General features: G+C 43.8%; 11 protein-coding genes and 1 non-coding gene across 19 annotated transcripts; 6 read left to right on the top strand and 6 right to left on the bottom strand.

Annotated features, from left to right (window-relative positions):
* Nucleotides 1-131,438: 131,438 nt before the first annotated feature.
* Nucleotides 131,439-131,545, bottom strand: LOC129341784 (U6 spliceosomal RNA). Its single transcript, XR_008598158.1, has one exon. It is a non-coding gene; the product is annotated as a U6 spliceosomal RNA (small nuclear RNA).
* An 11,922-nt stretch (nucleotides 131,546-143,467) lies between these two features.
* Nucleotides 143,468-248,832, bottom strand: PI4KA (phosphatidylinositol 4-kinase alpha). Its single transcript, XM_054995735.1, has 55 exons — nucleotides 248,600-248,832; nucleotides 242,245-242,361; nucleotides 239,721-239,814; nucleotides 237,373-237,461; nucleotides 234,435-234,507; nucleotides 233,871-234,130; nucleotides 233,039-233,105; nucleotides 230,483-230,631; nucleotides 229,137-229,202; nucleotides 227,507-227,603; nucleotides 226,063-226,254; nucleotides 225,351-225,451; nucleotides 224,095-224,224; nucleotides 222,534-222,663; nucleotides 221,585-221,680; nucleotides 219,782-219,965; nucleotides 218,779-218,882; nucleotides 217,531-217,699; nucleotides 214,508-214,558; nucleotides 191,177-191,285; nucleotides 189,757-189,893; nucleotides 188,651-188,784; nucleotides 186,664-186,746; nucleotides 184,918-184,988; nucleotides 184,038-184,162; nucleotides 182,744-182,825; nucleotides 181,583-181,666; nucleotides 181,183-181,272; nucleotides 179,542-179,661; nucleotides 179,163-179,255; nucleotides 177,940-178,096; nucleotides 176,673-176,800; nucleotides 175,113-175,271; nucleotides 174,519-174,670; nucleotides 173,732-173,839; nucleotides 173,146-173,273; nucleotides 172,937-173,056; nucleotides 170,478-170,557; nucleotides 170,141-170,334; nucleotides 169,180-169,270; nucleotides 167,088-167,255; nucleotides 166,853-166,906; nucleotides 165,001-165,121; nucleotides 163,736-163,865; nucleotides 156,222-156,292; nucleotides 154,609-154,681; nucleotides 153,616-153,686; nucleotides 152,538-152,647; nucleotides 151,755-151,859; nucleotides 149,812-149,937; nucleotides 148,512-148,632; nucleotides 147,723-147,882; nucleotides 146,588-146,677; nucleotides 145,048-145,131; nucleotides 143,468-144,181 (listed from the first exon to the last, which is right to left on the bottom strand). The coding sequence occupies exons 1-55, from the start codon at nucleotides 248,765-248,767 to the stop codon at nucleotides 144,130-144,132; spliced, it is 6,318 nt and encodes a 2,105-aa protein (XP_054851710.1). The 5' UTR covers nucleotides 248,768-248,832; the 3' UTR covers nucleotides 143,468-144,129.
* Nucleotides 192,967-209,562, top strand: SERPIND1 (serpin family D member 1). 2 transcript variants are annotated; one of them, XM_054995738.1, is made up of 5 exons: nucleotides 192,967-193,045; nucleotides 197,323-198,187; nucleotides 202,297-202,570; nucleotides 203,631-203,772; nucleotides 207,048-209,562. In XM_054995738.1, exons 2-5 carry the CDS (start codon nucleotides 197,332-197,334, stop codon nucleotides 207,237-207,239), a joined length of 1,464 nt encoding a protein of 487 aa, XP_054851713.1. In that variant the 5' UTR covers nucleotides 192,967-193,045; nucleotides 197,323-197,331; the 3' UTR covers nucleotides 207,240-209,562. The 2 variants fall into 2 exon arrangements, with proteins under 2 accessions (XP_054851713.1, XP_054851711.1); XM_054995736.1 differs by lacking the exon at nucleotides 192,967-193,045 and adding an exon at nucleotides 193,100-193,180.
* Nucleotides 248,833-249,440: 608 nt separating the features above from the next.
* On the top strand, nucleotides 249,441-267,479 carry SNAP29 (synaptosome associated protein 29). 2 transcript variants are annotated; one of them, XM_054996398.1, is made up of 6 exons: nucleotides 249,441-249,521; nucleotides 255,364-255,752; nucleotides 258,683-258,879; nucleotides 259,970-260,055; nucleotides 261,225-261,329; nucleotides 263,140-267,479. In XM_054996398.1, the coding sequence occupies exons 2-6, from the start codon at nucleotides 255,504-255,506 to the stop codon at nucleotides 263,295-263,297; spliced, it is 795 nt and encodes a 264-aa protein (XP_054852373.1). In that variant the 5' UTR covers nucleotides 249,441-249,521; nucleotides 255,364-255,503; the 3' UTR covers nucleotides 263,298-267,479. The 2 variants fall into 2 exon arrangements, with proteins under 2 accessions (XP_054852373.1, XP_054852372.1); XM_054996397.1 differs by having other exon boundaries at nucleotides 249,466-249,525.
* A 9,765-nt stretch (nucleotides 267,480-277,244) lies between these two features.
* Nucleotides 277,245-338,365, top strand: CLTCL1 (clathrin heavy chain like 1). 4 transcript variants are annotated; one of them, XM_054996331.1, is made up of 33 exons: nucleotides 277,245-277,432; nucleotides 290,145-290,352; nucleotides 295,537-295,805; nucleotides 296,317-296,478; nucleotides 296,984-297,097; nucleotides 297,863-298,036; nucleotides 303,300-303,497; nucleotides 305,356-305,556; nucleotides 306,464-306,616; nucleotides 307,386-307,508; nucleotides 308,324-308,461; nucleotides 309,791-309,955; nucleotides 311,845-312,025; nucleotides 312,625-312,788; nucleotides 313,525-313,650; nucleotides 314,862-315,004; nucleotides 317,716-317,950; nucleotides 319,718-319,840; nucleotides 320,172-320,317; nucleotides 320,809-320,992; nucleotides 321,560-321,752; nucleotides 322,680-322,837; nucleotides 322,977-323,141; nucleotides 323,488-323,595; nucleotides 325,772-325,939; nucleotides 326,036-326,185; nucleotides 327,117-327,248; nucleotides 327,606-327,716; nucleotides 328,307-328,477; nucleotides 329,646-329,867; nucleotides 330,666-330,686; nucleotides 334,249-334,324; nucleotides 337,088-338,365. In XM_054996331.1, the coding sequence occupies exons 1-33, from the start codon at nucleotides 277,391-277,393 to the stop codon at nucleotides 337,201-337,203; spliced, it is 5,040 nt and encodes a 1,679-aa protein (XP_054852306.1). In that variant the 5' UTR covers nucleotides 277,245-277,390; the 3' UTR covers nucleotides 337,204-338,365. The 4 variants fall into 4 exon arrangements, with proteins under 4 accessions (XP_054852306.1, XP_054852307.1, XP_054852308.1 ...); XM_054996332.1 differs by lacking the exon at nucleotides 330,666-330,686; XM_054996333.1 differs by lacking the exon at nucleotides 334,249-334,324 and having other exon boundaries at nucleotides 337,088-337,197.
* Nucleotides 338,366-345,724: 7,359 nt separating this feature from the next.
* Nucleotides 345,725-398,060, top strand: SLC25A1 (solute carrier family 25 member 1). The gene is made up of 9 exons (XM_054996175.1): nucleotides 345,725-346,590; nucleotides 377,741-377,848; nucleotides 384,773-384,872; nucleotides 387,157-387,295; nucleotides 388,450-388,534; nucleotides 389,719-389,823; nucleotides 392,687-392,802; nucleotides 394,110-394,183; nucleotides 395,287-398,060. The coding sequence occupies exons 1-9, from the start codon at nucleotides 346,476-346,478 to the stop codon at nucleotides 395,399-395,401; spliced, it is 957 nt and encodes a 318-aa protein (XP_054852150.1). The 5' UTR covers nucleotides 345,725-346,475; the 3' UTR covers nucleotides 395,402-398,060.
* A 47,895-nt stretch (nucleotides 398,061-445,955) lies between these two features.
* LOC129341348 (thyroid adenoma-associated protein homolog) lies at nucleotides 445,956-480,234 on the bottom strand. Of its 3 annotated transcripts, none has more exons than XM_054996491.1 (31): nucleotides 480,071-480,234; nucleotides 479,168-479,345; nucleotides 477,951-478,037; nucleotides 476,345-476,372; nucleotides 474,715-474,863; nucleotides 474,121-474,243; nucleotides 473,375-473,495; nucleotides 473,035-473,177; nucleotides 472,120-472,204; nucleotides 470,968-471,104; nucleotides 470,451-470,648; nucleotides 468,452-469,157; nucleotides 467,640-467,792; nucleotides 466,654-466,763; nucleotides 465,637-465,797; nucleotides 463,950-464,116; nucleotides 462,277-462,462; nucleotides 460,649-460,797; nucleotides 459,078-459,221; nucleotides 458,441-458,545; nucleotides 457,452-457,652; nucleotides 455,534-455,684; nucleotides 454,212-454,458; nucleotides 453,349-453,585; nucleotides 452,913-453,138; nucleotides 451,611-451,817; nucleotides 451,081-451,313; nucleotides 449,986-450,162; nucleotides 448,652-448,924; nucleotides 448,002-448,207; nucleotides 445,956-446,485 (listed from the first exon to the last, which is right to left on the bottom strand). In XM_054996491.1, the coding sequence occupies exons 1-31, from the start codon at nucleotides 480,193-480,195 to the stop codon at nucleotides 446,199-446,201; spliced, it is 5,700 nt and encodes a 1,899-aa protein (XP_054852466.1). In that variant the 5' UTR covers nucleotides 480,196-480,234; the 3' UTR covers nucleotides 445,956-446,198. The 3 variants fall into 3 exon arrangements, with proteins under 3 accessions (XP_054852466.1, XP_054852467.1, XP_054852469.1); XM_054996492.1 differs by having other exon boundaries at nucleotides 460,649-460,776; XM_054996494.1 differs by lacking the exons at nucleotides 445,956-446,485; nucleotides 448,002-448,207; nucleotides 448,652-448,924; nucleotides 449,986-450,162 and having other exon boundaries at nucleotides 451,121-451,230.
* A 6,611-nt stretch (nucleotides 480,235-486,845) lies between these two features.
* Nucleotides 486,846-490,952, top strand: GSC2 (goosecoid homeobox 2). The gene is made up of 2 exons (XM_054995869.1): nucleotides 486,846-487,087; nucleotides 490,739-490,952. The coding sequence occupies exons 1-2, from the start codon at nucleotides 486,846-486,848 to the stop codon at nucleotides 490,950-490,952; spliced, it is 456 nt and encodes a 151-aa protein (XP_054851844.1).
* Nucleotides 490,953-496,606: 5,654 nt separating this feature from the next.
* ESS2 (ess-2 splicing factor homolog) lies at nucleotides 496,607-509,783 on the top strand. The gene is made up of 10 exons (XM_054996567.1): nucleotides 496,607-496,835; nucleotides 499,238-499,406; nucleotides 500,496-500,591; nucleotides 502,580-502,749; nucleotides 503,587-503,707; nucleotides 505,333-505,466; nucleotides 506,502-506,604; nucleotides 507,032-507,141; nucleotides 508,317-508,432; nucleotides 509,106-509,783. Exons 1-10 carry the CDS (start codon nucleotides 496,680-496,682, stop codon nucleotides 509,392-509,394), a joined length of 1,464 nt encoding a protein of 487 aa, XP_054852542.1. The 5' UTR covers nucleotides 496,607-496,679; the 3' UTR covers nucleotides 509,395-509,783.
* A 6,078-nt stretch (nucleotides 509,784-515,861) lies between these two features.
* LOC129341001 (testis-specific serine/threonine-protein kinase 1-like) lies at nucleotides 515,862-516,917 on the bottom strand. Its single transcript, XM_054995868.1, has one exon. It carries the CDS (start codon nucleotides 516,915-516,917, stop codon nucleotides 515,862-515,864), a length of 1,056 nt encoding a protein of 351 aa, XP_054851843.1.
* Nucleotides 516,918-521,898: 4,981 nt separating this feature from the next.
* On the bottom strand, nucleotides 521,899-522,906 carry LOC129341580 (testis-specific serine/threonine-protein kinase 1-like). Its single transcript, XM_054996851.1, has one exon. The coding sequence runs from the start codon at nucleotides 522,904-522,906 to the stop codon at nucleotides 521,899-521,901; it is 1,008 nt and encodes a 335-aa protein (XP_054852826.1).
* A 9,571-nt stretch (nucleotides 522,907-532,477) lies between these two features.
* Nucleotides 532,478-533,323, bottom strand: LOC129341000 (testis-specific serine/threonine-protein kinase 2-like). The gene has a single exon (XM_054995867.1). The coding sequence runs from the start codon at nucleotides 533,321-533,323 to the stop codon at nucleotides 532,478-532,480; it is 846 nt and encodes a 281-aa protein (XP_054851842.1).
* Between the last annotated feature and the right edge of the window lie 15,439 nt (nucleotides 533,324-548,762).

Here is a 548,762-nt window from a genome sequence, read left to right as displayed (position 1 = left end):
CTCTAGAGACAGCACATTACATTATTTTTACCTTGCCTTTTCTTTTAAGGAGCTCAGGGTAGGCATTGGTTCCATCTTAGCTTCATTAAGTATCCTATGAAGTGGAATTTTGTTGAGAGAAGCCAGAAATTGCATCCAAGGCTTCATGCCCACATCTTCCCAATCCAATCCACTAAACCACACCAGAACCACCATCTATGGTAGTCTGCTACTAGCCTGTAGTCTGGTTTTGTGGATTTTGAGGGAAGCTCAGTGGTTGTTTTTATGCCCGTGGCTGGGTTTTTTTAACAGCGTGCCTGTGACACTGGTAGTTTACATTTGTTTTATGGAATTTACTTCTAAACTGCATGAAGCAGGTCTCTGGAGAGGTGGCCTATAGATTCCCAAAACAAGATGCTCACTGCCACCTAACTTGCAAGACCACCAATGTAGCAGAATCTTACAGATGAACTAGTTGACAATGGAGTTCTGTCATTTCTGCAGCCTCCCCTAAATTGCAACAGCCCTTTTTACTTGGTCAATCATAGAATTTTTGCTTCCATGTTCAATCACACAACTGGCAGCCATCTTCATCTCCAATTTTCCCTTGAAACCCAGGCTTAGTTTGTTCCCACCCACTGTTTTTATCATCAGCTGCAATGAAGCCCACATTTGTGTAGCTGGGTTTGGTCACATGCATGCCTAGTTATCTCCCCCATCCTTCTACTCTCTCCTCTGCTTGTGCTGTACACCAATTGTGTACAGCTGCTTGTGCCCTGCTGCTTGTGCTGTACACCAATTGTGCTGTATTGATGAATAAAAACAAACTGCGCCAAAGGGGCATAATACAAAGGAAAGTAGTTGAGAAAATTCAACACACAAGAAGCCTGGAATTAATGCACTCTCTTGAGTCAGACCATGGAGTTACTTAGCCACCTTACTAAGCCATGCTTAGCCACCAGCAAATTACACTTTTGGATCTCACATCTCTGCCTCCGTTCCTTGTTTATAAAATGAGAACTAAAATGATATGGTTCCAGGTGCAAGCAGAAAGTGCTCCCATGTCTGGACAGGGATGGGGGGCTTGTTACTTCCTTCTGAGGTCATCTCCTCTCACCTCTGGGGTGCTACTGCAAAATACCTCTCCCATTTTTAGAAAGGAAGCACAAGTATGGTTGCCAGGTCCCCTTACCCTCCTGGTGGGAGCGCTCTCACACTTTTCACCAGGCCGATTTGGGTTCCAAACGAGTCAATTCTTTAAGAATTGGCCCAGTGCAAAGTGTTGGAGCCCTCCTGGAACCTGGATGATGATATCACTCACAGAAGTGACATCATCATGCTGCGCCCGGAGTGTACCCCAGGAGGCCTGTTCCCCTGCCTTTTCATCCCACCAGCCAGGTGAGTGGTGGCGGGGGGAGGAGGCTGGGAGCAGGGGATCCTCCACCCCCACCGGCAACCATAAGCACAAGACATTATGGCTGCAGGGCAGGGGGATGAACTTAACCCCCCCCAAGTCAAAACAGACTTGCCAAGAGCACTTTAGAACCCACCTGTTTCAAATTAAAGCAGGAAAAAATAATAATTGATGTCAGCAATTAATCTGTACCCTAACTTCTAAAAATACAAATGGATCAGAACATTACTCCTAGAACTGGAACACAATCATATTTATAAAATTCAGAATCCCTACCTCCACTTCCAAAATCCAACTGAGATATACCTGGGATGAAATAAAATTACATTTTCAAAACCCTTCAAATGTATCCCTCTGTCTCAAATTCAAGCAAACATTAAGCATCTTCTTGCCAACTTCAATACTGTTACATTTTTGTTTAAAAACAGAAAAATTCAACATTATCCACACTTGGGAATGGAAGAAAAAAAATGAAAAGGAAAAAACAACGAGAAAATACAAACTGAAAACTAAAGAAACCAAAATGGATTTTGGCAAAGACACAGATTAGGAGAATTCGTTTCATAATTTCACACAGATACAAACCTCTTCCTGCTCCAATTACTCCCAAAATACAGAAAAGTCATTTCAAAGTTCCAACTGCCATAGTATCATAAGATAGACAGTGTTCAATAAAGTTCATTAATTAACACAAGATACCAAGAATCATGTGTTGTTGTCTATCTTCAATATATACTTCTCCCCCCTCACTTTATCTTCAAAACTATCACGTAGGCTATGCTGACCCAAAGCCACCCCATGAGCTTTGTGGTGAAGGGGAGATTTGAACTCTAGCTTCCCCTCCTATCACTACACCGTGGCCTAATAACAGTGCCATTCTATCAGCTGAGAATATGGCTAGGGGGATTACGGTGTTTCAGTCACCAATTTCAAGAGAAACAGATATGAATCTGTAACTCTAGAGATAGCATTAGTAAAGATGAACCTACACAAAAGTGTTTACACAATTACAAAAGCAATATACATAGAGGGTGGGGGAGAGTGAGATTCACACAATACATGTTTATGTGAACATCTCATCGATGTCTTTCATATAAACATACCTCTTTTTATATAGATAATACAAGATGTTCATATTCCAGGTCAGACCACTGGTTCATCCACCTCAGTATGGTCCGCCTACCTCAGTAATTTCTACTCTGACTCAAGTCTGGTCTACAGAGCCTCGAGCACAGAAATCAACATAAGCTACCTGAAATCCTCCAACTGAAGATATCAGGGACTGAACCTGGAACCATCCGTAAGAGTGCAAGTGATCTACCACGCAGCCATAGCCCCTTACATAAGGAAGCTTTGTTATAGTTTCAACCATTTCGCAACCTCTGTGCCCCAATCAACAAAAACCATTCTCCAGACAGTCAAAATTGGACCAAACAAAACGAGAAGCCTGCAGTCAAGTGGTCACTGTTTTGGTATTTATAACAGAGACGCCAGCTTGTGCAAACACAATCATTTTTAGGCTCACACTAAAAGCAAAGCAGCAAAAACCTGGGATGGGCAGCAAAAAAACCCTGAGGCCTAATTCTCTGTCCATCTACTTGCAAGCTAAATTATCCAGACTCACAGTTGCCCTCAAACCAAGCAACGCCACATACAGGTTGGGGTTTTTCCATTGGTATGCCATCTGTCATAGCCAGTATCGGAGATGCAAGGAACACACAGAGACCCCCCTGTGCTGGGCTCGCACATTTGATTACGTTGCAAAAAACTTCACAAACACACAAGTACAAAGAGACAACTTAACTGATAACCTACATTCCACAATGATCTTCTCATACCAGCAGCCACTTCCTTACAGCGGTTGTGAAGAATTTATGTATTTACTTAACTTTAACTATTGTCACCACCAGGGCTTTTTTTCTGGGAAAAGAAGTGGTGGAACTCAGTGGGTTTCCCTCAGAGAAATCGGTCACATGGCCGGTGGCCCCGCCCCCTGATCTCCAGACAGAGGGGAGATGGAGGGGTTTAGATTGCCCTCCATGCCATGGTGCAGACAGCAATCTAAACTCCCCTGTGTCTGGAGATCAGGGGCGGGGCCACCAGCCATGTGACCGTTTTCAAGAGGTTCCGGAACTCCGTTCTACCACGTTCCAACTGAAAAAAAGCCCTGGTCACCACCACCCTCTCTTCATCAAGGAGGCTTACAAATACCAACATAAAATGATTACACAGTGAAGATCATATTTTTAGAAGGTTGAAACCATTATATCTTGTTTCCTTCAACTTCCCCTTTTCATTTCTAGCACTTCAGAAACTTGACATCATTTTTTTCAAACCTACTAGTTTGCAATGATTATTGATGGCTAGGTACTTCACGCATGCTCATTGTGCCCACTCTGCTACAGCAAAGTGGTTAAGTGGTTCGGATGCAAATCAGCACTCTGCTGGTTCAACTCCCACTGCTGGGGAACAGAAATGGGGTCAAGTAACAACCTTAAAATATAGATAGTAAGTATTTATTATAGATGTGCACAAGCCTAGATTAAAAACAAGTTTAAAACATAAGGCCTGAACGGCAGGCTACATGTATATGCTAAAACATCTCACGTTACAGATGATGGTACAGTGCAATGACCAACACAAATAGACCAAGATACAATAAAAAAACCGACCAGAAACGTCTCGGCCCTAAGGCCTTCCTCCGTGGTCAATTGTAAACCATTTATAATCAAACACACCCACACATACAGAAACCAATCATGAAATGCTCCCGGTGTTTTATCTAGAGCTCTAGTATTGTGTGATAAAACGCAAATACTGCAGGAGACCCAAGACTGCATTCACACAATGCTCTTCATTTATTGTTGTACTCTGAGGCTTGGTTTCCAATGTATAAGGGTGTGTCACAACAATCTGCAGTAAAGATAGAATGGATAGATAGATGTTTTAGCAAGTTTTAGCATATACGTGTAGCCTGCCATTCAGGCCTTACGTTTTAAACTTTTTCATCTATACTTGTGCACATCTATAATAAATACTTTCTATATATATATTTAGGTTGTTACTTGACCCCATTTCAGTTCCCCTGCTTGTTTGGGTTGAGTTTGTGGGGACCTTCCCCCACACCCCCTTTTTTCTTCCTTGTTGTCAACTCCCACTACTTAGTTGGTGGCTTTGGGCAAGCCACTCCTCTCAGACCCAGCTGTACTGTGGGGATGATAACAACACTGACTTTGTTCACTGCTCTTAGTGAGGCACTGATCCGTCTAGAAGAGCAGGATATAAGCCCAGTTACTACGATTATTCTTATGCTGCACTTGCTGAAAGATTAATTTATCCAGCTTCCAAATGCCATGTTTGTATAGGGGTGGTACCAGTAGGAGGAGAGGAAGCAACTAGACAACCCCTCCACCAGAACTGCACTCAACTCATCTGAGAATGTAACTAGAATATTTGGGAGGGTACGCTGAAGAATACACAAGGAAGAGATACTGTGGCCCAGAACAGGAACAGAATTTGTTTCTGTGTCCTACAACCCAGTCTGATCTCTGCTTTGTAGCCTCTGAGCAAGGAAAAAATGCACCCGTTCAAAATATCCCATAGTCTAAAGCAACTGCCCCTACATGCAATTATTATTCTGTGGGTATTCTTCTTTCCATTTTATAGTGCAAACCCTCCTGTGCTGCCTGTGAATCATTGCCACTCAGATTACGCACCTCAGTCTGCAATGTCCCACAGACTTCCAACATTAAGCTGCATTTTTGGCAAAGATTGTACACCTCCTCAATATGAGATTAAGCCAACAGGCAAACAAGAACACAACACCAGATGATGGGAGTGGACCTACTGACATGTCAAATGACTGCTCTTTTTACAACCCTGTGTGCAAGACAGAGACCACAGTGAACCACTCTACCCACAGAAAAATAAAAATCTTAACGTGCCAATGCATAAAGTCATCGCAGATCCTTTGACAATTTTCCATTTTAAAACCTCCAGCCTGTTTTTCCTCCAAATGTCATTTATACTTACAATCTTCAAAATAAGTAGCATTTTGACAGTGGTGAGGTAAAGAGACTGCCTTTTGTAGTGCTGAGAGATGTTCAGAAAAATACCAGCACTTTTCAGTTCTATCAGAATCACATTCACATCACTTCAGATGTAAGCTTTTATTAATAGCATCTTTTCAGCTCTTGTGTAGAAAATATCACAATTCAGAAAGCCCCCAAACTCTACAAAATTATCGATTCTCCTTTGCTGTGCTCGTAAACAGACAGAGAATGCAGAGAGAGAATGCATCTTTTTCTCCCAGAGTCACAACAGACAAGATGTTGGAAGAACTAGTGAAATGATGCCCATCTTTTAAAAGCCAACCTGACAGGGGCTTTGGAGATTTAACTCTCTTGCTTGTCCCACATGGTCTGGCCAATCAAAACTACCCCCTCCCCCATGATCAGTCCTCAAAAGAAGGGGAAAATGGGCAAAACAGTCTGCCTGTATTTTTTCCCTTTTGAGAAGAAGTAAGAGTAATGGAGAAGGGACTGGTTCCAAATCAGAAGAAGGGAATGGGTTAAATCCCATTACATCTCCCTCCAACCCTAATCCAAATTAGCTTTTTTAAAATGCTGGAAGGATCCAGTCACAGACCTAACAAAGTGGTCTCGTGAAAGTTCGTGCTGCAATAAACATGTCAGTATTCAAGGTATCTTCAGGAGGAGACTGTGGCTCAGAGACAGAGCATCAGCTTGCCATACAGAAGGTCCCAGGTTGCATCTCCAGCTAAAAGGATCAGGTGATAGGTGATGTAAAAAACCTCTGCCTGAGTCCCTGGAGAGCTGCTGCCAATCAAAGCAGGCAATACTGACCTTGATGAACCAACTGTCTTGATTCAAGTGTGTATTCAAGGTGTGTGTGTGTGTGTGTGCGCGTGCGTGCGCGCGTGCACACGCACGCGCGTGCACTCTCAAGGTTTCACCTTTATTTTGACTGTAGCAAACTAACAAAGTTATTCTCCCCCCCCCTCTTTTTCCTAATCTTTTCAATTTGACAATCAGTAGCCAGATCTGGGCAGTTAATTGGGATGCTGCAACTGCACACTGTGTGTTTGGGGTAGGGGACCATGACTACACAAAGAAACACCACCTTTGTATACATGACACACACTAACTTCAGGTTGTGCCAATCTCAAATACGTTTGGCTGTATTTATCGTACAGTAAAAAACAAAACAGAATTTATTACCAAAGAACTTAGCATCAGAAGTGCAGATGTAGGGGTTGTTTGGGGGGAGTTTTCAGTATTTTTTGCAGTAAAACAAAGCTCCATTTCTCCCTGTCTTCATTCCTGAACTAATACTCAAGCCTGGAAGGGGGTAAGCAGCTTGGAGTTATTTTGCAAGTGGGTCTTAAAAGGTGGAGTAAGTTTAGAAGTAGACCTCTCTTCAGAGACACTGAGAATTAATGCTTTAACAGAAGAATATGCAATCACGCGGATGCATGCAGATCACCAGGCAAGCAACCGAATTTTGTGAAGATGCTCATTAATAGATTAGAAAAATTCCTGCTCATAACATGGGTTATCACTGCTGGGGATATAACTGCAGTCAACTTAGGTCCCAGCTACACTAATAAAATTTGGTATTGCTGCTGCTGCATCCTGGTCTTGCAGCTGTAATGGAGAGCCAAGCTGTAAAACCAGGATGCCTACATTTCCCATCGAAACTCGAGGCAAGCTGACAACCATTCTACCTGTGTCAGGCGTCCCTTATAGCTTGGTTCTTAGACTAAAAAGTAATTCACAGTTCATACATGTTAAAAAAGGGGTAAAAATAGTGATAAGGACCGGTTAAAAGGAATGGAGTTAAAAGTCCCAAACCCTATAAGCACAGTAGATGTAAAAGTAAAAAAGCAAAAGATCAACGGTGGAGAGATGTCGGTCAGCTGCAAACCTCCCTGAGGTGTAGGCTTCGTGCCTTGGATGGAAGTATACATGGCTCTTTTGGCTGATGGCAACTGCGAATGTGGCTCTCTCTGAGCCACAGAGTATCACCAATATACTTTGTACATTAGCTAGTTCTGGGTACATTTAAGGGACCTTTTGAAATTCAGTTTATCTTGCTGTGTCTTGTATTTTAATAGATGGATGCGGGGGGGGGGGGACGGGACGACACTCATCTGTATTGAGTACCTGCACCTTTGGGACGGGGCTTTCCAAAGTCCTGAAAGGGGGGAATTGGTGGAAATGTGCAAGGTGGGGAGAAACCACTGGATGGATGTTAACTACCTTTTGTTGATCTGTACTAAAGAACATTAAGAAAAATTTAAAATACTTTCTAAAAAGTGAGTCTCTAAAGCTTATTTCTCAACCATTCCCTAGGTTGCCAACCTTGATCTCCAAACAAATACTTTTGTTCTTTTCAAGAATGCAGTTTTCCCCACCACTATATTGCCAGTTTGGTGTAGTGGTTAAGAGCGGCAGGACTCTAATCTGGAGAAACGGGTTTGATTCCCCACTCCTCCGCTTGAAGCCAGCCGGGTGACCTTGGGCCAGTCACAGCTTCTAGGAGCTCTTTCAGCCTCACCCACCTCACAGGGTGATTATTGTTGTGAAGATAATAATAACCCACTTTGTAAACCGCGGGTGTTAAGTTGTCCTGAAGGGCAGCATATAAATCGAATGTTGTTGTTGTTGTTGTTATTATTCCAGAAAACTGCCAACAGTAATATATGTGATACTGATATTAGAAGCACAGAAGCCCAAAATAGTAAAGAGTCTGGTAGCACATTTAAGACTAACCAACTTTATTGCAGCATAAGCTTTCGAGAGCTACAGCTCTCTTCATCAGAAGCCCAAAAGCGTGTATTTGGGGGGGATTAAAATGAGAAACCCAGTCCTGCATCACACAAGAGCACTGGGTCAGGATCCCGTACTATGAAGAAAAAGACCGTTTGTATACCATTTAGAAAACTTCTAATATGTAACAATGATGGATTTGCCAACAATTAACTTGTATTTTAAGTACTGAGTGGAGGAAAGTGCCCTCAAGTCATAGCTGACATGGCGTCCCCTGGTGTGGTTTTCATGACAAGAGACTAACAGAGGTGGTTTCCTATTGCCTGTTTCTGCAGCCCTTGTCTTCACTGGAGGTCTCCCATCCAATTACTAACCAAGGCTGACCCTGCTTAGCTTCTGAGATCTGATGAGAACAGGCTCAGCTGGGCTATCCAGGTCAGGGCAGGTACTATGTAATTTTTTTTTAAAGGGAAGAGTCTTTAGTACAACCTTCAACAGGGAGGGGCTCTCTCCAACTTCCAAGTTGTATCTTCCAGCTCAGCTCACAGAAAAGATATTTTGCAAAAAAACACAAAATAAGGAAATATTTGCAATGAAAGCAAATGGATCCCATCCCTCTCCTTGATTAAAAAAAAAATTATACCAGGAACTTAAAATAGACCGGGGGAGGGGGGGGGGGAGAAAGATTTTCCAGGTTTGGTAGCCATAGAGGATGTAGAATGAACATGGTGAGCATAAGTTGACTGTTTTTTCTGGCTCACAACCAGCAAACTGGGATGCATTCTATGGATGCAGGCCAAAACATTAAGTTATTATATTCAAAAGACCATCTGAATCCCCCCAGCTCAAGTGAGGCTGGCTTGCGGCTCTCATTTATGCCATATATCAGTTGTATATCAAACCACATTTTCCGCCTTCTGAATAATAAAAGCTTAATAGTTTAGGACTCCCATATGGTCTATTGTTAAATTATTTCCAAACACCCACTGCTGTTCCATTTCTGAAGAGTCCACTGAGCAATCAGAGTGGCTTAAAAAAAAATGAAAACAGGGTTTAGAGAAATATGCATCAGGTCTAAGAAAGGCTTAAAAGTTTAAGGACGGGGGGGGGGGGGGCGATATAGAGGGCTAGTTTTTGATTATTTTTTAAGAGCCACAGTCGCATGCAAAATGTTTCCTGCAAGAAGCAGCAGCTGCTAGCACGGAGCTCTGCTTTGCCGATCAGGAAGCGCAAAGAGAGCTTTCAGAAGCCATAAACCGACCTAACAAAAGAAGACCACACAGGCTCTCACGGCTCACATAGAGGAATTGGCTCAATTATCTTGCTCTCATAAAAGCTCCATGAATTCAAACCAAGAGTTTAGGCAAACCACATCATGTACATTTCCCCTCCCACCTGCCCCAAGACCCAAATTAGGCAAATGGAGGAGTAAACTCCCTTCACAAAACACCAAACCTCAGAAAGCTGAATGGTAGAGTGCCACTGAGAACAGCCATGGTCAAACGGGCCCTGATCTCATTTGTGGGGAGGGCGGGGTATAAATCGAACAAAATAAATAAATAAATAAAATGCAATGAGCTCTGGCTGCCCACGCACATAGAGAAAGCATTTAAGAAAATGTTGCTTTACCACTATGCTACAACTTAACCCTCCAAAACTTGTCTACCTAGTATTTTGCATCCTGCCCTTCCTTCCAAGGAGTTTGGAGCAGCACATACAGCTCTCGCCTTCCTCATTTCATCCTCACAACCACCCCCCTGTGAGGTAGGTTAGGCTGAGAGTGAAGGGCTTAAAACCACCCATCAGGTTTCACGGCAGAGTGGGGATTTTCTTTACTCTGGTTCTCCCAAGAACTTTGTCTCTCAAACACAGATATTAATGAGATATTTCTGAATACATTTATTTGAAAGTTATTTCCAATTAGTGTGGGCAGTTTAAGAAAGATGTTAGGGATGAAGCCTGTGAAGATTTATGTGCTTAACTGTTATGTTAGAAAGGGGAGTAAATTGGACAGCTGTGAACCTTTTAAACGGGGCTGTAATTTTCTGTATTTCAGAACATTTCTATGCCGTTTTTCCACCTGAATACCCTCAAAGCCACTTCACAATAGGTTTCTACACACTTTCATTATAAAGCCAATACAAAGTGAACACAGCATCATTTTTTTTAATGCTCAATGAAACCAACAATTTTACAAGTGCTATCCCAATCCCAATGCAATCTGAAGGCCTCTCAGAAAAGTTTTTGGTTTAGTTTGGAAGGCCTGCAAGGAAAAGGAATTCCCCAAATGGGATGCCCACATTAAAACAGCCTAGCTGTATACATGAAGTGTATCAGAGCAATGTAGGTTAAGCAAAAAACAGGTCTTTGTTTCTAGGACCCCACAACATAAACAAGTAAGGAAGCTGACTCTCAAAACTGAGAAGTTAATAATGCCAACTGATCTTCGTGTGTTTTCTCCAATGGCTGATCAATTTGTGATATATTGGAAAACAGACGTGTTGCATGTCATATGTATCCAACAGGCTTCTCCAATGTCCAGCAAGGGGAATACTATGGGGATACAGGACATGCATGACTCGTGCAGGAACACTGTGGGCTAGTAAAGTTTACTGCATCAGTCCTGCAGGAGAATGATTCATTTGGAGAGTTGGGTGTCAATGGGTAAAAGCAAAGAAGCAACTATACTACACCCTCTCTCCACCAGCTAGTTCAGCTTGACTAGGTAGCATCCTTTCCTTCCGATGCTACCAACATGCTTTCTGCAATGGGGCAGCTTTAAAGAAAACATCATCAATGGCATGCTAGAAGGATGCAAGGCCAATGAAAAAAGACTCGAGTAACCCTTTACACCACACTCCAAACTTGCACACTTCTCAACAAAACAGCCAATGGTCTTGCATCTTCCCATAAACATGGCTACCGTCCCAAGAACCGTGCACACAAGTGTTTGAGCATGCATGCACGCACTGCGTGCCAGCCCTTGAACGACAGTCTACGGAATCAAAAAGGAAGTTTCCATAGATAGACATACTGGTTTGTCTTAATGACTTAGCAGCTGCCATCCACCCAATAATTACCTACAAGGAAACTTGGTCAGTCATGCAGAGGCAGTAACACTGGAGAAACCTGCTCCAAGCGTAACCAAGGTTTGCCTTCTTCATAGATCCCCGTCTTTAAAAACAGTGTCGCATCCCTGGAGGGTATCCATCCCTACTGATTGAGGAAAGGGATTGGCTCTAGTGTATAAATAGAAAGCCCAGAGAAATGTTGAACAAAGAGCAAGAGACCCACCCATCAAGAGACCAGCATGTAATCAACCCCTACAATGACTGAAAGAGCATTCCAATCAAAATTTTAAAAGAAAAAAGTGCCATCATTGTCACACAAAATCAGACACCGAAAGTTGAAAACAAGAGTCTGTCTGAATCATGCATTCCAAATGTGAATGTATGAACTCAACCTACTGCCTTGCTGTGGAAAGATTCCAAGATGTTTTCTGCACAGAAAACTGCAGGCCAGTGACCCATTAAATACCACGTATAGGCACAGATTTATGCCTCAACAACAGACAAGTGCACCAATCCTGCAAAAGATCATCAACACAGATTTCTGCTAGGGATGCTTCCCAAATTCCCAGCAAGTTTGGGAGATCCGCATGAGCTGCCCTTACTTTTGAAGTGGAATGGATCCCTTATTTATTTCTAAATTTAGTACAAAGCACCATCCCTTTCTGTTAGTTCTGGGCTCTGGGGACCGAAGCAAAGACCTTTGTGCCAGTAAAACTAAGTCAGGGTTTTGCAATTGACAACCTAAAATTTCTCCAAAGGCCAACAAAGGGAAGGATCAGATGAATGTGGCTGAATGACACTGACTGAAAAATGTGCAGAAGTAGCCACAATTCATCTAGGTTGTAAATAAATGTGTGCCTTTCCTGGCAGAGAGTTATTTGGAACAGTTTTATCTTGCAAAGCATCTATAGAATACGCACTTCCATATTCAATTCTTATTCATGATTCTGAGGCATGCTGGGGAAAATATGTGTGGTTTTCATTTACATTCTTCGCTTGCAGTTTTCAGATCCTGGAAGCTGTCATAAACCTCTCTTTTTAAGCGGTATAACCTTATGACTGTTTCATAAGTATAAGAGAACCATAACCAGAGAAAAGATCCCCTCTTGATCAGCAGTCTCTCTCTCAAATCATAAAAATCAATCATTATTATTATGACCCAGTAGATCCATCTGGTGACAGATGGGAGAAAAACTGTGAAACAGCCTTTAAAGAAATTATACATCATCTGACTGAAGCTCCAGTGCTGGTCTTTGCAGACCCAAATAAGCCCTTCATTTTACATACAGATGCGAGCATAAGCGGACTAGGAGCAGTGCTCTATCAAGAAACTGATGGGGGGGGGAAAGACCTATTACTTTTGCCAGTAGAGGGCTCACTGATAGTGACGCCAAGTAACATATTCATAAATTGGAGTTTTTAGCCTTAAAGTGGGCTATCACTGAGAAGTTGCGGAATTATCTGTATGGTGGCAAGTTTCAAGTTTGGACAGACAATAATCCCCTTACCTACATACTAACCACTGCAAAGCTAGACGCTACGGGCCAAAGATGGGTGACTGCACTTTCAGATTATAATTTCAGTCTTCACTACCAGGCTGGATGAGTAAATGTAGACACAGATGCCCTATCCTCGGCAGTCTCAAAAGGATGAATGGACCGTGGTCCCTGAGGAAGGAGTGCGAGCACTGCCTAGCAGGGATAAACTGGAGTCACCTGGACTCATGAAAGGTTGTGTTGCCGAGCATTTAGGCCTTCCCCCTGAAGCAATGCCATCTATATCTGTGAATCTCATTTCCCTTCAGTAGACACTTTTGCCTCGCTTTAATTTAGAGGACTGGAGAAAAGTGTAACATCAAGACGCAGAAATAAGGAAGGTTCTTCCTTTTCTTCAGAGGATCAGTAAGAGTCTGCCTTGTACAGTACTCCCTTCCTTGGAAGCTGGCCTTCTGTTGTGGGAACAAGGTAAATTAAAGGTAACTGATGGGGTGTTGTATCACATAACATTAGACCCAGTAAACATGCAGCTGGTACTACCTTGAAGATATAGACCAGCAGCAATGAGAGCCCTGCATGATGATTTAGGGCATTTGGGGTCTGAACAAACACTGGATCTCCTCAGAAGGCGTTTTTATTGGCCTCAGATGGCTCATGATGTTGCCAGGAAATGTGCAACCTGTGCCTGGTGCATTCAGCGAAAGACCCTTCCTGCTCACGCATTCTTAGAGAATATTAATACAACAGGGCCTATGGAGCTGGTGTGCATCAATTTTTTGTCTGTGGAGTCAGATATTAGAAACTATAGAAATATATTGGTGGTGACAGACCATTTTACACATTATGCCCAGGCATATCCCACCAGAGATCAGAAGACCAGCACTGCAGCCAAGGTACTGTGGGAAAAATTCTTTGCTGTATATGGGCTACCGGCTCGCATCCATTCGGATCAGGGCCCTGACTCTGAAAGTCAGCTGCTCAAGGAAGTGTTGAGTTTGGCAGGAATTACAAAGTCAAGAACAACCCCCTAAAACCCTCAAGGCAACCCATAACCAGAAAGATTCAATCTAACTCTGTTCAATATGTTGAGGACCCTGCAACCTGAACAAAAGGCCAAATGGAGTCAACATATAGCCTTCCTAGTACATGCTTACAATGCAACTTGCAATGACTTCACCGGGTTTACCCTGTACTTCCTGATGTTTGGGAGAGAGCCTAGGCTTCCAATATATCTGTGCTTTGGTATATATGGAGACAGAGATGATATATGGACTCATCACCTATATGTGGAAAAGATGAAGCAACAGTTGCAGAAGACCTATCGGCTAGCTACTGAAGCCACCCGGAAAAGCACCGATCAAAACAAACACCACTATGATGCCCAAATATGGGCACACAAACTACTACAAGAGGACCGGGTACTGATCAGAAACCCAGGCTGATCGATGGAAGGCACTGCCGTATATTGCAGTAGATAAAGCTGGGAACGTTGCCAGTCTATAAACTCAAGCCTGAAGATAGTGACGAACCTGCGAAAACCCTTCACAGAAATCACTTGCTGCCAGATGGACAGCTTCAAGGTATACCTGAAGCGGAACTATCGCTGCCAGGACAACAAATACTAACATGACACTGAGGAGCCAGAGGAACATTCATCTCAGCATTTGCACTGTGGAGGGAATGATGATACCTCTGAATCAGAGGATGATGTATCACCGGGACCTGCCTTGGGGAATGAGATGTGGCCTCGACAAGTAGATGCAGCCAAAGGGAGCGAGATGCTCTGAATGCAGACACAGAGCCCATTTATACCTGGAGTACAATTCCCCCCACTGTTATCTGCAGCTTCAAATGATTCTGCTGATACCAATCACCTTGAATCTACCATGAGTGACTCAGGGGCTGATACTGCCATGACCGCTGATCAAAGAACTCCTATGTCCAGTGCAAGCCACAAGACTGACACTATGGACTCCTACACACAGGCTGTGGTTTCCTCCGAAATTGTGGCAGGAAGTTCCAATGCTAGTGTGACTGTGTCTAGGGACCCATCCCATGCACTGACCCAAAGCCCAGTCAGAGAGGAGGTCATGGTTTCCCCTCCTGTTAGAAAATCGATCAGGGAAATACGGTCTGTCAGAATACTGATGTACAATAAACCTGGTGTTTCTAGTTATGTACCTGTTCAACCATTGAAAACATTTGTTACTCGGGTTTGGGCATGGTTTGATGCAGTTTAAATTTGATATACCACTCTCACATGTTACAGTTTGTTGGGATGGCAAACTAAAGTTGGGAGGAGAAGAATGTAAGCCTGTACTGGAAAAAGGGTTTGGGGTCTAGGACTTAGGTCTGCTCAACAGACTGCAGTTACATAGACCAGCAGACCAGACTAGCAGATAACTGATGTATACCTAGGTTTGTATTAATTTGCATGTTTAGCAAAGGCTCATGGGGCTTGTGTTGGAAAAGGCCACCATGATTAGGAGAGGTTGTATAATTCAAGATGAGGCTAGCTGAAAAGACTAGGAGAGAGAGACAAGTGCTGAAGCTAGTGCTCTTTGGAACGCAAAGCTTATTTCCAAGCTTTAGCGCTAAGGTCACAGAACTGAAACTGCTAGCTGGGAAGAACGGAACCTTTCTCTCTGGGAGAACAGCAGTAGCTGGGAAGAGCTGAAGAAGCAAAGAAGAGCAAAGAGCAGGAATTGCTGGCAGCTGAACTCTTCATTGAATGCCTGAGACTAGCACCCTAGTACAGAGCTGCCCCACTTCGTCTTGCCAGGAGAAAAGGGGAACTGCTCCTAGGGCAACAAGCAAGCTCTAGGATTCATACAACATTTTCACAAAAAGTGCCCTGCTGTTGCAAGGCCTTCTGGATATTTGGGACTCTTCCAGGCCAATTTGGGACTCTTCCTCTAGCCAACCCAACAGAACTGTCTGTGCCCTCTGGGGTCACTGGTTAGTGACCCAGTATTGATACTTTAGGAACATTTTCATAGTTGTGTTCTGTTATATTTAACTAAATTGGATTTACATTTTGAATTTGTAAATATATCTCTAGAAATTGAACCTGGCCCTCGGGACTCTGGGAGTTACACAAGACTTTTGCTGAAAGTGAATTATCTAGACGCGATGTTGAGTTTAAGAGGTTTTAAAGTTAAGGGTACTATAAGGAAAAAAGGTGAATCAGTGTCATAGTTGTACGGTTACCAGTCCTGTGGTGAGAGTGAGGGATCCCCCATTCCCACCCTCCACCATTCACCTGGCCGACGAGGGGGGGAGGCACGAGAACTGACCTCCTGGGTACGCTCCCAGGGCAGTGTGATGACATCACTTCCTGGGAATGACATCATCACATCACCCCAAGAGCGCTCCCGCACTTCACAGTAAGCTGATTTGAAGTGATGTCATCACCTGGGAGCGCATGCACACTTTGCATGTGTGCAAACGACACAGAGAAGGTGAATGCCAGGTACCCATCCTCCTGCGGGGAGGGTCAAGGGGCATCGTAACCCTATGCGGCTGCCACACTAGTGCTGGAGTGAGGAAAGTTGCCTTTCGCTTCTATAGCTTAAGAGGATGACTCAACAAAGGGAAATATCCCAACTCTTTTAGTTTTCATTTATATTTATGCCAGTGGTTTCACACTATAAAATTAATCCTACTCCTCAAAACTGAGGGATTCTTATCTTGTTATAACACAGAAAAATCTATTTTGAAGACAGCAAAAAGTCGGTGGAACTATCTACATCAGCTACTCAGGACTAAAAAATACTGTGTACATGTGACATTTTCCCCCCAACACAGAGTTAATGAAAAGCACTATGGAGGAACCAGATGGAGCATAAATATCAGCAAATTTAAAGCTTTACCACAGCAGCTGACCAAGATCTATGATGGAAAAGAAGGGGAAGAACTAAACACAACTGGGGATTAGTAGAAGGAGCATCAACAGTGGATGGGCAGAACAGATGATTCAGCCCATAGGAAGCAAAAGGATTTGGAACTGAGGTCAGAAAGTTACAAAACTTACAAACTCTCTTTCCTTTTAGGAGGGTCAGTAAGCTTGAAGGAAGGGTCCCTCTGCCCCCACCCCCTCCTTCCCAAACCAAAACCACCGCAGTCAAACCTGAATGGGAAAGTCAAATTTCGCAAACTCATCGCAAGTTAAGTTTTACAGAAACAGTTAATGGTATTCAGTGGTTCACACAAACTCTATCCAGGAACGTTATGATTATGTCAGCCAGGTTAACTTACACAAATTTTCAAATTGCATTAAAAGGGGAAATATGAAGAACAGGACATTGAATGGGAGTGAGGTCATGAGGACAGATAGGAGGTTTGCAGTACAAAGAAAACCCCAATTCCGCTGTTCCCCCCCCCTTCTAGTACTGTACATGGTCTTCTAAGAATCACACAAAAGCAGATTCCAGTTGTCTCATAAAGACAAACAACAATTATTCCAGTATGGGCTTTCATAAGTCAGAGCTCACCTCTTGTCAATTCCATGCAGTGGTATTCTTCCCAAAGTGGGGAGGGAGGGGGAAATGTTCATGCAACGATGCCACCCAGCTTTTGTTACTTTCTCCAAATCACTGAGACAGCCTCCCCCCATAACCTACGAACAGGGTGGGAAATTTGGGAGCGCCATTCTGTCCCAGCTCTTTCAACACCCTTTATCTCGTTAGCACTGGCAGAGAAACGCCAAAGATTTAGTCCCGCATTAGGGTTTAATGTGAAACCAACCGAATCTGTCATCTCAACATCTTCACAAATCAAAGCCGCTCTTTCCATTTGATTTGTTCATATGAGCACATCTACGAAGGGACTGCAGAGCTTGTGTATAAAAAGGCGAAGGATGCCAAAGCTACCTTAAGGAAGTTGACACAAGTAATGTAGTATACTATCGCCGTCCTCCCAGCAAGCGAGAAAGTTACAACAGCTGTTTAATTGACCCCACCACTGGTGCTGAACCCACACATCATTGGACATTGCAATATAGCTGTCGACTGTTTTTTCCTGCGCAGGCAGAACAATCCAGACGAAAGGATTGCTACAGAGCAATATTCAGTGGTGTGTGGATATGCAAGCTCGGGTACCTTTGGACAGCCAAGTTCCACCTCAATTCCACCACTTCGGGACAAACTAGTAAATGAAATTTAAAAACAAACGACATTATAAAAGGTGATTTGGTAGGTTGCAGTCTTGAGCAGGGGGAAGAGGATGCTTAAGCTCTTTCTTGACTGTCTTTTCCTGTTTCAGATCTCCCAATGCAAGTTGCTTTTTCACCATGTGTTTACAAGGGAACAAGCATATTAGAAACCCAACAGAAAGAAAGGGGGGGGATTTGATCTTGGAAAAAAGTAGATCTGCTGGAGAAAAGGTGAACTACATACATTTCCCCCGTTCTGCTATTCAAAGCCTCCGTTTCCTCAAAGCTGCTTTTGGGTTCTTTAAGAAAACTGCTGTTGTATCTTTGTTAAAACACATTCAACAATTACAAAATTGTTAAGGGCACATAGGCGAGGGCGTTCTAGTTTATCCTAAGATTACTTTAGCATGTGGGCATTCTAGTACAGGTCAGCCAGTAAAAATGTACCAATAGTGACTGCTTGTTATCAATACCACCAATGCACAGTTGTTGGCCACACCTTCACCCCTGAAAAAAAAACACACACATTCCTTTAGCCACCTGCAAGCAGTGGTTCACAGCCTTGGTCAGTAGTTATGTAAACCATTTTGTTCACGCCTGTCCTCCAACAGCAGACAGACAACACTTTGGGTGAGGAGGAGAAAAGGGAAAACACCCATCCAGGTGGCAGACAGCGGCGACTGCTCAGACCCTCCTCACAAAAGACAGGCATGAGCACACATTTTTGCCTGATTGCATAGCTGTCTCTGCTGCCCATCTAATCTACTTAGAAAACTGGTTTTGAAGGATATGGCTCAGACATACCAGCCACGTTTGCAAGGGGGTTGGGTGGGAGAAAAGCGCAGCAGCTGCAAGAGATAAAAGAGACAGAGACAATTTCTCAAGGGTTGCAACACTCCTCTCCTCCCCCCCCCACCCCTTACAAGGGTGGGTACCAGGAGATTCTTTGGAGTCAGCAGTAAGGGCATGGCAGGAGGAGTGGAAGCTTCTTTCCCCATCTCAAATACCCACACCCCAAACAGGGGCACCGCAGAAAGCCACCAGCCGAGGCCACAGCCACCAGAGAAAAAAAAGGAGAGGGTGGTGAAATGCTTGAGCTAGCGCCTGTCTATTCTGTGACTGCATTTAGACACCTGGATGGGACAGAGGAGGGGACGGGAGAAAACAGAGAGCTAAATTTTAATCTCTCCACACTGGTGCAGCTCCCGAGATTCAACATAAAGCAACCGGTCAACTCCAAGGCATCATTTTGCAACTGCACCTCATGCACCCTTCAATGAACTCCACGGAATAAAAAGATTCATGAAAAAAAGCTTTGGCTTTTCCCCAATGTGATGTGAAGGAGCACAGTGGCACTGCAGTCACGCTCAACTTTGCACCATAAATCCAGAGAAGTTAGCCGTGTTAGTCTGTAGTTGCAAAATAGTAAAGAGTCCGGTAGCACCTTTAAGACTAACCAACTTCATTGTGGCATAAGCTTTCAAGAACCACAGCTCTCTTCGACAGATGCATCTGACGAAGAGAGCTGTGGTTCGCGAAAGCTTATGCTACAATAAAGTTGGTTAGTTTTAAAGGTGCTACTGGACTCTTTACTATTTTGCACCATAAGGCTCTCTTAGGGAACAACAGGGGGAGGATTTGAGGCGCAGAAGGGAGGATCCCACTTCTATGATGCAACTAAGCTTACACTCAGCATCAAAGCAAGTCCATACCAGATGCTGTCGCAGATGCCATCATGGTGCAGGCTCAACAGCGCTATTAATCAAGCCGCCATGGCTAAAGCACACAAAAAATCCCAGATCATCTTCTCCCAAACAATCCAGCCTGCCAGTTACAATCTACCTCTCAAGTCTGGCTCTCTGTACCCCAGCCTTCGGAGGTGAAGCTGGTGGCACAAAGATGGGGCATTTTTTGTGGCGGCACCCCGCCTTTGGAGTGCTCTTCTGGTGCCTACTGTACCAGGCCAAAACATACGTTTTTACCCTGGCTTTTTAATTAAAAAAAAGTAAAGGTAGTCCCCTGTGCAAGCACCAAGTCATTACTGATTCATGGGGGAATGTCGCATCATGACGTTTTCTTGGCAGACTTTTTGTTATGGGGTGGTTTGCCACTGCCTTCCCCAGTCACCTACACTTTACCCCCAGGAATCTGGGTACTCATTTTACCAACCTCGGAAGGATGGAAAGCTGAGTCAACCTTGGGCCGGCTACCTGAACCCGGCTTCCACCAGGATCGAACTCAGGTCATGAGCAGAGCTTGGGCTGTAGTACTGCAGCTTACCACTCTGCCCCATGGGGCTCTTTTTAATTAGAGTGTCGCCCCCACCCCTTTCCAGCATTTTCATGGTCTTGTCTGAGGTCTGTCTTATGGATATAGTTTATATCCAATGGCTTGTTATTTTTATGTTGTTAACTTATTTCAATTGTCAGATGACAGAGAAAAAAGCAAGAACCAAGCCTCTGATACAGCCCTCCCTCTCTGAGGGACTTCATTTCCTTGAAGCAGGCAGTCTGATTCTTTGCATTTTGGCCATAACTTGTTTAATTATCACTAGTTTAACCATATTTTGCATCAACCAGAGTTTCCAAGGTTGCTTCTAATCACAGTTCCCAATTCTGATTTGCCATCCAACAGCAAACACTAAATTTGTCAATTTGGACATCGCACTGAACCACAGTTAAGCTCCCTGAGGGTCAGTTCCGTGCAAAGTCCAAACCTCCTGCTTTTCAAAGATCAAACCTGAACGCCTTTCCTTTGGGCCATTTAGTGGAAGGGAGAAGCTGCTAAATTTGGGAAGATCTGGGCCATTTGTACCAATTTAAGGCCTTAGCAGCTGTGCCAATCCCAAGCGCGGCAATCACTTCACTGGCGGACACCGTGCTCCAAATGCTGGAAGCCAGCTTCTGAAATACACAGAACTCTCTTTTGTGCCCAGGTTTTCAAAGCAAAATATTAGGAGACTATATTGCATGCCTAAACCAAAGCTGGCAAAATCAAGCATTTTCTCTTTTTAAAAAGGAGAGGGGAAGTTCAAACAATTGCTGTATTAAGTAAATTAGAAAGCAACTGGTCTTGCTGGAGGGATCACGTAACAAACATACAAGGTAATAAAAACTTCTGACAAAACACAGAAAAATAAGATACATGGTCAGCATCGATTAAGGCCTGGTCTACACAAACACCAGTTCTGAGGCGGCAATATTGGCTGTAACATTTCAGCTGCCATGGGGGCGGGGGAGCACATTTCTACAGCTTTTCTATGCAAAAACTCCAGCAATTTAAAAAATCACGTCAGAGAGAAAGGCTCAAGCCTTCCCCTGTTGTAAACTCTGTTAGTTTTACTACTTAGAAGGAATTATTAATTTAGGGGAAATTCTAAAACTGTAACCCCTCACTAGCAATCTGAAATGGTAAAGCTGATGCCATCACCTCAATATCCTACTACCTCGTTCTGCTGCATGTACATTTTTGCTCCAAACAACACTTAAAGAAAAATTCTCCCTAACACAGGCCCAACCTCACAAGTTGTGGTGCGGCAACCATGACTTCAGCATAGAAGTCCTCAAAAGCTCTTCTCCCTGCCCCACACCTCTTCCCCCAGTGAAATCTCACATAGGCCTTAGACATGCAGCAGAACCAGGAGGCAGAATGGGCTGAACCACTGCAGATGGGGAGATACACATATTTTATTCCTTTGCAAATAAAAAATTAGCACGCAAGAATGAAAGACTCTAGCCTGGTTTCTCAAATACTTTGCTGGTTTTTTAATTTACAGAGAATTAATTATGTAAGAGAACCTTGAAAAATGAAATCCTTCCCCTGCAGTCTGACGTGGTACAGTCCTTTCTACCACCTCAGCAACCCGCCACCTCATTACCACCTCATTCGGAGGATTGTGTAAACAAGGCCATGGAGAAGATACAACTAAACAAACAAACAAAAAAAAGGAAGACAGGCTCACAGTTACAGTGCTGAAGAAAATCTTCTCAATCACAGTGATCCAAAAACAACTTGAGTAGGAAGAATTCTCATCCTTTTAAGAAGTATAGAGACTTACTTTTAAAGTAGGAGAGTTGCGCGCCAGTTACTTGGCTAGAGTTCTGGAATGTTCCAAAAGGTGCTTCTCTGTAAGCGCGAAAGCCATATGTGGGACTACGCAGAGACCATAAAGCAGAAGCATGCTGATCACCAGTGAATTGAATACAAGTTATTACTTCACTTGCTTATTGTTTAACAATCTCTATGAGGAAGTGTAAGCATCCAGGGGTCACTCTATTAGAAAGAAGTTTTGTAGCCCTTGAGCAAGAGAGCTAGCACTGTGATAGTGCCATGGAAATCAAACAGAACGCAGCAGCAATTAATTATAAATCAATCTTTTGTCAAAAAAAGAAAAGGGCAAGAACAGGGGAGCAAAGAGCACAAACACAGATTTAATTATTTAAGCACATTAGCAGAACCAAGTAACCTTCTTCACCGTTAACTGGAGTAGCTTCTGCACAGCCCATTCAGCTGCAGCATGTATACAATTCCTTCAGAAACTACTGTGTGTACAGGACCAAATTGTATTTGGGATGGACGGGGTAATATGGAGCACAAATGAAGGAGCAGCAACACATTAACGAATATCAACAAAGACTTTCTTTCCACCATTTCATTTTTTAAAAACAGCAGCACAACCAAAGTTAGCAGATATAGGACACAGCAACTTTTTTCGAGTCTAGGCCTAGTCACTGCCTGGATTAGAGACCTCCTGGCAGCCCTATGTGAGCAACCTTGATTGCTCACATAGACAGAAGATAAGCAGGATATACATACCATATGATTAAAACCAGCAACAGACATTAGGTTAGCATTTACTCAGAAACAAACCCTACTGAATGCACCACAATTTACTTTTGGGAAGTGAGCTGAAGACTGGAGAACTTACAACTAGAGGTAGGCATGAACAGGAAAAAACCCGAACCATGCATTTCGTGGTTCGTCAAATTTCACGAACCATGAACTTTCACGAATCTGCCCCGGTTCACGAACCGGTTCATTTGGTTCGTGAAACCGCCACATCCAGGTCAGAAAATCATCACTTCCGAGTCAGCAGAAGGTCACTTCCGGGCCAGAAGGTCACTTCTGGGCTGGCAGAAGATCTGCAGGAAGTCCATCCCCTGCTGCCTAGGAAACTGATTGATTGGCACCAGGCTGTCTGCAGTCACGAACCAAAAAACGAACCAAACGAACCAGCCTAAAGTTCGTGGTGGTTCATCAGAAATGGGAACCACGAACCAGCCTGGTTCGTGCTTAATTTTGGTTCGTATTTCGGTTCATGCCCATCTCTACTTACAACCCAATTCCTCGATGACTACACCATATTTCTAAACAAGAGGAAGGGAAGGACTGCTTCCAGCTGCCACCGGTGGTGGCCAGGTAAATTTAAAATCTTCCCAGTAATTGGTCATGCTACTGCTGGGTTTTAAATTCTGGAAGACCCTCCCTGAACATTTCACTGAACTGTTAAAAGCACGTGACTAACGTTAGTTCATTCTGAGTTTAGTTTTAGTTTGCCTCATTATGGCTGCAGAAGCAGTCTGGGTAACTAACTGGTATGCTCAGGAGCCAATTAACCATCGGTGGATAGTGCAGGTTTGAGATATACGCTAAAAAGCTGGTTTTTAATAAGGAAGCAGGAGCCAAACAATTTTAATTGATTTTATTTGGAATCTGGCTTTCATTGGATTCTGAGAAGACACATCTCAACAAGCCATTCCTCCCCCATTTTTGTATGAACTGAGTAATCAGGTTGTTTTTCACTTCATTGACCTGAACTGTGATTCAACATAGCAGCGGCTCATCCCTATCAGTTTATTTATTTGGAGAGCTTTTATCCCACCTTTCTATTCAAAGAACATCCATGGCAGCTTACAATGTAGCTTGTATTGCAGGATCATTCTGAATTTCTCATTCCTACCGTTTCATCCCTGAAAATCCCTGTTTCAGGTACATTTTTCCTTTGGGCATAACTCTCTATCCTTCAGGGTTGTTTCCTTGCACTGAGGTTTTTTACTGTCTTTTGACAAAAGACAGATTTTACTGTAAGATTACACATATATGATCCAAATAAATGGATCTGTATGAATAAATACCATATAAATTGTGTATCAATACTGTAAGAAATGCATGCCTATGCACCAATTAATACAAAACAGTAAAAGTGGGATATGGTCCATGCACTGGGAAGTACAGAATTTAACCTGTTTCTCTGATAGCCTATCCCACTTAACTACAACGGAAGGGTATCTATTATTTTTCCAGCACATGTCCAAAAGCAGCTTTCAGGGTGAAGATCTAGCTTAGTGAGACACTGCATAACAAGACAGATAACCACAAATCCCACTTCTATAGAATTTAGTTCATGTCCCATCCCGACCCTCATGGTAGCAACTTTCGGCAAATTCGGTTGTGGTTCTTCACCTTCATCTGACCATTGACCTTTCAACATTCCAGTTTTCTTCCTGCTTGTTTTTCTCCTATGTTGCATTTTGTATTGTGCTGAATATCCAAATTAAAAGAATCAACGTGTAGGGTGGTAAAAAATGCATCTTCAAATATCTCACACCCATACAGATGTTAATTGCTGCTGCAGTACCTCTGTAATTTCCTAGTGCGCTCGCTTATTTCATCCTGTCCTAGGTTTAACTTTTTGCATATCTAACATCAGTTGGGAGTGTCTCATGAGTGAACCAATTACCCTTTGGATTGGCTCTTGTTTCAAACAGGCCTCTTTTTGTAGACTTCTCCCCTCTTCCATTGTGTCTATAAATCAGCCTGGTGAATGTACACATCATGCATCCGATGAAGTGAGCTCTGACTCCGATGTTTCATTAGCCTTTAAAAGTGCCACTGGAGTCATGTTTTACTAAAGTTCGTTTTCCATTCTCCTGTGAGGCCACCAATTGATTAGCTCCATCTCATACACACAGGAAACAAAAGGTGACTCACACCATTCCAGAATTCGCCACTCCAACATTTCACAACACCCACCCCCCTTTGCACACAAGGAAGCTATCTCTGGTTCATCATTTATGCCAGTAACATAAGCCAAAGGATGACAATAGAGACAGAAACTGTTGGGTCTATTATGTCTGGCCTTCCCCCTCCTACTGTTCCTGAACATAACTGGGCCATTTTTGCAATGCCCCTACTTGGGCAATGTTCACGTTTATTGCATTTTATAGAGAGAGGGTTTATCTGTAGTACTCATTTGCTAACAGAGTGGGTCAAGATCTCCAGTAACAGGCTGCTACCATATAGCTAACAGGCACGAATGACCCCCAAGCAGATTAAAAAACCCATGGGGAGGGGGTGTTTACTGGGTAGAGATACGTCTGTAAACCCAGGGGAATTCCCAGAGTTGCACAAAGAGAGGAATTTCTTTAAGCAAAAACATGTAAAGGCACCAAGCTCTCACAAGAGTACCTTGCAAGATCTTAATGGCCATTTGGTATTGCTGAAGCTCCCATCTCACTTAGACTTTTCTTAGCAAAACTGAAGGGAGAGAGAACAGAGGCTGGTACAAGGAAAGGGATTTCCAGTCCCCTATGAGTATTCATAGATACCCCAGTTAATTTGCATTTATTTATAATTATGAATTCATCATATAACACCAACAGTGTGCATGGCGCTTTACAGAGTACAAGAAAGTAAACCCTTGGCCCAAGAAGCTCACAATCTAAAATTTGACATCAGAGAAACAACAAAGGGAAGGGATAAAAAGGAGGGAGAATGTGTATTCATTCCAAAGATGTGTTCAGGTCTGGCTCTGTCAAGAATGGATGCTGTGCCAAAGAAACACGGCAAACAGGGGGGTTGAAAGAAATGTGAGTGATTGCATCTTGCTGGTGTCCAGAAAGGCAGATACAGGAATATCAAATGGCAATGAAGAAAAAGCCAAACTGTTTGGGGGGTGGTACAGTTGGAGAACCAAAGGTGTGAGGAGCTTGAAATCAAAGAGGTAAAGAGGAGGCAGCAAGGGAAGGCCAATATGTTTGCGTAGAATCTGGGAATGGATGGGAAACAGTCCTGGGGGACTTGAAAAGGGGAAAGGATGGAAAAGGTGACTGATTTCAGCAAGCAAAGGGCTGGATGACGGGGGGAGGGGTTCAAGGTGAAATCACGGAACATCATAGAAGATGCCATGGTACTCATGAAGGAGACAGATGACCACTGTGAAAACTAGAGGTTTATTGATCAAGAGGTTAAACAAGGCTCATTTTATTCGAGCTGCTTCCTTCTCCCTGCTCTCATCTATGAACTATTAAAAATTCAGTTTTGAAAAGTCAGAAATGTATCAGCAATTGCAAATAATTACATGACTGTAGAACTTGATTTATATGGATGGCTTCAGGGACATAACAAAAGAAAAGCTGAAAACACGCATCTACCTTAAGGAAAGCCGGCAGGAGTTACCATCGTTTCATAAAACTAGATTATTCGAGAGGAGAAGGAGGAACGGTCTGGAAGAATGTAAGGTCTTTATCTTGAGTTTCTGAAGAAAAATTCAGAGAAAGAGTCTTCCCTCTAAGAACTTCTTTAAAAGCTTTCCAAAGAAAAAAAATTGGGAAATTTGGGGAAACACTGAAAAAAAAATCCCGTGAAATGCTTTTTAAGACAAGGATTTACAAGTAGAACGAGACATTTCTGGATCACAAGGATGAAGCCCATCATCCTAGCAGTTTGTATGCATACTTGGTGGTCTCTGGCCCAAGGGAGGCCCACCTGGCCTTGACCAGAGCCAGGGCCTTATCGGTCCTGGCACCGACCTGGTGGAACTCTCTGTCTAAGGAAACCAGAGCCCAGCGGGATTTATCATCTTTCCACCGGGCCTGTAAGACAGAGATGTTCCGCCAGGCATATGGTGGAGGCTAGGTTGGGCCCCCACGGGCCACACTAAAGATCTGTCCACCACCCTACATATGAGCCAGGGCTTGAAAAGCAGTATTTTATCATCACCATCTGAAGAGAAGCTGTATTGTATAAAGTTGTTTTCATGTTGTTTCCTGTTTTTAACAACTGTATTTATGTAAACTGAAATGTTGTACTCCGCCCTGAGCCCACATGGTGGGGAGGGCGGACTAAAAATCTAATATAATAAATAAATACTGGGTCTTTGTCTACTCAATGAGTAAAGCTAGTGTGCTTGCGCCTACTCTCCTTCTACTACATAAAGTCTTGCACATTTTGCACACACAAGTAGCTTTTTTTTTTTAGGAAGCAGGATAGAGATCTGTCCTTTCTAGTCTACTTGACAAGGGCAGTGCTGATTGTTGATGCTCAGCACCAATTTCCAATTTCTTGCAGCACCTTTAGCCTTCCAGAAAACCACAAAAGAATATCATGGTCTGGAACAACTGTATGCTCCTAACTCATCCAATCACAGAGAAAAGCAGAATATAAATAAAAAATAAACATAAAATAGTATGCAAAGCATCTTCCTACCTACTAGATCTTATGGATTATCTTCTGCCTGTAAAGCTGTATCAATGGATGAAGGGTACTTTAAATAGCTTATTTCAGTTAACAGAAAAGCAACATTTAAAAGACAACGCCTGCTATCCAAAAAACTCAAAACTGAACCTGGGACCTTCTGCATGCAAAGCCTCTACCTCTGATAGCACCATTCTGCTACCTTAAACTCCAACTGAAGTAGCAAACATCCAGAATCCTCAATGTTCTTAACAAGATGCTACAAAATATACAACAGAGACCACCACAGCCACCATTTTATCTGTAAATGTAGTGAGGTAGAAGCTGAAATAGTAACTCAGATTGCACCCCAAGCTTGCTGAGAACCCAGGAAAAGAGACAACTTATTAGCATGTTCACTCTTAATGTCTGACCAGGGATCATTTAGTAGAAAAAGAACTGAGTCACTAGCATAACTCATTAGCATATGCCACATCCCTTGCCATCACCGGAACTGTGTCACTGGCATAACTGATTTGCATATGCCACATCCCCTGACATCACCTATTCTGGCTGTTTTGGACCCAATCCTGGCCATTCAGGGCCGAAATTGGGCCCAAAATGGCAAAAAGGGGTTGAAAATGGCCAAAAAGGGGCCCAAAATGGTCAAGATTGGGCCACTGCTGAGTGGGAGAGTGATCCACCACCCGTCAGAGGTCCGATCCGGGCTGTTTCGGCCCCAATCCAGGCTGAAACTGGCCCAAAATGGCCGAGAGTCAGGTGGGCGGGGCCACCTGACGTGACCTCTTTTGGGGAACTGCCGGAACTGTGTTCCGGTGTGTTCTTCCTCGAAATGAGCCCTGTGTCTGACTATCAACACTTTGCCAAACAACAAACTGAAAAGCTAGCTAATGAAGAGCCTTGGTCTGGAGAAAACATGAGAAGCTGGCAGGAATGGCAGGGCACTTCAGAGAAACATTATTTTCCCATTCCACAACAGAGCAAGTGAGCCAGGTATTACACTGTCAGATTATTGACCCAGGTTCAAACCCTCAACTCAAGTTATGATGATCATCACAGAGTGACTGTGCGCCACTTTCTCCACGCTAAGCTTCTTCACAGGGTTATTGTGAAGCCAAAAGGAGAGGGGACAGAGCATCATGTTTTATTTATTTTCATCTATTTATTTAGATACTTATATCCTGCTTTTCTCGCCACTTAGGACTCAAATAGACTTAAATCATTCTCCTGTCCTCCGCATTATCCTCACAATGAGGTAGGTTAGCCTGAGAGAGTGTGTCTGGTTCAAAGTCAGCCAGTGAGCTTCCATGGCAGAGCTGGTATTTGAAAAATCCTAGCCTGATCACTATACCATGCCAACTGGCATGTTTGCCCCCCCCCCCAGCACTGCTTGGAAGAGGAGCTGGAGAGCAACAGGATGGGCAGGAGTACCGAGTGTGTTTGTGACTAGACATGGGCACAAACAGCATTACGAATGGAAAAAACCCACAAACAGCCCATTCGTCTGCTCGTGAACAAGCCGTTCATGAGGCCCCATTCTAAAAGAACAAGTGGTTGTTGCAAGCCTCGCTTGTTGCCTTTGTCAGCCGTTCGTCAAGCCGAACAGCCTGGCGCCTTTCAATCGATTCCCCTGGCAACGGAGGCAGGGACGGAACTCTGTCTGAACTCCTTCTGGCTTTCCTTCTGGCTTTAACCTTTCAGAGTACTTCCACCAGAGTCCTGTGAAGAGATTCTGCCACTGTGAAGAGAAAATGACAGCAAAGGGGGGGACCCATGGATCATGCCTTTCCCGGGGTGCAATCGCTCTGAAACTTGGGGGGGGGGTCTTCAGAGGACAGTGAGGACTATGTCCCCTGCAAATCTGGTGGGTATTGGACATTGGGAAGGTCAGTTTGTAACCCCTCAAAGTAGCTTCCAGCAGCGAGTCCCATTTTTGCCACTGTGAAGAGAAAATGACAACAAAGGGGGAGACCCATGCATCATGTCTTTCCTGGGGTGCACTCTCTCTCTGAAACTGGGGGGGGGGGTCTTCAGAGGACAGTGAGGACTATGGCCCTTGCAAATTTGGTGGGTATTGGACATTGGGAATGTCAGTTTGTGGGGTATTTAAAGGGCCCTGCCCCTTGAAAGGGCCCTTTAAACTATCAGCTGGCAGGGGGGAATCCCCCCTGCCATCTGCCAGCTGATAGTTTAAAGGGATCTTTAAAGGGCCACGAACAACAAAAATGTTTGTGAACAGGGTCGTGTTCGTTACTGTTCGTTGTTCATGAATGGCAACGAACAACGAACAGCTTGTTCGGAGTTTTTTTCCTGGTCGTGCCCACATCTATTTGTGACTCTCAACATATGGAAGATAGTGCCACCTTCAAGCACAAAGCTAGAACAGACCTTGGTTTGACCAATCAAGGAGATACCAAAAGTTCTATACCTTCTGATAACAATATTTTGCAACACATGTCCAATTTATTATTTTCCAATAATCTGACAGTATTTTTTAAGGATGCATTACAGATGTGAAATATATGAAAACGGTCATTTTTTTCATGACAAATTTGAATTTGGTTTATTTCCAGTCTCCTCTCTCTTCATGTGCAGTGTCGCAGTAGAGGACTTCCCGGTTCAGAAAAATCTTTGCTCTAACTCTGGTCTATTACAGCATCTGAATTGGTTTGACTTAAACTGGGGTTTATTTTCCCCGGTAACCAAGATGCTTAAACCATTTACAGTGTCACAGAAACCCAGATGAATTAATGTGCCCAAATCTAGACATCGCAGGAAAGTAGAGTTAGACCCAAAATATACTTGAATTAGGACAGACTTCAAATCATGGCTCTGAGGGGGGAAAGAGGATTTGCAAATTCTTCAGGCTAAAGTTCTTCATGAACAAAGGCCATTTGTGACTTCTGAGGGTAGATCTCCCAACCCCTAACTTCAATCCCCCCCACTCCTCCACTTGAAGCCAGCTGAGTGACCTTGGGCTAGTCACAGTTCTCTGGAGCTCTCTCAGCCTCACCCACCTCACAGGGTGTTTTGTTGTGGGGATAATAATGGCATACTTTGTAAACCGCTCTGAGTGGGCATTAAGTTGTCCTGAAAGGCAGTATATAAATCAAATGTTGTTATTATTATTATTAATCCAACAGCATCCATCTGTACAATTCCAACAATCTAACCAATTCCCCATTTCTCTAGTTCGGCCAACCATATGCCACTGTGCTGAGAAAAAAACCGCTGCCACTGTTGTAAATCTTTGGGTGACCGGAGAAGGGTGAAGAATACCCTAAAGGAACACAGGGCGCCGATCTCTATAGTCTGGAGATCAGGTGTAATTCTAGAACTCAAGACTCTTCCTTGGAGGTGGCCAGCCCTACTTCTGGGTAATCTACATCTGGGCCACAGTGGGAAATAAAATGTACAACTGGACGAACCACTGGTCAGACCGGTCAGGATTCTTTCTCATGTTTGTAAAACTGTCCAAGCCACTATACTCTAATCCTAGCACTACTGCATTGTTTATTGGATGTTTTATGCTATCTACTGGCATTGTTTTATATTTTCTGATCCACTCTGAGTCTCAGCAAACAAACCAGGCTATAATGTAAATAAATAAATAAATACAGACGAATGTGTCTGCATCTTCCAAAGGAAACTACATACCCAAACAAGGAAAGTAAGTGTGCACAAGAGCCCGCCAATAAAAGTATAAATGCTATAACTATTGCCTAGGAATTTTGGAGAACCAATAAATAAAACTTATTTAAGGGTGCCTTTGTAGTTCAAATTCAATGGCACAAGGAGATTAATGTTGAAGAGTTTATACTGGAGCTTCCTCTTGGCTGGCTTTAAACCAAACCGCCTTGTTCTTCTATTACCTGGCCAGGTTTTCTGTCCCTGTTTCTCTTTGAAATGTTAAGCAACAGGCAATTATTAAATCTGTAAAAATTTAAATACATTAATATTGGCACGTCAACAGCCGACACCCCCCCATACACACACACACACACGAGAACCGGTTACTCTACCATTAACAGATTTTGGCAACATACCAGAAGCCATTACACACAGCATAATGTCCCATTACTTAACGGGGAGAGATCACGGAGAGGCATGCTAGCACGAAATTGTTATGTTGTATTAATGTAGCAGGTGGCACACCCGTTCTACATCTTGTTTGCTATGGTAATCTGATCCCTGGATCATTTTAAACTTTCCCAATTAACAGTTCACGCTACTTGAAGATACTAGGTGTTTTGTTCTTATGGCCATTTTACTAATACAATACTTTGTATCTAGTGCCACAATCTTTTAAAAACTCTCCCAGATAAAATTATTTTACATAACTTGAGAACGCTGTAAAACTGAGCTCTGTTTAGCCTCAAATTCCTTGAATATGCTTTTCTGGATTATACTTGACCCTGGGTGGATACTACAGGCAAAACATCTTCATCCCGTAAGAGCCCGAGGAAATAAATCTTCCTAAAATATGCAGTACTCCAACTATCTAAAGCTCTATGGATTATAAACCAGCACCTTGAGTTGTACCTGAAGCAAACTGGTGAAGTATGCTGCTTGCTTAAGCAAGTCGTATGCTCACTCTAACCCACCCCTTGTAAGAAGCAAGTCCATTACTTAGATTAAAAGTTATCAAATCCTTAAAAATAAAATAAATGCAACACAAACAGTAAAAAGTTCCCCATTATTCCTAGCTCCAAATTGGGAAATTCCTGGAGATCTGGGGGGTGAAACCTGGATAAAGTGGGGTTTGGGGAGGGAAAAGACCTTGGAATGGTATAATTCCATAGAGTCCACCTCCCAAAGTAGCCATTTTCTCCAGGTGAACTGATCCCTGTGGCCTGGAAACCAGTTGTAATTTCAGGAGATCTCCACCCACTAACTGGAGGCTGGCAACCCTATTCCTAGCATTTCCCTACAGACAGTGCAACTGTCTCTCTCTTTTGGGTTGCCACGTCCCAATTTGGATGTAATGGCTAAATCGTGGCTTGCTTGTTGGGTTCTCCTCCACTGCTTCTCTTTGTACACTCAAGATTTGTCAGAATATTGATGTTTTCTCTCAAGCTGGTCTATTTGGAAGGTAAGCCTTTTGTGAGGGCTATACACCTTGAACCCAACCAAAGGGGAAGGTTTGGCCCACTCACCTCAAGCTACTTACCTAAGTAAGGTAATCAGTGGCTTGAAAATGGCACCTCCAGATTTCTAAAGCTGGGAAAACAGAAGGGGCAGGGCAGCAGATAATTAACTGGGGGAAGAGAAAAGGGATAAAGGAGTGTCTACAGAAACAGGCATCCCTTCCCAAGGCGACTGCTCAGAAACGTAAATGTTATAGGATGCCCTTTATCTTAGCCAACTCCCTGTTCCGAGAACGCGTTGGCTGCCTTGCCATTCAAACTGTCCTAGTGCCACAGGGCACCTCAGCCCTCCCCAAGGCTGTCTGAAGAGGGCAAGGCTATAAATACCAGAAAAATGACTAACAGAGTTTCCTGTCTATTATGAGGCAAACCAGTTGGCTACTTATCCAATTCCATCTCTATCCAGACCCACCCCCGCTCTTCCACTGCCCTTTTTTGGGCAGTAGGTATGCCCCTTCACTCAGATAGTCCTGCAAAAGCATGTCGGACTTAACCCTTAACACGCCCCCTTGCCCCAAGTATCTTCCTCCTGCAGAGTATTTGGGCCTTCTTGGGGTTTTGAAATGGAGGCTAATTTTCCACAAACAGAGCCAGGCAGGTTTGAAAAAGGACCTGGAGCCTAAGGGAAGATAACAGATTACAGAGCCCAGAGGGCACAGAGGGCAAAAGCTGCATATTTGATCAGATAGATCCACAGCTGAGTTTGGGTAACATCCACCTCGCTGTTTGCAACTCAGGGCTGGTTTCCTGGTCTCAGATTTCGTTTCCACAACAACAACAACAGCAGCAAAAGAAGATCAAAGTTTTTCAGCCCATTGTGCAACATGGGTGTTTTAAAAGCAAGCAAGTCTTAACGGCACCAGGGGAGCCATCCCAGCTTTATCTATCTCTGCCCAGCCTTCCCTTGCCTTGCAAAAGGAGATGTAGATAGCCAGGGTCTGACTTTCTGCATCGCAACTGGAGATCTTGTTTCAAAGACCACAGAAGAAATTGTCGGGGGTGTGGGGGACTGCATACCTCCAGATTACAGTACTTCTCTGGACAGCACTTTTATAGACAAGGAAAGCAAAGAACTCACACCAGCCCGTTCATACCATGAAGCTATCCTCCTGCACAGGAACTGCAACCAGTTTTAAAATCTTAGTAGGACTACAACTGCTGGTGACTACAGCACTCCGATCTGGAAGATTGCCTCTTAATCCCAAATGTATACAGCGGTATGCAGCTCTTTAAAAACGAAGGAAATATACTCATCATCTTTATGCATTTCAGCGCTGAAGACTGGCGGTAAAAACATATTCAAGGCAAAGCTTCCATGTGTCAAATTCAGGGCTGAGTCTAGATTCTTAAAAGCATGTCTTGGCCAAGGTTATCTTTGAGGTGTTGCTCTGCCTAATTCTCTGTTAACCACTACGACACATCACTTCCATTTTATATCTTTATCCATGCGGTCTTTCAACATATTGCCATGTTGAAAGCATACATGCGCATGTATGCTTGGGAACATCCTGGGGCATAGCATTCCACAACAATGGGGGCATCACAGAAAAGACCTTAGCCTTTATCTTCACAAAAGGAGGATGAAGCAGGGCTGTGCCAATACATCAAAGATCTTTTGGGGTTGAGAAATGGCACAGGGCTGTAAAGATTAAAGCCAGTACCCCGGAATTGGACACAAAACCAAAATGGGAGCCATTGCAGAAGGGGTGTAATCTGCTCCTGCCAATCTATACCAAGCAGATTGCCAATCTAGACAGGCAATATTATCCTCTATCAGCAGTAGTTTCTGAACCGCCTCCAAGGGTAGGTTCATGTAGAACATATTACAGTAGTCTGATCTATAATTCACCAAGCATGAATAATCATCATCAGGTCTCTCTCAGGCTGCCATCAGCAAACTTTCTTTCAAAAGTAATTGTGTTTAATCTCACAATGTGAGATGCAAACTCACACAATTCAACAATATTTACTGAATTGGCATTTATGACATGTATGAAAAGGAAGCAGGGAGCTGCCATTTTATATCCATTTGTACCCCACCCCCCATCCCAGATTTAGTTTCTAGATACCCCAGAGAGGGGGTTGAAACTTGATGAAGACTAATGCAAATGCTCAAACTATCACTTTTTTAAAAAATAAGGTCCCATTATTTCTCCCCTCTCTCCAATCATCCATGGGCAGTATCTGGTTACAGGAAGAACAAGGAACAAGAAATCTACTTTATAAACCCTTGCAAATAATTCTGGCCAGGATAAGGCAGCAAATCTAAAAGTTACATTCTGTCCCACATCAATAAATAGTTACATGCATAAAGGGAACCTTAAGATGGCAATATTTAGTAATAATGTAATCCCTATAAAGTTATAGTGTGTGTGTGGGCGGGGGGGGGACCCTGTAGGCATCATAAAGAAAAATAAGGAGTACTAAAAATGGACAGGCAGAAAAAAATAATAAATTGGTTTAGCTAAAACAGCCATATTATATATGAGTATCTTAAGACAACCAGTGTGGTATAGTGGTTAGCATTGGACTAGGATCCAGGTAGGGATCCCAGTCCCCCCCTGTGGGGGCAGGGAATCCCCCCCCCACGCCTCCTCCCCATTGCTTACCTGGACAGAAGGAAAAAAATGTGGGGAACAGGCCTGGGAGCTCCAAAGCACTTCGGAGGACTTTTCACACTGGGGATGACATCATTCCTGGTGCAACAAGGAAGTGAAAGCCTCGGCACAGGGCCAATTTGATAAAAATTGGCCCCAAACACTAGTTCCTCCACATGCATACCCCCCCATGATCCCTTGTCCCCCAGTTTTGGCCATAGGGGGATCTGACAACCCTTGATCAGGGAGATCCAGATTTGAATTCCTGTAAGCTTGCTGGGTGATCTTCAGCCAGTTACACACTTAAACCTACGCTACTTCACAGGGTTCTTCTGAAGATAAAATAGAGGAGAGAAGAACACTTCAGGTCACCACTGATGAAAAAGCCAAAGAATAAATGAATTGAATTAATTAATAAATTTCAAAAATCAAACCAGATCAATTAAATTAGATACAGGTTCTAATAATCAGGGAAAGCGGTGATCTTCAACTAGAACCAGGTATGATTTAAAAAAAAAAACATAGTTCTCTCTTTCAGAACATCTCTGTATACTGGTTCAACAGCCATCTCTTCTCACTAAGGAACCCAAAACTGTAGTTGTGTAGAGATGGGGTAGAGATTGCTACTCCATCATCCACACTAAACGAGAATTTCCAGGATTCTTTTGAGAAGGCAGGACAGTCAAGAGCGCCAAGCGCTGGTATCAATGCGGAATATAAACCTCCCCCCCCACCCCGTCTTTCTACTCCTTTTTTAAAAAGTGAATTGCACAGTTCCAGTGGTACATGTTATGTCAAGCCACAACCCCTCTGAGGGGTCTAACCTTCTGGATGAAAACCAATGATTTTTTTTTAAAAAGCTATAGCCTGGCAGTTACATATTCTTCTAATAACAAACACTGAACACAGCTGCAGCAGAGGTGTGAAATGGACCTACTCTTTGAGCCTACCATCATTATTCTAAGTTGAAATATTTACCCATTTTGCCTAAGTGTTTAAATCTTCTTACTCCACTTACGACATAAAGGAAAAGGTGGTCTGCTACCTGAAAATGGTAACTGGAATGTGTGAAATGAGAAAGTCTGATGGAGTTTACACTCGCTAAAGAAAAAGACTGCATTTCAGAGTTTCAGTCAAGGCTTCATACCTGTCCCCATTTTAATTTAAATTCAGCTCTGCAGACCTCAGCTTTTTATTTTAGGTATTCAATTCTGGATCTCTGGCCAAAAACTTTAAAAAAAAATGAGGAGTTGTTTGCACTTTCAAGTTGAGAAACCAAAAAGGAAATAAACCTAGACTTCACGCTATGGATTTCCCCCTTTTAAAAATAACCTTTGGAGATTTTAGGATGCAACTAGAGGTTTTTTATCTATCCGGATGATGAGAAAAACGATGCTGAGACTCTCCTTCCGCTGAACCTACACTACAAAAACAAGAGCAAATTAAAAGGCACATATGGAACACTAATTGCACAAAACCAGCATTAAAAGACTGCAGGTAGCCACTGAGGAAGCCATTTCTAGCACTTGTAAGGGTTGTGCCCATTGCACACAACTATGTTATAACCTTACCAGTTGCCCCACAATCTCAACACACCCATCCACTGAGAAAAAGAGCCTTCTGTAACAAGTGATCATGGGCCTGAAAACCTTACATGAGGCTTCAGTAGGGTTACCAGGTGCCCGCCAGTGGCGGGCAAACTCCCGGGGATTTGCCCCCTTATCCGTTGATTGTGAGCGATCGGCGGGAGGGGGCAAATTCCCAGAGCGTGCCTGCCACTGGCACGCACCTCAGGAGTGTGCGCTGTGCACGCACTCCCACCCCTCGTGCTGGCCGCGGGAGCATCCCTGTGCTCCCATTTGGCCCCAAACTGGCCAAATCGGAGTGCGGGAGTGCTCCCGCGGCCGGCGCAATGACATCACTTACAGAAGTGCCATCGCCACGCACTTGGCGTGGTGACGTCATCATGCTGCCGCCGGGGCGCGCACGCATGAGGGCAAGTTCCAGGCCCCTATCCTCCTGCTGAGATAGAGGGACATGGCCACCCTAGGCTCCAGGGATGGGAAATGCAGGTGCATTAAACACATTTTTATTCCCTCTTCCTGTCCACTGAGAACCCCCAAAGCAGCTAAACACGTATCTTTGGGCTCTGGTATATCTTAGGAATGATCTTGAGTCTGATTAAGGAGTGAATGAGGAGAGTTTATTCAGGAACTACAGCTTTGACAGACAGGAGAGAAACAGGACACTACCTCAGTAAAAAAGGGAGGAGGGACTTCCGGGAAGAAACAGGAAGCAGGAAGTAGCCTAAGAATACAAATCTGGAGACACGCAAGAAGGACAGAAGAGAGGAGGAAAGAAGGATCCCACTCTGTCACGGAGCAACAGAAAACAAAGTTATATATCTCCCTGTTCATATTCTTGGGGATCTTAATTTTTGTTAAGCTTACGGTTGCTTGTCTTTCCTATGAGAGTTGGTTACTACCTTTGAATTCTATTCTTTGGATAGTAGCAATAGAAGAATTCTAACATGCTAGAATAGTCATCATTTGTCGTTTGCCATCACAGCAAGTTTACACTAAGCAGCCAAGACCATCCACTTATCCAGGTCAAAGCCCATGGCTAGTAGCGCCCAGTTTCTCTGGCTTTTCTATGATATAAGGGATAGCTTCAGTGCAGACTTGGGGAGGAAAAGTGAAGAAAAAAAATTGACTTTCAGTGCAATCCTAAGCAGAGTTACTTCAGTCTAAAACCAGTGAAATCAATGGGTTTAGACGAGAGTAACTTTGCTTAGGATTGTACTATAAACCACAACATTAAAGATCAGTTTAGCAGCACTTAAAAACCAACATAATTTATTCCAGAATAAGCTTTCGTAAATCCAGGCTCATTTCCTCCTTATATTTTGCTGCAACATATCTATCATGGCTACCATTTTGGGATAACATCATTAAAGAGTTAAGAGCAGGCCAACATTTAAATCGTTCCTGCAAAAATTAAAATTCTATTCTGCAAAAAAAAATTCCATCAAGAGAAATAAACCAGCAAATTGAGATTTTACACCAGACACTTTTAACAAACAAGAAGTTTTTTTTTTTAAAAAAGGAAATCTCAATTGTCCAAATATTTACTTGGTGTGGAAAAAGACGACTTAAAGCATGTCTGCAAGCTGGAATTCAGAGTCTCCAGTCTCTCTTAGGCATCATTAACATGCCATTAGGAACAGAAATCCCTTTGGATAAAACAAAGAATGGAGGAGCCTCTTCCACTACCATTTTCCAAGAGTAGACGAGACTAGCTAGCTCAAAGCTACCTACCTATGTCTATATAGTGTAAGCTAGCACAGGCAGCCTCTAAAAGGAGTTGAAGGCCACGGTGGAAGAAGAAAAGACTTTAAGCATTTAATGTTTGCTGAACCAAAGTAAGGTAGATAAAATTAAAATCCCTCTGTTGGTTTCACAGCAAGATCTGTAAGCTGAATCTTTGGCCTTGGAGTTTACCCAACATTTGTACTGCTGCATTTCTTCTAGCACTTCCCAGTAAAAATTTAAGCTAAAATATAGGCTGAAACAACACACCAGCTGCTGTCATGGCCCAAAAATGTCAGGATTTTTAAACTTAATTCCACCCTGGTATAACAGAGGCGTGCACACACATTCCTGTCAATCAGCCCCCAGGGGCAAAACGACAGGAGTCCAGGATGGATTTCAGAAATGGCACTGGTCTTTGGGCCATTTTGAGCATTACAGAAATCCTGTACACAAAGAACTCTTGTGTCGGAACATGCATGTAGCCTGCCTGCACCACACACGTTATTCTGTTACATATAAACATAAAGTGAAGCTGTGACATCAACCTCAGCACCCTAGACTGTATCCTAGCAGATGAGATACAGTCTATCACAGCATTCATAGAAAAACTTTTGCTCAATAAACAAGTCTTAGAGAATCATATGAGCTTTTAACTAGACAACTGGCAGTGCAATCCTAAACTGAGTTGCACCTTTCTAAGAAAACGTAAATCAAAGGGCTTAAAAGGGCATAAATCTGCTTAGGGCAGCACTATCGATCTACCTAAATTTGCACCTAACCAAAAAAAGTAGTAACAATAATTCTGTGAGTTCAGATGACTCAAGTGGAAGCTGAAGTTGCTGACATCTTAGAAGAGGCATTCCTATGCAAGATGGAAGGGGGAAATGCCTCTTCTAAGATGCCTCCCTTCTCTCATGGTTTTTGCAAGCATTTGCATTAGAAGTAACTAATGTTATTTTCATTTTTTTTAAAAATCTGCTGCCTTATTACTCAAGTGTATAATTTATAATTTGTTACAATTATAACACATTTTAATCGGTTTGTGGACCTAATTCAGATGGGCGCAAATTGCCACTAGTCTCGTTATCTGAATCTAAACTTATACAAATTTGCATCTCCCTGCTAAAATGGGGTGTGTGTGTGTGTGTGTGTGTGTGTGTGTGTGTGTGTGTGTGAGAGAGAGAGAGAGAGAGAGAGAGAGAGAGAGAGAGAGAGGAGTCCTATGAATGGCACTGACAGTCCAACTCTTTAATCTCTCTTCAAACCATCTCTGTCTCCGACATTACATTAAGCGTTGCCCACATACTTTAAAGCTTATATTTGCAGTCGTAAGAACCAGAAACAAGAGGTGGGGGCAGGGGGATGAAACAGCAATATTCTTCAGACTCTACTTGCACTGCATTCCTAAATTCATACAGCCCTAAGAACACAAGTGGATTGTGGATCAGACAAAGATTTTCCTTGACGTCTTGAACTAACTCGAGTTTCACTGTGACAAGCTCAAACCTAGCACATTGCTGCTGTCATTATGCGCAAGGGAGTTCAGCAGCTCAAGTCCAATTTGGTGTCATGACCAAAGACAAGTACTTTAACTGGAATTTCTTTCCCAGTACCCAGGATTCTAAAATCCAGGATCTGATGGACCACTATGGATTTGTTCAGCCTTGCTTTGAGAGAAGTCAACGGGCTAGACCGCACAAATAGCTCCCTATATTTTAAAAACTTATATCCTGCGCTCCTCAGTCTCTTGAAGTAGTTTACAAAATGCAAGGTAATGCACAAATATACATTTTTTAAAAAAAAATCAGTATCTTCAAATCAGCAAAAATATTCATATCTCAACTTCTACCCCATCTTCCTCCCTCTAATTAACATTTTCTCTCCATTAAAAAGACTTTCAACCTTCAGACTTTTCCTATTGTGCAAAGCCCTGATGAGAAGAAACTGAGCCTCGAGAAACCCTGGGTGGCAAAAACTGAGAAATTAGTCGAGGTGCGTAATCAGAGGAGGGTAGAAAAAAAAAGTGAACACTGTCTGGTCTTTGGATGCTTGACACGAACAGGCTGGTGGGGGCGAGGCCAAGGGCTCCTTAGCTATGACAATGTGGCAGTTCAGGGACTATTCTGAAGCCAGGGAAACCAATACCTCCTCTTGTACTCGGTCCAAACCACAGCTTCTGTTTCAGACAAAGTCTGTTGGCAGATCGTCCAGGAAAGCACTCCTATCTCCGAGCAGATCTTGCATTTTCTCCTGGCCTCTGAAACTGGATCCCAAACAAATGGTTGGGGCACACATTTTGGAAACCTGGCGCTTGTTTACCTTGACTGATAAGCCGTAATCTTGGCTGCTGCTCTTTCAGCAGTGGAAAAACCTCCTGCTATTGCCACTGCCCTTTTTCAAGGGAGGTAGGGGTGGGGGAGAAGCACTCTTACTTTAAAAACTTCTGTCCTTTCCTCGTTAGCAAATGCCCATTCCTAATATCCAGAGCCTCGGCTGTCTACCCGTGAAAAAAACTTCATTCTCGAGCACAACAGAACTCAGTACTGTCCATTTATTTGCATCAGCCTAGGTCTCTTCTTTTTAAAAAAGGTTTGCAGAGAGAGAGAGAGAGAGAGAGAGAGAGGTCCAAAGTATCTTGGCATTTATTTGACAAGTGATTGTCCTAGCCAAAAAAAAAAAAAGACAAAATGTCACTATAGCAAAGCTGGCTATGGACTTGTTTGGTCCATTCTAGTCTTAAGTTCTCACAGAGGAAAAAAGAAAAACTTGTGATTCCAACTATTAAGATATTTGGAAGGAAGATGATAAGCTGAAATATAGAGTTTTGGACATTTGTACAAGCTTTCCTAGTGGTTAGGATGTTGCACTAGACTCCAGAAAACAAGAGGCTTAGAGTCTCTCTACACGAGACATCTTACAGGAGAACGCTTTTCATACATTTCCTCTTTGCCTCCCCAAAGGCTCTCTCAATTTCACCTAAGAGGAAATTAACAAACCCTGAAGACTGATCTTTGCAGGCTCTGTAGAGAGGTGAAATTGACAGATCCTTCCGCTCTTATCTTTTAAAACTATGCTTCACGGCTAACTTTGCGTCTCTCGATAATTGAACATTCTCGCGTAAGACATCTCATGTAGAGAGACTCTTCGTTTCCCCACTCAGCCATGGAAGGTAGCTAGCTGACCTTGGGCCAGTTATTCTCACACTACCCACCCTCACAGGGCTGACACTAGGATAAAGGGGAGGAGAGGACCATATATACTTCTGTGAGCTCCTTGGAGGAAAGGCATCTTAAGAAAAATGCCTTTGTGTAACAGAGAGACCCTGAAAAATCAGTTTCTTAGATAATTCAAATGCCTGCCCCTTACCATGCCTGCTGCAATACTAACACAACCAAGGTAAGCTCATCTTCACTGAACAGTGGAGTTCAAAGCACACTGCTTTTATTTTGGCAGAAGCTGTGGTGTCTAAAGACAGCAGGAGTCTTAAAAACTGGATACTGAATTTGTATTTCTGCTTCCCATTTTCAATGAAGTCTCAAGTCTATGAATATGTGATCCAAAGGGAAACAATGCAATTCTCACAACCAGGAGAGAGAGCGCTATAAAATCCTTCTCGGGTATTAAGTCCGTGGCTTGAACTGGGATTTTCCAGGCCCAAACCCAATATTCCTTTCACCATAAATCTGTTTTTTCCCTCTTTGCCTTGTGCTTCACAATTCCCTTTTCATACATATGCAGAAACAAAGGGGCCCCCACACAGAGCTGTCTTTGGCTCAGGCCTTCACTCTCGGATGGCAGGGATCCGCTGGGAGGAAGGAGGAAAGGAATGAATATTATCAGGGGGAAAGAGGTTAGAGCTCAGCACGTGCTAGGCATTCAGACAATCTCAAGCACAATTCCTGGCATGTCCAGTGAAAATATCTCAGACAAATAGTGCTAAGAAGAACCTTGAGACCATGGAAAGGGAGTAGCAATGGACAGATTGTCTGATCCGTTTTGGCTCCTTCCCCTCACCTGAAGATTTCTCCTTTCAGTCCAGTCCCTCTTCCACGTGCATGTGCACCTCCCTCCATTATTCCTATTAAATTCAGACTGTTCTGCTGTGAAAGTGAACACCCATAAAGCTGCCTTATACTGCATCGGGCCATCAGCCATCAAAGGCCAATATGGTCTACTCAGACTGGCAGCAGCTCTCCAGGGCCTCAGGTAGAGCTCTCTCGCATCACCTGCTGCCTGGTCCTTTTTAGCTGGCGATGCCGGGAACTAAACCTGGGACTTTCCAGCATGCCAAGCAGATGCTCTGCTTTTGAGCCATGGCTCCTCCCCAGTGTGAGTGTTCAATTACATTGCAGGATCAACACAGTCGCGATTGCTCATGTAGCGGGAGCCTTTTTCATGGAACAGCAAACCAGGGTTTGCCGCTATGGACAAAGCATGTCAGGTTCATTTGTAGGGTTACAACACTCAATATGGGGAAGGAGATGTGAGGATGCTCTCCACTACAATAAAGTAAATTAAAGGTAGATTTTCCTTTCAACAATATTTGCATAAATCTGCTGAGTTCTCACACCACTCGGGCGATCTCAGAAAAGACGCTGACACTTGCACACTGGTTTGCCATGTGTCTCCATGTACCATTCATGATCCTCCAGTTGCCATCTTCTGACTGCTCCCCTGCTTAAGGGATGCCCACTTGGCATCTGCTGAAGCCCAATCCTTTTCAATAAAGGCTCTCAGCCCTGTTGAATGGGTTCCCCAAGAAGCTCAGAGGAGCACCATCTTTACACATCTTAAGGAGATGCTGCAGAGTCTTTTAATGGTTTCTAAGCTGCAAGCAGGGAGAGAAGTGACTGTGGCTTTTACTGTATTTTGTATCATTTTAATCGGGATTGTAAACTGCCTTGAGTCACATGGGCAAAGAGAGGTACAAATATAAATAAATTTTAAAATGTTACCCAGTTGACAACACTAACCAAAGGATATGCCATATACAAAAGGATCCCAAAGTACACAATCAACTTATTTTGCAAGATTTGTACACTGATTTAGGTGTACACAGAGAAGGATCAATCCTTTTCCGGATCAAAAGATGAGACGCGTTATTTCAACAGCAAATCCTCTGAGCCCAGGCGCATCTCTAAAAACCTTCCATGGGAGGGGGGGGGGAACTCTTCTCTTTCTCTTCTCCTCTGGATTTGTACATCATTGATTGGCCAGTGAGATGGGCAGACGCCTCCCCTTCCCAAATGGGAGAAATTATAAATGTCTAAAATAAGAGTTCTAAAAGAAGGGGAGAAAGAGAAAATTGCTGATCTAACATGAAAGCAGATAAGCGTGAAGTGCTTGGGGGAAAGCCAAAATAAAGTGGTCAGCCAGCCAAGGCGGGGGTGGAAGGATGGGAGAAAAGAGTTCAATCTGAAAAGATGTCTGTCTGCTGAAGGCAGAGGGAAGCTGAAAAATCCACACTTCTCTTTGAAGGTTTATCTGTCTCTACCTTTAGCTGACTCAAAGGCTGCCCCTCCGTCAGCAGAAGTGTTTTCAAAAGGAAGACTGAAGCCCCGGAGTTGAAATAACATATGCAGATCTAAATCAAGCTTGGCTTCAATCAAGTCTGGGAGTAGCTAGCCCACTACAAAGCCTGTCGCTCCTTAGAGGCTGATGGGCATCAGGCCTCTTTGCCAATTCAATCAATCGTTGGGTGTAGTCCACTCCCGCCCCGATTCAATCTCCTGCCTTGTAAAGCGAGGATAAAAACAAGGGATGAAAACAAAGGCCGCTTAGAAGAGCAGAACACACCTATGCCTTGGAATGCTAGGCCTTTTGGCCTCTCTTTAACCACCCCCCCCCCCACACACACACACTGACAGAACTTTTTGCAGTTTGAACCTTTGTACACATTTATGTATATTCATTCACCTATCAAGGGTTGGTAGGTGCCTGGCAAGGTGGACTTATTATGTAATAGATCAAGATGGGTAGCCGTGTTCGTCTGTCTGTAGCAGTAGAAAAGAGCAAGAGTCCAATAGCACCTATAAGATCTTTTGTGAGTCACAGCTCACATTGTGACACAGCATCACAATGTGACTCACATTCTACCTGTATCTGAAGACGTGAGCTGTGACTCACGAATGGTCATACCCTACCACAAATTTTGTTAAGTCTTAGAAGTGCTACTGGACTTTTGCTCTTTATGCCATAATATCCGTGGTGGTCTTTTCAGATGCCACCGGACTCTTTATAACTCAGAGCAACACACAGCTTCAGCTTCTGAGATTGGGGACCCCTCTGCACAGTGATACAAGGGCGAAGTCCTTGTCCCTACTGTTGTACAATGCAGCTCTTCCTAGCACCCCATGAAACCTAACACCTCTTTTCAAGCCAGAAAAGCAAGATTTTAGTCTAGTAGCACCTTAAGGTCCAACAAGATTTCCAGGGTGTAAGATTTCAGTAGTCAAGATCTCTTAGTACCCGGCAATCTTGTGGCTCTTTACGGTGATACTGGACTCGATTCTCGCTCTTCTACTGTAGACCAACATGGCTACCCATCTGGGGCCTCTGAAGCACTGTGGACCAATTCACACATGTGCTACATTGGCGGGGCCAACTCTTTATCTTGTCCTAAATCGGTCCACTTCTGGCACAAGGCAAAAGCTGTCTTATTTTCTTAGTTAATTCAACAGGTAAGCAGCAAGAGCTTGTGAGAATGCAACTAGCACTTAATTTACTTTATACCTCATGTAACATCTTAAAATTTGGTTGTTGTGGGTTTTCCGGGCTGTATTGCCGTGGTCTTGGCATTGTAGTTCCTGACGTTTCGCCAGCAGCTGTGGCTGGCATCTTCAGAGGTGTAGCACCAAAAGACAGAGATCTCTCAGTGTCACCAAGAGATCTCTCGTGACACTGAGAGATCTCTGTCTTTTGGTGCTACACCTCTGAAGATGCCAGCCACAGCTGCTGGCGAAACGTCAGGAACTACAATGCCAAGACCACGGCAATACAGCCCGGAAAACCCACAACAACCATCGTTCTCCGCCCGCGAAAGCCTTCGACAATACATCTTAAAATTTGTTTCCAAAGTTATTGCAGTAACGGCAAAGTGTTTTCTTAGCTCTGAAAAGAGATTTAATTCTCGCTGGACAGAAAGGCATAAGAGCCATTTGGTGTTTGTTTATATTTTCTGTGGAATGTGATTGTTTTATGGCCTCTTGCTCATAAAAAACTGGGAGTCACTGGATACCAGCATCAGCGTTCCATCGTGTGAGCACAACACTGAAACAGACTGCTGCAGGACTTAACAACATGTCCTAGAGTCCAAGTTTTCCTTAAAAATTTTTTTGGGTAAAATCCAGCCTGAAAAAGAGTTCTAGAGAACTTGAAAAAGCTTGCATATAGATCTGGTCCAAAAAAAAGGTGTTACATGGATTGGGTCCTGGGTTTTTGGATTTTTCTTTTAGAACAACATGGCTGACTTCCCCCCCCCCCCAGACATTTGGGTGGATCACCTTCCTGATCTACAGTAATAATTGAATTCTTGCACTGATTTTAAAAGCTACTGTGTGGAATTTTCACTGCCACTGCTTAATGGAATATTTTAAAACATACACCAGTTAGGGTTTTTTTTGTTTTTGTTTTATACTTTGAATGCTTTTTTATTGCTTTCAATGCTTTTTATTGCTTTCGATGCTTTTTATTGCTTTCGATGCTTTTTTAAAAAAATGTAAACTCTGCACTTGAACTTCCTGGAAAGAGCAATGCATCATTAAAACCAGAGGTGCACAACATACAGCCACATGAAGCCCACAACATGCAAACTGCTGATTCTGGCAACTTGTTAGGTTTTCTTAGACTCTCAACTGGCGGCACAGCAGCCAGATAAAGCAGCACTGCAAGACATGGGTGGAACATCTCAGGCAAGCCTCCAAGGGTTGCAGATGCTTGGGCATGATGATATGGTTCCCAAGTTTTCGCATAGCACCAATCCTTATAGCAGCCCAGGAGCTCCAATGCAACATGCACAGCTTGCCATGCTATATTTAAAAGGGAACTGGGAGGTGGCAGAAGAAGACACACTCCACACTCACTCTCAGAGCGGAACTACAAGTGACAAAAGGCACAGGTTGGACACTTGTCAGCTTCCCTCAAGTTTTGATGGGAAATGTAGGCAGCTTGGCGGAATGTTGGACAAGTGACAGTTGAAAAGTCCATTGGACAGCAGTTGGAGAGCCAAGCTACAAGACCAGGATGCCTACATTTCCCATCAAAACTTGAGGGAAGCTGACAAGTGTCCAATCTGTGCCTTTTGTCACTTGTAGTTCCGCTCTCAGACAGCAGGTAGAAGAAGAGAGGAGGGTGGCACCGGTGGTGGGAGGAATGACAGACACAAGATCTCAATAGTCAAGAGAATAGTCGCGTTCTCCGGCCGTGAAAGCCTTCGACAATACACAGTCAAGAGAATGTTTGGGGTGTCTGTTTCTGACAGCAAATTGTCCCCTCAGGTATTCCATCGCTGGCTGCCCTAAGCTGGCACCACAGCTGTATCCATGCTTTTTAAGATAATTTAATGTAGCCTGTACTGTTCACGGAGCCAGTTTAGTACTTTCTTTGTACTGTATTGAGCTTTTATATATTGTTTTTAGAGCCAGTTTAGTGTAGTGGTTAAGAGTGGCAGGACTCTAATCTGGAGAACCGGGTTTGATTCCCCACTCCTCCACTTGAAGCCAGCTGGGTGACCTTGGGTCAGTCACAGCTCTCTCAGAGCTCTCTCAGCACCACCCACTTCACAGGGTGATTGTTATGAGGATAATTATAACACACTTTGTAAACCGTTCTGAGTGGGCATTAAGTTGTTCTGAAGAGTGTATATGAATTGAATGTTACTCATGAGGTAGGGCCAGATGATATCAAGGGGCTGGGCCTGATGACATCATATATCTTTACAATGCAGCCCACTTAGCATACTGTCGCTCTTAGAATGCTAGCATGGGATCTGTTAAGACCCAGGTTCAAACCCACACTCTGCCATGGAAGCTTGCTGGGTGACTTTGGGCCAGCCTCTTTCTCTCAGCCTAATCAACTTCCCACAGTGTTTGCTGTAAGGATAGCGGGGACAGTGATGTTGTAGGCCGCTTTGGATCCTCGTTGGAGAGGGAAAGCTGTATAATTACCTAAATAAATAAAATAAATGGGGTGATTTTTATCAAACGGACCACTCTACTCTGCTGAAGATCGTTTCTTTTTTAAAAAGCCACTTAAGTGGGGCCGCCCTGACCGGGATAGCCCAGGAAAGCCCGATCTCATCAGATCTCAGAAGCTAAGCAGGGTCGGCCTTGATTAGTAATTGGATGGGAGACCTCCAACGAACAACAGGGTTGCAGAGGCAGGCAATGGCAAACCACCTCTCTTAGCCTCTTGCCATGAAAACACCTCAAGGGGCCGCCATAAGTCAGTTATGACTTGAAGGCAGCACACACACACAAGTGGGGCCACTGAAAATCTTTTCTTTTAAAAGGGCGAGCGGGAGGGGAATGAGAGACAAGGTTCTGCTATTTGTATGATGTCAGAGGTGAATGCTCCCTATAGGGTCAGCATAAGCATGAATCTAAAAGTTTGTTTTTTGAACAGTTATCTTATAGTGAGGACAAGAAACTTGTGTGAATGGAGGAGACTTGATTATCTAAAGCATCCAGCACAAACAAATGCACCAAGTGAGATTTCTTCTTGCAGAGGTGGGGGCTGGGGGGGGGGGAAGCACACAGTGGCTTGCACTGAAAGACGAGAGCTTAATGAAGTCGGGGATCACATGTCTTTAATCTACTAAAACTAATAAATTGTATATTCTGCTTGAAACATAAATGTAATACATGTGACCAGAATCACGTTTCCTTGTTAAAGGAAAGAAACTCAGAACATCACAAAAAACTTTTCAAAGGAGAGAGGGAAAAGAAATGCTGTATTTACATAAAGGCAAGACTGAGTTAATTTCCAGGTATGCCATCAAACAAGAGGGGTCGTCTTACATTCACCTACAAGTTACAATTAAAGTCCAGTAATAATTTTTTGTGAGCGTGTAACATTTTTTAGAGGGGTCATCTTACATTCAGTGTTGTCTTTCATCCAAGTAAAACGCACACAAAATGTAACTGCTTTCTCCAAACTATTTCTGAATGCAGTTCTGTGAGCCCTGGTCTTTGAAAAGCAAAGTAAAGTTCTGTGTGATGAACGAGTTGGAGATCTTGAAGTGTTATGGAAAGCCAATGCTGGATTTCTATGACTGGTACTCCAGACACATAATATGGCCCCAAAAGCAGAAAAGAAATTAACTAGCCTAGTGCCATTCCCCTGATTAGAAATCCCCCCCCCAAAGTGCTTTGGGGCAATGGACACAATATGGGTACCAGTCTTTATTTCAACCAGGACTTTAATTAACACTGCCGTATGGGGGTTAGGCTACGATTAGGTTTAAATCTCTACTTTGCAATGAAGTTCACTGGATGACTTTGGATCAGTCAATTTTCAGCCTAACCTACATTAAAAGGCGGTTGTGAGAAGGAAATGGGGGGGGGAGGGTCCATGTACGCTGCTCTAAGCACCTTGGAGGAAGGATGGAATTTTCAAAATTGCTAGAACAACTCTAGGGAAGGGAGCCACTTTCCGTTGGTGAGATGGCATGAGGGCAGCAGCAAAGAGTTAAACACCCCCATTCCCTGATTATACCTGTGTGGCCGCTTCTCTCGCTATGTGCTTTGCAGATAAGAAGCTTTTGGTAGTCCCTAGCCCACAGGACATTCGTCTGGCCTCAGCCAGGGCCTTTTCAGCTCTGACCTGGTGGTGGAACACACTCCTGATCGAGATCCAGGCTCTACGGGACCTGTTACAGTTCCACAGGGCTTGTAAAATGGAGATGTTCCATCGGGCTGTTGGTTGAGAGCCAGCAAACTGTCCCCTCAGGTATTCCATCGCTGGATGCCCTAGGCTGGCACCACAGCTGTATCCATGCTTTTTAAGATAATTTAATGTAGCCTGTACTGTTCACGGCGCCAGTCTAGTACTTTCTTTGTATTGTATTGAGCTTTTATATATTGTTTTTAGAGCCAGTTTGGTGTCGTGGTTAAGAGCGCAGGACTCTAATCTGGAGAACCGGGTTCGATTCCTCACTCCTCCACTTGAAGCCAGCTGGGTGACCTTGGGTCAGTCACAGCTTCTAGCTCTCTCAGCCTCACCCACTTCCCAGGGGGTTTTGTTGTGGGGATAATAATAGCATACTTTGTAAACTGCTCTGAGTGGGTTGTTAAGTCATCCTGAAGGGCAGTATATAAATTGAATGTTATTATGTTGTTGTTATTATTATAACTGTTTATGATTTTAATGAATAATGTTTTCCTCTGTTATTAGCCGCCCTGAGCCCATTCGGGAGGAGGGCGGGGTATAAATCTGATAAACAAATAAATCCTAATCCGTGTTGACTCCTGCTGCAAATACATTTTACAGCCAAATTATGAAATCTGTCTCTCCAGTTGCAGGCCTCTAGCATTGTATGTAGTTTGTCGCTAAAACACACTTTCTAAATAATTGTATCTGCCACATCTCCAGAGACCTGCCTGTCCATCCAGTGCAAGTTCCAATAGCAGAAAAGAGCATTTTAAAACTCAAAACCCTTTTCCTGAAGAGTGCTTTGCATTGGAACCATAAGTGGGAGATTACTCACACACACCCCGTCCCACTGTAAAGCTACCCATGGAGGAATGAACATTAGACAAGTTCTCAATCTGCCCCAAACACTAAGGCAAAATGTCAGTGATGCCCAGATGCCCCGAGATGGTTCCTGCTACCAGTAACTAGCTGAGAAAGGATTCTTTTTGCGCTCTCAGGTTGCTTAAGCCTACTTCCTGCCATTTGCCACTGAGAGTCCTACATGGCAGCAGAAACACATTGGTGTTAACGTACGGAGCTGGAGACAGGAGCTCAAACAGCCAGAAAACACAAAAAGATTGAGAAAAGATAGGTGGTTTTCTTATCTTGTCACGCAAGACGCTGCATCAGAGTCTTGAAGCAGGAGTCTGTCTGGAAGGGAACAGATCGGCTTTGGTTCCATTTACTACTTGGCATGACAGAGCATTATTTGGGGGTTTTTGCTTCCCTCTAAACAAGCAAGAAGTTTCATCCTGCAACCACAATTTAACTTCCACCTTGCAAATTTATTACACTCAGATTATTCCTGTGCAAATCTCAGCTTCTACACTCCAGTCGGTCAAAGCAGAAAATCTAAATGGCATGCGCGCACGCGCGCACGCACACACACCCCATAACAATTTTCCATTTCCCACCTTCATTTTCTGGAGAGCAGAGGAGGAGGTGATTTCCAGGATCTCTGAGAAAAAAGCTGTTTAACCAAGATGACAAATATTCAGCACTGAGAATTATTGTGAACTGGAATTGAACGGTCATCTGAATGCCCAGATTAGCCTCCACGTCTGTTATGGATTCACCACAGGGTCAAATACCTCTCTCAGTCTCAGCTCCTTACTCATGAGAAACCAACAGTGAATGGTTGTTTTTTGAGTAAACACGACATGGGCACAAGGGAAGGGGAAACAAGTCTTTGAGAAGCAGGTGTGTATTTCACCAAGGGGGCAAATGTGTGCCTGGACCATACTGCTTCTTAGTACAGACAGGGAGCGCTCATGCTGCTCTGGTACCTCCCCCTGCCCCCAAACCATCCCTGCACATGGAAAACTAGCTTGTCAGGAAGAAAGACTAGGACAAATTGATTTTCTAGAGAAGGAATCTTTGTATGGAAGAGCGCTCAATCATATAAGGCCCGTATTCACTCTGAAGTGGTGCTACCTTACTGAGAATAAGAGTTGCCAACCTCCTGGTGGGGGCTGGAGTTCTTCCAGAATTACGCAGATCTCCAGATTACAGATAACAGTTCCCCTGGATGAAATGGCAGCTTCAGAGGACAGACTTTATGGCATTACGTGTCTGTTTAGCCCCTTTCCCCAAACTCTGTCCTCCTCAAGCTCCACCCTCAAATCTCCAGGAATTTCCCAAGCCAGCATTGGCCACCCTCAGAACTGAGCCAGCTACTCTGCTCTTCCTTCCCTTCCCCACTTCTAAGGCACATTCAACAACAAGGTGAGTAAGGTGACAAGTGAGCCTCTTACATATAACATTCTTCTCTCAGCTCCTACATCATAAAAGACCCCTTCTAAAATTAGACTGCAATGTGTTTATGGAAGTATGTATGTATGAGTAATAAGGGGGGGGGGAACAGTGTTGCCCAGCCCTAAATTCAACAAATATCACAAAATGTTTCACAAAGCCTACACCATCACAATAAGCACTTAAGGGGAAAGCTCTGCTTAAAAACCTATCCCTGTTTAAGTGGATCTGGCGTTAAAATGTCATTGCTGTCACAATCTTAGTTTAAGCTCATACTTCCCCTGGTTTGTAGAAACTAAAAATGCAACATGTATAATTGCATTTTTTTTTAAAGGTAACATGCACCATTACAAGCCGTAACTCAGTGCAAATACTTTCATCTTATCACAATGGCATATACAGACAAATCCAGGGGCCAACGGGAATGCCGTTTAGGATCTCCCAAGACATCTTTCAGAACCAAGCCAAAAGCCTTCTCCTAGCTAAGAACATCTTCAGAAGTCCTTATCAGAATATTCCTACCATCAGAGATAAGGCAGGTAGCTACTGAAAAGAAAGTCTTTGCCAAAGTGGTACCCTGGTTGTGGAGCTCCATCCACCGAAGTTGTTTCTTTTTCCTGGTGCCATAATTGTAAAGTTTAAAGCAGCAAAGATGACCATGTTCCCTTAAATGGCAGGTCCTCTTATGTGGCTTTTACCTGTTGCTTCCTGTTGTGATACATATTTGTATTTTAAACAGCTTATGTTTGTTTCAGAGCTGCTTTGTCAGCTTTTAAATAAAAAAGTAGGCCCGAAATAACAATCAAATTCAGTCTTGTTCTGCTTGCGTCAGCTTGTTCAGTTTCTGCCATTTTAAATAGCCTGCCCACCGCAAAAAAACCCAAAATTAGGCCTTTACCTACAGTGGATCTTGAACTGGTTATCTCAGAAATATTCAGCAAAGATTCAGACTATGTACCACCACCAGATCTGACCAGAGAAGGAACTGGAAAGGGTCCAGCCATCTAGAAAAAAACTTCTTGCACCCTATGTTGGAATGAGTCAGGACGTACTCCTGGTCAGATATACTCACTGTCTTGGGTAACAGCCTTTCCATGCCCTGTTGAACAGGAGCCAAAGCTTAAAATATTACAGCTGCAATGCCCTGTGAGTTTATAGAGGACACCTGAGGGCAAAATCCCTGTAACCGTGAAATGTTCTACAAAATTATGACACTTCCCCATATGCAACTCTGGCAATGGAGACTGAATGCATTAAACAGACTTTGCATAACTAGCCTGTGGAAATCACATGATGGGACCCCACAAACATGCACAGGGCTGTCAAAAAAGCAGCAACTGCACCGTGCTTGCATGGCAATCTTTATCTAGCAGGGGAGCGCAGCTTGACCGAAGAACGGTACACTCCTATCTGGGATGGTCATCCTCTTCCACCGAGTGCGCAGCTTCGAAAGGGATGCACATGGAGCGGTGAGGGAGGAATGGGACACCCGCCTAGTCAGCCAGATCAGCCGAATCAACCCTGGAGATCAATGGGGTGACAGATATTATAATAATAATAAATAATAATAATAGATGTTGCAGCAAGATCGCCATCACATCCACAATCTTTATCAAAACCAACCAATGCCAAGAATTATGCAACGGCAACTGTGTTTTTTTCCAAAGCACTTCAAACACAAATGTTTGGGCAGCCATATGAAGATCATTCATGTCTAGAAGTGTTTTTAGTTCAAAAATGGCACACCTAGGCTAGCATAGCCTGGCGCACTCTGAAGAGCCATTGCATGGCCCATGCCCTTGTATGGTAACTAGCCCACAGATTAGCATTTTGTTTTTTAAGGGTAAAAACGTATTTTGAATTGAGAGCCAGTTTGGTGTAGTGGTTGAGTGTAGGACTCTGATCTAGAGAACCGGGTTTGATTCCCCACTCCTCCACGTGAAGCCAGCTGGGTGACCTTGGGTCAGTCACAGCTTCTCAGAGCTCTCTCAGCCCCACCCAACTCACAGGGTGTTTGTTGTGGAGATAATAATAATATACTTTGTAAATCGCTCTGAGTGTTTGTTAAGTCATCCTGAAGGGCGGTATATAAATCAAATGTTGTTGTTGTTGATTTATTATTATTATTATTATTATTATTATTATTATTATTATTTTACCTCAGATTTCTAAAGATGCAGCATATAAATCTTTGAAATAAAAAATTCCAAGGGCTGTCTTTCCCAATATAAAACCAAGTAATAACTTTAATCCTCAGAGTCTCTCTCTTAACTAAGCTCCCCAACACAGACAAGTTAAAATCACCACTGCTTGACCCAAATTGAATAATTATAAGTCAGACTCTTTCAAAATTATCATCTTTATGCCACTTTGGTGTTTTGGTTAAGAGCGACGGGACTGTGATCTGGAGAACCAGGTTTCATTCCCCACTCCTCCACTTGAAGCCAGCTGGGTGACCTTGGGTCAGTCACAGCTGTCCAGAACTGTCTCAGCCCTGCCTACCTTACAAGGTGATTGTTGTGGGGATAATAAACTGCTCTGACTGAGTGATAAGTTATCCTGAAGGAATGTATATAAATCAAATGTTGTTGTTATATTTTTAAGCCACAATATCATTGTTAGTTACTTTAGGTCCTTAATTGGAGAAAAGTGGGTTACAAATATCCTATCATTTCAACCATTACTTGGCCAGGGTAGCCAAGTAGAACTTCCATATACAGAGGCAATATACCTATTTATACCAAGTGCTAAGAGTCGAAACAAAGAGGGGAAGACCACCACCTCTGTGCTTTGGTTCTTAGCATTCAGCGTCATCTACCCAACTGTTGTCAAGAACAGAGCATTAGGACTGAGTAGACAGACCTGTGTCAAATCCAGTTAAGATGATCTTTATATGCTGAAGCTTTCAAATAAACAACCATCAGCCTACCACCGTCTCGAAAGCACCAAAACACCATGCATAAGGACACCCAAAGTCATTGCAATCACAGCTCAAAATCCAAAGGAGCACCATTCAAACCAATGAGACTTTGCTGGTGTCGCAGCCTTTGGGATGCTACGGATTATGTTTACGGTGCTCATTTGCGAGACTTTCAAACTTTACATACTGAACACTTAACACGGAACACTGTAACATGAAAATTAATTTGAGGTTATTTGTTTTTTAGAGCATGTTATCATTCCTCTCTTAAGTTTTACGAGGAACTATTATATTTCAGGGAGGTGGGGAAACAAGCCATCTACAGAATAAAGAACCATATTAAGTGTGCATGGCAGTTCAACAGCACTTCAAAGGTGCAATCTGTTCAGCTCACCCTCAACACGAGCCAGTGGGGGCAAAGAGCTAGTATGGTGTAGCGGTTAAAGTGATGAACTAGGACCCAGGAGACCCCAGGTTCAAAATCCCACTCTCTGTGAAAAGCACTTGGGAGACCTTAGACCAGTTGCTCTCGCTTTCAGCCTTAACCAACCTTGTAGGGTTGTTGTGAGGATAAATGGAGCAGGAGAAAGAATCATGCACACTGTCGTGAACTCCCATGATGAAGCTTAGGATAAAAATGTACTGCATAAATAAATTTGAAGCAAAAACCATTTGCAAACAAACCTGCCAATCACCACAGCTGCCTATACCCTGGGGAGATGCAGCTGTAATTCATTTGTAACCCTCGGAAAACAGGAAAAAAAAACCCTCCCTTCAGTTCACCTAGGGCAGATGGGTCAAACCTCTCTATGACTTCTACAGCCTTTTACAGGTATTCCCTTTTATGTTCTGGCCTGTCTGAAGATTGGAGGCTCTCTTTAAGGTGAAAAATGCTTGCCAATCCAGGATGTATAGGAAGGGCTGCACAAAAGTCCAGAGAAACGGAAAGGACAAGCAACCCTATTCACACCTCCCCAATCAATGGGCTCCAACAATGACAACAGTCAACAACAACAAAAGATCAGAGAAAAACTGAACAGTGCATTCAGATTCTTGAAAAAGGAGCTTCAAAGCACAAGGAAAATGGCAAAGTACAGCGATATTGCCGTCATCCCTGAATAGAAGAGATTAGGTAAACTACTCTTCTTTCAAGTATGCTCTAAACATCCACCTATATAAACAGTCATTCCACCTCTTGGATATACACCTTAATGTAGTGCGGGGGGGGGGGGGTTGAGCATAGCAGTGAAACGGAGAGCAGTATTATCAGGACTACAGACTCAGTCGAGTCTAAACTCCTAGCAGAGTCACTCAAAGCAGAATAGTCAAAGCTGAGACACCCAGACTGAGAGCCAAGCTACAAGTGACACCTGACACAGGTTGGACACTTGTCAGCTTCCCTCAAGTTTTGATGGGAAATGTAGGCGTCCTGGTTTTACAGCTTGGCTCTCCATTACAGCTGCAAGACCAGGGTGCCTACCTTTCCCATCAAAACTTGAGGGAAGCTGACAAGTGTCCAACCTGTGTCAGGCGTCACTTGTAGCTTGGCTCTAAGATGCATCTACCACCTTCAGGAATCAACGGTCACATCAGCGGAAGAGAACTGGCACTTCCAATGGCAATGGGGCAAAGGAACCATTGAAGCATAGCTACTGACAGCAGCAGTAGCGGAAGATGACACCAGCAGAGGATCTTTCACAGACAACAGTAGTGACACTTGACCTAACCCTGATTGGTACTGTGCAGACTAAGGCAATAGTAAACCGCTTCTGAGCAGCTTTTACCTTGAAAACCTTATGATGAGACAGTCCAAAACAAAAGAAGATATAGTGCTGGAAGACAAGATCCCCAGGTTGGATGGCACTCAGTTGGGTACTGGGGAAGAATACAGTACAAATAGCACTGTTCCTAATGATGGGAATGGATGAAAGAAGAAAAGGGTGTCCAATTGCTGGTGTGAATAGATGCCAAAGGAATTTCCAAAGCTATACGACACATAGAATAGGAACAGGGAATGTGAGATGTATGAATCAAGGTAAGCTCAAAATTGTAAAACAACTATTGGATCATCACGTTAATTTCCTATGCAAGCAAAGTGATGCTCAAAATTCTACAACAAAGACTCTTACCATATATGGAACAAGAAACGCCAGACGCTCAAGCTGGACTCAGAAATGGAAGCAGCATTAGAGATCATATTGCAAATTTATGATGGCTAATGGAGCATATCAAGGAATTTCAGAAGAAAATCAGTCTGTGCATTATAGATTACAGCAAAACTTTTTTACGTGTGGATCACGAAAAGCTATGGATGGTGTTAAAAGAAGTGAGTGTGCAACATTATCTGACTGTTTTGATGTGCAACCTGTACTATGGACAAGAGGCCACTGTTAGGACAGTATACCATATCCCTGTATGTTCAATCTACATACAGAACATATAAGGAAAACCGGATTAGATTTAGAATAAGGTGGAGTGAAAATTGGTGGGAAAACATTAACAATTTGAGATATGCAGATGACACCACATTACAAGCAGAACAGAGCAAGGGCTTGAAACAACTACTGATGAAGGTTAAAGGAGAAAGCACCAAAGCAGGATTACATCGGAGTATCAATGAGACAAAAGCAGGGCTTTTTTCTGGGGAAAGAGATGGAGGAACTCTCACTCGGGGCAACTCCCAACAGGAGGTCGCATCCCTGTCACTAAACACGCACATGCACAAAGCGCTTCCAGGACCACGCAATGATGTCACTTCCGGGAAGTGGTGTCATAGCGCATGGCGTGGCCGCCCCCCTGGGAGAAAGAAAAAGGAAGGGAAAGAAAGAAGGAAGGAAAGACAGGGAAAGAGGGGGGGGGAGGGAGAGAAAGGGAGTGAGGGAGAGAAAGGGAGGGAGGGAGGCTTCAGCTGGGAGGGGGAGGAATCTCCCTCCTCTCAGCTGAAGTTTAAAGCTGGTTTGGGGCTTCCCCCAACCAGCTGAAAAGTTGGGGGGTTAAAGAGCTCCTTTCCCTCCAAAGCAAGTCAAGACCACCTGAACACATGACTAGCTGTTTTAGTGCACTAGCATAAACCTAAGCATGGTTTGGACTGCTGCCAACTTTTCATTGCTATCCTTTCCCTTTGTGGAAAGCATCTTCAAAAAGCCCTTTAGTCCCATCAAAATCTTTGCCTGCCACTCCCCCTCACAGACCAGTTATTCCAGCTTTGCACCTACCCATCCAAAACACCCTTAACAAAAAGATTTTTCTTTTTCAGGTTCCCTACTGAACCACATTTGGCCCTAAAACCATAGGCTGCAAACCCCTGAACTAAGGGAGTATGGGGTGTAAGTGTAGGGATAACAATGACAACCTGCCCCCATTACTCTCTTTCCACTTTTATTTCCATTGCAATTGAACCAACTGAGAGCAGAACTACAAGTGACAAAAGGCACAGATTGGACACTTGTCAGCTTCCCTCAAGTTTTGATGGGAAATGTAGGCATCCTGGTCTCGCAGCTTCGCTCTCTGACTGCTGTCCAGTGGACTTTTCAACTGTCACTTGTCCAACATTCCGCCAAGCTGCCTACATTTCCCATCAAAACTTGAGGGAAGCTGACAAGTGTCCAACCTGTGCCTTTTGTCACTTGTAGTTCTACTCTGAGAAAGAGCCATTAGCTCAGTAGCAGAGCACCTGCTTTTGTAAGCAGTAAAGATCCCTAGCACTTCCAGAGAAAGAAGCTGGGGACATGGGAGTTGGGGAAAGGCTTAGGCTTCAGAGAACCACTGAACACAGACAATACTAGGCAAGCAGGATTTGAGTCCAGTAGCACTAAGATGGCACAGGACTCAAATCCTGCTGTTCTACTGCAGACCCACATGGCTACCCACCTAACAGCAGGCTAGGTAGACAAAGGTTCCAATCAAGTATATTCCAGGAGAAGCTATGTCTCCAGTGGTAGAGCAGATCTTACGTTCAATCCCAGGCATCTCTGGTTAAATGTATTAACTGGGCAGCAGGTGTTCCCCCATCTCTGACCTTGGAGAGAGGTGCTGCCATCAAAGCAGAAATACTGAGCGAAAGGCATCAGTGGTGTGACTTTGCTTAGGGCAAAATATGCATGCATCTGACGAAGAGAGCTGTGGCTCTCAAAAACTTATGCTACAATAAAGTTGGTTAATCTTAAAGGTGTGACTGGACTCTTTACTATTTTGCTGCTACAGACTAACACGGCTAACTCCTCTGGATCCATGACCTTAGTATAGGGCAGTGTCATATATTCAAGAAAACGTAAGAAAAAGCACATGTGGCAAGATCAAAGATCTTGCTTTCACTACACCATGAAGGTGACCCCAGGAACTACAGCATCAACTTCAGCCATCCTACTCCCAGTATAGACTAGATAAGTTGGACAACTTCCCTTTTCACAGCAAACATGGCCACCAGGGCAGCGATAATGGTGCATCACACAAGTGCTCAAAAGACACATCCATGCACACCAGTTACACCATGATAAGGGACAAGCAAACCCAAACACTTTCCTTGCCAAATGGTACCAATTTCAGGATTACCTAGACCACTCCAAAGCATCCTTCCAGCCATGGAGAATGCTCCAAGTTCAATCCCCAGTCACTCCAGATAAACTCTTGTAAGTCATGAATCTTGGGGGAAATCTTTCTCTGCCCAAGACACTGGAGAGATGCTGCCAGTCAGAGTAGACAATATTGAGCTAAAAGGACCAACCCTCAACTATGTATGACCTATTTAATTGAAATGTTGCCTTAAAACTTCAGGCTGAGCTAAAGTTTAATTCTCTTACTTCCACCCAATGTCCATTTCTCTTGTCTCTCCCTTCACCTCTTGATTTCATTCTTGGTCCCAGCTTGGCATGCTATGAAAATAATGTAAATAAAGGATTATTTTAAAGAGACATACACATGAGTATCTTTTACACTATTGCAAAAAAAAGGCAGCATAACATGCAGGTATCTTTGCCACTTTAAAAAAAATAAATTATTTTATTATTAACTTGTAACATACAAACTATAAATCTTTGCCACTTAACATATACAACTGTTAAATAATCTAGCATTAGGTGGCTCTGGGAAAGGGAGAAAAAACAATTCAGAAGTTTACTGGTTTAAATTTGATAGCAGTATCTGTGGTTGGGCCTGATCAATACAAAAGATTAATGCATTTTTCAAGGCAGTAACGATCTTGTATACAATCTGACTACTGCATTTTCACCGCCACATCTTTGCATGGGGAGGAAGCCATTAGCTTCAAATCAAACACCTACTCAAAATATTTTTTTTTAATCAAAAGCTGCCACACCTTCAAAATTAGCATTTTTCTACCATCAATAACTCAGATAAAGATCACCACTCCACTCACAAGCATACTCAACAAATGGAATAACTTCACCCCTCTACTAACTTTAAATATGAAAGAGTAGTTAATTACGTCTAAAAGCAGATTAATCTACACTTTAAATAAATCTGAATAGGCACACTCAGCCCAAGCTTAAAAGGAGGATTTAAAAAAATAAATAAGTAACATTGACAGCCAACTTGGCGTAGTGGTTAACGTTGGTCTAGGAGACCCATATAGAGTTGATGAAGCTTGTGAGTTTCATTACCTTCACCTCCCAGTTCAACCAGAGCTTAAAGGCTCAAGGCATTTTTTGCCTTTGTGTGGATATTTACTGATTGCTTATCCCACGCTCACATAAGGAATTCAGAGTGGTATGCATATGTACTCCCTTTTATCCTTACAACCTTCTTGTAAAGTAGGGAAAGGCTGAGAGATAATAACAGGGATCCCATTCCCCTGGTGGGAGCAAGGAATCCACTTGCTCCCAGCCTCCACCTCCCACCACCACTTACCTGGCCAGCGGGAGGAAAAACATGCAGGGGAAGGGCCTAGAAACTCCAGAGGGTGTGGATTTCCTTGTTGAGCTGGGACTAACTAGTGTTGGGAGATGATTTTTATCAAATCGGCCACACACGGGGACATTCACTTCCTTGTTGCACCAGGAATGACATCATTCCTGGCACGATAAGGAAGTCCTCCAGAGCACATGCGAGGTAAGTCCCCCCCTACCCCGTGGTCATAGATCCAGAGGAGTTAGCCGTGTTAGTCTGTAGTAGCAAAATCAAAAAGAGTCCAGTAGCACCTTTAAGACTAACCAATTTTATTATAGCATAAGCTTTCGAGAATCAAGTTCTCTTCATCAGATGCCTGATCAAAACGTGCACATCCCTCACAACCCCCTCCCCGGTCCCTTGGTTTGGGCCTGGCAACGCTTGGTAATAACCAAGCCCAATGTCTTCTGCATGCAAAGTATGCATTCTTCCACCTGAGGTCTTCTGCATGCAAAGTATGCATTCTTCCACCCAGCCACACACCCACCTAACTAAGTTTGTCAACAGGTCTCTGAAAAAAGGAGTGGGGCACAAAGCATCCTGCCACCCCCCACTGTATGCACACAAGTGGCACAATATAAGCATCATATGCCTCAAAAGGTTTAGCTGTGTATTTCAGCAGCAAGCAAATGGCGAGGCTGTTGTGCAATACCTTTAAGCCTGGAATTCTTAACCCTGGATGGAAAAGAAACCCAAGTCAGCGTCTTAAAAAACACACGATAAGGACTTTTCGTAACACATCACGAGCTTGGGGGTGGGAGAGAAAGATCATACCGAGAAATCTACTGCTAGAACTAGGTTCTGCTCAAGGCCAGTCTGAGGGAAAAACGCCACACACAGAGATACACACCTCTTTACTGCTTGTTCATAAAAACTTTTTAAAGTGCAGAACTGTACAGGAGAAGATGTCAAGATGAACAAGCGTGATACAGCAAGACGCAGGGCTTCAAAGGGACCATACGGCACAGTACAGTCTTCAGTAGTGCCATTCACACAGGAAAAGGACATGCATCATGAAAGCATGAATGCACATATTGTACCCCAAGAAAAAGCACGCTTTCATATGAGCAGTGCAGCCTTGCATGAATTTTCAGGTGGTACGGTCATACGACAAATGAAACACATCCGAAACAGCACCTTTTGAGCCAACCTGCAGGCATAACACAACAAGCGGATCCAAGTCGGTATTCAGCATAGCTCCAACTACGCTGTAGCGCCAGACTCAATAAAAGACATCAATGTAATTGAGGACTGAAAAAATGAATGCAATTAGGGCTTGAACGGAAGAGTCATAAAACAAAGCTTATTCATCTCCATAATGGGGAGTGTTTCATGCCCACGTTCTTCATTTCACTCCTACTTATCGCTATCTCGTTCTCTCCTTTAGGGCTGAGCTGAAAATTTGGAGCAGAAACGGCAAGAGAAGCTTTCATAGGGAGCGGGGGGGGGGGGGTAGGAAAGCCCTCTCCGACTACTTTGATGCTTTTTTATTCGTTTTGATAGTTGTGGAGTGTGGGCAGAGATAATGTTTGCTGCTCCCTTGGAGCACCATTATGTTCATCACTTGCATTTTAAAAAGCCAGCGAGGACCAAAAGCGCTGTTTGGCTTCAGAACATTAGTCCAAGGCACAAGATGCTACCTGGAGCCATAAACAGGCAAGGACAATACTCTCTCTCTCCTCACTCTGGCATTTTGGTTTGGGAGGGGGAAAAAATATCACCAAGATATTTAATAGGTGGAAACGCTGCAGTGAAATGGAGGGAGGTTTAGCTCAGCCCTCAAACTCCCACCTGATGCCTCCCGAGCAGCAAATGACAGCTGGCTACCTGAAAGGACCAGACTTTGCCATCTTCTCATAAAACTTTACCATGTAAAAAGACTATCTGTTGCTATCCAATACAGTAGATCCATTTCATAAAGAGGCAAAAAAACCCACAGTTCGTCCCTTCCTCCTCCTCTCTTTAAGTGTTTTACAAAAGGAACACACAGAGGCACTTTTGGCCTGGGGAGTGGCCTTGAATTTCAGTGGTCATAAACGGCGGGCCTGAAAACAGCATGGATGTTGGATAAGACAACATGGTATTTCTGAAGTCACAAATGTGGCGCATGCGTTTTAAAACATGGCAAGCCCTTCTCAAAGACTGAGAAACAAGAACAAATAAAAAGAAAAACTCTGCACTTGCAACTTCTGCATAAAAACAATCAACCATGTGGACACACTACATTGCTGGAGGCAAAAAAATGAATTACGGATTCTTAAACCATATCATACTAGAAATACTGGTGTGCATGGGGGACAACAGGAAAATCATGCCCTTAAGTGCGCCCCCACCCCACCCCAAGCCCGACATTTCCGGCTTAACCCATGAGCACATATACCTGGTTGGGTTGTTTACGTTTTTTTAAAAAAATTATATAAATATACTGAACATGACTATGATTCAATTTAAAGATTCTTTTAAAGAAGGGATCAGAAATTCTTGCACACAGAAGAGGGCAGCTAGCGTAGAACCCTGACGATGTCAGCATGTGACACTCTCCCCCCCCCCGCCCCCCCGAAGTGTGTATGAGAACTATTCAGGATACCATTGTCATAATGGAAACAGAGATGTAGGAAAGGGAAATTCTGCAAGCAAAGTACTTTCTATTTAAAAAATAAGGTTTTAATTTAATTTTCCCATGAAAGTTTTAGGTAGTTTTCTTCTTCTCCCTTTCTACGGTGCATTGTTTCCTGCATGTATTACACTGTCTGTAGTTCAGCGTTCTCCAGTTGTGAAATCCAGTTTATTAGATCATTGTTTTCTAATTTGTGAGATCCAGTTTATGTGACACGGTATACTGTTTCTAGATCACTGTTCTTTACCTGGTGCAATCCTGTTTTATCACACTGTTCACTGAATATAATATACTTTGGAGAGATTGTCTTTTTTAACTCTAATCCGTGTTGTGTCTCTACAAGAAAGGTGGACAATAAAAGAAGTAAATGAATAAAATAAAGCATTACGTGCCATCTTGAATTGGCATAGTCCGGGAATTGATATACCATGTGATGTTTCATCACCCGAGGAACTTCCGTCACTATTACTGACTACCTTTATTTCCCGCTTATCTGTCACAGCCCTTAAACAGCAGAATATAGGATTCTCCAGGTCACATCTCCTCTGGGCACTGACAGCCAGGACAAATACATTTAGCTTTAGCAAGGTGGCTCTTTCATGCACCTTCAAGCCCATGCATGCGTCCCTACCCACCAAGTCTTCAAAAAGCAGCTGAGAGGGCATTCCAACTCGTCCCTTCTCACCCAGAATTATACAAAAGGAACAACGAGAAGGGTCCCAGCTGTCCATTAATCCCAACCTTCTGTCTTGGGGCAAGTTTACCCACCATCTAAAGCATCCCAAGCTGAAAGACACCTAAACTTTGCCTGGAAGGCATTCAAGGAATGAGGTTCCCAACCATCCCCAATCTCCAAAAGCAGCTTGTTCCATTATGGGACTGATCAAAGCATTAGGAGATAGTGTGTAATATTCAACTTGAATCTACTAGCCTGAAACTTAAATCCCTTTTCCTTCCTTCTCATATATCTGCAGACTCAGGAAGCCATATAAAAGCCCCCCTTCCCCAGCCTAAAAATATACCAAGCACTCTGATTCTTATTTTGATCTCAATGGGACTAACCACACTCAGGCACACATGCACACAAGCAAAAGAACAAACCTCGAACAGTACTGAAGCACAGTTATTGGTAACTAGAGATGGGCACGAACTAAAAAAAGCCACGAACAGACCAATCAGCTGTTCCCGAACAAGCTGTTCCTTGCTGTTCATCAAGCCAGACAATCTGGCACCGGCAATCAATTCCCTTGGCAACCGAGGCAGGGACTGCCTGAACTCTGTCTGAACTCCTGTTGTTGCCCTGGAAACCCCAATCTAAGCCCAATTTAGCTGGATCGGCAGGTCTTCCTTTCAAGTGTGGAGCTCCAAATTTGTTACAAGGAAGCAAAGAGTAGGGGGAAGGGGGCTCCCAGCTCTGGTTTTGCAGACAGTGAGGGAGAGATAGTTGCTGTTGGCATTTTGAGAGAGAGACAGGGAGAGTGCATTGGAGCTTCAATTTTCTTTGTGTGTGGTAGGATAGGGATCTACCTCTTCAAGTTCCAGGGCTGCTGCCAGGCTCTGGGCCAAGCTATTATTTATTACTGGTACCTTTCCTGCTGCCTGCTCAGGTAAGGTTTCTGGGAGTAGTATGGTAGGGATCTACCCCTTCAGGTTCCAGGGCTGCTGCCAGGCTCTGGGGCCAAGCTATTATTTATTATTGGTACATTTCCTGCTGCCTGCTCAGGTAGGGTTTCTGGGAGTGGTGTAGTAGGGATCTTGATGGCTGGACGAGGGCCTGCTGGCCTGCACGAACAACGAACATGTTCGTGAACAGGTCATGTTCGTCAATGTTCGTTGTTTGTGAATGGCAACAAACAACAAACACCGTGTGTTTTTTTCTGTTCGTGCCCATGTCTATTGGTAACTACCCAAGAGTAGTTTTGCAGTTTCCAACTGCTGACTTTGGGGGTGGGGTTAAGAGGCACTCTTTAGGTGATGTTCAGTCGGAAATGTAGTGGTGCATTTTTTATTCACTCTTTCAGGACCACAAATCCTCTATTTTGGCAGGGTTGCCATGAAGTCTTTTATCCTGTTTATTCTTAGAATGCAAATAATATTGCTAAAACCAAAACTGCACAGAGGCTACCTTAGCAAATTGCTAAGCCTGTGACAAAGTAGTGGTAAACAGATATTCTCTGCCGGCAAGTCTTCGAAGAGGCAGGAGACTTCAGTGTCCCAATTACTCAAGCAGCCATGACACACAAATAAAAGTATCTTTGTAAAGAAGGAATAAATACCTGGTCACTAAAGAGACTGCATTTGCAGGTGGGACCAATCAATGAAATAAAACTGACTTCATTCAGAGGCATGACCTGTTATTACAAGGCATAAGGTCCCCTTCACATGGCTCACAAATTCCAAAATATGTTTTTCTGGCTTGCTTAAATCACATCACAGTTTGTGAAAAAACACACTCGAGTGTGTTGCAAATTACAAAATCTTCAACTCCCAAGCTGCATTAGGACAGGCAAGCAGAAAGAGCACTGGGAATGACCAAAGCTTACTATGATTTGTAGCTTTTTCCTCAATTAAAAATGCATTTTTGAGGCCAGACTCAGAAGCGTTAATTTTCAGCTAGAAGTCCAACTTGCTGCCAATCGTTCAATGAAAATACCGTGCCCTCTTTAAATGGCTTAAGGTTTTGTAACCATTATGAGCAGATGATGTTTGGATCCAGGCAAACCAACATCATCAGGGTTAGTCAGTCAGGGATCCAAAATTTCTTGGTGGTGCAAGATCTAGCTCAGCCTTCCAAATGAATTAGCAGGTTACCCGGGTTGACCATCTGAGAGAAGAATGGCAGAACATTAAAAAGATTAATTTTGCAGAAATGCAACAGAAACAGTTGTGCCAATTAAACAATTTGAGGTTTTCTAACCATCATGAAATGATGGCATTTTGCTTCCAGACAACCGTCTGAATCGAGGGTATTTAATCTGCGAACAAAATCCAGGAAGAATTACTTATTAAGCAAGAAGTATGCTTTGTCAGCCTTTCCTCTCGTCTCTCCTTGCCTCCCAGTTTCCCCATTGTCAGAAGTAGAAATCAGTAAGGCTCTGGTTCAATCTCAGTTATCTCCCTCTACAAGATCTCAGGTCTCCCATGACCTGTTTGTTGGCCCTCAAAGGTAACGGGTTGCCTTGGAATAGGAAGTCGGAATGGAAGCATCATTGGACTGATCCAGCAGGCCGCATGTTCTCAGACCAGCATTTGCTCCTCTCTGCATATAGGGGAGCTCTCCCACCCTGTACTCCGTCATTCACATGTCCATGCTCACGAGCCAACAAACCATGAATACAGCAGCACTTTCAACCATTCTTGGGACTATTTTTCAAGCTGCTGGAATTCTAGGAAATGTCATCCACTGCTAATTCACATTACTTTTCCTTGCAACAACTCACTGTCCTCCCAGGACTGCTCCCACCATGTTCCCATCCTGGTTTCACTGTTCCATTTTATTGCTTTTAATTTTTTTATACTGGCTTTATTTTGCATGCCACTCAGGAATTTGTTGCAAGGCAGGCTATAAATTTTAGCAAATGAACTTGCATGCACAGAGAACAGTCAGGAATCGCCATCTCATATTAGGCTTAAACAGGACAGACAGGGCTCCGTTCAGATCTCCCATACGCTTTACACAGAAAGAAAACTACCACCAGATAGGCCTGGTGGTAGACCACAGACCTCTCCCTTCACTTTACTGTGAGATACACATACTAATGTTACAGGAGATCAGTTACTCTGGGGAACAAAAGCTTTTTGTACTACCACAGGTAGGCATGGAAGAAAACGTGTGAAAGAGAGGCAGACAGACCTCAAGATCACAGTGACCATTTGCCGCCAACTTTCGGACAGGCGGGAGCCTCAGAGAAGGGAACAGCCATGTGCCTGGCTCATCTCTCCGGCCAGGGGAAGGACTTGTCCCCAAGAAATGTCACAGTTTAATTACACACTCTCTTCTTTACAGGCACCGCAGTTAAGACCTTAAGTTCTGAACTTCTTAGCACAAAAACACCCTCCTCTAAGCCTAAAAACCAGGAAAAGTGGGAGAACTTGCCTAGCTAGGCAACCTGCTAGGCAGGAGTCTTCTACCAGCATGGGAAATTCCCACAAGGTGATTTCCAGAGTCAACTTGGGTGCCCCTTCCCTGGCTGGTCCTCTGGGTGAGGAGGGTGGATGGCTCATGTTTCCCTCAGCCACACTCTCCTTCCTCCTGTCTGGCCCTCCTGCCAGGCCTTTATGCTCCCAGCAGGCGCAGGGGATGGCTCCTGACACATCACTTCCACAGACCAGCTCTGTTGCCTTCTGGTAAGGCCAAGAGAGGTGCCAGGCCAACATCTGGCCCCACTGGACTCTCCACCCCAATTTTTATCTAGTGAACATTTGGCCAACCCTTAGGAACACAAGGATCCTGCAGTACATCCTCACACCGCCAGTAAGTTATGGTATGAAGTGGCCGGCCCAAGGTCACCTCGTAGGTGTGATGGCGGACTGAGGATTTGAAGCTGGGTTTCCCAAATCTTGATGCCAAGCCCATTTCACCACACTAGCACTCATGTCCAACACTCAGGGTCCAAAAGCCTGGAAGAAATGATTCTGCACAGAGATACACATGGCAGCTTCAATATCTTGGAACTCCTCCAGAGAAGAGCGGGATCCAAGACACAACCTAACCAGAATGCCGTATTCTGCTGACAGAATCATCTTGGCACAGTGGATGACTGGAGGGTATGAAATCTAAATGCAAACGATGGCTAATTAAACTGCCAACTATTTATACACTTCTATGAACAGGGAGATCAGTTCCTCTCAAGGAACCATCAGTCAAGCAACCCGATAATGCACACTCCATTCCTCCCGTTTCCCACAAGGACAACATCAAGACGAAGTCTGGGCAACAACGTGAAACAGCTCTTTGACTGGAAGGGGGGGGGAGATTCTGTAACTTCCTCTGAAACTGTGCATGCAGATCACATGCCAGGAGATACAGCTGTACCCCCCACTTCCCTGGTAAGCAAGGCCAGATGAGCAAGTCAGCTCTCCGTAAGTAACTTATTGGAAGTTCTGGTTTTGAAACGTCTGCAAGCCATTCGCATGCAACCTTTCGCCATGCCAAGTGGGCAGATTTCTTCCTAAGTGGGATGAAGAAATCAGCACCCAGGCAGCACAGTAAAGTAAGGGAGGTTACCAAGCTTTGTCAACATGCCACAGTCATTAGAAAACCCTCATTTCGACAGCAGTTCTCACCGCATGGGAAGAAACTGCCGCCATCCCCTCTCCCCTCCAAATATATTAACAAAATTCGATAGAATAACCAGTTAAACCCGATGGCAGTTTCCGTATTTATGACAGAACTTGTGAATCAGGACCAACAATCTCAAAAAGAGGCAAAAGGGCACACAATAATATACAGTAACAACAAAAAAGCATATTCTTATAGCCGTAACGAGGAGCCACTGCCCAAGAATGGCTTAAATCAATGGTCTTCAACCCCTGGATTGATTGAGGAGTCCCATGTGCCGAGTTCAAGTCCCCATAGAACCACTTAGGGCCAAACTACACATCTGTGTTTTTAATGAGTTGGACCCAGGTTCTGGACCCAACTTATGTTCTCGGTAGCGAACATCGCAGGAGGAAGCTATTTTCACATTTTTGCTGCTGCACATGCACAAATACTCCACAGCAAACACAGGAAAATAACCTGCTCTCTCTCACACGCACACTGACAAACACACAGAGCTTTTATAGGGGAAAACAGCCTGGAGGGGAGGCAAGACCCTTCCTCCTCCCATGACAATGTTCTGAGCCCATTTGGGTTCTCCTCCCCCCCCCCCCGAAGCTGTGTAGCTGCAGTGAACACAAGCTAGGTTCAGAACCCAGACCTAATGTGTTTAAAACATGAACATGTAAGTTTTGCCCTTCTTCGTTGGCTTTTCCAAGGGCCTGCTGTCAGTGAGCATGTGCGCGAACGGCTAGACAGCAAGTGCATCACACACACCCTGCCTTTCTTTACATGCCTGCTGAGAGGAGCAGGACAGTCAAGTGACACTGCGGATTCCCTTTTAGCACAGGCAAGGCTCCTCCTCTGCCAGACATGTGACTTGCAGTGATTCCGCACACGTTGGATAATGCACTTCCAATCCTTTTAATAGAGCATTTGGAACGGATTTTTTTTGTGTGCGGAACAAAAAATCCACCTCAAACGATTGATAAAGTGCATTGAAAGTGCATTATCCAACATGTGCGGAATCAGCCTTGGATGAAGCGACCTGCAACTCCAAAGGTTCCACCTTCACATCTGGGTGTTGAAAGTGGGCACTGAGCATGAAAAGGTTAAAAACTAATGGGGCTTAAATGACCGTTATCACAATACATTACCCATAGAAATTCAGGTTTCTGCTGCAACTATCCACTGCTGCTTAGGAGAAAACACCTCATATTTGAGAAATGGTGTCCACAGGACTCAATCCGGTTTCAAACCACAATTGTACATTTGAGCAGATTAGCAAACATCCCATTTCTACTGTGGGCTGCATTTAAACCAATTTGCAGCCCCGTCTCTAGAAGTCACATAATTAACTTCTGTGTGCTTACATTTCTACACCAGAAGAACAGGGAAGACCGGCTGGCTCAGGGCCGCCAGCTGTTGACAAAGCACACCGAAGTCTTGTGTGGGAAGGTCACTTGCACCAGCCCCCACCAGCCTTCCAGCCACACTTCCGACCACATCAAGAGCAAGGTTCCTTTCTCAGACTCTATTCAAACATCATAAAGAAAACCAAGCTTTGCCATGGGATCCCCATCTCGCTCTCCTCCAACTGAAGGTTGGCTTGGTTGTAGAAGTCTTCAACAGAACTTTAGTTCGCCACGACGTCTGAATGCAGGCAACTAAAACTAGAGTACCGAACTGGAGTTGTAAGCCAAGGCTTCTTTTCCTGCCTGCTGGAAAAAGAACCAAATCCCAAATGGTTAAGAGGCCAGTTGGGAGATAAACGGAAAGCTAACAAAAGCATGAATTCTTCAGGTGTGCTCCAGTGAAGAAGAAGCCCCGAAACAAGCCAGATTTGGAGTCATCACAAGTAAACTCCGTTTTCTTCACAATGTCTGAACACAGAAGCCAAGTGCACATCTCCACAAAACAGCCTTTTCATTACGACAACACTAATCCAAATCATTTTCTGTCCTTCAGTTTTCCCCGCTAAAGCAAGCACAGCCAGCAGGCCAAATGTTTGACCTTTGATACTGTAGATAAAATTGCTTGGATTACAATCAAGGATGGCTTCTATTCTTTTACTGGACCGGGGCGGGGGGACGACGACGACGGGGCATAGATGTCAACGATAATCAGCTAAGAATGCTGCTTCATACTTACACGTTTTCTCCTAAAGGTTCAAAACGTACAGCAATCCTGTGAGGCAGGTCGGTGGCACTGTATTAATCAGCCCTGAAGAAAAATTAAGAGGTTCTCTTCACATGTTGCCATTTTCTTATCAATGCTAAGAGCTGTCACCAAGTTTTCGTGTGCTGCAATGATAAAAATATTCCTCTCTCTTATTGGGGGGGGGGGGCAGAGACACACACAGCGGTGTTACTGGTGATGTGTGAGTTTCTTGAAACATTTGATTTGGCTTCTTTTGACGTATTTCAGTAAACAGAATTTGGAAAGTACCCCCCGTTAAAATTTATGTTTCAACAACAAGAATAAAAAACCTGATTAGGGAAAAAGAAAAATCAATCAAGTGTGGCTCCAATGTTATAGTCAAACTATAAACATAAATAAATAAATCCAAAGCTTTATGAGGAAATGGGGAGGGGCCATGGCTCCCTAGCAGAGCATCTCCTTGGTATGCAAAAGGTCCCGGGTTCAATTCCTGGCATCAACAGTTAAAAGGGTAGGGTAATAGATAATGTGCAAGACCTCTGCCTTAGACCCTGGAGAGCTGTTGCCAGAGTAGATAATACTACTGACTTTGATGGGCCAAGAGTCTGATTCAGTACACAGCAGCTCCAGGTGTTCTTGTACGTGTAAACATTTCTGGAAAATATATATAAAATATACTCCTCATACATGAAATTTAAGGGGGGAAAGCCAAAGACACTGTACTGACAGTGAAATCCTTTTTTTAAACAAACTTTATTTAAAAGAAAAAAAGACATTTGACAGTGCATAAAGGATCCTGAACAAGGTATAGAATAACAGATTTAAGCTACAACAAAAATATAAGCGAGATATGTAACAACACCGCTAAATTTCATAATATTGCTCCTCTCCCTTTCCTCAATTACTTATACCCAAAGTTTTGTGCTCAGCATTCTATATTCAATCCCATACATCAGATTTTATACTTGACATTTTTAAAAACTTAGCTTTAGTTGATCAAATCTATGTTAGCTATTCTTAATGTTTCTTAATTTCCAGCTGCGTATACAAAATTTCAATGGGCTTAGACTGGAGTAACTCTGCTTAGGATTTCACTGTTTAGCACACTCAACAAATTCTACAGGATATGCTGATAGGCTGTCCATCCATTTTAACAGAATTTCTCTGTTTTCCAAGAGGTCATTGGGACACCTCAGTCACTCCTTAACATCACTTACATTTCTTGCCGGTTCCACATCAGACTGATTACATTATCCCTTCCACCAGGTGAAGAAACAAGTCACTTAAGTGTAAATTTTAGGCTTATTTTTCATTTCACCTGCACAACTAATTAGGTGAATTCGTAACTTGAGTTTTCCATATGGATTGTTTATTTGTGCTTTTCTCTCCTCAGCCCAAGGTTTACAAATCAGTTTAAAAAATGCATGCACTCTCTTGTGCAATTCCTAGGGATAAGAACCTGATAAACATTCATTACAACCTGGAAACTGCCAAGTTTGCCTACTATTTCATTGGCAATGGCATCCATTCACTGTTACAGACTTCACAAAGCACTGAATCTTTTGAAATAGAATATTTATCACTGAAAGTGAAAGCACCGCCCCATGTCTAAGAATGCCGGTGCATAACAAAGCCCTTAAAGGCCTTGGACCCGTGTACCTGTCACCGCCTCTCCGCTGGAACAGCATCACTCATCTGAGCAAAGCCTTCCCAAGTTGCAAACAGGTAAAAATCAAGAACTGCCTATTTGCACAGATTCTCTGTAGTGGCTCCTACACTGTGGAATGGTCTACCTGAGGATATTAAGCAAGGCCCCCAATAATAACAACAACGTTCAATTTATACACTGCCCTTTAGGACAACTTAACACCCACTCAGACCAGTTTACAAAGTGTGTTATTATCCTCACAACAATCACCCTGTGAGGTGGGCGGGGCTGAGAGAGCTCTCAGAGAGGTGCAAACGACCCAAGGACAGCCAGCTGGCTTCAAGCGGAGGAGTGGGGAATCAAACCTGGCTCTCCAGATTAGAGTCCTGCCGCTCTTAATCACTACACTAAACTGGTTCTCAAGCTTCTACTATTTGTGCAAAACCAAATTGTTCAGGAGGGCATTCTTGTAGATGGAACAGATGCCTGGTGTAACGGATCAGTTCAGAAGGGACTTTTAAGGATTAAAATCTTTCCTATTCCTATTGTCTTGTGGCTTTGTACGTGTGCACTGTTCTTTTTTCCCCCCTTTTCTATGATCCCAGCCCAACGGTATTATTTTATCTTTGCTGCTAGTATCAAATATTATTGTATTTTGTAATCTGCCTATGGAGTCACAAATTTTTTTTATCATACGTAATCTGCCATGAGTCCCAGTGAGAAGGTCTGACTATAAACAACCAAGGCGACAGCAACGTAATGCTAAGGAGAGTTATAGCATTCTAATTTAACTGGCATCAGTGAGGTTAGAAGGGTAGTAGGACTGCACTGTTAAGAAGCAAACCTAGTCAGGGCTACTCAGAATCCTACACAACTAGGCTTACTCCCAATAAAGTTTCCTTAAGAATGCACTGTTTAGTGTCTCATGCCACAAAATCTCACAATCTAACGTGATTTGCAGCAAAACTTCTCCCTGACAGTCCTTTTTCTTCAATGTTTTCTATTCCAAGGTTTCACAGCTAAAAACCTCCCATACTTTAAACAAGCCTTCTTAGGCGACACAAATAAGCACCATGTTCTGCCATAATCTGCCCTCCCGACATGTCTTAAGTTAAGACACACTGGCAAGAGCCAGTGTGGTGCAGGGGAAGGGGACTCAGATTTGCCACACTGCCACGGAATCTTGCTGGGTGACATTCAGCCTGTCGTCCCCTCTCAGCTTAGCCTACCTGACAAGATCGTTGAGAATAAAGAGAGGACCCACTTAAAAAAAGCAGAGCTTGCGCAAACCCAATGAACCTGCAAAAGCCCAGGATGAACTAGCACAGGCTTCACAACCCACAATTTGGGAGTGTTGGTCTAGAGGCCCCAAGCACAATCTCATTCCCTCCTATCTGGCTTCCCCCAAACCCAGCGCTTTCAATCACTTCTACCCCTTACAGAGCTGCAGAACACATCAAGTTTCTCCTTTCGGGAGTTCCCTGAAACAGAGTCTGTTTTGCTGCCAGTACCATTTTGACCTAGAGCTAACGGAAGTGCTTTTCCAAGAAATTTCAGAGAGGCTGAGTCACACTGTACGCTGGCATCAGACCGCATAACCCAAGCTGGAGGGTGGCATAAACAAGACAGATGAGTATGCCACTCCTAGCGGAAGTTCAGGAAAGGGGCAAATGCCCACAGGCGTTTCCAGAGAAGTAGGTGGCATAGCCTCTTTCTCAAAATAGCTTGCTATAAGGCAACAAAGTTTTAACAGAGAAAACCATCACACTGGAGGCCATTAAATCTACTTATTGAATAGGCTGCTTAGGCAAACTGTATAAAAAGGTTTGTGGGACTGCCCGACCAACCCAACTAGACAGATTTTGGGTATTTGTTCTCATCTTCCATATTCGAGCTCCCATCTTTGCATTCTATGGCCATTTCAGCTCTCTAGGAGATGCCTCCACCACAAACTGGGCTCTCTCCAGTTCCAGGCCATAGGAACCAAAGAGTTCTATTGGATCAGTCCCGTGATCCAGATTTCACACAGTGGCGAATCAGCTGCCTTGGAGGGCACAGAGGCCAAGACTTTCTTCTCCCAGTGTTGCCTTTTTGCACTGACATTCAGAGGTTTACTGACTGGGCTTGGTGGCTCCCTTTGGACACCATGGCATAAACCCTGCAACACCCAGACACACAACAAACCCCATTTCAAAAGCATCAGTCATCCAGTTTCTGGATCCCACCTAGGTCTGGTTCCAGTCAGCTATATGAACCCATATATGCTATCCCAGAATGCAAAACACATCCTAGATCCATTGTGAGCAACTTGAAACACACCCTGACGCACAGTTCATTCTATACTATTTAATACAAACCACAGGGTAGGCAGATAAACCTACATATCACCATTTCAGATTCAGGTGAACACTCACGTTACTGAAAGCTCCTCTGTTTCAATAAAGAGTCCCTTGTATTCAGAAAGCTAGCATCTCAGGGCAAAATAAAAGCCTGAATCCATCTTTTTGACATCTAAATACAAAAGGCAGCTCACAAGTAGAGATGAGCATGAACTGGAAAAAAACCGAACCGTGCGGTTTGTGGTTCGTCGCATTTCACGAAACACAAACTTTCATGAACCTGCCCCGGTTCGCGAACCCATTCATTTGATTCGTGAAAACGTCACACCCAGGTCAGCAGAAGACCACTTCTGGGTCAGCAGACGGTCTGCAGGAAGTCCATCCCCTGTTGCCTAGGAAACTGATTGATCGGCACCAGGCTGTCTGCAATGAACCAAAAAACGAACCAAACAAACCAGCCTAAAGTTTGTGGTGGTTCGTCAGAAATGGACTCTGATGAATCGCTGGTTCGCGAACCACAAACTGGCCCGGTTCGTCATGAACTTTGGTTCGTATTTCGGTTCATGTCCATCTCTACTCACAAGTATTAAAAAAATAATACAGAACATCAGTAAAAATGCTCCAATTAAATATCCAAGTCCTAATGATCAAACTCTCTCAAAGGCTTGCTGGAATAAAAGTGTTGTCAGATGATTTTCAAAGGCCACAACTAACCACACCTTCTGGTGAAGGGAGTTTCACAGTTTATGGGCCGTGGCCAAAGACATCCTATGCAGAGTCTCCCCCAGTAAACTATTAAGAGCACAGGTCCCTACAGCAAGGCCCAAAACTGAAGATATCAGAAGCAGCCCTGCTGTTCCTGTTGACAGTGAATCAAGAGTGACTTGTATATAAGCAAGGTTAAAACTGGAGAATTGTAGAGAAGAAGAGGGATCTACAAAATGTGCAGTGCTCTTTGTCTTTGGTCCTTCTCTCAGGTTCTTGTGACATCTGTTGTAATAACTGCTGTCTCACATGTGCTACTTAAAGGGCTTTGGGGCCTCTTCTGTGCCGTTGGAATATATGCATGCAAGAGAGAAGTAAGGTTTTCAGTTTACTTGCACCAGTATTTTCCCCCTAGAAAAGTAATGGATGGCAATGCGGAAATGTGAACAATCACATTTCAGGCTTCCTGAGTGAGTAGTGAAGGGGGGCATCACTGAGTTTGTCCGAAGCGCATTTCTAGGCCCCCCCCCCCATAGAGCTGTATACATTCGGGAATGGCACTTCTCAGGAAAATGAGAACAGGAAGGATAGCGCCAAGGAAGAATGTGCACGCGCATGCAGACATACAGAGTCTATAAAGATGTGCATACCTTGAGTGAATGCATAAAAATGACTGCAAACGTGGCAAACTGTAGACACTATATTTTTCAGGCTGGATTAATACAGGGAGGGGGAGAGGCAAAATACTGGGGGTGAGATAGGAATTCTCATTTCAGCACGGTGTCTCTTTAAGGACATATTTTAAACCAGTCTTGCTTTTCTGCCCAGCACTCCAGGCAACCGTGGTATGTGAACATACACTGCCTGTGGCCCCAAACAAACTGCATGGCCTAATATAAGCTTATTAAAGCATTTATATCCCCACCCATCCTTATGGTTCAAGGCAGCTTTCAAGTCACAATTAAAATACTACAATACCTCATGACTTGAGCCTTAAGGAAAAGGAAGAAGGCAATGATTCTACCTGGCTCACATCACAGGCAGGCACTGTATTTCCCAGATCTAGGAAAACAGCAACAATGTAGAAGCATCACCTTTTCAAACATCCAGCAGACGTGCATTTAACTCATGTTCGCTGTGCATGAGCAGATTGCATGTACACGTGACCCATGGGCATGGTGCATGAATATGCACACAGTTGTGAGAATCTTACACATGTGCATGCAGCATGCACAATTCTGGTATACATGTTCAGGTGCTGCTCCCTGGGTGCAAAATCCTAACACTCACACCTTCCGACATTCACATGAAAAAACCTAGGTTTGGGTCCAGGAGCACCTTAAAGACCAACTCGATTTCCAGGGCATGAGCTTTCGAGAGGCAGAGCTCCCTTGTTGGAAGACCTGTACGTTGGGGTTCTCCACACCAGACAGAACCTAAGTATCTACTAGATCAGACTAGTGGCCCATCTGATCCAGCATATTGTTTCACATGGCTGCCAACCAGCTACCCTGGGGGGCCAAAGAGGGCATAGAGGCTGAAGCCCTCCCTTGCTGCTGCCTCTCAGAGCTGGTGGTATTCATCCTCTATAGATGAAGGCTCCCTTCAATCACTGATAGATCTCTCCTCCATGAATCTAACCCTCTTTTAAAGCTATCTGTGCTTTAAAAGACTAAGAAATGTAGTGATAGAGGGACAAGCTGGCAGTCCGTCAAATGTAATGGCAAACAAGCATGAACTGAAAAGCGGCTTCATTAGTCCATGGTTCCAATCCTGCTTCTGAGCCAATCATCAACTCACTGTGCAGCATTAGCCAAGCCACCTCTCAGCTGCAGTCTGTTGCTACCAGACTGCTGTTCGCCTGGGGACAGGCAACAGTCACCCCAGGAAAGCAGCATGTTGCATGGCCGGCTTTCACCAGCCTCCAAGTGGCTGACAAGGATGGTTGCATCAGACCAGCCTGCTGAAAAAGCTTCCTCATGATAGCCAGTGTGTCATCTTCTAACCTCAAGCCAAATACCACCAGCCTCCCAAGACCTTCAAGTCTTGGGACATTACAACCGCCTGAAATCCCTTTGCTGGTCAAGGCAGTTTACACGCCTGAAGCAAGTGAAGACGTACACAGCTGTAACCAACATCGTTCTCCCTGCAGACAAGCAATCATTGCCGTTCTGCCAAGTGACGCTCAAAATGCAAATATAATCCTTTGCAAATGCAACTAGTCCTATCAAATAATATTCCAACCCTTTTCCTCAATGCGTCGGAAGATGAAGTCATGGAAGCCAGCAGAAGAGGATAAACAAATTATACATGCCTTTACTTACAAGGGGCTCCAGATTTCGAAAAGCAAGGGGTTGTGACCACAGTGCAATTGTTGAAAAGGAGAACAAGATCACAAGTTTCCAGCTGCTGCGGGTACCAATGGTTCATGCTACAGCATGGAGGCACATAATAAAGAAACCTCAATTAAAAACTGGAGGAGGGGCGTGGTGGCTCAGTAGATGATCATCTGCTTTGCATGTAGAAGGTCTCAAGTTCAATTCTCAGCATCTTCAATTAAAGGAATCAATTAGCAGGTGATGTGCAAGACCGCCATCTGAAACCTTGGAAAAGCCACTGCCCACAGAGTACAGCATGTTCATGTAAAAATTCCAGAAATTTTGAAGTCATAAAAATTCACATTTTATGGGGACAGGGAAGAAAATGTGAGGAAAATTCTGAAATATATGGAACCCAAAAGTGATTTTACTATTTTAAACAGCATAAAATCATTTATCAGCATATAAAACGGTAATATTAGGTTTAGTTACGGATTTAGAAAAATGAATACCTTTGTAGTATGTAATCAGTGTATTATCTGAACATAAGCAATCTCATACGGTCACAATAAGACTAGCAGTGTATCTGCACAACAAATTAAACTTTTAACACTGAAAAATACAGAACTCTTCAACAGTGGACCATACACATTAAAACATATTAACATGGATAAAATTAGTCACATTTACACCATCTTAATTTATTAAAACATTTCTATCCCACCTTTCCCCCTGGCTCAAGGAAATATACAAAATATAATTATATTGTTACACAAGTACACAATACAATGTCAATGAATCACCAGCCTAATAAAATCACTCCATCCAGACTTTCAGTGAATGAAATCTCCTTACAGCACCTCTGGAAAGCTTCCAAATATGGCACACACACCCAACTACCTCAAACAGCTCATTCCGTAAAACGGGAGCAATCAAGTGGGCCACCTTTGATGATGAAATACCCAGAATGTCACCAGTTGAATGAATGTACTTTTTCCCAAATATGTTTAATATATTGACAGCAGGAGTACCCAACCTTGTTGGACCTGTGGGCACTTCTAGAATTTTGAGAAAGGGTAGAAAGCACCACCACAAAATGGCTGCCCCAGGAGGCAATTACAAAAAATTGGGAAGTCTCAAGCAGAAGTGGGCTGGAAAGTGAAAATGGCCCTGGAAGAAGCCAAGCAAAGAGGTCCCTGCTGTGCTACAAGCCAGCTTGGCTGGGCAACAGGAATTAGCTCTCCCACTGCATCCTCTCCTGCCCCACAACTGGAAGTAGCGCAGGAGGAGGCAATTTGCAAGCTGATATCAACTGCCATGGCTAATGAGGAGTTGCACCAAGCAACTCCTGAAAAGTTGGCAGAGTTGTTGGGGCTTGGCTCTACTTGTTCTTGGTCACCCTCTAGGGCAGTGACTAGCCCACAGGGACATTTCCCTGTAAGTTAAATGGCCAGATCTGCCCCAGGTCTCCAGTCAAGCTTCTTCCTATGATGGGGGCTTCTCCCAGCAGACTCAAAGTTGACGCCTCCTGGAGTCTTCTTCAGTACCTTCTGGTCCAGTAGAGAAAAGCCAGGATTGGCTCTTCCCTTTGGGACTAAGAAAATTGGCATCAAGGAACACAGCAGCTGGTTCTATAGGGCTTATGGGTGCCATGTTGGGATCACAGGTCTACAGCATACACCAGAACTAACATAGCTAATGTACAGAAAAATGGCCATGCTACATATCACGTCACCATGTCTTTAAAAACATTTTATTCATTCTAAAGGAGGGTTTTCCCCTTCAGAACTTTCCAACATTTTCAAGTTTTCAACAGTAAAATTGAAAAAGTATGCCAAAGACCCCCCATTTTCCTCCTATCCCTCTAGCCTTCACCGTTCTAACTTAAGGAAGTCTTGTCTGTACTCCAATGGGACACCTTCTGGAGGCCTTTTTAAAAGGCTATGATAAATTTGTGGCAGTCTTTAAATTCCTCTCTCTGGTTTTGTTTTAATTCTTTCCAGAATGCCTACAAAGTGCTTCAAACGTGCTAAAAGTACTGAATTTGTGCTGCCGTATTTACTCTAATGAAAGAGGAGGTTGTTTATTCCAGGTATGTCATCCCAAAAGGACGATGTTTTATGTTCACATAAAAGGTACAGTCATGTCTAATAAAATTTAGGGAGGGGTGTATAACATTTTGAGAGAGGGGTGTCTCATGTTGCAGGTATTGTTATGAATGCAAGGGAGCACACAGAAAACCTATCATGATGTGAGTTATAAAGTTTAAGAAACACAAAGTCACATTCCTTCTCACTTTTAGTCTCCAAGCCAAAGAAATAAGCATAGCATCAGCAGGACTGAGAAAAACACTCACACAGAAACAGGTTTAAACATCCTTTGAGGTTCCTTGTGCCAAGAGAGGTTCCCTCTCCCACCCAAATCTTCAGACAACAGAATTAAATGCTTAAGTGGCCACATAACTCGTTACTTCTCTTCATTCCAATTTGGTGCACAATTCCATAAAAGTGGCCACCACCACCCCCAAAAGTGACCCTCCTTCCACACCCCAAAGCAAGCCCCCACCCCATCGAGTTAATTCCCTGTTTAAGACCTCGTAGAAACCTCACCCAATCCCATCCGCCCACCCCCTGCTCCCAAGTCAAACAATACAGGCTCCTGGGCACCAAGAGGGCTGTCATTTCAATAATGCAGAGGCCCCCACTGTGCCTCCCCCCAAACAGCTGACTTCGAGCGAGCTGCTAGGCATCGCTTATTAACAAAATGAGAAATCTGATATATAGAAAGAAAACACTATGTGGAGATTAATCCTGGATTGCCGTTTGTAGCCAGGACTGGGCCTCCATCCAAGCACAGATGAAGAGGCATGAATATTTCTCCCACCTGTCACCGCAGGTACAGCTACAGGGATTGCTCGCGTGCTACGATCGTAACTGTCGCCTCTTTTAATTTCATTCTGAAGATCCAAAAATGGCTTTGGTGTTGTTCTCCTAAAGCCCGGTATAGAAAAGGGGGGGGGACCCTTTCCCCTCCAAGCACTGCTGTTCAAGACAAGGCCAATTTTCACGTTTAGACAACTACCAGATGCAGCTTTTTGTGGAGTAGGGGGGAGAATCCAGAGCTCTCCAAGAAGAAATCAAGCCTAGAATGATAGGTCAGCTTGAATAGGACAATGAAAACACCCGTTGATGTTTTAAGGGAGATTTTAAGCAGGACTTCCCAGAAAGGATGGGGGGGGGGATGTGCACGACCAATGCTGCATGTCCAGAGAGCATCTTTTTCATCCTAACTGGAACACAACAGCATGAACTAACAATTGCACAAATATAACACATTCCAGAAGAGGAGCTGTGTAGAAGCAAGGTAAGAGTACTCTAGAACTTTAGGGACCAGTTATTTTCTCATGAGTATCATTTTTGGAAGGCATTAGGCTAAAGTAATGAAATCCGTCACGTTTGGAATTAGAGTTACCCCCCACATCTGCACTTATAGGCTCAACCTCACTTCAGGGTCAGCAGGTCACAGTTCTATCCTGTGGCCTTTTTCTATAACCGAGATACACTACGAAACACGGGGGGCTCTCAGATATGGATGTTCAAAGATTTGGCTGTACACGCACTGCGCTGACCTCCTCACCCAAGAGCATAGGCATAGGGACAAGTCCAGCCTCAGAAAACTCCTGCCTCGGCATGATTTGAACCAAACTGTCTCTTTGCAGGCCTACAAGAGAGAACAAAACCTCTTTCCACAGCTTGCTTCAGTTGTTAATTTCCTCTTAGAGAGCTGTTGAAGGCTTCAGTATCGTTTTTTTTTAAAAAAAAAAATACTGCAGCTTGTAGCTAGACTCGAATTCTTGGGTAAGCAATTCAACAGCTGAGCCGTGTTAATTTTTCTCCGGGCCCAATAGAGCAGGCATGTCCAGAGATGCTGAAACACAAGTCCCCCTCCCCCAGTCCTTTGGACCCCATTGAGCATAGACTGTCACAGGCCACATAATGGCTGAATCACAAATGCAATTCGTTTCCCCCCACCCCACCCTCTCCAAGACAACATCTGCTACAGAGCTGAAAATCAAGGAGCCCTCTCAGAAGCAAAGATCAGTTTCTGGTTGTCACCAAAACCAGAAGCACATATTTTTAAAAAGTATGAACTTCCAGGTCAAAAGCAAAAATTTAAAAGGACTGGCAAGAAGCTCTTAATTGTAGTAAAGTTTTTAAAAAAAAAAAAAACTGAAACTTTTCATTAAGATGAAAAGATCCACCATCACCACAGCCAGCAGCAGTTTCAAGAAACTACTTTCCCGAGTAAACCAGACTCCCAAATTCTGTAAAACCTCATCCACTTGCTCTAACCTATCAATTCTCCATCTAAGCAACAAAACGACATGTGCTTTTGTGCTCCCCACATTGACAAGTGGGGGCAACGGGCAGTATCCATTTCACCCCACATCATCACCACCAACGTTCCGTACTCCAGAGGGTCTCACTTTGCCAATTTCGTTTGTTACCGAACTTTCAGTCAACACTTTAGGAGGATTTGCGAACTCCAACCACCAGCAGCCAAGAGAAAAATAGATTCTCCACTCAGCTTTCAATACAAGCAAGCAGTACCCATCCACTTTCCAGCATTAGGGTCCTGACTTCCACCCTACTTTCTTCCATTATACATTTCTGAGGCTAAACAATGCCAGATATAGAACCTAAATCATAACACAATGCAATGCCTTGAGGAGTACCCTTATTTACAAAAACAGATTAGAATTGTTCACATTTTTTTAAAAAACTACCTAGATTTTGAATCAGATAGCAAAAAAGAACCAAGTTCAAATCTCTACTCAGCCAAGGTGACCTGTGGACATTTGCTCAATTTCTACCTAAACTCCCTCAAAGGGATGTTGTGAGGGTAACCGGGAAGACTGGACAACCGACGCATGCCACCTTGGAGGAAGGGGGAGAAAGGTTTTTTTTTAAAAGATACATGGGTTCACAACACCTCTTGACATGAACGTGCCAGTTACAATCAGATTATATGAACAGCAGTTTTTTAAAAACCCAAGAAAGCTATCAAAAGATTATTTTCCTTCACTACGGTACATGTGTCAGACTAATACATCTGAAAAGATGGTGCGAACATACACTTTACTTGCTTAGAAATATCCCTCGTGCAAGCAGAAGCACCATTGCATCCCACGACTGTTTCTGATTTTTTTTAAAAGAATTGGGTATGCATACACACAAAGATGCATTTGTGTGTGTCTGTGTGTGTGTGTGTGGAATGTATCTGAGACCCCAAGGGAGTAAGACATTTATGCCCTGGAGAGAATAAATAACATAAAATGTAGCAGGGTTTATTCTCAAATTTATTTTTGATCCCCAGTTGCTGACATGATATGACAGAAGCAGGTGGCAAGCCGGTAGGGGCCTCTTTAAAACCAGGGAAAAGGCTGAAATCCCGCATCCTGTTAATATGCATACATAGGTCCCAATGAAATCATCACGATTCATGACCATGCAACCAGGAAGAGAACCAGAATCGCGAATTCCAAAAAGGAATCCACTTTTGACTTCACAAAGTAAACTGCTTTAAATAGCTCAACCTGCAATATTGGGGCATCGCTGCAATTCACGGCTTCTAATGTTTGCAAGCTTAGACAGGGACTCAAAGAAACTCCTGATAGTTGTGGAAAGAAGTCAGTCTCCCCCCCCCCCCCATATGTCACCAGTGGCATGTAGAGCTGGAACAGAGTGATCCGTAAAGAGCCATTTATGGCTCTTTACCAAACTGCAGCCGTAAAAGATGAAGTTTCATGTCCAATAAAGGGGGGGGGGGACCCACACACATTTCTTTGTTCAAAATACGTTTGTTCCTGCTTTTGACGTTATTAACGCCAGCCAATGCCTCAATTGAAACGGAACAAAAAACTGCAGCAAAACTGAATTGTTACCAAGATCTTTTTTCCCCCCCAAATTCCCTTCCACCCCATCCAAAAGCAGCATTACCAAATGCTACCGACTACATTACACACACCCCTCTGGCAAATATTCAGAGAGCCAAGCCACTGCTAGCAACCTCCACAAGCCAAATCCTTTTATCAAACACAAAGTTTTACAGGAATTTTAAAATGTAAAAAAAAAAAAAACACCACCCCAAACACCCTTGAGTTTAAAAAGCCTTCAAATTCAACAGTCACCCTCTGTTAAGAAGGAATGAAGGAGAAGCAGCTGGCAAAGATAGATAAAGAAGAAAACCTTCAGGTCTGGAAGAGGAAGGAGAGAGGAAGAGAAATAGGTGGCCCACCTCTCTCCACCTTTCTTCAGCATGCCTCCATCTACCTGGAAGAAATTTAAAGCAAGAGGTAGCCCTGTTCCCCCCCCCCTTGCCAAACTTTGCATTTCCAGAGCTAGATGCCCTCAAGGCTTAGATGACAACGTTCAAAGAAAGCTTTCCCCTCCCTGTTTCGAAGGATCTTCTCCCCAGTTAGAGAACCGGAGGGGGTCCTTTCTCATGCAGAAACCTCTTCCATTCATCCACCAGCACCCAAAGCCACTTTCATCCCCCCCACCCTAGAAGAAAGCGCAGGCACAAGCTATGCCCAAGACTCTTCCTTTGCAAAACAGTAGGTGCCTCTTTGGAAAATACGAACCAACTTTGGGCTTTAAAAAAGAAAGAAAAAACTCAGACCAGGCTTACAATGGGGGGGGGGTTTTTCCAAGAAGGGGGCCTTCCAAAATGCTACAGGAGTCCAACGCTAGAAGGTGAGGGGTTTGGGGGTAAAGTCTTCTAGGAAGCGCATACCGATTTCACGCACCTACAGATTCCAGAAAGGGGTTTCTCGGGGGAGAGGTGGGGTAAAAAAAGGCTCGGTGCCTCTCCAAACCCCGGGCTTTGCATGGGAACCTGCGCTCCCGACAGCAACAAAAGCCCCCGAGCCGCACGCCCCGCAGACTCTCGGATGTGAATGGAGATGGGGGGAAAGACAAGGGGAGAGGGGGGGGGGGGAGAAAAGCCAGGGCAAAAGTTCAAGGGAGCTTCCCGGGGTGCTCGGCAAGCAGGAGAGGTCGTGGGGACAGGTCACCTTTCAGCTGCCCGACGTTGGGGCTCCGCGGATCGCCTCGGCAAGGAGACGGGCAGCGTCCAAGCAGCAACTGCCGTGCCATCCCCGGGTCTCCAGCGCCCTGGCCTCGCCTCGCCTCTCCCCGGCTCCGTCCCAGCCTGCCACCCGCCCACCCCCCCTCCGGGAGGAGAAGAGGGAGGGGAGCAAAGGCGAGGGATGGAGCGCGCCGGAGCCTCCGCTTGCAACCGACGCGAGCCGCGCAGAGAGGAAAGGCGCCCCCCCCCCCCCCGCGCACGCCCCTCTCTCCAAATAATTGCTTCGCTGCTCCCACCTCGCCGGGGGGAGGGGAGGGCCCTCGCATCATGGCTGCTGCCACCGCCCCCTCCCCTTGCCGGGTTCCTGCAAGGAGGCAGCAGCTGCAGCTAATGCCCCCCCTCCTACCCCACCCCGCCCCTCTCCTCCGCAAGCAATGCAAAAAAACCGGAGGAAGCACTTAAAGTTTCCGAAACGGGGAACAGCCCGCAGAGTTTTGAGTTTGATTATGGACAAAATTAATCCTTGCAAAGTGTGTGTGTGTGTGTGGGGGGGAGAAGAACGCTTGCATTTGGGTCCACAATGTATAGGATTCTTTTGCCTATAGAAGACGGGGGGGGGGAATACGAGCGAAGCTGCTCTCGCACCCAGACGCGCAACACACACACATACCCCTTCCTTTGTGCTGCCTCCAGGAGTAAGAAGAAGATACATTGGTGGAAATAAAGAAGAAAGGGGGGAAGAGAAGGGGGAGCGTGCATGCAAAACCCCGGGGCTGCTAGCCGGATGCATACAGGCGCGCGCATACAGACCATACATGCATGCACGCATACATACACACCCCCTGGCGGGACCGCACCGGAGACCTGGCCCTGGTTCTCCCCCCCCCCCCCCGCCCTTTCCCTTGCAAGCGCCCGGCTCCGGGCCTCTCACCTTTGGAATTGCATGTCTTTGGCGGGGAGTTCTGCCCGCCTTCCTTCCCGCGCCCCCTGCTCCTCTCCAGTCCTCCCGGTTTATTCCTGCCCGGTCCTCATCTCACGGCTTTCCTGCCAGCGCCATCTTGCAAGCTTGTGACGTTGGGAGCCGCTCACCCCTGACCCACATTTGAATAGAAGCCAAAATGGAAAAAGAGAGAGAGAGAAGGGGAAAGGAGGAAAAGGGAGAGGGGGAGGAAGAAAGGGGGGAAGGCTAAAAAGCAAGCGGCGGGGCTTGTAAGAATTAGCATCTCTCTGCGGCATGCAAGTTTTGCAAATATGCATTTATGGCGGTGGGCTTGGAGGGGGGTTGCGATGCATCTTGCAGCAGCAGCTGAATTGGGGAAGGTGGGAAAGGTGGGAAAGGCGGTCGGGGAGAAGAATTTTCATCCATAGATGCGGCTTTGCGCGCACGCACACACACCCCTTGCCCCCAACAACCCCTGGAATTTTGCTAAGGCATCTTATTCCATTCAAAGCAAGCGGAGTCTAGTTTGCAAAACTGGCGCTTGGAGTTCCATGCGCACAAAAGAAGACACACGTTAAAGCAGGCACGCGCACACTTTTTTAATGGCATCTATTGCATGCGCAACGTTGTATCTCTCATACCAATTAGAAAACGCTTGCTGGGGCCATGCCACTTTCTTGGGCACGCCGTATTGTTTGCAGCGCCGCGTCTTGAGCGGCGAGCCTCGTTTTAAAACAGGAGGAAAAACTGGAACGTGGCTTTAGTTAATACCATGATTGGAAGAGATGAGGGGAGCATTGGTGCTAGAAAATGAACAAAGACAACGGAAAGCGGGCAGGCGAAGGGCTGGATCCTGCAAACACTTATGAGGCGCTCACGCAGCTTGAGCACTTCAGTGAGAGTCGATAAGTTGTGGCAGCGTCGGGCCCTTAACGCTCTCTCTTTCCCCCGAGAATTAAAAAAGAAAATGCTTTTTGTGTGTGTGTGTCGGTTTTCAGTACTGATCGGGAGGCTTGGGGAGAGGTTGGAAGGAGAGCTAATTTGATTTTCGTGCGCTCAAAAGTGAGAAAGGGTAGGAAGGTTTGTTGGTTCCCTGCGCGTGTCAATTTCCGTAGGGATCACCTGGTTCACTCTTGCAGAAAAAACACCAAACTCTTGTAGACTAACAGAATAATAGTGGTAGGAGGATCAAACACAACTTTAGCAGTAGTAAGAAGTGTTATCTATTTTGGAAGAGGCACTCACATTGAAACAGACAACGTTATCATTGTTTCCCCACTATTTGTAATTGTCCCCCCTCTTTTTGGGTGTATCTAGTACTCTCAAATGGTCTGGGAAAGGAATATTTCAAAAACCATCTCCCCCAACCTGGACCCAAGGGAGGAGCAAACATTCCTTATTTTATTATGTTCTATATTAATTTATACATTTGTCAAAATTTTGGGCTCTCTGTTGGTTTTATAGATTCCTTTGGGTTGCGGGTACATGTACGTTTCCAATTTGAAGTTCAAATCATGATGATAGGTACAGTGTACATTCTTCCATCGCGTAGTGTACATAGAACATTGAATGCTAATGTACAGATACATAAATAATGTTGAAATGAGTAAGTACATTTTACAGGAAATTTTCAGTGCAAAGATACAGAAAATGGAACTCATCCCAAGTGGACATGGAGGTCGTGAGCGGTCAAGATACTTCTCTGGGAGTCTTCCACCTTCAGAGGTGCGGTGGGTGGCTATAACAAAAGGGCCCTTTCAATAGCAGCACTAAGATCTCCAGAATACCCTACCAAAGAAGATCTACCTTGTTTCCTCCATACCGATGTTTCAGATACCATTGAAAACTGTTCTTCCCAGGAGGGCTTTTGGAACCTAAACTCAGGTCTGTATTTTAATACCCAGCAACGTACCATTACTTATTTTGCTGATGACCAGCTTTAATGTAACACCAGAGTTCCATGATGGGACATTCACACATGCTATTTTTTAAAAAATCCATGGAGGGCCAATATATATTGGGCAAGATTGTTGGGGATTAACTGTAGGACATTTCCTCCTTCTCTTTTGTGTGTGGTTTTCCTGTTGAAAATGTCCTCTTTAGGGTGCTTTAAGCCATTGTATGGGGAAAAAGACAGGCACAGTAAGAGAACCTGTCTTTTTCCCTACCCGTACTTAAAGCATCCCAGTAGGAGCTCTTCAGGCATGGAAATGAAGAATGAGTTAAACCTTTCCCGTTGCCATAGCTTTGAACCATATCTGCCCTCTCCACAACTGATTTTTAAAATAACACAAGTTGTTGACCTTTAGTATTTATGATGCCACAAGACGTTTTGTTGTTTTTAATGTTCAGCCTTTTTCTTGCAAGGCTGAAGGGATGTTGAAGGTACAACAATCACACCGTTCTGCAAGTACTTAATTTTTCACTTCAGCAGACATTCACTGTAAGATCATGGCCATTTCAGTGTTACTATGAATACATGCCTTTATCAAGCCTCGTAGCATTTGATATTACTGAAGAAACTCTCTGGTTTCATCAAAGAATGCCAGTTGGCAGCCCTTGCAGTTGTGGATTTGAAAAAAAACAAACGGTACCCCTCAAAAGCGCAAAAGACCCATAAAAAGAACACAGTCCATGTGCAAACAGGAACAGCCGGCTAGGATACCGTCACTCCCTTATGTTTATCCAGATACTTTTTCCAGCTTTGAAACGGAGAACCTACTCCTAAACTGTGGTTCCTTGTTACAAAGCATCTTTAAACTTAATTATTATTGAACTTTATGACAGCTCACATACAATACAGTTTACTTACTCCCATCTTCAATACACTGAAATTATATCAGATCATAAAACTTTGTTATGTTGTTGTTCTGCTTGACAAATTAATGGCTCAGATTATATCCTTCGGTCCCTTAAATTCAACAATGTCGAAGTTTTATTGGTTTTTTTTTACCATCGTTTTTATTCTACAACTGTCTGCTGTTTTAGAACTTACGCATTTTCTGTTAGATATATATATATATATATATATATTCATAACAATTGTGTGGTAGCATAAATACCACAGACTTGGAGGTGACGTCTCCCAGAAAGCTAATGCCTTGAGACTTCAGCATTCATGATTAGGCCTTTTGGTGGGGTGCCTTAGGGGCTCATGAATTATGGGGCAATCTCAGTGTATATCTAGGTCAGTGTGGTAGGCCTACGTGTGGTTTGTTAGGATACAAGTGCTTGCTGGGTAGATGTTCCAATAATAACTCCCTTATCAGGGCCATATCATGATCCGATTGATAGGTGTAGGAGGGAATCTCAGCGGTATTCACCATCTGCATGGGCGGAGGGTTTATTAAGTTGGTCCAATTTCAAAGCCTCATGGGTCATGTTAGTTTCTAGCTCTCAAAAGAGCTTTCAGCCCACACAGTTGGCCTTCTTGTCAAAGCTCAGCTGAATCTCTAGAATTGGGAAATTATCTCAGTCGGTGACATGCAATCTCTAGTATGAACAAAAAAGGCAGGAAGGGTGCTACCCCGTTGGTTCTCCTGGACCTCTAGAGTCAAATTGACAAGTGCGAGGAACCATGTTTTCTCAGAAAGTCTCATTCTGTGGAGCTTCCTTCCAAGGAAAGTGTTCCAGGCCCCATTCTCTATTGTCCTTCAGTAGGCTAGTTAAGACAGTATTTATTCTAGAAGCCTTTTGAGTGGCCTGACAAGCTTCAGTTTATTGCTGACTTTACTGCTGATTCGTACAGCTGTGTCAATTGCTTAATGTGTCTTTATAAGGGCAGTGCTGAATATTCTCCAGCTTCAATGTTCAGGCAAAAAATAGCGTTTGGGGCATGACAGAAATATTCCCACCAATTCGTATATTGGGGGGAAATTGATGTGCTTTTGATCCTGGTCATTGTCATTGTATCTCCTATCTGTTACGGCTTCAGTGCCATTTTTGAGACTATTTTATTGATCTATTAAAATATTTATATCCCATCTTTTCCCACGGCTCAAAGCTGCATACTGCATCTACTTATTATTTGATTTGTGGGTGATTCTAGCCAGTCAGGGATCACGTTGTCACAAATTTTGGCCTTTAATAACCAATCGTGTTTTGCTCTGTGATTCCATCACTGAGTGCAGGTGAGGGAGGTTGAGGCTTCCTAAATCAGTCACATAGAGATACATCATATCAGTTGGTCATATAGGCAATCCTAACTAATCAGGGGTGACATACTGATCATGATAACATCATAAAACTTTGTAGCCAATCACATTTGGTTGTATGATGGCTTCACTGAAGGCAAATGATCAAGGTCAATGTTTCCCTTGTCAGTCACATGAATAGTAGTCACACTGATTAGTTGAAAGGGCTGTCCCAGCCAACTTGGAAGCACATAATACATTAGATGACATAATGCTACATAACCAATCAGATGGGGCAACAAGCCATCCTCACTTGAGGACAAACAGAGGGCATTTAGAAGGAGGGTGGTGCTTCCCAATTAGGCATCACTTCTGACCCCCTTTTGAATCACCCACTAAAAGATCTCAAAAGTGAAAATCATTCCCATTTTGGGCTCAGTCCAGACATGAATGTTGTTAAGTTTTATCAGGGTTTTTTTTCTGGGCAAAGAGGTGGCGGAACTCTCAAGAGGGAAATGAGGAAGAAACACATAGGATTCTTTAAAATCATATTATTTTCAAACACTATTGCTGAGTATTTTCAAGAGGTGCCGGAACTCCGTTCCCCCACGTTCCCCCTGATCGCCTTCTTAGGCGATCAACTGCCTTGTTGTTCCCAAAGGCAGGAGAGAAACAAAATAATTTTTGGGCTGTTTGTCCAAACCAAGCCCCAATTCAGTTTGCCTTGCCTGCTGGCGAAGTTGCTTTTATTTGTTAACTTACTTGGAGTTCAAAGTTTTAGACAGAGAGGTCTCTCATTCCAATCCAAAGGGCCTGCCCAGACAAATAAAGATAAGAGAGATCCCAAGAGAGTGTCAAAAGAGCTCCGACCTTTAGTCTTCTTGCCAGCGAGAAAAAGAGAAGACGTCTTCAAACGTAGCAAAGGCGGCCAAGCGGTTTTGCAAAGAGAAAACGCTGAACATTAGATAGGGATCAGTCCAAGACTAGTTCCTGAGCTTTCAGAGAAATGCCAATGAAAATTGGTTGTGTGGAGGTCGGGGAAAAGAGTTTTCAACTTTGTTTTAAATCCACAGATGGTTGTCAACATTTCAAGTCGTGAGTTTTGCTGTGTGCTGTCCTGTCATCCTACCCTGGAAAAACTGGCAGGGGGTTCTCCTGTAATCCGCATCAAACCCTTCTAGACGAGGCTATCTTATGCCAAGCTGTAAATAAAGGGTTGGACTCAATCAGCTTTTTCACTCAGACTCTCCTAATTCCCCTCCTTACTTCATTTATAGTCCGCCTTCCTCACTGGGACTCAAGGCGGATTACAAATATAAGAACTATTTGCTTGCTAATTTACTGAATTACAAAATATCATAACAGCAGTTGAATCTAACAGCAAAGATTCTTTAAAAATAATGCTGCGGGGCTGGGACAGAAGAAATTGAAAAATGACAAAAGGAAATAAAGGTAAAGCAATCAATGTTTATAAAACAATTCAAGCTAGCGGCAGTGATTCTTAATTTTAAAAAGTAATGCAATGGGTCTGGAAGGATCGAAGAACTGTTGTCTAAGGCAAAAACATATCAGGCCATTTCGTAATGTATACAGAGAACGCATATGAATTATTTTACCTGTTTGCAAGGTGGCACCTTGAGAAAGCTTTGCTCACATGAGGGCAAAAGTTGTGGCCGAATAATAATAACATTTGATGTATATACTGCCCTTCAGGACAACTTAACACCCACTCAAAGTGTGTTACTATTATCCTCATGACAATCACCCTGTGAGGTGGGTGGGGCTGAGAGAGCTCCAAGAAGCTGTGACTGACCCAAGGTCACCCAGCTGGCTTCAAGCGGAGGAGCATGGAATCAAACCCAGCTCTCCAGATTAAAGTCCGTAACCACTACACCAAATTGGTTCTCATACATAACAGGAGAGGTAGTCCTGCAGATACACAGGTCTAATGCCATTAAGGCTTTGTCAGTGATATCTAGAACCTTGGACTGAACCTGGTAACTGGTCAGTAGCCACTGGAGCATTTGCAAGCATCCCACTGACTTTGTTCACTGATCTGAGTGAGGCACTAACTTGTCTAGAACAGTGGTATAGAAGTGCAATTATTACTACTATTGCCTTGACCTGGATAGCCTAGACAGGCCTGATCTTGTCAGATTTTGGAAGCTCAGCAGGGTCAGCCTTGGTTAGTAATTGGAGGAGAGACCTCCAATGAAGAAAGACCAGAGTTGTAAGTCTCTTGCCACGAAAACCCCACTAGAGATTGCTATAAGTAAGCAATGAGTTGATGTCAATCTCTAACTTTGTTGTTGTTGTTGTTGTTGTTGTTAGAATTAGAATGATACAAAACGCAATCAACAATAAGCAGAGGTCACATGTTATTATTGATTGGCCTTGCTTAGCTGATACAAGTTTCCGCTGGAGACCTAAGTATCAACCAGATATCAGTGTAATATGTACACTGTTCCAAGTAGCGCCGTCTTTTGTAGTTCTGTAGGTGTTATGTCAGAAAGCTGCAGTTTTTCCATATGAATTGCAAAGTATTATTATTATTATTATTATTATTATTAACAACACACACAGGTGTGTATAAGAAAGACTGATTAGTAAAAAAGGGGAGAGTTAAAAACTTTGCCAAATTTGGTAGCCTACCAAACAGGTTTCCCAGTTAATTATCATAGGGCAGAGGATTTGAAGCACTGGCACTTATCAAGGTGACCGGATTTGATCCAGGGCCTGCTATTGTCCCTGCCAAAGAAGCTCAGCTCATAAAGTGAACCAGAAACAAACACATCTCGCTTGTGTCTGACTGTCCCCGTTGCCGTAGCCGATACAGAGGACAGGTCTGTGAATCTTAATGGCTAAATGAACTATTTCATGTTCTGCAAGCTAACTGCTGCAGCAGGAGGAGTGCAACAGGAAGAGGCTTTAGTTTCCATGCTGTGCTTGTTAGCCTTGTGGTTGGGTGGTTGCGGGAAGCAGAATGTGAAAATAGAAAAAACGACCGGTCAGATTCAGCAATGAACTATCTCCCAGGAACCCGAACATCAAGTTGCCATGCGAATAGTAAAGAGTCATTCCTACTTCAGGTTCCACTTCTCTCCAGCTTCAAGCTGCCATCCAAGGAATGAGAGAAGCACCCTTCCATCCTGGCTGGGTCCAGTTCTGTTCGAGAAGACCCTTTCTATTTTACGTTTTCATTCTTCTTCTCTTCTTTTTAAAAAAGTTAAAACCTTTTGAGAATGCTTGTGTTGAAAAGCTGCATGCACATTGAGTCAATCATTTGATCAGAGTGCAAACGATGAGCGCGAAGGATCTTGGCCTAAAGAGACGACGAAGTACCAACCAGGAATAAGATGTTAACAAGCTTGCTGGTGCAGCAGGGGACCTTTGTAGGCGCCCAGAGGAGTCAGCTGTTAAGCTTCCATTGGTCTCATGCCAGACGGTTCATCTTGCTCCTCTTTGTTGCACTGGCCCTGTTAGATGCAGTTTACGAGCTTCTTTATTAGGATGATTTCCAATTCCTCATCTCTGTCATTTCAATGCAAACATCTGTGTTTTGTTCTTGCATGAATCGAACCTTTGACGCTGTGCATCAGGGCCACTTTGTTTCTGTGCACTGAATTTCTCCCAAGCGTGCAAATTTGGGGGCTTTATTCGTCCAACAAAACCCAAGTGTTTCTCCAGATACTGTACACAGAAATGTACTTATAAATACCACAGAAAGACAGAAGAACCCATACAATACAAGCAAATCTGCATAGCCAATAGAAGAAAGCAATAAACTGGAACAAGTGACAAAATCATGCACGTATAAACACTCCTCTCTACTTTCTCAGTGCCGATAGATATATCACTAGATTCACGGTCTGCACAAACAAAGCTTGTGAGCCAAAAAACTGGCCTTCTTTGATTACATCTAGATTACTCAAGACCTACAAGATCGCCAAATCAAACAGTAGGATCTGAAAAGAGGGAAATGATGGATTGAAGTCAGAACAGCTGATCGCTTGCCAGCTTACAATTTAATATAAGGTACGCTCCTCCATACTTGGAGACTTGCCTTCCTGCTAGGATTGCAAGGTTGCTTGTCAGCCAAAAGCAGCCTAAAGCAAAGACAGAGAGGAATGGAATTTATCCCAATGGAGCTATAAAAAGAGAACAGGCGCAAGCCAGGTGCGTGTGCGCCATGCACTCACACTCTAATAAGGCCCCAAAGGGCTGTGCTACACATTCTGCAATGCACTAATAGTTCCAGGAAGTTTTGCAACCTCACATACCTCAAAACAGTTTGCAGGATTAGGGACAGGAAAGAAGTGTAATTACCAACAGGCAACAGTTCTGTGGGGATGCTCTCACTTGGAATAATTGTCATTAAATAGGACAATCGTTTTCCGGTAATCTTCCCTATTGTAGAATCTCTCTGCAGAGGTCTAAGACCCTATGCTCCACCTGCCTTTGTTTACCAGCAACCCTGTTTCCCCAATACCTATCCCTGGTAAATCACTGTCCCTGGTTTTGCTTTTGGGGGATGATGTACCAGCGCTACATGCAGAAGGTCCCAGGTTAACTTCCTAACATATCCAATTAAAGCATCTCAGGTAGAAGTTGTTGGGGGAAAGCTTTTTCTTCCTGAGGTCCAGGAGCGCTCTGGCCAGAATATCCAATAGAGGGAGACAGCCTGACTGGGTATAACGCATCTTCAGACGGGAGGGACTTTGGAATCTTCTTGTAGTCCTGGCCAAAACTCTGTAGGCAGGCTGATATTCTCACGCCTTCCCTAGGTCACATGAGAGTAGGTTAGAAGAGAATAGTTTGCCTAAGTCCTTGTAGCCCGTTCATAACAGAGACAAAATTCAAAGCTGGGATTTTCCCTCTTAGCTCATTCATTTTGCCCTTTTGCACCAAAGCCAAGCATTTGATCTGCAGGCTGGACATCAGAAATTAGCAAGTGAAGCTTTTTCCCGAATGACGGTGTGGGAAAAGCTGAGCCACTACATGGCTTCTTGGCATGCGGCTGTGAAAAGCACAAAACCAAGCTGGTAGACTGAACAACAGTTGGGAAGGCCCCTAATTTACTGGTAGAGCAAATGGTCACAGGTTCCGTCCCTAGCACGATTGTCACACCCCCAGGCCCAGGAGCCACATCTTGCGGAGATGTGCCATTGTCAGTCAGCATTGTCAAGGACAAGCCAAGAAATGCACAAGTTTCACTTTAATTGCTTGGATCACTTAGCAAGAGTCAGTTCGAGAAGTTAACCGTCAGCCTTCAATCAGACCCATTCACCAGTGATCACCTCCACCTGCTTCCACCCAGGCTCCAGGTCTGCTTTCTCAGCAGGGGAAGTCACTTGGTCCTTTTAGTTCTTGCCTTAGCAGTTGCACTCTTTCTGCAACATTAAGCCATGCAGCAGCTAGAGTGCCAGATCTTGGTGGGGAACGTGCTGCTTTATGCACTCTTGCCCAGGCATGTCACATTCCTCGTCCCCCAGAGGCCTGGGTCTCTCCAGACTATGGCACCCCCAAACCCAGCTGGCTAGTTTTCTTTCGTAGCTTCCAGCTGGCTTTAGTCATCTGTATTCCCCCCTCACTGCCTTCAGTTGGGGCTGTGGCTCCAAGCTCTTTCCTCTTTGTGCTTACCCTTGAGTATGGCCTTTCTTCCAAGGAGAGCTTTACCCCAGAGGAGACCTTTGCTCTACAGGGTGTGTGTTCTGGTTGGCATTCCTCCTGTCTGATCCTCCACTGCCCGAGTGGCCCTTCCCTCAGCTCTGCAACTGGGCTGCTGCCTTCCTTACGGCTGTCCCCTAGTTCCATGCTTTCTCCACTGTGGTACAATTGTCAGCAGGGGTCATTTCACAGAAGAAGAGCTGGAGGAACTCATTAGCATAACTCATTAGCATATGCCCCACCTCTTGCCCTCGCCGGAAGTGTGTCATTAGTATAACTGATTTGCATATGCCACACTCCCTGACATCACCTATTCTGGTTGTTTTGGACCTAATCCTGGCCATTCAGGGCCAAAATTGGGCCCAAAATGGCAAAAGGGGCTGAAAATGGCTGAAAAGGGGCACAAAATGGTCAGGATCGGGCCGCTGCTGAGTGGGAGTGATCCACCACCTGTCAAGAGACCCGATCCAGGCTGTTTCAGCCCCAATTCAGGCCGAAACGGGTCCAAAATGGCCGAGAGTCAGGTGGGCAGGGTCACCTGACATGTGACCTCTTTGGGGAACTGCCGGAACTACATTCCTGTGCGTTCCCCCTCGAAATGAGCCCTGGTTGTCAGTATTGTCTACTCTGACCGGTAGTGGTTCTCCAGGATCTCAGGACAAGATCTTTCACATCACCAGTTTGGTGTAGTGGTTAAGAGTGACAGGACTCTAATTTGGAGAATGGGGTTTGATTCCCCACTCCTCCGCTTGAAGCCAGATGGGTAACCTTGGGTCAGTCACAGCTTCTTGGAGCTCTCTCAGCCCCACCCACCTCACAGGATGATTGTTGTGAGGACAATAACAGCATACTTTGTAAACCACTCTGAGTGAGGCATTAAGTTATCCTGAAGGGCAGTATATAAATTGCATCTGACAAAGAGAGCTGTGGTTCTTGAAAGCTTATGCCTCAATAAAATTGGTTAGTCTTAAAGATGCTACTGGATTTTTTTTTTTTACTATTTTGCAACTACAGACTAACATGGCTAACTCCTCTGGATCTATAAACTGAATGTTATTATTGTTGTTGTTGTTACCTACTACCTGGTTCTTTTAACTAGAGATGCCAGCAATTAAATGTGGGATATTCCACTTGTCCAGTGTAGGCTTGACCATTCAGTCACTCCTGGGCCGTTTCCAGATGGCTTACCTGCACCCGGGACGTCGCGCCACATTTCAGATCGTGCCGGGGAAAACGCTAAATATCGCGTTTTCTCGCACGAGTTTTGCGCGACGTCGCACAAAACTCGTGCGAGAAAATGTGATGTTTCGCGTTTTCCCCGGCACGATCCGAAACGTGGCACGACGTCCCGGGTGCAGGTAAGCCGTCTGGAAATGGCCCTGTTCTCTCTCTCTTCTCCCCAATCTCTTTATCTTACAGTTTTGAGTTTTAAACAGATGGATGTTTTGTTATTAAACTGAATCTCCTGCCTTTTTGAAACTGAAGGAACACTGTAGTGGTATTTTAAAAGAAAAATACTGGCCTTGCCTTAAGCTTTGAAATTTACCCGATGCAATCAAAGGTTCCTTGCAGGGGCCAGGCAGCTGAGTGACAGAGGAAGAAGCCCTTGCTTTGAACCGGGTTCGGAACAGATCAATTTGCCTTGTGAGAAAGGCTTTAGGGCCCAATACAGAATGTGCAGGCCCCAATTCAGTGTTCTATCCTAGATCCCATCCATTTCAATGGAGCCCCCAAAGGCCCATTTGCGGGTAGATTTTGCTAGTAGACCCATTTGCTGTCCTCGTAGGGGTAAATTCTTACTTTTGATGTCAATGGAGAATCATTTATGAATCTTAGCAGAATTTGAAGCTCATTCTGCTAATCAATATGGCTTAAAGGGTATTAGGGGCTCCTGTTTTAGCCATCTTGTGCATACCACACTCATCAGAACATAAAGCAGCGCAAATTGCTACGCACTGTGTAATACAAAGTGACTTCTGAGCAGAGGACAGAAGGGGTCAGGGGCTTTCAGTGGCAGACAGAGGGCTGATTATGAGTCTTGGGGGAGTTTGGCTTCCACCATTTATGGTATTTTCTAGGTCTTCATGGAAGACTTCTAGGAGGGGTTTCCCCAGCTATATTTTCAACTTTTGTTTTTCATCTGTTCAGGTCTAAAGTACATACTGTATTACCCTTTGTGGCATTCATGGAAAAAGAACTACCTTCTATGTCAACTCTAAGTTCACAGAAAGCAGATGCACTCAGAGAGAAACTGAGAAATGTAAAGTGAGTGAAACAACCAAGGCACTTCTTCATGGCTTTGCTCCTTTGGTAGTAATACTACCTCACAGCGATGGATTTTTTTTAATAATACCAATTTGAATTTTCAGTAAAGGAAACTCTGGGCTGGCTCTCTCCAGGCCACACTACAAGCCAAGGGCCAAGGACAGCCAGTTTGGTGTAGTGGTTAAGAGTGGCAGGACTCTAATTTGGAGAACCAGGTTTGATTCCCTACTCTTCCACTTGAAGCCAGCTGGGTGACCTTGGGTCAATCACAGCTCTCTTAGAGCTCTCTCAGCCCCACCCACCACACAGAGCGATTGTCATGAAGATAATAATAACACACTTTGTAAACTGCTCTAAGTGGGTGTTAAGTTGTCCTGAAGGGCGGTATATAAATTGAATGTTGTTGTTATGTTATTATATGAGCCCTTTGGCTCTCTCTCTCTCCAAAAGTCTGATGCATCCGGCCAGGCCAAGGCTTAAATATCTATAGGAAAAAGTTGTAAACAGCCTCATTGGTCCATGCAAAATCCAGAAAAAGAAACAAAATCACGCAATACCTTTTTACTGAGGCAAACCCAAACGGCACGAAATAGTGTGCAAGTTTTCAAGTTTTAGGTGGGTGATGTGTTTATTCTTCCCAGAATGCAACTGCTGTAATCAACCTGCAGCAATCAATCTGTGAGCCGGCCAGCATCCAACATCAAAGGCTGGCCTGGCAGAGTCTTAAGATCTGAACCTGGAAAAAAATGCTTTCTTACTCATTCATTTTTCCCCCAGTTTTTTTTTACAGCTGCCTAACAAAAGGTTTGATAGAACTTAAAAGTTTGCACAATGTTTTGTGTCATTTGGGTTGGCCTCAGTAAAAAGCATTACATGACTTTGTTTAAATATCTGCAGACAGGAAGGGAAAGAGACAATCATCCCAGAACACATCTGGAAGGCTTGCTCCCAAGTTTCCCCTCCCTTATTACCAACGGTTCTGCCAACAGAACTCTCTCACATAAACCCAAGGCCCATGCATAATTTCTCAGCGCTCAGTACAACTTTGTAACACATGCTGCACAAGCAGTTTGTGAATTTCTCATCCCTCCTGTCTCATTCCAACAATCCTCATTTTGATTTTATGTGAACTGAACCTGCGATGCTTTGTCTTTAGGTCCATATCTGTTTCCTTGCACTAAATACCACCCCCCCATAAAATATTACCACTTTCCAACATTGTTTGTGTGTCAGATCAGCATTATACACAGGGCTCATTTTGAGGGGGAACGCACAGGAACGCAGTTCTGGCAGTTCCCCAAAGAGGTCACATGTCAGGTGGCCATTTGGGGCCCGTTTCAGCCTGGATTGGGGCCGAAACAGCCCGGATTGGGCCTCTGATGGGTGGTGGATCACTCTCCCACTCAGCAGCGGCCCAATCCTGACCATTTTGGGCCCCTTTTCAACCATTTTCAGCTCCTTTTTGCCATTTTGGGCCCAATTTCGGCCCTGAAAGGCCAGGATTGGGTCCAAAACAGCCAGGATAGGTGATGTCAGGGGGTGTGGCATACGCAAATCAGTTATGCCAATGACACACTTCCGGTGATGGCAAGGGGCATGGCATATGCTAATGAGTTCCTCCAGCTCTTTTTCTACAAAATGACCCCTGATTATACATATCAATGATGTACATTCGATGTACACATTGCATGTAAAAACATACAACATGTATAAAATGGACTCCCTTGCCTTGGTCAATGCAACTTTTGGCTGTAAGGTGCTGCAACAAATGGCAAACACATGGAGCTGCCTTATACTGAATCAGCCCATTGGTCCATCAAGCTTAGTATTATCTACTCAGACCGGCAGCATCTCTCCGGGGTCTCAGACGGAGGTCTTTCACATCACTTGCTGCCTGGTCCTTTTTTGAAACTTGAGATGTCAAGAACCGAACGTGGGACCTTCTGCATGTAAAGTAGAGGCTCTTCCACAGAGCTGCACTGGGCAGGGGGTTGGACTAGATGGTCTGTATGGCCCCTTCCAACTCTATGATTCTATGAACTCCTCCCAGCAGACAGAAAAATGATGAAATGGAACTGTTGATACAAATATTCATGAATATAAAAAAATAATTGAAATACCGAACTTTTGCTCATCCCGAGTCACAATCCCACCTCAAATATAAGCCATAAAGAAGCCATATTATGGCAATGGCCTTACAGAGGGAGATGATCCTTGATTATTAACAAAGACTTTTGACCACCTCGAAAGGCCGTTCTTTTCTTTGAGACTTCTCAATTGGTCTTAATAAAGGTCTTCTGCTACTGTTACTTTTGGATTCAGAACTGGTGGGAGGGGTGGGATTGGTTGCCGCTTGTCAGCCTCTCGCCCCAACTGGCCTGAGAAGGTGTCGATTTGGCTGGATCGCAAATGGCTCCCAAGGAAGCAGGGGTGAGTTGCTAAACATCCTGAGGAACTTGGCAGGGCTTTGAAAGCCTCCCAAGGAAGCAGGTAGTTAAGGACCATTGGCTAAGTTCAGTAGAGCTGCGCAAATGGCCCCAGAATCAGACCACTGCCACCTCAGCCCTCTTACGACGACATCGACTCAGGTGGCTTCAGAGCCTCCTTCTGAGGAGAAGAAGTAATAATAATAATAACAACAATATTTGATTTATATACTGCCCTTCAGGACAACTTAATGCCCACTCAGAGCAGTTTACAAAGTGTGTTGTTATTATCCTCACAACAATCACCGTGTGAGGTACATGGGACTGAGAGAGCTCTAAAAGAGCTGTGACTGACTCAAGGTCACCACGCTGGCTTCAAGTGGAGGAGTGGGGAATCAAACCTGGCTCTCCAGATTAGAGTCCTGCTGCTCTTAACCACCACACCAAAGTAATTCTCGTGTGAAGTGACACGAGGCTTGCCACTCCACATCCAGAATGAAACCTGCCTTTGGAAGCCTTCCCCTTCTTTAATCACACACTGGTCAGCAATGAGGTAACCCCAAACTTTTCTGAGGTAAGGCCTTGGTAGAACCAATCTCTGGGGTTGTACACTCTGAGGTCACAAGGGAAGAGACAGATATGTATGAAGATGCCTGGGGCTGGACTGATCAAGTTATTTTCAAATGGGGCAAACCCGAGGCTTTTTTTCTAGAAAAAGAGGTGGTGGAACTCAGTGGGTTGCCCTCAGAGAAAATGGTCTCATGGCTGGTGGCCCCACCCCTTGATCTCCAGACAGAGGGGAGTTTAGATTGCCCCGAGGTCAATCTAAACTCCCCTCTGTCTGGAGATCAGGGGGCGGGGCCACCAGCCATGAGACCATTTTCAAGAAGTTCCGGAACTCCATTCCCCCGCGTTCCCCCTGAAAAAAAGCCCTGGGCAAACCATTCCTCCTCCATCAACTAGTTTGACTGAAATTACTTCCTATGTTGATAGCATCTGCAGGAGCTTAAGGCATGGAAGCAATTTCTTCTTTTGTAAGGCAAAAAATGGGGGGAAACTCAGAGTGTTTTTTTTTTCCTTAAAGAGAGAGAGAGAGAATATAGCAGAATGAGCGGCTGAATGAGCCATTAGCACCAAACTCTAAAGATGTAAAGTCAAATAGGATAGAAAAGCTCCATAAATTTTTACAGCTCCGTGGAGAAATATGCTGATTGTTAAAACATGAGACTTTGGCTTTCCTAAAATGCTTAAAAGATTAATATAGAAAATGTCATACTGGGGCTGCTGAAGGGATTATCCTCTAATAGGGAAGTTAGAAGTTATTTTAATGTAAAGCAAACAGAATCGCTAAGGAAAGATCAAAAGTGAAACCAATACAAAGTGAGGTTTGTCAAGAAATCATTGCAACGGGTAATTAGAATGGACCAATTCCCCATAAATAGTGTATGTGACCATTGTAACAAAATCAATTGTGAGGTCTGTCTAATGAATGATTACCTAATCCAGCTACCAGCTTCAGGAACAGGGGTGGGGGAAACTGCAAGGAATTAAGAACAAACTTCTTTCTTATTTGAGAACATGCTTTAGGAAACTAAAGTACATAACCCAGTCATTGGTGCAGGGCTTTTTTTCCTGGGAAAAGAGGTGATGGAACTCAGTGGGTTGCCCTAGGAGAAAATGATCACATGGCTGGTGGCCCCGCCCCCTGATCTCCAGACAGAGGGGAGTTTAGATTGCCCTATGCACCGCTGATGCATAGGGCAATCTAAACTCCCCTCTGTCTGGAGATCAGGGGGCGGGGCCACCAGCCATGTGACCATTTTCAAGAGTTGGCGGAATGCCGTTCCCCCACGTTCCCCCTGAAAAAAAGCCTTGCATTGGTGTAATAATTTACCATCTCCAAGGTGAGCTCAATTCACACCATTTGTTTTCCCCAATACTTATCATTTTTCCATTTATTATCATCATAAATGTTGCTGCTGTTGTTGTAGTTATAATATTGGTATTATATAGTTGTTGCTATTATATATGATACAATGTATATTATATATTGCCGGTTCTTTTGTTGCATCAAGCAGTTCTCACAAGAGTTTGTGTCCTCATTTCACAGAGAAACACTGAATACAGCCATGCTTGGTGGAAAAAATCCCCCCCAAATAATAATACCCTTGTACAAATTATCACCACATAATGGGCAACCTTTCAAGTTCTCTAGAATTCCTCATCAAGTTTTATGTATGTCATTTATAGTCCACCTTTCTCACTGAGACTCAAGGCGGATTACATAGTGTGAGATAAGCACTGTCAGTATCAAGGACATTCCATATAATCACTGAATCACAGGGTTGGAAGGGATCTCTAGGGTCATCTAGTCCAACCCCCTGCAAGATGCAGGAAATTCCCAAATACCTCCCCCCTCCACACACAGTGACCCCTACTCCATGCCCAGAAGATAGCAAAACTCTATCAGGATCCCTAGCTAAACTGGCCCGAGGAAAATTGCTACCTGACCCCAAGGTTGCGATCAGCCTTACCCTGGGCATGTAAGAAGGGGCCACGAGATCTAAGCCCTGAAGTAACCCTTCCCTCTCATGATCTGCCTAGGTTCACAGAATAAGCATTGCTGTCAGATGGCCATCTGCTTTAAAACCTCCAAAGAAGGAGAGCCCACCACCTCCCGAAGAAGCCTGTTCCACTGAGGGACTGCTGTAACTGTCAGGAAGTCGTTGTATTGTCGAAGGCTTTCACGGCCGGAGAACGATGGTTGTTGTGGGTTTTCCGGGCTCTGTTGCCATGGTCTTGGCATTGTAGTTCCTGACGTTTCGCCAGCAGCTGTGGCTGGCATCTTCAGAGGTGTAGCACCAAAAGACAGGGTCACAGTGACACTGAGAGATCTCTGTCTTTTGGTCACAGTGACACTGAGAGATCTCTGTCTTTTGGTGCTACACCTCTGAAGATGCCAGCCACAGCTGCTGGCGAAACGCCAGGAACTACAATGCCAAGACCACGGCAACACAGCCTGGAAAACCCACAACAACCATTGTCAGGAAGTCATTCCTAATATTTAGCCGAAAACTCTTTTGATTTAATTTCAACGCGCTGGTTCTGGTCCAACCTTCTGGGGCTGCAGAATACAACTCCACACCGTCCTCTATATGACAGCCCTTCAAGTACTTGAAGATGGTTATCACCTCTCAGTTGTTTCCTCTCCAAGCTAAACATACTGAGCTCCTTCAACCTTACCTCACAGGACTTGGTCTCCAGACCCTTCACCATCTTTGTTGCCCTCCTGTGGACATGTTCCAGCTTGTCTATATCCTTCTGAAAATGTGGTGCCCACAACTGAACACATTTCAATAAACAATGCCATAGGATAAATAAATGCAAGTTTACAAAGACGTAATATTAGCAAAAATTCCAATACAGAGTTGAAGAAATGTTGAAACAGAGCATAAGCAATTCTAGGACTGACATTAGACAACATAGAACTACCTGGTAGGATCATACTTAAAGCAAACAGGTAGTACATAGGAGCACATACTTAAAGCAATAAGGCAGCATAGTTGTGCATAAGGCAACATAGTGGTGAAGTCTACGGTCCCGACCCTAACTCATTAGGAGTGTAGTACAGGGTGGGGCTCGGGGAGTTCAAGGTAAGGCTGGCTCTATGTTTTGGGAAGCAAGATGCCCTCCAGTCCCCTCCCCATACAGCATGCTATCCCTCCGTGTCCTGGAGAAAGAGCCGAGTATATGATTCTTACATACGCCTTTAAGCCATGTTGGTGCTGGTAAGGTGAAAATGATCTTGGAACACAGCTGTGGCTTGCTCTATCCAGGTGCCTCTTTCAGCACAAAATGGGAGGCTGTCCCAGAGCCCCTGTGACATCACAGGAGCCTCTAGGGTGATTCTCCCATTATTGGTGGCCACTAGGAAGACCTGCCAGCTGGCCCACAGGAGGAGAATGGTTTTTAAGTAGTGCAGCACTGGCAAAGCAACATCACTTCCAGCAAATACCCAGAAGTGACATTTGTATGTCCAGCATGACATTGATGCATCTGATGAAGAGAGCTGTGGCTCTTGAAAGCTTATTCTACAATAAAGTTGGTTAGTCTTAAAGGTGCTACTGGACTCTTTACTATTTTGTCCCCAGATTGTTACCCCTAGGGGTTTCTCCCAGTGGGACTTGCTTCTGGTGTCTGTGTCAATCTAAGAGAAAAGGAGCTGGTTGGGGAGGTGAGTGTGAGCAGGTGAAGGGGGTTCCCCATACTGCTCCTTCTCATCAAATCATCTGAGCCCACTTAGGGAGGGGCTGCGGTTTAATGGTAGAGCATCTGCTTAGCATCCGGACAGTCCCAGGTTCAAACCCTGGCAGCTCCAGTTGCAAAGATCACGTAGTAGGAGATGTGAAAATCTCTGTCTGAGATCCTGGAGAGCTGCTCCCAGCCTGAGTAGACAACACTGTCCTTGCAGAAAAGAGCAAGACTCCAGTAGCACCTATAAGACTAACAACATTTGTGGGAAGGCTTACGTGAGTCACAGCTCACTTCAGATATCTAACACGGCTACCCATCTTGATCTAACACTGTCCTTGATAGACCAAGAGTGATTCCGCACACGTTGGATAATGCACTTCCAATCCTCTTTACAGATCATTTGAAATGGATTTTTTTGTGTGCGGAACAAAAAATCCACCTCAAATGATTGATAAAGTGCATTGAAAGTGCATTATCCAACGTGTGCAGAATCAGCCCAAGTTGGGTCTAACTTAGTCTAAGGTAGCTTCACATGTACTCTATCTGTTCAGGAGCCATAGCTTCAGGAATGCATGCCTACTTCGTATGTAGAAGGTCCCAAGCTTAGTTGCTAGCACCTCCAATTAAAAAGAGCAGCAGCTATCTTTTTGGGGATCCACTACCAGTCACTAAAGAAAATATTGAGCTAGAGGGGCCAATGCTCTGCCTTGAGAGAAAGAGCATTGTCCATGCGCTGTTTGCTGCAGCTGCCCCTTCTTTCATTTTATAGGCACGTTCCTCCCCCTTTGTGTTGCCAGTATGCGTCTGCACATGGATAAAGTGCTGCAAAACAATAACTTTGCTGTCATCAAAAGTACAGTTGTTTCTTTTTCTGTTATTTCCTTTTTGTTTTAAATATTTTTTTTTAAAAGAACGTACAGCTGTTTCAAGATCCTTTCTGTGTGATGTTTTACCAAATGCACAGGAGCACATGTGCATGCCATAGAAAGGCAGGAAGCAACGTGAGCAGAAATGACTCAACAAGCAGAAGTTCAACAGATTCAAAGAAAGCCATGCATGATGCATTTCATCTTGACAGGTGATGCAAGGAACATAAGAAGAGCACTACTGCATCAGATCCAGGATTCATCTAGTCCAATGTCTTTTCCCATGATGCCCAGCTGGACGCTCCTTAAAAAAAGCTTGTAAGTAAGAGTCTCTCTGCACAAGACATCTGACATGTGAAGAACACGTTGGGAGATGCAATGTTAGCTAAGAAGGGTAGTTTAAAAAGACAGAGCCGGTGGCAGGGCATTGCTATACAATGGAGCTGTGTGAAGGGGCTGTGAAATGCTAGAAGGGAAACTTCAGCCCATTATAACTTCTCCAGGTTCAAGCTCGGCTCTGGAAGGCAGCTCCAGCCCATTTCCATTCCTTGCTACCCTCTGGTAATGAGGAATGGACTTGAGAGGTGAAATTGACAGAGCCTTCAGGAAGGCAAAGATGAAATTGACAAACCCTCTGAGGAGAGATCACTGCTGGCTCTGTCTTTTTAAACTAAGCTTCCCAGGTAACATTGCATCTCCCTACACTTGTCAAAAACGTGCTGAGGTGTCTCGTGTAGAGAGACTCTAAGGCATGAAGGCCATCTTTCACTTCCCCCCGCCCTCCACAAAAGAAAGCTCCTCCCCTCCCCTTTAACTGAGGTCTACCAATGGAAGATGTATACAATTTGTATTGTGTTTTTATAACTGCTGTACCTTGCCCTGAGCCCGCTTGCGGGAAGGGTGGGTTAGAAGGGTAACAAACAAACAAACAAACAAACAACAACAATAATAGATTGAACTTGGCTCATTCTGCCTGCTAGGCTGGAGCTCTGCCTCAGTTGAACCCAGAGTATTGTCACAAAAACAGTGGCCGTCTTAGGGGCTGAAACAGACCCGACAAATGCAACCTGTAGGCTCCTGCAGCTTCAATTTGCCTTGGGGTATACAGGGAAAAGAGAGGAGAGTTAACCCTTCAACCTCTGCTCAGTTGTGGTGTTTGAAACCTATGAACTCCCTGCTTTGTTATTAGTGTTTTAAAGGAGACAAGACAGATCTCTAATGCACATATTTGCTTTGATTTCCATGAACTTCATTTCATCTGTTTGAGCCCTTATTTGGCCATTTCATCTGAGCCCTTTCTCTCTCTCTCTTTCCAATCTCGCTTTGTAGAGAATTTCCACTCAGTCTGGGTAATTGAGGTTGCGATATTTTACCCACCATGAAAGCCCGTGCACCAAGAGCTGCCATCCGCTTGGGTTCAGCGACATCCAGTTCCAGTTTCTTGGCTCCTGATCCTCCCTTTCGGAATACACAGCATGTGAAGCTCACAGCTTTCAATCCAGCTCTCTCGCTGGATTTTGACTCTGGTTTAGCAAGGCGTTCCCACTCCTCATTATTGTTTCTCAGTGTGAAGTGGGCAGATTGCTGCAATGGTGCATTTGGCTCGAAGGCTGCCTGCAAGGTTTGAACCAATATTTTATGATCATCAGCTTGCAGAATTTAATTTATTTTTTATTACTGTATAATTTACTATCATTTTCTCTATGGGCACTGCAGTGTTGAGATGCCTGATTCCGCTGGAACCAGGGTGTGCAGCATAAGGCTGCCAAACAGCAAAGCGGTAATTGGTTTGCAAATTGTGCTGGCATCCACTCTTTTTTATCCTGCTAACCACAGCACACGAGAGCCGCAGTTCTCTAACACACTGCTGTCCTTGTCCCTCTGCAAGATGCTGGAGGCTGCAGGAACACAGGACCTTCTAGTATTTATTTCTAAAACTTGTCCATCAGATCAGCTGCTCATTTGAGTCACCCACATTTTGCAAATTTGAGGCTCTGCCTTCCAGAAGCTTGATGCTTGTAATTTTAAAAATGTGCAGAAAAATTGATTTTTATAAAGCCAACAAAGTGTAAATCTTGGTTGGAGAAAAAAAAAAAGGACTTTGGCTGACAAATGTCCCCATAAGCAACGACTCAGTTTAGAAGAAGTGGGATGAATCCTGCAGATCCATTTCTGCTAGTAGTGGCAGTTCCCTCTGCCTAAAGCAGCCTTCTAGGGGTGTGCATTCTAATGTGCATTTGGATATTTCCAAGCTGAAATGGCACCCAAATTTTGCTGTTTTGTTTCGGCTTCGAAATACTCGAATCAACTCAAAACACTCCTGAAATTTCAAAATTGCTAAAAAAATTGTCACCTGCAATTTTGGGAGTGTTTTAGCTTTGGGGGGCTCATCAGCTGCTGGGGAAGGACTGAGAGCCAATGGGAGTACCACAGGGGCAGCCCCCCTCCCCACTGCAGGCTCCTGCTCTCCCTGGCAGGCAGTAGAGGCAGCAGGAGTGGCGAAGGAGGGGGGCGGGAGGGAGAGAGAGATGAGCCTGGGCTGCTGAACTGCCAGTGCAATTTTTTAAAATGCACAACTCTCAACCTTCCCTTGATGAAAGAGGTTGTAAGGATCTGCACGTAACCTTTCCTTTCTCCAGTTCTACTATTCTTGCCAGCCCAACGGTCTCCTACCCATCTAAAAGATTCTGCCTTTCCCTTCTTCCTGTTGTTTATGCCTGGAATCCAGAACACATGTGTAACACTCCCTTTCTCTTACTCTCTTATTTCACATTCTTGTTCAAAACCGCTCTTTCCCATGCCTTTTACGATTGAAAGCTTTGCACCAGTACTACTGACTTGAAGAAGTTATGTTTTAATTTTGAAACACTGCAATTCTGCAAGAGATGCGCAGCAATACTTAAACTGATGTGATCTTGGGCATGAACTGGAGCCACTGGCAATTTTGTCGTTTGATTGCCCCAGTCTTAAGTTAGCCCTGGCTCTCTCGAATAGTTCTTGCAAATAAAGAATTCCTCATTGAGCACAGAAGTGTCTCGGAGTGGGCCTGCTTCCCTCACAACACAACACAGGCAACATCCTGATGTGTCTAAATAGCTGGCTACCGCAGACTCATCCGGAGACACAGCCCTCCCTTTCACCCTCCCAACTTCTGTTTCTTTCCTCTCATGCCTGTTGCTCACCCTGAAAGCTTCATGAGCCGTTCATTTTTCAGCTGATTAAAATGCTTAAGTGGAGCACATCAGCTGGACGGAGACTTCTCAGCTTCCCTGCTTGGGAAATGTGTGATTCTTCAGCTTTCACCCAGCAGGCCAATGCCAACATGTTGACATGAGGGAAAGCTCATGCTCGAGACAAAGCTGCACAATCAGAGCCCAGGAGGAAGAAATATTCCAAGAGAGCGCCTAAGTGGGTGGAATGAAGGAATCCAATTAATAGGCATATTAAAGGCCTAATAAAGCAAAGCTCCTGGTGGGCGAAACACTCCAGCAGGGCCTTAATGAGGAACTGTAGATACGCAAAGTTCCCAACAAGTGTGGCTGGCGATGCGTTGAGATCCCTTCCCGTTGGTCAAAAGAAATGAGAGATCGCTTCCAACGGCACGAAAGCAGCATGGTGGCTTGAGGTTTACTTGAACCCGAGGAATAATGAAAGTCAAGGCTCACAGGAGTCGGCGTTTGGGCTGCTGCCCAGTTGACAAAATCCCTCATCAAGCAACCCGGAGTTTTGTTTTGATTAAGTATTAATCTTGCATAGATTTGCATATGTATAACCCAATGCTTCTGAAAGAAAGACAATGTTTTCGATGGTGCATGCACAGCAGGGGTGGATTGGCCAGTTACCTTATCGGGAAATTTCCTGGCAGGCCACTACCTTAGTGGGTTACTGGTGGCCAAGCCCCAGGAACTCTGCCAGCATCTCAGGGGCAATTTGGCTCAGACCCTTTATTGGTAATTGGTGTCAGCTCACCAATTGTCTCCTTCTGCATGGGTGGGATGAGGAAAAGGGTGAGCCGATGTTCATTCTTGGTCCCTGAAGTGCTGGCTTGTAGCATCACAGGGACAGCTCAGCCGGGCTTTGTCCCAGGGCCTTGATCACTTCCAAGTCCACTCCACGCACACAGGTTGCAGCAGGCAACATTGCAGAGGCATTCCCAGAGAAAAGGGAACGCCTCTTCTAATATGGTGTCCATGGTTTTGCTGCTTGTTTTTAAAAGTGCTGTTGCCTGGTGAAGCTTTCAAAAATCAATCTGTCAAATACTGCAGGCCGCGGTTAGCCCAAGAATGCATTTTAAATGGCTCAGCTCAGCCCTGGAACCAGGGCCGGATTTATGCACATGCTGCATAAACTACAGTTTAGACTCTTGGATTATAATAGGCTTCTAAACACACACACATCCCAATTACACACACTGATCACTGGTGATGCGCAGGAGGAGGCAGGCTTCCCAGAGATTGCCTGCCATCAGCAAGCGCAGGGCTTGTTTTCAGGGGGAACGCAGGGGAACGGACTTCCGGAACCTCTTGAAAATGGTCACATGGCTGGTGGCCCCGCCCCCTGATCTCCAGACAGAGGGGAGTTGAGATTGCCCTCTGCGCCACTGAGTGGCACGGAGAGCAATCACGGAGAGGGGGAGGTGCCTGTGTTTCTGCATTTCTCCTTTCAATGAGTATATTTCAGTTAGTCTATTTATTGGCCGCTTTTCTCCCTAAGGGAAAAGAAAGCTGCTGACAACAAATAAAAACATAATCAGATACAATAAGAGAAATATCATCTTTATAAGATGAAAAGAATAAACTCTATCTTGCAGTTGGTCTGGAATCCAGCGCTTCAGTTGTCCAAAGCCACAGGGCATGAGCCACAGGTTAACAGCCAAGAGCTCTTTGGCCCTTGATTCCCAAAGGCTTATGCCACCTGTCAAGCTCAAGATAGATACCTGAGACAGGAAGAGCAAACAAAACACAGCTAAGATGTTGGCAGTTGGCAGCAAAGTCCTCCTGATCTGCCCTCCCTGCTAGAAGAGCAGGGCTTTTTTTCAGGGGGAACGCAGGGGAACGGAGTTCCAGAACCTCTTGAAAATGATCACATGGCTGGTGGCCCCACCCCCTGATCTCCAAACAGAGGGGAGTTTAGATTGCCCTGAGCGGCGCAGAGGGCAATCTCAACTCCCCTCTGTCTGGAGATCAGGGGGCGGGGCCACCAGCCATGTGACCATTTTCTCTGACGGCAACCCACTGAGTTCCACCACCTCTTTTCCCAGAAAAAAAGCCCTGAGCAAGCACAAATGCACCCGCACCCCCCCAGCCAATGATGTCTCTTCAGGTGCGATGCAGAAGTGATGGCTTCGCACGGGGGCTGATTCTTTAGGAATCGGCCCCAAGGATAGCAAAAACACTAGCATCTGAGCAGGACCAAACACTCGTTGTGGAAGCAATGATATTCTTTGCAGGGAAGGCAAGGCTGGAGTTTGGATTGTTGACAGCAGTGCTTTTTTTTCTTAAAAAATGTTTAGGGGTACTCTCAGTTTGACTCAAGAAAATCACCATTTTATAGTTCAAATCAGAAAAAATAAATGCAGTCAATGGACAAAATTACCAAGAACATGCATTACCTCATATTACACAGCTCACAATAACTTCCAGATTGGCATGAGGTTGCGTTCACTAACATCTTCCTGATTCCAATCACCGTGCTAGATTCCAACTACCAGAGCGCCAAGTGGCTTAGAGAAGACTTGTTTGTATTTATCTGCACCCTAACGATCACCAACAATGCCAGCGATCTCGGTGGCGTGTTCGATGCTCAAAGACGTTCCATTTTTGTAAGACGAACAGCGCTCCTAGTGAGTTTAAATATAACTAAACATCTTTGTTGCCAACATACGCTACATAAAACTTAACAAAACACATAAATATCCATAATACGTTTGAAGTTGGTTTAGTGGGAATTCCAACATTTTAAAATTTTTACTTTCTCCTGTTAGATTCACAAAACGTTTAGGGGTATGCATATCCCTGTGTACCCCCAGAAAAAAGCACTGGTTAACAGTACACTTTATTTGGAACAAGCCACATTTGAAAATGTCTCAAGCTCTGTGTGCAAATCGCACAGTCCGTAATCCTCAGCCAGGCTAAGGAACGCTGAAATAGATTTGCCGACACATCTGGGTGCGTAGCTGTAATTTTTTTTTTCCTATTTAGAAAAATTGTTCAGGATGGATAAAAGAGGCAGGCCAGAGCTGATGGGCTTTTTGATTTGGCCTCTTTCTCTCTCCCTCTCTCTCGCTTTCTCTGTTCTGCTTGGCTTCTCGGCTTTCAATAGATCCCAAGGTCAGGCTGTTATTTGTTACTAGGCCAAACCAGCAACCTCTCTTCCTTTCACAATGCTACTATCAATGCCACATCTGAGCAATGAGGGCCACATGGTAATGCTTTGGCCATGTTGCTAAGGAGGTTGCTAGGTTCGTTTGATGACACAATGTAGGTTATAAATTGCCTTTACCCCCCTGGCCCTTTCCTTGCCCCCTCCCAACACAATGACCTAGGAGATGGCACGGGGAAGCGCATTTGGAGTGATACAGCGAAGCAGGATGCTATGAAACCCTGAACTTGGCAGAGGATTCATGTCGGTCTGTTTAAACAAAGGGGAAGCTTGTAATGCAGAGGGAGACTTTTTTTGACTTGAACAAGAAAATGGGAGAGGGGGTGGGAGGCTATTCTTTAAAACCAGGTAAGCTTTTTTTGGAAGAAAAAAATAGCTGTATGAAACAGTCGTTTGGGGGTATATTTAAATGGCACACTGCTGCCATTTAGTGATTAGCAATGCACATTTAGCATTGATATTATGTTTTTCAGTAAAATCTGTGAATCGGGGGTGGAGGTGAAGAGGAAAAGGACTTCCAGCTAGGGTTGCCAGCCTCCAAGTAGTGGCTGGAGATCTCCTGGAATTACAACTGGTCTCCAGGCCACAGAGATCAGTTCACCTGGAGAAAATGGCTACGTTGGGGGGGTGGACTCTATGGAATTATGCCATGCCAAGGTCCTTTCGCTCTCCAAACCCCACTTTCTCCAGGTTTCTCCAGGTTTCACCTCTCAGATCTCCAGGAATTTCCCAAGTTGGAGCTGGCAACCCTAAGTAAATGTTTTCATTGTCTTGAACAAATAAATCAATGAAGCAATGGAAATAAATTCTCTGGTTACCCCAGTGCTTCTTTCTCGCTAAATGATCCAATATTCTGCCTCCCGTATTAGAATCCTGAAAATCCTAGTTTTTGGTTTCATTTGATTATTTACTACGTTCCCAGACTGCTTTCCTTTGTCACCCAAAGCTGTTTCCCCTAAAACAAGCAAATTATATCTTCTCTCTTCCCTACCCCATGTCTGATATTAGTATCTTTTCTAAAATGAATGTATTTGTCCCAGGGAATGTCCTGAGAACCAGAGAGGAGCCAGTGCTGCTCTGGTGGAATGGCACTTGTGTTAAAAACAGGCTTTCTGGTCCTCATGGTTACAGAGAGTCTAGCCCAGAGCCAGCACTTGCCTTTTAGACGTGCACCTTTTCCCTCAACCAATCCTAAACCAAAGTGCCTTTTCAGCCCTTTTCAAGGGGCTTCTGAAATGTGTACAGAGCTGGGGTAGGTGTAGGGTTGCCAGCTCCAAGTTGGGAAATTCCTGGAGATCTGGGGGGGGTGAAACCTGGAGAAACCTGAAGAAAGTGGGGTTGGGGAGGGAAAAGAACTTGGCATGGCATAATTCCATAGAGTCCACCCCCCAAAGAAGCCATTTTCTCCAGGTGAACTGATCTCTGTGGCCTGGAGACCAGTTGTAATCCGGGAGATCTCCAGCCACTACCTGGAGGCTGGCAAGCCTAGTAGGTGGAGGGGCATGGAGTCAAGGCAGGAGACCAGAGGTAGCTTCTTCTGAAATGCAGGTGGGCTTAGGGTTGTCAACCAGCCAGAAAAGATTGTCCGGGGTCAGCAGCCCAGCCCCCGGACTTGCTGGCAGACAGCGGCAGGGGGCAGCCGGGAGACAGCAGTTCAGCTGCTCTGTCTGGCAAACAGAGCCAGACCCTGCCTACTCCAGGGGGAAGGGGCAAAAGGCCAAAGCCTCAGAAGGCTGGAGGGAGCAGGGAGAAGCCAGCTAGTCCCACCCACCATGGGGGAGAAAGGGGGCTAAGCAGGCTAGAGGAAAAGGGCCAAGGCAAGGGGAACAGGGACACAGCAACAGCCCAGACAGAGCCCTTACCTTCCAAGGAGGAGAAGCAGCCACCACAGCCCAGAGCCACACCCTGGCTAGAGGACAGCATTCTGGCTCAGGAGGGGCTAGGAGCCAAGCCCCTCCAGGTGGAGCTGCCACAGGCATTCTGGGGGAGGAGATGGGTAGCCCCTCCCAGCATCAATGAACAGGCAGCACAGAAGCTGGCCAGGGCAGCTCCTCGCGAGCAAGGCCAGACAGGCTCAGCAGCACAAAAGCTGGCCAGGGCAGCTCCTCGCGAGCAAGGCCAGGCAGGCTCAGCAGCACAGAAGCCGGCTGGGGCAGCTCCTCGTGAGCAAGGCCAAGGAGACCTCAGCTGGGGATGGCTCGCATTCAACCCCACCCTGCCAGCAAGGCAAGGAAGCCAAGAAGGGATTAGTAGTAGGAGGGAAACACCTGAGGGAAGGCACAGCTGGGCCAAGTCAGGAGAGGGAACAAGCCTAGAAGGAGGGCAGGGCGGGGAAAGGAAGCCCTATATAAGGTGGCTAGGAAGAGCTCTGAGGTGGTGGGTGTGAGTGAGGAGTGATGATGTGGAGTGAGAGCAGTAGGATGCAAGGGTGGAGGCTTGGAGGAGAGTTCTGGAAGGAGGAGATGAAGGAGGATGCAGAGGGTAAGCAGACCAGGTTGAGCAGGCCAGCGAGTGGACTGAGAGGGAGTCTGGGTGAGGTATACTGCCCCTCCTTCCACAGAGCAGGGTCCTGCAGAGTCCCTGGCCCCCCTGTGACGTCAGGAGCAGACTGCCCAGTGCCACGCCCAGTGGCAGCCGCAGCAAGCCCTGACAAAGATCGTCTGATGGATTTCTTTTCTTTCTCAACCAGTTACCAGAAAAGAGAAGAGAAAACAGGTGCAACAGAATCTATGGCTATTTCCACACACATTGAATAATACACTTTCAGTGCACTTTAGCAATCCTTTGGAAGTGGATCTTTTGTTCCACACATGGAAAAGCAGTTCCAAATGTTCACTAAAGAGTATTGAAAGTGGATTATCCAACATGTGTGGAAGCAGCCTTTGTGTGGAAATTAAATTGGCTTGGCACTTAGCCTCAGTGGCTCTCCCACAGGGAAGAAGGTAGTGCAAAGGTACCATGCTGCATGCCCACTGAGTGCCTGACTGACTGATTCTCCGCTTGCATCACCTAGGGTTGCCAGATCCAGGTTGGGAAATTCCTGGAGATTTGGGGGATGGATTCGGGAGAGGGCAGAGTTTGGGGAGGGAAGAGACCTCAGCAGGGTATGATACCATAGAGTCCACCCTCCAAAGCAGCCATTTTCTCCAAGAGAACGGATCTCCAGCCACCACCTGTAGGTTGGCAATCCTAGCATCACCCCTCCCCATTATAGAATAGAGATTGGCATGGTGTTCCAGCAAGTGGCAGGAACTTCGTGGTTGTGGATGACAGATGCAAGCAACAACCATTTTTTTTCTTGGGAAGAGCAAGCACAGTTTGCGATTTCTCTTTACACAATCAGAACCTATTGAGTGTTCAAGTGTTTCTGGGCACAATTCAAAGTACTGGTTCTTACCTTTAAGGCCCTAACGGCTTGGGACCAAGGTACCTGAAGGACCGTCTCCTCCCACACTATCCAATCCACCAGTTAAGATCTGCCCCTCAAGCCCTATTACTTTTTGCCCCCAACTTCACAGGTGAGGTGGTTGACTACTAGTAGAGCTTTTTCTGCGGTGGCACCTTGCTTCTGGAAAGCCCTCCCTTTTGCTTTCCACCCAAGCATGTCTTTTTACCCAATCCTTTAATCAGAGGTTTTATCTTACCAGCTTTTAAAAGGTCTGCTTGTGTTTTATGGATAGTTTTTACACTGCTTATGTCTAATGTTTTTTTTAAATACTATGGTTTTCAATTGTAAGCTGCCTCAAGCAGGATTATGAAGAAGCAGCATTATTCATTCATTCATTCATATTTGGAAGGGAGAAAAATAAGATTAATACAAACATACATGGGTGGGTGGCACCTATTAGCAGCAGAGGGCTTACAAAGAAATGCAGTAGTATACATTAGGCAAACAGGGCAGTTTCTGCGCTTTGCTGTACACCCAGAACAGCCCAAATATACTTTGCTCCACCCCCAGAACCTGTGTGCCACACCCCCAAACTCACTCAAAGTTCTTGCCCACCATCATTTTTTAAATAATTTTAAGAAATGGAAGAAGAGCTTTTTCATAATGCCAAAGAACAGAAGGAAGAATCTGAGAGCCAAGCTACAAGGGACGCCTGACACAGGTTGGACACTTGTCAGCTTCCCTCAAGATTTGATGGGAAATGTAGGCAGCTCGGTGGGATGTTGGACAAGTGACGGTTGAAAAGTCCATTGGACAGCAGTCGGAGAGCCAAGCTGCAAGACCAGGATGCCTACATTTCCCATCAAAACTTGAGGGAAGCTGACAAGTGTCCAACCTGTGTCAGGCATCACTTGTAGCTTGGCCCTGACTTGAATCTTGCTACACACACACATGAATGCACATGATGCTGCCTTATAGCAAATGAGACACTTGCAATACAATCCTAAACACAAATACTCCTGTCTAAGCCCATTGCTTTCAATGGGCTTAGAATGGAGTCACTCTGCTTAGGACTGCACTGTTGGTCCATCAGAGCCAGTATTGTCTACTCAGACTCCCAACAGCTCTCCAGGGTTTCAGGCAGAGACCTCCTGCCTTGTCCTTTAAGTGGGGATACGGGGGGAATTGAACCTGGGACCTTCTACATGCAAACCAGATGCTCTTCCACCAAGACACAGTCCCTGACCTGGTTTTCCAGATCAGTGCTAACTAAGATGCAAAGTCTAGTGTGCATGTGTGCACAGACGCACACAGACATGCAAATACAGAAAGGAAGCCCAGACTTCCATGATATCTATTTAAGGCATATATTTAGTCATTATATCCTAATGACTGTTAAGGATAGGACATTTTGGAGGTCTTTCCTTCATAGGGTTGCCATAGGTCAGAGGTGACTTGATGGCACATAACACACACACACACACATATCCTATTGACTTCACCAGAGACACTGAAGCCAGTGACGAACTTTTCTACCAATCTCAATGGGATTTTTTTTTAAAAAAAGGGGTCTAACTTTAACTACATTGGGCCCTTCTTTGTTCATATGAACTCTTACACAAGGAAGGGTAAAAAACACAGGAAAGTCCCTGCCAGAGAAGTGCGGTTAAAGCAAGACATGACGTAAAAAGGAAACAGAGAAAGGAAACTAAAACAAGGGCAAAAGTTCAGAGAGGCTCCTTATACACCTAGCAAAAGAAGGTGAATGAAGGTGGCGATTATTGTAATGGTATGCCATATCTAGTCTATCAGATAAGATATAGTGAGGATTAAAGAGGAAAAATTGAAGAGGATGAAACAAACTGTTCTGCTTCAGCCTAAACGTATTCAAACAACAAAAACACTTAAAACAGAGAAGTCTAAAATGTTGATAAAACCATTTTTAGGCTAGAAACTGACCATAGGACAACTAAAAGAGACAGAACCCTTTAGTTAAAAGCGGGGCTTTTTTTCAGCTGGAACGTGGTGGAACAGAGTTCCGGAACCTCTTGAAAATGGTCACATGGCTGGTGGCCCCATATAGAGAGTAAGGTAGTTGCCAGGTGAGTCTCAAGGGGGAGAGTATTCCACCAAAGATGAGGCGCCACTACTTAAAAAGCCCTGCCTTAAGTGGCTTACTTTGGCTCAGCCGCCCGCAGGAACAAATGTATTGTTCCAACGCAGCAGGGCTGTGCCCCAAATTTGTGTGATATTGTGGGAACATCTGACCCAAAGAGAGCCAGTTTGGTGTAGTGGTTAAAAGCAGCAGGACTCTAGTCTGGAGAACCGGGTTTGATTCCTCATTTCTCCACTTGAAGCCAGCTGGCTGATCTTGGGTCACTCACATCTCTTCAGAGCTCTCTTAGCCCCACCCACCTCACCGGGTGATTGTCGTGAGGATAATAATAACACACTATGTAAATTGCTCTGAGTGGGCATTACGTTGTCCTGAAGGGTGGCATATAAATCAAATGTTGTTGTTGTTATTATTTCTCTCTCATTCTCTCTCTCACACACACTTGAACTAACATCACACTGAATAAGAGAATCCTGGAATAAAGCCCTGTGCTAGGAAGCTGTCACCTTTACGCCAATGACATGGAAATAATGTCTGTTACCTGGAACTAACATAGGGGAATGGGCAGCTACTCTAGCGCTGATGTGTGTTTCTCTGTGTGCCTCTCAGCCCTAAACAAACTGTCCCCAAATAAATGCTAAGCACTTTGTCGTACCAAAATATACAGCCAACTTTGCCTCTGGCTTGCAAAGCGATCAACAGTCCCCAGTTCAGATTCAACAGTGGCAGTTTTTTCCCCAGGCTGAAGCTGACGGTGTGACCCATTGGAAGAAATCTAAAAGAGCGAAAGCAACCTTTTCTACTGTTGTGATCAAGACAAAGGCAAAACAGTCAGCAAAGCGATTAAGGGATGCAAGCATGATTTTCAGCGAGGAATAAAGAAATGAAGAGTGCCAGCGAATGCAAACGTCCTCCAGTCTTTCTCTCTCTCTCGCACACTCTCACACTCACATGTATATTGTGCTACTCGCAAACAGAAATGGGATACGTCAGGGGCACAGGGACTGAGAAGGGTTGGGATTTCATTTAAAGCCAAGGGGATTTTCACCAGCTGAATTTTTTTTAAAAAATGGACAGGTACCCTACCTTATACCTTTACCTTTATACCCATTTTGCAGCTGCAGAGAGCTCACTGAGGCTGGGCAAATGGGTAGGGAGGTGTCAAACTGATGATAAGGGACAAATTTCACAGGACATTGAGATTTGTGGTCTGTTCACCCAGCTGTAATGTGGTAGAAAAACAGGCCTGGGAGGAGGGTGGGGGAGGTGTGCTGATTTGGATTGATCAGGCCTTTTTTCTGGGAAAAGAAGTAGTGGAACTCAGTGGGTTGACCTCAGAGAAAATGGTCACATGGCTGGTGGCTCTGCCCCCTGATCTCCAGACAGAGGGGAGTTTAGATTGCCCTCCGCGCTGCTCAGCGGTGTGGAGGGCAATCTAAACTCCCCTCTGTCTGGAGATCAGAGGGCGGGGCCACCTGCCACATGACCATTTTCAAGAGGTTCCGGAACTCCGTTCCCCCGCGTTCCCCCTGAAAAAAAGCCCTAGGATTGATACTACTTTGCTGGGGAAGGTAAATTAAGTCTCCCCATCACCCCAGGCTGCATCCCAAATTAGAAATGCCCCTGGGGCTGTTTTTGCCACCAGCTGAATTTTTTTTTAAAAATGGACAGGTACCCTACCTTATACCTTTACCTTTATACCCATTTTGCAGCTGCAGAGAGCTCACTGAGGCTGGGCAAATGGGTAGGGAGGTGTCAAACTTCTCAGGGGTAAGAACTTGGAAGAACTGGTAAACAGCTCTGGTCAGTTAAGTATTTGCTGAGCCACTCTTTCTTCACACACACACACACACACACCTCTTTGATCTCCTTGAACTCTAAGCCAGGCAGTCAGGCACCACAACATCGGCCAAATCGGAAAGTTTCCAAATATTATCTAATGTCATATTTTCTTCCAATTTGTATGAGTTATAACAGGGCCCATGGAGTTCATTTTTTGATCGGTTAATGCCCAAATGCACATTCTCATGGCAATGAATGAAATTAGTATTACTGACAATATCTCAAAGGGGAGTAATGAATATGAAGTCTGAGAATGAATTATGGGGACCTGTTGGTTACATTACTTGATTTAAAATGAAAATTAGACTCTCTGTGAATTTTTCCACCTGGAGAGTAGGCAAAGAGCAGGTATGCCTACCCACTAGTACATAGGATGGCAGGTACTCCAGTCCTGATTTATTTACTTATGTATCTTACGGTATAATCCTAAGAACACTTACTTGGAAGTAAGCCTGACTGAATAATCCTAAGTTGATTTCTGAGTAGATGTGTTGAATGTTTACAGTGTCCCATCATTGTTTTAGACAGAACAGGTATTCTAAACAAAGTAGACTTACATTCACGTGAGAGACATGGAACTGATAATGTCTTTTCCCTGTTGTTTTAAGTTTAACTCACAAATCCCCACTTCAATTTCGCTTCCCTCCCTGTGTGGATCGGCCCCGTAAATCTTTGTTTTCAGACTCTGTTCTGTTTCCGAGTACTGAGTTTCCCCTGTAAAATGTATGCACTTTCAGTGCTGTCTTTTTGTCAATAAACAAGGATTATATATTCTGTTTACACTGTATGTCTTTTTAAAAATTCCTAGAACCAAAACTAGCCAATGCTAAAACAAAGTCTTAACGCATACAGCAGCAAAGTAAACCTAATGGAAGCACAATGTCCAGCTGAAATCCAGAATGTACAAGATCAATTGCCCAACAAGCAGCAGAGTGTGGTTAAAAACACCAGTATGACCAAAAAATAATTAATTAATTTATACGCTGCCTCTTTAGAGAATCTGCTCAAGGCAGTTTACAAAGTAAAACATGATACAATCATAAAATAGCACAAAAAATAAAAGTAACAAAATATTAAAAACTCAGCCAGAGCACAAAAAACAGCATAAAACGTTCAGTAGCCTAAACGGATCCTTGTAAAAATAGTCCTCAGGCTAGGAGTAGACTGTAACAAACAGCTTTTAAAAAGATTATGCCCCTTAGTTAAAAGCCTGGATAAAAGAAATGTTTTGACCTGGCACCTAACAGATAGTAAGATAAGGGCCAAGTGAAACTCAAGGGAGAGGGCATTCCATAGGTAAGGTGCCACTGCTAAAAAAGCCCTGTCTGTGACCACCACTCATCTCACTTCTGCAGATGGGAGCTTTTTCACTAAGGCTGAGCTAAACAGACTAGACTTCCCCTGTATCTAAAGATGACAATGATGGTTGACAGTGGCACCCGGGGGGCTACCTGAAGCTCCTGCCCCATGCCAACACCCTCACTGACTATCATTGTTCCCACCCCCTCCCAGCAGCTGGAGCAGCTCATGTTCCTTCACCATCTTTAAAGATAGCACAAGAAGCAGTATGTGCCTGATGCTTGTGGAAATCTTTCTCTCTGAGACCCTGGAGAACTCCTTGCTGACCAGAGTGATGGAGCTAGATGACCCAAAGGCACCAATAGACATCTATAGTCTCAAATGAAGACATATTTACCCTGGCCAAAGTATATCACCGGCATATTGTTCTTTTATCACTTGGCAAATAATAACAACAACAACATCAACATTTGATTTATATACCGCCCTTGAGGACAACTTAATGCCCACTCAAAGTGGTTTACAGAGTATGTTATTATCCCCACGACAAAACACCCTGTGAGGTGGGTGGGGCTGAGAGAGCTCCAGAGAACCGTGACTAGCCCAAGGTCACCCGGCTGGCTTCAAGTGGAGGAGTGGGGAATCAAACCCAGCTCTCCAGATTAGAGTCCCGCACTTTTAACCACTACACCAAAATGGACACAAGAGATTCGTCTTCAAAACACTCTGACCTTCATCATCTTAACCTGACCCCTGTAGCAATTATTAAATGTATACAGTTATTGCACATTGATTGCAGATGCCAGGGCGAGCTAGTTTAGTGGTACGGGTTAGAGTGTCAGACTAGGAGCTGGGACATGTAGGTTAAAATCCCAACTCTGCCTTTGAAGCTTGCTGGGTGACCTTGGGTGACACATTCTCAGCCTAACCTACTCCATGGGGTTGTTGAGAGAATAAAATGGGGGAAAGCTGTGGCTTATAGACTGCACATCTATGGTACCCGTTCAAAGCGTCTGGTGTCAGAGGAGAGAGACTAATTCATCAAGAGTGCAGAAAGAGATTGCCAGTCCAGAGTAGACCAGGGATTGGCAACTTTTTTTTGGCTGAAGTGCCCCAAAAGTGCAATATCTACCCATAAAAATGTGTGTGTGATGGCAAACTTGGGCAGGGGGGTGTTGTACCTGCCCAGGTACGCTTGGAGCGCTCAATTCTCAGCAGCACTGACAGCATCTCAGAGATTCCCCTTGGATTCGGATGGTGGCCATGCAGGTTTGGGAGAGGGGAGGGTTGCCAGACTCCAGGTTGGAGAATTATAACATTTCCAACCTACAGAGATCAGTCCCCCTGAAGAAAATAGCAGTTTCAGAGGGCAGACTCCATGGTATACCCTAGATGGTAGGTGAAATCCCTACCCAAATTCCACCCTCCACAGGCAATGCTCCCAAATCTCCAGGAATTTCCCAGGCCAGAGTTGGCAACTACAGGAGGCAGTGATGGGCATAAGCCATGACTGTTTCCTTGCCCTGCACCACTGCCCCTAGCTGCGCGGTCTGTGCCTTGGTTGTTTGGACAGAGATCTATTCCAGAGTGCCAAGTAATATGGTCCGGTGTACTCCGTTGCCAGGCATGCCAAGGGTTGCCCACCTACTTCTTGGGCTAGAAGGGTCAGAGGTCTGACTATATGACAGCTATCAGGGGTGGAACATGCCCTTCACAACTTGGGAGTCTCTGGGAATGACGTAGTGGGAAAGACCTTTCTTTTTCTGAGAGCCAATGAGGTGATACTGAGTCAGATGAACCAATGCTTAGAATAAAAGGACTTTCAACCCTATGGTGTTAGAAATGTTTTATTTGAATGGAGGATTACACTTGGGAATCTTAATTTGCACACGATGCTACAATTTTCATTTTACAACCAACACCCTTCCCTCCACTTTGAGACACCCCCGTTTCTGCGCAACACAGTTACCTTTAATACACTTGAGTGTATTTTTTTTTAATTGTCAGTGTTACTTCATTCTATTGTCTATGCCAAGAGCTGTCTCCAGAGACTTTTTACTGAAAACCTGTAAATTCCTGACAAGAGTAGTTGATAATGGAAGCGTTGACACAGCCGTAACTAGGGCGAAAACTAAGTGTTGGCTTATAAGGAAAGTAGCGAGCGAGTGTCTGGTGGAGGAAGGCTACAGTTTGGTAAAGAAGGTGAAGCAACACATTTTTTTCCTTGGAGAATCCCCGGAGGCTGTTGTGTGAGACAGCTTGTCAGAGGAAACCAAAGCAAACCAGAGAGGAGAAAGACGTTCTCTGGAATTTGCTCCTTTTCGTTAGGAAACGGGTCAGCCGTTCCTGCAAACTTGTCATTTTTTTCCCACTTAAAAAAATTACAGGTTTTTTTTTCTCCTTCAGAGATGATCTCTAGGGTCTACCGGCATGCCTATACTTGCATTTTCACAAATGGTTCTGTCCCAGCCCCCCTGTGGAATGAAAACTGGTATATAATCCCATTATGTTTAGCAAAAGAAGGACCACAACCCGGTGCTGGCAATCTGTTCTTGTGAAGTAAAGGGGAGGAGGAGGAAAGAATATTTAGAAAAATATCTCAAAGCACTCCAAGATTTTTTTTTCTTTGCTCAAAAACGTGCCTGTCTCCAAACTGAGAAGGGCTGTTACTTAGTAGCAGAGGAGACTCAAGGGCAGCCAGGTCCAGTCCTTAGTATCGCCTGGTAAAAAGATCCCAGATAGACAAGGAAAGACTCTCCTCTGTCTGAAATTCTAAGAGCTTCTGCTAGCCAGACTGGGCCTAACTACACATTATACTTTCCCCAGATATATCCTCAGGTCAGGTTGACAGACATGGCTTGGGAGTTCTATGCTTCCCCCCAGCATATGGGGACAAAGGGCTTAGATCTTTGCTTGCACACCATTTTCCCAACCTGAAAAGGCTTTTTGGGGGAAACTAACATGTAGTCCATCAATACACATTAAATTTCTTCAGTGGGGCAAATAGCAGCTCTCCAAGGCCATTTCTGGCCAAAACAATGGTGCAGGGGAAAGATTAAGCTCCTCTCCTCACGTGTCATGATCCTGAGGTAAATTGGGCCCAAGTGTGTTAGAGAAGCATGGACTGCCCAGGCCCTGTCTGTCGACTTGACCAGCGCATGTACCCAGGGCTTTTTTTCTGGGAAAGGAGGTGGTGGAACTCAGTGGGTTGCCCTTGGAGAAAATGGTCACATGGCTGTTGGCCCCGCCCCCTGATCTCCAGACAGAGGGGAGTTTAGATTGCCCTCCACGCCGCTGGAGCAGCGCGGAGGGCAATCTAAACTCCCCTCTGTCTGGAGATCAGGGGGCGGGGCCAACAGCCATGTGACTATTTTCAAGAGGTTCCGGAACTCCATTCCACCACGTTCCAGCTGGAAAAAAGCTCTGCATGTACCCAGAAAAGTATCAGGTCCTCTGAGTGGATGATACCAGCTTTACAGAGCATGATGTAAAGGCACACGATCAGGAGTGGACTAGAGGGTGGGGGTTAAGTGGGCTAGGAGGAAGCAGGGCAAGTCAGCCAACCAGCAGATATGTGGGAGGAGACAACTGCAGAGAGGACATTGATCATAGTTGCCATTACATGATCTAGAGTAGACACATTCCCCCTCTAGATCCATTGATAGTGATGTGAACCACTGGTCCATTTATTTTCCATCTTTCTTTCAGGTCATGGGGTTGCCATTTTTGGGTTGGGAAATTCTGGAGATTTGGAGGTGGAATCTGGGGAGGGTGGAGAGAGGAAAGACCTCAGCAGGGTAGAAGGCCATTGAGTCCTCTGTCCAAAGCAGCCAGCCAATTTCTCCAGGGGAACTGATCTCTGTCAGCTGCAGATCACTTATAATTCAAGGAGATTTCTAGTTGCGCCCACCCCATAACACTATTGCTTTTTCACTACTAGTGGTTCTCTTTGGCGTTTTTTGCTAGTGAATTTATGATGTAGCTTTGAACCTTCTTGTTTACCATATATTGCATGGAAAGTATTTTAAGAAAGGGTATGGTGGAAGTATTTTAGATTTAATAATGCCACGGAGCTTTACTTTTTTTGAAATATCCATCTGGCCTGCAATTGTAACTTGCTCATGACCCAAAATATCTGCCTGAATGGATCAAATGAACTAGGTGGAGGATGCCCTGTCGATCCTAGCACATTCTCATTTTCAGCCTCTCAGGACTAGACATGGGCAAGAACAGGAAAAAACCCGAACATGGTGTTTGTTGTTCTCTGCCATCCACGAACAATGAACAACGAACATTGACTAACATGACCTGTACACTAACATGTTCATTGTTTGTTGTTCGTGGGGGCCAGCAGGCTCTCCTCCAGCCATCAAGATTCCTACCACACCACTCCCAGAAACCCTACCTGAGCAGGCAGCAGGAAATGTACCAATAATAAATAATAGCTTAGCCCAGAGCCTGGCAGCGGCCCTGGAACTTGAAGAGGTAGATCCCTCCCTATCCTACCACGAACAAAGAAAATTCAAGCTCCAATGCACTCTCCGTCTCTCTCTCAAAATGCCAGCAACAAATGTCTCTCCCTCTCCACTGTCTGCAAAACCAGAGCTGGGAGCTCCCCTCCCCCCTGCTTTTTGCTTCCTTGTAACAAATTTGGAGCTCCACACTTGACCTGCCTATCAAGCTAAATTGGGCTTAGATTGGGGTTTCCAGGGCAACAGCAGGAGTTCAGACAGTTCAGGTAGTCCCTGCCTCCGGTTGCCAAGGGAATTGATTGCAGGTGCCAGACTGTCTGGCTTGATGAACAGCAACGAACGAGGCTTGCAACGACCACCTGTTCATTTAGAGTTCATTTAGAATGGGGCCTCACAAACAGCTTGTTCACGAACAGCTGATTGGGCTGTTCGTGGCTTTTTTTAGTTCGTATTGCTGTTCGTGCCCATCTCTACTCACGACCAGTTCACACATTACAGAATCCATGTGGCAGACATATGGTCTGTCAATAGACATAGTATAGGAGGTCCATGCTAGGAACTCAGTTCCAAGGTGTACAGAGATTCAATTCAGATTGGGACCATGGAGCAAAGTAGGGTTGCCATGTGTCCATCAAGTTGACTTTGTAACATACAAACTGACCATCAATCAGTTTTAGAATGCCTTTCCTGCAGAGATTTGCCTAGCTCCAAGCATGCTGAGTTTTAGCCACTAGGGAAAATCTTCTTTAAAAATCCAAGCTTTTTGTAGTTGTTCTTTATTCTGCTCTTGTATATATTCTTAGTGGCCCTGAAGAAACACTGCTGGTTTAAGTTTTGTGTTGCTTTTATTTAATTAGATTTCTTGCGACCTAGGATTGGATACTACCACGGCTTTTTTTCAGCTGGAACGTGGTGGAATGGAGTTCTGTCACCTCTTGAAAATGGCCACATGGCAGGTGGCCCCGCCCCTTGATTTCCAAACAGAGGGGAGTTTAGATCTAAACTCCCCTCTGTCTGGAGATCAGGGGGTGGGGCCACTGGCCATGTGACCATTTTTGCCAAGGGCAATTTAAACTTAACTCCGCTTGTTCCAGCTGACCCAAAGTGATGTCATTGTGCCGTCCTGAGTTCCCCCATTGAGTTTCACCACCTCTTTTACCAGAAAAAAAGCCCTGGATACTACCACCTTTTCCAAGGACAATAAAGGCAGGAGGGATACTTTTGTACCACAAAAAAGACTGTGCCAGGGACTGTAGGGACCCAGTGGACCAAAAGCCAACAGAGATGGGGCTGCAGTGAGAGGGGAGAATCAGAAAAGATCACCCTTCCTCCCTTGTGGACCAGCAGAAAGGCTGGTAGGCTCCAACCCCTGGATTTTTATGTTGCTTTTAATGGAGTGGATTTTTGTTGTTTTTATGATGTCTGGTTTTTTAAAAAATTGTTCTTCTGTTGTATGATTTATTTCCTCTTAATATTTAAAACGTTTTTATTTGATTATTGGAAGATGTTTTGGAAGCAGAAACTAAGGATGTCAGCATCCAAAATCCAAAACATCAAAATAAAGGAAAGGGCCATGTTTTTGTTCCTCTGTTCCAAAAGTTAATTTTCCTAAAGTATTTCTTATATGTCTCTGGAGGACTAATGTGCACAGGACAGTAAGTGAGCAGAAGAGCATAGTTAAAACCCGTTCTCTCCGTTCCATCAAGGAAATGGCATTCTCTGCCATGAAGCCGAACACAATTTCTCTAGCGACTGCTTGCAAACAGCACCCTCTACTGCCCCAAGACCGAGCCAAAGAACAAAAGCCGTGGAGATCAGGACTCTCCATCCCATTTCTTGTTTGCAACATCTGCATGAATCCCACCGAGCCGCATTCTGCTATTCAAAGACCAAGTCTGAAGCTCCCTTTCTGCATGTAGGAAAGCAACCCTACGATTCTTGCTGATACAGAAAGTTTTCATTTCATTCGGTTTACACTGCTTTAATTATTTTTAACTGATTCATGTGGCGAGCCACCTGGAGGTTGCAAGCAAAAGGGCAGCATGCACGTTTTACAAATGTCTCCATGTCAAGACCCAAAGCCATAACAAAAGTAAATATACAGCAAGAAGTTCACATGGCTGTCTCTCAGCAGCTGCTTCTGAGGGTTGGATTTTTCTCTGGAGACCCATCACAGGCTTCAACAGGACCAGTAATACAGGTCCAAGCAGATTTCTTCCGTTCCATTCCTTCAGAGCACTAGAATTTCCCTCTATTCTGAGTCCCCCACCTCCTGAATTACGTTGTTTAATTTAGAGAATTTATAAAGTTAATTCCAAAACTGGAGAATGCTCTGTCTGCCACAGCTTTCCATACCTTTGATCCCTTTGCCTCTTTTTTCTTCGGCCTACGTTACCAATGCCCATGTGTATCAAAACAAAGCAGCAGACAGGTTCAGTAGGTGGACATACCACCAGGGCTTTTTTTCAGCTGGAACACAGTGGAACAGAGTTGCGGAACCTCTTGAAAACGGTCACATGGCTGGTGGCCCCGCCCCCTGATCTCCAGACAGAGGGGAGTTTAGATTGCCCTCCACGCCATGGAGGGCAATCTAAACTCCCCTCTGTCTGGAGATCAGGGGGCGGGGTCACCAGCCATGTGACCATTTTCTCGGAGGGCAACCCGCTGAGTTCCACCACCTCTTTTCCCAGAAAAAAATCCCTGCATACCACCAAGTTCAATAGCCTTAGAATCATAGAATCATAAGGTTGGAAGGGACCTCCAGAGTCATCTAGTCCAACCCCCAGCACAATGCAAGAAATTCACAACTACCTCCCCCACCCATACACACCCCAATACCCCCTGCTCCATGCCCAGAAAATGGCAAAACACTGTTAGGATCCCTAGCCGAACTGGCCCGGGGGAAATTGCTACCTGACCCCAAGGTGGCAATTGGCATTACCCTGGGCATGTAAGACGGGGCCATGAGAAATAAGCACTAAGACTTGATCACTCTTGAGCCAGACCTTGGATTGCCATCTCTCTCAAGCAGCTGCTGAACAGTTTTGCAGTGATGATTAAGTCCGTGCAGGAAGGTGGGGGGGGGGGGGAACTAGGACTCCCTTCAGGCTGTGTGATCACATAAATGAAATGCTACTGCTTGGTCTGTACTGTACCATTTCATATGCAGAAAGTATCTCGATGAACAAAATCAAGCTGCTCATGAACGGCCAAAGAACCCGTCAAAAGATGGGCTTCCTGCTCATGATCACTAAGAAGAACGTAAGCCAAACCTGTGGGTATTTGAGTATTTTATTTATTTACTTTATTTATTTATGTCATTTTAAACTACATTCATACATCCATTCATTAAATGAGACAGTATAAAAACAACCAGCAGCAGTTCAACAAGATAAGCTTCCAGGAAGAGCCCGTTCCTTGGACGAGAGCTAAGCATCCTTTCTCAGTTTGCAGTCCAGAAAGTTCTTGAAAACGAGACCGTTTCTAGAAGATACCTAAAAGGTAACAGAGGAGGGACAATATAAACTCTCATACTCTGGGAAAACTTCACACATGAAAGTCCGGGGAGGGAGCAATTGTGTTTGTTTAGGAAATGGCCAGGCTGCAATCTCTCCGCCCAAAAAAGCCTTGCGGCAATTTCCAGTTTGTCATTAGAAACACAACATTCACTAGGTAAAATGAATTAACAACAGTGATAAAGCAGTAGTAATAATACTGCTTGCAGTCAATAAGGCTGGTGTCAGGGGCTGGCACTGTTGGGGGAGTCCCATTCCTCTGCAGAGCACAGCCTGCCTTCTCACTTTCTCGGAGTGGTGTTGTGCCAGCATTGGAAACCAACCCAAGACATTGCAACTGTGCAAAGGTATATGTATGCACTGTTGCAGCTGGGCTGGCCAACTGAGACTGTTCCTAAGCTGGGGGTTATGTTGAATCCATCCTAAAGGAAGTTTGGCTGCCATGGTAACCATCTGTGTCAGTACAAGCCAGTTGTTGCTTAGGAGCAGATAAACACATGATACTAGGAGTTCTGTGAATGGTTCTCCCATGTTCTCCCTGGGGTTCCCCCCTTTAAAAGGGGAGGGATATGTCTTTCCCTCATATCATTTCCCAAATCTAGAATAGAGAGTTGCTGTTTGAGTACTGGGGGAAAGATGCAGTTACCAGCGTCAGTGACCTTTAATAACTCCGTTTTCATGGGAGCACAACCCAAGCGGGCACAAGGACAGAAGCTCCATCACATCTCCATAAAGTGACATCGTCCACCATCTCATCTGCTAATATTCACCTTTTCCTGCTCTTTCAACAGAGTTGGAAAAAGGTGCAAAAAGGGCAGCCAAAATTATCCACGTTTTGGAGTATCTCCCTTACGAAGAAATACTAAAGCATTCGGGGCTCTTTTGTTCAGAAAAACACAACAGTGAAATCCTAAGCAATCAATGGGCTTAGACTGGGGTAGCTCTGCTTAGGATTTCATTGTAAAGGGAGGAACATGAGAGAGGTTTATACATGATGTTCAAGAAAGTGAATTGAGAGAACTCTTTCTCCTCCTTCCCAGGTATTAGGATTCTGGCTCCGTGTATCCAGAACAGAACACACTGCGACAAGATGTTGAGATGGCCACAGGTGGCTTAAAAGAAAGTTAGCTAAATTCATGAGGGGTGGAGACCCATGGCCAATGGCCGCAATAGTTAAATGGAGCCTCCATACTCGGAGAGAGCATACCTGTCAATACTGGTTGTCAGGGAAAGAAAGAAGAAAGGTTTGTTGCCTTCATGCTGTTCTGGCAGGCTTCCTGGAAACATATGGCAGGTTACTGTCGGAAACAGAACACTGAACTGGAAGAACTTTTGATCTGATCCAGCAGGAGTCTTCTTATATGCTTAATAAAACTCTAACATGCACAACAGCATTTTCAGGAGGAATAAAATCCATCCATCCTCGGCCTGTGAAGCAGAACGGTTTAAAACTTGCTTCCAAAGGAAAAAGGCACCCGAGAAGCTCAGGAGCAAGGCCCAAATTAAGGGGGTGTTTAGAAATCCCCCTTAGGAGATAACACAGGAGTTTTAGATCATCCCCCTTAGAAGACACCCTGTGAGGGTAGCACAGATGTTACTTCTGGCTCCTTTTGTACACTTGGGCTTCCCCCCCCCCTCCACGCTGGTGGCCTGTCACTCAAGCTGTGTCTGTAGTGCAGATGAATTCCTTGGCTGTCTCACCCAGCATGTGATGTTGGATCAAAAGCAGAGGGGACTTCACCCGTGCTACATCACCCCCTGTATTCGCATGCTGCTGGTGCAGTCTTGTACACCAAGTCATAGCACATTGATCTCATGCCAACCCAGATTCCCTAAGGGCCCTGAATGGGGGTGATACTGCTGGCCAGATGCGGCATGGACCTATTATTTAATTGACAATGTTTGTTAGCTACCTCTCGTTAAAAACAGCACCAATAAAACAGCCAAAACCCTTTTTTTTAAAAAAAACCTTAACATATCCATTAGTTTGTAGAAGTCGGACTCTGCATTCTCATACATCCAAGACAATTTACAAATAACAACACGTGTGCATGTGCCATGAAGACACAACCGACTTATGGCAACCCCAGCAGGGGGCTCTCAAGGCAAGTGAGAACCAGCAGTGGTTTGCCGTTGCCTTCCTCTGGAAGTCTGTCTTGGTGGCCTCCCATGAAAGTAGCAACCCTGTTTGGCTTCCGAAATCTGTCGAGATCGGGCTATACCATACCTTTCCACATCCCAAAGAATAACATACACACAATTTTTAAAAAGAACCTATGAAAAATAATGTTATGTTGTTTAAAGCACTAAAAACAAGGCTATGCCCCCCCCCCAAGAGTCACTCTAGAACTGAAGAACACTTCTCCACCCATGGAACACTTGCACATGCTACACTGGGCAGCAAAACCCAGTTCCACGGGTTCTTTCTTCTATTTTGCCTCAGCGGCTCCCAGTCAGGGCCGGCCACTGATCCAATGATGCTCAAAGCAAGGAACAGCTTCAGCACCCTGCCTTCCATTAATTCAGATTTTTCAAAACTGTATTTTTTGTTGTATCTGTAACCAGTTTTGCAACTTTTGTGTGCAACCTGCACATGCAATTTATCTTCTGTCAGGTAGTTTGCAAGTTAGGATCTTAAACTGGTATTTATTCATGCCACATATAAGTGAATTGATACAAATAATGCTTGGGTTTGAGCCTCACAATGTTTGATGGTTTGCAGGGCAGAGAAGACTGTCACTCGCTTGCATCCCATTTGTCGAATGAGCGCCGAGGTTGTAAATTTTCTCACAGATTAAAAGCAATGCATGTCAACGCTCCCCCAGCCACACCGGTCTGCATTGCCAGCTTTACAAGTAAAAGAGAACCATTTCTATGATATGTTGCAGCCATTAAGTGAACAGCCCGAGAGGAACTCATCTAAGTCCAGTGCCAATCAACCCAGTGCTCTAAGGAGGCACTTGGGCAAGAACAGTCTGGGAGGTCCAAATGGCCTGGGAAAAGGACTCCTTTCCCACCACCACCACCTCCTCCCCATGGATGAAGGAAGAGCCAGCAGGAGGAAAGGAGGAACCTCCATGCTCCTTACCAGCAAAACTGAGTGTCGTGTTCCTCCACGCTGGCCCCAACGGATCCAGGCTTGCAGAGAGAAACTAGGATCCAAGCAGCCTCCCTCTGTCCCGACAGTGCCATCCTGAAGCCTGTCCGACTGGCTCCACTCCATCCCAGCCAGCTTGGCAGCAATGCTTTAACTAGCCAAAGTTAGTGGCTACAGCCGCTATCCGCCTGGGCCTGGCAATGGCATCGTCCTTAGCAGCCCAGTCAACCCAGTGGATAAACAGAACACTGCGTGTCATCCTTGCGCAGGGGCCGTGCTAATCTTCTCTGTATCGTTCCAATTTTAGTATATGTGCTGCCGAAGCGAGCATGACACTGCAGACTTGCGCAGCCCAGCTGTGGCTCATGCTGAGCCTGGGAGCCCTTCCTCAGGCCACTCCACCTCGCTCCTGGGTTGTCTTCCCCTAAATCTGGCCCTGCTCTCCATTTCTACTTTCATCCCTTGTTAAGATAAATTAGGAGTTTCAGTAATGATGTTGTCCCTAAGGATGGCTTTGGTAAATAGCAATTAGCAGGCGACATTTGGGAAAAGCCGCAGACCCATAATGACATAGAAAGCAGGCCTCTGTTCCCCAAGATGTTTTAGAGAGATAATTATTGCATAAACAGTCATCAAAAAGACCGTACTGTGATCATCGTTAATGGTCCACCTGGGCGAGGACCAGGGCTTTTTTTCTGGGAAAAGAGGTGGTGGAACTCAGTGGGTTGCCCTCAGAGAAAATGGTCACATGGTCAGTGGCCCCGCCCCCTGATCTCCAGACAGAGGGGAGTTTAGATTGCCCTCCGCACCAGCCCGGAGGGCAATCTAAACTCCCCTCTGTTTGGAGATCAGGGGGCGGGGCCACTGGCCATGTGACCATTTTCAAGAGGTGCCGGAACTCTGTTCCACCACGTTCCTGCTGAAAAAAAGTCCTGGCGAGGACTGTGGTGGGCTGCCTCTGCTCCTCCTTGGAATTAGCCTGTCAAAACAGCCTAATATATTTCACATCTCTTCCCTGCCATCAGCCTCTGGCCTGTTCAGTCACTACAAAGCATCGTGGACCAATACTTTGGGGTCTGCTCAGGCAATGACCTTGACCCTGTTCTTCTAGTGCTTTGAAGAGCCAAGTCCTCCATTGGTGCAGAAGGGGAAATGGTGGCCATGAGGGGCTGATGGAAGGACAATGGGATGTGGACAGAGACAGAGTGTGGTGTTAAGACTTTTGGACTTGGATATGGAAGACCCAGGTTCAAATCCACACTCTGCTGGGTGACCTTGGGCCAGGGCTTTTTTCTGGGAAAAGAGGTGGTGGAACTCAGTGGGTTGCCCTCAGAGAAAATGGTCACATGGCTGGTGGCCCTGCCCCCTGATCTCCAGACAGAGGGGAGTTTAGATTGCCCTCCGTGCCGCTCAGCAATCTAAACTCCCCTCTGTCTGGAGATCAGGGGGCGGGGCCACCAGTCATGTGACCATTTTCAAGAGGTCCCGGAACTCCATTCCACTGTGTTCCTGCTGAAAAAAAGCCCTGGGCCAGTCACATACACTCTGCTGAATCACGACTGATTTAAACCCTGGTTCCCTTAATCCTGGTTGTACTCTGTAAACATTATACCACATTCGAGAGGATCATTTAAGCAAATATAGGTAATAGCAATAATGAAAAATGTATGACCCAGGGAGAAAATTCAGTTGACGAAGCTGAGTGGATCAGACCTGTGAAATTTGGAGTAGTACCACCGATTGGGGTTAGCCACTAGCAGCGACTACTGCTTTCAAACCAGAAAATGTCATACTCTCCAAACATGCACTCTTTCCTATGCCACACATTTTAAAAGCCTATTTCTCAAACGGTTCTTAGGGGGGATGGAACCTGGAGCACCAGATGGGGCTGTGCATTCAGCCAGATGGGAGAATCCAGAGGGGGCCAAAACTGGCTAAGTTTTTGCAATCATTTGGGTCCAGTACTGGAGGAGCCAGCAAGCTCACACGAATTGGCTTATGAGAGCAGTGTGCAATTAAAATACTGAACATATTTGGAGGAATGCAGCAGGTGCCAAATCAGAGCTGACTGACATGTTCTATAATGTATTTATTCTGAAGTGCAAAGAGAGAAAAAGAGATTTTACTGCATGAGAGCAATTCTTGCAGGCTTACGCAACAGGAATGTATCATGCTTCCCACCTATCCGCTTACCGCTTGTTCTACTTGAATATTTGCAAAAGAAAGAAAGAATTGAAAAAGAAAAGAAAAAAGACAAAAGGTGATATTAAACTTCCATTATGGGTCCTGCCAAAGTCTACCTGGGTTTTCTCACTGCTCAGGGCAGTGGAGGAAGCAACTAGCAGCTTATGATGCTGCAAGTTAAAGGAGCAGCTGTTTAGTCCAGGCAAATACAGCCCCGCTGGGCCTTTACCCACCCAAGAATAGTAAGGATGGGAACTGTGCATCTGGATCCATTTTAACTTGTATTGTTGTCTCTGAGAGTCTCTCTACACAAGACTTCTGACACATGTTCTTCATGTGTCAGGAGAGACAATGTTTGCCGGGAAGCATAGTTTTAAATGACAGAGCTGGCGGAGATCACTCCAGAGGGGACGGGATTCTCGACTCACAGCCCTCTGCCATCTCTGGCATGCTGGACTGTCTCCCCTTCTGGATCCTTTGCCCTGCCCTGCCGAAGCTCAGTCAATTCAAAGTTTTAAGCAGCAAGGGCAGCAGAACAAAAGCTCCAGAAAGGGAGACAGTCCAGCACGCCAGAGGCGGTGGAGAGCTGTGAGGGAACCTTTCCCCTCCAGAGCAATCTCTGCCAGCTCTGTCATTTAAAAACTACGCTTCCCAGCTAAAATTGCATCTCCCGGAACTTAATGAACATGTACCCAGGTGTATTGTGTAGAGAGACTCATAGTCTTTTGTACATTTTGGCATCACTGCAGTTTCAGTGCATTCATGAGGACTAGAATATTGTCCTTTTTTAAAAGTGGAAGCTTGGAACCTCCCCACCCACTGGTGTTTCTCTTGCATAGAGATAATCTTTTGATAGCAAGGAAAAATGCACAGTGTGTCATGTCTGAAGATGGTGCAAATACTAATTTTGTCACAGCTATACATGAGAGGGTTGAGGGGGCACAGTGCTCAGACTAAGACCTGGAAGAACCAGGTTTGAATTCCCTCTCTGCCATGAAAGCTTGCCAGGGGACCTTGGAGGCATTATACTCTCTCAGCCTAACCTACTTCGCAGGACTGTTGTGAGGATAAAGTCAAGGCAGGGAGAGTGAGCTGCTTAGGGTCCACCTTGGGGAGAAAAGAGGGACCTAAATAAAAAATAAAATAAAATAAATGAAAAGCTACCATGATTGCGTGTTCTATGAGTAAAAATCAGGACATTAATCAATATGGTGGTTGATAGCCCAAATAATCTGTTGCACATTAGCAGCTATCCAGAAAACAATCCAAGGCTACCTATACAGTTTCTGTTTGGAGATGAATGAACACCCCCATTTTGTTTATAGTATATTTTTATATAATATATTTTTGTCAGCTGCTGCAGAGGTCTGGTTTTTGTTGTTGGTCTCATAGATTCATTTTTTCTTATTGAAGCCAAGTAATGCTGAACAAATCATAAACCTTGTAAGAAAAATCAGGACTTGATGAAACAAAAAATGACATAAAACTAAAGAATAGGCTCAATTTGCATAAGGTTGAAGTAAATGGAACGAGTTGAACAGCAGAAATTGGAAATTTGAAAGCATTCCTACTTTTGTCAAGTGGGCAGCCCATTAGAACATAGCACTCGAGCCCCTGCAAATGTATGTTGCCAAATGCCAAATACGGCCAAACATATGCAATGAACTGAGAAACTGGATCCACCATCAATGGCAGCTACTAAATCCTTCTTTGAAAGCTTCAGCGAAAGACAAAGGGACCAGCTGCCCCTTTATTACAGAATAAAATTTTTGTACATCATTTATTTTGGAGTACACATGATTGAAACGGAAACAGATAATGTACACGTGAACAAACCTTTGCTTTTTGTTAACTTGGAAAAGGCTTCTTTCCTCCACCCGTCTCCACCTTCAACCTCTCGAAGAGACTCGATTTATAGATTCAACGACAGCTCTTTCCCCCACCCCTCTCCGAGAGACCAAGGAGCGTTGCCAAGATACCAGATGTGGTTCCCATTTAAGACCACTCCTAAGAGCAATCTAAAACAAAATCAAATTAGATGTGTTGGTTATACATAGCGTGGCCAACTCGAGTTGCTAAATGACAGAGTTTGCCAATAATTAAGTAAAACCTCCGGGATGATGAGTCCCTGGGGGATCAGTAGGTTATAGCTGTCTAATTCAAAGTGTCATCATTAGAGTAGCAGAGTACAATATTCCATATAGGCCACGGATGGAATTTTTATTACAGGAAAATTAGCTTCTGCAGGCCAGTCATAGCAGGCAGGCAGAAGAGTTTCCTTGTATTGCTACTGCTTTCTGGTCAGAAAGCTTCCAAATTTGACTTCTATTTTATTTGGGCATTTCTATGCTATTTTGCTCCCGAAGAGACCCAAAGCAGTTTACAAAAATTTCCAAAACCGCTAAGTTAAACAGCACTAGTTAAATGAATTAAAAAAAACACAAATATATCCTGGGCAGGCCCTGGTCCACCCAGCTGCCTAAAACAGGCTGCTGGCTTCCAAGCCACAGCCCAAGAGGCCTTTGGCTCACGCCGCTGGTCATGTCCATGCTAGGTAGCTGCAAGCAGAGGAAAAACGAACTTCTGTTTGTTATTAGGAGTCGTGGAGGAGGTGGCAAAGCTCAGGATAATATGTGTTCATGCAAGAAAAGGGTTAAGATGGATGTTAAAGTTTAGCAAAGCAAATAAGGTTCTTTCCTGTACTTATTTTCTTTTTAACAAGAGAAGGTAATAAAATTATGGCTTAACTCAGCAATGCAACAAATGGAAGCAGCCTCTTGTAATAGTTTCCACAGACCCTGCCCCAAATTGAGGGTTTCGGGGAGAAAAGCAAAACTTGTAGACATGCAATTAAACCAAATGAGGGCATACACGTTTTGCGCTGGAGGGCTTTTTGCCTCTTCCGCCCAAATTTCTTTTGTTCTCATAATTTAGTTAAAGGACCCCCCCACCCAAAGAACCCTATAACTGCCTCATGAAAGCAGTCTGTAAACTTTTTATTTTTCTATAAAAGGGAAGAAAAAGCTTTCAGCCTTTTAGTGCTCGTTTAACTTTGCCATTTTTTTCATGTTCACGCGTAGAACACAGAGGCTGGGGGTTTTTTTATGCCAAGCCACTGGTCTGCCGCCTCACAGCTGACACAAAATGCAAATTGGGTTTAAATTTCATAGCTACTGGAAGCTATAAACAAGCTGACAGAGTGTTATTCAAGATGGGTAGCTATGTTAGAAGCAACAAACTAAAGCAGGAGTCCAGTGGCATCTTAAAGACTAACGACATTTTTTATTTGCGCTGGAATAAATTTTGTTAGTCTTTAGGGTGTCATGGGACCAGTGGCGTAGTGTGGGTTGGCAGCACCCAGGGCAACTCCCAGCAGGAGGTGGCTCCCCTGCCTCCACATGTGCGCGTGATGACATCACTTCATTGTGCAGGGTGCAGCCGCCCCCTGGGAGCTCTCCTGCAATTTGGGCCGCTCGTCTCCCCGCCCTGTACCAGGCAGCCCTCTGTGGCAGCTGCCCGCGCTGAAGCCACCAGCTCGCCGCACTCCTCGGCTGCAGGACGAGCAGGCCAGCTCAGCACCCAGTGAGCTGGCCGCCCCGTTGGTGTGGCAGGCAGCCAGGGCGCCGTGTGTGGCCTCCTGTGGACACAGCGCAGGCTCTCCTCAGCGTGGCACCACCTAAAAATTATGCGCTCAGGGCAGCTGCCCCTCTGTCCCCCCCCCCCCATGCTATGCCACTGCATGGGATTCCATTTTTATTAAATGATTGTTCAGTTCGTTCAGAAAAGACAGCCAGACATCAAAGGGGGCAAGGGTGGGATGAAGACCAAGGATCCCTGGATTCAAATCTCTAGTTAATGAGTGAAGCTTATTGGATGACTTTGGGTCAGTCATTCCCACAGCCGCAGGGCTGGCAGGAATCATTGCAGATCCCCAGATGAAGATTCTCTGTGCTGCCCATGGCACTCAAACCAAACCCAAAGAATGGATAAAAACAAATCACATGACATGCCCAGCTCTGTGTGCACCAAAGTAACAGGGGACTCCAACATTTATACCCATAGTCCCCCTCACAGGGTCATTTAAAGGTTCTTACCTTTAAAGCACTGAGCGAGTTGGGACCGGCATATCTTCGGGACCGCCTCTCCCTGTACGTTCCCCGGAGATCGCTTCGTTCAGCGAATATTTACTTGTGGTCCCCAGCCCTAAGGAAGCCCGCCTCGCTTCAACCAGGGCCAGGGCCTTTTCAGTCCTGGCCCCAGCCTGGTGGAACGCTCTGTCAATGGAGACCCGAGCCCAGCAGGACATATTATCGTTCCGCCGGGCCTGTAAGACAGAGCTGTTCCGCCAGGCGTTCGGTGATTGAAGGGGGCGGTGCTATGTCAGCCTACCACCTTTGGGGTGGGGGAGGGTTCTCCCCACCACTGCACTTTGTTAATTTGTTTTATTGTTTGTATATTGATTTTAGTTCTTGTTTTTATCGATTTTAACTGTTCACCGCCTAGAGCCCCTGGGGATGGGCGGTATATAAATTGAAATATAAATAAATAAATTGTAATGTCAGAAGGAGGCAGAGAAGGACGCTGCCCTGAACTCCACAAAGGAGGAGGTTCGTTCAGTGGACGAGATCCAGCTTACAGAACCGCCTCCTTGGAGATGTTTACATGGTATCATCCAGTGCTAAGAATGTTTTTTTAAATGAGTTTTAATGACAGGTTATTCTTCCATTTATGATTGTTAGCTGTAGGTGCTCTTTGTTGGAACTGAATTATTGTAAATGTGTTTATTGGAATCATCTCTTTTTTAAAAACTTGCTTTGGTCCATTCAGCATACCTGGATGCTGATTGGACCCAAAGGAGAGGGCCAGTTTGAAGAAGTGAATAAAAGTGTGGACTCTTCTATTTAATTATGTAGACAATGTAGTACCTAGTCCAGTGGTTTGAAGCCTATGGCTCTAGAGGCAAATGTGGCTCAGTGCTCGGCCAAATATGGCTGTTTAAAAAAGAAAAACAACTCTTTTAGTTAATGTCTATTGGAGGGATATGTGGGAAACTAGAATAACTGGTATGTGAAGGGAATGGCAAGCAAAGATTTTTGATGGGACTAAAGGGGTTCTTAGAGATGCTTTACAGAAAAGGAAATGTTAGAGATGAATGTCTGCCGGCTTGTTATGCCTTTCACAGAAAAATAACAAATAAAAGTTGGCATTTGTATAACCTAGGGCCTTTTCTAGAGTAGAGGCTGGAAATAGTAGGTACCAGAACAAAACCTATAGTCCCATACCTATAGAGCCCATAGATTAATTAACTCCTCCATAACCCAGACCCAGATCACTGCAGGGGTCCCTTCACTGGGTGGCAAAGGAATTTGCGGCTAAGAAAAGAGCCCCCCCCTTCCTACACAAATGAAAGTAAAATGCCAAGCAATTTCACGCCCAAGTTGATACTGGAAAACAGCCAAAAATGTGCTGGTTTCACTTGGGGTGTGAATATTTTCATTTGTAATACAGGTGCATTTTTTTTTAAAAAAAATGGGAAACAGCATGTTGCAATTAACTTTCGAGTGATAAATATCAAATAAATATCAAATATCAACCCCAAAGGGAGTTTCCCACACTTGCAATCGTAATATGGAATTCAAAAGGCCATGTCACACTTTACAGAAGTACATAGCTTTAAAAGCTACCATCTTCGTCATCGGGACCATAGCATTTTGCTGGAGCAGCGTATTTATGACACACTGTACACTCTTATGCATGGCTTCATAGCTAGCCCCCAGAATCCCAAAGTCTCCAGCAAGTTTGAACTGACACCTGGCAGCTCCCACTTTTATAAGACAATAAGTTGTCAAACATTGATTGATCTGGTAAAGTTGAGCCACTGGAAATAGTAATGGTAAAACCAAATAAGATACCGGATGGTTTGTGAACAGATCTTCAGCATGCTTTTATTGCTAAAATGCAGCTGCCCAGTGGAAAGAATTTGGATTAAAACCATGGGGCAGGATGGGAGGGGGGTTGGAACTCTTTCTGTACTCCATTTTCTCAACCCCAGTTGGTGACCCAGAGATGCCATTTGTCCTGTTGGGGAAATTATATAGGCAACATACATACAACTTGCATTTCCCCCCAAATGCAGTAAACATCAGCACTGGGTGGGGGAAGAGAGATCAAGATGGGTAGCCATGTTAGTCTGTCTGTAGCAGTAGAAAAGAGCAACAGTCCAGTAACATCTATAAGGCTAACAAAATTTGTGGTAGGGTATGACCATTCGTGACTCACAGCTCACTTCTTCAGGTGGGGGAAGCATTTGAGGTCAGAGTTAAACATCTCTCTGCACCAGAGAGTGATATATGGATTTTCCTGCTCCTTATGATGTGTATATGACCTAAGCTTGTGGCATGGGGAATCTAGGATTAGCCTCTTGTGAGTGCCTGGCTGAAAAGCAAGCTGAATTATCTTCAGAGATTGTGTGTGGGTGAGACTTCACAGCAGCACCAGCCAATCCAAAAATTCCTGAAACTCCAGTTCAGCTTCCCTCTTCTCTCGACTCCCAACATCCTTTTTTTCAGTCAGGCACTCACCAGAGTTTGTCATTTTGGGAATCAAGAGGGAAGCTGGCTATGAAGTCTCTTCACCTGACCCAAACCAGAGTCGACTCTGTAAGTCCTTCCCCTTTCATAGATCCCTGGTATAAATTACCTACATTGATTGTCTGTTCCTTATTCTATGATCCAGAGATAGATTGGGCATTCTACATGTTTAGTAGCCATTTAAGGCAAGGCCTCCCAATATGTTTTCTGGTGCCTGCTTTCTTCTTTCCTAAAGCATATTTTCCCCAAAGCAAAGAGTTAATTCTGGCTTTCCCTCATTTCTTCAGAGAGATAGGTGCTTCAGAACAGTCCAGAGGGATCATCTTTCTGTCTGCAGGGAGCAACCAATTAGAAACAGCTATTTTGATCACAGGAGGACACATGGCTTGGAACCCCTCCAAATTTGGTGATTGGACCCTGCCTCCAAAGCAGCCATTTGTAGGTGGCACCCACTCAGTGTTCTCAAAATTCCGAAAGTGCTCACAAGGTTGGGCCCTTGGTCTAAGGTCTCCAGTTGGTCTCTTCTCTGAGCTGGCAGAACTGGTCTCGGGGTTGGTGCTGGAAAATCCTTGACTATCAGGAGGAGCAGGGAGGAATTTTCAATGTGACAAACCAAAACCTGCAAGGAAATGTTTTATGCTAGCAGAAAGAGAACCTAGAGAGCAATATTGGTATATTGACTCTGCATGTACAGCTCACATGACAGGGAATAAAGCTTTCTTTGAAATGCTAAAGGAAGAAAAAAGGGAGGTGTTGCGTGTAGCAGATGGTAGATATGTAGAAATAGCAGGCATAGAGTCTGGAACATAAGATGCAAACTTCCAAATGAACAGACCTGGGAAATCTTGCTAACAAAGTCCTTCTATGTGCTAGCTTTGGAAACTAGTCTGCTTTCTGTAAGTGTGCTTGCAGAGAAAAACATGAAAATATCTTTTGGAAAACAATGTTTCGTTAAGGAGGACAAAGAAATAATAGCTGTAGCTAAGGAATGGTCTATATGCTCTGGAAACATGCCAGCTAGCTGACTTTGCAAATGCAAAGGAGACCTGTAAACATAAGAATTGCTCATTAATCCGGCATAGGCGGTTTGGGCATTGAGATGCAAATACAATCATCCAACTTCAACCATGCCAAGAGCCTCTTATGTGGACCAGCTGAGGATTTCATAGTATCTTCGGCACCATGGGTCTCACTCAGGTTGTGTTGGGCCCAATACATGGAAAAGGATATGCTTTCGACCTGATTTGTGTGTGTGCAAGTGTGCACATGCTGAGCCTTTATAGAGTGGTCCGGTGGTTCATCCTGACCACTACTTCCTCAAGGGAAGAGTGAATGCAGCACCAGCTCTCTGTAGGGGCAGGGAACCAATTAAAGTGTTTCCCCTGTGGAGACTTACAGCTCCCATTGGATTCTGGAATACCCTGGGGGATTTTAAGATCTCAAATAACAAAATGTCATATGACATATGATCAACAATCATAGCTCTGTCCTAGATCTCATTTTGTCAAACGTGTCATTTGAGGCCAAAGATATCAACAACTGAGATTTTCTTCCATTCTGTTATTTTAAAGGCCCTAAAGAAAAAGCACCTCTACTCTGAACAGTTTGCTACTGCATTTTCAGATTTCAAACCTGAGAATGACTAGTCATGATTCCTTTTATGAGGAATATTAATATACTTAGTGTTTTAAACAAAAAAAGGGTTTAAAGTTATTAACATATTTTGTTACTGATAAAAAAGAAGCAGGGATTATATGCTGTGGGTAAAAAAAAATTGTTTAACAGTGCAGAGATTTACAATGCAATCCTATATGGAGTTATTCCACGTGAAGCCCATTTATTTAAATTAGCTTAGATTGGAGTAACTCTGCACAGGATTGGATTGTAGATCACTTAATTATTCAAATCATCACAATTGTTGCACAGGGAGGTAAAGCAGACCATCTTGCAAACAGGAGCCCATTTATACAACAGAAACCACCAGACTAATTAATGCACCACAAGTGGAATGCAGAATTGAAACTGATGGTCTTATGCCAGATGCACCTTGACAATTCAATACTTTAAAGAAAAACAATTCAGAGGGCTCAGGTCACCAAGTAAAGCCACACATTTCTGGATAAAGGAGGGAAATATTAGCCATTCCCTTCAGGACTGGGAGGGCTTCCTAAACAAAAATATAGTGGCAAGTTAAGACACCAAAGCTTGAGTCTGGAAAGGATCTCGCGAACTTAAATCCATCTAATATCCCAGTTCCAGTCTTAATTTCTAATGCCCAGAAGATGAATGGGGCACAGAGAAGCCAGGCATTTCCCTGAAAATTTGGGACTCGCGCAGGGGACAGATTGACAGTGTGTCCAAAACGACTACATCGCACTGGCTCCTTACGCTAACAGATACCAGCTTCTCTGGGCACTGGATCTCTAATGTGCGTAACAACATTAGCACATGAATAGTGCTGTTCAAGTCACCAGCCCTCTCCAGCAGATGCAAACGAGTAGCTATAAATTTTGTTCTGCTATTGGGGGGGGGGGGGCGCTTTGTTTTTGCAAATCCCCATCCCCGCTCCATCAGCTGTTCTACCAGGGTGCACCTTCCACAAATATCTTGAAGACAGTGGGAAAGGATGGAGACTGTGGGGAAGAGATTTCACAGTGAAGCGGGTGGGGTCTTCATATTGCAGATTGTAGTGCTGAAACAGTACCGTTTCTAGGCAATTAATCTCGCATTCCAAAATTGGGGCCTAGCTCCCGGTTTCTCTGAAACATACCATTGAGGTCTGGTCTACATGCAGCAGAATGCAGAAATCTGAGCGGGTAAGAACAGACTTCAGGCTGCAAGCATTTTTAATGCTCCCTTCTGTTAAGAAAGTAAAATACAAAACTGGAGTAACTATGCTGGTTTTTCTGGTTGCAGGGAAGTTGTTTTGTAATCAGAAGGAAAGTTTCAAAAAGAGGCCCTTCCCTCATGTGTGGTCTGAACAGTCTCTTCTGCTCTTTCCACCAGAGACGCAGCTTGAATTAAGATGGCACAAGAGTGGGCTGAACAGCTGAGCCAGAGCAGAAAGTCTGGAGTACAGTGGCAGCAGCAAGAAGAAACAAGTTCTGTAAGGATGAGGACAACCGGATAGTAATCTGGAGCTGGGTAACAAGGGTAGGGGGTAGAGGTCAAATGACATCATTTCAAAAAATATAATGATTTCAGCCTGTGGAACTCAATGCAGAAATATTGATTTGAATGTAGAAAGACGCTCTGCTGTAAGGGAGAGTGGTGGATATACCTGAAATGTCTTGAGAACCATTCTTGATCAACTAGTTACCTTGCCTGGTCAACTGTGCCAAGAAAAGCTGGATTCAACAACCTCAGAAACAATTGCTCCTTCCCTCTCCGCATACCCTTCTGAGAACTCACCAGGCATTCCACACTTGAGGCCTGGAAGCTTGTTTTCACTTGAAAAAATTCGTAACAGACACACAGTATATCATAAGGTCTTTTTATTCAATTTTTTAGATTAAATATAATCTGCCGGTAGAGTTCTCTCTCTTTAAAACACACAAAAAAGGAAAAAAAATACATTCTTCATTTATGTACGAAATACTGACCGTGGAGCTGGAAACATTTACAGTGCAAATTACAATATTAACACAGATGCAGGAACATCACCACCTATGGACGATTATCGTTACAATTTCTACAGCATAACCAGAGCAATTGAAAGACTTCTGAGCTGCTCCGAACAGGAACTCCCCATGCGCTTCATTTCCAAGGGATTCTACAAGGTGCACTTTACAAGTTCTTGCTTGTACAATGACTGAATAACCCTTGCATTGCTTAACAAGCTACCGCACTCCTCCGACTTATTAGTGCCTGCTGATTTACACACATTCACAGCCAGAACAGGATTTCAGACAGCAAACTCCTATGTAATCAAGAACACAGATACATCCCAGGAAAGATCCAAAGGAACTACTCAAGGGCTGCTGATTGTTGCAAGATCCAGAAAAGGGAGGGATAGCCACATTCACATGCACACGCAGGAGATACTGGAGGCCGTACAAGTGTGACATCAGAATTCGCATTGGACCAAAAGAGAAGGGAATGTGGCATCCTTCTTCCATCCCTAAGGATAATCCTGCTTCTTTCAGTAGGGGATATCATTCTGGTAGTACTGGATCATATCATAGGTCTTACTCCTAAAAAGCAATAAATAAATAAATAAATAAATAAATAAAAAATCAGGTTTTCCAGAGTTGACCCAGAACGGGCAAATCCCACCACTGTCTATGAACACCAAGTTTAGACGTTGCACCAAACAATGGTACAGTAAATTTAATTGTGCTGGCATGACGTCCAAATGGATGCTACAGTTTATCATCACCTAGTAATTTGAATAAATTTGAAAGAACACTCCATCTTGTTGTTTAATATTGCCTATACCCATTATTGAACTTCATTAGACAGGCAGCCTGAAAAAAGCCCATATACCAGTCATCAGAAACTGAACATAGACTCATGTCTCCAAGTTTCAAGCCAGGTTTGGGCACACCATGCTTCCCACGCAAGGGGCTCCAGGAACTGCAGCTGTGAGATCTAAGATCTCTTTCAACTCGGCTAAAGAGCTGTAGAGTGGAGGCAGTCTCAGAGATCACCTGTATTAAGTTATCACCGATTTTTGGTATCTTCCAAGGCATATTCAGCTCTGGTACCTTAAAACAGGCAGTCTTAAGGTGACAGTACATATGGTTATCCAAACAAGCAAACTTTCCTCAGTGAAGGCCTAATGAACTAGAAGACTTTGGTTGCCATGTGACATACAAGATTACGCTATTTTGATGCATGCCACTGCATATATTTGCAGTTCCTTTGCCCTAGCATGGCTTGCCTCTGGTCTATAAAGACATGCAGTATGTAATCCAGGACCATGGGCTCCTCTACATTTCTCCAGGCATGCCCCAAAGCCTTCCCTACCTACGCCACCCGTAGTATTCATGCCTCAGATTAGCTACATGTAAGCTAGAAGATGACCCAGGAAAAGGCTGACAGATGGGAAGGAGCAAACCTGTTGCTGAGAAAGCAGTTCTGAATTATCTTTATGATGAAGTTAGCTGCCTCTCGGTCAGTCATGTTGGCGCAGAATCTGTTCCTGTCCAAGGAAGTGAGAAAAGCAGACAAAGATAAAAACGCAGCTGTTAGAACAGCTTTGATTTTCAAAACTAAGCTAGAGAAATCCTGTTATGTGAAAGTCTGGATGGCTACTGCCAACTTTGGTTTGTGGTAGACATCAGGGTGGGATGAATGCATGTTAACATGCCCTGCTTTGCTTTCATACATTGTTGTGAGCCTTTTTGTTTCATCCATATCGTTTGCTGGTTATCTCAGTTTGTTTGTTTCCTTGGCTGCATTCTCTCTTGTGGATTCGTTGCGGCTTCAAATGTAAAGGGATTTGCGGTGGCAACGGAACAGGCTGATGGAAGTTAGCTCCACGCTTTCCTTGGTCAGCCCCTCATGGCCACTATTTCCTCCCCCTGTGACATTGGTGAGCTTTTTGCCAACTTAACAACAACAACAACAACAACAACAACAACATCATTCAATTTATATACCGCCCTTCAGGACAACTTAACGCCCTCTTAGCGTGGTTTACAAAGTATGTTATTATTATCCCCACAACAAACACCCTGTGAGGTAGGTGGGGCTGAGAGAGCTCTGGAGGAGCTGTGACTGACCCAAGGTCACCCAGCTGGTTTCAAGTGGAGGAGTGGGGAATCAAACCTGGTTCTCCAGATTAGAGTCCTGCCTTTCTTAACCACTACACCAAACTGGCTCCACTTGCTACACTGTTATAATGCTACAGTAACTTAACTACTTTTTAAACCATTTTTTTTAAAAAGGGGGTCAACAAAAAGTACTCCAGTGGCTTAACAGGAAAAATGGGAGAGGGCATGATGGCATGAGGGCATGAGGGCATGATGGCAGTGATATGACGCCAATGTGGGTAGGGCATTTGGAAACGAATACCCTCCTGTCCACTTGATGAGCAAGCTTGCTTAGACATCATGTGATCATTCAGGAAAGATCACAGCAAAACAGGGAAACACTGAAAAGTAGACAGTTGAAGGATGACTTGGTTTGGATGGTGCAAAAAACACCACCCCACCAAGACAGCCGAGATTGAGCAAAGCATGGATGCTAAGTTCTGTGTCATTTTTGCATTACTTACTATTTTTGTGCCGTTTATGACTTATGTGTCATTTTTATGCTACTGATGGAAAGGTGGCATTCATTTAACAGTAATAATTCTATCAAGCTTTGTTACTATGGCCCGGGTGGTTAGGATGGAGATAACTGGTGTTCTGAGCAGAAATGGGAATTTTTGGATTGCAACAAGACCTTCAATATAAAGCAAAATCCCTAGTAAACATCTAGTGATCTCAGGGACAGCACCACTGCAGCAAAGCATGTAACCTTCATCAGCAACCAGGATGAGAGGCCTCTGCTAGTGCAATGTAAGAGTATACATATAATAAAAATATATGTATTTAAAAATATAATCCAGCCCTCTTGCTTCCACACCACGATTAACAATATGTGCGGCTTACTTTAATAGCTTGATTGTCTGCCCTCGAAAACATGGCAGCCCCGTGTCCAGCATTAACGTGACCAGTGAGACCACGGCATCCATGTAAGGCCTGCAAAAGAAGAGAAGGCAAGAGTTCTCAGACTCTTCTGGCTGCTGGAGAGAGAGAGAGAGAGAGAGAGAGGGAGAGAGAGAGACACACACACACACACACACAATAAAATGGTGGAACTCAGCTGGGAATGGATCACACCTTATTACAGTAATTAAATCTACACAGTGTAATCCTCTTCCATTTGCTGATGAAGCTGCGCTGCCATCCACAATCTGTCACTCTAACGAAATTACTGCGACAAAAGGCAATTCCACTCCTCAGAGCCTGGCAGCTACACACACACACAAACGGTAGTTGCAGGAATGGAATGTTGAAAATTGGTTACCTGCCAGTGGGGGAAGGATGCTGAGAAACTGTATTTTGGAAACTGAATGCTGCATCACACTTTTTTTTAAAACCATGCATAGCGTTAGTGAGGATAACAAGCTGAAATTCCCTGTGGAATACACACACCGTGACGAACCTCAGGCTTGCTGCAATGTAATGTGTGGTGCAGAGCTACCACGCACACACTCCTGCTCCCACTTAGGCACATTTGCTTTTCAGCTCCAAGAAAGCCAAGAATTCCAGTGCTCCGAATGCTCCTCTGTGTGCACTGATACAGAATTTGATTTTTAACCTATATAGCTTTTAAGATGGATGATGGCAGTAGGTGGTTTATTTTATTTTACTTGTTTCACTTCATTTATACCTGCCTTTCTCCCCAGTGGGGACCCAAAGTGGCTTACGCTGTTCTCCTCTCTTCCATTTTCCCTCACAACAACCCTGCAAGGTAGGTTAGGCTGAGAGAGCAAGTGGCCTAAAGTCACCCAGACAGCTTCCCTGGCAGAGCCGGGAATCGAACCTGGATTGCCCAGATCCTAGTCCATCACTCTACCCACTAAACCACTCTGGCTATGTATTAGACTTGGGAACAGCTAGACGAGTCATCTCTGTGGCAGGGCTTCAAAGAGAGATGCATCTGCAGCAGGGCAAAAATATGCAGTTATTAGATCTCGGAGTAGTAATTCAAGACCAGATCCAACAGCAGATGCGCCTTCACCTGACTGCGAGGTATCCCCTGACACACATCTCCATGAACCACTTGAATGGCGTCGCCTCCATCTTTCCTCCCATGATCATCACCATCTCATCGGTCAGCTTGATGTCCGGCTCCCAACCCAGGTTTCCACCAGGTGAGCTCTCAAACATGAAACCAAAATCTGTGCCAGCAAGAGAGAGCAAGACAGAGAAAGATTGGCGGACTATGGTCGGTTTCTGGTCACAATGAAATGGCTGCTGCAATAACATCTCAGATATTATTGTAATGAACTTTTTAAAAAAATGGCTGAGACTTGGTATTATCCTGTATGCACTTTAGAAGTTAGCAAAAAGCATAAAAGAACAGTGCACAAATAAATAAGGTTGTTTGTGCTGATATCCCTTAGTACTAAATGTCTGTGAAGCAAACTCCATTTTACATGCAAAAATGTGCACTGAAGCCCTGATTTTTTTAAAATGAAAAGCAGCCTCGGGAGGCTGCAAACTTAAGTGGAGGAGCAGAGCATATACGTGCATGTGCCCACACTTAACTCTCTTCTTGCTAGCTGATTTTTCGACTCAAGGAGAAAAACATCACTCCTTGCAAGCGATAAGGCAGGAATTGCTCTATGTTGCAAGATTTTGTGATTATAAGCAAAGCACAAATATTTTATTTTTCAGGAAGTCCACATCCTCCAAATTTGGCAGGGTGAAAGGGTGGTCACGTGTCCACGAAACACCACTTTTTGGTTACAACCATCAGAAATATAACATACAAGAAGGCAAAAAAACCCCAAGCAACTGAACTAACCAATATGAATGAGATGCCCGTGTTTGTCCAGCATGATGTTGCCGTTGTGCCTGTCTTTAATCTGGAGCAGGAACAACAGAAGGCTATAGGCAGCCATGCTGCGGATGAAGTTGTAGCGAGCCTGTATAGATGAGACAATGTCAACAGTTTTAGATGGAGAGAAACGGCGGTGGGTTAAGGAAGCTGCTGAGAAACTGGGTGGGATGAGCAGCAAAGGAAGCAAGAAGAAAATCAAGCACCTCAAACTGTAAGCAAAGCATAGCCGACAGGTGCCTGTCCCCTCATCTGATACACTATGAACTGAGATGGGGAGTTATATCTCTGCAACAGACAGTACCTATCGCGGTTAGAGGGGTGTCTTGACTAGAACCAAGGAGGATCACCAGGTTCTATGGAGTTCACTGGGTGACCATGGATCAGTAACTTAGTTCTCAGCCTAGCCTATCTCACAAGGTAGTTGTTACAATTGTCTCTCCCTCTTATCTATACCCAACCCTTTAAGGAAGGTTAGGATAAAAAATCTAACCAAGCCTAACAATACTAATAATCTGTCCTTTCCTTTGGATATCAACTAATACCTTTCTCAAGGAAGGGACACCAGTATAGAAACCATCTCTGTCTCTCTGCAGGAAGTGTGGAGGATCACAAGGTGGGAACACACAATAAGGTCTTCTCAGTGGTGGAGCCCAGACTTTGAAACACTTAGCCCTGCCTGATATCCCACTTGCTAGTTTGTCTGTACATATGTGTATGTTTGTGTGTGTATATTAACATTAGCAGAAACGTCCTATTAGTAAGAGCCACTCAACAGTGAAACTAATTACTTTGGGGATGGGACTCTCTCTCAATGGAGATCTTCAACCAGAGGCTGGATAGACACCTGTTCGGGATCCTCTAGCTTTGGATTTCCTGTTTGTATTGCTTTGGCTCTTGCCGCTCTGCTGCTTAACCATTTTCAGTTTGCTGTTGCATTATTCAGAACTTTTAAATATTTTTTAAAAATTGTCTTAATGCATTCACTAAGATTGTTTAGCTGTCTTGAGGATCCCATTTTTGAATGGGAAGCAGAATCAAAACACTTTCGTAAGTGAATAATTAAGCAAGGATAGAAGTTTTCATTTAGGCATTTTCCTATCCAGCACAAGACGACAAGTATATTGGCTCATGACGCTGACAATATCAATGGATTCAGACATGAGGCTTAACAAGGCTGCAATAAACATGTAATCTGGGGAAGGGGGCCCATGATCAAAAAACGTCTCTATAGCCAAAGCTTACCTATGTATCTGGGTGACATTACCTTTTGGAATGCTAGGCTTGATTCATCTCCATATTGTCTTGTAAAGTAGTCATACATCCCAAAGTCCGTCTGCCTACCCAGCTGATCGCGGGAAGTACAATCAGGAATGCATTCAATAACACCACACTGAAATAGGAAAGGAGAAAAATGAAAAAATTGCTAATAACAACAGTCCCATGCCAGTTACCAATGGCAGCTGCGCATGATGTCTGGGATCCAAAGAACTATTTACAGTCTGATCCTATGTGCATTTACTTTGAAGAGAAAAGTACACATCGCTGCAGCTTTAGGCACCCCTGATTCGTATGAATCCACTGGAATTTTCCACTTTTTCTCCCTTAATCAGCTGACGTCTCTGCTGTATCAGTTTCAAAAGCCACCTGCCTTGTGTGGCATGAGATGGGCGAGGGTTTGAGAAGAAAGGCTCTCCTTCGTTCATGGAACTGGATCCATTGTTTTATGGCTCTCAGCCCAAGTGCTTCAGCGTTCTAAAACTGCGCGCACGAGATCTCCCACTTTATATACAGAGAAGTGAGGGGCTCTACTGCAAAAAGAGCAGCGTGGAAAGCTTACAAAGAACTCCCTTCAGTTACATGAGTAGAAGTCAGAAGAAAAATGATCATGGCAGTGTCCACCCGACCCTTCAGCACCATAGCTGTATAGCTCCAAATGCAATTCTACAATCCATATCCTTCCGTGTTGTTCTTACCAATTCTTTTTATCTTATACAAAATAACTGCTGAAGATGTGATTTTAAAGGAAGACCAGGACACAGGGAGAGGGTTTACTTATTCTTCCAACTCACCTCATTTTCCCACTTCATACTTTTCTACCCCATGAGCCCAGAGGGGCTAAAAGCAGGGAGAGATTTTCAGCAGGAAAGCAGGGCAAGGGAAAAGGGCAGGGCTTTTTTTCAGCTGGAACGTGGTGGAATGGAGTTCTAGAACCTCTTGAAAATGGTCACATGGCTGGTGGCCCTGCCCCCTGATCTCCAGACAGAGGGGAGTTTAGATTGCTCTCCGTGCCGCTGAGCGGTGCGGAGAGCAATCTAAACTCCCCTCTGTCTGGAAATCAGGGGGCGGGGCCACCAGCCATGTGACCATTTTCTCCAAGGGCAACCCACTGAGTTCCACCCCCTCTTTTCCCAGAAAAAAAGCCCTGGAAAAGGGTACACACAGGCATTCTCCTCCCCCTCCCCCCCCCTCATGAGACTCCTTCTTTAAATTGAAGCTCCACAGTCCACATTCTGGATAGTCTGCTCCTCACTTTGAACATTTGGAAAGGTAGTCCATAATTTTCTAAAATAAACTGTAACTATTAAAAGAATCGTGAAACTTCATGGGCCTCAGTGGGGCAGAAAGACCCTTGGCTCTCCTCAAAACGATTAGAAGTGATGTTTGTGCACGCACAGCCGTCGATATGGGGCTGCACAGAGACCCTAAAGCAGGAGCTCCCAGCCTTTCTGACATGGAGTGGTGGGCATGACCACGAAATGGCCATCAAGGGAGGCAGAGCTAATGACAAAATTGCTGTTGCAGGAGGTGGAGCCACACACAAAGGAAGCCCAAGTACAAGGTACAAGAGGAGTCATTTTAAATAACGCAATGGGGAAGAGTGAAAGAGGAAAACCAAGTCTGTAGTGGCAGCCGGCACTGAAACAAAATTATTTTAATCTGCACAGCCAATCAGATCTCCAATGGCCAATCAGATGCCCTGCTGGGCAGGAGCCCCACCCACTTTGTAAAAACACTTGATGGGTGCCAGGAAAGGTGTTGGTAGGTGCCATAGCGTCCACGGGCACCACTCTGGGGACCCCTGCCCTAAAAAATAATGCTTAGAATACATGCCTATGGGAGTTTCACATCGTCTTCACAGAAGATGTCATTTGTGACTGCATAAAATTCTGACCTACTATTTGAGCAAGTAGCTCAGCAAATACTCACCCCTGGAGCTGTGGCCACTACTCTGTAGGGAAACACATAGAGGTCCAGTCCTACCAACTGAAATATGTTCTTGAAAAGATCAATGATCTGCAAAGCCAGCATGTCCTATCCAGGAATAAATGACAAATGTCAGAAGAATCGCACACATGTGCAGCTGAACAGATATATATGCATGTACGCGAGCACGCACCTGCCTCCTGGTTAAAATCCTGCAAAGTCTAAACAATATTGTCAGTGTAATCGTTTTGTTTATTCAATCTACTTTGACTCAATCTTTGCAATGTGCTGATCACTATAACAGGGTGCAGGCAGACCACCCGAGGTAATTAGTTGGATTAAAATCAATGATGCAAATTAGATTAATGATGCAAATGATTTGCAATGATGCAAGTTGGAGGCTAAACAGGGATCTAGATAAAATGCCTCTAATTATATGGGATCTTTTCCTCTCAACATATAGTTAACCCTTAGATTGTTCAAATCAGAATCTGAAGAAGGGTAAGAAATTAACTGGATAAAGTTTTGTGAAATTTACACATGCTAATAAGAAAAAAACGACACAGCTAACCAAGTCAGTTTCATCCAAGATCAATATTAAGACAGGGATACACCATCCATAGACTTGTCAGCATTGGGAATAAATACATTTTATTCAGTCCACCATCAGCGTGGGAGCAACTGCCAACATGATGGCACAGCAACCTTCCTCCCAAAATTTGTTATTTTGATGTACTATGATTATTGCTAAAGACCAACTGCTAAGAAAGTCTCATATTATCATACCTGTCTGCAGTCATCGCCTACTTTAAAAATAGCTGCCTGCCAGCAAACCTTCTTGCTTTCTACCCCGTCTTCTCCACTTTCATCTATGGAGTCAGAACGACAACGGAGACCTAGAAAAAGAGCAAAGCCCCAAAACTCAATTAGTAACTTGTGAAAAATAGGAGACCACTAAAACCTGGTTCTGATTACTAGCGCTGCTGTCACCACTATAAATAATGGCACTTAACTAGTTGTGCTGAAGTTTGTAACTACCAGCCTTGGTTCGTGAACTTCAGTCGCAAATAATATTCTCCTTCAATTCAAGGCAAGTAGTACCCCTCGAAGAGTTCTTCTCTGTCCCCCTGGCAGGAGAAGCATGATTCTTCAGCTTGTTGCAACATGTTGGGAAAACCTCTGGGGATACCAACTTGGGACACCCATTGCAACACGATCACTTCTTAAAACTGCTTCTCACTTTATGTAGCTGCTTGGGCACAATAATATTCACTGTCATAGTCTGAAGGCATGACGTACCTTGCTAAAATCCTTGGGGTCACATATTCCAGTAGGGTTGCCAGGCTGAGCCTGTCAACTGGTGGGAAGGTGAAGGGGGAATGGGGACGTAAAGGGGAGCATATGATGTCAGCAACATTGCCAACATTAATGCATCACTTCTGGATAAAACTCAAAAGTGACAGTGGGTAGCTCTAGGAATCACCACAACTCTATGGTAAAACTTACTATGTGCCTGCTTATGGCTGAAAAACTCTTGGTGATTCCTAAGTGGAGGGAGGGGTGGGGGCAGGGCTTTTTTTCAGCAGGAATGCAGTGGAACGGAGTTCCGGAACCTCTTGAAAATAGTCATATGGCTGGTGGCCCCACCCCCTGATCTCCAGACTGAGGGCAATCTCAACTCCCCTCTGTCTTGAGATCAGGGGGCGGGGCCACCAGCCATGTGAACATTTTCTCTGAGGGCAACCCACTGAGTTCCATCACCTCTTTTCCCAGAAAAAAAGCCCTGGGTGGGGGGAAATCCCAGGAAATTCCAATCAAAATGGAAAGTTTTATTGAATAGTATAAATAGAGATACTGGACTAACCTTCTTTTTCAAGTTCACTGACTCCACACCTTTTTACCTTAAACTTGGCCAAGTAGGGCGCTTTTGCAGCACTGAAAGTACAAAAAAAGGGATAGGAGTTTGAAGTAATCAGTAAAGAATGAATGATGTAATCAATAAAGAACAACTGACATGTGAAAGTAAAAAGAGCACCTGCTGGATCTGACCAAAAGGGCCATCTAGTCCAGTATCCTGTTTCCACAGTAGCTAACCAGTTATCCCAGAAAACCCCCTCCAGGTACACAGAGGACAAAGCCCCCCTCCCCCACTGCTGCCTCCCAACAACTAGCATTCAGAGCTATACTGCCTCTGAACACACTGATGGACCTATTCTCAGTGAATTTACATGATCCCCCTTTTACAGTTACATCCTACATAAAGTAACCACATTTTTACTGGAGTTAAATCCCCCAGTATGGATGTGAAACTTGAACAATGAAAAAAGAAGACAGGAAGAAGACTGGTTCTTTTGAAACGGGGTGGTGGAGGAGAGATTTATGGATACTACATACTGCCAAAAGACAAGCAGGTTCTAGATCAAATCAAGCCTGCATTCTCCTTACAAGCTAAAATGTCTCAACTGAGGCTATCATACTTTATATTGTCAAAGGCTTTCACGGCCGGAGAACGATGGTTGTTGTGGATTTTCTGGGCTGCATAGCCGTGGTTTTGGCATTGTAGTTCCTGACGTTTCGCCAGCAGCTGTGGCTGCTGGCTATCATACTTTGGTCAAATCATAAGACTCACTGGAAAAGGCAGTAATGGTAGGAAAAGCTGCAGGCAGCAGGAAAAGAGGCTCATCCAACTTGAGATGGATAGGGAAGCCACAGCCTGCAGTTTGCAAGAGTGAGCAAGGCTGTCCATGATAGGATGTTCTGGAGGTCATTATTTTGTAAGGTAGCCATAAGTCAGAAGTGACTTGAGAGCACGTAACACACAAAAATTGAGCTGAGATATAAAACAAGACCAGCATACCTTTGCATAGGTGTTCCTGACTTGTAGTCAATGTCCAAAACAATGGCTTCAGGATTGCTTGGCAAATAACAACCTAATCAAGAGGGAGAGAGGAAGACAGTTGTTTGGTAAAGCATGTGAAGTTGCCAAGCTAGTGCAAGGACAAATGCCCAAGAAGTCATTTATTATTTATAATCCTTCCTTTCTCCCCAGCGAGGACCCAAAGTGCCTTCACTCTCCTCTCCTTCATTTTATCTTCACAACAACCCTGTGAGGTAGGTTAGGCTAAGAGCGTGTAACTGGCCCAATGTCATCCAGTGAGCTTCCGTGTTTTCCATGAACAATTATTTTGTTCTTGTGCATGCTTACGTTAGGCTATGCATAGGGTTGCCATACCAGTCAACTGACTGGTAAAATACTGTGTAAAGTGATCATCTACGGCTTGACTAGAGCCAAATATTGTCAAGGATTTCATGAACCTGGGAATACCTTTTTAAAATTTTATTTTTTTATTTATTTCATGAAGATGTCATTTAGGGAACAGGAGAGCAGGCTCTTTACTCTCTAAACTTGCAGCCTTCAGGGGCTTACTGGTCCATTAATTTGATCTGACTTCCCGTAACACGGAGGGAAACTCATTCCCAAAGGATATTGGACTGCTGAAAGCAGAAACTAGAATCCTGTATCACTTTATATTTACATGCTCTCTTTTGTACCCAGGTATATATCTACGGAACAGTGCCATCTTAATAGCACTTAAATAAGCCTCATTTAATAGACTTCTGCAGGAGTAAACTTGCCTGCTTAGGACAGCACTGTAAGCTTCCCAAACCACTCAATGCATCTGATGAGGGGAGTGCTGGCCTATGAAAAGTTATGCCATCGTACATTTAAGGTTTTTCATGAGCAAAGCCTTATTCCTGAATTGCTCCTCCAACACGCTGGCTTCGGCAGACTGCACCGGGTGTTCCTCACACTATGGCAAGAGTTCTCTCCCTTCATTTTTGGCCTTGTTAAAAGATCAATTATCTGAGACCAAGACCAAGACCTCTATATCAACTTCAGTGTTTGTGCTACTACAGCCATCTAAAGGACATGATTAAAAACCCAAAACACTTCAGTTGCAAGAGGGGGACAGTCCAACTGCTAAAGCTGCTCATGTGCGGACGCCGGGAGCTAAGATGTTAACAATTGTACACTGCCTAAAATTAAATCTCCAGCTTTGCTAATTTGGAGGCTACCTTCTCTTAATTTCTGCTCCCCGCTTAACACGCGGCCCCATATATTCCATACTTTGGAAGAATGCTCTATTAACTGCTGGCTTTCATATTCTCCAGGAGAATATGAAGTATTTATTTGGCCTTTGACACAGCCCAAGATCTTTATTTGTGATGCATCGTGTATCTATTCCCACTTCATTTTAAGGTTCTTATGAACTACAGCAAAGCAACTTTCAATCGTCATGCCAGCCAACATATTTCTCTCTTTCTCTTTCTTCCCCTGCTTCCGTGTCTTAAATTTATTCTGCTTCACACCCAGCCCAATGAAGTGTTCTGCAGGGCTTGAAAGACTGCCTACTACTTTGTGACAATGCTACCTGCAACATTCAAAAGTTAGCAATTTAGGCTTCTTACCAGGCTGCACTTTCACATCAGACAAAGCATTCAAACAGGCCTTCTTTCTTTCTTCACCTTTAGGGAAAGGCCTATGAAGAAGAGACTTTTGTTTTAAAAAACCTGATTGATTAAATCTGCGATATTAGCAGTGCATTTCACTGCAGGGGGACAGCAGGGGGACAGCAAAACATTCATAAAATACCACATTTGAATGTATTTCAGCTTTGGTCAGCTGCCAGTAATGCTGCTATTTTACAAGGGTCCCTTTCTTTAGCTTATTCACACACTTTTCACAAAACCACTATGCCCTGCGCAGAAATTCCAACCGAGACAGGTTTTTTTATTAGTAGAAATAATGAATATACTCATGGCCCTAGAATTTATTTTTCTGGTATAGTTATAAACTCATGACAGCTTCCCTCTTCCAATTTCAGGCTACAATGTCATAAATCAAACAATAGACAAACTTTTCTATTATGTTTCTGAAATGACAAGTAGATCTTATCGCACTAAATGGAATGTGCCTTGAGTGTACATGTTATGACAGCATGTATTTCTAAATGTGTTTGTCTCATTAATACCTTACTTTTTGGGATGTACTCTATACATTTTTTTTTACATAGATGGGTTGGATCTAGTGATCTGCTTGATCTGATGGGTTGGATCTGGTGATCTGCTTGAAAAGTGAGCATGGATCACCCCCACTTCCCCATCATCCCGGCAGTCCCTTCTGACTAATAAAGAGGTAAATTCCATTCAATAAAGCAACCATTTAAACTATCAAAAATTGTATTGTTTAAACATTAACAAGCTCACAATCTATTAGACAGTCATATTCTTACATACTAGCTCTGCTACTGGTCCTTATTAAGAAAAGTTAACATGTTCCAGTATTAATCTAGTGCACATCAATATTAAAGGTTGACACTGGAAAAACACACATACCACAGGCACAGACGATACTGAAATGCACAGGTAGCCCTGTGCCAGTTTTCCAAGTCTTGGAAAATGTTTAAACATTACAGTGATACATAAAGGGTAAAAAAAAAATCTTTATTGTTTAATTGTTTAAATATGTAATGTTTTTGATTTCTACTTCCAACCACAGGAAAGCGGCTTCCTTGGCTTATGAAGCTCAAATGGAGTAAAAGTCACAAAGGTCAGTGGGCTGCAATGAAGAGGGGAAGGAGGCAGAACCCCCCCCCCTCTCCCATCAGCACAGTCATCCCCTTCCCTTCCTTCATTGAAGCCCACTGACCCATGTAGATTCCATGTGCCTCAGAATCAATTTTCCCAGTGCCGGACTCGGCTGCTGGGTTGAGAAAAAGCAGGGAAGATCCTCGACGTTCACGGCTTTCTGATGAGGGATTGTTGGATCCAGCCACGTGTGTGAAATGACCCTGGGAGACGCTGTACATTTCATGTTAGGGCTTAGGGTTCATGACCAAGGTCAACTGTAAACAGCTAGCTGCTCAGAACGCCACTTTTAATCAGTTACTTTGTGCTCAGAGAATACACTCTCAACTTCAAGATGAACTGCAGGATACTTCCAGCTGCATGATCAATGAAAGGTTATTCTTGGCCAAAATGCTATTTACAGGGGGATTAAGATAAAGAGCAGCCTTATCAGGTTCTTTTGCTTGCTCAAACAATCAGCTAAGCCACAAAAACCTGAGACCCAGAAGAATCAATGGCCCAAGTTAAACATATTAGGCAGCAAATATTAGGTGCACGTCAACTAGATACCTCGGTTTATCACGTAGATACAGACTGCCAATGAATTCTGCCTAGCTAACAGTGAAGCTGTCTACTGGTATATGCAATTAACATAATTTGAAAGAACAGTCATTGTGGCTGCATGTATAGGCGCATTCTGCAATCTTCTGCACACTTAATTGGGAACAGACATCATTAAATTCAGCCAGACTTACTAGTGAGTTTGGGGGCAAGAGCATAGTTTACAGTTTAACAACTGTCCTTTGGTGTAAGGCAACAGAGCTCAGTAAGGAAAAGAAATCTGCAAAGTGCATAATACTGGATCCAAGATCAGTATTTCCCCCCAGCTTCTGGCATTTTTATTCACATATTTACTTCTTTAACTATATAGATAATGATCAAAATGTTCACATACTGATTTCTCCAATAATGTAACAAGTTCTATACGTTGGCATGTAGAGGGCTCAGCTATTTATACCAAATGCAAACTGACTGCTAAGTAACTCCAATGCACATGGAATCTTATCAGTTTTTAGACAACTTCAAAAGCACATACACAAACAAATGGGAGGTGTATGTTTCTGCAACAGATTGGGAGAGAGCACAGCCTTCAAAGAAACAAGTTAAACTGAAACATTTAAAGGAGGAGGGGGAAAGAAGAAACGTTCATGGATGGGGCATTCTTGTGTGGAAGAGGAGATAGCTCTATAGTGTACACTAATTTATTTTTTTGCTCAAGCTTTAGATAAGCTATTCCATACGTAGTACAACAGGACAGCATACCACGAGTATAATAATAATAGTGAACTAATAAAAAGTAATAAAATTAGACTTCAAAAGGTGCACAAGTAGCAGCAGAGAGGGGTAGTTGCACTTCATGTCATTCATGGTGTTGCTGCAACCAATACAGGCTGGCGACACCCTCCCACCTTTCCCATTTACAAGAAATACATTGGTGGGATGGGGAGAGACATGCCACTTTCAGCCCAGTCACCCAAATCTTCTGAAAAAACTGAGTGACAATTACCTATTTGCTGTACAAAATTCAAGTTCTTTAGATTACAACAACAACAACAACATTCAATTTATATACCACCCTTCAGGACAACATAATACCCACTCAGAGTGGTTTACAAAGTATGTCATTATTATCCCCGCAACAAAACACCCTGTGAGGTGGGTGGAGCTGAGAGACCTCCAAAGAACTGTGACTAGCCTAAGGTCACCCAGCTGGCTTCAAGTGGAGGAGTGAGGAATCAAACCCAGCTCTCCAGAATAGAGTCCCACGCTCTTAACCGCACCACCAAACTGGCTCTAGATTCTACACCACTACTCCTTATTGCCATCAATTTTTCTTTTCAGCTTGCTTTTACCTGCCTTCCAAACTTTAACTCTATAAAAACTTGACCTATGAAGCCCTTCACGGCTTGGGACATACCAACCTGCTGGACTTCCTCTGCGATATCCTCCACTGTAACAGATTCATTATTCAGCATTAAGCCTTTTGAAAGTACCGCACTGCAAACAAGAGAAATCAGGGCCTCCCATACCCAAGTATTCTCAGTGGTAGTCTCAGCCCAGTAGAATGGCTAACTTGACAATGGATTGAGTTTCTCGATCCACAGGTGCAATGACTGCAGGATTGTCCCTACTCTCCGCTCCCCCTGGAGCCATTTCTCATCCTGTTGGGCTGTAGTGGGGACAGGGGCAAAATCACTCTCTCTCTCCACCAATGAGCAGAGCTCCACCCATGCAAAACAGAGGCTCTCGTTCCCTTCTTCCTCCCCACTACAGCCACCTGACCAGCGTGGCTATTAATACACACCCTGGGAATAAGCCTTCCTGGGACTGGAAGTGGCTCCAGAGAGGGTAGGGATGGTGAGGATGATCTCGGCCCATCGGTGCCAAGCCGATGTCAAGAAGCCCCTCCGGAGTTCTCTTTTTGCATATTATACAGAAGGGAATAGTTTAGGAGGGTGTTTTTACAATGGTGGGATGTTGCAGTGTTTGTTTTATGTTTGATGATAGATTATTGTATGTACTGTGGTTTTAATTCTTTTTACACTGTAATTCACCTTGAGTCCATGGAGAAAGGTAGATCAGAGATGCTGTAGATAAATTAATTCAACAACTGACTAAAATGTGTAGAATAACATCCATCTTGATGGTCTATGATGTAAGCCTGAAAAATCTGGACTTTTAAAAGCAAAGCACCTTGAAGTCGTATTGTCGAAGGCTTTCACGGCCGGAGAACGATGGTTGTTGGGGGTTTTCCGGGCTGTATTGCCGTGGTCTTGGCATTGTAGTTCCTGACGTTTCGCCAGCAGCTGTGGCTGGCATCTTCAGAGGTGTAGCACCAAAAGACAGAGATCTCTCAGTGTCACAGTGTGGAAAAGATGTAGGTCATTTGTATCTACTCAGGAGGGGTGGGGTTGAGCTGAGTCATTCTGTAAGAGTTTCCCAGGGTGTGGAATGCTAATGGCGGGAGGCTTCACTGTATCCTGAGGAGGTTCTTTTGCATATGGATTGGTGCTTGATGTGCTAATCTTCTCTGCAGGGCTATTGTCGGGTGTGGAGTGTTTAGTTGGCCTGGTGTTTTTCAGAACTGGAGCCCATGCTCTGTTCATTCTTAAGGTTTCTTCTTTCCTGTTGAAGTTTTGCTTATGCTTGTGAATTTCAATGGCTTCCCTGTGCAGTCTGACAAAGTAGTTGGAAGTGTTGTCCAGTATTTTGGTGTCCTGGAATAAGATACTGTGCCCTGTTTGAGTTAGGCTATGTTCAGCCACTGCTGATTTTTCAGGCTGTCCAAGTCTGCAGTGTCTTTCATGTTCTTTTATTCTTGTCTGGATGCTACGCTTTGTGGTCCCGATGTAAACTTGTCCACAGCTGCAGGGTATACGGTATACTCCTGCAGAGGTGAGGGGGTCTCTGCTGTCTTTTGCTGATCGTAGCATCTGTTGTATTTTTCGGGTGGGTCTGAATACTGCTTGAAGGTTATGCTTTTTCATAAGCTTTCCCATCTGATCAGTAATTCCTTTGATATATGGCAAAAACACTTTTCCTGTAGGTGACTGTTTTTCCTTGGTTGTTTGATTCATCCTGGGTTTGATTGCTCTTCGGATTTCATTTCTGGAGTAGCCATTTGCCTGAAGTGCGTGGTTTAGATGATTAATTTCCTCATTGAGAAAGCGCGGCTCACATATCCGTCTTGCACGATCCACTAATGTTTTCATTATGTCTCTTTTCTGTCGGGGGTGGTGATTGGAGTTTTTGTGTAAGTACCGATCAGTGTGAGTTGGTTTCCTGTAGACCTTGTGACCTAACTGAAAGTTTGCTTTGCGGATGACCCAGGTATCCAGGAATGAGAGTTTTCCCTCACTTTCTTTCTCCATTGTGAATTGTATGTTCAGGTGGATGTTGTTGAGATGATTCAAAAACTCCATCAATTCTTCCTCCCCATGGCTCCAAATGATGAATGTATCATCCACAAACCGGAACCATACACTGGGTTTGTGGGGTGCTGATTCTAGAGCTGTTTTTTCAAAATGTTCCATGTAGAAGTTTGCTATAACTGGGCTGAGTGGGCTCCCCATGGCCACCCCATCCATCTGTTCATAGAATTCGTTGTCCCATTGGTTTGATTGCTCTTCGGATTTCATTTCTGGAGTAGCCATTCAGTATCAGTTCTCTGAAACTCAATCCACAAGACATACTTGTCAGTTTTGATGTTGTATCCCTGTTTACCAAGGTTCCAGTAAAAGACACTATTGCACTGATTAATCAGATTTTCCCAGAGGATGTAACAGCCTTATTCCATCATTGTCTGACAACCAGTTACTTCCAATGGGACAACGAATTCATCATTTGGAGCCATGGGGAGGAAGAATTGATGGAGTTTTTGAATCATCTCAACAACATCCACCTGAACATACAATTCACAATGGAGAAAGAAAGTGAGGGAAAACTCTCATTCCTGGATACCTGGGTCATCCGCAAAGCAAACTTTCAGTTAGGTCACAAGGTCTACAGGAAACCAACTCACACTGATCGGTACTTACACAAAAACTCCAATCACCACCCCCGACAGAAAAGAGGCATAATGAAAACATTAGTGGATCGTGCAAGACGGATATGTGAGCCGCGCTTTCTCAATGAGGAAATTAATCATCTAAACCACGCACTTCAGGCAAATGGCTACTCCAGAAATGAAATCCGAAGAGCAATCAAACCCAGGATGAATCAAACAACCAAGGAAAAACAGTCACCTACAGGAAAAGTGTTTTTGCCATATATCAAAGGAATTACTGATCAGATGGGAAAGCTTATGAAAAAGCATAACCTTCAAGCAGTATTCAGACCCACCCGAAAAATACAACAGATGCTACGATCAGCAAAAGACAGCAGAGACCCCCTCACCTCTGCAGGAGTATACCGTATACCCTGCAGCTGTGGACAAGTTTACATCGGGACCACAAAGCGTAGCATCCAGACAAGAATAAAAGAACATGAAAGACACTGCAGACTTGGACAGCCTGAAAAATCAGCAGTGGCTGAACATAGCCTAACTCAAACAGGGCACAGTATCTTATTCCAGGACACCAAAATACTGGACAACACTTCCAACTACTTTGTCAGACTGCACAGGGAAGCCATTGAAATTCACAAGCATAAGCAAAACTTCAACAGGAAAGAAGAAACCTTAAGAATGAACAGAGCATGGGCTCCAGTTCTGAAAAACACCAGGCCAACTAAACACTCCACACCCGACAATAGCCCTGCAGAGAAGATTAGCACATCAAGCACCAATCCATATGCAAAAGAACCTCCTCAGGATACAGTGAAGCCTCCCGCCATTAGCATTCCACACCCTGGGAAACTCTTACAGAATGACTCAGCTCAACCCCACCCCTCCTGAGTAGATACAAATGACCTACATCTTTTCCACACTGTGACACTGAGAGATCTCTGTCTTTTGGTGCTACACCTCTGAAGATGCCAGCCACAGCTGCTGGCGAAACGTCAGGAACTACAATGCCAAGACCACGGCAATACAGCCCGGAAAACCCCCAACAACCACCTTGAAGTCGCTGGAAAACTGCCCTGATTTTGAAAGTATACAAATAGTGGGATATTGGTTTCAAAATGTGTAGGATGTACATTCTGGAAAAAATTATATTTGTGTGTCAAGCTGCTGCCACCCTCTGGCCGACTTTAAAAAAGGAATCAGTATAACTGTTTTTACGTTTTGCTAACATATCCTGAAAGAATAGAAATTGTATTTCATTTATGTGAACACGCATACAAAAATTGTACTTAAATATATGGTAAAAATGTTGGTAACGCATCAAACCATATGTATCTGACGAAGAAAGCTGTGGCACTCGAAAGCTTATGCTACGATAAAGTTGGTTAGTCTTAAAGGTGCTACTGGACTCTTTGTTGTTTTGCATCAAACCGTGGAGTCCTAAGAGATGGACCAACAATCTTTAATAATACGTCATCTACATTTTATAGAAAAGGCTGCAAGGCAACATACAGACCAAACTCCTAGACAATAACTGGCAGAATTGTTTGCGGACGGTAAGTGTGATCTCTTGAGCATCTGACTCTCCCTCGCCCTTCTTCCGAAGAGCTCAGGGGCGGCATACATATAGTATTCCTCTCTTCCGTTTCACCCTCATAATCATCCTGTGAACTAGGTTAGGGTGAGCCAAAGGGACTAACCTAAGGCTGCCCGATGGATTTCATTCCAGAGTGAGGATTTAAGAGTGTCCTAGTCTGACACTCAACACTTTACCATCCCAGCTCATACTTACTTGATGATGGCTGAAACGTTGGTGATTTTGTTGAAGAAATCAAATTCACGTTGATAAAACTCCTTTGCGGGTCCAGATAGCGAGCCGGTTATTTCCTCTACCAGCTGCTCCAACAGCTCCCCGATGTCAGCTACATGAAGAACCGAAAGAAGATGCGTGAGACCTCCAGCGGCGCATCCCTCCCCACAAAGCCATTCAGAAGCTGCTTTTCAAGAAGCAAAATAACTGGCTAGATCATAACCACTGACGCCTCTCTGATTTTTAATGAAAAGATTTGAACATGTGCCACTGAAATCAGGAAAATCTCAACTTTGGGAGGGAAGCAAGGGAGGGAATAAGGCGTGGCTCATGTATGGAAACTACTCCAGTTAAAGTTTTCCTGAATTTTCTCAATTTCTATGCAAGCACAGAATGTCAGACGGTGCGTCAGGTTAACTTTAATCCAGCCACAATTCACAGGGCTGAACTCGCATTCCTTGTTGTATCTCCCCCCCCCCCCCACCAATAACTTGTAGCTGGAGAAGGTAGCTACGGTCCTTAGACTAGACGTACAAAAGAAACACATATTTAAGAAATTTCACATATTGAATAAAAAGATTAAAAACAGTTTAAAACTGATGTAATATCTAAATATCAGACATAGGATATAACACAATTTACTTGCTGTGTTTCTACTCTGCTTCCCCCATTGGCTACTGCTTCAGGCAAGGTAATGCTTAAATGCACAAAGTTGCCAGGCGGCTAGTCTTTCAATCTCAGCGGTTCTGACCGGCAGCACAGTTCTTCAGAGTCTTGGGCAGAGGCCTCACACATCATCTACTACCCGATCTTTTGAAACTAGTGATACTGGGAATCAAATCTGGCACTTTCTGGGTGCAAAGCAGTTGCTCCACCACTGAAGCACCACCCATCCTCTTTCAATCACAGCATGTGTCTTTTTTCAACAATGTGTTAAGAGGGAAGCATAGCAGCAGACATAAGTTGGTGGTGGAAACCTATGCTTTGCCTGGTCCACAGGATAGTCCAGAACATGATAATTAACTGATGGACTGTCTGTTTCCCTTCTCAGTTTAAAAGCATACATCCCCGAGCAGCCCCAAGACATTTTTGGGAGCAACAACAGCAGTAAGCTCATCAGCAAGTGGAGCTGCCCCACACCCTCAGCAATTTGATAAATGACATTTGGAAGACACCATAAGTAGCGCTGCAGGTTTAATAATCCAAGGATCTTTGTAGGCCAACAAGCCACAGCACTGAGGACTCACGGTCTTTCTGATGTCCCTCTTCATCCAAGTAGATGTTAGTGTTCATATTCCAAATAAACTGGTGAGCCAAAAGCTGGGATTTGGAGGCAGCCCACAAGATGTATTCCCGTACATAGCCCATCTGAGAAAGTATAACAGTGCTAAGAAGCTAAACATTGCCAATTCACAGAATTATTTCCTGGCAGCAGCATTTTGATACTAAAGATGAACAGACATAGTGGACAGAGGACTACAGGGATTTTGCAGAAGCACCCTAAGGAAAATTAAGGAAAAGGGTCAGGTTTAGTAATGAAAAAGTAAATAGAAAAGGTCCAAGACGGTTGGTGTTAGTATGGTAGTTAAGAGTGCTAAGCTCTGAGCCAGAGAATTCTCTATTTAAAGCTTAGTCCAGCCATGAGCTCGCTCTTATATAAGATGCTTTCTCAGATTTACTGTTATATTGTAGGTACACACTGCTTTCATTGCCCCAGTTAAACATACTGTCACCAAAGGCCAACAAGACTGAAAAATCAGAGCACCGTAACAATAAAACACCACAGTAAAAAGCCCTTTTACAAAACGGCTACTTTGCAGCTTTTTCTTAAAAGCCGTGAAGGCGTTACAAGCCCTCACTTCACTGGGTAGCCACCCCATAAGAATGGAGCCATCACAGGGGGAAAATGGGATACATAATGAAGCATTAAATAAAATGCTTAGCCATTTTGGACTAATAGGATCCGACCAAAACAAGCTAGGAGCCTTTACATGAACAAACTGGCATGTTGTTTCTGCCTCGATCTCCTAAGCAAAGAAAAAGAAAAGAAGCGCTTGATCTGGACAATCTGAAAACTGCCAGTGATCTCTCAGAGTGACTATAAGAGCTTCTGTTCATTCCCAGTTCCGTGCTTTCCATTTTCTAAGTACTTTTTCAACCCTTTAGGTTCAGGATCTGGGGCTATCTTTCCTTCTTCTCTCCCTCGCGCCCACCCCATCACATATTCTCTCATTTACTAGATCTTGTCATATTTCTGACCTTTTTCCTCTTTCAAAGGAATTAAACCCTTGCTCACACTCTCACTTGCTTTTAAATTGATTTCTGCCACTCTTGGGTGGTCTTCCTGCTTCTTCTCTTTGCTATCTTGAACTCTTCTGCTCACTAGATTACTCTTCTTTTCATTCTCAGTACTCTTGCCTACTGTAAGCCTAAAATTATATTCTTCATTCCTCAATTCCACCCATTCCCCTTTGCTCTTCTCCCCCTGCGCCCCTCCTCCTAGGAATTCCAGAAATAACCAGCACAATGAAGTGACATGGGCAGGGCTTTTTTTCTGGGAAAAGAGGTGGTGGAACTCAGTGGGTTGCCCTTGGAGAAAATGGTCACATGGCCGGTGGCCCCGCCCCCTGATCTCCAGGCAGAGGGGAGTTTAGATTGCCTGCCACGCCACGCCACTCAGTGGCATGGAGGGCAATCTAAACTCCCCTCTGTCTGGAGATCAGGGGGCGGGGCCACCGGCCATGTGACCATTTTCAAGAGGTTCCGGAACTCTGTTCCATCGTGTTCCAGCTGAAAAAAAGCCCTGGACATGGGATAAAATACCATAAACTGTAAGCGATAGATCAACATACCTCTATAGCGTTATATAGTTATGTCAATTACCAGGGAAAAGAATTCTTGGGAAAGACCCTCAGTGGGGCAGTGGAAGCTGGGTGGTGGTGGTGGTGGAGGTGAAACAGCCACTGTGGACACTGTGGCTGGGAAAATGCATGAAACTGCCTCGACAGCCACAGCTGTAACAGGGGTTCTGCATGAAAGCACTGATATATGTAGAAAAGACCGGAAACATAAACTTGGCTTATACTTATATGTCCTTACCTTATCGTACCTAAGCGCCTGCACGATTTGTGGAATGTAAAATAAAATGGCATCCTGGCGGGAAAGAAGGGGATACAGAGACGACAGCAGTTATAGCCTCTTCTCAGAAGCAATCCATCCCGATTAATTTTTTCCCCCCATGACTAAAAACGTTAAGCAGATGTGAAATATTTCAGAAATCTAATTTACCATGAACCTAAACGAACAAACATCATCTGGCATCTCAGTTTCTTACCGGAGGGAATGACCGCAGAACTTTAACTCCATATTGAGCTGTCAAAGGATGGGGTGGATACATGCTTGAAAAATACGAGAGGCCCGTAGGGGGATCTGTAGGTGCCCAGCATAGAATGTGACTGAGTTCAGGAGCGTCTGCATCTATTGTGTGCCACGTAACAAGGTACTGAAAGCAGAAAAGAGGGGGGGGGTTGAACAAATTTGTTTTATTTTATTTATTTATTGCATTAAATTTATAACCTGCTCTCTCCACAAGCAAATCAAAGAACCAAGCTCAGCCATGTATAGCTGGAGTGAATTTAACCCACATCTGACTAAATTATGAAAGGGCTTTTTTTCAGCTGGAACGCGGTGGAACAGAGTTCCGGCACCTCTTGAAAATGGTCACATAGCTAGTGGCCCCGCCCCCTGATCTCCAGACAGAGGGGAGTTTAGATTGCCCTCTGCGCCGGTGGAGTGGCGCGGAGGGCAATCTACACTCCCCTCTGACTGGAGATCAGGGGGCAGGGCAACTGGCCATGTGACCATTTTCACTGAGGGCAATTTAACTTAAAAAAAACTCCCCCCTTGTTCCAGCTGACTGAAAGTGACGTCATTGTGTGGTCCTGAGTTCCACCACCTCTTTTCCCAGAAAAAAAGTCCTGGATTCTAGAATTATCTACCCTTTCCGAATCTTGTGCCTTTCTGCTGAAGAGTTCCATTTTCAAGAGCAAAACTTGGCTCCGGGGGGAGAAAAAACCTGCCCGCACATACAAGTTTAATTAACAATCATGAAAAAACTGCAACTTACCTTACAAATTATAATTAAAAATCAGACATGCACCAAGAGTCAGCTAGGTGTAGTGGTTAAGAGCGTTAGGACTCTAATCTGGAGAACCAGGTTTGATTCCTCACTCCTCCGCTTGAAGCCAGCTGGGTGACCTTGGGGCAGTCACAGCTCTCTCAGAGCTCTCTCATCCCCACCCACCTCACAGGGTGTTGTTGTTGTGGGGATAATAATGACATACTTTGTAAACCGCTCTGAGTGGGTGTTAAATCATCCTGAAGGGCGGTATATAAATCGAATGTGGTTGTTGTTATAGACATGAAAAGAGTAACCACGTTTATTTGGCCACATACCTGTCCCATTGGACTGAACATGTCCATTGAGTGTGGGTGGGTGTCTCACTCTTCCACGAGAAAGGGAAGCCAAACTCTCTCCTGCCTTGTCTCCTATTCTCTGTCACTTCAGGCATCTGTTTCCCATCCTGGTTACAATAACAAAAGTGATCCAGGATGGAAGATAATGCCTGAGGTGATGGAGCCTGGGGAGGTACGACAATGAAGGGGCCACCAATCCTTTTTGATGTTAGAAACCTTTTAGCGGGACAGAAACATTCTTAAACTTGTCTGTATCATTTCCACTTTGGCACCATTGAGGAAAAATTTAAAAAAATCCACACAAACATCTCCGCTGATAGAGCCATTTGCTCTCTGACATTATATGAATAAAGTACGAAGGGCTCTTAAGGCAGAAACATTAAAGGAGTGCTATAATTAATTATGATGCACCCAGTGCTCCAAATGAGAGAAAGGAGGAAGTGGGATGCTTTTGTTTCAGGCCAAACACAATCTAGCGGTCCATTCACCACTCTTAGGTATGTTAGAGCTGTGTAAAGTCTTTGCTAACAACACTTGAATAGGTATTCAGTCTATGTACATTCTATTATACATTATTACCAAGAAGCGTTACCTTAAATAACGAGAAATATCTTAAGGAATGTGACCTAAAATTTGGCAATATTGTTGTGACTTTGCTCCCTCCTGGCAGGGTTTTCATGCACCCCCACTCCCCAACAAGTAAGACTGCTTTTAGGCTTGCGTAAAAACAAGATAAACGACATCCCATCTCATCCCACCACACTCAAAGCACCAGACCCAGCAGTTTCTCTAGATAATACCATGGAGAAAAGTGATGGCTGACTGCTTTAGCAATTGCCAGTTCCACGCAACAGTAGCAGCTCTGGAGCAACAACAGGCTTGCCCACTGTGCCCTACAGCAACTCCTTAGATTACAGACAGAACTTGAATATACACGGGCAGGCAATTACCTTTATAGCTTCTGGTATATCACTGACAGCTCCTGGGTCCAAGCGAACCAGACGGGTGACTTCCATTACAATCACTTCTGTGTTTTTAAACCTAGAAGCAATTGGGAATGTAAGCATGTTACTAAATCTGAAATACCGGGAAATATATTGGGAGCAAGGTGAACCTTGGTGATGAATCCTTGAATCACAGGGCCTTGTGCCTTAGAGCTAGCTGGCAGCTGCATGCATCTGGGAGGTTACAATGGGCACAAACCATGTTTGTTACCTTTTCCTGTATCACCAGCCCTGGCAGCGCCAGCAGAATGTAAGGGGCTAACCTTAGCTGACTACATAGACAACCGGATCTGGGAACCTGAAATATACCACTCTGAGGATCAGGGCTTTTTTTTCAGCTGGAACGCGATGGAACGGAGTTCCAGAACCTCTTGAAAATGGTCACATGGCTGGTGGCCCCGCCCTCTGATCTCCAGACAGAGGGGAGTCTAGATTGCCCTCCGCGCCATGGTGCGGAGGGCAATCTAAACTCCCCTTTGTCTGGAGATCAGGGGGCGGGGCCACCAGCCATGTGACCAGGGCTTTTTTTCAGTGGGAACATGGTGGAACAGAGTTCCAGCACCTCTTGAAAATGGTCACATGGCCGGTGGCCCCACCCCCTGATCTCCAGACAGAGGGGAGTATAGACTGCCCTCCACACCACTCCAGCGGCATGGAGGGCAATCTAAACTCCCCTCTGTCTGGAGATCAGGGGGCGGGGACACTGGCCATGTGACCATTTTCACCGAAGGTGATTTAAACTTTTAAAAACTCCCCCCTTGTTCCAGCTGACCCAAAGTGACGTCATTGTGCAGTCCTAAGTTCCACCACCTCTTTTCCCAGAAAAAAAGCCCTGCTGAGGACTCTGATGGCAGTAAGTTAGGATATACATGTAATTAATAAGAATTAAGTAATCATTTCTATGTACCTCGTGGGCAACTGGATAGCCAGATAAGGAGAAATGTTCCATGCCAGGTCCACATTGTCTTTCCACTGTTTCTCAGTTAGGCTGATGTACTTGGACCTCCAGTTGGCAACACTGTTTTCTCCCGTCTGATCCAACTCTAACTCAGGGGATGAGAGTGGGTTGTACCATGTGATGAGACGTTCAATCTCAGTAGCCTTGAAAGCAAGGATAGGAAACATGCTTTGGCAAATTTAACACACTATGCATTGTCACCCCACCCTCAAAAATGTTCCACTTGTGTTTCGTTTAGTTGTGGCAGGACAAAAGAATTTACAGTATCCAAGAAGAGATCGCTTACCAGGAAAGACAAAAGCAAAGTTCTTCTTTTCATGTAGTACTTGTGTAGCTGGGTACCTCTATTAGTCTTCTTAGACATGCCTAAAAGATAGAGAGCCTCATCAAATGTTAAAGATTGCAGGCAGACTAAGCACTCGTTTTCCACAGAGTTAACAAAAACGGGGTACGAAATTTTCAGCACTACAGACCACATTATTATGAGTCAGTGGGTTGCAACATCCAATCACTGCATGTTAACTGATATAATTTTCCAATGTTTCAGTGCTACTTCTCCTAGAACTCTTATTTTCCAGCCTCAAAATATTATAAGATTTTGACCTTCTTATATTGATTTAGGAACTAGAGGAGGGAAATCATTGGAACAATTATTAATTTTAGAAGCTTGCAAGAACGGCAACAGCCCTCATCTGCTGTAACCCCCTTCCTTTGATAGGTATTCAGAGGTACACTACATCTGTAAATGGAGTTTTGGCATTGTGGTTGATAGCTGTTAACAGAACTACCCTCCACGAATTTGTCTAGTCCTCTTTTAAAGCTATCTAAAGTTAGGGGCTATCAGTGCATCTTGTGGAAACAGATTCCATGAATTAAATATGTTATGACTGAGAAATATTTTGCCTATCCTGAATCTACTGCCTATCAATTGCATTGTGTGACTCTGAATTCTAGTATTATAAAGAGCAAAAGCTCTCTCTCCATTTTTTCCACATTATGCATAATCTTATAAACCTGTCATGCCTCATTCCCCAGTTGAACACTGTAAAACCAGGTAGCATTAATTTTTATTGCATTTTGCAATGATACTAATCCCTATGCCATTAACTGTACCTTATGTAGGCAAATATTCATACACTTTATTGTACCTCTTTGTGTTCATTTTGAACACATAACATTGCTAGTACACAAATTTTGCAACATCACTCAGGATTACTGAGTTTGTTTTTGGATGTTTATTCCTTTCCACTTTTTAAAATTATTCTTTTAATTCTTCTGCGTTCCACCTTCTAACTTGCATGAAAACTATTTATGACAAGACTGTTGACTGTGCAAAAGTCTTGAAAACTAGCAAGCACAATACAGTAATGTGATGGTGGTATGGCTGGGAAGACGGGCTATACCCACTACAGGCAATTCTGTAAATATGCTGAGGAACACAGGCAGCAGGCCATTAAGTCCATCATCTTTCCCCAGTATTTACTCTACTGTAGACATTTAATTATTTGAAAAGGTGAGGCGACCTCTAAACAGCTCTGAAAGGCCATTAAATTATTATGAGCTTGAAGGATACAAAGAGCTCCTTCAGGCAACTCTAAGGCACAGAAGGGCTGAAGATTGTGTGAATAACAACCCCAAAGCTCCACAATGCAAAGTCTTCAGCCAGAAGAATGTTCAAACTACCACAGATTATTGGCAATTCCAAAATGGCATAAAGGAAAGAGTTTTCCATTCCCCCCGCTCCAACGCTTAATGAGCCACTTCCAAACTGCAATGAAATCTGGGTCTGATTCATAATGAGCTTAGCCGGGGCGATCATTCTCTACCATCCCAAATGCCTCCTTCCTTTCTGTCAAAGCCTATCTGGCTGTGGTTGTGGCAACTGGGACAGAGAAATGGCAGCATTCCACACAAAGGGAGCCCTGGGGCATATGGCTTCCAGGGCACCTGAGTATTTAGGCAAGAAAAGTACATTTGTAAACTTCCTGTGCTTGCGATGCTGCCATCTTAGCATTTCAGACTGCCAGAGAGTAATGGTCTTTTTGCAGGAAAGTCTTCAGTGATGTTTAAGAGTGCATCAGGATCTAAATTTCAGAATGGACTGAGAAACAACTACAAGTGTACTACCTCAACAGAAAAACAAAGCTACTGGTTTTTAAGTCTTAACTGTTTTGTCTTAGAAACAGGGCTCATTTCGAGGGGGAATGTGCCGGAACACAGTTCCGGCAGTTCCCCAAAGAGGTCACATGTCAGGTGGTCCCGCCCACCTGACTCTCAGCCATTTGGGGCCCTTTTCGGCCTGTATTGGGGCCGAAATGGCCCAGATCGGGCCTCTGATAGGTGGTGCATCACTCTCCCGCTCAGCAGCGGCCTGACCCTGACCATTTTGGGCCCCTTTTCGGCCATTTTCATCCCCTTTTTGCCATTTTGGGCCCAATTTCAGCCCTGAATGGCCAGATTGGGTCCAAAACAGCAGGATAGGTGATGTCAGGGGATGTGGCATATGCAAATCAGTTATCACACACTTCTGGTGATGGAAAGGGGCAGGGCATATGCTAATTAGTTATGCTAATGAGCTATGTTAATGAGTTCCTCCAACTCTTTTTCTACGAAACGACCCCTGCTTAGAAACATCCACATCATGCAAATTCTGTCTGTAGTACCAAACCTCAAATTTGAACATGATGCGGAAAACAGAAGCAAGCTTTATAAGATCATAAAGAAACCCTTTATAATGGGACAGACCTGATTTCTTGGAGATAGTTGACATGCCACTGGACAAAGGGTATGTGTTGATCCACCCCTGTGTAGCTTGCTGCCGAGACCCCACAGTGATGTCCAGGTTGCTCCGTGTGTCTTGATTGTCTTACAAATAAAAAGCGTTTAGTCAATGAACCAAAATACACACAAAAAGGAAGGAAAAGAGGGTCACAGGTTTCACATTTAAGACTCACCAGGAGGCACAAGCTGGCTGGCTGTTAAATATTTCTTGTCGGAGAACATTGCAGTCCAAAACTTGATGAGTATGATGATATCCTCACGTAGCCTTTTCTCACCTTGGGTTGGGCACTTGGGGGCACAGCTTAAAAACACAGCAACAAGATAACGTGCATGAAGCACTCTGAACACCAGAAGTACCATCATAGTATTAAATAAAAACAGCAGGAAAGAAGGCCAGAAGCGAGCCTGTCAAAATCAAGATGCGCAAATCACAAGCAAAGGTTAGAATTTATTTTTTTAATTTTTAAAAAAGATCTCAACACCCCCACAACTAGAAATTACAGAACCTGTGCTGAAAAAATGAAAGGAAATCTTCACTTTTAAATAGAAAACAATTTTACAAATCACCTCATACTTTTGAAAATATAGGACTGTACAAATAATTAAAGTGGTTTTCTGTACAACAGAGACAAGAAGAGGTTTTTAAAAATTATGTGTAGAAAACACTATTATACATAGTTTTAATATTCTGGGTTTTATTAGGAAAACTTTCTTTTTCGCATTTTTGGGATGAGCGGGAGAAAAAAGTAGTCAAAATACCTGAAGTAGTCAAAAGCAGTTGAATAAATCTTTTCTCGCAAGACATTGCGAATAGTTGCATTGGGAACCACGTCAGCATGCAGCAGAGACAGCCCCAGAGTGAGTAGCCTAAAAATAATACAGAAGAGGGACACAGAATTAATACGTAAAAGCTAGGAGTACTCATGTCCTGACCTGGATGGCCCCGGCTAGCCCAGTCCTGTCAGATCTTGGAAGTTCAGCTAAGCAGGTCTGGCCCTGGTTAGTATTTGGATGGGAAACCACCAAGCAAGTCCAGGGTTGCTATGCAGAGGCAGGCAATGGCAAACCACTTCTGTTGGTCTCTTGACTTGAAAACCCTATAGGGTCACCACATACGTTGGCTGAGATTTGACAGAACTTCACACACAAACACACACACAGGTACTGAGCTTTCCATATGAGGCTCTATATGGACTTGCGCAAGGAGACAGCGATTCCTAAACGCCTTTTGTTATAATACTTCTTTCATCCTCATTTAGTGGCACGATACACCTTGACTTCAAACATCCCTCCCTCTTGATGGTAAGGAAACTTATTTCCTTGATGGTGGGGAAACTTACAGACTGAGCTTCGAACGAGTTATGCAGTCACAAAAGACACCAAGAATGGTTTCCCCATCCCTCACACAGCTATCCCGATCTAACTGCCAAGGGAATAAACCCTGCTGGACGGGTATGGGTTGACCCCAAGTAAAATATCTAACCTTTGGCCTTTCTGTCTTTGAGATTCTAAATCTCCCTTCCCTGCCCTGATGACCACCACTTACTTGAAACGTGGCCCAATAGTTGCCACGTGTCGGTTCATACTGCCCTTTGATCCTCCAATGTTCAGAGAAAGGGACCGCTGTAGTAAACTGGAGAAGATTTCCACCTGGTCAGAGCTGCAGTACTTTGCAATTTCAAACCTCTGCACCAAGAACTGAGTAGATGAAAGGAGAATGTGAGAAAGGGGGATGGGCTTTATGCATTAAAAACTTTTTATGATGCAGAGTCTGCTACAGTAAAGCTAAGTTTAAAAAGCCGCCAGGGGTGCCAATTCTCAGCCTCCCCTTCCCCATCAGCAAGGCCCAACATTCCCTCTGCAGGCCTGGCACAGACCTGTAAAATCATCACCCATAGCTGCATTCAATAAACACAATTCTGATATCAAAGAAAAAGTCTGTATATTTGGGGTGGGGGGAACCATAAATCAACGATATCATAATAGTGGCCTTGCAGATTCCACCAAGCCCCTGGGCACCAGTGAAATTCCACCTGCTCTTTTATTCTTGCCTCCCCAAATTTTCAAACGATTGGCTGTCTTTCAATTCTATCTCTGCTGAAAGAATCAATAAGAAACAGCTCCAAAGAAGAGCGCTTGCCTCTATCCAGACATAATGCGGCGTGACCTCTGGTGGACAAGGTTTGGGTTGACTCTCTTCCGAAGCTGCTAATGGATCTGCTTCTTTCACCTCAGCAGAGAACAGGCCAAATTTTTGCTCCACTGTCATTTGCCAAGCACCTGCCATTTCTCGCATGAACTGCGGAAACAAAGGCATGTTTTATTTCTTGCTTGCGGATCTAATTCTAACAGCAAAGTGACATGTAAACAATCCACAAATTAAAAGCATTTTGAAATGCGACCCTAGGCATTTGAATCCAAGCTGGCATTTACAACTTATTCTACCAATGGGACGGTTTGGGGGCATTTTGCTTAGCAACTCAAGTTTTCCAAAAGCATCACGGTTCTCTTTCAAGCAAAATTAGGCCAAGTTACCTATTCTTGCTATATAAAATGCATGAAGTTTACCACCACTACAAAAAAGAAACGTGTGATAAAATGGAAATACAGTTTGGCAACTGCCCAATATATGTAAGAGCCCTGCTGGACCAGGCCAGTGCGCCATCTGGCCCTGCATCTTGTCTCACACAGTGGCTGGAGGGCCAACGACAGGGCACAGAGACTGAGCCCTTCCTCTGATGTTGCCTCCTGGCACTAGAATTCAGAAGTTTACTGCCTGTTAATGTGATGGTTCCCTTTAGTCACCATGGTGAGCAGCGACTGATAGACCTAGCATCCATGAATCTGTCGAATCCCCTTTTAAAGCCACCTATGCCTGGGGCCATCACTACATCCTCTAGCTGCAAATTCCACATTTCAATCATTCATGACTACCCCATGGCTGCTAAGCTTAATCAGGAATCTTTGTTGAACTACCTTGTCAAAAGCCTTTTGAAAGTCCAAGTATAGAATGTTTTCTGGGTCGCCCTTATCTACATGCTTGTTCACTTTCTCAAAGAACTCCAAAAGGTTGCTGTCTAAGGACTTCAATTTGCAGAAGCAAGCTTTGTTCCTCTATGTGCCTAAGCATTCTATCCTTGATTACAGTTTCTATTAATTTCCCATTTCCCCTTTGGACCTCTTGTTAAAAAACCGGTGCAGCATTTACTACTCTCCAGTCTTCTGGCACAGCAGATTTTTCATATGTATAAACTCCAGGTTCAGTCCCTGATACCTGCAGTCAAAGGATCTCAAGAGAAAATGTGTTTCTGTCCAAGTCCCTGGACAGCTGTTGCCAGTAAGAATGGAGAGTACCGGGCTAGATGGACCTGTGGACTGACTTTGGTATAAGGCTGCTCCATACGTAAGCAGATAGTTAAATATGCAACTGACTTGCCAGCTTATTGTATCTCTGCAATAAAAACCACAGGCTGAATCCATCTGAGTGCCACTGATACTCAGAAAGAGGTGAAATAAAAAGCAATTGCTAGCACAGAGCACAGGAGAGTGAAATAATGTACTATGATCATGCATAATGAGACCTTGGCTCAGCAAATGAACAGATTTTTCTGACACATTGACTCTCATTGTAAGATTCTACTTTTAAAGTTTGCTTTCGGTGGGGGTGGGGGAGAAAGCTGAGTGATTTAATTTCCCCTACCGGCACTTCTACTCCATTCTTAGCAGCGAGCAGCCACTCCCAGCAAGCAATCGCAGTTTCCATGCCGTGTTCCGTAAACATTCGCAGAGGTCCCCAGCAGAGGTGATGCAAGAGCTGAGGGTCACAGTCTAAAGCACAAATATTCAGAGAAGTTTTATTTTTTAAACTACTTAATACTATGCTTTTTAATATTAAATAAGTTTCATTTATTATATTGTAAGCTGTAATTATAAGCCACTCCAAGTCCCGTTTTTGGAGAAAGACAGCTAATAAATGCCATAAATAAATGAAAAACATGTGCTACGTGAAGAAACAGGACAGTAGTTTTACAAACTGTCATGTAACTTTTAAGGGGCTCAGAATTTTTCCCTTGGATGTTCCCATTGTCCTACAATACCACCTCACAATCTATTCCGACTGGTGTAGTGGTATGAGAGTTGGATTAGGATGTGGAAGACCCAAATTCAAATCTGCTATGGAAGCATGCAGGGCAACCTTGGGCCAGTCACACACTCTATGTCTAACCAACCTCACAGGGTTGTAGTGAAGTTAAAAAGGAGGAGAAGAGCACAGTGTAAGCTGCTTAGGGTCCCCATAGAGAAGGTAGAGTGTATAAATAAAGTAAATAAATAAATCGAAGATCATTATTAGTTCTGGACAAGATTGCCACGAATGTATGCTTTGGCAGCATAACTAGGTCAAAAGAAGTTCCAACAGGAAATTAGGCTATGGCTCAAAACAACTGGGTAAGAAGAAATCAACTCTGAGCCAAGATAAATGCTAAAAATTCAGACTAGCTTGAAACTGATAGAATTGTTTTGGCTTCTCCGAATAGTACTGAGAATTATAATTTCATGATCATGCTGAATATTCTTCACTGGAGATGACTTACAGTTCACAGCCTGGGAGGCAACAGAGTTGCAAACTAGTTTAAATTTGCTGTACGTGTGCTGTGTATTTGCAAGAATTAACAGTACTAAGCACAGCAACAACAGCTAGCTTGAGAGACAATGAGGTATAGTGATCAGAATGCTGGACTAGGGGTCTGGGAGACCCAAGTTCAAATTCCCGTTCTGCCATGGAAGACTGCTGAGTGACCTTGGGCCAATCACACACCCTACCCTCTGCCTAACCTACCTCACAGGGCTATTGTGAGGACTGAAACAGAGGAGGGGAGGAAAAGGCTGTAAGCCACCTGAGGCTAATTGGGGAGGAAAGTAGGGGACAAATGAAGCAAATAAACAAATAAAGGCGAATCTTCTGTTACCTTTGCTACATATTAACAACGCGGTCAACTTAAACATGGCCTGAGTATAGAGTTCTGGCTGTCCCGGTTCTAGTGCGTCATTGAGCTGTTTGATCATCAGCTTACTGAGATCCGACGCACGGCCTGTGGCACTGCAGTACTGAAGCATCCCGGCTACCTGTTAAGAGACAATCTCTTGATTAAAAGCAAGCAGCATAAGCAACCAATGATGGCCTTGTTGTTCACATGAATATTTTCAATCTTTCGGTTGCTAATAAGATTCTTTCACAGCCTAACCGGGGTGGCCTTTTGCCCAATGCACCTTTTTGATGTCAAGAGAACGTTATTCCGTTTTTTATTTAGCACACTGTGGGTAAACATAGCCTTGCTGTTTTCTCTCTTCCCATCCACAAGGTCTGGCTAGATGCAGACTCCAGGCAGGGGACTCTTAAGAACATAGTCTCCACTGTACTGAAAGGTCCTGACGGTGATGACATTAGCCTTTTCTAAATAACTATGACAAAAAATGTATAATTGTTAAATATCAGGGTGAGACAACTCTCCTTTCAATTTAAAATGTGCTGGATTAGAACAGGCCGAGTTAAACAGTAACTTAATCACACCCTAAAATTAGAAAAGAACATCAAACCCATCCTGGCACAGCTCTATCGGATGCTCTTTATTGGATGTTAGTAACATACAGGGCTCGTTTCCAGGGGGGAACGTGCAGGAATGCAGTTCCGGCCATTCCCCAAAAAGGTCACATGTCAGGTGGCCCTGCCCACCTGACTCTCAGCCATTTTGGGCCCGTTTCGTCCTGGATTGGGGCCGAAACGGCCTGGATCGGGCCTCTGACGGGTGGCGCATCACTCTCCTGTTCAGCAGTGGCCCAGTCCTGACCTTTTGGGGCCCCTTTTCGGCCATTTTCAGCCCCATTTTGCCATTTTGGGCCCAATTTCGGTCCTGAATGGCCAGGATTGGGTCCAAAACAGCCAGGATAGGTTATGTCAGGGGGTGTGGCATATGCAAATCAGTCATGCTAATGACACATTTCTGGTGATGGCAAGGGGGGGTGGCATATGCTAATGAGTTATGCTAATGAGTTCCTCTAGCTCTTTTTCTACAAAATGACTCCTGGTAACATACAGATGGTTTAGCACTTGAATTCCGAATCAAAAATAACACTCAACTAGAAAGACCAACTCATTCCTTTGTGAACTCTTGTGAAACGTTGTTGCACTTACTTCTCCAGCATAGCGATTTCGCAAGTTAAGAGAAGCCATGAAGTTGGAGTAGTCCTTCTTCACACAGGCAGGCCTTTCCGTTAACTGGGTTGCCTACAAACAGCAATGACAATATTGCAAATAGCAATAATTTCATTATTGCTAACAAAGAAACATCTACTATCCCACTGAATCCTGGGATATCAAACAAGTAACCCCGGCATTCTCCTCTTTTCCTGGCATGCTTCTCTTTTTCCTTTGGTGCCTCATCCACTTCAGGGAAACATAATTCTGAAGAGACACTACATTTCAGTTATATAAAATGTTTCCAAATCAACAAAGCAAACAACCACAGAGAGCTCTGGTCGTTTCAGTAGCAGGCAATGATATTCATACTTACCCCCAAGGTGGTGTTCTGTCTGTTGTAGCCTGCAAAGTGGAGAATACTTTCCGTGGCCATAGCCAGCCCTGTGTGTTGTGACAAGCCAGATACCCAGTTCTGATGTTTGTTTAAGTATTCCTGAAACGGGTGGGGGAAGAGACAGCTATTTTAGAGGCAGCTGATTTTGAATACTATACATTGTGCCTTGTTCTACAGAATAACTATAGTTGGTTACTCTCCTCCCCCCAATGGTAAGACGTTCCAAGGATGACATCACCCCAAAGATAACTTTCTTTTCACTGACAGCACACTGGAGATTCATAGCATCTTACAATATTTGTTTTATTTAAACAGGCATGCCTACAAAGACAGAAGGCCCCCCCAGACCGCAGCTTTCACAGACTTGTTAAAAGGAAGGGGGATGAAGTAAGAGCTTTCCAATCTGCTCTGAAACATGCATGCCACAGACTGGCAAGGTTATGCACCAGATAAGACAAGACTTAACATGGTTTAAGCTACACTGTGATCCCAAGCAATTCAAATGAAGCTCCAGAACAGACTGTAGTTTCCTTTATGGGTTAAATGTTTGTTTGTTATGAGCGCAGAAATGTGCTTCTACAATAAAAAAGCACAGGTCTCTTCCCTCCGCTGGCAACCAACACCAGAGGTTAAGAACAAGGGTAGCTGGGCTAACCCACTGGATAGAATACTATAGCATTCAAAGTACAACCGTAAACAGAGTTAAACCCTTTGAAGCTCAGTGACCCTTTTAAGCCCCCCTGACATGGGTGGTTCAGGCTAGCCCAATCTGATCTCATCAAATCTCAGAAGCTAAGTGGGGTTAGCCCATGTTAGGACTTGGATGGGGGACCACCAGGGAAGTCTAGGATTAATATGCAGAGGCAGGAAATGGCAAACCACTTAGGTTCACCTCCTGCCCTGAAAACCCTCTGGGGTCGCCAAGTCAGCTGCAGTTGGATGACTGTTTACATACACAAAAGCCCAGTGAATTCAATGGGCTTAGGAGGATAGTAACTCTGTGTAGGACTGCACTGTCGCTCTATGTTCAGAAGGGGGAAAGCAAAGTAGAAAATCTGTACTGTTGCAGGGAAGAAGGCAGAACCAAATAACAAATATCTGAGGCAGAACAGCAAGTGCAATTCCACTCTTCTGCTCCCTCAATTCTGATGTTCCACTAAAAACATTTTTCTTACTGATTTTCAAACAAATCAATTCATTCTCTTAAGCCTACTTACCTACCTACCTCTCTCTCTCTCATTATTTTGCTGGCAGCAGTATCTTTAAACTCAAAATAACTCTCTGCCTTCTTTAATAATGCCCTTTCTCTCTTGCTGTTCCCTTTTACTAGAATATTTACCCCACTAAGTATCTATCTTTGGCCTCTGTTAATGAGTGCAAATCTCTGTTTAAAACCTTGCCGTTAGCATTTCCAAACTGAACACCCTCTGCTCCTCCCTCCGTGTTTGAGATTATACTAGGATATACCTACAGTGCCTAGCAGATATGCACTCTAACAATAGGATTGCCTATACACCTTGGCACTCACCATAATCCTTATAAAAATAAGGATAAACATTCCATGCTGAACTAGACATGTACATGAGGACCATAATACGGCCAGTAACTTGAAGAGGTTACCTGCAAGTGAGATTTTGTGACTGATGGAGCCCATTTCATGGCTTCCTGCAGGATCATTCCACAGCGTGCAGCAAAATCCTTGACTATGCTCTAGGACAGAGACAGAAAACAGACAGTGACTCAAGCCATCCTTGTGCAATAACAATACCATAAAGCTAACATCGTTAAAGGGCATCATACCGCTCTTGCATTTAAAAGTTGTCTGGAAAAAAAACCCTAAGCCGCTGCAATATGTGATCATGCAACTAGGAAATGTTTTTAAAGCATGAAATATCTGGAATGTAAAATGATGACAGGCCTCAAAAAACAGGCACTTCTGCAGAGACAATGAAGAGCAGGAGCAATATCTAAAGGACAAGAGAGTAAAGGTCACTGATGTTCGCGTTTTGGAAGTGCTTACCTCTCTAGCTTCATATGTGTCAGGAACAGTGATTCTGTACGGAGCATCTGGAATGTCATAGTATGGTTGGTCTTTATGAATGTCCTGAAACACAAAATGGACAAGAAAATGGGCAAGAATCAAGCGCTGCATTCAGGCACAACGATCAATTATAGTTTGTCATCATGAGAACGAATGGAGCTCACTGGACCTGAATTCTCTCTCCCTTATATCTCAAATATTAGTAATTTCTGCTTTCATGGATAGACAGAGTCTGTTACAACTCAACCCATTAAAAATAATTCATTTCCTGCGTACAAACCAAGATTCTAAACTATAGTTAAATTCTGGCTTGGAACCTTATTTCTTATTTCCAAAGCAGGGTTAATCTATGGTTCAGAATCTATGATTACACACAAGAAACAAAATATAGTTTGGGATTCAAATGTGACAACAACAAACTATGGGTTGGATCCAGACTACCGTGGGAATTTCCACCGATTCCCCCTTCCTGCTGCAGACCTCTTACATGTCATTCCTCAGGGTTCCCTACTGTACCAGGGGCAGCATTTTGTGTAGATTAATGAGCTGGAGTGGGAGAGACACGGCAGGAAAGTTTCATTCTGCCTAGACAATGGTAATGGTTTGTCATTATACTGAATTCTACCAGGAAAAAATAATGGAATGTTACAATTTACCATTAATTCCAAAAAAAAAAGCTTCTTGTTCTTTAAAACAATTTATGCACTGTATTTGCTTTGTTCCTTGATATTTAATTTATGGAGTGCAGGAAAAATTGTTAACAACAAAGACATGGCACAGTTTTAAAATGCTCATGTACAGTAAATGCTCATCTTAACCACATGACAGAGAGATTAAACAAAAAAGAGGATAGATCAGACACAGGTATGTTTTTGAAGAGTTTGTTAACTTCTGGAAACAAAAGCACCCTCCTGCTGGACATTCTTTTGTGGAACCAGTATACGAAGAGGCGGAAAACCTGTGAGTACCGTTGGCTGAGAGCAAAAGGAGGAAGCCTCTATGCCCTGTTTCTGGCTCTTCAGGGCAACTGGTTGGCCACCATATGAAGCAGGATGCTGGGCTAGATCCAACAGGGCACCTATTACATTCTTAGGATGTCAATGGAATTCAGTAACAAACGAGCGGCATGGAAATACTTACAGCACTCAGGGATAGCGAGAGAGTCTGAAGGATATCTAACATGGTTTTCAGCACAGTCCCACTCCACAGTAAATGGGGGAACCTTTTTTAAAAAAAGAGTAAGAGATAGATACAGTGTGAGTACAAAATATGTGTTTGGAAAACAGTAGATTTTACTCTTTTACAAAATGCTGAATTTTTAAATACTTAATGTGCATATTAGTGAGCAACTAGACTGGCCTGGGTGGAAGAGGATTTCAAATATAGCCCAATACTGAAAAATAAAAGAGCTACTTTAGAGCTGTCACCTGATTCAAGAAACATTATTTTATTCGGGAAATGTACATGCTGCCTTTCCAGAGACCTGCTTAAGGAGCTTACAACTAAAACAATAAAACCAGTAACATGCAGCCATGAAAAAAGGCCATTAAAAGGGTATATAAAGCACACACACTAAGCAGCCTAAAATGATATTGATGAAACAGGAAAGAGGCAGATCGTAGAATCAGCTAAAGAGAGATAAAACCCCTTAGTTAACCTGGATAAAATAGGACTGTTTTGCCCTGGTGCCTAAAGGAAAATAAGCTAGTTGCCAGGTGTACCTCAAGGGGGAAGAGCAAAGGTGAGGTGCAACCACTGAAAGGGCCCCACCTCTGGCTGCCATATGCATTTCAATCAGATAAATTTATACATATCTGCACAATAGTTTTGAACAGGGCTTTTTTTTCAGCTGGAATGTGGTGGAACGGAATTCCGGAACCTCTTGAAAATGGTCATATGGCTGGTGGCCCCGCCCCCTGATCTCCAGACAGAGGGGAGTTGAGATTGCCCTCCGCACCGCCGAGCGGTGCGGAGGGCAATCTAAACTCCCCTCTGTCTGGAGATCAGGGGGCGGGGCCACCAGCCATGTGACCATTTTCTCTGAGGGCAACCCACTGAGTTCCACCACCTCTTTGCCCCCCAAAAAAGCCCTAGTTTTGAAGAGAAAAGGCATTTTCACTTTGCCTTTAGATAACGCATCTATGAGTGAGGGCAAGTGTGATCTTAAGGGCTGCAGCTTCCAGGCCCAGCTTCCGGGCTTCCTAGAAGCATCTGTCTGACCAACTGTGAAAAACAGGATGGTCTGAATCTTTGGGTCTGATCTACCAGGGCTCTTCTGTTTGTTCTGCACAGGCACATGCTGTGTGTAAATGAAGCTAATCGTACAGAGATAGCCAATGAACTCCCAGCCACTCAACACCCCTTCTGTCATTCTCTGCACCCAAAACAATCAACATGAAAAAGGCTTTGCAATAAGGACAATATCAATACTCACTTATCCACAAGGCCTGATAAATATTTATCTGCAACACGCCTGATTCTCTTGTGAATGTGGTTAAAATTCACCAGCAAGAACTGCGCATGCCTCTCCAGCTCCTCTTCGTTTTCTTTAGTTTTAGGCTGAAGAGGTTAAAGAAAACCATGAGAATGTAGTTGACGCTGTTGGTTTTATTATCTTTGAAACAGTGTTTAAAATTTATATTTCATGTTGCTTTCATTGTGTATTTTCTGTATAACCATTATTAATCCTGAGCCTGCTTGTGGGGAGGGTGGAATACAAATATGATAAAAAAAATTTTAAAAATCTTGTTCTCTCCTTTATTATTTTCCCACTTCTGCTATATGATGTTGCTTTATTGTTTTTATAGTAATATTGTTGTTTTATTGATCTTATAAACTGGATTCAATTACGTTTGTGAGCTGTAAATACACGGGCCATTCATTTATTGCTACACTGCGATCCATTTAATCAGGGATTTCAAAGAGCAAACCTAATGATGAGCGGGTAGAGAATCAGCTCAATAATTGTCAAGCGTTTTTATTGAGTAATGCTCATCATTACTCTGAAGGATTTTATTATGTGGCACAAAACAACAGGGCTACAGAGAGCTCCACCTTTAAAAAATTCCATTCAGAGGCTCTTCCTTGTCCGATATGACAGAGCAAAAGCATAGAAACTAATCTGATAGCCAAGAATTTAGTACGGCAGCACATCAAGACTACAAAATCCTGAGTTAACAGATGTGTTCAAATGCACTCCAGATCTTGGAAGGCCTCAGTGGCAGCCCATAATATATATTTAAAATATTTATATCCTGCTTTTCTCCTGATCTATAGGACGTTGGAAACAACTGATTTTAGGTCCGATAACTTACTTTGTCAGCCATCATGCTGAGGAAAGCTTCAAACACCTTATCTGCAACCGCTATGACACATTGCATCATGCCTTTAAAAATGAAACATCACAGCATTTAAGAAAAACAGAAAGACTTTTTAAAGCCAATGAGTCGTTTGACTGTTAAAGAATTTAACTAGGCCAGAAAGTAATAATAAAGTAAAGTAATAATAAAGCTGAGTGCCTTTCCAACCACAACTAATCTATTATTGGAAACATGAGCGACAACAACCTAACCCACCTGCAGTCCACCTGAAACTGTTCATTTGACAGCATCAGACTTTCACCCTACAATTCATTTGACTGTCACACTTTCACCCTACAAATTGATTATCTCCCCCCGCCCCACCATTTCTTTATCAGAGGATCAAACAGACAGTGTGTGTATGTGTAAAGTGTTGTCAAGGCACAGCTGACTTATGGCGATCCCCATGGGGTTTTCAAGGCAAGAGACGAACAAATGTAATTTGCCATTGCCTGCCTCCGCAGAGTGATCCTGCACTTCCTTGGCAGTTTCCCATGCAAATACTAACCAGGACCAACCCTGCTTAGCTTCTGAGATCTGATGAGACTGAGCTATCCAGGTCAAAGAAAGAAGAAAGTAGACAGATATAAAGAAAACTGCATCTTCCCAACACACCTCTTGGAAAAAGTACTGCAATGAGAAACAGGAGAGGTGGTTTGATATTTGCTATGGAGAAAATGTAGAAAATAAGCTTGGAAAGGCATGGTAGTCTCTGTGATATTGTATCTGCTTTCATACAGAAGGTCCAAATTCAATCCCTGATATCTACAGTTTAAAGGATCTCAGATAAGCAAGTGTTGGGAAAGACCTCTCTCTGTTCAAAACCCTGGATTTCTTGATGTCTGGCTGCATTTTCAATATTCCGTAAAGAAGGAATTCAGTTTCATGATGGACTGTCCTACATCTAAACTGTAAGACAGTGATAATCACTCAGTGGTTCAGGAGCCACAAGTGGCTCTTTGTCATGTGACCTGTGGCTCTTCTAAGCGCTGTCCTCCAATGGGGCAACTTCCCCATGTTTCAGGGAAGTGGGCGAGGCTCTTGTCTGATGGCTCTTATGATTGGTAGTTGGTTCCCATCTTGAAACAACCAACGATGGAGGAATTTGTAAGCTACAAGCCTCCCTGACGTGCAGGTCTCATGCCAAGAATGGAACTAAGCGTGCCTCTTTTGGCTGAGGGTAGTTGCTAATGTGGGTGGCCATGAGCCATGAAACGAGTATCACTGCTGTAAGCAAGTATGCCTTTTCCAACAGACCCTGCCAAATTTAAATCATCTTATTTGCCCAGACTTTCACCCAAATGGCAAAGATGCTTTCTTTAAGCTGTAAGAAAGGGTGGAATTGCACATTTTAATATTACACCTCTCCTTTGATATTTTCATGCAACATATATGCAAGAATATATATTTGTATGGAATGTTATGCCCATACTTATGTGCCCCATACATGCAATATTCTTGCATGCTAGATGACATTTATTACAGAGCCTGACTGCTTATTCATAAGGGGGTCAGTTTATGTGTCACTCAGAACACATTCTTGGCTTCTTAACCACAATCCGCGGCAGAGAAGCTGCAGATCCTTGCTTTAAACTATTCATACAACATTTATGCAAAACCATTGGAAGGGGAGTTAGCGAATACACATTTATTTTGTTACAGACACAAATGTCTACTTGAACAGAATCAAAAGCACCTTACCAGATTTGTCTTTCTGAATAGCTTTATCCTCAAAATAGTAAAACATCACTTGAAATCGATCTGGGTCTGTTGAACGCAATACTCTAGGAAAGCACATCAGATATGCATGTCATATGCAAGACCAGGGAAAACAATTATCCTTTCTTCCTATCCCATGATATGAATACTACTGTGTGTGTGCTGTGCTCCCTTTCTTCCCCTCCCATTCTCATGCAGAGAATCCCAGTCAGGAACCATTTCTGGTTAATTGCGACATAAGAATACAGGTGCACAATTTAACTGGTTTCGTCCCACAAGACAGGATTCTAAACCAGAGCTTAATCCAGGCTCAGAATCTTGATTTGGAGGGGAGAACAGACCAACTATGATTATCTCATACCCCTGAATTCAGATACTGCATGTAAACAAAGTTAGTTTCTAACCACGCTTTTCCAACTAAAAATGAGGAAGAGAGGAAAGAGAAGAGTGAGAGGGTATGTGAGCCCAGCAATACACTGGCATTGTTCACACCCTGGTTATAAGTGGTGCTTGAATGCAGTCCAAGACTACTACAAAGCAATACATGTGAATTATTCTGAATAGAGATGGGCATGAACTGAACTATGAACCAAAGTTTGGCACGAACCAGCCTGGTTCCTGGTTTGCGAACTGGCAGTTCATCAGAGCCCATTTCTGACAAACCGCCATGAACTTTAGGTTGGTTCATTTGGTTCATTTTTCGGTTCGTCACTGCAGACAGCCTGGCACCAATCAATGAGTCTCCTAGGTAACGGGGGATGGGCTTTCTGCAGACCTTCTGCTAACCTGGAAGTGACCTTCTGCTGACGTGGAAGTGACGATTTGCTAACCCGGAAGTGACGTTTTCACAAACCAAACAAACAAACTGGTTCGTAAACTAGAGCGAAAGTTCATGGTTTGTGTTTCGTGAAACACGACAAACCATGAACCACATGGTTCATTCCCCCCCCCCCCCGGTTCGTGCCCATCTCTAATTCTGAACACTGAAAGCACTATATAAATGTTAAGAAGTATTATTGTGGTTATTACATCAGTATCATTCATACTGCTTAGTCTAAAACTCAAGGCACAGTGAGCTTCCAGATGCATAGAGTTGGATATTGTTAGAGAAAGCCCTGATTATGATCCAGCCAATCACTTCTTATGTTCATACTGGCATTGAATATATCCTCTCAATACTGAAAAGGGAACATTCACACACATTGGAGCCAGCTTATGCTGTTAATAAGAACAGAGCCCGTTCAGTGGGGAGGGCGGACTAAAAATCTAATCTAATCTAATCTAATCTAATCTAATCTAATCTAATCTAATCTAATCTAATAAATAAATACATAAATAAATAAATGATATTCCATTCTAGAGTCATCTTTACTCATTTTATGACCTCCCAACAAGCAATTACCTAGAATATATCATACTTCTAAAGAATTTTGAAGGGTTTTTAAAATAAATTCTCATTATTTTTATTTAATAACAAACGCGCTTGTGTGGAGTCAGTCCTCTAAATGTTAGTTTTTCAGCCTCTGGAGACTTTTTCAGTTCTCAATTCCAAGAGCAGCTTATTTTATAGCAACAGGATAGAATGGAAATTCATTAAACATCAGCGTTAGCATTAGGACTCAGGCCTAAAACTGTGTGCCGGCTGATTCAGTTTCTTCTCCTATGGGATTCAGTGGTTAGCATTTTGGATTGGAATTTTGGAATCCCAGGTTCAGATCTCCATTCTGCCAAGAAGCTTGCTGGGTGTCCCTTGGGCCAGTTAATCTCAGTTTAACCAACCTCACAAGCTTGTTGTGAGGATAAAGTGGAGAAAAGATAACCATATTTGCCTTCCTGAGCTCTTTGGAAGAAGGGATAAAAATGCACTAGAAAGATTCATTCCTTATTTTAGAAAAAAATAATAAAAAAGCATAAAATTCCTGAAATTAAACAAAGAAAGGTATATAAGCAGGGAACTTTCATAAAATACCTCATACATTCCAGTCGGTACACAGATAGCAGGTAAGTGGACATAGCAAAGTCCAGCTTATTGATCAGGGCAGACACCTCTGGAGGAGGATCCAAGAGATTTATGATGGTGCTCCGCAACTCACCCAGTTCAGCCTAGAGGCAAAACAACCAATTTAAGGGCTGGAGCTGGTCCAAATTGGCAGCAGGTATTCCTCCTGGCAACCTCACAGATGTTCAAGTTACTCAATCTACTGAACTCCTTTCAAAAGCCATTACTTCTATATTATGTACAAAGTGAATTGAACAGGAGAATCATAAAACCTTTTTGTACTCAAACAATTTATCAAAGTGTACCCTGGGGGGAAGACAAAGGGAAACATGTGTTTGGCTTATAAGTGGCGAGGAGTAAGAATGTTAAAAGCAGCACGATGAAACACTTCCCAACATGGGGAGAGGAACACATGGCCAGAAGGCACATAAGGCAGCAAACTTGCTGAAGCTTGGGTGGTCAGGGCTTGGTCAAGGGATGAAGGGAAATCCTCCTGGGAACTCACACAGACCACTCTGGGTTCCAGGAAATCCATACAATAAATGTCACAGCATAATCCTCCAATGACTGTTTTTACAATAGCAGAGAAAATAATGGACGTGATCAAGCGATTGGGTTGGATACCGTATAAATTCCAAGCACAGAAGTGCAATTTCCCTGCCTCCCCACTCTTGAAGCATCCCAAAATGCCCCCCCCTGAAATGTTACTCTTGGGGATAAAGAGCAACAAAAGGGGAGAACTGGGGGGCTGCCACAGGAGGTGAGAGCTGTCCTCTTGCACATGTGGATCTTTTTGACAGGATCCAACCCATAGTTTGTGGCATAGAGATGCAATTAGGAAACAGGGTCAAGAAGATCAACGGCTTCCAATGTGGCATGAATGCACAAAACCTGTCACTCAACTTCGAAAATGTTATTGGGCAATTACGAAAAAAAAACCCTCCAAAACAAGGAAGACATATTTTTTTCTTGGCTACCAGATCACGATGCAGCAGGTTATTTGATGGCTTCTCTCCCAAATACTGACAAGCTAGATTAATTTCTGAGAATGGTAAAAGGAAAAGGAAAATACTTACAGACGTGACAGTGTCATTTTTCATGGCAGAATTGTATTGAAGGACAGAGCGAAGGGGCTCTTTGCTAGGAAATGTTAGTAGCGGTGATTTGGTTGCTATCTCACAAACACCTTCATACCACTCTTCTGGCCAAAGACCTGAAGTGACATTGACACCAAAAACAAAACAAAACTCTTAAACTTTATATTGTAACACTAACAACATACTTAATACGTTTCCATTACAGCAATAACTATATCCAGGGCTTTTTTTCTGGGAAAAGAGGTGGTAGAACTCAGGGGGTTGCCCTCGGAGAAAATGGTCACATGGCTGGTGGCCCCGCCCCCTGATCTCCAGACAGAGGGGAGTTTAGATTGCCCTCTGCACTGCAGCACGGAGGGCAATATAAACTCCCCTCTGTCTGGAGATCAGGGGGCGGGGCCACAAGCCATGTGACCATTTTCAAGAGGTTCCAGAACTCTGTTCCACTGTGTTGTGGCTGAAAAAACCCCCTGACTATATCTTAAGATTATAACATAACACTCATTTTTCTATTATTATTTTTCCCTATTATTTTACAGTAGAGACCTGTACAAAGATTAAGAGTCTGATCCTCGTGCCATTTGAGGCCCACTGAACTGAACAAGATTAAACCAGAGTTTCCGCTTAATGTGCTTGCTGCTGAGATCCTTCTTTGAATATATCTCAAAAAATTATTTTGTACAAGTATCTCATTTCTGAGGTACCACAGTATGCATGATATCACAGAAATAAAGAAGATTCTTCCCTGCACCCCAATTTCTAACCCAACTTCAGACTTTTAGGTGGCACCTACACTTTCACCTTGTGGACTCATGGGTGGAATTATCCTTCTACAAGTCTTCCCTGATTTGCCACACAAATGTATTTCTAACCATCAGCAGTCTAGCATATCAACTGATACTATCCTTACTCAGGGTTTTTTTTCTAGGAAAAGAGGTGGTGGAACTCAGTGGGTTGCTCTCAGAGAAAATGGTCATATGGCTGGTGGCCCCGCCCCCTGATCTCCAGACAGAGCGGAGTTTAGATTGCCCTCCGCGCCGCGTGACCATTTTCAAGACATTCCGGAACTTTGTTCCACCGCGTTCCAGCTGAAAAAAAGCCATCCTTACTTGGGAATCACTGATCAGTTGCCTTCACCACTGACAGGCATTGACTCTCTAAGGGCATATGTCTGTCCAGGCACACACTACCCAAACTCCTTTAACTGGATATGCAGAGGTTCTTCTACAATTAAAACCTGAATTGGCCTGCACCCTTTGTGAACAGGCACTCTGCAGAATAAACTATATTTCAGCAATCTCCTCTAAATGAGTAATGACTGTACAGTATTCTTGTAAGTGTAATTCATGGACTCTCCACTGATTATTTTTTCCCTAACAAACAGGAATGTTTGGAATACCTGAGCCTTCCACGGCAAATCCCATGAGCACCGAGTACAGCCAGAAATCACGGAAGAGTTTCTGTAGCCTGGGTTTAGCTTCCTTGATGGGTGGCAAGCGTCTTGTTAGCTGATAAACAAACAAAAAAACAGGGCAAAAGGAGGAAAATAAAGTTAATTGCTATTACAGTGACAGTACAAGATGGAAAAAAAATTGTATACACAAGAAAGCAGCCAAAAGAAGAAAGGTCAAACCTCAAGTATTCCTCCTCTCCAGGACTTTTTTTCTGGGAAAAGAGGTGGTGGAACTCAGTGGTAGAACTCAGGACCACACAATGATGTCACTTTGGGAAAGCTGGAACAAGGGGGGAGTTTTTTAAAGTTTAACTCGCCCTCGGTGAAAATGGTCACATGGCTGGTGGCCCCGCCCCCTGATCTCCAGACAGAAGGGAGTTTAGATTGCCCTCCGCACCGCTGCGTGGAGGGCAATCTAAACTCCCCTCTGTCTGAAGATCAGGGGGCGGGGTCACCGGCCATGTGAACATTTTCAAGAGGTGCCGGAACTCCATTCCATCGCGTTCCAGCTGAAAAAAAGCCCTGCTCCTCTCATGTTAGCAACCTCCCAAAACTACCTTTGGTTTTTAAAAAAATGCTGGTGAAAAGGTACACATGATCACACATAACCACCTTTGCCTGTTCATGTGAAATTATATCCTGTGAAGGAGCCAACAGGACTTAAGTCCAAGAAACTGATTGCAAAGGTTTGTTGTATGTACATCAATTCTTGTTATTTCTATTTTTCTTTCTTGGACCTAAATGTGAAATAAATAGCAGGGTACAGAAACGGTCCGACAAATCTACCAGAATGTGAGGACACACTGCAATGGTTGACCCCACTAGATCATTAAAAAAATATTATATACCTTCAACTGTGACCTGCATATTAAGATTAGAGGTTGGATTCAGACTAAACTGGCAGTTCCGCTGATTACCCTTTCTGCTGGAGACCCTCCTTGCGTTATTCCTCAGGTTCAGCGCCGGATCTAGGGTTGCCTGTGCCCAGGGCAACCCTTGGCTGGCCACCTCTTGTGCGCGTGCTCCTCGCGCTGCATGATGACGTCACTTCAGTGACATCATCACGCAGGGCAGAATGGAGGCAGCGTGCGGGGCTGGGAAGCCGCCCACGCCATTCGCCTCCCTGTGGGGCAGGTAAAAGGCAGCGCGGCCCCCCACACCATTTGCCTGCCCTACAGGACAGGGGGCGGCCAGCCGCCCCGTCCTGCAGGGCAGGCGAATGGCGCAGGCAGCCCCGCAGCCCCCTGCACTGCCTTTTGCCTGCCCTGCAGGACAGGGGGTGCGCGGCAAGCCGGCTGCCCCCTGTCCTGCAGGGCAGGCGAAAGGCAGCGTGGGGTGCTGCGAGGCTGCCCTCTCTGCTGCCTGCACCATCTGGCAGCTGCTCCCGGCGCCCCCTCCCTGGTGGTGCCGGGGGCAGACTACCCCCCCTGCCCCCTCTCGATCCGGCCCTGCTCAGGTTCCCCTATCTATCCCTTAGGAGCAGTATTTCATGGAGATCAGTAGCCTGCAGTGAGATGGGAGAGGCAGAAAAGTTCCATTCTACCACAGGAAAGCTTAAGTCTGGATCCAACCCTAAGGCTTATTTTTCTGCTGAACATAAAACTGAAAAACATGAGCATGCAGGGAGCAAAAAAGTAAACTGGCAGCAAAGTCAAGTCAAGGCATTTTAGCTGACAAGGCAAGTTTAGCTGTGATTGATTTACAGCCTGTTTACTTTTGGACATACCCAAGGATGACAGCACCAAAGTTCACATTTAATTCTATTCGTCCACCTTTTTTGAGCTGTTCTCGAGGCCATTCAGTGCAGCAAAACAGGTAAGGTACCATTTTTATCTTTTCAAACGGACTTTTAAAAAACAACGTTCCTGGACTAAATGGGGGAATTCATTGCACGCGATGAAACAGGAACATTCAACCTCTAAATGTAAGGTTCGTGCAGGAACTCCCAAGGTAGGTTTTAAATAGCCGAAACAAACTTGCAATGTATTCGTGCAGTCATGGTATTCCACAGAATCACATATGCCTTCAACAGTAACTACTGAAGCAAATTTCAAGAAAGCAGTAGCAAGACTATAACCATTCCTTTCCTTTTGCAGAAGGTTTGAGAATTAGAGAATATTTGGTTTTCAAAGTAGAAAATCCCGTTATTTTGAAATTTCTGTAATATATACAGTATTTGAATTTGCTTCTCTGCGGGTAATGCCCCAAGTATAACTTTTGAGAAATTCTTCAATACATGACAAGTAGGCTTGGATCTATAGATGCCTTCGGCTCATGCATCCAGGAAAGGAGATTTCCAGTTTTCTGTTTTAGGCAGCAGTCCCGGGAGGACTCTCTGAAGGTCAGGGGCTCCTACACAGCCTGAAATGCAAGGGACTACTGCTGTCCTGCATGTGGAAGCATTTGTGGTTGGATATGTAAAGCTTTTGTGTTCACAATTAGATTTTTAAAGGAATCCGGGAAGCTCTGCAGCAGGTGAAAGCACTGCCGGTGGGAATTTGTAATTTGCCTAGAAGAACCATGCCAGAATCTGAATCTTGCAAAGATGTTCAAGAGATCTTACAGTTTCTATACACCATCTCCATTTGAAGGTGTTCAATAGGATCACTTTAAAAACAAACTCAGAACTACAAAAATGTGGGTATCGGCCATAACATTTCCTGGACTATTCCTAGCAGCTGTATCACAGTTAAAATTTCACAGCTGTCCACCTTGGTATGTTTTCAGTTTTGCTTTTTGAAATTACTGGAAATTGGGAAGGTCAAACAGACACTGAGGAATTGGGAAAAAACTGATAACTACAACTATATATTCCATGGTAATAATCCCAGAGGGGTAGTTGTATTAGTTTATAGCAGCAAAACCTAACAGAGTTCTTGTGCTACCTTGAACAATGACTTAATTCCAGTGTAATTTTTCTAGATTATATGTACTTCTCAGCAATTTACTAGATTATATGTTTACTAGATTATATGTACTCCTCCTTTAAGCAATGAATTGCCTTTTGGCATTCTATGCCCTCTCCTCACATAATCTTTTGTAAAGAGCAAAGTACGCATTGACGGTGTTGGGGTCATTTTTAACACATTTTGCACTGAATGGGAATGTATAATGAGCAAAATTGTCAAAATGATAAAACTGATTTATTGGTTTTCATATATTTACCCCCTGGTGTTTACCATCTCTGCTCTCCCCATTCACCCCCCTGCAAACTCCTTGACTAACTGTGTCTCTCAGAGGGTCTGTGTGGAGGGATCTGGCGTGTTACTGTACACTGCAATCAAGATTTTAGCTTTATTTCTTGGTTCTAAAAAGTTAAGAGTGACGATTTAAGACTAGGAAGGGCTGTGTGATAGAGATGGGCATGAACCACAAAAAAACCAAACCATGAACCGGCATGAACTGGGGCCAGTTTATGAACCAGTTCGTAGTTCATGGGGTTTAAATGCCCCTTTCTGGCTGCTTAGCAGCAGCAGGGAAAGGGATATTTGACAGTTTAAAGGGCCCCTTCCTGCCTTGTAAGCGGCAGGTCCCTTTAAATTATCAGTTGGCAGGGGGGGAATCCCCCCTGCTGCCAGCTGATAGTTTAAAGGGGCCTGCTGCTTGCAAGATGCAGGAAAAGTTTACATGGCCATTTTCCTGGGGAAATAGACATTTCAACTGCCCCTTTATGACCCAAACGAACCAGTAGACCAGTTCGTGGAAGTGCATGGAAATGAGCTTCCACAAACCACTGGTTCGCGAACCACAAACCAGCGTGGTTGGCACGTGTTTTTGGGTCGTAATTCGATTCATGCCCATCTCTACTGTGTGATGGAAGAATGTAGAGAGACAAGCAGAACACAATGGGGGCATTGAGAGAGAAGTGTCCAAGGAGAAAGTTGGGTTGTGTCCTAGGCCCAAAACTGGGCAAGGTCCCAGGAATAGCAAGGCACACAGTTGTTAGGTCAAGAATCTAGACTTTGACCAAGTTGCAGTGCCTTTAAGGGGTGCACAACAGGGGTTTTAGCTACCTGTGGTTTCTACATATCAAGCCTGTAGGGGCACTGAGGGCCAAGAAATAGTGGGTAGTGGTGCTAGTGGCCAAATGTCACCCCTTGGCTTGAACTATACTATTTATTCTTTGGCTGTATGTTTCAAGTTTGATCTGAGTAAAGAGAGCCAGTTTGGTGTAGTGGTTAAGAGTGCAGGACTCTGATCTGGAAAGCCTGGTTTGATTCCCCATTCCTCCACTTGAAGCCAGCTGACTTTGGGTCAGTCGCAGCTTCTAGGAGCTTTCTAAGTCCCATCCACCTCACAGTGTGTGTATTGTGGGGACAATAATAACATACTTTGTAAATCACTCTGAATGGGCATTACGTTGTCCTGAAGGGCAGTATATAAATCGGAATGTTGTTGTTGTTGTTGTTGTTCATGATTACAAGCATAGTGTGAAATCAAAATACACCCTGGAGTTACATGCATACTTCACTACAATGAGAAGATGTATAGATGCAATGGAATACTTGTTTTCATGTGAAAACTAGAAATTTGGCAGCAAGTCTTTCCTTTCAGTTCCTACAAGGCTAAATTGCTCTGTATTTACTAAATGAGCCAAAGACAAATAGAAGCTTTTGTACATTACAAAACACTGTTGTTTTACTGGAATAGCGTTACATGCACTTAAAAAAAACAATTGATTTAGCGTTCTGGAAAACATGAATTAGAACCAATCGTGTCTAGAAAGGAGAGGGAGAATTCGGTGCCCTGGGATGTTTTAGAATCAGCTAGAACCTAGACTTGCAACTTCACCTTTTTAAAAAAACGTAATTTAGTCATTTATACTAAAGGACATCACCACTCCAGGAACTACTTGTACACTGAGATCACAAACAGATTTATTTGTGATCTCAGTATACAACTAACAGATTTAACATTCTTGGAAAAATATTAAAGGGGGGGGAATGGACATTTACAGTGATAGGCGTTTTGCTTCCAACAAAGAACTTCAGTCTTATCATGCGCTTCCCTTTAGATACTATTCAGTGCTGAAGGCTACATTCAGAGCAATCCTATGCATGTAAATTTGCATGTTCTTATTTGGTATATTAATATATCATAGTTTTAGTTAGTTTGCCACTTTGTGGAACCAATCCGTGTCAAAGAGTGGGACAGAAATACTTTAAATATTGAGAATTTTATATTGTTAATAAACAAACCTAAAAACACAACAATTATACACATACTAATAAAACAAACAACTAATCAACAAACAAGAATAACAAACCGTAACACAAAAAAGAGAAAACACCCACAACAATAAAAGGAAAACAAACTATCTAAACTAAAAGGTTTCTGATTTTCTCCAAAACAAATAGTCATATGTCAAATTTACACTTTCTTTAGATAATAATTAGAAGCTCTTTTTTTCTAATGTCAAAATCCCTTAGTTCATAAATCCACAAATCATCAAATTGTAATTATCTATTTCATGTAAATAATCTATGAAGGGTTTCCATCAACAAACATACTAATTGACTTTTTTGTAATAAATGAAGTAACTTTGCCATCTTTGCCAGTTCCAGCACCTTTGTCAGCCATTCCTTCATTGCAGGCAGTGTCAAATTCTTCCAATTTTGAGCATATAATAATCTCGGTGCTGTAATCATGTATAAAAAGTGAATGCCGGCATTTTTTCCCAGCTGGGAATCCATCATTCCCAATAAAAATGACAGAAATACTTTAAATAAATCGGTATATTGGAGCGCACAGCAACTTTTCTGAAGCGAAACTGGTCTTGTTCTGTCCTGTGCCTAGATAGGAAACAAACGTCTGCTACTTTACAGCTAGATCCTAAGCAAAGTTACTCCACTCTAAACCCACTGATTTCAATGGGCCTAGTCTTGTGTAACTCTGCTTAGGATTTCACTGTTAGAACTCCATGATGATAGAAAGGCAGGATGTAAAAGTAATTAATCAAAATCCCACCATATTCAAAAGGGCTGGGGATCACTAACGAATAAGCAGGTTTACATGCATGTGATCTAAAAATACGTACCCCCTTTTGGTTCCAGAGTGTCTAATGGTGATGTTTTTAACCTTTATATTTCTAGACCGTCAAGATGAAGCTGCAGTTTTGGGCAGCCATCTTCAGTCTCACTACAACACTTGCACTGTGTGGCGTCAAAGACTTTAGGGAGCATTTCGAACAACTGAGTGAGACCCACTCGGTAAACCCTCGTGGCTCCCAAGGCAATGGAACTCACCTTTCACCAGAATTCCACATGGAAAATACTTTGACCAATGACTGGAGTGTCGAAGAAGAGGAAGACGACTATCTTGATTTTGACAAACTATTCAGTGAAGACTACTTTGACATAATTGATGCTGCACCAGAAACAACTTCTGAGATTAAACAAGGGAACATTCTTGGGCTTTTCCCAGGGAAAACCAGAATCCAACGTCTCAATATTCTCAATGCACAGTTTGGCTTCAATCTTTATCGCAGTCTGAAGGACAAAGCCAGTGCTTCAGATAACATCCTTTTGGCCCCTGTTGGCATTTCAACGGCCATGGCTATGCTTTCTTTGGGACTGAGAGGTCAAACTCATGAGGAAGTACTGACTTCTGTGGGCTTCAGGGATTTTATTAATGCCAGCTCTACATACAACATCACAACTATTCACAACCTCTTCTATAAACTCACTCACCGGCTTTTCAGGAGGAACTTTGGCTACACTCTCAGGTCGGTCAATGACCTTTACATCCAAAAACAATTCCCCGTTCTGAGTGAATTCGTAAGCAACATGAAAAAATATTATGTGTCTGAGGCCCAGTCGGCTGACTTTACGGACCCAACCTTCATCATCAAAACCAATGAGCGCATTTCAAAGCTCACCAAAGGATTAATAAAGGATGCTCTGGAGCATGTAAGCCCCACAACTCTGATGATGATTCTCAATTGTCTCTACTTTAAAGGTAATAATAATAATAATAATAATAATAATAATAATAATAATAATAATAATAATAATATTTATATACCGCCCTTCAGGACAACTTAATGCCCACTCAGAGCAGTTTACAAAGTATGTCATTATTATCCCTGCAACAAAACACCCTGTGAGGTGGGTGGGGCTGAGAGAGCTCCAGAGAACCGTGACTAGCCCAAGGTCACCCAGCTGGCTTCAAGTGGAGGAGTGGAGAATCAAATACGGCTCTCCAGATTAGAGTCCTGCGCTCTTAACAACTACACCAAACTGGCTCTCTGGCTGGTAAAGAAGCAAATAAATTTTTCACAAACATATGACAAAGAGATCATTCCGTGGGGGAACAAAGAGCTTGATCTGGTTCAGCCTTGCATCGAAGCAGATATACTGAACTAAATGGCACAATGGTCTCTTACAGTATAGGACAACTTTTACAGGGTTAGATCCTACCAACTTTTCCACTGGTGAAAGATGGAGGAAGGGCCCCTTTAAACCCACCAACAGATATCATGCTAGGGATTGTGAACCCTATGTGGGCAAAACCCAAACAAGGCAGGAGCCGGAGTAAGAAGAGGCATTGGGTGAGATTGAGCAAAAAAGAGTCTGCATATAGTACCTGAGCAAGATTTGGGTCCAGTTCCAGGGTAAGAAATTTCACAGGTTTCATGAAGGGAGCTTTGACTTTCGAAAGTCATCCCCTGGAAATCTAGTTTTTTCTTTAAAGTGCTACTTGGACCTGAATCTTGCTCTCCTACTACAGACCAACACAGCTGATGCTGAAACTATCTGCATATAGTACTTGCTATTAATGTAACAAGATGGTGAGTTACCAGGAGCACAGTCCCAGGAGCACAGCCATGCACTCTTGTACGTACTTGTGGGTTCTCATCTCAAATTCCATGCGGCAGGAAGGTACTTAATTCCAGAATCAGAAAATGGTCATCAACTCTAATCTCTAATGCTTTTGTAGAGTATTCCAAGACTGGACCAAACGGGGCAGGTCCTGGTCATACATTCAATGAAAAGTGAAATATCTAAATATACTTTAAGTCATTCTGGCTTGGGACTGCTATATTATGGAGTTTACCGTAGTTGTTCAGTGAAAAGAACACCACGAACTTTACAAGGATGTCTCCAGGAAAAGACATTCTAAAAAAAATCTCTGGATTCCAGCTCCCCCCCTCCGATGACCTTAATCTTATCCAAAGATAAATAGCTCTGTATTTTTAATAGAAGAACAATGTTTCTCATTGTATGCTTCAATTAGAGATCTCCCTCATTTTAAACTCCAGGGTTTGAGCTACTTATTTCAGCCACCATCATAAGCTTCTAAACAGAAGGTTTCCAAGTGTAGTTAACCTTCACAGTTTGAATTTCAAAATAAGGCAATGCTATTTTTGGCTTGAACCAAAGATAGCCCAAAAGTGATTCTATCTGTGCCAGGTGGGAGGGGGAGGGTGCACCAATTTTTTTTCAGTCTAGCTGTGGTACTTCCTACTGTATGGAAGTGCTACTCCAATGGATTCTCTCACAATTTGGACAAATGTTCAGGCAGCACTGACAAAACAGAGGGACTGAAATCCCTGTAAGAGATTTTGTTTTCTGCCAGGGTGTGGCTACTTATCTGTTCTGCTGCTGTTCCCTCACTGGCCCACCTTCTTATGTATTCATTTTAACCATGTATGCATTTTAACTGGATATCCTTTTTTGCTTCGTTGCTGTTTTAAATTGTTTTTAGATTATGTATTTCAAAAGTTTGTTTTAATGTTTTGGTTTGCCATCTTGGAGACCCTAAGCTGAGAGAAAAGAGAAAAATGTTTCAAATAAATAAATAACCTAATGGAAGGAGAAACAGCTGGCAATAGGAAGAAGTGAGCAGCTAGGAGAAGAAGCAGGAGGAAGCCAGCCATAATGGCAGTTTTTAAAAAGAGAAGGAGAAGCAGTCGGTAAGGGTCCTCATTTGGGGAGGAGGAAGCTGTAACAATCCTGAAGACGGCTAAGATACAATTATTAGGTTTGTTATTAGGTTTATTTAACACGGTTCTAGTTTCAATAATTTTATCCTGTACGTAAATACTTTTTAGATTGGTAAGGAAAAAGAGTCAGATAATGGAAGGTCACCTCCTTTGATATAGCATAACTGAGTTTACTTGAGACTAAATTAAGGCAATAACGCAAACTTGAACTACCACCACCCTCAAATCAGTGCAGAGATGTTTCCTCCACAAACCAGATCTGAACCTAAAATCTCCCAGAGGATCTACCTACATGGTACGCTGAAACCTCTGCGTAAAGAGGTCTTGGTTTTTCAACAACTCATTTCTTAGGCACATGGGGGTCCAATCTGGGCAGGGACCACAAGATGAGGGTAGTGGGTTTTTAAACTTTCACCTGGTGCAGTTTCCCCAATCAAAAACAGCTTTGGGGGTGCACGAATTTCCTCATTGTGAAAACACGTCGCTTGCAAACACAGAACCCCCAAATGTAGTTGGCCCCTCAGTTGCCCTGAACCTCCAAGTCATACACATAAAAAGACAACGCCCTTCGTGGTCTTGGACCCTCCTATCCGAAGGACCACGCCTCTTCCTATCCTCCGCCATGACTGATTCGCTCATCTGCTAATGGTCTTCTGCAGATGACAGCCTACAAATGGGCAAGATCAACAACTGCCTGAATGCACGCATTGTCTGTTATGGCCTCCACCTTATGGAATGGCCTGCCTGACAAGATCAGGAAGGCCCCCACAAACTATGCAAAACTCAATTAGTTAGGAGGACATTTTTACAAAGCAACAAGGTTATATTATAATAGAATGGTTTGGAAAGACGCTTTAATAAAGAGACAGGGACTGTTAAGTATACTAGTGTATACAGTACATACTAACTGTTGCCATATGTATTATCCTATTTATGTAATTTCCACACTAACATCTCATGTTAATACTTTTGCTTTATTTCAGCTTTGTTTTAGCATTTTGCTTGGTTTCAGAATTCTGCAGTCCTAATCCTATTGCACTGCTTACTGGATGTCCCATCCTATTGATTACATTGACTTAAACTCTGTAATCCACCTTGAGTCTCAGTGAGAAAAGCAGACTAAATAATGTAAATAAATAATCTCAAGCAGTTATTTTTAAGGGTAGAAAGGGAGATAATACATTTCACAGGAAGACATTGGAGAAGGAGAGGAATCTTGGACTGATCATTATTCAGCATTTAGTTTGACCTCCAAATATAAACTGCTTTTCAAAAATGAGAGCAGAGCAAAACCCCCATCTAATTACAGAACCACAGAGTTAAATACTCATGGTCTTGAACTGAAATTTCACTCACATTCTTAACAATGCAAATTCCCTTACTTAATTTTTTAAAAAATACAATGGTTTTTTTTCTTCCTGTACTGGATCTTTTACCCCATTTGAGAAAATCATCTGCACTTTTCATTAATTAGGAATGGATTAGTTAGGGAAATTCTCTTGCTTGCAGCTTATTCATACAGCAGTAACAATACTTATCTTGGGCATCTATTGAGTGTACGCTCCTCAGCCTATATTTTATACTCAGTTCTAACTGTAAAAAGCTGTTTATAGGCAGAGGCTGAAGGGTGTGCGCTTAGAGGTAGAACTTTTTCTGAAATATACCCACCAGTCTGTGCCATTATACATCACTAAAGGCATAAAAAGTGTGTCTAGTCTTCAGTGAATTAGAAGCACCTCCTCCTGCTGCTCTCGTCAAAATAGTCAACAAAATACTCGACATTTTTCTGACGGCAATGAAAATTATGCACATATATGCAGTAGATCAAAATTTAATCTTTGCTTGTACTTTGGTTAATTTTGGCAAGCCCCCCCCCCCCCATGGCTGATTTGCACAACCCTCTGCATCATCAGCTCTCTGTTTATATACAATTTCTAATTTTTATTTAAATTGTTTTTAGAGGGAACAATGTGCATCATCTCTTGAAAGAAAAATGAGGTCTGCAAAAATAACCAATTTTCAATTTCTTATGCAAAAATCCTTGAGCTACATATGATTGTACAGTCGCACCTTCCCTTCCTAATCTATAATTTATATAATGGGGTTTTTGCTATGTTGACAGGCACCTGGGAAAGTAAGTTTCCAGTGGAAATGACACAAAAGCGCTCTTTCCGTCTGAACGAGAAACAGTCCGTGAAAGTTCCTATGATGCAGACCAAAGCCAATTTCTTGGCAGCTGCAGATCATGAGCTTGATTGTGAGATTCTCCAGTTGCCCTACGTTGGTAATATCAGCATGTTGATTGTCCTGCCACATAAACCATCAGGCATGAACGCACTGGAGAAGCAACTGACACCACAAATGGTGGAGAGATGGCAGAAGAGCATGACTAACAGGTAATCTGTGGCTGTAGATTTTTACTGACCCCAAACTCTGCAAGATGGATTCCCTGTAAACCTACAGCCTATTGCTGCATTAGAATATAATGCTGCAATAATCATGGGGTGTGCGTTTATCTATGCCTTGCCACAAGCAAAACCTTGCGCCTGGTATGAAACTTGAATTCCTGAAAATCTCAGCTCTCTCTTCAAAAGGAAATACCAATCTTCCTTATGGTTCTTAGTTACTTGAAATATTTACTTGTTGCTTCTCCGTACAGATGACTGAAGGTAAACTTGTAAACAGGCAAATAATGTGACGGATCCAAAAGGGGGGGGGGGACAGCAGGGGAACTAGAAACAGCTTCTACATCATGGGTCCCCAGCATGGTGCCTGTGGGTGCATGCCAACACCTTTTCTGGAGCACCAAATGTTTTTAGAAAGTAGGTGGGGCCAGGTACGGCTTTTGCCTAGCAAGGCTTCTGACTAGCTACTGGAGTTTTGATTGGCTATGCAGATTGTTTAAATGTTGCTTTAGCAGCAACTGCACCACAACACAAGGATCTTCACTGCGTGGCTGAAGGTAATCTGCAGCAGCCGTTGTAAGACTGGCTCCACCTACTGGGGCAGCTATTTTGTGGCTGCACCCACCATGCTACATCAGACTTCCAAAGGTGCCCACAGGTTCAAAAAAGGTTGGGGACCCCGGTTCTACATTCTTATCCTTTTCTGCAAGGTTAAAATCATTCTGGCCTCATGTATTTATTGATTTGACTTTCCCTTCTCTTCCTGCCATTGAGCCTTAACTATTCCACATTCAGCAAGATGCCTACTGCTGAAATAGAAAACAAAAGGCATCACTTAACATCTACTAGCCTTTAAATGGAGTGCAGAATCTAAATGGCAGAGGAGAACAAATGCTGTCAATAGCACTGCAATCCACCTCAAGCCTTAGAGAGAAAGATAGACTAATGAAGTAAACAAACCAACCATTAAAATAGTTTCACATCTGTAGCCTTAGCTTTCCTTGGCTCAGTAAAAGCCTTTACTTAACAGCTGTTATTCCATTCTGTTTAGAACAAGAGAAGTTGTGCTGCCGAAATTTACACTGCAGAAGAGCTATGACCTGGTTGAGTATTTGAAAACACTGGGAATAAATGAACTGTTCACCCAAAATGGCAATTATTCTGGAATAGCAGAGGGGATCATCATCGATAGGGTAGGTAACTTTGGGGCAAAGTGAAATGTCTATTCTCCCTTGGTTTAGCACAACACATGTAAACAGGGCTTTTTTTTTCAGCAGGAATGCGGTGGAACGGAGTTCCGTCACTTCTTGAAAATGGTCACATGGCCGGTGGCCCTGCCCCCTGCTCTCTAGACAGAGGGGAGTTTAAACTGCCCTCCGCAGTGTGGAGGGCAATCTAAACTCCCCTCTGTCTGGAGAGCAGGGGGCGGGGCCACCGGCCATGTGACCATTTTGGTCAAGGGCGATTCGAACTTTAAAAAACTCCCTTGTTCCAGCTGACTCAAAGTGACATCATTGTGTGGTCCTGAGGTCCATCACTGAGTTCCACCACCTCTTTTCCCAGAAAAAGAGTCCTGCATGTAAACATTTAGAAAGAACATGCAACTTGTGTTGCTGCTTCCAAATGATAACACTGGCTTAGAAAACCACTTTCCTCTGTTATTTATTTATTTACTGTATTTATACTTTTCTCCCCAGTGGGGACACAAAGTGGCTTACATCCTTCTCCTCTCCTTCATTTTATCCTCTCAACAACCTTGTGAGGTTGGTTAGGGTGAGCGTGTATCACTGGCCTAAGGTCACCCAGTAAGCTTCAATGGCAAAGAAGGGATTCAAACATGCATCTCCCAGCTCCTAGTCCAGCACTCTTATCAGTACACTATACTGGCTCTCTCGCCCTTTTATTTATTCTCTCTCTGTATGTTCTTCTACAAGTCTCTCCTATGAACAAAACTGTGACCAGGGCAGGGTTTAGCCACCTCTCTCTCAGAGTAAATATGGGCACATTAGAACACTATTGCCACCTCTAGTCCCTCTTCTTCCTGCAGACCCTTTGATTTGCCTTCCATGCCATTCCTAAGTGTCCTTTGCTCCCCAGGAGAGAGTACTTTGGGGAGGCCTAAGGGTTGCAGTGGGAGGGCGTAAGGCAGGAAAGTTCCATCTCACTGAAAGAAATGCCTTCTGTTAGCAGAAACTTTGGTCTGGATTAGAGATGGGCACGAACAGCAATACGAATTTTAAAAAGCCACGAACAGCCCAATCTGCTGTTCCTGAACAAGCTGTTCATGAAGCCCCATTCTAAATGAACAGGTGGTCGTTGCAAGTCTCATTTGTTGCTGTTCATTGCTGTTCGTGAAGCCAGACAGTCTGGCACCTGCAATCAATTCCCATGGCAATTCAGGCAGGGATTGTCTGAACTCTGCCTGAGCGCCTGCTGTTGCCCTGGAAACCCCAATCTAAGTCCAATTTAGCTTGAAAGGCAGGTCTTCCTTCCAAGTGTGGACTGGAGCTCCAAATTTGTTACAAGAGGAAAAGACCAGGGAGGAAGGGGGCTCCCAACTCTGGCTTTCAGGGAGAGACAGCTGCTGTTAGAGAGACAGGGTGAGTGCGTTGGAGCTTGAATTTTCTTTGTGTGGTGGGATAGGGATCTACCCCTTCAGGTTCCAGGGCTGCTGCCAGGCTCTAGGGCCAAGCTATTATTTATTATTGGTACCTTTCCTGCTGCCTGCTCAGGTAGGGTTTATGGGAGTGGTGCAGTAGTCATCTACCCCTTCAAGTTCCAGGGCTGCTGCCAGGCTCTAGGGCCAAGCTATTTATTTATTATTGGTACATTTCCTGATGCCTGCTCAGGTAGGGTTTCTGGGAGTGCTGCAGTAGGGATCTTGATGGCTGGAGGAGAGCCTGCTGGCCTGCACGAACAATGAATATGTTCGTGACAGGATCGTGTTCGTCAGTGTTCGTTGTTCGTGGATGGCAACTAACAATGAACACCATGTTCGGGTTTTTTTCTGTTCATGCCCATGTCTAGTCTGGATCCAACCGTATCAATGGCTCATCATATTAATATTTTTGTTCTTTAGTTAAATGTTACCATAGATCTTCCCCATGTTATTATTTAAAAACTAGTTTCTAGGACATACTCAAAAATTAAATTCTAAACCACTGCTTCAGCATACCTATAGCACAATATCAAATGATGCTTGGATGCAACCTTGGGTATCTTGGCTGCCTACCCTTGTGTGACCAATCCTCTTATGTCCATTTCCAACTATGTTATTGCTTGCCTGTATCCCAGAACTAACTTATACAGTTCTTGGCCTCATGAGTACCACTCAAGAGAAACCAGGTCAATAATGACCCCAAAACATAAAGCTGAAATACTAACTGGGATACAAATTGTTTGCTTGATTTGAGGAATGTTAAGACACAGCATAGCAGCTCTGCAGGTGTCACTGCAGCTGCTTATGCAGCACAGTAGCCACTGGCAACAAGGCTTCCAAACTGCAGCTTTCCCTGCATTTTTCCTGCCCCAGTGCCCCTAGGGACAGTATGCCACCCCCACACAGTGGGGAAAGCATTTGTTGAGAATTTTAAAAAAACTGGTAATGTACATACTGATATAGCATTATATTGGTATGCCACCTGAATTAAAAAACTCTCAAAGAGCCCTCTAGTGGAATGGCAGGAGTGGCTGCCACATGGCTGGGGCAGGGAAAGTGGCTGCCGTGTGGGCAGGGCTAGGAAAATCCAGACTTTCCTGACCACACAGGAGCCAACCCAGCCTTGTTACAATCTTTCCCAAAACATCACAGCAAAGAAAGTTTGGGAAAGACATCAGAAAATTCAAGATAGTAAACAGTTAAGTAGCACTTTTAAGACTAACCAACTTTATTGTAGCATAAGCTTTAGAGAACCACTGCTCTCTTTGTCAGGTGCCGAAGAGAGCTGTGGTTCTCACCAAAGAGAGTTGTGGTTCTCGAAAGCTTATGCTACAATAAAGTTGGTTAGTTTTAAAGGTGTCACTGGACTCTTTATTGTTTTGCAACTACAGACTAACACGGCTAACTCCTCAGAAAATTCAAGGAAAACCTAGGTGGTGCAGGAAGCACCACAATGCTGTAAGGGGGGGGGGGATGTTGTTGTTTGAAAAAGTCACTTCCCTACAAAACTGAACCCAAGAGCAAACCATGCATATCAAAACAGCCTGAGCTACAATCAAGAAGCCCCTCTCTCCGGCTTGCACCCCACTTTCAACACAACCTAAGTAAGCTTAAATTACTATCTCTTAGCCCCTGCATCAACAAGAAGATAACCACCACCATTTGGGTTAACATTTTCAAAGCAAATAATAATTAGTAATTTCCATTTTGTCTCTGAGTCGTCACTGGTGAATTGTTGGGGTAACCAAGATATATCATTTTGGACAGAAGACATTGATAATACTCTAATTTTTGCTCTTCTTTTTGCAGTTTAATCACCAAGGGACTATCACAGTGAATGAAGAAGGCACTGAGGCTGCATTTGTGACTAGTGTGGGCTTCATGCCGCTTTCAGCTCAGATTCGCTTTATTGTTGATCGTCCCTTTTTGTTTCTTGTCTACGAACACCGCACCAGCTGCTTGCTTTTCATGGGCAGAGTTGCCAACCCAAGCAAGCATTAAAAGCGGAGATGTATCCTCCTTGAAAGCACATTCAGTCAACATTAAAGGCCGAATCAGCCAATATGCTTCCAGAGCACTTCTATACATGTGGTGGGTAGAAGAGAACATTTCTTTTCTGCCCACTTGACATGCCTGTTTAACATCAGACACTACCAGGTGTCCATACAGTGATGTTACATTCATACAGGTGCAAACTTAAATAATGAAACACAGAAACCCATAGTGCATGATTTATTCCACAATGGAGACAGGGCAGGAATGCCCGTTAAGTGGGAAGGACAGGATTAGCTTTGCTCCCACCAAACACTGATCAATCCTGGAATGTAGTACCCAGCCTGGCCCACAAAATGTAACCATTTTATATGCAGATTTTGTCATGTTAATCACAGAAGTCATTGAATTTAAAATACAGTATAATGAAATCACTGCGAGAGATGATTTAACTAATGAGTAAGGATAACTGTTACCATCAGGGCTTTTTTTCTGGGAAAAGAGGTGGTGGAACTCAGTGGGTTGCCCTTGGAGAAAATGGTCACATGGCTGTTGGCCCCGCCCCCTGATCTCCAGACAGAGGGGAGTTTAGATTGCCCTCCAAGCCGCCAAGCAGCGCAGAGGGCAATCTAAACTCCCCTCTGTCTGGAGATCAGGGGGCGGGGCCAACAGCCATGTGACTATTTTCAAGAGATTCCAGAACTCCATTCCACCACGTTCCAGCTGAAAAAAAGCCCTGGTTACCATTAACTACTAAATGTCCTGCTCCATTTCAACAAAAGCAGCATTAAGGCTAATGGAATTGGTAGTGGATCTTGGTGAAAAATTCTAACCATTCAGAGTGAGCCTGGGATCTTCTGAACCAAGAGCTGTTCCCTATTAAGCATGCAAATCCAGAAACATTCCTTAACTGTGAAAAACAGACCTAAGAAAGTTTAAGCAAACAATAGTGATGAAGTCCAACTTGGAAATCATTCTCTATTACTGATGTTTCATTTTAATGTAATGGTATTTACGCTTGCTTTTGAGGTGCACAAGTAATAACAGAATTAAGAGCTTGAAGCTTTCATGGTTTATATACATATTTTAACAGAAAAGACCATGCTTTTAGTTGGTCCATCCGCAGAAGTTACTGAACTACAAACGCCTCCATTTTTCCTGTACAGAAGCATTTTGTGGAGGTAAAACTTCAGGATCTAAACTTAAGACATCAGGAAATTCGTTTCTTCAGACGTAGCAAAAAACCCACAGAAATATGGAAAACGCAATTCAGCCTAGAAAAGCAGCCCATGAACCCAGCTACATTTTAGGGGGAGCCTAGATGAGGCTTATTTTGCAATAATACATGGGCATCTTTTTTAGATGACCACCCTTTGAGGCAAGAACAAATTTACACTTTGCACAGCAAACCAATGCACAGACCTCTGTGGAGCCCAACCATAATTCTGCTAACAGAAGCTTGTAAAATGCCTTCCCTGTTGGGTTGCTAAATCTGGGTTGGAAAATTACTAGAGATTTGGGGGTGCAGCCAGGGGAGGAAGGGGTCTCAGCAGAGTATAATGTCATACAGTACACTCTAAAGCATCCATTTGCTCTACAGGAACTGATCTCTGTAGTCTGGAGAATGGGGTCAGGTCCAGATTTCTACAACCCTGGTGGGAACCCCAAGGGTTACATAAAAATCCCCCAAATTAAAGATTTAACATTTGGAAGGAAAGACTGACATCTCACTGCTCCATCTTGGCTATCATTTTGAGGGAGGTGGTTGGAGGAGGAGCTGCTGACGTTCCACCCACCTACCTCCCACAAACCAGGCTGGTAGCCAGGCAGGGGAGGAAGAGTCGGAGACATACCTGCTGCTGTCACCCCTGCAGAAGCCAGGCTGGGAAAGTGGTAGTGCTGCAATTGGTTGGGAGGAAGGGGACGGTGGGCCTGGAGGAGCAGAAGCCACCAACATATAAGCCAGACAGGTGGGCACTGCAAATAGGCTGGCAGGGCGGGGGGGCATCCATTTAACAGACAGGAAAAGATGGGATTTCCCCCTCTCTATGAGCCTGGCAGGTCCCCGGTTTGTTATACTCTATTCCTAAAATGAGACCCCATTATTGTGGTATTGAAACCTGGACTGCCCACCCAGAGCAGGAATGGGCGTACCACCACCACCCCCTTCATCCTTGGGCTCTGAGTTCTTGGACTGCATTCTTTAACTTTGAAACAATGGACACTGAGGTTATAACAATGCTAGATATACAATTTTACTTATCCCTTAAGATAACAATGTGATTAAAAAGTTGGTTCATATTTAATAAAATGGTTGCGTTGAAATCCTGAATTTGATACTGCAAGCAAATTTTATTTCCTTTAGTATTAATATAATTGGGATTGTATAACTAACAGTTCAGTTATACAGGAAGTCCTATCAACATAAAATCCATTTTAAGATGTCTATTGTGAAAGAAAACACTGGTTACAATCCAGCCAACGTTAACCATTTATCCCATGAATTTCAATTGCAAAGTTAAGTACATGTGAAAAAATCTTCCACTGAAGATGTGCGGGGCTTAAGATAGGTAAGGGTAGGTTCTCATTTGGCTAAGCCACGCCCAGCATGCACAAAATTACTAACTTTCAAAAGATTTCTTTTCAATATGACAATGTTTTAGCTCAAAGCATCCTGATTTAAAAAAAAAAAACTTCAGCACAGAAAGGCAGCCTGTATAATTTAAATATCTGCTTTAGCAAAAAAACATTTCAGCGGCCCAAAGTATGCGGAACAGAGTTCTTTATAGAAAATGGGATTTATACTCAAAGAAACTATGTAACTAGAAGGCAGCAAGGATGAATTTCTCCTAATTTATTTCTCTTATGTGGAAATAATCGTTGCATGGAGGCGGGAAACACAAAAAGTATATATTATCACACTTAAAAAGAGGCAAGCTTTTTTGGGGCTGTGAGCATATGTGCTGAGGGACTAATAAACCATATGAACCAGCTTCACACTGCACAGAGACGGCTGGTCCATCTAGCTCAGTATTGTCTATGATGGACAACAGCTGCTCTCCAAGGTCTCTACAACAAAAAGGGCCATGGTGTTAAATGTAAGACAAACAACAATTGCAACCATGTACTTGGAAAATTACAAACAATTTAAATGGTAAGTAGTCATAAGTATCTAGTAACGATCCTATCGATGACTCATAAAGGCATATGTAATCCACTGTTCATACAATCAATGCAGCTGGTCATAGGCAATCCAAAATAAATATCATTTGCTGGCAAAACCACATCAAATATAAATCCTTATATCCAATCCACCATAACACATAATCAGCGTGCTCCCAGTTATGAACCACATTTTGATGGAAACATCTTCTTCAGGTACGGATTGATCAAAGTTGTGATGGTTACACGTGTTTCTTCAATTTGCAATTGTGCGTTGGATTGGATATAAGGATTTATATTTGATGTGATTTTGCCAGCAAATGATATTTATTTTAGATTACATATGACCAGCTGTATTGATTGTGTGAACAGTGGATTACATATGCCTTTATGAGTCATTGATAGGATTGTAACTAGATACTTATGACTACTTACCCTTTATATTGTTTGTAATTTTCCAACTACACAGTTGCAATTGTTGTTTGTCTTGCTCTTCAAAGTCTCAGTAGAAGATGTTATCATCCACCTGTTACTTGAGTTCCTTCAACGAGAGATGCCAAAGACTAAACCAGAGACTTTATGGATGAAAGGTAAGTATTCTTTCATTTTACATTATTTCTCCTACAGTGAGATTAACTCTACGTAGAAACAATGCCACGTGTGAAGCAGACCAAGATGATGATTTTGAAACCAATCTTTTTTCTGAAACAAAGACCCAAATACTGCAAAGCAAGCCAAAACAGGTTAAGCTGAAAAGAACCATGCAATAACAGCTGGAAACTCATGATCATGTATATTGTGCAAGCAAACCAAATATTTGTTTATAGACGCTGAATGTAACCATTAACTTCTGTTAAAGATTGTCACAGTATTTATTTTACTCCGCCAATAGTAGTTGGGGTTTAAAAAAACAGATTAGAGAGACTAAGTACAAACAATAACACAGTTTTGAAGTAAAGCATATTTGGTAGTCTCCGGTATAAACAGTATTTTGCTCAAAGGAACTGGTCTTTACTCCAGAAAATAACTGTTTTTCAAAATTTCTCTTGCTACAAGCCAACTAAAAACAAAGAGCTTTTCTACAATAGGTTTTTGATGCAGCTTGGTTTCTTAACTACATTGGCTTTTCTCAGGGCTTTTTTTTTCAGCGGGAACACAGTGGAACGGAGTTCCGGCACCTCTTGAAAATGGTCACATGGTCGGTGGCCCCGCCCCCTGATCTCCAGACAGAGGGGAGTTTAGATTGCCCTCTGCGCCACCGGCCATGTGACCATTTTCGCCAAGGGCGATTTAAACTTTAAAAAACTGCCCCCTTGTACCAGCTGACCCAAAGTGACATCATTGCGAGGTCCTGAGTTCCACCGCCTCTTTTCCCAGAAAAAAAGCCCTGGCTTTTCTCTTACCATACATACAGTATGGTCATTTTTCAAGTTTCTCCATTGTTTTCAGATAATGAAATCTGAAGAAAGATCAGGATAGTAGCTGACAATACTGTCTCAGAAATTCATTATGGAAAAGTGCAAGAACTTGCTTAAGTAAGAATATCTGGGAATATAGAAAACTGAGAAGATTTCAAGTTTTGAACACTATCTGATTAAAAATTTTTAAAGAAACTACAGGCTATCTGGCCACCCAAGAATTATGGACACTGCTCAGACTAGATTCACATATATAGTAAAATACTGAGGCTTCAGAATAGACCAGTCACCAGACTCACTTCAAAATGTATTGGGGGGAGTCACATCTGTAAACACTACATAAACTAACAAACTCCCTGCAAACAGAAGTGCAGTACAGCAGGGAAAGGGCTGTATTAGAACCTATCTCCCCGTTATACTACTGTTCTACCTGAGAGGAGTTTTTATACAAGAGGAGCATTCAAAAATGGTCTCCTGCCCCTGCAGACTGAAGCAGTAGCGCTTTAGGATTCCATCATATTCCTACCCATTGTGCTACATACGTAGAACCAACCTCAGTTAAGCCATAACTTTATTTCTCAATCGAAGTTCATGACAAGGTAGTATTAACAATAACAAAAACAAGATGCTTTCTAGCAAAGTTTCAAAGTGGTGATCCTCCCCCCTCCCCCAATTACTTTGGCTGCAACAGACTAACATGGCTACTGTTCTGGTATTCAGATTCACCTTGACAGCTGACTGTCTGAAGTTAGGCCATTAATTTTGTAGGAATCCTGGCCCCAGCCCTCATGCACGAGGCCTCAATTTGGTATAAGTGCCCTCCCTTGGTTTTAGGTGGGTGTGGCCCAGCCGGGGAGGAGCCAATAGTGCCTCCTGAGCAATTTCTGCCTTGTTACTCCCCTTCCCCATCACCAGAGTGGAGCTTCCCAACAGCTGATTGTCAGACAGCTGACTGTCAAAGGGCCAGCTGTCAGTAGGTGCTTGACCCTTAAAGGGCCACCTGCCACTGATCGGCTGCCTAATGTGCAGCCAACTCGCTGGACTGGGTGCCTCAGCCAGCTTGCTGGACACGGTGGCTGCTGTGCTTGCCACTTACCTTGCACTTTAAAACGTTGCTATGTTGCACTGACTATTGCTGCCTGTGTCTCCCTTGTGTTTAGGGGCTTCATTTTATGTTTGGTTCAATTTTGAACCTCTATTCATCATTGATATATTACATTTTGTTATATTTGGTATATTGTTGTTACATTGTTTGCCCTTGTATTATATTGGTAGGTTCAGTGCTTGAGCGGGGGGCTGAGCAGGAGGGGAGCACCACCGCCCATCGACAATTTTGAAGGGTTTGCCACCTTGGGGGCCGTAATTGGATAGAAAGGTGTGATAATGGCCGTTTTCACACTACCTTATTTTGGCAGAACGGTAGCACCAATCTTTCGTTTTATGCGCATTTGCTCACACCTCTTTGTGGTTGTTCCGTGCACGGTCTGTGAATACCCCATCAATGTGCCGTTTTAACTTGTCCCGCTTCTTTGGACTTGTGGCACGTTTTTCCCGTCTTTTCCCCCATACATGAGAACACTTGAAAACGGTTTTTCCCCTGTGGCACCAAAAATGGGTTTCTAGCCACTCCCACTTCTGCTGACTCAGACTTTCATGGACCCTCCTATGACAAATCTTAACACAAATCTTAACTGGTCCACAACCAGTTTCACTTTCATCTTGCCCTTTGGGGGAGGGGAATTTCTTAAAAGTCTAGTGCTATTGTGAGGTCCTGTAAGTGAGCCTGACGGTCAAGGGACATTTCAAGCCGAGAAATTACTCTGTACTGTTGTTATCCCGATTCCACAGATGATTGTTATGCAAAGGGATTACTTTGGACAACACATCAACAACTTTGCACAGTTGCTTTTTTAATTTTTTTTTTTTAAGATTGTGATAACATTAAACCATTAAGAAGCCCAATTCCATTTTTGAGCGGGAAAGTACACAGAAGCCACAGAAATGCGCCAATGGAATATTTAAGAAAGTGGTGGGCAAATGGGCAACCAATCCCGTGAGTGCTGGGTGGAGTCTAGCTATATCAAGTCTACTGATAAATTGGTATAGCGCTATTCTGCATTAAGGAATCAAAAAAAATTGTGGGTGTGTCTGTGATCGCATCAGCGATGACACTACAGAACAGTTGGGAGGAAATGGCACTTTTTGGAGATGAATGAGAACCGGGGCAGGCGGGACAGAATCGTTTTTTTCCAGATGATGTGTATGGAATCGTGAAAATATGGTACCCAGAATGGCGGGATAAAAGCAGAACAATAAGATAGTGTGAAAACAGCCAATGTTATAACAACAACAACATTCAATTTATATACTTCCCTTCAGGACAACTTAATGCCCACTCATAGCAGTTTACAAAGTGTGGTGAGTGGGGCTGAGAGAGCTGCGACTGACCCATGGTCACCCAGCTGGCTTCAAATGGAGGAGTGGGGAATCAAACCCTGTTCTCCAGATTAGAGCCCTGCCACTCTTAACCACTACACCAAACAGATGATCACCATCTTATACTTTTAGCACAGGTGTGTGTGGGGAGGGGGGGGCAGATCACCTGGCATATTTCTCTTGCCAGTTATTATTCAATATTGTCCATTTCCCAACATGTGCGTTATTTCAAGAACGTAAAGCACCTGCGTAAATACTCACCACAGCAATCACAGGAATCAGTACGCCCAGGTTCCCTGCACTGCTCGATGCCTGAGAGAGGAGGCACAAAGAAAAAAATCTGAAGAGCTTTGCAAAAGCTAGAAAATTATTAAACTACATAATTAGCTTTGTGGGCAAACACAACTGTGTGCTGTAAAGCTGTCCTGCAAATGGACCTGTGGCAGCAGAAGCCTGAAGCAGGCTCCACTGAAATTGCCAGGCACCTTTACAAGCGGAAGGAGTCACTCCTGCAGATTTCCAGATACTTCACAACCACAACATCTCTCAGGAAAGACCCCAAAGCATATTCATCAGATCTCTGCAACATATCCCTGAGGAAGCTGTGTGGCTTTTGCTTTTCCTGCAACGACTAAGGAGAACTTACGCATTTCACAAGCCTGTTGACAGAATAGCCCACGACGGCACCCATCTAGCCTAATTTTGTGAAGCATTAAATCAGTGCTTTTTTTCTGGGGGGGACACAGGTGTACGTATACTCCTAAACATTTTGTGAATCTAACGGGAGAAAGTAAACATTTTAAAATGTTGGAATTCCCGCTAAACCAACTCCAAACGTATTATGGATATTGATGTGATTTGTTAAGTTTTATGTAGCGTATGTTGGCAACAAAGATGTTTCGTTATACTTAAACTCACTAGGAGCGCTGTTTGTCTTACAAAAAATGGAACGTCTTTGAGCATCGAACATGCCACCGAGATCGCTGGCATAATCGGTGATCGTTAGGGTGCAGACAAATACAAACAAGTCTTCTCTAAGCCACTTGGAGCTCTGGTAGTCGGAATCTAGCATGGTGATTGGTCAGTCTTGTTGCTACCCCCGATGGCAGAAACCAATTTGCGTATTTGTGTACGTTTTGCGCAAAGAGTGCAAAGTGTTTGTCTATACCGAAACTCCTTGGTTGTGCGCACGTGTCACTATAGAGGGGCTTGGTTGGCAATATTGATACCCATAATTCTCATCACCAACAGTCTTCTGACTTCATTTCCTTTCACGGTGTTTCCTGAGTCTCAGATGGAAGTGAGTGTTTAATCTGTGAAGTAGTGTGGTGTTTTACTGATGAAAGTTTGGCCTATAACTTCATTGAGTGGCACAGTGAGCTGTGTAATATGAGGTAATGCATGTTCTTGGTAATTTTGTCCATTGACTGCATTTATTTTTTCCAATTTGAACTATAAAATGGTGATTTTCTTGAGTCAAACTGAGAGTACCCCTAAACATTTTTTTAGAAAAAAAGCACGGCATTAAATCAGCCATTCCTCAGTTAAAACACAGAACAGCCGCACGAATAAACTATTAAAACTCTCTCAATCATTTGGTTGCTACCAACTCCCTGTTCCTTACTGCAGGTAATGGAGGAAAAGGGAATTCAAAAGCAATTCATGCCTACTGGATCAGGCCCATAGAAGAAAGGCATGTTGTAAGTCCGCTGGAGATGCCCCCCTCTTCCCTGCTTGCTCACTCCCCTGCATAAACAACTGGCTTGTCGAAAAGTTCTTTTATCAGAGTGGTAGCCCAAGATTGAGAGGTTCCTTCCAGGAATGCAATTCCCAAATTGGACCTCGCATCTTAACGCCACAAACAACCAAGCAGGCTTGAGCAACAGTGAATGACATTGGCAGGAGAGATTTACAGGTAGCTCCAGTCAAAGTTTAAAGCAAGCTGATCCATTTATTTCAAAGATACAGACCATCAAAAGAATAGGGGGGAAGAAACTTTGGAGGCTATCAAAATGTAGTGTGTTTCAAGGTGGCACGCCAAGGCCAAGATACATATACTAGGAAATAGCCTGGAAAAGGTACAATTTTGAACTCTGTGAATGATCAGACTTTGGCCCACTTGTCCGGTTCCACAATCAGATTTCATTTCTCCTTTTAACGAACTTAGTTACTGACAGCATGATCCCTTTAAGCAGCTTTAGTTTTATGTTGCACACAGGCGCTTAGCCCAGTCAAAAATGGCACAATTCTGCCCTACGTAAGCTGCGTCACCTACTAAAAAAGAGAATACACAAAAGGCTGTGCCAGTAAGCCTGGCTCCTACAGCACTAAATAATGCTAAGATGGGTCTACTGTGCATGGAACTTTGCAGCAAAGCCAGGAGCAAGAACCACAATTAAAAATACTTTAAAAAAAAAAACCTGGAGTAAGAGTTTTAGCAACTGGGGTTGAGAGTCAGCTATATTCTTGAACTGGTTCGGGTACCCTCACTTGACTATACACCCATGCCCCAGCTCTAAGAAATAAGATCGTTTTATTGAGATACAATATCCTGACTTCTCGTCCTTTTCCTGCCTGGCTAGCAGCACCATAGGATCTCAGGCAGAGAAAGGCATTTTGCAACATTTGCCAACTGAGATCCTTTAATTAGAGATGGCAGGGATTGGCTGGAACCCCCATGCATGGCCCTCTCCCTAACAGAGCTAGAAGCAGTAAGAGAATTTCATGTGACACAATGGTCTGATGGCAGTTCTTTACCATTTCCGGCAAGCAATTGTATTTTCAACCCCTACTGCTTGAGATCTTTTAACTGGAGAAATGGGATTGAACCTGAGACTATCTACATGCAGGAATATGCTCTACTGGCACCAGAGTCACTCCCACAGAAAATATGAAGCTGGCCTTTATCAATAACTGATTCCGCACATGTTGGATAATACAATTTAGCAATCGTTTGGAAGTGGATTTTTTGTTTCACACACCAAAAATTCAGTTCCAAATGATCTCTAAAGAGGGTTGGAAGTGCATTATCCAACGTGTGCGGAATCAGCTAATGTTGCATCCAGCTTGGTACTGTTTACATCTGAATGGCAGAAGCACTCCTGAGTCTCAGGCAGGGATATCCAGCTCTGCTACTAGAGATCTGGCATTTCCTTGACAAAGCAGTTGTAATCATTACATGATTTTGGTGGACTATTTAAATCCAGTTGAAATCCACAACCATGTTGAACTGGGCACAGCTTTATTCTAAAGATAGCAAGGAACTCATTTGCTTCACTCCATACCTTCAGTGCTGGGCCTTTTTCACTTGCCCTCTCACTGGCTCGTTTTCCTTCAAGCCCAAGCTGTACAAACAGTTCCAGCAAGTTCATCAGCAATTCATCCACAAGGTGTTCACCCTGTATATTTGCAGCTATATTAGCCAGGGCGTTAATCACAGCCAAGGAACAGTGTCTGATAAGAAACAAAAGGAGGTGGGGAAAGAAGGAAAATCAGGCACATCGATCCCTGGATAACGTATTTGCAACAGCATTACATGCTTGCCAAAAATACCTTCCTCTGTATAATCGGGACAAAGGCAGTGACGGGAGAGATTTATTACTTGGGGCCACTAGAAGCTGCCAAATATTTCAAATATTACTTCAACAATCCTTGCCGTCTCAGAACGAAGTTTAGATTTGTCAGGGGTGCCAATAACATACACCAGAGGCAAAAGAGATTTGACGACAGCAACAGGAAATTCATTAACCCATGTAAACATTCCGTGCCCCTGCCATCAATTAAATACACACTACACTTAACCCCAGGAGTAGACCTATTTCAGTGGATAGATAACTCGCTAGCATTTTGTGGTTACTGACATATTAACTCTACATACAGAGGAAATACACACTTTTGGAGGAAAGGGGAGAGAAGGGATGTGGAATATGGGCAAACATTTTACCACATCCACTTCAATTCTACAGATATGCAAGTCAGTAGAAAAATAATCGGCCAGAGTTATCCTTGTATTTTTCTTATACAGAAGTTCCATTCTCACAGAACCATGAGATGATGATCTCTTATGATCATCTTGTGTTTTCCAGGGAGACGTTTCTCAAAAAAGTACTGCTCCTCCATTGCCGCATCACAGATTTATTATTTTTTTAAAGATCAAGGAATGCAAGCCTGTGTTTCTGAGGCTTGGGATTCATATGCTGGGAATGGAGGAGATAATGGAGCATTGAGCATTACATTGCTGGCAGCTGCATAGACATTACACAGGTTAAGCCACCCGTTTCAAGTCGACACAGACTAATTATTATTTACTTAAACTGCATGAGACAGAATGGGGATGCTTACAGTATAATAATTGTGAAGATAAAGATGAGGTGATATTCTATTCTAAGCTTAGGGCCAGCTTCAAAACACAGAAGTGAAATGTTAGCACCCTAGGTAAAGGGGAAGATGGGGGCGGATTGAGAGGAACAGACTCACAAGACTTTATATGATAAAACTAGAAATTAGCAGAAGAAGAAAGAAAAAAAAGTTACCTATAGCCATGATCCTTATAGTCTTTAGTTGCAGAATATACAATTGAACTTGCTTTAACACTAATCTGCTGAAACAGGTTCCATACCTCCTGGTAAATATATTGCTAAATGAAAATAAGAGTAGATGAGCACTGAGTACAAAACCTGAGAAAAATCCAAACAAACAACATATAAAGAATTTCAGATTAATTACCTGTGTGATAAATCTAAAATATGCACTTTTCTTCTAGAGTTTTTCTACACTGAGAGTTCTTCAGTTTCTCTGGAGTTGCAAAATTATTCATTCCTACTAGGCAAACTCAAAGAAACTGTTCTGCAAATACAGCTGTTACACAGTCTGACAAATTGGAATTTTCTAGAATCAATATGGTACAAATACAACCAATGTACTTTAAAGTTCCCTGCCATTGGAAACCTTTGAAACAAGAATGAAAATTTCAGTCCTACACACCTGGAATCCTAGCTAGGCCAAGTCACATATTAGAGCTCTACATACTTATCAACACACAATATAACCTATTTATCATTAGATTCATTCCTTTGCTCTTTGCAGAGGGTTTTGGTCACTCTAGTGAGAATAAGAAGCAAGCTGTTTGCTCACATTTCTACAAGAGTTGTTCATACTTTCTACATACTAAGGAATACATCCTCAAGTCTTTAAATAATTGAACACTCCAGGGGAGCTTTAAGCGCCATATTTTTATTCACACACACATGCCATGTTATACGTTGCAACTGCCAATATTAACATGCAAAGACTTTAGGAAGAACTGACAGTGGCCCAATGTGGATGTTATTTCCCGCTTTTCTCCTAGACCGATTCAGCGGATATATTGTGAGCGCACTGCAAGCCATCTTTAAAAGCATTCAAGATTCCAGGGTCAAAGAGATCAAGGGTTTCTCCTATTCAGTTACGATGGCATTTTGAAATTATTGTTGAGAGCTGACATCAGACTACACCATCTGCACTTGGCAGTTTCTCAGCCCATTCATCTGTTCTTACGTTTCCAGTTATCACTAAGCAGCCCAGCTGGTCAATGATAAGCACATCCAGAGGAGACGGCGGCTGGCAGAACTTCTGCTGCAGGATCTGAAGGATTGGCTCCATTACTTTCGGGGTGTCCCTCAGTGCCACAGCAATGTGCCCCAATGCACGGATTGTGTGATCAGGAATCAGGTGGGCTTCCCTAACAAAAAGGGAGAAAGAGAAAGAGATTGATTTACATTTGCAGAACCATAGAGAGTTTTTCCTCCTGAAGCATCTCAAAACTAAGACAGGAGCTTAACCCTGTAAAGAATCAGTATCTGCAAATTTGACTCCCACTCTGTAGGTTTCAGCTTCCAGTGATATTTTCACTTAAGATCAGGGCTTTTTTTCAGCTGGAACGCTGTGGAACGGAGTTCCGGCACCTCTTGAAAATGGTCACATGGCCAGTGGCCTGCCCCCTGATCTCCAGACAGAGGGGAGTCTGGAGATCAGGGGGCGGGGCCACCAGCCATGTGACCATTTTCACAGAGGGCAATTTAAACTTTAAAAAACTCCCCCCTTGTTCCAGCTGACCCAAAGTGTCGTAATTATGCAGTCCTGAGTTCCACCACTGAGTTCTACCACCTGTTTTCCCAGATAATAAGCCCTGCTTAAGACACTGTGGGCCAAGCCAGAAGTGACAGAGGCAGCCAAGTATAGAATGCCTTTTTTTTTCCCCCACGAGGACTTTGCCTCTATTTATTAACCCAGTGGAAACATTGGAAATTCAAGGAAGCGCTGAAACAGACTCCTAGGAAATAATCTCTCTTTTTGAATGAAGCAAATGCTGTTTTTAGAATGGGAGGTTATGGACATAAATTTTTTTTATGTAAGACAGGGTACAGAATTGAAGAATTAGAATTACTATGCACACTGCATGCAACATATTTTCAAGGATATGATTCTTGTTTAAATGCAATTTTATTTATTTATTTATTTAAACCATTTGTGTGCCACTTTTCTTCCCAATCAGGGCCCTCAACGTGACGGTGAACAATTAAAAGATTACAAATCAACTTTTAGAAACAGTACATAAATATAAAGCTTGACAATTAAAAAACAAGCAAGAAGGGGTGTAAGTAAGGAAACGCCAGAAGAAACAGAGAAATCTTAATGCGCTGGCAGAAGACAATGATTGATGAGGATCGACAATCCCTCTAGTGAGTGAATTCCAGAATTTTGGTGCCATGACTCATAAGGCCTTTTCTTTTAATTGCCACTCATCTTAGCCTCATTTGGCGGTGAACTGGAAGCAGAGCCACTGAAGATGATAATAATGGTTGGGTTTCGTCCACAACTAAAAAGCTATAATCTACATGTTGACCATATACTACTGGGGAGTTCAATACTTTCAGTGTTACAAAACTTAACTTGATATCCAGATGTGCTGCTAGTCCTACTGTGATGGTACAGAACTATTCTTGTCCAAATACTATGCTCCTTTCATTTCATCATAAAATTTGTGTTTTCTATTTTTTTCTGACTCTCAAAGGAAAAAAAAATGCTGCAACAGCAATGGGTGCAGCTGTCTACAACTATTCTCCCAGCAGAAAACTTAACATTTCACAAATATGCCAAATACAATTTTACATGCCGAGTTATAAATTATTCACTTCTAATTGGCCTTGATGCTTTGTACATTAAGGTAACTCCAGCAGCAAAGATATTTGTTCCCAAGTTCACTTCTTTAAGACAGCAGCAGGGCAGAGTGACTTTCAAATGTGCTTCAAGTGAACGGGAAAAAAACAACAACGGCGATCTTGCGCAAGGTTGACTTACTTGTCACTCTCTTGTGAAATATAGAGACGGTTAGACAAACTGGCTAGGAAGGCTTCAACAATGACTGGATCTATGGTCAGGCCAGCTTTCAGGCACCTGCAAGAAACGGTGAACGTAACAGTGAACGTGATTAAACAGCACTTTGCATCTCATGTTTCCAGAAAGTAACATTTACAATACTGAAGAGACTAAACAGTAACTGTACCTGGCCCATGCTCAAGAGCATCTGAAACCAGAGTCAACTTTTCAAATGTTAAGCAGTTCCTACAAAATGTTCAAGCAGGAAATCCTGCATCATCTTATTCCAACACAACATGTAAACCATCTGCCAGGCTGTACTTGATATATTAGTCCTAATTTTACCAATATTCAAACCAAAGCTCAGAAAGGTCGCAGGAAACTGAACATCCTTGTTCAAAGTAGAATTTTGTTGTGGTTGCATTCAGATGTTGTAATAAGCCACAGTATATAAACCATGACTTGATTAAATCCCAGATGTTGCAATGTTAGAATGCCATTGGTCCAACTAAACTGGGGTTTGTTGTTTGGCACCACTAACTACAGTTTGCTAATTACTAACTGCGGGTTACTGAAACATCTCAGATCACAAACCACAGCATGAATAGTCCCTCTTCTTGCAGCTAACTGGCAACAGAGACAGCAGTAATGGAATATCCTCCCTACTGGGAGGCAAGAGATAGATAAGCAGAAGGCAAACCAGGGTTTAAACACAAACCATAATTTGTTAGGAACATATGGTAGTCTATCCAGTTTGTTGCACAAAGCATAGGTTCAACAAGTCTCGATTTATCATATAGTCTGAAGGCAGCCTTTGCCTTCCAAACTTGACTCTAGCCTTGAAAATTCTACAGGATCGCCATTGGTCATCTGCAACTTGACAGCATCCCCACAAAGGATATGTCTCTGCATCTCTAAGCAAGATTCCTACCTGCAGATATTATCGATCGCAATGTCCCGAAGTTGTTCATACATGGAGGCTTGGCTTTTTTTCCCTGACATCACACTTACGGTGGATTCTGCATGTTCATTTGTTATGCTGATTTTGATGTCATTGCCACCTAATTGGACAAAAAAAAGGCAGCCAGAGACAAAATGTTGTTTGCTGTACCTTTGATGTATATGTAGAGCAATTTACTTCTAAGAGCATGTGAAATAGCTGCACCTGGCATTCAGAACAATGGGGATGGCACCAGTGTGCACCACAGACTCAGTGGCTCCGGCTCCATGGAACCACCATCCAGCTGCCAAGATGTCCCTTGGAGACCCTAACTCACCTCCAGGCCCCAGCAAGAAGAGAAGTGCAAAACCAAGCAGCCAACAGCCACTCAGGCAGGAGCAGCCACCTCCACCCCCACCAGTGCTCCCAAGTGTCAGCCCCAACACAAACCAGGTAGGCAGCCCCATGGCCAGAGGAGTGGAGTTGAGCTGCCGATGAGCCCCGTGCTGGAGACAGAAGATTGCCCAGATGCAGGCTGCATCTGTGCTCTACACCGCTCCACTTCTGGGACAGACTCCAGGAGGCCCAGATAAGGCAGAGTAGTTCCAGCCCCAATCACCCTGTGCATAAGAGCCCTGGTCTCGGGGAGCCAGCACGGGCAGTATCAGGGGTGGAGAGCCCCCAGAGGGTGATCCAGCTCCTGGCTTCCAAATTGGCCCAGACTTTGGGTATGAGGATACGTGGGTTTGGCTGGGGATGAGGGAGGAAATAAAAAGAGGCTCTGGGAGCAGGCTGGGAAGGAGCGATTGAGGAGCAGCAGCTGAGAAGCCAGAGAGGAAGACTGTGAGACTGCCCTACGGGGGAACAGAAAGGGCTCAAGATGAAATAACCTCATCCCACTCTCCCATAGCTGAGGCCTGTGGGGAGCCCTTGGGAGAGGATAGCCAGGACAGCATCTGCCCTAAGGGCTTACATATACATTCAACACTAGAAGGCATCTGCTTAAAAAAATCCCTACTTCTCAAATATATAGGGTTTTTTAAAGTTGTAGTTGCAGTCAATATAGTTTCAACCAGTGTTACCACAATGCATTAGAATGTATAGATTATTTCTGCAGCACCATCGGTGTACATAATTACACACGTACAATAAAAGGCAGTCCCCTGCTGCCAAACAGCTTACAATTTAAAACACATACTGGGGGGGGGGGTGGAATAACTAAATAGAAGGAAGGAAAAGTCAAGGGGCTGAACGCAAATTACTATTCCACTTGAGGAACAAAACTTTCCCATCTCCCCTTCCCCTTGTGCTGCAGCCCACTGCACTTCCCAAAATACTGTCCCTGGGGATCAAAAGATGATGTGCGGGTTTCAGTATATGTGTGGGGACAACCAACGAAAGATACTCCCTGCACCCCCCAGCCAGGTAAAGTGCCTTGCTATTCCTGAAAAGCAAACTTTGGCGCCAATCCAAGGAACGATCACACTGAAACAATAAAAAGGATGTGCAATAGCTAACTGGCAAACCACATGTTGTGATGGAAGTACCGTACCTGTGTTATATTGATTGTGGTACTTGTAAAGTTTCACCAGGACTGGGGAAGGGATCACAAGGAAGTCTCTCAAAGATGGAGTGACAGAATGAACCACAACAGGGAACCTCTCGCATAAACGGCCTAAACCCTGAAAAGACAGTTTCAGTGATTTCACACAGCAGAAAGGCAAAGCAGCAGCATAGGAGGCGAGTGCCTGCCTGTCTTGGGAGAGACTGGCTTCATCAGGGGCACGGCTGCTGCCACCTGCCCTGCCTTGAGAATTAGTAGCTGATGGCAGCTGAGAGTTTTTTGGGGTGCTGTAGCCACTTGGGGTCTGTACTGTGTGGAGAAAAGCGGGTTTAAAGTACCCAAAATAAACAGGACATTTAAAACCTTATTGCAAGAGAAGAAAGAGTACAAACTCTTCTTACCAGCTCCATTTGCTTTACGGGGGATAACTGCAGTACTGGGTCACTTTAACAAAGACACATTTCCTGCAAAGTACCTTAGCAGGACTTTTAAAAATATATATATATAAATAAAAAATATATATCAAGGACAGACCGCTGGTAGATCAAAGTTACTTTTGTCTACTTCGACTGGCCGCAGCTTTCCAGAATCTCAAATAGAGGTATTCCTCATGTACTACCTGATCACAGCTTTAAAGGGGCAGGGATTGAACCTCGGACTTTCTGCAGGCAAGGGAGATTCCTTATCACGGAACCACAGTCTCTCCCACCCCCAACATCACTCCCAAAGCCACACAAGCTGCCAAACGTGTCCAAGGCTCCTGAGGCACTGCTGGGCTCTGGCTTGCTTCCAATGTGTCTGGCCATGTACAACCATCACCTCCCCCATCCCGACACCTTCATAGATAAGTGTTACATTTTTTTTCAGTGCTTGGGCCAAAAAGGCAGCCTACCCCTGCTGAACACTGCCTAGAATTTGATTCTCTGCTTGGTTAAGAAGTTAAATCTATTTAATCTATAGTACTCGAGTAGCTCCTAAGTAACTGAACTATGCACTGCAATACAGCTGTAACCCACTGAACTACCACTGGAAGTGCATGAGGATTTGTTTATAAGTAAGCCTGGTTAGAACCGAGGCACTAGTTTCACCACATAATTAATAGTCAGCATGTTGAGTTAATCACTTGCATCTTGAGTTAATCGCTTGCTGGAGACATCATGAACTACATGAAAAACAGAAATAAACGTTGCAATCCTCATGCAGACATATTTTACAAAAAGGCAAAACAATTTTCTTAGGCATACCTGGAGGCAGCAGATCAAAAGGGGCAAGTGGGCTATGATAACTTTGCTGGAGGTCTTAGACTGCAGCTTTTCTGACAGTTTGATGCACAAGTTCTCAGCCCCTTGATAGCAAAAAGAACAAAAAAAGTAAGTGTTACTGGGGACAAGTTTTGACATTAGGATGGATTTCTCTCTTTCCTTTAGGAAAATGGCAAATCTGATTGTTACATCCTAGCTGAAGAACTGGTGGTATAGATTTTCCCCAGAAACAGCAAGTACATTATGGGGCAGCTGAAACGTGCATTTCACAAGCCAGTGAAAATTGTGGTTGCGAGTCTGCAGTCAATTAAGTCTGCTTTAGCCCATTAACTTTGATTGGACCAGACACTTATGAATGAACCACAGACCGATAACAAGCATGCAAAATGCATTTAATATCACTGAAGTCACTGACGGCTGAAATGATGGATTACCCAAAGAACTATTTATTCTCTAGTAAACCAATAGCATCAGTGTGCGAGGCAAGCTTGATCACTAAGCAAAGCCACATAGCGGGGGGATACATTTGAGCATGCATTATAATAAAGTTTATGCACTTTTAAAAAAAAATCATATCATCAGTCAACAGCATTCTTCAAAAAGAAGGAATACATTCAGGCAAATATCCAAGGTTCTATTAAACAAAAGCAGAAAGAACATTTTTTCTTAAAGGGACAGCACATGCATCATTTACCTTGCTCATCTTTCACAGCCCACACCATGAGATCCACACAGGCGGCATTAGCCTGGCAGCGCAGTTTTAAGGGATTCAGTTCATTGTGTAACCTGTCTACATCATGAAGGATTTTCTGAAGCTCTGCCTGGCTGCTGTTGAATTGTTCCAGCACAAAATCATGAATTTCCTTCACAAATGAGTTTGGGAGATCTGAGAGGATCAAGGGGAAAAAAAATTAAATTCAACAGTTATATTAGAGCAAGGAACAATATTAAATACACTAACATCTAAAAAAAATCCAGTTTTTTTCAAGATGTGGCACAAATAAATGATCCTCAACTCCTCTCCAACAAACTTCAAGCTCAAGTTTCCACTCAACTATAAAACTCTCTGGCAGTGCCAGTATAAGAAGAGTTACACCCTCCTAAGGGTATGACTACACAATATTTCTTTAAAAAGAGTCAGGTCCAGCTTTCCCAGATCTGACTGCTTTCCCTGCAACCACACTGCAGCTGCAGAGTATGTCATTTTAAGTCTGGTTTAGCTCGGAGCAGAGAACCCCCCAGGACATTTTCAACTCAGGAAAACGTGGCAGGAGACAGAAGCCCCTGTTCCCCTTATGCTACAGGTCTGCACTGAATCCCCACCCCCCCACTCCATCTTTTAAAACGGCATTCTCTGCAGCTGTTGCATGGTTGTGGGAAAAGTGAATCAAATTAGGGAACCTGGACTCAGCACAGGGCCGGATCGGGGGGGGGGGTAGTCTGCCCCCGGCATCGCCAAGGAGGGGGTGCTGAGCGCAGCTGCCAGCTGCCGGGAGCATGTGGGCGGTGGTGCGGACGGCTTCCCAGCCCCCCGCGCTGCCTTTCGCCTGCCCTGCAGGATGGGGGGTGGTCAGCTTGCTGTGCGCCCCCTGTCCTGCAGGGCAGGCAAATGGCATGGGTGGCTTCCCAGCCCTCTGCGCTGCCTCTGCCAACTCCACGGCACGCCGGGGCACCCAGCTTGCTGCATGGGCAGCACGCTCCGCCGTGCATGATGATGTCACGGAAGTGACGTCATCACGCAGTGCTGGGAGCGCGCGCGCTGTGCACGCGTGCAAGGGGCCAGACTTGGGTTGCCCTGGGCGTCAGCAACCCTAGATCCGGCCCTGACTCAGCACATTAAAAAAGGTATCCTGTAGTTTGGTCTTAAGTCCATTGCCATTAGGATAGAGTCATATTTGATCTTGGGCCAGTCGTTCCCAGAGTAACTTACCTGACAGGATTGCTGTAAGGTTTACTCAGGAGAGGGAAGAACAATGTATGGCACCCAGAGCTCCTCAGAGTAAGGATGAAATAACATGCATTATATAACAAAAAGTGTCTCTGGTTTGCTGTTAGAAAACTTATTATACAGCAAGTGAATGCACAAGAAATATTGTCATCGTCTAGAAAACGAAAGCTCATTCATTCAAACATCCTACCTTTCATATAGTATAATGTGTCTCGCAGCATTTTAAACTGGGCAACGTAAAGAGGGTCACTGAACATTTTGTAGCATAGATCAACATGGGGGTTCGCCTATAAAATATTTAACAGAAAGAGAAAAGACTTTCAGTTACATATGGCATTTCTATTGAAAAGTCAACTGAACAGTGTATTTTAAAAAGTAACTTTTGTACCTCGGACCTTCCTCGTTCTCCTGGGTATGTCAATCAAATCGAGCAACACAAATCCACTGAACACAAGCACTTTATTGCTTGCCTTCCCGTACCAACCAATGTTAACAAAAATTATATAATCCATATCAAGAAGATAATTGAAATTTATTTTATTTAAAAGTATTTATTCCCAGCCTACTGACTGAAATTTTTGGTGGCGGCTTACACCACAATAAACTTGTTGCTTACATCACAATCCTTGGTTGAATTTCTGTAGGAATAAAATTTTAAAAGGATAACTGTGTCAGTCTGTTGCAGCAAAGCAAAACAGCAAGCGACACCTTCATGACCAACCAAATTTGTTCCGCCATAAGCTTCCGTGAGTCACCGCTTACTTTGTCAGCTGCAATCTCTTCTGCAAAGATTTTTATAACCAAAATCACACAAGGGTTGGGAAGAGTGGGAGACAAGTTGTGATAAATATGCCACCAAGTTCCCAATGCTAAACAAACATATAGCAAAGTTTAGTTCTGTTGAAAAATATTAGACAGCTGTCTGATCCTGCAGTTAAATGCCAGAAGTTGACTGCAAGTATAACTGTTGGAGAGGCTAGGTTCAAAAAGTCACTGGGTGATGTAAGCTCGGTTTAACCTACCTTACAGGGTTAATGCAAGGATAAAATGGGAGAGGGGAGAATCATATATACTGCTCTGAGTTCTTTGGAGGAAGAAGAAGATAAAGGAAGGGAAGGGCTGTGGCTCAGTGGGAGAGCAGCTGCTTGGCATGGACAAGGTCCCAGGTTCAATCCCTGAAACCTCCATTTAAGGATTGGGTAGTAGGTGATATGAAAGACCTCCACCTGACACCCTGGAGAGCCACTGCCAGCCTGAATACTGACTCTGTACTGACTTTGCTGGACCAATGGCCTGATTCAGTATAAGGCAGCTTCATGTGTGTTCAAAACACAGAGCCAGGCAGCTGCCTTTTTACCTATCTATTGCCCCATTTGCCAAGAATTCTAAAAAGCTTTAGGTAGAAAATTCCCTCGATAGACAATGTCAAGTGCAGAGTAATTCCAACCAGAGAAAATTATAAAAATTAAAAATCAGAACACTAACAACACCAATCATGAATCAACCACAATTTGCAGAGGATTAGGACATCTTCTGATTATATTTCATTATATTAGAATTAGGGACATCTGTCACTTGGGGCATCCATTTATACCGCATACCTATGCTAAAGCTTAAAAATTTATTTCCACAGCCTCAACATTATAGGTGACTATTCAAAAAATCAAATCTCTTTTGCATATTTTGCTAATATTTCTGTTAGGCAAGCTTCTGTAAGCACTACCTCTTAGAAACAAATCGAAAAGTCAAGCCATTCCAACTTAAAATTGGAAACACTTAATTTTTCCAAAAAAAATTCACGCAGTGAAAAATTAACATACCTCAGTAACTTCAGCAACAACCGCATCTAAGTTTTTCAGAACAGATTCTCCAACAATCTGTTTGACCTAGAGACACAAAAACATTGATGTTTTTCACTGATAACATTTTATGAAATAGTGTTTCTTTCCACAAAAGCAATGTGGATTTATTTATGTCATTTATTAGTACATACAATAGTACAGTCCAGTGCAATCCTGTCCACATTTGCTCAAGACTAAGCCCAATTGAACACAGTGGGACTTACTTCTATGTATGTACAGGACTGCCTAATCTAGTCGCTCAAATAAAACATTAATTAAGGCGTCAAACATCTCACGGTACTAAAATGATAGTTAGAACTTAAGGTTGGGGATGTAAAATATAGGTCAAATGTTAAACGTACAGCCCTAGACAGGAACTGCTACAATAACAGAAATGCAATGGCCCCAAGAAAAAATGCCACTGTATTAGATCCAGTTTGGTGTAGTGGTTAAGAGCAGCGGGACTGTAATCTGGAGAACCAGGTTTGATTCCCTACTCTTCCACTTGTAGCCAGCTGCGTGACCTTGGGTCAGTCACAGCTTCTAGGAGCTCTCTCAGCCCCACCCACCTCACAGAGTGAATGTTTTGGGGATAATAATAACATACTTTGTAAAACTGCTCTGAGTGGGCATTAAATTGTCCTGAAGGGCGGTATATAAATCTATTATTATTATTATTATTGAACCAAAATGGAAACATTTCTCAAGATATTAATGCAAGCAAAGCATAGCCTTGCCTCTCAACAACTGTTTACCACCTCTCTTTTATTAGGTGGTGGATGGATGGACTGCCACTGGAAGAAGGTATGCAAAAGCCAAGCAACAGTAAAGGGGAGTGCTGGTTGCAGCAGAACAGGATAGTAGAAAAGCCAGTTCTCAGAGCAGCAAAGTATGAAAGGATTAGCAGCAGCAACCTACCGGTAAGATTAAGGGGAAATAGTTCACTGGGAGGCACAGCACAAGGGGAGAAAGTGGGAAGTCAGGGAGCTGGTCAGCACGTGCAGGCAGAGGGAGACAAAAACTGGGCAACAAAGGAAACCCACTATTCTCAGCCAAACACATGATCAGAGTACAGATGGATGCCAAGAAGCATGGATTCCAAGTGTCTGGTCCTGATACTTTATGATATTTTTCTGGCAATATTAAGTTTTATCACGTATGACAAATGTACCCTCTTCCCCAGGAACACGATCTTCAACTATTTATAAAGGTATGTAACTCAGCACCATTGACTTAAGACAGTTTTAATGCTGCTCCTTATTTAGCCTAGAAGAATGTTAATGCCATGGGATTTTATGCGATCTCTGAAACGGCTCATAACGTACCATGTTCAGCAGCTGGCGAAGCATTTCTAATGGAATGTTAAACTCCTTGTTGCTGATGCCATTAAAGAGGGGAGAAACTGAGAAGCTGGAACTTATTGTCGAGAAGTAATAATCAGGATCCACTGCGCTTCCATCAGGCAGATAGGAGCCTGCTTATAAGTTAAGGGGGAGAAAATTCAACAGATGTATTCAAAAGGTTCACCATGTTGCCCATGTGACCCACTGCCTGATAAAAAACCAACACAACTGATATTTTACACTGACAGTCTGATGGGAGATCATGGGATAACATTGGCTTAGTTTGTTTGTAGACTGTATTGTTTTCTCTGAGCATGCAGGAAAGACGATGAGCTGAATATCTCCACCACAACAACATCTTTAATCACTAATTTCTATTGAGAATAATTATCTAATGCATCGGACACTCATCTCACACTCAAAGGGCTGCCACTTGCCACATCCATGTGAACTTGGTGATTCTCTAAAATCTCTGTTTGAAGCTCTGCTCCAAAGTCCACGGACCTTTGAGCTAGGGCAAGTAGTGACTCAGGAGGACAGAGCCTTCTCTGTGGTAGCACCCTGTTCGTTGAACACCCTCCCCAGAAGCATCTGGTCAGCACTCAGTGGCAACTCCTCTTCTTTTAGATGTAATCTGCCACCACTCCAGTATTTGTTATTAGATATTTTTTTACTTCTGGGAAGATTTAAATAATGCAGCTGCCTCTTCTTTTAATTAGGTTTAAACAGTATTCTACATTTTTTAAAAACTTCTGAATTCTTCTTATTTTGTAGTTGCCTTGTGAAATTATGTAAAATCAATTGCAGGGGGAAAATATTCTTTAAAAAACCCTACTGTATTGAAACCCAAAAGTAGGCTGTGCTAAGACTTAATATGATTCATATCAGTAACACTGCTGTTTGTTTATTTCTTTCTTGAGTGTGTGTGAGCTTCTTTATCAACAGATGGTGATCACAAACACAATTCTTTAATCTTTGGAAGTTGTATAGAAGATATTTTGATACGCAAGACTTTTTCACCCACGTGTGATAAACTATACATATAAACAAAATCTCCTACACAGCATTACAGGTGCCCCACCCTCTTTTGTATCTCATTACCAAAAAGACAGAAGAAACAAAAACAGACATATGGTAAAAAAAAAAATAAGTCCCATGTTGGAATTGAGGTGGGTCATCCTCACTCCAAAAAGCATAAAGCTGGCTGCTCTTCCAGAACAACAGCTTGAAGGTTTATATCTAAACCAACAAGAAATAGGAACTGTTAATCTTTTATTACACCATTTTAACCTGGCAATAGGGAAGAAACTTGAATGGCTCAGAGCTTCTCATCGAGTTCTGAAAATCCCCCCTGAAAGCACGTAATTGCACTTAATGCTATAATGTGGTACGATTAGTGCTATAATTTAAGAGCATAAGAGAAGACCAACTCAGTCAGATGAAAGGTCCCTCACAGTGGCCAACCAGATTCCCCGGAGAAGCCCGCAAGCACAGCATGGAAGCAAGAGACTTCTCTTGCTAGTGCTCCCCAGCAACGGTCATTCAGTTGTTGCTGGTTCCAGATGAAGAAGTTTTCTCACTAAAATTACTGGTGCTATTTAAAATTTATTCAGTACTTCCAACAAGCTAAACTCTTGTGACAATCCTTTCCGGGAGAACTTACACTCAAGACAGGACAAGGTTTGACAGAGGGCAATGTCATCTTGTCTCATTTGCTAGGAATAGCAGATCAAGAACCGTCTCACACTTAACTCCTGTGGACCCAACCTAAGTATTCCCTGATGATTCAACTGGTTTAATTTCATATTGGCACAAGCCACGTGTTCTTTTTTTCACTTCTGATTATTGCTGCTCAGCTTTTATAACTGTAAAAGATCCACACATCTCATTTGAAATTTTAGAAAATATAATTCCCTCTCATTTTAGATTCTTTAATCTTCTCAACTATGCTTTCCCTAGTACAGTAAAACTAAACTAGCAGGGAAAGAAAGATTTTCCGAGCATATACCTTTCCTGACCCATGAACAAGGAAAACAGATCCTGCCATCTGAGCCCATCTGCGCTCACTGAGAAGCTAGACCTACTGATGCCAGTGAGATTTGCTTCCAAGAAAATATTGAAACTGCTGCCTATACATGGTTACTCAGCAGAAGTTCGACTGAGTTCAGTGGAGTTTACTCCGAAGTGAGCTTGTACAGGATTACAGTCTTGATGTAGTAATCCGCACCCATGCCCTACAGCAACAGCCTTCCTGTCGAACATAGAAGGATAAATTATAGTTTTAGATACTGCAAAGCAATGTTCTTCACAGATCCACTGTGACAGATGGTAAGACAGTGCCCTCTGTGCCCAAGAACATTCCCACAGCAAAGATGACCAACCACCACTAGCATCCCTGTACCACCTTTTCCTTTCTCCTGGAGTGTTCATCACAAGGCAACCATTTACGTGGGGCTGATCTATGAGGTCTGTGCTCAGAGATGTAAAAAAAATAAACCCGACTTCTCAGTAATCTTACACTAGAGAGTGAAACTTTACCTTCAAAGTATTGCACAGCAGTTCCTCCAGGGGAAGAAGGAGGAGGAATTCCACGCTCGGGACTGACCTGAAATATGAAGACAAGCATAGCATATTGGCATGTTTCACTTAGTTGGGGCTTACAGGACGGGAGCCCTTGGACACATTCTAACGGTGGCATTTCCTTCCACAGCAAGGAACCTTGCGCCCTTTGAAGCTCCTTGCACCAAAGAAAAGTGCCACAGTTAGAAGAATGGATCTACATGAACCAGCCCTTATTTCTTTATTATTCCCCCCAAAACCCAATCACAAAACTATCACTAATTAATTCCAAAAACCTATCAACAGGACCTAATTTCCCTAATCAACAGAATTTTTCATAAAGAGTGGGGCACTAATCTGTCTAGAAGAGTGTTATATAAGTGCTGCTTATTATTATTATTAACAACAACAACAACAACAACAACCTGAGATCTAAATGTCTCTCTAATTTCTTCCTGTTGGGGAGGAGATCTAAAAAGCTCACTGTCCCAAGTCCTACACACAGCTGCAAAGTTGGCTTGTTTATGACTGACAATTTGAACTTTGCTTGTAGGCTTATTTCCAAAGATCAGAGGCTTTTATAGCCATGCTCACCCCAGCCAATAAATACTAACCGCTTTGTTCCTCTGATTAGCCCAGGGTACCAATATTGCTATTTTAATCTCCATGCAAGAGTTTACACCAACAAAAAAGTGTTTCCGGGAAAGTAACCAGAAATAGTCTTGTAGATGTGCCTGTATTCAGTCAACCCTATTTTGCAAATGATACAGATCTATGGTTCATTTTATTCAGGGAATGCTTTTACACAAACCTGAGTGATGCTGGAAACACTGCTGGCCTTCCGCTTTAAGGTTCCTTCCTGACAGACAGAGAGTAGAGAGTTTGGAAGAATTGATCTGAAATCATTAAAAGAGCGCCTGCGAATACCATCCAACTCGCTTGGGGCTTTGAGGGAATGAGGAGCAACTTTAGGAAAAAGTTTGGACAGCAGAGACTCTTCAGAGTTGCTGTAGCGTCCGAACGCGCGTGAAATTCCAATCAGGCATGGCACAGCATACTTGCACAAATATTCTGGAAAACAGAGATTAAGCCATTTAACTTTTGCTTCTAAAAGTTCATTACTCAAAACACCTATGCCAGCTTGCTAAAAGTATTAGTTATTAAACATCTATGTTAAAGAGGGGAAACAAGAGAACTTCAATATGACGTGGAAAACTCGAACATTTAAAAATACAAACTTTTTTGTATTTCAACTGTGTAACATTACCTTGTGCATTTCACTCTGTGACAGTGTGAAGGTAACAGGAGAGAGAAGTGGCTTGGTTTTACATTTGCTACAATGAAAAAGAAACGCAACAGGAACAGTTTCCCATACCTTTATCCTGGATTTGTGGAGACTGGCACATTCCCAGCAGGACCTGCATCACTTGCAAAATTGCTTCTAAAACCTAAAACAATCGAGACAGTCCTTTTAAAAACTCTCATGTAGAAAGAATGAACTTTACCTTACAGGGTGACTGCAGGGAAGCTAACCGTTTTCAAACATTAAATGGAGCTTTGTATATTCACAGCCATTGAATCGATTTATATTTTAATATTTAAAATCCTTTTTTCTAAGCTAACAAAAATTCACAAGCAGCAGGGCTTTTTTTCAGCAGGAACACAGTGGAATGGAGTTCCGGCACCTCTTTAAAATGGTCACATGGCCGATGGCCCCGCCCCCTGATCTCCAGACAGAGGGGAGTTGAGATTGCCCTCTGCGCCATGGTGCGGAGGGCAATCTAAACTCCCCTCTGTCTGGAAATCAGGGGGCGGGGCCACCGGCCATGTGACCATTTTTGCAGAGGGCGATTTAAACTTAAAAAACTCCCCCCTTGTTTCAGCTGACTCAAAGTGACATCATGGTGCGGTCCTGAGTTCCACCACCTCTTTTCCCAGAAAAAAAGCCCTGACAAGCAGCATTACAGAAAAAGCACCAGTTTAAGCTCAAATTAATAAAATATCTTATGGCTAAGAGTTTATGGTTCAAAATGGGGGGAGGAGCAAAAAAGACAGCCCCCCAATATCGATACATACAATCTAAGTATATGTATCATCTCAGTAGAATTCACTGCCAGTGGACATAGTGATGGCCACAAGCACAGATGGCTTTAAAATGTTAAAAAGATTCAAGGAGGAGAGGTCTACCAATGACTACAAACCATAAAGACTACAAGGAACCTCCATATGCAGAGGCAGCAAACCTCTGAACACCAGTGGCAGGAGGCAGCATCATGGGATGACTTCGGCCTCCATGCTCTGTCTGTTGGCCCTCCAGAACAACTGGTTGGCACAGCTGTGTGAAACAAGATGCTGGTCTGATCCAGCAGACTCTATTTGTACTCTTATGTTACGTATCTCTGTATTAAAAAATAACACTTGACAAGCACTTTTCTTAAAAACGTTAATTCATACTCACAACCTAAAAGAAATGGTTTACCATATGGTGAATTATGTATGTTAGAGAACATGGCATCGACCAGGGCCAGGGCCTTCTCGGTCCTGGCCCCAGCCTGGTGGAACGCTCTGTCTAACGAGACCAGGGCCCAGCAGGATTTGTTATCCTTTTGCCGGGCCTGCAAGACAGAGCTGTTCTGCCAGGCGTATGGGCAGTGCTAGGCAGAGCCCCCTGGCCAGTAGATTGCAGAATATGCCCTCCCTATGAGCAGTACCTCCATCTAGCAAAGAGTCCCCAGTATGATGCTCTAGAGATGGGTGAAGGTTGGTCAGTTGGTTACTGTGTCATTATGATTATGTATATATATATGTATTTTTAACTGTGTAACTTTGACTGTTTTATGTCTCTTAATTGCATATGGTTGTAATCCACCCTGAGCCTGCTGGTGTGGGGAGGGTGGAAAATAAATAAATAAAATAAATAGTTCCAACTTTTCTGCTTTTCAGTTCAGAAGCAGAAAATATGATGAATGGCTTCCTTAGAGGTTGCCCGACATATGTTGTTTGAATAGAATACTGGGCTTCTAATGACTGTTTTCTCTGCTCAGAGTTATGAAGGGCATCTTTGACTAATGGCAAGGATGCCTTCTTCCTCCAAGAGGAGAAGGCTCAGTAAGGAAAAAACAGCATTTAAAAGGGAAAAACTATTCAAGATTTTTTTTAAAAAACCACAAGATCCAACAAATTAGTTTGTAACAAGATAACGCAAATATATCTTTTAAAAGTTTATCTAAAGGACTGGCACTCAATGAAAAATATTCCTTTTTGGAATAACCCCCTCCTGCCAATTGAAAACATTTATAAAATTTGCAGTTCAGGAAGAGCAATACATTATTCTGGGTTTCTGTGATTTTTTTTACTCTAACATTTATATCCCACTTGCCCAGACTGAAATCTGGTTCTCAAAGAAGCTCATAAGAAACTGAAGCAGCAGCTTGAAGAAAAGTGATTCGCAAATTCAGAAATACAACTCTAATGGAAATCATTTCAGATGGGTAGTTGTGTTGGTCTGCAGTAGAAGAGCAATATTCGAGTCCAGGGGCACCTTACAGACCAAGAAGATTGCCAGAATATAAGCTTTCGAGAGTCAAAGCTCCCTTTGTCAGTTATCTGATTAAGGGAGCTTTGACTCGCAAGTCAAAGTCAGTCAATTATAATTATACCATTTTTCTTTATCAGTTTAAATGACAAATTATATCCTACACTCTTGCTGGATCAAATGGTTATAATCAGGGGTGGTGGGGGCCAGGAGAAATCTGAGCCAAGCTCCAGCTAACAGCTCAGTTTGCTCCTGGGCCATTTTATCATTCCAACCCACCCTGGTTATACTTGATGCCCCAACCTGGATCTGAGAACTCCACAAAGATTCAAAAGAAAGCAAGTTTATATGTGGAAGAGTAATTGCCCACCTAAAGGAACTGCCCCCCAACCAGAGGAAAATATTATTAGAAGAAACATTTAGTCTGCTAATGTATATTAGAATGGCCCTCTACAAGCTTGTGTGTACAAGTTTAGGCTTTGCTGTAAGGAATGTTCTTCTTAGCTGAGTAAGAAGTGCATTCCAAAAGACTTGCAGGTAGTGTGAGTTAAACAATAACCTTCTTGGAAGATTACAAATAAGAAGCATTTTTAGGGATTTTTTGTAGTCGTCGATTCCAGGTTATCCCATTCCACAAACACCTGTGTGCCTTGGCACTTTGAGGCTGAAGTATCATGATACTTTTCACTCCTTTCACCTGGGGAAACATTTATTATAAGAACTGAGGCATACTGGCATCGATTGCAACGCACGTTACAATTTCCCAAGTGAATTCTACCTGCTCTCTAAGAACAGCGTCTCTGTAGGCAACATCGGATAACAAGGTCACTAAACAAAAGCTGAAGTTTTCCGCAATGGGAAGCAGGCCTGTAAGTATGATAAAAGACAGACAACAGGATTACAGTTTATCAGCTGAACATGCAGCAGCAACTCTGAAACACTGTAACTCACTAAATTTTGTATCTCCTCTATATCTGACAGCACAGACAGCATAACTTTATTAACAGGTCAACGCACAGCACACATAAGAACATTTCATAATGTGGGTTCTGTCCAAAAAGAGACACAAGAGCCCTTCAGTTATTAGGCCGCATGCATGACAGCCCTTTATACATGAATAGCTTCCACGTGGATGGGAGAGCATATAAATAAGCCTACCACGTGGGCAGGACCTTGTCTTCCCCATGGGATCAGCATCATGCCACAACACGGGTGCCAACTCCGTGGCAAATGCATATACAACTGGGCCCCACCCATGCATTCATCTCCCAGCCATGTGGGGACTACTTGTGGATAAGAGGTTCCCCTGAGTCTGGAAGAATTCCTGAGGGATATCTCAAGTAAACCATTGCTTTCGATTAAACGATGACAGCATGTCTTCATTCCCATGTATATTAAAGAAAAAGGAAGAGCTGTACAAATAGAGCAGCCACAGCTTTTTTGAAATACATGAAACATCCTAGTTTTCCTTGGGAATATAGCATTTCACAGGCTGTGATGTCAAGAAGCTGCATGCACAGGTGAGAACCGCAGGCACCCACAGGAATACTTAAGAACACAGTATCTCTAACAACTAAAGAGACCAGCAGTTTCTCAAACTGAACACTGGCTTCCCTTCTCTGCTGCAGGAATACCAGAAGTAGAATGGCCTGTACCTGCCTGCGCAAACACAATGGAATTTGGGATCAACTTGGCTGGCGATGAGGCCTGTAGGACCTCCTGTACACAAACCTCTTAATTCTGAATGCAATACATACTACCACCTCCATTTTCCACTACCAGTATTTCTGTAACAGAATTACAAAAAGGAAAAAGGGGAAAAAACAGGGGGAGGGATTTTATAAACAAAATATGCATGTGTTTACCTCAATGTTCAAAGAGTTAAAGAAAACAAATGTATTATTATTATTATTAATTAAATTTATAGTCCGCCCTCCCCACGAATGGGCTCAGGGCGGATTACAACATACAGATAAAAACGCATTAATAAAACAGTACATCGAATAATAATAAAAGCCAGATTTAGCAGCATAAAAACAAACTCTGCACCATGTTCCTAATATCCCAGGATGGGATTCAATCCACCCTTCCCTGCCAACCATAAGGGGAAGAGAGGGGTGAAGACGCGAGTTGGGGCAGATGACTCATATAGCCCCCCACTAATAGGAGACAGGCAAGGAGGTCAATGGGTGGATCTGAATACTGGCCTCAACCAAATGCCTGGTGGAACATCTCTGCCTTACAGGCCCGCCGAAAGGACACAAGGTCCTGGAGGGCCCAAGTATCTTCCGACAGAGAGTTCCACCAGGTTGGGGCTAGGACTGAAAACGCCCTGGCCCTGGTCGAGGCCAGTCGAGCCTCTCTACAGCCAAGGACCACCAGTAGATGTTTTCCTGCTGATCTAAGCGCTCTCCAGGCCCTGGATCAGGTTCAAGGTCTTGGTCTTAACCTACAAGGCCCTAAATGGACTGGGACAGGCATGCCTGAAGGACTACCTCTCCCTGTATGTACCCTGGAGTCCAGGGTACATACAGGGAGAGGCGGTCCCTCAGGTACGCCTGTCCCAGTCCATTTAGGGCCTTGTAGGTTAAGACCAAGACCTTGAACCTGATCCGGAACTCCACGGGGAGCCAGTGCAGCTGCTGCAAGGTTGGAGTCACATGTGCCCCGTATGGTGAACCCACCAGGACACGTGCAGCAGCATTCTGAACCCGCTGCAACTTCCAGGTCAGACCCAAGGGAAGCCCTGAGTAGAGCGAGTTACAGTAGTCTAATCTGGAGGTGACCGTTGCATGGATCACCGTAGTTAGGTCATGGGTTGAAAGATAGGGGGCAAGTTGCCTGGCCTGCCAAAAGTGCAAAAGGCAAACTGGGCAACTGCTGTGACCTGGGCCTTCATTGATAAGGAGGAGTCCAGTGTCACACCAAGACTCCTGACCGCCGGTACGGGCACAAGTGGCGCCCCATCGAACACTGGGAGCTGGATCCCCCTATCCACTGCACCATGGCCCAAGTACAGGACCTCCATCTTATAGAAGTCACCCTAATGCTGCCATATCACATAAAAAGAGAGCATAACTGAAAACAGTATTTTCCCCTTCTGATGAAAAAGAGCAAAAGTGTCACCTCGGCCTTTCCGTGAATTGCTTTCTTCTATCCATTGCACTTTGGCGAGGCCCCTTAACAGCCGGAGAAGGTAAGGAACGAGGGTATCTTTATGCTGCAAGGCAAGAGGAGATTTTTCAGAGAACAGCACAGGAATATGAATTGAGATACAAGGTGCAAAACAATAGCGCCATTAAAGTGATGGTGACTCTGAGGATTAGTCCCACAGAGTTCACATATTATACAAAGGCTTAGTAACTAAATTAAATCTCACGCTATATAGCAGATTAAAGCATTCCAGCCTAGCCAGTACGTAAGGCAAAATACGATCCTTCTCCTGAAGCTCACTGTGTCTCCAGCTTTTGACGTCTTGTATCTTGATTGGAATGTGACACAAAGGGAATGGCGATTACAATAATTTTAAGACCACCATTTGAAACTCCTGTATGTATTCTGCTCCTTCTACTGATTCTTGTTTGGTCTTCAGCAAATTACCCCGATTGCACAACAGCTAAAACGTTCTAGTCTGCATGTTGACAGTTAAGGGGCAAAGCACCCCTTGAGAGGCAGCTCATCCATCAGGGAGACCTCGGCGACTTCCTAGGACACTGGAACAAGGCGTGCCAGTGCAGGTTCAGTGTTGCCACCCAGGATCACAGTATAGTCAACAGCAATGCTGGAGACCAGGCTGTATCTGCCTGCCCTAGCCCCACCTCTGTCACAGAGGTAGGAAGGAAGATGGAGCAGGCAGTTTGCTGGCTTCACATCACCCTACTACTGGCAGCTCCTTGCCTGCCTGGCTCCACCTGCGCCCAGAATGAAGTGGGGGTGGGGCACACAGTGGGTGACGGGGGGGGGGCACACAGTGGGTTCGCAGCGTACCTGGGTCATTGCAAGGGCGGCACCAAAATCACAAGCCACCATGGGTACCAAAAATCCTTAGGCCAGGTTTGCACTTTTGAGTATCTGTGGTATGGAAGGCACATGAGAGGCCTCGTGAGAGCTACTGTAGCACAGTGGTTCGGCTGCAAATCAGCACTCTACTGGTTCGAATCCCACTGCTGCCATGAGCTCAGTAGGTGCCTTGGGTAAGCCGCTCCTCTCAGCTCCCCAGCTGTATTGTGGGGATAATAATAACACTAACTTGCTCACCGCTCTGGGTGGAACACTAATCTGTCTAGAAGAGCAGTATATAAGCGCAGTTATTATTATGAAAGGCTTTCAGATTAGAAAGGAATTATTTCTTCACGCCTCGGCCAAGATAGTGAGCAGGTGGGGTGAAGGGAAAGCTGTTTTCCATGGCATAACAGCAGCAAATGCCTCAGTGAAGCAGAGCATCCACAAACCTATCAAAGTTGTTTCCTTATCTAGCAAAGATTCTCCTTTCTATTCTCACTGCATATTCATTGCATCTGCATCCATACAGAAGGCAGAAAGTTTTAAACGAAGGTTTCTTTGCGCAGACTGCTCTGGAACAGGCTTCCAGTACTTATCATCTCCAACCAAAAGTCCAGTATCACACATCATAATACAATGGATGCCACCTTTTGCATAACACCTCACTGTTATATCTGTTTATGAATTTAACACCACAATTCCAGAAATCTCTTTCTTCTAAAATTTTATTTACATAAAGTCTCATCATTGCTCTCGCACTTTCTTTTTCATTAAAAAAATATTTTGCAGCCTACTGACCAAAACCTAAGATTGCATCTGCCCTCTAACAGAGTTCAAGCACAATTTATACAAAACATGAAGCTGCTTTATGTCGAGCCAGACCTTCGGGCGACTTAACTCATTATTGTCTACTCTGACCAGTAGCAACTCCTACAAAGAAATATCTTTCCCATGACCTACTTCGTGAAATCCTTTAATGAGAGATATCAGGGACTGAACCTGCTACCTTCTGTACACAAAGCTTTTGCTGTACTATTCAGCCACAGCTACAACTTCTTGCATACATTCCCATGAGTTGTGAAAGAAAGCTTTCTATTACTAAAATGATATACATTAGTAATATTATGGAAAAGGGGTTGTGGACCCATCTCCCTCTGCACTGGATCTCTGTTTTCCAACAGATTTTAAAGATCATGGAAATCATCTAGTTCAACCCCGTGAGCTACATAAAACCATTCCTCAAACAATGCAATCCTAAGCAGAGTTACATACTTTTAAACCTATTGACTTCAACGGACGTAGAATGGTATAAATCTGCTAAGTTAAACAGAATAATCAACTACCAGTATTGTACAACCTCCCTAAATGATCAGTTACACTACCCAAGAAAAGAACACAGAGAGAGAAAATCAAGTTAATGATTTATTTTATTTCCACTCTCAGGTAATTTATGGACCAAACCAAATAATATTTAAAAACCAGATACATACTTCCTAAAAGGAAACTTTTCTAAAAACTTAGCTTCTGGTCAGGGCTAGGGGAATGTGATCAATCCACAGTTCAAAAGCTATACAGATGCTTTCTTCAAAAGCACTGGTGCTCTCACAGCTGTTCAAGCGAACTATTCATAAATGTAACAAGTGCGTACCTGTAGGTCAGATTCAATAAGAAAAATTCCCGAAGCTATCACAGCATCTCTGCGACGCTCGTCTAGCTGGAAGATCCCATGGATATCTACTGGGCACATGCATAGTAGTTTCTGTACCTACAGGAAAGAAGCAAATGGTGTGAGGATCTTTATTGTAAAATCAATACATAATTCCAAATATTTAAAAATAACATTATGCAGAATTAGACAACAATCCTATCATGAATAAGACATAAGCAAAAAACCAGCAGCATTGAAGGAATCTTCCATGAAACCAAATAAGGTCCTTTCATAAGTGAAAAACCACACTACGTCTTGTGGCACTTTAGAGAACCAGTCTGGTGTAGTGGTTAAGAGCGCGGGACTCTAATCTGGAGAGCCGGGTTTGATTCCCCACTCCTCCGCTTGAAGCCAGCTGGGTGACCTTGGGTCAGTCACAGCTCTCTGGAGCTCTCTCAGCCCCACCCACCTCACAGGGTGTTTTGTTGTGGGGATAATAATGGCACACTTTGTAAACCACTCTGAGTGGGCATTAAGTTGTCTTGAAGGGCGGTATATAAATTGAATGATATTATTATTATTATTTAAAGACTCATAGATTTCTTGTAGCTTAAGCCGGTGTCTTTGGAACATTAATCAATACTGTACCTCGTCCTGAGCCCGCTTGCGGGGAGGGCGGGTTAAAAATAAAAATAAATAAATAATAACTTATGCAACTGATAACTTTAACAGCCTCATGGATTAATCAAGTGGCGCACACAGGAGAGAGAGAGCCTCTTACTATCCTAGATGCAGAGGAGTTAGCCATGTTAGTCTGTAGTAGCAAAATCAAGAAGAGTCCAGTAGCACCTTTAAGACTAACCAACTTTATTGTAGCATAAGCTTTCGAGAATCACAGTTCTCTTCGTCAGATGCATGGAGGGCAAGAAGAAACTGGTCAGATATATAGGTGGAGAGGGGAGGGAGGAGTAGATGCAAACACAGAAGCTACTGTTTGCATCTACTCCTCCCTCCCCTCTCCACCTATATATCTGACCAGTTTCTTCTTGCCCTCCATGCATCTGACGAAGAGAACAGTGATTCTCGAAAGCTTATGCTACAATAAAGTTGTTTTTTTATACTATCCTCTTACTGCCGCAGGACCATACACACCTGCACTCTTCATTTAGAAGCAGCAGGCCCTGCCCTGAATCTCCCTTTAGTCAGCTTCCACCTCCTCTCTTCCCACATAGCCTAGCTTTGCCTATTGACACCTCTGAACAGGAACAGACTAAGAGGGGAGCAACCGCACACACAATCAGTCTTCAAAGTGGCACAGTTCTAGAATGGCCCTTGAGAAAGAATTTTAAGAGGCAGTAATGGCTTTATTTGTCATCTAGAGTAAAGGCATGTGCTGTGAACATACAAAAAATGCATGCTGTGCTCTTGCATACTGTTTTGCTCTTTAACAGGAAGAATAAATGAGCGGGGGAGATTGTCATCTAGACACAGAGGGAGAAAAGGGGCTGTAAAACAACTTACATCAGCCTGCCTGAGACCAATTGCCATTTGAGACTACATGCCTTCCCCAAACCATCTCTTTCAGAAGTCATTCCATCTGGTCATTATGGGGCAGTTGTATAACAATGCAATCCTAAACAAAGACATACCCTTTTAAGTCCACTGACTTCAACTTTGCTTAGGGTTGCACTGTAAGCTACTGACTGTTTGTTTCTGAATTTGCTTGTGTTCCTCTCCCTGTCTGTCTCCTTGTCCTTTGGAGTTGTGTATTATATCACACTGTAAGTGTTATTTTGAACACCTAGAACGCAATGGCACAAAAGCAGTATCTAAATCAAGCCGCTGTGCCTCAAACGTCTCACCTCAGGGCTACAACTTAAGCAACACAGCATCTGTGAGGCCATTTCTCCTCTAGGACAGTACGCTAAGTGCACAGTGCAGAACGCTAGATTCCAGCGCCCCTGGACAGATGAGAAAATACTTCCTTTACAAACACATGCTACGCTTGGCACAGGGCATTTTGCCCTCACATCCTTTTTTGTTTAAAGGCCCCATGGAAATAAGCAGTGTATGTTCTCAGCCCTGCTGACCACAGGTGGCAATGCAAATGCCCAGTAGTCAAGAAGATTGCCACCAAGTTTGTTGCATCTGCTGTAAGACGGATGGAGCAGGGTCCATCATTACAATCTAGCACGGTGTTTCTAGGAACGAATGGCCTTTGACATCTCCTGAAGACAGCCCTTTTGAAATAAGCATAATGTTCATTGTTCTCCATGATTCTGCAAACACTAACGATTTCAACTCTTGTTAGTTGACAGCTCATCTGACAAACTACCGAGTCATATATGAGAAACCTAGACAGAGATAATGATTTACTGAGGATCAATGGGGGGGCTAGGAGAAGTAAGCTTTCTAGACCAAGATGAGAATAGACTGAAAGAGGGTTTGGTTGAGAGAAATGTGTAGAGAGGGCAAGCATTGTAAGTTCTCAGGGACACAAACGATTAGGTAAAATAATTTCAGCAGGTTACTCCATTCATGTGTTTTGTTTCCCTCTCATTTGTCCTCTCCAGCAGCTTCATCTATTTTAGGCTGCAAACCCTCGGGGAAAGGAAAGGTTTATTTTTACACTGGGTTTTATAACATTATCAGCCCTGAGGAAAAGGAAAGCTACAAATTCAACTAAATATAAACAATCCTCTCTCCAGCACCGAACCATTTTCAGATTGCAAGGCTCTGTTTGTTCAAAGCGACATTGCCAAAACAAGGACCAATCACTCATCCCTACCATGAAATGCCTCCTATATGCAAGGCAGTTAGCTTGAAAAGCTAGGAAGTAGGACGTGGTTCAACCAGAAACCAGCTCGTTCACTTTACAAATAAAATTATTTCAATCACACATGAGGCTGCCATTGCTATGGCAAAGCTTGCTTCACACACAGTATTGCCCAAGAATGCAATATTTCCCTGGAGGGTGTAACTGATTACTTAAAGATTTACATTGTAATCTTTAAATTAAACAGCAGATTAACTTGCCAGATCAAAGCATTAGGCTCCCTTTGCTCTCACCTGATGTTCAAAATACATTACGTCAATATTTCATAATACACCGAAAACGGTACCAAAAACTAGAAAACAACATAAGGTGAATAAATAAATGCATTTCACAGGTGAAGAAGGCTTGTACCATTCCAGTTCTCACATAAAGGATCACTACTCAAGCCCCTTCTTCCCTTTACGTTGTGACTGGAGGCCATCGGATTATCCTTTCAGTCTGCAGTAGTTTTCTCTGTTCAGTTTTAAAAGTCAAGAAGGAATTTATGCTCAGGTTAAAGAGATGATCGAAAAATAGCGTCACCCTACAATCTGTTTGCCAGACATATCTGATTTTTTTCTCTCTTTTGCATATTTAACTTCATGCTAAACCACATCTTTTCCACTACACTAAATATTAGGAGGAACAAATTTTAATTGGACTTTCACTTGGTTGCACCTTAGGCCCATCCTACAACAGTACTATTCGTTAGTACTGCTATATACCATTAACTGATAATAATAACAGTACTTCCTCAGGATATGAAGGCTGTAGCCAGATGCCTCCTCTTTAGAGAAATGGAACAATACTCCCCAAAACTCAATCAATATCCTTTCTGTTATTTCCTTCTTCGTTTCCCCCCTTTCAAAAATTTACAACTGGCATAATAATCTTCCTGATTTGGACAATTAAGCCCTTGGGTTATTTTCAACTCTATTCATTGGATGTCTTATGCTGACTGATTGCATTGTTTTTATATTTTGCAATCCAACTTGAGTCTAAGAGAGAGATGCGGCCTATGCCCAAAGAAAATAAACACAAAAATATTTGCTTCCCCTGCACAAATTTAAACAATGTCTAAAACAAGGAAAATAGTACCTCATATATTTCTTTGGTCATCAAGGCACAAAAAGAATTGCAAACTATGTTAACTTCAACAATTTATTCTGAGAATGAAAGAGACCAAGGCTATCACTTGTTCCAAGTCTGAGATGGGATTTGAACTCAAATCCACACCCAACACCAGATCCAGCTGGCAAGAAACAGACAGCAAGGACTTAAATTCAATTTGTAATTCTAATCCGTGCTCTGACCTAATAATGAGGGGGGTTAGTCTTAAACCATCTCTTTTAGGAAGAAGGAAAGGAAACTGACAGTGGAGCTGTGCAAATTGCTGGCCTAGAACTGGCCTAGAACTTTCTGTCTAAATCTGAACACTGGTGAAAAAGTAGGGGAATATCATCCCCATACTCTGCCCTAGAATGCTTTGAATCCAGTAGCACCTATAAGACTAACAAAACTTGTGGTAGGATATGAGCTTTCATGAGTCACAGTTCACTTCAGTGAGCACAAACCACAGGAGATAAGAACCACTTTAGTACCCTGCTCCATTGGCAAAAGCATCTGACAGGCCACTGCTGGAAACAGGGATTCTGCACTAGATGGACCTTTGGTCTGACCCAGCAAGATGGGTCGTTTATGTTCTTTATAAAGGGTGGTAAACAGGCCTATCAGCAGCTACAAACCATTCTAAATGAAATAAAGATAAATAAAATCACCATGTATTGCACTCTTGATATGGGGCAGGGAGGGGAGAGAAACAGTGTCAAAAGGGGATCAACATCACTTTCTTGCTCTGATGCAGGTATATCTGGGAGGCCACTGCTGGAAACAGGGATGCTGGAGAACTACATAGACCCTGGGCTTAATCCAAGGCATCAGCTTATTGATATCTCAGGTTTTGGACCATAATGTCCTCAAAGCTACATTTCATCACGATTTCAAGCCACTTTGGAGATTCTGGATGGATGGACAGAAACCCAACAAGCAGCTGAATAGGGATGCTGGATTCACTAGACAGCCCATCTAGGTCAGTATTGTGTACTCTGACAGGCACTAATTCTCCAGGATCTCAGGCAGAGGTCTTTCACATCACCTATTCCCTGGTCCTTTCAACTGGTGATGTCAGTCTTTGCATCTGGGACCTTGAGCATGCTCTAACACCACAGCACTTTCTTTTGCATAAACAAAAAAATTCAGAGGGGGGGGGACACATGTACACAGCCCCAAGCTCCTTGGAGAAAAGAGAGGATAAAAACATACTAAATAAAATAACAGGATGATTTGAATCTAGTGGCATTTTACAGCTCTATAACATTTTCAGGGCATTATCTTCCAAGAGTCAAAGCTCCCTTCTTCAGATGAGATTCAAGTGCAATATCACATTGAAGACCCACAAGATTTTCAGGGTCTAAGCTTTTGAGAGTCAAAGCACCCTTCTTCAGCTACAAAACCGCACTTGTTTCCCGTGGAGTAGCACAGAACGCAGGTAACCACCGAGTTCTCCAGTATGTGACCACAACTCCTGCCCATTTCAATGGAGCTTGTATAGAATTAATCAGTGGATTGAGCCCTTTAGGTCAGAGCTGTCACTTCTTTCGCCTTGTCCTTCATCTACAACGGTCACACAAATATCTGAAGAAGGGAGCTCTGACTCTCAAAAACTCATACCCTGAAAATACTGTTGGTCTCTAAGGTACCCCAGGACTCAAATCCTGCTGTTCTACTGCACACCAACATAGCTACCCATCTAAGATTTTCAGAGTATAAGCTTTCGAGAGTCAAAGCACCCTTCTTCAGATACAAAACCACTTGTTTCTCATGAAGTAGCACAGGATGCAGGTAACCACCAAGTTCTCCAGTACATGACCACAGCTCCTGTCCATTTCAGTAAGACTTGCACAGAATCTGTCAGTGGACTGAACCCTTTAAGTCAGATCTATCTGTCACTTCTTTCACCTTGTCCTTCCTCTACAGAGGTCACACAAATATCTGAAGAAGGGAGCTCTGACTCTCAAAAGCGTATATCCTGAAAATCTTGTCGGTCTTTAAGGTGCTACTGGACCCAAAACTTGCTCCTCAACTGCAGGCCAACACAGCTACTGATCTGAAACCAAATAAAATAAAATTTATTTATTTACATTATTTAAAGTCTGCCTTTCTCAAGACTCAAGGCAGATCACACAGCAGAGTCAATTTCCAGGACATTTCAATCATCCCTGTCACAGGGCACATAAAGGTAAATTGACAGAAGATTTAAAACCAGCAGAAATCCAGCACAGAGTTGAGGAAACGCCGAGACAGAGTATAAGCAGCTGCAAGACTGACATATTCAATAAATACTGGACTTCCCAGTAGGTTCAGACTTCAAGCAACGGATAGCACATAGCAACACATAGCAGTAACGGCAGGCAAACAGGAGTGACACCTGTCGAGCCCACCACAGCCCTCCGGCCCCTCCCCGCCTCTAGGCGGCTGCACCTTCTCAAGCGGAGCGGGTCTCTGGACCGCCAGCGAGCGGGCGAGCGACAGCACCGTGTTGAAGTAGAAGCCCCGGGACGAGCCGGGGCTGCTGGATTTCTCCGAGCGCGCCGCTGTCACCGCGGCTGCCGTGGCGGCCGCTGCCGTGGCTACGGCCAGAGCCGACATCTTGCGAAGGCGGCTCCGAGACGCCTCCGAGTGTCACTCTGCGCCGCACATCCCTCGCCGCCTCCCCTCTCCCTCCACAGCCCGCTTCGGCCGCTCTTCTCGCGAGAACACCTCGACTTTCCCAGCCCCTATCCTCCCCGCGGAGCTAGAACGAGATTAGAAGCCTGCGTTTCCGCTTTGGGGAGCCCGCCCCCAGCCTCCATTGGTGAGGAGCTGGAGGAGCGGCGGCGCTCTATGCTTATGCCGTCTCTATAGGAAAGGTCCGCTAGACTTGCTCCCCTGAGGAACGGAGGAAAGCCGCGCCGTTTGCACAGCCGGAAGTGACGTTTCGCTTAGCTTTCATAATACTTTAAAAGGGCAGGTGGCAAACATGGCGGCGTCCGGGCCTTCTTCACTTCCGGAGTTGTACCCTTCCAAAAACACAGCTGAGAACAACAATGCTGTCCTTTGAAAACAGTCCCCGGTGCTTTTTCAATTTAATCTAAACCGACGCTTCTTTTTTTTAATCCTTGAAGCGAAACTAAAAAAAAAAAGCCACCATCACCTTTTCTATCCCTCCGTAAGGCAACCTTTGGTTCGGTCTTAGGGCTTCCCTCTTGTGTCGCACTTCCGCCTGAGCTCCCCCCCCCCGGCTTTCTGCAGAGATGGTTTGGTCCATGGAGTCTCTGGGTGGAGTGAGGCGGTGCCTCCCCCTTCGCTCGTGACGGGAAGTGAAAAAGCCGAGAGCTCTCAGGAAACGAGTGGCCGACGGATGGTGGGTGAGCGAGCGAGCGCGGGGGTCGAACGGAGGGAAGGAGGCAGGCCGGGGATGTTGTGTGGCTGCTTCTGTGAGGGGATTTCTCCAGGCTGCTGAGTTTAAATTCCTCACTTTCTCCCTTTCCTTTCCAATTATGGAGGTTGGTGTGCCTTTAAATGGGCCCCTCTGAGGTCTGGCCTAGATAGGGACCATAGACTTCACCACTGTGTTGCCTAACGTCCTACCTGTGCTTCAAGTATGATCCTACTGGGTAGTTTATGTGTTGTCTAATGTCAGCTCTAGAACTGCTTATGTTGTCTGATGGCAGCCCTAGAATTGCTTGTGCTCTGTTCTAGCATTTCTTCAACTCCGTATTGGATTCTTGCTAATGTTATCTTTGTACACTTGTATTTATTTGCCCCATGGCATTGTTTATAGAAATGCCCTTGATGCTGACTGTACTAATCTTGCCCTGTGTAATCCTCCTTGAGTCTCAGGGAGAAAGATGGACTATAAATGACATAAATAAAATGAATAAATGAAGGAGGATCCCCTTGGGTCTTCCCAGGACACACGCAAAATCTCTCCCTGCACATAGAAGAGCAGCATGTTGGGAAGAAAGCCTCTGGCCCTGACATACTAGCTTTCCTAAGTACAGGGAGCCTGTATGCAGTGTTGTTTTATTCAATGTGTGTGTTCTTTTATGCGAAGGAAGGTCGAAGCAGTTCTACTCACTTAGTATAACTACACGTGTAGTGTAAGAAAAGTAGGGCTTGAAGGTGGTCTCCACAGTATTTCATGTTCTGCAGGATTTGAATCTAATGGCACCTTAGAGACCAACAAGTTTTTCTGGGTACGTTTTCTAGAGCTGCTTTAGCATAGGGTTTAGTGGTCATGTTGTCCTGTCTGTTGCTTTAAATATGATCCTACTGGGTAGTTCTATGTTTGTTTAAGGTTGGACTTAGAATTGCTTATGCTCTGTTTCAGCATATCTTCAACTCTGTATTGGATTTTTGTTGATGTTATATCTTTGCAAATCTGCATTTATATGCCATGTGTACTATAAGTGACATACATAAAATAAATCAGCACTATGCTGGTTTGAATCCCACTAATTCCATGAACTCACCAAGTGGCCTTGGGTAACCCACTCCTTTCAGTCCCAGCTCCCCAGCTGTATTGTGGGGATAACAATAAAACTTTGTTCACTGCTCTGAGTGGGGCACTAATCTGTCTAGATGGGCAGTATATAAGTACATTGTTATTTTTGTTGTTATAATTAAAGTCCCTTCTTCAGATACAGATTTGTAAAATACCTGACAAAGGGACCTTAACTCTCAAAAACTTATTCTCTGAAAAACTTGTCTCCACGTTGCCACTGGACTCAAATCCTTCTGTTCTACTCCAACACAGCTACCTACCTGAAATTATTTTATGCAGCTATTTATACTCTGCTTTTCTCCCCAGAGCGGCTTACAACTTCGTTCCCTGTTTTATCATCAGAACAGCCACCCTGTGAAATAAACTAGGCAGAGAGTGATAGATTCAAGGTCACCTAGTGTGCTTCCATAGCAGATATTCCAAGGTAGCTTGAGACTCTAGAAAGCCACTATCTGTCAGAATCCTCAGTGGTGATGTTGATAGGTTGACTCAGTGTAATTTTCATGCTTAATGGCTGAGCACTTATGCATCTGATGAAGAGAGCTCGCTGACTCATAAAAACATATTCTGAAATGAATGTTGACATTCTCTGAGGTGCCACTGGACTCCTGTTTTCGGTTTGCTACCACATGCTGACACGGTTACTCATGAAGAATTATCAGTATACAGCAACTTGTGTATTCATGTGCAAGAGCCAGTGTCGATTAGTGACTAGAGCAGTAGTCTTTGATCTGTTGCCTGGAACTGTGCCATAGTTGGTTTTGCTGTTGTTTTGAAGGGAGATACTGCTTTTTGGAAGGACTTATTGCGACTGCCATGCTTTGAAAGCAAGGGCACCTCTTTGCATGCATGCTGAGAGGACAGCAAAAGGAGGCCACTCAGCAGTGGAGAAAATTCCTTCATGGCTGTATCCTTGCCTTGTTCCTTGCTCCCCCTTTTCTTGTCATGGTCTACTTTGATGTCACATGTGTCCAACGTAATCGGTCCCATGCTGCCACCTTAAGAATAAAAGTGGGTCCTGAGTCTGGAAAGGTTAAAGCCCACTGGGCTACCGCACCAAGTTAGTGAAGGGAGCCATATCCCTACTGGGCTGTCACTGGGTGACACTGGACCAATTGCTTACTCTTGGCTTGATCTATCTCACAGAGTGATCCCAAGGATAAAATGGTGGAGAGGGGAAGTGACCAGGTATGTTGATGAGCTCTGAGCAGGAGAAGAACTTATAAATAAGTGTGTAAATATGGAGGGAGGATCTGATATTTAACATCAAAAGCCAGGTGTCTGTGGGCAGGGATGATGGAGAAGGGAGATGGGGATGGAAAGGGTTTGGTCTATATATTCCCTTCTGAGGTGAAAATTTGTTAAAGTCATGATTTCAGTCATGAATTAGGAGGACTTTATTGCTGTTTTCGACACAAGCTTGTTGTTTGATAAATCCTTAATAAATATTTTTTCACAAAGGCTTTATTTTCAAAAGAACTTCCTTCTAAAATGGAACACTTCCGATTTTGTTGTTTTGTTTGAACTTTGCCTTTCTCATTACATTGTTTGCATTTTGCACATGTACCTGTCTTACACACAGGGTAGAGGAATTACAGTAAAATCAGGGCCTTTTTTTCAGCTGGAATGCAGTGGAATGGAGTTCCGGCACCTCTTGAAAATGGTTACATGGCCGGTGGCCCCGCCCCCTGATCTCCAGACAGAGGGGAGTTTAGATTGCCCTCCACGCCATGCGGCGTGGAGGGCAATATAAACTCCCCTCTGTCTGGAGATCAGGGGGTGGGGCCACCGGCCATGTGACCATTGTCTCGGAGGGCAATTTAAACTTGAAAAAACTCCTCCCTTGTTCCAGCTGGCCCAAAGTGACATCATTGTGCGTTCCTGAGTTCCACCACCTCTTTTCCCAGAAAAAAAAACCCTGACTGAAATGCTTCCAAATAGTCTCGTTTACAGCCTGATGTCATCTTAGGTTTTGTTTTCTAAAATCAAATGAGATTAAACTCAGAAATTTATCCCTCAAGTCTTTTGGAATATGTTACTCAGTTTTCACTTTTGTTTCAACTGTCTGCCCCTCCCTCCCTGCTTTTTATCTGCAGACTTTCTTGTTCAGATCTACTCCACCCCCAACAATTTTCTATTGAAGGCCATTCCTGAAACCTTGCACCTTTAGAGATAACTATGTATACAAACTGGTGCAGAGACAATAGCACTGATCAATCAATTAATTATATACTGATGTTAAGCATGTTTGTTCTAGGGATATAGCTCTCATTAGAGCTGCTTGGCTTTTCAAACTCAAACTATGACTCTTATAAGATTGCCTGCTGGGTCCCGCTGGGTAGAATGGTTGACCTTTCTAAATCTATAGAGACGGCTCTTGGAATCCCTTTAGATTTGTTCCCTAGCAGAATTTGTTCCGAGCGATGGGTATACTTTTTCTTTAAAAGTTACATGAAGTGATAGACTTATATAACTAGAAGTTATAATCTTCATTCTGTGATGATATTGTTGAGCTTTGATGTATTTGAAGTTAAAACTGTCTTTATGTAGATTATTTTTACAAAAAAGCATTTCAACAATACCATCCACATTTACATTCAGGAAAAAAATCCCATTTTAAATTTTTTTTAAAACTACTTACTAACACAGTTGGCTTGAGAAATCCTGGAGCAGGGAGCTGTGTTGCAAAATGTGGTCAAAAATACTCATGTTAGTGCTGCATCTCGTATGTCTGCTTGTTGCTTTGTTCTGTTCTAGTTAGCTATGATTGGCAATGTTGTTCTTGAATTTTTACGCTACATTGCTATGTATTCTTAGTGGGAAATAAGCCCCATAGAAATCAGTCACCCATTGATCACTAATTATACCATTGTGTTTTTTTGTCGTTGCTTACTTAGAAGTAAAGATAATTATGGCCATTTTTGGATACAAATCCTTTACTAGGTTGTAACAGTAAGGCAGTATCTCTAAACTCTAACACAGAAGTGTGTTGTGTACTTTTGCTTAAATATATACAATGATTGCTCAGGTTTTTTTCCTGCTAGACACAGCTAGCTATAGTTTTGCTTACCTTGGATTACATTGTGGTTACACAGACGGCCTAGTTGGTTTGTGTGGTTTTCTGTCATTATCATTGTGAGTGTTGTTCTGTGCATCATGAACAGTTTCCAAAGCCCATATAGATGTGAATAAAATCAGGAGATTAAGCAGAGTGCCTTCAAAATACTGTTTCGGGTTGTTAGCCATATTGGTCTTCAGCAGAAGAGCAAGATTCAGGTCCAGTAGCACCTTAAAGACCAATTAAATTTACAGAGTATGAGCTCTCATGAGTCAAGCAAAGCTCATACCCTGGAAATCTATTCGGTCTTTAAGGCGCTACAGGACCCAAATCTTGCCCTTCAGAATACTGTTGGATGACGAGGAGGAGGAGTTAGTACAGTCCAGTGATTCAAATTGACCAGAGAACAAAATTAACCACTGATGTTGGATTGGATTATATAAGGCCTTCTCCTGTTTGTGCAGTGTGCCTGCTAGTTGTGGAAGTTGATGAATGATCTCTAAAAACTGGAGGCAATTATAAAATATATAGCGATGGCAAATGAGGAGGAATGCCAGGATAAAAATATGATGGATGCTGATGTTACAGCAAAATAGGGAATGAATTTCTGTAACAGCAAGATGTACATCACTTTTTGTAGTTAAATTAAACAGAAGTATGGTGGAACCCTGAAGACGAATGTAAATTTATTCCAGCATAAGGTGTTGTGAGTCAAACTCCCTTCATCAGTTGAATGCCTTTACGTAAGCTATGTACTTCTGGATTGTTGTATGTAATGTAAACATATCTTAAGGATAGTTTGTTTCTTGATTATTGACATTTAAGTGTAAAAGAAATGTATAAAGAACTACATGGAATGGCTATGGGAATATATCCAACTTTTTTTGAAGCTTTGATGATCCTCTGGTAGTCTCTTCCTTTCCACATCTCTTCCTTTCCATGTTTCAGATCTTCCCATCGCTGTTTTTCCCCTCTCCTTGTTCAAGTATCTCTGCTAGTTTATAAATGGTGGTTGAATGTGTAAATGTCTTGTAAAAATCCTTGATATTTAGACAAACAAATCACTAAAATTTAAATAAGAAGACTGAAATCCTGCTCCGTCGATCAGTTAGAAAGCAAAACAAATCAAATTTTGATTGGTAATCTTTTGATAGCATCGGTAGTGGTAGCAGTTGAAACAGGCACATATGTTGACGTATTGTTGCAAATTCTAAAAGGGGTCCAGTCTAACTTTCTAATATATACACATACTAGTCCCTGCCCGTACTGATCAGCCCATCAAATGTGTATTATAAACTACCAGAGTTCAAGCACAAGTTTTCTGCAGAAAGATTGCTACCAAACAGACACTTTGAGAAAAGTTAAATGAACGGGGAAAGACAAAAGTGTGATTTGGCTCCCTTGTTTTGAATAATTTGGTGTTTGTGGTTTCCTAACTAGATAACATATAGTTGCCTTTTTGACTTTCATTCCTCTAGCACATTGATCCTAAGGGCGATATTTGGCAAATTCTAAAAAATGAAGGAGAACTAAGTTCTACTGTTTTGGGGTTGAGGGAGAGGGTCTTAATTGGCTGCTCTCCTTTGTATATGTCAATCCATTTTATCTATTTAAATATTAGTAAAAATTATTACTTTTCAGAGTTTGGCTCTCCATCTCATGGATTTCAGCTGTCTTTGAAATGAAGAAACTGCTCAAGATCTGAAGGACATAGAATTTATTCTGTTCTGCCATTGAGTTGCTTACGTTCTCAGTATTAAAAAAGATCAGCAGCTGTAATAATGTCTACTCACCCGAAAAGCTACAATCCTTTTGATGATGATGAAGATGATGACTTCAAGCCAGTGAAGTGGAATGACAGAAATGATGATTATGATGACCCTGCTGAAAGGCAGCGCCGGGAAGCTACAGATCAGCAGAGGTATCTGCAGCAAGAAGTTCTGAGGCGGTCCCAGGCCACTGTGGATAGCACTCATCGGTCACTTGGCCTCATTTACGAATCGGAACATATTGGAGTAGAGATGTCGGAGGTAAGCAAGAAATGAAAATAATCCCCAAGTACTGTCCTGCAGTACATCTAAAAAAAAGAGAGAGAATACCATGTTCCTGATCTTACATGGGTGAGATCCGTCACTTACTGTGCCCTGTCTTTAAGCAGAAACTGGTTCTGTTGTGTACAGGATATTTTCTTCCAACAACAGGTCTTTCTCTCTCCTGTGATGCTCTTCCAGATCAGAAAAGTCCCCGTGTGCAAGGGCAGCAGCAAATGTAACATTTGGGATCCCAGTCTGTGTATAACTCAATGAGTTGCCTATAATTGCACATTAAGCATCCCAGTGCTAGGCACTTTCAGTGAAACTTACTTCCAAGAAAGTGTTTATGATTGGAGTGAAAGAACTGACTGGTTAACTACGAGTACTTCATTAAGGATGAGGGCTGTACAATGGAGCTGAGCACTCGGGCCCTGAAAAGCTTGCTACGGTAGAGAGACATATACTTTATTTGTACGCATTTGACTTATACCCCAAGTTATCAACCTTGCCCAGCAGTATTTATAACTGCTACTACATGTGCCAGTCAAAACAGCTTATTTCATTAGTACAGAGGTTCATAATTTTTGGCCTGCCCAAATCTCTGCTTACCACTGACCTTGCCCTTTTATGACATCATGCCACACTTCAGAAGCATTCGTAGCATCAGAGGCCCAATGCAATTACTGGGAAGAGTTAGTGTTCCATTCTCGGTTTCATGCTGGGGTGAGGTGTACTTAACCTTGTTGTGCTGAACCTCTGAGAGGTGTGCAAAGTTTGCAAGATTCTGCTGCTCTTCTGGCAGAATAAAAATAGATTTCCCAGTATCTGTGCTTCCAGAATATATGCTTATATCATTGAAAATGAGAACCTAAGGAAACTACTCTGGGCAAGTAGAATTGGATAAGTATTGGTGCATAATATTTCTCAAGGAAATAGTGTTCACCCTCTTTGTCTGATCATTCCACCATCTGTCTTTTAAGGAAAGATAAGCCAGACCTGAAGAACTCAGTCATAACCATGCCAGTGGTTGTAACAGATGCCATGACTACCTATTTCAATCAGCTCCTATCTTAATAATCTATGCTTGGTTTATTAAGACTGTTCTCTCCAAATAATTATTTCCTCTTATTATGATGCATATAATTAAATACTTCTGCTAGGCATTTAGGGTAGGTCAAACTACTAATTATTCCGTTTAGGAGGGCCTGTCTCAGGAATGATGGCATTTCTTTACAAAGACTTTAAAAACTGTTGTGGAGTATTGTGTAAAATGGCTAGTTATGGGGAGAATTTGCCTATACCTTTTTGCCCTAATGAGATTGTTTTCCCGGTTGAGAACTTAAAGTCCTGTGTGATTAAATCTGCCTTCAAATTACTTATAGTATTTATATAATTATTTATATACCATCTTTTCCAGGCTCAAAAGTAGAATTTAATTTTAAAAGTGTCAAACTGTATAATAACACCACAGTGAACTAGGCAACCTCCCTACAATTGGCAGCTCCAAAACTCGGCCAAAACAGCACATACTCTCACTAACTCTTATTAGCCTTCCCATAAGGGTTAGTGAGAGGATGCTGATCAAAACAAAAAAAGTCTTCATATGCTAGAGGGAGATAGACAGATCTCCTTTGGGAGAGAGTTCAAAGCTTTGACACCATGAGTGAGAATGTCCTTTCTTGGGTGCACCTGAAGCAGGGCATCCAAAGATGACCAGAGTGGTTGGGTAAGTTCATATAGGAGTAGGTTGTCCTTAAGGTATGCTAGCCTCAAGGTATATAAGGCGTTAAAGGTCAATGGCAGCACCTTGAATTGGCCCTTGAAGCAAATTGAGAGCCAGTGTAAACAGAACAAGACTGGAATAATATAGTACAGTCAGTGTTCTGGTAGCACCATTCTGTACCAGCTGTAGCTTCCAGACAGTCATCGAAGGCAGACTCACGTAGAGCCCGTAGCAGTAGTCTGATCTATATCTTACCAGGGCATGCACCACAGTGCAAGATCTTTTGTGGTGTCAGCTGTTCATCTGCTCTACATTACAAAGATGTTGTAAGGATTACAATGTAATGTGAAGCACATTGTGTACTTGGGTTATGTTTTACATTTTTATATCTCCCTCTCCCCTAAACCCAATTCCCAATTATTACCAAGCTGTAAGTTTCTAGAATGGCTTGTGCCTACATTCTTCCCTCCTTCTGTTTTTCTCCATTACAATCTAAAATAGACAAGCACCATGGGATCAGGGACCTGTCTTTTCTATATAACCCTGTAAAATGCCTTGTATGCTAATGTTGAGAAATGTTATTTCTCAACTTCAAAATATTATCCTGAGCTTGTATTATTTCTCAAGTGTTTGAAATAGACTGGAAGAAGGGTTTTTGTTCCTATCATTGCTGTAGAGGAACTACATTTAAGATCAACTGAAGTTTTTCCTGAAGTCTCAAGCTAAGGTCAATAAGTACCTTCATGTTTCCTTTTAAAATCCTCGAGACCTTACTGAAAGAGCTTTGTGTCAAAGGAAAAGGTGTCAGTCAAGCAGTACTGCAGATTCTTCTAATATAGAGATGTAGTTCTAGACCAGTTAATTGGTCAAATGTTCAGGCTGTGATTTGTAGAATGCTAAACTTAAGATGCATGAAATTGCATACATTTGGTTAAATTTAATATTGGCAGAATCTTAACTTCCTCTTCTACTTTCTGCTATATCAGTGTTTCAACCATTTAAATAAATGTGGAAATGTGAAAGATCACTACTAAGTATCTCTACCACCACATACCAAGCACTGCACTGCAACTCACTGAAGAAATCTGCAAATTTTGACTTTTAACTTTAATTTTAAATTTAACCTTTTAACTAACTATTAGGGAGTGCGGTCCTGGAAGACTGATTATTTGAGAAGTTCAATAGCTGCCTCCTTTTTCTGTAGGAGCTTACACGGCAGGGTGAAGCTCTGAAACGTAGCGAGCGAATGGTGGACAAGATGGAGCAAGATTTAAAAACAAGCCAGAAACACATCAACAGCATTAAAAGTGTGTTTGGTGGCTTTGTAAATTACTTTAAAGCCAAGCCGCCAGAGACCAAGCCTGAGCAGAATGGAGCCTCTGATTATCAAGCGAGCAACAGGTAAGTTACCTCAATGGGAAGATGTGAAATAAATTAAGTTGAGTAGCATGTTTCCAGTTCTTATGACCTGAAGCAAGCCTTGTGCTAATCTGTTTGGGTTTGTAAGCTAAGACGTACTACTGAAACCAGGAAGTAACCAACTGTGAGTGCATGAGGGAAGAAGGGTAAGAGGAGAGAACATTCAAGTCCAAGAATCTGAAAGAAAGTGAATGTACGGTACTCAATTCTGTGTTTGATGTTCAGACTCTATCTCTGCCCTAGATCTGGGAATGATTTAAAACACAGTAATGAAATCTTTCTTGAACACTAGGTGCTCACTGTGGCACCTGATCCATATTATTGTATGCTTAAATCTGAAGTCTTTGAAATTAGGAGATCCACACCCATTGCCAAGTCTTGAGGAGTTATCTAAATGAAGCCTCTTTCTTGGTGATTTACTAGTTTTATACCTATATAGCCAACCTTCCTCTAAATTAGAACCAAGGCAGCTATTGATACAAAAATATAAAGGACTCAAAAGCATACAGCCTGCTTGGGTATACATTTAAATGATTTCAGTGTGTTGTAAGTTTGGAAACATTATTTTCCCCTGTGTTCTACTCAGTGTTATGTACAACTATCAGCACTCCCAATTTAAAGTGAAACTGAACGCTCATCTATGTTGTTTTGTCTTTATTTTAATAATCTTTTTTCTTTTGCATGTTTAGTTGTCAAGTTATTCTGTCAAGTAGTGTAGTGTAGTGGGGGGGAATTTTAATCCTTTCCTCCACTGACATTTTCTCTGGAAAAAGTCTCTCCAAGCCACTATCCAGGTTCTCAATTGTATCCCAGGATATTTTTTGCAGTGGTCTTTGGGACTCGTTTTCTAGTGACCTGGCCTTGTTGAGGTAGGTATGGATCTAAAGGGAATTGTGGTTATGATTGCCATGATTTTCATTTTTACCTCAAAACTAATTGTAAAAGGTGATGGTGAAATCCTGCCCAAGGAAGATAGATGTTCAAAAGTAAAAACCATTGCTGTTAGTGGAAGGCCCGTTTCGAACTGCAGGCAAACATATAGACAAAGGTGTACTATTTTCTCTGTCCCCAGATTAAAAGAAGCCATGACAGTTAGTAAGGAGCAAGAATCAAAGTACCAGGAAAGTCATCCAAACTTAAGGAAGCTGAATAATTCAGGTTTGTTAAACCTAGTTTATTGCATTTGCTTGCAAGTTGCTTTGCTGATTCTTTTTAGCTCCTCAGCTCATTGAGTGTCATTTTAAAATACTTAGACATATTTATAGACCTATTTTGTGTCAGGAATTGCTTGAAAAGTGTGGTGGCCGTATAAATCAGTACAGGATTCAAGCCTCATGAGTAGCATGGAGCGTATGTTTGATGCTGGCTCTGTATCCAGCAGTGCACTGCACAGCCATTACATACTTTTACTTGAATTGGTAGCAGCCCTTTGTGGGCAGTGCTCAGTGTGTATGTATTTAAATGTATATGTTCACAGGCAAAGAATTAATTACATTGCAATGTGCTTAAACGTTTCATCATTTCACAGGCTCAGTCTGGTCACTGGAAAGAGATTGCCTGTTCCAACTACATCTCTTCCCCACCCCCCACCCCCATGGTCTTCCTGCTCAGGAAGTTTCAGTGGGGTGCACAAAAAAGAGAAATCACTTCCCGTGTGCCACTCTACTATGTTTTCTCAGAGATACCAAGGGGGAAATGGCAGAGGGACTCATTTGTCTTTTCCTGTAAAAGGGAGAGTAGAACAGAGATGTATGAGAAAGAAAGCCTCTCTCCCTTCTTCTCTACCTCCCACTCTCTCCAGTGACATACCAAGAGGAGATGAACAGGGATTAGTAGTGACTTACTGAGGTTTTCTCCCATTCATAGCAGCCTACTGGTAAGTTTGGTTATCAACCATGGTTCCAAAACATAAAACGACAAGCAGATTATGGAAAACCAGCTCAGATACTGGAGTAGTGGTTTAATATGATTTCTGGGCAAAAGATGGGCTAACGGTTTTGGATCAAGAATCTTCAAGGGCAGCCCGCATACTACATTGAAGTAGCCTAGTACTGGTAAGCGACTTAATATGCCAGTGTCATAGTAAATTATTGGCCTCTTGAATGAAACAGTGTTTTGATGATTACAAGGCATGAATAATGATTGGCAGGTCTGAAAGAGCTGCAGTGTTCCCATAGAACTGTAAGCAAGCTTAATAGCAGTTAAGGGTTCCAGTAACAAAATAAGAAGCCAAAACTACTCCCTTAGAGACAGAACTGGCACTAGTGAAATTATCGTCTTTAATAAGCATATCCAGTGGGTATTGAAGGTTGTTTCTTTCTCCCTAGACTGCAGTTCCGAAGGAGCCAGTTCAAATTCTTCTGTCCCAGCAGATAATTATCCCAAGAATCAATATCTCCGATCTTACCACCAGAAAGTTGACAGCAATTTAGGTGAGAAGCCTGAGCTGCTGAATGCTTTTTCCTCTGTTAACTCATAAGTCTCACTGATTTCTGTAAGCCTTTCCAGCCAGTGTTTTATGTGCAGCACTTCTGCATAGTTTGTTCTCTTGTGTTTTGCCTCCCTCAGAACCAATTGTATAGAAGAATGTGGTTGGCTTTACCCAGACCAGAGAGCTCTGCCCAGGCTGACCCAGAGCTACAAGGTGGAGGCCAGCACTGGTGGGGCAAACCAACTTCTGTTGGGATGAAAGCCAGAACAGTGCTGTGTGCTTTTCAAATGCACTGCTTTTCCTGACACCAGAAGTGGCCACACACACACCCCTCCCCTGGGCCACCAGGGCTTTTGCAGTTTTTTAAATTGTCAATTTCATTTCAATAGAGCAACGTAACATTGTAATAAAACCAGAAGCAGGTCCTCTGAATTCCCAGCATTCATTTTAAATTAGTCTCTAGCCCCTTCCCTTGTAGAGATATAAGGGAAAAGGCATCTCTCTGCAAAGGCCGGGGTTGGAGACTTGCTTTTTAAAAATGAAAGCTGGCAATTGAAAGATTCTGCTGCACCTGTTATTACAATGGTGGTTAGTACATTTGTATAAAATTGATTGTTAAAAAAGGTCAAAACCAAATCAGAAGGGGGAGAAAGGGAAGGCAGGGGGAGGAGTGGTAAAATAATGATGAATGTCCAGTCATCAAAAAGTGGGCGAGAGGTGGGTGGTGATGGGTGGGGCAAAGAAAACTGAAAACACATTATCCATAAGGGAAAAATCAACTCAAAATCAGCTTCCGGAAAAAGATTTGAGATAAAAAGTGGTCTCAAAAGAACCAGAAAAAAAACCCAGAAGAAACCAAAAACCTCAAAGTGAAAACTAAAGGCAAAAAAAAAAAATGCGTGCAGAACTCAGGGGATACATTGAAGCAGTATGGGGCCAGAACCAATGGGGGGGGGAAAAACCATTCAGAAAACTTCCTCTTCATGTGTTTAACCTTCCTGTGCCCAATGTAGCAGGAGATCAGAGTGTAGTGTGCAGACAGCTAGATGCACTGGCAAATTCGGGGGCTTACTTGCCCTGCCATGTTACCCACCACCTCAGAATGCCTTTCCAGCAAAATTGATATCAACATGGGCAATGACTACTGTAGCGAGTTTAGACTAGGAATGGCTGTTAGTGCACCATAGCAGTCCTCCCTAGCTGGTCTGCCAGTCACTTGCTTGACCATGAAAGTTATGTGCGGGAGGCTTAATGAGTGCTGCTTTCTCCCAAAAAGACAACGGTCAAAGAGCAGGGGGTGGTTTGGAACTAGCAGTGTTCTAGGCTGTTTATCCAAAGAACAATCACTCAAGATGGCTTCCAAAATACACAATTAGTCTTCCCCGTATGATGATTATAAACTAGAATGTGTCTTCACATGAAAGAATTACAGAGTGGTAGCATGAAAGTTCATTATTGCGAAACAAAAACAGAATCTGTAGCGCTTGACTGACAATTTTATTGTAGCATAAATGCTTATTGGCTTACATGCCACCTAATTGGTCCCTTTAGCTAGAAGAGCATTCAGAGATTAAAATGAGCAGCACCCATTGCCTTAACCATGGGTTCCTTAACTCAGGATATTGCGAGGCCAATGATACTGTTAATTTGCTTACAAATAAAGTTCCTTGTGCACTCTTTGCATTATTGTCCACTCCCCACTGTGGCTTACAGTAGATTACAGTAGCAGTCCATTAGAGCTGCACCTAGGCACTACGTAAGAATGACTCTTTTCCTCCAACCTCACTCCTTTCTTGTCTGCCTTCTTGCAGATGAAATGTCCTCTGGGTTGGGCCGTCTGAAGAATTTAGCGCTTGGCTTGCAGTCTGAAATCGAAAGTCAAGATGAAATCCTGGGCCGCCTTACCACAAAAGTTGATACTCTAGACATCAATATTAAAAGCACGGACAAAAAAGTCAGGCAGCTTTAAAGAGTTCCAGTCTCTGACTTCTGTATGAGACTCATTCGATCTTTCTATAGACAGACATTGTTGTACTGTTTGAGAAAATGATCTTTTTTTTCTTTGCTGGAATATGACTGGCATGCCTTGTGATTAAAACTACATCACCTGAAGTGCAATATGAGAGATTTAAACCACCTTCTTTGATGTACACCTGCCTAAGGATATTCTTAAGCAGTATATCTTTGAGTCTCTGGCTTGAAGTGAAAAGGCTCTAAACAAAACATATACATCTAATGTGCCACTTTTTTCTGTAGAAGCATTAATTTGGTTTTGTCAGCATTCAATGGGATAAAAATGCATGTGTGGTTTCTTTCAAACAAGTGCTGCTCAATTTTCATTGTTCTCATGAACTGTAGATTTATTATTCATCAGTATTTTAGAGTTTTGGCAAACCCGAGAAATATTGAAATAACTTCCCTTGTATAGTGTAACTTTGCCCCCAAAAGCAAAGCAATAATAAGTAGTAAATAGTGGATGCAGTGACAGGTTATCTGTTGACATAGTTGGTGGATGCCTATATAGTCAAGCCTGGACTTAGAAACTGAGATTTAGTCCAAAGGGCAAGGTCAGTTTTTTTTTAAGAGCTTGTAATATTTTTAAATATACCCCACAGTGGGGTGACTGTTTATGACAATTTCACCAAATTAGATCCATCTCTCTGTTCAATATTTAAACCTCTGTTTCTCCAACATACAGATAAGGCAAACTGCTTTTGCAACTGAGTTTCTTTCAAAAGCAGTAGTTAATGTGGAATTTAAGTCTGCCCTATGGATCCTTGCTGATAACTTTAGTCACGTGCTTGATGACTCCCTATCCCATTAGTCCTAAAAAGTATTTCTGATTATGGTCACATGTTGAAATATGCATCATACTTCCCAGCAACTGCTTTATAAGCAGATTCTGTAATGAGGCTTGTCTTTCTCCCCCCCCCCCCTCCTGTTAATTCTACATAGTGGCCTTGGTGTTTATGTGATAGAAAAGCACAGCATTACAACCGTCCATGCTTCATGGGAACATAATGCATAATGGCAAATACCATCTCTCTAGCCCCTGTGGTGAATCATAGTAGTAACCTCTGGTAATTGCAATAATTAATATAATTGCTGCTGTCACAAACGTCACTGGTGATCTGCTACCAGCTGGGCATCTTGAAGTCTCAATTAGAAGAGGACATTGATGAGAACTTTTACATTGACTTCTGTTTTTAACCCCCAATTAGTTCCCTGGAAACTTGGCAGAAGGCTCAGTGCTATGGTATCAAAACATCAGTTCCCTCCTCGCTGTTACGACAGTTACTTTCTTTGTCCACCTCTCTCATCGTGGCCAAGGTTAAATCTGAATGACTTGTCTCATGTAAGTTCTGTTGTAATCTTAGGGAACGTATATGTCTTCTGACTATCAAAGAATTGTACTTGGGGGAAGGACAAGAGGAGGAGGGGTGAGTATTGGCCTTACTTGGTTTTACTTTCTTGCCATAGGAACTTTAAAATAATGCGGGTGACTTTGTAGAAGATCTGTGTGTGCACATCCTCTCCCACAGCCCAGGAGAATCACGGCACATCCACTGAACGATGGCCACAATTAGATTAACAGAGCCTGTTTTACACGTTGATTTATGTTACGTTAAGTAGTTAGTACTTGATTAATAGCAGAAAGCAGTGATGAAGTGTTAGAGAGAGAATCAGCGGGAGTTTGACTTTCAAGCTTTACTTACTTCATACCATAGAAATAGAACTTTCTTTCTGAGACGGACCAGGCAAAGCAACCCCTTAGGGTTTGCTTTTGTGTGTGTGAAATGGTGGGGGGTGGGGGTGGTTAGATTTCTGTTAGATTCAGCAATGACAGTAGCTGTAGTGTTGGATTTTTCATTATGGTTGAGGGGAAGTAAAGGCAAGTTGGAAGAAAAAGGAGCCTGCCTTCTCTCACCCCCATACCAATTAAGTTTGGTTTCTTTTGCCAACAGGCAGGCTTAGAAAGCTGCACTTTGAATGTTCTTTGCATCATAATGGCAACTGTACCAAGTAAAGTCTCCGTTTCCCCCCTTTTGGAACGTTCTGCGCTTAACACTCCAGCTCCTTCTTAGTTTTGTCCCATTTTCTATATTCTGACATGGGAAAGAAAATCAGCACCCCTGTTGCCATTCTCCCTACCCGCCAACTAATTAGCAACATCAGCTTGGTTCTTGGCCTTTTGTCTTCTACTGGCTTTCTCTGAGGTTGCTGTCCACATTGGGGATGTCTTGTGGGGGCGGGGGAGAAGCTGTGCTTAGACAAATGTGGGCCACTGTCTATAACTTCCCTGCTTTTAGTGACTGCACTGTGCACCATCTGCTGTGACAGAGGGCAAAGCAATGGGGCTAGAGGAAGAAACGAAACAATTTTGTAATACTGAATCCACTCTACAGCAAACTTTTTAAAAAATACTATCTTGTGAAAACCAGAAAGTTATCTATTCCCCTTCTTAAATACGGATTCAGTTATTATTGAAGGTTTAGTTTTTGTAGGCTTAATTTTCTTTCAAGTAGCAGTTCAATACATGTATTTAGAAAGTGTTTTATATTCAGCTTCTAAATAATTTCTTGAGTCCAGGTGGAGGTTGGATAAAAGATGCTCATTAGTTATGTCTGGGTTTTTTCCCCTGAATATGCAGCATAGCTTAGGATTCAGAGAACTGTGAGAAGTGTGGAAGGCTGCATCCTGTACTGGGTAAAGATTTCTAATATATTTGTATTAAGACATAGTCTTTGCCCTCGTTCTTACTGATGTAAACCTGTATTGTACTATTTCATTTTGGTTTTATATGACTGAATGTTCCTCCATCCGGGGCTGAGGAGTGTCTCTGCATGGAAAACTAGCATGTCAAGGAGAAGATAATGCTAGACTGCTGTTTGGAGGAAATTTTTTGTATCGAGATTCATTCTTGATAGGCCTCACTCCCTAGTTTGAAGTGGTACAGTCCACTTTGGTTTGGTGAGAAACTGGCTTTTTTAATGGTGTTCATGGGGTTACTCATTCATTGCATGGGGTAAAAGACAGCGTCGAACAGTAGATGTTTTTCCATGCACATACTGCATTTGTTGGTTACATAGGATACAATCTTCCCAGCTTTGCTGGTCTTTTGGTCTGCATTTCAATGGACCTTGCTCAGGAATTCCATACATACACACATTCTTCCTCACACCATTATTGAGAGGAGAGGAGGTTGCACAGCTGCACTAAGGAAGGTTATGACTTAGTGTATGAGACTCTGGCAACCAAATAGTTCATCGTCTGCTGCAGGTAGGTGAAGTTAAGGATGTTCTCTTGAAGCAGCAGCATTCTTTAGAGATCTTTAAAATGTTTAGGAGTTCTAAAGTGCCCTTTCTTGGCATAGGTCTTATGAACAGTATGCCCCCTCCTAAGGGTAAAGTTTTACAGTCATAGCTGTCCTATATTCAAGTGATGGACCAAAATTACAGGACATGAACTAGTGCACCTACATGATTGCCGCAAGGTCCAGTAGCCACCTAACTGCAATTGCTGCAATGGTCCCTAGAGTTCAGTTTCTTAGCGCAGGATTTCATACCGAAGATACCTTTATAAAAGCTCCATTAGCTGTTACTTCAGTTTAACTGAAATAAAATCATCCAGGCATCGCAGCTGATGGGTACTGTGGCTTATTCGGAGTAGGAAGCAGCTGCCCTGACACTTCAGTGCCTTGGCTTTTTCTTGGAAAATGCGATTCATGGGTTGAACCCCTGCCCAGTTCATTTACTCATTGACTGACTTCCTTTCATTCTGGAGTTCAATTTGAATTCTTGGTGAACACTTTAGTCATTCTTTTTTATTGCAAAAGTGTACTTCTGCAAAATGGAGTGGCTGTACTTCATAATGTCGCCATTTCAGCTTTGGAAAGCAGCTGACACTTAAATTCTCTGTTCATTGATGATGAAGCCTTTCTCTCTTTGTCCATCTGAAGTATAAATTGTTGTGATAGAGATGTGGAAATAACAATCTTTCTTTGTAAGCTAACTTGTATCTTTTGATCAACTACTAAGCTAACACACTTCTTTTTAATTGCAAGATGAGACTGAAATATGGATTTGCAGTTTTAACTGCATTGAACGTGCTTTGGACAGTCGAATGCTTAATAAAGGTGCTTGTTCGTTAAGATTGTCTGTCTTCCTTTCTTGCTAATGCTGGGAAAGTTCAATAAATGCATATGGAAATGGCCAATCCTCTCTCAACACCTCCAAATCTGTAGAGATGATAATGTGTGTGTGTGTGACTGGGAATGTTTCTTGGTGAAACTGAGACAGTTAGCAGGCTAATCCTAAAAAGGATCTCCTCTAGACAGGTTACAAATTTCTCCCCTTCACTCTCTGCTCATGCTGGAAGGAGTTACAGACAGGTTGTGGATGTGGGAAGCAAAGAGGATAAAGAGTATCTAGCATCCTTCAGGAACAGACGTGGAAGTGCCTCACTCTTCATATGTTTTAAAATGACTTGTTTAACTTGTGGTGCCTGATGGTAAGCAAATGGTATACATTTGAGAACAGCCCTACATTCTCTATCAGCCATAACATGTACAGCTCTAGCACCACTGTGACAGTTTTTCTTTGCTTTTTTCTGCATTTCCTCCTCTGCTCTAATCAAGCTAATTATATTTCAGAATGTAACTTCACATCGTATCTTGCCTCTTTGTAACACCTCTCCCACTTTATAACTGGGATATAAATACTCAGATCTCCATTCCTACTTGTATCTGACGAAGAGAGCTTGACTCTTGGAAGCTTTATACCCTGAAAAATCTTGTTGGTCTTTAAGGTGCTACTGGTCTCGAACCGTACTCAGTTTCTCTTTGCTTATTTATACTCCACTTCTCAGCCATAGACTTCTGAGGTAGCTTCCTGATAAAATTAATAAAATCACAGACCTAGAAATCAACTAAATTATAAGAGATGTAAGCAGAAATAAAATGTGCAATATATTTTGGCAACAATTTAAAAAGTCAGCTTGCAGCAACAGGAAGAAATCAGCCAAGAGACTGAATAAACAGATGTCTTGGCCTATGGCCTGAAGCTGAAAATATGACAGGATTCTGACCTACAACCTGAATTGTTCGTCAATGGCTGTGACAGCGAAATGGAACTTCCATTTTCTCAAGCAGGATACCTCTGAATACCAAGTACCATGTTGTCTTTATGTCCTGCTTGCAAGCTTCTCGAAAAACACCTGACTTTCTACTGCAAGACACAATATATAGTCCAATAGGGCTCTTCTTATCAACCTATTTGCATAGTTAACAGCTTATCAAGATGGTAAGTTGATGGTGTATTACTCACTTGAGGCTGTTAGTAGACTTTGTAGTCCTCTCTGGTTGAAACACGGGAACAGCCGGGTATTTTTTCTATTTGTGGTGATGCCTGTATACAAATCCTTTGATCCAATGGATGGGAAACCGGCAATAAAATTACAAGATGCTTTAATACACTGAACCTGAAACTTAAGTTTTAACTTTTATTGAATGGGAATATCCCACATGCCTGGAGAAATACTACCTTTTATCACTGAAGATATTTGCATAGTCAGAGCCTGCAAAGTTCCTAAGCCACTTTCCAAAATGTAATGATCTGCTAAGCCTCCAAGAACATCTGATCATGCAAAAATGACCAAGCGGCATGAAGACATGGTAAACATTTTCTGCAATCTGGCTCTCCCAGAGATAGAAATGGTTAAAGAAATAGCTACTGATTTTTATATATAATATACCGTATTGTATATAATTGTGAATAATGCTAGTCTTCCTTTTAACCTAAAGTGGTTCCAAAATGGCTCCAAGAAGTGAAAAAGCAGGTACAAATGTCATTAATTTTCAATATTTATGGTTCCTGGAATGCTGATTCCCAGCTGAAGCTGGATCCAGGCAGGATGGAGGGATAACTAGTCACTTCCTGCCCCCCTTCTGGGCCAATTGATGGTTATTTGGTGGAGAAACAGGAGCTCTCGGCCTAAGGGAGGGAAGAATAATATGTGCGTGTTGCTCCCTTGATAAGCCTGGTGGCACAAATTCTTTGGTTTGTACAGCGTGGTTTCTGATTTCCGTTTTCCTTTCTTTGTTGTATGCCTCTAAAACCAAATAAGCCCTTGATTAAAGAAGAATGGAGATGAGATGGGGGACTAGTAAGGTAGCAGTTGGTGGAGAAGAAGAGGCACGATACGGAAAAGCTGGTGACATGAAGCAATTAATGGCAATGTTGTGACATGGTACATGTTTGCAATTCAGCAGAAAATATAAACAGCAAAATCAGTTACCCTACATGTCTCTCACACATATCTTCCCAGTGCTTTAAATAAGCCACTTAGAAAGAAACAGATGGATTCTGAAGTGTGTAAGCAAACTGCCAAACAACGCTGGATTCTGTAAGAACTTGAACTGAATTCGCCTGGCACAGAGTAAGGATTTTGTGGCAACTTTGTTTATGAACTGGATGAGGTGGAAGTTGAATATCAATGTTCACCGTACATCATATGCAATTAAAAGTACTTTTGGGTAAAATCTAATCCTATTCTGCTTTGAGAGGATGAGGCCCAGTTTGCATAAGCAGCTACAGTAGCTCAGCTTCAAAGGCAAATAAATGGTTGCTACTCTGGGTGGGTGGTATTTAGTAAGGTAACCAAGTGTGCCCGTTGCCTCTGTCCTTCTGCTAGTTTTCATCCAATCAAATTCCAGAAGGGTAGCTTTGACGCAGTGTTAGCTTGTTGTACAGCTTTGTGGCACTTTCAAAACCAACAACATCTGAGTTCAGCATAAACTTTTGTGAACTAGAGCATACTAGATTTATTCTAGAATTCATTTTTGTTGCAACAGACAGACATGGTTTATCTCTCTAGAATTATCTGAGATTTTACAGATTCATTGTTGCATAAGAGCTGGTATGGTGTAGCCGTTCAAGTGTCAGACTCTTACTCCTGGAACTAACTCTAGATGAGAATTTCTCCACTTGCTGTTACTACAAATTGCTGCAACTACACAGGGAAAAGGAAACGGCCTCCTATCATGCATTGACAGAAACATCACTAAAATTAGATTTGAATTGATATTTGTGTTTTTAATTACTGAAAGCTGCTTTGGTAGCTAATATTCTAGGTTGTAAAATGGACTAAACTACAAAAAAAAGTTTAGTTTTGCAATTTTCTAACCACGTATCTTCACCATGCTCCCCCAGCTAGTTGGCACCAAAGAATCTGGTGATTGATGTTGAAAAAAAGACAGGTCTTAAGAGGATTAACAGGGTCATGCTCTCTATCCATCCTCTCCCTTTCCAGACAGAAGTCATTCACCAGAGGTGTTAAAGCAATTTCATTCCCCAAATCCTGACTGAAATTAGTCTAGAAGATCAGGGTTTGAAAGGCTGCCATTGTCTTCATGCCTTAGAAAGAGAGAGAGGTGTAACTATGGGTTGGCAGTTATTAACCTTGCAATGCTTGGTGGAGTTATTTTAGACTGTTTAGAGTAACTGCACAGGACTGCACTGCTCTAATCCCCGTCCCAACATTTCAAAGAAGATAACATATGTTTGTTTGCAACTCTCCTATTTTCATATAAAATATTGTTTCACTAGGATGGCTCTTTCCTCCAGGGCACCTTCTCCTTATGCAAAAAACAGGAGGAAAATGCTTCCACAAGATCCCGGCCCTACTTGTAGTTTGGCCTTCATTGCTGGGTGACCTTGGGTCAGTCACAGCTCTTCCAGAGCTCTCTCAGCCCCACCTACCTCACAGGGTGATAGTTGTGAGGATAATAATAACATACTTTGTAAACCACTCTGAGTGGGTGTTAAGTTGTCCTGAAGGGCAGGATATAAATTGAATGCTGTTGTTGTTATGCTTTTTATTTTTATATATATATACATAAGAGTATATGAACCAGTGGCCAGTTCTTCTCCACTCAGAAATGTGACTTCTACAGACACTGGGCTAGGATGGGGGGGATGAACTCTGTAACCGAGTTTGAACAAGGTATTATCCAAAAGCAAACATAGGAATGACAGTTTGCCAGGGATAGGTAACAAACTGCAGGATCTATTCATGGTGAAAGGGGACAGTTGGAATGTGAGGGATGGGTTCTTTGCAGCGACCCATTTTAGGAGCCTGATTGTTTTGTGTCTACTAAGCCCCTTTTGTTAAGATTCTCTGGTAGTAGATGCACTTACATCTCTTGCCCTAGAAGATGAACAATGACAACCTAGTATGCTTCCATGACCCTTGCAATTTGCAAGCCACAAACCACCCCTTTCCTTCAAATGTCCACTGAAATCTAGGGAAGTCTCTGATTTGTGGAATGCCAACCAAGGTTGGAACTGTGTAATTCCAGAAACCTCACAAAGAGGCTGAACTATATGCTGAGAGAAATTTTAGCCAAGATCATGGTCAGCCTTCTACCAAGGGCTCATTTCCCTTAATGTTTCTCATATTATACATAGTAATTAGAATTAGCTGACAGGAAAGGTCCAATTATTGGCATTTCTACACCATCCAATGAAAACCCACTTAAATCAGTGCTTTTAAAAACAAACGAGAAGGGTAATGTGCAAACATTTATGCCCACCTTTATAGTAATAGCCTTACCATTGCATTTGGGTGTTATGGTAAATCATGGCAAATGTGGTCATTGGCACCCAACTGATTTTCCAAATTTGGGGTTCAGATCTCCATTCATCCTCGTAGCTCAGTGTTATATGCCTTGATCGGTCACACTCAGCTTAACTTGTCTTACAAGTTTGTTGTGAAGATAAAACAAAAGGGAGAAAAGCTCTGGGCTCCTCGGAGGAAGGTTCGGATAGAAATGTAATAGAGAAACACAGTTCATTCTTCTGCATGAAATTATTAACAGAGTACCAAACACAGACTTTCCTTCCAAATAAAACAAGAAGCTTTTGTTAGAACCATCTAAACTATCACTGTGAGTTCCTCAAAAGTCTTCAGGCTTCAGTACAAAATGGCATTAGGTAAACAAGAACATCTTCAGGTTATACCGACTACCAGAATGGAACACAGTGGAATATCTCCCTTGGAAATAGAAAAGTCAGCAGTAATTTAGATGGGTTTTTCTATGGCATTTTGCTTGGCTTTAAGCAGCTAGCTGCATGTTCCTGTAGCTTCTCCCTCCCTTTTGTTATCTGGTCTCGCTATTTGTCTATGACAAATAAGTTGTGGGTTAGATTGCCCACTGGACTTCTATCAATATATAATCATCTAGAGTATTGCACACCTACGTGCTGCACGTGGGGGCAACTGTGGGATCATCAGTGAAAAACACTGCAAGTTGTGTATTCTAAAAATATTTGCATTGTGTAGGTGCAGGGGTAAGTAAGACAAGGGAAACAATATGCCTATTTATATTACAAACCAAATATTTGGTTTTTACCACTTTGACCACCTTGGTATCTCCCAGTGAACTACAAACCCCAGTGAGGGGTTTGTAGCTTTGTTAAGGCAAAGGATGCTTAGAACTGCCAAAAATGAAAGTTGCATAATACCACTTTTATCGGGACCAACCAAATTATCACTGAACAGTGTGCAAGCTTTTTTTTTAAATAAACAACTTTTATTAATTATAAACAGAAACAATAACAATAAACATTAAATTGCAAATACATGGAGTAATATATTGGTTATACAAGCATGCAGGTTTCGAAGAAAAACGTTTAAAACACTTGCTTACTATAATTTGTAGTTCATATGCCGCAAGAATACAGTGTGCAAGCTTTTGACTTCCACAGAACTCTTCATCAGGCTGAGTGTTCATTAAAAGGGAATGAGGGGTGAGATGTTCAGAGCAAGACCTTAGTCTCCAATGTCCCCTAACAACTGAAATTACCACAGCAGCTGGGACAATGAGCGGGAGAGGCATTACATTGACTTGCTATGTACCTACGGCTTATATTCCATCAATTTAACGTATCATGTAACTTTCCTCCATCTACTAATATAGTGCTGACCAAAGCACCACATTCAAACAAAAACCTTGTTCAGTTTAAGTGCCTTGAAAATACCCCAGGGCAGCTTCTTGCTGCCTGTAATTCCCCATCCCCACCTCATCTCCCCTTCCCTGCCAAACCGCTGCACTGCTACGGCATGACTCAACTGGAAAAGGAAAAGTGACGGGAAGGAGGGGCTCCAGGCTGTAGGGAGACCCTGCATGATTGTCATCACACTGTGCTTTGCACAGGTGTAAAGGAGGAGTGGCGGCAGCAGCAGGGAAGAGGTCTTTGTGGACACTGTTCCCCTCCCACTTGCCGCTGCCATGTTAGGGCAGATTTTCATACCCTACCCAAGTCTGGATGCAGGCTAACTCGCTAATAGGGTACCACATTATTAGGGTACTTCAGTAGCAGAGCTGATGTTTGGTACATCCATAGTTCAACACTTGCTGAAAAGGGACATTTTGACAGTTAACAGACAAAAATAGCAATTCAGCAGCAGTCAGCAGTGCAGAAGAAAGTAAGCCAAGCAACACACACAACAGGAAAGTGGGACTCCGGTACTATTCCCTTCAAAGGTTTTAACAATCCTGGGATTTGAAGAAGAGGGATCTGCAAAGGCAATGGGGAATATAAATCTTAAAAAAAGTTTGGGGCTGAGTTTTAGAGAATCAGCCCTCGGTGCACCCCATTGCTTCTGTGTGGTGCCAGAAAAGACATAATTTTCCAGTGATGTGAGAGCACACACACCCGTTTCAGCTCTGTGCCCACTGGGCGCAGTTCACATGGTCAGCTGGTTCCCTCTGCCTTTTCCCTCTTGTTGGTCAGGTGAGCAGTAACAGGAGCCAGCTGCTTGTAGCTGACGGTGGCTGGAGATGAAGGATCTCCTGTCCCTTGCAACCCTACCATTATGGTCATCTTAAGGAGCCTTGTCATTTGAGGAGAGAGAGAAGTGGCATCTTGAAAAAGGGCCTTGTAGTTGTGGTACCCAAGTTGTGGTTGTGTAACCAAAGTGCTGTTTTTTTAAATTTGTTTTTAATCTTTGTAATTGGTTGCCATCTTGAGGGCCCAAACTGGGTGGAAAGGCAGCACAAAAATGTTTAAAACAAACATGAAAATGTTAAACTTGATATTTAGCAAACTTGAAATATAGCCAAGGGGATTTTCATAATCTGAGGTCCTAAACTGCAGTTTCCTTTGTGTATAAATCCCTGTTTGAGCATGCACAAAGAGATTTCCATGGCCCTAATACTAACTGAAGTCCTCCGTTTGGAAGCAAGATGGAACTGAGCCATTTGATCCCCTTTACGCAGAACAAAATCCCGTTGAATTCAATGTAATTCACTGTCAGGTAGGTGTCTATAGTAAGGGATATCAACTCAACAGACATATGATTCTCTGAAGTTGCCATTTTCTCCAGGGGAACCAATAGTCTGGAGCTCAGTTGTAATTCTTGGAGAACTCCAGGCACCATCTGGTTGAGGACCCTAGTTCATAGAGCTGCAGCCTGACTAGTTTTTAACCACTGCTATTCTCCCTTGTCAGTGTGATTAGCAAAGAAGACAAATAATGTGCCTGGGGTGCAAAAAGATGCATTTTATATGCAAAAGGTTCCTGGTTCCATCTCTGAGATCTCAGGTCCCAGGACTAGGAAAAATTTCTGCCTGAGGGGAACCTTGAGAGCAACTGCCAGTCAAGAGTAAGCATTACTGGGTAAGCTAGAATATTAAAAGGCAGTTTCATATGTTTGTTTTGTGTGTGCCTAGATCACCTAGCGCAAACAAGTTAGGCAGATGTTAATGCAATACGTTTTGATTCCCCAAACCAGCCTGACTACATGGTGAAAGGAGCTCTGTGCTCTGAGGGGATGGTCATGTTAATCTGTTATTGTAACAAAAAAGGCTTTGTAGCACCATTAAGAATAACAGATTGACTGCAACATAAACTTTTATGGCCCAGAGTCTGCGATTTCTATTAAACATGAGCTGGTGATGCAAAGAGATGCTGCACAGTGGAGCAGAAGGTCCCAGGTTAATTCCCAATAAAAAAAGATCTCATGTAGCAGGTTTGGGGAAAGACATTTTCTTGCCTGAGGCTTTGGAGAGCGACTGTTCAGTTAGATGTGTCTGAGGAATGGACACCAACAAAATCTGACAGAGCGCAGTGCATGTTTACTCATAATTAAGGCCCACTGAGCATAACAGAATTTGCTTCCAAGCAAGCATGCCTTTAAGGTGCTGCAAGACTCTGTCTTGTTTCTGACACATTTTTGTGTCAGAAAACCTTAAGGCTCTCAGGTCAGCGTGAGGTTTCCCTCTCTTTTCCTTCGTCATCACATCAACCATCTGAGGGAGATTGAGCATGAGAACCAACGAGTGATCTAGTAAGCTAAGTGGCAATATTTGCCTTGCCAACCTCCAGGTGGGTAGCCGTGTTGGTCTGCAGTCAAAGAGCAAGATCTGGATGGATCTTGTTCTCCAACCTCCAGGTGGGCGCTGGAAATCTCCCAGAATTACCACTGATCTCCAGGTACCAGAGATCAATTCCGTTGGAGAAAACAGCTACTTGGAATGTGGACTTTATGGCGTTATTGCCGGCTGAAACCCATTCCCTTCCCAAAACCTGCTCTCCCCAGGCTCCACCCCCCCCCCCAATCTCCAGGAATTTCCCATTCCAAAGCTGGCAACCGTAGGTTATGTGAACCCAGGTCTCCCCACACTGCATGCTACCCAGACAGTTTGTACATCTTTGCCTGCTCTAAAATGACGACAGTGTGCTTCTCCGTATTCCACAACAATTTGATTTCTTAAAATTCCCGAAACACTCTCAATGCAGGCGGCATCTTCCAGAGCTGCCTAAGCAAACGAAACAAAACCTAACAAAAAGGTAGGTCTGTGATACAAGAAGCTTACAATAGATTGTGTCATTAAGGGGAAGAGCATATAAGGAGAGATGGTTGCCTTGCCATTCTCCAGGTCGGGCCAGGAGGTCTCCTAGAACCATAACAGATCTTTGGACTACAGTCGTCAGTTCCTCTGGAGAAAGCGGCTGCTTTGGAGCGGGGGGGGGGGGCACTCTATAGCATTAACCCTGCTAAGGTCCCTTCCTTTCCCCAAACCTTCCATCCCCAGGTTCCACCCTAGGGTTACCAGCCTCCAGGTAGTGGCTGGAGATCTCCTGGAATTACAACAGATCTCCAGGCCACAGGGATCAGTTCACCTTGAGAAAATGGCTACTTTTGGGGTGGACTCTATAGAATTATGCCATGCCAAGGTCCTTTCCCTCCCCAAACCCCACTTTCTCCAGGTTTCTCCAGGTTTCACCCCCCAGATCTCCAGGAATTTCTCAACTTGAAGCTGGCAACCCTATTCCACCCCCAAGTCTACAGGAATGTCCCAGCCTGGAGTTGGCAAGCCTAGGAGGATGGAAGATACCCTACACTAGAAGTGTTAGTGCTGTAACAATGTGTCAAAAGGAGCAGCAAGGAGACATTCAACTACAGGGCAGAAGATGAGAAGAACTGAGGGGGGGGCTCAAAACCACGTGTCCCTAGTGGCACGGCCAGATCCCAGCTCCTGAAGCGGAAGAACACACAAGTGTTTCCCCAACCTTGAAAGGGCGGAGAGGAGGAGATGCTGTGTCAGCCAGCCCTGTCCCTAACCAGTATCCTGGAGAAAGAGACAAAGTGTGTCTGCGTGTGCGCGCGTGCGCGTGGGAAACATCTGAAGCATAGATTTTTTTTTTAAATGGACTTGGGCAGGCACTATTTGTTAGAAGACCCTGTCTTTTTTTTTCTCCGCCTGAGGAGCGGAGTGATCTCCACTGGAGAGTGATGGGGTCCGGGAGATGAGGCAGAAAAGGGAGCCGGAGCTGATGGAGCAGAAGCCCTAAGAGAGGGAGAGGAGGGGAACCTCCGCGCTTGCGCAATCGCCTCTCCGCCTGCTCGCCACCCCCTCCCCTTGCGCGCGTGTGAGGGGGGGCAGCACAGCGGTGGCTTCCCTTTCTGCTGCCGAACCCTCCGCTCTCCCCCTACCTTCCCCCGGCCCCCTTTCTCTTTTGGCGCCCCCCACCCAAGGAGGGCTGCTCTGCCTCAACTATGGCTCAAATACTCCCCATAAGATTCCAGGAGCATTTTCAGGTGAGCAGCTGTTGGGGGGGGAGGGGTTTTCTGGGGGTGGGGGTGCTGGGTGTTTTCTGGCGAAAGCCTGAGGTGCGGTGCCCCCTTTTCGGTGGCTTCCCCCATCCCATTTTAGTGCTGTGTGGTGAATGGAGTGGGGGAGGCTGCGGCCTACTGTGGCGGGGGGCTTCCCCAGTTAAGGAAGGGGTATGTGTCTGTATACAGCCCCCTCCCCAACCTTCCAAGAAGGGCAGTGATTGATGCCAGTCATGGGAGGGTGAGGGAAGGGTGGAGCGAGGTTAAATTGGGGAAGGGAGAGAGAGAGAGAATCTCTCTGTGTGTTTGGGGGGTACCCCTTCTGATTTTTTTTTTGTGGGGAGGTTTTCCTGTTTTTGCCCCCTAGCTTTTCTTCTCTTTCCTCCCCACAGGAAGGAAGGAACAAAATCTGGCGTTTCATTAAAAGCTGCGGTTTCTTTTTTTCTCCCCCCCCTCCCCTTTTGTTACTTAAAACACACACACAGTTGCCCATTTAAAATAAACTCTGTATTTCTGTCTGGGGATGGGAATCTAATTCCTTCTACACCTGATTTTAAAATTTTATTTTATTTTATGGACTTCTTTTTGCGCTCTACTAAGGGCTTCCGACTTTGAATTGCAGTCTTTGCGGGTATTTGTGCAGAGTCACTGGCCCCTTGAATGACTGACTCTCCTCCTTGTATGTGTGTGGAGTGGAGAGGCAGGCGATGAGCTCTTTGGCTGCATTATCACATAAGAAATATGGGGTGCAGTGAAGGACACATTCAGAACGTAATTGTGGGGGGACACATGGAGAACATGTTTGTGGGGATTGGGGAGAAGCTGCTCACAGCTTTTTTTCATTGAACAGGATCCTCTAAAGCTCTGGGTGTTTTTAAAAACCTCTCAAATCATGGTTTGGGTCCAGTAGCACTTTAAAGACCAACAAGATTTCCAGGGTATGAGCTCTTGAGAGAGTCAAAGCTCCCTTCTTCAGGTATATTTAGAAGTAAATGTAAAGAGTACTTCTTTATTTATTGCGTATATTGAAAGTGTACTTCATTATTTACTTATGCTTACATTTACTTCTAAATGTATCTGAAGAAGAGAGCTTTTGCTCTCAAAAAGCTCATACCCCTCAATCTTGTTCTCCTGGACCCAAACCATGATTTGAGAGGTTCCTGGTTCTTCTCTTCTACTGCAGACCAACACCATCTCAAATCATGCAAAGTGAACTACAGTTTTGGAAGAGTTTGGAAAGGAATCAGCAAATTCAGTCTAAAACCTGCATATCTCTGTCTTGCCCTCCTTTTTACTTTTGCTTCCCCTGTAAATGTATTTGGTTGTGCTAACAAAGTATAAGGGCAACCTGCCTTATTGAGACTTCTCCCCCCCCCTCACTAAAATAACGGTAAAGGACTGTAAATCACAGTGTAAATTGTAACTTGCCATAAGAGCTTTGATAAGGAATGGGGAGATATTGACTGCAGATTGAGTTTAAGGGAGAATGTTGGCTTGAGAAAAGGCAGTTTAAAGCAGGAATTGAAGGAATTCTGTAAATGAATGAGAGGACAGGAAGTTGACTTGGCAAATACTCTAAGCTCTGTACCTCCCGTTTATGCTGGAGGCCTCCATTTCCAAATGTGAATTGCCTGATGTCACCATGTGTTTTGTTTCCTGTTCAGCGTTGAATTTTTACATTTTTTATGGTTGCATTTAAATGTCTTAGCTTCCTTTAGTGAGTTACATGAAGGGTTTGCATTGTGAACATAATTGGTTGTATTACGGATCTAGTTCTACAGAAGCTTAGCTTATGAAAGCTGAATAACTGCAACCAGGGTAAAGTATTTGGTATTTTATGATAGGATAATTAGATTGGAACAGGACTGTACTAGATCATTTTCACTGGCATATGTACTCCATCTCAAACTTGAAAGGAGAAATTAGTCTCTTACTGTTTGAGGTCCTGTATTAATGACCCTTCCAAATTATTTGTAAACCCAATTAAGATAGCGGTTTTCATAACTTAAAAAAATTATGCCAGGTTGTCCTGACTTGTATCTTCCTTCACTTTCTATTCCTCTGTGCCTCTGAGTTCTCTATCCCTTAGCTTCTCTTTGTCTCTGCCCCTCTTCTAGTCCTCTGTCTGTCCATGTATCAGGTTCTGGTTCAACCTAAGTAGAGAACTTTCCCTTGTAGAAGCTGGACTGGGAACTATATTTTCTTGAAGAAACACACTTCTGAACATCTCACACACACTGGTTCGGCCAATGAGTGTCAGAGGCTTTATTGCTACAAGGGCAATGTGGTATAGATAGTAGAAGTGTAACTGTTCTGTATATGAATGTTTAAATATTCAGTACTTATTACTGCCCTGATGTAATGCAACTACAGTAGGAATGCAGAGAGACAGCACTTAATGATATATACAGGACTTGGGATTGTTTCTGTACAGCCTGACAGCAGGGCTTAAAGTGGAGGTCTACCCTGGATTTTTGAGTGGGGAAGGATACAAAAGAAGTATCTCTTAATGTACTGTATCTTAGGGGGAGGTAGGAAGGAACTTAGTCTCTGAACCTGTATACTAAATTAGATTAGTATTCTTCCAGCTATTCTCCCAAGTGGATTCCAGAAAGGACATGTTGGGAACCAGTGTGTTGTGGTGGTTACAGTGTCAGACAAGGATCTGAGCGACCCAGGTTCAGATTCTCATTCTGCTATGGAAGCTCGCTGGATGACCTTGACCAGTGACACACACTCAGCTTAACCTACCTCACAAGGTTGTTGTGGGGATAAAATGAAGGAGAGGAGAAAGTTGTAAGCCACTTTGTGTCACCATTGTGGAGGTGGGGTATAAAAGAAGTAAATAAGTAGTACCGTGACCTTGAAATGATAACGCTAATTTGATATATATTGTAGTGGTCATTTCTGAAGAGCTCTTGGCGTGAGATGGTGACTATTATAGTACTGCTATTTTACTATTAAAACTGGAAATAACATTAAACTGTTGAGACTGAACATCTGTTTTTGGCATGTAAGCCACTGTTCATGAAGCACTAGTATGGTGTCAAGCTGTTAACACGAGTCACCATACAGTAGATAAAGGGTAGAATGAGGAGAACAACTTGCAATTGACAGTAAAATACATGTAGAAAGTGTTCTGTTCAAGCATGAATATTTAAAGAGTCTGACACAGCAGAAGCCACTTATCTATGAAGTGTCTGTTCTCTTAGCCAGATGTAGGTACAAGAGGGAAAATTATGCTTCAGACCCTATAGTATTTGTCTTTGAGTAATCTTTGTAGTGGATTATATCAATGACTTATGTTTTGCTGATGGAAAGACCACTGCTTGTTAGTGGAGTAGAAGAGTTATTATTTTTTTGCTGACTCCTTTTTACTGTACCCCGCCCCCATGATTGTGAAGGTTCTTTGACCTCAGTGCAGAATTCTGAGGTGTTAAGTGGACTACAGAAAAAGGGGGAAGAGGGTAAGTCACATTTCATAAGCTTTCCTCTGGGGACTACCTTTACCTTACCTCTTGCAGAGAGTGGTAAGCTGCAGTACTGCAGCCCAAGCTCTGCTCATGATCTAAGTTCGATCCTGGTGGAAGTCAGGTTCAGGTAGCCAGCTTGAGGTTGACTCAGCCTTCCATCCTTCTGAGGTTGGTAAAATGAGTACCTAGTTTCCTGGGGGCAAAGTGTAGATGACTGGGAAAGGCAATGGCAAACTACCCCGTAACAAAAAGTCTGCCAAGAAAACGTCATGATGCGACGTCCCCCCATGGGTCAGTAATGAGTCGGTGCTTGCACACGGGACTAGCTTTACTTTTACCTTTACCTTTGCTTGTGGTTTGCTGGATTCAGCCCACTGCTCCTAGTAATGGCTTAAGTTGAAAATCAGTTTCAATAAATAAATGACTTAGGTGAACATAGGCTTATTGAAAGCAATGGAACTTAAGTGTTTAATTTCCACTGACTACAGAAGTTTAGCTCCTTCTCCGGTTTTCCAAGAAAATCAAATTTGAATTCTAGTATTCTGGTTGTTTAAAAAAAACCTATATTTGCCAACATGTAATCAAAGTTATCATTAGAAGCCTGGTGTGAATAGTAACTTAAGTGTGTGTTGCTGGCACCTGCTAGGCTTGCTTTTATAATTTCTGATGGGTAGATCAGATAATCCACCAATGAAATGTGCTGTTTTTAAGACCATAACTTTATGTGATCTTTTGGCTGTTGATGTGAAATAACCCTGACACAAAGCATCTTAGGCGCTTAACTCCCCCATTTTTCATAAACAAATGTATGGATACACTCACACATTCTTCCAGAGTCTACTGTGGGAATTGCAAATCCATTATATAAACTGAACTCTTCATTCCTTTCTCTTTAGGAACTACTGGCAGTTGTGCTGAAAGTGTGATATAAAAAATGGCACTGCTGCTCTGTCACTGCTCTTCAGTTCTTCTACATATAAGTTTGTGGGGAAAAAGTAACCTTGATTTGGTAGCCAGTTTAAGTTCAATTTAAGATTTTCACTAGGAAATGGTAATGTTGCCTAAGGTTTGCTGAAATCTTTGCTTAGTAACAAATAAAAAAATAAATAAGCAAAGCTGCAGCTTATAATGTGCTTCTTAAATGAAAGCGTACTTTCATGCCTATATTACATGCAGTAAATAAGCAGCATTAAAATTTGATTAGCAATTAAAATCACAGCTGAGAAATCATAGCTGCAAAATAACTCTGCAGAGATGTCATTTCACCAATGCCAGAGCAGAGTACAAATCTCAACAGAAAACAACCTTCCATCAGTAATCAAGGCCCCACAAGAACTCATGCCAAAGTAGAACGGATACATTTGCCTACCCTGACACTTATCTTTCCCTTCTTTCAAGTAGCTCAGTGTGATATATACATACTTGTGCTCTTATAACCTGTTAACAACCTTGTGAGGAGTTTAGGTTGAGAGTAATTGGCTGAAGATCCCCTGGTAAGCTTCGTGGCTGAGTGGAGATCTGAGTTTAGGTTCTCCTGGTATTAATCCAACACCCAATTCATGGGATTTGTTGTAAAACTCATTAAAATATTGATTGGGATTTTTAAAGAAGGGCAATAGATTAAGACTTAAGTGGGTCTATCCAGGGGCGGGGGGGGGGGGCCTTGCTCCCTGGAAAGTGTTAGAATTGCCCTGTTAGTTAGTGGGTGGAAGAAACATGGCATTATTTACAGTAAATTTTCTTCCCATCTTTAAACTCCCTTCTTCCTGGAAATGTGATATTAGTGTATTAGTGGAAGGGAGGAAGGCATGCTATTAAAAAACCCAAGTTTGTCTAGTATATCTGGTTAGATTAATGGCATTTGAGTACATTTTGGGTCTTCAATTTTTCCTGTATTTTTTTTAGAAAATAGGCTTTAGGTTTCCTGCTGCACCTGGCACCTTCAAGTACAGAAAAGATCTATCTTCTGCTCTTGAAGGAGCAAAGATGGATCACTCCACCTCTTCATGTAGAAAACATATAATCTTTAGAATCTGAATTTGTGTTCTTCTGATGCAGTCAATTTTGGGTAATGCAAACTTTTGTAGGTTTATGGGAAGAACAAACCAGAGCCCGTGATTCTTGTGAAAGGCCACTTAAAAGGATGCACAGGGCTCTCTTTAAACACTTGCATTGTGTTAGTGTAAATTTATAGTGGGTTCAGTTTTTTTTTAATTCCATGTTTTGTCTGTATGGTACAGAGTGAAATATTAGTCTCTTAAACTTCAAAACTGAGAATATAGCATTACTTTTAGATGCTATTTTTATGCCTATTACAAAGCATTTCCATCCATGCTTCCTGAGAACAGTGTGTAACTGCAGTGAACAGAATTTATTGATGTAACAGTGGAACAGTGCCACAACTGAATGGCATAGAAATGTGCATTCTGTCACTTTTTGTCTTGCTTGGTGTTCCAGTGCACAACTTGAGAGAGTTCCTATTTCATCTCCCCCCCACACCCCCTGCAAAAAAACCCCTGAAGACTGCTCATACATTCATCTGGGAATCGATTTATTCAACAATTTCCCTAAGAATATACTCTGTGGCACATTATATGCAAGGACTGGCTTCTCCTCAAATTTTCTAATGTTTTGATAAGTCTATTTCATCCTACAAAGCTGAAAAGACTTCTTACAGACTGTTACAGCGTTTCTGAAATCTTGCATGCATGTCTTTTAGATATTAGCTGTTCTCACTTTAATTCAAGTTTGCCAGAGATTTCTTTTTCACTTTGTTTTTTTCAATAAAGTTTTAGCTGTGGTGTTCAGGAGCCGTAATGGATTCTTTTGCTGCTTTTAAATGTAGTCTTGTATGCCGCATAACCAGGGCTCATTTCGAGGGGGAACGCACAGGAACGGAGTTCTGGCAGTTCCCCAAAGAGGTCACATGTCAGGTGGCCCTGCCCACCTTACTCTTGGCCATTTTGGGTCCATTTCATCCTGGATTGGGCCTCTGACGGGTGGTGGATCACTCTCCTGTTCAGCAGCGGCCCAATCCTAACCATTTTGGGCCCCTTTTCGGCCATTTTCAGCCCCTTTTTGCCATTTTGGGCCCAATTTCGGCCCTGAATGGCCAGAATTGGGTCCAAGATAGCCAGGATAGGTGATGTCAGAGGGTGTGGCATATGCAAATCAATTACGCTAATGACACATTTCTGGTGATGTCAAGGGGCATGGCATATGCTAATGAGTTATGCTAATGAGTTCCTCCAGCTCTTTTTCTACAAAATGACCCCTGCGCTTAACAAACTGTCGGGTTGCTCAAAAAGTAATTGAAGTACTCCCCCCCTCCCTTTCTCTCTCCTCTGTTCTCTGTCTTGATTTAAAGTCAATCTGACCTTCTGATAATGATAAAAGTGGAGTATTGAGAAAAGATACACAGTGGCAGTAATATACCAATTTGTTGGTATGCTTGTTTCAGTTTCTCTCTGCTGTGCAGTAAATGATCTTGGCCTTGAGCTAAGAGTAAAGGAGACATATAAATATTTTAATAAATAAAAAATAACGTGTATTGCCACTTACAACTGATAAAAGCTGGAATAATAAATATTGGGAAGATTAGCACTATTGCTGAGAAGCATTAAAAGAATCTAATAATAGACATGAAAAAACACTGCTTGAGACTTTGGAGAGCTGATGTCAGTACTGTCCTTGGTAGACCATTGGTCTCATTTAGTACGGCAGCTTCATATGTTCAATGTAGCCCTGGGAACCATCCTTTTGGATGTTCAAGTCTTGTGGCTTTTTTTCCAAATCAAAGGTAGAATATGGTAACAGTGGGTAAACCAGTGGGCCTTTTCTTTAATCCACTTTCCTCCCAAGAACACAACATTATTTATGAAAATATTTATATGCTGCTTTTCCTACCACAGTATTTCAAAGCAGCTTGTAAAAAACCCTGACCCAAAGGTAATATAGAGTTAAACAAGGAAGATATAGTGGTACACCTTTGCAGTCTGAGAGCCAGTTGGTGTATTTCTTATAGTTGGACTAGGATGTGGGGCTTGATTCCCCACTGGATGATGGTGGAAGGCTTGCTGGGTAACCTTGGGCCAGTCACACACACTCAGTCCAACCTATCTCACAGGGCTGTTGTAAGGATAAAATGAAGAAGGGAGAACGTTATAAGCCCCTTTGGGGAGAGAATTGGAGTACAGCTGAAGTAAATATTTTTTTAAACTTCCCTAAAAATGATAATTTCCTTATGAAATTAACTGCAAAATGCCCAGAAAAAGAATGGCCTTGGATTTCTTATGAAATGTGAACAGCACGGTTGGAGAGACCCTCTGTACCACATTAGAAAGGGTGCTCTGTAATATGGAGTTGCCAGTGGAAAACATCAGCCCTATATTGTGGTCAAGTGGACAATCTCAAGGGCTGGCTCAACTGGGAGCAGGCTGTGGAAGGATCTGAGGTAACAGTAGTTTTATTAGAAGTAAAGCCCCTCACAAAAACTATGCCATAAAACAGCACAATAGTTCATTCTTAACAGTCATACAAAAAGACCTAATAAAATAACAAATTCCGGGTACCTAGCAATCTTAATACAAATACCTCCATTCATCAAACCAATTTCAATATATTAATGCAGAAGTCTTCTACTTTTCTTAGTCCTTCAACACGGTAGGATTATCACAACTGCAGTGAGGTATGTTTCAACTCAGCGTTCTTGCAAGACTTCTTGGAGACTTAAGAGGACTGCCCTAATTAGCAGATGCGTGCGAAAGAGTATCACCGCCTTTACCGGGCCATTTGATTCAAGTGTTTGTGATGCCTTCTTTCAGCAATTATGTAAGTGTGAATTATATCTTCTAAAATGTTCATTGGATTATTCTGCTGTTTTGTAGAAAGGCTGATTGAATTTATATTTTATATAGAGCATACACTCCTGAGGAAGCCAAGCAGGCGCGAAATCTGCTCGCAGCCGGCGTCAGATTGAGCAGTTGCTGTTCTATGCCCTACTGCTGCTGACATATTGCACCTTGATGGGAAGGATGTTATTGGGAATATACTTTACTGCAGCTATTAACACCTTATTAGGCTGAAGGATCGACAAGGGCTGAATAGTTCCACTCTTGCAAGAACGCTGAGTTGAAACATACCTCATTGCAGTTGTGATAATCCTACCGTGTTGAAGGACTAAGAAAAGTAGAAGACTTCTGCATTAATATATTGAAATTGGTTTGATGAATGGAGGTATTTGTATTAAGACTGCTAGGTACCCAGAATTAGTTATTTGATTAGGTCTTTTTGTATGACTGTTAAGAATGAACTATTGTCTCCTGTATTTATGAATGTATTTATGGAAGTATTTATGAACTAGTAGCACTCTGCACTTTCAATTGCACTAAATAATTATAAATTATTTATTAATTGCTAAATTGTTTCCTGTGGGTGTGGTTTCCCTCTGTGATTGGTAGCTTTGTACAGGAACGGCCAATTTTTTGCCAGTTTCATAAAACAGCACAAGGCAGCTTTATTTATTATAGTTCCATTTGCCATGTATAAAAAATATACAGATCTCAGGCATGCATTCAGTGAGACGCTTGGCCTGATGGCCATTGGCTAACTCCTGATGTTGAAGTTGATTCCTCTTTATCATATGCCTGTATGAAATCTGGAATTTTATCCTCATCGTGAGGGTGGGCTGTACAAGTAGCGAGAAGGTGTTTCTTAAAATTGTGAATGCCCCCCTCCCACAAGACTTGTAGAGCACCTCTGTGGGGCTCTGCCTCATTGAGAATCACTTAGCTAAATGAAAAATACACACTTTCAAACTTGCTCCAGTATTGTGGAGTTTAGTACCATGTAATGCTAGACCAAGTTGGGTCTGAAAAACTTCCCATGTGGAATGTGTGTGGGGAAAGTATAATGTACCAGTGCATTACCTTGGATGAGTGGGGATGAAATTGGAGAACATGGCCAGGACTGCACTGCTTCTTCAGCTATGTGCGACATGGATCATTTATCCACAAATTGCAAAATAGCCCTGCAATGTATTGGTGTTGAATCAAGTCTGACTTCTAGGGGAACTGAAATGCGTCTAATGAATAGAGCTACAAAATTCTGCTTCTGATAGAAGTAAAACTGCTGTAACACTGAGAATGAGGGACTTCAGAGCCCAAGTACCAAAATAGTTGTTCTGCGGGGTTATTGGGCCAAGAATCCTTATTTTTTTGGCATTCATTATAGTATCTAACTACTAGGCCAGTGGTGTTCATGCAACTGGCCAGTTTAAAATTACCAGTCATATTGCAAGGAGTTCAGTAGATCCAGATTGCACATTTATGATGTATTTGATTCAACATGTGTAACTTCTGAACCCCACCTATATTTGCCCTATATAATCAAGTTTGCTCAAAGAGGTTGAGTTCCCCTGCCAGTCTTTGCAAAGGTATACTCAGCCCACATTTACAACACTTATTTGTCCTTGTGAATTGACCTCTAGATATAATGTAGAACATCAGGATTTGAGCCCAATGGCACCTTAGAGACCAACAAGATCTTCAGAGTGTGAGCTTTTGAGAGTCAGAGCTCCCTTCTTGAGACACTGTGTCTGTCTCTTGAAAGCTTACAGTCTGGAAATCTTGTTGATCTTTAAGGTGCCACTGGACTAAAATCCTGCTGTTCTTCTGTAGACCAACGTGGCTTCCCTCCGAAGATATAATGTAATAAACCAGTTATGGAGATCCAAAGGGAATCTTGATATGAGAATAACAGTTAAGTCAGTAGTAGATGATCTTGATCAGGAAATAATAGCAATTAGGATGGCAAACACCAAAGACCTGGATAAACAAAGGGATCTTTTTGGCTGTCTTGTACACAGACCTTCAGCTATGACTGTGATTAAGCAGTGGAAGTCTTGCGAAAGCGAACCATTAGTTTGATAACCTACAAATAAAAACCTTTGGTATTTAGTCATAAGTGTATCTTTGTTCCAGAAGTTTTAAGTAAGAGTTTGCATATGAGTGAACTTGTTGATTTTAATCTTTGTCTATTTCTTAACTAATTTCTTCATGCTCTGGCACACAGTTTTCTCAAACCCTAACTGAACTAACTTCTGGTTCAGTTTCAAATACTTCAGATGCTCCTGATTTCTCATGTGTAAGTTATGTCATGTCAGAAACGTCTCTTCTTGAGCTTTTCCTATTATTATTTGACTTGATGCTTTTTTTTTTGCTCTGCAAGACAAATAGGGAGTGCAAAGGTCACTACATAAGTGCAAAATTGCTAGGTGAAGTTCTTGTAGTGTACAACAGTTTAATATGGTGCAATTTTGCTATGTAAGGCGTTCGTGAATTGGATGGGAGTGTAGGGTTAAGGTAGGTATGTGACCCATTAGGAATGGAGTTTTGACATGCTTATATGGGTGAGAAAGGCAACTTAGAACAACTGAAATGACGGGAGTCCAGGCAGACACATTCCAACTACTAGTAATGCACTTTGATTAAATAATCAGACATTGTCATGGACATTCGTGGAAGGTATGGAATCAAAGAATAGAGTAGTGGAAATATGTGATGAATGCTTAATACTTGTAGTGTGGAACAGTCACAACGAGCAAGATAATTAACTAGATTTTACTAATGTAAGAACTGGTGTAGCAGTCTGTTGTAGGTGCTTGGCTTGTTCTTAGTCTGCCTAAATGTAGACATACATACTCTTGGTTCTGTAGCATTCAAAGGGGTCAGATTTAACTGATCAAATAGAACAATCATTTGATCATTTACTGTGTTTTGCATTTCAAGTGGGATGTGGCTTCTTTAGCCCAGTTTGAAATGCTGAACAGGAATGCAAGGTCTTGAGGTCCTTGGCTGGAGACTGCCCCCCTCCCATTTAAATATCCAGCCTGAAGTGTTCTAAAGAATGCAAAAAATTGTACATTGTTCAGTGGTTTGGTTGGTCCCAATAAAAGCTATTTGGCTTTTGTTTATAGAAAATTAAAGTTAGTAGAAACTCTGAAGCCATAATAAGGGGGAAATTCTTGAAGAGGGGGAGTGAAATATATGCAATACTTTTCTAGGAAGCTTAATTATTTCAACATAATTTGCATCAGTTTTATATGTTGGGACCATTTGGCTATAACATTTATAACACAGATGTTAATATACACTATAGCTTATTAATACATATAACTAGTCAAATTTAAACAACAAATATAACCCAGAAAATATTAAATGTATGCATTACATATAAAAATTGGCATTCTCTAATGCCATACTATTGTCTTACTGAAAATGTGTAATGTAAAATGTGTAATGTAAAGATTGAGTTAAACCCAGTATTAAAAGGCATTTCATTCATTCCAGAAGTATTTCACAGGATTTTTTTCAGAGTTCCCCCATATTCCCAGTTTTTCCTCTATAAAACTTGAAGTCCTCGTAAAATAAGGAGAACAGTTGTTTTTTGAAATTCTCTAGCTATTTGCCTAAAAATTTCTAGCTTTCTCTCCAGGTCTTCACATCTCTAGAGCCAAAATGAAGTGTTGGAATCCACAGAACAAGATTTGCATCCCTTCCAGTGTGTTTACTGCTTGTTTAGTACAGTGATGCTGTATAGCAATTGCACTTGTTATTCTGGTCTTGTGAACTGGAGCTCATCCCTAATAGTGAGACTGTGAAAATCTCTACATGAGAACTAGGAAGGGTAGTTTAAAACGACAGAGGCTGCAGAGATTACTCCTCAGGGAAGGGGAGGTGAAATTAACAGAGACTTCTGGGAGGTGAAGATGAAATTAACAAACCCTCTGAGGAGCGATCTCTGCCAGCTCTGTCTTTTTAAGCTGCTCTCCTGTAGAGAAGTGAAATTTACAGAGCCTATGGCGCTGTCTTTTTAAACTAGGCTTCCTGGCTAACATTGCATCTCTCTGCACTTGAGAATCCTTGTGTAAGAGGTCTCATGTAGAGAGATTATTTGGCTGGCTGACCTTAAAATAGTAAGCAAGCAGTTTATATTAATGTTATGATTGCTGGAAAGTGGCTGTTAGACAGTTGCATGATACCTAGGTGCTGTGCCTTCTCTCTGAGTTATTGTAGAAAATGTCTCATCTCCCAAGAATAGTGTTGGATTGTATTGCCCAACAAAATACTCTAAATATTTTGTTTTGGATGCTTAGGAACCACTGCCTTCTCTGGGCAAGGTAACCTAAACAGCATTCAAATATTAACTACTTATTTTCTGTTTAGCTCCAAAATCTTGGAATTAATCCAGCAAACATTGGATTCAGTACCTTAACGATGGAATCTGACAAATTCATATGCATCCGTGAAAAAGTTGGAGAGCAAGCACAGGTTGTGATCATAGACATGAGCGATCCAACAACTCCTATCAGGCGTCCGATCTCTGCAGAAAGTGCCATCATGAATCCAGCTTCTAAAGTAATTGCTTTAAAAGGTAAGTTAAGTTTACCATATTGGTATTTACCTGGGATAAAAGGTGAACTGCAGAAAATGCAGTACACTTGTAATAAAGTTATGTTGCAAATTTAACTGACATCCAATGTATAAAACACAATTGTGATAAAATTAGTGTGTTGGGAATAGTGTCAACTATTTTACTGTCTTGTCAAATCCTATATTAAACAGGCTTTCCAAAGCAGACTGTTAAAGTAGTGTTACGATGATGCCACTAATGTGCAATCTGGTCTGCCAAATGAATCCATTCAGAATAAATTAGCTGGGATGGAGAATCCCAAGGCTCCCAAGTGACTTTTCCAGCTCAGAAAGTGTGTATTGCTGTTACAGAGCAGTATTTGACAGCTGTTAACATCTGACATTTTAATCTATTCTGTATCTCAGATACAGATTGCACCCTTTAAATATAAATTGCAAAACAAAGTTTAGGTTCAGCTACAAGTCTGGCTAAGTAAAACTGAAATGTAAAGTTTCTGTTGCAGCTTTTCTTCATGCTTCTGGGACTGTGGGCTTCCAGATGCTCCATGAGCAATGTATAAATTGCCCCTGTCCAAGCAGATGCAAAAGCTCTTTAGAATCTAGCATTAAAATGGTGTCACTGTCACTGACTATGTACTTTCCTTCCTGCATTCTTGTCTTAAAACAGATGGTGAGTTAACTTGTCCTGACACATTTCATGTTTAATAGTATGGAATGGTCTTATCTCATAAAAAGTACTGAATTTTGCAAAAGCAATCTGGCGCTTCATTATAGAGTTAATTGGGGTCTAGATACTGTAACGCTTAAGTTGGGAGAACAAAACTTTTTCTTTATTATTTGACTTGGTGGATATAACTGTACCAAGAGATGGCCACAAGTATCCCATCGTAGTACAGTTAATCAACAACAACAAAAAGTTGCAATACTTTTATGAGAGACCTCTGCTAGCATGGTGTCTTGTGTGCTGGTCACTGATTTGATCCTAAATGTGGTACTCTGTCCCCAAAGTCCATGATAATACTTGCAGGGGTCCACGATACTATTTATTGCTTAACTTTTATACATTGGGAATGTATCATCATAAACCCAGGGCATATGCTCAGGCTTGCTTAAAAACATATTGGAGGCAGTAGACTATTTTAAACAGTCTCTGTGTATATAGCATGCAGTGAATAATGGTAATTCTGACCCAAGACTCAGTCTATATGCTGTTCAAATCTACTTAAGCACTGTCTTGGACCCCTATGAGTCAGGCTATTGGCCAAGAAACAGTTATGTTCAGAGCTACAACTAAACTCTTTTAACTAAATTCTAACACTATTCTGCTGCTATGCAGTGATCATGCTAACCCCAGAGATGCAAGTAATATAGAATGGCAACGTGAGAGGGGAAGCCACTAATTTATGAGAATTGCTGTAGCACTACCCTGTGCTTTTCTACTTGCCAACTCAAAAGGAGTTGAGAAATGGGCCTGACAGCACCTCTTAATGCACTTATCCAATGATGGTAGCAGACCTACAGCCTGCTCTAAAACATAGCTTCTAGCAGCTATGTAGACAAACTTGTAATGTTTGAGTGTGTTTTCTAAACTTTCTCTGGCGGACTGTGGGGATGACAGAAAAACCCTTCTGCATATTGTGACTTAACTGAAAACTTAGTGTGTTTCATCTAAGCAATGAACCAACAGTACGTAATCCTGGAGAAACAAAGTGCTTCTCTAAGCTATGTGTCTGCATACAGATTGCATTTCTGGATTGCATGTGGCATTCCCACAGTGATCAAAGCGTTATTGTCTTTGTATCTATGTATCTTGTTTTTTGTTCTGTACCACTTCCAGTAATCTTTGAACAGAATGGGGAATGCGGCACACTCTGGAAGACATTTCCATATGCACAGCATGGGAATGCAAAAATGCAATTTCATGCTCTACTCTTGCACAAATATAGAGTGTTCAAAGTCTTGTCTCCCTAGAATCTGACAGACTATTCTGGCTTGCAATTTTTAAAACAGCACCTGAATAGAGAACAGATTTCTGCCTCTTAAGATAAGAGACATAATTCAGTTCTGTAATTCTTGCTACTTTGTACTAATCTTCTGTTATGGGTAAATTTTCTTGTGTGGGATGACAATATGTTATCTTATCTGCAGAAAGGGACTTGACTTGTGAGACAAGGGTGAAGTTGTTGCATGTTGCTCTTTCCCCTAAATTTTGTAGAGCTTTCTAGGCAGAACTTCTAGGCTTCTTAGAACTGTTGTACTTTTAGTATGTCCCACCCCAGTAATACAACTCAGTATTAAGAAATCAGTTGAAGAGGCTACAGGATAGGACTTATCATCCAACCTACCAATAAAATATGCATAAGATTTTAAATGCTTTGCTATATTACTCTCTTGGGGGGCAAAAAGCCTGCCATTCTTATTGTCGAACAATACATCCTCATCTTGAAAATTTTAGCGTCCTCCTTTACATTGTTGCAATAGTAAGGTCTCAGCATAATTATTCATACCCATCCATCTTCAAAGATTTACTTTTCCTTGTGGGACTAGCACTTGCCTCTGTAGAATGCAAATGAATAAAATGCGAACGCCTGTAGCTAGGGGCTTGAAGCTGACTCTGGACACAGGTCAAAAATAGAGGATGAGAGAGAACTTGTCTGAGTGGTACTATATGTAGAAAGCAAATGTTTAGCTGCTAAGGGAGACTACTGGCTTCAGTTTGAGGTGAACACTTTGAAAAAAGACTTCCTTGATCTTTCCTTCTCAGCGCCTATAGATTGTTTGTGGTTTGAATCTTGGTATTTTTGCTGTTGCTTATCAAGATGAATAGTGCTTCATTTCTCCTTTTGCCCTTTTCTGGATCCAGGCCAGTTTTGCTTCTAGAGAAAAGAATGAATAATCTGTTCTCCTTTCAGATGCGGGATAGTTCAATTGGGTTAACAGTGTTTACTTCCTTTTTAAAGTGACAGAGCTCCAATTTAGAATGAAGTAGTAAAAAGTAGGAGCTGTGTACCTGAATCACTTTGCTTCTGACTAGAGACAATTCTAAGTTAACTTTTCTGGATAATTCAGTCAAAAAATGAGATTTTTATTTATTTCTGTTGTGGCTTGACATGCTGCTTAACCAGCCTAACTCTGACCTTAAAGCCTTGAGAACCATGTAGTTGCATACTTGCAGTTCCAGGCTTTTGGAGCACACAAGGTTTCTAGAGCCTGCAGATGGCATTTAATTCAGTTTGGTATAGTATACGAGAGAGGAGTTCATAGATCATGAAGTGAAGCTCATAGATGTCAAAAGAGTTTGAGGTTGCCTTTGAAGGCTTTTTGTTTGAAGTGTTCAGTTTAAGATAGCTTTATAGCAATCTGGTTTATTTAGCTAGATTATTCTAGCTATACATGAACATAACCAGTTGCTAGGAAAAGAATACCAATGGCATGGCCATGTTAATTTGTTGGCAGCAAAAACAGAAAGATATTGTGGTACACTAAAGACAAGTTCCTGTTCTGTTATGAGCTTTTGTGTGCTAGAGCCTATGTTGTCAGGAACATGTAGACTTAATGTTGGGTATGTAAATTCTGAGTATTAACTTTAAGCTGCCTTAAGTTGCAATACTGGTAGAATCTAGTCCGGTTTTAGAGAGTAACGGACATTGTTTTCTTAGGTTTGGCTTACTTGTGTACCAGTAATTGCTTGTAAATGACACTTGCCCATTCGGGTGGTATAGAAAACCACACAAAACTACTTCATTTCTCCTAGCAGTGAAACAAGTTTGAAGTTTTTTAGATCAGTGCTGAATTGTTATATTCTAGGTTACTTAAAGCATGAACAAAATGGAGGTGAAAGGTACATGAGTTATAGCTTTCAAACAACCTTTTTGTTTGCACAATAAAGGTGCTGGGCAGTAGATTATCCTAGAAACGGCTTGTTTGAAACCTGCTCTTAAATTTGTTGAGAGACTGTCCCAGAAAAATTTGAATTTTAAGGCAGGGTGGAACATGAATTAGAACTGTCTAAGTAGAAAATGCCAAACTTAACTTTTTTTAAGGATGTGCCTGGTGTCTCAGACTAGGGCCACCTTTGATCTATCTAGCCTTAGCCATTCCAAGTCTCGCTTTCAACAGTGAAGCAATGGAGTGTAGGGGAAGGTCATACATTCTTCCCAGCTAATTCTTAACACCCCTGTTTTCTAGACAATTCCACATCTGCTAACCTTTTAGAATCTCTCTCTAATGCTGTGAACCTTGAATATCCCTTTCATTTTTCTTAATGTAGCTTTACTTTTGAAAGACTGGAAATGATGTGTAGGCATCACCAAATAAAAGCACACTAACCTTTCGTTATTTCCATTTTGAGAACTTTTGATACTAAATATTGTGTGATCTTGCTTACAGTTTGCACTTCACATATTGGTGACAAGAGTTTCAAGTCCATTGAATACAGCTATGGATTAGCATCTTCCTCTGTGAACATCAAACCTTGGCAATGTAACTGCTGTACTCTACTCCCTAGTGCTTTAAATATGGCTGGACCTACACATTCAGTAGACTGAGATGGCAGAATCCTGAGGCTGTAGAATGGTTTTAAAAAGCCCATTTTGTAGATGAGGACCGGCTTTGGAAACATTCAGACATAAAAAAAAAAATTTCCTGCCGGTATAACAGTAGGACCTGAGTTCAGTGGCATCTTAGAGACCAACAAGATTTTCAGGGTATAAGCTTTAGAACGTCAAAGCTCTAAGGAGGGAGCTCTGATTTTTCAGAAGCTTATTTTCTGAAAATCTTGTTGGTCTCTAAGGTGCCCTGGGCTCAAATCCTGCTTGTTGTAATGCAGACCAACATGGCTACCTACTTGAAACTTCTGTGGGTAGAAAACCATCATAGTGGCTGGGCCTTTTCTCTGTTGTGCTTGTTTTCTCTTGCAAAGATTTGTCTGAATATATGTGGGATTTTGGAATGGGATGACATTAACAATGTGACAACACTATCCACTCCGCCACATCAGGGTTCTGCCACCTCTTTACACTGCATGTGTAGTGTAGGCTTTTGTCTTTAACTGTTGTCCTAGAAAAGAATTCTAAATTTGCTTGGGTTTACCTCTTGTAACACAAATGTAAGCTGGGGAAGTAGCTATTGTTTAATATTTTGGAGTTCTGTGATTTCTCCTTGTTGTTTGTATTTTATATACTAGCGGGGAAAACACTTCAGATCTTTAACATTGAGATGAAAAGTAAAATGAAGGCTCACACAATGGCAGAGGAAGTGATCTTCTGGAAGTGGATATCTGTGAATACTGTTGCTTTAGTGACAGAGACTGCAGTCTATCATTGGAGTATGGAGGGAGAATCACTCCCTCAAAAGATGTTCGACAGACACGCCAGTCTTGCAGGCTGCCAAATAATCAACTACAGAACCGATGAAAATCAGAAATGGTTACTCCTAATAGGCATCTCTGCCCAGGTAAGAAACGAGAACCAGTGTGGTGAGTTGGCCTAGATCAGAGACACCCAGGTTTGAATCCCGACTCTGCCGTGGAAATTTGCTGGGCTACCTTGGGTCACTCAGTCACACTCTCAGCCAGCCCTACTTCACAGGGTTGTTGAGGATAAGAGCGGAGAGAGTGATGTAAGCTGCTTTAGGGCCCCATTGGGAAAAAGTGGGGTATAAATGAAATAAATGCTGTACAATAAATGGAGGTTGGGGAGGAGTCTACAGCTTTATTTAATACCTGTAAGATGAAATAAGTGTTTCTTAGACATGGTTGGTAGGTAGAGCTGTAGTTTACTGAATATATTGTAAGCAAGATGTTTGGCTTTCTTAGTAGTTCATATAGGCATGGGTATATGGTATGGGTCTGAATCTGTTCAGTTGAGTTAATAGCAGGAGGTCCTTTGGAAGGGTAAAGATTTCTGAATCTTGTCATTGGTAAAGCTCTTGTCCTATTAATGTATGTGGTTCTTGTTTCTGTTAGCAAAATCGTGTGGTTGGTGCCATGCAATTGTATTCAGTGGACAGAAAAGTTTCCCAACCAATAGAGGGTCATGCAGCAGCATTTGCAGAGTTCAAAATAGAAGGAAATGCCAAGCAATCCACTCTCTTCTGTTTTGCTGTGCGAAGCCCTGCAGGAGGCAAGGTAGAATTTTAATGCTTACTTTTTTGCTCTTTTATTGATGCTAATGGTTGCTTTTATTCAGAGAGTTGAGACTGTTAACAAGTGAGAGGTTTCTTAACTTTTTTGGCAATACTAATAGCTTGCACTATTTAGCTAAATGCTGCAGTCCCTTGTGAAAGATCCAAAAAAGCTTTATATGTCAAGGTGTAAGATGAAACTCCTAGTGATGATTTTAAGATGTAATGTGACAATGGGTTCAGAAAAGCCTTTTTGATTTGGATGATCATTACTGCAGTGAACTTAAAATGGCTTAGCCTGAGATGTTCAGCATTCTAAAACATTTGGAATATTAAAGTTCTGAACAAAATGCACTGCTAAGAATCTAAGTTTTCATCCAGGGAAAATCAAAGAGGTATGGGAGTTGTCTTCTCTTAAACACAAATGCCAAAATTTTGCCATACCTTCTCGGTTTAGTTTATGCAGTTAATCATAAATGCTGTCTTAAAACTAATAATTGTCTTTACAGCTGCATATAATTGAAGTAGGCCAACCTGCTGCTGGAAACCAGCCCTTTGTCAAGAAAGCTGTTGATGTCTTTTTCCCTCCTGAGGCTCAAACAGACTTCCCAGTAGCAATGCAGGTAATAAATGAGTTCAGCATTTCTAGTGAGCTGTCTTAACTTGTATGGATTGTATTAGCAGAACTGCATGATACTTTTTCCTTGCAGTCTGAGCATGGAAGTACAAGATCCTTAAAAATAATATACTGGCAAGAAGCATTCTTCCTGATGTGGGTGACCCAGGCTAGCTTGATCTCGACAGATCTTGGAAGCTAAGTAGGATCAGGCCTGATTAGTACTTGGATGAGAGGCTGCCAAGGAAGACCTTGGATGGCTACACAGAGGCAGGCAATGGCAGGACCACCTTTTGAATATCTCTTGCCTTGAAAACCCTATGGGGTCACCATAAGTTAGCGGTGACCTGATTGCACTTTACACACAAGAAGCCCTCTGCTCACTGATGAAATTGGCACAATCAGTACTAATGCATGCATTTCTGCAGCTGTTGATTCTTGACAAAATAAGCATTTGTCTTGTGCTGTAGATGGATACACTCAGAATCAACTCATCCTTCTATTGCTGTATATGTTATATTCTTGATTGTACTTGCTATGAAGAAAACTGAGCTTTTATAACTCTAGAACAGAACTTCTGTAACTGAGCCATGAGAGCTTTTTAAAATTAAGCTTCGTTTTTGGTGGAGAGCAACTTAATACTGCATCTGCTTTCCTAACTATATTTTTAAAAGTTCAGTATGCTAGTTGTGACTTCTAAATAAGTTTTAAAATGGTTTCGTAGTTATAAACTGTTCAATACTAACACTGGAATTCTTCCTGGTTTTGGTAGATTGGAACAAAGCATGGCGTAATCTATCTGATTACAAAATATGGATACATTCATATGTACGACTTGGAATCTGGCGTATGCATCTATATGAACCGTATTAGTGCAGACACTATCTTTGTAACAGCACCTCATGAGCCTACTTCAGGAATAATTGGTGTGAACAAAAAAGGACAGGTAAGGCTCATTTCAGTGGAAATTTTTGAGCTGTAGAGTACTATATCTTTCTGAAGAATCTTTACTCTGAATCTACCTCTTCAATTGAATCTAGATTTCTTCAAGCCACTTATACTGGGTTCTGGAGTAATTACTACAGGTTTCAGTTTCTGTTGTCTTAAAATTGCACAAAGTCATTCTCAAACATATGTACTTCAAACAATTAGTCCATTGCAGATGTTTGCTCATACACATGGTGACTGCTCTTTCACTCAGACTATAGAACTATTCTGTCTTCCCGGCCCGTACAAGGGCCTTTTCTGTGGTGGCCTCTACCCTATGGAACAGCCTGTCTGAGGAGGTCAGGAGGGCTCCCACACTCTTGGCTTTCTGAAAACAATGCAAAACTGAATTATTCAAAAAGGCTTTTTTACTCAGAAAGGAGGGCGATATTGTAGGGAGGGGGTCCTGGATGTTCTCCCTTTGAGGCAGAGGACATCTTGGGTGATTCCTACCTTCCAATCAGGGAGGCAGGAACTCAGATTATTTCTTCCTTTTCCTGTTGGTGTGTGGGTCACCCCTCCTCTCAGTTCTTTCCTGCCTCCAGGGAGAGCAGAAGCCTGCAGCATGCTCACTGATCCTTCTTTCACTTTCATTTTCTCTTCAACCCTATTTCTGCTTCTACTTCTACCTTATCTCTCTCCCCTCTTTTATCTGCCTTACTGTATCTTTGAGAGCAAGCTTGGCCACCAATCAGAGATGGATTCTGATGTGAGCTTCGTGGGGGAAGACGGAGAGGAAACTGGCCTCTCTACGAATGCTGCAGCCGCGGTTGATTCACAATTAACCGGTGCAGTTCTGCCTTCGTGATTGGAGCCTGCTCCTGGCACTGATACGGCTCTGGAGCCATGCATTTCAGCCAAGAAGCTCAGATGACAGGCAACGGAGATGCAGGATTCTTGTGGAAACAAAGGACAAGAAAAAAGCGCTTCCCATGACCCTGCACAGAACTGACAGATGCCCGTTTGGCACACAGTCCTTTTGAAACTACCATACCCTGGCTAGGCCAAGACAGGATTCAAAACGTCCGTCCTGGAACAATCTCAAACTGAGCTTCAAGTGTGGGCCCTTTGGGACCAAATCCAACAGGCATTACCAACCCAGAGGGGACAGACAGGACTTTGAGAACAAGACATCTAAATCCTGACTCGTGTCAGGAACTGGTAGGGGGGGAGACTGCTTCAATTCCACCAAGCATGGATCGACTCCAGAGCAGACGGATGGACCCTGGAAGTTGTCTCCAGAGGCTACTCGATAGGGTTCGAAACCCATCCTCCAGACAGATTCATCTCATCCCCCCTACGGAAAAACACACAGAAACCTTATTACTCATCAGGCAATCGACCATCTACTTAGGATACAAGCAATAGACCCTGTCCCTCCCCAGGAACGAGGCAAAGGAGTTTACTCCATCTTTTTCACGGTTCCAAAGAGGAACAGAGATTGGAAAGCAATATTAGATCTAAAATTCATGAACAAATTCCTAACGGTAAGAGGATTCCAGGTAGAGACACTCCATTCAATATCAGAGGTCCTCCAAACAGGAGAGTTTTTTGAAGTCAATAGACTTGACGGAAGCTTAACTTCATATCCCAGTCAATGCATCTCATCGCCGTTACCTGCGATTCCACGTCAAGCACAACCACTACCAATTTCATGCCTTGCCATTCGGTCTGGTCACAGCACCAAGAGTCTTCACCAAGGTACTCATCAACCCAGTAGTCCGACTCAGGGAGAAAGGCGTCCATGTTCATCCCTATCTGGATGACATCCTCGTCCGAGCCAACTCCCGAGAAAAAGCGCTATAGGACACCTGGATAACAGTACATTTCTTGCAGCATCATGGTTTTCTGATAAACCTGAAAAAATGTTCCCTTCAGCCCACTCAAGCTATCCAACACCCGGGTTTGATAATCATCTCGAAAAGGTGTGGTTTCTTTCTTCCCCAGGAGAAAATACAGAAGACCAAGAATCTAATCACCTCGGTTCTCCAGAGCAGGTCGGTACCCCTGATGACACTATCCAAACTCATGGGCACATTAACAGCAAACTGCAAGACCATTTATTGGGGACGACTGCACTCTTGGGCTCTGATGTCACTACTACGTCCTTATCAATTTCTCATCATGACAAAGTTGCATATGGCGATAAACATACCTTGGAAGGTCAAAGAAAGCCTCCTGTGGTGGACCAAAGACCAAAACCTGAGAAAAGGAAAGAGCTTCCTGACTCCCCAAGTAACCCAGTTATTCACGGATGCAAGTCTCACGGGATGGGGAGCATCCTTGGAAGGAATCCCAACCCAGGGGCAATGGTCTCCAGAGGAGTCGCGGCTCCCAATCAACATACTAGCATTGGGAGCCATCAGGCTAGCCCTAATCAGATTCTCTGACATGACTGCGGGCCGAGACATCCTGATCCGCGCTGACAATATGTCAGCGAAATCTTACATCAATCGACAAGGGGGAACCCGCTCCTCAGCACTCCTCAAGGAGGCGATCAAGATCCTGGTTTGGGCAGAATCCCACCTGAAGTCGATTGGGGCAGAGCACATAAGGGGGCTGGACAACATCCAAGCGGATTGGCTAAGCAAACAAACTATTCAGCCAGGGGAGTGGACCCTCAAGAGGCAATAACGACTCATTTCAGAACGCCCATAATGGACTTGTTTGCATCCCATCTGAACCACCAGGTGCCGCAATTCATGTCCAGATTTCAACACCCGTGCACAGAGAACATACCTCACCTCTCAATGGCCTCAGGGATTACTGTATGCCTTCCTGCCAATACCCATCCTTCCAAAGCTCCTGTGGAGGATACAGTAACAGGGAGCTCAAGTCATAGTTATAGCTCCTTGGTGGCCATGACGCTCATGGTTCTTGTCACTACAGGAAATGGCAGAGGCGCCTCCTCTACCACTTCAGACGACCCCGGACCTGCTGCATCAGGGTCCCATCTGGCACCCCCATCCAGATTGATTGTGTCTGACCACCTGGAAATGTAGAGGGGCTCCCTAACTAGCCTAGGCTTCCAACTGAAAGTAGTCAGTACGATACTGACCTCAAGAAAGGGTTCAACAATAAGAATATATAACACCACTTGGAAGGCCTTCAACAGGTGGGCTAGGAAGAAGAAGGTAGACCCTCTACACCCATCACTCAGTGAGGTGTTGATGTTCTTACAAGACGGCCTGGACTCAGGCTTAAAGCCAGCCACTATCAAGAGGCAGATTGCAGCCCTGGACTCGATCTTGCCACTTATGGAGGGACTAAAGCTGTCTAACCAACCTCATGTTCAGCGCTTCGTTAAAGGGGCAACCTTGCAAGCCCGCCGATGGTCCATCGATTTCCGACTTAGAGACTCAACATCGTTCTTCAAGCTCTGACCAAACCGCTGTTCGAGTCACTGAAGGAAATCCCACTGAAGTAGCTGAGATTAAAGACTATTTTCCTAGTCGCTATCACTTCCGCTAGGAGAATATCAGAACTCAGCGCTCTTTCACTGAAACCTCACGCATATTCCACAAAGACAAGGTGATCCCGTGCATGGACCCTACTTTTATCCCAAAGACAAGTTCCATCTTTCACAGAAATCAAGAGATTAATCTACCTTCCTTCTGCCCATCGCCAAGACATCCCAAGGAGAAGGAATGGCACTATCTGGACATAAGGACGGCCCTCAAAACTTACCTTAATAGGACAGAGGACATCAGAAGGTCAGATTCCATCTTCATTAACATCAGCCCTCCTAATGTCAGGAGAAAAATGTCTTCGGTGGCCGTAGGACTGTATCAGGTCATGCATCGCAGACGCATACAGAGTATCAAACAGAGATTCCAGAAGGCATTACAGCTCACTCTATAAGGAGCACAGCTACAAACGCTGCATTCAACAACCAAGCATCGGTAGAAGAAGTGTGCAAGGCCGCTACATAGTCATCAATCTCAACATTTGTAAAGCACTATAGGCTAAATACATACAACTCGGCGGATGCCGCCTTTGGGAGAAGAGTGCTTCAACATGTGATCCAGAACGAAGACCACTCCCTACCCAAGGAAAACTGACTGCTTTGGGAGCACCCAAGATGTCCTCCGTCTCAGAGGGAGAATGGACCGTTGGACACTTACCGTGAAGGGTCCTTCTCCTCTGAGGAATGGAGGACATCTTGCCCTCCCAGGGTCTTCGTCTGCTGGTCTCCTTGCTTCTCCCTCAAGTTCTAGACTTCCTTTTGATATCTTTCTTCCTCTCGCGTTTCAGAGTTAGAAAGTTAAAGTTAAGTTCTTCATGTTGAGTTACTGTTTTGTGGAGTCACCTGAACTGATAGGAGGGGTGACCCACAAACCAACAGGAAGAGGAAGAAATAATTGCGTTCCTGCCTCCCTGATTGGATAGTGGGAAGCACCAAAGATGTCCTCCATTCCTCAGAGGAGAAGGACCCTTCATGGTAAGTGTCCAGTGATCCATTTTGCCAGTGAGTTGGGAACCATGGGCTCCACCATTATGTTGCTTTACATATTATCTGTTGCTTTGAATATATACTCGTATATACTGCTTGTGCTTCATGTTGTCTAATCTCAATCCTAGGATGGATTATGTTCTGTTTCAGCAATCCTTCAACCCTGTATTGCATCCTTGCTAATGCTAGGTCTCTGTAAACTTGTATTTATCTACCCTATGACACTGTTTATGGAAATGTCCTTGACATTGTATAGACATGCCTACCCTTGTCCTTGCTACTGATTGTACTGATCTCACAATATGTAATCCATCTTGAGTCTCAGTGAGAATGGCAGACTATAAATGACATACACACACACACACACACACACATAAAAAAATAAGTAGGTACCTCTAGATTAATCTGTTATCTTCTTGAAGCTCCTCCTCCCTTTAGGATTAGTCCTAATCATTCCTTCTATATAAGCATGGATGTTGGCGCTAATAAAATTTCTCCAACATTAAGTTTTAAAGTACATGGCAAAGCTGTCATTGAAACAAGTGTTGTGATGTTAATGATGGAGTTCTCACTTTATTCAATGGGACTCTATACTAACCCCTATTCTGGCTAGCATTTGATATGTAGCAGTGGTATCCTGTTGCAATATAATATCCTTTATAGTTCCTTAAAACAGGAGTGTTAAAATCTTGTACTATAAAATGGGTGTATCAACGGCACTACAAGCTGAAGGATGTTCTAGTTTAATTTTTTTCTTCCCCTCCTATAGGTACTTTCTGTTTGCGTTGAAGAGGATAACATTGTGAACTATGCCACCAACGTTCTCCAGAATCCAGACTTGGGTCTGCGGATGGCCATTAGGAGTAACTTGGCTGGAGCAGAAGAACTCTTTGCTAGAAAATTCAATACTCTTTTTGCACAGGGAAACTATGCAGAAGCAGCCAAAGTGGCAGCATCTGCACCAAAGGTGAGCATGGAAATAAGTGACATTATTACCTTGGCTAAACTAGCAACCCGAAATAGTACTAAATAGCACTGTTTCTGGGGTTGGAAAGAGGCAGGGGAGGTTTCAGCAATTCCGTCATCAATTAATGAGATATGTCCTGATGTGAACTTGGAATCAGTAGGACCTCTCTCTGCTTTGCTATTTAATTGGGCAGCAATCTCCCCCCACTCGCCACCCCCCCCCACACACAATTAAAGGTTCTGCTTGCAATATTTTACTTCTTGTCTGGGAACCTTTTAATAGTTATTTTACTGGTTGGGGGGGGGAATACTTGCTTTAATCATCTTGACTCATCTAAAGGATGGCTGCAGTTCTCTTCTCTGGCTGTTTTGCTTGCTTATGGGTACTGGTTAGAACTAAGCTCAGAATTAATCTAGAAGTAAATAGAGCTATAGCCTTTGGGTACAGTTACTTATGTGATACAGTTGATCTGAGTTTAGGCAGTAGATTTGGATGCAGTGGCTTGGAATTTCTACTTCCATGGTGTTAAAACATAGGGAAAGCCTAAGACACAAGCAAGCCATTGTTAAATCTGAAGGCTGGAAAGTTATCTTCAGAGAAAACAGATCAACAAAGCCAGAATGATACTGAAGGATGACCTGCTACAAGGCAGCCCAAACAAAACAACTGCAGAACACCACTAGTAGTCACAGTTCCTAGTTCAAACCAGTTCAACCATCATTAATTATCTGCAACCTATGTTTGATAATGATACTGCTCTCTCACAGACATTGGGAGGCAAACTTTTTCTTGCCCACAGACAGCATGCAACCTTAAACAACTCCTCACTCCCCTACTCTGGGACCAAGGCCTGCAAAAACCAAGATGCCAACTCTGTTACTTCACGAACACAATCACTGGACCAAACACCCGCTGTACCATCTCAGGCTCATTCATTTGTTCATCTTCCAATGCTTATATATGCCATAAAGTGTCAGCAATGCCCTTCAATTCTCTTTATTGGACAAACAGGTCAGTCCCTTTGCAAAGGAGTGAATGGACATAAATCTGATGGTAAAAAATCACAAGCATTCAAAAACCAGTGGGAGAACATTTTAATCTTCCAGATCATTCAGTCACTGACTTAATAGTAGCAGTTCTCAAGCAAATAAACTTCAAAGGAAAGTTATAATGTAAAATTGTTGAAATTGAGTTTATTTGCAGATTTGAAACAATGGATCTCCCAGAGTTGAATCGGAATGTAGGATTTTTCTTGTAGTTGCTAATTTTCTGCTCTTTGCACCCCTGCTCTATCAAGATAATTACAACATGTATTGTAGCTAGCTTCCTGTCACTCTTAATATCCCTCCAAACCTCTGCCCGTATTATAAAGACCCCTTCCTTTTTCACTCCTCATACCTGATGAAGGGAGTTTTGACCTTCAAAAGCTCATACCTTGGAAATCTAGTTGGTCTTTAAGGTGCTGTTGGACCCAGATCTTGCTCTTTCACTGTAGTCCAACAGCTACCCACCTGAAACTGTCACTACCTGTGTTTTTCATCTTCTGGGCCTTGGCTGGTCCTTTACAACATAGAGACTGTGGAATCTCGAGGGGCTAAGTGATGGCTAGCATGCATTACTCCATCCATTATTTTTGTAACAGCTTTAAAAATCCATACTCCTTGGAGGAACCCTAAGCAAATAGCCCCTGTTGAGTTATTCCCAAGTAAGTGTGCTTAGGACTGGGGTCTTACTGCTTGCGCACCAAAACCTAATATAAGTAATCAGGGGTCAACTTGGTTGCAAGTTGGGTGAGAGCTGTTTGCCTTAGAACTATCCTTGAAGCAGGCTCTTCAAAACGTCATCTTTCAATATTAAGGGAATCCTGCGGACAAGTGATACTATCAGGAAGTTCCAGAGCGTACCGGCTCAGCCTGGGCAAGCGTCTCCCTTGCTACAGTACTTTGGAATCCTCCTGGATCAAGGGCAGCTCAACAAGTTTGAGTCTCTGGAACTCTGCCGTCCAGTTCTTCAGCAAGGTCGCAAACAGCTTCTGGAGAAATGGCTAAAGGAGGATAAGGTAGGCAGATAATATTTTAAAACCTGTTTCACCTTGGGTTACTTATACTTGGAAAGTTCCATTTGTCCTTGCTGTCTACATTTGCATTCCCGTCTAGGCAGAAGGAACAGTGGTAATCATTTTCATAAGAAATGTGTTACTGATGCTCTCTGTAACCCCAGTGGAGAGGTCTGCTGGCTTTATACAGTCTAGCTATGATTCTCTAAGACCATGTTTTTTATTTACAAAATTTATACTCTGCATTTTTGCTCTCCTCAAGAACCACCAAGACAGCTAACAGACTTTAAAAAAAACATAATAAAAACACTTTTTAAACCATAAAAACCAAACACACCATTAAACTAAGCTAAAATACACATACAAAAGCATAACAATAAAAACAGAGGGCAGGAAGGAGAGATCACTGAGGGAACACCAGATGAAACAGAGTCGTCACCTGCTGACAGCAGATGGTAATGGAATGGTACAGGCGAGTTTCTGTAGGAAGAGACACCCAGAGTTTTGTTGCCATCATTGAGGAGACTCTCTCCTGGGTTGTCACCTGCCTAATCTTGGAAGATGGGGACACCCGAAGTAGGGCCCAGAAGATGACTGTAGCAGTTGGGTACGTTCATGGAAATAGTGTGCTTCTTGCAGGATCTTCTAGCTCAAGATACTTTCTGGCAAGATTTTCAGTTGCATTCTTGAATTTTTATCAATAAAGCAGCACATTGGATCACTGAAATGCAAATAGGCATACATTCAACAGTAGTAGGAAATGACATTTATTTGCCATAGCAGGAGCGGTAATCAGCATTTGCAGTGGTAGGTGCAGTAAAAGCTTGCAAAACGTGGTCCAGCTCTAACAAAATAAGATGTAAAATGTACAGCCATTTTTTTTTACTCTGAAATTCTGTTTCTGTTTCAGCTGGAATGTTCAGAAGAGCTTGGAGACCTAGTAAAGACAGCTGACCCAACTCTTGCACTTAGTGTTTATCTCCGTGCAAATGTACCAAACAAAGTAATTCAGTGTTTTGCAGAGACTGGTCAATTCCAGAAAATTGTTCTTTATGCCAAAAAGGTGAGTACAGTAGCTTCTCCCCACCCACCCCCGCCCTCCACCCAGTATGGGATTGTGTAACCTAAATTTTAACTTACAAGACAGAAAATTCTTGAACACATACTTGAGTTTTATCTTACCAGAGATAAGGCAAGGCCTCGGAACATTCCGGTATTAAGTGTAATATGGCGCAGTCACCTTGTTCTGTCTTAATTGCTTAACCGTCTTGTTATTTCTAGAATGTTAGTGGACTGAACCCTTGTGGACAAAAATGTAGTGCTGCACAAAAATGTAGCACTGCATTTATTGCAGTTGAATGAAACTCCCCTTAAGTTCCAGAATGCTAGATGCATTTGCAGCCCCAAAGACAAAACCTGTACACTTGCCATATGTCTTTCCCACTTGTTTTAATCTTTCATCCTTTCTCTTGTTCTGTCTGCATTTATAAATATCTAATACTTCCAGGATTTGTTATGTCTCAGAATCCTTGAGACATGTAAATTATATGAACCTGGCTTGGACCATGTGATCTTGCTCTCATGGCCCGTATGCCAAGTCAGTATGCGGAGTCTCTCTCTGACCCTAAAGTGTGGGAGAGTGCTTGGTTTTCTTTTTCTGTGCAGATCAGCAGTACAGTCATATGCAGAGTTATTCCAATTTAATCCCATTAATTTGAAGACCAGAGTAAGTCTGCATAGGTTTGTACTCCTGGTCTTGTGAACTCCAGCAGTTCAAGCAAATGTCAAGAAGGTTAACATGTGCACATTGCTGGGTTTGTTTGTTTTGATAGGTTGGCTATACACCAGACTGGATTTTCTTATTGAGAAGTGTAATGAGGGTCAACCCAGATCAGGGCCTTCAGTTTGCCCAGATGTTGGTACAGGATGAAGAACCACTGGCCAACATTAACCAGGTAAATAAATAAATTGACTTTAGCCTGTTCTAATTTGTCATTTTTAGAGGATAAGCTTGAATATCCCTGAAGCCTTAATACTGTTAAATGGTGACTCTTTAAAGTGTAGGTTTTAGTCTCTGATCTCTTAATCCAGATTATTTGTAGTGTACTAGCTTTTCTAGTCTCTTGTAAAGTAATTGTGTAGTTGACCTTTTTCTGTGGGAGGTGGTGTTCAGACTGATAAGCAAATAAGATGTATACAAAGTTGCTGAATATGCTCCTTAAAGATGGTCAGAAAACGTCTAGGTTAACAGGAATAGACAGCCAGATATACACATCAGAGTTTATAGTGTTGTACCCAGCTCATCTTGTTAAGGATAGCTGTGCTTGAAGCCTGAATCTGATAAAATATATTAGAATGCTTAAAAATACCCTGCAGCAGTGCCTGTTTGCTTCGAATTATTGGTGTTCAGTAGCATTCAATAAGTATGTGTAGGACTGATTTGAAATCTTAAAACATTAAGTGAGAGTTCTAATGTGAGTTGGAAATTAATTTACAGCGCAGTCCTAAGCAAAGTTACTCCAGTCTAAGCCTGCTGATTTCAACTGGAGTAACTCTGCTTAAGATTTCACTGTTAATGTCTATATTTAGGGGACCAAATTGACTTCATACTGTAACTCTAAAACCAGCATATGTAGAATTGGCTTAACAACTACTAGGTTTTTCATATTTCATTGTCCTGTTTGAAGAGAGGCGATGGCAATTCCAGCAAACAGAAAACCTGAAACAGAGTCATAGCACATGCCTCACTAGCCACTCCTGTCTGATTTAGATTGTAGATGTATTCATGGAGAATAGCTTAATTCAGCAATGCACCTCCTTCTTGTTGGATGCTCTGAAAAACAACCGTCCTGCTGAAGGACACCTTCAGACCCGTCTGCTTGAGATGAACCTCATCCATGCTCCACAGGTAATTCTCCTTCCTCCCTAGGCTGGTTTTTTTAAGTTCCAAGAGAGAGGCTGTTCTTCAAAGTACAGACAAAACAGCTGCAAATTCTCACTTAAGTATGCACGTTGGCAGAAGGAAATGCCAGCTGTATAATCTGTTTTAAAATGTGACAATATGGTGTACGCCTTACTACAGGAACGTGCCAAAGTTGCTTAAACAAATAAACATCCTTCAGTTTCCTTGGCACTGGAATACGAACTGAAAATGCCTAAAATTTTGAGTTGAGGTTGTTGATTGGACTGGTGGCAGTACATGAAACATTAAATACTCTTTCACCAAAAAGCATTCTCCCTCTACCCCTTTCTGTAATCATTTAGGATTTAACTTCTTTCAGAATCCTTTCAGCCTTCCCTGCAACAAAAGTTCCAGTTCCCTCAGTTTTCCCTTTAACAGTCGCCCTCTGCATCGGCTTAACAGTTCTAAGCCTCGGCATAGAATGGTTCGAATATAGAGGCAGAATGAGTTGAATATAACATTTTCAAGCATCTGAAACAAGGCTTACTGTTTCTTTTTAAAAAGCCAAAGTGCATTTCTAGTACTTTTCTAGGATATGGAACAGAAAGAGAACCTCCAAAGGTACACTTGAGATGGTTCATTTGGGCCCAGTATGTTTTCACAGAGGCGTGGTTATTCAGAGGCAACTAAACCAGTTTTGATAATCATAATGAAGTTAGCTTCAAGAAAACCAAGCTCCACATTGCAGGGGAGAATCACAAATCATGCCACCCAGCCCTGGGCCCTAGCTGCTATGGGGTGGGGCAGTGAGGTCCTCCCTAACCTTGGCCTTGACTGCAAACATCACAAGACATGCCCAGTAAGAAGGGTGGGGGGTGGGCGGGCTGGGTTTTGTGTGTGTTAAAGTACTATATTTTGATAACTTGGCAGAAGGTTGTTGTGGGTTTTCCGGGCTGTATTGCCGTGGTCTTGGCATTGTAGTTCCTGACGTTTCGCCAGCAGCTGTGGCTGGCATCTTCAGAGGTGTAGCACCAAAAGACAGAGATCTCTCAGTGCCACTCTTCAGAGGTGTAGTGTCACTGAGAGATCTCTGTCTTTCGGTGCTACACCTCTGAAGATGCCAGTCCCAGCTGCTGGCGAAACGTCAGGAACTACAATGCCAAGACCACGGCAATACAGCCCAGAAAACCCACAACAACCATCGTTCTCCGGCCGTGAAAGCCTTCGACAATACAACTTGGCAGAACTTCATCAGTATAGGTTTTAAGAACATTGAAAGTTTCCTTGCACATGTGTCTTTACATAATTACATGACCATTTGGCAACTTCCTTTAGGTTGCAGATGCCATCCTGGGAAATCAAATGTTTACACACTACGATCGTGCCCACATTGCCCAACTTTGTGAAAAGGCAGGCTTGCTGCAGAGAGCCCTGGAACACTACACTGATCTCTATGACATCAAACGTGCTGTTGTTCATACCCATCTCTTGAACCCAGAGGTAAGATGAATATGTACACTCAGCTGCATCTTAACTGTTTAGCCGTCTTAGTGCAGGATAGGCCGTATTTCTTGGTGTGTGTTGGTGCTTCTTTAACTTAAAACATGTTTCATACTCTCTTCTGGCTCCAGTCTCAAGCCTGTGCTTAAGTGAGCTTGTTAGCAAATCTTTTTGATTCTGCAGTGGGAGTCTTGCCTTAAGAGTGCCAAACTCGGTTTTATTGACTATCCTGCTTCCTGCCCGAAGTCTGCAGATGCAGAGGATACACCCATAACTGTCTGGCCAAAATTGGATTTTTGTGTGCGCGTATTTGGCAGTCATGTTTCTGTCTATAGCATGAATTTTTGCATACCTCCCTTACGTCCCTTTCCCCCAGTGTGGGGGGCTTGTGGAATATGATCCCCAGAATCCTTCCCAAGGATAGGATTCAACTTGGGTGATAACAGTGTACTAAACAGCATATTCAAAGTTACTTTTGTTTTTCAGCCATCCCAAGGCTTCCTGCATCTGTGATTAAGGGCAAGGTTTCCAAACAAGAAGTTAACTAATCCTGTCACTGAACATCTCCCTCTGTCCCCACAACCCATTTTAAACACCATACAAACTTTTTTCCTTTGCCATCTCTTTATCAAAACCCCTTAGTAGTATTACTGTTACTTCTCTTGCCTTTACCTACCAGTTAAATTCCCTTGTTTGCAATTGCTTACTGGTTTAAAGTTACAGGAGTTGCTGAAGCAATTTGGCCTGTCTTCCTCTTGTTGGCTGCAGGCCATAGCTACCAAATCCTCATGCTGAGACATGGCCAAATTCTGCTCTTAATTCCACTCTGTTCTCATCACAGCTCGACACTGAGGCAGCTACTCTTGAAGAGACTGAGGAGTCCTGCTCTTCCTACCACTTTGGTTCTTAAAGGCTCTGGTTGCTTTGTCTTGAAGCTATTTGTAACTTGTACAGAGTATGTTGGGTATACTGCAGACTATCAAGACCTACAAGACCTGTGTCTGACCCCTAATCTACTTTATTTGCAGTGATGCAGCTGTTCAAACCTAGAAGTCTAGTTTAGCAGTTTTAAAACTCACCTATGCTAATAGCACAGTTGCCCTTGACACATTTCTGGGGCCCTAAATGATCGATGAATGGGCAATTTGTTGAATTTTCCTGAGTAGGACCCAGGTTAAAATCCTCTGTCTGCTATGATGTATTCTGAGTGGCCTTGGACCTGTTGATCTGACCTGCCCCTTAGGATGGTGGTGGAGGTTAGGAAGGGGGATTCATATAAAATTCGCCAAGTTCCTCAGAAGAACTGTTGCTCATTACTTCAGTATCTTAAAGGAAGCATAAACTCAGAGTTGTATAAGTCATGCTGCTAGTGAATAAGCCTTCTTATTCACTATTACAGTGAATGCAGCCATAAGAACTTGAAAAAGTATGCGCTTAAAATTAGTCCTATTGATCATGGTGCTTTGAATAGCCTCTAGGACAGAAGATACATGTTTTTATCTGTCTTTACAGATTAAGACTGGTCCCTACTGAGGCACCAGTTAAATTATTAATCTGCTGATTAATCCCTTTAAAGCTTGCTGCTGTTACCTGTTGGCATAGTTTACTGGAAGTCAACTTAAGTAAATGTTGGTGTAGAGCTGTAGCTCAATAGCAGAGCACCAGCTTTGCATGTAGAAGGTCCCAGGTTCAGTTCCCAGCACCTCCAGTTTAAAGGCTGTCTGGTGACAGATCTTGCAGAAGGTCCTTCTTATGCCTGAAAGCCGCTTCCTGTCAGAGTAGAGAATGTTGTGTTTTAGGGACTTGATCTGGCTTGGTGTAAGTGGCTAGTGGGTTAAGTGAACATCACTTCATCATATGAACCTTAGTTTTGGCTCCTGTTTTTGTAGTGGCTTGTGAACTTCTTTGGCTCTCTGTCGGTTGAAGATTCTGTGGAGTGCTTACGTGCCATGCTGTCAGCCAACATCCGACAAAACCTGCAGCTGTGTGTGCAGGTAGCTTCAAAGTACCATGAACAGTTGGGTACCCAGTCTCTCGTGGAGCTCTTTGAGTCTTTTAAAAGTTACGAAGGTATGGCTGGGGATTCGGAATAGCAGCACTTTTATGTAGTAAAGTTTGCTTTATCTGAGACGCCATGCAAACTGTATTCAGAGCTATATGTATCCCATTCAGGCACAGAAAATGCAAAATTATTTTTTCTTAAACAGGGTCTAGCTTATAAGACTGAATTCAGAAAGCATGTGAGCAATGTTTGGTTCTTAAGAAGCAAGATAGTGATTAAATAATTATAATTCTGAAGACGGCTTTGTGCTCATGGGCAGAAGCTGAATATGTTCAGCAAATTTGCTAAATATGTGTAAGTTTGCTAAAGCATTGCAAGAAGGTCTTTGCTAAGAGAGAAACATAATCCTCTGGAAAATTAAGGCTTTGCAACTCTTGATAACCAGTCTGTCTCTAAGTGTGAAACTTTTAAAGCTGCAGTGCAAAGCAAATACCCTGAACTCTTATTTATTACATTTATGTGGATCCCTTTGAAACTGTTTCAACTTGAACTGTTCATAGGTGACTTTCAGGTGGGCTCTGATTTTTTTTTTTTTTTTTGCTATTCTTGTTTCTGAAGAGAGCTTCTCCTCTCAGAAAGATGACTCCCCAATATTCTTTCTTTTTAGGATTATTCTATTTTCTTGGCTCAATTGTAAACTTCAGTCAGGATCCAGATGTTCACTTCAAATATATTCAGGCAGCCTGCAAGACTGGCCAAATCAAAGAGGTAGAAAGGATCTGCAGAGAAAGCAACTGTTATAATCCCGAACGGGTGAAAAATTTCCTGAAGGTAAGATTGCCGAAGAACCAGCTGTGTCAAATGAGACAGAATGGTGGCAGTTCCCTCATGGTTAGAATCAACAGATTCCAGAGTTGTAGTGACTTCTTAAATTGGATTGGATATAATGGGGAGGGAATGATGATGGTTGCAGCCTATATAGCAAATGTTGGCTATATTAGTGACATTAGATCTTACCTGTAAGAATTGGAAAGGAGTACCTGGTACAAATGCCCTAGATAATTTATTTTATTTTCTTAAAATTATAGTCCGCCCTCCCCAACCAAGTGGGCTCAGGGCAGATCACAACAATTTAAAACACACTACACAATTCATCAGCAGTAGCCATTAAAAATATAAATAATACATATCATTCATTTAAAACATATATTAGCACCATATAAATACAGCTATCAACAATAAAAACATAGCAGCACGTTAAACATTCACCCATCACCATCTATAGAGCAGATTACAGCAATCGTATAAAGATGTGAGATGACTTTGGGCGGGAGGGCACAGAATCTCACCCCCCACCACTAGGATCACAACAATAAAAATGAATTGGAGTAGAGAATCAGTAGCCTTGAGAATCTCATTGAGGTGGTGTTTGGAAAGTATAACTGTAGCAAAAGGCTACACTAGTATTTGAGGACTGAGAATGACTAGAAGGTTAAGAATAAGGTATACATACTCTGTCATCTTTGTTAAAGCTGCTTTGTCACATTCTTTCTCTCTACTTATACAGGAAGCCAAGCTCACAGACCAACTTCCCCTCATAATTGTTTGTGACAGATTTGACTTTGTTCATGATCTAGTTCTGTATCTGTATCGTAACAACCTACAGAAATACATCGAGATCTATGTCCAAAAGGTAATGTAAACACCGTTGTTTAAGCAGTACTGTCTAAAAATAGACACCCTTAAAATTATATAAAGCAAGCTTTCACTAGTAATACCAGACTCTACTAAACATTGGTGTTAGCATTGCTAAGAGGAGTTTATGGATGGAATATCATAAACACCCCTTCCTCATATATCATAAGTCCCAAGGCAGTGGATGCATGCTGGCGGGAGCCTAGAAAATTACCAGAGTGTGAGTCAGAGCGGCTGATTGATGTCCCTCCATGCCCCAGAGAGAGAGAGAGACATGTATAATTTAGAACAATGAGGCTTCCAGAAAACTCTTGACTTATCTTGTCAGTGCCCGATCTCACTTCCCTCCACCCGCCCATCCTTTTCAAAGCTATTTAGCAAACACAGTAGCTTTTCCTATCTGACGCTTAAAGAGTCATCAAGCACTTTTTCAGCCATAGTTCATCCCAGACAGGACCCATCAAACCTCTGCCAACTTATTGTCCAACCTCCAGACAACCCATTAAGTTACTGTTGGGACGAAGATGTCAGCTTGCCCCAGGGAGCATTTCCCCCTATAACTGAACTCCCTAACCACCAGTGAGTGTATGTGTGTCTTGGGACCTGACATACACTCCCAAATCCATTTGGGCCTCTTCATCATGAAAGGCTGGTCATTTTGCTGCTATCTTTGAGACTGGTAACTATCGCCCTCCTTGAAACGGCTTAGTCCCAATTTCCTCCCTGATTTTCTTAGTTAGCTTTGTATGTGTGCTTTGTATGGTTTTTACACATTTGCCTTTTTGTTTCTCTTTAATAACAACTTCCCTGTTGGACATCTGCCTGACTTATTTGAGAGCTCTAAGGGAATAACCTCCGTAAGCATAGGTGGAGAATCCCAGTTACCCCCTCTCGCTGGTCTCCTTGAAGCTAATTCCCCCAACTAACTAAGGAGATCGCCTGTTGAATAACAAAGGCACAAGGATTTTTCATTGGTTGGGGCAAAGTTCTTTAAATAGGGTTTGGACCAGATGAGAAAACAGTTAATGGTGCTTCAGGTTTGGATGTCAGTAACCTGTCATCACTGAAAATGCCTTAATCGATACGTATAACGGAGTTTTTACATGGTATGCAATTTGACAATCCAGTAGGTCAGGTAATCATTTTGTGTTTTGTAGAATTTACTCATTTCTTGAAAACCGTGAAACTAAGGGTGCTAACTTGTTCTAGGTAAACCCAAGCCGTATTCCTGCGGTGGTTGGAGGGCTTCTGGATGTGGATTGTTCTGAAGATGTCATCAAGAACTTGATCATGGTGGTAAGGGGCCAGTTCTCAACAGATGAATTGGTAGCTGAAGTAGAGAAAAGAAATAGGTAAGGATGAGCATGGTGGTGGAGGAGGTACTTATTCTGGTTCTGAACACTTACTTCAAGAACTTTTGATGCCCCCTTCTATAGCGTACAGTTTAAAAACTGTGTCATTTGCCCCAAAGTTTGTCAGATGCAGCTTTTTATTTTCTTTAGTTTATGAGCAAGCTGTTTTGCAAGGTATGATTGGGACAAGTCTGGCCAGTCTTGTCTCTAGCTAAATTTAAATATGACTGGACAATGTGAATTTGACAGTGCAAAAATTGCAGGCACCCACTGTCTAGTTGTTGGTATGCCATAAATATTATATTAGTATGCCAGAGATCTGAGATCTGGATCTCTGGTAGATGTTACTTTAGTATATTTAGATGTAATGGCTAAGCTTAAAGAAGAAATGCAGGGAATAAAGGAAGAAGTTCCATTATAACGTAATTATATTGGGGGTGCTTTTGGGACACCTTGGAAAATTTTTCTCCATCCGGCCATCTAGGTCTACAGAGTGCCTTGTAAGCTGCAGTTTGAGTTACAGAGCTGTAAGGAAGATGTGGCCATTCAAGGCCATGCACTCAGTGATTTGTGCTCATGGTAATGGGAGAGAAAAAAATAATCAAGGTTCTGCTGTTTGAATGGAGAATGCATCTGTATAAGGTGACGTAAATGTAAGCCCTACAGCCAAGAATTCAGCACTCTGCTAGAAGGTAGAACTTTAGAACTTGGCTCCGATTGGAATGATGATAACATACAGCTGTTGTTAAAAACTCTTGGTGCTTGTTTCTTTTTCCACACTTTTCCTAAGACAAGGTTATAGAACTACTTAAGCGAGTATGTGCTACAAATTATTTGCTGTCCCCTGAAATTTATTAACCGGAGTAGATAATCCCTCCCAAATTCACAGGTTACGTACACATGATTGTCAACAGTTCTGATGCTCACATTTTTACTGGATCAGGTGTAATCTTCCTCAAGTGGCACTCCCCTCTTGAGAAGGGATCTTTTTATTTTGCTCATATAGATAACAAAACCAATATTGAGTCTTTAACTAGTATATAGAAGAATTTCTGTTCCTGATAGTTTTCTAGGGCTTGGATTTTCACAACTGCTCCTTCCCCTAACTAGGTTAATATATTTTTTCTCCCTAATAGGGACCCCAAATGACTTATAAGGTTGTCCCCCCCCACACCTTCTGCACTTCACTTTTACAACTCTGAGAGGTAGGTTAGGCAGAGATAGTATGACAGGCCCAAGGTAACCCAGTGAGCTTCTGGAGCACAGTAGGGATTTGAACCTGGTTCTCCCAGGTTCTAGTCCAACACACTAACTACTGTGCCACATTAGTTCTTATTGTTAAGACTATGATATATTTCTGACATGAGTAGAATATATTTCTGTACCAATCTTAGTATTGTCAATAAATGAAGGATAAAATAAGATTTCCTTGGGTCTAAATGTTTTTGGAATTCAGTACTTCTGTATGTGTCTCAGCAGGCTGGCTTTCTACAAATAAACATTGATTAATTGTCATTATGGTGTTTAAAAGTAGGTTTGCATAATATTTGGCACAAATTTTAAGCAACTCCATCTGAACTATGTCGGAGTAGCTGTGTTGCATTGGATGCTTTACACATAATGTTGTAGTGACTAACTTGCTTTTGACTAAGCCAAACAAAATTGAGTTGTCTTGTCAGACTCCCTACTTTTGACAGTTTCTTAATTGAAATAGGCTTTCCCTTTTGGATGCTAGAGTGTTACTTGGAAATGGTTTAAGTGTGCTTAAAATGTGCTGCTTCCCCAGTTGAGAGAGAGAGAAGGGAGTAGACGTGGTCTTCAGCTTGTTGTCCCTCACAGCTCCAACTTAGGAAGTTACCTGTTTCACCATTCCTGTTGATTTAGAGAACCTGTGTGGATAACCTGTCTGCTTGTTGACTCGCTGCACAGGGAGGCAGAAGAGGCATGAGTGTGCTGGCCTTGCCCCCACCCCCACATGATGTCAGATCATCTGCACAGTGCAAACGCATGAAGTCAGAACCCATGCACGTGCCCTCCCTCCATAGTTAGCAACATTTGGAAAGCAGCATTACTGATCATGCGGGAGGGGGCAAGTATGCAAGCGCTTTCCTCCATGAGTTCACACAATTCAGATGGCTCAGCTCTCATTCTGGCTCTTCTCTCTAGATGGTGACTCACCATGCAGACAGGTCAACTGCACAGGGCTAGTGAGAAGACTCCTGAGAGATCGGTATTTGTAATCTTTAAAGCTGGCATTAAACAAAATATTAATGTTGGCTTGCGTCTCTAGAGAAACCGTCTCTTGTCTTGTAATGGTGGCCAGTATTGTAGTTGTAATAAAGAGAGAGTTAGCTCTCAAAGCTAGGCTTCAGTCTGCTACATTTCAGAGCAGACTGGATTATTATTCAGCAGCAACTCTTGTTTATAAGGAATGGAAGCTGTTAACCAAATGAGAGAATGGCAAACAGATCCGTGTCATTCATATGGGTCATGACCCACTACCGCTGTCACACCATGGCCTAAAGGGTGTGTGTGTGTGTGTGTGTGTGTGTGTGGAGTGTTGTGTTGTGTTAGCAGCAGCAGTACTGCTTTTTTGTGCATGAAGGAGCAAGGCATCTATAAGGAAGTGTGTCTTGGGTAGGTCCTTGGTATGGAAAGTTTAAAGGCTCCTCCTTTACAGCAAACTCAACAAGCTCTGTCTTTTGTTCAAGGCTTAAGTTGCTGCTGCCATGGCTTGAATCTCGAATTCATGAAGGCTGCGAAGAACCGGCAACACACAACGCACTGGCCAAAATCTACATTGACAGCAACAATAACCCAGAGCGCTTTCTGCGTGAAAACCCCTTCTATGACAGCTGTGTTGTAGGCAAATACTGCGAGAAGAGGGACCCGCACTTGGCCTGTGTTGCTTATGAGAGGGGGCAGTGTGACCTTGAACTCATAAAGGTTAGCGGAACTCCTGTTTTTTGGCTGTGGATATTCAGAGGGATGTTTTCTGGTGTAAATATTGCTGTTTGAAAAAGCACTATTGTACATGTAAAGAACTTCATTGGGAAAAGCAATTTCTCTAAATCAGCACTTACATGTTCTCAGAAGGTTATTAAGATTTCTCAGTGAGCAGCACAGTAGTGACTGACAAGCTTGCCTTCATTTCAGTTAGCTTGTTTTCCCAGTTGAAACTTTGTGGACGGCACCTCGGACCGCTACTTTGAGAATTCCCCAACAGCTGCAGGGAAGCACTGGTTGTGTTCTTGGAAACATATTTAGTTCACATGATTCACTAGTGAATCTCCAGAATCAGACCAGAACCTTGCGTGAACTATGGGGGTGAACATGAGTGAGGTAAAATACCCATGGTTACAACAGACATGCATTGCTGATACTCCTTCATACCCAGTGACATGCCCTTCATACCCATATCAGGGGTGAGGGGTGGATTCCTTGAAGCTAGAAAGTTTGAAAAGCTGGGCTTCAGATGATATTACAGTATTTAGGTTACTTTAGGTAGCAACATACATACACCATGCCACAGTGTGGTCCAACTTCAAATTTCAAGGCTAGTTCTTCAGCGTAGTTAAGATCTTGGTATCATAAAACCAGGTTATGATACTGTAAGTATGTGTAATAAAATCACCGCCATATTTTGTTCAATAGCACCTTTAAGACTAACAACTTTATTGTAGCATAAGCTTTCGAGAACCATAGTTCTCTTTGTCAGATGCTACTGGACTCTACTCTTTTGCGACTACAGACTAACATGGCTAACTCCTCTGGATATTTTGTTCAGTTTCTCATATTACAAGACATTCTTCAATTATTGTGTTACTACAAAAGCTGAGAGCACTACCTGACTCCTGGTGATACTAGTTTCTTTGGTCTTCACATGCATATTATCTTGGCAAATACCCTCCTTTGGTGAATCTTTTTTTGACATCCACTGAAGTTATTTGTTGATTTCCTGCCTTTTACCCCAATGGGGATCTGAAGCAAGTTATGTTGTTATCTCTCCTCCATTTTATCCTCAAAACAGCCCTCTGAAGTAGGTTAGGCTGAGAGTGCATGATTGTTCATAAACCTTGATCATAGCAGTAGCAAGGAGAAATTTCTCCACTACTGAATTTCTGGTCAAATGAAGTTTAAAAGTTAAACCGAGAGATGATGTGGTATGAGGCGAAACTGTGGCTCATAGGGTCCTGTTAGCTATGGTTTTGTAGTATACTTATGCTGTGCAGGTGAACTCACAATAACACTTAATTGGGATGGACCCAATGCAGGAGCTTCTGGTCAATACCCTGACATCTTTGTTTTGCATGTCTGAAGGCAGGAGAAAACTTTGTATAAGAAGCATAATATTTGGCTTTCATCCAGCAGCAGTTTTGTTCCAGTATACCTTTTAAATTAAGTAGTAGATTACAGCTTTTTGAGTCCTCAGTAGGTAAGAATTCACTGTATATTGAGCCTGAAGTTGAGTTGTAAAGCTAATTAAGATTTACTCTTCATCGATTTATACATCGATGTGTAAACTGAGATCTTTTCCCTGTAGTAGCTGTCTTCCAAAATAAGTTAGTTTTAAAAAATAGTGCCAGAGAGTAGTAAACATAATGATGAGCAGCCAGAGTAATCTTTTCAGCCTATACATAAGTATCAGAGATTGGAAATGAGTTCCAAACTATTTTGGACTGCAGAGATACTTACCAGTTCTTCTTCTTCCAGGTTTGCAATGAGAACTCCTTGTTCAAGAGTGAAGCACGTTATCTGGTGCGCAGAAAAGATCCAGAACTGTGGGTAAACGTTCTGGAAGAAAACAACCCATTTAGAAGACCACTGATTGATCAGGTACACCAAATTAGTTCAGAAGGGAACCTAAGTTTAAGCTTGCAACTGTATTCTGCCTCATTTACCAAACTGCGAGAGTCTTTGCTCTCAGCTTAGGGGGAATCAAAGCCATTATCTCACTTTTATCCTTGGAGCAGCCCTGTGAGGTAAGTAAGGCAGAATAACTAGCTGAAGGCAGCCGGTGAGCTTCATGGATGAGTGGAGTGGGGATTCTAATCTAGTCCTCCTCCCAGTCCTAGTTCCACTGTATTACAAATGCTGTCTGCCTCTTTCTGTTGTAAATAGGATTGGAGCCTCTTAGATTTGCATAGTATCATTTTCCAAATATTAGGTTGTCCAGACAGCCTTATCGGAGACCCAGGATCCTGAGGAGGTTTCTGTGACTGTCAAAGCCTTCATGACTGCTGACCTGCCCAATGAACTCATTGAATTGCTTGAGAAGATTGTTTTGGATAACTCTGTTTTCAGTGAGCACAGGTATGAAAGGTATTCCCAAGCTGAAGTCAATGCACATGGAAATTACAGTTCATATTTTTACTTTTGTCAGTAATTTTATGGGGGAATCTGTTATGGTATATAATGTTACAGGTTTCCTTCTTCAAGCACTTCATAGAGTATCTATAAGCGTTTGGGTTGGAAATCACCTGCTGCTCATTTTTATAGTCACATATGAAGCTGCCTTATATGTCCATATAGGTCCCTCTTGTGTACTCTAACAAGAGCCTCTAGCAGAGAGAGCCCCCCCAACATCTGTTCCTTGAGATCCTTTAATAGGAGATTCCAGGAATTGAACTCAGGAGCTCTTGCTTGCAGAACATGTGCTTGAACCCTGAGACTAGACTCCTCGCAAAGTAAACTAAATGCTGAAATGGATCTTATGAATGGGTTGCCTTTGTGCTATGTTACAGTTGTCTTTTATTGGCACTGAACTGTGAACTATTTCTTACTTAATGTACTTGCCTTCAAAGGAATCTCCAGAATCTGCTGATCTTGACTGCCATTAAGGCAGATCGTACCCGTGTAATGGAGTACATCAACCGCCTGGACAACTATGATGCTCCTGATATTGCAAACATAGCCATTAGCAATGAGCTGTATGAAGAAGCGTTTGCTATCTTCAGGAAATTTGATGTTAATACATCTGCCATTCAGGTGAGGCATATTAATAGTAATTTGTATGTGGGCGTGGGCACGGGCACGCAGGCAGGAGAGAGTGTGTTAGACACTCTTCCCTGAGTTTTAAGCATCCTTCTAGAGCTCTTCTGTTATTTATTCCTGAAAAATTGACTGACTACTGCATGTGATACCTTGGGTATTTAAAGCTAAGAAAGAAAGGACCCATTAAGAATGAGTATTTCAGAGGATTTGTGCTGTTAAATTATTTTTCTGGATACTTCTGGGTAGAGCTTTGGGACCTTGTCCATCTGTGCATTGATGTCACCAGAAACAGCCAGGGTGGTTCTAAGCCATTCTGTGCAAGCATCAGCACTAAACTTGTTTGTTAAAGATGAGGATGCTGGCAGATTCTTTACTTTGGATTAAAGAGAAACAACCTCTTCCAAATGAGTCTAGTGAGTCTCTCTCCTCTCACCCAAATATATACGAACACTGTTACATATATGGAGAAACTCCTATTGTGTAGCCTTTTTCTTTGTAGATGAAAATTGGCTACTTCAGATATTCAGTATTTATTCTTACAGCTGTTCTTGTATCTCTTAGGTATTGATTGAGCACATTGGCAACCTAGATCGTGCCTATGAGTTTGCTGAGAGATGTAATGAACCAGCTGTCTGGAGCCAGCTGGCCAGAGCACAGCTTCAAAAGGACTTAGTTAAGGAAGCTATAGATTCGTACATCAAAGCTGATGATCCTTCTGCCTACATGGAAGTTGTCCAGGCAGCCAACAGAAACGGTAAGCTAAAGGCTGCTTCCAGCCGGGCATCTTCCTGCCTGAATGGCGGGAGGGATCATGATGGTGGTGGGGTGTTCTTGGAACAATATTATTTGAAGGAGTTGAAAGCGTGTAAAATTTCCTCATGCCATCAAAAAATCTAGCCATACACTTGCTGGGACTTAGGGATCCAACTTCACATGAATATTTAAACTTGACTGCTGCTTTTTGAAGGATCATGCCCTATGCGGACTGGGCCCAGCATACCTTCGGGACCGCCTCTCCCCATATGTTCCCCAGAGGTCGCTTCGATCAGCCACTAAGAACTTGCTGATGGTCCCTGGCCCCAGGGAGGTCCGCCTGGCCTCTACCAGAGTCAGGGCCTTCTCAGTTCTGGCTCCGACCTGGTGGAACTCTCTGTCTGAGGAAACTAAGGCCCGGCGGGATTTGTTATCTTTCCGCCGGGCCTGCAAGACGGAGATGTTCCACCGGGCATTTGGTGGGGGCTAGGCTGTCCTCTCGCTGGCCATACCACTGAAGACCCTCCACCACCCATGCAGGACAATGCTGCATTTTAATATTTAATATTCTACACCCGCCAATTTTAATGGTTTTTTATACGATGTTTTAATGTTTTTATAATGTTTTTACTGTTTTTAATTTGTTGTCAAACCGCCCTGAGCCGGTCTGACGGGGAGGGCGGTCTAAAAATGTAATTAAATAAATTAATTAATTAAATACAAAGCTGTCTGTCTCTAGATGGATGAAGCACCTTAGTGGGTAGAATCTGCTTGTAGGTTTACATATCAAAAACCTCCATGTTTGGTCAGATGACATGTATTGCTTGTGTCCCCTGTGTCTCCTGCAAGTTTAGCAAGCAATGGAAAAATACATTTTGAAGAAACTAATACATGTGTTTCTTCTCCTTTCTTTCTCTCCTCCGTTAAGATAACTGGGAGGATCTGGTTAAATTTTTGCAAATGGCTAGAAAAAAGGCCAGAGAATCTTACGTTGAGACTGAACTTATTTTTGCCTTGGCAAAAACTAATAGGCTGTCAGAGCTAGAAGAATTTGTCAGTGGCCCCAACAATGCTCACATACAACAGGTATGTTTTACAATAAATAAAAAGTTTGCAATAACAGTGTTAAGCACTTAGGTCTCATGCTTAATTGAGAGCTTGACCTGCTTTAAATGCACACATGCTTCATTTAATTCTCTTCTTGTGCTGTCGTGACCTCTTTTAGGTTGGGGATCGCTGCTATGATGAGGGAATGTACGATGCAGCCAAGTTGCTGTACAACAATGTGTCTAATTTTGCCCGCTTGGCATCGACGCTAGTGCATCTTGGCGAGTACCAAGCAGCAGTGGATAGTGCCCGCAAAGCCAACAGCACCAGAACATGGAAAGAGGTAACTTTCCCTGTGTGTGTGTGTGTGTGCACATGTGTGTGTGTGTGGGGGGGCGGTGTTATAACCATGATAAAATCTAGAACTACTACACTCTACCTTCTGCTAAAAACTAGTGGTTAAGATTACTTCCTTGAAAGTATCTGTAAGCACTGCAACATTGAGGACTTGCCTGCATATACTTTGATGCTATAAAAATATTCAGTTTAGACAAACTTCCAGGTTTTTAAGCACCATATTTGTTGTACTAGACAGAAATCTTGAAACCAGAGATCACACTTCCTGTTTCGACAACATGGAATGAAAACATGGTTCTCTGCATTTTGCTAATAACACCTTCTTGTTGCAGGTGTGCTTTGCCTGTGTAGATGGAAAGGAGTTCCGACTTGCACAGATCTGTGGTTTGCATATAGTTATCCACGCTGATGAGCTGGAAGAGTTGATCAGCTATTACCAGGTTAGTTTCCTTCTACCTGTCCAAGATATGAACACCTTTTGCCTCTTGTTGCCAGGAAGTACTAATATTGTAACATGACTGAAGTTAGTGTAATTGGCATCCATAATTCATAATACCTAGCATTCATGTGATCCTTTATTGGAAGTCTTTAATATTGTGGTATGAGCTTTATTTCCATGCCAGGCACGACACTCTACTAACTGGTAAGACTGTAGAATGACTTCAGGTGAAACTTGTGTTTCAGGAACCCTTGAGTAGATCTAAGAGTATGTATGTGGAGAGCAGGAATAAAGGTTTCCAAAAGGAATCTTGGCCTCTGTGCCCTGTTGGTTAGGCCTCCAGGGCAGCTAGTTGACCACTGTGTGAAGCAGAATGCTAGCTAGACAAGATGAATCCCTGGTCTGATTAAGCAGGACTGCTCATATGTTCTTTTGACATTCTAGTTGACTGCTGCTTCATTCTAAATATGCCTCAGTCTCCCACCACTTCATGCTTTGCTAGTCTTTCTTATGAAATCTCTTGCAAATGTGTTTTTCTATTGTTGGTGTTTTAGGAAATTGATTTTTAAACCTGAGTTCCAAACTTACATTGGCATACAAGTAAGCTGTCTAGCTGTATGTAAACTTGGAGACTTCCATTGGTACAAAGTGCTGCAGCTCGGCTGCTATCAGGTGGAGCATGTATATTACACCCATTCTGCAGTCACTCCAGCGACTGTCCATCAGATACCAGACTTGTGCCTTTTCTGCCTGAGGCTTTTTCACCAGTTCTGGCCCCATGCGGTTTTGATGCCTCCTCTATGTTCTGCATGGTGAAAGGATGCATCTGCTGCAGAAACCGTCTTTCCCCAGGTTTTCTGTGGCTTTTGTCCCTGCGCACATAATTCCATTTTTTGACATTTGAATGAAGGTGACTTCTTTGCAGTGTGGAATGTTTTCTTTGATGTAAGCCCTGAACCTACCTTTAATCCTCCTCTTTATCCCCTTGTCCTGATTTCGTTGAATTGGGCAATAGCAATGTGTAACTGTACCCTTTCTTCATGTACCACTCTCAGCTGCAATCCAAAATGTCATGGTTTATGTGTGCAGGCCACCTCGGAAGTTAACCTTGGCAGTAAATTGCCTTTTCACAACTCAAGAGGCTATCAGGATGACATACTGGTTTTCCATATTAAAAAAAAATGAAAACATTATTTTTACAAAAAAAAATTAACGGTTACAGTATTGGGAAGAAATCGCTGCAATGGCTAACTTAAAGATGCTGCAGAAAGTAATCCTATTTAATATTTTCAAGTTTTCCTCTAGAACACCTCAGCCAATCATACAACCCCCTCTAATGTCCAAAAATTGCAAAGCACGTAGGGAAAAAACCCATGCTGATGCATCATCTTCCCCCAGAAAACCCACAGCAGAAACAGGGCATTTTTATCATGCAGAAATAAAAGCCAGGCCCACTTCAGTTTGACTTCCTTAAGTGCGGAATTAAAGAATTGGAGCCATATGGGGACCAGAACTGACAAATAAGCAGATCTAATCCACATGGGTCGAATAGGCTGAAAACATGCTGTAAAGCCAAGAATGCAGAAGAGAGTTCGGTTCAAAGTAGTGGCTATCACATATAAAGTCCTTCATGGCCTTGGACTCTCATATCTGCAGGACTGCCTCTCCTCCTATTCCCTGCCATGATAACTTCACTCATCTGAGCAGGGCCTTCTGCAGGTACCAACCAGCCTGCCTATAGGAGTGATCACCTACTGCTTGTACACATTTGCTTGCTTGTGGCCCTCTCTCTGTGGAATGGCCTGTCTGAAAACTGCGCTACAAACTATGTAAAACAGAATAGTTCAGGAGGGTGTTTTTATAAAGGTAGTAGGACTGTATTACGATGCAATGGTTCAAGAGGGTGATTGAATAAAGGGAATGGGACTGTGAGCAACTCTTGGACATATGAAGCTGTCTTATATCAAAACAGATCATTGGCCCATCAAAGTCAGTATGTGTTCAAATTTGTGTAGCCCTGCTTCACTGATCAGATGTTTTATTCCGTTTATTGCACTGATTTGCATTGTGTCATCCACCTTGAGTCTCAGTGAGAAAGGTGGACTATAAATAACCCAAATAAATAAATTAATAAGCCATACAAAGTTATAACAATACATTTTTACCTTGAATTCTAGGACCGTGGTTACTTCGAAGAGTTGATTGCCCTTCTAGAAGCTGCTCTGGGCTTGGAACGGGCTCACATGGGAATGTTCACTGAACTTGCCATTTTGTATTCTAAATATAAACCACAGAAGATGAGAGAACATCTGGAACTGTTCTGGTCCAGAGTCAATATTCCAAAGGTATTGATACTACCACAGTGCATAGCAGGTGCTGCTCCTGCTGCTGTCTGAACTTATTATAAATGACTACTTACTTTTTGTTCCACCTTTCTTAAGGTGCTTAGGGCTGCAGAACAAGCTCATCTTTGGGGAGAGTTGGTCTTCCTTTATGACAAATATGAAGAATACGACAATGCAATAATTACAATGATGAACCATCCTACAGATGCTTGGAAGGAAGGACAGTTTAAGGACATAATTGCAAAAGTAAGCAATTTTATTTATTCATTTCTACTTCTTTTCTTGCCAGTGAGGGCCTAAAGCAGCTTACATCATTCTCCCCACTTCCATGTTATCCTCACAACAGCCCTGTGAGACTATGTGACTGGCCCAGGGTCGCCCAGCAAGCTTCCATGGCAAATTGGGGGATTCGAACCCATGTTTCCCAGATCCTTGTCAGACACTGTTCGCACTACATCACAGTGGCTCTCAAATGTAATTGTAATGCACATGTTTGTGCTGAAAACAGGGAGTGTTGTCTGGTTGAAGTTCAGAAACTCTTCAACAGTTATTAGGCTGCTTCTTCAAAGATGTTACTAGCGCATTTTGAAAGTCAAGAAGAGGAAGGGCCAAAGAACTTTTACCCAATCAACTTATAAGAGCCACAACCCCTAGCTACAAATTATCTTAAACCTTATATTTGTTAGCTAACTTTAGTCCACAGAACTAGTAGCATCCTTTCCTTCTCTTAACTACTTGCAGCTGCCTAAGGATTGTACTTTGCAGAACAAATGCTGTAAAAAAAAAAAAAGATCTACGTCACTATGGTTTTGCTGGAGTTCACATTTTCATTTTCAGAGCAAATGTCAGCGGTGCTTCTAACCAGGCCAGCAAGGCATCAAGTGCAATCCTGATTTTGCATGTTCTATCAGTAGGGTGCATTAAGAAAGGGAGGGACAGATGGGTAAAGCCTAATGAAATTTGCATTGAAAAGTAAATGTCCTGACCTCTGCTGGTACATCATTTTAGGACATACTGTGGAAAATGTTTGTGAGGAATCCTAAACCCAGTTGCCGGCCTTTCTTGGATACAGACCTTCTAACATCAAGCAGGTTTACGGTGGTTAAAGCTAATATAGTTCAGAGTCAACCTTGAATCTATTGCTTCTTTCTTTTGCTCTTTCTTTTGCTCATGCTAGGTGGCCAACGTGGAGCTATATTACAAAGCTCTGCAGTTTTACTTGGATTATAAACCATTGTTGATCAATGATCTCCTGCTAGTATTGTCTCCACGGCTCGATCACACCAGGACAGTCAGCTTTTTCTCCAAGGTGAGTTGGAGGTATCTTTCCATTAATCTATTTACGCTATCTAGATGCTTCTGAATGAGTGTGTAGTTTCCAATTTGAACATCCAAGTCAGGAGTACTTGCCTTCTACCCTGTTAAGATCTTGTTTTGATTAAGGCTTTCTTTACTTACAATCTGTTGTTCTTCATATTAATATGTATACAGTTGATTTTAAAAAGTATCCTGTTCCTCAATTTTTATATATTTATATGCAGAGGTAATTTTAGGGAGTGGTGGTGGCAAGGAAGAGAATGGTATAGGGTTCAGCCTGTGCCCCAGAGCCTTAGAGGTTTGATCAGGATACCTTTCAAGGTAGCTTTTGTCTCTCCTTGTTCTGTAGGTTAACCAGCTGCCCCTAGTAAAACCTTACTTGCGATCAGTCCAGAACCACAATAATAAAGGGGTTAACGAGGCCCTGAACAATCTTCTAACAGAGGAGGAAGACTATCAGGTAAGCATCACTTTGGAGTAGTGATTATAGTATAGTTTTTGATGACATGTGAATATGTTACAAATGCAAAATTAACTGCTACAAAGAACCATTTTATAAAGATACCTATAAAGATCTAACAGTATGGACTGCAACTAGTGATCCTTTTTACCTGTAGTAGGAGACGGTGTGTTAGAAAGAAGCTGTTCAGTGGGGCTAATGGGAGGAGAGTGTGGTAAGAAGACTACGTAGTAGGAAGAAGCTGTTTAGTTGGGCATGTGCATGCTGTCCTCTCCCCATAGCTGGAGGAGCAAACAGCTTACACTGAATATATCTTCAGACCACTTGTAAGCAGTTACATTAACAGCTTCTCTCTTCCACACCCTTAAGTTTTTACTTTGGATATGGTTGTTTAATAGTGTTGGATACGAATACATAACTTACTGAAGGTTGTACACAGTGTTGCTGTTAACTCTTCGTTTTACAGTCTCAGGAATGTTGGACTAAAAGCTGCATCACTGTAAGATTGGCAGCATTTGACACAAATTTTCAAGCTAGGAAAGAGTTGCATATCACTTGATCAGTCTCTTTTTTCCTCCCTGTCCAAACAGGGCTTGAGAGCATCTATCGACGCTTATGATAACTTTGACAACATCACTCTAGCTCAGCGTTTGGAAAAGCACGAGTTGATTGAGTTCAGGCGTATTGCAGCTTATTTGTATAAAGGCAATAATAGATGGAAACAGAGTGTAGAGCTCTGCAAGAAGGACCGTCTTTATAAGGTGTGTGGAATGTTGGTTCCCCGTGCTTATGTATGTGTCTAAAAGGCCTGCAAAAGCAAGCTTGTTGAACAACTGTAAGCATACCCTTGTGCCTACTAATAGCCTGAGCTGCTGTAGCCCCAGTCCATTGAAATCAGTTGGCTTGGATTGGAATAACTTGGCATGGACCTAACTCTGTGCGGAATTGCATGACAAATCTGATCTTACGTATTTTATTCATTTATTATGAGTATTTTTACCCTGCTTTTTTCCAGTGCGCATGGACTCAAAGTGGCTTACAGTATAAAAAAGGAACAGGCCTTAAAATATAAATACATACATACAAAAAAACGAAACAAATCTACCTGGCAGCAACAAACTAATCCACAGGGAAGGAAAAGGGAGCAGAGCAGGTGGTGAAAACCCTGCCACTGATGGCAACAGACTCCCTGTAGGCATTTCTGCCCTTCCAGGGGGCAGCTCCCTTTAAGCTTCCAGGGCTGGAGTGAAAATGTCCAGTGCAGGGTCCCCCTTTATAATGGGGAATTTTATTGCCACCAAGCAAAAGTTGTGAAATGGAAACAGGATAGTTCCATTGTGTGACTGGTTGCATTATAGGCAAGGGACAGGGTGGAACTTGATTACTTTTACGAGGCCATGGTGTATAAAGTGAGGCTAGTTCGTTTCTTGGAAGGGAAACAAATGTTGAGTTTCCTAATGAAATATGAAAATCCCAGAAACCAAGGAAGATTACTTTTAGATTTTTCAGCTAGCCCTTCTGCTTATAAACTGGACCGCCAGTTAAGGTCCTCTTCTTGAGCTCTGCTCCCTGTGCGCCCCCCCCCCTGCAGAGGGGAGGCAGATGGCAGCCAGAGATGGTGGCTCTTTACCTTTCTAATGCCCTCCACATTGAGGCTTGCCTGGCACCTATCTTCCCTTCTCTAGCCATCAGGCAAAAACATTTATCTTCTCAAATTTTTGACTGAGGGTATCCATCTTTAGCTATTTTTTGGTCTCTTTCAAACCTGAGAACTACTTTATCAGTATTTCAGACTGCTGTTAAGTTTTGTTGACTTGTTGGTATTCTGGTGTTGTGAGCTGCCTCAACAAGGCAGTGTACACATTTTATAAATAAATGAACCAAAATTCTACCTAATGAGGCTAGCTCTGTTACTGTGGTGTTCCATAGGATGCCATGCAATATGCTGCAGAGTCCAAAGATGCTGAGTTGGCGGAGAAACTACTCCAGTGGTTTTTGGAAGAAGACAAAAAGGAGTGCTTTGCAGCTTCTCTCTTCACATGTTATGACTTGTTACATCCAGATGTGGTTCTTGAGCTGGCCTGGAGGCACAACATTATGGACTTTGCAATGCCTTATTTCATCCAAGTGATGAGGGAGTACCTTACCAAAGTAAGTATAATTTCTATAGAAAGGCTTGCTGCTTTGTGAGGCTTTTGGGTGACCCTCGTTAATTCACTTGTGAACAGAAAACTTCAACATCCCAATTATGAAACTTCTCAGAACTCTTCAGACTTTTGTGGTGAATCACTTAACGGCATAATAGTTGTAGAAGCTGGACAAAAAAGGATGTATTCTTTAAAAAAAAAATCTAGTTCTGTCTCGTTTTCTGCAAGCAGTATTTCTAGAGGTTGTGTAACATGTAGTTAGCAGGATTCCAGTTCTGGCTCATTGTCTACACTTGGGTTCAGATAAGACTGCCAGAATGCCTAATAGCCTCGCTGCATTGTTTTTTCAAAGTACAGTACAGGTTTACTCATGAAGCAGTGGGTAGCTTTTCCAGGCAACACTGCATTCTGAGAATATGGGCTTGCTACTTTTTACTCAACTCCTTCTTTTCATGTAGTATTTTATAGAGTACTATCTGAGGTCTCAAAACACCATCCTGCTGCATTTCCTTGCCTACACAGTTAGACTTAAGGAGATCAAACCCACTTAATATACTGTTTTGATCATTACTGTGGATTTAATACAGCATTTCTTTAATGCCAACTGCCAAGCAAACTCTTGAGCATTGAATAAGACAAGCAAACTTTCCCAGAGGATTAAAAGTGTACATTAATACTTCCTTCCTACACGAGTCACTTCCTTTCTTTTTCTCTCCTTCCTGCCCCGCAATATGTAATGTGATCTTTGCTTTGTTACCTGGCTTACTGATTTTTAAGTGTTCCCCTCTGAATTTTCTTGCAGGTTGATGGGCTGTTTAATAAGGTGACAGTCTCTCTGGTTTTACACTCTGTGTTTAATTTGTCTCCCTTAAAACACATCTAGGGTTCTGCCGGAACCTAGCTGTAGCTTTTTTGCTGAAAAGCAGAATAATCTAGTTTAGTCTTAACTAATTCACTCCTAATGCTAATAGTAAAACATATCTTCACAAACTACTTGGGGAAAATCCAACCAGACCTTGTATGTTTGTTTTTGTTGGGAGAATTAATGGAATGTTCCAGCAGTGTAGCCATTAATTGTAAAACTTAGTCAAATGTATGTGCCCAAAAGACTTGTGTCCGTTGCTGAGATGTATCTCTTTGACAGCACCTTCGGTGATTGGGAAGTCCATTAACTATTTTTGTAAACTTGGCTCAGTATTATGCATATAGTCCACTTGAATAGTCACTGTCTCCTTGGAGAAGTGGCAAAGTTCCAGTTAAGCCAGTCTGTGTAGTTGTTACAGTACAGCTACTTTGTCTTCTCACATTCACAAATTTGCTTCCGCACATTTAAAAAAACAAAACAAACTGGGATATAGCTGAAATGGCTGATCTAGTAACCGTTACTGTGGTACTGGTTTAAGCTGAACTCTGGTTGGATTTTACAAGTGATGTGTCTACTAAATTCTCAGTCTTCCAGAGAGAGAGCATGCTTGATGAGACTGGCATTAAAATAAAAAAAACTAATCTAGCTTGTGGATTTAGAAATGAATTGGAAAATGAGTTTTCCCTTTTATGTAAATACATTTAACTTTCCTCATATAAGTGTACTTAACAGCAAGATGTGCATCCCTCTACCAAAAGGTGTACCTCCTGTTAGTTTGACTATCTTTAAATTTTGGGATAGCAAAGCAAGCCATCCCAGTATGTACATCCACTTGCATGCCTGCCTTGTGTGTAGAAGGTTCAGCCAGCATCTTTAAAAAAGAAAAAGGCAGTTTCCTACAGAAATAAAGAGCCTGCACTTTCTATACTAGCAGGTCCTCCTTGAGCTTTTCAGTAAGAGTGGTACAGCCTTCTAACGGGAGTAAATGTTGATGTGTTGATTTCCTCTCAGCAGGGTAGCCTTGTAGCCAAGGGAGCTGTTGCTCGCTTAATACAAGTTGCTGGGGGGTGAGGGGTTGCAACCATCCTGGGTCTAGAATAGAAGTATATACTATAGCATTCAAAAGGCTTGAAGGGCGCAAGGGGGGGGGGAATTAAAGCGACTATTGACGTAGCTATTGGCTTGAAGCTGAATAGAACATGGTAAATAGGCTGCTGGTTTTCTTCACAGAGATTCTCCTTTGTGAATCTGTATTAGGCACTGTTGTTGTTTAAGTCAGATGGAGAAGTATTTGAGTGCCTTCAGAACAACAGCCAAGGTGGTTCAGACGGTTCCTCTTATGGAAAGCCATCAATGTTGGTAGGAAATTGAGCCCCTGCCTGAAGAAATATTCTGTGCATTTTGGAACCTTACTACCCTTAATCTGCTAAAACATGAAATTGTGGACCTTCATGTTCTAGCATTAGCATAGTGGATGAGAAAGTATTGGTGTGCAGTAGAGATGGGCACGAACTGGAAAAAAAACTGAACCGTGCGGTTCGTGGTTCATCACATTTCACGAACCTGCCCTGGTTCACAAACCGGTTCTTTTGTTTCATAAAAACGTCTCATCCAGGTCAGCAAATCGTCACTTCTGGGTCAGCAGAAGGTCACTTCCGGGCCAGCAGAAGGTCTGCAGGAAGTCCATCCCGTTGCCTCGGAAACTGATTGAGCAATGCCAGGCTGTCTGCAGTGACGAACCAAAAAATGAACCAAACAAACCAGCTAAACCAGCCTAAAGTTCGTGGCGGCTGGTCAGAAATGGGCTCTGACGAACCGCTGGTTCGCGAACCACGAACAGACCCAGTTCATCACAGACTTTGGTTCATATTTCGGTTCATGCCCATCATGCCCATGTGCAGTGAATTGCGCTGCTTTTTTTTTTACGGTGACTGCTTGCACAAACGATCTGTAAATAGGAAACGTAGCACAGTTCGGTCCTCAGGGGAAGCAAAATTGGGTCAAGTGTGGCATTTGTTAAGATCAGAGCAATTGGCAGCTAGTTGGCAACAAAACAGTGAAAGCTGTCTGGTTCCAGTGCCCTGGAAAGTGCATTCTCACTGGAGGTTAGTGTACATTTGAGAGAAATTACTAATTACTTTGTCACAGCTTGAAGCAATCAAAGGCTGGGATGTTGAGTAACGGCTATAAAGTAGAACATTCTTTACTGCAACTCTAAAAGCTACATAACTAGAATCAGAAATGATGGTACTAGTTAGAGCCATACATAAAAAAGCAGCAACTCTCCTGATACACCTTATTAAATTCTCAGAGTGGAGAGACATTATTTTGACTTGCTAGTTCAGCAGTTGCCAGAACTTCATTGAGAGTGTTTAATATCTTGGTGTGATCGTCCACATTCTTTAATTGGCATGACTTGTCTGTGTTAACTGCAGTTGGATCATGCAATTGTGTTTCATCCTCTGGACCAGAAACTTTATTATTATAGGAGTCAAGTAAATGTTATTTCTGAACTAACTAAAAACCAATCTGGTTAGACAAATGGGAGAATAGTGCATTCCGACTTCCTCTGCTTTCCCTCACCCCACTCTCTACCTTCTGATCAGGGAAAAGGGCAGGGCAAGGCCCATTGTTCTTCCACATCAAATGTGGCTTTCAGGTCTTGAGATAGAAGCAATGCAAAGTACTTTTCTCATCTCCGTGTTCTTATTCTGTCCCCTCCAAATACTGCTTTTGTATGTACTTGAGCGTATTCTTTCCCCACCACCACCTAAGAACTCTAAAGGCTGTTGAGGAAGGACAAGTTCTGTCTTCTCGCCCCCACATGGATTCACTGCTTATGTTGTCCGAGTCACTTATTGTCAGAGATGGGAGGCTGAATTTTGCCCCAGTGTATCCGCCAGTTGCAGCACTCGGTGGGGAAAAGTGGGCATGAATGGCAGCCGTTCTCTTACAAGAGAAAGTAATGTCATGCTCTTGGATGCCATCAGGGCATGGATTAACTCTGATTCTGATGACAGAGCAAACTAGCAGATCTTGTCCCCTTTTCCTGTACACTATGCAGTTCTTTGCCAATTAGTAGGAGCCGTAGACGCAAGCCAGGCCAGCTCTGGTTTGCCCTGCATTCTGCTTCTTGACTTTGCTAGAGTGCTGGAAACTGGCTCTTAGTGATAGGTTCAAGCATACCAACAGTGATTCTAGGCAGTAGTTTTCTGCTATAGATCACTTTTGTGGATGAATTTGACTTCATCTCTTTTAGAGCCCTGAGCTCCTGTTAGAGTTAAGTGTTTGCTTGTGACCTGTGTTCAGAAGTCCCTGCTACAAGAAGCTATCCTAGATCCCAGTGACGCTGGCACCTTCACCTGTGTTCTGCGGAAACTTTGTTTAAACACAGTGCTGAACATAATCCTTTCTTAAACTGGAAGCACTTGGCCTGGGGGCAACTGTGCTGTAGGAGGTCACAGAAGAGAAGCTTTAGGAAGTTCCTTCATGAACATTTCCTGTTCACTTTATAACTTAGGTGGATAAACTTGATGCTTCTGAAAGCCTAAGGAAAGAAGAGGAACAAGTAACTGAACCCACTCCAATAGTATTTGGTAGGTGAAGACTTCCTTTCTTTTTATTGTTAGGTCCTTGATGGCAAAATCTAAACGTATCTTAAATGGGTGGTGGCACTCTATTCTTTACCTTCCCCGCCAGTCCTTGTTTGCTAACATTGAAACACAGCCATGGAATTCCTCATTGCATCTAATCAGAAACTAAATGATCTTGCAGTTCTCACAGTATAATACAAACTACAGCTCTTTCGAAGGGATCAAGTTGTAATTCCTGTTTCTTATCTTAAAACCAAAGTCATAGATGCAGAGGAGTTAGCCGTGTTAGTCTGTAGTAGCAAAATCAAAAAGAGTCCAGTAGCACCTTTAAGACTAACCAATTTTATTGTAGCATAAGCTTTCGAGAATCACAGTTCTCTTCGTCAGATGCATGAAGAAACTGGTCAGATATAGAGGAGGAGAGGGGAGGGAGGAGTAGATGCAAACAGCTGCTTCTGATATGGAGATCAGTTTGCTTCTGTTAAGGAAATCAGTTACTTCTGTTGGGTGGATGGGTTTCCCAGCTCAAACCCATCCAACGTATCATCAGTGAGCTACAACCCATCCTGGAAAATGATACCTCTCTCTCAGAAGCCCTGGGTGGAAGACCTCTCCTTGCCTACAGACAGCCTCCAACCTTAAACGACTTCTCACTTACAATCATGAATTGGCTAGCAGAGTCCCCAGCACAGGTACCAGGCCCTGCAACAGACCCAGATGCCAGCTCTGCCCTTATATCTACCATGGGAATACAAAATTACAGGACCCAGTGGCATCAACTACACTGTCTCTGGCTCTTACAGCTGCTCATCCTCCAATGTGATATATGCCCTCATGTGCCAACAATGTCCATCTGCTCTGTACATTGGACAAACCAGCCAACCTCTACGCAAAAGAATAAATGGACACAAATCTGTCATTAGAAATGGCAACATCCAGAAACCAGTGGGAGAACACTTCAGTCTACCAGGACATTCCATCAAAGACTTAAAGGTCACTGTAGTTCAACAGAAACCTTTCAAAAACAAAATCCAACGGGAAGCTGCTGAATTGGAATTCATATATAAATTTGACTCAGTCTGGGACTGAATAGGGACTATGAATGGTTATCTCATTATCAGAAGTAACTGATTTCCTTAACAGAAGCAAACTGATCTCCATATCAGAAGCAGCTGTTTGCATCTACTCCTCCTTCCCCTCTCCTCCTCTATATCTGACCAGTTTCTTGTTGCCCTCCATGCATCTGATGAAGAGAACTGTGATTCTCGAAAGCTTATGCTACAATAAAGTTGGTTAGTCTTAAAGGTGCTACTGGACTCTTTTTGATTTTAAAACCAAAGTGTATCTGCAAATTGTAGATGTATTAGTTCCTTAGAGCTAAGGAACTCCCACTAAATGGATATCTGAATGGAACAATCATGCAAATCCTCTGGAAACAATTATTTGAAGTAATCCCAGAGACTTAATTCAAGGGGGAAAGAATATTAGTTATTAACAGTACTTCAAACCTATAGCTAGGTAAAAACTTGTCTCATCCTGGGCAACAAAGGCTTTGATACGTCATGTTTCTTAGGAACTTGAATCCTGTTAAGGAGGAAGATGCCATCTCTTCTTCCAGACATATGCAGTTCCCCTTTGATCTTTATTAAGCAAAAGGTAGACATTTTAGACATTTTTGTTCAAAATTATACTCTTTAAGATCCTCCATTAAAGGAAACTTGTGATGGAGGTTCACTTTGTGGTGGGAATAGCTTAAATTGGAGCTCTACTTCCTGCATGAGGCATGTGGGTTTTTAGTAGTGTGTTTAACATCATGTGTGTCTGGTCTGTGACAAGAGTTAATAAACAGAGGCTGGGTGAACATAACTAACAAATCTAACTGCAGTGTGTGAAAATTCTGGCCATGCATAACATCTTGTGTATTTTTATTTGTTGGAATTTTAAAGATTCCCTGAAACTCGATTTTGAAGCTCATATGAGGAATGTATGCTCCTTCTGGATGCCTGAAACATCCTCCCACTCTACTCCGCTCCCACTCCACCGCCCCCCCCCCCTCCCCTATTCATTGGTGTTTGTTATGCATTGTGTCTCTTTGGCCACTTTTAATGCAGTATAGGAATACTGAAGACACTGTTAAGTCAAACAGCTCCTTCAATATGGGAGGCTAGTGAGTTGATGGTAAGCCATGAAACCCAGTACATACATGGAATGTAAGAACTTAAGTCTGGAGTTTTCTGGAGGGTTAGTTCTTGGCTTTAAAGTTAGCTGGACTCAGTGGTAGAGCAGATTCTGAAGTTCTTTCTATTGAGTCGGACCATTGGTCTGTCTTATCTATCTATCAGTCTGACTATCTGGTCTTTTTAATAGGTATTGAATCTTGAACCTTCTGCATGTAAAGCGGATGCTTTGCCACTGAGCCACGGCCTCTTCCCAATCTAATTGTCAGTTAAAAGCATCTCATAGCGGGGGAAATGGAGTGACGCTCTGGAGAACTGCCACTGGACCAGTAGGCAGTCCTGAACTATTTGGGGAAATCATTTGATTTGGATAAGGCAGCTTCATATGAGCAGCCATTTAGAACTGGTAATTTCACTGTACCACTCTTCAAACCCAAACGAACATACCCCTATTCTATTTCAATGCTAAATGCAGGGATTGTAGAAAAACAATGTAATGTTTTTGGAATGTGCAAAAACTGTAGTTCTCAAGTGTTTCAGGGTGCGGAGTGGGAACCAGCTCTGACTTCTTGTCCTTGCCTCCTTCTAGGCCAGCAGCTGATGTTAACAGCAGGCCCCAACACAGTACCTCCACAAGCCAACTTCCCCTACGGATACACAGCACCAGGATTCACCCAGCCACCTGTTTATGGTTTCAATATGTAATTTTTGCTCTGATGGACCTTTTAATGGTCTTCTCTTCCCGTCCCTTTTTACTTTCTTTTTGTCCAAGAAGGCACAGATGACTCCCTGTGTTTTGGCTGAATGTGATCCCAATGGGTTAAGAGACATCAAAAGGACACTGTTATTTATTGCTATGTCCTGTTACATTTCAACTTTGAAAGGCAGCTTTTTTTCCTCCCTTGTTACTGACATTGCCAGGCTCTAGCTGAAGTGGCACTGCCACTGAACTTACAATGCTGCAATAACCTTGAGGCTGGGGAGAATGAGGGGCAGAGGCCTGTCTCTTCTCTCACCGCAGACCCTTTTGCCAAATGTGTTCCTGCTGGGGCATACCCTAGCACCAAGCTGTTAATACTCTTAAATACAGGAAGAGATTATGCTACTTGGTAGCAGGGAATTAATTGCAGAAACCTTCTTATTGGTGAGATGCATTGAAAAAACTCTTGATTCCACCCAGCCCCTACTTGTATGTAGCCCTGGGCAAATGAGAAAGAGTATAGAAGTGTATTGGTAGTAGGGGGAGCAGAGAACAAAAGTCAGCTTGACAGAATATTGTTGGGGGAGGAGGTGCAGAAAAGAAACTTAGCCTTCTGGAATAGTTTGAAGCTCTTTATTAGAGAATAAATTGGATCATATCACAGAGCAGACATTTCCCAGGTCTTTTTTTTCCCCTTTAGCATAAAGGGCACGCATGATATTCATTGGCATTAAATGGTACACCCTTCAGTGTGATTTGGGAAGCAAATGTCTTCAGAGGTATGTGCCTGGACATCTGGTTGTGGAAATGTGTGAAGAGGCCAGTGTTAGCAAGAAGCACCATCAACTTTGAAATAAAAGGGAAGTGGTGAACTCCTGCTTCAGTACCTGAAAGCTGATCCTTAAAACAAGGATCTGGACTGTAATGGGTTGAAAACTCCTGGCTTTGCTCCAGCTTCTGTGGAGTGTAGTTGGTGTGCCAACTACGTGCACGCACACTTTTTCCAATAGAGAATGCCAACAGGGATGTACTATTTTGTGCCACTTTTCAAAGATACATCATTAACATTTTATGTACTTAGATAACGATGTATAATTTATGGCTATGAATCTTGTGCTAATCATGAATACTATGAAAGTCCAATTATAAAACATAAATCTAACCAGTGTCCACTGTGTGGTTTGAAACGCTGAGGGACAAGGGGTGTTGACTAGTACTGCACAAGAGACGGTGTATAGAGTAACCACCAAAAGGGAAAATATATGTAATCACCTCATTTCCCCCCCCCCTTCTGTGTCTCAGCCTCCTTAGGGGGAGGGGGACGCACAATTTTTCTCTCGAGCAAACAGGTACCTTATATCCTCAAACTTGAGTTCGTTCGATATTTAGTCCTGAAAATATTACTTTAGGGTGTAATAGTTCTTGTGTTGTTCAGTGCACCAGCTGCTTCACTACAAACTTGGTGCCTATTACCCCACACACAAAAGAGCCATGACAACAGACCCTAAAACTAAACTTTTGTGCTAGATACTGAGTTGGATACACTAGTACACGGATGGTGGGATCTTCCTTCCCCTACCCTGAAGCCATTTCTAAGCTTGGGAAAGCTTACTCCTAGCATTAAAGGACTTGCTTGTCCTAATAACTAATAGCTGTACTAATACTAATAGCTGTATGGCTGGGCAGCTGTAGTCGGGAGGCAGAAAGGGTGAAGATCAGAGAAATGCCTCCGTGGGGAGATGGGGTGGGGAATAACTGAGACTGACAGTACTTTTTTCCCTTAATGGTTTGCAGGATCCAAGCATTAGTGATGTTAATTAGATGGTTAACATGATGAAAACAGAGCTAAGGCCAGCCACAGAGAATATAGGAATTTCTATATACCTACAAGGCTCCCCAGGTATGCAGAAAAAATTATCTTTAATGAGGGGAACCTCTGCTCATGTGCCCTACTCCACCCCCACTCCCCCGGCCTAGTCAAAACTGGGCATGATTTAAGAGACATAAACTTCTAAGAGTTGGATAAAATGGGGATGAGAGAATAGACCTGTTCAAGCTCCTGAAAACTTCCAGAATCCCCAAGGGGGCAGAGTTGATGTGTGGCTTGGTTGGATTCAGTGGGAAAGTTAATGGAAGGAGGAGTTAGAGTATGGCTAGCTCAAGGTGCCAGTTTGTTTTAAAATGACTACAAATGTGTCTTCAAACATGTATTTGATCACAGAAGATAGAAGAAAATTCTTCAGAAGACAGCTCTTAATGGGTGTATTTCTACACTTACATAGTCTTGAATAAGCTGTTTGCAAGAATGAACAGTGACCTTGATAGTGGTAATACTAACATTGGCTTGCTATTTCTGATGTGCTAACTTAGTTATAATGGATCTATAGAAGATGGAGCGCCAGATTCCAGTCACTTCTAGCTCACTGAGATGGAACTGTTAAATCCCTGTCTTCTGTAAATCCCATTGCTGTAGTCCAAGTACTTCATTATTCCATTTTATTCTTCTGGTAACTTGCTTAAATAAACTAAGGGTTGAGAGTGACTGGCCAATGTGATTCAAGAGCCCTCCCTCTGGAGAAGAACTCTGTTATCTACTCCTACTCCAATATTACCCACTATGCCATGGTAGCTCAAAATCCCAAATTGGGCTAGCAAGCATTTGAAGCATGTAACTAATGCCTTTAAATCGTCATTGAGTAGTTTATGTTCATTAGGGGCTTTTCATGCACCTTTGGGGCATCATCACATCTTTGCTTCATTCATCTGTTGCTGTGAGAATCTTGTTAGAAGTAACCTATCAACTACTTCTGCAACTTTGATTCTTCCTTTGGTAATGTGCCCTCCAGCCACTTGGTAACACTATGCAGTTTGATATCTGTTGACTTTAAACCTAATGCAGCACCATAGCCTTCAAGAAGGAACTCATGTATTCCTGTTAGTGGTAGAGGCATCATGTAATAACTGCTGTGTTCTGTATTTTCAAAGGAAAGCAAAGAAGCCTGTGGTGCAACTATATATTTATGGGCCCAACAAGGTAGATTAAGGTACACACAATTTACCGCCCCCGTCATCCCATTGTAAAACAGTTACAGTCTTCTGGGCCACTTTCACTATGCCCAGCCCAGTCCTCCTCCCATTCCCTTCATGTTTGTGCATTTGCATAATCCTTAGCCTCAAAGAAATCAGGTGAGTTTTAAAGCTTGCTTACTATTGTGCTGTTGCAGTTATGTCTAATAAAGATGTTTAATGTTTTGGTCCATTGGAGAAAATTTAGCTATTGGCTATCTCTGGGAAAATTCTCACTAAATATACTATGTCTGAAATGTCAGCTGGTGGTGAACAACTGTGGTGGTGCGGACATGTTTATAAGCAGTCCTGCTGTGCATAGAGAAGGAATAGGGATCTATAGGAGGGAGCGAGTTGGTCTGGTATGCTCAAAGAGGTAAATGAATCAGATGCTTCCATTGTCTTACATCTGCCAGACTCTCAAGAGATGATGATAATCTCTTCTTCTTTACCCCTCAAGAGCAGTGCCAGTCTTGTCTTGGTTTTTATGGAGATCAAATCAGGGCAAAACTTGTTTTACTTTTTGTAAGAAGATGGGGCAAATTTTTAAAAAAAAGATACTAACAGATCTTTAAGTAGCTGTTTATAACAAGATTGAGTCACTTGACCCTACCTATAATCACCAGCATAGTAACCCAAAGTTAAATGCCTTTTTTCAGCACTGCTCTTGCTGAGAGAGCAAGTGACCTACCTAAAGATCCTCTAGTCATTCAGGGAGGGGTGAATACTCCTGGCCTACTCAAAGCAAGGCTAAATAAGGCATTAAAAAAAACCCTTAAGAACACTGCCTTCCTAAAGGGATACTGTGTGGACTAAGAACCCTGAATAAAATTGTAGTATTCCCTATAATATTGAAAATACAAGCAAATCTGTACCCTGTTACACTCTGCTAGGGTAAGTGGAACTTCTTCCTCCAGTAGGATTTCTGCATATATTTACTGTACTTTCTGTATGTCTCATCCAGTGCTATATGCTAATATAGCAGCTTGCCAAGCACCAGTGACTCACTACTGGTAAACAAAACAAATACAACTGCCGTCATCAAAGTATGTGAGTATGGATGTGATATGCCTACCTTTAGCTATGATAAGAATCCATGCTGAGTTGCAGGCTAATGAATGTAAAAGAGGAGGAAAAGGGCAGTATATTTTTATAGACCATGGTATAGCCTGAACAAACAAGATGCACACACCAGGCTAAAGCTGAGCATCTTTAAATCTGGCCTGTGCCAGATTTGGAACCCTGAACAGACGGTCTTGAGTTTATTGAGTGGGAAGCTATAAATACACGATACACAAATAATGTTTCAGGGATGAGAATTCCTGAGCTTTAGTATGACTGCCTAAATAATCTGACTTACGTGAGATTGTCTAGAATTAAATGGCAAATGTTGAATGCTGTGATCTAGAAGGGGAATGGGTGGATACAGGACTCACAAAGGTGCCCTAATTGGTACTTGGATCCTGCAGTCCACTAGAGGGCAGCCTTGTTTAAAGTGTATCTGGATTAATTAAAAAGAACTTTGGCCCTTAAAGCACGCATCAAGACATGAAGGCAAGATGATTAAGACTGCACTCTTAAGCCGAGTCACTCCCTTCTCAGTCCATTCAAGTCAATGGGCTTAGAAGGGTATGATTCTGTTAAGCATTGTGCTGTCGTGCCAATTGTCAGGGCATATTGTAATATGCAAGGAAGAAGCAGGAGATAGTATATGTTGTGCATAAAATACTTTTGTACAGATTGTAAGATCAACCCTACTGGAGCAGAGCAATGTCCTGTTTAGCCCACCATCCTGTTCCCTCAGTGGCTGAGCATATGCACCCATTAGGCAAAGCCACAGAGGGAGAAAAAAAAGCCTTCCCTTCTCTCCACAGAAGAAAAAGTCTTCCTTTGATACTTCCTCCCCCTGTAGCTGTCATTCAGTGGTACAAGTGGGGGACCTGCAGGGACTCATGGGAAATAGCTGTATGTAGCTGGTCCAGAGAGAGATTTTTGTATTTTCCTGCAAGCCTTGAACTTTACCTCTTTCCAATCCTGTTAGCGGGCAGTGCTGGAAATTGAACCTGGAACTTCTGCATGCCAAGCAGATGTTCTCCCGCTGAGCTGTGGCCCCTCTGACAGTTTGTACCTGTTGTAGCAGCCAAGATGATTTCAGGCCTGACTTGGTTGAGAAGGAACTGCATCCTTCATCTAGACAGTGTGATCCTATATACTGATCTGGCTCTCATCCCTGAGGTCAGTTTTGCTTTCTCCAGATGCTCGGTGATTGTGATGACCTGCTTTCTGTTTCCATGGAATTGGCTTTTTTTCAGCGTTGGCACAGGTGTATATTCAATGTGCAATTACAAAACCACTGATGTGGTGTGGGCATTCTTAAGACAGAGCAGGAATGAAAAGGCGGTTATGGACTGCAAATCCTGAGTATACCCTACAAGAATAATTTTCTTACAAAAGATCTGTATCCTACTGTAGAGCATGGGAAAGTGTATTTTAGAAGTGTACCAGCTTTCATGGGTACATTTCAGCCTGCAATCATAGCCAAGTTTATTCAAAGATAAACCTCATTAATTGTGCTTGCAAATGAAGCCTTTGGGCGTAACCGAATAAATGTGTTATTTACAGAAAATATATTTACTGAATCCAAGGAGAAACAAATAACGACAGGACTGTCACAAAATAGTAAGCAAGCGTTTGAATTCTTCAGAAATAAGTTACATTTGAAAGGGTGGGTATAAGGGCATGAGGGAAAGACCTTTTCGGATTGTAACAGCTTTTAAGAGGTAGCAGGGAGAGTTGCATGGAACCGTGCCTGGTGCAAAAAGATCATCGGTTGCACCAAAGGCTTCTGGAATAAAGACCGTGGCTGCTCGGCATCTGAACACTATTAAAGCTACCAATAATTCTATCTCTAATGCTCATTAAAACACAAAGACCTTTGTTTCCGCAAACAGCAGAAGTAAAGAAAAATGCAGCAGCCCCTATATTAATGTGTAGTAGTAGGTGAAGAATCAGTGGAAGCTGAATTCCCTTCATCTTGTTTTGCCTTATCGATTTGCTGGTGGATATGTTTTTGCCATGAAGACAAAGCTCCAGGCTGTAGGGGGTCACCTTTCTCCAGGCGTAGGATTCCTAAGAACTCTCTCAGATATTCCTGATTGACTGCTGTGGAGGACAAAAAAGAGAATTGAGTCGGAAGTTGCAACTTTCCCCCTCTGGGCATGTGCTGTTGGAGCTCTCTCTCTGAAAGGAAGAGGTTTTCATGTCTAAAAGGTAGTTCCAAAGTTCCCAGATCATAACTCCGTGCAAGCCCAATGCCCATTGGTGTGAATTGAAGAATTGGTGTGAATTGAAGTGGCTTGAAGAACAGTTACAGGTAAGCAACCTGTTTTTCTCCCCATGGATCTCTGTTAGAGCTAAATTGAGTGTGATCTGATTTCAACTGTCAATCTCCAGAACTAGCAATAAAAAGACTAGTTGAGTGAATTTGTTTTTAAAAATTCAGTATTACTCAACAGCATTGAGATTCTTTATTGCTCACATTCAGTCCTTTATGACTCTGACATGATGCCTCCTTGCCTTTGTAATAAAGTCATATTCTCCACTGATTTTTCCTGACTTGCCTTTTTGCCCTATTGCAGACATCAATCTCCTGTTTTCATGTTGCACCGAGACACTGTTTGAGCCATAAAGTGTGTTCACTTCTCTTTTAAGGCAAAAATTGCCCCTAAAACCAGCGAAGATTTGCCAGCCCATGTGGGAAATTTGCAGAACTATAAAACTATAGCTGGGGCTAAACCCGTTTTACAAACATTTTGATCTGCACAGGGGTCAGCCCTTGTCTATTAAATACAGATTTAAAGAAGGTGTTTATTATTTAAATATATATCCTATGACATGGGCTTAAAGTAGCTAACAGTAATTATTCCCAATGCAAATACTTTTCCCCCTAAGAAATTAAATGGATTGAGAGAGGAGAGGCCAAATTAACTTTAACTGTGCAAAAAACATACTTACAGTCTTGTCTCTCCTCCCTTTAGCATTTGGTAACTAAGAAGGAAGGCAAGGAACTTAGCTGGAGCTGAATCCAGGTATAATGGAAGAATCTTGACGGTTCTTTTCCCTTGTCTCTATTCTTTACCATATAGTATTAAGCACATATTTTTCCCCCTTCTGTTTTATGTGTAGGATTTTTTTTGTCTCAATTTACAGCTACGCATTTGTCTATCATAACAATGGATCTTTTACTGCAAGCTGCTTTGAGAACCCAAACCAAATTTCTAGTCTAAATTAACTTAATAATAAAGGATGCAATTACTGAGTATTTTTTAGGACATGCAGGTTTTGCAAATATAGTAGTTAGGCCTTCAGTGTAAAGTGAGGCTGTTTTAGGCTGAAATCTCTCGTGCTGTAAAAATGCAAAAAAGGCTGAAATGCCGATGTAAATTCACTGCCTGTTTGAAAAGATGCTTTCAGTTTTCTTCCTCCTGCCAAACATCACTGTTTTTTTACCTTCACTGGGGGAACCAGCCAGGTATATACAGGCTGTTCCTAGGAGGAGATGTGTCAAGACGTGTCCTGGGTCAGCCTCTACTTGGGAGGAAGACTCTTCCAAGAAGATTCCTCAGCGGCTGAGGAGCTGTCTGTGGTCCTATACTGGAAGCTCCCTAGCAAGTTGTGCTACAATATTGGCAAAATGTATAGTTTCTAGATGGGTAATAAACAAAATTGGATGAGAGGAAAAAACTCCCCCCCACACACACACACACCAGATTAAACTCGATTATGGATGTAGAGGGTGATGTTCACTGTAAATTGTTGTGTGATGTTAGGACCTTCAACCTGCCTTCCCCATCATGCCAGTCTTGGACTTCCCATTTTTTCCAGTACTGCACAGCTGCTTATTTTCTACTTGCTCCTTGAAAACTGTGATCTTACTCATGTGTGCTCTGAAGGAAGTCCTATTTTATCCAGTGGAGGGCTGCACTGTAAGGAAATGGTTCAGAGATGCATAGATAAGGGGACAGTGAACTGTACTACTATGTACTCTATGGTTCTGTAAGTTTATTTCTGCTGGGTAGTTTTTGCATCATTTAATGTCATCTTCACTAGCAATGGTTCAGCATTTGTTCACCTCTGTATCAGATTTCTGCTGGTTTTCCAATTTCTGCAGTCCCTGCTCTGTTGCTTTGTTTATTGAAAGTCCTAGCTGATGATCACATTGACTGACACTGTGTAATCTGCCTTAAGTCCAGTGGGAAAAGCGGATATAAATAAAGATATTTAAGATTGTTACCTTGTCTTTTTTAAAAGGGAAGAAATATTAGGATTTTGGGGGGCCTCTTCACTATTACCTTCCCTGTTCTGCAGTACTGTAAGGCCTAAAACTTGCCAAGGCTAAACTGGGTTCTTCTTTCATTACCAGCAGCAGCCTTGAAACATACACAATAAAGAAGAGAGTGCCTCTGAACATGTGCGGCGTGCTTTCTTTTAATTATCTCAGTACTTCTAGTCCCCATGCAGTTGCAATTAGGGGAAACTAATTTTACATCCCCTATTAAGTGGTTGGGTTGCGAAGCAGCGTTCTGCTGGTTCAACTCCCACTATTCCCATGAGCTCAGCAGGTGGCCGCGGGTAAGCCACTCCTCTCAGCCCCAGCTGTATTGCAGGGATAATAAGACTGACTTTGTTCACCGCCCTGAGTGGGGCAGCAGGTATTTTAAAATTCAGTGCTACTTATGGTGTAAATCAAACGTAGCGTGCAGGAGAATCCAATTGTCTTGCTACGTTAAATGGCAGGCAGGCCCTGTTTTCTCCTTCCATTTGTAAAAGGCGGGGCGGTGGTGAAGAATCTACTCCAGAGAGGCCGCTCTCCCCGCACGGATCACGGCTTCTGAGAAAGTCCCGCCGTTTGCAAGGGAAGCGAGAGCAGCTCCGCCTCCTCCGCGCTCGCTCCTCCTCAAACAGCATGTCAATTACAAGGATGTGACGCTAGCGGCGGCAGCGCCTGCCACACCCCCGCTGGGGGAGAAGGGGGCGGCGGCTGGAGCGCCGTAATATACTTCCCCGCCTGGCTGGGCGCGGGTCTAGGTGGGGCCGCGAGCCGGATCTGCGTCTCTCGTGCGCTCCCGGAGCAGGAGCCGCGCTTGCAGTTTGGCACACAGCGCCGCGCTGCTGGGTCCGGGCGGTGCCGTCCCTCTCTTCCTTTGCAACCATGTCTTCGTCGTCGCCTCCTTTCGATAACCCTTTCCCCAGACCTCGCTGCTTGGCCGCTGCCGCCCCCGCCGGCAAAGCGAAACTGACCCACCCGGGCAAAGCTATCCTGGCAGGTAAATTCGAGGATGGGTCCTTGCGGTGGGAAGGGATGGCGTTTCGGTTGGTGGCGTTCGCTGGAACCTTGCGTGCAAAAAGGGGCTCTCTGCGGCATGCAGAAGGAGAGATCTTTGACTCTGGAAAGCTCACGCCCTGCAAATCCTGTGGGTCTCTAAGGTACCCCTGCGCTCAGCTTCTGCTGCGCTAGTCTCGAACGGGCCGTTTCGTCTTGCTTCCACTCGCCTCTTCTCTCTCTCGGCAAACTTTGTAACTTCTTCCCGCTTTGCAGACATCCTCGTTCGGCTTCAACCAACCGTGCGTGCAAGGAGGATGGCGGCTGTGGTCCTCCTTGGCGAGTCTGGGCAGAGAGAAGGGATCGGGGCTGTGCCACTTTCCAGTCGGCTTTGCGCGAGGCGATTCCTTGCATGTTTGCAACCGGTAGTAGGTAGATAAAACAACCAGACGCCCGCCAGCTGCGCCCCGCCTTTGCCGGGTGTGTCGCTGCCGCTGTCGAGAACTGGTTGGTGGGTTGGAATCAGCTGCATTTTGCGAACCTGTTTGTTTGGTGGTTTGAAAGCGACTCCTGGGCTGTGTCTGCGTTTGGCTTTAGACTTTTATGGGCCGTTTAGACTTTTTTTATTGATTATAACGAATGCCTAATCAAGGTGGCACCGACAGTGCTTGTGCTTGGCAGCTCCTTTAGGCTATCGGAAGAGCAAGCCGCCAGCTTGTACTCTTTGCGCCTTGAACTTTGGCACAATAGATGCGGTGCTTTATCTGGCACGCAGCGGAGCTCCCTGCTCTAGGACGCTCCTCTGAAGAGCCTTGGTGACCCTGTTTTGTGAAAAATATTCTTGGCAAATGGTGACCCTTGAGGGTGGTTGCTGCCCACTTGTCTTCAGGACAACGGGGTGCTTTTGGTACCCCAGGAATGCTGAATCTGTCTTCACCCTTAATGGAGAAGTAGCTCCCCCACCCGTAACTCTGCTAAATACAACAAATTTAGAAGAATCCTAACCACTTGTTACTTCATGTGCCAGTTTGACTCTGAAAAATGTGGCCATGATGGTTTGCAATAGCTAGCTGATACATGCAGTGGCATTTCTCCCACTCAGCTCTGCGGGTTTGCCTGATTCTATGCCAAATGCTGCTGACCTTGGATTGGTCCTGTCTGTTTGTGCAACTGCAAAACTGTTCACGCTTCTGTGACATGCCTTGTTGAGAGTGGGAGGCTAAAGGAGCGGTTTCTGAATGAGAGGATTTGGGTAATTCAGGTGATGTCTTGTGCAATTGGGAGGGGACAGAGTGTTTGAGGTCTGGTGGCTTTGCACGAGTAGTTTTCAAGTTCGGGTCCAAAGTTCTGTGAGGTTCCTTAATAGCTAGGTTATACATTGCTTTGGTTTCTCGCATTTCTATTCCTGTCTTCCTTTCAAAGAATTCTTGCCCTGCGCCATAGGATAAGCATTTGGCTGCAACCTAGAAAACATAGTCAGTTTGGCAATAATGAGAACCTTGGGAAATGGAGTGGTTCTAGACCAGAAGTTCCCAACATGGTGCCCATGGACACAATGGCACCCACCAACACCTTTCCTGGCACCTGCTAAATGTGTTTTAGAAATTTGATGGGGTCAGACAGGGCTTTTGCTTAGCAAGGTTTCTGATTGACCTTTGGATAATTCATTGGCTGTGTAGATTTTTTTAAATGTTGATTTGGCAGCAGCTGCTGTAACAGCAGAAAGATTTTCATTGTGTGGCAGCCATTTTGTGGCTGGCTTCACTTCCTGTTGCAGCCGTTTTGTGGTTGCGCCCACCATGCTATGTCGAAATTCAAAAGGTGCTCAGGCTCAAAAAAGGTTGGGGACTCCTATCCCCAACCTAATGTTTCCTGTTTCTCACGTAGGAGTTTCTTGATTTTTTAAAAAGAAGGAATGGGGTCCCTTAGAAATTTAAATATCAGCATTTTAGAAAGTCACGTGGCAATTTGAGACGAAGTGTGACAGAGGGGGAAATACAGCTATGTTTGTGTAGGAAGGGTACCTATGGATTGCTTGTCATGCTGATTATAGGTATAAAAGTGTGTAAGAGGAATTCTTCATCCACCCTCGACCCCCTGCCTAGTTTTCCAGCAGAGACATCTGAGGGCCAAACTACAAGTGACGAATGACACAGGTTGGACACTTGTCAGCTTCCCTCATGGGAAATGTAGGCAGCTTGGTGGAATGTTGGACAAGGGAAAGTTGAAAAGTCCATTGGGCAGCAGTTCGAGAGCCGAGCTGCAAGATCAGGATGCTTACATTTCCCATCAAACTTGAGGGAAGCTGACAAGTGTCCAACCTGTGTCATTTGTCGCTTGTAGCTTGGCCCTGAGAGGAATGTTGAGCCCAATCTACATTATGTACAGCACCCAAATGTGATTCTACTATGAAGTGAGAAAATTGTGTGGCTCAGAATTTGGCATCTGTCTGAAATGTGGTTGGCAATTTCTGCTTCTAAATGGGTAACGGTGATTTAGTAAAGGAAACCATGGTTTTCAGCTTGCAAGACCTGAGCAAGCCTATCAGTGAAAGGATGTTTTGGAGGTTGTTAATTCATAGGGTCACCATAAATCAGAAGTAACTTGATGATGCATAACATACACACACACAATAATTAGAGGCCTAGTATCTCGGAGCGAAAAAAATTAAACAGTTTCACTGAAGGATTCTAGCAGTTAAAAAAAATTCAAGGCAATGTGAATTGTGAATGAATTTGGGAAGTAGGGAAACTAAAGGGCTACTAAATTAAACTTTATAAGTACTATTTGTTTTTCTTTTGAAACTTTATACGTTAGCCTGAACTGTCTTCTAAAAAAGAAGAGGCATCTATTGCAGGGAAACTAGTAACATTTTCCTTACAGTTCGGTGACCAGACATGACCTAGAACCTTTTAAAGGGGTCAGGGAGTATCACATGAACTGCTCTGTCCTATTGTGCTTCCTTATACCCTCTCTGCAAGGCTGTATTCCCCCTTGATGTCCCTCGCATTCAGGACTTGGTGCAGGGGCTTGGACCGTCTCATAATGAGGGCTGAAATATCTCTCTCTCACACCCACCCACACTTTAATATGAAAGCTGGGATTTGGAGGATTCTTAGAATGCCCAGATGGCTACAAAGAGCTTGTTTGAAGAGCTGTGTTAGGCTAATAGGCTAAATATTTTTCATCTCTACTGAAAGATGTGGGAACAAGAATTTATTCCTAACCACGGAGAAGCACTGACAACAGACCTAAATGTTGAATTCTTAAAAATGAAAACCCGTCTACAGATATGAAAATGAAATTGGCTATGCTATTTGTGGTCTTGAGACCATAATTAAAGGCTTCTTGTCCCCCCCCCCCATGCTGTCTGTTATTTGAGCTGCTGTGATAACTGGCTTTGGACGTTTTTGAAAGCCTGTTCCTTGGATTTGTTTAAGCAACTCCTTTTCCCAGTCCCTCCCTTCCCAGAGCTCACATTCCTCCTGAATTTGTCTCCTTCTGGCCTCTTTCTTTTTCTGGATGAGTTGTGTGTGTTGCTGAAGGAAGGGTCCCCTTTGGCCTTCTGTTGTCGACTGCAGTGTGTTCATGTGAACCTGTAGAGCACATCCTTGCCATATGAGGGAACTGGTATTGTAGCTGCCAAGACTGACTTAGAATTGGGCCCTGAGGTGTGTTTTGCATTGAGGAAGCTGGTACCTTCTTTGCAACACGCAGGGAGGCAAAAAATGATTGACTCTCTATCAAATTGTTCTTGAAAAGTGCAATGAAGTCTTGTCAGGATGAACACTGTCGAGAAATGTCCAGAATTCTCCCCCCCTCCCCATGAACTAATAAACCAGCTCTACTAGGATTGTTGAATCCCTCTTTCCATAAGCCAATTCTGTTAGATTTTTCTCCACAAGATGACCCAGCACGTTAACAGTTAATTATTTATTACGTTTATCCCACTCTTTGCTTGAGAAAGGCAGGCCTCTGCTCGCAGATTCCCAAATGAAAGAGGATGAGGTAAAAAATGTGATGACCGATGTTGGATAACCAAGTAAATGAACAAGTTTAGGAGAGATGTCAGATGGGCCAGGGAAGGGGGAGTAGAAGGAAAAGAAAGAGAAAGGGTGGCCAGAATTTATATCCCATAGGGGCTGGGCTGAGCTTTAGCCTCCAGTAGGGTTGTATGAATGGAGGTAATGCAACTGTCCTGTGTTCTTTCACAGGGACAAAGGCTGGCATGTCCTTCCTCCTCGCCTTTATAGTCTCAACAAGAGATGCCCTACTTATTTGTCTGGCATTGTCTACTCTGACTGGCAGCATTTCCCCAAGGACTGAGGCAGAGTCAGCAGCACTTCTTATTTCCCTAAATCTTACACACGAGAAATACAAGGGATCAAACCTGGGATCTTCTGCATGCAACACTCCTGTGAAGCCTCTGGGTAGTGGTAAGAGTGTTAGATCGGGATCTGGGAGACCTTGATTCGAATCCCCTCTGTGCCATGGAAACTTGGGCAGACCACGTGTGCAAAGCTTAATGTACCTCACAGGGCTTTTGTGATGATAAAGTGGAGAAGGGAAGAATGTTATAAGCCACTTCAGGTTCTCGTTGGGGAGACAAGTGAGATATAAATGAAGTAAATAAGTAAAATATTCCCTTATATTCATTGAGTCTTTTGTGAGTATAAGCCAAAATGTTGGTGGGATGAAAGCTGGTAGCTCTAACAACTTCCCCTGAGTGGAATTCTTGATTAAATGGTTTGGTTAAATGATGATGGGTCATGCATTATCCCCCTGGGGTTATGATAGCTCCTGTCCATATCCAAGTAAAGCACCTGTACAGTAAGATGCATCCTTTCAGTGACCAATGTAAAATAAAGCAGTTGCTTGCCTTTTGCAGCTGCACAGCCAGAAGAGATGGCAAGCACCGGGTGCAAGATTAGTTGGGTTCATGGGCAGTCACCAAAGCGTAAAGACCTTGGGCAATACCCTGCCACTCTGTGTTCAGAAGGTGTAGTTTTCCTGCATTCCTCTTCATTGCTGTAACTCTTTCTGACCCTGGGAAAGATCAGTCTCGGGGTCATGGGAACTGGGAGGAAGAATAGACATGTGGGTTGGGAGGAAGGGCTGGAGTGAGGAAGAGCATGGACTTTTAAGTTGCTCCTCCTTCATCAAGTGCAGCTTCTTTGAGGGGAAGAGGCCATTCCCTTTACCATCCTTACTGCAGCCCCCCTGACCCTCACAGCTGTTTCTCTGCATGAATCCCGTGACCCCTGAATAGACCTCAGAAAGAGCTACAGCAGTGCAGCATGAGGCAACTGTGTGTGCCTTCTGCTCAGGGTTGGTAGAATACTGCTCACTGACTAAGTCGTGTCTTAAATCTCAAACTTAATTCTTTCTTACTTCAGTTCTTTCTTACCATTCACACTCCTTTTTTCTCCCAAACGGGGACTCAAAGCAGCTTATAATAGTCTCCTCGCCTCCATTTTATCCTTACAGCAACCCTGTGTAGTAGGCTAGGCTAAGAGTTTGAGACTGGCACAAGATCAGCCATCAATCTTCCATAGCAGAGTAGGGGGATTTGAACCTTGGTCTCTCAAATCCTAATCCAGCACTCTAACCACTGTGCACACTGCTGGCAAGTGTGGGGTGGGGGCTGTGGCAAGAATGTCAAATTGAGAAAACCATGTAACGAGGCAAATGGACACATCTGAATTCATCTGCCATGAGGGGCCTATTTGGGTGGAAAGTTGGCGTAGACATTTTTGAAATACATTATTACATCCAAATTTATTCATCTGAACTATCAGCTCCCTGGTTGCAACTAAAGAGCTCCCTAGTTGCCAGATCAGCAGGTGTTGGTTGCACAACAAAGGAGTTTTGGATATCCTGAGCTTTAAATCATGGTTTTTAAAAGCCTTATGTATCAGTATGGGATTCTGAGCAGTGCTGGAATGATATTTCAAGTTCTCTGGAGCCATTGTGAAAATAATTTAAATGCCAGCTCTGCTAAGGCCTACTGGGGAAAACATAAAAAATTCATCGGCTCCTGGCTCAGCATCAAACTTTTATGTTCTTGCACAAGCAGGTACTGAAGGCATTGTGTGTGCCCACTTCGGACAAACGGGTCCAATGAACTGTCTCTTCATGGTTCATGGCTACCTTGGAACTAGCCGCTCTTCTGCTCATCTCCTTTACAGTATGGCAATAAAGCTTTTATGAATTAGGGGGAGTCGGCTCGTCCCTCTTTTATTTTTTCCAGTTTGTTGATTATTGTACACATTAAAGAATTGTCAACTCGGGGCCTGGTCTGATGTGGCATTTTCCATGTGTACGCTTAATAGGTAACTTGGAAGATCCATGGCTATCTGGTTAAAGCTATTGATGTGAAGGATTTTACTCCTCCAGTATAGGAAGAGGAGAAAACCTCTCACCTTGTGAAGATAAAACGGTCTGATTCTGCTACTTGGAAAGACAGGAAGCGGAGAAACTTCAAAAATAACACTGTGAGGAAAGCAGAGAAGGGTTTGGGATGGAGATGGAGGGAAAGAAGGCCTGTGAGTGCCTTTCTCCTAAAAATGTCCCATAGCATGACAAGGGGGAGGGGAGATAAGAAGGGAGAGTGACGCTGGAGAATACATCCTCCAAGTTGTTGAACTGACACCTTCACTTGGCATGTCCACCACCACTGCTGTCATTCTGCCCTTTTCTATCTCTCTAGAGCTGTAGGGCTGCTCTCCCATTTCTTTCTCAGTGGTAGTAGCTAGTAACAATTGATGTCTAGTAGCTATTGATGGACCTCTCTATAAATCAGTGTACACTTTTAAAGCTGTCTGTGCTAGTGTCCATCATTTTATCCCCCGGCAGTGAATTCTATCATTTCCTTCCATTGGACCTAAAAGTATCCTGTTGGGTTAGGCCCTATTGGACTGCATAGAGGATTAAATGATACATCTTAAATATATGAAATGGAGACTTGAATTTACATTAATTATAAGGAAGGGGCTGTGGCTCAGTGGTAGAGTATCTGCTTTGCATGCAGAAGGTCCCAAGATCAATCCTCAGCATTTTCACTTTAAAAAGATCAGGGAGTAAGTGATGTCTTGGAGAGATGCTGCCATTAAGAATAGATAATAATGGAGAGATGCTGCCAGTAAGAATAGATAATACCCTGACAGTCTTTGTATAAAGGAGTGCCATGTGTTCAAAACATGCTGTTGAACAACTAGGGTAACACTGCCCAATTGGGTGTCTGCTGGCTGTCTTTCTACTGCACCCCCTAAAATGAATTTTCATGTTTACTTGAAGACAGAGCTACAATGTCTATCTTCTGCACCCAGTCTTACCAATGTGCTTTTAACGTTTCAGAGGAAGAACAGGTCACTGCTTTTGCATATGGCCCAGAAACCTTGGGTGCAACCTGAGACACAGCGCAATCTTGTTTGCACATCCTTTGCTCCATTTTAAGACTGTAATCATTGGCAGACTTTTATGCCCACTAATGTCTTTATTTCTCCTCTCTTAGGTTTTTTTTTTTTGTTAACATCCAGGCTAAATAAGTGTTCTGGTGAACTTAAAAACCTTGCTCATTACATTTATGACATATTTGGTGGACTCAATAAAGTTATTCGACACCTCACTCTTTAAGCTGTGTTAGTGATGCTTGGTTGTTCCTACAGATATATAGACACCTCTTTGTGCTCAGTCCAAATACTCATTTTGCCTAATGAAGAATTCTGCTGTGCTTGAAAGCTGCATTAGTTCTTGTTGGTTCCCAATAAAAGATAGTCTTGCTGATTCCTTGGGAAGGGCTAAAATGTCTTTTACTGAGCATGGGACTGTGAAATTAGCGCAGAGTTGCATATATTAACCTATAGTAAAATTGCCTGTCAAAACCAGGAGTTTCTTTTAACATGGTTTTCATGCTGTTGAAAAATAACAGTGTTGAAAAATTGGCCCGTCTCCCATAAAGCAATTCGCAAAGCTCTGTAAATGTCAGGAGCCTATTGGCCAGCCCTGCTCTGGGGCTTAATTGTATTAAACAAACTGAGCTGTCAGAGAAGGTAATGAGCCCTGTTCCCGCCAGCAGGAGCCATCAATCCTTTTAGGCAGTGGAAATAAATTAGCTCTAGGATGCCTTCATCTTATTAAAGATGTTCTTCGGTGTATCCGTTTTTTATTTTATTAATTCAGTGGATCAGGTTTTTTTTTTAAAAAATGCAGCTGTCTCTTTGAGAATGAGCAGGTTTCATACCGACAGAGCTATTAAAGGCAGCAGAGACCTGCTTGCTATAAGACCTAACACAACTCGTACTACAGATATATTGATTTATTTTCCACCACCCCCTCCCAAGGACCCTGGGCGTTTTTGTTTGATGATGTTGCAAATTTCCTGTCTGAGATCCCTAGCTCTCCTGGAAAAACTACAGTTCCTAGAATGATTGCAAGTTTGTGTGTTTGTTCCATTATTATTTGAGTTCTCTATGAATGGGGTACCTATAGAGGACTGTAGATTAGGGGTTAGGGACTAGTAGCCAGTGAGCCAAGCCTGGTCTAGAGGCTTTCTCTTTTTCACCACCACTGAACTGTAGCTTTCTAATGCTTAAAAGTAACCTGCAAGCCCCCTCTAGGCTTGTAACTGTTGACTAGAAAGTACCTGTTTGTTTCCTGAGGACCCATTTTGTTTTCTTACTGAAATACGGTGCCTGTTGTTTCCCATGCTGCTGTTTTATTCAGAGGTGTCAGGAACTGAGCCTCAGACACTATACTGTTCTGCTTTGGAGAGATGCTGTAGCAGATCGTACATAAAAAGTCCCTGTAAAAGTATCTCCAGTTTAAAGCATCTTGAATATCGGGTGCTGGCAAAGCCCTTTCTCTGCCTCAAGTCCTGGAGAGCCATTGCCTGTCAGCCTAGTCTGACCAAGGCAGCTTCATACATCCATTAAGCTGGGATTCCTTGTGTGAAAATTGGAGACCAGTTCCTTTTGGTTAATTTGCACCTTAGTCATGTCTTCACTTAGGGAGGTAGGGGGTTAAATCAGCTTTTAAAAAATTGCTTATTCACGGCTCTTGATGGCTGTCTCTAGATCCTGTGAGTGTGTCAGCGCACCGTTTGGGAATGAGCTGTCACCCTTGAGTGGCTCGGCACCTCTGGTTGACAGCTGGCGGATGCTACAAGTGTCCCTTGTCTCTTTCTGACGGAAGGGTTTGCACTCTGAATATGAAAGTGCTCCAGCTTCTTTATACAGGAACCTTGGGTTGTGCTGTGCAGAAGAAAAACTTCTTTGCTGACCTTACAAAACTTGGAATCGCTTTAGCGAAAAGTCGTCTGAAAGGCCAGTGTGGTGTGTTGATTAGAGTGTTGGACTAAGATCAGAGAGACCCGGGTTCAGTTCCCCGCTCGGCCATGGAAGCCTGCTGGGTGGCCTGGGGCCAATTGCACACTGTCGTTGGAAGCTGCCTCACAGGGCTTGTTGTGAGGGAAAAATGGAGAGGAGAATGAGGTGAGCTGCTTTTGGTCCCTGTTGAGGATCAAGGGTTTGCTACCTTGCCTGCTGCCCTGCAAATGGTCAGCAGGAGGTGGCAAGCTCCTGAACGTTGCCTGCCACCAGCTGGCACCTCAGGAACACGCGCCATGTGCAGTCTCCCAACAGGTGTGGCAACGTCTCTTCCAGAAGTGATGTTGACGTGCTGGCTGCGGAAGAGTTCCTGTGTGTTGTTTGGGGCCAATTGGGCCCTGCGCTTCTGGCGGTGACGTCATCTCACAGGTGTTGGACCGCATGCACGTGAAGAGGACCTCGCTGCCAGCACGACGTGAGTGTCAGGTCCTCCCCCTCCCAGCAGGAGGGTATAGGGACCTGGCAACCCTTCTCCTAGGTTCACCGTTCTGGGATTGGCCATCCTCAGGTTGCCCTCACTGGGGCCAATGCTGTGGTGGGGAAGCAAAATTCACCCTGTAAAAGGCCTTTGAACCCCCTCTCCCATGGAGAGGAGAGGGGAAGTGGACTTCTCCCTAGCAAAGTGAGGGAGGGCAGGAGTGGGCTCACCTGGGGCTGAGGGCACCAGGTCTGGCTTTTGTTGCCTTAGGTGATAGTTTCAGCACACCAAGTGGATGGGTTGTGGCCCTACTCCATCCCCCTGTTAAGCAGCTTCAGCCTATTTTTACCACAGAGCTCCATGAATGGATGCTATGTGCATATGTGTGAGACTCCATTTTAATCTCTCAACTGCCCGAGAGAGACATTTGGCCAAGGGAGAGTGACTTGCTTGAGGCCCTCCAGTGAATATCTGGGCAAGTGAGGATTTGAAGCTGGATCTCTCCAGCTTTGATCCCCTCTCCACTCACATCACGGTGGTTTGTGTGAGGTGCGAATTTCGGTATGATCTCTCGGCATCTTCTGAGAGAGAGCAGACAAATGCCTCATCTTCTTCAAACTGATGTTGCGGGCTTACTGTGAGGGGGATATCTTGGTAGGAAGAGGGGTTATCCCTCCCTGGACTGTTTTGGAAGCTTCTGCTGTATCCATTGTGGGCTACTCTTATTTTAACAGGTAAGAAACTTCAATCTGTCAAATCCTTAGTGCCTTCTTGGACCTCACACGGGAGATCACTTGTGTTTTGATAGCATCCTGTTCCTTGGGGACTCTAGTCCAATACTCATAGCTATTGATACCAGTTACAAGAAAAAAAGATTTGCATCTTGAGAGTTTCCTTGTTGCCACAAATTAAGGGGATTGGGTTTTTTAAAGCTGCTGTTGTACACATGGATTTTTCCACAGCTTTCTGAAGAATCATAAAATCTGCCTTGACCTTTTTACTTTGTCTGAAATTCTAAAAAATACCCTGTCATGCTGTGTGTACATTTTAAAGCTTGATAACCCAGAGGTTGTGAAATGTGAACGCAAAGGTAGCTGGAGCTGGTTCCTGTAAAACAGGGGACAGGCTGGGTTGCCTCATCCTTTTCTCTGGTGTTATCTGCAACTTTTTGTTTACCCACCGTATTTGCCCTCCTGACAACACTGTGTGCAGAAAGGCCATTGCTTACCAGTGGCCATCCTGTGGGTGCAAAGCTCTCTTTTATCATCCGACCGTAACATCTCAGCTTACAAGGCTCCAGGTGCACTGTTAATCATGACTGGCAAGAAAAAGAGTGAAAAATCTGGCGTTAAACTTGGCCGGCTCTTAATGCGCCTGCTATATAAATAAAATGCCTCCATCTGATTTTATCAAAGTGCTTTGCTTTATCCGGAGAACTTGCTGCAACTCTGTCTTGCCTGCCTTGTTTTGAAAGTCCTTAGGGTAGAACGACATGGTGAACGTAGTTTGAGATTATTATTTTTTTCTGATGATTTTGCTCGTTCCCCTCCTCCTCCTGCCAAAAAATCAACCCCCTCAGTGCTTTTGCTTGCACCAGAGAAAAAGAAATGAATACCTCTAGCATTTTCCCAGTAAAGGTAAATGCAAATTGAAGGAAGGTGGTTCTTTTGGTAAAAACATGGTGCAAAGGAAAGGATAGTTGAGGCCCCTGCTCCAAACTCCTTTTTGAAAACAGTCCTTATGGCTGAATAAGAAAAAATATCAAGCAGTAGAATGGAGTGTGGTTGTGCGGTGTCACCTTTGGCATAGATCTATATGGGCTAGTTGAGCGTTCTCTGCCCGGAGAGAACAGTGCTTTGTTAGTGCCTAAAGTCCACTGTGTTTACGTCACAGAGTCCAAGAGTCCGGAAATTGAAAACAGGTTCAGGGGCTGACCTCTGGCTTAAACGAGAAACCCTCATTGCTATTTAGTTGACTGCCCACAGACTGCGTCAGGCTGGCTGGAGCTCTTGTGTTCGGCTCCTGAAATCTGCCCATCTTGCCATCTTTTTGTAATCACTGGTCCCCTTGCACACTTGCACGTACAATCGGGCTCTGTTCACAGGTTAAAGTGGGTACACATACATCCTGCTTCTACATGCGTGCATAAAAAGCCAACTTGCGTTCATGTTACAGATGAAACTGAGGGCGAGTACTGGGATAAATGTGGGGTTTAGACCACATATTGAGTTGTACATGCATTGAACATAACATGAGAATGACTATCAAGTGTACACTGTACATGGATTGTACGCAAGTTCGCTATAACTTATGAACAGAGATGCACAATATACATTTGATTTCTCTTTATACATGAGTTGAATAATTTGCACATTATGTTCGATGCATGTACTGCTGAGCATGTGATTTAAACCCCATATTGATTTTATTTATTCACTTTATTTTACTTATTTCATTTATACCCCGTCTTTCTCATTGGGGACCTACAGCAGCTTACATCGTTCTTCATTTCACCCTCACAACAACCCTGTGAGATAGATGAAGCTGAGTGTGTGTGGCCTGCCTACAGTGACCCAGTGAGTTTATGTGGAAGAGCAGACATTTGAACTTGGGTCTGTTCGCTGTTAGTTTGGTACACTACCCACAGCACTATACTGGCTCTCCCGTGGAGGAAGCAGTGCAAACACTACCGCCTTCTCTTCCGGTACTATGAGCAAGTTGGGGTCTGAGCTTTTCCCTGGCCCTATTCCGGGAACTTTTCCTGATAATTCGGTGCTGTTTTGTGTTTTTGTGTCCCGCTGCTATTTCTGCAGGGAAAACAGACAAGCAGTGTTCTGTGCATGCTTGTGTTTTAGGATAATTTGCAGCCTCCCCACCACAAAATAGATGGCTGCAGCCCTTGCTACAGGTTTTGGAAATTAGCCCCTTGCTGATGTGTTGTCCTGGTGGGGCTGCAGAGAAGTGCTGTGGCCTGTTGGCAAGGACTTTAACCCCTAGCCCTACAGAAACTGTTGTTCTGTAATGGCCAGAGCAGGACAGAGGGACATTCTGTATGCTTCCTCATGAGCTGCATGTGCCCTCTGCTGAAGGTCATTGGTGACCCACTCTGGTATCTCAGAAGTGGTGACAGATGTCACCTCTGGTCTCTGGCAGCCACACAAGCTCCCTTTCCCCTACTTGGCTAACCAGTTTGTGGATCAAAGCTGGCCTGATGCTTCCAGTTTACTTTCCACTGATTTGGGCTGAAGGCAGGCCTGTGCTGCTGGCCTAACACGTTCCTTGTTAGACTCCCCCCCACCATGTTGTGTATAGTCAGGACTTTTTTTCTGGGAAAAGAGGTGGTGGAACTCAGGACCGCACACTTTGGGTCAGCTGGAACAAGGGGGCAGTTTTTTAAAGTTTAAATCACCCTCGGCGAAAATGGTCACATGGCCGGTGGCCCTGCCCCCTGATCTCCAGACAGAGGGGAGTTTAGATTGCCTCGCGGAGCGGAATCTAAACTCCCCTCTGTCTGGAGATCAGGGGGCGGGGCCACTGGCCATGTGACTATTTTCAAGAGGTGCCGGAACTCAGTCCCACCGCATTCCAGCTGAAAAAAAGCCCTGTGTATAGTGTAGTGGATCAAATGTTGGAGTGGAGTGGGGAGCTCAGAGTTCAAATCCCCAGTCATCTATGAAGCTCATTATATGAGATTAAACCAGACTAAGTGGGTTGTTGCAAGAACTCTGCTGCTGCATATTAGATTCACAGTTGCCTCATGCCTTAAACGTTTTAGTCCCTTTGCCTGATATTGTGGGACTACCAAATACACATTTGGGATGAACGCTCAGTGAATCTGGGCTAGTCCGTTCGCCATTTTGGAGCACCATTCTACAGAAATGGAATCCCGAATTTCAACTTGCGGTAGACAAAATCCTCACCAGGAAGGCCTCTACTTATATGCTAATGCTTCTGAGTAATATTTTATTATCTAATTGCCTCTTGGGGCTGGTGGAGCTCATAGCAATGACTTTACACAATCATTGCCCCAGTTAGTCAAGCTCTCTTCATCTCACTGGCTTCTTCCCTTCCTCACTTAGTTGCTTCTCAACCTAAGACTAAGGAGAAAGTGAAAAGGCTAAGAGCTCCTTGGGGCAAACTCAGAATGCTGGTTTTTCTTTGCACAATTTCCGGGGGTGGGGGACCTTCATTTGGGAGGGCTTGTTATGACTTTGGTGCTTTCTGTGCTAAGACCTGAGCTCTTCCCATGTGAACTCCTGTCCTGGGGGCGGATCTCTTTGGACCAGAAATGTTTAGATCGGAGGAATTTAAAAACTATCTGTCTAGTATGCTTTCATCTTGCTGTCCTCCCTCCAAGGAGATTAGGGTGGCATAATTGGTGCCCTGCCCCATTTTATTGTCACAATAACCACCTTGTGAGGTAGGTTGAGCTGAGACAGAGCGTGAACGGCTCAAGGTTGCTTCAGTGCAGAGGCAAGATTTGAACCTGGCTCTTTGAGGTCCTAGTTGGCCATTCTAACCACTCCACCCATACTGACTTAATTAACACCAATCGTGAATTCATGATTTAGCTAGAGCACTTGGGTGCGATAGCATTGGCAGCGCATTTCTGGTTTACTAGTGAAACTACTTCTGTCTCTGCTTCTACTCTACAGAGTTTGCACATGACCAGCAGTAGTTCAGGTTTCTCCTGCAGGGATTTGGCAGTAGCTTAGCATGTGTTCCCCAGGGATGCTTTAAGCAGTGCCAGGCAGGTTGAGCATTGATTGTAGCTGCTGCTGCTGTTCTAGGGCATTTCTGTCTAACTTAGGATTCCCTTTCTCGAAGACAGCATCATCTGTTCTCAACGCAGGGAATATGGAATGGATGCTGTTTGGGCACAGCAAAGCCAGGAAAAAAAAGTCTTAGCATTTAACCCTTGCTAAAGGTATCTTGCAGATATTACAGAAGTACTTTGCTAATTAGATTTATGCTTGGAATTGCTGCTGTTTGAAAAAGCCAGGGCTGTGCTGTGCTATGTGTGTGTGTGTTGTCTCGGGCAGGGCCTCCCTAATGGATCATGGGCACCTTGTGGATAGCTCATCTCAGTACTAGCGGAGAACGTTGAACGCAAGGACTTTGACTCTCCATACCACAAATCCATTTTTACAAACTTCTGCTTCAAGCTTCTGAACTCCTCCCCTATCTGATTCCGTTTCAGTTGAAAAAGCAAGCTAAGCCCTCATTGTTGCTTTAAGGATTGGGGTCTAAATCTATGCCAGGCATGTTTTGCCAGTGCTGGCTTTGCCAGCTTCAAGCAGGGGCTGGCAGTACGTGCCTTGCTAGCTCAGACCAGATTTTCAAGCTGAGCAGCTTCACTGAAGTTGCCTCTCTTCGCTTGGGGAGCACACTGTGCCGGCAGGTTTCTGACTTGGGCATCATGCCCAACTGTAACGGAAGGTGTTGTGTCAAGCCCTGGCATCTTTTGCCTGAAGGCAGAGGGGACTTTTTCCCTACCGAGAGCTCTCTGGTTGTGCAATGAAGCTTGAGCAGCAGGTATTAACTGAAGGATCCAAATCTCGCACTTCTCTGTTGCTTGCTTGAGTTCGTTTCTCTATTCTGGCCAATTATGGCATCTTTGATACTTATTTACTTCATTTATTCCTTGCCTTTCTCCCCACTGGAAACACAAAGCAGCATACATCATTCTCCTCTCCTTCATTTTATCCTCAGAACAACCTTGTGAGGTAGGTTAGGCTGAGTGCATATTACTGGCCCAAGGTCACCCAGCAAGCTTCTATGGCAGAGTGGGGATTCGAACCTGGGTCTCCCAGATTCTAGTCTGACTGCCTAACCACAGCACCACACTGAGTAGACAGGTGCTGGAATGCTGGTACTGTTTGTGAAGCCCCTAAATGCTGTGAAGCAGGGACCACTTGCTCCCATACAGACATGCTCAATAGTAACTATTGCTAGTTGACATAATAGTTAATATGCTCAGTCATTAACTGAGGTCCAGCTCTGACTGCCTTCTTCTTCAAAGGTGACTACTGTGTGCAGGGCCTTTTCTGTTGTGGCATCTTGTTTATGTTATTCCCTTACTATATCTGCTGAACTGACATCTACTTGGTCTCGAGGCACTAGTTAAGGTGGTTGTTTACTTGGAGATTGTGTGTTGTGGGAGCAACTGATTAATCGGATTTTACTGCTGGTTCTATTTGCCCCGTGGGTGGGTGGGGGGCTGGTGATATTGATTGTGTCTGATTATTTTAAAAATACATATTATTGTAAGTTCCCTTCAAAGCTGAAAAATGGGAGCTAAGCCCTTTAAATACTAAAATTCCACTGGCTCAAGCTGCCTTCAGGAATCTTGAATGGATAATTATAGCTTGTGGTCCTTTTTCCCCTCCCAGAACCAAACACAGCATTCGACCCATTTGTCCATCCCTGTGAATGACTTTGTTCTGATTGTGGTGTTGTTGTTAAAAAGTGCCTCAACATAACCGCCTTGGCCAAGTTCCCTTTCTTCTCACCCGTTTAGTCTGATCACTCCAAGAGTGCTCTTGAATACACTTTATCATGAGGGGCAGTGAAGACACAAGCGGCCAAATTCCCGTTGCCTCGAAACATCTGTTCTTTCTGAAAGCATGTGAAGGCATACTGTTGCTTCAACCCTTTCCTCGACATCTTCATAGTGCTCTTGCCATTCAAGAGGAACTAAGACAATGAGAATTCTGGGATGTGTTGATTCATGTTGTGTTAAAAGACATGGGGCCAAAGGAGACTGGATCATAAGGGAAGGGCTTGCTCACTTTGGCCTGCTGAGTAGCATTTGTGCATTTAGACAGGAGGGTAGGGGGTGGGTTGTCTGTTTTGGCTGTTTCTGGATGTTTGGCTCTTGCCCACCTGGGCTACTGAAGTCCCTAAGCCTACCATATTTTTTAAAAGGGATTAATGTGGCTGAGAGTTGCAAAAAACAGACCCTGAACTCCACGACATCCTCCACCCCTCAGTGTCAGTACTTGTCATCTTCCTCTGGGCCATCCCATAATCTGTTGGGAAGAGACATTGTGGTTCCTCCTGTGTTGTGGGCTTCTTAAACCCTGCAGGAAGGACTGTGAGGAGGGAAATGCAGCGTGCACTGCTGATGTGTACGTGAAAGAATTCCTTCAGCTGACTTCCTTGTGAGCATTTCCTAAGTTACTGTTTTTCCATTGTCCGATTTCTGTGATGCTTTGTGACTGGAGGTGTATTTGTAAACTGACCATTTTTTTTAACCTTAGGATTAGAGATGGGCACGAACCAGAAAAAAAACGGTGCCGTTCGTGTTTCGTCGCATTTCACAAACCACAAACTTTCATGAACCTGCCCCAGTTCGCGAACCAGTTCGTTTGGTTTGTGAAAATGTCACATCCAGGTCAGCAAATCATAACTTTTGGGTCAGCAGAAAGTCACTTCCAAGCCAGCAGAAGGCCACTTCCGGGCAAGACCGGATCTAGGGTTGCCAGTGCCCAGGGCAACCCTAGTCTGACTGTTCGCGTGCATGAAGTGTGCGCATGGTCCCAGCGCTGCATGATGACGACATGCAGGGCGGAGCAGTGGAAGCAGCATGCGGGGCTGGGAAGCCGCCCGCACCATTCGCCTCCCAACAGGCGAATGGTGCAGGTGGCCTCGCAGCCCCCTGTGCTGCATTTCACCTGCCCCACAGGACAGGGGGTGGCCAGCTTGCCGCGCGCCCTTTGTCCTACACGGCAGGCAAAAGGCAGCGCGGGGGGCTGTGAGGCCGCCTGTGCCAGTCACCTGCTCCGCAGGACAGGGGGCACCCGGCTGCCCCCTGTCCTGCAGGGCAGGCGAATGGTGCGGGCGGCCATGCTGCCCTACAGGACAGGGGGTGCGCGGCAAGCTGGCCACCTCCTGTCTTGCAGGGCAGTCGAAAGGCAGCGCAGGAGGCTGTGAGGCTGCCTGCGCTGCCACCCGTGTGCTCCTGGCAGCTGTTCCCAGCAGCTAGCAGCTGCTCCCGGCGCCCCCTCCCTGGCGGTGCCAGGGGCAGACTTCCCCCCCCCTGCCCCCTCTCGATCCAGCCCTGCTTCCGGGCCAGCAGAAGGTCTACAGGAAGTCCATCCCCTGTTGCCTAGGAAACTGATTGATCAGTGCCAGGCTGCCTGCAGTGATGAACCAAAAAATGAACCAAACAAATCATCCTAAAGTTTGTGGTGGTTCATCAGAAATGGGATCTGACGAACCACCAGTTCGCGAACCACGAACCGGTCCGGTTCATCATGAACTTTGGGTTGTATTTCGATTTGTGCCCATTTCTACTTAGGATCCTTTGCAACTGTTCCATGCCATACGGCAGTGGGAAAGTTTATGATGCAAGCCTCTAATGATCCTGCTTGAATATCTTGCTCCTTGCAAGAGTCTTAGTGGAGCAAAGCCTTCCCAAGGGAAGCAGTTATGTCTGAATTGAAAGCCCTCGTTCTGCAGAGTTGAGAAAGCCAGCTGTTGGGAGCTTGCTCAGGGCACAATAAATCATGCAGATGACCTGAGTTTTGATGCTGGTTCTGTTTTGCTGGGGAGCTGGTGGCACTGATTGTAGCCAAGAGGGTAGATTGAATAAGTCTCTTATAATTGAGAGGAGTGCTTGTCTTAATAGTTGAGCAGAGATTTCTGCAAAGTTTCCCTGCTCAGAATCTACCATTTGCAGTTAAAAACATTTTAAGATAGCAGGATGTCAGCTTTAGAGAGCCACCACTAGTATGGGGAAAGATGAACCTAAGATGTGACATATATGAAACTGACTTACACCATATAAATACATGACCTCTTTCCCTACTTGCTGGGCATTTTTTCAGGGAGTATGTGGCTAAGAGGGGAGAACCAGGACTTTTAGGGGGAAAAGCACTACCTGCTAGTCATAATGGGTTGGATCTGAACCACAGCGTTGGACTGGAAGATGCTGTTCTACTTATGGATAATGCTGTTGTGTTCAGTGGCACCTTCTGGATCCAGGCCCTTGGAGTGGATCCAGTTGAATGAAAGTGATCTGCTGTTTTGTTAACACAGCATCACATGTTCTCTGAACTCCTCTTTTAAGCTTGGGCAAAATAGGTTGTGTCGGACTGTAGATCTATTTGTATGTTGATGTGATTTAAAAGGTTTTGTTACTGTGTTTTTGCAGATCACACTCAAAGCAGCTTCTGCCATACAGGTAGAAGTGTATATTCTGACCTTCATCGAGTACCTTTCCTTCTGAAGGCAAGCTCAGCCCCTTGGGATGGTCTGGTGAAACCAAAAACAGTTGATTTCTAACCTCAGCTTCTAAAAAATTATAAAGGATTGCATTGTTGTGGTGTAGGAAGAAACTGAAATAGCTGCTACAATGAGGGTTATTCAAGGCAATCAAAAGATAGGACTTCTATGCTTTCTGGATCAGCAGACAGGAATGGAGGCCAAATTGGATTGATGTGAGGGGATTTTGCCAGAAAATAGAGCTGTGTTCAGAGGTCTTTGTTGAAAGTTCTGTTACCCTAGAATTGGGTGTTGTTCGGTCTTCGATTGGGTTGGCTTCGATGCTCCAGGCTTTGGAAAAACAGCAGAGGAGCGCTGGCGCCGTTTTAAGGCTGAGGACAGGGTGTGTGTGTACAAAACCTGTTTCTCAGGTAACTTTAAGTAGTTACCTTTTTAGTGTTCAGGGAGACCTGATTTTTTTGACTCTGGGAGTGGTGCACAAAGTCCTTTTATTACAAAGATTTCAGTTGGCTGAGTGGTACTTTGTGACAGTGGTTTAGTCTGAGGAAAATAGTTGTGGGCTTTTGTGTGTGTATCATTTCCTGCTCTTCTGCACAGGCTGGTGAAACGTATCTGCTTCTGAAACTATTTAGTAGTAACCTGTGTGTGTGTGTGTGTGTGTGTGTGTGTGTGTGTGTGCTTCTGCTTTTTAGTTGTCTGTCTTCACAAATTAGTGGAAGTACCTTTCAGAAAGGGTAGATTTTGGAGATCTGGTTCTCCTCTCCCTGCCCACACAGGTATTGGGAACAGGGCATGTTCAAAGTTGCACAAGGCATGCCGGGAGCCCCAGAATCCCCACTCTGATTTGATGATAGCAAGGGAAGAGATTATTGCAGAAAAAAATCAATATTTTTGGAAGTCAATACTTGCCCATTACATGTTGAGCGCGAGACTGGAATTAAGGTGATCTTCTACCAAGTTTGCAGCTCAAAACAGATTATCTTTTTAGGCACATACCATGTATGGCTGTTACTGGGTTATTGTGGGGAACCCAATTTTATTTCATGGTAGATAATTGCGTCCATTGGTGAAATAGCATTTTTGCCCCTGCCCAGCTCACGCTTTACCTTAAGAGCTGTGTAGACTCTGGTTACATCAGCACTATGGGCGACAGTGCTTATGACGTCATGTGAGACAGGTGACATAACTCCTTTCCCCATGCCTGTACTTTTTTTGTGTGTGCACTAGATAATTTATTAAGAGCTGTGCTGAACACTTTTGGCTTCATCATTCCTGCATTTTTCCTTAAGCATGAACTGTCAGGTACTTCGGTTTGTTTTCGTTTGCCGTCTTAGTTTAGAAACACTATTCCCATAAGCCCAGTTCTCATTTAATAGGATTTTCAGCATACGCGGAATTTTTCCCCACTGACAGCTTTGTCATTATGAGCCTTGTGGCTGCACAGCTGATTTCTCTTTCCTTTTAATTTTGTTGACTGGGGCGTTGGCTGGGTGTATAGCTGGCCAGCCAATGACCACTGACAGAGTGCCTCTCTCATGCCGAGTCATGCTTGGTAATGTGCCTTGTGAATGACAAAAGCGGGGAGGAGGGGATAGCTCTTGGCTGGTTGGCAGGCATGCCGTGCGCGTTGGTAGTGGTGGTGGTTTCTCCTTGCTGGGCTAGGTCAGGTTTCAGGCTTGTTGGGGAGGGTATGAACCCCAGCTGGATGTGAAAAGAAGAAGCTGCATCGAGAGTCGTTTCTGTTCAGATGCCGAGACAGCCAGATAGCCCTTGCTCTAGAGCTGGCCGCTTCCATTAGTAATAAGAGCACTGTTGGTTATTTTCAAATACCATTTTAGCTGTTGTGTCCTTGACATTATGTGGAATAATGAGAGCCAGTGTGGTGTAGTGGTTAAGAGCGCAGGACTCTAATCTGGAGAACCGGGTTTGATTCCTCACTCCTCCACTTGAAGCCAGCTGGGTGACCTTGGGTCAGTCACAGCTGTTCCAGAGCTCTCTCAGCCCCACCCACCTCACAGGGTGTTTTGTTGTGAGGATAATAATGACATACTTTGTAAACCGCTCTGAGTGGGCATTAAGTTGTCCTGAAGGGCGGTATATAAATCGAATGTTGTTGTTGTTATAAATGTTGCAGTTCCTTTTTTAAGCTGGTCACCCGCTTGGTGCATTCAAGGGGGGGCACAACCACAGACTCTCTTGAGAACATCTCCAACCTTCTGGAGACAAACTTTTTAAATATTAGCAAAATCAAAAAGAGTCCAGTAGCACCTTTAAGACTAACCAATTTTATTGTAGCATAAGCTTTCGAGAATCAAGTTCTCTTCGTCAGATGCCTGATACAGAGACTGGCCAAATACAGAAGAGCAGGAGAGAGAAGAGGCAATTAGGGGGGGAGGGGAGGGGAGCAATCAAAACATTCCTTTGCTAGTATATGTAAACATCTCCTTTTGGTGTGTGTATCAGTTGGCTTCAAAGGAGTTTGCCCTGTTAGTTTGTAGAAGCCAAACAGCTAGACCATCCAATTCCAATGCAGTATGGGCCTTCGATAACCACAGCTCTCCCTGCCAGATGCATCTGACAAAGAGATCTGTGGTTCCCGAAAGCCCATATTTGGGTCATAACTAGTTTTTTCTTCGGAGGTTTGACAAAACTTTGCTTTTACCTCCAGTTTACTTCTGCAGGGAGTTCAGCAGAATCTAGTTGTCTTAAGGGGCTCAAAATAGGCAATAGTGACTTAGGTGACCCAGATATAAACAGGACTCCTAAGCATGCATTTTTTCAGAATCCAGGTGGCTGTATGGTTGCCCAAGGAAAGTAGTTTTATGCCAGGAAGAGAAAAACGGAACAAACCAAGATGTAAAATTTGTGTGGCCCGATAACCAAGGAAAGCAGTTGGATCAACATAGGTCAAGGCCAGATCTATGGACAGGTTGGGGATAAAGTGCAGATGAGTTAAGAAAGGAAATGTATTGCCAGGGTGAAGGAAAAGAAGCCAGTGAGGCATAGCCATTGGTGTGCCTAGATAGGCCTGGAAGACCCAGCTGGGATCAAATCCCCACTCAAGAAGCTTGCTTGATGGCCAGGGGGATAACATGGCCTGACGAAGGTGGTCATACACCAAGAAAACTGTCTGCATATGTGTATATGCACATATACAACCCAGGAGTGGCTCTTTTTTGAGTGTGGCTTACGTTTGTCAGATCTGTGTGCCTTCCCAAACCTTCAGAGCTAAGCTACGAGAGGCAAATTACATGAGGAGGAGCACGTGAAGGGAGTTGCAATGTTAGCTGGGAAGCTGAGTTTTAAAAGAGATCTGAAGGCTTTGCCAGTTTCCCCTCTCTACAGATTGCTGCTCAGAAGGTTTGTTTATTTCCTCTTTGCCTCTTAGAAGGGGAGGTGAAACTGACAGCGCCTTCAGGAGGCAAAGAGGAAATTAACAAACCCTCTGAGCAGCGGTCTCCCTGGCTCTGCAGAGAGGGGAAGTTGACAAAGCCTTCTGATCTCTTTTAAAACTCAGCTTTCCGGCTCACATTGCCACTCCCTTCATGTGCTCCTCTTTGTGTAATTTCAGTGGCTCTCAGTGGTTGCTGGAACATTACTGACTTGCGCTGGGGAGAATCCTGGTGAGTTTCCTTTTGAAATAATGTGGCTTGGTTGAAAGCCTATGAGGATATGCTGTCCTCCTCTCCACCAGAGGAAAACCATCAGAACTGGGATTCTTCTTGTTTGCAGCTGGTATGTGAACTTATAGAAGACACTGCTAGTCTGTATGAACTTGAACGTCTTCCTTAGCAAGAGGGCTGGAGGTTTTTTAAAGTTCATTTTGAAGATTTAAGAGTTTAACCAAAGATTGAGAGAAGCTCTGTGTTGTGTGTGTCTTGGCTCAGGCAAGGTTTATGTTTGGGTTTAAAGTGGAAGGTACCTACAGGTAGCCGGCTCAAAGTTGACTCAGCCTTCCATCCTTCTGAGGTCAGTAAAATGAGTACCTAGTTTCCTGGGGGTAAAGTGTAGATGACTGGGGAAGGCAATGGCAAACCACCCCGTAACAAAAGTCTGCCAAGAAAACGTCGTGATGCGACGTCTCCCCATAGGTCAGTAATGACTCGGTGCTTGCACAGGGGACTACCTTCACCTTTTACCCAATACTTAGTGCATTCAAAAAAGCCTTTTTGCCTTATGGCAGGGATGTGGGTTGTTGGGATATGTTTGTTTTCTCTTTGTCTGACAGTTGCTGCTGCATATGAAATACTTCAAATGCTTTTACGCTTGCATGGCAACCCCCATAAAATGCTTCTGAAAGGCGCTTCCTATTATTTTCCTGGCTCTCTGTAGGTTTTCTTTCTTTTAAAAAAGAGAGAGCATTATATAGCCTACATTTTTTCCTTCTTTGTGGTGTTGCTTCATGCATTATGTTTTAGCAAGTGCATACTAAGAAATGCACATTTTGAAAGAGGAACATTCTTAAAGTAAAATGTGTACTTATGTTAGAGGTCTTGAAGAATGCAGGTTTGTCTCTCATGTTTTAGTCTCTGTCAATGAGGAAATAAAAATTATGCCTAACTAAAGTAAAACGGTGAACACCTCTCTGTTTATTTACTTCATTTATACCCACAAGCTTTCAAGAGTGGTGATTCAAACCTAGAATTCCAGACACTTGGAGCGAAGCGAATATATCATTGATCCCAAAAGAGGGCCAAGATCTGACTAACGTGAAAAATTACAGGCCTATATCATTACTTAACAATGATTATAAAATTTTTGCGAAGATATTGGCGGAGAGACTGAAGGGGTGGCTCTCGGAAGTCATAGAGGAAGAACAAGCAGGCTTTTTGCCGGACAGACAAATAAGAGACAATTTAAGGACAGTGATCAATGCTATTGAATACTATGACAAGCGTTGTGATAAAGAGGTTGGTTTCTTCTTTGTAGACGCTGAAAAAGCGTTTGACAATTTAAACTGGGATTTTTTGTTTGCCACTATGGAAAAGCTACAACTGGGAGAAAGATTCATCAGAGCAATTAAAGAAATTTATAGAGACCAGACTGCAGCAATTGTAGTGAATGATGAACTGACCAAGAAATTGACGATTAGTAAAGGAACAAGACAAGGTTGCCCGTTATCTCCATTGTTGTTCATTTTAGTATTGGAGATTCTGATGATACAAATACGACAAGATGAGGAAATACGAGGAATAAAAATAAAGGACTATTCATACAAGGTTAGAGCATTTGCAGATGACATAATGTTAATTGTAGAAGATCCATTGGAGAACATGCCAAAAGTGATAGATAAGATCAAGGAGTTTGGTGACTTGGCAGGTTTCTTCATTAATAAAAAGAAGTCAAAGATATTATGCAAAAATATGACTAAGCAGAAACAACAATTGTTAATGGAAATAACGGACTGTGAAGTAACTAGTAAGGTGAAATATTTGGGAGTTGAGCTGACTGCAAAAAATATAGATTTGTTCAAGAACAATTATGAAAAATTATGGACTCAGATAGAGAGAGACTTGATTAAATGGAATAGACTGAATTTGTCATGGCTGGGCAGGATTGCAGCAGTTAAGATGAATGTGTTACCAAGAGTAATGTTTTTGCTACAGACAATACCAATCATCAGAGACTCTAAACAATTTGAAAAATGGCAGAGGAAAATATCAGATTTTGTTTGGGCAGGCAAGAAGCCTCGAGTGAAAGTAAAAGTTCTACAAGATGCAAAGGAAAGAGGCGGAATGCAACTGCCCAACCTGAGACTTTATCATGATGCAATCTGCCTAGTTTGGTTAAAAGAGTGGATGACATTAAAGAATAAGAAACTATTAGCCCTAGAGGGATATAAAAAAATTTTTGGATGGCACGCATACTTATGGCATGACAAAGTAAAGGTCAACTCGATGTTCCTGCATCATTTTGTAAGGAGAAGTTTATATACAATCTGGAAGAAGTACAGAATTTACCTACAAGAAGGAACCCCCTGGTGGGTGGTTCCATACGAGGTGATAGATCCGAGAGCTGTTGATAATGAACAACAATGTTTAACGTACAAAGAAATAACTAAAACTGAAGCATCTAAACTTAGAATAAAGACGCAAGAGGAACTATCACCTAACTATGATTGGTTCCAGTACAGACAGATTAGAGACTTATATAATTCGGATTCTGCAAAAGGGGGCATACGAACAGAGAACTCGGAACTAGAGCAGACCCTTCTTAAAGAAGACAAGAAAAGAATATCCAAGGTATACCAAGTACTGTTGAAATGGTATACCGAGGATGAGATAGTTAAAACACAAATGGTGAAATGGGCTATAAACTTTAATAAAGAAATAACAATGGAGGCATGGGAATACTTGTGGAAAACTACAATGAAGACAACGACATGTATTAATATTAAAGAGAACATTTTCAAAATGATTTATCGTTGGTACATGACACCAAAGAAGATTGCGCTAGGGAACTTGAACACTTCTAATAAATGCTGGAAATGTAGGAAGCATGAGGGCTCCCTCTATCATATGTGGTGGTCGTGTGAGGTAGCTAGGCAGTTCTGGGGGGAAATAATAAGAGAAATGAGTGAAATTTTACAGTTTCAAATAAATAAGAACCCAGAACTCCTGCTGCTAAACTTGGGAATGGAGGGAATTCCAGCCCATCATAGGACGTTGATATTTTATATGACTGCAGCAGCTAGACTTTTGTATGCGCAGAAATGGAAAGTACAAGAAGTGCCAACTATTGAAGATTGGATCTACAAATTGCTGTATATGGCTGAAATGGATAAGATGACAAGAAAACTGAGAGATCTGGACTCAGGGCAGTTTAACACAGACTGGGAGAAGCTGAAACAATATCTGGAGAAGAAGTGGGAGGTGGGAGGAAAACTGTGGCAGTTTGAGAACTACTGAAGTACAATAAAAGTATAAAAGAGAGGGGTGACTTTACCGGGGGAGGAAGAGAAATGTGAATTTATAAGCAGTTAGATTAATTAATTGATTGAGATATATATAGTTATGTAAAGGTTAATTGATAGAATATTGATAGAGAATAGTTAACGGTTTAAACATGAGGATTGAGTAATTAACAATATTTTTTTTTTTTTTATTACTTGATAAGACTTATATGCACCAAACTGAATGTATAGAAGAGTTAAAACGACTGATTATGTGATGAGTTATATAGAAATACTATAAAAAGAAGAAATGATTAATATATAGAGAACAAATCAAATTGTTTGATTTAAATGTGGGAAATTTTTATGGTTTATGATATATAGAAATATTTAAAACTGGAAAATGGGATAAATTGTTTATCTAATTGTTTATCTAAAGAAGTATAGTTTGGATGTATAATAAGTAAAAGAGTTAAAGATGTACTGCTTAATATAATGGAGAATATATATTTGTTTTAGACAGAGGAAGTTAATAGAAGTAAGGGAAAAGGGACAGAGGGTGGGAAAGCTGTTGGAAGTCAACAAAAGGGGGGGAAAGGGAGGGGGTTAGAAACGAAAAATTAGGGGAAAATTGAATGTAATGGAATGTAAAAATATTAATGTTCTAACCCAATAAAAATTTTTTTTAAAAAAAAAAAAAAAGAGTGGTGATTCAAACCTGTGTCTCCCAGATCCTAGTCTGACATTTTAACTGCTGCACACCCCTGTGGGGGAAACCACATGTACTCTTGGATGGCATGTAAATGTCCTTACAAGGGTCATTTAAGGTCAGAAAAATGGAGTGTGGGGGAGAAGCTTAAACCCCCCTCTCCATGCAGTTCTGATCCAGTTCTGAACTAGTTATGCATATGGTTTAGATAGGCAGTAAATACATTTTTTAAATGCGGGGGGGGATCTTTCCTTGTGTCATCTCCATTGTATTGGTTGGAGTCCCTTGGAGATCTGCTTTGGCCCCTTGATAATATTCTCTCTCTCTCTCCATGTAAATCAGGGAGTTCCGATGCTGCAGGTGAGGGTGGTTTGTGCCTCAAAAGAATTCAGAGACTGAGGGCTGCATTAACCTGGGCATCAGCTGTGCTGGACTGGAGCTGATCTCTTGTTTACTTTGCAGCTTTCAATTTTCTTGTAGTAAATGGACCTAGATGGCTTGGCGAAACCAGCTGTCATGGAGTCTCTCTACACGAGACATCTGACGCATGAAAAACACGTGTCAGGAGATGCAATGGTAGCCGGGAATGGTAGTTTTAAAAGACAGAGCCAGCAGCAGGGCAAAGGCTTTGCTATATACTGGAGCTGTGTGAAGGGGCTGTGAAAAGCCAGAAGGGAAACTTCAGCCCCATTATACCTCTCCAGGTCCAAGCCTGGTTCTGGAAGGCAGCTCCAGCCTACTTCCATTCCTTGCTGCCCTTTGGTTGCAAACCCACACAGTTTTAGACTAGAGAGGTGAAATTGACAGAGCCTTCTGGCAGGTGACAAATCCTCTGAGGAGTGATCTCTGCATGCTCTGTCTTTTTAAACTATACTTCCTGACTAAGATTGCATCTCCCTTCACTTGACAAACATGCACCAAGACGTGTAGAGACACTACACTTGTGTAGAGACATTCTTGGTTCCAGTGTGCTTAATGCAGATGCACCAGAATTTCAAACTCAGAAATGGTATAAATCCGATATGAATGATTCATCCACCTTTGGGTGATCAGTATTCCAATGCCATTCCATGCTGGCTTGATCTGCCACTGTGGAGCAGATTGAGTCTAGACCTCTACTCTTAGCTCACCCAGGAGTGGATGCCCTTTACCTTCCTCCCTGAGGTCTCTGTATCACACTTAAAATTCTGGGAATTTTCATCCTAAGAACATAACATACAAAGGGACATGTCTCAGTGGCGGAAGGCATGCTTTGCATGCCGAAGATCCCAGGTTCAGTCTCTGGCATCAACAGTTAAAGGATCATAAGTGAAGTGAAAACTTCATTTTCTGATATCCAGGAGATCTGCCGCCTCTCATAGTAGACAATATTGAAGTCAATGAACTTGACTTTGCATAAGGCAGCTTCATGTATTGGATGGAAGAATTGCTTTGCTGGATCAGACCAACAGCTAAGTTTTGGTGATGCTCATGAGCACATACGAAGAGCCCCGTGGCACAGAGTGGTAAGCTGCAGTACTGCCGTACAAGCTCTGCTCACGACCCGGGTTTGATCCTGGCGGAAGCTGGGTTCAGGAAGCCGGCTCAAGGTTGACTCAGCCTTCCATCCTTCTGAGGTTGGTAAAATGAGCACCCAGTTTCCTGGGGGTAAAGTGTAGATGACTGGGGAAGGCAATGGCAAACCACCCCATAACAAAAAGTCTACCAAGAAAACGTCGGGACGTGACGTCCCCCCATGGTTCAGTAATGACTCGGTGCTTTACCTTTTTTTACCATGAACACACAAAGCTGCTTTACTGAATCAGGCCAGTGATGTCTACTCAGACTGGCAGCAGCTCTTCAGGGTCTCAGGCATCTTTTCACATCTCTTACGGCCAGATCCTTTAATCGGAGATGCTGAATCTTGAACCTGGGATCTTCTCCATACTAGGCAGGGGCTCTACCATTGAGCCACAGCCCCTCTTCTTCAAACAGGGCCTGGAAGTGGTCTTGGGCTAGTCATGGTTCTACCCTGCTATTCCCCACCCACTCATTCAAGTTTTAAGATGAGATGGCTTGAAAAAGTGCAGGAGGGCAAACTTTAAAAAAAAAATCTTTCTACCTAATTTCCTTGTTACTCTCCTTATCTCAGATTGGGATTCACTGCAAGACAGACTTTCTGCTAGTTTGTTGCTTCCTCCCAATTCAGACCATAAACAGAAAGGGCCAAGTTTAACTTCCCCCTACACCCAAACCCACACTGGTTTTTTAACAGGCATATTTGGTTTCTTCAGTAGCCTGCTACAAAAGAGAAGGGCCCAGTCACAACTGGTGGAGAGGGCTGCAGCTGCAGTTCAGTTTCTCACTCCCTGTTTTGTACTCTGCGTCTGGTACTCAAGAAGATTGTTGCCTCTGGAAGTTCCATTTTACTATTCTGGATACAGACTTAAGATGGGTAGCCATGTTAGTCTGTCCGTAGCAGTAGAAAAGAGCAAGAGTCCAGTAGCACCTATAAGACGAACAAATTTGTGGTAGGTTATGAGCTTATAGGTGCTATTGGACTCTTGCTCTTTTCTACGGGATACAGACTGCCTTTGTAGTCTTTGCATCCTAGTCTCTTCTTTGGTGCCTTGTCAATTCTGTCTTTTATCCCTTTCCCTGTCTAATCTCATAAGGCAAAATTCTGTGTCTTGCTGGTTAATCTTTCTCCTTGGCCGTTTCCACACGTCTCACCTGCCTGCGGAACTTCACACAAAAGACCCGGAAGACACCGTCTTCTTGCGCAAAATCGCGCCAGGAAGACGCTGTTATCTGGGAGTTCTGCGGGAAACTCCCAGATAACAGTGTTTTCCTGGCATGATTTCACACGAGAAGACGGTGTCTTCCAGGTCCTTCGCACAATGTTCCGCAGACAGGTAAGACGTATGGAAACGGCCCTCGTCTCTTCCGCCTCCCATGCCTTTTCCCAAGGAGAATACTCCAAAGCCGCCTCTGTGTGCTTCCATTGCCTTTTCCCTCCCTCATCCTCACAGACTCTTCAGGGTAACTTTTCCAGGCTACATGAATCCTCCTTGTGGTCCGTTTGGGGTCCTATATTACTTGTTTCTTTGCAACCTTCAAGCATCACATTTCTGGCTTAAACTTTTTCAAGCCAGTCTGCTTTTATTTGCAAAAGGTAGAATTTCGGGGCAGGGGAGGTGTTGAGGGTTAGTTTAGAAACTGGAAGGCGTGGAAAGAAGCCAGCGTGGAGCTGATCATGAAGAAAGAAATGGTTAGAAAAAGACTGCTGGCAAGCATTTTTCTCCCAATGGATGTGAAAGAAGATGAGGACAGACGTGACTGTCTGGAATATGGATCGTTCTGGAACTCGGTTACTTAAGGATAAATTTGTGCATCAGCCCTGTAAAGTAAATGAGGAATAGTCCTTTATTTTCACCTGGCTGGTAGGAAAGAAAAGAACAAGTTGATTTCTCCTCCTGCTTGGCCATTATTGAATGTTGTGCTGGTGTGCGCGCAGATACATGCTCATCATCACCTCAACGGCAACAAGACCTATAATGGAGGCTCCCATGACTAAATATTCTTTTATGCAAATAGTTCCTTGTATGTAGAAAGGGATAGATCCCCATGGCGCAGAGTGGTAAGCAGCAGTACTGCAGCTCAAGCTCTGCTCGCGACCTGAGTTCGATCCTGGCGGAAGCCGGGTTCAGGCAGCCGGCTCAAGGTTGACTCAGCCTTCCATCCTTCCGAGGTCGATAAAATGAGTACCCGGTTTCCTGGGGGGGAAGTGTAGATGACTGGGGAAGGCAATGGCAAACCACCCCGTAACAAAAAGTCTGCCAAGATAACGTCATGATGCAACTTCCCCCCATGGGTCAGTAATGACTCGGTGCTTGCACAGGGGACTACCTTTACCTTATATAAAAAGGGAGTACTGGTTTTCTGAACTGATGTTGGGGCTTGTGAGTGTTCGTTTGAAATCTCTTTAGGAGAGAGCCACTTGTCCTCGATAGATGATGTCTTTATGGCCTTCCAAAGGTGCCATGGCTAGTTTCGTTATATAGTACGTTTTGTGATATATTTTTTTGACACTGCATCCGTACCATGTTGATCTGCCCACTCAGTTGTCCCAGAAAAGATCTCGCTTTCTAGACACATTCCTCAACATTTTCCCCCCCTAAATATTTGTAATCTACATTCCTGTTTCTTAGTGGGTGGGAGGGGAATATCCTATTTTTTTCTTCCAGGCAGAAAATTGGGGGAACAATTTTTAAATAAAAACAGTAATAATAACTGCTGCATGTGCTTTTGGCGCACTGTTTCTAAGTGAACAGTTCCCTGCAGCTTGTTGCTTATAATGCCCCTAAGAGTTTTGTGGCACTGATACACAAGCACTGTAGCACTGCAAACAAAGCTGCCGTTGTGATATTTTGAGTCCAGTGGCACCTTAGAGACCAACAAGGTTTTCAGAGTGCAAGCTTTCAAGAGTCAGTGCTGTCTTCTTCAGAGGTGATATTTTGGTTTCCTTTCTTGCATCCTTAGGTGGCATTGCTGGTGGCATTGAGATCTGCATTACATTCCCCACAGAATACGTGAAAACTCAGCTTCAGTTGGATGAAAAAGCTAACCCTCCACGCTACAAAGGCATTGGTAAGTGTTTGGTCTGGCCGTGGGTGTCAGACTGAAAATCCATGGATCTCTGCATTGTCTGAGTGACTGTGGGAATTAAGCTAGGGTGGTGCGAGGTTAGACTAGGAGTCCTACATTTCGCTGTCTACTCAGCCATGAAGTTTCCTACCTTTCTGTACCTAACTGACCTCACAGGGTTGTTGTGACTATAGGATCTATGAAGATGCAAAGTTGCCTTATATTGAATCAGACTATTGGCCCAGCTAGCCAGTATTGGTCACTCTGGCAGCAGCTGTCCAAGAAAGGAGCTTTTCCAGCCCTAGTATCTGAGATTTTACTTTTTACAGGAGATAGAAACATAGAGCTGGAAGTGATCCCAAAGGTCATCTAGTCCAACCCTTGCACAATGCAGGAAATTCATAGCTGTCTCCCCACGCACTTCCCCTAGTGACCCCTGCAGCACCCCATGCCTAGAGGAAGGCAAAAAGTCTCCAAGATCCCTGGCTTGAGACTGAACTGGGGCCTTCTGCTTGCAAAACAGGGGCTCTGTCATTGAACTACGGCCTCTTCTACATTTGCACGTTGTCTCAAATCCTATCTACTGAATCTTCTCCAAGGAAAGCTTATTGGGGTACCATATTTTCTGAAAGAATGGCTGCCTGAAGCGGAAGTCCCATTCAAACGCTCTCCCAGGTCACCCTGTTCTTGTATCATTAACCTGGGACATGTTGTATTCTTGGTCCATTAAGTTCCTTCTTTTGAGCAAGCTGTCTGCCGCCCCATAATTCACCTGGCCAGTCGCATACACGCCATGTGATAGTAGGAAGGGAAAGAGGCTTCCTGCACAGGAGACAGAAATTGATGAGTCATACTCTAGAGAGGGTTGCTTAGCTGAATCAGTAAAGAGGGTGGCAGAGTTCCAGCTTGGCTGGAGGAGACAGGATTTGTAACCTTCTGTTGCTGTACACGCTGTGCTGCAGTGTCTTGTACTGCTCAATATCGGATGCCGGATCTCTCCCTGCCATGTTGCCTCAGATCAGCTGATGTGAAGATAGCCACTGATGTGAGAGAGGCAGCAAGGGAGATGGGTGGAGTGATCAGGAAGGATAGGGTGTCCCAATAAAATTGTGCCAGAGCCAAGCTTGAAGAAGGCAGGTCTGTGAAGTGGAGCTGGTGCTGTTCACATGCTGCACTCAAGCTCGTGTGTGTGTGTGTGTGTGTGTGTGTGTGTGTGTGTGTGCATGTTGTTACGGAGCGATTGGAATGAATATGTGCTAAAGGCAGGGTGGCCGTGTATAGCCTGGCTTTTTCCAAAGATCTCTGGCTTGGCAGGAGGAATACTGGGCTCCTCAATTTTGTAACCACAAGAGAATCTCTGGTGGAGACAGACAATGATGTGCCTCTGGCGAGCTGCTTAGAAACTTACATCAAGTTGACTGCTGCCCTCTGCCTGGGTCTGTAGGGGTGTGCAGCTGCTTCTTGAAGTGGGTTTTGCTCCACCCTTGCTTTCCTAAATCTCCTTTACTGCGTGGCCAAATGATAAGTGGATCCCAAATGGTTGTAGATGTTAGATGGCAAATTTAATGTGAGGACAGTTGTCTGTGAGGGACCTCAAACCACCAGATTTTGAGAATTGCAGCCTCCAAAGGAGACCTTGTGAGTCATCTGTTGGATGGTCTTTAACAGGTAGATCTGAACAAACAACCCAAGGTTGGGTGGAGTTGCACCAATAAAACCTCTACCATTTTGTTCAGTGTGGTAGCATGGACTGTACCACTGCAGATTGACCGTGGGGAGTTACATTTCTTCATACTACCATTGTGAGGAGAAGCAACCTTTCTACAGATAGAAAGCTAATGCAGCAGAAGCCTGGCTAGACCAGACCTTTCCTCCCTACTGGTGGTAGTCTTGTACTTCCAAGGAAGCTGGTATTTTTTAACATGGTAAATCATTCAAAATGACCCCCCCCCCAGTACTTGGAAGTGGTTCAATCTGTTACGCCACCCCATTTGTCTGTGTGTGCACTGTGCAGATTTATTTATGTCATTCATTGACCACTTTTCTTATTGAGACATAAGATTATAAGCAGGCATGTTACATGCCTACTTCTGATGGGTATTTTCCTGTAAGTCGGGCTCTCCCACCCGCTCTTGCCTTCAGGCTGGTAAGAGAACAGTGGGGGATGGACATAGTGGTGAATGACTCATCAATGTCACATCAGGCCAAAGACCCAGATGTGGCTTCAGTGCGTCAACCAACACTCTGGAAACCCTGTGGTACTACCATAGAGCTTCCAGAGCATCATCAGCCAACGCGTCTGGGTTTTTGGCTGGATGTGACATTAATGTATTGCCTCTTACCCCACCCCTGAAGTTCCCGGAGGTGCCAGGTGGTGGCCTGGCATTCCTGACTATGAGTTAAAAGCAGTGCGATGAAGGCCAGAGTAATATAAATAATGAACAATGCAATCAAACTGGATCACATAATTAAAGAACAATGAAATAGAAACAGTATCCCATAAACTGGATTTCAAAATTAAGTGAGGCCACAGACTTGCAATGTGACTAAGCATTTTGAGAAGCTCCCCATTTTTCCCCCTCCAGCTCCTTATGCTAGGGAGCGCACTCATAGTTCTGAATTTTCTTGCTGACTGGAAAAATGGCTCACGTGTGAGGATAAAATATTTAGGGCTATCAACTGACAATGAGAGTTCTGTTTAGAGACACGGCTTCTCTATGTATTATCTCAGCAGCTAAACAGGTTCGGCCTTGGTTAGTAGTTGGATGAGAGACCTCCAGCGAAGACCAGGACTGCAGAGCCAGGCAATGGCAAACCACTTCTGTTAGTCTCTTGCCATGAAAACTCCACCAGGGTTCGCCATAAGTCAGCTATGACTTGAAGGCACTCTCCTCCACCACCACCACCTTTAGCATGCCTATGTATATTGTTTACATGCGCCTGAACTGTTGGACATATTGGAATATTTAAAAATTAAACTACCAATGCATCTTGGCTTTGCCATTGGTATGTTTTGTCAGATTGAACTGAAAATACATTTACATTTTACAAAGCTACAATGAAAGCTCCTGATGGACTGTGCAGTTTCTCTTAAGCGTGAGGCAATACAGTAAATAAAAATTGTCGTGCAGTGTTCCTGTGGAGAAACGCCATTCTGTTTGTGGAGTAGAATGTGATTGGAGGGAGAGCGAGTCAGTTGGAGTTGGAAGTTGACAGTTGGTGGCTGGAGAGTGGAGGGAGAGATGGCTCTGAGGGGAGAGGTAGCTCTAGTGTAACCCCAGGTATAAAAGGATCGGGCCTGCCCTACACAACATCTCATTAGGGCATGAGGGAGATAGAGTAGGGGTTTCTGTTTAGGTTTTATTATTCCTTCCGTTCACTGTATATTTGCCTGTGAATAGTTAGAAGTTAAATAAATGAGTTTTGGAATTTATGAAGGAAGAAAGCTCTTCTGTTCCACATAGTCCCCCAACCGCTTGGGCCCACTAGCAGAGGAGAGAGGTTAGGAGGCTGTCCTGCCTAACAAGGACGCCATACAGGGACAGTGGTGGCAGCTACTACCTGGAGACAGGAAAGGGAGACAGCCCCTTCAGGTGCCTGGCCAGAGGTGAAAAGGGAGGGGTAGGCAGAGCAAGGTTTACCAGTGGTAGGAAAGGCCCCATTTCACCACAGTGCCTTAGGTCAGTTTTGAAAAAAATGCTTTTAGCAAATATGGCGTGTTTCCCTGGTGCAAGGTTATGTTGAGGGGTGAAGGGCTCCTGGTCTGGATATTCCTGGAGATTTGGGTGTGGAGTCTAGGAAGGATGGAGTTTGAGGAAGGGAGTGAGTTCAGCAGGGAATGTTGAAACCATACAGGCTGCCCTCCAAAGCTGCCATTGTTTTCAGTGGTACTGATCTTTGTAGTCTGAAGATCAGTTGTAATTCTGGGAGAACTCCAGACACCAACTGAAGGTTGGCAAAACCATTTATGTTCTACTGATGTTATGAAGATGCTGGCTTAAAAGAGACAGCTGTGCTGATTCTAGCTAAGCTCTGATGGCTTCAGTTACTCTGATTCTAACTGTTGGAAGGAAAGCTGTTGGCCTCTTAGCTGAAATTTCTGCCAGCTTTGAAAGGGATCTGGAAGTGCTAAATGTCCTTTTTTTGTGTGTAACTGAGTAGGGAAAGAAAAGAGCTGGAAGATCTGTTTGACTGTTCAGGAGTCATCAGCTCAAGGTTTTTGGCCCCACTGATTAATGGGGACTGGAGAAGAATTGATTTCTCAGTGAAAGCTTCCATTGACTGGTCATGTTGATTAAAATGTTGCAGCCTGCCCTGTTCCATGCCATATGAGATTATAAAAGAGCCCATCTTATGTATCATTCACCTTCCTGAATATCGGTTTAAATTAAAAAAAAAAGTTTCTAGCTGTTATGATTGTGAAAATATGAAGTGTATCGGCAATGTCTGCTGAAAAATAGGTTGCTGGTTTTTTTAGGTGGGGTTTAGGATTGCCAGCTCTGACTTGGGAAATTCTTGGAAATTTGGAGGCAGTGGAGAGAGACTTCAGCTTTTCCTAGACTCTGTGGTATACCATAGAGTTTGCCCCATGAAGCGGTCATTCTCTTCAGGGGAACTGATTGCTGTACTCTAGAGATCATTGTAATTTAGGGTTGCTGGGTCCTCTGGGACTCAAATTAGGAGAGGGGTGCAACGGGAGTACTTACCCCTTGGTGTTGGGGATTGATTTTTGGCAAATCAGCCCCTGGTGTGATCCTGCTGTTTGCATTGTACTGGGAATGATGTTATTCCCGGCACAGCATGGAAGCGCTCCAAGGGATTGTTGACCCGTCCCACTGCTTCCCCCACTCTGACCCTTGTCTTCTTCCCCAGCTAGATGAGACATGGCAGGGGGACGGAGGCTGGGAGTGGGGGATTCCCTGCCCCCCCAGAATGGGATCACTATTGTAATTCTATGAGAACTCCAGGCTCCACCTGGAGTTTGGGAAACCTAGAGGGGTTTCAGTATCCTTTGCCCCACCTTATGAATAGTAAGGCCAGCAGACATGATGCAAATCTGTGTTGTTGATGCAGGTTGCAGAATTCCCCTTGGAACAGAAAATTGGATTGCTTGAATCTATATGTTATGTAAAAGAGATAGGAAGAGCCCAGAAAATTGGATCAAGGTATTAATGATTAAGGCCTGTCAAAGCTCCCGTTTTTGTATCTTCCTTTATTGTACACCGTGACTGTTGCAAGAAGCAGGATTGAATGGAAAAAGCTACAGAGGGTAGTTACAATGATGATAAATGTCTGTAGAAGACCAGTCCTCTTAGGAAAGGCTGATGGAAGAGGCTATATTTAGACAAGAGAAAAGAATATTGAAGGGGGTGGATGGGGGATATGTTGACAGTATAAATGTTTTTTGAAATGTCAGAAAGAGAAGTTTGTTTGCCCCATCTATTAATAAGATGCGGGGGAAAGTCGAGCCGGAGAGAGCAGAATTTTTAGGCTAAATTTAGGGAGAGCTTTTTAAATATAGGAGCTGTTGATAAGGTTGTTAACAGATTTTTCTAGAATTTTTTTCCTCAAGAAAACATTCACCAGGGCTTAGCTGAGGGGATTTTTTTTTGGTCAAGGTTGGATAGGTTCTCGCCATTATTTCAAGGTGCAGTTATTGAATCTAGTCATGGACCATTTTCCTTATAAAACTCAAAAGTGTTTTACTGTTAAAAGAATTTAAACTCAGTGTATTTTCACTGTAGTCTTAAAAAAAAAACCCAAATACAGGATCTGATGTTAGTTTTCCAAGCAAAAAAAGCTGGAAGGAGGTTAGGCTTCTTTAGGGATTTGCACATTTTATTCTTTCAGAGGTGGAGAGAGGTTTCTGTTGAAAACATCAATAACTGGAAGGATTTTATAGGAGAAAAAATTTCCTCGGGTAGGCCTGACCCCAGGTTGGTTGGTTCCATTTATTTGGAAAAAAGACAGTAGCCTGGAATTCTATTTTGCTGCACAAACAGATCTCCTCACGTGTCGTTAGGTCCTAAAATAGTGTCTAATATGCTTCACTGAGTTTTAAATAATAATGTCTGCTTGGGCAGGGCAGACACGACATACAGGGCTCCTAGTGGCATCAAAATGTGGCGTTTCAATCTTGAAACAATTTTTTTTCTTTACAAGGGAGATGTGCATTCTTGATAGAGAGATGCTAGAAAAATGTAGTTCTTCTAAAACGGATTATCTCAAATACACCTTTGCAGCTACAGTATGTGAAGTGTTGGGCTATTCACTGCATGATACATTAGTGTGCATGCACATATATTTATATGCATGTGCCCCAAAGAGGAGATACATTCACTGTGTTTTACTTTTAGAGGAAGGGAGTTGGACACTGATGAATGACCACCAAGCACCAAAAGTTTTCACAAATGTTGAAATGAATAATAATAAAAAAAATTTAAAAAAGTTTTCACGAACACCTTTCAAAGACTAAAATAAGCAGCGGTTTATTAATTTCATTATATCCCTTTCTCCTCAATGGGGACCCAAAGCAGCGTCTCTCCTCCCTTGTATTCTCACAACATTCTTGTGAGGTAGGTTAGGATTAGAGGTATGTGATTGGCCCAGGGTCGCCCAACAAGCTTCCATGGCAGAGTGGGAATTGGAACCTGGTTCTTCCATATCCTAATCTGATGCTGTAATCAACACATGACACTGGATGAGTCCCAGAAAATCAGAACTTTCCCTGGTAACTGGGATCAGTTGGCATGAATGTTGTTACTTTGTGGGCTGTATTCAGTTTAAGAGCCACTGATACAGGATATTGCAAGAATTGTCCTTTTCGCCCATTGGATCTTTTCTGCTCCACCTAGTAATGTCTGGTACTCGTGTATGCTGGAACATAACATATGTTCCCTCTCCTCCCCTTCCCCCTGCTATTTTCAGTGGACTGCGTGTCGCAGACTGTCAAAGGCCATGGCATCAAAGGGCTTTATCGAGGCCTCAGCTCATTGGTCTATGGCTCCATACCGAAGGCTGCTGTAAGGTAATCGTTGTTAGGTTTATCTTTTGGTCTGCTTTAGGGGAGAGAATATGAAACTGTTCTGGTTATGAAGGTTCTCTGTTTTGTTTTGTGTTCTAAGGGTTTTTTTTTAAAAAATAACAAAATGAATGGGCTGCTTGCTATGTTTGCGTCTTGCCTTTTGCTCCCACATAATGGTATTGTCATTCGAGTGACTTTTCCCATCCCGATAGTGGCCATGCAGCTTAATTGAGAAAAAATGTTGCAAAGTGAGTAGTCTGAATCAGGGGCTGTATTAGTGACTCTGGAGCCATTAGCAAAAGTCCAGGTTAGTGCCCCAGAATCACTGCCAGGCCCACCACCTCACCTGGGCCACCCCAGGAACAAGCAAGGTGGGTGTGCACGCACACCAGCAGCTGTTGCCCAAGATCCAGAGGGGATGGACGCACTAGCATACGGTGGGCAGCTGGTTTTTCTTCTGGGGGGTAGGTGGGGCTGTGGACGGTCAGGGTCTGCCCAGTCTGGGGTGGGTGCCCTGTGGCTAAGACTGTCCCAGGTGTTAATAGATAACTGTGTGGACAGTGATCTTCTTCTACCTTGATTGCTTGTGGATAGAAGAGATCCCCATACTGCCATCTCTGGGTGATCTCGGACCACTCAAACCCACTCAACTTAACCTACTTCACTGGGTTGTTGTGAGGAAAAAATGGGGAAAGGAAAACTATGTAGGCTGAGCATCTTGATCCAATGATATTGTTTCATGTGTTAGTCTCAGGATTGCTTATGCTCTATTTTAGCATTTCTTCAACTCTGTATTAGATTTTTGCTCGTTTTAAATCTTTGCAAATATGCATTTATATACCCTATCACATTGTTTATTGAAATGTCTTTGAAATTGTCTATACTGAATTGCACTGTGTAATCTGCCTTGAGTCTCGGTGAGAAAAGCAGACTATGAATAATGTAAATAAATACAACATAAGTGGTTAGGGAACAGCCTGGGAATGATCATTTCTCAAGAGTTGCCCTCTCGCTTTGTACCACGTCTCCTTCCCATGGAAGCCATCCTTTTCAAGCCCTCCCACTCAGTCCCTTGCTTTCTCCATTCTCCCTGTTATGTTCTACATTAATTAATCCATAATTTGTTCTTGCAAACTAGAATCCTTCCTTCCAATGTAAGCCTGTGAGCAAAGCTACAAGAGACAAATTACACGAGGAGGAGCATGTGAAGGGAGTTGCAGTGTTAGCTGGGAAGCTGAGTTTTAAAAATTTATTTAAATACAGAGCATAAAAGAAACAATACATAAAAATATATCAATACCTCTTAAAACACCAATAGATTTATACAGATCTTATTAAAATTGATATAAATTGAGAATGTATCATCAATTAACTATAAAGTGTTTAATGACATATACTAAACATAACTATGATATAATTCCTTTGGAATCTCCTTGTGTTCAGAAAGATAAGTTAAAATTGGTGACCAAATTTTCTTGAAATTAGAAGGCTGTAGTTGATGTCGTCTGGTTCAAATTAAAAGTAAGTCTTGCTAAGACATACTGATCCCATAATCGTGTATGCTACATCTGTAAAGTCGGGGCAGTAGAGGCTTTCCAGCAGAAGGCTATGGAAATCTTGTCTGCCACTAAGAGAGTCACTATAATAGTCATTGTCCACTGGGGTTGGTCAACATCCCAATTCACTCCTAATAAGAGACACACCGGGTTAAATTTTAGTGTTGTTATGGGAAGCTGAGTTTTAAAAGCGATCGGAAGGCTTTGTCAATTTCCCCTTTCTACAGAGCTAGGGAGATGCTGCTCTGAGGGTTTGTTAATTTCCTCTTTGCCTCCCAAAGGCTCTGTCAGTTTCAACTCCCCTTCTAAGAGGCTAAGAGGAAATAAACAAACCTTCTGAGCTGAGATCTCCCTGGTCTGTAGAGAGGGGAAATTGACAAAGCCCTCTGATCTCTTTTAAAACTCAGCTTCCCGGTTAACACTGCGACTCCTTTCACAGTGCTCCTCCTCCTGTAATTTGTCTCTTGTAGCTTAGCTCTCAATCATGGAAGGGCTGAGAAGGTACAAAAAAACTTACTCCCTCTTCCATTTTCTCTAGCCATGCTGATTGAGAATATGACAACTTTGTTTAGCTTTATTTAAGTTTTTTTTAAAATGTGTTAACTTTTTCACTGCCTCAGAAACTCAGCTATATTTAGCAGTATACATGTGTGTAACGCAAATTAACCCGACCCTTGCCATCTTTGGGGGAAGAATGTTTGTCTCAGAGTCTGCTCTTCTTCCTCTGTCAGGTTTGGCATGTTTGAATTCCTCAGCAACCAAATGAGAGATGCCCAGGGGAAGCTAGACAGCAAACGCGGCCTCATTGCCGGCCTGGGGGCTGGTGTGGCTGAAGCGGTGGTTGTGGTGTGCCCCATGGAAACTATTAAGGTAATAAAGGTTTGGGAGAAAAGAGCCCTTTTCTGGCTCACAGTTTTAGAATTCAGAAAATAAAGGCTCTGATTCAAATAATATATGATACTGGGGATCCTTGATCAAATCTTCTAACATGTAATTTAACCTAAAAAGTAACCATAGGAAAGAGGGATAGCACGGGGCCCTGGTACTGGAGGAGGGGGCTTAAATCCAGCCCCGATACAGAACTTGGTCCTTGATTGCAGATACCCTCCCTCTTGGGTGGGGTATGGTGGGGAGAAAGCTGCTGGAGAGATGTCCCCTTTAAGTGAACTACCTCTGCTGTGTAATTTTTGTGTATGTACATCTTTACAGGAGTGTCAAAGGGTAGCAAAGGACTGGTAGAATTAAACCTAAGAACCTGCTTTGCCTGCTCAGATTAATGTGTCTCAAGCAGTGGGCAGACAGGTACCTTAGAAAGCTCACAACCAGGGCACAATGGGAAGAATCTTCTCTGATTGTTCATCAGATAGCGGAGTGTATCCTTCAAGTAGCCTTCCTCCAACTTAAGTGGCTCTTCATCTAGCACTGGGTAACTTAACTTGGAGGAAGGCTTCAAACTTGAGCCAAAATATAAAGTGCAGTATAAATCTTTTAATAAATAAACATTGCTCAGTGGAGTGGTAGGATAGGAGTAGGATCTGCCATGTTCCTCTCTCTGAAGACAGAGGATTGACTTTTAGATATTGTCATTAGTAGCCGCTGAAGGGTCTATCCCTCAAGAACAATGCAACATAGGGTCAAACCACACAAGACAAAATACACTTGAATTGCACTCAAATACACTTGAATTACAAAATACATTTGAATTACCTCTGTAATTCGAGTGTATTTTGTCTTGTGTGGGTGAGACCCATACATTGCTGGGCTTTTGTATTTCCCTCTAAGAGGGGTCTTCTATTAAGTGGGACCATTGGTCCATCTAGTGCAGTGTTATCCATGCTGATGTGTGGCAACTCTCCCAGCTCTCAAACAGGGAAGAGTCTTTCTTAATACCCTTTAAGTGTAAATGGCTGGGGCTGAACCTGGGGCTTTCTGCCTGCTTGACCACAGCACTCTGCCTGAGGTAGAAGTAGCATGCTATTTTGATGACTGCGGGTGATCAAGAGGTTCTGGTGTCCTCTTCACAGGTGAAGTTTATCCATGACCAATGCTCACCAAAGCCAAAGTATCGAGGTTTCTTCCATGGAGTGAGGGAAATCGTTCGGGAACAAGGTGTGTGGACTGGTAACTGCTAGCTATGAGGCAACACTGCCCCTAGTGGCTTGGCTGCTTCATTTAAAGGAGAACAGATCCATCTCCTCCTTTGTAGTGGTTCATGGGGGGGGGGGAAGGACTTGACCTTTTATCAGCTCATGAGGAGGCAAAGCATTGAGAGTCATAGCAGCCCTTTCACATCCTCAAAGTTTTGTTCTCTTGAAGCCTGTGTCTGGTCTTCATTCGAGCCTGGGAGGGTATGGGGAATTGGGTTCTTTTTCTTTGAGTTACCTCAGCTCTTTGGAGCTGCTACAGTGGCTCTCTTCTCTCCAAGCCTCCAGATTTATTGTATTTATTTATTTACAACTTTTCTATGCTGCCTCTCCACTCAATTCAGAGCCCCCGAGGTGGCATACGTCTTTGTGATACTTGCCCAACACAGGAGGTTTTGGAATAATAACAACAACATTCAGTTTATATACCACTCTTCAGGACAACATAATGCCACACTCAGAGTGGTTTAGAAAGTGTGTTGTTGTTATCCTCATGACAAATCGCCCTGTGAGGTGGGTGGGGCTGAGAGAGCTCTGGAAGAGCTGTGATTGACCCAAGGTCAGTCACCCAGTTGACATCAAGCGGAGGAGTGAGAAATCAAACCCGGCTCTCCAGATTAGAGTCCTGCCACTCTTAACCACTACACCAAATTGGAGGTTAGCACAGTTTAGGATAGGAATGTCTTACCATCTGGGTGTGTGGCTGCCTTATATTTCTCACAGGTGGTTGTAAGCTCAATTTACAGTTATTTTATGCTTTTTTATTTACTTTATAGTAGTCCCCTTTTTCATTGAGACTCAAGGTGGATTACACAGTGTAAACTGATGCAGTTCATAGGATGAGATATACGTTAAGCAATGAGACTAGAATTAGAGAAATCTGAAACACAGCATAACAATATGTAGAAGAATTCATTTTGGACTTATTTCTGGGGACTGTACATTTTTGTTTATGGTTCAGCAAGAGAGGCAAAACTGACTTTCTGTTTCAGATAAATCTGTGATTCTAAATTTTTTTCAACTCCCAAAGGCTGTTCACAGAGAAAGGCTTATGCCCCCGCCCCCAGAGCTAGGATTGTTATTTGTGTGAGAGAACAGTCTTCTGCTAGAAAAGTCATTAAGTTTCTCCTTTTTTCTTTTCACCTGCAGGTTTAAAGGGAACATACCAGGGCTTAACAGCAACGGTCCTAAAACAGGGATCAAATCAGGCTATCCGCTTTTACGTCATGACGGCGCTCCGGAATTGGTACAAAGGTATTTCGCCTACCTCCGATCATATCCGTTTCCAATATCTTCTCCTTCTGATGGGTGCGCTTTGCATGATGCTATAGGCAGAAATCCATTAAAAAGAGGGCAAAGAAATCACTATAAATTAGGTTTGGGAGGGACGATTTAAAAAACAATGGAGGTCTAGGTGGAGTTTACCGTAGAAATCAGAGCTACTGTGGAAGAATATTTCATATTTTGTATAGCATTTTCAGTGATCAGTGCTCGCATAAATTAGCTTGTTACAACAGCTTTGAAGGCAGGTCAGTTTTATTATCCCCATATAGATGACAGGAGCCTGATGTTGGGGAAAGAGTGGCTTGCCAAAGATCATCTAGTAAGGTTGTGGCTGAAGTGATCATGAACTGGGGACGTCGCAGCCAGTTTTAGCAAGGGTCCCTTAGTCAGTAAGAACTAAAGGCAGTGCTCTCGTTTTTCTCTCCATCTTGTGGTGTCTCCTTGTTCTCGCTGCCAAACCTAGGCATGTGTCATTGGAGTGGGTCCTAATCAAAGCAGTATTACCATGAATTGTATTTGGGAAGGGTTTTTTGTCCGATTTTTTAAGAAGCATATCCTTGTTTGTAGCTGAGCCACTAGGGGGCGGACTTCACCTACTTTTGCAGTTTCCCCCTCCTGACAGCTGAACAATGTATGGCAATCAGTGCAAAACTATGGTTCTCTCTGAAGTGCACCTGTCTACTCTTGTTTGATTTTAACCAGCTTGGGTGGAGGTGCTGTTTAAAAATAAGTCGGCTTCCTAAACCCCACCTCCCCTTTGTTATCAAGAGCAAGTATTTCGGACATTTATTTATAATGCACAAAAACATGTCTCTAGCTGCCATCCATGATCTTTCTACCATGTTTTTCTTCTTCTCTTTTGATACTGTGTTTTTATAACTCCCTGTCAGTAAATGAGTACCAGGAAAGCAGAAGCTCATTGGAAGAGTACCTGCTTTGCATGCGGACAGTCCCAGGTTCTGTCCCCATCATCTCCAATTAAAAATCTCACATTAGCAGGTGTGGTGGGGGAGCATTTCTGTGCCTGAGACGCTGTAGAGTGGCTGCTGTTTGGGGCAGACAATAGTGGGCTTGAGTGGTCCAGTATGTTGATTCAATAAAAGGCAGCTTTGCATACTGGGAGAAGTTGTGGCTGAGCAATGGGGCACCTGCTTTGATGCAGGAGCTTCTAGATTTTGTGCAGAAGATCGTCTATTAATCTCAGTGGCCTGAGGCACTGGAGTGCCACTGCCAAAGCAGGACAGTACAGGAGTAGATGGACCAGTGGTTAGATCCAATATGCATTTTTGGGGGGATGTTTATTGCCTGCTTTTGTCTCCAAAGAGGGAGCCAAAGCAGCTTACAAACAGTACAAAAAGAAAAAAAATTGCGAGAGGTGTGTTATGACCTTTACTTCCTCTGGGGTAGATTTTTCTTTTAATCTTTCCCTTCACACCCTCTGGGTAGTTTGCTGCCACCAGGAATATTATATTCCAATATTTTTCATTTAAGTTTTCCCTTTGGTAATGTTCCTAAGCGTCAGGCTCCTTCGTGGTTCTGTGTGGCCCTGAGGATAAGAATGGGATATAGCAATGACAGCTACTCTGGGATATAACAAAACAAAATAAACTTTTATTTAGTCAAGAAGCGTATCGGTTTCATAAACGTAGTTCTCGGTTCTTAAAGTTACTTCCTATAAACTCATTCACACAGATCTCTTCTAAGGCTTCACACACAGACTCTTTCTCTAACTCAGTATTTCTCTCCCAGAAATGCTTAAACTCCTCAGGCAGCACACAGCTGGCCTCTCTTTCCCTGACTGAGTGTCCTTTCACAAACATGCTCAGTTCAGGTTCCACACAGGTTATATTTCTCTCATAAACACTTCAACATACTCAGGCAGCACACAGCTAGCCTGCTTTCTTCTGACTGCCACTTTTCTCTCTGCCCTGTCAGTCTCAAACTGCATTCACTCCGCCCACCCCGTCAGTCATCAACCAATCATATCACTCACTCATCCCTCTCTTACCCCCACTCTTCACCTAGCTCACACCAAGCATTTAAAGACACATACACACATTTACTTGAAATCATTACAAGGTGATAAACTATATCTTGAGACAGGCCCGGATCCAGCTGGTCAGTTTATTCAAGGGTTAAGAGTCCTTGGGCTCTTGCCCATTGGCCATGTCCAAACTTTATACCTGGGAGCACGAAGAGAAAAGAGAAGAAACAGCTCAGACGATGCAGCTGTGTTCTCCCTATTATAAGGTATTGCTAATAACCAGGGCTAATTCCAAGGGGACGCAGTTCCAGCAGTTCCCCAAAGAGGTCACATGTCAGGTGGCCCTCCCCACTGACTCTCGGCCATTTTGGGCCCGTTTCAGCCTGGATTGGGGCCGAAACGGCACAGATCAGGCCTCTGACGGGTGGTGGATCACTCTCCCACTCAGCAGCGGCCCGATCCTGACCATTTGGGGCCCCTTTTTGGCCATTTTCAGGAGGTCATTTTCAGGAGGTAGGATCTTCTTGATCTGGGTTGGATGCAAGGCTGGAACATTGTGCAGGGGAGCAAACTAAACCAGGGACAGGAGAGCAAACCTGCCTGGGCTAAGAGTCTGTACAGAAGTGCTCTTCTAGTTATTTGAAGCCTGCTGGCTTTACCTCGGCCTCTGGTGACTGGATGGGTAGAGTTGGTTTCTGAGCCTTTACAGGGGCGTATCACTACCATGGAATGCTTTTCCTGGCTAACAGTGCCTTGCTCCAGTTTTTAAAAGTAAACCTGGTTCCCATTGCAAGACTCGCTGTTATGATGCCTTCCCTTTCTTTTCTTTTTTTAACGTACCTCCGCAAGGTGATGATCCCAACAAAGTCTTCAATCCTCTGGTTACTGGGATATTTGGGGCTCTTGCTGGAGCTGCCAGTGTGTTCGGCAACACCCCGCTGGATGTTGTGAAAACCCGGATGCAGGTATAGCAAATATCTCTTGGGCAGTATTGTGTTTTAAACATGAGATGTTGCTTTGTTTAGAACTTTGGTTGTTGACCTTTAATCTGCAACTGAACTCTGGGAACACAACTTTATGGCTGGAAGTCCCCCCCCCCGCCTAGTCATGAGAGAGACATTAGAATACAACGAGAGTACTTGATGGCAGCTTTATACATTTGTATGTAATATCTGTGTATTGTTTGCATATTATGTTCAATGGCAACCTTGTGCCTGATGCCTTTGAATCCTCTCAATGTCACGTAGTTCCTGCTCACCCGTGGTCTGCTGTGCGCCACCTTTTTAACAGCCTGGGGAAGAAATCTGAGATTATTGTCCTTACAGTGCTATAAACAGTATAAAACAACTCTGCTCCATTGGCTGTCAGAAGCCATTGCTAGGGCAATAAAGAGGCTGTTTAAAATCCTTGCAAGGTGCCATATTGTGACTGTAGACATGAGTGATTTATTTAACAGTATTCTTAATTGCGATGTTCTTGCCCTCAAGTTTAAACCTTGGGCTAGCCCGTGCCAGATCTAAGAAACAGAGATTTGCAAAAAATCCTGTAAGTTGAAGTTGGTTTCCTTTTTGCTTTCTACCTTGGTGCTAGTCTTCAAATATCTTGAGATATATGCGGTCTTATTTTCCAATATACTTCTGTGACTGAAGTCTAGAAACACTTTTTACCCGTAATCTCTCCTTGCCTATTTTGCAAATGTCTAGTCCCATTTGAATGTCCCACATTCTAGTACCAAATCTTAACTCCCAAATTGGGTTTTGTGTCAGAACGCAGCCCTGTGACATTTAAAGAAAAACAGTTAAGCAGACTATATCATTGAGCTTAAACAGGAGTCTTTCCAACACTATAATTGTCCTCTTTCCCCCATTATTTAAAAAAAAACCCTTGGTGTCAAAGACGATGGCTGCTTTCACACACATTGGATAATACACGTTCAGTGCATTTTAGCAATTGTTTCCAAGCGGATTTTCCTGTGGTGTGCATTGGAAGTGCATTATCCAACATGAATGAAAGCAGCCGAAGACTTCAACTACAGCCCTTTACTAGATGTCCTTATTAGCGCCCCTTTGTTTTAATATGGTTAATTCCTCGTTGAAGAGGAACTAACCTTTCCGTGGTCTCCTTCCTCTTGGTTTGGCTAGTCACTGCCCATGACTCCTGCCAATCCTTCACCTCTGGCTGTTTGTTGGAGATGGGCTATGCACAAAAAAGCATCTGCCCAACAGCTGTGTGTGTGAGTGTATGTAAGTAATCTCTTTTCCCTTCCTCGTAGGGTCTTGAAGCACATAAATACAAGAGTACTTGGGACTGTGCCTACCAGATCATGAAGTATGAAGGACCCTTGGCGTAAGTTCTGCTATTTTCTGTTTTGTAAAGAGGCTTTGGAGGGACAGATTCCACTACCTTGTACATGGGATGGGAGAGAATAAGTCAAGGCTGCTTTCACACACGCTGGATAACAGACTTCCAATGCACTCTTTCACATAGGAAAATCCAGTTGCAAACAGTCACTAAAATGCATTATGCAACATGTGTGAAAGCAGCCTGAAAGAGGCTGATGCATATTAAAATCTGGGTCATACTGTACTCTCACACTAACCTACTTCAATGTGGCACTGCTAGAATCGGACTAGGAAAACAAGAACTATGTGCGTTTAATGAGTTTGGAGGAAGGACAAGATAAGAAATGGGATGGACAGAGTGGCTATACGAGAAGCAGAGCCTGGCAGAAGTGCAGACAACAGCAGAGAGACCCTTTGACTTAAACCTTGAGGATTATTGTGAATGAGGTTGGAGGCAGGTGACTGAATGAGAGATGCTTGTTTAGTAGCGATCATCTTTCAGAAATGGCTTAATGAGAGTGAGCACCAGCCTGATCAATACTGAAGATGCATACAAACAGTGTTCCCTTGAGAGAGTAGCCTTACAAGTGTTATAATAAAATGGGTTTATTTTATTGTATCTCTCAACAGGGCAGAATTCTGAGAATTGCAGGATTTGAGTCCAGTAGCACCATAGAGACCAACAAGAGTTTGGTCTCTTTGAAGAAGGGAGCTGTGACTCTCGAAAGCTTATACCCTGAAAATCTTTTTGGTCTTTAAGGTGCTACTAGACTCAGATCCCGCTTTTTCTAATGCAGAAGGACATGGCTACCTACCAGAATCTGTCTTCATGTCTGAGAATTGTAACTTCAGTCACTAATTTTGTGAACCTTAAATGTGGTGCTCCTTTTAATGATTGGCTTCATGACACCAGCCAGTAAGATGTTGCTGTTACTAGTTTCTGGACAGAGGAGCTCCATGGTGTGCCTCTGTGTCCACGATAAGTTCTTGGATCAGTACCCCTGAATGCAGTTGTCGTTTGTTTGGACTTCCGGGGCCTATTACAGTCTCACTTAGATTCTGTGACCCCGTCCGCTTACCTCTTTCCTCTCCTGTCACCCCCTGCAGGTTTTACAAAGGTACTGTCCCCCGTCTGGGCCGGGTCTGTTTAGACGTGGCCATCGTGTTCATCATCTACGACGAAGTGGTCAAGGTACTCAACAAGGTGTGGAAAACTGACTGAAACGGACATGATGGAAAGCAGAGGTGCCGTCTCAGCACCTGCCAGGCAACAGCTGGAAAAAAAAATGTGACCAACCTCCAAGGGCCTTCTCAGGGCGTCTCTGCGCGAGTGCGCCTGGAAGTGCACCTGAGCCTCCTTCCTACATTGCAAACAGGACACTAATCCAGTCCCCAGCCAGCTGTTTCCATATCAAGCTTTCTGACTCTTATTTATCGGAAGGAACTGTGGAGGATTTTAAATTATTAATTGTGTGGTGACGTGACCAGTGGAGATGGGGGGGGGGAGGGGGAACAAACCCAGATACCACTTGCAACCAGACCATCTCTGCAGTCTTGGGAAGTGGGCGGGGGGAGGACTTCTCTTGGTGACCATGCAAACAGGAGAAAAGAAACCTTCCTTCTCCCCACCCCCACCCACTAGACTGCAGATCAAGCCAAGTTGCCTTTTACGAAACGTACTAATTTAGGGTGTGGGTGTGGATTTTCTTGCCAGTGTGGTGTTTCTATGCCTTTTCCGCCAAGAGGCACCATAAAGAGCCAGCATTGGAGTTTTGTTGGGGAGGACTCTACAGAATTACTGCAGGCAGCGGGTGGGAGCTCTCGCCTTTTCCGCTCCTATAATTTGCCAGCAGAGGGTCTTTAGTGATTCCCATTGACCAAGGGACATCCCAGAGAAACCCAAGTGGCCAGGGGGTGGGTGGCTGGGTGGGATTGGATGCATGGTGGTTTTCATTCCTGTCTTTTACCATCACCCCTAGTTTTGATCTTTGCACATTTTAGGAGCTATGATTATGGGCCAAGAGAAACACTTGGAGGCTTTTGACAAAACCAGTACGTGATTCATTCCATAGATCTTTTTTCACAACAGCTTTCTTGCAGTAACTCATGATTCTTGGCCCTTGTCTGGTCCTTTTCAGTCAGAAGCAGGCATCTTAGGCCCAAGCTAGATGTGACAATAGGAGATCGGTTGGAGGATCTCCCGAGTTTTCATGAACAGCCTACAGTAGGGGCTGGGGGAAGGAATGGTTTCCTTCTACGCTGCTTTCACTATCTTCATTCCTCCAGCCCCGCCTACACCCCAGATGTTTGGCTCATGGAGGAAAATTATGTGGGCATCCCATGGCATATGCGTGTGTTTCACATGAGGGAGGGAGCAATTGAAGTGTGTGGTGTGTATATGGATAGAGAGGAAAGACCTAACCCACCCTTCTGCTGTGCCAGTGCCTCAGTCTGATCCCAGTCCCCCTCAGTTGTTTACAGGGTTTTGTTCCTTTTTGTTTTACAAAGAATGAAATAGCAAGAGATCTAATCACGGCTCTCCTATTTTGACATTTTGTTTGGCCTTTTCAATTTCAGGGGTTTGACCCATATGTGTGCTTGCTGGTTCAAGAATATGTGAAGGGGGTGTATTGTCTGTCGAGGCCTCTATCCCGGGCATAGGTGGTGGGGGAGCAGTTGTCTACTGCTGGCATCTTTTTAAACCAGTCTGCAAGTTGCACCTGATTCTTAAGGTCTTCTCTCAAAGATTTCTTAAGGATGACATCTTTTTTTGTTTAGTGTCCAGTGAAAGATCAACAGAAATCAGGGAGCCACTGCCTTTTTACATTTTCCTCAGTTATTTCTGAGGTGAGTTAAAATCCCTTCCTTCAATGAGCTGCCCTCAGTTGAGGGAAGGCTGAGCAGAAAAATGAAGCAGCTGGCAAAGTGTCTTTACTCCTTAGATTTGGTCTCTGGGTGCTCTGGGCAGCAAAGTCCTTCCCTGTGAAACAATTTCTTCTTTTAAAACAACGTATTAATTTCCCTCTTACTTGGATACCTTTGGTTTGAGAGTCATCATGAGTCCCTTGATTAACAGGTTTTGGCAAACCAAAGTTGCCTGTTCACTTAAGCCTCTTTGCTGTTCTGCTGAATTTCAAACACAATGCTTGCACTTTGTTGGGAAGGGACCGTCCTCCTCTCTTTGCCAAGGTGCCAAGGGAAATCGCAATGATTCCATGACCAGTTTGTGCCAAATCTTTTATGTCCATGTCCAGTATATTTGTGGTAGTGGTTCCCCCCCCCTTCCCCATTTCGCTATGTACTATTTTAACTAGATGCAGTCTCTTGTAGAAGGGAGGTCTGGTTGGGGGAGCAGACCATGAGAAACCCCAAGAGATACCTGCTGCTCTTTTTCCACAATTGAGATATAATTACAAATTGAATAAAAATGATATGCTCAACTTTTGAAAGCTTTGGACCTTGAATCAGGAGATGTGAAACAGTTGGAAGATTTCAACTTGGTGTGTTCAACCAAATGTGCACGTTGGCTGTAAGAGATCATTCTAATTTCCTGGACTATTTCACTTAGCACTGTCCCTGTAATCTTTTACACCCCCTTGTGGTTGAATGTTGGCTTCTATCAAAGGGAGGTCTTCCTACCACGGGCAAGTAGCTGCACTGCACCCACTGCCTTGCTTGGTTTGATCATGTGACAAGCTGCGGCAGAAGCTTAGGTTTCATTGCTCATGTTTCACCAGCCAAGGATTTCTTTGATTATCTGAACTTGAATGCATTACATCCATTACTGTGCTGGCGGACCAACAATCCAACGGCTCTCCTGGGCTTTCCAGAATCAAGCTGTCCAATGCCGCTAATAAAACCAAAGTTGCCTGTTCACTTAAGCCTGTTTGCTGTTTTGCTGAATTTCAAACCCTCTTGCTGCAAGGAAGAATCTCCATAATGTGTCAATTCACCAGGGAGAGCAGGGGAAGGGAAGAATTTGTGTCTCCTTTGAAGTGTCTATATACAAATGCACTCCTTTGACATAAAGTGACTTGAGCTTTAAAGACTCACATTCAATAATGGGAGATTGACTATGACTTTAGGGTAGAGTGTCTCTAGGTTCTCCAGCTAAATGGATTGTGTGTAGCTGCTGTTGGAGGGTCCTGGGCTGAGACCCTGGTGAGCCACTGCCAATCAGAATAAACAAATATTGAGCTAGGTAGGTGGAATAAAGGGCTTGATAGAAGGCAGCTTCATACAATCTGACCTGGCGATCAACTTGTTTTCCTGTGCTTTGTGGGGTTTACTTCCTGATAAATAGGTTAGCAGTGCAATCTTAAGAAGAGTTAATTCAGTCTAAACCCATTGAAATCAATGGGCTTAGACTGGAGTAACACTGCTTAGGATTGCACTTTTAGTGTGCTTAGCTATGCTGTGAATGTAGCTTGGTGCTAAAGCACACGTTTTGCCCACCAAAGATTCCATTCCTGGCCTCTTCAGCTAATGGATCTTAGCTGGTGTTCAGAAAGACCTTTCTCTGGCTAAGAACCTGGAGAGCCAGTCCCAAACAGACATCACTGAGCTATTGCAGCGTTTGTTTTTTGTTTCTAAGCTTCTCCAGCACATTTGCTTGCTTTTACCTGCACCCGTTGTGTGCAAATCTAAGTTTTAGGGGTCATTCTCCTCTCCCACCCATAATGTGAATCCTGAGCTTACTCTGGAGTTATGCCAGTGTTTAATGTAAAAAGTGGAATATGTAAAGACTCCCAACATTCTGAATACAATAGGATCCTCTTAGCCAGCCCACCGGACAACGGTGGGAACCTGCTGATTAAGCAGCTCCCTTGGGGGGTGGGGGGGTAGCTTTCACTTTGCGAGGTCTGAAATCCTCTAAAGCCAGAACGAGGGTTGCTGTCTATTCACGAGGTTCCTAAGCAGTTCAGGAATGTCATAAAAATGACATTTAATCTTATGACCTTGTATAATAAGGACACACACATATTGCTGCTTTTTATTCTCATGTTTAATATACCACCCACTAGCCAATAGTTCCTACTCAAAAAATCCTTTCCAGTCATAATGCATAAAAATTTATTGCTTACTTATTTAAAACATTTATTAGCCACATTTCCACCATGCAGGAACTCAAGATAACTTACAATAAAATCCATGATCAAGGTAGGTTTTGGAAAGAATTTAGCCATACAATTGACTGCTCTATGGTCCTTTTTCCAAAGAGCTCAGGAGTATTATATGATCATCCTGCTTCTCTGTTTTACCTTCACAACACTCCTGTGTGGTAGCTCAAGCTCGGAGGCAGTGTCTGCTCCCAAAATCTTTAATTAAGCGACATGGCTGTGAAGAGATTTGAAACTGGGTTCAACAGTGCAATTCTGTACTTGGAAAAAACTCACATTGAGTGAGTTCAATGGGTTTGCTCCTCAGTAATAAGTATATAGGTTTGCAACCTTAGTTTCTTAAAAGGCAGTGTGTGCATTTCCTCTGGCACTGTTGCTAGAAGGTGGGAAAGCATCTCAATTTCCCTTTGATGGCAGGAGGGTAATTTGATGGTTGTACCTTGTTCATTTGAAAATATGCCTGTCCCTTTCCACTCCAGAATCTTCAAAGAGACTATATGCACGTATGGCAAAACTCATATGGAAAAGAAGCTGGCTGGAAAACAACAAAACTTCTTAATGTGATTGTGTTACCTGGTTCCTAAACCTGTCTCAGTATGTGATCCCAGTAGGCCAGATTCACCCCACGATGGAGAAAGGAATCAACTCCTTCTAAAAGCTGATCACTGGTGGTCAGCTTCAGGGAGGGAACGTGAACACCTCTTTGATAGCAAACCTTTTCTCCCACTGCCCAGCTGATGGGTGGCAGGATGGGGGTGGGAGATCTCCCACGCTCCATGGCAACATGGCAACCCTACTTCTAACCTGTGTTCTATAACAGTGTAACTTATCTGGGAGTCATCAGGTTAGGCCTCTACCTCTTACCCACTTCAGACAAGGGAGCAAGAAATGCCATTCAGTTGTCGGTTGGCCAAGGAGACAACTTACCATTTCATGACTATTCTCATTTGCTGTGCAATATTGTGATGAGTATCAGAAGTTTGCTGTGTTTTGTTCACTTTCTTTAACTGGTGCATGTATAACCTCATCCTGTGTGAGTCCTATGGTGCTAAATCCAGAAGACAGCTTGCAAGACAATGTAAGATAAGTAACATTTCTTTAAGACAAAACCCTCCAATTTGCTGAACAATACCACAGTATTTTTATAGCTAACTCATAGGTGTAACAGAACAGAAACTTGCAGCTGGTAATGTTTTCTGAGTTCAGTTAAGCAACTGGTGACTGCTTGATACAACTTTTTGGAGGGAAAAGTCCAACTTTGCTAGTCTTCCAAGAGCCAGAGTCATCCAATGCAGTCCTCTTGCAAAAAGGAACAACCTGGAAATCACAGAAACCAGGCTTAAAGACCTCAGAAGAACCTTGCTGGATCAGACTAGTCTGATCCAGTCTGTCTCTGTGGGAGTTTTCTGACATAGTGTGGTGGGCACAGCAACAAAATGATTGCCACAAAATGGCTACAGCAGGAAGTGGAGCCCGCCACAAAATGGCTGCCACAGCTTCAGTCACACAGTGAAGATCCTTGTGCTCTGGAAGAAGCTTCTGCCAAAGAAATGTTTTTTAAAAATCTGTACAGTCAATCAAATCTCCAGTAGCCTATCAGAAGTTATGCTTGGCAAAAGCCCCACCTGTCCCCCCCCTTTCTAAAAACGATGAGCACCAGGGTCGAATCCACATTCACCCATTACCCGCATGTTTATCGGATATCTTCCGTTTGCCTCCAATCTGCGATTTTTTCCTCTTCGTTCACATTCCTGCTTCCAATCTGTCTTTCTTGCGCGTCCCTCCGGTCACACGGCCGCTCGAAAACTGCTTTTTTGGGCGGGACCTTTTTTTCCCGCCCATTTTTTTTTATTTTTTTGAGCACACTTTTCCGTTATTTCGATCTTGCCTTATAAAGAAACATCATTTAAGATAATGATGCCTCTCTTTCCCCCACTGACAGCACTGATGGCTCTCTCCCGTTTCTTTTTTGGAAATTTGGAAGCATGTGGGAAGCTTTCGTGGGCATTTCCTATGCAGGACAGTTCAGTGCCTGAATTTAACTGAAGTTTCACTTCCTTGGAGTGTCATTATTTCGATATTTCGTAATTTTGATATTACAGTAATATAAAATAAAAAAAATAAAAAACAGTTAAAAAGGAAGTTTCACGAGTCCGTTCTGAGGATGGATTCACCCCAAAATGATTTTTCAAACTACCAGATTTGATTCAGAAACAGCATAATCAATAAATCCAATGCTATGAAGTCAAAAACAGTCTTTTGCAGACTATGGAGCACTTGCAAGTTGAATCAGCCAATAGGAACTCTTGGAACGGCCGGAGAGACAGGAAGGGGGGTGGTTTTTTAAAAAAATGCGTAAATTGTGCGTTGGCCCGTTCACGGCCACCGTGAAACTCCCGTTGAAAACCTGTGACCACGTATTCGGGAGAAATGCGAATGAAATGCATCTGTTTAATGAGGTAATGTGACCGGCACTCGGGATTGCGTGCGGAATACGGGGAACATGCGACTTAGAATGAGTAATGTGGATTCGACCCAGGAAAGGTGTCAGGGGACACAGTGGTGTCCAGGGGCGCCACGCTGGGAATGACTGCTCTACAATGTACAATAAGAGCTCAGACTTTTATACAGCTGTCTAGCGAACAGGATATTCCAGGGATGCCACAGCTACTGGGCTAAACCAATTAGTTCCTGGGGGTTATACCTAGAAAGAGCCTGATATGCCAGAGAATTCTCTCGGCCTTCTTTGCTTTCAGGAGAAGGGCCATTTCAAACTGGGCCATTTCAAACTGCTGGTAGTTGCAGCACTGCTTAGAAGTATCAGGGCAAGGAAAAGGTAAAAGAAGCTACTAAATAGTTGGGAGGTCATACAAGTGTATCAATTTATTAGTCTCTTCCTGTATTAGGTATTCCAAGTAAATGCACAAAAGATAACCGTTTCAGTAAAAATGCCAGTACTGACTCAGGCCGTCGTCACACGGGCCCTTATTTTGTCAGTTTTGCACTAGAAATCATTTCTTCTGTTATCGTTATTAGAACAGATTCTCCCATCTTTTGACGACTGCTTGCACTTCCAGTCAGTCACATTAAAAGGAAAAGTGCAATTCAACGGTGAGTCAAAGTGCCTCTGGAAATGGGCCCCTAAAAATCCCGCCCCCTTTAAAAAAAATTTTTTCGCATATTTGCGTTATATCACTCTTCTATTATACCAATGTTGTGCTGGGCCAACCCAAAAGCCAACCGTGACAGGTAGCAGAGGTTTCCCGCCCAAGGCAGATTAGCGCTATAGCATTATAGCGCTATAAGGCTGATGTTTTTTTAAAAAAAAAATACTTTGAGGCTTAATTGCGGGTCGCGCTGGGGCTTGTGGTAGTGTAGGGCAGGAGAATCACTGTTAGGCGAAACAGATGATTGGGGAGAGTGAGCGTTTTGGTATTGCAAAGCGTTCATAGTTGATCCAGGGCATTCACATGAAAGTGGATAAAGACGACATAAAGAGTCACAAAGCGTGAACTGGGGAGAATGGCGAAATCGCAAGAGAGCCGAAATAAGGTGAGCATTCAGTGGGAGATGGCGCTAGTTTGGCACTAAATTTATGGCCGTGTGACAACAGCCTCAGTTTAACATGAAACTGCATCTTAATAAGCTGACTTTGGTTAGTGTGATCGACTGAGTATGGGCAACTCAACTAATTATGGATAATTAGGATATGCCGAAACATGGGATGGATCCCGTGATTTGTCAGTGGAAGATAATGATGGTCAAAGATCCTCCTTTGCTGTCCTATTCCCCCTAGCAACCGTTTCTGACCCTGGGAAAGTTGATTCCTGGAGTCCTGGCACTCCCATCGAGCAATAGGGGCAAAATTGCCGTTGTTGACTCTTCTGTTGACATTACTACCCTGATGAGTTTTAAATCCAGATCTCCTAGGTTCACCATCCAAACCACTATACTGTAATATATTTGAACTGTTTTTCGCTATGGTGCTTGAAATGCTCCTGAACCTGTGGAAAAATGCTTTTTCTCCATGAAACAGATTTTAGGAACTAGCATTTACTAACCTGTGGGGGACTTTTTAAAATTTATAGAATTGGAATTTCTGCCTTTAAGACCCAGGAGGAACCTTTACACTAGAACTGAGAGGAGGGGGAAAAGTAGGTGGGAGGGAGGGGAGAAAAACTTTTTAATGTCCAGCCAATCCCGTTTTGTGCACTGGACACTTTAGGCCAGTGGCCAGTAGGTATTTGTTTCTTGCATCAAAGGCCTATTAGGCGTCTGGTGTAACAGTGGCACATTTCACCACCACCGGCTCATGAAAGCAAAAACCAGGGGATTCTCTCCTCAAGCAGCAAAGATTGTCCAGCGAACCAGATGTCAATGCTCAGTCACTGAAGTTTGATTGCCAACACTGGCCCCTTAAAGAGGCTGAATGCCTCTCACAATGTATGCTGTCAGCAGGATGGATCGGAAGATTGACTCTTTCCTATCACTTCTGAGGCGGAACGTCATGTTGCTTTAACACTTCGCAAAGGTTCCAAGGAGCAAGAGAAAGAAACTGGGCAAAACTTTTTTGATCAAATTAAAGAACCAGAAGGATTTAAAGACTGTCTAGTTCAAATTTCAAGGCCAAAGTAACCTCAGATAAGGAGCAATTAAAGGTTTTTTGGGATGCAGGCTAAGGCAGAGGCTATGAGAGAACTGAGCATCAGTGCGGGATATTGGCTGATGTGCTATGCATGGCTTTTGACAACTGGACCACTTAGTGGTATTGAGGGTGGGTGTGGCAACCGGGAGATGCACAAATGCTGCCCAGGTCGGAATAACGATTGCTCAGATTTCTCTCGGAGGAGAACTCTGTGTTACTGTGACACCTACTGTGAGAGAGCAGGAGACTGCTGCGAAGATTATCATGCCATCTGTCAAATATCAGGTGAGTTACTTCCCTGGGTAGGAAGATTGTTGCTTTTTATGATGCCCCTTGGGTTTGCAATGTTGTTATCCACTCAAAATTTAGCTTAAAAAAAATACGTGGAAGGCATAGTGGCCTCTAGAGAGGGGCTATTCTACATACATCCAATCACAATTTCAAAACACGGAATTGCAAAGCTGTGATAAGAATTCTTCGGCATTCTGTAACAGGGAATGTCCTGCAGATTCTGTGAGGCAGTGATTGAGCGAAATGAGCTCTAGCTATTACAGGTATTCTATAGACAAAAAGGCATCTTGGAAATAGAATTGCAGGCATTTATGTGTGCATCGGTAACACACATGCAAGGACTGCTTTGTGCCAGACTATTATGTTTTTATAATAGGTTGTAAAACCAAGCCCATATTTTCTGTTCTTTACCAGGGAGTAAAACTATTCACCAATCCAGGTGTGCAAAACTGGATTTTTAAAGAAATACTTTGTTTCGATAGGGATATAAATTAGGATAACTTCCAATATTGAAATTATAATGTTTTGACTGGGTTATGGGTCTTACATTTTCTGCCTTAGGCCTAATTTTCATTCAATTGACAAGCATGTGTCAATTAACACTTCAGAGTGAATGGTACAAAAATAAATCCCTGAATATAGAAAACTCTTGTATTAGGGACAAGGCTAGGCTAGAACCTTTCTTCCTTCGCATCAAGTTTTCCCTACTAGGGATTTTTTTTTGTAGGGAGAAACTTTCAGAGGTGGGAGCCCCTCCCTGCACTCTGAGATGGTACAGCCTCAGGCGAATTGGGCCTTTATCTTCTTCACAAATATGTTGTTTTACTGTGATTCACATTTTACGGACCTGAAAGTGTATCAGCAGAAGCGATCCACCTACCAAATATCACCAAGAGGCACTACAGCTGACTGCAGATTTGATGCTGGGATTCCAGTTCAGCCCTATCGGTTATATGCCAAAAGTGATGTCGTGTGTTGCCCCCAAATTTCTCCCCGTGGAGAACTTTGTGTGATGGTCTGTGTGATGGTCAGGGCTTTTTTTCAGCGGGAATGCAGTGGAACGGAGTTCCGGCATCTCTTGTGTCCAGTGGCCCTGTCCCCTGATCTCCAGACAGAGATCAGTTCCCCTGGAGGAAATGGACATTTTGTAAGGGGGCCTGTGTGTTTCTCCCTCATTTCCCTCTTGAGAGTTCCACCATCTCTTTTCCTAGAAAAAAATCCCTGGTGATGGTGATGCTATCTGAGGAATTCTAAGCAAGGTCGTTTTGAGTTCTACAGTATAGGGGCTTGTATCAAAGAATTCTTAGTACTTTCACAGAACAACATTTCCCAGAGTTCCTCTGAGAAAGGTATGAAGGAGAAACTGACCTGAAAGACTAGCGTCTCACCTCTAGTCATGGTTTTATTAAGATCTGCTTTTATATGGCTATGTGCATCTGATAGTCATTTAAAGAAATTCTTCTCTAACATATCATCAATTTTATTGTCATTGTAGAATTGATTGTTCCATTGGTTTTTCTAAACACCTGTATTGTGATATGGGTGCTTTATTTGTGAGATTATTTCTCTCCAGTCATCTGGAGAATCAATTGATGAAAAGCTTGTGGGAATAAATACCCAGTAGTGCAATCTTTAAAAAGGGTTATGCCCTTCTAAACCCATTGACTTCAATTGACTTAGAAGGGTGTTACTCTACTTAACATTTCACTGTAAAATATATCAGCTAATAGGAATATCAGACATTGAAAATTCATGTAAAAAATGCAAAAGTGACTGTACATAGTTTATTTAGCATGCTAGTGCAACACACACCCAGGCTATGGGTTTCTGGCATGCTAATGTTGCATGTGTAGCTGTGCTTATAACCCAGTTTAAGGAAGATGCTGGGCCCATGTGAAGTCAAATGGGTAACCTGTTCATTTTCACTCTAGAGTAGGGTTGCCAGCCTCCAGGCAGTGGCTGGAGATCTCCTGGAATTACAACTGGTCTCCAGGCCACGGAGATCAGTTCACCTGGAGAAAATGGCTACTTTGGGGGTTGGACTGTATGGAATTATGCCATGCCAAGGTCCTTTCCCTCCCCAAACCCCACTTTTTCTAGGTTTCTCCAGGTTTCACCCCCCCCCCCAGATCTCCAGGAATTTCTCAACTTGGAGCTGGCAACCCTACTCTAGAGTCTATAAATCATCATCAATGCAACGGCAATGTTTCTTTGTTTTTCACATCGTTACTTCGGAATCTTTTCTCTGCTGCTCCAAAATGTTGGAGTCAAATCAACTTTCTGCTGTTATGGAAACTGGGGCAGGCCATTGTAATTTGGGGCCTTGAGTCATTTTCAATGGAGACTGTTACCTTGCGGAGGACAGCGCTGATTTTTGTGACAATGAGAAAGTCCGCTGGATTGCATTGTCCCAAGCTCTCTGCAGCCAGTGGCATCCATTATAAAGAGAAATGTCTGTTGATGTCGGTCGCAGCACTCCTGATGGGGGAGGGGCGGGGTAGCCGCACCAATAAGCCATCCCTAATCTCCACAGAGCTTAGGCCAGTCACAACTCAGCTCGATTAGTGAGCAATGGCATCTGCCCCTAAATAAAAGAGTCAGGAAGCTGGAAACAAATATAGCACCACCTTGTTGGTTTAGAAACAGACCCACTTTTGAAATGTTTCATGAGTTGAGCTACGAGTGGCTGAAGAGAGTTTTGTTCCTTTCCCTCAAGCTTGAACCTGTCCCAACCCTTCATTCTCCTCTTAGAAATGAGAGTACTCAAAGACTAGGGATGGGCGAAGGCTCCCCATTTCATTTCTTTTTATATTTGTTTTTAATGATTTGATATTAGTTCTCTGCTCTTTGCTATAGGTTTTGGAGATTTGTTATGGGTTTTATAAGTAACTATCAACAGAGCCCATTGTATTGAAAAATACAATGGGCTCTAGAAAACTGATTTGGTAGTGCCCCGCTGCGGGGCCTTGGGAGCGCTATGCTGGGCATCCCTGCCAGCTCCGCAGCCCCTTAGAGCAGAACCACAAGTGACAAAAGGCACAGATTGGACACTTGTCTGCTTCCCTCAAGTTTTGATGGGAAATGTAGGCATCCTGGTCTCGCAGCTTCGCTCTCTGACTGCTGTCCAATGGACTTTTCAACTGTCACTTGTCCAACATTCCGCCAAACTGCCTACATTTCCCATCAAAACTTGAGGGAAGCTGACAAGTGTCCAATCTGTGCCTTTTGTCACTTGTGGTTCTGCTCTTAGAGGCATGGTGCAGGTGTAGCGTTGCCAGGTCCCCTTACCCTCTGGGCAGAAGACCCAGCACTCATTTTTGGGTCGTCCTCGCACATGCGCAAAACATGTGTGCTCCCAGGCTACTCAGTGATGTCACTTCTGGGACATGATGTCATTGTGCAGGCCACCTGATTCCCAGAGGAGTGCTCCTGAGCTCTGCAGCGGGCCAAACTGAGCTGTTGCGGAGTGTGGGAGCGCTTCAGATGTGGCACAAAAGGCCCCGGAGTGCTCCTGTGCTCTGCAGTGGCCCAATTCAGCCCGAATCGGGCCACTGTGGAGCCCTGGAGTGCTGCTGGGGTGGTGCGATGGGCCCTGGAGATCTCCTATGCTGCACAGTGGCCCAATTCGGGTTCTGCAGAGCCCTGGAGCACTGCTGGGGCAATGCAATGGGCCCTAGAGTGTTCCTGTGCTCCAAAGTGGCCCAATTTGGCCTGAATCAAGCCTCTGGGAAACCCTGGAGCACTGATAGGGTGGCACAACAGGCCCTGGTGTGCTCATGTACTCTGCAGCGAGCCGAATCTGGCCCGTTTGTGGCTGAATCAGGCCGCTGTGGAGCACAGGAGTGCTGCTGGAGCTGTGTGACAGGCTCTGGAGTGCTCCTGCGCTCCACATCAAGCGGTCATTCTTTCTGATTACACTTGCCATGAAAACTTGCAGGAAACTGACATGTGTTCTTCACATGTTGGGCAACTTTTGTAGTTTCCCTCTAAGCCAAACTTGGCTAAACTGTTATAGTTGCCTAGCAATAGCCTATGAGGGCATCCTCCTGAGTTTTTTTTTAAGGTTTCAGATTTTTCTGCAAACAAAGGGGCCTTTTTCAGGTATGTAGGAAGATCTGTCTTGTCCATTCATGGTTCCAATCTCCTGATTTAACTATCCTCTGATCAGGGCCACTTGGCTATTAATATATAAGATAGCCAGCCGATAATGAAAGCCTTATCCAGGAGAATAATGCAGTTGTTGTACTTATTATGAGCTAAAGAGATCATGAGGAAACTGGCATGGAATTGTCAAGAGGGATTCCTGATGTGTCAAATGCATGTAGCAGGTCTTCTGAAGGAACTAAGATGACACAAATAGAGAAACATCTCAGTAATGCCTGTACTGTGTTTGTAGAAAAAGCCTTAGAAAAGTGTTTGCTGGAATCTCACACATAGTCCTTTTAATTTTCATAATTGCATAAATTATTCTTTTCCTTTAGTTTAATTTGGAAGCCATTCGGTGAGGTGGGCTGATTCCGCACGGCTTACCTGAAGCCGGAACGTTGCAGAACATGCCAGGAAGATCGCGTTTTCTCGTGCGAGTTTTGCGCGACAGTCTGGTCTCAGACTGTCAAAGATTACATGGGCAATGTGGTAAATTGCATCAGTCAGATATGGCTATGTGATAATATCACAAAGTCAGCTGTGAATAAGAATACAAAGATTACTGTCACTCTAAACTGACTTGCTAACACACCATTATATAGCCAATCAGATCTGGCTATATGATGATGTCACAAAATCAAATCAGAGTGAGAGTAATAATTCCTGCCCTCACTGTGAATGGGAAAAACGTTATTGCCCTATTTTGCGGCCCAATGATTGAGACTATAGTATATTTGCACTACATATAAGTTCATTGTCTTCCAAGTTGAGTTCCATTGTTGATTTGGGGAGGTGGTTATTGTTTAATCTCCTGGGTACTTGGAAGCAAGCTAACCATTCCCTTCTCAACACAGGGTTGCCAGATCCAAGTTTGGAAATTCCTGGAGATCTGGGGTGGGTGGGGAGGGTGAAACCTGGAGCAACTGGGAGAAAGTGGGGTTTGAGGAGGGAAAGAACCTTGGCATGGCATAATTCCATAGAGTCCACCCCAAAAAGTAGCCATTTTCCCCAGGTGAACTGATCTTTGTGGCCTGGAGACCAGTTGTAATTCCAGGAGACCTCCAGCCACTACCTGGAGACTGGAAACCCTACCTCAACAGCATGTTCTTTGCAAGGAAGCTACGGCTCTGCATAGGAAAATAGACATTTTTATTAAAAACGATCTTATTTTATATGTAGAGGCAGAAACTGCCTTTTAAGCTGTGGGCCAGTGTCCAATCTTTTGGTGAAAAACACGGGTAAAATGCTGGGAGAGGCTGGGCTTCTCACTAAAGCAAATAAGTCACAATGGTAGATGAACCATGCCTGAACTTTTGGACAGGCTCTGTGAGAAACTGAAAGCTGTGGAATCGGCATGATCCTGTGAGAGAAAATGAAGGTGATTATTCATGCCATGGGGCAGATGCTTCCCATGTGGGAAAACAGACTATGCTGGAAGACAGACAATAACTTTCAAGAGAGCTGTAAAATAAAAGGGGCTTCATTTCCTATAGGGCACACAATTCTCTTGTCCCATTGTCGCTTCTGTGCTAGCAGGATTTAGCACCTTCTTTTCTTGAAAGGATCCCATTGTGAGACTGGAAATGTGGGAGTTTGTATCTGACAGTGAAAATGACACAGGGCTTAGGACCAGGGTATTTGGTGGATTGTCTGCTTCCATATCTTCCTGTTTGTGTGATAAAAACTTTTTCTGAGGCCTTGCTTTGCGTATTCTCTGCTCTAGATGAGGTCACCCAAGGCAGCCACCTCACGGGGCAGATTTTGAAGAGTGGCAAATCCTGCCCTTCCTGATACCAGCCTGGCACTCACTCTGTTGCCACCCCTGCCAAGGAGCCAGAGGAAATGATCTAGCTTTCCTCCTTGCTGCCTCTTTACAAAATAGCACAGGTGAGTTGCCTGTGTAAGATCTTGAATCCTGGTGAAGAGTCAGCCACTGTTTTCTGGTGGTGGTTTGTTGCCAGGACAACCGAAATGGTGGCTGAGCTCCCTCAAGTAAGAATTCAGGAAGCTGCATGATTTTTTAAAGAGAACTGGGACAGTTAAGAGAGATGAGGAGGATTGTCTAGCTCAAAGGTGGGGGTGGCAGCAGCAGGTTTGGGGGACGGGCAAAACTCCTCGAGGTCTCATTGGCAGCAGCCACAATGAGCGTCTGAAGCAGGGCCTCTTCCGTTGCGGCACCTTAATTGTTGCTTTTTATTGATCCTTGCTTTCATTGTCTGATGGCGTTTTGGGTAGCCCTGAAAAAATGCTACTATAATTTATGCTGGTTTTCTTGTCAAATGAATTTTTACACTGCTTTTAAATTAGCTGTTTTTTTTAAAAAAAATACTACTTTCAATAAATTGGATTTTGTGCAGCTTTTACGCTGCTCTGATTGGCTTTTGGTCTTCCATTATGTATAGACTTGGTTATACTTGTATTATATTACTTTTAATTAGGCGGTTGGTAGCAGGAGCAGAAGCTGAGAGCTCAGGGGCTAAATGTTTGAAATGAATATATAATGAGGAGGGGTCTTCATATGTATAGAACGGCAAGAATAACCTTTGCAAAAATAATGGATGGGAAGATCAGATGAAAGGCGGGGGCTTAAGGAAATATGGGGATTGTTTTAACCACTGTGGCTAGATGGCTCTCGTTTCCTAGGTGGCTGCTACAGTGATGTTTTTACTCTCTCTTCTCTGTGGCCAGTTTACTCTACTCCTGGGTGAGAGTGCAGAGGCTGCCGAGAAGGGAAAGGACAGACCCTTTGCCTTCCATTTCTGATATAAGGCTTTAGAGGCAGAGGAGTTAGCCGTGCTAGTCTGTAGTAGCAAAATCAAAAAGAGTCCAGTAGCACCTTTAAGACTAACCAACTTTATTGTAGCATAAGCTTTCGAGAATCACAGTTCTCTTCATCAGATGCATGGAGGGCAAGAAGAAACTGGTGACTCTGCTAGCCGATTCCCAGCTCAAACCCATCCAACGTATCATCAGTGAGCTACAACCCATCCTGGAAAATGATGCCTCTCTCTCAGAAGCCCTGGGTGGAAGACCTCTCCTTGCCTACAGACAGCCCCCCAACCTGAAACAACTTCTCACTTACGATCATGAATCGGCTAGCAGAGTCACCAGCACAGGTACCAGGCCCTGCTACAGACCCAGATGCCAGCTCTGCCCTTATATCTATCCAGGGAATACAATTACAGGACCCAGTGGCATCAACTACACTGTCTCTGGCTCTTACAGCTGCTCATCCTCCAATGTGATATATGCCCTCATGTGCCAACAATGTCCATCTGCTCTGTACATTTATTTTATTTATTTATTTATATTTCAATTTATATACCGCCCATCCCCAGGGGCTCTGGGCGGTGAACAGTTAAAATTGATAAAAACAAGAACTAAAATCAATATACAAACAATAAAACAAATTAACAAAGTGCAGTGGTGGGGAGAACCCTCCCCCACCCCAAAGGTGGGAGGCCGACATGGCACCGCCCCCTTCAGTCACTGAATGCCTGGCGGAACAGCTCTGTCTTACAGGCCCGGCAGAACGACAATATGCCCCGCTGGGCTCGGGTTTCCATTGACAGAGCGTTCCACCAGGCTGGGGCCAGGACTGAAAAGGCCCTGGCCCTGGTTGAAGCGAGGCAGGCTTCCTTAGGGCCAGGGACCACAAGTAAATATTTATTCGCTGATCGAAGCGATCTCCGGGGAACGTACAGGGAGAGGCGGTCCCGAAGATATGCCGGTCCCAACCCACTCAGGGCTTTAAAGGTAAGAACCAACACTTTGAACCTGATTCGGAATTTAACCGGAAGCCAGTGCAGCTGGCACAGGTCAGGTGTGATGTGTGACTGGTAAGGTATACCAGTCAGGACCCGCGCCACCGCATTCTGGACCAGTTGTAGTTTCCGGATCAGGCCCAGGGGTAGCCCAGTGTAGAGTGAGTTACAGTAATCTAGTCTGGAGGTGACCGTTGGACAAACCAGCCAACCTCTGCGCAAAAGAATAAATGGACATAAATCTGACATTAAAAATGGCAACATCCAGAAACCAGTGGTAGAACACTTGAATCTACCAGGACATTCCATCAAGGACTTAAAGGTCACTGTAGTTCAACAGAAACGTTTCAAAAACAAAATCCAACAGGAAGCTGCTGAATTGGAATTCATATGTAAATTTGACTCAGTCAGGCTGGGATTGAATCGAGACTATGAATGGTTATCTCATCATCAGAAGTAACTGACTTCCTTAACAGAAGCAAACTGATCTCCATATCAGAAGCTACTGTTTGCAACTACTCCTCCCTCCCCTCTCCACCTATATATCTGACCAGTTTCTTCTTGCCCACCATGCATCTGACGAAGAGAACTGTGATTCTCGAAAGCTTATGCTACAATAAAATTGGTTAGTCTTAAAGGTGCTACTGGACTCTTTTTGATTTTGATATGAGGCTTGCAGATCTAATTTCTTCTTCTGGAGAGGTCCTTGGCTTCCATTTCAAGCCTTTCTTCCTAAGTCTTTTATCTGATGCTTTTTTCACCCTGTGCCTCAAGCATTAGAATTGGCGGTGAGAATTTTCAAGCAATTTAAAAAAGAGAGCGATCTCATTATATGGTCTTTCGAAAGTGATCGTTCCAGTGTCAGGAACTGAAAGGCTGCTGTGTGCGCGCTAATCCTTCTCAGCCACACAAACACATCCTTGCTACCTTTGAAGTGACCCAACATGGCAGATGTTTGTGATGCAGGCAACTTTGCATTTTGATAAAGACAATAGGCATAGCTCAAGTTGGTCAGTCGGATTCTCATAGTGGCAAAAGAGAAGCAGATGTTGACATCTGGACTACCTCAAGAAGGAAAGATTCTGATCAAAATAAAGATTGCAGTCTGCAGGAAATTTCCAAGAACAACAGTCGCGTGATATATTTTTATCATGACTAACCAATATCACAAAGCAGTGAGCAAACTTTCAAGTTTCACAGAATTCTACATCAGAGTTGATGCACAAAACACACACACACACAAAGAGGGAGAGGGAAGAAGGAATAAGAATGCTTCAGTTTGCGGTGGAGTTCTGTAAAGCCTTAACAGCCCAACGTATCATTTTAACTCTCACAATCAGATATGAGCTGATCTGGTAACTGTTCAACTCCACGTCAAACAACTTGAGTAGCAGCTGAATAGGTTTGCAGCTGTTTTGTTGTTGCATGTTTTGGGTGTCAGACATACACCGGGAGGAGCTTTCCTTGAATAGTGCTTGTTTGCTAGGCACCACAAGGGGAGAGAAGGCGCTTCCAGTTTCGGGAATTTTGGCCCACAGTTGGACAACCTGTTGATAAACTGACTGCCTGATTAGGACGTGAATTGAACCAGTGAGTGATCAAACATCCCTACTGGGACAGAGAGAGCCCCCAATTGCCTCCCTCTGTTTAAGAATTTAAAAGCCAGCAAATGTTTCTGGAATGGATTAAGGCTGATGGCTAAAAATAGCATAAAGTGGAGGTTGTGTTTTAGGTTTAGTTTGGACTGTTCTACATGACATCAATCCAAAATTCCATTCTTCTAACAATATTCTGACAAGAGGCGGGGAAGGATATGAGCTGTAGAAGCTACTTTGATAGTCAGACTCGGGGGTCTATTGAAGTCAGTATTGTTTACTCCACCAGTAGTCACTCAGTGGCTCATGGAGAGCCATGTTCACAATTGTCATCAGCTGAAAGAGCCACGTAACTATTGGATCCACTGTGCACGACTCTGCTCTTATCTCGGCATTAGGTATAGCAGTTCAGACTAGATTACCAAGGCATCCAGAGGAGAGCAAGCTGTCTGCGGAGAATGGGGAAACAAATAGTAACCACCCCCCTGTGGCTAGGTGGCTCTCGTTTCCTAGGTGGCTGCTACAGTGATGTTTTTACTCTCTCTTCTCTGTGGCCAGTTTACTCTCCTCCTGGGTGAGAGTGCAGAGGCTGCCGAGAAGGGTGGTGTTGTTGGAAAGGACAGACCCTTTGCCTTCCACTTCTGATATAAGGCTTGCATCCCAGGGAGGCCGACAGCTTACCCATCCTCCAGTCCCTGATGGTGGCTCTTTCAAGGTGCATACCACCTGCCAATCACAAGCCTACCTTGTCCAATTTCCTGGAACACATTTGAGAGCCGTGCTCAGAGAGCCACGGGTAGCATGTCAAACAGCCACTTGTGGCTCCTGATCCACTGAGTATCACTTGTCCACTCTGATTGGCAATGGCTTTGCAGAGATAGAGATGTTTCCCACCACCTACAACTTGATTCTTTTAATAGGAGGTGCTGAGGACTGGACCCTATGTGAGTGCAAGGTCCTGGGGCGGGGGGCGTTCTCTCACAAGCATCAGGTTAAATCAGGCCTAAGCCCAAAAAATTGGAAGCATCACATATTCTTCCCCTGTTTTTCCCCACCTCTACCTCTTTACCTGCCCTAATGTCAGAGTTTAGGTAGGTTCTACGTTTTCTGTGGCAGGGACCTGTCGTTTTGAACTCTGTAAAGCACCATGTGCATTGACGGTGTTATAATAGGTGACTCAGCACGTCTGGATATTGGGGGCGTTGCATGTCTCTGTTTGTATGTGTTCTTTTCCTGATTAGCAAGTTACCTCTCTTTGTGGACAAAGGTGAACACACCTCTCTAGCTCTTCCTTCTCTTGTGAGAATTTCTCTCTTGCCTCATGGCCTTCAAGGAAAAGGACACACTTTTCCAGAGCTCCTGCCATGGAGGCCTTATCCACTTACTCACACGCAAGCGTGATGCCAGCATAGCTGGCCATGCCCAAGTCCACTTCTGTCTTCTGCAAGAAAATGCTATGATTGGAATCTACCTCAATAAAATATAAGATCGTCGTCGTCCTTCTGTGCAGCCCCACATTGGGACTGCGCAGGCGCAGGCCAGCCGCGGAGAAGATTCTTTTAGCTTCTAGAAATGTGACGGGGACGTTCGGGCCCACCGCGCATGCGCGTCGGTGTTCCCGCCAATTTTGAAGTACAAGTACCCGAACGTCCCCGGCATTCCCTCAGTTCCTTTTTCGCCGCCGTTCGAAAAGGTTCTTTAGCTGTCGCTCGTGTCTTCGGACTGTTCGTCGCTTGTGAGTTATCGCTTCATTTTCTGGGACACACCTCCACCATGTCCCATTCCTCTCTATTTAAAAAATGCCAGCAATGTGGCACTAAAATGACCCACTCAGACGGTCATGACCTGTGCCTTATCTGTTTGGGCGAGGGGCACGTCGTGGAGCGCTGTAAGTTCTGCATGGCCTTCACCCCGAAGGCGCGGAACGACCGCAAGGCCAGGCTCCGAGCCTTCCTTTGGGACGCCAACCTTCTGCCGCCCAAACCGTCTGGATCGTCCGGGAGCAAGCCCAGCTCTGTCGCTCCCTCGCCGGCTCCGCGTAAGTCGCCGGAACCGCTCCCCTCGGATCCGACGGGGCCGCCCGTTCCGGAGGGCTCGACTACCTCCGGTTCCGTGAGTGTTCCGTCCAGTCGGAAGGCGAAGAAACGCGCTTCGTCGAAGCCTTCTTCCAAGCCTTTGGCCACTGCGGCTTCTTCGGAGCCCCCGCCAAAAAAGGCAAAGGCCAAGTCGAAAGCCAAGAGCCGTGCTTTATCGCCGGCCCCGACATCGTTGGCTGGTTCGCCTCCCAGATCGGCCCCTCCTGCTGAGGACGTCAGGAGTCTCCTGCACACCCCTTCGCCTCCTCGTACGCCTCCTCCGGTGGTTCCGGACGACTATGAATCGTTCCCTTGTTTTTCGGAACCGTTCCAGGAGTTTGAACGCTCCCTGCCATCTGCTCCGGTCCCGTCGGAGGCCTCCGTTCCGGCGCAGCCAGTCTTGTCGGTTCCGGCGCCGTTTCACCGATCCGTTCCAGTGCCTGCTGCTCTACCTCCTTGGCAGCCTGTCCCGGGCTTTGGGAACGTGGCCTCCTGGCAAGATTTCGTGGCTTGGATCCAGCAGTCCGCCCCCTTCCTGCCTGGCCCATCGGCGCCCTTGACCTCGGTTCCGGCGCCGTCGACTCTGCCACTTGCTCCGCCTGCTGCTCGGCCGCATCGCCATCTTTCGGCTCCCGAGCCTTGTACCTCGGTTCCGACGGAGCGCCCTTCGGTTCCGACGCAGACCCCGGCGGTTTTCTCCGACTCCGAGGATGAAGAGGGCCTGGCGTCTCCATCAGAGTACTCCTCGGACGCGGCTTCCGACCCTTCCCCTGATGATGCTGTGGGGGAGCTCCGTTCGTCGTCTCCTAATGACGACTACAGAGTGTTCGCGGAGCAGCTGGTCCGGATGGCCGCGGCACTGGAGCTGGATGTCGCCTCTTCCACCTCAAAGCCCAAGAGCAAGCTGCTGGAGCCGCTGTACTCTGGCTCTCCTGCCTCGGTGGCGTTCCCCCCTGTCGAGGATCTCGTCGACAATGCCCTCGCGCTCTGGCAGACCCCTGCTTCCGTTCCGCCTACGGCCAAGAAGGTCGAGAAATATTATCGGCTCAAGCAGGAGGATTGCCCTTACCTCTTCACCCATCCGAAACCCTCTTCCATCGTGGCCGAGGAGGGTCAAGCTCGGTTCCGACGCGGTTCCTCTTCGGCTCCGTCGGATCGGGAGGGCAGAAAGCTAGATGGCATCGGTCGGAAGGTGTATTCTTCGGCTTCCCTGGGGTTCCGTATCGCCAATTTCCAAGTGATAATGGGCTCCTACAATCTCTTCTTGTGGAAGCGACTATCCTCCTACCTCTCTGACCTTCCCGACGATCGCCGTGCCTTGGTCAAGGCTCTCCAGGCTGAGGCTTTCCGGTTGTCAAAGCAACAGATGACAGCTGGCAAGGACGCCGCCGACTCTGCTGCACGTGCGATGGCATCCTCCGTGCTCTTGCGTCGGCACGCCTGGCTTCGATCTACGGCCCTGCCCCCCGAGAAGAAGGCCAAGGTCGAGGATTTCCCGTTTGAGGGTCCCCAGCTCTTCTCAGAGAAAACGGATGAGTCCCTTTCCCTCATGAAGAAGAACCAGCAGACGGCCAAGTCCCTCGGGGTTGCGCCTTCGGTTCCGCAGACGGGTCCGAGATATCGGTACGGCAGGTTCCGGTCCTATCAGTCACCCTACCAGCAGTTCCAACAGCGCCAAGGAAGGTTCTCCTCCGGTCAATCCTATGGCCACCGTTCCTACTCTGGCCAGCAGCGCCACTCTTCGAGACGCTCCGGCCGGTCCAAGGGACGACAGCAGCCTCTCTCGCCCAAGCCCTCGACTTCGGCGCAAAAGCCCACGGTCTTTTGACTAGACCAGGACGCTTCCCAGTTGGCCTGCAAGGACACTGTTAATATCTTGTTCTTGGACAGGCTACGGCCTTTCTTGCCCCATTGGCGACTCATTACTACTGATAGCTGGGTCCTCTCTATTGTGGCCCGTGGTTATAAGTTATCGTTTACCACTGCACCCCCTCTTTCGCACCCCCCTCGTTGTGCTTCTTGTTGTAATGTTGTGTTACAAAATAATGTTTTGGAGTTGGTTAGCAAAGGTGCTGTCCGGGTGGTCGATGTCTCTGCTTCCCCTTGGGGATTTTATTCAAGATACTTTCTTGTGGATAAGAAAGATGGGGGGTCTCGTCCCATTTTGGACCTTCGGGCCCTTAATACTTACTTGAGGGTGGAAAAGTTTAGGATGCTTACTCTGTCACGAGTATTGGAACTCTTGGAGTCAGGCGTCTGGATGGCCATTTTGGATCTCAAAGACGCCTACTTCCACATTTCCATCTTTGAGGGCCACAGAAAATATCTCCGTTTTACCTGTGGAGGCGCTGTCTATGAGTACACAGCCTTGCCCTTTGGCCTGGCCTCGGCGCCCAGGGTGTTCACTAAATGTATGGCCACCGTGGTGGCACATTTACGGTCTAGTGGCTGTTTTGTCTATCCATATTTGGATGATTGGCTCCTGGTGGGTCCCTCCTCTGATTCCCTCCGGGCCTCTATCGCCCTCACCTTGTCCGTGCTAGACGGCCTGGGGCTAGTGGTCAATTTGGGGAAGTCTGTGTTGTCCCCAGGTACGAGCATTAGGTTCATCGGGGTCCACTTTGACTCTCTGCTGGGCCGGGCTTATCTACCCCCGGACCGCTTGAGCAGGCTGTCCTGCCTGGCCCGCCACTTCGTGCATAACCGGTTCCAGACTGCCCTCCTGATTCAAACCTTGTTGGGCCTCATGGCCTCCTCCACAGGGGTGGTGTGTTTTGCTCGCCTGCACATGCGGCCTCTGCAAAACTGGTTTGTTCGGGTTTTCAACCCTCTCGCTATGAGTCAACACCGTGGGTTTTCCATCCCGAGGGTGATACAGCGGTCCTTGGTGTGGTGGACTGTCCCTGAGAATTTGTCCAAGGGTTGTCCTTTTGGTCCCTTCCTGCCGGAGGTCACCGTCTTTACGGACGCTTCCAATCTAGGCTGGGGAGGGCGTTGTGGGCGCCTGTCTGCTCAGGGTGTTTGGTCCTCCCTTGAGGTAAACATGCACATTAACCTCTTAGAGCTTAGAGCGATCCGTTACTCCCTTGCTTCTTTTGCAGATGTCATTCGGAACAAGAGGGTGCAGGTCCTGTCGGACAATACCACAGCCTGTTACTATCTCAACAAGCAGGGAGGAACGGTCTCGCTCAAGCTCTGCAGGGAAGCGACTACGCTCTGGAACTGGGCTATTACCAACAACGTCCTGCCCAAGGCCGTTCATATTGCGGGGGAGAGCAACACAGCAGCAGACGCGCTGAGCAGAGTGTTTTTGCCCCAACACGAGTGGTCCCTCAACAGGGCTTACCTCCATGTGGTTTTCCGCATGTGGGGCACCCCGCTCATCGACCTCTTCGCCACAGCCCACAACACACAGGTTCCCCTGTTCTGCTCCCGGGCCGGGATTGGCCATCGTTCACTGGGGGATGCCTTCCAGATACCCTGGTCTCCAGGGCTCTTTTATGCCTTCCCGCCCTTCCCACTCCTTCACAAGGTCCTGTCCAGGATCAGAGCCTTCCGGACCCATTGTATCCTGATTGCCCCTCGGTGGCCTCGCCAGGATTGGTTCCCCCTTTTACTCTCCCTGTCACAGGGGCGGTGTCTCCCGCTTCCACACGCCCCAGACCTGCTACTCAGGGACGGGGTGTGGCATCACGATGTGGCAGTGCTAAATCTGACTGCCTGGCTCCTCTGCGCCCCAGACTAGGCCTCTCTGCTAGGGTGCTTAACGTGATCTTGAATGCCCGAAAACCGTCTACCAGGTTGTCCTACCAGAGGAAGTGGTCACGTTTCTCTAGGTGGTTAGCCCCCAAAGGGGTTTCCCCTTTCACTTGCCCGCTGCCTGTCATTCTGGACTACCTCCTGGACCTGTGCTCCCAAGGCCTGGCGTTCTCCAGTGTTAAGGTGCACATGGCTGCTATCTCTGCCTTCCATGAGCAGATTGATGGGAGGACTGTGTTTGCACATTGGCTGTCCAAACAGTTCCTGAAGGGCCTACTAAAGTCCTTTCCTCCTAGGGCCCATCCTATTCCTCAGTGGAGCCTGACCCTGGTGCTCTCCCGTCTGATGCTCTCCCCTTTTGAGCCCCTGTCTACCTGTCCCTTGCCTCTGCTCACGCAGAAGGTGGCCTTTTTGGTTGCAGTCACTTCCTCCAGGCGGGTTGGGGAGTTGTCTGCTCTAAGGTGTGACCCCCCCTTCCTGCAGTTCTTCCCCGGTACGGTCATGCTCCACACTAGTATGCAGTTCCTGCCCAAGGTGGTTTCCAAATTTCACCTGCGTCAAAAGGTGGTCCTTCCTTCCTTTTTTCCTACACCCTCTTCCCCAGAGGAACGTACTCTACACACATTGGATGTGAAACGTGCTTTATTGTTTTATTTACATCGCACCAAGTGTTTCAGGAAGTCTCCTGCCCTGTTCTTGTGTTACTCTGGCCCTCGCAAGGGCTCGCCAGCTTCTGCCCAGTCCATCTCTCGCTGGATTGTGTCTGCAATTAAACTTTGTTATCAGCAAGCTGGAGTCCGGTGCCCGTTGTTGATTACTGCTCATTCTACTCGAGCACAAGCTGCCTCTGCTGCCTTCCTGCGAGGAGTGCCACTCCAGGACGTCTGCCAAGCTGCAACGTGGTCTACCGCTGACACTTTCATTAAACATTATTCTGTAGACGTGAATGCACGCCGTGAATCCGCTGTTGGCACGGCTGTTCTGCATTCTTTGTTCACATAGACACTCACACCCGCCCCCATTGGTGAGATGCTAGCTATTCTCCCAATGTGGGGCTGCACAGAAGGACGACGACGATAAACAGGGTTTCTCACCTGTAACTGTTGATCGTCGAGTCTCTTCTGTGCAGACACACATTCCCTCCCGCCTGCCCCGCTGTGAGTGCTTGGTTTACTCCATTGTTTCTCCGGCGGCTCAGGTGAACTGAGGGAATGCCGGGGACGTTCGGGTACTTGTACTTCAAAATTGGCGGGAACACCGACGCGCATGCGCGGTGGGCCCGAACGTCCCCGTCACATTTCTAGAAGCTAAAAGAATCTTCTCCGCGGCTGGCCTGCGCCTGCGCAGTCCCAATGTGTGTCTGCACAGAAGAGACTCGACGATCAACAGTTACAGGTGAGAAACCCTGTTTTTCTAGCTATTCTACAATATTTATCTAAGAGCTTAATTACTGCACATTGGGGAATACACTTCTAACTGGGTAACTCTGCTAGCACACAAAATATAACTATTTCCAACAGACAGAACTATATAACTAAGGATGATGATAAAATCTTGACTCTGCTGGTACACGTGTTGTTAAATGCACATGCGTGAACACTGAGGCCCTAACTAGATGAGATCTTCCCAGCTTCTGTAAAGGTAAATAGCAACATGTGGGTACCCAGTTTGGATCAGCACCACAGCATGTGGGAGGAGAGGGGGATCTAATTAACTTCTCTGTGAAGTTTCACAGATCAAAAACACCACTGTGGACATATGGTAGCACTGGAAAGAAAAAATAAGACAGGGATCCCTGCCCTTTTAAAATTTCTAGTACCAGGGACATTCAGCAAAACTGTACAAGAGGGGTTTAGGACCCTCCCTCCTCACACATTGCAGCAATTTGTGGAGAGGGGACAGGAGCAAGAATCCTTTAACTCCTTCCTCCAATCCACCCACATTACATTTATGTTTTTCTTTTATTTCCCTGTTTTCACTGGTAGGACCTAGATTTGGTTTTGCTACCACATTGTCTAATTGCACCTTTATTAACTTTTATTTCCAAAGGTTTTACAGTGTGTGTTAGGAGGATCTGCCTTTTGGGGATTTTCCAACATTGTCAGGTTTGTCACGTTTTGCAAGCCTTTGTCCGTAAATCTAGTACTTGTACAAACCCTCTTGTACCTTGGTTCAATCTTGTAGCCATATGTTTATCAGGATGAATGGTGTTCAACTGGCCAGGCCTAGAACATGAACGATCCTGAAAGTTGCATTGAAATGAGCTTTTACTTTGCACTGCTGAGTGTTTCAAAAAGAGGGCAGAGATGGGGGTTTGGCTGGCTAACATACCCTCCTCTATGATGGGACATGTGATTTTTAAGCAGGCAGGCTAGACAGTCAAGGGAGAGGCCCTGAGAAGAGAGCGAGATGCAGTGAATCAGAAGGAAGGAAAGTTAAACTGTTTTGCCAATGGAGACAGGAGTCTCATTCATCAATGGGTCTACATGGATCAGTTTGGCATCCTCTGAATTCTTAGAATTCCATCTAGTGTCTCTCTTGAATGATGCCTGTCTGATTCAGAAATAAACTACACATATGGGCCAAGAGAGAAAGGGAAGAAGACAGTTCTGTGCCTCATTTAGACATGGGTTCCCATCCTCCAGGTAGGGCTTAGTCAGCGTACCTTGGAAATCTTCTGTCAAATTTTACTGTGCCACTGATCTCTGTTTTTACATTTCTCCCTTTCCCTCTTTTGCACATTGCCTCTCGTTCGCTGTTGGCTCTCATTTACTTTTCCTCCCCGGTCAACATCTTTTTCTTGCCCACTGATCTTCTTCAACTGTCTCGTCTGTTTCTTTGTTCCACCCTCCTTGCTACCTCATTTCTAGCAGCCATTGACTGTGTGGTTGGTTCTTGGGGACCCTGGAGTGAGTGCAGCTCCTTGTGTGGGACCGGGAGCAAAGACCGGATGCGTCAGGTTATCGTGCCACCTCGGAATGGAGGAACCCCCTGTCCGGATCTAAAACAGAGGAGAGGATGCCTTGGTGATAGCCCGTTATGTGAAACAGCAAAAGGTAAAGCTGAGCACACTGAGACTCAAAAAAACACAACTCAAACAAAGTTGGGATTAACAAGTCATAGTGAGGCACATTGGCTTATGAAACTCTCTGCCACTAGATGTGGCGGTGATCACTTGGTTAGATTACTCAAAGAGGGATGAGAGACATGTGCAGAGGAGAAGACCATTAGCAGGAAAATACAAGGGGGAAGGAATTGCACAGTTTAGGGGTAACAATAATGAATCATTTTTGTTGTTTTACTGACGTTAGAGTTGTAAAACTGAAATACAGAGTTTTGTTTTGGGCTTGTTCCTTTTGTTTAGTTTTTAGTTTGTTCGGGGCTGTAGTTATCCATATCACCCTGCTGTGATATCTGTTATCTGTTTGTTAATGTGTAAATTTTTATGGCTCTTTTGCAGAGGTGGCTAAGATTCTGCCTAATTCTTTTAAAAGGGACTTTAAGGACCCCTGGAGAAGACCTCATGTGCTGATGAGGGAAAAACTGCCAAGGTAAGGACAGCTTGCTCAAGAAATCAGGCAGCTAAAAGCTATTGGGTCTCTTTAGGTCTAGTCTGACACTCTAAACTTGTAGTCCCCAACCTTCTTAAACCTCTTCATACTTTTGGAATTTTGAGGTAGGAGGTAGTGGTGGACAACATCACCACAAAATGGCTGCCAGGATAGGTGGGAACAGTCACAAAATGTCGGTAAGCTCAAAGCCAAACATTCTGCTATCATGAGGAAGACATTTTCAAAAGTGTGTTATGAAAAGACCCAAAGGCAATGCCTCCTGGGGTGTCCTGGAGCACTTCCTGCTCCAGTGGGATGGAGGAAAGCCAGGACTGGCTCTTTACTTTGTGGAAGAGGTGAACTGGGGAAGAAGCAAGCAGGCACCAGGAAATACGTCACTGGGTACAATGACAATCTTGGGGGGCTACACTGGGGATCGCTGCTAAGACCTCTACATCATCCCTCCTTACACATCTTCAATATATAATGTGAATGCTTGATTCATCCCTTTTATAAGATCAACCCTGAGATCAGTGCTTCCCCCAGAGCAAGAGTTATTGCTTGTCCATAAATCAAGGCCCGTACCCACATCTCTCCCTGCCCCATTTTATTGGACTGGAAGGATCTGCCATAGTTAGGCAGCTAAGCTCCTCCTGCCTGCAATGATGCAAAACTATTACTCTCAGTCATTCCCCAGTATTCCTGTTCATTTTTTGGTATTGCCACTTATTAATTGCCACGAACCCTTGCTTGGCTCTTTTAGTTTTCTCTGTGGATAGGGGAGGGGGTTCAGAAGACAGAGGCTGCATTGGAAGCCAGTCTGCCTTTTATACCAAGATCCAAGTGCTCCCCCTCCCCACCCCTCCAAGCTTTAGAAAATGATGGGGGAACGGAATTTTAAATAGGATTAATATCAGATGATTATAGTAGAAAGGAATCTCCAAGTGCAAGCAAGAAGGGGAGGACCCGTGCGGCCTCTTTATCATCTCCGTGTTTATAATTTAGACCACAGCCATCCCCTGTTAAGGCTGCAAGGGAGCTGGAGTAGGGGGTGGGGATAGAAACTCTTTTAACTTGGCAGCACAGAACAGCCAGTACAGTTCATTGTTTGCTTGTAGTTCATGTCACGATTTGGGACACATGTTTGGCACAGCCAGGTCACCTTTGCTCAAAAAAGCCAGCTCAGACATAGTTCCCATTATTGTGTCACAAAAAGAGGTCCTTTCAGTTCAGCATTCTCATCAAGGAGAAGAATGCAGGGCTCAGAGATACTGCAAGAGATGTATTTCATTCTTCAAGGCGATCGGCCAAGGTGCACTTCTCCTAGTTTAGACTGATTTCTTGTATGCCGTCAGGATCAAACCAAATGAGATGCTGGAAACCCTGTAACTGGATCTCCAGAGTGGTTTCCTTCTTAAATAAATATTGATTACGTTTTGATCCCTCTGAAGGGCTGCGTACATGGGCCATTTCCACACGCCCTTATAGGGACGGCCCACTCACTGGACACTGGCAGCTTTTCCCCCAAGAATCCAGACGTCTCTGTTTTCACAACAGTCATGGGCTGTTTGGCTTCTGTTTTTTCGGTGCCTTTTCTGGAAACACAGTTTCCCATGGTCCCAGAAAAGGCGCCGAAAAACTGGAAGCCAAATAGCCCGCAACCGTTTTGAAAACAGAGACGTCTGATTCCTGGGGGAAAGCCACCAGCATCCCGTGAGTGGGCCGTCCCTATAACGGGGTGTGGAAATGGCCATAGTTTTCTCCTCCATTTTGCCATCACAACAACTCTGTGTGGTAGCCTAGATAAAGTAGGAGAGGAGACTGTCTCAGCGTCACCCAGCAAGCTTCATTACTGAGTAAGTATTTGAATACGGGTCTTTCCACTCTTACCAGGTCACCACACTGGCTCACTATTTATTTAAATAAATTATATAAGAAAAAAATAGCAGCCAAATAAATAAATTGCAGCCCAATGCGGAAAGGGCTCGCTGCAGAAGCAGCCATTGACTGATGCTCTGTGTTGCAGTGTCAGGATTGGTTCCCCTAATAGAAGTAGTGACTCGAACCCCTCCAGGCTAATTGATGATCATGGCAGTTAGGAGGATGTCCCCATTTTCCAGCTTGCTCCCTTTTTGTGCAGGGTGGGGACTGCTTCAGCTGCTAGCAGCCATCACTGTCTGTTCTGTGAATGCCTGAAATCTGATAGCCCTTGCTTTCAGTCTCTGAATGACAACAAATGGAATGAACTGACCAGATACAAGTGGTTAGTGGGGACCAGCAAATAGGAGTCCTCTTGCTTGTTGGAAGAGGAGGATTCAGCGCTCTCTCTCCCCTCAGGTTTCAGAGGGGGACAAACCAAAGAGTTAGAAAGATAGAGAGGTCAGGGCACTCTTGTTTACTGTTTCCTATTGTTTACTGCTTTCACTGCCCTTTAATATGCAGATTGCTATTGTCAGGATTTCCTCCTCCTGGCTTCCACTCTCTCCTCTCCCTGGCTTTGTTCCAGGCAACACCTTTCTCCTTCTCCTCCCTCCATCTTGGTAGCATGGATGCAGGCCTTGCCCTGCCATCCATGTCCATCCTTGGACTAGATAGGTAGTTAGGATCTATCGCTCCTCCTTTCCCATCAGAGTATGGAGTTCCTGCAATAAAGAACTCTCATTTCTTTTCTAAATATAAACGAAGTGTATGCTTTTATTATTTTCATTCCTGTGCACACACCAGCCAGCAGAACCAGCTCACAACCATCTATAATCACGCTTCCTATGCCACACGAGAGACTCTGGCCCTTTTCACACTGCTTACCTGCTGCAACGTCGTGAAATATCACGCAAAAAACGCGGAAAACTCTTGCGAGAAGATGCTATCTTCCGCTTTTTTTGCGCAATATTTCGCGACATTGCAGCAGCAAGTAAGCAGTGTGGAAAGGGCCTTTGCTAACGGCCCAAACATGGAATCCTTTAATTAGGTTTCTTGGGCCTACATAACGATTTATTTATCATTGCTCACAACTCCTGCAGCAAAACTTGGAGCCGATCTTCCATCATAGCGAGAACTGGGTCAAAGCAGAACTGTTGCAGGAGAATCCCTTGTCATTAACACACCGGATCCACAATGGACAGGTCTGGTTTCTTCCATCCAGTTGCGCAACCAGAACTGGAACACTGTCCAGTCTGTTCTGCTTCTGTCCAGAGATAATGTAAGGCAGAACACAGTGCAGTGTGCTCCAGGCAGGGAAAGATGCTTGCTAGCAGAGATAATGGCCATGGTAATCCAAGGAAGAGAGCCAATCTGGGTCTTGTGGAGAAAAGCACCTCCCTACACACCCACAAATGCTAGCTGTAAATTCATCTTAAGTAAAAATATCTTCCTAAGTACAATGATCACTCGGTTGATCTCTAGAATGAATAAAATCCATCTGTTTTGTCATTCCGAGGGCCCTGGGGGAACTACCTAGGTTTTGTGCTGGCACAGAGTGAGCCCTGGGTACTTAATGAAATGAAGATGTGTCCTCCATTCCTTAATGTTCTTCTAGCAGCTTGACAGTAAGGAGAACAAACCGCAGTGAATAAGAGTCTGGGGGAAAGCTGCCTGGTCCTTTTTCAGTGCAACTGTGGTCCCATGCTGGCAAGTGACCTCTCCCTTCCTGCCAATCCTTCTATATGACTCCAGTTGCACAGGAACGCAATGTTCTCCGAACTCCTTTTTGTTGCATTAACAAAGGTGGGCCTTGGGACAGATCCCAACATTAAGTTTTTTCTTTAATTAGAGAATACCCCTATGGCTGTGGGCCAAACTTGAGGAGGTGCCAAGAGTCCCACAATCAGTCTCCAATTAAAAAACAACAACAAATGCACCAATGGGAGAGGGGGAGGTGTTTGCAAATGTGATCAAAGCAGAGGTGGAGGAAGGTGGCTTTTAACCCTTTCCTGTCAAGCTGTCTTTCAGATGATGGAATTTTCCTTTTTGTACTTGGCTGGAGAACTATCCCCCATGGATGGAAAAGCAGCCAGAAGGCCTAATTTTGACTCATACAAAGTCCCAAGGGGAAAAGATTAAACATCCATCCAGAAACAGTTCTTTTTTTTTTAACAATTTTTTTTATTTTTTTAAAAAAACCAAACAAACAAACAAACAAAAACAATGTACAGAAGTAAAATAGAACAACAACAAAGTCTTAGTGAACTATATACAATTATATGCATAGATGTGAAATTTGTGAAATGCTTTAGTTTTTATACAGGAATAAGGAAATTAGATAATAAACGTCATGCCAATATAGTTAAAACAAAGACAACTAGCATTTTTTTTCCAATTATTTGATAGTCGTTGTTTCAAATCTGAGTAACAAAAAGTAAATGCTTAGGTGGAGAGTGATTTGTATTGGAAATGAATTCAATGAATGGTAACCATTTTGCAATAAAATCAGTTTCTTTCAAATAGTGTTCACTCTGGTATAATTCGTCATGTATTTTTTCTTGTATATAGTGGTCCCATATTTTTTCTAACCATTTTTCTGCTGTGGGAACCGTCTTTGATTTCCAATGTAAAGCTAGCAAGTTCTTAGCTACAACCAAAAGGTTGCTAATTAGATCTTTTCTTATTTGTGGAATCAGAAACAGTTCTGATTAGTTTCACAGCCGCTGAAGCTGCATTTTAAAAAGTTAAAAAAACAGTGAGAGATTGGTTATCTTTCTCCCAATGTGGTATCTAATTTGGCCTTTATATGAAGGGGTGATACGCTGATGGCTGAGCCTGGCCTGATCTCATTAGCTCTCGCAAGCTAAGCAGGGTCGGCCCTGGTTACTACTTGGATGTGGGACCACCATGGAAGACCAGGGTTGCTATGCAGAGGCAGGCAATGGCATGCCATCTCTGTCTGTCTCTTGCCCTGAAAACCTCATGGGCTAGCCATTAGTCATGTGTGATTTGACAGCACTTTACATACATACATTAAGGAATTATAATAGGAAACCTTAACTTCAATGTCAAGGCAATTATGCCCATAGCAATCTTGTGATGTGGGTTATTCAAATTTGCCGGGTGGAAAATTCAGGCCAGGAGAGAAATTTCTCCAGGAAGGATATAATTTAGCTTCAATAAAGAGGGATAATCTACTTACAAAATCTATTTTATTAGAAAGATATAGAGTTAAATCTTTTTAAATTCCCTGGCTGTCTCCTTTATTTTCAGTTTTGTTAAATGTGAAAATGCAGAATGTTACCCAACTGAGTAATTTTAAGATCTGCTGATCTGGATATGCTGAAAAAAAAATGGGAAATCAACAAGTTTGGAATTGTGAAGAAATTGTTTCCTAATTAGGAGGAATGAAATTACTATTCTATCAGTTTCTCTGAGTCAGACACATGAAAATGAAATCCGGCCCTCAAGTCAGAGTTGACTTATGGTGACCCCTGGTGGGGTTTTCATGGCAAGAGACTAACAGAGGTGGTTTGCCATTGCCTGCCTTTGCAACCTTAGAGCCAAGCTACAAGTGACACCTGACACAGGTAGGACACTTGTCAGCTTCCTTCAAGTTTTGATGGGAAATGTAGGCGTCCTGGTCTTACAGTTTGGCTCTCCGTTTAATTGAAATTTACAGAACCCCCCCCACACCCAGTGGAGGGGAAGGGGGGCACCCAGCAAGAGCCCTACACCTGCACTCCCTTCCCAACCACATGTTCTCCCTCCCATAGACTACTGCTCTGTAAACTTCAACTAAATGGAGAGCCAAGCTGCAAGACCAGGATGCCTACATTTCCCATCAAAACTTGAGGGAAGCTGACAAGTGTCCAACCTGTGTCAGGCGTCACTTGTAGCTTGGCTCTGAGTCTTTGTTGTAGGTTTCCCCCGAGTCAGACACATACTAAATACTTTAATGAGGAAAGACAATGGCTTAAGATCAAATACAACCTTTAAGTGTTCAGTTAGTAAATTACCATTCATCTGGGAGAACTATAGCTAAGATTATACTCAATAAATCTGTATAAAAGCCCTTTCCATTATGTTAGAAAATGAGAAAGGGGCTTACAGATTGCTATTCCTCTAGGATTTGAACCCAAGGCCACAAACAGCTCTCTACTGGCTATGCTTGGTTTTTTGAGGTAGTGTTGGCATCAATTTGTACAGAAAAGAGCCGTAATGCCAGTGGGTTCTTTTTCATTCAATGTATTTCTTGCTCTGCTCTTTGAAGAGAAGCAGAGCAGGGAGAGAGGAAGGCAGCCAATGTAGTCCAAAGATGTTGCATTCCCTAACAATGTTCTGCCGATTGTCTGGCGGCTGCATTCTCACAGTGCCATGCCAGCAAGAGATTCTGGACTCATTAGGGAAATGCAATCAAAGCCATTGCCTTGAGCAGCTGAAGCTGAGAAACAGTATGAGATTTCTGTGATTCTTTCAGAGCTGTTTCCTGACATCTGGCAAAATTGGTCCTATCCAGTGTTTTGGCTCTCAATGCAAAGAACAAACATATTTGTCTAAAGATCTGATATGCCAGTCTAGCTGCAAAGACTTCCTTGCACAATCCTAAAATGTGTATGTTTCTGGGGCTAATTAACGGGTAATGTCAAATAGCTCAAGCTGTGTATTCCCCCAACTTCACTTGTCCTCATAATAATATTATAATAATATTATGTTAGTCCGGGCTTTTTTTCAGCGGGAACGGAATGGAATGGAGTTCCAGCACCTCTTGAAAATGGTCACATGGCTGGTGGCCCCGCCCCCTGATCTCCAGACAGAGGGGAGTTTAGATTGCCCTCCACGCCGCTGGAGCGGCGCGGAGGGCAATCTCAACTCCCCTCTGTCTGGAGATCAGGGGGCGGGGCCACCAGCCATGTGACCATTTTCGCCGAGGCAATTTAAACTTTAAAAAACTCCCCCCTTATTCCAGCTGACCCAATGTGACATCATTGTGCAGTCCTGGGAGCGTGTGCGCACTTTGCACATGCGCATGTGGTACCCAGGGGCACTACCTCCTGCCAAGAGTTGCCCCCTGTGCTGGCAACCACTGAGTTCCACCACCTCTTTTCCCAGGAAAAAAGCCCTGATGTTAGTTCTCTTTTCCAGCCAGTAGATAAAGTCTAAGGCATGATTCAGGTGTAACAGCAAAGCCTGGTTTGTTGCTGCTTATATGATCCTTGGGGGAGCTGTTTGCCCAACCTCTGATGCCTCCCTTTTCCCCTCCCGCATGACTAGTTTCTGTCAATTTGTAGCAAGCTATGGTTTGCCATTGCATCCAAACTTGCAAACTAAGGGTCATTCTAAACATGCAAAAAGAGCAGGAGAGAGCGGGGAGAGTTTCCTGTTTCATCTGCTCCATGTGGAGGTATTTTGTGCATGTGAAGCAGGAGAAATGGGAAAACTGTCCCCTCCTCACTGTTTTGCACAGGGGGAAAAAGCTTAGGAGAAAGGCAGCAGCTCTTCTTCCCCTGGTGGCAGCCTTCAAAGCCCACTTGGGCTCTCCTTTTCTTATGCAAGCCATTCCCCAAAGCTGCTGTGGGTCTGCATGAGCCCGGGTTGGCTTCGTGGAGAACTTGTGAAGGAAGTGATGTTTAGAGTGACCTTAAGATATGACAGGTAGAACATAGAAATGTACCTCAGAGACACTGGAACCCATCAGAGCGGTCCTCAGGCTCTGACTCAGAGCTAAGCTACAAGTGACACCTTACACAGGTTGGACACTTGTCAGCTTCCCTCAAGTTTTGATGGGAAATGTAGGCGTCCTGGTTTTACAGCTTGGCTCTCCATTACAGCTGCAAGACCAGGATGCCTACATTTCCCATCAAAACTTGAGGGAAGCTGACAAGTGTCCAACCTGTGTCAGGTGTCACTTGTAGCTTAGCTCCCAGCGAATAGGAGCTGTATACAGGAAAAGTTAAGATCTGACAGGGGGAGGTTGAGTTAGTTACATTTTGAAAACTGAGAGGAAAAGTTAGGTTTTGAGGGTTGAGAGAGAAATTAGTTGAACGGGAATGTGAATTAAAGATTTGAAGAAATACGTTTGATTAAGTTTCCTTGTCAAATGAATTGAGTGTGCTGTGGTGTTAACAACAGGCTAGCATGGTTTTGCTGGGTCAGCCATGTAACCGAATTGCAGCAGAGTGTTGTGTTATAAACCTGCCGGCCTGAGTGAGTGTTTTCCTGAGGAATGTACTGTTTGAAATCTAACATCTCCAAACTCCCGGTTAAATGTTAATATAGACCTCTTGTGAGTTTTCTGAAATAAACTTTATTCTTGTTCACATTAAAAGGCAAAACTATCTCACATCTGTCAGTTTTACCTCAGTTATCAATCTAGGCTTGGGTGGATTTATGCTCACCCTCAGATTCTCTTTGACTCTGGTTCTCACTCTTTAATTTGTCACTGGGAACCTTAGTTTCATGGGATATGAGGGTTATTGATTAATTTATTTATTTTACAAAATTTATATCCTGCCTTTCTCCTCTCATAAGTGCCACCAAGGCAACTAACAAATTAAAAAATTCCTAGTCATGTTTTAAAACTATTAAAACCAACCTGTCCCCCACATCATTAAAATAATTAAAACCAGAGCTAAAATACATTAAAAAGACATAAAATTGTATTGCGATGGAGGGGGAAATCCTGTGAGATTGTGCTGAGTCCCCAGAAAATTCATCACATGGTTTGAACCTGCTCACCGCACTAGGATTCATCAAAACCTTGTTTTGTTGGTTTAGATCAGGGCTTTTTTTCAGCTGGAACGCGGTGGAACGGAGTTCCGGAACCTCTTGAAAATGGTCACATGGCTGGTGGCCCCGCCCCCTGATCTTCAGACAGAGGGGAGTTTAGATTACCCTCTGCGCCAGCTAAACTCCCCTCTGTCTGGAGATCAGGGGGCGGGGCCACCAGCCATGTGACCATTTTCACTGAGGGCAATCCACTGAGTTCCACCACCTCTTTTTGCAGAAAAAAAGCCCTGGTTTAGATGTTATGGCAAAAGGGTTTGTGTAGTTGTTATGTTCAAGGTTCAATGAAGTAGCGCAAAACTTGTTTTATTATTAGATCTCAACTCTGTCTAAGGGCCAATTCATGATACTTTAATTGGGGTCCCATATGGCTGAATGCTCTCAGTATAAAAACATTTTCCACACACAGAAAACTATCATGTCAGGGGAAAGGGCATGTCACCCTGACATGCTGATTTTCCATAAGCAGCTATGTTGGGAGAAATGCCTTGGAGCATCTCTTCCATATGATAGCCCTTTAGTGTTTGAAGAGTTCAGTTATGCCCCTCAGCATACTCATCTTTTACAGATGAAACATACCAGTTCCTTCAACCTTTCCTCATTGAACTTGTTTTCTGCTCCCTCTTCCATCTCCTCTGATTTCATTCCCAGTTGTCTACATATTCCTTAACATACAGCACACAGAATTGTACACAGTACTCCAGATGAGGTCTGACTAGCGTGGAGTCGAATGAAACTGTTTCTTCTTGTGACTTGCACTCTTTGTTTCTGTATATTTGTGTAAATGCTGGTGGAGAGGATGAATGTAATATATAGGCTATGGCCTGAGAATGTAATTCTGCGCAAAACCCCTCCATCTAGATGATTTTGTCAGATTCTGATCACCACAGCAGAATGTGTCCCCCTGTTTGGCCTCCGAGGATGCTCTCTGAGATCTAGGAGTCAACAGGAAACCACAGAAGTGGTAGCTAGCACTAATAAGAGGCTTTGGATAATGATCAGAGACCAAGAGGAATGTGAATACCTAACTAGCATTTCTTGGTTATCCTCTGAGGGACTTGCTGTTTGATGCAATGTCTATATATTATAAACAGAGAAGAAGAAAGCCATCTGGGTTTTCTTCACGATGAATGCTGTTCTCGTTAAGTCAACAATACATTTGGGTGCATGAACTGCATTCTTTTTTCATGCATGAGCCAGCAAAGGGTGCTTTGCAGACCAAAAATTCCATTTGCATTTTTATCTTGTACCCTGAGATCGAGGAAGGGTCTAGATGGGCCCTTCTGCCTTTAAACAAAACAAAACCCTGCGTTATTGCTTCATTGTGTAAGACTGAGCTGAGGGGGAGAGCAGTTTTGGCCCATTCAAAGTAGAAGGGCTGTATAGATTGTCAACCAGCTGCATGCCCCGGCATCAAAAAGCATCTACCTCCTCTCTGCCCCCCCCCCCGCATAGATTAGTTTTTCAGCTTAAAATCAGGTTGTGTGATCGTGTGAGCTGTGAACTTGTTTACACATTTTGTAATGCTAACAGTACTTTCAATTAATAAACAAAAAAGGAGGTGGATAGCCCATTGGATCTAAGCACAAATTAAACAAGACAACACTGCTGCGTGAGAAATTTTGAACTGTTGTGAACCCTGGAAAAAATGCAAGTGTGGGCAGCTTAACTTGGACTGTTTTCCTTTTTAAAAAATCATACACTGTGAACTATCTGGTTTGGAAATAATGGGTGGGGGGAGTTGGAAAATGGAGCAGGAAACATTGCCCTCACTCTAATATAGCATTACTGTTTTACCACATGACCAACTTTGATTGGCTGTGTGGCATCATGATATCCTAATGGTAATTCAGTTCCTGATTGGCTGGATCCCGTGGCTAGCAAGAAGAGCAACAAACTGGAGCAAAATGATGAGAAAAAGATAAGATTTGGGACTGGCTTCAGAGGATGTTTCGGGCCCCTCAAAATTCTGTTTTTTTGTTTTGAAAATGGTTGTCCCCGAAATTTCTGTCCAGCCTTTAATGAAACATGGAGATAGATAACCTGTTCTCTCTCTCTTTCTCTCTCCATCTCAAACTATACCCTCAGCTACTGTATCTACTTCCGTCTGAAGCAGGTAGGAGCTCCCTGCCACCTGCATTTCTGGAGCAGCCAGTTGGTGAGAGAAAGGCGCATCTGTGTGGAGTGCCAAGGGGATGCCGCGGGGAGCAAGAAAAGATGTCAAGGGGACGGGCTGCAGGGAACCAGGTGGGTCCTAGATCTGTTCTTATCTGACCACCTTAGCTGAATTGTGCAGTTGAATTGTGTGAACTCCACCCACCTATCATATTGCATGATGCTGGTGACTGAAGACCTTCTTGTTTCTTCTTAGGAGAATGTTGTTGTTCCTCCTTGCCCCTGCTCTAGTCCCTGTCTTGTTACTTTAGCTTCCTCTGTGTTCCCTGTCACATTCTGCACCAATTTCAAGCTTCTAGTCCTCACTTTTTAAAGCAATGTCACTGACTAGATCTCCTCCTATAACATACATGTCAGTTTTGCTCCTACTGAGAGTCCATGTGGTTCAACTATTGACAGAACACCTCCTGACCCGCTCAGCAAAGAAGTTCCTTGGGTGATGTTGGGCTATTCATTCTCCCTCACACTAATGTACCTTGCAGAATTGTTGTGAAGATAAAGCAGTGGAGGGAACAACTATGTATATTGCCCTGAACTACTAGGAAGAGGGGCAGGATAAAAATGTAATTGATCGATACTCTCTCTAGAAATTCATTTTCTTTTTTTAAATTAAGAATTTTATAAAATAAAAAATACAAAGCATAACAAAGCAGTTATCCAAACACTAACCAAACCAAAAAAAACAGCTAACAAACAAAAATAACAAAACATACAGACAAAACAAAAAAAGATCAAAGAAGAAAATATATGCTAAAAGAAGGCTTCCAATTTTCTCCGCAACAAATATAAGTATCTTTTTCAATTTTTCTCTTACTCCATGTTGATGATAAAAGCTCTCTTTTTTCTAATGTCCAGATTCCTTAGTCCATAAATCCATAAATCATCAAATCATTATTTCATGTAAAAAATCTATAAGGGGTTTCCATTCAACAATAAACAAACGTATTGTCTACTCTCTGAGCAATGAAGTAAGTTTTGCCATCTTTGCAAATTCCAACACCTTTATCAACCATTCCTCTGTAGCAGGCAGTGTTGGACTCTTCCAGTTTTGTGCATATAATAGGTTTGCTGCCATAATCATATATAAAAACCTCTCTCTAGAAATGCATTGATTGTGGACAGAAGCAGCCATGTTTGTTGCTTACTTACAAAATGGATGCCCAGTTTTAAGGGCAAGGGATATGTGAGTGAGGAGGCTAGAACGTTACGTTACTCCTTTCCCTGGTGCCTTACCTCCCTGCCATAGCCATTTCCCTGCCGGAGAGGTGGTGGTGATTCTGAAGTGACACAGTACAGCAACATAAGTGGTTCAGTTCCTCTCACTCATGCACAAGTTTAATTACAAATAATTAAACACATGGCTGTGGGTGGTTCAGTTTCCATAAAGTAGCTCGAAGCTCTCCTGTTGGGAATCTTAATAAGGTCTCTTCAGTAACCTGAGTAAGGACATCAAGTGAATTTTAAAAGTATCTTTTTAGCCACTGCTGGCTGATTATTACTCCAAAGCAAGCAAGTGAATTGTGGTGGAGTAACCAACTCTGTGTTTGCTGTGTTTCCCTGCCTAGAACATTCTGGACTGCTGCTTCATTGGCTGGCTGCCAGGGCTCTTGGATGCAGGAGTCTTTACAGGAGAACTGTGAGTGTCCTCAGCATTCCTTCATCTTTGTATGATGTTCAGTCAAGCTGGAGGACAATTTTAAAAGACAGAGAGAGAGAGAGAGAGAGAGAGAAGTATCACGTTCCGCTGCTGGTTTCTAAAGAACAAGCTGAAGACATGAAGGGAGATACCAAATGCAATTTTCATGCCAATTTTTACCTCAACGTTGCTACGGTTATAAACCCACATTTTTTTTCTTTTATATTGTCCTCTGGGCTGTGTATTGTTTCAAATCATCAGAATGTCTCATTCCCTCTCTTAAAAAGAAGAAAAATAATACCTCTTCAACACTTTGTCAACTACCTCTGGCGTTGCAGGTAAAATGGAAGATAGTTCTTTTTCTGCTTTCCGCAACGATTTCCATTATCATTGAAGGGAAGAATCAAATGGCAGCTGCCCCCTTCTTGACGTCTTTTAATCAAAAACACAAGAAGCGGAGATTTTAGAGTGCTTTTTTGTTGCTTTATCCTTTGTGATACATCCCAGCAAAATCTACAGGACTTAAATGACTCATTGTCAGCAATCTCCCCCTGCCCCTGCCAAATAAACAAGATTTAAATATGCCTAACTTCTTTTTATGTCCAAAGTGTGTGTTTCTAATGCAAAATGCATTCTAGAAGGCCTGGTTGCAGAGCTCTTTCTAAAAGCCAAACAGGAGGGATAGGAAATGATGTCATGACTACTTTCAGCTATACAGGAAGTGATGACAGATATTTTAAAAAAAGTATTATTGAGCCAACTTTTTCAAAGGAAGAGGTAACTGTGCATGAAGTACCAAGTTCAGCACTGATTGTCATTTTTAGAAGTCAGTTATGCTATAGGTGTTATTTTTAGAGAAGCTATTAAAGAGTTAAAATTATGGCCTTTGCTAGATGTTACTGGTGTTTCCTTTTGAGTTTGAGGTGTCAAATTAACTTTATGGGGCATCATTAGTGGATCATCCAGATGAAAGCTATAGAACTTCTGCTCCAATGTGCATTTATTACATGTTGCTTCTCTTATATAAGGCAGAAGGCTGTACTCACTGCAAGTTAGGCTTGTTCCCTTGCTCCAGGGGAGGATGAGAATTTTCAGCGTGGGAACTTGCTTGGATTAAATGTACAAAATCACTGTCCAGATCTTTGACAATGAGTGAACTGTGTCCACGTGTTTAAAAATTAAAACCTGTCTAAGAAGCAACCCTCCTGTACATAGTGAATAGGTAATGGCAGAACATGATAGAATCTCTTTGGGTATGCGAGCATACACAACCAGTGCAAACAGAAACGAATGTTTAACATTCCTAAGAGAAGTAAGCCCATTGAAGTCAATGGGCTTAGAAGGGTGTAACTTTGCTTAGGATTGCAAATATCCCCAGCATGGTACTTTTACAGTGAAATCCTAAGCAGAGTTACTAACTCTCTTTAGAATCTCAGTGTTTTATGGAACGTGATTGTTCAGCATGGAGTATTGCACCAACTTAGTATACATGAGGTAGACCTAACATATTTTCTCCATGCCTCGTGCCTCGTATGCTTTCTAGCTGGTATGTAAGATGCAGAGTTGCCAGAAAGAAAGAACAGCTTTAATGTCTACTAGGCATTAACAATCTGTTTTCCAACTTCCCACGTAATTAAAATGATAGGTTTTAGATTCCCTTGATTATTCTGCAGTTATGTCCCATGACCCCCCCTTTTGTTCCATAGATATGGTTCATTAATGGCTGTATTGTCCATAATTTGCCAGATTATTTTTTTAGAATTGACAGCCTTAATGAGTGCCAAGAGAATTCGGTCACCGGCTTCTTCCCTGTAAAGTGAAAAATGTATTCCTCTTCCTTTCATTGGTTGACTCCCCTTCATTGCATGAATGCCTGCAGAATAAATATACATATAAAATAGGAACCCTTATAAAATTCTTCTTGTCTGAATTCTGGAGTATGGAATAACTTGATCTTTTTTCTGAAAAGGAGGCAATGCATTAGAAGCTGTCCTCTGTTCCATTTTTTATTTCTGAATTTTGTACTGAGTATTACGCATGTGTTACTTGCCACAGGTTTCACTCCCCTTTCGTACGGTTCAATTAATTCTTTATAAGTCTTAAGCTCCAACAACTCTTGAAGAAGCTTTATTGTGCAATTACTTTTAAAACTCATGATGCTTCTGTTGAATGCACTTCTTTTTTAATTTAATTTTTATTTTATTGAAACTAAAAGGGGATACAGAAAAGAAGGGGGGGAAGGGAACAAGCGAAACAGATATGTAGCTATGTGCTACAAGGATTATTAAGATACAGAATAAAAAATCATAACCTTTATAAATATTAAAATAGTGATTAGAGTAATAATTAAATCTGTTTAGTATATATTTTTTCCAATTAAACAACCCATAAAGAATTCATACCTATTTATACTCATTATATTAATAATAATAAAAGAGACAAAGAGAAAGAAAAAAAGACAATCGTTCACAGTAAGAACACTTATTACTTAATATAGCTAGTTGTCTTATCCTCTTAGAGTATTAAGATAAGTACTATTAACAATTCTAACCTGTTTCTTCTCTTTATCTTAGAAAATGAAAGAAAATTCTTTATTTCCTCTTCACTTATCTTACCTTTTACCTATATATTACTTAACAGTGTTGACTTTTTACCTGTATCTCAATATTATACCATTTATTCTACCAATTATCTTTATATTTCTAATTATCCTACCTTCAAATTATAAAATGTGTCAATATACAATCATTTTAAAATTTACAAGACTGAAACAACTTATAAAGGTTATCCATGATATAAGCGAAATATTTTCCCCATTTCTCTTCAAATTCTTTAATTGGCCTATTTATGTAATTCGTCAATTTTGCCATCCCCACGTATTCTGCCTGAACGCACTTCTTGATTGCTCGGCAATCACAATGAAACCAACTATATCGTTTGGTTTCGCTTGGTTGATGAGATTCTTTTTAATGAAAAGTGGTCTAAACAAATCAAGTAGCTCAGATGAGTTGGTTAAGCCAGCAGAAACTGAGTCCAACTACAGAACCTTCTTAACTAAGGTGTTACAAGAAGTGGTACCCATTATTGTTCGGGCTTTGCTGCTAGAGTTGGTACTCCAGCGCAGATGACAAACATTATTGTTATTTTGGGAGTGTGAATAACTTTGGGCTGGAGCAGGATATTGGTCAAGAGGGAAATCCATAAGAAAAGAAACAGGTAGATGATCGCTTCCTAAGTAATCACAAAATTTTACATGTTTGAAGTGGAGCGAGAAGAAAGTCTATTACACTAGCTCCTTGGGGGCCTTTCATATGCACATGGATGCATTCATAAATGTAATGGACTCTAAAACTGTAACAAGATTCTTTTTCTGTGGTTTTTTTTATGCTCAGGAGTGTATGTAGGCATCAGTAAGACACAAAGGACTGGAACTGGGAGGATATGATCCATAATATAAACATCTGTCTAGCTCTCCCAAAAATGTGAGATGAGAAAATAGCAACTTTTCATGTGGTGTATAAATCCTATGACGAAGTTTCTCAGAAATCATACCTGTCTCTAAATAAACACAACGGGAGAAGATTTTTAAAAATTAATCTTAAAAATACTTTGCAAATTAAATAGTTACACCCAGGTATATTGTGCAGAAGGCTAAGACACAGTTTAAAGGCAATGGCAGATTGATCTAAGATACTAGCATGGGTGTACTTAAAGCATTTGGGGGACCACAGAACGGCTATTGAAATTGACATGGACAACCACCTCATCTGCACTGCATTATCATAGTCTTGATCTTGAGGACTTTACAAGACCTAATTCTCCACGATAAATAAATGTTAATAAAAGCAATGTGCTGGCTTTCAAAAATCTTGAAATCTATGCAACTGCCATATAAATACATATGCATGTTTATGATATCCATCTGCATGACTTTATTTCTTTTCCATTCTCATTGTTCTGAAAATATTCCTCTCTCTCCAAGCCGTGAAATCTTTGTCATTTTGTTTTTAAAGCAGCAGCAGAGCAGCAGGAAATGGCTCAAGCTTAGCCAAGAGATGGGCCAGATGTCCCAAGAGGCAAACCCCAGTAAATTTGTAGCCTGTTGCACTCAATGATGGGGAAAATTGGATGAGTTTGTGCTGAGGTGGGCCCTGTCATCTGGCAAGTCTTTTACCCCATGGGGATCCACCACCCATTTAGAAGCGTTAGCTCAGCCCCCCTCCCCTTTGTATACGTACTCATTAATAGTAGCCAACTGGCACCCAGGATTTCGACACATGATGCTTACTGATTGGTGAAGAGACGCAGCAATGCTTAAACATTCTGAACTGCTGGCTTTTATGCCTCTAGCAAGGACTACTAAGGGAGTTTAAAACTTCCCATTATTGCATGCTTAAGTCTGAGATTATACACAAATTGTCACTCCTTGTATCTGCATTTCATTGTGGAAGTATATTTGCATGCGTTTCTTGCATGCTATTTTCTGATTGGCTAAGGGCAGAACAGGTGTGGTTCCACGTTTCTTTTTCTTGACAGTTTCTTTGAGCAACCACTGGGCCTTGAATTTATAGGGAGGATTGGTGTGGAGAGAGAGGGGCTGTATTAGGCTTTTCCCTTACATTGTTTTCCTGCTAAAATTGTCAGAGCGATGCTGCTTTTGCACCAGCTGGGGAAAACATATAGGTGCTTGTATTGGGCAGGTGCACCCTAACAGGCCCAGCAGGAGCAGTCTTAGGATGGAAATACGTGTGACTAAGTACCTAGGGATGCTCAAGTGAACCTCATTTCATGTGTCCCTCTTCCAACTTGACAGGCACTCGCTTGCACAGTCACACTTCAGTTTGCTCCGCATGAATATATTCATGTGTTCGATATCAGTTCCTCCTCAACTGCTCAAAGTATCCCAGTTTCCCCCACCTCCACATCTCTTCCTTGAAATGCAGATCTTGACACTTTCTCACACCTTAAAGAAATGCAAATTGGCAAGTCTAAGGAGCCTACAATACTTGTTCTCGCAGCGAAAACAGAGCTGAATTGGCGCTCTGCCCTCCGGACTCACTTGCAGATGCAATCGTACAAAGGAACAGTGAATAGTTTTGGCAATATATTTCCTTGCTTTCCTTCTTAATGTGTCAAAAATCAAAGAGAATGTTTACAAGGCCCATTGTCCTCTGCCATAGAGGATGCTATTAGGAAATTCATTCACAATACTGATTTATTGATCTATTTATTTATTTAATTTTTAACCCGCCCTCCCCGCATGCGGGCTCAGGGCAAGGTACAACATTGATTAAAATACAACTTGAAATCAGTTATAAAAACAGATAAAATACTGTGCCCCTTTCGGGGCAACCAGCGTGGTGGACTCTCCATACTCCTTGTAGAGGGAGACCAGTGGAAGGCTCGGCAATGATGGGCTAAAATTAGCCTCCACCATATGCCTGGTGGAACATCTCTGTCTTACAGGCCTGCCTAAAAGATACAAGATCTTGGCGGGCCTGAGTGTCCTCCGAGAGAGAATTCCACCAGGTTGGGGCCAGGACCGAAAAGGCCCTGGCCCTGGTAGAGGCCAGCCGAGCCTCCCTGGGGCCAGGGACCACCAGTAGATGTTTTCCAGTTGAACGGAGAGCTTTCTGGGGCACATACAGGGAGAGATGGATCTATCTAAACAATAACAATCCCTTTTTGAGTTGTCGGTCAACAATAATTTGAGCATTGCTTCATTTGTGGTGATATTTTGGATTATAGGCCAAATCTCAGTAACGCGGAGTCTCTCTACATGAGATATCTGACATGTGAAGAACATGTGTTGCAAGATGCAATGGTAATCAGGAAGGTAGTTTAAAAAGATATAGCCAGCAACAGGGCAATGGCTTTGCTATACACTGGAGCTGTGTGAAAGGGCTGTCAAATGCCCAAAGGGAAACTTCAGCCCATTATAACCTCGCCAGGTCTAAGCCTGGCTCTGGAAGGCAGCTCCAGCCCATTTCCATTCCTCACTGTCCTCTGGTTGCGATCCCACAGAGTTTTAGACTGGAGAGGTGAAACTGACACAACCTTCAGGGAGATGAAATTAACAAAACCTCTGTGGAACGATCTCCGCTGGCTCTGTCTTTTTAAACTACCCTTCCCAGATAACATTGCGTCTCCCTACATTTGACAAATCCGCACCAAGGCTTCTCATGTAGAAAGAATCATGCTTAAATCCCCTTGAGTGGGAGCTAGTGAAGGTTATAAACAATATTAGTGTGATATAATCAGAAAACTTTGCCAGTAGTTTAGCTGCTGTATTTTGCACATTTCTGAACAAAGGCAGCCCCACGTTTCAGCCATCCAAGTGCAGGCGGTATGTAGTGGGCGCAGTGGGATCCAGCTCTCAGTTTATTGCTCAATCACTTCAGAAATAAAAAGCAGAGAATTCTTCCATCCAACCTGCTGTGATGCTTGAACTTCCCAACATCCTTGCTAATGGAGCCACACAGCACATAATTTGTGTGATGAAAAAGAATACCTGCTGCGATCATCAGATCACCACTGAAATAATTAAAAATCCCATCAAATGAAGGGCAGGGTGAGGGTAATGAAAGAGGGGCTTTTGCTACATACGTGGAGCAGATTTCCAGTTTTTGACGTAATTTTAATAACTGGCAAACTGGTAATTGACATGGAGGACCCACCGGCAAAAATACGTTGATTGTTCCGCTTTTAATTCTTTGGAAATCTCTCTAACCACGTCTGCTTTACATCTAAGGGGGTCCAGGCTGTTCCTTTGATACGATTATATGGTAAATTAATTTGACACACTGAGTCTTGCACTGTCCTGGCTTGCTGAATTTCCAGATGCTCCAAATTGCACTTGGTACATCTGAATGGCTGCAGCTGATTGGCAGCAGAGGAAAAGTTCACGTCCCTCTGAATCCTCAACGGCTGTGTCCAAATAGCCGGCACATTGTCCCCCTTAATGTTCTCCCTAAGAGCAGATGTTCTTTGAGGACTGCTGGAAAGGAAATTTTAGATGCCTAAGATGGAGATGGGGAAAAGAACAACCTTCTATTACAAAACAAAACACAGCATCTGTATAGTTTTAAACCATGTTTATATACATATTTCTGCTCACTAGAAGGAAATAGAACCTAGCCACAGAGGGAAGCATTTGTAGGGGAGCATTGGCCAGCGCACGAGAGGTTAAGCAATCCTTCCTGACAAGCCTCCTTTGAATATGGCCCCACTGCCACACATTCTTGTTATCCATCAAACACAGACAAAATACAATATTAAAAACATATATAGTTTCATAGCCTTCCCATAATTTATTTTATTTTTTAACATTATTTATAGTCTGCCTTTCTCACTGAGGCTCAAGGCGGACTATACGGCGTAAGCCAAATACCATCAACAGGATGGGACATCTGATAAACTAAGCAATGTCTGAAATCTGAAACAAAGCATTTAAATAAATTAGTTCTAATATGAGAAGCAAAAATTCAGAGAGAATTCTGGAGCTGAAACATTTGCAGTAACATGACACTTTGAATGATACAGAAATTACATAGAAGGAATGTACTTATGTCAACAGACAGTATATACTGTATGCAGTAGTGCAGTCTACAGTTCCTGTCCTTTTATCAAAACATTTTGTTACAGCACAGCTTTAATTACCTGAGTAAAAAAACCTCTCCTGAATAACTGTTTTGCAAAGTTTGTGGAAAGCCAGGAGGATGGGAGCCTTCCTGACTTCATCAGGCAGGTCATTCTATAAGGTAGTGTCCACAATGGAGAATGCATGCATACGGGCAGTTGTTTGATTTTGCCCAGTTGCAGGTTGACACCTGCAGAAAGCTATGCTCACATGAGCAAAACCATTGTGGTGGAGCATAGGGGGAGAGGTTATCATGCAGGTGGGAGGGACTAAGGCTATGAAAGGCTTTGTGTGTGATAACCAACACCTTAAATTGAGTCCGATAACTGATGGGCAGACAATGGAGAGACTGCAGAATGGGATTAACATGCATGTTCCATCTAGCTCCTGATAATAGCTATGCTGCAATGTTCTGCACCAACTGGAATCTCCAGCTCAGAGAGGAGAAACCAATGTAAACTGCATTACAGTACTCTAGTCTCAGTGTTATCGTGGCATGGATCCAGGTGGCCAGATCTGCCATATCATGGTAGGAGGCAATCTTCCAGGCTAGACTAAATTGGACGTAAGCATTTTGCAGCTACATTGACTTGTTTTTTCAGTAGCAATGCTGGATCCAGTATAATGCCTAGGCTCTTAACCCAAGACAGCAAGGGTCAGTTGTATCTCATCAAAAGTGGGACACGCAGCATCCTTTGAGATCTCCACCTTTTTAACCAGCATCACTGCCAGTGCCATCTTGTCTGGGTTGAGTTGCAGTTTGTTCACGTTCAGCTGTTTGACCACAGTAGTCAGGCAATGACTGAAGACCTCTTCCGTATCACCAAGGGATTTGGATAGACAGATACAGAGCTGGGTATCATCCAGTTCCAAAGCTATGAATGATTTCTCCTATAGGCTTTACATAGAGGTTGAGTAAAATTTTGCCCTGTGGAACCCCACCAGATGGCTCCCACACTGAAGGTAACTGGTTTACAATGGCAACCCTTGGAATCCAATTGATGAGGAACACTTTAAACCAGTCCAAGGCACATCCCCTGATACCTGTGTCTACCTTCGAATGCCTCAACAGGATGGAATGACTTAGAAGAGCCAACTAGCAGATCTGTAAGTTTCCCTCATCCCAAAAGCCTTCTGGAAGAGAAGCATTTCAAAAATGTACTTCAAGGTCAGCTAGGAGGTGGCAAACGGATGTCTTTGGTGCTACCACTGAGAAGGCCCTGTTCTGTATAACCACCCACCACGGTTGGGTACATGACGCAGGACCCTCCAAAGATGAGTACAGGCGGGCTATAAGGGAGGTCCTTGGGGAGCATCATCCGAAGAAATTTTGAAATAAGGCATGCTCCAATATGTCACAAGTAATCCTCTCTGTATCTAATAGTAAAGTGAACCAATCAGTCATGATGAAAGCAGCAAAACCAGGCCACCCACCTCGTCGGGGGTTCTCGATACTCAGAGACCACCCCCAAGACTGCAGAAAAGTATGATTTTGCATTATTCTAAAGTGAAGCTCAAGACAAAGTTGGAAACCCCCGCTTTGCCACCTGAGGCATTTAAAACAAAATAAACGAGTTCTAATATGACAAGCAAAAATTCAGAGACTGTTCTGTACATACTGACAGTTTCACCAAATTTTATCTCAATGAAAATTCGAGGCAGATGCAGAACTTCCGGCATGAACAAAACCCTGGAAGAATTCCCTGGGGAGTTAAACAAGATGGAATGACTTAGGACAGGAGGTTCACATTCCTTGTATGAAGTTATTTTATCTGTTTATGGTGTATTAGTGCCCTCTGTGGGGCTAACAAAAATATTGCACTTTTTGTACATTCTTCATGAATTCATAAAGCAATATAAGGCACCAGGACTCATTTCGAGGGGGAACGCGCAGGAATGCAGTTCCAGCAGTTCCCCAAAGAGGTCACATGTCAGGTGGCTTCGCCCACCTGACTTGGCCATTTTGGGCCCATTTCAGCTTGGATTGGGGCCGAAATGGATCAGGCCTCTGACAGGTGGTGGATCACTCCCCCACTCAGCAGTGGCCCGATCCTGACCATTTTGGGCCCCTTTTTGGCCATTTTCAGCCCCTTTTTGCCATTTTGGGCCCAATTTCAGCCCTCAATGGCCAGGACTGGGTCCAAAACAGCCAGGATAGGTGGTCAGGGGATGTGGCATATGCAAATCAGTTATGCTAATGACACACTTCTGGTGATGTCAAGGGGCATGGCATATGCTAATGAGTTATGCTAATGAGTTCCTCCAGTTTTTTTCTACAAAATGACCCTGTAAGGCACTATATGGAAATTGAAAGTAAAACAGGCCCCACTTGCTTTTTTACAGTTTAAAACAATGTAGTAAATTTAGTATTTCTAAAGCTCCTCAAATGGATGTATGGCTGCTGATGGGTTTTGTACCACTGACTGACAGCTAAGATTCCTATTGATGTTTCATTGATGGGTGTTAACGAGAGGAGGTGGCAGAACTTTTTTTTTGTGATGGTACTTGCCAGTACAAAGTACCAGCATCTTCTGGAGGGAGCTCTCCAAAATCCTGAGAAGGGAATTGGTGGAAATTTGTGCAACTCCAAAAAAAAGGGGCAGGGGAGAAATATTGATGAGGATTTCAGAAACATCCCTAATTAGTAATGAAGAATGGGAAGCCACAACCAACCTGATTTTTAGTTATTTATTTTAAAAAATTATGCCGCCTTTCTACCCAAAGAGGATCCCCAAGGTGGCAAACATGAAAATATTAAGGTCTGCAGTCATTTGTAATTGGTACACACGCCAATACAAAACAGTTTCTGAATCAGTGCCTTAACAGCTGCAGATCTAGACAAGAAGACGTGTTTGGAGATAAACAGAGATGAGTTCTGTTGTCCCAGTTCTGTTATCTCCATCATGGTGGAAAGTTCTCAGTGATCCACTGAAAGACATCCGAGATGTCCCCATCCTTCCATCTGTTCTATCTCCACACTGACTGTCGGTGTCATCTCATGCAGGGAAAGCAGCTTCTGTGCCGCCAAAATGGCATTTTTCAGGTCTTGGGAATTGTACTGGATTTCTTCAATGTTGGGTTGCTGACTCCTTTCCAGCATCTCCAGCATGTGGACCGCAAGGACGGCCTTGACAAGCAGGGCTGTGATTGCAATGTGCATCTTTGGATTTCCCAGAGCCTTCAGGTACAAAGAAGTGCTGCCATCTGCAACAGGAGAGAGAAGTTAAGCGCTAGTAAAACCAACATCATATTTAGTTTTATTTGTCTGAAGGCTTGAAGTTCAGGTTGTCTCCTACGAAGGGTTTCACAGCAAGTGAATGGCATAGGGGAGAACGCCTGGACATGCATGCTGTAGAATGAATACTAATCTCAGGGAGGAGCTGTGGCTCAGTGGCAAGGCATCTACTTAGTATGCAGAAGGTCCCAGGTTTAATCCACAGCACCTCCAGTTAAAAAGATCAGATTTTATGTAATGACCATGGCCTGAGACTGTAGACAACAGCTGCTGGTCAAAGTAGTCAACGCTGACTTTGACAGACCGATCGTCTCATTTAGTATCGGGCAGCTTCATGCGTTCATGTGACCAAAGTCACATGAACAGCACATCCTTTACATGATAAAGGCCCAAGTTCAATCTGTGGTGTGTCTGTTTCGGGCTGGGAAAGACTCTTGGAGAGCTGCTGTTGGCCGACAATAATGGGCCAGAGACACCAATCCTCTGAAGCTAGGCAGCTTCACACATTTCTCACCTCTGCTGTGAGATGTGCAATGCACAATGGAGAGGGGAAGGAGAAGGTCATCTAGTGTGACAGTCTAGCTAAAGAACTGGTGCACAATTTAAAACAGTTCCAATGGGCCACTGCAGTCTGTAGCATTCTGTCATGCCTCAGGTGGGGTGAGCCACCTTATGCTGCCACCACTCTGGGATTTAGGGTCCCTTGGGAAGGCCCAGAGTACCCTCCCAACCCTTTTGACCTCCGCAGCTTGGCCAATAAACTGGCGTGAGGACCCAGCAGAGTAACAACAAACAAAAGGGTTTATTTACAAGGAGGTCAGTTAATATCAAACAAACGAGCAAGCAAACAAGCAGCAAGGTGCATTAGCAACAATCGATGGGTGAAAGCAAAATAACCAAAAGGCCCTCGCGCGACCGAACTCCCTGTCCCTCTGTCTGCCAGGCCTGTCTTCTCACCCTACTTGGATGAGGGCCTTTCTCCCTAGCAGAAACCTCCTCTGGCCTGCTCCCTGGGAGAAAGCACACCCTCCCAGACTTGTATAGCACTAGCCCCCTGTGTTCTGATTGGCCAAAAAAGGTGCTAAAACAGCCCAGGTGCTCCTGGGAATCGTAGGCAGGCCTACTCCCACTGCTAACAGGCTTCTGAGGCCTTGCTAGGCCTTCCTGGCACAGCCAGATCATGACACATTCCATGCCCCAACCATCTCACAAACTAGAAGAGGTAGCAGCTCTTCCAGTGGTGTGGGGAGGATGCTGTGGGAAAAAGAACAGCAACTCATGGTTTGCTGGAGCTGTGCGCTGGGTGCAATTGGAATGCTTTTGGGTATAAGGTGTCTCTTTCTCTTTTGGGATCTGATGTGGGGAATAGATCTGGTGCCTTGAAGATACAGAATCATCTCAAGACTCAACCCCTAGTTTCCCCACCGTCCTTGGAGGGAACAACTAGTGTTTTGGGCGGGGTGGGGGGACCAGATTGTCACACACCTTGGCTCCACCATCCCACGCAGTGTTGTAGGCTGGCTAAGAGCCTGGGCCCGGTGGCTTTCAGCCAGCATTGAAACGACTCCCAAAGTTTGGAGGAGGTGGATGCTCGGTCAAGCAACCAGAAAAGAAAAGGAAGCAACGTTCTGGAGAGGACAGCTGGCTCTGCATAAACATTTGGCTCATCCTCTTTATACAGGCTGACAGCTCTGAAAGGGAGGAGAGAGAAAGGCACATGTTAAAAAAAACCAACATCATATTTAGTTTTATTTGTCTGAAGGCTTGAAGTTCAGGTTGTCTCCTACGAAGGGTTTCACAGCAAGTTACGCACTGGAGCAGGGCTTGACTCACGTGCAGGAGGGAATGCCTCGGCAAAGGGCCCACTACACTTTTAGAAATGCCTGTGTTAAAAATAACCCAGCTTTTAAAAAGATGTCTGTTGGCTGATCAATCAGGCACACCAAAAGGCTCTGTAATTAGTTTAACCAATTAAAAATCCATTCGGTTTGGCAGCCCCAGGAAAAATGAAAAGTTAAACATCTGTGCTGATTCTGCAGCAGCAACATCCACCTCCTATCTGCCCACTGCCTTTCTGCACTTGCCAGAACAATGCCGGTTTTTCCTAAGATGCCACACCTCGTCGTCTTGCTCACCCCTTGTCCTCCAGTTCTGCCAAGGCACTGCTGAGATCGGTGGTGGGGAGGCGACGCACCAAAGATGCAAATGTTTCTGGGCAATCCCAGAACTCTTCCAGCAGGAGATGAAGCAAACCGACCAGCCCCTTATTACTGTGAAGCAAAGCACAAGTGCCTGGAGGGGGAACCTCCAAGGGCTGCCGCTGCGCCACGAGGCTGGCAAAGATGGAGGCTGCGAGCCGCACTTCCCGGTCTTCGTCTTGGAGCAGGGAAATGGCGACGTCTATCAGGCTGAGGAGGAAAAAAGTGAGCACAAAGGGTCATTTGGTTGGTGCCTGAAGACAGAGTCTCACACTGGTTCTAACGTTGTCCACCTGCCCTGTGGTTCAGAGCAGTTCAGAGGATGGAGTGCTGGATGTGAGAGAACTATGTTAATATTTTACTTATTTACTTAAATTATTCCCTGGTTTTCTCCCCAATGGGGGACCCAAAGGGGCTTACTTGGTTCTCCTCTCCTCCATTTTATTCTAACACAGCCCTGTGAGGTAGGCTAGAATGAGTGTGTGTGATTGGCTCAAAGTCACCCAGCAAGCTTCCATGGCAGAGTGGGGATTTGAACCTAGATCTTCTAGGTCCTAGTCTGATGCTTTAACCACCAAGCTGGCTCTCATATCCAAAGCAGAGGGGAGCTTAAGTTAAACATTCCTTCTCAAATTCAGTTCTCTTATCTGTAAAATGAGAATAAGGGGGACTTAGCTCACTGAATTATGATAAGGTAACAGAAGCTAGTTATTTTCCCAAAAACTTGTCACAGTTGCTTCTAATCCAGTAGCCCATCATAGAGAATACAAAGATATACTGGCTGAAAAAAGAGAAGTGGCAACATCCAGATTTCAGTTCTGTCAACCAGGACGTATGAACTAAGTCACATGAATCCCCATGCTGAATACAAGTTGCAGCCAATCAGCAATCATATTTTGGGCATGATGAGACCATGATATCATGTAGTCTAATCTCATTTGGCCGTCTCCTGATGCTACTAAGGAAAATTGAGCACAGAGTGAGCATCCCATGTAGGTCACCTGGATGGTCCTAACCTATCAGGGACCACGAACAAAACGAACATGTTTGTAGTCTACAAATTGCTGGAAAAGTTTATAACCGTAGTTATCCTGTGCTTAAGGGAAAGCCTGTGACTTCCTGCAAAATGCACTCATATTGAGATGGTGGCAATACTAGGATGTATTTAAATTAGGCAACCAGCTAATGAGCTGACAGCTCTAAGAGAAAGGCAATAAGGATCCTCAAAATAACCCAAAATCCGCTTACCACCGCAAGGATCATTTACATACCGGACAGCCATGGCATGAAGGGATTGGCCTGAGTTTTCTCGGGCCCTCCGAACCAAGCCTGCTCCAGCTATATTCAGTGACTTTGCTGCAGCCATTCTCAGCACCTCTGAAGAAAGGGGCTCACTGCATCTTTCTATGACGACACACCACCGTTCCAATAAAGCAAAATCCTCAAAACTGTTCGAAAAGGAGACACAAGTTGCATTTAGGCTTCAAGAACAAACCTGAGTTTGTCACTGACAGATGCTTGGTGAATTACAATGCTTGCACACCCCCTTGTGTGGTGTGCTGAGTGTGAAGACAGAAGCCCTCAACTCACTGCAACATGTTGTGATGTCAAATGCAGGCACCTTATCAAACAGGTTTCTCTTAACCAGGATTAAATGGTGGTTAAGAATCCAAGTCACCAGGAAAGAAACAAACCTCAATTTGTTATGAGACTTACATTTGACATCACAACCTACTGGGGCTTGGCTGCAACTTCATACCTCACAAGGGAAGGAGGGAGGGTTAACTAGTTTTGTGTTTGTCTGTCCGTAAAAAGTAAGGTACAGAACCAATGTTAAAACAGGGAACTTCTGGATCTACCAAATCCCATCACAGCTACAGACAGGAAGAAAAGCCTCAAGTAAATCAAAGACCTGTTAGTTATAGCATCTTGTTCTAACAAGGTCCCTCTTTTTTCAAAGCCTTCTAAGTTAGTGGCCCTCACTGCATCCCGTAGCAGTGAGTTTCATACGCTAATTATGCATGGTGTGAAGCAGTATTTTCTTTCCTTGAGCAAGTTACGCTGGGAAGTGGTGATTGGTCCAAGGTCACCCACTGAGAGTCAGGGCTGAGTAAGGGATCTGAACATGGGGTTTCCCAGGATCTTCTCCAAACACTTTCACTACTGTCTTGAATCAATTTTATTGCCTGATCCACATTCTTTTTTTATCCTGGGCTAAGCACCCATTCTGTCCTGTTCCTGGCATTTCACCAGTGTTTGTCTTTCATTATCCACTGCAAGAACCTCTTAACACCTCCCTCTCATTCTCATTTCGGATGCCTTAAATACAATGGTCAGTTTTGCAACTTGAACAGCAACTGACTTACCTTGCAGTCAAGAGTAAAGCCAGAACAGATAGCGCCTGACATCGGAGATCTGGGCTGAGATCATCACTTTCCGCCATAGACAGCAGGATTCCCTTGCTCTCTGCGCACGCAGGACCCAATGGCTTATGGGAAACAGGCAGACCCCGACTGCTGTTGAGATGCACAAAAGCCTCCAGGTACAACTTCAGAAACACACGGTCGGTTCTTTCTTTCAGTATTTTCTCTAGTTGTTTCTGATCCACAGGAAGGAATATTTATTTAGAGAAAGTGAGAAAAGAGGGTGGAAATTGAAAAAAAAAACATCTCCACCTGCCCAAACTGGTTCTCTCTTTACTCACAACTGGACAGTAGAGCAAAGGGTCCATTTCTACTCTTCTGACCATGCAGCACTTTAAATCTCCACTTTACAGTCAGGGACTTTGGTTCAACGACTAGATCTGCCACTATCTGTGCTTATTTTATGTGACCAGCCATGCAAGGTGTGAATGGGGGTGAGGCCCTGCATGCCTTTGCTTAAAGTCAGGTCTCACCTGTAGCATTAGCTGCAGCTCCGTGTTGAGACCTGCGCTGCTTCCATCCTCCATTTCAATCACCCAGGTCAGGATGGCTCCTTGCAAGTCCAGATTTCCATTCTGCAGCAGCGAGCAAACTGCACTGACTCTCTCGGGGCTGGCCAGCCTTGCTGCCTCACTACACAGGAAGCGCACGGCAAGTTGGCAGAATGTAATGGCACCAACCTGGAACAAGACCAAGGAAAGCTGGTGAGGCACAGGGTCATATTATCTTTCTGCACAAACAACACAAAAAGTTTGCAAAGGTAAGTCTGTAAAACAAAACAAGAAATTAATTCCTGCAATTTGAATAAGGTGATGAAGATGAAGCAGTTTTACCTATGTCCAGGGCTTTTTTTCTGGGAAAAGAGGAGGTGGAACTCAGTGGTGGAACTCAGGACTGCACCATGATGTCACTTTGGGTTAGTTGGAACAAGGGGGGAGTTTTTTAAAGTTTAAATCGCCCTCGGCGAAAATGGTCACATGGCCGGTGGCCCCACCCCCTGATCTCAGGGCAATCTAAACTCCCCTCTGTCTGGAGATCAGGGGGCGGGGCCACCGGCCATGTGACCATTTTCAAGAGGTGCCAGAACTCTGTTCCACTGCATTCCCGCTGAAAAAAAGCCCTGCCTATGTCTATCTCATTTTTATCTCGCCCCTGCTCCAAGGAGGGCAGGGTAGTTTACATGGTTCTGCCTGCCTCCTTTTGATTCCCACAACACCCCTGTGAGAAGTTAGGGTGAGAGAAAACAAATGGCCCACAAGCTTTGTGTCAGAATGGGGATTTCAATGGTGGGTCTCCCCACTCTAACCATTCTGAATTTTATCTGAAGTTATTCCCCTCTTTGGGACCCCCATGCATGCCATGGGGAAGGGTCTTCAAAACCCCACCACTCCTTTTCCTTACAATTCCTGATCCATGTTCTTATTGAATGTCTCCTCTTTTGGATAGAGAGAGAATTGTGTGTGTCAATTTCACTGATCCGAAATGAATCATATGCTAGGAAAAGTGGAAGGCAGTAGGAAAAGAGGAAAACCTAAAACGAGATGGCTTGACTCAATAAAAGAAGCCACATCCTCCAGTTTACAAGATATGAGCAAGTCTGTTACTGATAGGACGTTTGGGATGTTTTTCATTCATGGGGTGGCCATAGGTCATAGGTGACTTGATGGCACATAACACACACACACACACACACACACACACACACACACACACACACACACACACAGATACACACTAGTCATAACTGACCACTGTACGAGGCCAGACATGAATACCTGAACATGAGATAAGCCAGACTTCTCTACCGGCTTAGAGCGATCCAGTTCACCCCTCACAGCTTCCCAGACTTTCTGTGCAAAGTCACAGGGACTGGTTCCCACCAGAAGGAAGGCAACCTGGAGGTAAGCCAACCGAACCAGGGGACACCTCTGCTGGGAAGTGACCAACCAGATATGGTCTTCCAGTTGGCGAATGATGGAGAACAGTGTGTCTGGAGACAGGCTTAAAAGAAGACAGCAAAAGTATGTTAATCAGGATACAAACCAAGCCCATCATTTTGCAGGCATTAACGATTATTATTAGCTTCTTATTTTGCAGAGGACATTTTGGGGACTGCAAAGTTCTCCCCACAAGATTAGCAGTCCCTTTGGAGGCGGGGGGAATTGAAGGCTGTGCATACACAGAAAGAACAGAAATGCAAAAACCTCTCACCAGTTCACACATAATGAATAGGCCAACACAGATTCAATCTGCAGCAGCTGTCCATGCAGTGCATTCTGGGAGAAGGCATCACTGGGCGATGGCAAACCTGAGACCAGTCGTAAGAGGAGGGTCCCGTATTCTGCTGCAGGAACAAGAGGCACCAGGGCTTTGGCTGCCATCACCCGTGCAGCATAAATGGGATTTCCAGCAAGCTGGATCAAAGGCTCCAAGAAGCAAATGGAACTGCTGCAGAAGGGGCAGTGAAAAAAAGGAATGAAACATCCAAACTTGGATTCCTAAGAATACCAAGGCACTGCTACACTTTAAAACATACAACACACTTGTTTCCTGCAACAAACATACCACATGGGTCCAAAACACACACATACCTGCTTCTGGGAAGTCTAATCAACCTAGTATCCTCCAGTGCCTCCCACAGCCCTTCTGAGACACCTGAGTTTGTATCCTCAACTCCGTCATGGAACTTTACTAGGTGACCTTGAGCCGGTCATTCTCTCCCAGCCTAACCTGCCTCACAGGGTTGTTGTGAGGATAAAATGGAGGAGGAGAGAACAGTGTACACAATTGTGAGCTCCTTGAAGGAAGGGCAAGATAAAAATGTGCCAAATAAATAGATAATTACAAAGTAAAAAGATTTGGGGAGAGGGGTATTTGTTCAAAGAAAAATCACCAGGGCTTCTTCCTCAGCTGACTGTGACACCAGTGAAGGCATTTTGAGAAAGAAACAGGGAAAAAAACCCATAGGAGAACAGGATGTGACCGACTCCCTCATCTTTCTTGGCCCTTTGTGCCTCTATCCCAAACCCAAAACACAGGAAGGTTTGGCAACTCTCTCTGTCTTTGCTTCTTACCTGTTCAGACCATCTGTACCAGGCTGGAGTTTGGCCAGAAAGGTGAGGATGGCATAGAGGGAAGGGCAGAGGTGGAATTTCCCTCTCTGGGGTTCTCCCAATGCTACTACAGCTGAGGAGAGCTCTTCAAGCAGGATGCTCTTCAACTGAGGGTAGTGGCTGAAAAGTGCCTCAGGGCTCACCCCAGCCTGGCCGTGGTTGTCGCTCTGGCTCTGCTTTTGACCCAGCAGGCGAACTGTCAAAGCACCTGAGAGAAATGGGAAGAGAGAAAAGTCAGACACAGACTTTTCGAGGCTTGGAAGACCACTGCTAACTATCTCCCAGTCACGTTTTTATCCTGCCTGTTCCCCAAGCAGCTTTTGGAGGCATACAGTGTTCTCCTTTCCTCATCTTATCCTCTCAACAAGCCTATGAAGTAGGGCAGGCAGAGAGACTAGCCCAAGGTGGCCTAGTTGGAGAATGGCTAGTTGGAGAATGGCTAGTTGGAGAATATTCGAGATTGGGAACTGTGAGAACGGCTTGTCAAAGGCAACCTAGTAAGAAAGGACACAGCTAAACCACAGACTTCCTGGACCAAAGCCCATTTTTTAAATTCACTAGGCTCTAACAGGTCAAATTTAAATAACAAAAGGAACTTTTTGATTCGTGGATTAGTAATGTGCTTGGTTCTTCCCCACCTGTCTTTGGCGAGCCTCTCTGAAAACACAGGGCGCTAATGACTGAGTACATCCTAGGCACAAATTCCTGTCCCAACCCCATGGGATCCTAGGCAAGGACACCCCGAAGTACTGGATTTCAACCACAGAGGGATGTGAAAATGTGGCCCCATCACGGCAGTGGCTGCCACTAAGGTGGCGACAGGAAGCAAGAGCATCCACACACCCTATTCTTGCCCCGTACACGGCTTTCACTCTCCACCTCCATTCTCCTCCTTTCTCTGTCACATCTGTACAAAAAGCATAGATGTGACAGCATTTTTGGCAGCCAGGCCCTAACACTTTTCTCTCCCTCTCCTTGGCTATAAGGCTACATCGCAACTTGGTAGAGATAGGAAACAAACCCTTTAAATGGCTAAAAGGGGAGAAATAGCCTGTGGCTGCAAGCTGCCCAGTGCCAATTTTAACACAGGGGCTAGCTCCACTCCTTTCCTCACAGAGGCTCTGGACAGACCATCCACCAACGGCCTCTCTGGAGTTTCTTCTTTAGGCCAAAGAAAATGAGGCTTTTATTCTCTCCCGCTCAAAAGAGAACCAACAGAGCCACTTTGTGCCCATTGTCTGGAGGCTCCCCTGGCCAGGAATCAACAGGAAGGAAGTGCTTACCAAAGAGTTGGGTGGCAGCGTTTCTCATGGCCCAGCTAGGAGAGTCAAGGGCTTGGAGGACCAGAATTATCATGGGTGTAATGTACTGGCGTAGGGCTGTCCCAAGACCAGACCCCCGGACTAGTGTTTGCAGCACATGTACTGCCGAAACCTAGAGAGGAAGACCAAAAAGGAGACAACTGGTTTTTGTCCCATGCAATCCATCTTGAATCTTGGTGAGAAAGGTGGGTTATAAATAAAGTAAATAGATCCAAACACAGACTCCCTCTTTATAAGTCCTAACCCCCAGCTGCAAAGAAAACTCTGAACTTGGGGACTAAACTCCAAGGACAGCCAGATACCTTGGGGAAGAACTGGACTGCTAGAGCAGCACTGAGTCCCCAAACCAACTATTAGTATCTGTTCTGTTTTCGAATTTGTCCAGGGACTGGGGCTACTAGGGAGGGCTTGGAGTCCTGCAGAAACAACTAAAGCTGGCACCGATTGGCAACAGAGATAGTACACAAGAAAAGGATTTCAGGTTTGCTCTGGATCACAAACTGAAAATGAGTTAGAGTGATGCAGCTGCAAAAAAAGCTAAAGGGATATTGGGCTGCATTAACAGAGATAATACCTATACCATGAGAAGTAACAGACGCATCGTACTCTGCATTAGTCACACACCATCTGGAGTACTCAATCAAATTCTAGGCACTGCACTGTAAGACCTCAACCAGTAGAGCGCACATCCGCAGTTGCCATCAACCAAAAAAGCCACATTTACTTCCATCCCGGGCAGGTTTCTGGCACTTCAAGGGAGTGTGCCGCTTACCTATTCCCCTGGCAACGACTATTTCAGGAGGGGATCTCCCTGCCAACCCCAAGCCCCACCAGGCAAAGGCCTTTACCTGCATTCTTGAAACAAGGGGCAGGTTCCATAGTGGGGAAAAGTGCTCAGAAGAGCCACAGGTGGCTCCCAAGCCACTGAGCGAATATCTCTATCGACAAATTATGGGCTGTTTCAACACTACTTACCTTCATCCGGAACGCTGTGGAACATCGTGAAAAAAACGCGGAAGATAGCGGCTTATTTCATGACATTGTGCAAAACTTGCGCAACTTTGTGCAAAACCACGCTATCTTCCATGGTTTTTTCACGACGTTCTGCATGAAGGTAAGTAGTGTGGAAACGGCCATGGTTCGGAGGAGGAATATGAAGATGGTTGGTGAAAAGTTGACTAAAGGGGAGACATGTTCATGCTCTTTAAATACCTGAAGGGATATCGTATGGAAGAGAGAAAAGAACTGTTCTCTACTCCTCCAGAGCACTGGATTTAATGGGCTTCCATTACAGGAGAGCAGATTTGGGTTGAATATTAAGAGAAGCTTCCCAACAGCTTGAGTGATTTGGTAAAGGAACTAGTTACCTAAACCAACTGGCTATCCCTTGCTGGAGTTCAAGCAGAAGTCGGAGAGCCATCATGTTAGGAATGCCCCACTATGGATTCCTGCACTGAGCATGGAATACATGGCCTACAAGGCCACCTCTATGATTCTATGTTGGCAATGTCATCTCAGAGAACATTCGGGGCACTGAATATTTGGGGCAGAAGAGGCCCCAACATTCTGACCCAAATGTTCTCTGCTCTGTTCCTTGACTGGTCAGGGGTTGGGAGCTCCTAGGGAAGGCTTGCTGTGCTGAGGTTATATCGGGAGAGAAATGTTACAGGAGAGTAATGCCGGAGAAGGTTGACTCTTTGGCATGGAGCTCTGACACGGCCATCAGGCTCAGGTGTGGCAAGGCGGGCGATCAACAGAAGTGCAACATTGTTGAGATGGACAGCCACTTTGTTCAAATTCATTTTGCACGTCTCTCGGAAGCCCTACAAGGATATAAATCTTTGAAATACAAAAAACCAGAACCACTCTGTTTCCTTACCTGAGGCAAGTCCACGGTCTGGTTCCAGTCTTGGGGCAGAGGCATGCTAGCCAAGGCTAGCAAAGTCTGACAGCCACGTGCCAGGAGAGGGCGCGATTTGGTGGGGTCTTCCCCAGCCAGAATACAGAGGAAGAGCATGGGGAAACCGGCTGCCCTGCGAGTAACGGAGCTGCTCCTGGGACTGCTGAGCAGCACCAAGCCCTGGAAAAGTAGAATCCAAGAAGGTAAGTTGGCAGCTGTTGAACAAAGAAGCATATGGATTGTCCTCTATGGAATCAGTCCACAGGGGTCCATACAAAGAATGCAGTGTATCACTAAGCACGTTCTCTGCCACTGAGCAAGAGTCCTTCCCTTTGTTAAATCCTGTGGACAATTTGAAGGAATGAAAAAATGAAGACAGACGCAACATGCAGATTTCATACTTGCACACTGGTCAAAACTTTTACCTGTCAAGAACTCATTTTTTTAAATCTTTGGGATAACTGTCAAGTTAGTATAGCAGCAATAAGGAAAGATCTCATTGAAACTCTGCTAGTGGCCGCTAAGAGTACAATTGCTGGACTTTGGAAGTCAAACACCAACCCTTCAATCAATAGTTGGTATATGAAAATCTGGGATCACTTCATTTCAGAGAAATTACATGACAAAATCCTTCAGATGGAGCACTTCCCAAGAACCACCAATTTTTTAGAAAAGTGGCTTCCCTTCCTTGATTATCTTGAAATTAATAGACCCCATCCAGGCTTAAAACAGTTTTATTTACATACATATGTGTAAATTACTTTTATGTTTCTTTACTAATGTTAAGTGTTTTTATGCATGTTGGTGTGTATCATAGAATTCATTCGCCTTCTGACACAAGCAATTGTTATAATTTATTACTTTTTATTGTACAGTATTTAATCTAGAATTTTCTGTAAATGACAAACTACAATCTTTATCTTCTGTATTTGAATTCAATAAAAACTATTTTTTTAAAAAACTTTTACCTGTGTTAGTACTGCCCTCGGAATATCTTGAAGGTCTGGGTCAGGGTGGCTCAGCAATGTAGCACAGAACTTGGTGAACCCCAGACTGCAGCCCTCCACAGCTCCCTAGGGTAGAATCGATATCTGTGTGGCCCCATTTTTAAAGAAAACATCTGTAGAATCAGGTTGCACACCCCATTATATATATTTTAAAATGACATATATATTTATTTATTCATATACAAATTCATCCTTCAAATGGCAATATGGATGTCTGTGTTTGTGACAGTACGGGCACTAGCCAATACATACTTTCCACATCCAGGTTCTTCAAAGTTCAAACTGCAATATGCTAAAAACATAGAGAATTTCTTTTTACAGGGCAACTTCCCATCCCTTGTAACTACCAATCCTGGGATTCACAAGTTGTCATAAAGAATCCACCCCCCCCTCTCAATGATTAATGGTTTGGCCTGCACACATTGCAACTAACAGCCCTATGAACCAATGGAATGTCTGGAATCAGGTGTATGGCAAGTCTCAGCACCAGCGCAAAGAGACAACTCATCTCTCCTTGCTTTTGCCAGTACTGAACCACAGTTGTGCAGGTTCACAAACATTTTGATTTTAACTCTTATTGTCAAGATGCTGGTCTTACCCAGTGTCGACATTTCAATAAGATCTCCTGGAATACCTCGGAGGCCGTCTTTACCGCTGGAAGTGGCAAGAGAAGTTCAGAACCCACAAGTGGTGCTAGAGGCAAAATTTTCTGTGCCAGGCCTCCCAAAAGCAATCCAATTTCCTATTGGGGGGGAGGGGAGGAAGCATAATGAAAAATGAAGTCCTTCCCTGCACAGAGATGGCTCTGTGCCTGATGTTACATTATCTTCACAACTGACACACTTGGGTTAATCCACAATGCACTTTCTAATACTAATCACTTCTGAGCTGTTATGAAAAATTTCAGGTGTACTTCCAAGCATAACCACAAGGCTTAGAGCCCAAGACAGACCAATGCATACCAGTAAATTATATTTTGTTAAAAGATTACATTTTCCCTTGCCACTCTGCCTCCATTCAGATTTCAAAATAAACCGGTTTGAGTAGACCCTGGTGACATCTGAACAGAGATTGTCCAATAAATCTCAGGTTTGGGAATGGAGCCATGGTGCAGTGGTAGAACATCTGGCTCACAAGCAAAAGATCCTTGGCTCAGCCCCTGGCATATCCAGTCAAAAGGACCAGGTGGTAAGTGATATGCCCTGACCGGGATGTCCCAGGCTAACCCGATCTCATCAGATCTTGGAAGCTAAGCAGCGTTGGCCCTGGCTAGTATTTGGATGGGAGACCACTAGAGACATCCAGAGGCAAACTAGCTCTGTTTGTCTCTTGTCTTGAAAACCCTACAGGGTCACCATAAGTTGTCTGCATCTTGACACCTACTTTCTACCACAATGGATGATGCAAAGGACCACCAGCTGAGACTCTGGAGAGATGCTGTATGCCAGAGTAGATGACATTGACTTTGATGGACTAAGGGTCTGTCTCGCTATAAGGCAGCTTTGTGAGGCAACAAAACGCAGTTTCACGTTAGAGTTTATGGCTAAGTTGTTAACCACAGTAGTGGTTTCTTGGAATACATGAATTTACAGTTAGTATACTTTGTTAAGAAGCACTGTCCCTTATGGCAGCATCAGTTTGGTGTAGTGGTTAAGAGCATGGGACTCTAATCTGGAGAACCGGGTTTGATTCCCCACTCCTCCACTTGAAGCCAGCTGGGTGACCTTGGGTCAGTCACAGCTTCTAGGAGCTCTCTCAGCCCCACCCACCTCACAGGGTGTTTGTTATGAGGATAATAATAACATACTTGCTAGATCCAGAAGTTCCCTGTTTTAACATTGGTTCTGTACCTTACTTTTTACAGACAGACAAGCACAAAACTAGTTAACCCTCCCTCCTTCCCTTGTGAGGCATGAGGTTGCAGCCAAGCTCCAGTAGGCTATGATGTCAAATGTAAGTCTCATAACAAATTGCGGTTTGTTTCTTTCCTGGTGACTTGGATTCTTAACCACCATTTAATCCTGGTTGTTGTAGGGATAATAATAACATACTTTGTAAACCGCTCTGAGTGGGTGTTAAGTCATCCTGAAGGGCGGTATATAAATCAAATATTATTATTATTATGTTGTTATTATTATCATCAATAAGGCCCAGCTGAAAACTGCTCACTTTCACGGAGACCCAACAGCAGGTCAGAATGAGACTGTGTTCCTCGGACAGCAGGACAGAATCCTCCTCATCTTCCCCGCCAGGGTCCTTCGCCAGCTGGATGAGGGAGCCAATTGCATTCCCCATGTCTGCAAATGAAGGCGCAGCAGCTGCAGCAAAACCAAGCAAGAGAGCCAGGATACAAAGTGCAGAGACAGAACAGAACACATCAGGGTAGAAGAGGACCTGGAGTAAAATGGAATCACGCATTGGGGGACCGCAGGAGGTGCATGCCTCAAAGTGTTTCTTTTTCTTAATTGATTTGATTTTTTAATCTTGTATTCCGCTCTCCCCACTTATGCAGACTCAGAGCAGATAAACAACCATGAACAAAATTACATTTAAAACCATAAATAAATGCATACAGTTTAGTAAACATCTCTTGATGGCAGATCCACATTACCCAACCCCAGCTGGACATCTTAGGGGAGTGGGGGATGAGAAACGAAGATAAATCAAATGGTGGGAAAGCCGAGGTGGGAGGGGCACAATACTCACCCCCCCCCACACACACTGTTTTAATTAATCAGTTAGAGTGATTGATCTTTTAAACTGCTCCACAATGTGTCCCAGATTAACTAAGGCCAAAAGAGAGAGGGAGGGAAAGGGAGAATCTAATCAGTGCAGAAGTCAAATTATTTCTTCCAGTGCATTTTGAGCAATTAGCTCTCTATCAGGGGAATACAAAATAGCTTCACTGAACTTGCTGCAGAAGGAAGTGCCCCCCAGCTAATTCCTGCAACAATCACTTATGATGAACAAAATGGAATAAACAAGTTGCCTCCTGTAACTGTAAGATTTCTGTTTCCCTCCAATCAACGGGGCAGATTTTTAAAAAGGCATTCTCTCCTGTGCTTCTGAAATTACCCTACTGGCATCTCATGCGTGCAGCATCTAAAAATTTTTTCTTTAGAATGGTTTTTGTCATATGCAGGGCTTTTTTTCTGGGAATAGAGGTGGTGGAACTCAGTGGTGGAACTCAAGACCGCACAATGGCATCACTTTGTGTCAGCTGGAACAAGGGGGCAGTTTTTTAAAGTTTAAATCACCCTTGGCAAAAATGGTCAGATGGCCAGTGGCCCTGCCCCCTGATCTCCAGACAGAGAAATTCCCCTCTGTCTGGAGATCAGGGGGCGGGGCCACTGGCCATGTGACCATTTTTAAGAGGTGCTGGAACTCCGTTCCACCACGTTCCTGCTGAAAAACAGCCCTGGTCATATGTAAATTTAATTTTTTTTAAAAAAATCAGTGACTACTCGGATGCATGCTCTATCTCTGAAGAAGCTTTCCTTAGAAGGCGTCCTACCTTCTAGATCAATTTTTTTTAAAGCTTGCTGCCTAATCAAAAAGGTATTCCCAATTAATTTATTAAATTAAGAGAGGTGTACTCGATGGACTAACAGTGCCATCCTAAGTAGAGTTTCCCTCGTCTACGTCCACTGAAATCAGTGGGCATAGGATAATGTTACTCTGCTAAGGAGTGCATTATTGAGTGTCGAACCCTGTGAAGAATTAAAGCAAACCCAATCCACATAAAGATCACAGCACACATTGAAGGAGCTGATCCTTTGATCCTGGCCTGACCTCACCTTCCTGGCCGGAGCTGGATGCCTGTTTGCCCTCCAATGTCCCCAGAAGCAAGCTGACGGCGTCTCTCATGCTGCCCACCAAGTGGTTAAGGAAAACTCGCCAGTGTTGCACATGCTGTGCTTCCGACATGGAGGCAGCCACCTCCGGTACCTCCAGCAGACATCGCCTCAGAGACAAAATCAGCCCTGCACAGACAGAACACCCTAGTTAGCGTTCAGCCTCGAGAAGGGCAGCTCTTCTATCCGTACACCATCCTAGGATAATTGGGGCCACCAAAAATCACAGGAATCACCTTGTCTTCTGTAGGCAGGGGTAGCATGTCCTCTGCACAAACGTTGGGATGGAAAATGGCATTCAGAATTAACCATCATACCTTTCATCTGCCGAAGAGTTCTGGGTTACACCCAGTACGGTGCAGGAGGGAACCACAGGATGGTGTCCCCCCTCCCCAACCAAGCAAAGAGGAGGAATCAAGGTGAATCCACCACCTCTCACAGCTGATGGATCGCACACACTGAACCTACACATGTAGGCATTAATGCCTGCAGGCCTCAATCCAGGTCCCACAAATCCACACACCAGTAGCGATTTCTCCTTCCTCCTCTGGTAAAAGCTGTTCTGCTCCCTCTGCCCCCATGCCACACTTTTGTAGGAGGTACAAACAAGAGAGGGGTGGTTGCTCTTTGTTACAGCATCTGCTTGGCACGGAGAAAGCCCCAGGTTCAATCACTGGCATCTCCAGTAAGGAAAAAGGTAAAGGTAGTCCCCTGTGCAAGCACCGAGTCATTACTGACCCATGGGGGATGTCACATCACGACGTTTTCTTGGCAGACTTTTTACAAGGTGGTTTGCCATTGCCTTCCCCAGTCATCTACACTTTACCCCCAGGAACCTGGGTACTCATTTTACCGACCTCAGAAAGGTGGAAGGCTGAGTCAACCTTGAGCCAGCTACCTGAACCTGGCTTCAGCCAGGAATGAAATCAGGTCGTGGCAGAGCTTGGCTCTGCTCCAGTAAGGATCAGGCCATAAATGATCTCTTCCGGAGACCCAGGAGAGCTGGCGCAAGTGTGAGGAGACAATACTGACCTTGATGGACTGATGGTCTGATACAGCATAAGGCAGCTTCATATGACACATTAGCTGCCAATTTCTGCAGAAGCTTGAATGAAATCCTGCCCTCAAGTCTCAATTGACTTATGGAGAACCCTGGTGGGGTTTTCATGGCAAGAGAGTAACAGAGGTGGTTTGCCATTGCCTGCCTCTGCAACCCTGGTCTTCCTTGGAGGCCTCTCACCCAATTACTCACCAAGGCCAACCCTGCTTAGCTTCTGAGATCTGACGAGATCAGGCTCTCCTGGGCTATCCAGGTCAGGGCTCTGCAAAAGCTTAGCGGAAGGAATGACTCCCTATCCTCTCCTTCTCCAAATTCTCCATGAAGGAAATGAGGGAAAGTCCCTCTCTTTTATGCAGAATTGGGGAAAAGTAGAATCACTTCCTTCACCTTGGAGGAGGAAAGACAGAATGGTTTCCATCCTGTGGGCCATGGAGACCAAAGCTTGTAGTTCAAGCCAAATGCTCTGACCCACTACTCCAGCAACCAGCTGTACCTCCAGAGTTTCCAGAGAGATTCTTGCCCACAGTGGGAAATGCTAGACCCTGAAGGTGCTCACCATGTATCGGCGTTGTACGGGCTGCTTGTAACAGGTCACGGCGAGCACGGGAAATATGAACACGCAGCACACCGAGGAGATAGTCAACGAAGCTCAGGCATCGACAGTCCACCATCCACTCTTGCTTGGCCTCTGCCAAAATGTGTTTCAAAGTACTGCTGTCTGATCTGGTGGGGCAAAGCTTGTTATGGTGATGCCAAGAGGGACATTAGCCAAGAACACTCTTCCCACATAACCACAGGCTATTCTGGGCAAGGACGGTGAGCAGACAGAATGGAGACAAAGGGGAAATGCTCTTTAGTATCTTTCAAAACACGTGGGAATGAGGAATTGCTAATGTTAAAGGATGTCTCGTTCTATCCCCCCACTTAGAAATCTCATTAACTTCTCATGCTGTATTTTCTTCCCCAAGAGGAAGCTGCCCTCCCCTCCTTGTGTTTGGACCTAAATGAACATAAAGAGCTGCCTCCTACCAAGCAGGACTATTGGTAGCTTTGATTAGTAGCAGCAGCATTTTCCAGGGACTCAGGTAGAGAACGGTCTTTCCCAGTGCTGGGGACTGGGGATAAGTTTCACAGGAAACACCAAGGACTGAACCTGGGATCTTCTGCTGCAAGGCATAAGAGCTACTGCTGAGCCAGGGCTTCTCCCCAGTTGTCAATGGATGCAAGAGTATATGCAGGGGTCATTTCGTAGAAAAGGAGCCGGAGGAACTCATTAGCATAACTCATTAGCATATGCCACACCCCTTGACATCACCAGAAGTGTGTCATTAGCATAACTGATTTGCATATGCCACACCCCCTGACATCACCTATCCTGGCTGTTTTGGACCCAATCCTGACCATTCAGGGCCAAAATTGGGCCCAAAATGGCAAAAAGGGGCTGAAAATGGTCGGAAAGGTTGGATCGGGCCGCTGCTGAGCGGGAGAGTGATCCACCACCCATCAGAGGCTCTATCTGGGCTGTTTCGGCACCAATCCAGGCCGAAATGGGCCCAAAATGGCCGAGAGGTGGGTGGGGCCACCTCACACGTGACCTCTTTGGGGAACTGCCGGAACTGCGTTTCTGCGCGTTCCCCCTCAAAATGAACCCTGAGTATATGGATATATGATTGTACAAATCTTGTCCCATATGTTCCTGCCCACAAATTAAGATTGCAGGGAGAGGCCCTTCTGACTGACCCATTGACTAAAGAAACTCATCTGGAGGTACTGAAGAGAGGGCCTTTTTAGTGGCAGCCCCATGATTATGGAATCACAGCCCCAGGGAGGTGCACTTGGCCCTCTCACTTTCAATCTTTACAAGGCAGTTGAAGATGGTTTTATTTAGGACTGTATTTGTCTAATTTAGTTTTTCTATTTATTAGCAGTCCTACACTGTGATTTTAAACTGTCTTTTATGTATTCTCATAGTGGTTGTTTTATTTATATTGATAGCTTCCTTGAGTTCTGTAAGGCAGAAAAGCACTAATAAATGTTTTAAATAAATAATAAATAAATCAAACAAATCCTTCCGTCTAAGAAGGGGAAAAAAACATGGATGCTTGGGAAATATGCCAAGGTTAATAATGGACCAATGGAAGGCAAGACAAAATGGAATGGACCAAAGCCTACTGGTATTGGCAGGTCCAAATTATTTTGAGTGTTAACAAAAAGGCTTGGGCAGCTAAGAAGCAAGACTCTACTTTTGAAGGATGGTTTTCATCAGCACGGCTCCTGCTTCAACCTCGGGGACTCTGGGACTGCTCACGGCTTCCATCGCACGCTCAAACACAGCCACAGCAATGGATTCTGGGAAAGCTGCTGGGAAGTAACACACAAGTAGCTCAGATGCCAGTTCACGGATCTGAAGCAAAGTGAGAAAGAGAAGTTAAATGAGGATGGAAGACAGAAAACTTGTGAGTGTAACCCTATCAGTGCCACAGTATGGGAGATCTTATTTGTTGAACTGGTGCACATTATTTAGAAAGTGGTGTTTTGGCTTCAAGGAGAAAAACAAGTCTTTGATATATGCTCAGGGGGACTGCATCTCCTCTGAAGTCACAAGCAGTTTAATTACACTTTATCGAAAGTACTTTAGCATTATATATATAGCACTAGTTGAACTGAAGTGCTTTCAATGGATATTTTATTATCTGTCAGCAGCAAATATTTTTTTGTATTTATCAACACTGCTGTTAAGAAACACTGGCAAGAAGAGTAGGAAAAGAATAATACCAGAGGTGGAGAACCTAGACTGACAAAAAATAAATGAAAGAGTTGTTTGCATGCCATTTTTTGTTATTTTCTCCTGCTGGGGTTTTTCTTCCTTACAATGAGACGCTAGTCAATCAAGGTTTACATCACAATGCAGTAATTCCACAGCATCAAATAATCACATTGGGACTAAATGCAAACAAAGCCAGTTCAGAGCGAGGATTCCTGTGCCACATTGCCCTTGCTCTGGGTGGGGAAGGAACAGGTTCATTCCTGTCTGCTTCCATTTGCTGCTACCAGGAAGATGGGAAACACATTGTCTCTTTGCATTCCACCCTAAGTGCTAAACATCAGGAGACCCTTTACATAACCTGTAAATGGTCCTGCAAAGCTAGAAGTGGGCCAGTGTGTATGTTTGTATTTGGCTTTTGTTGTATATAGAATATTTCTGTAATTCTAGATAGACATCGTTTGCAGGACTTGGGATGGGGACATGTCCCGCCTACCTCATTTGTGCTGTCCTGCAAGCAGTTCAGCAGTATCAGCATATTGCTTCTGGAGAAAAAATCCCAGCAGCCTTTGCTCCTGGCCCAGCTCAGCAGTGCAGCCATATTACCTGAAATGTTATATAACAGAATTTCACATAATGGAGAGCTTCGACAGGTCTGAATTGAAAATGCTGCTCTAGATGGTTCTGACTGTAGGTAAGAAAGCTGTGTCAGACTTTGATTGGGCGAGACCCGAGATCAAATCCCCACTCAGCCATCAAGCAGTCACTCTCTCCTGGCCTAACCTACCTCACGGGCTTTTTGTTAGGATAATATGGAGGAAGGGAGAAATGGGGAAGCTTTGTTGCCCAGGATTGGGAGAGATGTGGGTTCAAACCCCCACTCACCACAAAACTCATTTGGGTGCTCTTGGGGGTCAGTAACTTTCCCTCAGCTTGACTTAATTTGTGTTGTCGGGATGATTGGGAGGAGAGAAATTTGTATGCTTCCCTCAGCTCCTTGAAGAACCGGCATGATAAAATCTGACAGAAAGGTTGGTGCTCAGAAACTAAGCGTGTGCTTTTTTTTAATCTACAGGGTCTCAAGATCAATCTCCAAAGAAATTGCATGAGACTCTTAGAGAGGCATTGCCAGAGTGGACAATACTGAGTTAGACCAGCGTGGTTACAGATTTGACACTGGACAACTCCATATACTCATATGGGAGGGGCTGTGGGCTTAGCAGTAGAGCATCTGCTTTACATGTAGAAAGTTCCAAGTTCAATCCCCAACATCTACAGTAAAAAGGGTCTCAAGGCTGGGAAAGAACTACCCCTTGCACATTTTGCTGACTTCAGAGGGAGAGGATGGGGAAGGAAAGAGATTCCTCATTATAGTCACCAGCCAACCCCAAAGAAAACCCTGCAATTGATTGCTGCCAGAACGATCCACATTTTTCCATTCTTGGATTCGCACCTGCAAGAGCAGCCTGTCCAGCAACTTACGCGGGGGCTGCCCCTTCTTCCGCTCAGGACTCCAGCTGTCTGTGCAGGTTTCCAGGATGGCTGCCAGGAGGAGGAGGGCTGATTTCCGCCTCTGGTAGTTGGACTCCAAAATCAGAGAGGAAGTGCAAAGCTTCAGCAGCCACTCGACGAAATCTGTGCAATGGAGAAGATTTGTCAGTAGGGTAGCAAAAGAGAAGGAAAATAGCAGGGTGGCAGGGAAGGGAGACAAAGCACTGGACGTTGATAAACATGGTCCTCTCTAAAAAGCTTGACTTTTTAAAGCTGGACTGCTGTTTTCCTCCAGAAACACACCCATAGGGATAGGAGCACCATCGTCATCATCATGCATACACTTCAAATCTAGTTGTCATATGACAACTATATAGCTGCTGTAGCACAGTGGTTAAGTGGTCGGGTTGCGAATCAGCACTCTGCTGATTCAAACCCCACTACTGCCATGAGCTCGGCAGGTGGCCTTGGGTACGCTGCTCCTCTCAGCCTGAGCTCCCCAGCTGCATTGTGGGGAGTAACAACATTAACTTGTTCGCCGCTCTCTGAGTGGAGCACTAATCTGTCCAGGAGAGCAGTATATAAGCACAGTTATTATAGCATAGTCAGTGGTTTGGTTGCAAATCAGCACTCTGCTGGTTCAAATCCCACTACTGCCCTGAGCTCAGCAGGTGGCCTTGGGTCAGTTGCTCCTGCGCTCTTAACCACTATACCAAACTGGCTCTCAATCATATAAGATACTGATTGTTTTCAAGTAACGATGAATAAAAGGGCAGAGAGAAAACCACTCGCTGTTGACTCACCCACTGCTTGGGCCAGGGGCCTCCAGAGATCCTCTCCAGCTGAGCGCTCCTTGTTTTTCACATGCCGTCGGAGCACAGCCAGCGAGCTGTCCCTCAGCCTTACAAGAGCCTTTTTGACTGTGGCTTGGAGGTACTGGCGGAAAGAGGAGGAGTCACAGTTCAAGTTGAGCACCAAGAATTCTTTCAGGAGCTGGACCTCCATCTTGGACAAGGCCTGATTGGTTCTGGGACTGGAGCACAGAAGGCTCAACGCTGCCAGGCGAACGTTGTCCTCTTTGGCGAAGAGGCAGGAGGAGAGTCTCTCCAAGGTCTCCTCGTCTGCAGGCAAGACCCCCGTGATGGTCTTTTGAACGTTCAACAAGGTGACCCAGGCCTGAAGCTGGGCAGAATCTCTGCCTTTAAAGTCTTCAGCCAGCAAGGCGTAAGAGGCGGGGAAGAGCCGTAAGGTCCACACAAGGAGGTAGCTGGAAGCGTTACTCTGAAGGAAAGAGCTGGGAGAGGTCAAAGCACTAGCGAGGGTTGGCAGCCAGTGAAGGGCCCACTTGTGAGCAAGCTCTCCCTCCGAGACGTCTTCCTGCTCCTCTGTCCAGACTTTGCGTTGCTGCTGCAGGATGGTTTTATACAAATCTGAGGCGGTGGGACACAGGTGATTGGTCGAAAGACAGTTCAGGAGATGCTGGGGCAGATCCTTATAGGTAGCCAGAACCTTTAAAAAAAAAAACTTGGGAGGTTTCAGAACATAATGAGTGGTGGCAGGATGGTGGAGCGAATATCTATATGCCCAATAGTCGAGTGAATGGCTAATGCTAACAAAGAAAGCAGCCAATCCAGGCCAAACACAGACAAGGCTAGACTTCTACATATTTGAGAGACTCTCCTGGTAGGCAGAAAAAACATTGTTTAAATTAAACAAGGAAAACAAGAACCACATACAAAATGACCAGATGAGGAATGAGAACTCTTCAGCACGCACAGGCTGCTGAGAACAGTTGGGAGTCAGTAAAGGGGAGGGGGATATCTGGAAGGAGGGGAAATCAGCCTGCTGAAGTCTTCGAGAACTTATAGAATCCTGGAGGGGAAAGATTTGTGCGTGTGTGTGTGATTTCCAAATTTTCCCCCTCCCCTCTCTGGGTCTTGAGAACATCCAGCTTGCATTAGATATTTGATGTTTAAATGTCACTTAAAGTAAAGCCACAAAGTCGGCCCCACTTCACCTTTTCACCAGAGAGTTACTTTAAGTGCACTGCTCAGAGCAGAGGGTCCTGAATTACATGTAAGTATATTGCCAGGCATCCTGACCTGGATAGCTCAGACAAGCCTAATCTTGAAAGTTAAGCAGGGTTGGCTTTGGTTAATAATTAGAGGGGAGACTTTCAAGAAGACCAGGGTCTCTATACAGAAGCAGGCAATGGCAAGGCACCCCTGTCGTCGATTGCCATGAAAACTCCACTAGGGTTTGCCGTAAGTTAGCTATGACCTGAAGGCACTCTCCACCACCATATTGTCAGGCATCCCATACATAACAATAACTATGACCGTTCAGTGGGGTGAATGCATACCCAGAAAGGCACACTCATGTAAAATGTACATTCCTAGTCTCATCTTTTAAAAAGTTAGGAGGTTATACGCTGCCACCCTGAAACATGTAACGACCATAGTTTCCACTTAAAGAAACCTAGGAATTGGGAAATTAGACATAAATAATCTTCAGCCCCCTGAAAAACACTAGTTTGCAGAATTCAACTGAAGTGGAAGCCGTGACAGCTAAATGAGTGCGTGCTCTCTCTCTATTCAAATCTATATGTGATTTGTTTCTAGCAGGGCTTTTTTTCAGCTGGAATGCGGTGGAACGGAGTTCCAGCACCTCTTGAAAATGGTCACATGGCTGGTGGCCCCGCCCCCTGATCTCCAGACAGAGGTGAGTTTAGATTGCCCTCCGCGCCACCCCACTCCCCTCTGTTTGTGCATATATGTACACACAAACACAAAACTGACTTACTTTTCCAGGTCCCAGGTAAGGGAGAATTGCACAAAGAGGGAAATATCGGGCTCTTGCCTGCCAGGGCATGAGGATGACTTTGTGGAGGAATTGTCCATAGAGGGGTCTCTCTCTGTCTTCAAAATGGTCACACTCTAGACTGTAGATCTTCAGAAAATGCTGAAAGGCAGTATGTATGAAATCTGACACTCCCTCTACCTGAACATAAGAATAAAAAGTTAAAAATAAAATACAGAGTCACAGATAACTTTACATTTCTACTTTGCTTTGGGGATGAAGGATGTACATAGGTTTTGACAACACAGTCACCAGCCAACCAGAGCTTTACACAACCAGCTTTTATTGCAACGTTGCAAAACTGTTCCACCACCACCACCACCACCGGAATTACACCCAGGACAGAATATTGTTTCTTTCAACACAACATGGGACATGCACTTTCATAGTAGCTTTACTGCTTAAATAATTAACACCTCTGTCAGTATCCTGAGCTAGATCCCTCAGAAGTGTCCCTTACCGGGCTCTCTGCGTAGTTCCAGAGGAACTGGGTGAGTCTCTGGAGCAGCCTCGAGTTCTCAGCCAACACACGATTCTCCCTCACTTTCCAAATCTCATCCAGACTCTCTTGGACACGCTGAAGCCACAAGGAAAAAACTACAGACAAGATTACACAAGCCTTGTAAAAGGGGGCCCAGCAAAGTCAAACTCCACAAGACCACATCTGGATGATTACTGACTAACATGTTAAGAAAAGGGCTCCTAAAGTGGCCCTCTCCCCCATCATGCTAACAGGGTTGCCAGGGAACACAGGGGACCAGATTTTGGGGGCCCTGGGAGCTGCCCAAGGCATCACTGCAGCACAACTATATATTTAGAATTCCCTGAATTGAGGGCAAGAAAGGAACAGGAAGTGAGACCTTAGTCGAGGCACGTTCTCTCTCAATCTACCTACCTCCAGGATTGTTGGGAATAAAATGGAGGGAGGGGCCTTCTCATGGCAGAGTAAGCTAAATGTGAGGAATGGGAGAAAAAATGTACAATGCACTCAGAGAGTCTAGGTTCAAATCCCTGCTTGCCATGAAACTTATTTGGCGGACCTGGACTAGCCCTTCTCTCTTAGCCTACCCTACCTCACAGGATTCTTGGGATAAAATGGAGGGAGGGAGAATTACATACAACCAACCAAGCTCCTTAGTGGAAAGGAGAGATAAAAGAGTACCGAATAAATCAGGGCTTTTTTTCTAGGAAAAGAGGTGGTGGAACTCAGTGGGTTGCCAGCACAGGGGGCAACTCCTGGTGGGAGGTGGTGGCCATGGTACCATATGCACATGCGCAGTGTGCGCATGTTCCTGGTACTGCGCACTGATGTCACTTTGGGTCAGCTGGAACAAGGGAGGAGTTTTTTAAAGTATAAATCTTCCTTGGTGAAAATGGTCACATGGCTGGTGGCCCCACCCCCTGATCTCCAGACAGAGGGGAGTTTAGATGGCGCGGAGGGCGATCCAAACTCCCCTCTGTCTGGAGATCAGGGGGCGGGGCCACCAGCCATGTGACCATTTCCAAAAGGTGCTGGAACGCCGTTCCACAGCGTTCCAGCTGAAAAAAAGCCCTAGAATAAATAAAAAATTCTCTTCTCCTCAGCTTTCTCCAGTGTCTAAGTCTTGCTTACCTTGGAAGCAATAGTAAAGACAATCCTTCTGCTCTTCCATCTGGAGTAAAATAGCTGGAAACAGCACGTCCAGCAGCAGACAATCCTGCAGAGAAGTTAAGGAGAGAAAATGCATCTGTTGTCAGTAAGCGACTGAACTTCAAAGGAATCCCCCCGCCCCCGATTCCCTAGGTCCTGCTGGAAGCAGGAGTGAAGGAAATGACAGAAGGAAGATGTGCAGAGTTAAAATGAGAGAATCACAGAGCTGGGACCAGCGAGATCGCAAGCCAAGGTACACAATGGGGGACCCCTGGTTTGGCAGTTGAGCACGAGAAAGAAGGCTCTCCGGACTGCTGTCAATATCAAGCCCGAGCAAGAGTCAACAGCGTAACGGTGACTGCCAAAAAGGGGAAAGTGGTTTTTAGGAGGCGTAAACAGAAGCTCAGTATTTAAGCCATGAGAAGTGATCGTTCCACCCTACTCTGTGCTAGTCAGACCTCATCCGGAGTACTGCGTCAAATTCTGGGCACCGCATTTCATAATAAAGACAAATGGTAAAGGGCTCGAAAGAGGGCAATGGAGATGGTTGGAGGTCTGGAAAACAGACATAAGACTGAAGGAACTGGGTATGCTTAAAGCAGAGACAAGACAACCGAAGGGATGCTTGATTATAGTCTTCAGATATCTGAAGAGCGGCCACATAGAAGACAGCAAAGGCTTGCTCTCCATCTCCGCTGCTCTAGAGAGCAAGCTTAAATCTAATAAGCTTAAGTTACAAGGAGGGTTGAGTTTGGATGAACATGAAAGGTAAAGGTAAGAGCAGTTTGTCAATGGGGCCAGTTACTTGGGTGGGGGGCAGTCAGCCCTTCCCCGATACGTCCCTGCTGGGGGCTTCACAGGTAGTGATGAATTGCATAAACTCCAGACATCCTCTACCTGTTGTCGAGTGCCACCCAAGGGGCAGCTCAGGATCTCCTTCCTGCAACACGCCAACAACCCTCGGGTCAGAACCAGCCTCTCCAGCCCATCTGGATTCCAAGCACAAGAAGGCAAACGGAGCTTCCCGAAACAGCCTTTGCCTGGGTACGAAAAACAAGTTCGTCACTTTGGGCTCAGCTTTGGTTTCATGTTTCGATGGGGGCGTGCTCTAAGCTATAGCATATTTGTAGCCGAATGGATCCCCCACAAGACAAGCTAGCTTTCCTGCAGCAGCAGGGGGTCAGGGCACCACGGCTGCCCATTTTAGTTCCTTTCCTCTGGCCGATGAAGCACCCACCTGTGTTTGGCACGTGGTAGAGTCCCAGGGCTGCTGCTGCTCCTCTATGGGGCTCAGGTGCTGTGTTGGCCAGCATGCTCACAGCCGTCCCGGCCAGCATACGGGTGTCCTTGCAGGCTGTCTAAGATCAACAAGGGAAAGGTAAACATTCCAAACAAAAAATTTTCCACCCTCACTACCCAAATGGTAAAACACATCAAGCTGCCTTACACCCTTTTTCTGTCTGGGTTGTTAATTTCGATTCTGCACGGCAGCAGCTCTCCAGGGTCTCAGGCAGGGGTCTTTCCCATCACCTACTGCTAGATCTTTTAACTGGAGATGCCGGGGATTGAACCTGGGACCTTCTACATGCCAAACAGATGCTCTACCACTGAGCCATGGCCCCATCCCCCAAACCGGTCTTGAATATTTGGGGCGGGGCAGTAGCTCAGTAGTGGAGCATCCATGTAGCATGCAGAAGGTCCCAGGTTTGGTACCCAGCATCTTCAGTTTAAAATATAAGGAAGGAGGTGATGTGAACGATTTCTTCCCGAGATCCTGGAGAGGCTTTTCTGCTCAGGGTAGACAATGTGGACCTGGATAGACCAACGGTTGACTCAGTCTAAGTCACCTCTATATGATCAATATGCATTCTTGCTGTAATGCACCACACAGTGGTGGATTACAAAATTTTTAGTAAAAAAAGAGAAGACCATACACAGCGAAAGTCAGCCCCCACTTCTAGAGCAGACAGGCTAAAGACTCACCTTTTCCATGATGATGTGCACCAAACATCCCAGAATGCTCTGCAGAGCTTTACTGTCCTTCGTTTCATCCCATACAAGGGGTGAAATTTCTTTTGGCATCACCTTGAAAAGCTGCAGGCAAGTCTGCAGAGGGGACAACGAAGAGGATAACCTCTGTCAGTGCTCTAAGCTGCATATTAAAAACAGAAGAAACTCAGTAAGGTTCTGTTGGAAGTGACGTCGGCCAGTTCATGCAGCTAAAAGTCTACAGTATCCTGGAGTGGGAAGCTGCGATCAGGAGGAAATTTCTCTGATTGATTTCCCCTGGGACTCCTGATGGGGCCCAAATTTATTCACTGTGTTAACAACACACAACTGTAAATTACCTGGACGCCTTGAGATGATGCATTAAATAACGGCTGTTGTTATAGTAGAGGGGGCTGTTACTTTTTTCTGTTGAGGGTGGGCAATGTTGTATAAGCAGTTTCTGAAAACAGCAAACCGTTTCATAGCTTCCTAACTAATGAAATTCGCCTTGATTGATTATCGGTTGAAATTCTATTCATTCGGCTGAGAAAATATCCACTATAGCTCACAGCTCAGACTTCTTTCTACCTTCACTGTGACATAATGCCATTCTTCGTTCCTGGAGATCTGATCCCGCAGCGTTGAATCAAATGTGGCAGCAATGCATTTCAGCAGCAGCAGCAGGTTGTCTTGCCAGTAAGATCGTCCCAGCACACTCTCCTCTACAAACATACACACTGGGACAAAGAACCATTAGAACCATTTGGGGAAAAAAATAGAAAATGGGCAGCCTGCATCTTAACAGAACGACTTGTACAAAAAAGAGAAAATATTTAGCCAAGGGGCCAAATTTAGTGACACTCGACAGGCAACGGGTTGCATAATTTCAAGGACCAAAACTGCAGAACTTCATCCTACGGAAGCTTGGGAGCTCTTTAGGAGAGTCTTTGGGACCCTGGTTGAGATTTATTTGATTGTACCTGCAGCTAGTTTGATTTAGTTGCTGCTGCAGATTGTATTTCTGCTCTAGCTGTTGCTCTCTATGTTTTCATGAGATTCTGTTTCTGCTTTCCTTTCACGTTTGGATTTTACTTAGCATGGCCTGTATTAAACTGTACTGCTTTGAGCCATCTTATCGATCTGACTAGTCCGAAGGCAGTATAGAAATATTTTAATATAATTTAATTTATCAGATTTCTTGCCCACCCTCCCTGGGTTACAACATTATACAGTAATACAAAAAATTAAAAAATACACAATACACAATAAAAGATAAAATACACAATTGCATAGTTCCAGTACAAAAGTTAAAACCACGATCTAAAATTATGCAAAATCAAAAAGAGTCCAGTAGCACCTTTAAGACTAACCAATTTTATTGTAGCATAAGCTTTCGAGAATCAAGTTCTCTTCGTCAGATGCCTGATGCATCTAAAATTATGGTTCATCATAATACATCCCACACACCAGTATTATGGAAGCAGGGCAGGCATAATTAATTGGATTTAACAAAAAATGCACAGTTCACACCAACAACATAGCTCTTGTAGTATGGTCTACAAAACTGTGAATTGAAGAAGTATATACAACTATTACAACCTTTATCAATCCATACCTGAAGAAGACGTTCTCGTCAAAACGTGGTTTATAACCGGAAGCACATTGATTATGTTTCATTGTGGATTGTATTGTATTTGATGTGAATTTGGTAAAATAAATTGTATTTGTTCTAGATCACATATATTGTTGCCGTGAACTGCAGACTATATATGGTTCTATAAGACATTGACAGGATTGTTACTAGACATTCTCATATTGACTACTTACTCTAAGCATTGTTTGTTAAATTTTCCCCTTCACAGTTGTAGGTTTTGTTAGTTTCATATTCTACACCATGGTCCTTTGTGTTATAATAAATTGGATGCCAACAACCCCCTCTCCCGCGGTGGCCCCCAAACTTGACCGATCTCTGCTACTAATGTTTTAATATAGAGAACCGATTAAAACATGTATTCAGTGACATGGTACAGTCCTCTTACATGTCCATACCACTTCAGAGTACTTATCAGGTAAACTTCTGACATGTGGATAGCTACAGGAACTATGCCTCTAGCTTCTGTTGTTTTTCCAGTGAGGCACAACAGCCAGAGACTCCCAAACATGAAGGTCTGAAAGGTATTCCTACGCTGGGAAATAAGGACAGCATTTAGAGACTGACCTGTCTGGAGATTGCCAGGAGACAGCACCTAAAAGGTGAAGGAACAGGCATCTTAGGAGAGCGGCAAACTGAAAAATCAGCATCCCTGGGTGGCAAGGATTATGATAGTGCATTATTTTACAAGATTTCCACAGGATGTGGCTTTAATTATGAGGTCCTTCCTGCGATGCATTGTGCATTAAGAGGGTAACTCTGCTGCCTTGGTATAAACCAATCCTGTCTACCTGCTGTCCATATGGAGAAACTTGTATATCATGGTATGCAGGGGTCATTTTGTAGAAAAAGAACTGGAGGAACTCATTAGCATAACTCATTAGCATATGCCACATCCCTTGCCATCACTGGCTGTGTGTCATTAGCATAACTGATTTGCATATGTCACACCCCCTGACATCACCTATCCTGGCTGTTTTGGACCCAATCCTGGCCATTCAGGCTGAAATGGGGCCCAAAATGGCAAAAAGGGGATGAAAATGGTCGAAAAGGGGCCCAAAATGGGCTGTTTTCAAACTACTAACCTGCTTCCATAATGTTGCGAAACATTGCGCAAAAAACGCAGAAGATAGCGTCTTCTCGTGAGAGTTTTGCATGACATCGCACAAAACTCTCGTGAGAAGATGCTATCTTCCGTGTTTTTTGCGCGATGTTTCGCAACGTTACGGAAGCAGATTAGTAGTGTGAAAATGGCCATGGTCAGGATCGGGCCACTGCTGAGTGGAAGAGTGATCCAACACCTGTCAGAGGCCCAATCCGGGCCATTTCGGCCCCAATCCAGGCTGAAATGGGCCCCAAATGGCCAAGAGTCAGGTGGGTGGGGCCACCTGACATGTGACCTCTTTGGGGAACTGCCAGAACTGCGTTCCAGCGTGTTCCCCCTCGAAATGAGCCCTGATGGTATGGAACTCTGGGCTACACATAGTTAATGGCTGTCTTAAAGAGAAGGAGCCACCCCCTTCATGCTGCCATTTCCTTGATGACTTGGATCAGCCATAGCTACCTTACAGAGATGTTGTGATGAGAACACAAAGTACATTAGGACATAAGAAGAGCCCTGCTAGATCAGAACAAAGGCCCATCTAATTGGGAACTCTGTTCACACAGTAGCTGCCTCTAGGCCCAAAAGCAGGATGACTGCAACCGCATCCTCTCGTCTGTGGTCCCAGCAAATAATATAAAGAGGCAGTAAAGAAAGAAGGATGAATGCCACCCTGAAGTCCTTGGAAGAAGGGATAGCTTTGCAGTGGCAGGAATAGACAGGCACCAGTAGTTGCCACACCGCAGGGATGAATTTTCCCAGCTGGAGAAACTAAGCACTGAACCACAGCAACAGCAAGTAGGAAGAAAAATAGGGAAGAAAAACAAAGCCCAGTGTGGCCTGATCCTGTCCCCCCTGACAGAGCCTGGATATTGCAGAACTCCCCAATAAAGCTGCTCACAGCATGGGGCCAAACAGGATCACCTGCTTATTGCTGTCAGTCATGAAGCTGCTGGATACAGAAACAGCTACTGTGGCCCATTCATGAGCTGGCGATCTCAGCAGTGCCACAATGGGTGACCGTATCTTAACAACATACTAGTGGAATAAACCAACCTTCCCCCACCTCACCTCTTTGTGCTCGACAAGGCCTCCCATAAAGTGGTTCATCTGTTCGGACACCAGCGTCCCGTGACCGTCGGACAATTTTGCAACCAGCTAAAGGGAGAAAAGGACAAACCTTCTGAAACACATGGTTTAAATGCTCTTCCGAATGAGACTGATGCTCGCATGTTAAATATGAATGGGGAAGGGTCACGTTTCAGTGGCAGGGAATGTCCTTGGTATGCAGATGGTCCCTGTTTCAATCCCATCTCCAGGGAAAGAAACCCGGATATCACAGGCGGGAAAGACCTGCTCCTTCAGTCTTGGAGAGGCATTGTGGATAGATAGTCCTAAACAAGAACCACTGATCTGATTCAGTGTGGTCAGGAAGGAGCCGTGGCTCCATGGCAGAACACACACTTAGCATGCAGAATGTCCTAGGTCTAACCCCCATCATCCCCCGTTGAAAAGATATTAAGCAGCAGGTGTTCAGGTTTTTCTGTTCTGAGAGCTACTGCCAATACAAAGAGCAAGGTTCAGTCCCAGTAGCAGCTTAAAGATCAACAAGACTTCCAGGGTATGAGCTTTTGAGAGCTCCCTTTGTCAGTTAGCCAATGCCAATTGAAGGGGACAATACAGATACATGAACCAATGGTCTGACATGGTATAAAGGAGCTTTGTAAGTTCATACAGATGCTGGGAAAGGCTGTGGCTCAAGGGAAGAACAGCTGCTTTGCTTGCAGAAGGTTCCAGGTTCAATTCCAGCCATCTCTAGATTCAGGATCAGGGATTCTCAAAAGCTCATATCCTGGAGATCTGGTTAGTCTTTAAGGTGCTACTGGCCCCAAATCTTGTTCAGCTATCAAGATTAGGTAAGATTCCTTCTGGAGACTTTGGAGAGCCATAACCAGTAAGTCTACATTCAGGCACTGCAAAATGGGAGTTTGTTCAGGACAACCAAGAATCTGGCTTATTTTTGTACTTGTGTATTTCCTCCTTCCTCATGAGGAACCACGGTTTAAGAGTTCCTGATTTAGGAATTTTTAAAAGTCAACCTCATTTGTCTAACACCGATGGCCTTAACGAACTGGGGTTTGTTACTTTCTCCCAGCCAGGACCTCAGAATCAGCGAAAAAAAGGGCACCGCAAAGTCTATAGGGCAGGGATCGGCTTCAAACAACTGGGAGGATTCCCCTTTCAGCAACTCCAGGAACAGCCACAGCTAAAACCCAACAGGCAAGCACCTTCTCAAGGCGATAGAAACAGCTGGAACTGCTTGTCGTCTCCATCTGCAAAGCAAGTAGGCAGTGCACCAGAGGGAGAACGTAACTACGGTCCAGGACTCCCAGTCCTTTGCTCACTGATGACAAGAGTCGAAACGCTTCTTCCAGGTTTTTATCTTTACATCTCTTCACAGTACCTCTGAAAAACAGGAGAACAGCCAGGATTATCCTGGTGTTATTCAAAGATGTGTCTACGGCTCTACTAATAACAGTAAGATTGTACTAAGCTCACACTATGTAATCTGCCTTGAGTCTCAGTGAGAAAGGTGGAATAATAAATAAATAAATAAATAGATGATGATGATGATGATGATGATGATGATGATAATAATAATGGCAGCATTTGCACAGTGCTTTCCACAGTTCACACGTTAGAAAGTCAATCAACATTCTGTAAGGTAGATCGACATTCTATCCCCACATTTCAGATGGCAGCCAAGGCCAAGAGAGATTGGCAATAGAGGAAAGAGTCTTGTTAGATCTGATCAAAAATTCCCTTGTCCTGTTCTCCACAACAGCTGACCAGATTGTGTCTGTGAAGTCCACAGGCCGGGCATTAAGGCAACAGCCCTCTTCATATTACTTATCCACAAGCCTCTAGTATTCAGAGGTATACTACCCCTGAGCATGGAGGTTCTATTCAGCCATCACGGCGCATCACTTGTCAGCACTGAGAGCTCTCTTTTAAAGTGACTTAAACATCCCTTCTAAGCCTATTGACTGTCAGGAACCTTGAATCTATGAACTACATTGGAAGGATTCCTTAAGGGTTAAAGCCCCTGCAACTTTCTTTTTAGTATCATTGGGGATTTTTCTGCTCACGTACCGAGCGCAGCAGCCACGCGCATTAGCCAGCAAACTCACCCTGCAAATTGCTCGAGTTTGTCCAAGACAAGGAGCAAACCTCGAGCGATTTCATGCAACCCTTCTGTCTGCCTCATCGCCGTATAGAATGCAAAACACTGATGGACCGCCTCCTCTGCGCCCATGGCTCACAAGATCACTGTAAACTCCAGGGCCGGAGCACATCTGCAAGCTTCAGAAGCGAACAGAACCCAGCTGCTGCCATAGAGCCTAAACCAGAAGGCAAGAGAGGCCGCACTAGTGAAGAGCTTTCCTGGCAGGCACACTGGCTCCATCTAGTGTGCGTCAATGGAAGTCCCACACAAACTATTCCAAACTGCTCTGCAAAAGGTTCAGTGTGTGTCCCCTACGGATGAAGATAAAAACAAAAGGGAGTCATATGGCACTTTAAAGGCAAACCGATTTGCTTGTGGCAGAAGCTTTCCTGGCACTCAGTCCAGATGTAAAATGCACCTGATAACTAGGTGGGTTCTGACTGATGCTTCTGCCGCAACAAATTCATTTCTCTTTAATCCAGAGGAGTTAGCCGTGTTAGTCTGTAGTTGCAAAATGGTAAAAAAGTCCAGTAGCACCTTTAAGACTCACCAGCTTTATTGAAGCATAAGCTTTGGAGAACCACAGCTCTTGCATCTGATGAAGAGATCTGTGGTTCTTTGAAAGCTTATGCCTCAATAAAGTTGGTTAGTCTTAAAGGTGCTACTGGACTTTTTACTATTTCTCTTTAAGTGTCCTAAGACTCCTTTCTGTTGTTGCAGCAGCAGGCTAACATGGCTACACAACTGGCCCTCATAGCTGTCATAGGTACTGCCCTCCAAGATGAAGATAGCATGCTCCCCAACAGTCTCTACTTGCAGTTCCTATTTTCTGGTCCCCGTCCTTGGGAAATCACTGTCCCTAATGCCTTTAGGAAATGGCTTGTTAAAATGGTGCTACTGTGAGCAAGTCATTCTTCAGGATTCCATTCTTTCCCTAGGATCTCTAGAAGTAATGTTTGAGCACGGGAGAGTGAATGCATTGTGTCTCTGACATGCATGTTCAACAAATACATACACATGAACACTAAGGCACTAGTCCTGCCATTTCTCACTGTGCTCTCACTGGAGTATAAACTGTTGCAGGACAATGTTTTTTCAAGCTTATCATTTCTCAAAAGAACAAACATCCCTACTGGCTTTAAATCTGTACAAGGGAGGCTATTGCAGATTAAGGAAGCACCAGAGATGAAGGCAAGGATGTCAAGACTGCCACCATGCACCCACAGACAAAGAGCCCCTTTGCCCTGTCAAGTTTAGAAGAACAAATATGAGTGAGATGATTGATTAGAACAGGCATGCTGCCACTCACTCAATGGCACCTTGCCTGGCTCCCTAGCCCTATGGGGTGACCCACTGTGATATCATGCTTTGAATGCTGGACTAGGACCATGGAATCATAGAATCATAGGGTTGGAAGGGACCTCCAGGGTCATCTACTCCACCCCCCTGCACAATGCAGGAAATTCACAATTACCCCCCCTCCCCACATACCCTGTGACCCCTGCTCCATGCCCCAAAGATGGCAAAACACGGTCAGGTTCCCTAGCTGAACTGGCTTGGGGAAAATTGCTACCAGACATCAAAGCAGAAATCAACCCTTCTACTTCCTCCTTGATTTTAGCCCCATGTGCAATTTTCTGTATGTTTGCCTTTTATTGTTCTGCTAATAAAGAAACCTTTCCTTTAGAACAGGGGTCCCCAACCTGCGGCCCGCGGGCCACATGCGGCCCCCAAGCTCTTTCTGTGCGGCCCTCCAACCTGCTTATTTGCTGCTATCACCCTGCAATTTTGTTGCATTTTGAGTTAAGCTGTGGCCCTCTTTAGGCACTGGGCACTCTAATGCGGCCCCCATGTGCCAAAAGGTAGGGGATCCCTGCTTTAGAACATATGCCTATTCATTTAAGAGTTTCCTCTAAGGGAACATTGGTGGAGATCCATCCGTTTACCCCTCTTGCTGCCTCTCCTTGAATGCTAATTCCTCCAACTCACAAAGAGTCCCCCCATTGCCTGTTTGCTGCCAGCTGTGCTTTACTGTCACATTTATAAATGAAGCAAATATTATCTAAAAATGTCTCATTTGCACAGTGCTCTCTCCTGCAAAGGGAACCAGCCCAGGAAGTGCTGCCCCTAAAACTTCTCACTGTTAGGACTGTAGCGACAGGAAGGATTTTCCAAACCCATAAATTCACTTTTGAGAAATGAACAGCGAAAGCAGATTAACCTTTTTTTTTTGGTTAATCCGTATAATGGTTTTAGAATCTCTTTACCCAATAAGAAGGGGCCCCCTTTCTTTTCTCTTTATCCAGATCTACATTGTCTCCATCTTGTCTACATTTTCTCCACCTCTCATGTTTTCTTTTCTTTTTTTCTTTTCTAATATGGAATAGCTTAGAGATCTTATCTCAGTAAACACAACATCAATAAATCCCTGCTTCTTATTGCCCTTTTCAGTTACCGGCCTGCCAAGAAGTGCCTGACGATTGGGATTTGATTACCAGCCCTTATCAAAAGTCCTCTTGGTGAAATCTGGGTCTTAAATCCCATAATTCTTTGATAAAAGAAGCATTACCAGTCTATTTTCCAAAGTGAAAGGTAGGGGGAGAATGAAAGAAAGCAATCAGTGCAGAGACTAATAGGCTAAGCGCAGAGGTGCCGGTATGGCAAGAGAGGTGGAGATGGCAAAGCAAAGCAGGCTGACGGGGAGAAAGCCCTTTTGTCGCAGACGGGGTGGAAAAGGAATTAATCAGCTTCAAGTTGCTAAAACTGGTGCTAAAACCAGAAAACGCAGCCTTCCACTTTCGCACAAGGAGGGATCCAAAGTCGTTCCTGATTAAAAGCGTACTTTTTTCATGCAAGCACTTGGTTGCATCTTTAATGCTGCCCCCCCCCCCCGTGCTTCTACCACAGCTTGTTATTTCAGTGGTATCTGGGTGTTCTCTGATACAGTTCTGAGATGCGCATCCCCTCCTTCCAGAATGAGCATCAGAGAAGCAGGTTTGAAATTTCAGACAAGCTTGTCGAAAGCAACATTTCCAAGTTTCTCCTCCAAGGAGGACTCTGGAGATCAGAACTACCTGGCTTTTTTTCCAAACTGGAGCTTTTGGAAGCCACTATTTAAAAAAACAAAAAAACAAAAAACTATTTGCATATTTTGCTGCACAAGCATATTGCTTTGATTTCTTTCCAATTGTTCTCATATTGTCTTATTTATTTATTCTATTCTATTCTATTCTATTCTATTCTATTCTATTCTATTCTATTCTATTCTACTTTTGTCCCTCCCTGTGCTGTTAATCAGACTTCTCTGACATATGTTTGGAACTTAATTCCCAGGTATGCAAAGGATTTGGAATGGGACCCTGGCATATGGAGAGAGGAAGGCTTAAGCATTCTTCCCTGTGCTATTTCCTTACTAGAAATAGCCCTAGGAGGCCACTATTCCCTGCTTTTGGGAAACCTATACATAGCCCATCAATGCACATATAGCCCCCAACAGGTCAGATAGAGGCTCTTGGGGCTGTTTCGGGTTGGGAAAATGATGTAGGAGAACAGACAAGGCCCCTTTCCCCATATACCATGGTCCTCCTGGTGCATACTGAGCTCCCATGCACATATTTGTGATTGATTGTCACGGCCTTTGGCTCTATGCAATAAATGTCATTCATTCATTCATTCACATAGAAAATGAGTTCCAAGTACAGAACTCCAAGTGTACTAGGGGGCTACAGCCAAAAAGGCCCGAGCTATGACCAAGGAAAATAGACAGTGATTGGAGGTGATACATAAAGCAAGTTCCATATTGAGTGATTCTGCACACGTTGGATAATGCACTTCCAATCCTCTTTATAGATCATTTGGAATGGATTTTTTCCTGTGCGGAACAAAAAATTCACTTCAAACGATTGATAAAGTGCATTGAAAGTGCATTATCCAACGTGTGCGGAATCAGCCATTGTTGCCTCTGACTAATGATAGCTCTGCAGGGTCTCGGGTAAGAGGTCTTTCACATCACCTGATCCTTTTAACGGGAGTTGCCAGAGATCGAACCTGCATGCCAAGCAAACGCTGCACCACAGAACCAGAGTTGGAGTTGTCTTATTCGTGGCTTCTTAATTGTCAGATTCCTTCCCTGCAGAGATTCACCTGGCAATGACCTCACTGGGTTTTACCTGCCTGCTCTGATGATTTATTCTTGGGAGCCTGAAAAATAAAATGCAACATTTTTAACTTTAATGCTGATTTTGTTTAACTGAACTTCTACAGTGAATAAAATCAAAAAGAGTCCAGTAGCACCTTTAAGACTAACCAATTTTATTGTAGCATAAGCTTTCGAGAATCAAGTTCTCTTCTGTACTATGCATCTGACGAAGAGAACTTGATTCTCGAAAGCTTATGCTACAATAAAATTGGTTAGTCTTAAAGGTGCTACTGGACTCTTTTTGATTTTGCTACTACAGACTAACACGGCTAACTTCTCTGGATCTACAGTGAATAGGTTTTTAAAATGCTGTGTTTGATTCATTAGATCCTGAGGGAGGGAGCTAGATCCTGACAACTGACTAGAGTCTCTCTACATAATACTTTTGACACATGTTCTTCATGTGTCAGGAGACACAATGTTAGCTGGGAAGTGTAGTTTTAAATGACAGGGCCAGTGGAGATCGCTCTGGAGGGGATAGATTCTCACACAGCCCTCCGCTGCCTCTGGTGTCTCCCCTTCCAGAGCCTTTGCCCTGCTGAGGCTCAGTTAATTCAAAGTTTTAAGCAGCAGAGGGCTGTGAGAGAATCTGTGCCCTCTGGACTGATCTCTGCCGGCTCTGCCTTTCAAAACTATGCTTCCCTGCTAACATTGCATCTCCCGACATTTGATGGACACACAAGATGCCCCGGCATCTTGTGTAGAGAGACTCTGTGTTAGCAGCTCATGCTAAAATCCACCCACTCCCACACACATCAAAGTCAAAAACAGGGACATGGATACGCGGGGGATAGATGCTGGAAAATATAGGTTTCCCTCCCTGCTAATTAGGGAGAGAAGGAGCAATGGCATGTCAGAGCTCAGTACCAAAGTTATTTGGAATCCCATCTCTATGCCTCAGATACTCCTCTTGGATTGGGTCCTGTGGATCCATTCCATTAATGGTAGTGCCAGGTTACTCCTCGCTTCTGGCAACAGGGGCAGACTTCTTGCACTGAGGGGAAGTGCCACCTTTAGTCTTCTCCCCCACCCCCCATTACACCATAATCCATGTGCCAATTTTTGTCAATACACTTTAAGATTAATTGCTCCAACAAAACTTTAGACACCCAGGGCACTCCAGTGTTAGTTTGCTTCATCTATTTTAAAAGGCTTGCCTCCTTCCAACTTTGTGTAGTGGTTAGAGTGTTGGACTAGAATCTGGAAGACTCAGAGCCAAGCTACAAGTGACACCTGACACAGGTTGGACACTTCTCAGCTTCCCTCAAGTTTTGATGGGAAATGTAAGCATCCTGGTCTTGCAGCTGTAATGGAGAGCCAAGCTGTAAAACCAGGACGCCTACATTTCCCATCAAAACTTGAAGTAAGCTGACAAGCGTCCAACCTGATTCAGGCGTCACTTGTAGCTTGGCTTTCAGGTCTGAATCCCTGCTCAGTCATGGAATCTTGACTTTGGGATACGCTCGTCTAAACGAGTTCTGAGAGTTGTCGTGGGGATACAACGGAAGAGTGGAGAAGCCACTTTGGGGTCCCACTGGGGAGAAATTAAATGGTGTATTAAAATAAGTAAGTAACAATCATTCCTGAATTATACAATCTGCACGAGTACAATAAACACCTTTACTTTTGATAATCTCATCTGGCATCACAGAGGTTTTGTCATTTCGACAGGCTCATCCGGCCAGGGCAATCATATGTATATATTATACATACAATCTGTTACGGGTCAGGGTCACGAGTCCGACTTGCAACTTTTCTTGTTCTCTGAGTGACAAATAAATTGGCTTTCAGGAGCAGCCCGTGCTTTGCAAAGGGTTTTGCTGCCGCGGTGTTGATTTCTGTTTTCTATTATCAAGCTAAACTCTCTTTCTCTCCCCCCACCCTCCCCATATTGTGTGATATGACAGTTCTCTTTTGATGGGAAGGCTTTCATTTGGCCAAAGAAAAGGGTAATTTGCTTCTCTTTTTTAAAAGGACTTAATCCTTCTGGGCCATTTCTAGGCCCGAGAAACAGCTATTCTCCCCCTGTCTTGAACTGGAGGCTTCGGAGACACAATGGGCATCATAACCGCCTCAAATCTACGCTCAAGATGGAGAAATCAGATTTCCTTCCAGAGTCATTTCTGTAGGATTAGCTAAATCTTAGATCCACACTAACCCTTCACAAAGCTGTCAAGATTAGTTAGAATTTATTTTATTCCAGCAAAGGGTTTAAGGTTTTCTTTCTCAAAAGGATTATATAGATATATATGTGTATATTTAGGGTGGTCTTGGTTATAAAGCAGCAAGCTTAGGTGGGTGGAAAGGGTAGGGGGGTGGAAAAGGTGCGTGTTCTTGTTTGTCTGGGAGTATATATAATAAATCGCAGGGGTGCCTGCATACAACCCCTGGCCGCCATAAGGAAGCGAACGGTTCATTCAGCTGGGCATGAGTGCCGTTTTGAATCAGTTGCCCACGGCCCCCTTTCCAGAATCGGTCTTTCGCAGAAAGCTGCTTGGCTTTGAGAGCTGAGGTTGCCCTCCGTACTGGTCCCTTGGCCAAGATGGCTGCAGAAGCACCTTCCGAACTCGACCTCGGGAAGAGAAGTCCGAAAAAGCCTTGCTCCTTCACCATTGAGAACATCCTCTCCGGCTCAGCGGAGAGGAGACCCCAGGTGTTTCTCCCATTCTGCTTCCGAGGGATCTTGGACTGTGAACCCCGAGGACTCTGCAGTCTGGGGACCCTTGCAGCTGGCTCTCTGCAGGAAGAAGAGGAGGGCGAAGAGGCCGAGATGGACTTTGGACAGTGTGGATGCTGTTGCTGTTCACATGGCAGTGCTCACTCCTGGCAAGAGACCTCAAATTGGCTGGGTAAGCATTCAGTTTTATGGGTCGGTGTGCAATATACTGCAGAGAGCACTGCACGCTTTCGGCTTTAGGGCATTTCACCAATACTGCACTCTTTGAAGCACAGTTAGGTTGGTGCAGTTCTTAGCAGCTTCGGAGGAGCTCCAGAGAATGCCCCCCTTCCCAATGAAGTCGAAGTCTCATTACTTGCAGCACTACTTACAATGCAATCCTAAGAGCATTTTCCTAGGAGTAAGCCCCAATGAATACGCCTGAGCACGATTCTGAGTAGACCTGTTACTTTTGTCATTTGTACCTTGATTGCCCTCATGTTTTCTGTGCTGCTGTTTTTCTTCTCTCATAGCTAAGCTGGTGTAACTGAGTTGTCCTTTAGATCTGTGGGATGGGGCTTGGTTAGTTGGTACTGTCCTGAAATAGTTTTTTCCTTCCACAAATCTCTTTGGAAGACCCTCAGACCAAAACATTGCTGTAACCAAGAATCAAAGGGGTGCATTTTTGCAATTGTGCTGCCTACCAGTGAATGGCACATAATCCCCACCTTGAAATTTGAACTGCATATGTTTCATTTGCCCTGACCTGGATAACCCAGGTGAGCCTGCTTTCATCAGATCTTAGAAGCTAAATAGGGTTGACCTTGGTTAGTAATTGGATGGGAGACCTCCAATGAAGACCAGGGTCACAAAGGCAGGCGATGGCAAACTACCTCTGTTAGTCTCTTGCCATGAAAACCCCACCAGGGGTTGCTATAAGTCAACTCTGACTTGAGGGCACTCTAAACACATGATTTCATTCATTTATTTAAAGGATTTGTATTCCATGTGATTTCAAAGGATAAGAGACACGTTCAAGGCATCAAACAGAGCAAAAAGATTCCATCAATATAAATTATTACATTTTTACTGTAGCCTTTTCTCTAAGGAGTTACGCACAAAATTCACCTCTCCTCCATTTTACTCTTACAACAACCCTGCAGGTTAGGTGACAGTAAGAGTGAATGGTAGGGTCTGAGCTTTCGTGAGCCACAGCTCACTTCTTCAAAATTTGTGAGCTGTGGCTCACGAAAGCTCAGACCCTACCACAAATTTTGTTAGTCTTCTAGGTGCTACTGGACTCTTGCTCTTTTCTACTGCTACAGACAGACTAACATGGCTACCCATCTTAAGAAATTCTTATGTGTTTACCTTGGAGTGATCCAAAATATTAACAAAGTCAATCTATTAGACTTTTTCAGATTCAGGGAGCAATCTTAACGAGGACTGCTCAGAAGAAAGGCTAATTTGAATCAATATGGCTTACACCCTCATTCCCTCTCCCAAGCAGCCCAAAATGCAACATGAGGCTGCTGTAGGAGTGGGCAATTCCCCCATGTGCAGATCTTTTGTGCTTGTCTGTGCAGATCTTTTGGGGCTGGGACAGGTTCAAATCCTTAGAAAGCAATCTTAAGTCTGCTCGGAACCCTACTCATGTCTGCTTAATGGGGTTTACTGTTATTCAAATGGTATTAGAATTGCACTGTTATTTATTTACTTTATTTATACGCCCCCCCCCTTTGGCCACAGTGGGGACCCCAACAGCTTCCATCATTCTCCTCGCCTCCAGTTTGACCTCACAACAATCCTGTGAGGTAGGTTAGGCTGAAAATGTGTCCTGCCCAAGCAAACTTCCACAGCAGAGTGGGGATTTGAACGAGATTCTCCCTAATGCTTGTCTGACATTCTAACCACTATATGACACAGCCCTCTTATACTTTGCCAGGCCAGCCAGCCTCTTAGAGAGCCAAGCAAAGTGAAGGGGCTGTGAAGAGAAAGCCAATAGGGCAAATAAGGCTTGGGACTGAAGATGGGGGAATGGAGGTAGTTGTGAAATTCCTGCATTGTGCAGGAGGTTGGACTAGATGACCCTGGAGGTCCCTTCCGATTCTATGATTTGTGAAAACAGCAGACTGTTAATGACTGGCCATAAATAAGTGTCTTGAATTCCTTTTAAGCTCTGAGAAATAAGATCATGAAATTATTTATAGCCTCAAACAGCTGTGTGTCTCTACATTTGATTTTGCCTGAGTCATCATTAATTGGTATAATTTCTAACTCCTCATTCTGAGTTTGATAAGCATAAAAACATAATGGGATCTATAGACCCAGGGAAGAAACACCTTTAGTTGTTGAAAAATGTCTTACTTCTTTTTTTCAACGTCGGAGAGGCTGATCTTTTAAAAATTTATTGAGATCATTTGTTTGCTGCCTTAGAGACCTGCTCAAAGCATAAAAAGATAAAAATCACAAAAAACCAAAACTGTCAAGATAGACAAGCACCTAAAAACCCACCCAATAAAAACCCAGAGCATAAAATATTGGGCTGCCTAAATTATCATCATTCCAATCCTCAGGCTAGAAGCAGATTATAAAAACAACAAGACAAAATCCTAAGCCTACATGAGGCACCTGGGTGCATGTTTGTCAAGTGCCAGGAGACACAATGTTGGCCAGGAAGCGTAGTTTTAAAAGACAGAGCCTGCAGAGATCAGTCTGGAGGGGACAGATTCTCTCACAGCACCCTGCCCCCTCTGGCATGCCAGACTGTCTCCCCTTCTGGAGCCTTTGCTCTGCTGCCCTCGCTGTTTAAAACATTGGATTAACTGAGCATCGGCAAGTTAAAAGCCTGAGTCAAAAGAAATGTTTGAGCCTGGTGCCTAAAAAATAGTGCGGTCGGCATCAGGTAAGCCTTCACAGGGAGGGCATTCCAAAGGCACGTTGCCACCACTGAAAAAAGCCCCATTTCTGGTCACTACCTGCCTTACCTTTCGAGGGTCTGCAGAGTGTGGGGCTTGTGAGCTGCAGCTTAAATAGTGCACTGGACATTATGGGAGGAGGCAGTGTTTCAAATACTATGTCCCTCAGTCATTTGGGGTCTTAACGGTAGGAATCAGCACTCTGAATCATGGCTGGAATCAGGTAGGCAGCCAGTGCAGATCTTTCAGCACAAGGTTATGTCGTCCCTGTATCCAGTCCCCAACAAGATCTTCGTTAGTGCATTTTGGTAAAGTTGAAGTTTTCAAAGGCATCCTCACATAGAATGTATTATAGTATTATAATATAGCATTATAGTAATCTAGCCTGGGTGTGCATGGATCGCTGTGGCCAGGCAACGTTTTCAAGGATCAGCCATAGCTGGCATACTAGCTGAAGCCTATAAAAGGAGCTATGTAAAGCAGAGAAGCCCTGAGCTGCTAACCGTAAACCAGGATCCAGCAGCACTGTAAGCTACCATCTTCTAAGACAGTAAACTGCAATCTGCAAGGTTCCTGGTTTATTTCTCATCTCTGCTGCAAATTCACTAGAGGATTCACTAGAGGCTGTGGTAAGGATTGCAACAAAATGTGCTGTGGATGTAGAACATGATAAGCTTTATTCTCCCAAATGCAAACGGAGCGCCTGGGGATGACATAATTTCTGATATAATTTCCAACACCGACCCGTGTGAAAGGGTCACTTGTTTTCCTTTGGTCCTGGAATCGAACCTGATGCATTCCAAATCTCTTGGCAGACACAAGGTTCTCCTGGCCGATGAGGCTTTTCCACCCCCTTGGCAGGCCGTGCAAAAATGCTCGCGGGAGCCAGGGAGAGCTGCAAACATTCCACCAAGTCCAGCGGCGGACCCGTCGCCACCGCACCATCTTCACTGAGGAACAGCTGCAAGCTCTAGAAGCCCTCTTCTGCCAGAACCAGTACCCAGATGTCATCACTAGAGAACATCTGGCCAACCGTATCCACTTAAAGGAAGAAAGAGTCGAGGTGAGCTTCTAGTTAGTTATTGGGTGCAAGGTTCAGAAGAGCTTTTGTTCCAAGCAGGGCTTTTTTTCAGCTGGAACACGGTGGAACGGAGTTCTGGAACCTCTTGAAAATGGTCACATGGGTGGTGGCCCCGCCCCCTGATCTCCAGACAGAGGGGAGTTCAGATTGCCCTCTGTGCCGTGGCGCAGAGGGCAATCTAAACTCCCCTCTGTCTGGAGATCAGGGGGCGGGGCCACCACCCATGTGACCATTTTCTCTGAGGGCAACCCACTGAGTTCCACCACTTCTTTTCCCAGAAAAAAACGCCTTGGTTCCAAGGTTGGATCTGCAGCTGGACTGAAGCAGAACTTGTTTCACACAAGCTTTCCAAAATTGCGTCATTAAAGAGCGCTTTTAATTTAAACTAACGGGTGGCTTTGGCTTGTGGTGGCATGTTTAATGATCTGAGACTGTCAGTTTTTGTATGAAGGAGACCAGTGACAACTTAGACACCAACAAGATATTCAGGGTATAAGCTTTCAGGAGACAAAGCTTTTTCTTCAGACACAAGTAGGAGTGAAGACTCCTGAAGACTTTATAGGGGTAGAATTTTAATTTATCTGCCTGCTTTTTTTTACCATTCTGTTTTATAAATTTCATTGAATTCAACTGAGTGAAGAAAGGCAGTACTGAAACATTCAAATACATAAATGAGGTGGGAGATGTGAAGCTCTCATTAATACACAAGGTTTCATTAAATGTGGCACAGTATTTAGATTGTCAAGACGTGATATGGGAAATCCTGGGTTCAAATCCACATTTCTGCCATGAAACAAGACCTTGGCTAGCCATTTTCTCTCAGACTAGTCTACCTCGCAGGGTTGTTGAGAGGATAATATAGTAGATGAGAGAAATGTATTCTGAACTCCTTGGAGGAAGTATGGTGAAAATGTGGTAGAGAGAAGGTTTTTGGATTCCTTTCATTTGGATTCCCGACCTACTATTTGAGTTGTATACACTGATAGTTTTCTGGATTGGGGTTGGTGATGATAATGAAGTAGTATATTTGTTGGACTTTTTCATGTCAATGGGCAAATTACTCTTTCCTTAGAATGGCTGTTTCTGAAGTATTTTCCATGCTAGTCCCCCAACTCCATGCACATACAATTGCTATGAACAGAAATGTAAAAAGATGGAAGATCTGATCCTCAGTTCCCAATGTTTGGCCCTTAAGCACATGGAAATTCATTATGAGAATTTGGTGAGAGCCAGTTTAGTGGTTCAAGAGCGGCAGGACTCTAAGCTGGAGAACCAGGTATGATTCCCCACTCCTCTGTTTGCAGCCTGCAGGGTGATCTTGGGTCAGTCACAGCTTCTCAGAGCTCTCTGTCCCACCCACCTCACAGGGTGATTATTGTTGTGGAGATAATAATGACATACTTTGTAAACTGCTCTGAGTGGATGTTAAGTTGTCCTGAAGGGCAGTATATAAATTGAATGCTGTTGTTGTTGTTGTTAATATCAGGGAGAGACTAGATATACCTTAAAACAGGGTTCAGGCAGGCTATCAGCTCTCTTAATGACTGAAACTTTTAAAGCTCAAAAAGTACTCTGTACTAGAGGAAAGTTTGTGGCATTGCCAGCCCCCAGTCAATCAGTGGTGTGCAGGTCTGGTCTTCGCAGCAAACTGGAAGGTTTCCCCCAAGGTCAATCCAGAAGTTAATAATAATATTTGATTTATATACCGCCCTTCAGGATAACACTCACTCAAAGCAGTTTACAAAGTATGTTATTATCCCCACAACAACAAACACCCTGTGAGGTGGGTGGGGCTGAGAGAACTCCATGGAGCCGTGACTAGCCCAAGGTCACCCAGCTGGCTACAAGTGGAGGAGTGGGGAATCAAACTTGATTCTCCAGATTAGAGTCCCGCACTCTTAACCAGTTAACTACAGTGGAGTGAGGATGCTTCTTGATTTTAGCTAAAGGTGTGTACAGGTGTCCCAGGCCCAGCAAGCAGGGTGAGTTTTGTTCCAACAACCTTTGCTCCTCAAATGATACACATACAGCCTCCAGATCAGACACTGATTTCCTTTTCCTCTCCATCCTTCCCTCCTGTAGTTTGGGCAGGCTGTCTACTTTTTTCCTCAAGGGCCTTGCATGTTTAGCTGGCAAAAGTTTTAAAAACATTTCAGACATTTTTATAGAATTTTAATGTTTGAGAAACTACTCCAAGAAAGATAGGAGGTGGTTTTGGGATTGACACAAGGACCAGCCAATCAGCATTGTCTAAATCTTGCTCCTCCTGCAAACCAGAAGAATACTGTCAATATGGAGGAAAAGACTGTACATGTGTCCAAAGGATGGTAAACATGCTTTTTGCAGTGTGCTCACGGCTAACATTATGCATGTCCGCATGCACTGCACTTGTAGATTCTCCTTCAGTGGACTGAAGTATGTCTACCTCTTGCCGAGATTGTAGATACAATACCTCAATTCCTTTTTTTTGTTATGTGACACACAGGTTTGGTTTAAAAATCGCCGAGCTAAATGGCGGCATCAGAAAAGAGCATCGGCGTCAGCTCTCATCCTCCAGGGCACCAAGAAGTCTTCTGAGGGAAACTGCTAATTATGGGCTGTCTGGATGCCCAGCATCGATTTAAACATTTAACACAAGGACAGACTCAGAAAAAGAGGCGCAGAGGCAGAAAACACAAGATAATGACTGTGATTCTTAGGTGACGCACAAAAGATGGAAGAAGATACTATTTTTTCTTCTTCTGAGTTCATCCCATTGCAAGTAAAATAAATGAACTATAAGACATGTTTGATCCTCCAGGATATAAATCTTTTTCACACAAACAAGCGAAGTGCGTTCAAATTGCACGTTGCCATAGGGCACAGTTGTCAAATGAAGAGCCGGGAGGCTTTCTCATGCCCAGACAAGCTCCCAGCATGGCTTTTCGCACCCAGCTCAAATCATTACATCACTATTAAAGTTAGGTACCAGATGTTTTTAGTACCTGCACTCTCTCCCTCTCAAAATTAGAGGTTGACACACTCAGAACCTCTCAGGAGTGACAATTACTGGGCTGGCTGTGATTCCCTGAACAGCCAACATGGAAGAGATTGAATGGTTGGATCCAGTAGGGAGGCAGGCAAAAACTGATGAGACATCCGAGAGTCAAGCCAAATCTCTCTTTCTCTCTCACACACACTCATACGCATGCATACAGGTAGGGGAACAGTCGGGGTAATTTGGCTAGCGTTTCATGTTATAAAAAAGACAGAAGAGCACTGTCCTGTTAGAGGTGCACAATAGAGGAATACACAGAAGGTCAAACAATGGAATGGGGGAATTGTGCCACTTGATGTAATTCATGTCATAGACAACAGCCAATATACATCAGTGCTTCTTGCAAAACCACAATGTACACTGCAGATACTGTCTAAATCTCATCTCCCCAGCTACAAATATTTTCATTTAATTATTTACTTATTTATACCCTGCTTTCTCCCCCAAAGCGGCTTACACTGCTGTCCTCTCCTGGCTTTACTCTCACAATAACCCTGGCCGTTTCCACACGTTCCCCTCTCCTGAAAAATGGCACATAACTTACGGAATGGCGTGCCTTCATAGCACGATTTTGCATCATGAATTCGCTTCGTGGTGTGTTTTCTGATGTCATCGCGCCACGAAGCAGTCATGTTATGAATTCATGCCATGAAGGCATGTTGTTCCGTAAGTTTTGTGTCATTTTTCGGAAGGGGGAGAAGACGTGTGCAAACGGCCCCTTGTGAGGTAAGCTAGCATGACAGTGTGTGACTGGACCAAGGTCACTCAGCAAGCAGAGTGGAGATTCAGACCTGGGTCTGAATCTCCCAGACCTGAGTCTGAACCTCTAACCACTATACCACTCACTAGTTCTTGTGATAGAATAGTGGGTAAGGGGGCAGTTAAGTCAATTCTAGCCATTTAAACTTCCCCCCCATGCAGGGATGTGATAGAGGCACTCTATTTCCTTCCTCTATTGATGGGAAGTTTGCACAGTATGTTTTCGTCTTACTTCTACATGTCTGGTGTATACTTTTGTGAAGCAGTGAGTTCCAACTCATAAAAAAATTATGTTACAAAGGTTGCAATCTTAAATATAGTACTGGAAGTAAATTCCATTGAATGTAGTAGAACTTACTCTTTTTGTGCATAAATGACTGCATAGCAGCAGTTCTAAACGTGCACTTGGCAGCAAGTCCCACTGAAACTAGAGACTTCTCATTAAAGTTTTAAAAAAAGTCAATGGATACCGATGTTGAAAGAAACAGACAAAAACAAGGTAATAAGAAAAACAAGAACAGGCTCTCAAATGCCATGTGATCAGAAAGCTACAAGATCCAGAGCATCTGTGTGTGATAAACAATCTGATTATGTCCTGCTACATGCATAATTTTGGCTTAAAGCCAGCAGAGCTTTTCTAGTGATGACTGTGGAATGCCCCCCCCCCCCCCCGTTAAGCATGCTTGACTCCTTAGGAGTGAGTAAAACTCGATTCATCCAGCAACCATTTGAATGAGGATTATTCAGTAACTTTTTGTTCAGATGATAGGATGGGAGTTGAATATTAATCAGTTCCTGTAAGGTTACTAAGTACGTAAGAACAACTCTGGTAGGTTAAATCAAAGATCCATCTATTTGCATTCACCTTCCCAGAGTGGCCAATCGGATGCCTCCAGGAAGCCCCAAAGCAGGGACTGGAAGTCAAAGCCTCCCCATATTACTGCCCCCCCTTTAAAGCATTGTTGTAACAACTGTGCTTATATACTGCTCTTCTAGATGAGTAGTGCCTCACCCAGAGCAGGGAACAAAGTCAGTGTTATCATCATCCCCACAACGCAGTTGGGGAGCTGGGGCTGCTTACTCAAGGCCACCTACTGAGCTCATGGCAGTAGTGGGATTCGAACCAGTAGAATGCGGATTTGCAGCAGAACCACTTAACCACTGTGCTGCTTTCCAATGAATTATACTGCACAGCGCACTCAATGAATTTGGAAAACTATCCTATCACCTAAGCAGATACTTGTGTGCAGTAGATAATGCCCTCAAATAATAGCTGACTTATGGCAGGGTTTTCATGGCAAGAGACTAACAGAGGTGGTTTGCCATTGCCTGCCTCTGCAACCCTGGTCTTTGTTGGCGGTTTCCCATCTAATTACTAACCAAAGTTGACCCCGCTTAGCTTCTGAGATCGGGCCTATCCAGGTCAGGGCACTTGTGTACAGTAACGACATGAAATCACTAAAAAGCACCCAAGTCCACCTTCCAAGGCAGTCATTTTCTCCAGTGGAATCCATCTGTGTGGCCTGGAGATCAGCTGTAGTGTCGGGAGATTTTTAGCCACCACCCTGGAGGGTGGCAACCGTAAACCCTCCCTCAAAGTTTATAATATTTTGCCGCTGTCTGAACAGCTACCTCTCACCGGAAACTAGGAGGACACACTTCCGGCTCTATTCTAGCCTTTCCCTGTCTCTATGGCGCTGTTCCGTGGCGCGCTTCCGAAGCAGCTGTCCGCCGATTTCCTAGTTTTCCTCACCCAAAAGACTACACATCCCACAAACCTTTGCGCGAGCCAGTTTTTCCCCTCGTACGGCATCCTGGCTACCCTCTTCCGGATTCCATAGTTTCCGGAAGTGAAGGCGAGGGGTTGAGCGTAGGTTTCTGAGGCCCGTTGCTAAGGGCGACGGGGGCGCCTGGGCCCAGCCGAGATGGAGGACACGGGGCCCGCTGGGGGCTCTGCAGCCTCGGCCCAGGCGCTGGTGCCGGTACAGGCCGAAGCAGGTGCAGTGGCCGTGGCGAGCGAGGCGGAACAGGGCCCCCTCCAACGTCGCAAGAGGGTCTTGGACGAAGACAGCTACATCCAGGCGAGTGGGGGAAGGCCGGACATAGGGTTGCCAGCTCCAGCTTGGGAAACTGCTGGAGGTTGGGGGTGGGGGCGCGGCGGTAAAGCCTGGGCAAGCTGGAGTCTGCGGAGAGGAGGGACCCCAAGGGGTATAATGCCATAACGTCCGCTCTCCAAGGCAGTCATTTTTTTCCAGTGGAACCGATCTGTGTGGCCTAGAGATCATTTGTAGTTCTGGGAGGTCTCCAGCCACCACCTGGAGGTTGGCAACTCCAGGTTAGGAAGGGACAGCCAAGGAGCAAGTGCCATTGGACTCAAGATTGCATGATTCTAAGTAAACCTGCATAGGGTTGGGCTGTGACGGCACCATCCCTGCAGGTTTACTGGAATGTAAGTCTCAGTGAGTTCCACAGGACTCAATCTGTATTAATTCCGCAGTGGCGTTACCATTATTACTTAGTGCATTTTGTGAATTGTACCCTTCTTCTAAGGAGCTCAGGGTAGCTTACATAGTTCTCTTCCCCCCCACCCCCATTTTATTATCTCGACAGCCCTGTGACACAGGTTAGGATGGAACAGTGTGGCTAACCAGAGGTCACCCAACGAGTTTCAGGGATGAGTGAGAATTTGAACCCAAACCTCCCAGAATTCTAGTCTTGTGATACACTACAGTTCTGTTATGTCACTCCAATGAAATGAAGAGTAATTTGGCGTCTTTGAAAGCTCACATTTATTGTGGCAGAAGGTTTTGTTAGCTGGAGCCTACTCCCTCAAATGAATGGCAGAGTGTGTATATGTACACACATTCAGGGATTCTGAATGTAATAGTTCATGTATTTGCGGGTGGGGGTTCTGGCCTTAAACATTTCTGCCATAATATACTTACTTTATTTTTTAAAGATGAGAGAGAGATGTCTCTGTTGTTGCTTTTGCTCATCAATAAATGTGCATAGGATTGAATTGTGGCTTTTAAATTTTTGTTACACTTTTATGCTTTGTGCTGTGATAGAAAACATAGTGTTCATTCAAGAATGAAGTGACTGAATTTTTCCTGGGAACTATAGTTTTCAAATAAATAGGTCACACAGGAAATTTTTCGTGCAGGCACCAGCCAGACCCCCTTAACTTCAGCAAGGTTGCTGCATTGCCTGTTTTCAAACTGTGCCCTGGTACCTATAAATCAGAAAGTCCCTTTGCCATAAGCTCCTTAGTGTCACCTCAAGAAAACCAATTCTTTCTCAGTCCCATTCTATTTGCACTGTTACATAGTTTTTATGATGTGCTATTAATATGCACAGTGCTGTGCAGCTTCCCTGTTAATAGGAATTTTATATATATATTTGTCACCGCTTCCATGCTGACGAGCACAATCTACCAAACAAACCTTAATCCCTCCCCCAATAGGATCTAGTCCATATCTCACCTCAGCATGAACGTCTTGAGGCAATATCAAAATACTAAAATCAAAATAGACCCACATCCACAGCATTCCCCCAATCACTAAACTAGTAACTATTGAGAAAAATACATCAGATTGGTCTGACATGACTTGTTCCTAAGGAAGACATGCTGGGACTTAGCAGTCACACCATGTCTCTCCAAAGTCTGATGTAAACTACTTGCATGTACAGGGAGCTAGAGTGTGAGGTTCCAGGCATGGAGAGAATTCTTTTACAGCAACACCCAGAGGCAACAGAGACTGGATATTGCAGCCACCCAAAACTGCTACATTAACCACACAAATTGCAGAAAGTCAAAGAACAACTTGTGGGAACTCTTCTGCCTGCCTCCTTCCCTGGTTGGTTTCAGGAGAGCAAGTGAGGTGCTGTGGTGGGATCCATTTTCTAACAGCAAAGTTGGGGCAGTGCCCCCGGTCTACAGATCCTTACACTGATGTACATAATGTGTATTTACGTAATTTATTTATATTTACATTATTTATAGTCTGCCTTTCTTATTGTGACACAAGGCGGATTACACAGTGTCAGTCAATATGATCAAGGCTTGGACAGTCAATAAATAATGCAATAGGCTTTGAGGATTTTGTATGCTCACTTGTTGATGAAGTGGGTACCTGTGAGTTTAGGGGCTCAAAAATGGATTCATGAGGCTGATTCAAGAGGGCTGATGTAGGCCTGACCAATTCTAGATAACAACTTTTTTGAGGTTGCAAAGTAAGGGATGCAATGAATACCCAGTAAACTGAGATAACATTACTGATTTACTGTGTACATTTTTGTATTCCCCCAGTTTTGCTCCCATTGGTCCACGTACAGCACAGTAGGTGGGCCTGACTTGACGGGCTGATACAATTAGGTTTTCTTCTCAGAATCTTGTGTCCCTCAGACTTAAATATTTTTTTACAGAGTTTATCTTCCACAAACTACATTTTTATCCATTTATTATACATTTGATTTCTAACAGAGCCTGGAGAAAATCATCCAGAGAGATTTTTTCCCTGATGTTGAAAAACTGCGTGCTCAGAAGGAATACCTGGAGGCGGAAGAAAGTGGAGACTTGGAGAAAATGAGACAAATAGCCATCAAATTTGGCTCCTCCTTGGGCAGATCATCCAGAGACACCCCTGCACCATGTAAGGACGTCTTTGGGCACTTGGGCTAATATAGAATCTCAACAAGGTGCACGGCTAACTGTCTTGGAAGTGCAAATGCTTTCTTTTAGGCTAGGGTCAAGCAGTGATGGAAGAATGGGCAGAGGTGAGCAAACCCCAAACTAGTCCCACACCTTGCCTACATAACATCAGGAGTGTTTATTGTGCTGTGTAAATCAGGCTGGTTCCAGGTTTTTTGGGAGAGAGGGTCCTTGACAAGATGCTGCCCACCAGGTCCCCTCCCAGGAAACAGGATGCAGCTGATATAGATACAAAGATCAGACAAGCAAGTGGTGGTGGCTGCCCACCATTGCTTTTCACTTGCTGGTGCAGTGAGTGAGCAGCTACCAGTGGAGCAACAGCAACCATCATTTGCTTGTCTGTCCTCTTTTCCTTAGTTGGTTCCTGCCAGCTGTCCCTGCTGGCTTTGGCAAGTCAGTGAACCAGTCAGCAGCGTGCAGCAGCCCTGACTGCCTGACCTCTGCCTATCCAAGGGAGGAGAAGTCACCACTTCCAGCTGTGATGATGGTGCTCACACCCAAGGGCAATCACTGCTGCTGCAGGGAGCTGGTCTCTTCCAAAGTTATGGCACGTACTCAGAATGTCTGTCTGATGCTGGCACTGCTTTCGTAGTATTTGCCACTGTGTTGCTTAGAAAGCCCGTTGCTGTGGCAGGTCTGCCTTTTTCACCATCTGAATGCCCTGTCCTCATGGGAGCAGGTACTCATTTGACGTGCAAAAACAAAGGCAACAGGAAAGACAGTGAAATGCAACCAAAGAGAGGGTCTCCCCAGAAAACAATGATGATCTATCAAGTAGTATCCTCTTCCTGTAACATACATCAAACACTGCCACTTACACAAAGAATATTTATCAACAATATAAACACTTCACAAAATTCATTCAGTCAAGTATAAACAAGCCAGTGCTGAACTACCTGTGGAAAGCATATACAAATCAAAACAATACAGTTCCTCTATTTCTAGTCCCACATGTAGTCCATAAATAGTCTACAACTCCAGCATAAAAACAATGTTCTGAACTTTGCAAATCTTTTTTGTCTTTGAGCAGATGTTACACCAGCCACGTTTGAAACGCCTCAGGTCCATCCTGGTGCTTCCTCCTTGATGAATAAACAGACGTCTTCACTGAAGACTCCGGATGAAGGTAGTGAACAGCTCTGTCTAGGTTGTTAAAAATACTGCTGTTGTTTGGATTCAACGTTCAGAAGAATGTGAAGTGATTCTGCACAGCACCAGAAATTAGGAGGGGCCCATCACTCAGTCGCAGAGCAGTGCTTTGCGCAGAGAAGTTTTTATGCTCAGCTTCAGTTAAAAAAATCCTAACAGGTTGGGAAAGGCTTTTCAGCTGAGGTTCTGGAGAGGTGCTGCCAGGCAGATTAAACCATACTGGGCTAGGTGTGCTTGTTGTCTGACTCGGATCCTGCAGCTTCATATCGTCATATTATATTTATCTTATCTCCTCACCAAGAGAGACCATAGGTCAGTGGTGTAATGCATACTTTGCCTGCAGGAAATCCATTCCTTAGCATTTTATGTTAAAAGGATCTCTTGTAGTAGACCTGTTTGCAAACCGTATCTGTGGATGAGATGGTGGAGTAAATTATTCTTCCATTGTTTTGTGGTGGCGCTGTAAGTGACTCATCAGTTTCTAACAGTGCAGTCCAAAGCAGAGTTAAACCTTTCTGAGTCCATTGAAGCGAATGAACTTAGAAGGGTGTAACGTTGCTTAGGATTGCACTGTTAAGTCACCTGCATGTTTTTGTTAATGTTTTGGCCTAAACGAACAGCTGCTTCCTCTGTTTGATTCCAAGGAATCAAACATCTGCACAGAAAGAGGGTATGTGCTAATTTGGCACAGAAATAGCTTGAGTGGGATGTTTTTTCATTGTTTTAGGTTATAAGGTCCTTGGTAGCAGGAACCTGTCAGTTGCTGCCCATGTACCTTGGTCAGGTGCCAAGTAGATTGGTGTTGATGAATATAATTGTGAATGCGCTCATCTAAGCTGCACAGAACTAAACATGGTTTTGTGTTCAAGGGCTTGACAGCTTTCCCACCTACATTTGCGCGGGTTCGGTCACACATTGTAACATTTGTGTTCTGAAACTGTGTACTGCACTAATGCGTCACTGACCAGAACAGCTTATTTATTTTGAAAAGGATGTATTCAGGAAACAGAAGGATTAAGAATACTGAGGAAATAGGGAATGTACAAGGCGACTCTTGAAAAATCTTGTTGGGTTAGATTTAATCAGGATGGCTGGGTCAAGCCCAGGAAGCAGTCTCGATGGTAGAAGTTGCTTCCTTTGAAAATGTGCCACTTGTCAAGTTTGAGCATCATCTCCAAGTTATGATGGCTCAGGCCCAAGCCTTAGATTCTGAGGTTCTTGGTTCAAGCCCTCTGGTCTCTGACACAAGGAACGCTTTGATGGAGATGGCCACTGTACTCTTCCTTTGCCAGTCCATCATGTATATCATGCTCAGGTGGCAGGTATGATGGTTCGAGAATGAAATGGAGACATGGCTGTCAGGGAGAGGCTATGGGCAGTTGTTGAGTACCTGCTTCGCGTGTAGGAGTGTCCCTGGCATAGCCTATGAGATGATCCTGAATATTCCAATTATGAAAGACTTCTGAAGAGGTTCTGCTAACGCAAGTAGATAATACTGAGTCTGGTGGACCACCTTTATATAAGGAAGCGTCATATGTTCATACAAGAGCAAGAAAAGGATGCAGCTCAGTGGTAGAAGACAAGATTTTACCCACAAACGGTCCCAAATTCAGTCCCCAGCCTCAAGGCTTGTCAGACATAATTAATCTGAGCTTATAATTTTAATCTTTTGAATTTCACTAATAGATTTTCAGGTATGAACTCCCAGCCATAAGACTTTACAAATCTCCCCCCACCCCCAGTGACAGTGAAAACCACTGTTTCACCAAAGTGCTCTGGGGACCCAATGCAACCCAACCATATAATAGCAATTGTCATCATCGCCTGTTTTTGGTTTCTGTGCCGCAGCTTCTCGTGGAGTTAGTTTGAGAACACATTAAATCTCTCCTTTGAAAACCTTCTGAGGCAGCATGAGTTAGTGTACCTGGAGTTTTTTTCCTAGTTGCCTCCCTCTTTTTCCTTCAGGTGTAACAGAGGACGAAGAGAGCAAAGATGCTCTACCCAGCCTGGATGGTTTCTTGGCAAAACACACCAGCGAGGATAATGCTTCGTTTGAGCAGATCATGGAAGTGGCCAAAGAAAAGGAGAAAGCCCGACACTCGTGGCTCTATGAAGCCGAAGAAGAATATGCCCAGGTATGGGAGGAGCTTCAGTCTTTCTGGGACCTTTTAAAGATGGTTCCAAAAAGGATGTTTGATATGAGTTGCTCAATTTGGGAAGGAGAGGAGGAGGAGGAGGTTTATTTGAAGTACTTCCATTCCACACCCTCTGCAGTGGCACTTGGATAAAGGGCCACATAACACCTGTGGGCTAGTTCCTACAACTCCATTCCATTAACATTCACACTTTTCTGTAGTGCAAGGAACTGTTCACACTGCTTCAAGGAATCATTTGTGCTCCCACCATTAGTGGAACGAAAGTCCTAAGATCCAACCCAAAGTGGAAAAGAACTAAATTGCCAACATGATTAATCAATATAGGTGGTGTTAAAACAGCAGTGCTAGTATCCTAAAAACCTAAACGCAGTAACAATATCAGATGGCCTGTAAGCAGCAGCCCTACAGACCCTTGAAGGCCAAAGCACTTCCGATGTTCAAATCTAGGCGAAACGCAAAGCTAACAACAGGCATGCTTGCTTGTTTAAAAAATCGTATTGTGACGCTGATACCTTATCAGGCTTGTCAGTGGCAGGAAGATATTCTACAGCAGAGAAAGCCCAGACTGTACTGAGCACCCATCAGCAAGTTGGCAGAAACGGAGCAGTGCCTCTGAAGATGATCTCAGTTAGTGATATTTCTGTGCAGCCTTCCCCTTAAGTAGGGGGCTGTTAGGTTCTGTTCCCTTCTGTCATGCTACAACCAGCATTCTCTGCCTCAACAGCAACGTCAAATAATTTAAAAATCTGAAAAATTGGTCTTGGTTTCTGTGCTTCTGCTTATTAGCTGAAGGTTGGTTTTCAAATTCTCTTTCAGCGCCACCAGGAGCAGTTGGCACTTCCGTCAGCCGCAGAGCAGCAGGCCCTCACAAGCGGGAAGGCTGGTGTGGAAACTTGGGAATACAAGGCAAAGAATTCCCTGATGTATTATCCTCCAGGTAAAGCTTCGTATAGCATCACCAACCAGAAGAGACATTTAGATACACTAAGTGATAGGCCAAGGATATGTTTTGAAGATGTGAAGTAGCCACCGTGCTGAAACTAAACAGGTCTGGGCTTTGTTAGTGCCTGAATGGGACTCCGCAGTCTCAAACTGGTCGTAAACCTGCCTCCTCTTTACAATTCAGCATCTACAGCAATAGAAGTTCAGACCTATCTTTTGCAATAGAAAGAACACACAATGTTATTTTTGTTTAGTTGTAATATTTTAGCATGTTAAAAAAAATTAGTTGTAACAATAATTCCAATCACGGCATAAACAGGTTTATATCTAACTGGCCCAAGATATGTCTGGTCCAAAAAAAATCCTTGTTTTCCTCCTGTAAATATTGTTTGGGGGAAGCAGTGCTAGTGTGTACCTTAATGAAAACAAAGTCAGATGTGAGATTTTCATTCTTCAGTTTGTTTTTATGTCGAAGAACTCTGCTGGATCAGACCAAACTTCCATCCTGTGTCCCGGTGACTAAAAAGAGGTCTTCAGGAAGCCTCCAAGCAGGATGGGAAGGAAAAAGTCCTTCCGTGCTGTTTTGCTCCACAGCATGTGATATGCAGAACTATAGTGTCTCTGAACATGCAGCTTCCACTAGTCTTTGATAGTGACCAAGCCTGTGTAAATTTGCCTGGTTCCATTTTAAAGCCAGCTAAGCTAGTGCCAGTGTGCTGGGTGAAGAAGCGTTTCCTTTTGTTTGTTCTGCCGGTCATTTGGTAACCCCACGTTCTAGAATTAAGGAGAGAAGCGGAAGAGATTCTCTTCATGCTTTTTTCCATGCGGTGCATAATGTTGTGAATTGATAACGTTCATCCTTTTAAAAATTATTTTGTTTTACAGCAAGCACGGTATCGGACTTTTTTGTATAGTACATGTTTCTTCATCTTCACAATAATTCAAAGAAAGAACTTACTTGCCACTAATTGCATCCTAATATCTGTTTCTGTACTTCACAGTATCTTGTGATAATTCAAATAATTAACAAACAGAGACTAAATATCTCCACATTCAGTTTCCATGTCTGCGTATATTTATATTGTAATCTTGCTTATAGGCCACTCGTGCCAGACCTTGTTCATTGTTGCCTGAAAGATGGAGTAGTTTGTTATTTCCAGCTATGAGCTAAAGTTATCCTAGCTACAATAACCAGCTGCTGTGATGTCTTCCCATTCTAGATGGGAATTCAGTGTTGAATCGAAAACATAATTTAGAATAACCTCTATTTCTTTATGAACCCTATGCCAAAATGTTTATATCAACATACAAGACCACCATAAATGAAAGAAAGTCCCCCTGTCTTTGCCACACTTCCAACTTGAAATTTTAGCTAATCTCACTGATGTCCAATGGTACATTTTCAGGCAATTTTATCTCTATGTTAAGTGATATTTTTTCTAACTGATAAGTTGATAATTTTATTAACGTAATGGATCTCATGCTTCCATTCCTCTAACTGTGCTGCTCTTTCCTTCCTGTGGGAAAGCAGCACTATTAGCAGAATGGATCTATGGGGTCCAACTCCTTGGATATTTAAAAATGGCAAGACCCCTGCATTCCTCTTTTTTACTTTTGTAGGTGTCCCCGATGAAGATGATGTGTTTAAAAAGCCACGGGAAGTCGTCCACCGGAACACCCGTTTCCTGAAGGATCCGTTCAGCCAAGCTGTGAGCAAATCCCAACTCCAGCAGGCAGCTGCGCTCAATGCTCAGGTTGGCAAGACCAAATTAGCGTTTTTCATGTTGTCATGCTCCCACAATGAATTAAAAACAAAAAGAATTTTAAAAATCTGATTAATTTATTTTGTGCCTTTATAAAATAGGGGGGTTCCCAAGAAGAGAGTAAAAAGCGCCCTCTGTCTTTTAGCCAGTTTTTCCTTGTTAAGCTTTTAACAGAGTCCTCAACTGATGGGAAAACTTCCTCTTCTGGAGTGAAGTGTTCTTTGAAAGGACCCCTGTAGTTTGGGCTTTTAAGTTAACTACCCCGCCAAGAGTCCAGCTAGATGACATGATAGGAAGATCATGATTGGGAGGTCCTGGGTTTGAATTCCTGCTCAGACCATGGAGATCACCCTGGATCAGTTACTCTTAACCTAATCTACTACACAGGGCTGTTGCGAGTGAGGAGTTGCCCCATCCTTATAGCCACCATGAGCTTCTTGGAGGAAGGATGGAAGTATTAAATTCACACAACACCCTGTTTGGTTGATAGTTTAAGGTAGTAGCCATTGAGTACAATGAGGATTTGAGTCAATACACCCTTCTTCAGATCTGAAGAAGGGAGCTTTGACTCTTGAAAGCTTGTACTCCGGAAATCTTGTTGGTCTTTTAAGGTGCTACTGGACTCCACTCCTCCTGTTAGGCTAAGAGTCAGATGCAGGTCCAAGGTGAACTTCCATGGCCCAAATTGGGGCTCCAACCCAGGTTTCCCTAATCAGGGTCTAGCACGCCTCCTGCGTTATGTTTTTGTTACTTTCCTTGTTACTGGTAGCTTATTTTTCATGGCAGATCTGGCATGTTATATGGCATTTTGATTTCATATGCTTTTGTTTGAGGTTTTGGTTCTGCAGCAAAGATATTACCCTCCCCTCCACTGCCAACTTAATCTATATTTTAAATAAAATATATAGGAGAGTCATAGTTTTCTCCAGAGAAATTTGAGGATCAGAGAGAGGAGGAGATTATGATTCCTCATGTTTTTAAACACTGTTTAAATGATTGTTACTAACTAATATTCCATTAATCCAGTATAAACAGGGTAAAGTAGGGCCAGACGGAAAGGAACTCATTCCTCAGGAATCTCCAAAGGTTAACGGATATGGATTTGTGGCCACGCCCTCTCCCGCTCCTGGTAAGAAACTGCAGCTCACGTTGCAAAAATAAATTGCTTTGCCCTTTAACAAGGCAGCATGGCATATTTCATTAGCAGATACGGTTAAACCCGCAATGCTGTGCATCCAAAGGCAGAGAGAACTTGAGAGATTTGTTTTGCAGATTTTATAATTTTTTAAAAAAATTGTCTTGAAGATGGTGAGCAGCCTAGAACAAGTGGCAAAGCAGGATCTGCATTTCCAAGTAAATAAATAAATGCATGTGAAGCCGAGGGCATGCTGAAGTCCCACTAAAATCAGAAAGGCTTGTGCATGGAAGAGATTTTGCCATTTGTACCTAATTGAACTGTAGCCTCACTACTGTGAGCACTGCCGGCCATTGTGCTTTGGCAAAGAGCATGCTGTTGGCCTCTTTCATTAGACTCATTTGTGAAACTGTCCCCATAGGTGTGAATGACTCCCCTCTGATGACGTGGGGAGAAATAGAAAGCACCCCCTTGCGGCTGGAAGGCTCAGATACCCCATATGTGGACAGGACTCCTGGACCAGCTTTCAAGGTATTTAAAGAGACAGCATCCAGAAGTCTGGCATTTGTGATAGAGTGATGCCATGCAAATTGGCAGAGCTGGCTGAAAGAGGCAGAAGAAGCTCTGGGTAGAGGGCAGATCTGGCCAGTAGGCTACTGCTCTGGAATTTGAACTGTCTGCTTTATTTGTCCATCCAGGGGTGGATCAAGGCCCAGAATGGCTTTACTTGTTTCAAGTATTTTTGCCTTGCTTTTCTCCCTTGTGGGGGGACCCATAACAGCTTATAAACTGCAAAAAAGGAACAAGGCACCCCTTCCCATCAGTACAATATACCACATCCTTTATCCCCTGGCCTAGCTCACTCAGGCAACAAGCCATGGGCTAAGAGCCAAGGGGCTGAGAGACCTGGCCACATCCATGCTAAACACCTGCAAGCAGAGCAGGAACACAAGCTCAGCCCGTATCTTTCAGCTGATATCAAGATGGTCCTCACCTTCCTCTCCTGCTAGAAATGCCTCTGGTCACGCCCAGGATGGCTTAGAATATGTAAGGAATCCAAACGTATTACTTGGCCAAGGGGAGGAAGCATGCTTCTCCTCCCACTGCATCAGCTTAATTGGGACAAGTTGCTCTGCAATAAACTTGGGAAATCTTATTCCTCTGAGATCTCCTTTTGTAGTTTCCGTCTCATTGCCCTCAGCTGGGAGATCTGAATCCAGAAGCTGAGATGAGCAGAATATTTTACACGGCACAATAGTTTTTTTTCTGTAGTAAATGTGCCAGATGTGAAGAACAGGCTGCATCGAGGCCATGCGGTAGGCACATAAAGGAGAGCCTGTGGCTGTTGTGCCTTTCAAGCATGCGTTGTACCTTTGAGGATGCATGCCTTCTCTTTAGCAAAAGTTGACCAAACATTGTTATACCTGCGCTGTTGTTTATATACTTTATTTTGCTTAGAGTGCTTGTGTCCAACTTTTCCACAATACAGGCTACAAAGTGGCTGGCTCATTTAAAATACAATTTAGATTTTTAAAAATTCAAATTAGACAAATAAAGAGCAGCAAACTGATGTAAACAGTAGCAGAAGGACTCGGAGCTACTTATCACTTCTGTAATAGAAATTGTCCCAGAAATGTTCATGGCACAAGAAAAAGATCGGTCTGTTGTTAACATGCCAGTAACTAAGTTGGTTGGTGTCTCTGCAGATCCTGGAGCCTGGCCGCAGAGAGAGGCTTGGGCTGAAAATGGCCAACGAGGCAGCTGCCAAAAACAGAGCGAAAAAGCAGGAAGCGTTAAGAAGAGTCACCGAAAACCTTGCCAGGTGAGAGTTGAATGTTAGAGACAGAACCAAGTAACAGGTTTTTAAAAAAATTTCTGATTGGGAGCAGCCATTTTTCTTTCACAGTAGTGTGCCTTGCTGCTGCCCAAGATCTCTTTGCACCAAGCATGGTTCAGTCTAAGTTACTCTTGTGTAAAAACCTCATCCTTTCTGTCTTAGGACAGTTCAACATGCCAGACTTTGTCATGTCCATCAACATCTTTTATTCCTCTTCCCTCTCCTTTTTTTTTGCTCAACATCTATCCAGAATAAGAATTCCACTGTAACTGCTTGTGACATTTTAGTTGGCCTTAATCAAGGGATTGTGCAGTTTTGGGTTTTGGATCTCAGCAGGTACCCACTGTTGGGCAAATGTGCATACAGTGGGCAAGACAAGCATAGTTAGTTCTAGTGCCCTGCACAATGACATGTTGTATGTACATAAATATGGGAGTCCGTCACCTAGGTACTTGCAGTTTGGATGCACATCATGTGCAGTGCCTGTGCTTGGGAACATGTGCAGAGACAAGGCAGCTTAGTTCTGTTCCCCCTCTTAAGTGCATTGTCCCATCTGCAATGATGTGGGCCTGCGGGGAGGCCATTTTACCCTGCTCCTCCCCAAATAACCCAGAGCCAGATTTTCCTTGTCCAAACAAATTCCTGTGTTCTTTTCCAGCCTGACTCCCAAAGGACTGAGCCCAGCCATGTCTCCAGCCCTGCAGCGCTTAGTAAACAGGACTGCCAGCAAATATACTGACAAAGCTCTGCGAGCCAGCTACACCCCATCCCCCACACATCTGGGCACACCTGGCTACAAGACCCCAGCAGGTGGGCCACAGACACCTACCACCACCACCCCAACTCTCCGGACAGTATCTCATACTCCGGTAACCCAGGATCCTGCTTCAATTACGGACAATCTCCTGCAGCTGCCCAAAAGGCGCAAAGCGTCAGACTTTTTCTGAGGAATGCTTTCCAGTCTGTGGGGCCCTGCGTACCTGACTATAGGCAGGGCTTTGCGGTGAAGCACGAACGGTATTGATCGCCAGCGGCAGGAGAGCCTGATACATGGTTGCAGCACTCAGAAGCACAAGAGTGGAATTAAGCCTGTGATGGTTTAGCTGAGCAGGAAAATGTCCTTGTACTTCTTTGCACCGATTTTATGAAGTACACAAGACAGTGAGAGAGACTCAGAGGGAAAAAAAGCCCATGAGGCATGAGCTCTTTTTCATACATTTTTATAGATTTTTTTTTCCAAGAGGACAACTTTGGGTGCCTCAGATTCTGTCTGGATGAGCGTGTCTATTTATTACATACAGAATATCTTTGAATAAAGGTCTGGATGTGATCTTGAGTTAGAAGGTTTGCCTGTGGTGCTAAACTTCCCTTTAAGAGATGAAACTTTCGGTGGGGTACACTTCTTTATTAAGAGAGGCTGTGAAATGCTGTTTTTTAAAAGTTTTGAAAATGCTAAGGGGCTGGGCAGATGATGCAATGGAGGTATATGAAATTATATATACAGAAAGTGGCTTGAGAGACATTTTGCCCCCACCGCTACAATGCTAGGAGTTACCTAAAGAAATTGATTCAGGATAGACAAAAGCAAGTAGTTCATGCAAGGCACAATGAAATTAGAGAGTTCACTTCTAATAAGATATGATCTATGACCACTGCCTTCGAATTACTTTTACAAACGGTTTGACACATCCATGGAGGGCTGTTAACTATTAATCATGATTGCGAAGTCAAGTGTTCATGTTCAGAGACAGTATACCACTGAGTACCAATTACAGGTAGGGAGAGGGAGAAAGCAGGGAGGATGGTGTTGCTTTTATGTCCGCCTTGTGCACTTCCCAAAACATCTAGCAAGACACACAGGGAAAAGGGGATGCTTGTCCCTGGATTAGCTTGACCTTTGTCCTGAGCCCGTGGGACACTTAACATTCATAGAGGAAATGTCTGAGGGTAAACACTCAGCCACCAGTGTGATCGGTGGTTAAAATGAGAAATGCAATTGTATAGTAAGCCAAACCAAATAGAGAGTGTTTTACTGTGTGTGATTATTTATTTTAGTACATTGAATTCCCACCTTTCCTGCATTATGGAATTCAAGTGACATATATTGGGTTCCCAGTAGGATTCCCATCTGACAAGTGCTAGACTTCTTTAGCTTCAGCAAGCTTGTTGTATCACATGCTCTTTGGTCACACCCTGGGCCCTTAACTCTAAAGCCATTCTTAAGCATATGTGGGGTACAGTGGTGATTTATGTATGAGATCTTGGTTTAGGACAGGTTGTTGACTTGCAAAACACATTGATTGATGATTAAAGAACAGTTCTTACATCCCTAGAGAATTGAATTGTTCCACACTTTAATAGCAAGCTCGTAGATTGTTGTTTTCTTGGTCATGGGGAGAGGAGAGTAGCAGTCTTCTCTGGGTAACCATTCAGGGAAGCTTTGGTCAACAGAAAATTTCATTTTCTTTTGTGTAGCTGATATGTTGCCATGACCGAAGTCTGTGCACAATGATGGGGAAGTAAAATATTAAGTGGTTCCAATCGCATATTTGAGTTGGTGTTGGTTTAGATGGCCCACCTTTCACTCACATAAGCAATACCAGAACTAAATTTTTCGGCACAGGAAGAGCCTTGCTGGAAAATGATGGCAAAGCCGAGCAGATGAAACACTCTTCTAATACCAAAGTCCCTATGTGTTTTATGGCTCTTTGGGGTGAATATATTTATTACTTGCATCTCCTGATAAGATACAGGTGCTATTTCCACACTGTGGCACAGTTCAAATACAATGTGAAACAGCAGGCCTCAACAAATTTTTTTTGGCTCTAGGAGTCAACCCCAGAATTGGCCCCAGACTCATTTTTTGGCTCTCAGGGCTTTGTATTTTAATGACTATATTCTAGATATTGCTACCACAAAACCAGGTTCTTGTAATGTTGTTGACATTTTAACGGAAGTGTAGCAGTATATAAATAAATATGGAGTAAACTGTCATCACAAACGAAAAAACTTACCGTAGCTGAACTTCATCTAGGGGTGTGTGATACAGGCAAAAAAAGTTAGATTTATGCTGATCTGGCTATACCAGTTCCCCAGGAGAAACCCTGGATCCAATATGGGCAGCCAGACTCTGCTGGGCCAAATCTGGCTGTAGGCAGCTGCCACAGGCAGTTGCAGCAGAGACAAGCTGCTTGCAGCAAGAGAGAGGGCAGCATTTGAGCCAAGGTCCTTTAAATGGATTTTCATCCCAATCTGCCCCTCCCTCTTGCTCCAAAAGAGCCCTTCAAGCCACCTCCTGCCTTTTAAACTCTGTGGCTTGATAAGCTTCTTCCCATTGCTTCAGTAAAGGGATTCTTGAGGTTCTCTGATTCAACATTGGGATTCTCAGGTTTGACATTGGTTCCCTTGCTGCAATGTGGTTCTGCTGAGCTTTGTTAGTTAAGCTTGCAAGGGAGTTAATGTAGAACCAGAGAATCCCAAGCAAGGTTGGGGCAGGGAAGGGGCACAAGCTACTGAGTTTAAAAGCCTTGGAAATATTTACTCCATAGCAAACAAAAGTGAGTGGCGGGGGGGGGGCAGCTTGTTCTGGAGCCCATGGAATTAGACCCCCTGGTCCAATCCTGACATTTGTACGGTGTTAGTAGATACTCAGGAGTAGTTTCCCTGAAAATTTGGTGGAGTTTGCTTAAAAAATGCCCTCCAGGCCCTCCTAGACAGTTTCCCCCTAGGGCATAATGTCCGAATAAATCTGAGATTCTCTAACCTGGTTCAGAGAATCTGGCTCAGATTTCAGGGATACTGACTTTTTTTAATCCCTGAAACCCGAACCCAGATTACCCAGGGTTTGGGGTTTTTTGGTGCACCCCCTAACTTCTCCACAATTTCACATGTTTTAAAAGTTGCTTTTAAATGAATATTGGAACCAGTATAGAAAGTAACTGGTTAGGAAATGGATACATCTACCACCACTGAATGGTGTAACATTAAGTTTACATATAAACAAGCAATTACAAGATCAACAGGCCCATTTATTTATTAGACCAAAACATTCTGATGTGAAATAATGAGCTTTGAGTTGAATCCATCCAGCTTTTTTGCTTAATCTCAGCCAGATCTGCTCCTTATTTCAGCCCTCCTCTTCCTCCCTTTTTCACCTGGTTGGATCCAACTCTGAGTTCTTCCGCTGAGAATTACCGAGCGATGCTACAATAAAGTCATTGCTGAAAATATTTGTTGCCACTATGCAAATTCTAGGTGCCATGGTGACTGGGTGTCTGAGATTTGTCAAGCTCTGCTATGAAGCCATGTTTTTAAAAACTATGTTTTGTGAAACCAGGATTTGGTTTGCAGATGATAATTCAAATCTTGGCTTGCATTGACAAATGCTGATTTTGTTGTTTTTGCTGGCCTGTGATGTTCTCATTTCTTTGACATGTGAAACAAAAGGTAAGACTGTTTGATAAACCGATTTGAGATTTCAAATCCTGTCTTGATGTAACTAGCCAACTAGATGTGAATGCGAGTTAGTGCCTCGCATTCACAAATCACAATTAGTTCAATTAAACCATGGTTTTGTGTGATGTCTGAATCGAAAGTCCATCTAGACCACCATCAGGCAAGACAGGAAGGAAGAGAACATCCCCTGTTTGTGCCCACTTCCAGCAACAAAGGTTTCAGCTGTAGCCAGTGCAGCAGTAGCCAGTGCAATCCTATGCAGTATTAATTTAACAGGATTAGAGTGGAGTAACTGCATAGAATTGCACTGAAATTCTCATAGAATCATAGAGTTGGAAAGGGTCATACAGACCATCTAGTCCAACCCCCTGCCCAGTGATCATAGTGGCGCCAGTTTTCACTATCGTGGCACTACTGATAGTGCCATGAATTCATTGGATGCTTTATAAAGAATCAAATAAGACCCCTTTAGACCAAACCTAGCTTCCAGGTTTCAACCGTGACCCCAGCCAGATGCCTCTGAGAAGGCCACAAGTAACCTTTCCTTATTGTTTGTATCCAGCATGTGGCACTCAAAGGTATACTGCTTTTCAACATGACAGTGCTGATGTGACTAATATGGTTAATTCCCATGAGAAGAAATATCCTTGAATTTGTCGACTCCCCTTCAATAGCTGTTTGTCACTGCCAGATCTTGTGAAATAAGAGAGGAAACTGACACCACACTTTTGCTGCTGAGTAACAAGTAAGTAGTTTGTAAGTAAGTAGTAGGCTGACTGTAAGCCTACTACTTACCTCCTCCCTGCTGGTAAGAGAAACAACATGCATCAGTTTCTGTGACCCCTTCTTTGTGCATAGAAGCCTTAATTCTTCAAGACACAGGACTTAGTTTAGATGTAGATTATTATGTAAGCAATAAGGCAATGGCATATATTTTTCTCTGTTCTCAATTGTAGAAGTTTGGGGGAAGTTAGGAAGAAATGGGGAATGAGGAGCTGAGAGGCCTTTCCAGGGGTCATTTCATAGAAAAAGAGCGGGAGGAACTCATTAGCATAACTCATTAGCATATGCCACGCCCCTTGCCATCGCCGGAAGTGTGTCATTTGCATAACTGATTTGCATATGCCACGCCCCCTGACATCACCGATCCTGCCTGTTTTGGACCCAATCCTGGTCATTCAGGGCCAAAATTGGGCCCAAAATGGCAAAAGGGGAGGCTGAAAATGGCCGAAAAGGGGCCCAAAATGGTCAGGATCGGGCCGCTGCTGAGTGGGAGAGTAATCCACCACCCGTCAGAGGCCCAATCCGGGCCATTTCTGGCCCAATCCAGGCTGAACCAGGCCCCAAATGGCTGAGAGTCAGGTGGGCGGGGCCACCTGACGTGACCTCTTTGGGGAACTGCTGGAACTGCGTTCCTGTGCGTTCCCCCTCGAAATGAGCCCTGGGCCTTTCCAACCCCTCTCTCTGAAGCACTGCTCCTTATGTTCTCCCTCCTGGCCAGTTTTTGAAATGATAAGCTGACCCATCTATAACTTCATTCCCCTTAAGCCAAGATGAGCTTTTTCCTCTTCAGAGGCATGTTTATTTTTTTAAAAAAATACTGCATAAGAACAATCATGTATGAACAGGAGTCAAATCTTTGTGCCAAATCTGCATGATGATTTTTACCTGTTTCCCTCCTGTGTATTTATGGGAAGGAAAAACTTACATTGGGATTGGCCCCATGTTTTGCAAAGACAACGTTCCCAACTGTTCATGGTGGGCCAGGTGACAAGAACAATATTATTTCTGGGCTTTGGGGCCCAGACTGGCAAGCTCAAAGCTGTCAACATTTGCAAGGCTTTCTTATCCTCCAATAAATGGTAAGCAACATCAGTGGCAAATGACTGATGGTTGTGCCACATGACCAGAATGCCTGCCTGCTTGTGTTCCAAAATTTAAAATGCGCCAAAGAGTACATCTCTTATTTTATACTGCACAAAGTCCTTTGGGCAAACTGCTCTTCAGTTAGTGGGGCTTCTGGAATTTTGACAGTAATCAGAAAACCTCCCTAACTCCAGGGTTTTTTTTCAGCTGGAACGTGGTGGAATGGAGTTTCGGCTCCTCTTGAAAATGGTCACATGACCGGTGGCCCTGCCCCCTGATCTCCAGACAGAGGGGAGTTTAGATTGCCAAATCTAAACTCCCCTCTGTCTGGAGATCAGGGGGCGGGGCCACTGGCCATGTGACCATTTTTGCTCAGGGCGATTTAAACTTTTAAAAACTCCCCCCTTGTTTCAGCTGACCCAAAGTGACATCATTGTGCAGTCCTGAGTTCCACCACCTCTTTTCCCAGAAAAAAAGCCCTGCCTAACTCTAAATCAAATCCAGGCAGGTAGTACTTAGTCCTGGCTTAAATCAGAATGGAAGCCTTATGGGAACGATGTCAAGGCAGCCACTGTTTGTTAAAGCGTGTGGGATTGAATCTCAGCGCCCAGTAAGTTAGTGCCCTTAGCCCACTGACATACCTGCTTTGTTGTGACTGGCAGAGGATGAGTTGAGTGAGGCACACAAAATCGACTGGAAGGTGTGTCAGGGGAGACCTCTCTGCCTGCCCCAAGGAGAATTGGCTCACAGGTTTCAAAAGCATCTGTGCTGCATTCTGGGGTACACACAACTTAAGGTGGTTTAAAAAAAATCTGTGTCTCCTCAGCGGAGCCCGTGGAGTTCACAGACAGTTGACAAGCACAGCAAAATATTTATCCATCTAGAAAACAATTTAATAGAATTGCTAAAAAAATAAGTGTTTACAAATAAAACTGTTTGCTACTTTCCTAGTTTAGTCTCTCTCTCTCTTTGATCTTTTCTTCCATTAATCCTTTCTTTGCCCTTCTCCCATCTCCATTGAGGTGGTTGCTTGGGCTGCCTATTGCACCCACTGCTTGACTTGAGGGTGGGAGCACATTTTGGTCCAGAACAATTAGATTTCTGCTTTCTCCATCTGAGTCACTATCTCGTCAACATTTTCCTCCCTGTCTGCCTGGCCCGTTTCCTCAGCTGCTAGTGCTTCTAACCTTGCTGGTGATTTGACCTCAGACTTGTGGTTTGGATCCAGTTCCACCTTGTGCTCTGCTTCTGACTTCAGTGCGCACACAGTCCGGGAGCACTCTCCATTCCTTCCAACGGAAATTGCTGAAACCCCTCTGGATTTAGAGGCATGCATCCAAACATGGTTCAAAACCTCATCGATGCGCAGCCGCCGGGTCACGTCAGGTTGCAGCATGCGATAAATAAGATCTTTGCATTCGGTCGATAGGTTTTTAGACTTTGGAAAATGCACTCGGTGTTCCTTTTGAAGCTTGAGCATTTTTCTAATATTTGAGTCATCGTAAGGCATGGAGCCACAGACCATTATATACAGGATTACACCGAGACTCCACATATCATAAATTTTGGGCTCATAGGGGATGCCTTGCAGCACTTCAGGGGCTGCATAAGCGGCTGAACCACAGAAGGTTTTGCTAGGGATAACTTTACCATCGTCATCACGAGCCAATCGTTTGGAGAAGCCAAAGTCTGAAAGCTTGATGTGATAATCTTTGTCCAGAAGGAGATTTTCACATTTCAAGTCTCGGTGGACTATGTCCGTATCGTGGCAATACTTAATGGCAGAGCATAACTGACGGAACATCTTTCGTGCTATTTCTTCTGGCATCGCCCCTTTGGTCTTGATGAATTCCAGCAAGTCACCTTGGACACCAAGCTCCATCACAATGTAAACTTTGCCATCAGAGGTCTCGAAAATCTCATAGGTTTTGATGACGGCTCGGTGATTCACTTTGGCTAAGATGTCTATTTCTCTTGGAAGAAATCTCTCCAAGAAATCATGAGGCGCTTTCTTCCGGTCAATGATTTTTACAGCTACATCAAATTTCAGGCGTTCAGAGTAGGCTGATTTCACCTTTGCATACGAGCCTTCTCCTAAATTTATTCCCATGATGTAGCCTCTCTTTTTGAGCACCGCAGCATCATCCATGGTGCTACAGGGCAGCCGTTGAGATTAATTTAGTCACATTGTTTATGTGTATTCCATGGTGGGTATCTCGGGATGACCTATTTCTTAGAAGCTGGATGATTTAGAACTTTGAGCATTGTTTAATGGATGATGTGTCCACATGATGTCATAAAGCTGAGTTGAGAGGAGTAGTTAGTGAATTAACGTGTCTTGTTCAGACCTAATATAAAGCAACTAGAAGCCAGAGGTAATAACATTCTAGCTCGCCCTCTTTCAAGAGAGAGAATCTTTTGTACTAGTAGAGGTCAGAGTGTGCATATAAATCATGCGCTTTTTGCTGAGGACATGCTGAATAGTGGATCTTTGTGCTCCTTTGGCCCCAATATGAAATGGCAGAGATTTGGTGGTTCTTTGGTGGGTGACTGTACATTGATAGTCAAAAGGGAATTGGCTTCTCCGGTCTTAAGTGATCAAACTGTTTAGCGCTTGAAATTAGCACTTTGAATTGTGCCTGAGAAGCTGATAAGGAAGCAGTAATATACGCTGGGGAAATAGTGTTGCAATTAGATTGTTGGGGTAAAACCAGATGTGATGAGGAGCATGCATCTCTGTCCATCTGTAAAATGCAAATTGCAGGCTCAAAGAGCCTCAGTTTGCTTTTAGGGGGCTGTGCAGGGAAGGGAAAAGAGGATTTAACTCTTGAATTTTCATTTGGTTTTGCTAAACAAAATTGGTTTCCCTGCTTCAATGTTAACATTTTGAGAAACCTCAGTGGGGCATTTTCGGGAACCTATTTGGATTAATTGCCCTCCTCCTCATTGTATTTAACCTTAGATCTCCTGTTGGCCCTGCCAATCATTCCATATTTTGGAATATTCAGAGGTATAACCCATGAAGCCTGGGGAGGAGGCTACAATCCTTCCTTATGGGTCTCAACCAGGGCTTTTTTTCAGCGGGAATGTGTTGGAACGGAGTTCCGGAACCTCTTGAAAATGGTCACATGGCTGGTGGCCCCGCCCCCTGATCTCCAGACAGAGGGGAGTTTAGATTGCTCTCCATGCCGCCGAGCAGTGCGGAGGGCAATCTAAACTCCCCTCTGTCTGGAGATCAGGGGGCGGGGCCTCCAGCCGTGTGACCATTTTCTCCGAGGGCAACCCACTGAGTTCCACCACCTCTTTTCCCAGAAAAAAAGCCCTGGTCTCAACTATGCTAGAACCGACCCCAAAGGCCAATTTATCCAGCCATTTAGGTGCTGTGTCTTTCTGTAAACAAATCACTGGCAAAAGCCTGGGTGAAGCCATAAATTGGGCTCACCAGCCACGTTTTATGATGAAGCATTTGTCTCGCTTCTTTGTCTAGCTAGTGGTAAGTTTCTCACTTAGGATGCAAGAGATCCTGGATTCAAATTGTGAGCAAGCACTGCACAGGCAAATAGAGAGGCTGTCTGTAACAGCAGGTCCATACTGGTACATGTACTTTGCATGGGAAACATGCTGGGGCCAACATTTTCACATTAAAGTATCCCAGACATTCCCAGGAAAGAGCTCTCTCTGACCATGGAGATTTGCTGCCAATGGACAATAACACAGAGCTAGACAGATCTGTGGTGTAACTCGGTATTGGGCCACTTTGTTCATTTGTTTAGACAAGCAAGGGCTTCAAGCCTGCATCCTATCCAAACAGAATGGTTGTGTGAATAGGATTTGGGTCAAGTTGTGGTGACTGGCCACTAATTGTGGCTTGAGGAGACAGTGGTGAGACAAATGTAAGGCCAGACAGACCTCGCCTGTGTAATTTTCCTAGCAGCAGGATGGGTATCATTCCCAGAATTCTGTGCTTCTGTGCTTTTCTCCTGCCCCCCATTAAGAAGTGTGTGTGTGTGTGTGTGTATGTGTGTGTGTGTGTGTGTGTGTGTGTGTGTGTACCCATCCCAATGCCTCAAAACACTGGCATTGTTCTGGGCTGAGGCCAGCACTTTTCACTGCTGAGCCCCCTGGTGCCAATCTTTCTTTTCAAGAGCAAAGCCGATTTACACAGCAGGGAGCCATCAGGCCTCTTGAAAGGGTGCCAAAGAACATACAGAAGCTTTAAAGGAATGCAAATGGTCTGCGTGGGACCTGTCAGCCAACTACGTGGTGTACTTTTGGAGGTGGATCACATGCCTCCATCCAAGCGAGATGGTCAAGCAAAAAGTGAGCCTCATTTGCCAGCAACCAAACTCCCCTCCCCACCCCGAAAGGTGACAATATGCTTGGCTACATGTGGCACAAAAAGGAGCCTGGTAAGTGCCACAGTCTGCTGGTTGAGAATTCTGGAGGTTACCCGGAGGTGGGCAGAGAAATAATAATACTAATAACATTCAATTTATATACCGCCCTTCAGGACAACTTAATGCCCACTCAGAGCGGTTTACAAAGCATGTCATTATTATCCCCACAACAAAACACCCTATGAGGTGGATGGGGCTGAGAGAGCTCGAGAGAACTGTAGCCCAAAGTCACCCAGCTGTCTTCAAGTGGAGGAGCAAGGAATCAAACCCAGCTCTCCAGATTAGAGTCCCGCACTCTTAACCACTACCAAACTGGCGGTTAGGATCTCAGGCCAATGTAGAAAGGTAGATGCTACTACCAGCTATTCTTTGTTGTTTAATCTCCCCTTATCTCTCTGCTTAAGGGCTGATATTCCCTTGAGGTTAGGAAGAGGGAAGAGCAGGGGAAACTAGCTGCTAAGCAGAGAAATAAATAGAAATAAAGGAAAGGCAACCAACAGCTCCTGATTCCATATGGGATCCCCTACAGCTTTCTCTTTTGAATCCTCAACGACAGGGTGAACTACAAGTATTTATTTATATGCCCTCCATTACAGGTAGGTAGCCGTGTTGGTTTGCAGTAGAACAGCAGGATTTGAGTCTACTGGCACCTTAGAGACCAACAAGTTTTTCAGGGTATTTGTTTGAGCTTCCTCAAGCAAAGAAGCTTCATGGGTAGATTAAACCAGTTGATTGCTGAACTTGAGTTCATTTACAGGTTCAGAACCCTCTAGGGGCTGAATAGAGACAGGATTTTTATCTCTCACTACAAATGCTAATCTAATCAAGATGCATTGCACCTTTTCATCCTGGCTCCCTTCTTTGCTTCACCACTCCCACCTCCTGACAGGAATATAAAGGATCCCCACTCCTCCCTGTATCTGAAGAAGGGAGTTTTGACTCTCAAAAGCTTAAACCCTGAAACATCTTGTTTTGCCTGGACCCCTTCGCCTTCACCCTCAAGATGCCTCCAGCTGTCTTTCTTCTCCTGCTCTCCTCCCTGCAGTAAAGTAGCGGCAGTAAAGAATTTCCTCCCTGCAGTAAAGAATTTCCTCTTTCTAGCTCCCCTCTTTGCCCTGCTGGGATCCTGGCACTTGCCCTTCAAGAGGGCAGCCCTGGCCCCTTTCTGTGTTTTCTTCAGTATCTGGTAGGCTACAGTTTTATTCCCAAGGAAACTTTCCTTAATGGTTGGTTAGATTTCCTGGTTATAGGTAGTTGGTTTTTAATTATGGCTTTGCTTGGTTTTGTGATGAAGTTCTGTTGATTGGTACATGCATCACTTTGAAACCTTTGTTCTGAAGGGCACAGTCTAAGGCAGGGGTATGTGTGTGGTGGTGGTTTTTCATCAGAGAGTGACTATTGAGAGCAAGGTCAAATCCAGGTTTGGGGGGCTCTGGGCAAGAATGCTCCTTCTGACTAAGCATGGCACCATGCCTCACCTTTCTCTGTTTGATCACATACGTGTACATGACATCTTTTAGGGCTAAAGGGAGCCAGATAATGGCTGCTCCGCTCCCGCCAACCAGGAAATGAATGATTGCTACAGATATCCCAATGATGTGATAGGATTTTCTGGGGCAATCTCTCATTTTTTGTCGATGGAGGTACCTGGGAGAGGTACTGGAGCACTGTTCTATTGTGCAAGGTGTAGTTTTCTCATTGTCTTCTCCTTAGCATTCCTCCCCTACGAAAATGATAGATTGTCCCAGAGAGCCCTATGACTCACAGGTGGGAAAGTCATGTAGAAGAAGAGGAGCGCACCTTTCACACCTCTCTCTTATTAGGAAATAGGAAATCACCCCAGAGACCCCTGTGACATCACAGTAGTCTATGAGGCAATCTATTTTCTGGAAGAAGCAGATGGCCAAATAATGTTCCTTTGTGTTGTGGGCCTTGGCAGATGCCCCACTGTGCTGATCCCAGATGCCAATTTTGGTTGGCAGGGAGGTTTCAACTTGTAAGTTATGTAAACTTAATTGTGAACACATGGGAGTTGCCAAGGAGCCATCTTCCAAGCTCTGTAGGAGTTTCTTTCATTGCAACCATAGTGAACTGAACCCTGCTGCTTTTTTCCCCATCTAGCTTTTATTTATTAGTTTGCTTTTAGAATTATAGTTGTAATTTCTGAAGGCTTTGGGTAAGGGATACATTTTTTTTACAAAAACAAAACCCTAAACCTTGAATCGTCATTGTAGTGGGCCCAGATTTTCTTAAACCATCATTTCACTGGAATTGTCTCTTTTGGATGGCACCTTTGGTGGCACAAGCTGCTGCTTTGCACATGCAGATAATATAAAGGAATGACAACTGTTTGTGGCTTGTGGCTACAGCAGCCGTTTCTCCAACATTTAAGATATGAACATGTCTCACGCTGGCATAATACCAACCTGGAGTGTCTAGCAAACCATAGCCTGGCAAAATTAATCTGTAAATTATTTTTCCTTTGGAGAAGATTGGAAAAAGTTCTACTCTCTGTCCTTTCAGTGTGCTATGTACTACAAAATACAAAGATTTCTGGATGTTGTGGGTTCGCATGGCTTCCAAGATGAGAATCCAGAAAGGACTTGATGGCAAAAAAGTGCTTTTCCAGTTTTGTTTCTTTCCTAACATTTTCAGTATATAGAAGTCATTGGTCGTTGTGCAACAGAAAACCACAGCTCTTCAGATTCAGGTGTCACTGAATCATGGACTGTTTCAAATCGCTGTCCTTTGCATCTGGTCAGAGAGTTTATCCATATCTGCATGTCTTTCCTCTTGAATAACTTCTTCATTTTCAGAGGGTTCTGGTCCCGATTCTTTTCCAAATGTTGCCCGGATCAGGTTCTGATTGTAAGAGCATTCCCCTCCTTTCGAAATCATAGTGTCTGAAATGGCTTTGGGATCTTGCATCCAAACATGCACCAAAACTTCATCAATGCACAACCGGCGAGCGACATCGGGCTGCAGCATGCGATAAATGAGGTCTTTGCACTCAGGTGACAGCACTTTGGAACGGGGAAAGTGCACCCGGTGTTCTTTCTGCAATTTGAGCATTTTTTTGATGTTTGAGTCATCGTAGGGCATGGAGCCACAGACCATTATGAAGAGGACGACGCCCAGACTCCATATGTCATACACCTTGGGCTGGTACGGGATGCCTTGCAGCACTTCAGGGGCTGCGTAGGCAGCAGACCCACAGAAAGTTTTGCTGAGGATGACTCTGCCATCATCGTCACGACTTAATCGTTTAGAGAAACCAAAGTCCGTCAGCTTGATGTTGAATTCTTTGTCCAGAAGGAGGTTCTCGCATTTCAAATCTCGATGGACAATGTCCAGTTCATGGCAGTAACTGATAGCACTGGCGAGCTGATGGAACATTCTGCGAGCCACATCTTCCGGGATGGCTCCTCTCCTCTTGATAAATTCCAGCAAGTCTCCTTGTACGCCAAGCTCAGTCACAATATAGACTTTACCGTCCGACGTCTCGAAGATCTCATAGGTTTTGATGATGGCGTGGTGTTTCACTCTGGCCAGCATTTCAATTTCTCTTGGAAGAAACCTTTCCAGGAAGTCCCGCGGAGCTTTGGTCTTATCGATAATCTTTACTGCAACATTGCATTTCAGCCTATCTGAGTAGGCGGATTTCACTTTAGCGTAAGATCCTTCTCCGAGATTGATTCCCATGATGTAACCTCTCCTTTTAAGAACTTCAGCATCATCCATAGTACCTGAGGTAGACCCTAACCGAAACATCCAGGTTGGCTGTGCATCACAGACAGTAGCCCCTCATTGGTGTGAATTCCAGGATGGTCATCTGAGATGGTTGGATGCTGTAGAACTCTGAACATTCTTTTGTGATGTCACAAAGGAAATCAGTTGTTAGGGTAGACTTCTATATGGCTTATGTCAAAACTAATTCATCTGGACAGAGAGAAGCTAGCAAGGAGACTTCCCTGAGCTTCATCTGAAAGTGAGGCCAAATTGTCTTAGGAAGTCTTTAAAGAGGTTTTTTGGTTATCTTATACAGTGTATGGCAGATAGACATATATAGGAGACAAAGCAAATATCCTTGCTCTGTTTTGTTTCCAAATATAATCATAGGTGTGTCATATAAACCCAGAGAAATCCTTACTCAAAACAGATGTTTGCAAGGGCATTATTTAAGCATGCAACATTGGCCATTTCTGCTGGAATTATAGGTAGGGCTTATTTTAGAACTGAGTTGCATCCATACTAAATCAGACATTTGAACTGATTCTCCCCTTCCTGCTGCAGCCCACCCCCCTTATGTCAATATTTAAGGTCTCCTATCTTCCATTGTCCCTTTGGAGCAGCACTCTGTGGAAATGAGTGTGCTGTAGTGGGAAAAGGGAAGCAGTACAGTTCTGTTGTGCCATTGGAAAATGTAGTCTGGATCCAGCCCATAATGCTCCCTCCCCGCTTTAGCCATCTTAATTAGTAGTGTACAAATAGCTCCCCCCCAGTGACTTTTAAAGTGGGCTGCAAAAAGCGGGGAGGTGTTTATTCCATTATCAACAGCTGTGATTGCCTCTCTGGTGCTGCCAGGTGCCATTTTCCTATCTTCTGATTTTAACCAAAACTGCTACAGTGAGACTAGGAAATATTGCTCCTGGCTTCAGAGGTTGTGGCTACATGGTATCATTATAAAGCTAAAACAGAGTGTCTCCTCCAAATCTCCTTTTGTTCTTTATCATGCCTAATGTTGCTTCTCACTTGACGAATGATAGCTTGTATTAAATTACTCTCAGAATAATTTTTTTGCTCCCCTTTAGTAAAGGATGTTTGCAAGAAACTGCTGACTTTTCCAAAGAAGAGCACAAATACCCAAAGCTGGAGTCAACATGCCTTGCTTGGTGAGACTGTCACAGTTCCAGTTTTCGAAGAATCAAATGGAGAATCTGTCCACATAAACAACCTAACATTTTATTTCTGTTTGGACTGTTACCTAACTGAAACGTCTGTGTGCACTTTAATATCTTATGAATTGCCAGCACCAGGAGCCCATGTGGTGTAGCTGCTAGAGCACTGGTCTAGAATCTAGGAGACCCAGGTTCAGACCCACTGCCGGCGCCAGGGTTTCTGGTGCCTGCGGCCACTTGTGCGCACGCACAGCGCGCACACGCCTAGGGACTGCGTGATGACGTCATCATGTGATGACGTCATCACGCAGTAAAGGCGGGGCCATTGGCTGGCGGGTGGCTGGGGCGGCACGAGGAGGCTGCCCGTGCTCCACATGCTGCCCCAGCTGCCTGCCGTCCCTGGCCCGCAGCTGCTGTGCTCACCCGGGGGTGTGTGGCAGCAGCAGCAGTGGCAGCGTGGGGCTGGCCGGTGGCTTTGCTGGGCTGGCCGGTGGTGGTGGCGGCGGCGCGAGGCAGGCATGCCAGTTCCGTGGCGCACGCCTCTGCCCCCAGCACCCCCTCCGGCCCTGCAGCGCCTGCGGCCCCTGCCTCACCGCCTCAATGATGGTGCCCGCCCTGTTCAGACCCCCACTTAGGGTGAAACCACACAAGACAAAATACACTCGAATTACACTCAAATCATTTGAATTACAAAATACACTCAAAATGCCTGTGTAATTCGAGTGTATTTTGTCTCATGTGGGGAGACTCTCAGCCACTGGGTGTCCTCACTGGGTGTCCTCTAGACAACCACTCTTTCACCCTAACCTAACTCACAAGATGGCTGTTGTAAGGACGAATTGGAGGAGGGAAGAATGATGTTGGGCCCGCTTGCAGCCCTCACTGGGAAGAAAAGCGAGGTATAAACATCTAATGAAATAAATCATCAGTGTACACACTAAATCAGAATGGTCAGATAAATAAACTAATCGGTTTAGTTCAGCAGCTGTTACTTGTTTTTAATGAGATGTTTCTTATTCTAAGCACCCTTCCATGTTTACAAGCATAGTGTGTTAAGGGAAGCCATATTACAGGATCATTAAAGAACGATAAAAGACAGCAATCTTGAAAAAACCCATTTCGAGTTGAAGGAAATCCTAAGTGGTCGAAAAGGAGCAGATCAGCTATTCTAATATTTGTATTCTAATAACAAGCTCATGTTCTTTGAAATGAAAATGTCACAAAATTATACAGCCATAAATTTGGTTATATCCAAATCTATGGATCATTGCATCTCACCCATTCAATGTCACCCAATCCCGCACACATCTTTTGTCCAGCAGGTCCCATGATTCCGAGCATACGCCTTTGGGTGGTCAAGGGGGATCCCCTCCTCTCTTTATGACCAGCATTAAAACTGGTTAAATCCAATCCACATTCTTTGAAAATATTTTCAAGGTGTTTCAATGCACCAACAGGGTATCGTATAGCCCCATTCTCGTTATGGGCCTTTTCTGAAAGGAATATGACATAGCTACTGGTTTCTTTAAAGTCTAATAAGAAAAGCAAACACAAACTTTAATTCCCAGTGAAGGAAACCTAGGAAGCCATGGAGATATTGCACACAGAATATCTGACTCTTGAGAGGCTTTTGGTAGAAACTGCATGTTTTCAACTACATTTTGCAGCTGCAGGGACTAGAAACTTTTTAAAAAAATGCTGTAGTAATTTCCAAGGAATCTCTAGCCCTGCCCTGACTTGGATGGCCCAGGCTATCCCAATCTCATCAGATCTTAGAAGCTGAGCAGGGTCAGTCTTGGTTAGTAATTGGATGGGAGACCAGCAGGGAAGACCAGGGCCGCTATGCAGAGGCAGGAAATGGAAAACCCCTCTGTTAGTTTCTTGCCTTGAAAACCCCATAAGGGAAGTTGAGGGTGAGGAGCGCTGGATCTGGCCCGATTTGACCCCATGTGGACCGAGGGAGTGCTCCCAGGGGCATTTCCTGCCCTGTGCCCTGATGTCACTTCCCAGAAGTGACATCATCACACAGGGTGGGAGTGTGCCCACTTTGTGTGTGCAAGGGGGTACAGGAAGATGAGTACCAGGTCCCCTACCTCCCCACTGGGAGGCTAGAGGGATCTGGCAACCCTTGTACTCCAAGCTGGGGGGGTGGCAAACACCCTGGCGAGCTCCTGTGCCAGGTTGACACATGATTTGGCCCATTGGGACCAAATTGGGTGGCGGCATGCAGAAGCACAGCCAGGTAAGTGTGGGAGGAGGGGAGAGGTGCAGCAGCCTCCTCGGCAAGCCCTGTTACTGAGAACTCACCTCTTTCCCCGCTAGGGGTGTGTCACTGTGCATGCACTCTGGGAAGCGAGGTGAGTCATCTGGAACACAACTTGCCTTTTATAGGTATAGATTGTTGTCTCTCAAAAATCACTGTTCCTATCAACCCATGCAGCAGCTCCACCCCCTGGCCAATGCCTATTGGTCATTCCCTCTTGTTGGATTGTTTGGTTGGCCATGGCTAGAGTGGGAGCTGCTTCAGTGGCCGCTTGTATTCTGTGGGATGGTCTTCCTGAAGTTGTTAGGAAGCCTTTCCACACTGGTAAGATTCTCGCAAGCAGTGTGAGATGAAGGCTTTTGACAGCGACACTTAACAGTTATTAATGATAGCTAGGTCTGTCAGTTCTTACAGTTTCTATATTGCTCTACATTATTTTTCTTATCCTTTTTACGCTCATTGAGTCTGGTACTGGAGAATGGTATGTGAAAAGTATTCTAAATGAATATTTCTTTTTGGACTTTGGTTAGAAATTTCTTAATGCGAGTTGATAGAGTTGCAAGATTTGAGTCCAGTCGCACCTTCAAGACTCTCAAGATTTCCAGCATATAAGCTTTTGAGAGTCAAGCCCTTATGTCCCAGTCAGAAGGCATTGCAAAGAATCAGGATGCAAAGGTAAAATGCAAAATGCCGGTACTGTTATTCTTCAGGGCTGAGCTCCCTTCCCAGGGTCTATAGAAGGGACATTTTTCAGTGCATGGGTGTATTTGTTTAGTTCATTTATACCTCGCTTTTCTGGCCAATGGGGACCCAAAATGGCTCACATCATTCTCCTCTCATCCATTTTATCCTCACAACAATCTGTGAGACAGATTGAGTGGGGTGACTGGCCCGAAGTCAACCCAGCAAGCTTCCACGGCAGAGTAGGGATTTGAACCCGGGTCTCCCAAATCATTGACTGACACTCTAACCACTATGCCATATATACAGCATGAATATGAAGGAGCTGTGTAATGTGAAACATGCCATTCTGTATACTGGGGAAGATTGTTTAGAACAGTTGCTAATGGATTGTGGGACAGTCGTATTTTTCTGGTGCCTCTTTTGCCTATGGAGCAAAGACCCCTCTTGGTTCTTCAAACAGTGTAGGAGGCACAATTGCAGAGTGAATTAGTACAGCTTACAGAGGGCAGAACAAAGCCTTCTGCAAAATGCAGGGGCCAGGATATGTGTATGGGAGAAGTGGGAATCCTTGGTATGAGAATTCTAAAGTCTCTTCTGTGCCTAAGACCCTGAAGACCTACTTCCAATCTGTGTATAGACAGCACAGAGATGGACCAGTGATCTATGTTGGTAGATGGCAAGAATGCCTGTGGGTCAGTGGAAGGTCACTGGTTCAGTCCCTGGTATTATCTCAAGTTAGAAGAACACAGGTAGCAAGTGCTAGCAAAGGTCTTTTTCGCTCTGGAGAGGAGACGCTTCTTCTCCAATGAGTTTTGGAAAGAGAGTTCTGATGGATCTTGAGCCCACTGTTACCCAAACAGGAGGTCTCCTTAATTAGTTGGGAGAACTAGTATTAAAGGAGACGAGTGAGGGGAGAGGGGTAACTGGGATTCTCCACCTATGTATATGGGGATTGTTCCCTTAGAGAACTCTCAAATAAACAGGCAGATGTTCAACCAGAAAGGTTACTTTATTAACAAGCTCAAAACACACATGGCACACATACAAGGCTAGCTAAGAAAACAGAGAGGAAAATGGGAGAGAGTAATTTGGGGTAGGGTGATAATTACCATTCTCAGACAGAAGAGGAAGTCTGTGGAGGAGCAGCAAAATGGCCAGCATTTCATGGAGAGAAGAAGCCCCAATGGAGTAGTGGTGTGTGGACAGGTACCAAGGAGCACACACACTGAACACATGGCTAGGCAGGCCAGTTATAGGGCAAAATGTACCCTGGAGCAAAACTGATGTCTCTTCCCCAAAGTAATGGCTTAATGGCTTGTCTGGAGGTAGGACAATAACTTGGAAAGGGTTTGATATGACTATCTGGGATGGTCTAGATATAAAAATGTTGCTTGATGACCTAAGTATCAGGCAGGAAGGCTATCAGATATGCTAAATAGCTTGATTCAGTAAGTGGGAGAGGAAAGGTGGAGGAAGGCATTGATGAGATTAGGCAAGATGTCGCTTAGGAAGCCTCATTATCGCTGCTGCTCTCTGGAGCATGGCATGCTGTCAGTCAATCATCTTCCCCATGACTCATGGTTTGCTAACTTTCCAGTCTCCAGGGCAGCTGGCATCCTCTCTGCCTGGGGCCAGGCAGTGTCAAGGACTTATGGCAAGGGTCTTATGATATTTCATATCCATAAACTGTCCTTACAGTGTGGGGAGGGGGTCTAACTGCTAACAACAGCTATATAAAACCTAATCCCACTGTTTCATGCCTTGCTGAGAAAAGTCTTCCTAGACCTCTGAAATATATCCCCAGGACTCTATAAGGCCTGTTCCTATAAAGTCCGAGTAGATACTACTGAGTTAGATGGACCAGTGCTCTGGCACAGTATGAAGCAGCTTATTATGTATATTCCTAAAAGCGTATAGATCCCTGGCTATAGAACCAAGTATGTTCAAATTTGTGCTTCACGCACAGAAATAGGTGGAAGATGCTTCTTACTCTAGCACAGTCTACAAAAACGTGTGCATGTGCAAGAATAACATATGTCACCAATTTTAATTCAAAGAGGGGAAAAAAACATTGTGCCGCAACCATCAGAACTTTAGGATACGCTGCACCCCGCTGGTTTCCCATTTGTTCTGTTTCAGCTGGGAATTGGTTGCAAGCTTGTCAATCTGTCAATGTTATACAAAACCAAATGCACAAATGTAAAAAACGCCTGCCTCTTCTTTCCTTTACAATACCCTTGAGTCAAGGAGAACAGGATCAATGGAATGTGCGTGGCATACAAAACGGGCTGGGCCTCTCCGACGGCACAAATTATGTTGCATCAGGATACAACATCAAAGCTTTGATAAACAAGGAGTGGAAAGGCCGTCCTTAAGAATGAAAGGGAATATTTCAGTTGCTGAATGTAGGGGAGAGCTCTGGGGAGTTCCCGTGTTTGAAAAGCTACCTTTTAGCTGAAAAGCTGGATTTCCATGCCTCTGATGGATGATACTAAATCTTACCTGCCAGAGGTGACATTTCTTCTCCGCTGAGTTCTGGAAAGATAGTTTAGAAGGACCTTGAGCTCCACTGTCCTCAGCCATTCGCTCCACTTTCTTGAAATGCTGAATTGTTTCCCAAGAATCTATACGGCCTGTTCCTAGGCACAAGGGTGGAATATGGAAGCAATTCTTCTCCCAGATATTTTTAAAATTTATTTTACTTCATTTGTATCTTGCCTTTGTCCCCAATGGGGACCCAAAGCAGCTTACATTATTCCCCTCTGTTTTGTCCTCATAACAACCCTGTAAGGTAGGTTTGGCTGAGGGGGCGTGACTGGCCCAAAGTTACCCAGCAAGCTTCCATTGCAGAACGTGGATTTGAACGTGAGTTTCCCAGATCCTAGTCCAACATTCTATCCACTACCGCACACTGGATTAAGGGCTGGAGGCCTTGGACCACATTGGACTATTGCCTAGGGTTGCCAGTCCTCAGGTACGGCCTGAAGATCTCCTGGAATTATGACTGATCTCCAGACTACAGAGATCAGTTGAAATTAATAGTTGCACAGCAGAAATAAGTGGCACAGTCACGTGTGTGTTTTAGCTTCTAAAAAGATGTAACCTTTTTACCCAAATGTATAGTAAACATCGGTAAGAAAATAAAGAACAGCTTAGCTTCTACATCTTTACTTCTTGATGGTCTAAAAACAACTGGTGGACTGCAACCGTGACCCACCTGAGTACTTGTTGGACTGTCAATTGCTCCCTAATAACACCGGTCAGCCAATAATCAATCCTAGGTCCCTTCATTAGGCATGCAACTCCCCTCTTTCCTGGAAGGAAGGACTACTCAACACTTGTCCTATGCAAACTAGTTATCTCTAGCCAGTGCTTTTTTTCAGCTGGAACACGGTGGAACAGAGTTCCGGAACCTCTTGAAAATGGTCACATGGCTGGAGGCCCCGCCCCCTGATCTCCAGACAGAGGGGAGTTTAGATTGCCCTTCGCGCCGCTTGGCATTAAAGTCCCCTCTGTCTGGAGATCAGGGGGCGGGGCCACCAGCCATGTGACCATTTTCTCTGAGGGCAACCCACTGAGTTCCAACACCTCTTTTCCCAGAAAAAAAGCCCTTTCTCTAGCTAAACACAAACAAGAGTTTACGCTTTCATGACTGAAGGGATGACACTTGCTAAAATCCAACCGTTCCCCTGGAGGAAATGGCAGTTGCAGAGGGAGGATGCTATGGTATTATTCACTGTTGAAATCACTCCCCAAACCCCACCTTCCCCAGGTTCCACTCCTAGATCTCCAGAAATGTCCCAACTTGGACTTGGCAACTTAACCATTGGTCCATAGATCTGGGTATTGCCTACTACGCTGATGGGCAGCAGAACTGGAGGTTACAGGGACTGAACTGCTTTGTCCATACAGCAGGTGTTCCACCGCTGAACCACAGCCTAGCCTATGAAGCTGCCTTACACAGAGTCAGACCCCTGGTCCATCTAGCTCAGTATTGTCTATACAGACAGCTACAGCAGTACCATTCCAGCAGTGAAAGATCTTTTCCAACACCTGTTATGTGAGATCCTTTATCAGGAGGAGATAGTAGGAGATGAACTTCTGCAGGCAAAATGGTCACTATGAAGCACCATTCTGTTTAGCTTCATATTGTCTCTGAAGATTGGCTGTAGCCAGGATCAGCCAGAAACTTGTTCATTTAGATATTTATACCTGCTTCTCTCTCCAATGGGGTGCTGGATAGCCCAGGTGAGCCCGATCTCATCAGATCTCAGAAGCTAAGCAGGGTTGGCCTTGGTTAGTAATTGGATTGTCATGATCTGGTTGTGCCAGGAAGGCCTACCAAGGCCTCAGAAGCCTGTTAGCAGTGGGAGTAGGCCTGCCTACAATTCCCAGGAGATCCTGGGCTGTTTTGGCACCCTTTTTGGCCAATCAGAACACAGGGGGCTGGTGCTATATAAGTCTGGGAGGGGGGAAAAGCCTGCATTCTTTCTCCCAGGGAGCAGGCTGGAGGTGGTTTCTGCTAGGGGGAGAGGCCCTCATCCAAGTAGGGTGAGAAGCAGAACCAGCAGACAGAGGGACAGGGAGTTCAGTCACGCTAGGGCCTTTGGTTTATTTTTCTTTCACGCATCTGTTGTTGCTAATGCACCTTCTTGTTTGCTTGTTGTTTGATATTAACTGACCTCCCTGTATCTCCTTGTAAATACATCCGTTTGTTTGTTGTTACTCTGCTGGGACCTCACACCTGTTTATTGGCCAAGCCACGGAGGTCAGAAGGGTTGGGAGGGTACTCTGGGCCTTCCCAAGGGACCCTAAATCCCAGAGTGGTGGCAGCGTAAGGTGGCTCACCCTGCCTGAGGCATGACATGGATGAAGGTGAAGATTGCAGAGGCAGGCAATGGGAAACCACCTTTATCAGCCTCTTGCCATGAAAACCCCACCAGGGTTCACCATCAGCCAGCTATGACTTGAGGGCACTCTGCACCACATCTCTCCAATGGGGTACTCAAAGCAACTTATTACTTCCTTTTCACAGCCTCTGTTTCATCTTAATAGCAACCCAGGTTAGGCTGAGAGAGTGACTGGTCCAAGATCAATTAGCAACATTCTATGGAAGGGTGGGGATTTGGATCTGTGTCTCCCAGATCCCAGCCTGACATTCTACCTGGAGCCTTCTACATACACAGCAGGTGCTCTTCAAGCCTTTTGAATCCTTTATCGGGAGATGACAAGGACTGTAATTGTAACCTCCTGCAAGCCAAGCATGTGTCCCACCACTCAGCCACATCCCTCCCCATTTACTTTCCCTCCTATATAAGAGCTTGCAACTATTTTGGTCACTTTTAACTCTATGAGTAATTATGGACCCTATTCTGAACATTGTCAGATGATTCAAGGAAACAAACACGCACCCACTGTGCTAGAAATAAGAACTGATGTATTCCACGTTTTCTCTTTTATCAGCGGGTTATTCAAACAATCTGCGTGACTTCAGGCGCTTCCCCTGCACCCAAGGATGATTCAAAACTTCTTCAATTCGTAGTCGGTGAGAAACATCAGGCTGAAGCATGCGAAAAATAAGATCTTTGCATTCAATAGTCAAAGACTCTGGGAAGAGCACTCGATGTTCCTTCTGCAATCGGAGCATGCGCTTCACATTGGAGTCGTCATAAGGCATGTATCCAGAAACCATGACATAGAGGATGACACCCAGGCTCCACATGTCATAAACTTTGGGATGGTAAGGAATGCCCTGGATCACTTCTGGAGCAGCATATGCTGCAGAACCACAGAAGGTCTGGCTGGGGATGATTTTCCCATGCCCATCCCGAAAGCAACGTTTGGAAAAGCCAAAATCTGACAGCTTGATATTCATGTCTTTGTCCAGAAGGACGTTGTCGCATTTCAAATCCCTGTGCACCACATCTAAATCATGGAGGTACTTGATGGCGTAGCACAGCTGGCGGAACATCCTGCGGGCGACTTCCTCGGGCAGTCCTCGGTTGCTCTTGATGAACTCCAGCAAGTCTCCTTGCACACCAAGTTCCATCACAATGTAGACTTTTCCAGACGTCTCAAAGATCTCATAGATCTTTACGATCGAACTGTGATTCACCGTTGACAGTATGTCCAGTTCCCGGGGGAGAAATTTTTCCAAGAATTCATCGGGGACTTTCCTTCTATCTGTAATTTTTACGGCCACGTTGAACTTGAGACGCTCTGAGTAGGCAGACTTGACTTTGGCGAAGGAACTCTCACCCAAGCTGCCCCCCAGGATGTACCCTTTCTTCTTAAGCACGGCCGCATCGTCCATGATGCAGTGGATGAGGATGCCAACCGCCCATCTGAATGTGGTCTAGTGGCGCATTCCTTTTGCGATGTGTGGCAATCATCTCAGGGGTCTGGAGACTGCTGCTCTCAGGCCTACCAGCTCTGCTTGCAGGAGCTGATGTCACCACGTGAGGTCATAAGGCCACACTGTCACTGTTCAGGGACTTGATGAAAGGGAAAACTATTATTCATTTTCATGACAGTGGGAAATGGGGGCCTGTTTGCAGTTTCCCTATTCTTACACCAAAGACCACTAGCCTGCCTTCCCTTCTCCGTTATACACATATTCTGAATCAGATCCTTGGCTGACTGAGATGAGTACTATCTACTGCCACTGGCAGTAGCTCTTTACAGGGACTCGGATGAAGGTCTTTCAAATCCCCTCCCATCTGATTCTTTTTATTTTAAACCAGAGAGGATGTGGCTTGAACCTGGGACTTTCTGCATGCAACGCACATGCTCTACCACTGTGCCATGGCTCCACCCTGACATTGCTGAAGATTCTAATCTGCACTACTTGTTTACTCCACAAGAATCTGCCCTTCACCAGTTTGAAAGACATTGGTTAATGGTATACTGGAACAATACAATAAAAGCATACTAGAAATACGACAGAAGTTGTCCTGCAATGGTGTCAGAGAATCCAAAATGTGCATCGGAAGTTGCAGTGCTTGGCATCTTGGTATTCATTTGCATGCATGCTCTGCAAATACGTAATGCATCAACCCCACTTCTTCAGGATTTACTTTCTAGACCCATTTGGGAGGAAGATAAATTCTGAAGAAAGGCACCTTGCACTATTTTAACAGATTCCCATAGAGTAGCTCTGTTGCCTGTAGCAGCAAAAGGGAATCTAGTGACACCTTAAAGGCCACTTGAAGGATCTGCAACAGACATTTTTGCAACTACAGTATCCCCCTGGCATAGTGAGAAAGATTATTGGAAAGGCTAGAATGACACCCAGGGACAGCTTTCTACAAGGCAAACTCAAAAGAAAGTAACAGTAGAACACCGTTGGTGATCACCTACAGCCCACAACTCAAGCCAGTTCAACACATTCTTAATGATCTACGACCTGTGCTGAATTGTGACATTTCCTCACATAGGCACTTGGGGTCCGACCTTTTCTTGCTTACAGACAAGGCTTGCCAACCTGAAACGACTACTCACCCACAATGATAAACTGCTTAACGCTAACATGGACTCTGGTACCAAGGCCTGCAACGAACCAAGATGCTAACTTTGCTCCAATATAGTTCAGAGCAACACCATCAGTGGACCCAAGAACATCAGCCATACCATCTCGGGTTCATACTCCTGCTCATCTTCCAACATGATTTATGCCATCGTGTGTCAGCAATGTCCTTCCACTTCCTACATTGGACAAACTGGCCAATCCCTTTGACAAAGAATTAATGGACATAAGTCTGATATCAGATACCAAAACATTCAGAAACCAGTGGGGGAACATTTTAATCGTCCAGGACATTCAGTTGCGGACATAAAAGTAGCAGTTATCTGACAGAGGAATTTCAAAGAGAGATTAGAAAAAAAGACTGCTGAATTGCGACTGATAATGAAGCTCAGGACAATGCATCCACCTGGACTGAATCGAGACCTAGGCTTCCTGTCTCATTACCGAAAAGAGTCCAGTAGCACCTTTAAGACTAACCAACTTGACTGTAGCATAAGCTTTCGAGAATCACAGTTCTGCATCTGACGAAGAGAACTGTGATTCTTGAAAGCTTATGCTACAGTCAAGTTGGTTAGTCTTAAAGGTGCTACTGGACTCTTTTCTATTTTGCTACTACAGACTAACACGGCTAACTCCTCTGGATCTATGACTCATTACCGATGCTGATTTCTCCACACCCACTACCCCTCTGCATACCCCACTTTATTCGATCACGCCTGCTTTTATCATTCACCAGCTATTATCATTCAGCTTCTGTAATCATTCCACTCTCCAGGATATAAGGACAGATGGACTCGCCTTCTAGCTGTATCTGAAGAAGTGACCTATGGCTCTCAAAAGCTCCCCTACCACAAATTTTGTTAATCTTATTGGTGCTACTGGACTCTTGCTCTTTTCTACTGCTACAGACAAACTAACACAGCTACCTTTCTTGCTCTACCTTAAAGACTAAGAGTGTTATTCTGATAGAAGTGTTTATGAACTAGAAAGCCTGTTCTTCAAGATGCATTAAGTGAAACCTCATTATACAGACACATTCAAGGGAGAGAAAAATCCTGTGGGTTAAAAAGTAATACAATGCAACAGGTCTAATCACAGTGGTCTTATTCTGGGGCCCTGGGAAAAAGTCCATACTGGGTCCCCAGAATCACTGCTTCTTGTTGGGACCAAGCAAGGGGCAGCCCGAGCCCCAGATAGAGCGGGTGTGACCATAATTGCTGTGAGCAATTAGCCTAAGCCTCGAACAGTGCAGGATCAAGCAGGGGTAGGCGCTTTCTTCTTTCCCCAGCTCTGTGTAGGGGCATAGATGATCAAGCCCCCTCCAAGCACAGAATCTGGAGTAGCTGCCCCCTTTGCCCATTAGCTAAGACCCTCAATCCATGACGTTTCTTTGCAAACCTTAAAAAAAATGATCACCAATTATAGCTGTTATGGTCACAACAACACTTACATTGCATCCTTTTGTGTGTTGCTTAGAAAAAGGGTTGCCATCCTCCAGGTAGTGGCTGGAGATCCCCAGGAATTACAACTGGTCTCCAGGCCACAGAGATCAGTTCACCTGGAGAAAATGGCTACTTTGGGGAGTAGACTCATGCCATGCCAAGGTCCTTTCCCTCCCCAAACCCCACTTTCTCCAGGTTTCACCCCCCAGATCTTCAGGAATTTCCCAAGTTGGAACTGGCAACCCTACTTAGAAATGGCACAGACTGTTATCGTTTGTGTTTTTAATGGCCTTTGAATCCTAGGCTTTGTGTTTTCTCATCTCACTGGGAGATTTATGTATCTGCTTCCTCAGATCTTACTTTGTGCATTTGATGAAGTGGGTGCTAGCAGATACTTATGCAACAACGGAGCTTCAGCCAGACAGCAAACTTAACTGCAGGGGCTTGTTGCAAGTAACCAAGTTTCTTTCTAGACCTGAGTTTAGACTTGGTTGGTGGTCTTCAGTTTTTCTAGACATGAGCATGGGACTCTCTGAGCTGTAAGCACATGACTGGGAGTCACATGGCATCAGAGTCATCCAAGAGAAAGTGGGGGAAGACTTCACCTGTGTGAAGCCTGGGACAAAAAATGGGAGCTAAACTCTAGCAAAAAGAAAAAAGTTCTGCAAGAGTTCAGGAACTGGCACGCATGGCCTGGTGTGTCGCTTTTAAAGAGGACTGGAAGAGCGAGGATGTTTATTTCCTCTTGGGTGGGGATGACAGTGGTGCTGGTGGTGTGGAATGGGCAGAAAGAGTGCTAGTTGTTTGACTGTGGGCAGGGTGGGAGATTGCCACCCTCCCACATCTGCCACCTGAAGCAATTGTCTCACATTCCCTTCTAGCACCGGCCCCGATAAGTTCCAGAAAATCAGGACGCTCCTTGGCAAATATCTATGCAGGGCATTCATATCCTTCCTTCAAAACAGCTGCTAAACACCAATATTAAAACCACAATACACAATTTTAAAAAATCAACAGAATTAATAACACAAATATCAAACCAGCATAAAGTACCTCATCAACATAAGTTTAGCCATCAAATTTAATTACCAATAAAGGCTTGGGTAAACATACGGATGCAGGCTGGAGTCAGACAGTGCCCGTCCTAAGCAGTTACACCCTTGTAAGTCAATTGAAACCAATGCGCTTAGAAGGATGCAGCTCTTTTTAGGATGGCAATGTACATGTGACTAGTAACAATGATGGCGCCAAGCTAGTTTCCCTAAAGAGGGAGTGTCAAAGTACCACCACAAAGAAGGCCATGTCACCCTCCTGACCACAGAAGGCATGGGGGGCGGGCGGGCGAGATGCAGCAAAAGATTTTAATTAAATCAGGAAATAGTTTAATTCCTGCTCAAGTTTATATGGTTCCAAACTGGCATAAGAATGCATGATATATATTTTTTAAAAAACTCACTTAATTCTACTCAGCAGAAATTGTATTCAAGGCTGTTACCTCTTTGCATTAAAAAGGGGAAAATCCAGCTTGAGAAACTGAATGCTGTGTATAAACGACACCAATATGCTTAGATTTTGTTCTGGGGCATAACTTTCTCTGCATCTGCTCATTATGGAAGGGTAAGGAGCTAGGCAGGGCAATGAAGCCCCACCCCATAATAATTTCCCCAGTCCTATTCATTTTCAAGATGCCAAGTATACACAGAGTATACCTCCCTTCCAATTACTGGAAAAATCTAGAATCTCTCGCTTATGAGAAGTGGAAATAATTGGAATTCTTAGGAAGGGTGAACATCATCAGTTTGGAAATATTCTTTCAAGATTTTCTCTGTCCCATAGCAAGATTCTCGAGGGATGGGATAGAAAGCTTTTGCTGCTGAAAAGGGATTTGTGGGATCGCTGTGCAAAAACTAATGTGATTACTGCATGCAGGGCTTTTTTTCAGCTGGGACAGGGTGGAACGGAGTTCCGGCACCTCTTGAAAATGGTCACATGGCTGGTGGCCCCGCCCCCTGATCTCCAGACAGAGGGGAGTTGAGATTGCCCTCCGCGCCGCTGGTCCGGAGGGCAATCTAAACTCCCCTCTGCCTGGCGATCAGGGGGCGGGGCCACCAGCCATGTGACCATTTTCTCCTAGGGCAACCCACTAAGTTCCACCACCTCTTTTCCCAGAAAACATGCCCTGACTGCATGCTATTGTCTGGTCAGCACAGGCAGGGGGGATTTTGAAATGGTAGGAAGAACTGCTTCAGGTGGCAAGGGAGGATCCCATTTTTAAACGCCTCTCAGGGTCAACGTGGTGCCCCAGGCAAAGATCATCTTTGGCGCCAAACCTCCTGTTTCTTCAACATCTGCATGTCTTGACTTTGAGTGTGTTTGCAGTTTATTTCAGGAACTAGTGCCTGGTTTGCATGGATGATTCATTACACTCCTGTGAAGCAATAAGCTGACATTGTTGTGTACCCAAATATATGTAGACTGCATGAAGCAGGACTTTCCCAATTTCCGCTCCTGCTGCAATTGACCGAGACATCCCCAGTTTGGTTGCAGATTGCAGTTTGGTTCTCTTAAGAACAGCATAAGGGGTAAAGTGGAGGTGGGGGGGTCTGCATTGGGAAGGGGAAACCAATGGAAATTGCCACCCCTCTTTTGAGGATTTAAGTGCCCTTAAGCCCTTCTGAAATGCCGGGTTGGATACCTGACACTGAGTGAACATGGATTTGATTTTTGCAAGCGTCATGATGTCCAATTCTTTTTATGGTATTGATAATTTCTCAGTCACTCCCACGCACACTCTTTATTAAAAGGGAATAGAGGTAGTCAGTTTTCCCATGAATAAATAATCCCTAAATAAATATTCATAGAACACCTTGCAATGTTGCTGGCTTTACACGTGAAGATGAACTCTTTATACAGTTTGTTTAAGCGGATGCGTTGAATAGTTGAGTCAATAGCTCACGGCAGATACCTCCAAGCCTACTGTCCTGAAACAAAGTGTGGGTTAGTCTCCAAGGAGTCACTGGACTTTGGTTTTATTTCGCCAGCACAGAGGAGCACAGCTTCCCCTTTGTAATTGTGCTAGGCAGGGGTCAGCATCAACTACACTGGCATAAAATTTCCTGCAAGTAAAAAACTTACGCCATCAGCAAGTGGTCTTCTATCTCACCTCCCTGCCTGCCAATGTTTTTAACTTGCATAGAATTTTTAAAGGGGAGATCATTCAAAAATGGCCTGCAGTGGTACAGTCCTCTCCACCATATCATGATTCTTCATTCTGCTGCCTTGACTTAAAAGGGTGGGAATGTCCTATATAAAACACAGCTTTGGTACCTTGTAAATTTACCATGGGTTGCACCATACTATTCATGAAAGTTTTTCTTTTTATCTTAGGCAGGCAGCCAGATTTTGTTACGTTTTCCCACCACTGGGAACAAAGAGCAGCGTCTCCCTTGTCATACAACAAAAAGGAACAACCATCTCTTGGAAGATCAGGAGAATTTTTGAAGAAGTCCAGTGGGAAAGAGCGGCAGAGACATTCTCATCCCCTGTTATGAATGCCCAGATATAGCTACTCCAGCGCGAGTCGCGTTTTTGGGACCTTCTTCTGAGCAGAGTATAATTTAATGGTATAGCACATGTTTGGTATGCCGAAACTTCGGGATTCAATCCTTAGCATCTCTAAGAATCTCAGGCAACATATACTGAGGAAGGTCCTTCTCTTCCTAACCTGAAAAGCCACCACCGGTCTGAGTACAAAATACAGAGCTAGACGGACCAGTGGTCCGATTAGGTATAAAGCAGCTTCATTTTATGAGATGAGCGGAGGAAAAGGCTGAGCTTCCCTGATAGAGTGTGTGCTTTGCATGTAGAAGGTTCCAGCTTCAACTCTCCATCGTCTCCAGTTATAAAGGGTCTCAGTTCGCAACAGTTGAATAGTTGCTTCTTGTCAAGAGTAGACAGGGCTCAGCTAGGTAGACCAGTGGGCTGACTTAATATAAGGCATAACTTCTGCAGATAGACTTGTTCAAGAGCATCAGGCCTGAGCGGCAAGTGCATTAACAGGATATGCTCTCTAGATGTCATTTCAAAAACGGAAAGGCAATTATCTTTCTCAAGTCATGAGAGCATATATATGCTATGAGGGTGGTGTTACCAGTGTGTACCAGTTCCATAGATTTGATACTTAGGTTCTGATAGTGGGGAGTTCATTGTTGTGTCTTCTGTGCAGTTCCACATGGGAACTGCACATGTGCAGGCCAGCAGCTAGCCTGTGCACGTGCAGTTTCCGTGTAGGATTGCACGGAAGACCACTCAATAATTAACAGTTACAGATAAGTGCAACCCTGTTTTCATTGCCTTATCTTTTGTGCAGTCCCACATGGGCTGGCCGGCGTATGTGCAGTTCCCATGTGTGCCTGCACAGAAGACCACTTTATTATTATTATTGTTGTTATTAAAATATAAACAATACATAATTCAACAGGGTCAACAAAGGAAAACTGTAGTTACATTGATTACAGAAAACAGATAGAAATACATGTTTAACATTATTAACTTAGATTATCAACTTTTTCAGTACGAAGTAAAAGCAATCAAGTCTTGGCAGAGATGCATATACACACCGTCACAAAAAATGCTTAGAGATCTATAATCAAAATTTTTTGGTAAGGTGTGATTGCTAATTGTGGATCCTTTGTTAAGAGAAAGTCTAAAAATGGTTGCCCCTTCACAATAAAATTTGAAGATTCTGAATATTGTGAAAAATGTTTTATTCTTTCTGTGACTTTATCCGTAGCGATATGTTCGCATATTTTGATAAACCATGCGCTTACTTTAGGTGGGTATGGAGATTTCCAGCACGATGCTATGGTTGTCTTGGCTGCAACTAAAAGTTATTAGATCTTGTCGAATTTGTGGTATTGAAATATCCTGCCACGTATCTAAAAAAATAAGTTCAGGTTTTAGGGGGATATTATAAGATGTTATGGCTGCAATTTGTTGCAAAATCTGTTTCCAGAATGCCTCTATATACATACAACACAGAAGACCACTTGATGATCCCTTCTATCCCTTCACTGACAGTTTTCAAGAAGAGGCTGGATGAATATTTGTCAGAGATGCTTTAGGCTGATCCTGCACTGGGCAGGGGGTGGACTAGATGGTCTCTATGGACCCGTCCAACTATATGATTCTATGAACAACAGTTACAGATAAGTGCAACCCTCTTTTCTTCTGGCTCTTTGGAAGCATGTGTGCTTTCCGTGCAGGAAGTTCCAGGATCAGCCCCCGGCACCTCCATTTTAAAAGGTTGCAGGTTCTGGGAATAGAGAACAATTGCCATTCCAAGTAAACAATACTTAGCTAGACCAACATTCTGAGTAAGCTTGAAGCATCTTCATGGATATTCAGCCTCAGGATGAATCAGATCTGAGGATTCAGGAAGTTTTTGCATGGCTTTGAAACGGACACCTGGTAGGAGACATTATTCACAGAGGCCACCCTTGGCTGCTCTAACAGGGAGCTGCATGTTTTAAATCAAGGGGCTGATTTATATTTTGCTTCCTTATTAGCGTCGCCTCCCTTACTGAGGCTGCAGAAACTATGCTGGGCAGTGGAAATCACCTCCTCGACCTCTTTCCATCTAGCTGCCAAATGGGTGGCCTGTTATTAAAAGCAGTTCTCCCTAAGGTCAGCCTCTCCCCCATTCCCTGTAACTAGGAATCATCCGTCAGAGAGAGAGGAGATTAAAAAATGACAAGCACACATCATCCCGCTACAATCGAGAAGGCAGGTGGGCACGGAAACACACTCTTTGCTAATGAGGCAATCTTAATATGCTCTCTGAGCCCTTTGTTCCTGTTGCCAATATGCAGTGGAGATGGACCCACGTGATGCCAGGGGGTCGAGTCCTATGCCATCCTCTGCTTCCTGAGTGACAGCCAACCACCCTCAAAACTGCCCTTTAAGGAAAGGTAGAAGTGAAACAGGCACCTTGTTCTTAACTAAAGACTACTGAGGAAGGGACAGGGATCATTTTGTGGTGGATGTTGATTAAAATATGGGCAGGGATTTTTTTCTGGGAAAATAGGTGGTGGAACTCAGTGGGTTGCCAACACAGGGGGCAACTTTTGGCAGGAGGTGGTGCCCCTGGTACCACATGCACATGCACAAAGTGTGCACATGCTCCCAGGACCGCACAATGATGTCACTTTGGGTCAGCTGGAACAAGGGGGGAGTTTTTAAAAGTTTAAATCGCCCTCGGCGAAAATGGTCACATGGCCGGTGGCCCCGCCCAGGGGGTGGGGCCACCAGCCATGTGACCATTTTCAAGAGGTGCCGGAATTCCATTCCACCGCGTTCCAGCTGAAAAAAAAGCCCTGAATATGGGTATGGTGAAGAGGCAGCTGCAAGAGGGCCCGTTGGTATCCTAGCAGAGGCAGAGCATCAACGACTGCTCCCTGGCCCTCGTCTTGGACTCCTTTAAAAACACCACAGCAAGCCACACATGCCTTCTTCTTGTTTCTGGTTTCTAGTGGGAAAAGTTTCAGGTGGGTAGCCGTGTTGGTCTGTAGTAGAAGATCCAGATTTGGGTCCAGTAGCACCTTAAAGACCAATTAGATTTCTAGGGTATGGGCTTTTGAGAGTCACTGTCCATCTGACAAAGGCAGCTCTGACTTTCAAAAGTTCACACTCTAGAAATCTAGTTCTTCTTTTAGGTGCTACTGGACCTGAATCTTGCTCCTTGTGGGAAAAGGTTTCCCTGAGAGAGGTGAGGAGCTGGTCTGTTGTCCCCTCCCCTCCAGACACTCCGGGATGCTGCCAATCAGCCGGCAGTGTCTCTTTAAAAGCAGGCATTCCTGTGGCTATCTATCTTCCCCACTGTAGCAGTTTTCCAGTAAGTCTGGGGATTCCCTGAATTCCAAGCAGGGAAATGGGACTGCAAGAGATTGACTGGGCCAAGCTTACCTCTGTGACCTTCATATCTGAATAGGGTTTTAAATCTAGGCTCCCATCTATTAGTCTGACACTTTAATTACCCCACTCCACTGGCTTTCAGCTAAACCTACATCATGCTGGTAGCTTACACCTGTGTAGTTATAGCTATGTTGAGATGTCATACCAAGCAGATCTAACCATCTCTGCAGGATCACAACATGAGAGGCAAAAAGGACTCTTCTACATCATCTCATATGAACTGCCAGATTGCACAGCTTGGTCCTTGGGGTGCCATTGGCAGAGTGTGGTGGAGGGGAATCCAGTCTGCAATCTTCGTTGTGAAGAGGCGCATCATTAGAGATGGAAGGAAAACGCTCTTCCCGTGCTCAGCGTTTGGTATTATCAGATTCTTGTGTTCCTCATTGCCAGGGCTTTTTTTCTGGGAAAAGAGGTGGTGGAACTCAGAGCCAAGCTACAAGTGATGCCTTACACAGGTTGGACACTTGTCAGCTTATGTCAAGTTTTGATGGGAAATGTAGACGTCCTGGTTTTGCAGCTTGGCTATCCATTACAGCTGCAAGACCAGGATGCCTACATTTCCCATCAAAACTTGAGGGAAGCTGACAAGTGTCCAACCTGTGTTAGGCATCACTTGTAGCTTGGCTCTCAGTGGGTTGCCCTCGGAGAAAATGGTCACATGGCTGGTGGCCCCGCCCCCTGATCTCCAGACAGAGGGGAGTTGAGATTGCCCTCCGTGCAGCGGCACGGAGGGCAATCTAAACTCCCCTCTGTCTGGAGATCAGCGGGCGGGGCCACCAGCCATGTGACCATTTTCAAGAGGTTCTGGAACTCTGCTCCATCGTGTTTCAGCTGAAAAAAAGCCCTGCTCATTGCTAGAATTAGTTAGCCTCAGAAGGTAGCACAGGGAGTCCTTCGCCCTAGCAGCGTGTTTTCTTCCAGATGTATCGCTGGTAGGTCTATTTGCTTAGCCTGCACTGTCGTCTTAGCTCCCTCCTTGCCAGCTATCAATGCCTCAACACTCTGCTCTGCCCCAGTAGATTTAAATCTCCTGGCAGCTGATTTCAGTAACCTTTTAGCCTCACTATCAAAGCATTTGACCCTCTTTTGCTCTGGATTTAATAACATTCTTGGGAGCCTGGAAAAGAGACCCAACGTTGTTCACAGTCTTACCGCGTAGGATTTTAGGCACTTTTTCTGGAATCAAGTTTATTGAGGAGGGGTCTTCCAGGCCATTGTAGTATATTGATGGATTGATTGTATTTTTACCTTGTTTTTCAGCCCTCCCAATTGCTCTCAGAGTTACTTACAGAAATTAAAAGTCAGACAAATGTCAATTGACGTATCCTTTCAGTGCGGTGTGAGCCAAGCATGATGGAAGAATGCCTGCTTGCTGCCTATTCTCCCTTTCACTTCATTAATGCCAACTAGGAGGAGGAGAGAAGCTTTCAGCTGGAGCTGGAACTAGACACATTGGAAACCTGCCCGGCTGCTCCCTTGAGTCTTGCAGAAGGCAGTTAGTAGCCGAGTTGGGAGGGAATCTCAGCTGGAGCAGGAAAAAGACATGCCGGGGCGCTCCCTTTGTTCCCTTGGGCCTTGCAGAGGGCCCTTCTTTCTTTCTTTCTTTCTTTCTTTCTTTCTTTCTTTCTTTCTTTCTTTCTTTCTTTCTTTCTTTCTTTCTTTCTTTCTTTCTTTCTTTCTTTCTTTCTTTCTTCCTTCCTTCCTTCCTTCCTTCCTTCCTTCCTTCCTTCCTTCCTTCCTTCCTTCCTTCCTTCCTTCCTTCTTTCTTGTTGGGCCTCAAGGTGGATTATGCAGAATAGGTCAATACAATCAACTTGATGGAACATCCAATAGACAATGTAATAGGGTTTAGCTTCTAGAACTATGCAACCAACCAGAAATCCGAAACAGTGGTTGAGCAAAGCGCAAGTATTAACACGATACATTAAACAATGCAAAAATTACATAGTAGGAAGCTGCTTACAACAACAGGTAGCACGAACTATACACAGTGGTATAGTCTACAGTCCCTATCCCTTTACCCCAAGCTTCTTTCTGAATCATTTTCTCACAATAGAGCTCTATTCACTGTGCAAAAAGCCCTTTGAATAATTCAGTTTTGCAAAGTTTGTGGAAATCCAGGAGGGTGGGAACCTTCCTGATGGCAATGGGCAGGCCATTTCATAAGGTGGGGACCACAACAGTGAATATGTGTATTCTTAGCAACTGACATGGGAAATCGCACGTGTACTCTGCAAAATCTGAAAAGGAAATATGGAACAATGGAGAAGGCTCAGGCCAAATGGAATTCTAACATGTGACGAGAAATTTGGAAATATCTCTGTGCAGAAGGGAATATCCTTCTAGTTGGTTGGAGCAATGTCCATTCCGTTTTCTGCATGGCTTGTATGGAGAAAGGTCCATATGACTTTTTGGTTGGTTGGAGCAATGTCCATACAGAGTATTTTTCTGATACAGATTTAAAATAATCGCTTGCAATTGTAGCAAAGGGTGGATTGGAAGTCCTTGCAGCTGATTTATGTGGCTTTCATACTTCTGCAGCAACAGCACCAAGTAAAAAACTTGGAAAAACAGAACGGCACTATGGAGAAGTCCCGTCTTATTTGAAATTCTTTGGCAACTGTCCTTGCTCGTCTCCCTGTAAATGCCAGTTGACATCACACTCTTCTGGTCTGTAGTGCGTCCATTCTGGTCCCACTGCTTGTTCGTATGTTTATTTTATTCACTTCATTTCTGTCCCACCTTTCTCCCTGATGGGGACACAAAGCAGCTTTACATTGTTTTCCTCTCCTCCATTTAACCCTTACAACAACCCTGTGAGGTAGTTTAGATTGAGTGTGCAGATAGGGGAGGATAATTGGATGGGAGACCTCCAACGAAGATTAGGGTTGCAGAGGCACGGAATGGTTAATTTCTTGCCATGGAAACCCCACTAGGGGTTGCTCTACGTCATCTATGACTTGAGGGCAGGATTTCATTTTAAGAAGGCAGTAGGAAAGCCGTTTGGGAACAGAGGTGCATGGATGATGTCCTCGCATAACTTGCTGCTGCTGTTGGGAGGGACATATTTTTGCATCCTGTGTGTTTGCAGCCTTGTTGAAACTTGTCCATGCCATATCCCTCCTTCTGCTACACTGGCCTTCAAATGATTTGTCTTAGACCAGCTGTAATGCCAACTGACCAGGGGTCATGCTGGATCCAGCACTGTTACTGGAGAAGCAAGTTAACGCAGCTGCTAAAAGGACATTCTACCAGCTTCTTTTAGCCTGCAAGATGACCCCCTACCTTGATTCAGCTGACCTGGCCTTATGGGTCCATGCTATGGTTATCTGAAGGCTAGATAGACTACTGTGCTGCACTCTACATGGGTCTGACCTTAAAGACAACTTGGAAGCTCCAGTTAGTGCAGAACACTGCAAACCAGTTACTATCAGACCCCAGGCAGGACATGCATGTTACATCCATTCTGCAGACATTCCATTGGTTATTAACCAATTACCAAGTTCAATTCAAGGTCCTGGTTATCGCCTACAAAGCCCTCAATGGCCTTGGACCCGTAAATCTGCAGGATCATCTCTTCTATTCCATTTTTATGGCTTTTCTTATCTGAGCGAAGCCTTCTAAAGGTGCCTCCCTGCAAATGGGTATGATCGACCCATTTTTGTGCCTTCTCATTGGTGGCTTCCACCTCCCTGAATGGTCTGCTTAAGGAGATCAGGAAGGCTTCCACTCTTCCGTCATTCTGCAAAATGTGCAACTCTGTTACATTCCAGTGAGCATGTTAAAAAAGAGATTAGAACTGTAGTAGCTCAGGAGGACATCATTATAATGGAACAGTCTACTGCAATGATGATTGCAGTTATCCCTTGCTTTTATTGCATTCCCTTTACCTTGCAATCCACTTCTGGTATTATTTATATGTCTGAGATAGTTTGTGGTCTGCACTGTCCCCTAATTCTGTAATTGTAGTCCTATTGTTCTTTGTTGTTTTATTGCACTGTAATAGGCCCGATGTAACTTGATAATATGTAACTTGGTACCGTGCCATGGTGACTGGGGGTGAGGAGTAATTTGGGATGTTCTTCATTACCCAGAAGTAGTTCTTATTAAAGAACAGGCTGGCGACCCTTGCTGTGTATGCAAAGGAGTTGAGATAGGGACAGCTATTGCTGCTGCTGTTGCCTTCACTGCACCTACCGGGTGCCACTGCTACTATAGCTATTCTCCCATTGAAAAGAGGGTGAATGGGCTGCTTTTCCCCATAAAGCAGAGGGGATGGGATGCGTGAGAGAGGAGGAGGAGGGAAGGAAAGCAATGACTGGAGGTATTCTTGGCAAAGGGGGCAGCAGTGGCACTCCCCCCCTTCCTAACTGATGGTGATTATTTATTTATTTTAGGTTTTTATTCTGCCCTCCCCACATTTCCAGCAGGCTCAGGGCAGATTACAAAATACATAAAGGTTAAAATATATAAAACAGTTATTATAATTAACAACTCTAAAAACATCCAATTTACACAGTTAAAATACAATTATAAATACCAACATAGCAGCACAGAATGTTCAACAGTGCCAGTGGGTCAAAGATAAATGAATCTAGGATGAATCAGATGAAGTCAACATGAGTAACCTGTATGTGTCTGTATGTATGTGCTATCAAGTCACCACCGACTTACGGCAACCCCAGCAAGGGGCTTTCAAGGCAAGTGAGGAGCAGAGGTGGTTTGCCAGGTCCTTCCTCTGCACAGTCTTCCTTGGTGGTTGCCCATCCAAGTATTTACCCTGCTTAGCTTCTGAGATCTGACGAGATCGGGCTATACCATGCTGCATTTCCTCCCAATCTCTATGTGTACATGTATAAAATGTCATGTCTACTTAGGCTCAGAGTCTCTAGTGCTTTGTTCCAGAGCATGTTGCTTCTCCTCGTTGATCTCCAGACCCCTTCCCTGCCCTGTGACCTTTGCTTCCATTAAGTGACCAGGTTCTATCTTAGCTCTTCTTCATTCATTCTCTGGAATGGACTTTGGGCTTCCCTTGTGACCTTGACTCCTGGTGGCTGATTAAGTGCAGTTTGGAATTCTTCTTCTCCTGTGGTATTAACCCTCCAGCCACTTATTGAGTTGATCCCTAGCTTGTGGTTCCACTTCCTTGACTCCAACTGTTGCCCATAATCCTGGAAGGTGACATCTTACACATCCAATCATCAGTCAAACATCTTTCAATAAAAGAAGTTCACGTGGAGGACAGAGGGAGGGAAGGAAGAGAAGCATTTCCCGTGAAACCAAAGAAAACGACAGCAATAATGAAAATGAATGGGAATAATAACAGACAAAATGAAGCTTTTGAAATGAAAATGAAAACAGGAGGGAACTTTTACAGGTTTTAACTGCCTTGCATCTGGTTCTTGAGATTGCATTGAATCCAGCTAAGGCTCCATCCTGCTTTCCTTTTGGCTGGGATCAAGGGGCAATTAGTGATTCAATACAGTGTAGTGGCTAAAGTGCTGGGCTATGATGAGGTTGAGCTGAGCTTCACTCCACCATGAAACTCGCTGGCTGATCTCAGCCTTCCCTCTCTCTCTGCCTAGCCTAATAAGAGAGCTGATGCTCAGTCTTTGATCCAGTGAGGTTTTACTATAATATCCCTCTGGGGAGGTCATAATGTAGAGATCTGGGGAACAAAGGATGCTGTTTAAGGAAGAGACAACCAAGCTCCTTTTGCCAAATGCGGGCTTTTAAAAACCAAAAGCCCTGTGATGCAATTCCTGCATTTTGTAAGGGAAAGTTATATATGAATCTCATGATTGAGATGTCCA

This window comes from Eublepharis macularius, chromosome 13 (genome assembly GCF_028583425.1).
Source record: "Eublepharis macularius isolate TG4126 chromosome 13, MPM_Emac_v1.0, whole genome shotgun sequence".
Taxonomy (NCBI): domain Eukaryota; kingdom Metazoa; phylum Chordata; class Lepidosauria; order Squamata; family Eublepharidae; genus Eublepharis; species Eublepharis macularius.
The sequence above is the reverse complement of the archived record's forward strand: the minus strand, read 5'-3'. Positions and strand labels throughout refer to the sequence as shown.

Excerpts from the sequence above, each read along its gene's own strand:
- SERPIND1 (XM_054995736.1), top strand. The coding sequence starts at position 193,127 with ATGAAACAGGAACATTCAACCTCTAAATGTAAGGTTCGTGCAGGAACT. Across the intron at positions 193,181-197,322 it reads TTCGTGCAGGAACTCCCAAG|ACCGTCAAGATGAAGCTGCA; the intron begins GTAGGTTTTAAA and ends TTATATTTCTAG. Across the intron at positions 203,773-207,047 it reads AGGGGATCATCATCGATAGG|TTTAATCACCAAGGGACTAT; the intron begins GTAGGTAACTTT and ends TTCTTTTTGCAG.
- PI4KA (XM_054995735.1), bottom strand. The coding sequence starts at position 248,767 with ATGTCGGCTCTGGCCGTAGCCACGGCAGCGGCCGCCACGGCAGCCGCG. Across the intron at positions 218,883-219,781 it reads GCTTAGTGATAACTGGAAAC|CAATATATTTACCAGGAGGT; the intron begins GTAAGAACAGAT and ends ATTTTCATTTAG. Across the intron at positions 191,286-214,507 it reads TGATTCCTGTGATTGCTGTG|CTAACAAGACGCTTGCCACC; the intron begins GTGAGTATTTAC and ends TTTGTTTATCAG.
- SNAP29 (XM_054996398.1), top strand. The coding sequence starts at position 255,504 with ATGTCTACTCACCCGAAAAGCTACAATCCTTTTGATGATGATGAAGAT. Across the intron at positions 255,753-258,682 it reads TTGGAGTAGAGATGTCGGAG|GAGCTTACACGGCAGGGTGA; the intron begins GTAAGCAAGAAA and ends CTTTTTCTGTAG. Across the intron at positions 258,880-259,969 it reads GATTATCAAGCGAGCAACAG|ATTAAAAGAAGCCATGACAG; the intron begins GTAAGTTACCTC and ends CTCTGTCCCCAG.
- CLTCL1 (XM_054996331.1), top strand. The coding sequence starts at position 277,391 with ATGGCTCAAATACTCCCCATAAGATTCCAGGAGCATTTTCAG. Across the intron at positions 306,617-307,385 it reads TTGTTCTTTATGCCAAAAAG|GTTGGCTATACACCAGACTG; the intron begins GTGAGTACAGTA and ends TTGTTTTGATAG. Across the intron at positions 308,462-309,790 it reads ACCTCATCCATGCTCCACAG|GTTGCAGATGCCATCCTGGG; the intron begins GTAATTCTCCTT and ends AACTTCCTTTAG.
- SLC25A1 (XM_054996175.1), top strand. The coding sequence starts at position 346,476 with ATGTCTTCGTCGTCGCCTCCTTTCGATAACCCTTTCCCCAGACCTCGC. Across the intron at positions 377,849-384,772 it reads TCCACGCTACAAAGGCATTG|TGGACTGCGTGTCGCAGACT; the intron begins GTAAGTGTTTGG and ends TGCTATTTTCAG. Across the intron at positions 392,803-394,109 it reads TTGTGAAAACCCGGATGCAG|GGTCTTGAAGCACATAAATA; the intron begins GTATAGCAAATA and ends CCTTCCTCGTAG.
- LOC129341348 (XM_054996491.1), bottom strand. The coding sequence starts at position 480,195 with ATGGGCGCAGAGGAGGCGGTCCATCAGTGTTTTGCATTCTATACGGCG. Across the intron at positions 479,346-480,070 it reads AAACTCGAGCAATTTGCAGG|AGGTACTGTGAAGAGATGTA; the intron begins GTGAGTTTGCTG and ends CCTGTTTTTCAG. Across the intron at positions 466,764-467,639 it reads GAAGAAGGGGCAGCCCCCGC|GTAATATGGCTGCACTGCTG; the intron begins GTAAGTTGCTGG and ends ATAACATTTCAG.
- GSC2 (XM_054995869.1), top strand. The coding sequence starts at position 486,846 with ATGGCTGCAGAAGCACCTTCCGAACTCGACCTCGGGAAGAGAAGTCCG. Across the intron at positions 487,088-490,738 it reads GCCGAGATGGACTTTGGACA|GCCGTGCAAAAATGCTCGCG; the intron begins GTGTGGATGCTG and ends CCCCCTTGGCAG.
- ESS2 (XM_054996567.1), top strand. The coding sequence starts at position 496,680 with ATGGAGGACACGGGGCCCGCTGGGGGCTCTGCAGCCTCGGCCCAGGCG. Across the intron at positions 503,708-505,332 it reads CCTGATGTATTATCCTCCAG|GTGTCCCCGATGAAGATGAT; the intron begins GTAAAGCTTCGT and ends TTACTTTTGTAG. Across the intron at positions 507,142-508,316 it reads CTCCTGGACCAGCTTTCAAG|ATCCTGGAGCCTGGCCGCAG; the intron begins GTATTTAAAGAG and ends GTGTCTCTGCAG.
- LOC129341001 (XM_054995868.1), bottom strand. The coding sequence starts at position 516,917 with ATGGATGATGCTGCGGTGCTCAAAAAGAGAGGCTACATCATGGGAATA.
- LOC129341580 (XM_054996851.1), bottom strand. The coding sequence starts at position 522,906 with ATGGATGATGCTGAAGTTCTTAAAAGGAGAGGTTACATCATGGGAATC.
- LOC129341000 (XM_054995867.1), bottom strand. The coding sequence starts at position 533,323 with ATGGACGATGCGGCCGTGCTTAAGAAGAAAGGGTACATCCTGGGGGGC.